General features: G+C 44.8%; 26 protein-coding genes and 3 long non-coding RNA genes across 69 annotated transcripts; 14 read left to right on the forward strand and 15 right to left on the reverse strand.

Moving 5' to 3' along the window:
* The first annotated feature begins 3,868 nt into the window (after positions 1 to 3,868).
* Positions 3,869 to 37,215, forward strand: fkbp3 (FKBP prolyl isomerase 3). 4 transcript variants are annotated; one of them, XR_009793845.1, is made up of 10 exons: positions 3,869 to 4,242; positions 6,177 to 6,284; positions 33,961 to 34,093; positions 34,314 to 34,415; positions 35,905 to 36,006; positions 36,094 to 36,229; positions 36,356 to 36,423; positions 36,501 to 36,598; positions 36,712 to 36,864; positions 36,961 to 37,215. XR_009793845.1 is itself a non-coding variant. In XM_061812604.1 (9 exons), exons 1-9 carry the CDS (start codon positions 4,184 to 4,186, stop codon positions 36,764 to 36,766), a joined length of 861 nt encoding a protein of 286 aa, XP_061668588.1. In that variant the 5' UTR covers positions 3,869 to 4,183; the 3' UTR covers positions 36,767 to 37,215. The 4 variants fall into 4 exon arrangements, 3 of the variants coding, with proteins under 3 accessions (XP_061668588.1, XP_061668589.1, XP_061668590.1); XM_061812604.1 differs by having other exon boundaries at positions 36,712 to 37,215; XM_061812606.1 differs by lacking the exon at positions 6,177 to 6,284 and adding an exon at positions 12,512 to 12,746 and having other exon boundaries at positions 3,873 to 4,242; positions 36,712 to 37,215.
* Positions 37,216 to 37,332: 117 nt separating this feature from the next.
* faua (FAU ubiquitin like and ribosomal protein S30 fusion a) lies at positions 37,333 to 40,993 on the reverse strand. Its single transcript, XM_061812607.1, has 5 exons — positions 40,919 to 40,993; positions 40,120 to 40,201; positions 39,883 to 40,027; positions 39,355 to 39,410; positions 37,333 to 37,521 (listed from the first exon to the last, which is right to left on the reverse strand). The coding sequence occupies exons 2-5, from the start codon at positions 40,192 to 40,194 to the stop codon at positions 37,396 to 37,398; spliced, it is 402 nt and encodes a 133-aa protein (XP_061668591.1). The 5' UTR covers positions 40,195 to 40,201; positions 40,919 to 40,993; the 3' UTR covers positions 37,333 to 37,395.
* A 423-nt stretch (positions 40,994 to 41,416) lies between these two features.
* prpf39 (PRP39 pre-mRNA processing factor 39 homolog (yeast)) lies at positions 41,417 to 54,200 on the reverse strand. 2 transcript variants are annotated; one of them, XM_061812522.1, is made up of 13 exons: positions 54,042 to 54,200; positions 51,674 to 52,063; positions 51,299 to 51,537; positions 50,968 to 51,212; positions 50,218 to 50,385; positions 49,854 to 50,034; positions 49,309 to 49,416; positions 49,069 to 49,233; positions 48,473 to 48,599; positions 47,096 to 47,364; positions 43,898 to 44,082; positions 43,031 to 43,226; positions 41,417 to 42,121 (listed from the first exon to the last, which is right to left on the reverse strand). In XM_061812522.1, the coding sequence occupies exons 1-13, from the start codon at positions 54,052 to 54,054 to the stop codon at positions 42,032 to 42,034; spliced, it is 2,376 nt and encodes a 791-aa protein (XP_061668506.1). In that variant the 5' UTR covers positions 54,055 to 54,200; the 3' UTR covers positions 41,417 to 42,031. The 2 variants fall into 2 exon arrangements, with proteins under 2 accessions (XP_061668506.1, XP_061668507.1); XM_061812523.1 differs by having other exon boundaries at positions 51,674 to 52,060; positions 54,042 to 54,168.
* Positions 54,201 to 55,422: 1,222 nt separating this feature from the next.
* zbtb2b (zinc finger and BTB domain containing 2b) lies at positions 55,423 to 71,252 on the reverse strand. Of its 2 annotated transcripts, none has more exons than XM_061813099.1 (3): positions 71,121 to 71,252; positions 60,922 to 61,102; positions 55,423 to 59,708 (listed from the first exon to the last, which is right to left on the reverse strand). In XM_061813099.1, exons 2-3 carry the CDS (start codon positions 61,092 to 61,094, stop codon positions 58,373 to 58,375), a joined length of 1,509 nt encoding a protein of 502 aa, XP_061669083.1. In that variant the 5' UTR covers positions 61,095 to 61,102; positions 71,121 to 71,252; the 3' UTR covers positions 55,423 to 58,372. The 2 variants fall into 2 exon arrangements, with proteins under 2 accessions (XP_061669083.1, XP_061669082.1); XM_061813098.1 differs by lacking the exon at positions 71,121 to 71,252 and adding an exon at positions 65,825 to 66,098.
* On the forward strand, positions 70,345 to 78,345 carry armt1 (acidic residue methyltransferase 1). Its single transcript, XM_061813100.1, has 6 exons — positions 70,345 to 70,452; positions 70,778 to 70,883; positions 71,146 to 71,387; positions 71,476 to 71,641; positions 72,523 to 77,712; positions 78,279 to 78,345. Exons 1-5 carry the CDS (start codon positions 70,394 to 70,396, stop codon positions 73,309 to 73,311), a joined length of 1,362 nt encoding a protein of 453 aa, XP_061669084.1. The 5' UTR covers positions 70,345 to 70,393; the 3' UTR covers positions 73,312 to 77,712; positions 78,279 to 78,345.
* esr1 (estrogen receptor 1) lies at positions 77,795 to 90,247 on the forward strand. Its single transcript, XM_061813097.1, has 9 exons — positions 77,795 to 78,695; positions 79,211 to 79,443; positions 81,121 to 81,237; positions 82,001 to 82,182; positions 82,287 to 82,440; positions 83,940 to 84,078; positions 85,979 to 86,112; positions 88,199 to 88,382; positions 89,295 to 90,247. Exons 1-9 carry the CDS (start codon positions 78,268 to 78,270, stop codon positions 89,578 to 89,580), a joined length of 1,857 nt encoding a protein of 618 aa, XP_061669081.1. The 5' UTR covers positions 77,795 to 78,267; the 3' UTR covers positions 89,581 to 90,247.
* A 721-nt stretch (positions 90,248 to 90,968) lies between these two features.
* On the reverse strand, positions 90,969 to 230,920 carry syne1a (spectrin repeat containing, nuclear envelope 1a). 10 transcript variants are annotated; one of them, XM_061811973.1, is made up of 149 exons: positions 217,120 to 217,220; positions 214,249 to 215,047; positions 210,762 to 210,823; positions 202,175 to 202,270; positions 201,637 to 201,720; positions 199,576 to 199,596; positions 199,019 to 199,111; positions 197,388 to 197,569; positions 196,971 to 197,167; positions 196,352 to 196,479; positions 194,827 to 194,880; positions 193,924 to 194,031; positions 192,568 to 192,705; positions 192,286 to 192,432; positions 192,096 to 192,208; positions 191,429 to 191,597; positions 191,248 to 191,344; positions 190,531 to 190,736; positions 190,042 to 190,206; positions 189,719 to 189,871; positions 189,309 to 189,452; positions 188,726 to 188,896; positions 188,496 to 188,654; positions 188,161 to 188,325; positions 187,368 to 187,502; positions 186,126 to 186,287; positions 185,833 to 186,041; positions 185,631 to 185,727; positions 185,003 to 185,167; positions 184,773 to 184,931; positions 184,043 to 184,207; positions 183,612 to 183,752; positions 183,366 to 183,526; positions 183,047 to 183,203; positions 182,368 to 182,595; positions 182,180 to 182,278; positions 181,859 to 182,046; positions 180,322 to 180,445; positions 180,076 to 180,242; positions 179,693 to 179,846; positions 178,890 to 179,521; positions 178,190 to 178,369; positions 177,266 to 177,419; positions 176,965 to 177,123; positions 176,037 to 176,207; positions 175,857 to 175,958; positions 175,562 to 175,765; positions 175,253 to 175,460; positions 174,539 to 174,654; positions 174,111 to 174,316; positions 173,884 to 174,045; positions 173,533 to 173,812; positions 173,219 to 173,391; positions 172,687 to 172,996; positions 172,436 to 172,600; positions 171,526 to 171,885; positions 169,523 to 169,659; positions 166,033 to 166,210; positions 162,464 to 162,646; positions 159,975 to 160,118; positions 158,389 to 158,544; positions 157,671 to 157,835; positions 157,415 to 157,587; positions 157,017 to 157,170; positions 155,868 to 156,011; positions 155,608 to 155,772; positions 155,016 to 155,333; positions 154,771 to 154,926; positions 153,106 to 153,276; positions 148,482 to 148,808; positions 148,176 to 148,328; positions 147,937 to 148,104; positions 146,792 to 146,968; positions 144,946 to 145,092; positions 144,720 to 144,845; positions 144,120 to 144,296; positions 143,339 to 143,604; positions 143,038 to 143,194; positions 142,550 to 142,948; positions 140,878 to 142,476; positions 140,415 to 140,740; positions 140,086 to 140,230; positions 139,781 to 139,999; positions 137,932 to 138,209; positions 137,453 to 137,618; positions 137,220 to 137,375; positions 136,845 to 136,997; positions 136,181 to 136,363; positions 134,984 to 135,121; positions 134,560 to 134,745; positions 133,383 to 133,505; positions 133,135 to 133,317; positions 132,216 to 132,359; positions 130,760 to 130,954; positions 128,762 to 128,902; positions 127,106 to 127,219; positions 126,870 to 127,031; positions 126,555 to 126,749; positions 126,234 to 126,407; positions 124,114 to 124,305; positions 122,874 to 123,005; positions 121,593 to 121,693; positions 121,363 to 121,513; positions 121,156 to 121,284; positions 120,919 to 121,092; positions 120,466 to 120,681; positions 120,285 to 120,386; positions 119,324 to 119,443; positions 119,045 to 119,245; positions 118,741 to 118,914; positions 118,522 to 118,653; positions 118,122 to 118,318; positions 117,635 to 117,767; positions 116,680 to 116,862; positions 116,455 to 116,604; positions 116,095 to 116,271; positions 115,863 to 116,018; positions 115,488 to 115,643; positions 115,247 to 115,417; positions 114,353 to 114,486; positions 114,064 to 114,268; positions 113,117 to 113,299; positions 112,878 to 113,024; positions 112,650 to 112,804; positions 112,424 to 112,571; positions 112,180 to 112,274; positions 111,702 to 111,939; positions 110,505 to 110,699; positions 109,914 to 110,039; positions 109,200 to 109,355; positions 108,556 to 108,714; positions 108,319 to 108,485; positions 104,982 to 105,144; positions 104,213 to 104,400; positions 103,975 to 104,125; positions 102,060 to 102,242; positions 101,802 to 101,939; positions 101,532 to 101,723; positions 101,040 to 101,346; positions 100,512 to 100,580; positions 100,034 to 100,167; positions 99,114 to 99,240; positions 97,548 to 97,759; positions 97,241 to 97,447; positions 96,947 to 97,075; positions 96,620 to 96,862; positions 96,412 to 96,504; positions 95,193 to 95,251; positions 90,969 to 92,331 (listed from the first exon to the last, which is right to left on the reverse strand). In XM_061811973.1, exons 2-149 carry the CDS (start codon positions 214,376 to 214,378, stop codon positions 92,052 to 92,054), a joined length of 26,526 nt encoding a protein of 8,841 aa, XP_061667957.1. In that variant the 5' UTR covers positions 214,379 to 215,047; positions 217,120 to 217,220; the 3' UTR covers positions 90,969 to 92,051. The 10 variants fall into 10 exon arrangements, with proteins under 10 accessions (XP_061667957.1, XP_061667959.1, XP_061667958.1 ...); XM_061811975.1 differs by lacking the exons at positions 214,249 to 215,047; positions 217,120 to 217,220 and adding an exon at positions 230,675 to 230,920; XM_061811974.1 differs by lacking the exon at positions 199,576 to 199,596.
* LOC133496419 (uncharacterized) lies at positions 134,653 to 139,381 on the forward strand. Of its 2 annotated transcripts, none has more exons than XR_009793778.1 (7): positions 134,653 to 134,781; positions 136,872 to 137,037; positions 137,176 to 137,366; positions 137,468 to 137,637; positions 137,999 to 138,219; positions 138,751 to 138,828; positions 138,897 to 139,381. It is a non-coding gene; the product is annotated as an uncharacterized LOC133496419 (long non-coding RNA). The 2 variants fall into 2 exon arrangements; XR_009793779.1 differs by lacking the exon at positions 134,653 to 134,781 and adding an exon at positions 134,792 to 134,864.
* Positions 230,921 to 232,147: 1,227 nt separating the features above from the next.
* LOC133496420 (uncharacterized) lies at positions 232,148 to 247,384 on the reverse strand. Its single transcript, XR_009793780.1, has 5 exons — positions 247,296 to 247,384; positions 246,363 to 246,437; positions 243,821 to 243,847; positions 239,553 to 239,661; positions 232,148 to 232,368 (listed from the first exon to the last, which is right to left on the reverse strand). It is a non-coding gene; the product is annotated as an uncharacterized LOC133496420 (long non-coding RNA).
* myct1a (myc target 1a) lies at positions 234,652 to 238,953 on the forward strand. Its single transcript, XM_061811987.1, has 2 exons — positions 234,652 to 234,891; positions 237,375 to 238,953. The coding sequence occupies exons 1-2, from the start codon at positions 234,834 to 234,836 to the stop codon at positions 237,929 to 237,931; spliced, it is 615 nt and encodes a 204-aa protein (XP_061667971.1). The 5' UTR covers positions 234,652 to 234,833; the 3' UTR covers positions 237,932 to 238,953.
* serac1 (serine active site containing 1) lies at positions 239,140 to 246,532 on the forward strand. 2 transcript variants are annotated; one of them, XM_061811983.1, is made up of 17 exons: positions 239,140 to 239,173; positions 239,575 to 239,680; positions 239,767 to 239,803; positions 239,872 to 240,014; positions 240,363 to 240,452; positions 241,362 to 241,493; positions 241,579 to 241,700; positions 242,845 to 242,973; positions 243,050 to 243,163; positions 243,254 to 243,416; positions 244,004 to 244,154; positions 244,239 to 244,380; positions 244,457 to 244,557; positions 244,884 to 244,981; positions 245,718 to 245,900; positions 245,987 to 246,130; positions 246,389 to 246,532. In XM_061811983.1, the coding sequence occupies exons 2-17, from the start codon at positions 239,587 to 239,589 to the stop codon at positions 246,523 to 246,525; spliced, it is 1,980 nt and encodes a 659-aa protein (XP_061667967.1). In that variant the 5' UTR covers positions 239,140 to 239,173; positions 239,575 to 239,586; the 3' UTR covers positions 246,526 to 246,532. The 2 variants fall into 2 exon arrangements, with proteins under 2 accessions (XP_061667967.1, XP_061667969.1); XM_061811985.1 differs by having other exon boundaries at positions 239,142 to 239,173; positions 239,579 to 239,680.
* gtf2h5 (general transcription factor IIH, polypeptide 5) lies at positions 246,587 to 248,028 on the forward strand. 5 transcript variants are annotated; one of them, XM_061811994.1, is made up of 3 exons: positions 246,587 to 246,725; positions 247,684 to 247,739; positions 247,826 to 248,028. In XM_061811994.1, the coding sequence occupies exons 2-3, from the start codon at positions 247,705 to 247,707 to the stop codon at positions 248,004 to 248,006; spliced, it is 216 nt and encodes a 71-aa protein (XP_061667978.1). In that variant the 5' UTR covers positions 246,587 to 246,725; positions 247,684 to 247,704; the 3' UTR covers positions 248,007 to 248,028. The 5 variants fall into 5 exon arrangements, with proteins under 5 accessions (XP_061667978.1, XP_061667973.1, XP_061667974.1 ...); XM_061811989.1 differs by lacking the exon at positions 246,587 to 246,725 and adding an exon at positions 247,371 to 247,493; XM_061811990.1 differs by lacking the exon at positions 246,587 to 246,725 and adding an exon at positions 247,418 to 247,499.
* A 150-nt stretch (positions 248,029 to 248,178) lies between these two features.
* On the forward strand, positions 248,179 to 250,094 carry dynlt1b (dynein light chain Tctex-type 1b). The gene is made up of 5 exons (XM_061811988.1): positions 248,179 to 248,591; positions 248,744 to 248,785; positions 249,293 to 249,416; positions 249,494 to 249,571; positions 249,942 to 250,094. Exons 1-5 carry the CDS (start codon positions 248,490 to 248,492, stop codon positions 250,010 to 250,012), a joined length of 417 nt encoding a protein of 138 aa, XP_061667972.1. The 5' UTR covers positions 248,179 to 248,489; the 3' UTR covers positions 250,013 to 250,094.
* tmem181 (transmembrane protein 181) lies at positions 249,710 to 257,969 on the reverse strand. The gene is made up of 17 exons (XM_061811986.1): positions 257,830 to 257,969; positions 257,505 to 257,608; positions 257,349 to 257,416; positions 256,470 to 256,560; positions 256,219 to 256,337; positions 256,029 to 256,145; positions 255,874 to 255,954; positions 255,676 to 255,775; positions 254,553 to 254,683; positions 254,379 to 254,470; positions 254,245 to 254,302; positions 253,407 to 253,509; positions 253,212 to 253,263; positions 253,057 to 253,139; positions 252,404 to 252,493; positions 252,251 to 252,317; positions 249,710 to 252,179 (listed from the first exon to the last, which is right to left on the reverse strand). Exons 1-17 carry the CDS (start codon positions 257,835 to 257,837, stop codon positions 252,095 to 252,097), a joined length of 1,449 nt encoding a protein of 482 aa, XP_061667970.1. The 5' UTR covers positions 257,838 to 257,969; the 3' UTR covers positions 249,710 to 252,094.
* A 3,068-nt stretch (positions 257,970 to 261,037) lies between these two features.
* On the reverse strand, positions 261,038 to 288,893 carry tulp4a (TUB like protein 4a). 3 transcript variants are annotated; one of them, XM_061812093.1, is made up of 14 exons: positions 288,763 to 288,893; positions 285,668 to 286,429; positions 273,320 to 273,448; positions 272,285 to 272,446; positions 272,029 to 272,209; positions 271,287 to 271,394; positions 271,047 to 271,213; positions 269,702 to 269,926; positions 269,387 to 269,618; positions 269,059 to 269,203; positions 268,698 to 268,869; positions 268,533 to 268,626; positions 264,485 to 267,777; positions 261,038 to 263,645 (listed from the first exon to the last, which is right to left on the reverse strand). In XM_061812093.1, the coding sequence occupies exons 2-14, from the start codon at positions 285,917 to 285,919 to the stop codon at positions 263,529 to 263,531; spliced, it is 5,277 nt and encodes a 1,758-aa protein (XP_061668077.1). In that variant the 5' UTR covers positions 285,920 to 286,429; positions 288,763 to 288,893; the 3' UTR covers positions 261,038 to 263,528. The 3 variants fall into 3 exon arrangements, with proteins under 3 accessions (XP_061668077.1, XP_061668078.1, XP_061668076.1); XM_061812094.1 differs by having other exon boundaries at positions 268,698 to 268,842; positions 269,387 to 269,621; XM_061812092.1 differs by having other exon boundaries at positions 269,387 to 269,621.
* Positions 288,894 to 289,115: 222 nt separating this feature from the next.
* On the forward strand, positions 289,116 to 291,736 carry mrps10 (mitochondrial ribosomal protein S10). Its single transcript, XM_061812095.1, has 7 exons — positions 289,116 to 289,255; positions 289,388 to 289,440; positions 289,680 to 289,725; positions 289,809 to 289,948; positions 290,438 to 290,546; positions 290,863 to 290,952; positions 291,041 to 291,736. Exons 1-7 carry the CDS (start codon positions 289,184 to 289,186, stop codon positions 291,125 to 291,127), a joined length of 597 nt encoding a protein of 198 aa, XP_061668079.1. The 5' UTR covers positions 289,116 to 289,183; the 3' UTR covers positions 291,128 to 291,736.
* An 891-nt stretch (positions 291,737 to 292,627) lies between these two features.
* Positions 292,628 to 296,196, reverse strand: si:ch211-51e12.7 (uncharacterized protein LOC336335 homolog). Of its 5 annotated transcripts, none has more exons than XM_061812099.1 (7): positions 295,866 to 296,193; positions 295,284 to 295,412; positions 294,329 to 294,426; positions 293,794 to 293,907; positions 293,126 to 293,248; positions 292,940 to 293,056; positions 292,628 to 292,809 (listed from the first exon to the last, which is right to left on the reverse strand). In XM_061812099.1, exons 2-7 carry the CDS (start codon positions 295,284 to 295,286, stop codon positions 292,713 to 292,715), a joined length of 552 nt encoding a protein of 183 aa, XP_061668083.1. In that variant the 5' UTR covers positions 295,287 to 295,412; positions 295,866 to 296,193; the 3' UTR covers positions 292,628 to 292,712. The 5 variants fall into 5 exon arrangements, with proteins under 5 accessions (XP_061668083.1, XP_061668080.1, XP_061668084.1 ...); XM_061812096.1 differs by having other exon boundaries at positions 293,794 to 293,910; positions 295,866 to 296,192; XM_061812100.1 differs by lacking the exon at positions 295,284 to 295,412 and having other exon boundaries at positions 295,866 to 296,191.
* Positions 296,197 to 297,099: 903 nt separating this feature from the next.
* Positions 297,100 to 298,033, reverse strand: msgn1 (mesogenin 1). Its single transcript, XM_061812814.1, has one exon. The coding sequence runs from the start codon at positions 297,749 to 297,751 to the stop codon at positions 297,233 to 297,235; it is 519 nt and encodes a 172-aa protein (XP_061668798.1). The 5' UTR covers positions 297,752 to 298,033; the 3' UTR covers positions 297,100 to 297,232.
* A 709-nt stretch (positions 298,034 to 298,742) lies between these two features.
* On the reverse strand, positions 298,743 to 309,051 carry LOC133496430 (flap endonuclease GEN homolog 1). 4 transcript variants are annotated; one of them, XM_061812010.1, is made up of 14 exons: positions 308,984 to 309,051; positions 308,496 to 308,623; positions 307,997 to 308,189; positions 307,748 to 307,924; positions 306,998 to 307,108; positions 306,842 to 306,915; positions 306,665 to 306,750; positions 306,373 to 306,523; positions 305,320 to 305,356; positions 305,172 to 305,252; positions 304,787 to 304,917; positions 304,451 to 304,512; positions 302,695 to 302,844; positions 298,743 to 300,703 (listed from the first exon to the last, which is right to left on the reverse strand). In XM_061812010.1, the coding sequence occupies exons 1-14, from the start codon at positions 308,984 to 308,986 to the stop codon at positions 299,619 to 299,621; spliced, it is 2,469 nt and encodes an 822-aa protein (XP_061667994.1). In that variant the 5' UTR covers positions 308,987 to 309,051; the 3' UTR covers positions 298,743 to 299,618. The 4 variants fall into 4 exon arrangements, with proteins under 4 accessions (XP_061667994.1, XP_061667995.1, XP_061667996.1 ...); XM_061812011.1 differs by lacking the exon at positions 308,984 to 309,051 and having other exon boundaries at positions 307,997 to 308,124; positions 308,496 to 308,621; XM_061812012.1 differs by lacking the exon at positions 308,984 to 309,051 and having other exon boundaries at positions 307,997 to 308,124; positions 308,488 to 308,603.
* ppil6 (peptidylprolyl isomerase (cyclophilin)-like 6) lies at positions 309,034 to 314,672 on the forward strand. 3 transcript variants are annotated; one of them, XM_061812014.1, is made up of 10 exons: positions 309,034 to 309,214; positions 309,570 to 309,649; positions 309,787 to 309,882; positions 310,708 to 310,887; positions 311,546 to 311,608; positions 312,036 to 312,183; positions 313,037 to 313,104; positions 313,197 to 313,303; positions 313,394 to 313,564; positions 313,595 to 314,672. In XM_061812014.1, the coding sequence occupies exons 1-9, from the start codon at positions 309,160 to 309,162 to the stop codon at positions 313,503 to 313,505; spliced, it is 909 nt and encodes a 302-aa protein (XP_061667998.1). In that variant the 5' UTR covers positions 309,034 to 309,159; the 3' UTR covers positions 313,506 to 313,564; positions 313,595 to 314,672. The 3 variants fall into 3 exon arrangements, with proteins under 3 accessions (XP_061667998.1, XP_061667997.1, XP_061667999.1); XM_061812013.1 differs by having other exon boundaries at positions 313,037 to 313,096; positions 313,168 to 313,303; XM_061812015.1 differs by lacking the exon at positions 313,595 to 314,672 and having other exon boundaries at positions 313,037 to 313,096; positions 313,394 to 313,522.
* A 179-nt stretch (positions 314,673 to 314,851) lies between these two features.
* On the forward strand, positions 314,852 to 329,551 carry cd164 (CD164 molecule, sialomucin). 2 transcript variants are annotated; one of them, XM_061812016.1, is made up of 6 exons: positions 314,852 to 315,060; positions 317,252 to 317,323; positions 323,396 to 323,470; positions 323,918 to 324,019; positions 325,300 to 325,386; positions 326,252 to 329,551. In XM_061812016.1, the coding sequence occupies exons 1-6, from the start codon at positions 314,988 to 314,990 to the stop codon at positions 326,422 to 326,424; spliced, it is 582 nt and encodes a 193-aa protein (XP_061668000.1). In that variant the 5' UTR covers positions 314,852 to 314,987; the 3' UTR covers positions 326,425 to 329,551. The 2 variants fall into 2 exon arrangements, with proteins under 2 accessions (XP_061668000.1, XP_061668002.1); XM_061812018.1 differs by lacking the exon at positions 323,918 to 324,019.
* A 759-nt stretch (positions 329,552 to 330,310) lies between these two features.
* Positions 330,311 to 337,041, reverse strand: cep57l1 (centrosomal protein 57, like 1). Of its 3 annotated transcripts, none has more exons than XM_061811677.1 (11): positions 336,882 to 337,041; positions 334,538 to 334,682; positions 334,296 to 334,436; positions 333,063 to 333,184; positions 332,796 to 332,927; positions 332,620 to 332,697; positions 332,354 to 332,446; positions 332,209 to 332,274; positions 330,981 to 331,231; positions 330,765 to 330,909; positions 330,311 to 330,606 (listed from the first exon to the last, which is right to left on the reverse strand). In XM_061811677.1, exons 3-11 carry the CDS (start codon positions 334,336 to 334,338, stop codon positions 330,379 to 330,381), a joined length of 1,158 nt encoding a protein of 385 aa, XP_061667661.1. In that variant the 5' UTR covers positions 334,339 to 334,436; positions 334,538 to 334,682; positions 336,882 to 337,041; the 3' UTR covers positions 330,311 to 330,378. The 3 variants fall into 3 exon arrangements, with proteins under 3 accessions (XP_061667661.1, XP_061667659.1, XP_061667658.1); XM_061811675.1 differs by lacking the exon at positions 336,882 to 337,041 and adding an exon at positions 336,365 to 336,617 and having other exon boundaries at positions 332,796 to 332,915; XM_061811674.1 differs by lacking the exon at positions 336,882 to 337,041 and adding an exon at positions 336,365 to 336,615.
* A 199-nt stretch (positions 337,042 to 337,240) lies between these two features.
* On the forward strand, positions 337,241 to 401,159 carry sesn1 (sestrin 1). Of its 4 annotated transcripts, XM_061811671.1 has the most exons (10): positions 337,242 to 337,390; positions 338,431 to 338,755; positions 395,397 to 395,462; positions 395,554 to 395,754; positions 395,963 to 396,145; positions 396,241 to 396,468; positions 396,541 to 396,798; positions 396,881 to 397,071; positions 398,183 to 398,327; positions 398,432 to 401,159. In XM_061811671.1, exons 2-10 carry the CDS (start codon positions 338,480 to 338,482, stop codon positions 398,516 to 398,518), a joined length of 1,635 nt encoding a protein of 544 aa, XP_061667655.1. In that variant the 5' UTR covers positions 337,242 to 337,390; positions 338,431 to 338,479; the 3' UTR covers positions 398,519 to 401,159. The 4 variants fall into 4 exon arrangements, with proteins under 4 accessions (XP_061667654.1, XP_061667655.1, XP_061667656.1 ...); XM_061811670.1 differs by having other exon boundaries at positions 337,241 to 337,390; positions 396,241 to 396,798; XM_061811673.1 differs by lacking the exons at positions 337,242 to 337,390; positions 338,431 to 338,755 and adding an exon at positions 393,932 to 394,230.
* On the reverse strand, positions 400,912 to 414,026 carry armc2 (armadillo repeat containing 2). Of its 3 annotated transcripts, XM_061811668.1 has the most exons (18): positions 413,797 to 414,026; positions 413,283 to 413,447; positions 413,133 to 413,205; positions 411,814 to 411,970; positions 411,587 to 411,731; positions 409,822 to 409,889; positions 409,307 to 409,399; positions 407,661 to 407,848; positions 407,473 to 407,575; positions 407,170 to 407,384; positions 406,460 to 406,605; positions 406,275 to 406,374; positions 404,524 to 404,824; positions 403,572 to 403,694; positions 403,371 to 403,484; positions 402,501 to 402,633; positions 401,677 to 401,834; positions 400,912 to 401,578 (listed from the first exon to the last, which is right to left on the reverse strand). In XM_061811668.1, the coding sequence occupies exons 1-18, from the start codon at positions 413,820 to 413,822 to the stop codon at positions 401,460 to 401,462; spliced, it is 2,427 nt and encodes an 808-aa protein (XP_061667652.1). In that variant the 5' UTR covers positions 413,823 to 414,026; the 3' UTR covers positions 400,912 to 401,459. The 3 variants fall into 3 exon arrangements, with proteins under 3 accessions (XP_061667652.1, XP_061667651.1, XP_061667653.1); XM_061811667.1 differs by having other exon boundaries at positions 413,283 to 414,026; XM_061811669.1 differs by lacking the exons at positions 411,587 to 411,731; positions 411,814 to 411,970; positions 413,133 to 413,205; positions 413,283 to 413,447; positions 413,797 to 414,026 and adding an exon at positions 410,118 to 411,562.
* Positions 414,027 to 423,719: 9,693 nt separating this feature from the next.
* Positions 423,720 to 492,210, forward strand: LOC133496266 (uncharacterized). The gene is made up of 4 exons (XR_009793764.1): positions 423,720 to 427,148; positions 485,074 to 485,226; positions 487,308 to 487,459; positions 490,917 to 492,210. It is a non-coding gene; the product is annotated as an uncharacterized LOC133496266 (long non-coding RNA).
* On the reverse strand, positions 423,737 to 479,096 carry foxo3b (forkhead box O3b). Its single transcript, XM_061811613.1, has 3 exons — positions 478,166 to 479,096; positions 428,689 to 430,137; positions 423,737 to 427,252 (listed from the first exon to the last, which is right to left on the reverse strand). The coding sequence occupies exons 1-2, from the start codon at positions 478,697 to 478,699 to the stop codon at positions 428,704 to 428,706; spliced, it is 1,968 nt and encodes a 655-aa protein (XP_061667597.1). The 5' UTR covers positions 478,700 to 479,096; the 3' UTR covers positions 423,737 to 427,252; positions 428,689 to 428,703.
* Positions 483,346 to 513,639, reverse strand: afg1lb (AFG1 like ATPase b). 2 transcript variants are annotated; one of them, XM_061811614.1, is made up of 13 exons: positions 513,519 to 513,639; positions 512,644 to 512,927; positions 508,666 to 508,720; positions 507,135 to 507,236; positions 506,777 to 506,904; positions 501,631 to 501,730; positions 497,811 to 497,869; positions 489,542 to 489,624; positions 488,651 to 488,721; positions 487,331 to 487,431; positions 485,107 to 485,247; positions 484,323 to 484,430; positions 483,354 to 484,216 (listed from the first exon to the last, which is right to left on the reverse strand). In XM_061811614.1, exons 1-13 carry the CDS (start codon positions 513,631 to 513,633, stop codon positions 484,070 to 484,072), a joined length of 1,494 nt encoding a protein of 497 aa, XP_061667598.1. In that variant the 5' UTR covers positions 513,634 to 513,639; the 3' UTR covers positions 483,354 to 484,069. The 2 variants fall into 2 exon arrangements, with proteins under 2 accessions (XP_061667599.1, XP_061667598.1); XM_061811615.1 differs by lacking the exon at positions 513,519 to 513,639 and having other exon boundaries at positions 483,346 to 484,216; positions 507,083 to 507,236; positions 512,644 to 512,857.
* A 482-nt stretch (positions 513,640 to 514,121) lies between these two features.
* Positions 514,122 to 528,048, forward strand: snx3 (sorting nexin 3). The gene is made up of 4 exons (XM_061812894.1): positions 514,122 to 514,330; positions 524,151 to 524,246; positions 524,510 to 524,634; positions 526,889 to 528,048. The coding sequence occupies exons 1-4, from the start codon at positions 514,169 to 514,171 to the stop codon at positions 526,992 to 526,994; spliced, it is 489 nt and encodes a 162-aa protein (XP_061668878.1). The 5' UTR covers positions 514,122 to 514,168; the 3' UTR covers positions 526,995 to 528,048.
* A 1,748-nt stretch (positions 528,049 to 529,796) lies between these two features.
* nr2e1 (nuclear receptor subfamily 2, group E, member 1) lies at positions 529,797 to 538,677 on the reverse strand. The gene is made up of 9 exons (XM_061812307.1): positions 538,653 to 538,677; positions 535,936 to 536,081; positions 535,413 to 535,500; positions 534,368 to 534,603; positions 532,865 to 533,011; positions 531,369 to 531,465; positions 531,160 to 531,309; positions 530,963 to 531,068; positions 529,797 to 530,030 (listed from the first exon to the last, which is right to left on the reverse strand). The coding sequence occupies exons 1-9, from the start codon at positions 538,675 to 538,677 to the stop codon at positions 529,868 to 529,870; spliced, it is 1,158 nt and encodes a 385-aa protein (XP_061668291.1). The 3' UTR covers positions 529,797 to 529,867.
* Between the last annotated feature and the right edge of the window lie 18,170 nt (positions 538,678 to 556,847).

Raw genomic sequence — 556,847 nt, forward strand, 5'->3', positions numbered from 1 at the left:
AGCAACACGCATGCGCAGTGCTAACAGGGTCGGTTAAAAAAAAAAAACATACCGGTAAAAGTCACTTCCTTGGTGCATATATTCCACCGGTCTCACGCTTACCTTTTCCGCTCAAGTGCCCCCTTGCGGCCGTTAGAAAAAATGCACAAATTAGCCGCATCACCACATAAACTGCACAGTTGAAAGCGTGTGCAAAAAAAGTTGTTTTTTTTCCCCCAGTGAGTGCATGCTGGGAATTAATACATATATAGGCTTTATTCCCCCACTCCCCCACCCCACCCTCCAAATATTGTAATCCTCTTGTGTTTATGTTTGTAAAAGCGCCATAAATGCCACGCGACGGCATTTGTTCCATTGTGCGGCGACAGCTGCTCGTAAAGTGGGGCGCATTTATCAGGCGGCGGAAAAAAGTGGCGCCGCGTGCAAAATGCAAACATTGTCAGCGCTTAAAGAGATTTCGCGGCTCCCCTGTAAACTTTGCTCGCGTGGCCTTTTACACGCGCTTGTTTTATCACGCGTGACCCACCCCCTTTATGCGCGGATAATAAGGTGCCCCCTCCCCAACCCGCCCTCTGTAAAAAATTCAGATTGTTGCCGCGGCTGATAACCTTTAGTAGCTTTTGGCCTTTTAAAAGTCCCCGGCGCTCTGAATCACCCGGCTCTCGGTCCCATTTGTCCGCCCTCTTATCGCCCCCCCCAACCCCCCACCCACCGCCACCCCTAAACCCACCTCATCCTCTGTTTCAGCCGTCGCGACGTTGACCTCAAGCTCCGCATTAGAATGCACACCTGGTGTCCGAGCAGCTGAACAATGCCGTTTTACATTACGCACTTATTCCCTTTTCTCCTTGCCACGGCGCTCTGTTTACAGAGGGCCACGGGTGCTTTTTTTCACCACCCCCCTCCCTCCGGATGGATAGGGAAATGTCATAGAATGCTAATGGGCTTCTAATGCTTCTGGAACGAGGGGCGATGGCGGCGGAGGAGGCGGGGGGAGGGGGGCTCGTCGGCGTCCGTCAAACGCCATCTCTTCGTTTCTGCCAGATTTGTCAAAGTCATTCAGGCAAAACGTGACACGTCGCATTAGCGCCGCTCGACGCTTCATCGATGGAAGAAAAGAAATAAGGCCCGTCTGGGGGGGGGGGGCTAGCGACACCTGCGGCGCTAATGCGGCTTCAGCTAATGTGATTGAATGACGTGACTGGGGAAAAATGTAAATTCCTGACAAAAAGTTCTTTACTGTTAAAGAGCGGATGTTGTGCGTAGTCGTACAGAGAAGGTTTGTCATCATCGGGTTTGTGATATGTACAAAAGGTTGGCTTTCCTTTGGCTAATTTAGCAAAACATAGCTGTTTTAACGTCATCGTGCCGAGCGACTGCGGCTTGAATGCATTTCCGGCCATGTTCCTTCTATCCTCGAGAAGTTTGATGACTTACCAAATTGAGAATATTCTGTAAGGTTTATTTTTATGCTAATTGTAAGAGGCTAACTGACCTCATGCGAGTCTTCGCTGCCTCGGTAAAATCGATTTAGCTGATGAAGTTAACTCTGGATAAGAGATGTACAGGTGAGTAACGGTACTACACTCGCCTATAAACAATCCACTGTATCTGTGTAAAAGAGTTAAAAGCATACAGTGAATACTCAGTTCTCGAACGTCTCCGTTCTCGAACAAATCGGTTTTCGAACGATGTTTTTTTTGCTTCTGTTTTCAAACGAAAATGGGTACTCGGACACCTGCGACAAAACCCGGAAATAACAACATAACGCGCGCGGCCGACTGGCTGACCCACGGCGCGCGTTGTTATTGTGAATTCGAATGCACCGCCGAAATAACCCGGAAATAACATTGCTCACGCGCGGCCCAATCATCTGACCCGCGACGTGCTGTTACTATAAATTTGAATGCACCGTGAAAAAACGCGGAAATAAAATAACGCGCGCGACCCGACTAGCTGTCCCATGACACGCGTTGTTATTGTGAATTTGAATGCACCGCGCAAAAACCCGGAAATAATATAGAGCGCGCGGCCGCAACTAGCTGACCCATGACGCGCGTTGTTTTTGTGAATTCGAACGCACCACAAAAAAAACGAGGAATAACTTAGCGTGCGCAGCTGCGACCAATTGACCCATAACGCGCGTTGTTATTGTGTCTAACGCAGCCTCTGTACGAATACGTGGGAAATATCGATTCAGTTTTCGTACAAATCGGTTCTCCCCTTCTGGAACAGATTGTTGTCGAGAACCGAGGTTGTACTGTATATGTTTAGTTTATAATCACACAAAATTTGTAAATAATTGCCCGACATATTAATCCCGAGTGGAACTTTGCAATTAATTAACCGCCCTTGGACCCCCACGTGTACTTAGAGGTGACACACCCTCCCATAATAAGTACCGCGACCTTCTTCACCCCTCCTCTTTTCGACGATGTATGTTTTGTATTTGAAACGTATAATATATATAAATTTGTTCCACTTATCTAGGTCCTAGCTTGATGCTACAGGAACTACAAAGTGTTTGTTTCGCCTTGTTCACGGCAGGTACGTTCATTAATATGTATTAGAAATTAGAATACGTATTAGAAAACACTCATGATAGGTAACATAATGGAGCGAAGAATTTTGTTCTTTTTGGTTGCGCATGCCTGTTGTGTGTCCTGTCCAAGTGACATCGCCACCTACTGGCCTGGCATGAATATTACTGCTCTCAATTTTGCAAAGGATTGTGAATGTGGAAAGTTTTGGCAACCTATAGAAAGAAAAAAAATGATTTTCTATACTGGATGCCATGTCATGCCAGTACACACCCCAGTAACCGCAGTAATTGTTCATTCATACCTCTGTGAGAGTGTCAATCAAACCTGCGTATCTTTTCTTCCCCCACCCTGTCTTGGTTTTGACACACGGCCTGTGATGGATGCGGCACCAATGAATCTCCAACGCCATCTTAGCCGGGTGCCCTCGGGATGCGGGTGCCGCCGCGCATAGCGAGCGCTCCCCATCGCCCCCCCCCCTCCCCGCACTTTCCTTCCCCGTGCCCGCCGGCAACCGGCTGAGACGTGTGTGTGTGTCACGTGATAAGAACAAGAAAGGCCCGCTTGACAGAAACATGCCAGGGCCACACTGGACTTGTCTTCGCCGCACTTTGTAAATGGCAACTAATTTCTGCCCAACTCCGCAGCGACGATTATATCGCCGCGCGGAATCCTATAAAGTTGAGTTATTGCCAGGTTACTTTTTGAAGACTACATAAAATTAGTTGAGCACAATAAACATGTTGAAGGCCACTGTAGTAATTAATCAGGGGATGTGTTTTTTTTTTCCTCCTGACGAAGGCACACAATAAAGTAGACAATAAATGCACTTGTTTTTTTTTTATGATTATTTCCGCTTCACACTGAGTTTATGATTTAGTCAGCACTTTACAAACTTTTTCTTCGTCTTGAGGCAAAAACGTTTATGAGTTGTGAAAAACCTTTGAAAATCAAACTTGATTTGTTTTTATTTCGGCATTCGTGTCGTCTGGCCACTTTCATTTTGGGAAATATAAAACCGTGAAACGTTGCTGCCGCACTCCGCCCTTGCGCAATGATGAAAACTTTGTTTTGTAGTTCACTGCAGTATACTTGTAATATACATGTAATTATGATTGATGTGCAACCCAGTTAAAAAAAATTGCTACAATTTAAAGTTTAAAGTTTTCTTTATACAAGTTGGTGAAATATTTGTTAGTGTGTGCTGAGTTTATTTTGCTTTGGAGAGATTTGTATTTTAATGTGTTTTATTAATTTGTAAAAAGAATACTTTTGTAATTGTATTATTGTAACCAGTGTTGAAAGAGAACAGGAAGTGACGCGAGAAATGACGGGAAGTGACGTACGGGTGGAGCGAGAGAACGAGAGAAAAAGAAAGCTCGATGCAGTCCGAAATAAGAGTGGTTATTTGAAGAAAAGGAAAGTTAAGGGTGGACATTTATCAACTTTGAGTGAACTACTCAAATCACGCCCCAACGTGGTGGAGTAAGCCGCTAAAACAGAGGCTAAGTCGATAGATGGAACTTTGCTAGGACGCTAGTGACAAGCTAGCGCCAGCTAGCGAGGCCTGTGTTGGACCACCAGGAAGAGGACGAGGACGCTAGCGACGAGCAAACGCTAGCGAGGCCTGCATTGGAGCTTGGATGAGGCTGGACAACTGGACACAACCCTCGACTTTCTTCATTCCTGCAATGCTAACCCAGTAATTGGGGTTTGAATCTCTTTATTTTTGCCAGCTAAGTTCATATTGTATGGGCCCTTAAATTAGCTTAGCTTAACTCATGACTGCATTGATTGTGTACCTGTCATGTTGACTTTATTTGAATGGGTGTTTGTTTTGTATACATATTTAATTTTCCATCCTTTATTTTGTTATTACTGGAAATGTTCACACTTTTTCTTACATAACCATATCTATTATTTGACTATCTGCAAGTAAGTAAAAAAAATGGTAGTTTTGTTGTTTAAATTAGGATAACCTTAACTCATAAGAGGACATATTTTTTCAGAGACCTTTTGAGAGGGAATAAGTGCACAAGTAAAGAGTAATGTTGTAATCGAAGATTTGAATAATTATCATTATGTTAATTGATTAGTTCCTAATTTTGATTGAGTAAAGAACTCAGGTAAGTCACCTCTCGTCAAAGTATTATATACTTGAGATGCGCTACATTCCGTGTTGCTAAGTGAAACTGGCATGGAAGTCTTGTGAGAGGTGGGGCCATTGTTACGGAGACAAAGTCCCACCAAATCCACCCTCGAGGCGTTTTTCAAAAGAAATTTCCAGAAGATTTTGGGCACGCAAACTCTTTTGAGGTTGCATTTGTAAAGAAAAGAAAATAATCTGTCGGTCTTTCGTTTGACCTCAGGTCCCCAAAGTGCACGCTCCCCTTTTTGTCCTTTCCCCCGAATGAAAACAATCCCATTGACAAAAGTGTGTGGGAAATTAATTTGCGAGGCTTCCGAACGAAGACAATGGCGTCCATCTTGCATCCGCCTCACGTTCATCACCTTCGGGATGTTTTTTTTTTTTCTTCACTGCGGTGCAATATTTTCTTGCAGAGCTAATTCAGATAAAGTGATTTGTTTTACTGTGGCAGTAATGTTCTCCTTTCCTGAGAATATGATCATGTACTGAAAGTATACAATGTGCTATACATCTGCCACCACTGGAGTTAAGTGATTTTTGCTAGTAATTTACTAGTGAGTAAATACATTTTTTTTTTATTTTAAACTTGTTCATCAGCTAAGAATGTAAAAGTGGTAATCAAAACATTACCTGTATCTTTTTTTTTTTGCGCGCGGGAACTTAACTGAGCGCTAGCAACAACACTTACGAAGCTTGACGGATCGTTTGATTTTCGATCATTTTGGGTCACCCTCATTATCATTCCGGGCCGAGCGTGGACGGCGAAATGAGAGGGACGGCGGTCGCTCTGCAATCTGGAGACAGCTGTTGATGAAAAAGGTCAAACGTGTCAATGCAAGAGTTTTTTTTCTGCGCGAATAGGTGCGGGCGATGATGGCAAGATCCAAAGGTCACATGTGTCACGGCGAGCGATCCAGGGGTGGGTACGGTGGCCTCTTTTTGAGTCGCGCAATTGCTCGTTAGCTAAAACTAGAGTTACACTGTAGTGTAGGTCAAAGTGCTCCGTTCCGATTCAGTGGCTGAATCCTAACTTTCAAAGTTTTATTTATGTATATTATTTTGTAAATGTCTCAAGTTTTATTTCTGAATGTTATTTGTAATTGAACTTAAGGAGGTGCAAGAATATTATTTGTATGTGTTCCGCTTAAGAATGTGTTTGCAGTTTGGCTGTGGGATTTGTCTGTGTTATTGATCACAGTTTGTTACTCAATCTGAATTTTGGGTGCATTTTCTGCTGTCCTGTGTTGTAAAATTGCTGCGGACAAGGATGAGCTAGTTTGCTAAAGCACAATCGGTGTTGCTAACTTTGGATTTTTCCGACCTCTTCGCCGATTAGCATCTTGAATCTGTTATGCGGAACGTCACGTGACCGAACACGGAAACCTTGCTCGCGGACTTCCACGTTTCAAAGTCCTATAGTATTATATTATAAAGTCATTATCACCCAACCCTACGATTGTACTCAATATTTTTCTCAAACGTCTCAGAACGTTGGATGGAAGCTACTGCACAACGTATTGGACCGTCAGGACTTTGATGAGGCTGAACAACTGGACACAACCCTCAATCTTGCCGTTTGAACTGAAGACATTGGGGTTTGAATTTCTTTTGTTTGTTTAACAAAAAAACAATAAGCATTTGCAGCTATTATCAAATTTATTCGTTCACTTTTAGCCAATGTTTTTCAAATAAGATTGCCAGTTCATTCCACGTGGAGTTTGACGCTCTCATTGTCGTAATTGCCGGCCTACAAGCCGTGATTTTTTTCACACGCTTTCAACCATGCGATTTATGCGGTGATGCGGCTAATTTATGCATTTTTTTCTAACGGCCGCAAGGGGGCACTCGAGCGTAAAACGGTGAGACCTGTGGAATATATGTGCCGAGAACGTGACTTTTACTGGGCCTGTTAGCACTTCACTGGTGTTAGCGCTGTGCCAGCATGTTGCTCTTGTGTTACTGGTGTGTATCAGTGATATTTACCGGTACATTTTATTTTAACTGGGCCTGTTAGAGTTAGTGCTAGCTTTACCATGGTGTTAGCGGCTAATGCGAGCTTTAAACTCTTTCTATGTACCATCTTTCTTTGTAAACATCTTGTGTTTCAATGTGGGCACTTGCGGCTTTTACACAGCTGCTGCGTATATACGTACCAAATGGTATTTCCTTTACAAATGTACTCTGTGAGGCTAGTAACCAGGTGCGCTCTGTAGGCTGGGAATTACAGTACATAAAAGACGAGACACACCAATGGGCGCAGCCAATTGCTATTTAGCATTTATCGTCATCCGTCTGAAATATGAACACTCCCCGGCCCGTAAATGATGGCTCTCTGCAACCGAGTCTTGCGGGCCAATAATGATGGGCTCTCGTCTCTGCTCGTCCAACATTGCGGCGTTGTCAGGGGCCTGGAAGAGCAGCTTTCACATTTTTATCTCTGCGTGGTTCTACCCAGCAGGGGAGGGACCGCGTGTGTTCAATCCGTGATTGTTTGCTGACCCTCCGCTGGTTTAGCCATCTCCAACAAAGATGCGCAAGGCTTCAAAGTACAACAGAAGCGGCTTTCTCTCGTAGCTGAGCGATGTCGGTAATTGGCAAGTGATGGAGTTACAGTGTTTCTTAAAAGACTCTCATTTTCTTGTCGCTCGTGAGCGTAAAATCAATTATTTCAGACCCTCGGGCGGCCGCTAGGAATTCTCCACAAGCACCCGCGCAATGTTAATGCCTCCTTTTTCAAAGATAACGTTATCTTAAGGCTCCAAAATCAACAACAAAACCCTTTAATGAGTAAGCACGGAGGTGAAGTCATTTTCGTCTCATAAATCGTAAACATCATTTTTCTCCTAAGCTAAAAACAATGAGAATTGTCATCCATTTAAAAAAAAAAAAAAAAAAAAGACTTTAATACATAGTGTTTCACAAACCCTGAATACTATGAAAAAAATACAGCCTTCTGATTGGATGCCACATTTAAAAGTGCAACTTAATCCTGGGGATATTGCAATTTCTTCCGCGTAAATATTAATGTGACGCTCGACTTGTATTCATATTTGAAAAATCACAAAACTACTCGAGAGGTATTTATAACTATATAACTAAATAAATATATAACTTTTATCATTCATAACTTCTTCCATGTAAAATAGCAGTTATACTTGTAGTCTGTTCTTTCAGAAAAAACTTTGGACTGTAAAATTATATAAAAAAAAAAATGTTTACTGACATGTTGACTGTAAAATGGTTGAGCGTGACCGCAAATAGCGTAAATATGCGAAAAACGGACACGCCTGCTTTTTCATGCCATTAATAATGGAAGTCAATTATTTTTTTGCAGTTTTCATGTAAAATTGCAACTATTTTGAATGACGTAAATCACAGTTGTCAAACTCAAGGCCTGCGGGCCAGATCTGGCCCGCCACACGATTTTATGTGGCCCGCGAGGCCAAACTAGTCAATATCAATTATTCTTGTAAAAATTTAAAATTGTCATGCATCATAGTTGATAAAGTTGAGATATTGGAAGCATTTTTGTGTTCCGAAACTTTGAATAGTTAAAAAACATATTACCCTTGATTTCTGATTCCAAAAGTAGATCATAAATTGATGATGTAAATACGATGACTCGATTAAATATTTGTATTGTTTCAAGGTCGTAACGGCCCTCTGAGGGAAACCGGAACCACAATGTGGCCCGTGAGAAAAATGAGCTTGACACCCCTGAAGTAAATGTTAGCTGCAGTACGAAATTGGCATGCGCGAGAACCAGGAGAACTGGTTGTTGTGCGGCCAAACCGCGTCCGAGAAATTCACCTCACGCTGCCGACCTGCCCTGACCTCCCATCCGGAGGACGGCGGATGCTCCGTCGCGCTCAAAAATCCACGCCGCCGTTACCGGAGAGACGGCAAAGTGTCTCGTGGCGGCCGTCAGATCTGTCAAAAAAATAATAACAATAATAACAACGTTGATCCCGACAAAGTGCGTGAATTTTGAGCTCGAAACTGAGAAGCAGGCCACTTTGTGTCACGTGTGTTCAATTGACATTTGCGGCACGTCCGATGCAGGCAAGCCCATCACAGTGTGAGTGACACCGGAAAAGAAATCATCAAAAGATGCTTTTATTCCCCCCCCCCCTCCCCCAACCCACCCTCCCGTTTTGCAATCCGTGAGGTGTCAGCGCAGTCACTGAGCAGAGACTCAATGAATAATTGGCCACCTGCGGGATGGCGCCACCAAAATAGCTTTTGTGTTGAAGGCCGAGGTCGCCACAGAGATTTTGGCCAAAAACTGGTGCGATTTCTCCAAAAACTCTTGCAGGGTGTAAGTCGGATAAACTGGGAGTTATAAAGTCATAAAACCACAACAACAGAGCGGTCATTTTACACCAAAAATGGAATAACTATCAGGGTACAAAGTTGTGATTAGATGTGTTTTTCTCCCTTGAAAAATAAAGTGTGCGTATTCAGTCATGATTACAACTAAAAACTACAATTTTGGTCTTATAATATTCCCATTTCCATTTAAAATTACAGGTTTATTCTTGAATAATGCACATTTTCCATTTCAAATTTTGACTTTACCAATACAATATTTGAAGTCCCCCCCCCCACAAAAATCATACCCATAAATGACAACTAACTTTTTTCACATATCTTTTTAGGTATTTTCACCTTCATTCTAGTTAGATTTAAATTTTTCCTCTTGAAATGGTGTTCTTTGTGTGAATAGTATTTATTTATTAATGTAACTTTTTGACTTAATTCTTGGAATTTTCTATCTTTTTTTTTTGCATTTAAAATTGTGGCATTATAATTCATTTGTTTTTTTTCTCCGTAAAATGACAACTTTGTTTTTGTCTTGTAATTTATTTTCACACTGTATCCTTCCACTTGTGACTTCTTTCATTTCAATTTTATATCTTATCACGTCGCAGCCTCTTTTATTTCTTTCATCAAAACTTTACCGCCACACGTTTTGTTTTCTAAAGGATGCCTCGCCGGGTAGTGCAGAGAGTCATCATTAACATTGAGATTTTTTGTTTTGAATCCACCTTTTCCGTAACTCCTCAAACGTCTCACAGTCAGCCATCTTTGCTCCTTCCGGATCTTTTGAGTGAATTGAATCCCTTTTCAAGATGAACTCTGTCATAATAGTCCATTAAAATTCAGTTTTCTTCCGCCGCGGCCTTCAATGACCCGCTCGTTCCCTGTTTGTCAATTGTGATTGTCATTTTTTTTTTGTTAAATAATCCAATTTCTAATAATAATCTTTGAGCATTTTTTCCAACCAGGAGAGGCAACGTCGGTTATCTGCGTTTTGCCCGCTGCGATAAATAATCGCTTTGCTTCTGCCCTCCTCAAAAGACGTCAACGCTCTCTTGTAGATAAAAATATTGCAGCGCTGGCCGCCATCTAACCTGTCATTATTCCATCATTACTGAATCTGCCGGTGATTGGAGGAGGTCATTGTGGAGGCTGTAATTTCTGGCGCGTCAAACTATGAGATGGCCGGACAGGTTAAATGCGGCGTAACGTACAACGCTGCTTTTAAGAGCAGAGAGAAACCAAATAAAAATTCATAACCATCCCAATGCTTTTAATGCGCCGATGGTTAAATGCTGCCACTTTTCCCGAAAACTGTGCTATTTATTTATTTAGTTACTTGAATTTGTATAGATTATGTATTTGGTATTTTGACTGTCAGATTTTCCTCCTCATAATGTGCTTTTTTATGGATTTTCATACATATCTATTTGACTATATCCTGTTAGCATGCTAGCGTTAGTAATTTGCCGAAATGTGCTTTTTTTAAAAAAAAAAAAAAAAAATCACTTCATATTAAAAGCAGCGTGCTTTCTTAACATGACGGGAGCAAAAATAACACAAGACTGTGGGAGGTCTTTCCGTAAAACTAATAGCCTGCTCAAATGATAAGATAAAATCACCTGTAAGAAACATCCGACTGCTTTTGCCGCGAGGATAAGCTAACGCGACATGGTTGCGTGTCGGCAGGTTAAGCCCGGTCAACTGTGCCGCACGGCGCACGCGGCCTTGTATGCCTGAAAAGTTTTATCGCTCTGGGAGAAATCCTGACACAGCCGCTAAAATTAATTGGCAGCGTCGTTTTGTCACGGCCAAAAATGACGTCGGGCGAGCGTGACGCGAGTCCCGCTACTGCGATCAATGTCATCTCCGACACGAGACGCGCGCAGCCGGGTTGGCATGCCAACAAAACCGATTCAAACGGGCCCGATGTGTCTTTTTAGCACATTGTTGAGAAGTGCAGTTGTGTGTAATGGCGGCTCAAAGCGGTCGTAATTTTCAACCGAGTTGCGTCCAAACGGTGATTGAGGGAGGACCAACTGCCCGCCAAAAACATTTGCTCACTGTAACATGGAGGATTTGCGATCTGTTATTACTGCAGTATCCAAAACCTGCGCTAACCCGAGCTGTGTGGCTCGAGAGCGAGGCAGTTATGCGTCAGAGAATTTGCATCGTAAAATTTGGAGGAAAACAAAATAACTAAAGCGAGTTGTTCTGCACGACTAAATATTGTGACAGGAGATGGAAGCTATCGATTTTTTTTTTTTTTTTTTTAATTCTCTTTCTTGGGTGGCATACGTGCAGCGTGAATCACGGCGAGCATCTTTTGTCCACCGTTCTCGCCGCGCCACCTCCCCCTCGCTCCAAGGTCCTGGCCCAGAGAGTTTTGCGGCGCTTTTAAAAGACACTTTATCGGAGATTTTCACTTAAATCACACTCGCTAAAGGCAGACAGCTGTAAAATGGACTTTTTGTGCCGCGGCGCCCGATTTCATTGACCTTCCCGGGCTTGATAGAAGCATCGGGAAGTCGGCAGGCTGGTTAAAGTGGAAGGCTTTAAGTCATCCTCTCAGACATTGTGACAGCGTTCCCGGGTTCTTATTTTTCCTCTGCCAATCAGTGTCTCCATCTCACGTCTCTCCTCTAAACTTATTTGCCTCAGGTGCCACCTTCTTCCTGTCCTCTCGCTTCCTTTCCCTTCTTTCATTAACCTAATCGCTCGTCGTCTCGATTCCGCCCCCCCATATCCTCCGATCCTTTCCGCCGGGGACAACGGTGAAGGTGAGCCGGCCGATTAATGTCCGGCTGATGTACTGTCCCCCTCTGTCAATGACCTCCATCGGGTCCCGGCGGACCGTCCACAAAGGCGCTCGGTCGGTCAAGAGCGGATGAACGCTTAGCAGAGCCGTTGATGGAGAACTGGGCCCGATTTGCGAGACCGATTCGTTGCAAGTTCACTCATTTGATTAAATTTGGAAAACGGGGTTAACAGGAGGAATGCGAGTTAAAAAGTTAAAGCTGAAGTCTAATTTTCAATTATTCATGAGGCTTTTCATGGGAGAAGCGCTTGCTCTCCACTACATTGTTGCTGTATGCAAAGCTGGAAACTCACCGGCTACTGGAAAACGGAATTTTCCTCGTTATGATGTGTTCGGGTGGAGAGGAGAAACTTTCAACTCCGGGATCGGAGAGGTGGCTGGTTGCCAGGTTGCGTGTATAAGATGCGTACTGATCGATCAGTTTTTCACGGTTCTTGCCGACACTAAACTCTTGACCCAACTCTGTCGTTGACCACATCGCCACAAGACATTGATCAATCATTTCAAAAACTTTTTCCACCATTATTGTGAATTTGAACCTATACAACTTCTTTCTTCAAAGTAAAAATTAATAGTCACACCCTCTTAAAAACGGTCACTGTTAAAAGTGCTTCTGATGAACCCTGAAAAAGTTCAGATGTTCTAGTAGCCTTTCCCTGACATTTTTGTCATCATGTCTTGCAGCACTAGCCATGGTCAGCATAGAGCTTCCACAGGACGAGAGGGACCTAATTGTTCCGTCGGGAGAAAGGTGCAAAACCACAAGCAAGGCACTAAATATAACACTGAACGCAGTGAAGGCGGTCGTCATCAAGAGGAGAAAATATGAAACAAAAGCGACATTATGCACCGAAATTCATCAAAAGACGAAAACGAGTTGAGGCCATCAGCAATATTGAAGGAACTACAGGAATTTGTGGCAAGTATATTGATCTCATATACATATTTATAAATATCACAAAAACCTGCCATTTAAACAGCAAACTTATAATTTGCACTGTATGAAATTATCCGATGGGTGAAATTATGAAATTTCCATAAGAGATCTCAAAGGGAAACCTTAACTCCAATGTGGCCCAGGACAGATACTGCATTCGTTTGACACCGCTCACTAGCGCTCCACTTGTGGCGGCACGCAGATCTCCGCAGTCTGATAAAAAGAGCTCGTTTTAATGTTTCAAGAAGGAACGTTATGATAAGCTGAGGGGAGGGCTCGCAGAGCCCGACGCCATCTTTCCGGCACATCTGCCAGGGTGCCGTATCGTACAGTACGAGCAAGGTTGCGTCATACGGAGTCAGAGCTAGAAAGCGAATCATCAGATGGACTTGAATATTCGCCCCACTGCAGACTCCACGGCGGTGGAAGAACGCAAAAGCACAAAATCTTTCGCAGCAGATGACGTGCGGTCAGGCCGGCTGCGTACAGTACGGCAGCTGAGCTCTTGGAACCCGCGGAGGGCACAGACGCTTTGTTTGTTGTCGGTACGCTGTCCTCGGCTGCACCTCGCCCGTTACATAAAGCATAAAGGATTCTCTTTGTTCGCCCTCGCGGCAGCAGGCGAGCGTCCCCGGCGCTGTGAGCGATGTCAAAGCGGTTGGAGTCATTGATCGGTACCGGAGCGGTTGGCAGCTTAAGAGAGGAACATTCCGAGTCTGTGTTTTTTCTTTTTGTTTTATCTCTTTTGTCAGCTGAGTCACATTCTTGCACGGTGACTCAAAAGCACGCAACGACCAAAGCGGCTATCGGCTTACTCTCCAAAAGTCCACGTGGGCATACGTAATATTCCATCGCAACAGATTCATATAATGATATCTCAAACAAAACTTTAGTTTATAATGAATTGACAAAAATCGTGACCGAGACATAAGCTTCGAATGTCGGGTCAGAGCTAAGCTTGTGTATTTATTTTTGTATTTATGCGTGAACCTCCAGTACAAAATTAAATCATCTTTGCAGTCTGGGACAAAAACAACAATTAATGGCAGCAATAAGGCACAGGGATGTTGAGTTTAACACGACAGACTCGGTTCTCTGTGTGTCGAAAGCACTTGTGACCTTTCAAACCAGACCACCTGACTCTACTCTTATATGCCATGTATGGCGAAAATCCGTGTGGTAGAATCCTCGCCTGGACTTTTGGGATCAGCATTCCAGATAATTATTCACCCTTCCATGCCGTATCTTAAATTAGGTGAACTGGACAGAACCCTTTGGTGGAATTGAGCATTTCCTGTATGTCTTTGCCCCAAATATGGCGACCCATAAAAAAAACTTCAACTCCCAAATCGTAGCTATTTAAATGTTGAAAATGTTGATACTGTTGACAAAGCGACAGCGGAGAAGTGAACTTGAAGTAACTGGCTTTACTTCTCTGTCACACAAGTTGTTCTAAAGAATTTGGACACTAAGTACATTTAATATGCCGCCTCTGGACTCTTTTATGTTGTTTATCACCGTCTAATATTCTCCCACAGCAGGCGGGACGTCATTTTATTTTACCGCCTTCTTTCTCGACTTAACTCGTTCCTTCAAGGTGACACTTGCTGTTTTTCTTCTTCCCTGACCAACCACCATTCCCAAACTTGGGAATTAGTTGATATTTCCTAAGAGGGCTGTCAAATTTGTAGAAAAATGATCCAGTAAGTCCTAAATGTGTATCACAACCCGAGGTATAGACTCCCGTTGACACGGGGCCATATGCCGCTTCCTGATGGTCGTTTGTTTATCGCGACGTCTCTGGAGACGTCGGACTCGATCATTTGTCGGAAGAACTGCAGCTGGGTCGCGACGGCGTGGCGCAGCTGTCGACATCCGCCCTGGGAAGCGAGGGCCCCCGCGGAGCTGGCCGCTCGGATCCAAGGCCTCGTTGCACACCGACGATCCCGGTCAACCGTGGCCATATGAGCTACCGTAATTTCCGGCCTACAAGCCGTGACTTTATTCACACGCTTTCAACCCTGCGGTTTATGCGGTGATGCGACTAATTTGTGCGTTTTTTCTAACGGCTGCAAGGGGGCACTCGAACAGAAGGTAAGAATGAGACCTTGGAATAGATGTGCTGAGGAAGTGACTTTTACCGGCCATGTTAGTGCTGCGCTAGCGTATTGCTGCTGTGTTACTGTAATGTCTCAGTGACTTTTACTGGTAAGTTTTTTTTTTTTTTTTGCTCCTTTAACTGGCCCTGTCAGCGCCACGCTAGCGTTAGCACCACACTTGTGTCAGCGCCGCGTTAGCGTTAAACTCTTTCTCTGTACTGTCTTTCATTGTAAATATCTCGTGTTTCAATGTGTGGCACTTGCAGCTTTTATACAGCTGCGGCGTATGTATGTACCAAATAGTATTTCCTTTACAAATGTACTGGGTGAGGCTTATAACCAGGTGCGCTCGGTAGGCCGGGAATTACGGTACTCCAGCACCAATTCACCAGAAACTCGTTTTCTGCTTGTGCTCGGAAACTACCCAAACACTAAAGGCAACTGTCATCCACTAAGCCACCAATCAGTCCATCCCTCTAAGAGCAGCCATGTGAACCAGTACACCGCCAATCCACTCGAGACATCCAGTTTTAATGCGACCCTCTTCATCCATGACGTAAGCATGGATCCCACCGTGTGAAGCTACTACGCCGCCACTCCAGGAGAGACTCTCAATTTGCGCAAATACTAAGAATCAATCCCTGCAGTAACGAGCCAAATGAGCCACTACACTGCCAAGTATTTTGTGCAAAGGTGGGGCTTAACTTTGCATGCGCGCCGGCACTCCACAACCACTTTCTCTTCACGCTTGCGACGTCTTCCCGGTGGTGACGAGGCTTGACGCCGCGTGGCTATAATTGCGGCCGCGCCGACTGCGATGCAAAGAAAAGGAAATTACGTCTCCGGCTTCCTCCAAACTTTCCTGTGCATGCGTGACAAAAACTGCAGAGGAAGGGAAGGGGGGGGGAATAGCGAGGTGGCAGAAATTAAAAATGCCGCGATACGTCGGAGTTAACGTGTTAGCCTGTCAAAGCGGTTTAGCCGGAGTGATGACGTTATCAGAGACGACCGCCTCCGCCGCTCGTGTGCTACGTGTACTACTGTACACAAGTTGCACATTCAGAAGCGCTCGCTACGCACTGTACACTGTAAATCTCGGGTGACATAAGATGCTGCGTTGACCTCACCCCCCGGCGTCATTTGTAAACATTACACATGACAGAATGAGACTTCATCAAATGGGGAAAAAAAATAAAATAAATAAAACTCCCTGCAGCAGGGAGTCATTTATGTATTTTTAACACAGGAGGAACACTGAGCAGGCTAAATAACGCTAACTCCCCTTAACACCATAATTCCAAGACCTAATCCTAACCTTAGAACTTTTGTCTTTTTCCTTCACATTCTCGCCTACGAAAAGCTTTTGATCGAAGAATAAATCAAGATGACATATAGCTGCATCAGTATAATCCTAAACTTCAAACTTCTAATCCTGACTACGTGTCTTAATTTTACACTAACCCCCAATCCTAAACTGTTCCTGTTTTTTTGTACACTTTTTTTTTTTTTTGGCATCTACGAAAGCAGGGGTGTCAAACTCATTTTGGTCACTGGCCACATTTTACTTAGAGGGCCATTATGACTGAAACCATAAAAATCTCATATTTACACATAAAATTTTTGAACTAAGCAAGTCAAATCACGGGTAATGGGTTTTCCAACTGTTTGATGCCACAAAAATTGTCATAGCTCAACGTTATCATTTATGACATGACAATTTGAAATTTTGGGACAGATTTGAACAAAAATCATGGAAGTTGATGCACGTGATTTGCCTCCGCGGGCCACATAAAATCATGCGGCAGCCCAGATCTGGGCCCCGGGCCTAAGGTTTGACGGCTGTGTACTAAAGGCATCTTGATTTTTAGCCAATCGAAAGTTTTGCTAGGTTTCATCAATCTCGCTCATTTACTAACATCTTGACACGAGCTACAAGAGGAACTAAAACTTTTTTTTTTTTTTTTGGAAAATAGTTTATTCATAAATTCTTTTGTCTATGTTGGATGTAGAGAGAGCACTTTGTTTCAGATGCGGTTGTCATAAAAATGCTCTACGAATAAAGTTGAATTGAATTTGTACATGATTAATGATCGCCGCAGTGGTAATTTCTCGGACAGGGAGCTTTATCAACGTATAAATGTTGCTAATAAAACATGACAGGTTGAAGGAGAAATGAATGCGTCGCCTCAAATTTTGCATTAGCAGCAGTCGTTTTTTTTTTTGTCATCTGTGAAGTGTTTTTTTAAAAAAAAAAAAAGAAAATTCCTTTTAACCATCTCGTCATTGTACGTTCTCTCTCGTCATTCGCCCGTCTCGCTCGCGTCAACGAGCGCCGTGATGTCGTTATGAGCCCGAACGAGGGCGAGATCCAATAAAGGACGCGCCTTTTGAACCTCTTGAGGCTGTGAAAGGGTGACTAAACGGGGAGGATGACAAAGTGGGGTCAAAGTGCAACTCCCTCAAGCCCTGAAGAGTGATAGAAGGGGTCTTGACTTGATATATATAGATATAGATAGATACATACATACATACAGGGTGTCCCATAAGTCTCCATGTCGGAAATATAATCCATTCCATACATATATGGTTCTAATATCCATCCTTCCATTTTCTTAGCCGCATATCCTCACAAGGGTCGCAGGAGTGTTGGAGCCTATCCCGGCTGTCACCGGGCAGGAGGGGGGGTACACCCTTAACTGGTTTCCAGCCAATCGCAGGGCACATAGAGACAAACAGTCGCACTCACAATCACACCTAGGGGCAATTTTAGATTGTCCAATTAATGTTGCATTTTGGGATTTGGGAGGAAACCGAAGTGCCCGGAGAAAACCCACGCAGGCACGGGAAAAACATGCAAACTCCACACAGGCGGGGCCGGGATTGAACCCAGGTCCTCAGAGCTGTGAGGCCAACGCTTTACCAGCTGATCCACCGTGCCACCACATTATAAACACATTTGACAAATTTAAAAAAGAAATTGCAAATCTGAACTGTACAAAACAAAGTACTGTCCTGCCTGGGTGGCTTTAAGAGGCGGGGCCTTGCAAGACTGATGCTCGATAGCAGCTTTTGCATAAATGTACTCAGAGTATGTTTGTGTTTTATTGCAGTAAAAAGTACATATGCGTCTGTGGTTGTTCTTTTCCATAAGCGAGGGCACGACAGCGAGTATTTCATGATGAATGAATACCTTTGCAATACACACAAACACACAAAAGTCCTAAACTAATTCTTGTCTGATGTCTAGCTCCCAATTAGCAGTGCTTTATTTGTGCCCGATACATTTTCTCTCAATTAAGAAAAAAATTGCAGCAGAGAAAAGAGCTAATTACTGAACAGGGACGACGCTATCGCAGCCAGCTAATTGGTGTCATTTAGTCTGCGGCATGGCGGCTAACTTTTGAGTCGACGCAGGTCACCAGCAGATTAACTGCGTGATGATGCCATCTGTTTCCTGCTGCTGGCGTCTTTTGCGAGTCTTTAATGACAAAAGCGGTGTTGGGATGCATGGCGGGCTCACATCATAGATGAAAGGAAATTACAAACATTTGGTCCCTCCTCTACAACTATTTTTTTTTTTTTTTTGGATACCTTTTTGAAGAGGAATAACAAACTTTGAAGCTCCGGTTCCTTTTATATTCGCCATATACCGTAATTCCCGGCCTACACAACGCACCTGGTTATAAGCCTCAGCCAGTACATTTGTAAAGGAAATACCATTTGGTACATAGATAGGCTGCAGCTGTGTAAAAGCCACAAGTGCCCACATTGAAACATGAGATATTTACAAAAAAAGACGGTTCACAGAGTGTTTAACGGTAGCGCAGCCATGCTGACGCTAGCACCGCCGCGCTAACAGGGTCGGTTAAAGAAAAGCATACTGGTAAAAATCACCGAGACATGGCAGTAACACTCTAGCGCAGCGCGAACAGGGCCGGACCGGTAAAAGTCAGTTCCTCGGCACCTATATTCCACCGGTCTCACTCTTAACTTTTCCGCTCGAGTGCCCCCTTGCGGCCATTAGGGAAGAAAAGCACAAATTAGCCGCATCACCGCATAAAGCACATGGTTGAAAGCGTGTGAAAGAAGTCGTGGCTTGTAGGCTGAAATTTACGGTACTCTCATTGGAAGTATCCATTTTGGTCGAATATTGTAACCTTATAATATTCTCTGACCTGTCAAAATACGTTCCAATGCTATTTGTGTTTGGCTAAAGTCACGATAATAACTGCTGTCGTTTTATGTGCGACATGAAATGTAGCTTGCGCTTTGAAGGACATAACGTGGACTTCGCATCTCCTTGTAATTATTTGTGATGGTGTTCAAGCTGCACTTTCTGTAAATATCCAGAAATGAAAATTCACAGGAGACGTGCGTAGCGCTCGTTGCACTCTTTACTGCCAAATGTTGTCTGGGCTTTTCAGAAATACCCCCTGAGAAATTTCACAAAAAGAAAGCATTAGTTGGACACTTTTCACGGGAATCAATGATAATTCACGGGAACTGAGTGGTAATGTGCGTCTTATTTATAAACGGAATAAATGCAAACTAATCCCGCATCGCGACAGGCTTTCATGTCGACTGTTTCCACTTTATTGAGCGCATGCCATTTTACCTTTTTGAAAAGGAGCGCGGAACTTGCAACTGCACTCTGATTTAAGATGGCGTACAAGCTGTGTTTTTGCAGTAAATATAAATCTATTACCACAAGACGTGTGCAGTGCTGATTGCAGCCGGCCGCCCTCTGCCTCGTGTATCCCGCTGCCTTAACGAGCGTTTGGCAACCGTATTCCTCATTGTACCTCGGGCCATCCTCCTCCTCTTCCTCCTCCTCCCCGCAAGTTCAGGACCGGCCAATTTAGACACAAGCGGCCCGAGAGATCTCCCGACAGCCGTTGAGCCGCGCGAGGCTTTCGCACGGCGTGGGAGGAAGCGTGGACGGGCGGCTCTCTCCGGGGCCTTTCGGAGGGATTGTGGCGTGCAAATTTGAAACAAACAAGCAGCAACAATGAGCCGTTTTAAGCACGGTAAAATGTGAGCGCTGCACAAACTCGCTTACACGGGGGAGGTTACTTATAGCCGGTCGCTAATGAGCAGGCAGATAGACGGAAAGGGAAGCGACGGGTCGCCGAGCGGGTCACGAGGAGGGATGATTGCTATGCAGGTTGCGGCTAGGAAGGTCCGGTTTAGGATGCGGCGGCGTGGGGGCAACGTTAATGAGGTGCGCCGGCCGAGCCTCAATCACCGTGCTGCGCCCTGGCTACTGCGCTCATTGCTCGACTGGTGATCACTTGCACGAACAAGCCGACCAGCAGGAGGGGAGAAGAAGTGGCGCTATAAGGCCGGTGTCGCGCTTGACGCCAGTTGTGAATGATGTAATTTTTGCGTTGAAGAATTATGTTTCCACGCAACTGTTTCGCCTGGAAGAGTGGAAAAAAGAAGTTAATTCAATGAACATATTCGCGCTGTTGGCCCCTGCTCGCATCAAGACACTCACACGTCAGCGAGGTCACGCGCCGCCCCATCGGTTCCGCCTCTTAAAGACAGATGAACTAAGTGTAAATCACGATAAACGACGGTTCACTGTACAAAAGTCCAACTTCCATAAAATGTCTCTGTTCACAAAGAGCAAGACGAGAGACGTGGGTCGCCTCTGATCAACGAGCAAAGTTTCAGGTGGCGTCGGCGGCGGTACTCCCGCGGGAACCGCCGCCGCCGCCCGCTAACGGGTGCGGTGTCAAAGAGCAAACGCGCAGCATCAAGCGGCGCTCACACCTTCATGTGGAATCTTTAAGGCTCTCGCGTTTCATGTCTGCGCCGTCCTCGCTGCGGCGGCGCTCGCGAGTGCAGCTCTTTGAATCCCGACGCCCCGCGAGATTAAACAGCGGGGCGAATTGTCAAGTCGCCGTCATTTTTATTTTTTTTTTTAAATCAGGAAAAAGGAAGGGAGGGGGGTGGAAGCTTTTATGACTTTGAACCGCACACCTGTGATGCGACGCCGTTCCCGTCATTTGTGAAGATATGTTCACACGCCACTTGTCAGCTGTCATCTCGGGAAAAAAGATGAACAATTATGTCTTTGTCGTAGAAGAAGCTGCTACGGGGGGTCAGATATTAATATCTCGGTGAAGCAGCGTGTGGCTAGTTATGATTCCACTGCCTGCCTCACCCGTTCCTCCATTTTCTAATGACCTTATTAGCGTTGCGAGGGGTGAGCTGGAGCCTGTATTCCAGCTGAGTCGGGGCGAGAGAAGCAGGCCCCGGACTGCTCACCGGACTGTCGCAAGGCGTGAAGCAGCATGTGGTTGGTTATTCTTGTGCTCCAAGAACGATGTGCCATTTTAAGTGGACGGCTTGTCGTCATTTGTGGTTGAGCGAGCGTGCGATGTCGTCAATGACCCTAACGTGCGTGTTTTTGGAACATGGAGATAACTCAAACCCAATTCGAACCCTGTGCTCCTAATTTCCTCCCCCAAGCGACTGCAGGCAATAAGGCGCATCTGCACTATGCAATTTCGACCCTCTGGCCGAGTTCGCACACTAGTGAGGGTCACTTGCTCGTGTGACATCCAATTTCAGAAAAGTTATCCCATGACTTTGAAGTAAGTCCTTTCTTTCTCCTTGGTTGTAAAACTCGGATCAGCCCGGAGATGTTATTCCTACTGCCCAACTCGGGCTTTTATTTTGAGTCCCGGTTTATTTTTATGCGTCCCGTCTGCAGCTTTTGGCTGCTTTCCTGAGTCAAGGATTAAAATCGGATTCCTGAGAATAAAGGCGCCATCCTGAACACGGATTTTGCTGGATCCCAAAAGTATTCCGAGGATCCAGTGTCAACCGGTGCGGTTTTACTGTAACTTTTGAACGGCTGATGACAAAACGGCACCAGATCCTTTTTTAGAAGCATAACAAAAACCAGGTCTTGTCCGTATTTTCCAACCCATAACCCAGAAACAAACTCAATCACCTGCCGATAAGACATCCATTAAAAACAGCTCTTTCCCCTCCCAACGGCCACTCTAATAATTCCATTAAAAACATGATTTATTCATAAGAAAGTGAGCTACATTTAAATGTTGGCCCTCAAAGCTTACATTTGTCATCCAAAGTAACACAAGTAGTGAGCTCCCATCAGATTATCATATTGATTTATTTTGTCTGACTGCGGCCCGCTAGGGTTCATGATGAATACAAATGAGTCCACCCCGTCAAATTAGGCTTTGCACTCCTCAAGGAAACTTGGGGGGGGGGGGGACTATTTTCTGCCCAGTGTGATTCATCAACCCTTCCGACTTTGGCGGCATAATAACTTATATTGGTCTCGCAGCTACCTCTTTTTGTCAAAGCGTCCTCCCCGCAATTATTAGCGCATTTCGTTGATGCGTTAATGGCCCAAAACTGAGGCTAAGCAAATCCCCCAGTAACAAGTTCCACGTGCGCACACAAAACTGCAGGGAGTCCTCTTGTGAGCTTTCGAGGTCACGAACGGCACGCGTCAAACTATTTTGTGTCAGAACACGTTTTCACGGTAGTCCCGTTGGACTAGATGTCGTCACGCTACCAACTTTCCCACCGTGGGTCCTGACCCAGAAATAGGGAGTTCAAAATCCTTCCTGTAGTCTCGTCGATAAAGACCTTTCTGCTCCGAAGGTGTCTTGAACAAAACAAATCCATAAAACATTCTATCTTTACAGCTAATGTTACGCATACGGCGCAAGTGGCTAGCGCCGGAAGCTAACGCATCAATGTGCTGTCTTCCCTCGGTGCACCTTCTTGTCAGACATGGCACGACTTCAACTTCCGGTGTTCAGCGAAGGCAACGAAAGAAGACTTTCCAAGTGGGTCATTTAGCTTCGAGATGAGATTTTAAGTGCTTTGGACAAGGTCAGGACGTTTTGGGTCACTGCGGCGCCGAGCCTCAGTGCTGAAATGACAAGGTGTGCCGTGAACACTCGCGAGCAGCACGGGTTAATTACTGGGATTCCTCGCCGCCGCTGTCGCCCTGCACCAGTGACTAATTTAATAGCTTTATTAGCTTTCTGTCTAATTAAACGCCTCTAATCTCGTTTGGCAAATATTGCGAGGTGCAAGTTCAAGGTGCTCCTGCGGGCCCCCGGGGTTCGCCTCGGCGCCACGACAAGCCGACTTTACAAGCGTGGCGTGGAGTTAACATCTGCCACTTGTCATGGCAAATACAATTAGACTGTCAAAAGGAATGACATATTTATTAGAACGCAGTGGTGGGCCTTGCACTCAGTACCCTTCCACTTCTTAATACCAGCACTAATAATGTCGCCGTTTTAGAAACCATGAATACAATAAAAAACCACAACAGCATGCCACTTTGAATCAATATTTAACAGGACAAAGCATAAGCGTTTTAACTATTAAGTGTTGTTAATGTGTGTAGATTGCTATGGATGTGTTTTGCTAGTCGAGTTCGGATCAACGGGTTTGCTAGCCGTGTGACATGAATTCGAAATCTCACGAGTTGTAGAACCGCTCTCATTGATAAAGGAATTTACATTGACTGAAGCCCCTCAGAAGATTCGATTCGCATGGCGACATGTAGAAGCTGTAATCTAGTATTTGAGACTTCAAAAGAACTCTGCTTGCGGACGGGTAAGTGTCTCCGTGGTCTAGTTCCAAAGTTTATTTCAGAGCTATATGAAGCTTCTAGTGGTCTGAGAACTTCAGGGACTGGTCTGGATCTGGTGCCCAGAGTCATGGCAGACCACGGTGAGGCTGGGTTTCAGTTTTACGCTGCTAAAGTACATAAGATGTAAAACGGACCTCAACTGACAGTGTTGTAATCTGCTAATGTTGAGGCTAGCAGGGTTGGCGTTAGTCCGTTAGGGTTTGGGTTAGCCGTGCTAGCCCAGCATGTGGATGCTTGTTGGGTGCACACAATCAATTCAAGCCAATCATCGACTTTGTTGATGCCTCCGGCAGCTCAGTCAGTGGGAAAACACTTTGTTGAGTCCGCGTGACAGACAAACTGTCATGTTTCCTTGCAGCATTGCACGCTCAGGTGAGTGGAGCAACTCTTTGAAATTCTGCTTGCAGATATATGAAGGGACGCATGGTCGGCCACAAACGCGATTGGCTGGCAACCAGTCCAAAGCCACATGGGATAGGTGCCGTTCGCCGGCCACTCCGAGGAGGACAACATGAAATGGATGATCGGGTGCTCACGTTGTTATTGGGGCTATTCTAAATCTAACGGGAACAATTTGACTCCTTTAAGAGGCTGAAAGGATTTAAAAAAAAAATTTGTTATGTTTCCTCAAACCAAAATTGCTTTTGTTCTGTTTCCTAAAATAACCAATTTGGGTTGTCTTTCCAAATCCTTACCCAGATTCACCAAGACGCCGCGTGTCTGCCTCTGCCGTCAGCATTCGACAAGCTTGGGCTTTGCGTTTTTTTTTTTGTCAGCATATATCATTCCTTTGCCCACGGCTCGCCAATTGATACTGGCGCAGCTTTGCAAAGTTGCTGTCTGGCAACAAGCTTTTCTGTCTGTCCCTGACCGCAGTTAAGTGCCAGTTTGAGAAGCTTTATGGCCATCACACTCCAACGAGGGCAATGATAACACTTGGCCCATACTGACTTCAGGTTGTCGAACATCATAATCTTCGCTTGAAGCCTTTGAACAGCATGAAGTCAGTGTGGGAAAAGCTTTATCATTCTCCAAAGCGTCCCCTGATCAAGCTTTTGTCGCCGACCGAGTGGCGTTTCCCAGGCTTAGGTGTTGTCATCGGTGGCGCTAGCAGCGGGGCTTTTACTCCAAATCAGATCCCGTTTTGAGACATTTGCCGCCGGCAGCCGTACGTGTGCTATGCCTTAGCGCGATGGAACAGCAATAAAGCTCGTCAAACTGGAACTAAATTTGGAGACGGAAAAAACTTTTGCGACGCCGTTCAGTTGTCAGTTTGCAAGCCACACGCGAGGGCCGATGACAACAAAAACTCACGTCACTCTGGTATTGTGACCTTTGGGGCATGCCGTACTACAGTATATATAATATCTGCACAGTTATTTAAATCCCTTTACTGCTTAAAGTTACAGAATGTATTTTTATTATCTGGAAAACAATGTTATGTTATGTTATGTTATCAGCGCCGCCGCCGCCGATCTGAGGTTAGCGTTGCATTTAAGGCTCGCGGGGGTCGCCCAGCCTCAAATTGCATCGATAGCGACCGCTGACATCGTCGGCGTTAAAGCGGAATAACACGGAAATGTGCGCAGCATCGAGATGGCGTGGCTACGCAGTCCAAAAATGTGAATATTAGTTGCACTGAAGCACGCCGTCAAGAGTCAAATAAAGCAAACGTGTGAATCTTTATCTACATATTTATGAAAATCTCCAAGCACCATGCAAACAAATCAAGAGCAACGTTAGACTTGCGCCGTCGCCATTTTGTTCACACGAGCGCTGGCTGCGTTTGTATGAACCGCGGCGCGCTCTCGCGCACGTACAGTATGATTCATAATTCGGGCACAGGTGGGAGACGGGAAATTAAAAATTGATTTGAGCGCAGAGCCTCGGAGATTATTTCTTTTCGGTCTGATTTCCCACAACGCTTCTGCGGCGTTTTCTTGTTTCTCGCCGGTGAATCGGTGCGGTGCGGGCGGCGTGTTTTCGTGGTCAGACGCCCGCGGGAGGCTACCACATGTTCACGTATCCCCTCTCAAAAAACACACGTACAATAATTGTTCGGATTCAAACCTGAAAACCCCTGCAATGCTCTTTTAGGACCCTAACCGAGCATTGAAAACCCTAAACCCAAACATTGAGCTCAAACCTAATGTAAAGCTCAAACCCTTACCCTTGAAACCAAAATTTGTAACCCTTACCCAGAATGAAACACTAATTTGAGGTCAGGTTTAAAATCCTAAAACCTAAACCCTGTCTTGAAACCCTGCATTTGTCTGAAACTGTCATCCAATCTTGAAACCCTCATCTGAAAGCCTTAATTGGAACCCAAACTGTCTTAAATTGCTTGTTCCAAACCCGAACCCAGTCTTGAATCACTGATTTGAAACCCTTACCAAGAACCTGATTTGACACCCTCATCACACCTCTCTTGAAACCCTCATTTCCAACCGTAACCCACAACTAAAGTTTAGCGAACCACTGAAGATGAAAAGCGCTCAAGGCGGATTGCCGAGAAACCCGCGAGCTCCCTAACCCGACGGATCATTTGACCTTGACCCGAGGTACCCTCCCCACATCCGCAAGGACGATAACGCCTTCCGTCCAGGATACGGCCGGTGCAGGGCCCGATAAGACATGATTAATGCAGATTGTTGGCGGCGTGACAGCCTCCATCCGTTCCCGGTGCCACGCCAGGCACTTTGACGCGTCGGTGGAGCGACGTGGAGCGAACGTGCTCAAGGCGGGGGGGGGGGTCAAGCAAAGTGTAACGAGACTTGGGACAACAAAGTACGACGACAACGCGTTTGAGGCTGAGGCAGGAAGTTCCAAAACTGGACTTTCAAAACGATGACGGCTCCAGCGCTGCTCTGTATTCATTGTAAAACCCAGAAACGGTGGTTAGATCAAGCCTATCTTAGATTTTCAAAAATAAAAACAAAAGTTCTAGAATCAAGGTTTGAAGGAAGGCCTTGAGTTTTCAAGGGTTAGGGTTTCAAGCCATGATTCGGGTTTCAAAGTCAGGTTCCAAGACAAAGTTGCAATTTATGATTTAGGTGGTTAGCATTTCAAAAAATGGATTTAGGGTATCAAGCCTGTATTGGGTTTTCGCACTCATTTTATATTAGTTCCGACCTCAGGCCCATTTTGACTTTTGTCAACAGGAAGTAAAAATCACTTGATGGACGCACGGCGCTGACACGCAGGGACCCTCACCCCGGCAATTAATGATGAATTAGCATAGCATCAATATTAACGAAAAAGACGGATGCTAATGGGCAGGAATTGGTTGAAATATTCAGCGAGAGGAGCGCCGTTTGTGTGATGCGGGACCGCGGCGCCTCTCCGCCGGGCGAGGAGGTGGCGGTCCCGGCTGACTCGGGCGTCGCGGAGGGGGAGGGCGGCTCGTGAAAATTTCATGGAGGCTCGTCGTCACGCATAAACCCGGCGCTCCTAAACGACGACCCCGGCTCGGCGTCCTGAATAAATCATTCGCTGCCGGCCGAGGGAGCGCAAACGGTTCTGCAAATCCTGGATCTTCTGGAGTTCCCCAAAGAAGATCCTCCATTACTAAGCTCGCCAGGGGGACCACATCGGGATCGACTAATCTGGTCTGGATGCTGAAATCCTGAAGACGGGAAGGTTAGGCGAGGTTGACTAACTTAACTGGCCAGCGGAATCTTACTTTTCATATGCCCTACTTTTTATATGATGAACTTTTTTACTATTTTTTGTCAAATTTTTGGTTAAGCTGCGGCTGTAATTATTCGTTACATCCTCTCGGTATTTGTATTTCCGGCTACGCATTTCCTAAATTGTCCATTAAGGGCTCCACGTCGTATTCCCCGGCGCTAACACATTTTATTAACAACTCAAAGCAACAACCCTTTTGGTCTGCTCGGCAACACTCGCAGTCACATCGGTGTAACACATCCTGTCAAAAGTCAGAACTTCAAAATAAAAGCATCCATTATGTTAACACAGTTTTCCACGATCTACGTGTTTTGTATTGTTTTTTTTGAACGCCTGACTTTTCGCAGAATCTTCCGACTACGGCGAGTGTTGCCGAGCAGACCGGGAGTCTTGTCCTTTCACATAAAACGGCGGCATCCTCACCCGTTCCGCGTCCGTATCTAATAAACAGAACCGTGGCTACCCTGCGTCGGTACACTTTGCACAAAAATCCGCGTCAGCTGGGCTTCCCCGCCAGGAGTCAAGCGTTCCCAATTCGACTCGGTCGACACACGCCAGCGCGGTCGTCCTTCCATCTCCGCGGGAGCCCAGCAGTCGTCCCGTCACAGATCTGCACCCGCGATTACTCACCAAACGCCGTCCGCGAAGGGGGGCGCGTAGCTGAGATCCGAAGACGGGCAGCGAGGGGCCGAGTTCTGTTCGCTTTCAAAGTTGTTTTTTTTTTTTTTTTTCCTCAAAAAGCGAGCATTCAGCCAGAGAAATGATTGCTTTTTATCATCACCGCGCACACACAAAATACTCCAAAATACAAAATACTTTTTTTTTTTTACGAGAAGAACGAGCGGAAAGCCGCGGGCTCGGAACCGGCGGCCCGACGGCTGCCTCTTCAGCTGAGGAAGTCGAAAACGGCAAACGTCCTCCTGCCGACTTTGTTCACTCGCAAACAGCAACGGCGTCCGGGCCAGTTTCCCGTTGATTGCTGAAAGTGGAGTCGGGGCCTCGTATTTTGACCACGCAGCGCTTGAACTCCCTGACTCGGGTCCTCTTCGGCGTGCAGGTGTATCGGGGGGGGGCGACAAGATGGCGGCTGCAGATGTGAGATAGGCTTCATTATGGAATAAAGCCTAATCTCCATTTTAACCTTCCGCTTCCCCGCCCGGAGAAGGACTTGCGGCGGCCCGAGGCGCGCCGCAGAATACCGATGAACGCCGCCAAGCTCGCTCCGGGTCGGGATGAGTGGGGGGAAGTTTTCCGGTTCTTTCTTGCACACGCCAAACTCCTTTTGGGTGACTTTTGTTCATCTCGTAAATGTTTGTATGATGACACACTCAGTACTAATGTGTTATTGATGATAAGAATGATTATTTTTTTGTAATCATTTTGGTTACAATTTTTTTTTAACCATTTGAGATATCTTTTTTGTTTCCACTTTTTTCCATTCTCACTTCTGCTGTCAAATTTTTTACCATTTTATTTTTTGCCACTTTTGATGTGAGTTGGGTTGCTCCTCATAATATTATCACTGTTGTTTCCCTTTTGTTACCAATCTGAATATCTTTGTTGTCACTTTAGTTATGAATGTGGTTAAAAGTGGTTCCTCTTTTTGTTGCCACTTTTTTTCATTCTCACTTCTGCTCTCACATTTGTTACCTTTTAATTTTTTGCCACTTTTGATGTGAGTTGGGTTACTCCTCATAATATTATCACTGTTGTTTCCCTTTTGTTACCAATCTGAATATTTTTATTGTCACTTTAGTTATGAATGTGGTCAAAAGTGGTTCCTCTTTTTGTTTCCACTTTTTTCATTCTCACTTCTGCTATCACACTTGTTACCATTTTATTTTTTGCCACTTTTGATGTGACTTGGTTTGCTCCTCATAATATAATCACTGTTGTATCCCTTTTGTTACCAATCTGAATATTTTTATTGTCCCTTTAGTTATGAATGTGGTCAAAAGTGGCTCCTCTTTTTGTTCCCACTTTTTTTCATTCTCACTTCTGCTCTCACATTTGTTACCTTTTAATTTTTTGCCACTTTTGATGAGTTGGGTTACTCCTCATAATATTATCACTGTTTTTTCCCTTTTGTTACCAATCTAAATGTTTTTATTGTCACTTTATGACTTTATGAATGTGGTCAAAAATTGTTCCTCTTTTTGTTGCCACTTGAGTTATCACAATTTTTTAATTACTTTTATTGTCACATTTCTTTTGTTCTCACTTTTATTATTATTATTTTTTACATGCTTTTGTGATTACATTTCATGGCACTTTTCCTCATCATTTTAGTTTTTGCCTGTCACTTTTGTGATCCTGTTTCACTTTTTGAAATCACTCTTGTTGTCATATTTTAGTCTTGTCCCTTTTTTGTCATATGTACTTTTGTTCAGAATTTTGCGGCAACTTTTTTTCCTCTTTTTTTTGGCCACTTCCTGCCTGAAAAGTGACAAGGCGGTGCTCACTGGAGACCCCTTGTGGCGGTTCTGAGCCAGTGACCGCTAACGTGCGCCTTTTGTCAAAGAGGAGGATTAGGTTCCGGTGCAGCAGGTGCAAAATCTCCAAATGCGGTTTGCGCTCTCTTCTTTTCTCAGTTAAGCCGCAGTGGCTTTGGAAGTTTTGAGCCCCCAGATCTGCGGTGTCATTGCGGTCCCACGCCCGCCTTGACGTGTTTAATCTTCCCGGCCGCATGCCGTCAAATTAGCTTCAAAGCGGGATCTGAGGCGTGGGGGGGGGGGGTAGCAAAGTTGTTCACCTTAAAAAGACAAAAATAAAAAAAAAAAGATCCCGAATCATCACAAAGCGCCCTCGTCGTGCCCCCTGAGTAACGTTATAACACTGTCGTTAACACATTTTAGCAATTAAGCTAACACATTTTGCCACTTTTTTTTTTTTTTTTACTTTTGATATAACATCACTTTTGTTATTAGCATGTTTTAGTTAACCCTTTTTGTACGGCCACTTTTGTGACCCTTTTGATCACTTTTGTCTTCCAACTCTCGTTCCCACTTTCGTGATCTCTTTTATCGTTCGAACGTATATTTTCTTGCCACTTTTGATAACAAGCACTCCTTTGCTATCATTTTATTTTATCATTTTATTTGTTGTCATTTTTCATCACACTTTTGCGATCCACTTTTGCTTTTGAAACAGCAGCCATCAAAACACTTCCATTATTTTTGTTACCACTTTTGCTATCAAAACACTGATCGCTTTGCGGTACTTTATTAAAAATCATTTTACTGTCACTTTTCTAATCCACTTTGATCAACAAAACACAAATGGTTTCTACCATCACCATTTTTTTCCCAATGACCAATTTTATCCGTTTTACTGTCACCGTTTTTTCATATTTGCTCACACTTTTTTCGCACGATTGTTGTTTTTGTTTTTTTTCTTCTTCTTCTGGGTACGGAGCAGACACTTACTGGGAAACGTTTCGGTCTCATAGTTCCCCTTCTTCTTCATAGAGGGAGCTAAAATATATTTTTATTAATTTTATTTTATTATATTATCAGTAATATGTTTTTTATTTGTATATTTATTTATTATTTTATTATTATCTTGTTTGCTTTTATTGTTTTTGTTATGACTTTTAGTACTTTATAATGCAAATACGGAGGTGTTTTTTTTTTTTTTTTTTCATATGTGAGCCCCGAAAGATTTCAAATGCAAATCGGCCCTTCCAGTCCAAGACCCGAGCGCGGTCTTGTCAAAACTTGGAATGCGGCGTTCGCTCTCAAGATTGGATTCCATTTGTAAGCCTCCATTTTTAAAAAGTGCTAACACACACGGGTGCGCGCGCACACACACACGAGGGTTTTTGTGTAATTGAAAATTGCTTTGGAATTCCATCTTCATCCCTCGGCTTCCATCAGCAGGACATGTAAAATATATCAGCCGAGCGGCTCGCTGATAAGAAAACATGTTTAGTCTGCTTAGTATTTATGAAACACCTCCACACGGCTTTTTTTTTCTTCCCCTTTCCTCCTCCTCGCAGGAATAATCTCTCCTGTTAGTGCACAGAATAATAAAAAGACAGGATGAGGACAGAGAAACGAGTGTCATGGCAGTCACGTCGCCGTCGGGGAGTTTGTTGGCTTTGTCACATTCGAAAAGGCTTCGGAAGCTCGTTTTTTTTGTTGTTGTTTTGAGCTTGATGGATGCGAAGAACACAAGAGGGGAAAAAAATTCTCGGAAAGGAGGCGGCGGTTTCTGCAAGGCTGCCCCGCGTGCGTGCGCTCTGACAACAATGCAGCAGTAGATGGCACAAACTGTTTTTGTTAACTAACTTCTTTCAGGAAGTGGCGTACAACTTTTGACGTCACTTAAACATTCCTTTACTCTTTCCTTCTTTCAATGCACACGTTTTAATTTGAAAAGGCTGTTTTGGCACAAAAAAAAAGTGTGGATCTTCTTTTAGACACGATCATCAAATTCTGCGGGGGTGCGGCCAATTTGTGCATTTTTTTTCCAACGGGCGCAAAGGGGGCACTCGAGCGGAAAAGGCAAGAGTGAGACCGGTGGAATATATGTGCCGAGGAAGTGACCTTTACCGGCCCTGTTAGCGCGGCGCTAGCGTTAGCGCTGTGCTAGCGTGTTACTGCTATGTTACTGGCGTGTCTCTGATATTTACCGATAAGTTTTATTTTAATCGGGCTTGTTAGCGTTAGGGCAGCACGGTGGATCAGCTGGTAAAGCGTTGGCCTCACAGTTCTGAGTTCGATCCCGGCCCCGCCTGTGTGGAGTTTGCATGTTCTCCCCTTGCCTGCGTGGGTTTTCTCCGGGCACTTCGGTTTCCTCCCACATCCCAAAAAAATGCAACATTAATTGGACACTCTAAAATTGCCCCTAGGTGTGATTGTGAGTGCGACTGTTTGTCTCTATGTGCCCTGCGATTGGCTGGCAACCAGTTCAACGTGGCGGGGTCCGCCCGTTGACAGCTGGGATAGGCTCGCGACCCTCATGAGGGTAAGCGGTGGAGAAAAGGGATGGATGGATGTTAGTCTTAGAACGGTGCTAACGCTAGTCCCGCGCGAGCATTAAACTCTTTCTTTGTAAATATCTTACGTTTCAATATGGGCACTTGCGGCTTTTACACAACTGCGGGGTATATATGTACCAAATGTACTCCGTGACGCTTGTAACCAGGTGCGCTCTGTTGGCCGGGAATTAACAGTACTACTAATACTACTACTTACTCATGGTGAAAACAATGCTAATGCTAATCGTGGCTCTCCACGTGATTCAGCGACGATTTTAAGGTTATACTGCACGCCTGAAAAGAGTACCACAGGTGCATTATTATAGTACAGAAAAGGTGCAGCATCAGGGATCAGGTCTGGGCCCCTTCCTGTTCACAGTTGGCGGAAGGTGTCTGGTGTTCTATGTGACAGAAGAGTCGCCGCTAGGATGAAGGGCAAAGTTTATAAAACAGTGGTAAGGCCGGATTAGAGACGGTGGCACTGAAGAAAACAACAGGAAGCAGAACTGGAGGTAGCAGAAATGAAGATGTTGAGGTTCAGGTAGGATAGGATTAGAAATTAACTCATTAGAGGGACAACCAAAGTTAGAGGTTTTGGAGACAAGGTTCGAGAGCGCAGACTTCGCTGGTTTGGACATGTCCAGAGGCGAGAGACCGATGCAGACATGGAAAAAGATGACTCGCTGCGGCGACCCTGAAAGCCAACAAAGCCGAAAGACAAAGAAAAAGCAGTAGATGCGGTCTGTGCGGTCTTGCATGGTGAAATGCAAAATGACTCACGTGATCTCGTTAACATGTACAGTGTACAGAACATGAAATTGTATTCAGGGTGTGAAATTTGGCCGTCAGCGATGCAATACAACACCCACACACGTGGTTGGCTCATTAGCGTATAAGCACAACCTCAACCTTTTTTAGTTTTTTTTTTTTTTTTAAGAAATGTGTCTATTTACATTTTTGTATGATTCACTTTTGTTGGGAATTTATGTACAGTATATTGAACGCTTTTTCCCCCTTCCGTGCAGCCTGTCAGTAGTGTGTGCATATTGCCCCTGTGTGGCTTTAATGTGTAACTGCATTAGCGGGTAACTGCGACTTCAACCGCATAGTGTGAAGGACAAACAGAAAATGAATTTATTTATATTACAATTTTGGATTGAATATTATTTTATATATTTTTTTAATTTTATAGAAAGGATTGATATAAGGTGTTTTTTTTCCATAAAATGTATTTTCTTGGGAAAAAAAAAATCTCAGAAATGTTGTCTGGAATCTATATGTGCCCTGCGACTGACTGGGGACTAGTTCAGGGTGTAGATTGCCTTTCGCCCAATGTTAGGTGGGATGGGCTGTAAGAACTTCCCTGACCCTTGTGAGGATTGACTGCTTGGAAAATTGATTAAATAAAGATAAATTATTGAACAGGAAAAAATACAACAGAAAATTTTCACAAAAAGAACTAACTCTTTAGAAAACAAAATTATTGAAGAAAATACAAACTTAAAATTCTATAATTTTTTTTTAATAAAAACGTATTTTTAAAAAGAGAAATTCTAGTCGGTTTACGGTTAGCCACTAGGTGGCAGTAATAGGTTTTCAGCCACCTTTATTTACTTCCTGGCGGCCGATTTGACACAATTAGAATGTTGTACTTATTTTTCTTTTTTGAATACATACACCGCACCAATATGAGCATTCATATAATAACAAAAGTAACATTTATAACTGTATTTTTTTTGTCTTATTTTCGTTTTTACATTCACGACCAAGGTCAGAGGCCGTCGGCGGTCCACTCAAAATGGCGGAGGAACCAGCGCGCGAGTGGAGCGACGAGCACCTCAAAAGTGACGATTTGCCCAAGAAAGACCTGATAAAGTTCATCCAGGATCACGCGGCGCATTCGGTACGTTGTCGACGCGTCATCGCCGAGCCGCTGTTGTCCTCTCGAAACGTGCATTTTGACGAAAACGCGCCTTTCGCGCGATGTAGCGTCTGTAGCACCACGAGGCGGAAATGAGTGTTTGCAAACAAAGTGGCTTCTTTACGTCACAAAACCGAGCCCTTCCTTGCTGTTCCTAAGGAGGACGCCCCCCCCCTTCTGTGGGTTTTTTTTTTTTTTTTAGTTCCTCACCGACCACAAATTGCTGGGAAACATCAAGAATGTGGCCAAGACTGCGAAGAAGGAGCAGCTCGTCGCCGCCTACAACGAGCTCTTCGCCAGCAAAGTGAGTGATGATGATGCCATTGCGAGTTAATTAAGTCACGCAAAACAATGCAAGTCATATTTAGAAAATGAATTACAAATACTAGGGAGCAAATTGGTTTGCTGCTCAAAAGGTGCAGGTGACGTAAAACGGATTCATTGTGCACGGGGGGGGGGGGGCAGGACACCCCAACCAGGGCTGTTCTCGAGCTAATCACAGTGCACGTGGGCAAACGTATTTGGAAAAATTTGAGTTTTCAATGAATGTCCACGAATATATGAAAATAGTTCACTGTTCTTAAAAATAAAATAAAAAAAAAAAAAGGACTGGATGGCTCATTGGCCACCAAAAGTGAAGTCGCCATCCGCCATCTTGAAACTCCCAAAACAACCGTGCCGACGAGTGCATAAATCGCCAGTTTTGTGGCACTGAGAAAATATTCCGCAGATAAGTTACAAAGATTTACTTTGACACTGTTAAAGTTTATTTTTGATGTGTTTTTTTTTTTAATTTTCTGATGGGCTTAATTCACTTGAACAAAGTTTTGTTTACAGTTGTTCACTCTGCTTCACTTTTATAGGCCGAGGTTTTTTTGCGCAAAAGCGATGTAAATATTTTCCTAAACTTCATCAGTGGCTAAGCAAGAAAACACATTTTCTGTGAAATTTTTTGATGAATTTCTTAATACAGAACTCTGTAAATTGAATTTGATTTTCAAATGCGAGGAAACAAGTTTAAATTTGTCTGAAATAGGACGTCGCAAAGACCACTAATGAACAATTGCGAGTCCTTATTTCCCGAAATATATCTGATTGAATTAAAATGTAATGTTTTTATGACAAAAAATGCTTTTTTTTTTTTTTGGCTATGTTATGATGATAGTGCTTCACAGCTTATTTTGGGAAAAGTTAACTGACGGAAATCTGGCCCTCTGTAACATGCGACGTTTCTTTGTAGTCATGGCGTTATCTTCCGTCTTTCCTTTGCACTTCTTAGGCTTTTTTTTTTTTATCTTACCAAGTCGAATTAAAAAATCTTTCATGTTATTAGAACTGTAAAGAATGTCAAGCTCACACGACGTATTTTTAATTCTACTCGCCAAACAAAAACCCCGCCACAATCCAACCTGTAAATCATGTCGTCCACACGTTTTCGGAGTGCCAAGATGGCGGCCAACTGGCTTCGACCAATCGACACCGCTAGATATGTATTTGCTGTCCAGTCTTTTTTTTTTTTTTTTAGATCAGTGGAATAATTGACATCCCTTAAAGCAATTACACATTTTGAATATGGTTTTGCCATGTAACAGCTGACCAAATGTTCAGATTCTTTTTAAAAAGTGACCAAAAAACTAATTAAATAGTAAAAAAAAAAAAAACACTAAAGCACCTTTTTTGTGAGAATAGGAAAAATGAGTGATGATTAAAAATGCATTACTACTACTTCTGAATCACAATGTAGGGATGATTTATTTTTTATTTTTTGCCATTTCTGTTGAAATCTTTTGCAGCGATTTAAAGGCACAGAGCCCGTGGAAGACGCGACAAAGCAGATGAAAGCCGTCAAACTGGACGAGAAGCCCAAAGAGGTCAAGGCGGAAGTTGTGGACGAGGTGAAGGCCGGGGGGGGGTTGTTATTTTTTTTTGGGGGGGGGGGGGGTCGATAACTCCAAATAATTGCACATGTTGCTCCCCGTCAGGGTCCGCCCAGGTTCACCAAATCGACGCTGAAAAAAGGCGACAAGACAAACTTCCCGAAGAAAGGAGACACGGTGAGCTGCTGGTACACCGGCACGCTGGAGGACGGGACCATCTTTGACACCAACATTCCTTCAGGTGCTTGGGGGGGGGGGGGTACACAAAATGGGCTTCGGTTGTATTAATAATATTTCAGGGTTCCGCTATTGGGCCAATTCATTTTGATGATGATGATGATGTAAACAATTTGACCGGTCCCTGCAGCGGCCAGAAAGAAAAAGCAAACCAAGCCGCTGAGCTTCAAGGTGGGCCTGGGCAGAGTCATCCGAGGGGTACGTCTTATCATTCCGGTCCTTTCCGCTCCGCTCCACGCGTGGCGTTAACGCCGCCGTCTGTCGCCTTCCCGCAGTGGGACGAGGGCCTGTTGACCATGAGCAAAGGCGAGACGGCCCGCCTGGAGATCGAGCCGGAGTGGGCGTACGGGAAGAAGGGCCTCCCGGACTCCAAGTATCTTTTTGATATGGACGTGGACTTTTAAGGTCCTGACTCGGTAGCTTACAATTGATCTTTTTTTTTCGGTTTGTTTTGCAGTCCATTTTCTCCTTAACTTTGCCTTCTAGAATTCCACCCAACGCCAAGCTGATCTTCGAGGTGGAGCTGGTGGCTGTGGACTAAACGGGCCAAAACTGGGAAGTTCACACCAAAAAATGTTGTGCACTTTTTTTTTTTTTTTTTTTTCCATTTTACTGTGTATTACAAAGTGCCCTGAAAAGGTATTTGCCTCCCTCCTGATATGTTTTTCTTTTTTTTTTTTTTTGCATGCCTATTACATAAATTTCAAATCCATCCATTTTTTTTTTCTGCATAAGGGTTAAGCAGGGATTTGAACCGGTGTCCTCAGAACTGTGAAGCCAACACACCAACGAGTTGTGCCACCATGGAGGCAGTTTTCACGGTGTCCAAGAACACCTTTCTGGTGCTCTCCGGCAAATACTTTTTCACCGCATTCAACGACAGGTGTCCCGAATACGTACGTTTTGTTTCTTTTGATGCTGTCAAAATGTCCTCCTTTTGGGGACAAAAAAAAATGTTTTTGGTTTGCATAAAATATCTTACAAACAAGACTGCTGTTTTTCGTCACATGATTTCACACACAAGGTTGAGCGTTAGCACATTAGCATTTGGATTCAAGCCGTTTTGTTTGCGGTCCAAACATAAAAAAAAGATGCTGCTAGTATGCGCCGAGTTGAACGTTTTATTGACAGGAAAACATTTCAACTCTGCGCGATCACCGCACGCACTCTTTAGGAGTTGGCGTTGGGTCCCTTCTTCTTGCCGAAGGTGGGCACCACGTTGACGAAGCGGCGGTTGTACTGGATGCGACGCTTGGCGCGGCCCGTCTTCTTCTTCTTCTTCTCCTGCTTGTCGACCTGGCAAACAAAACAAAAACATACGTTAAATTAGCAAAAAAAAAGACAAATGAAATACAAAACTTGTCATATGGAAGACATCCATACATTAGTCACTATTTTTGACCATAACAGCATGATTAAAGATATTGCTCTTTCCAAAGGAGTATAGAGATTTTAACATTTTTAATATTTAAATATCAATGTAATACATAATATTTTTACAATCACTATATTGAAGCATTTAGAAGAATACCTGGGGGATTTTAAACCAAATTCATGTACAATTTTTTTTTCTGTTCAAGAATGAATTATCTAAAAACGTGCTTTTCCATATTTTCAGATTTTTATGTAGGACAGTAAATTTAACAATTGACAGATATACCGAGCTGCCAACCTATAAAAATTCACTTCCCGAATAATGTCAATTTTTTTTAATTTCCACGTTTTGTCAACATTTCTGAGCAACGATCATAAATCATTGGCTTCAATATTTGTCATTTTAATGTTTATTACTTCAATCTCAAAATGGTGGCTACATTTGCAGCATGAATCAAAGTACCAATATGTGAGATTTCAACATTCCATCACAAAAAAAAATGCCTCACCGCAGATTAATTCACCTTTTTCAACCTCAGTAAAAAATAATGTAGAGCACATTAATCAATCTCAAAATTAAAACTCAGCACACTATTTTGCAAACAAATGAAATTTCTAATTGCATAGTTTATAACTGGAGAATACATTTGGTATTTATTTTTGTATAATGCACTCCTAGGACATGTATGAAGAAGTACACGTCAGAAGAAATGTAATTATGTCTTGCTTTTAATCCTACTATTTCCTATATCAATAACTGCTCCTGAAATAATGCAAATTTCTACATTGGGGGATTAATAAAGGTTATTTTACATGACAAATATTTATTAATAATAGACTTTTAACCTGCCCACATTCTTAAGTGTCAGAACTCATTTGGGGTTAAGATGCGGTGTTTTGTTTCTATTAATATTTACATCTGTAGATAAATATGGATTGGCCCGTTATTTTGTCAGCCAAATTTGATTTCTCTCTACCCCATTCGTTCTATGGAAGTAAATATGTGGCACCAGGATTTGAAATGCCACAGAAAAATGGATTTGAATTTGAAATGTAAAGTGATCATATTTTTAAAAGTTGCCACAATTCGCTGTCTTAAATTCACCGTCGGTGGCACCAGGCAGTGTTACCTCAGGTCAGAACCGAACAGCCAGCCAATCCAGTTCCGCTTTCTTCGTATTTGACGTCACGTGACTAAGAAAGCGGACCTGTGATTGGCCGGCTGTTCGGGTCTGACCTGAATTTTGACGGTCAATTTCAGACAGCGAATTGTTAACATTGAAAAGTTACACTGAAATACAACTATTGAAATTGTGATCACGTAATATTTCAAATTCAAATCCTGGTACCACATATTGACTTCAATATCATCCTCCCTCCGTAGCACTTTTTTAAGAAGCGTCGCTTAAACTACCATGGAAGTGATGATCAGCGACATTATAAAATAGCGTGCAGCTAGATGCTATTCAATATCGACGTAATAGACGGAGTAATTTTTTTTCCCCAAAATCAGAAAAATTTAAGATTATGGAACAAATTAGTAAGCTAAAATATCACTTTTTTGGTTAGTCATTCTTGGGTCTCTTGACTATAAAGCTACAGATGTTATAAATTGAAAAGCAGTTATGTGAACCTTTAATATCACAAATTGACTTTGAAATTTATGAAATTTAACGTTAAGAACACTGAAAAGTAAAAACAGCTTTGAATGTCGGAATACAATTAAGACCTGTTCATTTAGGAAACAGTCCTCACCTTGGGGGTCTGGCCCCTCACTTTTCCAGCACGAGCCAGAGAGCCGTGGACCTTACCTAGATGGGGAAGGAGGAAAAACTCACTTTAATACTGGATTGTTTAAAAAAATGTCAAGTCAGTGACCGGGAATAGCCACAACTCAAGAGGATTTACAGATGGGTTCATTCCATCCATCCATCCATCCATTTTCTTTGCCGCTTATGCTCATGAGGGTCATGGAGTGCTGGAGCCTATCCCAGCTGTCAACGGGCAGGAGGCGGGGTACACCCTGAACTGGTTGCCAACCAATCGCAGGGCACATAGAGACAGACGACAGGCGCACTCACAATCACACCTTGGGGCAATTTTGGAGTGTCCAATTAATGTTGCGTGTTTTTGGGATGTGGGAGGAAACCGGAGTGCCCGGAGTAAAAACCCACACAGGCACGGGGGGGAGAACACGCAAACTCCACACAGGCGGGTCCGGGATCGAACCCGCGACCTCAGAACTCTGAAAGGAAGGCACTGTAAGAATAATTCAACACTGACCTCCCAGAAGCCTGCCGACTACCTCCAAGGTGGCGTGCTCGGAGATGCCGCACGATGCCAGGGAAGCATCGTCCTCCAGCGGGCAACCCGCAAGCAGCAGCACCTGATCCTCCACAAGGAGACCCTCCAGAGACTGGACATGAGCCTGAAGGGTGGAAAAGACAAAAAAAAAAAATGCTCCAAGATCTGACTGTCTGCCTTATTAAAATAAATATTTTTATAATTTACTTCCATTACCTTAATTTGGCCCACAGTCTCTTGTCCGGTCACCTCAAGGGTGTGAGTGTTCTGGGCACGCAGGAAAAGCTGCATGTTGATGCTAACAAAGAATAAACCATTTAAACAAACAATCCACAAATTTTGTCCAATAAATAATATGACTTGCATCATAGCTAAAACTAAGTAAAAAGATAGAAAATATACAAAATCACGACGAACAAGTTGAATAAATGTTAGGAGGCTCAACTACCTTCACGGGTGTGAACGTATAAAGTGAAAGTAATTTGGAAGCAAAACACGCTGTTGGTGTTATGTATATAATTCCCAAAATATTTAAAATAATTCGTAACAAACTGGAAAAATATGTTCTTTTTCGCAAAGAAAACTACTGCGTAACAAGGAGGAAAAACGCTACTTCGGTAACACTAGCCATGGAGTCACTTAACCCAGTGACATATTTCGTTGCCAAATCTTACTGGGGTTGTTTTATTTTATTGTATTTTTTTTTGGGGGGGAATAAACTTCCGCCTTGTTTAAATAACGACAAAACATAGAAAATTAACATTTTTTGGGGGGGACAGGGAGCGAGAGAAGTCGTAGAGTTGTCGCCGTGAAGCTAATGCTAAGCTAACGCTCCCTGTGACATGCGGTACATGGGAGAAGAAAAAGAGCAGCCTAAACACAAATTATCATCAGTGTGTTCGAGTAAACGTTTAACGAACATGTTCAAGTGTGTTTTAGAAGCATTTATGACACGCGATAACGACCGCCGATGGACTAAAATGCACTTTTGTCACTCGGTTTGTACAGGCCTTACCTCGTTTTGATGCTAGTCTTTAGACACGCAGCTTAGAAAAGGATGGTACACGTGACCACACTGCGCATGTGCTGCTTTACGTGCTTTTACGTCAGGCGCGAGCACGCGTGAGGCAGAGGTGGCAACGCCTATGCGTCGCTGCCATATTGGATGTGGCAAACTAAAACCCTGACTTCAGGGCTCACCAACAGTATTTTAAAATTTTCAGTCAGGTCAGATTCAAAATTTAAACCACACTTTTTGAAACATGCCTCATGGGAAACAATTCACACGCATGTTTGTACGAGGCCTACCCAATTCTTGGCACGTCATGAAGTCTACCTCACTTCGACATCTGGATACTTTAAAGTTACGATCCAGACATAAACATTACATTGAGTTACACTTTGATTCATTTGTTACTAGGTGAGCAAATTTTAGTGCATACAAACATGCTTAGCTATAAGAAAAAAATGATTTAATGATAATCACAATAACTATAAATAGAGCCGGGACAAGTCAGGATAATCTGTTTATTATGAAATCAAGTCAGGACAAAATAAAACTGGGACTCTTCATTTGGAGTTTATTTGAACAAAACAAAAAAAAAAAAATAAATTTAGAGACCCACAGGGACAATGAAAAACAAGAGCCTTCCCGTCTAGAGCACAAAGAGTGGGTGGGGGGTTTGGAAATAAAACGGATTTTCCCAAACATGCATCATAAAGCTGGCATCGGGGGGGAAAATCCTGGTATCTGCGAATTCACATTACTTTTCAGGAACCCAAAACAGAACATTTCTTGAGCCGTTAAAACTACATTGTCAAAACGAGCAAGCCATTTTCAACAATACTGGTCAATCATTGGAAGGGGGAGGGGGGAGGAGTATCCAACATGAGAATTTACCTAAAGTATCCATTTGTTCAAGAAAAAAAATGACTGACAAATGTGGGACATCAACGTGTATAAACTCATATCACCAAACAGGAGCTACAAAGTGTACGGTATTTGAAATAATTAGCTTGATTCAAACTATCAAAAACAAATATTTTTGGAACAGTGGCGCTGGTTGTCTTTTAATTTGAAAAGCTAGACACATTCTCAAATGAGAGACCGAGCCGAGGGTGTTGTCCATCATGTCGGAGGAGGAGGGTAGTACTGGTTATACTGGGCGTATTGGTTGTACTGGCTCCATGAGTTTTGGCTCCAGGCGCCATACTGTTGCTGAAAAGGAGAAGAGGGGAAAAGTTGAAAGGTAAGGCGGACCAGAGTTTCCCAACCTTTAAGCCCAGGCCCATATTACAAAGATCTACCAGAAAGACTTAAAAAAAAAAAAAACTGTCACAGGTCAATTATTGTAAGAAAATTGCCACTATCCTAATGCTAACACACAACGCAAAACACCATCGATCGTCTTGAACAAAAAACTATATACTGCAGATTCAGATTCATAAGTACTGTAATTCCCGGCCTACAGAGCGCAGCTGGTTATAAGCCTCACCCAGTAAATACCATTTGGTACATACATAGGCCACACCTGTGTAAAAGCCACAAGTGCCCACATTGAAACACGAAATATTTACAAAGACGGTACACAGAGAGTTTAATACTAGCTGCGTGGTGCTAACGCATAAGCCATGCTAACAGGGCCGGTAAAAATAAAATAAAAACTGGTAAAAATCACTGAGACACTGCAGTAACACGCTAGCGCAGCGCTAACAAGGCCGCACCGGTAAAAGTCACTTCCTCGGCATATATATTCCATCGGTCTCACTCTTACCTTTTCCACTCGAGTGCCCCCTTGTGGCCGTTAGGAAAAATGCACAAAATGGTCGCATCACCGCATAAACCGCAGGGTTGAAAGCGTGTGAAAAAAGTCGCGGCTTATAGGCCAGAAATTACGGTAGTTATGACCGTCTACTGCATGAATTGATGTATACTATTCATCCTAAACATTCCATTTATTATTGTGTGTTCTTATAAAATACTGTAGTGTGCTATTCTTAAAAAAAAAAAAAATAAAATAAAATAAAATAATTTTTTCATTGGGAAGGGATTTGAGATGCAGCATTAACGAAACAAAGTTAAGGCAAAACTACAATATTTGTAGTGACCCCCACAAGGCAAACCCACCTGGTACCAGTTGTTGTAATTGTATGCGCTGCTTGCTTGCATATCAGCGGCGGCGGCGGCGCCCATTGACCCGTCGTCCAAGCGCAGCCGCTTGGCGTCGGGCTCCTGAGAGCTGTCGTAGCCGTTTTCAGGTTTAGTCTTTGACGCGTCCACTTCCTTCTGCAGGTTCTGTAGTTCTTCGTAAGCTGCCACCAGCCTGAAAACACACATGGCTTGATTCACACTCTAGGTCCAAGTTCCTACAGCCGAGAAAAACATTTCAAGTCAGCACAGTGCGTGACAGCTTTGAACATTTGCCTGGCAGGTGTGAGGACCTGGGTTCAAATCCGGCCTCGCCTATGTGGAGTTTGTATGCTCTCCTAGTGTCTGCGTGTGTTTTCTTCAGGTACTTCGGTTTCCTCCCACATCCCCCAAACATGCATCCTAGGTTAATTAGCAACTAGACTGCCTCCAAGTGTGAGATCTGAAAGGTTGTTTATGTCCCCTGTGACCGGCTGGGAAAGTTTTCAGTTTACGCCCCTGAAATGCGCGTTTTTGCACGCTGTATGTGCACTTCTGGCTTCAAATGTAGATTTACGGTAGATGTTTTACGTGTAGACAACCACGTATGTCACCAAACACTCCACGACAAGCTGACAGTGAATTCACCAGTTTTGAATTTAAGCACATATCCGACACAAATCTGTTTTTAAATATTTAGCCACATTTGGAAAAGGTCTGATTCTAATTCAAACAGATGTGCTTTTTTGTCATGACGCACATCAAAATTGTCTGCGCCTGTCAGGAAAAAATAAACGACATTTTAAACGTGTGGTATAAATCCAGCCTAAAATACAGTAACTTTGGGACATGATGCTACGAACTCACGCATGTATGTCGGTGCCAAAGTCCTCGAGGAACTCCACTTTGCGTTGGGCGAAGAGGAGGCGCAACTCCGTGTCCATGGGGCTCTTGAGGGCCCGGTCGAAACAGGCCAGGATCTCGGCCTGGTTCTGAGTGACGTCACCGCTGTACTCTAGCTCCAGCAAATTGAGGTAAAGCCTGGGACTCATCTGACAGGGAAAACCAGTAAGATCATTTTAGATTCAGAAGTGGATTAAGTTCAAAGGTCAGCAAGAAGTTTACTGCTGAATTTCCACATTTAGTGACTAGGGAATTTTATTTACTAAAATGCAGCAAGTACCAGGCCTCAACAAAGGCTGAGGTTGGTTTTTGTTAAAAATCTTACCATAAATCACAAAAATAGGTTTCACTAACTTGTCATTACTCACAATTTAACATCCAACTGGATTGTTTTTCTAGCAGTCTCACCAGGTCTAGGAAATAATTCCAAATTTAATAGTGATTTATATTTTGGCTTCTCAAGATCACAAAAACGCATATTGAAGAAAACCTGTGCCACAGCACCGGTTGTGTTTGCAACTTCCTTAACCCATTCATAGACTGGGTGGCAATGTTTTGCCTCATTAACATAAAAGTCTCCTAACAGGCCACAAATCTAGGAAATAACACTTGTTTTTCATTTACGGTTAAGTTATATGATAACTTTACTAATTTATAATATCCCAAAAATCTAACTGCTAACTTTGACCCAAGAGTTATCCTCTCCTGATACCAAATTATGGCTTCAGATTAAAACACTTAAATATTTTGATATACTGAAGGATATAATGCATGAAAATCACGAAGTCCCAAAAATGGGACGCTGCCCACGAATGGGTTTTAACCAATGGGTAAACGCACACTGTTCCTTGTAGCAGGCTTGAGAAGGCTGTTCTTCTGTCCTGCAGGAGTGTGTTTAAGGTTTATTAACATCCTGTTGGGAGTTTACACCAAAAAAAAAAAAAATACATTCACATTGAATCTTTAAATTCAAGCAATTGTTTTATAAACTATCAGTTTAAGCTATCAGTCATTGGAAAACACTTGATGGGCCACCAAACTTTAGCATTAAAATATTTTGCTCACGTAGGCCTCCTTCGCTCTTAAAAGGGGTATACTCATAACTACAGATACTGTAGTTCAATATTTACGATTCTCAAGCAGAGGAAATCCATCGAGTCGAAAACGCAAGACAGAAGGATGACAATTATTTGAAGCCACAGCGTCGAGGAGGACCTGACAGAGAAATTAAAGGAGTGACTGATGCGACACCAATAGAGGCACGGCATGAGAGTTCTGACAAGGAGACAGAGTTGGAGGTTATCTCGACCACTGAGATAAAGAAGTGTTGGAAATGTGGGAGAAGGTTTCGGACTTTGTGGTGAAGAAACATCCAGAAAAATCACAGAGGCCTAAATCCTAGCACATATAGTGTGACAGCCACCAAAGTCTCTGACTTCAAAAGATGCGAAACCTCTAATTTTCATCATAGTTATACCTCACCTATAAAATACAAAATTTGGGGGGTGGGGGGTCACATAATTTTTAAAGTCTTTCTTCAATAATTTATTAACAAATTATGGTAGGAAAGTATTTTATCAATAACAAAAGTTCATCAATACTTGAAATAAGTTTCACTAAAAAGGCAGATGATCCGCTATATACCCTTTGTTGTCAGTGACACAGGACCAACATTTTCTGTTTGTCTTCACAAGGTCTTCAAATAGTGGTCCTGGTATTTAGGCCTATTCCTCCGTGCAAATGTCCTCTAAAGCAGTGATGTTTTGGAGCCGTCCCTGGGCAACTTGCTTTCAATTCCCTCCAAAGAATTTCTATGGGGTTGTGACCTGGAGACTGGCTAGGCTATCCCAGGACCTCGAAATGCCTCTTATGGATCCACTTCTTCATTGCCTGGGCGGTGCCATGCTGAAAGACTCAGCCACGTTTCATCAATGCCCCTTCCTGATGGAAGGTTTTCACCCAAAAGCTCACAATACATGGTCCCATTCATTCTTTCCTTTACAAGGGTCAGTTATCCTGGTCCCTGTGCTGGAAAAACGGCCGCAAAGCATGCCGTTTCCATCCTTTACAGTAGTTATGATGTTCTTTGGATCTGCCCATATGACATTCTCCGAATCCTCTTCTGTATCATCTAAATGCTTAGGAGCAAACTTCTGATAGGCCTGGGCATGTACTGACTTAAGCAGGGGACACATCTGGCACTCCAGGATTTGAGTCCCTCACGGGGTAGTGTGTAATTGATGGGCTAATAATTGATTTGATCCCAGCTCTCTGCAAGTCCATCAATCAGTCGCCCTGCTAACCATTCATATTATCATTCTGACCCCACAAGTTAAGGTCCTGCACGGAGCCCCAGATCAAAGGACATACTGGTCTTGTATGCATTCCATTTTGTGGTAATTGCTCCATCGATTGATTTCCTCACACCAAGCTGCTTATCTATTGCAGATTCACTATTCGTAGTGTCGTGACCCTTGACAGTTTTGAGGTCTTGGGATTGTTGGTCTTGTTGGAGCCAAGTACGACGGTTGTTATTTCGTATTAAGGTCCAGAAAGTGAGCCACATTGGCTGGGGTGTGGGTCTTGGGATCAGTGGAGGTTGGAGTGTGACAGGTTGTGAATTGGCGTCTTTTAGACTGACAAGTTCAAATAGTTGGCACTAACAGCCATTAAGTGTAGGACAGAGGAGCCTCTTGAAGGTAAAGGTCAATGAGAGCCAGATACCTTGTTTGTAGGTTATCAAATACTTGACAATAATTTGTAAATAAATTCTTTAAAAAAAAAAAAAAAAAAATCAACTGTTGGCTAGATTTCTTTTCTCTTGTCTCTCATAGCCAAGGTATAACCGTGATGAAATGATGACTCATGTATTTAAGTCGGAGAACTTGCCCAATTGGTGGTGGAGTAAATACTGTTGTAGCTCACTGTATTTCACTTAAATCCAGCCTCTAACACAAGGCATTACAGTTCCAAGAATCAAAATAAAAAGCACAATATGAAAAATTAAATAATTACATTATAATATATAGAATATATATCATTAAATAAGGGGTTCTAAAACTTTTCATATTCAGTGTAAATATACGTACAAAGGTCCCTTGATAGTTGCTACGAAACATGAGTCCAACATATAATTGAGGTGAGACTTTCATAAGTTGTTACCTGATCCCTTTCGATGGCATCCAACAGTACTTTCCTGGCCTTGCTCAGGCTCTTGTGCACCTTGATGAACTGCCGAGCCAACTTCACGGCATAGAAGGATGTCTCGATGGTGGTCTTGGACGACTCCACTGCCTCTTTCAACAGCGCCTCCGCCTCATCCAGGTTGCCGCGCCGACGCTCCAGGCTAACCCGCCGCAGACGCACCATGGCCAAGCAGGGCACCACCACCTCCAGGTTCTTCAGGATGCTGCATGCCTCATCCACGTTGCCTGTGGAGGAGCGAAACCAGAGGAGAAAAAGTGCAGGGAAAACAGTGAGTTAAGCTTTTAAGTACGTCAACGTATTACTAGTAAAAACATGTAATTATGGCACTTTTTCCAATTGGAAAAATGTCCTACATTTTTCCATGAAAATAGCTCAAATCAGTTATTCCCAATGAGCAAATAGACTATCATCGCAGGTTAGATACATAAGGCTTTAAAAAAAAAAGAATAAGAAAAGAAAAAAAATATTGTGGTTCCCATTTCCCAACGACCCTTAAAATTCCAACCTTAACATTTTTACACACCGTAATAAATATGTCACGGGCGTGATGCTCCAAAGCCATGCTTGCATTTGTAATAAAGCTTAAAAAAAAAAAATCCCACTTATTTATTTATTCTTACTTTTTTGTTCATTGTTAGATGAGTTTTTGCTGGAGATTCAATACTTTTCATATTCTCTTAAAACAAAACTAAGGACAAAGACTTTCCTTTTAAAGTACTTTACAGTTCAGTACATTACATACAATGAGGACATTTGGACACCATATGATTTTGCAAGTTCTCCCACTTTGAAATCATGGAGGGGTGCATGTCGTGTCCACTGTGAGACCAAAAAAATAAGTAAAAATCTGGAACTCATGCATGATTTAAAAACTATATATATATTTGTATGTTACAGCTGCAAGTAAGTATTTCAACACCTGCCATATCAGGAAAAATTCTGTCCCTCTAAAACCTGTTAATCCAGCTCTTAAAAAGTTAACCTACACAGCAAATTGTGGGTTCTGGAGTGGCCCAGGCATGTTTTAGGAGTTATTTCATGTACAAAGTGAGAAAACCACTGTACTAAATGGCTCAGTTGCAATAAAAAGGCTTGATTTTGGAACAAGAAGTTGGAATAAATACTGGTTTGCTTCTTTTTCAGGGTTAAAAGTCAAATGCTTTGTTCATTACAAGGTCTGTGATTTCAGTTTTGTGTTATTATTCAGTTATAATGCAATCCTTTTTTAATCATCTTATACGATAGGATGAAATGTAGAATGAAAGAATATAACTTTAAAAATTCCGAGCTCTAAGCCTATATTAGTGTTTCATTTACTTCTGTGGCACTCACCCTGTTGCTCCTCGAAGGCAGCCCACAGCAGGTGGATGGCGGGCTTCCTTGGGAGGTGGACAGTGCACGCTTTCCTGTAGACGTGCCGGACGCCGTCCGTGCTGTAGCACTCCAGGTATTTGGCGTACTTTTTAAGGGTGAAAATAAGAGAAAGTGGGAAGGAGAGCAAGCAGAGGACAGGAAAGGGGAGAGAGAAAGAAAGGCAAAAAACAGAAACAACATTTACATTTCCCGTTTCTCGGACCCTGGTGAAGGTCGTCATTGACAAGATCGTTCTTAGAATTTTTCTGTGTAAACCCATCAGCACCTTCATGGAACCAATTAGATAAGATTCTGTAAGGTAGTGGGAGACGAAGAAGATGCAGTTGGCAAATGCTGCAGTCAAATCTTGTGTGGCAAGCTGGCCATCCCCTAATACAACAGATACAGTCACATATCAACGTTACACGCAAAGAGTGCAGAACGTTTTTTTTTTTTGTCGTTTTTGGCTTTTTTTCCCGTTTTACTCCGTGTGATTGTCATCGATGGCGGGGGGGAAAGTGCAGGGAAGCGGTGATAGTAGAAGTGGAGCAGAGAGAAAGAAAACGCCTTGATACCTTGATCCAGAACTCTTCATAGAGAGCACACGCGATGAGGCAGCGTTCAAAGAGAACAACCACGCGCTCTGGGGTGCTGTTCTCCATCTCGAAGTCCAGGTACTCCCGCCAGTTGTTCAGCTGAGTCTTCTCCAGGGCTTTCACGTGGAAGTACGGCCTCTTGATCTAAAATTGCACGTGTTGCACATTAGAAATAAAAACATACACAAAATTCTATACTGAAAAAATGTCGAGTCTTACCCCTTCCTCAAAGGCCCAGCGCTTGCTGACTTCGTGTTCGTTGTGGTTGAAGACTTCCTGTCGGGCCTCGATCACTTTGTGGCGCATGTTCTCAATCTCTGTCACTCTCTGTGAAAACACAGAAAAAGCAAACGCTATTGGAAGGCTTGACAATAATCACCTGTTCCACTTGATGTAATAGCTGCCGGTGGCGGTCCCGCAGCCATAGATTTACATCACCAGAGACAAGAGGACTGCAGAGGGGGGACGTATATATGCACCCTGCATATCAACCTCTAGGTGGAGGTGCTGCGGGTCAATGGGCCTCAGTTGTTCCTTTTAGTTTAAGGGCGAGTGTCCCTGACAGGATGCCAGCGTGAAGCCCCCCTTGGCTGTCTTTGGCTTGGCTGCCGACATAAAGACAACTCTTCAAACTCTTCTCTTAATCCATGTCATGGTGGACAAAAGGCAACCGCCATCTAACTCGAGAATTTCTCTCTCTTTTTTTTTTTTTTTTGTCGTTCTTTAAAAATTCTTCCCTTGAGGCCCGGAAACAGGACTCTTACCTTAGCTGGGTCGGCGAGATCCTCTGTGCCCGGCGGCAAATCCTCCTGGGGGGCAGGCGTTTCTCCGTCTTCACGCACCATGGAGGCCAGGTTGGCTTTAGAGAGCTCCAGCCTGAGCTGGACGAACTCCTCTTCTGACAGGAAGTGTTTGGGGTGGTTGTTCTGCACGTGATCTTTAAACCTGCATGTGCAAAGGTGTTTTTTTTTATTTTTATTTTTTTATTTCAAATCAACCAATTGGCTGCAAAGCCCCATTGTGTTATGAATCTTTATTTGCCCACCACTAGTACATATGTCAGGGTAATTTCAATTATTTTTGCAGCTGGGCAATATCGCTCTATCGTTTTCCATTCTTTGGTCTTACTTTTGTAAGTGCTGAGAGTAGAGCTGCGTCGGGATGCCCAGGATACGGTCGTAGATGGCGGTGACATTTGCGAGTTTTCCCTGTTCCGTCTCCCACAAAATGAAGGATTCCCAAAGGCGGTCCGAGCGGAAGTCTGTACCAGCCGCCAGCACCGCATGTTCGTATGCCCTGGAAAGGAAACAAAGACAAAATTGACTTGGGGTGTATGGTGCTCTGCATAAAAGGGCTAGAGAAAAATTTTACTACTGAGGGTCCTTGGTTTACGATGGCATTCCACGCCAATGACAAAGAAGTAGCCCCAATTTGTACACACTGTTATGCTTCACTAGCTCGAACTCAGCCACACATAAGTATAGAACCTACGCGTGATATTTCGTGTAGAACATAAAAACAAGGCAAAACAAATTTATCACAAATTTTTCCTCAGCTCTTCGCACCTGCCGTTGGATTTTTTTTTCTCTTTTTGTAATACCCAAATATGGAACCCAATGCCCTGGCACCTTTTAAAGCACCATGTTAGTGGATGTGGAACTAGTGTAGAACACAAAGTAAGGGCAGCCATGCTTATCAGAGTGATTGGAAGATGCAAGGAGAGGTCTGACATGCAGGCGAGGCTTCTTGTGGGATATCATATGTAGGTAAATACAAATAATGTGGGTCAAGGCCAGACGTTCACTCCTCGTCATTTAGTGGGACCGTGGTAAACTAAGGACCCCCAGTAAAACAGACTTGTGGGGCCTCCCTACTCACGCTCGAATGCGTCCCTCCGTCTCTGGGTCGTTCGTGTCAGAGTTCTCCTTGATGTAGGTCATGTAGTGCAACCAAAGGTCCACGCTGAGCGGGATCGCCTGCAAGCCTCTGCGGTACACCTCCTCCGCCACGTGTATGTAGCCGTGCTTTTTCTCAATGTCAGCATACTTCTTCCAGTAGCCGTAGCAGTACGGATAGCGCATAAGGAAAATGTCAAATGACTTCCTCACTGCTTCGAGAATATTCTGAAGAAAGAAGAGTTTCATTCATTGTTTAGATTAATTTCCAGATGGCCGCATTGTCACTGACAAGACATCTGTATTGAATTTACCTCTTGCTCCACATATTGCAGCAGGTAGACCCAGGCATTGAAGTCCTCTGGACTGTCTTCGCATCCTTTCAAGAGCCTTTCAAACTCGCTAGGGAGCTCCGGCTCTGCAGGAACGATGGCTTCTTGAACGACGGGTTCTTGAGGGACTACTTCCTGGGTGGCAGGCTCTTGAGCTGAGTCTTTGGGGGCATCTTCGAGCTCCATGCCATCATCAGGGGGTTGTGACGCCTCAGTGCTATCTGTGGGAAAACCAAAAAGAGGCCACAATGCAGTGATTCTAAACCCCAGAAATGGTAATTAACTGGCTTGAAAAAAATATCAATACACATTATGCAAACATCTGCCCCTTTGTTGAATGAGCATCTTTTATTTTACCTTGATTGGTCACATCCTGGGTAAGCGGCTGAGCAGCCACGGGTTCCGGTTCAACTTCTGGCGGCTGTTCCGGGGGCTGAGGTGGAAGGGGTGGCGGTGGTGGCGGCTGCTCATTTGGATACAGTGGAGCGTTGGCGATCTGAAACTGTTCCGCGCCTTTCTCAAAAGAGCCCGCCTCGGGAGGAGGCGGCGGCGGCGGAGGCAATGGCGGGTTGGGGTGGTCTCCTGCCCCAGACGCAGAATCCGTGTTGGGCACTGGGGCGACTTGCTCCATGGTCCAGTCGGCGGGTTGGTTTGGAGCAGGAGGGTGTGCTTCTCCATTACTTGCCATGGCATTGGGTACTGATTCCAGCATTCCAGTAATGGGGTCTTCGGGGACATGAAGGCCTGCTGAAATGAATGAGTAAGAGTTTAGTTCAGAACTAGGATCAGTATTTTTTTTTTTTTTTTTTAAACAAAATACTTTTACTCTGTCTCCAGCACATGGTGTCGCCACTTTCTTGTCAGTGCTCATTAATTCACGCTCTCGTGCATAACGAGATCAAAATTCATGATGACGTCTCAGATTGCAAAACACCGGAACACTAGCAGAGATGATGAATAAATGAATGAAGGCAGTCCAACAGGGTGACGGTACAAAAATCACAAGGCAAAAGAAGTGGTCCAAAAAGAAAAAGTATGTTAAAAAAAAAAGACATGGCAACATAACTTGACTTGATATGGCTCATTAACGCTATAACATGGGATAAAGCAGATACGGTATCTGATGCTCATGAACTCGCATATATACACCACGATCTGGCAACAAGTGGCGTGAAAAAAGAGGCTAAAATACACAATGTCATCGGGGTGCAACAGAGGGCACAAGGAAGTGGCACATGGCCACGCCGTCGCAGCTCCGGCTATGACGTCGAGCATTTTGTGTGCTTTTTAAATGTGCCCATTATGCTCGCTTCTACGGATTTGAGCCCTCGTTGTTTTGATAGCGACCTGACGCCATATCAAACACCCGACTTAACACTGTGCCTTAGCAGCGGTGCGCAGGCCGCACTCGCCACGAATGCGCGCATGACATATTTATTACATGGTGTAAAAATGTTAGGATCGACGGGAATTTCAAGGGTCGGTTGGGAAATCGGAACCACTAGTTTATTTATTTTTTATGCCTTATTAACTATATAGGTCTTGGGGAGAATCACTGTACAAGGTGTCCCGAAAGTCTGGGCACATAAGAAATAATTGACTGTCAAATCTTGCTAAATCTGCTAAGGATTTTTTTACTTTAGATGTTATATAACAACCCAATTCTATACATACAAGCCTGTGGTCAACAGGTTACAATAAAGGGCAAATGAAATTATACCAATAATCAGGTACCTATAAAATAGTTCAAAAGTTGTAAAAATGCCACCGAATCTGGAATTGATATTGAGGGCTGTCGCACTTAATCTCGACAGGTCTCAGATGGTTTCCTTGTTAATCATCTACCCAGAAGAAAAGCATATAGAAATTAGCACCATGAGCAAATTAGTCTCCAATTCATGCATGTTCTTGGGATGCAAGAGGGAACCGGAGAGGTCGGACAAAATCCGTGCAGACACGGGAAGAAACTGCAAACCCCCACACAGACGGGGCCGGATTTGAACTCTGGTCCTTAGAACCGCGAGGCCAACGCTCCAACCACTTGCGTCACAGTCGAGTCTCTTTCTACGGATTATTATAACGCCTCTCGGAGCATCATTAAGACCTATTTAAATTTTGTGTAGGACAGTTTCAACATTTGAACATATAAAGGCATCAATAGAAATATATCAAAGAGAGTGGAAAACTGTTAGCCAGGCGTTAGACACCGTGTAGATTGGAGGGGGCCTATTTGATATCATAGGCAACATTTCGACAAATTAAATGGCATTTCATATTTTGAAGATAGGTAGGCTTGAAATCGATGAATTATGATTGTACTTTACCGTGCAAACAACGCCGCCAATAACCATAAACGTCCAACTCCAGGTTGGGCCTTTTGCTAAGCGTCTATTTCCTGGACATTAATGCCGCAGTTAACGTGTGCAAAAGCTAGTTTCATATTGTAGTGTTTTTTGCCAAAAACAAACAGGCTACACATTTAAGTAGTGCAATCCAAATAACCAACGTTAACTTTAATAGCGACGGAGCCGCTTAAATACCCGCTGACCTTCCCGTTTCTAAGAAACAAAAAGTGTGGCTGTGCGCCATTTGCCTCCTCCAGAAAATAGACGAACCCGGCGGCCTCTCTAAATGTGCTAGCCCGGGCTAACTATCAACATATACCGTATTTTGCATGGTACCTTCAAACCAACTAGGTGGATAAAAACGCGATTTGGAATCTTACCAGGAGCTTCCATGAACTCTGTTATTGAACTTGAGGTGGATTTATCGGTCACTTTATCTAAACTACGACAGCGTGGTTCCTTCTTGAAACTGGAAAAACGAGACCAGTGCGCATGCTCAGTCAACAAGGCCTCTGCTGAGAACACTCCAGAAAGGTCTTATCGTCTCGTATGCACTTTCGACACATATACCGTAACATGTTCCAAAAATAACAATAATAATAATAATAATGTCATTACATACTTGAGATTTCGAGTTCCGCTGAACTATATACTATTAAGCATCTATATCGTATTTATCACGTGGTTATTTATCTCTATGGTCAATTTGTCTGTGACGAAACACGTTCGTCCAACAAAAGTCTACGACAAAAACGTGTGCGAACGCTTTGAATAAACAGTGCAAATTGAAAAAAGAAATAAATAGGCAGCGTGCGTCATCAACGAAAATGTGCTTTAAACTGACTTCATATGTGATCTAATGTGAGAAATTCGTGTTATAAACATGACATTTTGATATGCTACGAATCACGGTTCGAGCGGGGCCACTGCATTTCCTGTCCTGTTGTGTTTAGCATCGCTGGGAGTTTATGTTACTAAGAGACGCGTAGTACCTATAAGCAGTACCTATAAATTGTAAAAGTACCATGTATCTGTGTTTATTTAGTGACATATTTCCGCCGCCCCCCTCCGTAAACATTGAATAAAATCAAATTCTAATGCCTTATAGCTTGCACCATATGGTTAAGATTAGTTAAGCTTCTTCACGACGAAAGTGACCACCTATTTTCCAACAGGAGTAAAAATTCCTTGATCATTTGAGATAAAATTTTTCAGACGACTCAATTCCAAATTAATAAGATTTTCAATAGTTGTATTTCAGTGTATCTTTTCAACGTTCACAATTTAACTGGCAGGTTTACTTCAGGTCAAAACTTAACACCCAGCCAATCGCAGTTGGGCTTTTTTAGGATGTGACCTCACGTGACTATAAAAGCGTAACTGCGATTGGCTGGGTGTTCTGCCTGGTGGCACAGATGAATTTCAGACAACAAATTTCAGACAGTGAATTGTAGCAAATATTGAAAATATGATCACTTTACATTTCAAATTCAAATCCTGGTAGCACTAACCTACTTCCATACAAATAATTCGGTTTTTTTTTTCTTAAATCACAATCTTCTAAAAACACCAGTGTTCAAGTCACTGATGTAATTTACGACTATGGATTATCGTAGGTTTTGATATTTCTTTTGCTCATACAAATTAATTTGGTGCCAAAACAAAAATGATTCCAAAACCCAGAATAGGACAACTTATTTGTTTTAGATCCAAGAGTAATCGTATACAACATATTCCCAAAAGTACAATTTCACAACTCAGTGTTATCAAAAGACATTTTATTGTTTGCTCTTCACTTAAAAAAAAAAGCTATTGATAAAAGTAAAGGAAGGGGGGAAAAGTCACATTCCTGAGAGCACATATCAATCACAGTAGATGTCAGACGAGCTTTATGAGGGAACATCAGCATGTGTTACTCAAGTATTATGGGATGAATCCGTCCTGCCTCCCGAACATAATAGGACACACACACACACATACACACAGGACGGTGTCAAACTGTGTCATCTTCCTGAGATAGTCACATGTACACACACCCACTAGGCAGTGAATGACTTGGAAAAAAAAACAATATTCCCAACAAATATTCCAAATGATGTTCCTGCGAACGACACAGACGTGTGCTGATGTTGGTGTACAGGAGCGCAGTCAAACAGCGCCATCTAGCCGCAAAACCGGGCCAACTGCAACAACACACCCACGTCTATCTTTGGAACTTTGATGGAGAACAAATATTCCAAACATTTTTGTTCTAGATGAGGAGAACATTGGTTTAGCGAGTGGAACCATATGTATAGCGGGGGAAAATATTATTCAAACAAAAGCATGTACTTCCAAGTTTCATCTTTTTTTTTTTTTAAGTATCCACGAATCAAATTTTGGATGAAACAAACACATTTTGTCATAAAAATGGGGAAAAAATACGACCTTAAAACCAACCATTTTTGTTTTTAAAAAAAAATATGTAAAAAAAAAAAGCTTGACTTTTGCAGTTTTTAAAAAAAGAATATCTACAAATGTTTGCTGTATTCACATAAAAAATGGAAGCCTTCAACAACAGCTATCTTATCAACCTGTAACTACAATTATTACAAATTCTTAATTCATTTAAGGCTACAGTTAAAACTATCTGTCTCACCCATCCCCAATACATGTTGACCTGCAAAATCAAATGCATTTCTACTCGGAAAGCTACATTTTTTTTTAAATCACAATAAACTCTCTGTATAGTATACCGCTGTGTATAAAATTAGAAATATTTATATTGAAAAGGGGGTGAATTCAAGTTTTCATTCATGCTTTTACTTTCTTCTTTGTCCATACTTTAATGCGGAAAGTCAAGGGTGCTTTCCATTGGTGGATGCCATCATCATTTGTGCAAATTGTGTTCGCTTAATTTTGCCGATCGCCGAAGACGAAATGGAAGGTGTCAAGAGCACAGATTGTCTCGGCTGTGTCTTTGTGGAATTTAGCTTTTTTTGTTTTGAACGGGTCTTCCTGCAGCGAAGCAGAACCAGGTTGTACGTATTGGCCTCACGACTACACGCCTACCCCCACAAGTTGGGCCCCTTGCTTCCTGTTAGAATGCCAACATCCTCACCGCAGCAGAAGTCAGGTGCCACACGTCTTTTGAGCCCTTATTCGATAAAGCTACTAGTGTGCCGATTTGTCCAAGCACTAGAATTCTCCGTCTTCACTAGTTAAGACAATTCTGTGCAGTCGCAGAACGACTGTCTTACTAGTGACTTTTTTTCCCCCTTCCAGTTATGGATGACATTTCTACCCACTAGTAGAAAACTACAGCACAGAAGTAGCACAATTACATATTACTTGTGAGGGAGAACTGTGTACTACTTGACATCTGCCTGATAATATGCTTAGTGACATTAGAACATTCTACCAATTGATATCTAGCGAAAAGGGTCACAAACCTTTTCAAAACAGACTGCTCGGGTACCGAGTCATGCGAAGGGCGACCATGGATTTCTTAAAAATTGCATTTAATAATTAATAATCAATACTAAGCCTATGTTATTTCTTTTCATAATTATTAATGGCAATGTAGGAAACAAATAAATAAGCAATGTATTCCATCCATCCATTTTCTTTACCGCTTATCCTCACGAGGGTCGCGGGGAGTGCTGGAGCCTATCCCAGCTGTCAACAGGCAGGAGGCGGGGTGCACCCTGAACCGGGCGCCAGCCAATCGCAGGGCACCTAGAGACAAACAGCCGCACTCACAATCACACCTAGGGGCAATTTAGAGAGTCCAATTAATGTTGCATGTTTTTGGGATGTAGGAAGAAACCGGAGTGCCCGGAGGAAACCCACGCAGGCACGGGGAGAACGTGCAAACTCCACACAGGCGGGGTTCGGGATTGAACCCAGTCTGATGGTCTGAGCAGTCCCAGTGCTGAAAAGTCTACTTGTGATTAATGCGCATGCGCGTATATTTTGTAAACTTCCAGCCAGTCTGAAACATCCCCATCCATGCTTCAACATGTGCCGTCCGACAACTAGTCGCTGAGCGTTCACGTTCGCTATGGACGTCTCAAAAAGACAAACACAGCGAACGTACATATATGTGTACATCTTTTTATCAGCTTTTGTTTAAAGGTTAGGTTATAACGTATGTTAGCTCCCTCAATATAGAAGAAGGGGAACTATGAGACCGGGTGTAAGTGTCTGCTACGTACCCAGAGTTCCTCTGTTGGTAACCCATACATCACAAGGAGACTTTTCAGCACGGGGGAGCGCTCAGACCGTCACATCGGGACCTCAGAACTGTGAGGCCAACGCTCTTACCAGCTGATCCACCGTGCCGCCCAATGTATTATTTCTATAAATTCAACGTCCCATCACTAGTGAGCTAGTTTGAGAACAGGCCCACCTTGAGGGATGTTGACCCTTGACCTAGTAAAATAGTCGCACACAGTTGTAGCGTCACTCGTAAGACATCTGTTCTATTAGTGTGCCCAGGTCGTCGTTTTGAGAGGAAATAAAGCATTCCTGTAAATGGACAAATCAGTGCACTATTGGTGAGATGAGAAAAGACGGCGGTTATTTCCACTCATTCTATCCGAGCCAACGTGAATGGAACACAAAAAGGTTGTTCGCTCTCCCACAAAAAAAAAAAAAAAAAAACCCTGACTGACATCTGATAGCTTAGTCATGAGTTATAATTTAGGATGAAAATTGGCAGCTTTGGCGGCTACTCCACCAGGATGTCCTCAGCCTTTATGGCTTCGAGTGGCGTGCCCGAGTTGGACAGGTCGGAGCCGTCGTCTTTGGAGAGCTCGTCGTGCGGGAGCATCAGGGCGGCGCCCCCCTGGAGCCCCGCCAGGCCCCCCTGCGTGAAGCACAGGTGCTTGATGACCTCGTTGGGGCTGGAGAAGGTGGTGGCGCAAATGTTACACTTGTAGGGCTTGGACGTGGCCAGGAACATGGCCTCCATTTGGCTGCTGTCGTCACCGGCCGCGCACAGCTCCATGCTCTGGCGGTCCACCAGCGTGTAGGCGTCGGCGCCCTGGTTGAGGCACACGTGGCGGGCGGCCTGGTTGGCGCGGCAGAAGCTCTTGCCGCAGGCGCTGCACTTGAACGGCTTGCCCGTGTGGATGTACATATGCTCGCGCCAGTGGCTCTTCTGGATGAACTTGCGGCCGCACGTGCAGCACTCGTATTTGCGCCGCTTCAGCTCACGGTCCAGGTCGCCGTTCTCCAGGTTGTCGATGTCGGCGATGTCCGAGGGCGGCGGCGTGTCTGCCTGCGAGTTTGAGCCGCCCGCGCCCCAGCCGGACGCGGATACCTCGGCGCGGGGGGAGTCAGAGTTGTTGCCGGAAGCGTGCGTCTGCTCGCCGTCGCTGATTATCTCCACAGCGGCGACGCCACTCGCCTTCAGGAGCCCCTCGGCCTCCGGCGCGCTCTGTTCGGCGACCGTAACGGGCGAGGGGACGTTGTGGTTCTCCACAGCCTGGGCGTGCTGCAGGAGGTGCTCCCTCAGCAGGCTCCTCTGGTTGAAGCGACTCCTGCACAGGTGGCAGGAGTAGTGCTTCCGGAAGGATGAGCTTCTCTTCATGATGCTGGGCTTCACGTGCAAAATGGCGTTGGCGAAGGTGCCTCCTTCCACGCTTGTTGACTCCGAAGCGGTCTCCTCGGCGGCAGGCTGGACGCCGCTCGTGGACGCCTCCGCCTCCGGAGGGGAGGCCGCCGCCTTGGCCCCCGGCGCCAGGGACGGGTACTGGGCCTCCGACCCCAGCGTCTCCATGTCGACGGGCGAGGAGAGCGCCAAGTGGCTCGAGAGCGCCGCCTGCTGGTCGGCGATTTGAATGCCGTAGAGGGAGGTGGAAAGGTTGATGCTCTGCTCGGGGTGCGCGTAGACCGACTGGCTGGCCTCCTGCAGCAGGGGGTAGGCGTGCAGGAAGCGGACGCCCTGCTCCAGACGCGTGGGGTCGATCAGCTGCGGGGCCAGCTTGCCGGTGTACATCAGGTTGAGCAGATAGCTGAATATGTCGGGCTGGATGTCGGTCGCTTTCAGACGCACGCAGTCACTGAAACGACAGAAGCCGTTAGCTCCTTTCTACTGGAGCTCTCGTTGACAAAACATCAAAAAATACAAATCATCCCTCCAAACTACAGTGAATACTCAGTTCTCGAACGAAAATTGGTACCCAAATGCCTGCGACAAAACCCGAGCTGATCAGCTGATCCACGACACGCGTTGTTATTGTGTATAACGGAGATGTGGGAACAAATCGGTTCTCGAACCGCCTTCTGGAAGGGATTGTGGTCGAGAACCGAGGTTATACTGCACTTCTTACTTTGAGGTTATGTAGCATAGTAGCTACATCAGAAAGGATATCATGTCACACGTTTATATTATGAAATGCTCTCGTACAGTTTCTGCATACGTTTAGCCACTGCTTTCCAAAATTGGTAAAAATTATTAATTTGTATTTTCTATTTATTCCATCACATGATAAAATTGATCACTGATGGTGTAGTGGTACACGCGCCTGCCTTTGGTGTGGGCAGCATGGGATCAATTCCCGCTCAGTGACGGTGTCGATATCTGCCCTGCGACCAGTTCAGGGTACAGTCCGCCTTTCGCCTGAAGCTAGCCGGGATAGGCTCCAGCTTTTCCGCAACCTTTGTGAGCATAAGCAGCTTGGATAATGACATCCATCCATCTGTCTTTTTTCTTCACCGCTTATCCTCAAGAGGGTTGCTGGAGCCTATCGCAGTTGTCAACGGGCAGGAGGCGGGGTACACCCTGAACTGGTTGCCAGCCAATTGCAGGGCACATGGAGATAAACACCTGCACTCACGATCACACCTAGGGGCAATTTAGAGTGTCCTAATTCAATTTGAATGTTTTTAGGATGCGGGAGGGAACCAGAGTGGCCGGAGAAAACCCACGCAGGCACGGGGAGAACATGCAAACTCCACACAGACGGGTCTGGGATTGAACCTGGGACCTCATAACTGTGAGGCCAATGCTTTACTAGCTGATCCACCGTGCCGCCGGATAATGACATGACATGATAAAATTGATTTATTGCAAAAATAGGAGTAGCCAATCAGGCAGCATGGTGGCGCAACTGGTGAGAGCGTGGGCTGCGACAGTTCTGAGGACCGGGGTCGGGTCAAATCCCAGCCACCCCGGATAGGCTCCGGCTTTCCCGCAACCCTTGTGAGGATAAGCGGCTTGGATAATGACATGACATGATCAAATTGATTTGCCGACCATACTGCGTACTGTACCTGTCCTGGTGAATAAAGAGCATTCTAAAGTAGTTTGAGAAGGACGCGAGCACAGCCTTGTGGGCCTTGAAGAACACATCCCCGATGGCCACAGTGCAGTCGCACAGGAAGCCAAATTCTCTCTGAGCGTTGAGCTGCTGCAGCAGGATAAGACCGTGGTTGGCCAACTCCATTCTTCAACCTGCACACAAGCACGCACGTACATACGAGTCAGTTTCCTGTCTCCGACGAGACCGGAGGCGACAGCGACCGCACGGCGCGCGGCGATGATGACTTTTAAAGGCTTGGAAGCCGAACAACAAGAGAGTAACAGCTAAGCAAATGCCTTCTGTAATGAGCATTAAAACTGTTTTTGCAAAAACAGTCGGCTCATTGTGAATGTTTGATTTCCCGAGCGGTGTCTCTCTCTCATATGATTAGTGTGGTCGAGCGCCTGGCCCACCGGGACGCTTTGACATAACCCTCCTGTTATGTAGCTGCTCAAATAGACCCATTTAAAAGTTAAAGAAAGAAAGAGAAAAAGAGTTGACATTTTTTTTCCCCCAGAGTAAACGGAACTTAAAACAAAATATACATAAAAATGAAAAGCGCAGGGATGAAAAATGATGACATTTCTCATTGTGTGTAACGTTTTTGATGTCTGGTTACTTAACATGTTTTTGTACCGACAAGTGCACTGCGTAACATTTATTAGATCATGTCATGAAAAGAATAAGAGACCATCCGGCGTTATCAAAAGCTTCAATGCAGCCTTTCAAATTCAATCAATCAATCAATCAATATTTATCTTTTTTTTTTCTAAGAGGAATGAGAAATGTCTGAATTGACCTTTTTAATAGCCAAATGTACACATTGGGGTTGTTTAATTTTCTGTCCAGGAATGCAAGTAACATTTTAGAAAATTAAAAATACTTACATTAAATTAAATAAGAAAAACACTTAAGAATCTGTTTACCGGCATAAAAATCTATTTTATAATATATATATAAAATATAATAATAATATAAAATAATTTAAATTATGGCAGCTGTGCATAAACCATATATTTCCTGGTACTATAATATTTATATTAAGGATTACAATTATCTATCAATCTTTTGTTGTTTCCCTATACTGAAGGTTGTTTCAGGTTTCCGTCAATTTATTTAAGTCAACGCTGGGTCAAAATCATACCAAAAAGATTGTCCATAAGTACATTCCTACTATTGTATGTTCTGTTTCGGGCCACCGTAGACAAAACAGGATGGACGTGAGGCAACACGCGTGGACGGGATTGGTAAACGTGGCGGGCCGTGATTGAATGGCCAGATTATTAAACAGTCGAAAAATGTAAAAGGGGCAGTCGCGGATGAGATGTAGAAACCTCGTTAGATAGAGTAAAACGCATGATGAAAGATTTACCCATGTTGAGAAATCGACATAAAATACTGAGCCCATCAGTTCCAAGTACGTTATATGGTTATGTCAGCACTTCGCCACGGTCAGGAAGAGGACCAACTAACCAAAGCCTTTCAGTCCAAAAGAAGTTTGCACATGCGGGACTCTGTTTCTGCAATCAAGACTCCGGGTCGTCTGAAGTCAATCTCAGGGGACGCACAAGAGCGCGGCGACTTCTCCCGTTGACCAATCGGGACAAGTTGCCGTTGACCCCCGGAGGTCACTGGAGGAGTGGGACGGCTTGGGGCCATCACATGATCGGGGCAGTGGGCGTTGGCCCACATTCCTGGTGCAGAACTGGTTCTACCCCCCGACCCCCTCCTCCCCTTCTCGCTGGGAAGGATGAAGGATGGCGGCCCGGCACTTTCTCCATTCGGAAAGGCAAAACGAGATGGATGATAACCGGCAGTGTAAAACTGCGTTCCTGCCATGTTGGAAAGTGCAGCTATCAGCTATCTAAAATCATCATCAACGGAGCCTCGTACCAGAAGTATCTACGTTTCACATAAAAAAACATATTTTCACACAAATGCTTTGCTATGTCAACGATTTTAAAAAATGGCTATGTGGCTTGTTTTTTTGGGTTTGTTTTTTGCCAAAGATGGATTCAAAACAATTGTTTTCGGCCTTATATTTACTTTACAGTGGAAATTGAAACTCAAGCTCAGGGTGGTATTGTTTAAAAATATAGCATTGTAGTAATACTTTTAGTAAAAACAGGTGCAGTAGTAATAAAAGTCCTAGTCGTATCAGTTTTAGTCGTACTAGTAGTAGATGCGGTAATGGCACTAGTAACAATGAGAGATTTGACGGAATAGTATTACTGGAAACAGTAGCCCAAGTAGTAGTCGCTGCAGTGGTGGAAGAAGTAGTAGCAGCAATAATAGTTGTAGTAACAACATGAGGAGGAAAATTTGTTGTAGCAGCAGTACCAGTAATAGAAGTAGTTGCAGAAGTGTAGTATTATGAGTACGGTAATTCCCGGCCTACAAAGCGTACCTGGTTATAAGCCTCACACAGTAAATTTGTAAAGGAAATACCATTTGGTACATACATAAGCCGCAGCTGTGTAAAACCCGCAAGTGCCCACATTGAAACATGAGATATTTACAAAGAAAGACGGTACACAGAGAGTTTACCACTAATGCTACCACCGCGCTAACGGGCCTGGTAAAAAAGAAAAAACATACTGGTAAAAATCACTGAGACACGGCAGTAACACGCTAGCGAGGGCCGGACCGGTAAGTCACTTCCTCGGCACATATAGAAAAAAAAATCCACAAATAAGCCCCATCCCTGAGAAGGGTTGCGTCAGGAAGGGCATCCGGCGTAAAAATTGTGCCAAACATATGTGCGTTCATCTGAGATGACACGCTGTGGCGACCCCGAAAGGGACAAGCCGAAAGAAACTTACTTTTACTGCAATAACCGAAAGGTTGAAAGCGAGTGAAAAAAGTTGCAGTTTATAGCCCAGAAATGACGGTAATAGTACGAGGAGGAGTAGTGTCAGTCTGGCAGTAGTTGCAAAAGTAGTGGTAAGAAGTTGTCATGGCCGAAGTTGGAGAAACAGCAGTAGTAGTCATAGTAATGTTTTCATTTTGCTATTGTGACCAGCAGTCTTCATTCACATAGTACGTATAATATCCCCATGAAGGGTATTCAAACGGTTTCTTGCGCTACTGCCACTCAGTGGCCTGGCATGCACACTTCAGTTGTTTTTTTTCCCCACACTTTCTGACAACAGGAAAACAACATTGATCACAATTGATTATTTACTGTACAGCTCAAGTAGACGGCATTAGGTAATCGTTATAAACCGGCGACTTATTGTACACAACATCCCATCTCGCCATCTGCCTCCACCAGATGGTTGCACACCCACAGTGCGGTGCCGCTACCCTCAGGTCGCACCCTCCCCTTTAAATGGGGGGGGGGGGGTTCCCTCTTGTTTGTTCATGTGGTTTTAAAAAACATTTTAAAAGGGACCTTTTTGGCACCACAAATATAAATAGTCTTTTGAGCGTGACTGGAGTCTTCCCCACTTGACTTGACACCTCAGTAACTACACGTGGGTGAGCTACTTGAAACTAAACTGTGGGGGGGGCGAATAATAAAATCTGCAATGAGAAACTTAGTCGGCTGTAGTAAAACGTGGTGAGAGCAACAAAATTTCACAGTCTTGAAGTTTTGTCGCGGTTTTCACAGCAAGGTAGCGTACGGCAGCCGAATCGGTGCGTTCAAACACGGGTGCGTCCACCCGTATGATTAGGTACGTGGCATTGCGCGTGGTATTCTACAAAAGTCTAAGGGTTGTGAACCCGGGCCAGGTCAGATTTGCTAAATTCCAATCTGCTATGGCCACAAACCTGCCCGACATCCCACCTTCATTTGTTTTGTCACATACTGTAATCTCTCATATAAAACACGCACTCAAATATAATGCCACCACAAACCAGGAAAACTCATGCTCAATACCATCTGCACTGCGGCACTTTAACCCTTCAAGCGATGGATTGCACATAAGCAGTTCAGCAAGACATGTAGACAAACAGCAGTATTGACCGTCATATTCTTTATCCTCTGCATAGAATGAGTAACATTAGCGCTGTACTGATGAGCCAATGAGGAGTTGAAACATTTCAACTAACAGGGTACTGTCCCGAGGTGGGCATTGCTCAGTAATTTTGTGTGTTTTTATGTCTGAAAAGTATTGCAGGTGCTGCTGCATCAAAATGAGTTCCCTTTTTTGTCGGGTTACATTAAAATACACAATTATGTATCCCTCTTTTGTTGTGGCTGAATATTTAAATCTTAACCAGACATCCCCAAAATGTTACGTGCTTCTCTTTCATGCATGTGACAATGAAAACATATAATAACACGAAAAACTTCTGATCGCATATGCAAACTCCACTCCAATGTCCTGATATATTTTAAACTCTCATATAGATTTTTTTAACCCATTCAATTAGAATTCGCAAATCCCCAAAATGCAAATAGTTTAGTTTAGAGGAGACTCGGGTCTTTTTTTTTGGGGGGGGGGGTAAGACAATTGTTTCCATGCGTTTTAGCGCCGCCCCTGCTGGGAGGCAGACACGTGGAGCACACTTCCGTCCGACTTTTAAACTTCTCCCCACCGACAACAGCCGTCGAGTGTGCGGGCAGCAGCAGGTGACGGCCGCTAACGCGGTCAGAAATGGAAGGAGAAACACGATTAGACGGGACGAGGACCGCCGTCGCGCCCGCCTGCCGCCGCCGTCGCCTCCTCCTCCCGGTTTGCTAAAAGCTAGCCCGAGAAACGGACGTGCGCGCACGCGCGGCTAGCACGCTCACGTCCGTCCGCGCACGCGAGGGGGATGGGGGGGCTTGTTCGCGACCGCGAACTTCTCCCGTTTGCCCGACGCTCGCCCAAATAAGAACCAAAATAACGGCGACTGCCGCCCCCCGGGTGTCGCCGAGCCGTTACCTTCGCCGCCGCTCGTCCGCCTTAAATGGTTGGTCGCCGCGACGGCACCGCCGAACGTTTCCGTGCTTGTTTTGTCACCGGGCGGCGACACGTCCGTCCTCTCCGGGCTCCCAGCAGCTTTGTCGGCTGCTGCGCTCGGTGGCGGAGAGGGTCGTCGGTTGTTTTCCGGTGAGGGGGTTTTACGTTACAATCACATGACTGTGGCGAAGGAGCCCAGCCAAACGCAACCGTTGCAAGGATCCGTTGGCCAAGGGGGCGGTCGCGTTAACGTTAATTCCCCCCCCCCCCACACACACCCCCCCTCCGACCCCGTCCCCCTCCTACACACGCACGCCACCAGCACAAGCGCTGTCCTTTTTGTTGTTTTAAAACCGCCGTTGGAGCCCCCCCCCCCCAAAAAAAAAGCCCCGCGGAGACGAGGCGACGAGTTTAGCCAGCGCGGCTACACGCTAACGGCTAGCTCTGTCGCCGACTCATTCATTGAACGACAACGTGCCACTGTTTGTTTTTAATGCTCAATTAAAGGTCGCGTTTACATTCCTGAAAGGGCGCCGTACGTTCAACAGTCGTATATCACTTTAAAAAATTGCTTCCTATGTAAATATATTTGATAGCTCAATCCAATAAGACGAATATAGGTTCAATTTGCAAATTGTTAGTGAAACCTCTCTTTAAATAAAAATGGAAGCCCAATTGAAGAAGTTGCTAACACCTGAAATTAGCCTGCTATTTCGTGTTTTCATATACCACAAATATCTCCTCTGAAGAAAAAAAATTGTGATAATAGTAAATGATAAAATCTGTCATCTTAAGACCACCCCAAAATTCATTCATTAAATAAGTATAATCATCCCAATAATCAACTACAACTCTGTAGTAAACTCACTTTTGAGAAACTCGAACTGAGGCCTCACCAAATGTTTATCATTGGCACAGTTTAATTACAAGCTCATTTTAAGACATCCATCCATCCATTTTCTTTTGCCGCTTATCCTCATGATGTTCACGGGGAGAGCTGGAGCCCATCCCGGCTGTCAAAGGGCAGGAGGCGGGGTAGGCCCTGAAGTGGTTGCCGGCCAATCGCAGGGCCCATCGAGAAAAACAATCGCACTTACAATCACACCTAGGGGCAATTTAGAGTCTCCGATTAACGTATATTTTTGGGATGTGGGAGGAAACCGGAGAGCCGGGAGAAAACCCATACAGGTACGGGGAGAAAATGCAAACTCCGCATTAGTTGGACGCTCTAAATTGCCCCTCGGTGTGATTGTAAGTGCGATTGTTTGTCTTGTCTTATGTACCCGGGGATTGACTGGGAACCAGTTCAGTGTACCTCCTGCCCAATGACAGCTGGGTTTGGCTCCAGGACTCCTGCGACCCTCGTGAGGATAAGCGGCTAAGGAAGGGTGGGTTCCGTCCTGAAGGGCGTCCAGACAAATCATGAGTGACACTCTGCTGAGTGTTGATCAGACAAGCCGAAAGCCGTAACATTATCCCCACGTGCCTATCACTTTGAATTATAAATGTTATTGATAACGTCTGTATAATCAAATTGCCAACAGACACAGAATGCATCTGAATCCAAGTCATCCAGTTTAACAACCCTTCATTCTGTTTTGACAAGCTTCTGTAAAGTATGTACATGTACCACTTGCAGTTAAGTGTTTAATCGGGATAAAAAATGTAATTAGTCTCGCTGTAAAAGCATTGGAAAAAGTCTACTTACATATAGAGTTGTTTTCTGGTTACATGCTGATTTTTCTTGCAATAATTTCATGATTTTATAACCCTTGTCTTTTCAAATTACATGCATACAAACGTACAAAAACCATGTACCACATTCATCATGGTCAGGTCTTTTTCCTAATTGGTTGTCAGTTTCTGTCATGTCACAGTTCATCCATTCACTTTCTGTGCCACTTATCCTCACGAGGGTGCTGGAGCCTATCCCAGCTGTGAACGGGCAGGAGGCGGGGTACACCTTGAACTGGTTGCCAGCCAATCGCAGGGCACATGGAGACAGACAACAGTCGCACTCACAATCACACCTGGGGGCAATTTAGAGTGACCCCGGATTGGTCGCCTTTCAATCAGAGGCCAAATGGCCTAAAAGACAACCATTCACACCATCAACGAGTGGCAACTGACCTAAATATTGAACAGGTTCAACTATATCGACTGTTCACCCCAAGTGTTTTCTGAGCACATCTCTGGGGGGCGGGGGGAATATTAGTCTCAATTCGTTATCTCATCACACCATCCTCCACGAGACAGTCGCATAGGATAATATTTAGAGGCGTCCTACAATGGGGCCTTTTCTTACTTTGGTCACAAGGGGCAGAAAGTTCCCAAATTTGTCTCAATTGTCGGTACGTGCATACTCCGCTTCAGGCCTCTGGGCAAGAGCAATTGATCCAGTCCTTCATGCAATCTGACAAATAAGACCTCAGAGGAACTGTTATTTAAACAAAAACAAAACCAAACTACGGGGCACACTGATAAAGCGTTGGCCTCACAGTTCTGAGGACTCGGGTTCAATCCCGGCCCCGCCTGTGTGGAGTTTGCATACTCCCACATTCCAAAAACATGCAACATTAATCAGACACTCAAAATTTCCCATAGGTGTTATTGTGAGTGCAGCTGTTTGTCTCAATGTGCCCTGCGATTGGCTGGCGACCGGTTCAGGGTGTACCCCGCCTCCTGCCTGTTGACAGCTAGGATCGGCTCCAGCGCTCCCCGCGACCCTCGTGAGGATAAGCAGCAAAGAAAATGGATGGATGGAAAACAAAACGACAAATTCTGCTTAAGTTTTGTTTCCATTACTGCATATTTGTTCATAAATTTAGTCTGGCCCTCACAGGATCTCACATTGAAATCTCGCCCCCCCCCCCCAACCCCCCCAGCTCCACAAGCACTTAAGTCATGCGTCGTCATCACAGGCCGCCATTGATTGGCGTTATTCTCTTGCAAAACAGTGGGCCATTCAGCCCCAGGACGGGGAGTCCACAGGACGCGGGGGCCGCAGCCGCTTGCGCGGCGGCCAGGAAAAGGAGACGTGGGAGATAGAGGGACCGTCCTGTCAAGCGGGGCCCTGTTGTTTGTCCTATCAACAAACAATATCTGATGGCGCCCGTGACTTGGAGGTCAGCGATGGTGAGGGGGGTTGGGGGGGGGGGTTCAAAATCTTGGACAAACTAATGCGTCGGTGGAGCACCGCGATACATTTTAATGGATGCAGCACAAAAGAGCTTGTTTACGTATGCCGGCGGCCTCCCGGCAGGTAGCCGAAGCGGTCACACCCGCCGAATCTTGGGACTGTACCACTATTTAATTGATTTCTGCTCCTGCTATAAAACAACAGAAGAGAGAAATGAGATATCAGGGTACAGGCGGGCGACATCAGGCTGACGTCCGCAACTGTGGGACAGAACCACTTTTTTTGCCGCGGATGCAACCGGGTCAATGCCAAAAGCATGTTCCGGAACACCTGTTTAAACAGGGCCTTTCACGTTAAAACATCGCCTTTCGCCCCCCCATTCCGCGTCCTTTGGAAACCGGAGTGGTGAGTCACTCCGCTCTCGGTTGGGGGAAAAAAAAAAAAAACAACAAACAGATCCAGCCAGGCTGGAGCCCGGTGGGGGGAAGGGAGGCCCGGCCCGGCCCGGCGGCGGCTGAACACCGGAGGTGGACGCAGCTGGACTCCCACACGAGAGGCCCCCCTGACATCCTGACAATGGGCCGCCATGTTCCCATAGTGACGGCGCCAGAATCAATTGATATGCCTATATTTTCTAGACAAGCACGGTAGCCCGAGGCCAATCGCTTGGTCACGCAGAGACGCTCGGGAGCGACGAGGGACGTCCCACATGAATCGCCCTCTTCTTCAACGGATGATTTGTTTACCATGGTTGGCTTTATTTGGAACTTTTACAAAAACACCCAAGTTACACAGCATAACAACATACTAATACATCACGTCTATTTGTGACGTACAACACATCTATTTGTGTGTTTCACTCGTTGAGTTTCAAGCCTCATCCCCCCCCCCCAAAAAAAAAAGAAAGTGGGGGGGGAGCATTACCCCACCTTCTTTCTTTCCCGCCAAAAATGCCCCGGGGCTTTGAAATCTGCAGCTTCCTGATAGGCCCACCCCGCGTTTCCTTGGCAACCGTTGCCACGGAGAACCCTGGATGGTGCAGGATGTGGGCCACAAATGTATACGAATTGCGTCACGTTTACCAAGTGACTATAACTTATGTAATCATGTCAAATACAAAAAAAACCCCAAAAATACGTGTAAAAACGTTGAGACGGTCGTTGTGTCGGTGGCCGCTAGGTGACAGCAATGCACCGTTTAAAAAAAACAAAAAACAATTCTATTCAACATTTCAATTTAGTACAAAAACAGGTTAATTACTGCCGTTCTATTTTTATACGGACTATATAATTCACGATAAACAACATGTTAGTCATCATTTCTGAATTATTGGCTTTAACAAAAAAAGCCTACGTTTCCGGTTGGAAGAGTTCAATAAAGTTGTATTTTGAAGGAGGAAGCCTCCTACAATCATGGCGGCCCAACAGACCGGCGACGTAGTTCCTCCTTCCCTGTCAGCCAAAGTAATCGGGTATGTTGACAGTTTATTTTGAAAAGTCGTCGTGATTCTGAACTGTGTTTAAAAAAAAAATAACGTGTTTATTAACTAGTAATTAATGTAGGGGGGTCGAACAAGAAGTAGCTTTTAGCATTTAGCTGTCAGTGTTGCATCACACGTCTGAGCGTGAGGATCTCTCCGATTCCAGTCCAAATATTTGCATTACGAATTGCACAAATGTGTTGCTAAACTGCTCGTAAAAACCCAGCTGAATGTGTTGCGAAGTAGAAGTTAGCCAGGCTAGTTAGGACTGGAGTTAGCCTTTCAAAGCAATGGTTGTGCATCTTCTTCCCTGTAGGTCGTTTGCTTACTTGACTGTAAGAGACAGATTGCCCACCATCCTCACTAAAGTCATAGACACAATCCATCGCAACAAAACCAAGTTTTTGGAAGAATATGGGGAGGTAAGGCGAGGAGCACTACTCTAATAATGTGTTTATTTGGCTTTGCTGTGAAATAGTTTTAGCCAGGCAAACCTTACATGAACCTCTCTAAACTTTGAAGGCACGTTCAACATTTCAGTCCAATAATTCAACTAAAACATTTCCCGGTTCAATTAAAATTTGTATTTAAGCAGTCCCTTTCATTAGAACCTTTGGAGTTCTTTGTTAAATCCTTGTGTGGTATTGTGTAAATCTGACCTGGTTTGTGTCCTGCCGACGTCAGGAGGGAATCCAAGCAGAGAAGCAAGCCATTTCCCTGCTGTCCAAGCTGAGGAACGAGCTGCAAACGGACAAACCGATACTCGCCCTGACCGACGGCCTGGAGGATGCTGACTCCTGGAACCGGTACCTGCAGAGACAACGGGAGCCGCATGGGGACCAGGATTCGGTCAGCTGGTTCAAGTCCCCGTGGCTGTATGTGGAGTGCTATATGTACCGCAGGATACGGGAGGCCCTCTGGCTCAAGTGAGAAACATGTACATTTTCACATATTCCAGTGTATTATGACGCAGATGACATTTATTTCTATAATAATAGATGTTGTCGTTTCCAGCCCTCCCATCAGCGGCTATGACGTCTTCAACGAGGGGAAGACTCAGAGCTTCTTCGAGTCTCAACAGGCCATAATGGCTTTATGCACATCCTTTGAGGGTTTCAACAAGAACATGGAAGACATGTCTGAAAATCACCTTCAGGAATATTTTAACAAACTGCTGCAGGTCAGTACGTTCTCTGAATAGCATTTCACAGGAACCCAGATGTACTTTAATACATCGGGTACTCTTAAAAACCTGGGGATATTTGGATTTCCGGATGAATCTAAAATGCACTCTGACCTTTACGGGTGAACCTAATTTGACTGTCTTTTGAATAAAAACATTTTAGACAGGGTTTATCGGTAGAGTACAATTCCCCCCAAAAAACACACCTGAGGTCTGGGAGGCACACCAAACAGCCATTCAGACCTTCTTTTGTTAATAAGTTATAAACATGGTCCAAAATTGGACCAAAGGATGTCTGGTTGGTTATATTGTTTTTTTCATTTGTGCAAATAAGTTAAAACGAAAAAAAATATTCCATAAAAATAATCATGAAAGTAATCGAGACTGGACAATATGGATAATAAATATATATACACGCATTTTTTACTGTATTGCCCAGCCTAGTCTCGGCTTTTAAAGCGTTGGCCTCACAGTTCTGAGGTCCTGGGTTCAATCCGGGACACACCTTTGTGGAGTTTGCCTGTGTGGGTTTCCTCCGGGCACTCCGGTTTCCTCCCACATCCCAAAAACATGCAACATTAATATTGGACACTCTAAATTGCCCCTAGGTGTGATTGTGAGTGCGGCTGTTGTCTGTCTCCATGTGCCCTGCGATTGGCTGGCGACCAGTTCAGGGTGTACCCCGCCTCCAGCCTGTTGACAGCTGGGTTAGGCTCCGGCACTCGCCGCGACTCTCGTGAGCATAAGCGGCAAAGAAAATGGATGAATGGATGCCCAGCCGAGTTCTGTATCTACTAAACCTAACCATAACTTGCAAACATTGGTAAATTATTACAGTTATTGCAAATCTTTGACTACGCTTGCTTGACTCTTTCAAGGTTTCCGTCTGGGGAAACAAATGTGATCTGTCCATCTCTGCCGGCGTGGACAATTCACAGAAGAGCAGCCCCGTCGACTCTCTGGCCGCCCTGCAGACGTTCATCTTGGTGGACGACTCCAACGCCGTGTGGTCGACGCTCACGTCCGCCCGGCGACAGAGACAGTCGGGGAAAAAGGACTCCACCCGAGTGGACTTTGTTCTGGATAACGCCGGCTTTGAGCTGGTCACCGACTTGGTCTTGGCCGATTTCCTGGTGTCCTCAGGTCTGGCCCGCGAGGTCCGCTTCCACGGCAAATCCTTCCCGTGGTTCGTCTCCGACGTCACGGCCGAGGATTTTCGTTGGACAGTCCGGCAGACCATGGCGGCCAATCATAGGTGGATGTCTCAGAGAGGGGTGCGGTGGCAGCATTACATGAAAGAGGGCACGTGGTCCTATCACGACCATCCCTTCTGGACGCAGCCAAACGAGTTCCGCGACATGGCGGCCGACGCTCCGGACCTGTACGCGACTCTGCAGGCAGCAGACTTGGTGCTGTTTAAAGGCGACCTCAACTACAGGAGGTTGACAGGAGATCGAGACTGGGACCACACGGTGGGCTTTGACGCCGCGCTTCGGGGATTTGGGCCAGCACCACTGTGCAGCTTGAGGACTCTTAAGGCTAACGTTCAAGTGGGTCTGCAGCCAGGCCAAGGGAGTAAGCTGAGCTCTCAAGAGCCAGATTGGATGACATGCGGAAAGTACGCCGTCATTCAGTTCTGCGGGCCAAACTCTGATCAGCAGGAATGATCTCAGAAGAATATGAAAGATTAACAATTGTATTAAAGCCATCGCATGATTGGGTCGTTGTCACTTTGTAATGTTTTATTGAGGAAATTACTAGATTTATAAATTTCTCTCAGGATGTCAGTTTGTAACCTGCCTAGAGAAGATATGTTTTTTTCCCACAAATTAAAACACTTCCCATATTTCGTCCGAAATCAGTGCATAATTTGTATTTTTGATTTTCAATTGGTAGTTAACAATTCGAAATGAAAGCAACTTTTTTTTTTTTAATCAAACACAAAATAGATAAAAATACCATTTTTTTTCACAATTCAATTGTAGCATCCATACATAACAATAATATGTGGGCAATATATAATAGAGCATTAGTAATAATAGTAATCTGATCTCATTTCACTTTCAATGTGGATGCAGAGTTTTGTCATTCACCTGACAACCATTGGAATTGGACCGACCCAGAACATTAGCGTTGATCAAAAATTCTGTCTTGTGGGCTGGTTTTTCTTCTTGTATTTTTGGTCATTTTTTTCCTGCTTGAAATTGTATTTAAAAAAAAAAAAAGTCAATCACTTTATTTTTTAGTTCCAATTTAAAATGGAAAGAAATCAAACAGAGATTTTAGTAACATGATTAAAAAACTTTGGTCAAAAATATGTTGGAGCGTGCGATTGTTGATCTTCTTATCTTGCTGAAGTACAACTGAGGTGCGATAATGTTGTTTTGTCTGCAGCAGTCTGACACATTTGTTCAAATTTGCATGAAAACACTTAAATAGTATTTGCATTTTGGGGGGGGGGGGGGGGCTGGCTTTGTAAAGGTAATAGCGCCAAAGGTAAAGCCTTTGGTCAGGGTTATATAAAAACTATTGTAAAAGTTTTCATCAAATTTAGTGCCGAATTAAAAGCACTGTAAAATAAATCAAGATAAAGTCATGGTAATGTAATTTGAGCGCAAACAATACATTTCAATGAAACACGTCCCCATTTTTTTTGTTTGAGGGAAAAAATGCATAATGTTTTGGATAAAAAAAATAAAAAAAAAAAATCACCCTAATGACAGCTTCTGACGCAAGGACACAATCATTGATTAACTGAAGTAGTCGCAGGCTCATTGCCATGTAGATAGGTTATTAAAGTGCATTTCAAAATACAGCTATCAAATTTGTGCAGTTTTAATGTTTACAAGTGATGAAATCAAAAGTAAGATTTCGGCATTCGATTTTAATTTACTACAGGAAGATAGAGCAAATCCCCATTAGATTTTACAATGATTTTCTACAAAAACTAAAGTACTAATTTAGTTTAAAAAACATTTTTGGATTACTTCAGGGCCGCAACTATACATTATTTTAATGATTGATTCATTCTTAAATCAATGAATTGGATGACTTAAAAAAAAAAAAAATTCCACATCCCTGAATTCAAAAGGAGGACAGGACATGTTTTTATGTTGAGAGTGCAGTAAATGCAAAACCATTAACTGATCTGTCTGAAAATGTTGATCATTGTTTTTCAAAAGCAACACAAATGTCTTCATTTGATTCAGCTTTCACGAATGAGTACAGAAATCGTAACATATTTACGGTCGAGGGGCTGAAATTCTGAGGATTTGTACAATTTTATATAAAAATCTTTAACATCATATTTACACGTGAAATTTATGAAGGGCAATGTTTTTTTTTCTTCTAAACTATTGCTGATGTTTAGTAGCACAAAAATGCTAGCAATATGTCAACGATTTGAAATTTTGGTAGATTTTTACAACAGTCTTAGAAGTTGATACACACGATTTGCCTTCGCGGGCCGCATAATATCTTGCGACGGGCCACATCTGGTACCACGGGCCTTGAGTTTGACACCTGTGAACGAGATCATCAATTTGTTGCCCATGAATTGATCACTTGTTGATTGCTAGATTGGTTCACTAAGTACCCAAATTGGAGCCCTGTCGTTTGCGTCAAAGCTGCTCAGCCTAAGTTAGCCTAGCTTAGACCACTAACGACAAAAGCGTCTGTTTTCTAATATTTACTGAGGAGGAAAACATCAAATGCTAGTATCTACACGTCCGGCAAAACCTACGTATCGTATACAACGAGGATAGTGAGTACTCATAAGAAGTTGTGGGAGTGGAAACGTCAACTTAAACTTGCTTATCAGCTAGCTAGTATTCCTTAGCTTAGCTTGACAACAACGAGACGCGTTTGTGATCAATTCGTGGATGTTAAAGAAACGTCAAACGCGAGTCACTTCGCAACTCGTACGACAAGGGACGTGAGGACTTATAGGAAATTTAACAAGTTTTATCTTCGTACATCTTAGCACCCAAATTGTTGCCTTATTGTCCGTGTTGAAGCTGCGCGGCCCGAGTTAGCCTAGCGTGCTAACAACATTACGTATGAAGAGTACACATCGAGGATCAAACATCAAATGTGGATTCAAGAAAAGGTTGATGGACGTTGTGAGGGAGGACATGAGGACAGTGGGTGTTAGAGAGGAGGATGCACGAGATAGGCGACCCCTAAAGGGCCAAGCCGAAAGAAAAAAAGATTGTTTCACAAGAAAGGGTGGCAAAATGTGTCTTTAAAGTGATCCCCCGGTGTGATTTTTGTGCATTTCCCTCTTAAATTCTGGTGAGAGCATGTTGACCCATGTTGCTACTACATGTAGAAGAGATTATGAACTTTCACTACTGTTTGTCCTTGTCGCGCAATCACCCAAACACGAGGGGCCAACATTCGGAATTTATACGACATGAACTGGATGCAATGAAGGCAACACTCCACACTCGTATTTTTTTTCCCATTGTATGATCAAAATGGGCAGCACGGTGGAGCAGCTGGTAAAGCGTTGGCATCACACTTCTGAGGACCCGGGTTCGATCCCGGCCCCGCCTGTGTGGAGTTTGCATGTTCTCCCCGTTCCGGCGTGGGTTTTCTCCGGGCACTCCGGTTTCCTCCCACGTCCCAAAAACATGCAACATTAATTGGACACTTTAAATTGCCCCTAGGTCCGAGCACTCCCCGCGACCCTCGTGAGGATAACCGGCAAAAGAAAATGGATGGATGGATGATCAAAATGCATGTCTGCACACTGCAAGCCATGACTATCATTTGAGACTCCTGGCAAGATCATATCCTTCTAATAAATGTTGTTGGTTTTTTTTGCCATCAAAGAAAGAGCTGCGGAGACGCTTACTCACTGTTGTTATTTACACGCGTGAAATATGGCCTCTAATATCGGCCTCATTTGCATCCAAATTCGCTTTTACCGAAGCGGCCCGTTTTGACGTGAACAAGACAAAACCGCACGAGTGTTAGGGAGCCAAACGGGGAGGTGAAAACGTGACGACGTTGCACAAATGCGCCATTAATATTCACCGGTTGTGTTGTAACGCTCACATTACAGTTGACACGTTGACCTCCGGATTATTCTAGGTCAGGTTAGACTCTTACTTTGTACCCCCGCAAAAACCCGCTGTAGATCCAAACGTGCATGACAATGCTAAAGGAGCTTTAAGTGGGCCCAAATAAGCCAATTAGGTGATTTAGTTGGCTCCCTGTATTTTCTTGCAATCTAATACGACTTAATTTTGTCCCCCTCCGGGGAAATGCAATGAAATATATATATCATCATCAGGGCTACTTGTTTTCCACTTGACCTGACATGTTCTGAAAATGGGGCTGTTTACTCAAGAAAGAGATGGGAAAATGAAGCCTCTGCCAAATGTTGAGCTCTTCCTCCCCTCGCTGGAGGTCTGCAGTTGCTTTTAAGCCTCGCATCCGAACGACGCAGCTGACAGGTAAGCCATGCACATCGACCTTTTAATTCAAGAAGCAGGATTGTTTTGTGCTGGTAATCTCTTGCAGGGGTTGATGTAGCGGCCGCATCGCAGCTTGTCTCTGGTTTTCTGCATCGCAAGGCTTTTTCTTTACCTTGACTTGTGGTCCCGAAACATGCAAGGACTTCTCACACGTGCACATTTAAGTCTTCTATTTGCATTGATAGTCTAATCCTTTAGTCTGCTGTATTGTAAAATATCCACCAGTTGCCACCGGGGCGTCGTTATTTTGCCAAATCAAAACTGTATTAATGTCATGAAATGATGACATAGAAAGTAGTCAGTATCTGTTTGATCCCATCATTGCGAGTGGATTGTGTAATTACTGGCTGCCGAAATGAGATTTGACCTCCTGCGTTGTTTGCCGTGTTATGGTGACCTGGCGCTCAAATGAACCGCCTCCATCGATTTGACTGCATCTTTGATTTTGTTTATTCTCTCTCTTTTTTTTTTTCCCTCCTCCCCACTATTTCCACTTTGCCCAGTCGAGTCCAGCTGAATGAGCGCAACTCGGCGGGATGAGCGAAACGAGCCGAGCGGCAGAGAGGACGGCTGTCGTTTAAAGAGGTGAGAGCCGCGTGTTGTCCTGTCGTCGCTTTCAGGCCGTGTTGTCTCGACGCCCCCGGCCCCCATCTGGGCTGTGATTTGATTTACTGGAGCCTCAGGTGTGTTCAATAACGCGGCTCGTACGTCATGACGAAGATCCCCCGAAATGAACCCATGAATATTCTGTGAGCGTCTCACAAGATGAAGCCTTTCCCGCGTAACGGAAAGGCAGAGGAAGAGGTGGAGATGATGTAGTGCGTGTGGGACGGGACAGTTAAGTTCTACGGGAAGCACTACATCAATTTAGTCAAACTTTGGGTATTTTTCTTCCTGACTAGCCATCCCTCCTACAGGTGAGAGGAAAGACGGGTGGGAACAAGGTTGGGAGTTGTCTTTTGGAGGAAATCTTTTCCAGAAGCAGGAAAATAACGAGTATCACATCTGGATGTGTGGAAGAGACGGTTGAATGGGAGAGAGAGCGCCACTCGTTCCTGCCCCCCCAGCCCCCCACCTCCTCTCCCCGCGAAGGGGAGAGCAAGTCTAAATCATGTTGCTTATCAGTGCTGTTGTGCTGTGATGTTGCTCAGGCAGAGCCCGGCAAAGAGCAGGAAGCCTTGCGGATCGCCGCCCAGACCCGGCATCGGCCCGGCCGCCCCAGAGCTGGAGAACCTGTCCCCGTCGCCCCCGCCTCGCGCCCCTCTCAGCGGGATGTACCCCGAAGAGAGCCGGGGGTCCGGTGGGGTCGCCACAGTGGACTTCCTGGAGGGGACGTACGACTACGCCTCCCCGACTCCCGCCCAGACGCCGCTTTACAGCCACCCCATGCCGGGCTACTACGCAGCCCCCCTGGACACCCACGGATCGCCCTCGGACGGCAGCCTACAGTCGTTGGGCAGCGGGCCCACCAGCCCCCTTGTGTTTGTACCCACCAGCCCCCGACTCAGCCCCTTCATGCACCCCCCCGGCCATCACTATCTGGAAACTACTTCAACTCCCATCTACAGGTGAGACGCAACCCTCTTCAACTTTCATTGTCTCTCAACTTCTTTGTCTATTTCAGCATATATTGGCTGGGAAGTGACCCCCCCCCCTCCCCCTACTCCCACCCCCTAAACGCGTATTGTCGTTTGCCGATTATGCAACTCGAACCAACCAATACAACGGCTTTCGGGAAATTATCTTGTTAGCTGAAGGACGGCTTGCAAAAAAAAAAAAAAAAAAAGCTATTGTAAACAGCGAGTGACCCCGGCCGTTGTCCACAAACACTAATTATGTGACAGCGTTGTTATTTTAATCTTTGACTACATTCGAAACATGGCCACTATCACCGTGGACGGGATCAAAATGCTTTTTTAATTCCAGAGATTAAGCACTTTGCCGGGGACCTTGAGCCGGGAACCACACGTAAGAGCCAAATCGTTCCATGTCTGTAGAACTGAATCGTAAAAAGATGCCCTTTTGACCGGATGCACCCGTGTGGCGAGTACCTGAAGAAACCCACCTAGGTACCTTGTGGCAGGTCCGGCGAGACGGTCAGTCAGCAGCAGGCGACCAGGGACGACCAGTGCGGCACGAGCGAGGAGGCGTACGTCCTGGGGGGCTCGGAGGCAGCAGCCGCTGCCGCCATCGGGGTGTTTGAGATGGCCAAGGAGACGCGCTTCTGTGCCGTGTGCAGCGACTACGCCTCCGGCTACCACTACGGGGTGTGGTCCTGCGAGGGATGCAAGGCCTTCTTTAAGAGGAGCATCCAAGGTAGACACAACTTTCTGCAAACAAAAAATCCACATTTAACCATGAGTAAGCCATGGAAGTTGTACTTTGAGTGTAAAAAATGAACCAAAGGTGAAATCTTGAATAGGATTTTTTTTCATGTTTTTGCAAATCCGTGTTGTGTCGCGACAGCACGCACGACAAACGGGGTAAGGCTTCATTTCGACGGAAGTTTCAACAGCAATCGTAGCCACGTGGTTGCCTCTTTTAGTCATTAAAATGAAAATCTTTAGACTGGGTTTTACACTACATAATTAAAGTGATACAATTCAGACATTTTGCTCTCAAGTAAAACGAATCGATTATGAATCATAATCATAACGCTTGGAATCTAATATCTTCAGAACGGAATCAGGCTTCTTCCAAATGTGCGAGTGCAGCGTGAATGCGTACATGCCTCACTGATCTTCCCAAACAAATACAACAAAAATCCACTCTGAATCTAAACTACAGCAAAAACATAGACCAGGAGTCACCGGCCTTTTCTGAAACTGAAAGCTACGTCCTTGGTACCGATGAATGTGAAGGTAGGTTTTTTTTTTTTTTTACCTTTGATTTTTATGACGATCTACGTGAAGACACCAGTCACGTGAACAATTTGTCAAAATAGTTTTCCACAATGGCTTAACAACTTTGTAAATATAGAATGCGACCCATTATTTCGATATATCTCTGCCAAAATGATTTTGAGTTTTCACTTTTACAGCATTCCTAGGAAATCACAATGACCCATCACTGGTGAGCTACTTTACAACAGGCCCACGGTCTATTTATCCCATCCTTTGGGGCTACCCGCTGCACCAATATTGATCAGCCCTGATACTGACTTGTTAAAAATGGACTAAAAAGTTGACAATCAATGAAGTCAATGAAAGCAAGACTCAGTACTAGAAAGTATCAGTACCGACTACTTAACTTTTTGCACCTAAATGGTAACTGAAAGTGTAACTTAAACCGTCATCTATAAAGTACAAAATTTTGAACAGTTTAGTTCTCTTTTCTTTATTTTCTATAGGAAAAATCCAGCGGCCTGGGACTTTGTCACTGAAACATTTGTGGGCATAGCCTAGCAACAAGCCCCCTTGGGACCGTGAGACAGGGATCAGATATCCAATCAGCATGTAAATTCACATTCATAACATCACTTCCTACTGAAGTATGACTTATCCAAGTCAGTAGTTTGTCTGGAAAGGGTCCCCCTTTTCGAAAGAAAGGTGACCCGTTGAAAGACGGTGATTAATTGTGTCCGTACCCCGAGAGGCTCACGGAAGCGTTGAACCTGGAGAGCGAAAACAACAAGATAAACAGAAGCTCAGCCGCCCTCCCGCTCCCAAAAAAGAAGCAAAAGCAAAAATGTTGGTCCAACTTACTTTGCGCGTCCAACCTCTCTCGGGTTTTGTGTTCCGACAGACCAAAAGCTCCATCTGCGCTGCGTGGCTTAGTCATGTTTGTGACGCTACGCTGATGCAAAGGACGGTCAGAGGAACCAATAGTCTCCATGGCGATGACAAAGCCAAGGATGCCACCTTTTAATTTCCTCCATCACGGATCCATTTAAAACGGGAATGGAGTGTTCCTGGACACTAAATAACCTCCACGTGAACACTGGAGCAGGGCCCCTTCGAGTCTGTAATAAGATTCTCAAACCTCCATTTTCAGGTCACAACGACTACGTGTGCCCGGCAACCAATCAGTGCACTATTGACAGGAATCGCAGGAAGAGCTGCCAAGCGTGCCGACTAAGGAAGTGTTACGAAGTGGGCATGATGAAAGGAGGTGGGCAGGAACACCCAAGTATTCTTCTTAGTCTTCTTCTTCTTTTTTTTTTTTTTTTTTTTTTTAAATCTATTAACTCCATTATAACTCCATTAGGTTCACTCAATGCTTAGTTAGGAGGAGAGGCTCTTATTGTGAAAGCCACAAATATGTGCATTCACTGGCATTCTCGAGGCTAAGTTTAACTTTAACCTTGAAGTGATTTCCTCTTAAGGAGTACGAGGACTGATTAGTGCACACCCACACTTTTTGTTTTCATACTTCTTGGATCACATACGCATCAACTATGTGCTGCTAGCCTGCTGCCTTCTAAGTCAAGACCAAGTCACCCAGTCTCCATCTACCATGTTTACTCATTTATCGGATTCATTTACTTCTAAACGCACACATATTGAGTATTAGCCTTCGTACAGATTTGGATTATTTTCCTGGTTAACTACAATACATTACAATATATTTCGTATGAATCTAGAGGTGAACACAAACAGAAAATTGCATGCACGCAACACTGTAGTGGTGAGCACAGCGGGTCGACTGGAAGGCCGTCTCCACGAAACTTAACCGCTTTCGTACCGTGCGGCGAAGTCGTTTATAGCAGCCAGTAAGACTCCAGCCGGTGGCAGCCGGTAAGACTCCTTCTTTCACTGTATTTGAGACCGTTTGTGTGCCTCGGTAGGTGCTCCTGTTTTGCTTAGCCACGGCGTCTGGCGTATTATTAGAAGGACCGCCATTTGCTTCGGTATGACGCTACTGTTTCCACAAGGTGTGCGCAAAGACCGCGGTCGCGTAATACGCCGTGACAAGCGGCGGACCACCGGCGCCATGGAGAAGCTGACCAAGGAGATGGAGCACAGAAAGGCAGCCCCCCAGGAAGTGCGGAAGCAGAGCGGGTGCGGGATCGCCGGTGGGGGAAGAACCTCGGTAACGGACATCCCTCCTGACCAGGTTCTGAATCACGCAGAGGCAAAATCTGAAAAAATAAAGAAGTCTATAAACGGATGGAGACATCATTTAATTCGAAGAATGTTTTTAATTGTCTGCCTCGTCAGGTGCTCCTCCTGCTGCAGGGGGCCGAACCCCCGATTTTATGTTCTCGACAGAAGCTGAGCCGACCCTACACGGAGGTCACCATGATGACGCTGCTGACCAGCATGGCCGACAAGGAGCTGGTCCACATGATCGCTTGGGCCAAGAAGCTGCCAGGTGAAGCCCAACAACAAACACTTGACTTAGCATTTAAGCGTATAAGTACACGGGCCTGTGAAATATGAACTAAACTGGATTGTAATAAGCCTCGGTGGAGCAACAGGCGCTATTAAGAGAAAAGGAGGGTCAGACGAGAAAGATTTACACAAGATGTTCAATGAAGTAAGCACTGTCATATTTACTCGGAACACCCTTTTGTGTATCTTTCACTGTAGAATTTCACCCAAAAATATGAGCATTTGGTTATTATTTTTCTTTTTCCTCCGATTAAGTTCCATCTCTGAAACATAGCGGATGCGCGCCGTCTCTCGATTAGATCACGCGTACAACTCGATATTTGAAAGACAGATTTTAATATACATAAAAACTGAGAGAGCGAGATTAAAATGAATTAAAGCAAAATGCTGGTAAGACAAAAATCACAACTTCGTAAATCAATATTTAGCCTGAATGGGAAATTTGAATATTAAAGGGGAAGTCCGGTCGTTGAATTAACAATGCATCAGATAGGTCACGTCATGTGTACCGTACCTTGAAAATTTGAGGCTAATCCGTGTTTTGAGAAGATTTTTATCGGCAATTACGAATTTTCGCGGGCGCCGCCATTTTCGCGCAGATGTGACATATTACGTTCGAGAACAAAGGCGAGCTTACGTTGTGACAAAATTATGGCCAACGCTGAGTTCTCGGATTTATCCTCATCAGCCTTTGTTTGCGCACGTAGGTCACGTGACTGGCGGCCATGAAAATTTGTAAATGCCGATAAAAATATTCTCAAAACACCATGAAATGATATCGGATTAACTTCAAAATTTCAAGGTGCAGTACATATGACATGACCTATCTTATATATTGTTAATTCAACGGCCGCACTTCCCCTTTAATATAAGCGGGGCTCACATAACTTCCCCGCACACGTTGTACACATTTCTCATTAGACGCACTCGCATACACGCATGTAGTCATGGCAACAGGTGAGCATGCCTCCATCACCAACTCGCCTTCAACCTTCTAACAATTGCAACATATTTAGACGCAACGGCGTTCGGGAAATTTATTTGTCTGGTGTACGGTCCTGCTCGAGCTGATCTCTGGTCAGTTTGTGTAAACGTGGTTTTTACGTCATGTGATTTGAAACGGGGGTGTGGCGCTTTGCACGCACACAAAGAAGCAGCAGACAAGTTCCCAGCACAGAGCCCCAAATGGACCACGTTACCTTTGGCTCTCTTAAGTGGGTAAATTGGAAATGGGCAAACAACAACGGGTAATTAAATGTCACGTGAGCTGGCCGAGTGCCACGATAAGGCTTCTGGTGACAAGACAAAGTGCCCACGCTTTCATTTAGCCAGACGACAACAACAACAACAACAACAAGCATATTTCCTGTCGAGTGAGTAGGCAGACGCTGCTAAATGCCGTTCATAATGCGCGCGGCGATTAATCATCGCGGCAAGTGTCAAGCGTGCTGTACGCGTGTGACGTGACTTTGTGCTCAGGCTTCCTCCAGCTGTCCCTGCACGACCAGGTGCAGCTGCTGGAGAGCTCGTGGCTGGAGGTGCTGATGATCGGCCTCGTCTGGAGGTCCGTCCACTGTCCAGGCAAGCTCATCTTCGCTCAGGACCTCATTCTGGACAGGTAAAAGAGGAGAGGCGCACCGGCCCACTTCTGGGACACGTCCTCTTTACTTCTCCATCACACTCTCGCAACACACCTCAAGGGTGACACATCAGCATTGTAGATTTTTCCATTTCGCACCTTTGCGGCCATTGTGCCATCCCGACACGTTCTTGTCATACGGTGTCGTACAGTGAAAGACTAATTATGTGTCCCCCGCAGTGAAGAGAGGACCCCCCCCCCCCTTTACCCGACACCCCCAGCGGTGCATCATTTTAGAGCCTAGCCGGCAACCGGGACAGATGTAATCAAAGCCTCAACGTACAGAATGATGGAAAATGAATGGCGACGGAGGGAGAGTTAAGAGGACGAGGAAATAGAGATGGGAGAAGGGACGGCTGTTCCCTCCTTCCTCCCCAACCGTCGTCGGAGTAAACAACCTGACCAATCATCACTTCTAGCTTTGTTTAAAAAAAAAAAGATGCGAGAGCGCGAGTAAGAGAGAGAATGACAGACAGAAGAGCCCGAGGCAGACAGACAAAGCTTTTAGCTTGCTGTGCCTGATGGTCCCATTTGATCGGGAAATGTATTAGCGTATTATCTCGAAAAAAGATGGCCCCTGGTGGAAGTGTCCTGTCAGATTGGACGTGATGACTAAAACGCAGCGGGTCAGGGTCGACGCATTCCCTTAGCTGCAGCGCCGCTGCCGCTGTGAGAGCACGCGGCCACCCCCCGTCGCTTGTCTACGACGGCCTAAAGTCGAGCTACGTGGCCGTCGACTCCATTAGCGTTATCTTGTCCTCGTTAGGGGGTCAAAGGTAAGATGGAGTTTATCCCAGATGACTTTTGGGTAAGCGTTGGCCTCACAGTTCTGAGGTCCAGGGGTTCAATCCCGGACCCGCTTGTGTGGAGTTTGCGTGTTCTCCCCCGTGCCTGCGTGGGGTTTCTCCGGTTTCCTCCCACATCCCCAAAAAATGTAACAGTAATTGGACGATTGCGATTGGCTGGCAACCAGTTCAGGGTGCACCCCACCTCTTGCTCGTTGACAGCTGGGATCGGCTTCAGCACTCCCCGCGACCCTTGTGAGGATAAGCGGGATAGAAAATGGATGGATGGATGGATGGATGGATGGACGGACTTTGGGTAGGAGGTTGGGTACACCCCGGAGTGGTCGCCAGTCAATCAAACACTTATGGACAAATTTGAGACTTTCCTGAAGCCGCCATATTGTACAGTCCATAATTTGGGAATATTAATATGTTCTGACCTAAAAATTAAGAGGCAGGCGCGCTAACCACGAGGTCGACCTCTAAGGTTGAACACAATTAGAGTTTAACTCTTGTTGTCATGTAACCTTTAGGCGGGCAATGTTTTAAGTGAGGCGGCATGGTGGCGTTGGCCTCACAGTTCTGAGGTCCCGGGTTCAATCCCGGACCTGCCTGTGTGGAGTTTGCGTGTTCTCCGAGCACTCCGGTTTCCTCCCACATCCCAAAAACATGCAACTTTATTGGACACGCTAAATTGCCCCTAGGTGTGGTTTTGAGTGCAACTGTTTGTCTCGACGTGCCCTGCGATTGGCTGGCAACCAGTTCAGGGTGTACCAGGTGACCCTTGTGAGGATAAGCGGCTCCGAAAATGGATGGATGGATGTTTTAAGTTACATTTGTAAAAGTCAGCCGTTCAACAAATTATGAATTATCAAATAAAACAAAAAAAGGTCTTTGTTCACAATTATCTGTCATTGTGTTAGTTGAAATGTTAGGTATCGAAAGTTCTGGCGGTATCGATGAGTACTCGAGTGAATACTGGTATCGGTCGAGAAAACTAGTGGCATCGAACGTCCCTAGAAGTGAATGCTCCAGTCAATTGTTGGTGACTTTACGGACGAGTCTTTGGCGGATTGTATGTTTGTGTCGCGCAGGAGCGAAGGCGACTGCGTGGAAGGCATGGCGGAGATCTTCGACATGCTGCTGGCCACCGCCTCGCGTTTCCGCATGCTCAGGCTCAAGCCCGAGGAGTTCGTCTGCCTCAAAGCGATCATCCTGCTCAACTCCGGTGAGCCCGTCGCATTCGACGTCCCGGAACCTGGCGACAGACGCGCCTCGTCAAAACGCACCTCCGTTCGTCGATCGTTTGCACTCTCGGGAGCGGACGCGTCCCGACGACGACCCCCCCCCCCCCCGAACACAGTGTACCGGAAGGGCCCGTCGGCGCCGGCGGGGATGACGGGCGTTGTCACGGCAACACGCGGCAGCGCGCACGCGTAAGGGCCGGGGCTCGAACGGGAATGCGCAAATACCAGAGAGATGACAGCGGCGACTCAGCTGCGTGAGCCGAATGGACTTGTGATTGCTGCGTGGGCATCCCAACCTCCGCCGTCGGCCTTTTATATAAACTTTCGTGCGCGGCGTCCTCAAATACCTGCACCACTAATAGACCCGATGACGAAATTAGTACTTCCGGGTGCGTCATACAAAGAGACACGTTAAGCATGTTTTCCCCACAATTACAAACAAATTTAAGGACGTAAATCTGTTTGTACCAATTCTCCTCGAAACGCCCTGATTACAACGGCAAAGTTTAGATGCTGAATTTCCTTTTTTACTGAAATCAACACATTTTGAAGTCATGCAACGTTCACGCATAGGCGGGATCTTGCCATGGGTGAGCTGCTTGCTTCTATCGCGTTTTAACTCATTAAACACGTTCACCAGGGGTGTCAAACTCATTTTTGTCGCGGGCCACGTTGTCGTTACAATTTCCCTCAGAGGGCCATTATCACTGCGGATCTATGAAATTCTTTCACCTCATCATATTTCCACATGAAATTTATGAACTAGTTTTGGACCCAGAAATCAAGCGTAATGGGTTTTTCAACATATTGTTCATGTTTGGTAACACAAAAATCCTTGCAATATCTCAACTTTATCATTTCTGATATGAAACACGAGATATTTAAAAGAAAGATGGTATACAGTGAGTTTAATGCTAGTGCCACCGCGCTAGCGCCAACGCTAGTGGTGCCACGCTAACACCAACGCGAGCGCTAATGCTAGTGCTGCGCTGATAATGATAGCGCTAGGTTAATGCTAATGCCACCACGTAACGCTAATGCCACCGGGCTAACTCTAGCGACGCGCTAACGCTGATGTGAGCACCATGCTAATGCTAGTGCTGCTGAACTAACGCGAGCACCGTGCTAACTCTAACGCTAGTGCCGCACGTGCTAACAGGGCCGGTTAAAAAAAAAAAAAAACACACACTTCGGCTCCGGCACTCCCGTGACCCTTGTGAGGATAAGCGGCTAAGAAAAATTGATGGATGGAGGGACATTGAGCGCTGTTGTTTGTGGAAGCTTTAAATTTAGGCAAGGTTAACCTTTCAACTATGGAAACTACCCCCCAACAAAAAAAAATTAATTATGAAATCACTCACACACTAACAGGGCCGGACCGGTAAAAGTCACTTCCTCACGACATATATTCCACCAGACTCACTCCTTGCGGCCATTAGAAAAAAAATGCACAAATTAGCCGCATCACCGCATAAACTGCAGGGTTGAAAGCGTGTGAAAAAAAGTCGCGGTTTATAGGCCAGAAAATTGAGTATAAAAACATATACTAAAAATAGTGCAATACTTATGGCAAGCCAGTAGTTGGCAGTCACTTTATAGAGAAACAACACCAACTGCTTGTCTATCCTGACAAAACTAACAATTAACCTTTATTAAAACATTAATTATATGTTAATAAGTGCAAACTACTATAATAGTCCACTGATATCACCTTACCACAACACTTGCAGCAGTTATGTTTCGCCGACCCCGCGCAATACGACACTTTTTTTTTTTTTTTTTTAAATACAAGCTAGCTTTTAATACAAGTCATCTTTCAAAGGCTTTCACCAGAATACTTCCTTCCTTCTTTCGGGGGCCATATAAAATCACGCAGTGGGCCAGATCTGGCCCCCGGGCCTTGAGTTTGACACCTGTGACATACACTACACGCACAGATAATGATAAACACGAGCAAGATCTGTTATCTGTCTATATTTATGTGCCCAACGACGGACGACAGGATAAACGGTATTCAAAATGGATGGGCCTCCCGCTCATCGGCGGCCTGTTTCTGCTTGCGCCCAGGCGCCTTCGCGTTCTGCACGGGCACCATGGAGCCGCTGCACGACGGCGCGGCGGTGCAAGGCATGCTGGACACCATCACGGACGCCCTCATACATCACATCGGCCAATCGGGATGCTCGCTGCAGCAGCAGGCCAGGCGCCAGGCCCAGCTGCTCCTCCTCCTCTCTCACATCAGACACATGAGGTGAAAGACTTGGTTTTTTTTTTTTTTTTAGAGAGGGGCATATTAATAATCAAGGAATTGAACAACAACATGACATCAGCATCTTCGCTGTGGCAACTCCTCCATGATTCCGCGAAAGGGGGTCAGAAATTTCCCCCATCCTCTTAAATATTAAAAAGGTAATTAAACTCCCTATTTCAGGTGTGTCAAACTCGGGCCACATTGCAGTTATGATTTCCCTTCGAGAGCCGTTATGGCACAGTTGTCAAACTCGAGGCCCGGGGGCCAGATCTGGCCCACCGCAAGATTTTCTGTGGCCTGCAGCGCCAAATCTTGAGATTCCATTTCCATGATTCTTGTAAAAATATGGACCAAAATTTCTAATTGTCATATATTATAAATGATGAAGTTGAGATATTACGAGCATTTTTGTGTTACCAAACACGAACAGTTGAAAAGCACGTAACCCTTGATTTCTGATTTGGATTCTGCTTCATAAATTATGCAAACACGATGAGACGAGCAAACATTTTTATTGTTTCACAGTCATAACGGCCCTCCGAGGGAATCCCGAACTACAATGTGGCCCGCAAGAGAAATGAGCTTGACACCCCTGCGTTATGGCCAGAAAAACCCCCTCATGATAATCGCCTCATCATATTTACATATTTTTGAGCTTCTTTTGGAATCCGATATCAAGGCTCTGTTCATGTTTAGTAACACAAAAATGCTTCTATGACAACTTGAAATTTTGGTACACATTTTCACAATAATCAGGGAAGTTGACACACGTGATTTGCCTTCGCGAGCCACATAAAACCCTGTGGCGGGCCGGATTTGGCCCCCGGGCCTCGAGTTTGAAACCCGTGCCCGTTTTGATCCGACTTCCGGGGATCCACCCGCGTCACGCCAACATTTCGCGTGTACTTGCAGTAACAAAGGCATGGAACACCTCTACAGCATGAAGTGCAAGAACAAAGTACCGCTGTACGACCTGCTGCTGGAGATGCTGGACGCTCACCGCCTGCACCGTCCCGTCAGACCCCCCACGCAGATCTGGCCCCAGGCGGAGAGAACGCCCCCCGGCGGCGGCGGCGGAAACGGCGCCGCCTCCAGTTCCGGAGGCCGCGGCGCCCAGGAGAGCCTGAGCAGGAGCCCCCCATGTCCAGGCGTGCTGCAGTTCGGAGGGTCCCGGCCCGACTGCGCAGAAATCCTGTGAGGCGGACAAAAGGATGAGTGTTGCGCTGAAGGTCATTTGATGAATATTTATACATTTCTGGCATCGCTCAATGATCTTTGACTTTTCCACTGTTGCTCACATGGCTTCTTAAGTGCCAGCTGCACTGTATGAAATTCACGTTCTGTTTATTCTTTTTTTTTTTTTTGTTCTTCTCCATTTTCATTGCCATTCAACCAAAGTGCACTTCCTCTTAGCTTGAAGGGGCTACCGGGCATTACTTTCATTTCTTTGCATAACAAGCTGTGATTGAAAAACTTGTCGGCTCTTGACCCGCCAGCTGAGTACCAGCGCGTCTGACGTCTAACGTTCGCTACACTACTACCGGTTTGATCATATTTGTAAACCGTATATTGATCATGATTGATAACTATTTTGTGTTTCTGTCTGCCGTGTCGTTGGGGGAGGGTGGGGGTGGGGGGGGGATACCATCTGCAAGTTACACAGCTTCAAATCCGAGCCAAACTGTCATTGGGTAACTGTAGATTTGTTCACTTGCACTTGTTTTGTATTAAATGTTGATTATTTCTGGTCCAATTGTTGTTTTATCACAATTATGTGCTGAAAAGTATTCACTGATGAAAAAAAAATCCATCTTTGGAAATAAATATTTTGTCTGTAAACATTTACTTGCAAAATAAATAATTTTGAGCCATGGATTTGTCTTGAAAGCCCCCCCCCACCCCCTTTGGCCTTGAAATGTTTTTTTCCCATACACTTACATGAAATGAGTTTCACTTTTTGTTTTGCATTTCCCCTCCGGGGTTTGCTTTGCTTATTTTAACACCAAACATCCATCCATCCATTTTCTGAGCCGCTTATCATCACAAGGGTAGTGCTGGAGCGGGTTACACACTGAACTGGTCGCCAGCCAATCACAGGCGGAGTGCCCGGAGGAAACCCACGCAGGCAACGGGGAGAACATGCAAACTCCACACAGGGGGGGGACAGGATTTGAACCTTGATCCTCAGAGCTGTGAGGCCAACGCTTTACCAGCTGAGGCACCGTGCTACTAAGTTTCTTAATACAGCGATGAAATTGCTAAATTGTTATCAATTATTGTACTTTTGGATTGGCTGGAAACAGGTTCAGGGTGTACCCCTGGCTCCTGCCCGACGATAGCTGGGATAGGCTCTGGCACTCCCGTGACCCTTGTGAGGATAAGCGGCTAAGAAAAATTGATGGATGGAGGGACATTGAGCGCTGTTGTTTGTGGAAGCTTTGAATTTAGGCAAGGTTAACCTTTCAACTATGGAAACTACCCCCCAACAAAAAAAAATTATGAAATCAGTTCATCTAATCGGCCAGCCTTGACATAACCACTTGCTAATACTGGTACGTATTAATTTACACACCTCTTAATATTTCACTGTTTTATTTGCAAAGAGTATTCAGTGTTAGCAAACTGTACAAACATAAATAACCATTTTCATATTTTTTTTTTTTTACACACTGTCGTGTTTCAACAAAGTGAGGAGTCCAAATGTCCTGATAACCCAGGAATAATTATCTTAATAATAATAATAATAGGTCATTATGAGCCTCACAACCAGTCATTGTGGCTTTCGTTTGGGGACTTTCAATTAAGTGCGTGCGTCAACAAGATTTTTGTTTGTTAAATAAACTTGCATCAAAAATGAATGAAAATAGCTTTCATCACAATTGCCCCGACTGATTAAATAGTACAATACAAAAAAAAAAAAAGAATAAAATAGGAATACAAGCCTTGTCATTTGGCGGGGAGAAGTCGGGCATTATTACCGTTCAAAGGCTCAACTTTTCAGTTCGTCAGTGCGTGTACCTTTCAAACAGCGAGTGTTCCGACGCTTCTTAAAAAGTTACCAAAAACGTGGGGAAAAAGAAAACACAAGGTTTAAAGCGAAAGAACGAATTTTCTTTTTTTTTTTCTAGTTAACTTGACAACGTAGCTATTGAACGTCCCAAGTTAGCTAGCTAGCTAGCTGGCCGCAACATCCTGTCATCCCGGAAGGGAATTAACATCCGGATACCTTTAGCACATAAAAAAAAGTGTTTTTTTTAATAGGAGTCACGTTGTTATTCTTTAAATTTCCAAGTGGGTATTTGTGGTGTTTATTCGTTATTAAAAGTACACATTTGAATAATCTTCATAGCTGATTGAACCCAATAAATAGTAGCAGCACTGGGAAGAAAGTAGACGACTTTGGCTCCCATTGAGTGCATATAAATACTGCTTTGTTCCTCCTCATTGGGGAAAAAACAACAACCTTCATTTATAGATATGTATATATATATATATATATATACATACACACGTAGCAAAATAAAAAAATTAATGAAAGTTCATAAGTACTTCTTAAAGGGCCGTTGACATATTGGTCCTCGTCGTCGTATCATGTTGGTGTAGGGCACAGGGTGAAAAGGGCACATTCACAAAAGTCCTTGAGATTAAAAAAAAAATAAACAAAAGCAGCTATATGGGTGGAGGTCCATTGGTGTAGCGAAGCATGGGGTGGAAGGAGCGGGCAAAGTTGTTGGCGTGGTGGCAGCTGTAGTCCTCCTGGCTCATGGGCACCATGCAGGCCAGGGCGATGAGGAGCAGGAGGAGCAGATGCACGGGCAGCGCCGCCCTCAGGACCCTCTGCAGGAAGGACGGATGCTTGGTGGAGGGGGAGGACGGCGGCGAGACGCCGTCGGGGAGGTCAGAACGGGAGGAAACGCAGCCAGCGGCGCCGGTGGGTGACCTCCTGCGGCTGGGAGGGAGGATACACAGAAAAAAAAAAAAAAAAAAAAAGGAGTCAAGCACTCCAGTGTTTGCGAGACTTTGCCGTGGCCGGCAGGAAACTTGTTCCCGTTGAGGTATTTGTGCACCAAAATAACATTTTTCTCTTATCTCTCAAATACCTTGGACGCTTCGTTTTAGTTAACGACCACCCCATGAGGTACACCTGAGAGGCACCACAAGAGCTGCTTGAAACATTCTGCTCATTTAATTTTAAAACTGGTTTATTATTATGACAACGCATTTTGCGGCACCGAATCAGAATTTCGAACAATTTGATGATGACCTTATGCAGCTTCATAGGTGGGTAAAACTTCCAGCAAATTAATCAAAATTAAAGTCCATAATCTTCTTCATAAAGATATTTGGTGCAGTGTACCTGATGTTTTGGCCAGAGGGCTGTTTTTTGGGGGCGCTGTTAAGACATTAATTATAAAAAAATTTTTAAATAAAAATACACAAACAAATAATAAATTGGTGTTCATTATTATTACTTTTTTAATTATTATTGCTTGGAAATTATTATTATCCAGCTGGGTTGCTTATTTTATGGTTTATTTTTATTATATAGCAATGTAATAATAAGAATAATTTGTGATTTTATGACTTATTATGGTTGTTTTGGAAAATGGCAAAAAGGTATTATTTCATTTATTAAAAAGAATAATAGTAAACAGTATCAAAACATATCTAAAAAGTATTATTAGTAGCATTATCATTATTATTTTTATTTATATAAATATAATAAATAGTATATATACATATAATATATAATGTGACTATAAATTATTATGGTTGTTTTGGAAAATGGCCAAAAGGTATTATTTCATTTATTTGAAAAAATAATAGCAAACAGTATTAAAACATATCTTAAATGTATTATCATCAGTAGTATTATCATTATTATTTTGATGTATATCACGACACCACTCATCATTAACCCTTACTGAGCAGGGGTTGCAAATTTGCAACAGGTTTAATATAATCTTATTTAATATAATATTGAAAATTTCAAGTCCAGAGTATCATTTTCTGAAAGTATCAGATTTTTCTTGCTGGAAAATTTTATTTGGTCGAGACAGGGTTAATTATACTAGTCCTGATAATAAGCCGAGAAATATTTTTTATACTGACCAAAGTTGAACAGACGGGAGGCAACACACATACATAGACATGCTCAGTGGACACAAACACTGGTTGCTACACATGACCACAAAGTGAGCCAAGCAACAAGCGTTACGCACACGGAGGAAGAGCCAATGGGAGGAAGTCGGGTGTGACAGCTCAATGTCGCGTTCTTATTATAAAAACAAGCGGCGGTAATGCTACAAAATGCCTCTCTGGACACTTCTTCCTGTTAGCGCCATCAATCAGGAGGGGGGACGATGTGTTCTTTCATCACCCCCCCCCCCCCCCCGGTCACACACACAGACACACACACATGCCTGCAATTGGACAAGAGTGAGTTTCTGCAGTGATTTTAAAATTGTAATGCCAAAAAGTGTAACGGAGTCTCATAGATCAGGCCCGTTGCCCTTTTTTTTTTTTTTGGGGGGGGGATATGTAAAATTGACTTTTTAATGCCTCGTCGACAAATAGTTGGGCCTCTGGGTGCTGGCCTGCGCTTTCAAATCTTGAGGCGACATAATGTCGCACGACTCCCGCAGAGTTAGGCAAGAGGCACAGTAAAACAGTTACGCTAATAATACGTAAAACAGTTGGCGTAGGGACAGAGCAATAGTATTCATTTGTGAAAAAATATAAAATTGACCATATTTGGACATATAAGGTTTCTGCCCAATAGGATCGATATGACCTTTGACCAAGCGCTACATGGGGCACGGTATAATTGGATATCCCCTTACAGCAGGTTAATTTCCGCAAAACAAATACCGTAATTTCCGGCCTATAAGCCGCGACTATTTTCACACGCATTCAACCCTGCGGTTTATGCGGCGATGTGGCTAATTTGTGCATTTTTTTCTAACGGCCGCAAGTGGGCACTTGAGCAGAAAAGGTAAGAATGAGACCGGTGGAATATGTGCCGCGTAAGTGACTTTTACCGGTCCGGCCCTGTTAGCACTGCGCTAGTGTGTCTCAGTGATTTTTACCCGTATGTTTTTTTTTTTTTTTAAACCAACACTGCTAGCGTGGCGGCGCTAGGGCTAGCATTAGCGTGGCGGTGATAGCGTTAAACTCTTTCTGTGTACCGTCTTTGTAAATATCTCGTCTTTCAATGTGGGCATTTGCAGCTTTTACACAGGTGTGGCTTATGTATGTACCAAATGGTATTTCCTTTACAAATGTACTGGATGAGGCTTAAAACCAGGTGCGCTCTGTAGGCCGGGAATTACGGTACAATTTGTAAAGTGTCTATATATATATATAAATTTATAAATATAAATTTGGAAACATTTGAAGGAAATAAGAGGAGGGGAAGTAACGTACGAGGGAAGGAGGTGGGAGTCAAAAAAGGAAAACTAAACTAGACAGTTTATTGCATAACATGCCTAGGAGAATGAGCGGAAACATTCGGGAGGGGGGGGGGTGAAATATAGAAGTTGCCATCCACTGGGGGTGAGGAGCCAACAAAGGGAAGCAGTGGAAGAAAACATTCAAAGGCAAAAAAAAGGGAAGAGCCTGACAGGAGGCTGCTCCCCGATCACTTAGGAGCTGGTCACATGACCTCTCGAAAAAACGGGACACGATGGAACGACGCCATTTTACCAACACGTCGCATCATACAAAATGTAGCCAATTAAGTCCGATTTATGTATTGGGTTCCATCACGGTCCCGTCTTTGAAGAGCTCAAGGAGGGGCGCTCAAGGTACCTGTGGAGCGGGCCGCTCTCGGGGGGTCCGGGTGGGGCCTGACTACTTTTGCCTCGGGGCTGAAGGGCGTAATGAGCAGGGAGGGAAGCGTAAAAAAGGAAAGAAAAGAAATGTTTCAGTCAAGTGGCAAATGAGGACATAAAAGAACTCAAACGTGTCAAGCCCAAAAAAATAAAATAAAATGAAAAAATATCGCTGAAGAGAAACAATCGCCAACCGAGCAGCAGTGTAATCAACTATGTGATTGATTAGATTGATATGCAAGAAATCTGGCTTCTCAATTCCTGTTACGGAAATAAACAAACACTAGCAAAATGTCAAGAAGTCATACTTCAACATAGAAAATATTAAAAAAAGGGAAAAGCCAGGTTTTCTTGTGCATTAGTTGACCAGATCAACATGTGGAAAGCAGCAAAAATAAAAAATAAAATAAAATGAAAAAATTAGCAGGGAGGGAAAGAAAGTATACGACAGAAACCTTTTTGTTTTGTGACCAAACAAAACTTAATATCACATTTAATAACTTTGGAGTATTAGGGCCACACTTAAAAGACAAAAGGTTACCCTGCGGATAAAGTTGCAAATTTACAATAATTTAAATTTATTTTATAGTGCAAAGCTATCATTTTACAAAATAAAGTAATATTACAAGAAAAAAGTTAGGAATAAAAAAAGAAGCAAAGTTCTACGTGTATTTAGTGTAGTATTACAAGAATAATATTCTTTGAAATAGTCAGAATTTGACAATAATAAAGTTGCAACATTGTTGCAACAGAGAAAACAGGTAATAAAATGCAAAAAACAATATGTACTATAAGAAGAATAAAGTTAAATAACTTTGATCAAATATTTGGAAGATGACATTTATAATTTTAATAAAAACTTGAGTTGAAATATGAGAAAAAAGAAAAAAATCGGAGAATAAACTTCTTTTGCGAGCTTATAACTGTACTGTCATGAGATATGATATAATCATTTGAGAATTGAAAAGAAAATGTTTTACCAAAGCAAATCATAATTTAATGTGGAAAATGTAATATTTTAATGAGAATAAAATCATAATTTTACATACAAAGAAAATAGTTTTCCTGCAAAAGAATTCACACATTATGAGTTTTCTTGTTAATCAGACTTTTTTTTTCCCAGTGTGGCCCACATACTCCTCAAAATTCTTTACCCCCCAAAAAGAAAAAAAAAAAAAAAAAAAAAAAAACATTACCAACGGTCTCCAACTTTGACTGGTCGCCTCTGAAGGAGCAGGCGTGGACGCAACGCCGATGCTCGATTTGCCGACGGGCAGCGGTAAGAAATCCTGAAAATGAGCAAATAAGGGAACACAAGTCAGACTACAGCAAAACAAAGGTTCCATTTTGAAAGAGAAGACGCGGCGGCCATCGTCATCCGCAAGGAAGCGACGTCGTCGCCACCTTTTGCGGGCCCCGGCTCTCCAGTCGCCCCCGCAGAACCTCCAGGTCCCCGTCGACCTCGCGCAGGAGCAGCCGCAGCCTGTTCCAGATGACGTGGACCTTCTCCTGCGCCTCCAGACGCTCCCCGCCCAAGGAGGGGCGGAGCGTCTCCGCCGCCGCCGTGGTGCTGACCAGCAGCAGAGCCGACAGCTCCTGGAGGGACGATACCGTCTGCTGCGAGTCCAGCAGCTCGCGCTTAATTTGCTGGGGATGAAGACGAAGGTCCGTCACGCGCGTCGCGACCACAAAACGGGACGAGGATGTTCGACATTTGTGGCACCAAATTACCGTGAGCGTCTTGTGATGAGCTCGTAGCGTTTCCGAGTCCAGGTTCGGCGGCACGGGCACCACCTGGTTCCTCCTGCGGTCGATGTTCTCCAACCACAGCAGCAGACCGTGACTCATCTCGTGGAACTCCTGAGAGGGAACATTTATTTCAGTGAACCTTCAGATGTCACAAAGTAGCAAAGCAATTGGTGCCAAGGAACTATGTTGAAGCCAATGAGAGATGTGTGTTTTGTACGCTGGGGAGGAGGTTGTGGTATCACGGTGCTGCCGTGTTTTGTTCTGTTGGTCCAGCACCTGGCACTGCATGAGCGCTCTGTGCAGCTCCTCCCTCCACTCCTCAAGCGAGGCGCCCAGGCGATCCCAGTGGGCGTTCATCTCCTTCAGGGCGTCCCGCAGCTCCCACGCCTCCTCGGAGTCGGGCTCCGACTGGAGGAAGCCGGCGCTGCTCAGGTTGACCGACAGGACCTTCGACTTGTGGGTGTCCATCCCCTTCTGCAGCTCCTGAGCACCACACACCGGACCCGAAAAAAAAAAAAAAAAAAAAAAAAAAGACTCAGAACGAAGGAATCCAAACAGACGTTTGGCGTTTTTGATCACCGACCTTGAGCTTCTTGATGTTCTGCTGGATGGTCTGGATGTCCGTGCCGAGGTCCATGCCTCGCATCTGGCCCAGTTCGGCCTCGCAGCGACCCAGCCACGCCCGCATGGTCTGCAGGTCCGAGATGAGCTGCTGCCACTGCTGCAGGTTCTGCTTGTGCTTGTGCTTGTCACTCAGCGACTGAGCCTCCAGTAGCTCCCAGCGCTCGATCACGCCTGCACACAAATTCCGTTTTACACACTTTTGTTGGAACAATGACGTACGCTGGTATGTTGACATACGCCCTTAACGTGTTCTGCGACCCTTTTTTTTGTTCTGCCTTTAGTAAAGGAAAAGTAACCCATCGTAAATTCATGTGGGCGTCATCCGGCACTCTGATTCTTCCTCCAGATGGCCATTTTACACATTTGTTCCATGCTCTTTGCGAGTGGTTTCATTTTAAATGAGTTTGGCTACTTAAAGGTCAAGTATCATCCCTATAAACATTCTAAAATAGATATTGTAATGTCATCCATGCGCAAAGTTGCGGAAGTCTCATTCGACATCCAAGTGGTCGCCATATTGGCTGCCTCTCATGTCCGTGACGTCACCCCGGATAGTCGCCATTGAAAACACGCTGTGGCCCCTACTGTAGGACACGCCCCTTAAGACACGGAAGCTCTTTTCGAAGAAAACATCTCACAACCGAGTGAAGTTACCGGGGCAATATTACCCTATCGTTTCAAGCCATATTTAGATGATATGTGGATCACAGTCAAACCACCTCCCCGTCCGATCCACCCCCGCTCGGCCTTGTCGACAAGGCCGGTGGCGATCCACAAGGCCTGCGGAGGCCGTCCTTCAGCGGCTGCTGCACGGAAGCCTTCCGATGCGCACATCGACAAATTTTCGCACCCCTTCACACCCCCCCCACTATTGTTTTTTTTTTTTTTAGTTGCTGTATACACACCTACATGTCATTTGTAACCCACGCACTCTCGTCCTTTGCACCCGTGAAATCCATTTTTCGCAACGAACCGGATCTTTTGTAAAAGGATGAAGAGCGAATCCATCCTCCCGAGTGTTCGAGCAATATCCAACAATCCAACGAGCCGGCATTTTGGCTAACACGAAGGAACAACGAGCTATCTTCCCACAGGTAAAGCTAATAGAAAGAAACGAGTCCGCTTGACCACGCTACTGCCTCCGACATCACTTCCTGCTTCTTGTCGAAAACAAATCCCTCGAGAGGATTTTCATGGCGGGAGTTACAAAAAGCCACAAACGTCAAAATCATGTTTTGTGCTGAAAAAAACGGCTGGGTCCATACCGGCTGATATTTTTTCACTAATAACATACTAAAAATCAAGCATTTCAAGACAGTGGATCTTTAATAAACGGCTTAAAGTGCACCAGATACCACGGCGCAGGTTTTATTTTTCCGCTTGACTCTCGTCACTGATTGAACTTAGTGTCAGCTCCACACTTGCCACAAAAAAAACCAGCTTGTTAATTTCTAACTCAGGCACTTGTTGGTCAAGACATCAATGTATTTGTGCGTGTCTGAGTGTTTATGAGAAAGCCACAAACCTGCATTCTGGCTGTCAGCGCCTGTCGGGTTGGCGAGTCCCGGCATTTCATCATCGTCCTCAGTCAGCTCTTCCTCGGCTCGCTTGACCGCGTCTATGCTGCCGCGACACTCTCCCATCAGACGCATCTGAAGCAATGAAAACCGAAGCAATAAAATACTTTCTGCCACAGAAAAAAAAAACAACACTTTCGAACGAGCTTACATTTTGTTCATGTTCAAAGTTTTTTTTCCTTTGAAAAAAAGATTTGTTTATTCCCATCGTACATGTAAAACCTGTATTTTACAGGGTATATCTTAGATTGAAGTTTATATTGTTAGAAAATGATAGCTATGTAGAATTCCATAAGGCACAGAGGCTGTGAAAGGAAAAAAATACTAATTTGGGTGAATATTTTTCAAAAGTATCATGGTAAAAAAATTACTAGAAAAATAAAAAATTCTAAAAGAAAACAAGAAAACAAACAGTAATTTGGGTGAACGCATTTTAAAAAGTATTACGGTAAAATAATTGCAAGGAAAATCAAAACAAATTCTGAAATCCAACACAAATGCCTTAAGTAATAATAAGAAATAGTTAAAAGAATAATTAAAAAAAATAAAACAAAATAATCTGTTTAGTACGTTTTGGCAACGTAAATCCAAACAAAAAAAGATCAATGCCCAGCTATGATTCATCTTTGTGTCTCTGTTGACTTTATGACTACATGACCTTATCCAGGCTTCCGATTGGCTGAAAACACTGCAATGCTTTGGCAAGATTTTGACAGCTTGGAGACGCTGTTTGTGTGAACAGATTTTTCAAATCATGACATCCTTTTTATTTTTGCTTTGTATAAGTAGGTGTAGCTGAATCTCTCTTGAAAATAAAAATCTGTGTTAACTGTATTAATATTAATTTAATATTGAGGCAACGACTCACATAGCCCATGTATGTGGAGTCAGTGTCAGGGATGGAGTGGCTGGCGGCGTCTTCTCTGGCTTGCAGCTGGTACCGTGTTGCGTCCAGAGCCTGGTCCAGTTGTCTGAGGCTGGCCTCCAGCTGTCCCGGATCGCCTGCACAAAAAAACGCAAGACGGTGAAAACACGGCAAAAGCCCGAAGTCAGCGAGCATGTGGTGCGTGGACGTACAGGATGCATTAGTTTGAATTGTAAAATTTTGAGATGAGGTAGGTTAAAAATGGATATTATGCGTGGACCTTCAAAATGCAACGGATTTATTTTAGCATGCTGCAGAGCTACATTATTGTGGATGGATGAGAAGTGAAACTGCCGTGCTGCCCCGCCGAGGGGGGTGGTGGGGAGGGGATCTTGTTAGGAAAGCACATTTTAGTACGGAGCTTGTGGCATGCGCTCCTGAGTCATGCTGCGACATTCCTGATCAGCTCTGCGGTTCCTACCGGAGGATGATTTCAATGTGTTCTCAGTCAGTTTTATATAGGCCTCGGGACTCTCTGGAATAACTACGTCTGAAGAAGAAAAACAAAACATTAATTTTTTGTTGTAAACGAGTACAAATAGGCTGCCGCAAAAAGTCTTGCTTCCAAAAGAAAGAGAGGCTGTTGGAGTGAAAAAAAAAAAAATGCAAATTGTCTTCCATTTTCACTTTACGTAGGCGTTGCCATGCGTCCCAATGCTTTTGTTTGTATAGTGTAATATCTGTAGGGAAACAACCGAGGAAAAAAAAAAGACAACCTAAAGAAAATCTAAAACCAGCGAGAGATACTAAAACACTCCTGCAGCACCTCCTTTGTGTTACAGAGCTAATGTTGATGTTAATGGTCTCAAATTGTAATTTTCAAGACAGATGTACTGAAAAAAAAAAAAGAAGTGCAGTAAAGTGGGAAAATTAACTTCCTTTTACCGTACAACAGTGACCTCTATTGCCGCATCTGGTTATTACAGAAAATCGAGAAGAAAAGATTAACCTGACAGCACAGCAGTAGCCGTCCTCATATAAACCTCCTCTTCCTCTTGCCCTCGACTCCTTCCCCTGTGGCTGCGATCCCTCGGGCTCTCCAGACCTCGGCTCAGGTCGTAGTCGTGGTCCCACTCCAGCGGGATGGAGTCCACGCTGGCCGGCGTGTCGCGGCCCGAGCGTTCCGCCCGAACGAGGGTGGCCGCCGCCGACGCCGGACGGCCGGAGGTGCGCGTCGGCGGCAGGTCGCACCAATGCAGCTCGGAGAGGTCGGCGCCGTCCTCTGCGTCGGAAGCGTCCAGCTCGTCGTCTGCCAGCTACAAAAAAAACGTTAAGACAATAAAGCGATTATTTTTGTTGGATTCCCACTCTGGTGGGAAGTACCAAATGTATTTTTATGACATGAACTGGTTGGTTTACGCCGGCCTGTCAGTGCAGTGTGAAAAAGCCTTTAGTCTGTCCCTCGATAGGTTGTACTCCACCACGCATTCAGGGTACTCACAGGTAAACGCGTAAGCTTCTTGTAGTATCTGTTGACGCATCCAAAGACCTCCTGGTAGTACCTCTGCAGCTCGTTGAGCTCCTCTTCGATCACGGCGGCGTCCAGGGGTTCGCTCTTTTCGATCAGAGCGTCGCCCTGCCTGAACACCATGTCGATCTTGCCCATGTTCAAGTGGATCTCCTGCTGGAACGCCTGAAGCAAACGCAGGAAGATGACGTCGACTCTCGGGGAAAGGAGCCGCGGATCGTTCGAGTCGTTGCGCGGAACCACCTCGAGCTGTTTAATCTTGGCCTGCACGTCGCACTCGGAGAAGTGCTCGATGTTGGTGAGTTGGAGGTCCATCTCGGTCAGCCACACCAGGATGCTGTCTCGGGCCGTCTCAAACTCCTCCCTCTGGTTGATGAAGTGCTTCGGGAACAGAGAAAAAGCAGACTTTATTAACCTTGTTTAAATAGGTCAAAAATGCGGACGTGAAAAAAATATTTGGCTCAGGACGTGCGTATTGGATTTTAGTTGTGCAGCCGTTACCTTGAGACGCCGCAGGATGGCGGCCACCCTCTTCTGCAGGTTGTCCCACCTCCTGTTCCCATCATGCACCATTTCCTTGAGACGGCAGGACACGTCGGTGCGGTTCTCGCGGGCCAGGCGGCGGTACTGCTTGTTGATCAGCTCCAGCTGGGTCAGGCACTCCTGCACTTGCCGCTGGAAAGCCTGAGGAAAAAAAAAAAGTCGAGGTCTAGCATTTTGTATTTAATTCTTATATTAAATATATTATTATATGTGTGCATAAAAAAGGGGAAAGATTTTGTGCTGGGGAGCCAAAGCTCAGGAACAAACATGACAGATGGCAGCAGGCCAAGTAAGACAGTTGGCACGAGTACGCACGTGCAATGTGAGGGACAGCAGCAGCTGAACAGACCGGCTCAGACGAGTTTATGAAACATGACCCTGTAATGTTTCCTTTATCCTGAAGCGGCTGCACAATGTTTTACTAATGTGCAGAAAAGTCTGACTTGATGAAACACCAAAGTACAAAGTTGGTTAGTCTGCGTGTGAGCGACGGGGCGTGTGTTGTGGCCTACAGCCGCTCCTTGGAACTTTTCTAATTTTTGTACTTGTGTGGCTCTCCGTGCCTACATGCAAGTTAATTACAGTGGCTTAAATGCTCCATTTGCTTTTCACTTATTTAACATGAACAGTGGCGTATCTGAAGGTTGCTCGCAACGTAGATTTTGGCTCACAATACGAAGTAGTATAATTCAAGGGAACACTATAGAGCTCGTGCATGGGAGGTCACCATTTTCACGGCGCCACATTGCCGGTCTAAAACAGCTGCTTGACAGTGCGAACTGTGAACCGGAGCAGAATATTCACAATGCCCGAGACTTGTTGTGCTGTTGGCCGTTACAACAGATGAGACATATTCAAAGAGATCATTCTGTGGAATACCAGCTGAAAAGATTTGATGGATTTCAGCAATTAAACGTGATGAATGGTGCCCAACCAAATACACACGACTGTGTAGCGATTGCTTCATTTCAGGTAGAAATTATTCTTAAAAAAAGTCGTCTCCAACATACACGGAAGTCACGTTGGTCACACGGAAGTTTACATAAGTTAACGTGTGGGCGCAACACACGTCCGTGAAAGGGGGCTGAAGCCTATCCTAGCGGTTTATTTTCTTTTTTTAAAATATGCATTGGATTCATTTGAGAACAATCCATATTAAAAAAAAAAAAAAAAAAAGTCTATCATGGAGAGGTTTACCGAAGTTTAATGTGTGGCCGCAACGCACTTCCGTGTACGCAGGAGCCGACTCACTGTCTTTTTTTTGTTTTTCAATCAAAGTTAATGAATGCGAGTTTGGGTAAAACCAGGGGTCATTTATTTTAATATTGGTATTTGTATTGAAAAAATCTGAGTGGCTCTATCACTATGTGGGATTTATGCTGATTGAGAACAGATCCTGCAACGAAGTATTTGTATGCGTCCAGACTTTTCTACGCTTTCCAACTCTTCCGTGTAAATCTCGACGACTTACTCACTAGATCCATGTGTAGATCCAGTTGTCCAAGACAAGTGGAAGTGGGTTAACGGTGCAATTTCTTATCGACAAAAACATCGACTTTGGCATTAAATATGGGTCCTCTATGCCAAGTGTCTCTCATTTTTCCATGTACCTCCTTTGATTATCACCTTCTAAATGTTTAACGGTATCGGACAAAACTCTGGCCATCGTGCTATAAGACGTATTTTCGAGTCCTTTCCAATTGATTTAGCATTGAACAATGGTTTGTCTGACTGACACTTCCGGCCAGCGACGTGATTTGATGACGTAGGTGCACGAGCTCTATACTTGTCCTCCTTCCAACTTGACTCCCTGACCTGAGATGTTTGGAACAGACCATTTACACCTTTTGCAAAATCACGCCACTGAACCCACCTCAAATTTCTTGAGTTCCTCTTTGGCCACAGTGTAGATGACTCCTGAAGAGTTAGGCATCGCCGCTGTTCTCTCAGAAGACTTTAACCACTCCTCAAAGCGGGAGTAATCATCCAAAAACTTCTGCCATAACCTCCAGGTCTCCTCAATCCTGCACAGAAAAAGCCGAGGATTGCACTGATTAGCTTTAGCGACGACAGGATCGCTATTCCTGCGCCGGCGCATTCCAGACACCAACTTGAGCCTCCTCTCCATCGATATGGCGCAGATGTTCCTCCAGCGTCGATCCAGGCCCCTGGTGGCCTGCTGGATGGAGTCGCACTCACTCTCAGTGGAGCAGGCGTCGCAGTCGTGCAGCAGCACCTCGCACAGGTTCAAGACGGACGCCACGCCCGTGCTGTGCTTCTCAATATCTTTCTGCAGCGCCTAAAAAAAAAAAAAAAGGATGCATTGTTAAGAAAACAAGTTCAGTTTTTGTATCCTCATATGCTTCAGTCGTTACTTCCTTTCCACCAAGTCATTGTAGCACTTACAAGAATTTAGTAGGATTTAGCAAATAGGATTTAGAGGTGCAATTAGGGAAAAAAACAAAACAACACTTGTTTTTCTTGAGTAGAAAATGGGGAAAAATACACCAACCAGTAACACAGGTTGTATGCACCATATGAAAACATTTTTAATAATTACACCGTTAGCAAACTTTAAAGTGCATACATCTGAATCTCATCTAGCTTTCCACCAGAAAGGCCAAATAATTTTGAAACTTATATTTAGGTTAACTACTAAGACTTGTGGAACACCTCTAAGCTTTCTACTGTAATGGAAGTAATTTGGACATTCATGTAGAGGAAACTGTAAAAATCTGTGGACTGATTTTTGAGCCTTGTGGAATGCCACCAGTCTTTTTTTTTTTTTTTTAAATTGTAATGGTAAAAGAAGTTGTGACATTTATCTAGGGTATATAATGTTCTTGCAATGTGTTTGCTACTTGTCAAGGGAAATCTTGCCTGCTGCTGGTTGAGCTTCCTGTGGACCTCCTGCTCGTCGCACGTGTCGTAGACGATGGGCCTGGATAGTTCGGTCTCGATGTGAGCCAGCCACAAGCGCAGGCTGCTCATGTTTTTCTCCAGCTGTTGCACGGCCACAAGGGTCTCCCGCAACTTCTTCACCCTGATGGAAGGAAACAAGGCAGGAAAGGATAAGGCCTACAGCAATTGGGGATAGAGTACATAAATTTGAGAGTATTTTACTCGAAGGAAATTAAAGTACCCAGAAAACTCGTCCATTTTCTACAGCAGAATAAAAATCAGGGCACATACAAGAACAAGGAACCAAACATGCAAGTTTTGGAAATGTGGGAGGAGGCGGGGGTACCTGGAGAAAACTCATGCAATGACAGGGAGAAACTGAAAGCAACACAGAGGAAGGCCCGAGGTGTGATTTGAACCCAAAACCTCTCATCTGTGAGTGTAATTGTAATAAAATTGTAATAACATTGCCCATTACCAAAATCCGGAATTGAGGTGATTTATCAAGGCTGCAAGAAGTACTTTTCCGGATATCCTGGAACCTCTAGGAGGTGTTTGCAACACTGAACATATCTGAATGGCCCTTCACTACTAAGAACTACATTTTGGGTCTAAATACTACAATAGTTAGTTTAAAATTAGATTCTTGAACACATTTATCCAGATTCTAGGCCAAATTTAAGGGACGGTCCCTCACATAACTACAAAGTTTCAAAGAAATATTAACTTTTCTGGCATTAAACCCTACGAGTCCCCGACAACCTGTTCTGGGTGTACTCAGCCTCCTGCCCAAAGATAGCTGGGATCGGCTCCAGCGCTCCCCTGACCCTAGTGAGGATAAGTGGCATGGAAAAATCGATGGATGGCATCAAACCATGGGAGAAAACTTAAGAGGAAAAACCCACACAAGAATGATGAGAAGATGCAAACTCCACACAGGAAGTCCAAAACAGAGATCTTGAACATGGGCCTTGAACCAAACATTGAACAAACCATTAGTCTACCATATTTGTAAGTCTGAAACATATTCCATATTCCCCATAATAAACCCCTCGGGGGGGCACCGCAAATCACAATGCGAACAGCTATCAACCCACCGCGAACATTCGACACCTCACCTCAAAAAAAAAAAAAAGCAATGCGACCTGACCTCTCTCTCTCTCCCAAACCTACTTGATAAGCAGAAAGGTGGTGGTGACATTAAATATGTCACCCAAAACAGTCACTTGCCACTCAGCGCTTGTGTTCCCCAGCTAAAACTTTACGCAACAACTACTGACCTGTGTAGTATTTCTTTTTCCACGCTGGCTCGTGACTAATATATAATCCAGTCTGTGGACAAAATAGTGAAAACTCAAATGCCGCACACTCCTTGCCATGTGCATGTTCCAGAAACACACTAACACCCTTCCAGTAGACTGTAATGCAACCTTGCCAAACTTATAGAAACCCAATACTTGTACAATAGGAGTCATCATTTAACCCCGATTCAAGTCCACTTCAGCTCCGAGCGCAGACTGCCTGGACAAAACCAACAGCAAAAGACTGCAGACGAGTTTTGCGGCGACTGTCCTGCCTGTTGACATCGCAGTCGCAGTGCGGCAAGTCTTCCCCCGGGCTGTCTGCCATCTTAGTCGGCCCAAAGTCCAAAACCATGGGGGTGCAATATTCCCAGAGACGCCGTTTAGCATGGGAGCGTTACTCCTCGTCTGAGCGCGAGCCACGTCTCCGTGCGTGTGGACTTTCTCCCACGGAGGCTGGGTTGGGTGGGGGCAGCTGGTGTTGTGTAGTGAGGTGGGACAAGTGTGACTTATCAACTGTTGTGCTTCAAGGTTAAAAAAAAAAAAAAAAAAAAAAAAAAAAAGAAGCGTGTATTGAGAGGGCGGTGGTTAGAGTGACAAGTACTGCTGTTTCTAAATGTGGACTTACAGTCAGAGGCATGTGCTAAAGAGGCTGACGGAATAGTCCGCAGCAAACACACAGAGGGGGAAAAAAGGCTGCAAGTCGCAGAATGACGGCGACGCAAAGTACGGAAAATGGCTGCGCAAAATGCACTGGAAAAAGTACAGCAATTGCTTGAAAGTTAATCTCCCGGCGATGCGTCACTTCAGTCAAGCGGACCGCGGCGAGAGCGCAGCTGTCTGCATCAGGTCAGAGTGTCCTCCCCCCCTGCGCGGCTCCAGAGGACAACAGCCGGATGGGTGGCGGTGGTGGAAAACGGGGACGGAATTCACACTCATCACGACACGTGTCTGAATCTTAGCTCTACGGGCGGAAGAGTCCCAAATGATATACATTTGCGACTCGGTGGTCGGAGTCCATTCAAAGCCTTTGTCTCGCTTGGCGAAATGAACGACAATTCATGCAGAGGCTGGTCCATCTGAAGTGGTACGAAGTGGATCAACAACAAAGCTTCTTAGTAGTGCCTTGAGGAGGCGGGGCTTAAAAAAAACACAATACGACAACCCAACTGGTTGTCAGCCAATCGCAGGGCGCATAGAAACGAACGAGCATTCGCACTCACAATCACACCTCGGGGCAATTTAGAGTCTCCGAGGAATGCATCCCGGGATTTGAACCCCCGGTCCTCAGAACTGTGAAGCCGACGTTCTACGGCTGCACCACGAATGGGGTGCTTGCCCCTCAAATTAATTATTATTTCCAGTTCAAGGCTATAGTAAATCTGTCAATTTCTCATATGAAACTAATATTTATAGCAAGTTTTTAATGTACTATTATTTACATTTTTTTGTTCAACAAAAGCATGATGTCTGTAGTCCAAGACCGCCCTGCAACTGAGTTTCTGACAAGTCTACTCGGACAGGCCATGCATGGAGTGATGCTACGATTCCCAAAATATGCTACTGCAATTATAATTTTTTAAAAGTATACACAGTATAGTCATAATTATGCACTATATAGTATATACTGTACATGTAAAATTATGTTTGCATTTTAGCCTACAATAATGTTTCTGTGATGAATTTCTTAATATTTATATATTCCATAATTATAAAAATGCTATTTTCTTTTTTTTGCTACTTTTTGTTTTGTAGGCTGATCATAGTTACATATTTCAGTAATACTTTAAAGTGAGTTAAATTAATCGGTTATTTCTTTAAATAATGGTATAGTGTAATTACATTTTTATTACTATACGAACATTTTGATAATCCTAACATTTTCATTTTTGACAATCAAACCTAGTCTACATTTTCATTTTCGTCATTTGTAAGCAGTTTTGTTATTGTTGTCTTTTTCCGCCATAAAATGAAAGGTTCCACCAAACTGAGCTTCCGGTACGGCCTCCACGTACCTGGCCGCGATGAGGTCGAGGAGGTGTGTCCAGCGCTCGCTGACTTTATTGAGTTTGTGCTGTATGTCGGCCGCTTTGCTTTCCTGGCTGGACCGGGCCAAGCGCTGTCCCATGAGCTGCAGCTGCTGCTTGTTCTCCTCAGCCACGCCGATCTCTTCCTGGTAGTCCTGGTGGCGAGTCAACAGCACGTTAAGCACGGCAGAAGGGGCGCCTTTGTTCGGGAGCCGGCGGGTTCACCTTGCGCAGCTTCTCGATCATCTCCTCGATGCTGATGTCTCCATTTTGAGAGACTTTGTTCTCCATCTGCGTCAGCCACTCGCAAAGCTCCTTGTTCTTCTCGTTGAACACGGCCCACTCGTTCAATTTCTCGCTTACTTGCTGCCTGCGCAGGGAGAGCTGACAACGCAGGCGGAGAAAGGCGATGAGACGCATTCAATGCACGACGGGAGTCGAAAGGTTTTGAATTGTATCACGGCGTATCCCCCTAGTTACTGTAGTTTACATTTAAATGTACCATTCATGTGGAAATTCATCAATTTCAACCAGTTTTTTCAATTGAATTAAGAATAAAAATATATATTTTTTCATTTAAGCTTTTTTTTAATTAAGCCAAGAAAACCTCATTGTAAATTTTTTCTTTTTTATAAGTGTACTGGTCAAATAAAATTGTTTTAAAAAATATATAATCAATTTAACTTAGCATACTTATTACTTATTTATATCGATCAAGAATATATGCTATTTTTATTATTTTAACTACTGGTCTCATTCAATTTAAAAACCCAGATTAAACTTAATTGTTTTAAATAATCAGTGCAATTAATATTTAAAAAAACAAGCTAAATTTAAAAAAACAGAACATTCCTTGGAGATGATTATACCTGGTGGCAGACTTCCTCCCACTGGCGCTGGAGAAGCTGGAGGCGCTCTTGGAGCAGCGTGACGTCATTGCTACCGATCACGCCCACCAAGGCGTCCCTCAGGAGGAACAAGGAAGTGAGGTCATCGCTCCAGCCCTCCACGCTGTTCTCCAGCTCCTGTGCGCACATGACACGACGGCGATGAAAAAGCGTGCATTCACCTCACTAAAGTTTCTGGTCCAAATCCGGCAAGGATTCACTCGGCTGATATTAGAATTCAGGCGTGACAGAGAAGTGGTAAAACGCACGATAATAACGCACGATAATATCCAAGCCAAGGCCGAACGGAAGCATCATCACCTTGCATTGCCTCCTCTTCCTTCCGTCACTGTGATGGTGACCGTCTCATTTTCATACACATTGCAGATATGTATGCATCCATATTCCCCCAACTCGCTTGCTGCGCATGTACTCCCTTCCCCCGCCCCCTTGGGCTCTTTTTCATCCCACCCCCTCTTCCTCTCTTCGTCTCCCTCCTCCTCCACCCGCTCACAGGCCCAGAGGATGCGTGATGCATGAAACATGAACACGCATCCTGGATTTGCCGCTTGCAACAGTTAAAAAATGTGATATGCTGTGTCTGCTACATCAAAACACGCAATAACGTCCTTGTTATTGAAAAAAAAAGCTTCGCCGTGTGAGTATTATTAAAAATAGGATATAGATCATGTTCACCTTGCATCTCATCTGCTCGGCGTGCAGCTCGTCTTGATGGTCCGGCAGCGGCGTCGACAGCTTCCTCTTGAACGCTCGGAGTTTCTCCAGCGAGGCGTCGATGCCTCTCTCGCATCGCTCCCAATTCTACGCGCCAAACGTTTGATGGAAAAAGGCAAAGATGAGGGCGCGGAACCGTCGCAGCGCGCAGGGAACGCTCCGCTCCGATGGGCACCGGCTATTTTTAGCTCGCGGATAGGGGGGGGGACGCGAGAGTGAAACGCAATCATATTTGGCAAGGAATGTCCCAGCAAAGTAGAAGACGTGACCTCGGTTCATACTTCTCTGACTAACTGGAGGATTCTGTTGATTGCGCTTGTTATGACTTTTTCTGATTACAATTGTTTTCCATCTAACTTTTATTTCGTAGTTATTAAAACCAAAACAGTGGATCAGAGTTGCATTTTTTATGACGTTTTCTTGGTTATATATTTTCAAATGTGTTATCCGTCTAAAAGTTTGACTTTACCTTGACACGGAATCAAAACGACACGTAACCAAATCCGAAGTTACAAAAAACAAAAAACATTTGGTCGTCCACGACTTCCTGACCTTGAGCAGAGTGTGCAGCTCCTTCCTCCGCTGATCCAGGCGGTGGTGGGCGTGCCTCCACCTCTCCTGAATCTCCATCAGCTCCGTCTGCAGCGCCGACTCGGCCCGGGCGTCGGCCGACAGCAGCAAGCTCCTGCCGGCCTCCACCGTCACGATGTAGCTTCCCTGCTGCCTCTGGAGGACGCGCTCGCGCAGCTGAAGGAGCCGGGATAGGGAAAGCGGACCGAGGGGGTAGAGGTTAACTAAGGGAGTCTACGGTTGGTTCGGGGAGGGGGCGGGGGTTCGGGGGTGCCTGGTTAGACTTAAACAAGACACTGACTTACAGCCTTTAAATGTCACGTCGGAAGCATGACAGTAGAGTACTTTTATCTTATTATCATTTAAGAGCATCGTCACACTCAGCCTTACGCCCATCACTTCATATTTTACTGTAAATTTCTCACCTTTGTGGATTACGGCGCCAAACGACACACTCCCCTATGAAACACCAAATATGTTTTCCAAAAGTGCAACAGTCTAGAGTGTTTTGTTCTTATTAAAAACACAACGATTGTTGGTGCTTTTTAGGTAGCTGGAACGGGTTGGTGACATTGGCATTCATTTTAAAGATGATTTGAAGTACAAATATAAACGACTTGCCAGCACGGTGGTTCAGCTGGTAAGTTCTGAGGAGCCGGGTTTGATCCCGGACCCGCCTGTGTGGCATTTGCATGTTCTCCCCGTGCCTGCGTGGGTTTCCTCCCACATCCCAAAAACATGCAACATTAATCGGACACTCTAAATTGCCCATAGGTGTGATTGTGAGTGCGGTTGTTTGTCTGGATGTGCCCTGTGATTGGCTGGCAACCGGTTCAGGGTGTACACCGCCTCCTGCCCGTTGACGGCTGGGACAGGCGCCAGCACCCCCCGCGACCCTCGTGAGGATAAGCGGCAAAGAAAATGGATGGATGGATATAAACGATTGTATTAATTTCTGTGATGCAAGGCGGCAGTTTCACCACCAATTGTGATTAATTAACCAATTTCCAGGGCCCACCTATTCCATCCCAAAGATGGCGTTGTGTACTGAATTTAAACCCAAAACAGAACGTTCACACTAGCCAACCGCACTGGACTTGAATTTGGCTTGGAACCCGCTTCGAATGACTCAGAATGTAAGTACGCTCTTGTGAAAACCTCCATGTTACCATTGCGTACTTGTATTTGATCCAGCAGGTTCCTGGCCTGCTGCAGGGCGACCGGTTCCCCTCCGGGGTGATGCGCGTCCAGCTCGCGCGACACGTCCTGGAGCCAGCGCAGCAACTTGTCCGACATCTCGTGGTAGCCGTGCCACTGGTGCAGCAGACTGTCGATGATGCCCCTGCGCTGCTGGGCGCGCCTCACCACGCCCTGCCATTGGTTGGCCAGCAGAGCCAACTTCACACTGAAGTCATCTCTGCCGAAGGATAAACATCATGTGGTACATATTACCATTATTATTATTATGAAAATAATTATTTTCAATTCATTCTGGTCATGAAAGCGTACACACAGTAACACACACGAATAGGCATACATAGATTAAAATTAAACTAAAATGAGTTATTATAAGGGTGGTATATAAATCCAAGCTATTACCACGACAATTTCAGATTTGAGGACACACGATTTCATAAAAGTTGTGTGTCTATTTTACCCATCATCCACTTGGCCTTGGTCCAGCATACTGTGACCATCGCTGACAATGGAGTAAAGAATTTGCTGTCGGCTGAACATCTCTGCTTGGAACAACTGCAAACAAAACACACGTACACAGTGTATACAATGAAATTGTATCCTTCCTTCCCGCTTTCCTCCTTTTCTTAAAGAAGTTCCTTTACAACGAAATAACCCCATTTTTTAAATGAAGTGAACAAATAAAAATACAGAGCCTCTCGGACCTCGTGCTCTCGCTGCTGCTCCAGCAGACTCTGGTAGTTGCCCGAAATCTCGACGGCCAGTTTTTGCTCTGCCTGAGACAGGAAATCCATCCAGGCTTCGCACTTCTGGAGGAAAGTCTGGTGCAGGAGCAGCCCTGCCTGCAGTTTACTGGAGTCACAATTGTGTTATTAGTCTTCGGAGTAGACGGCGAATGGACAGGAGATGTGCACCGGCAAAGCGGCGTACCTGAACCTCTCGCTGAGGAGAGCCGAGTGAGACGCCCACGCCCTGTTCAGACACTGCAGACGCTTCAAGTCTCCGTCGCTGAGCGGCAATCTGTACATGAGCACGTTGACGCGCTCCAAGTCTGGAGACAGACTGCTGAGCTTGGACAGGGGAGCCTGACAACAAACACGCAAGCTCACTCGAAGGCCCAGTGAGGATAAGCGCAATGGAAAACGGACTTTGCCGTACCTTCAGTTTGTCCATACGTGTTTGAATGTCACTAAGCGCTGGTGAGCCTAGCTGCTCCGATTCCTTCAACACTTGCGAGGCCTCGGCGTCCGTTTCAACGAGGGCGTCCAACTGGTCCCTGAACCCCCCGCAGGCCCGACTTCCACACTGGTCAGTGATAAACAACCATCAAGGACCAGAGATAGACGGACATTTAAGCGGGCTTCTTTCCGAAGATGCCCCGTGTCCTTGCTACGTACCTGCAGCGCCTCCTGCTGCCTGTGGAGCGAGTGTGGCAGCGCCAGCAAGCGATGCATCAGCGACATGTGGTCCGACTGCAGGGCTGCATACGAGTAGGCGTCCACTCGCCTCCTCAGCTGCTCTCCCAGCATTTGCAGCTGCTGCAGGGAATGCTGCGCGGATTCCTGCTCACGAAGACACTCCTGCAATCATTGGAAGTCACATCAAATGTCCTTTTAGGGTTAAACAACAACACAGTACTGTCACGATTATATTCTGTTAATTTAACTCAAAGTTTCATTATAGTTACGATAAAATGGGATTTTGGTCATTTAGGATTAGTCATTTTTCGTAAAAGTAGCCAAACAACAGAAAACAGATCATTTTGAAATGCCCAAACTCAATTAAATTTTCATTTCATACATTTTTTGTTTATAAGTAGTAAGTGAACCCATGCTATTAGCCCTGACCCGAATTGTGAAAATCCACATAAAATCGAGGCCCTCTCAAAAGGAGTTCCACATGCACAAGACGGCGGAAACTCGCTTATAATGAAGAAGACAATAAAGCACCGACATAATCCTGAACCCAAGGTCCATAAGTGATTGTATTCTGTAATTACGCAGCACATGCAAAGCGATTTCACAAGAAGCTCATCTTAGACAGGCTGAGGAACAATTCCTGCATTTAATGGTCTGGAAAGAGTATTAAAGCGAGCATTCCAGGAGAAATCTCCCAGCAAGCACCCACAAGCCCCAGCAGGACACCGGTTGACCCCTGTTGAGTAAATCAGGGGCCCGTCTCGCCGCTCTCAAACGGCTTTTGTCGGACTGGACTGTAACTCCGCAGTTAAGTACACTAAGAAGGAAAGGGTATAATTTCGTATTCTGGATTGGGAGCTTGTAATAAATCGACAAGAGTGACAAACGTCGGTTTTGTCTGGATTCCTAGTACCCTGTGTACTCACATCGCAGTCCGTCATCCAGGCGCTGGTCTCCTCTTCTGTGATGTCCCTGTCGGTGGCGCTCTTGAGCAGGCGGTCGGCGCGCCCCTCCTGCCTCTCCACTGCTTTCACGCAAGTGGCGGATAATTCTTTGTACTGCTGCCACAGCCCCAGCAAAGTTTTACTGTTCCTAAGCTGCTCTGAAATCTGCTCCAGTAGATCGTTCCACCTGAGAAAATATCATGTCAACATTTGGGCTTTCTGGAGAAATTTCTTCTATTCAACGCGAGGGGATTTTTATTTTTGGTTTTACCTCACGTTGACGTCCCGCAGGGCCCTGTTCAGCGTTTCCGCCACGCACGGGTGGCACTCGGTGAGGAGCTGCTGGGTGACGGAGCCAAACTTGAGTAAACTTGTCTCCTGCTTTTCCATCTCCTCTTGGAGGTTCTGGGTGAAAACACAAAAACAAATCTTGTTAAGCCTCAAGAAATCCTGGGGACATTTTCAGGCACTCGCTAAGCGATATGTTTAAAATTGTGAACTTGTTGTCTCTGTAGAGTAACTTGAACTAGCCTAAAATGGTGAAGTTTACAACAACAAAAAAAAAACATTTGTGGGGGGAAAAAAACCCAATTTTGTACCCAATATTTATTCAGACAATCAACCATTTTTTTAAGATTAAGATTTGGTGTACTGGCCTTAAATATGAACATATGAAATTTGTTCAATATAATTTTAACAGTTGTCCAGTATATGGTGCAATTTTTCCTCATCCAAAGCACGCAGCAAAGATTTCACAACTTTTTCCACTTCTTTTGCAAGTATGCCTTGCTACTAAAATGATACAACAAGTGGGTTAAAATCCCCAAAATATAATTCATATTCGATATTTATATATGCAGTATTTCATTATCCTCTGGACAACTTCCCAAAATATCTCAAATCCATGTCCAATACACGGCACTTTATCAGCAATGAAATGTTGAAATTCCTGAAATGTAATTTGTATTTGATCAGTATTATTTCAGTACTATTTCTTATGGTGCTACCCCCCCCCCCCATTCAAAGCTTGAAGCAAAATTTCACACCTTTCGCTGTCTGCTGCAAAAGTGCCTTCCTACTTTCTCATAATTTAGCGTGTGCTATTTCCTGAAATATACGAGACTGGTCACGATAATATGCGCTCCAGTTTGTGCCGCACATTCACCTCCAGAGTCTCCACCTGCTGCTGCACGGCCTCCAAGGAGCCACTGATGAGGTGCAGCCGGGACACGCAGTACCTGCCCTCCATCAGGTAGCCATCGATCTCCTGCGCCGCACGTCTGTATAAGGTCCATTGTTCCAGCACTGAGCGGAGGCTCACCTTCATCTGACTTATCTGCGATTGCAACACTCGATTACAGCCCACAAAGACAACAAGTCAGTGACCGGTTGAAGTCGGAACTGACCATGTGGTTTAATTGAGCCCAGGATTGGTTGAGTCCTTTGAGGGTCTCCTTGACAACAGCGCAAGCTTCTCCTTTTTTATCCTGGATGAGAGCGTTTCCTCGTTCCTCGGCCTTCTCTAGATCCTTCACTTTCTCCTTCACGAGTTCCTCCAACTCCTAGAAGAACAACAACGGAAATACAGCTGCAGTTCTGACATAAACATGCATTGAAATCCTCCATTCACCATGACGGGACAGAGGAAGGGGGGAAAAAGCGTAGCTACTATTTGGAAATTATGGTAAATAAGTTTCCAACAACCGAACCAATACTAGTGAACAATCAATCAATTTATTGTACTTTTGTACTAGGTGGCGAGAACACACAAAGCGACAAACCTGACAATCTTTTAGCGCATTCTGCACTGATGCAACATCCTCTATCCTGTGTCTCTTCTTCAGTTTCTCCTCATGGAGCGTCAGCCACGTTTTCAAGGCCTGGACTCCGTTCTCGTGGTCTAGCCAACTTTCCAGAAGTCCTTCTAAATGCTGAATCTGGGAGGTGGGACACAAAAAGGCAGTTCAGTGCCACGTCAGTGCATCTGATAGACTAGGATAATAGACGACTTACTTTTTCCGTGATGAGTCCTTGGAGGATCTGCCATCGTCTGTTCATAGCCCCAAGGCTCTCCGCAAAGTCGGTTTTATCGCTTCGCTTTCCCTCTACGTCCTGACTGCTAATCTGCAGCACCGACTGGCTGACAAAGTCCACAGTCAGCTGTTTGCATGTCAGGTCAATTCGGAACCCCTGTGAAGAGAAGAGGGGATTATGTAAAAAAAAAAAAAAAAAATTTCAAACAGAAGTGTTTCAGCCAGTGGGGTGTGCGGCATACGTTTTGTGCAAACGACCGGAGGACCAATCATCACGGCACCGCCTCTTTTTCAATTTGAACCACAAACTGCGAGTAACTCAAAATGTTTTCCTTATTACCTTGTACTTTTGCAAGAAGTTCTGGACCACCTCTGAGCCCACAGCTCCAGCGATCTTGTCCTGGTCTTCGTTTATGATGTTCTCCATAAGCGCGATCCAGCTGATGAGCTCGGCGATGGCGTGCCGCGACGGCAACTTCTCCATCTGAAGCTACGAGACAAAAAATGACAAATGGTTGCGTAAGCGTGAGAAGCTTAAGAAGGAGCGTCATTTTCTGCCGCAGACCTGATGGAGCTTCTCTTGGACGATGGGAATGCGGGTGAGCAGCCCGGCCCACTGAGAGTCCACGTGGCCCAGGGCTGTTCTCAGACCGGCCGTGTCTACCCGCTTCAGTCGCAGCAGCTGGTTGCCCGTGCTCAGAACAGAAGAACGCAACGATGACTTGGCATCCACCTCCTTGGAAAACTCCTGCAAGAAGCCCAAGTGACTCTCAGTGGTATGCAGTGGACAGTTAGTGTGCTGACTTTTGCTCTTCTTAACCCAACATGCGCCTTGCGTCTGTGGGTGTCTTTTCCTTTCTTATGAAAATAAAATGAATAGCAAAGCAGATCTAGTCTAAAGCTGACTGGGAGCTAGTGTAGGGAGTATAGAATTGGTGTACTCTGCTCTGACCTCTTTCTTGTAGTCAGAAGCCAAGTTCAGAATGAGCTGCAGTTGTTTAATGCTCTCTTGGGAGCGTCCAATTAGAAGACCCTTACAGTAGTCAAGTCTACTTGAGATCAAACCATAACATGGATAAGCTCCACCTGGTCTGCTTGGCACATGCAAGCCTTCACTCTGGATATGTTCTTCGGGTGGGAGAACGCTGTTTTAGTTTTTAGATTTGATATGAATGTCAGGTCAGAACCTAACAATACACCATTGTTTCGGATTTTGGCCTTTGCTTTTTCAAGAGTCTCGACTAATAGTAATCCTCTTTAATTTACTGGTAAAAACAATGATTTCAGTTTTGTTGTGGTTTGATTAAAAGAGGGAATAAAAAAAGACAAGGAAGGAAAGAAGAGGGAAGATTTTTTTCCGAGAGAGGACTCCTTGGCCTTGGCTAAATCTCTGTCCTGTCAGTCATTTCTTTTTTTTTTTTTTTATAGAGTTGATCCTAGATTTCCAATAGGCCCGCGGGTACTGAAAAAAATTAAATAAAAATAATGAACAGCACACAAGGGTTTACCCCGGAACATACCAGGAAGGCACAGAGGTGATCCCTGACGGTCTCCAACTCCTGAGGCACAGTGACCGATTGCTTAGTCCAAAACTCAAGTCTGTCCAGAGCCAACTGTAACCATTGGTTCAATTCTGCTGACTCCCTTTGGTACCTAACACACAAAAAAAGATCAACCACAAAGAATAAATACCACAAAAGTCAGTCACGTGACTTCATTATTGTACTTAATCAGATTTTTCAGGGATCAGGTATACTTTTAGCCTAAAGCTATAAACTCCAGCAGTTCTGTTTCTACAGATCCAAGACTCTATACCTTCTTTCATACTTTAATTGTGTGCCGATTTAATTTCAGAACATGAACAGTTAACACTTCCCTCAGAGAAGAAGAAATTAATAGTAAAATCAAACTATTAGACAAGAACATGACACTAATGGGATTGGAAAACTGTGCATATAAGCACCTACCCCACAAAAATCAAACAGAAGATGTTTTCCTGAGATTTACCTGCTCCAGTGCTTGAGCGTGGAGTCGAAGCGGTGCAGCTCCTTATTGACTTTGGTCGTGGATGAGAGCCAGTGTTCTCCCAGCTGGGTCAGTTGGTTCTCCAAGTCCAAACAGCTGACGGACAGAAGTAGCCTCTTACCCTCCTCCAGGACTTGATACAGTTGGGGCTGATGCTCGGTCAGACTGGCCTTCAGACGCTAAAACCAAGGGGACGATGGGGAGGTCATGCATTCATATGTTAAAATCCATTTCTCCAATTGCCTCTATCCAGACAACCATCATGTGTTTCTTCCCTGTGGCCCCAATTCCCCTCACATCCATCCTTTCTTAGTGTAGTAAACGTGGTAAGTGTAAGGACCACGTGTCCCATACTTTTTTTTTCCCTTTCAAAAAGTCTGACCTGGTAGAGACTGATCCTCTCAAAGAGCCTCTCCTCGGTCTCCTCCACTAGGCCCACCGTGGGGATGCTGCACTCGACAGACTCTAGTTGTCTACACAGGGCTTGGTAGTCTTCCACAAGCCTGGTCCATGACTGAAAGAGAGACAAGCTCATCAAAATCTGCTTACTTTCTTTTTGTTGGTTAAACATCGAGCTTTTGGAGCCATTGCGTATTCTCACCTCCAGGATGCCCTCCAATTCCATCCCTCTCCTGTGGGCCTGTTTGAGGACACTGTCAGCTGAAGACATGGTCTCCTCGAGGACCTGGCTTTCCCGCGGCGCCACCAATCCAGACACCTTGCTGTAGAAGGTCTGAGTGAGGATCATGTGACATTCAAGACTCTGGAAAAACTCCTGAAGGGGAAAAGAGCAAACATCAACAAGATGCAGGTCAAACTGAGTCTGTTCTATAATAGGAGGCAATGCAGCATTCACATTATCAAGAGTCTTGTCACGTCGACGCTTGGAAAGAACAACATCTTACTTTGTGTTTGTCCAGTAACAATTGGACCTCAACGACGGAGGCGACGGTCATTTTCTGGTCTGCAGCCATCTTGTCCTGGGCCGTGTCCACCAGGTCTGTGAGGTCTCGGAGCGCCGCTTCGTACTGAGCCTTGAGGGACAGGGCTCTGTTGAGGCCGCCGCGTCTGGAGCCCACCATCAGCAGCAGCTCTTCGTATGCGTCCTGCATGACAAACGTCCAACATGTCACCAATCCCATGGGAGAATTGAAGGGATTCAGTTTTTTCTTTTATTCCTGAACCTGTAGTTTGAGGAGTTCCTGGTGGGTGAGGCGATCAGATTGTAGCCCTTCATCTTTGGTCTTCAGCTCTGTCACTCTCTGCTCTAAGTCCCTCAGACTGTCCTCCACTTCTGATAACGTCTGCAAGAGGTTCATTCATAGCAACATTATAAGGCAGGGGTGGGAAAAACATGGCTACCCGACCCCATTTGGCCCACTCTTTCCTTATATCCGGCCCGAGGAGCACATAATGTACTTTATTAAAACTCCAGTAATATTTAAAAAATGTTCATTATATTTATATTTTTTTGATTTTTCTTAATTTTTTTCATCAAATAATTAATATGGTATAATAGCCAATATCATACATATATTTCACATTTTTACGGATTAATTAAATCAGGGGGTTCGAACTCTTTTTTGTCACGGGCCACATTGTAGTTACAGTTTCCCTCAAGAGGGCACTTATGAATGCGAAACCATGAAAATCTTTCACATCATATTTACAAATGAAATTTATGAGCTAGTTTTGCTATCCCAAAACAAGGGGAATTGGTTTTTGAACTATTGCTATTGTGTGGGCACAGAATATTGCTTGCAATATCTCAATGTTATCAATTATGTGACAATTTGAAACTTTAGGTCAGATTTTTTTTTTTTTTTTTTTTTTTTAAATCATGGAAGTTGATACTCATAATTTGCCTTTGCGGGCCACATAAAACCATGCGGGGGGCCAGATTTGGTCCCTGGGCCTTGAGTTTTGACGCCTGTGAATGAAATAATTCCAAATGATTTGTTTGGTCTATTTTTTAGTTTTATGTATAAAAATTGTTCAATGATTGCTAATGTTGTGGCTAAGAGTATGTTTGAGTACCCACCCAGAAGGATAATTGTTGTTTTCAGATGTATTAGCACGTTAAAATAATTGTCGTTTGACTATTACTTGTCTGTTTGTGTGTGTGTGCATGCATTGGCCTCGAACCTCAATCTGCTTGGCTGCGGGCCTGTCCACCGTTGCAGCCATCTTCTGCAGCAGCAGGTGTTTGCTCTCGCTCAAAGTTGTGAACAGCATTCGGAGTTCATTCTGGCCCAAAGAGAGCGAGAGCGGTGTCGAAATGAAAACAAAAACTGCTAGAATCAGGAGATCGTTACGAGCGAGGTACCTGGAAGTTTAAGTGCTCCTGGAGTCTGTCCCTCATGGAGTGGCATTGCTGTTCGAGGGTGGAGTCCAGCAGGCCCACCCGCTCCTGCAGACCCTCCAGGGTGTCCTTCATCAAGGCTCGCTCCTGGCCTGCGCACAGCCTGCCCGCAACTCCACCCAGCAGGTCTCTGCACCGATGGACCTCTCGGCTGATCTCCTTCAGATCTTTATTAGTGCACTGTGGGGGTGGACCGAGGACAGCATTGTCGAATTTATCCATATTTTTGCCTTTATAAGAGATGACATTTTGGTTGCAGGGTATTCTTTATTGCATAAAACATGACCGGTTTATAGCTAGTAGGCAACTCATTATTTCATTCGAAGCAACTGATTCAAAAATGTGTAAAAGCATCTCATTGACGCATTTTGAAGACATTTGCAAGCATCCCTGTGAGCGATTTGTCCTCTGTCCCACCTCCAGATGAGTAAGCTGGGTCTCAGTGTCTTCGGACAGCAGCACGGGGCCCGAGAGCATCTCGTTCTCAGCGGCGTCCAACCAGGCGGAGGCGGCCGACACCGCGGCGTACAGATTCTGCTGGAGCTCCACGCCGCCCGGGGAGAACGGCGTCTTTTTGTCACCGCTCTCTGCCTGCAAGAGGAGCACATGGTATTTACACGGCAGTTACAAGCGATTTTGACGTGATTCTTTTACCTCTTCACTGATTCTTTCTAGCGCTTGGCTGCAGGCTTCAAATAAAGCCGTGGGAGAGCGAGAGTCCTGGCTGCTAGACTCGCCCCTGAACACCATGCTGGGACTGGTCAGACGGGACCGGTGGATGATCTGCCCACACGGGGTGCATAAAAGAGGACTCGTGAAGATTAAATGCACGGATGTTCATGTCACACGACGAGATCGTACCGGGCTGAACTGGTCCTGTTCCAGCGTGTTGAGCGAGAGCTGCAGCTTAGTGCTCTGGTCTTTGTTCAAGTTCTCCCAACGTTGTCTCAAGTGGTCCCCGTGAGACCAGCTCTCTGCCTCCAGCAACACCCCAACAGGAAGAGGCACCTCACTGGAGAATCAAGGAGAAAAAAAAAAATCATATTCATATCATAAAGATTCCCGGTTAAAAATAAAAAGTGGGAACGTACCTATCGCCGTTTGTTGTGATCTGTTGACTGAGTAAGTCTTCTCCAACGCTGGCTACTGACTTAAGCAGCCTCCTCTGCTCTGCTACATGCTGCTGAAGCTCCTACAAATATGAGAAAATTAGACATGGACGGGTTTAGATGATCACAACATATCTCTTGAGACCCCTTCTGGAATTTGTTATATCATTGTACAGCTATTGTGGTTCAAAGTTGTATCCAAAGCTCTGGCTAATAGGAAAGTACTGTACAGGGAGTCCTTGGTCTACGACTATGATCCGTTCCTACAGTAACGACTTAACTCCAATTTCGACTGAAGTCGGATTCCGCCATTAAAGTAATAATTTACATCAAAATTCTTTGTATAAAAAAACAAATACATTGAAATAAACAAGATGGTGTACTTAGCATGACTGCTGAGAGGTGAATGGAGAAGAAGAAGGGGAGGCTGTGCTTAGCTATTGCGACGGAACCTGGTCCTCAATCCTCTCCATCTTGACAAGTATCAAAAAAAACCTCGTTTTGTGATCATTGTATCCGACATAGGAACGGAAACCTTCGTCACATGCGCTAAAATTCAAGCTTTGTCTTTAATAATTGTCACCACGGTCGACCGACGGAACCCTTGGTGGTGTTGGTGTCTTTCCTTTCTCCAATCTTTTTATGATCTTGACCTTCACTTCCGTGGTGATGGATTTTCTTTTGGCTGCAGAAGCGTTGCTAAAAAGACATAACTTTCTTCTTTGGGGCGATAATGTCTCAAAAGGAGGGCGAAAAATGCGAAGATACTCCCGGCGCACAAACACGGACAAGCATTGGCTGGACAAAATGGCGGACGGGGGACAGGCATTGTAAAGTTGAAACGTCTTAGGGCGAGGCCGTCTTCACCCGAGGACTCCTTGGAGTGATTTAAGAGTATGTGACGTGATACATCATGACTATCCAAAATCTTTGTATGTTAGCGAGGAGCTAAATTTAGCCTGCTACAGATGTCCCATACGATATGTTTTTGTTCTGTTGATGGTAAACAATAGCAGTCTTGTTATTGCTTGACAATTTTGATTTTCACAGGTTGTGAAGGCAACATACTTTTCACCATGTGCTTTTTTTTTTTTTTTTTTAAATCTTAGGTTGTGGTGTATTATACAGGTAAACATAAACATTGTGGCTGGGCATCAATTACACCCGTTATCCAGGGAAAAAAAAATTAAAACCCACAACAGATTTGCACCAGCTAGCCGTGGTTACGTATGTAATGTAAGAGAACGAGAAGCATCCCTTCACCCTCTGTCGCAGCAAGTTTTCATGATGCTGTTGCGTGCGCGATGAACGGGCCTGGGAGAGCCAATCCTGCACGTTTGGGCTCTGCGAAAGCGACGAGTCCGGCTCGCTGTCGTCCTGCTCATGCAATGAACCCTGGGGGAGGGGAGAGAACTGGAGTGTCAGGAAGATTAAGTCTAGCATTTATAACGAGGCAAATACTAAGTAGTAATTTGGTCTATTGTATCCAAAACAAAAATGGTTGTAAAACGGGTTCCATTCTTCACGCTGCTCTGACTGAGCATTTATACTACTGTAATTTCCGGCCTACAAGCCGCGACTTTTTTCACACGCTTTCAATCCTGCGGTTTATGCGGTGATGCGGCTAATTTGTGCATTTTTTCCAACGGCCGCAAGGGGGACACTCGAACGGGAAAGGTATGTGCCGAGGAAGTGACTTTTACCGGCCCTGTTAGCGCTGCGCTCGTGTGATGCTGCTGTTACTGGTGTGTCTCAGTTATATTTACCAGTAAGTCCTGTTAGCGTTAGTGCTAGCCCTGCGTTGATGTTAATATCTCATGTTTCACTGTGGATTGTGTGGGCACTTGCGGCTTTTACACAGCTGCGGCGTATGTATGTACCAAATGGTATTTGCTTTACAAATGTACTCGGTAAGGCTTGTAACCTGGTGTGCTTTGTAGGCCCGGATTTACGGTATAAAGAATCATTTAATATTTGTTGCATTAATGCGGGTTATTTTCCTCCGATATTCGTTGTTTAAAATGCATTAATCCATTTAAAAAACAACAACTTTATCACCCTAAATAATTGGAAATTGGATATACTGCAAAGAAAATCATCCAAGAAATCATTTTTACATTCATTTTAAAAATTAAGGTACTTTATAAAATAATTCATGTGCTCAAGTAATTGTAAATGATACAATTAATAACGAGAATGAATAAGCTATTTTACATGCTGATTTATTCTTTTCTGAAAAAAAAAAAAAAAAAATCATTACGAGAAGGCATCTCAGATTTTTAGCTTTAGCATGACTTAGCGTAGCTTTGTCTGAGGGCTCCTTTATAAAGGCACACAAGCGCTTGTTGTCTCACAAAGGAAAACTTTCACCAGCAACCGTGGCTCGCTATGTTAGCACAATGCCGCTATTGATGCGAGCATTCGACACGACCCCTCAGAGGACAAGGATGGAAAAAGAACCGAGGATGTGTCCATTTCCTGGGCAAAGACAACATGCCCTCACCTGTATGTCCACCTGCTTGTCCTGCAGCATCTGCTGCAGCTCCAGCAGACTGTCCTTCAGGGAGTGCAGTTTGAGGGTGAGCTGCTCGGCCTCGCCTTTGGTCTCGGCCCGGCCCTCCAGGAGCAAGCTCTCGCTGTGCACCGACAGCTCCGACAGATACGACACTTTCTGCTCGATCTCGAGCAGCATGTTCTGCGTGATAAAAGAAAGGGATGATTTGCTTGGGGGGAAAAAAAAAAAACATTTTGGGTTCTAATTCTTTAAAATTACAGCACAATATTAATATCAGCAAAAAAGAAGCTCTGTCCTGATGTCCATGCTGTGAGGATAAGTTTCAACAAAATGAAGCCATGAAAAGAAAAGAGAAGGATTAGTGTTGGAGCATCGTTTTCAAGTGCCCTTGGCTGTGATTCTAACATTCCCGGACAACACAAAGCGCCTCCATTCAACGGTTTTCCTTTGATTTCTGGCACTCTGCGAGAAGACGCAACACACTCTTACCCCGCAAAGCCTCAAATACAAATCCAATTGTAAAATGTCTTTTCTTCTCTTTTTGCCAAACAAACCAGAGGCAGGAAGCTTCTTTTGCATAAAAAAACCAACAACAACAACTTGGAAACAAGCAGAGTGACATAAAACAATGGAATGTGGTTCCAATTACTCAAAAACCACAGACTGGTTTTTTTTTTGTTTTGTTTTTTTTAGGCTGTCTGGTTAGAAGATTAACAACCACACACTAAAACGAGATGCAATACTATTTTAGGTGGATCTTTACTATGTTGTCAAGCTAAAGTCTAATTAAAGTGTAGTTAACGTTGCACGTGCTAGTCTGTATAAATAACAGTAATCTCTGTTTCTGGTTTTATCCAAGTTTGAGCCCCAGGGGGATGAAGATCTACACGGTGGGGTGGACAGGAGACATATGCGAGATGATCTATAATCAGCTTATTTAACCTCCGCAGACTAAAACAAAACACGCATTCCATTATTACGGCGAAAAGGACAATTACCGTGTATTAGTGGGCCAATGTTGTCGCCTTAACATTAGCTGGTCTAACATTAGCTCTTGTTATGACACGTTACCATAGAAACAGGGAGAGCAGGGACCGTAAAGGAATGGTAGGTGGCTGTGTGACCACATATGGTGATAAAATTATTTTGAACTCATGTACCTAATTTTTAAAGACAAATTCAATAGTTTCTGCCATTCATAACTCATTTTCATCACACCATTAGATCAACAGGAAAGGAAATTGTGTTTTAGAGCACCACAATAATGAAATAAACCACAAAGCTGGAAGAAAACAACGGTGCAAAAGCCAGTGAAGGGGGAGGGTGGGGGGGGGGGTCGCACAAGGGTGGGCACCTTTGTGCTCAAGGGCCACATTCTATTTTTAAACAGGGCAGCTCGGGCATTCATAGATGTTGAAAAAAAAATATTTGTGAAAAATATGTACAAATTAATTTGAATAAAATGACTTGTGTTAAATTACATAATTTATTAAGAATTATTATGTTATTTAAAATTCCTATTTTTTTAAAAAAAGGAAAAACATACATTACACTTAATTTGAGGGGAAAAAGGCTAAATGGATACATCAGATATTACAGGACTGTTGATTATGATTTTTTTTTAAACTAAACTGATGACCATTCATTGGTTTAACACAAGTGGTATGTATTTTTTTTAAACCGTGTAAAATACTACACACTTATTTAAATCATAAACTGATCTCATTCTAATTTTAAAATTGTCATCATTTGTAGTTGAATTATAATAAAAAATAATATATTATTTAATAATTAAAAATAAATATAACAACGCAAAGCAGTACATTCTACTACTATTGTTTATCATATCATTTAGGATAAATCAATTATTCAATGAGCTAAATATATGATGACGGTAGAATTTGAATTCACTTTTAATGTTCACTCAAAGTCAGATGTGCCATGCCCACCTCTGTTCTAAATCCCTTTTAAAAATACATTTGTAATTACGACGAGGGACGTCTCAAGACATTTGAGTCCAAATATCATACAGAAGGAATATGATCCAAAAGAGGGCCCCATCTGGGCAACTTCGGAGACCGTCGCGCGTCATCTCCAGCTCGCCTCACCTGGCAGTCGATGAGCTGCTCCTCCATGTCGAGGTCGTCGTTCTGGAGGTGGAGCGCCGAGCTGAGGGTGGCGCGGGTGCTGAGCAGCCAGTGGTCCAGCTCCTCGGCCTCGCTGTGGTAACGCTGCAGCGCCTGTTCTTGACGCTGCTCCTCGAGTTGCTCGCTGAGCTTCTCCTGTCAGAGATTTAAAAAAAAAAAAAAAAAAGTTGAAAGAAAATCCTGTGCCGTCACACAGTGAATATTTGTTCATGCAGTTGATTTTAAATTTATAAGACGTTAACAAATGCATTATGACTTTCGGATTGTATTTCGTATTCTCACCTCCAAAAGCTGGCGTTTGCCAGACGCCTTCATCCTGATGGTGGCCATTCTTTCTCCCAGCACAGTGAGCGTGGACTGCAGAGCCAGCTGGTCGGCGGGCTCGCCGTTGCCGTCTCCGTCCGCCAGCTCCTCCGAGAAGCACGTCTGCAGCTCGCCGATCTCGTCTTGCAGCATCAGGATCTCGTCCATCAGAGCCTGGGCGGGAGGAGGAACGTGCGAGACATTGAGGACGCACAAAAAAACAAAAAAAAAAAAAAAAAAAAAAAACAAACAAAAAAAAAAAAAATCGAGCTTTAGCAAGTGGTTGTCTCTCACTTGATACGTCGCCATCTGGCTCTCGGGGGTCTTGCCGGGCTCCGGGCCTTCGCCGAGCGCTGCCTCGATGGACTCCATCTTGGTGGAAATGGACTGCAGGGACTCCTGGTAGTGCTGCTGTCGCTCCAGGGCTTCGTACAGACTCTTCTGCTTCTCGCTTATCTGGGCCACGGCAAGAAGATGATGCTGGGTGGCGGTCCGTTTCAAAAAGCAGGTCGAATCAAACGCAACCGTACCACGTTCTTGAGCGTTTCCCAGGATCTCTGCAGGTCATCCAGGTTGGCGGTGCTGGACTCCACAGACGGGTCGTAAAGCTCCTGGAGCGGCGCTCGATTTAGAGCCGTTCGACCCTGTTGCACGAGGACAAAGGTAAATGTATGTGGGGAGTGTAAAATTATTTTGGGAGGCAAATTCATTAAAAATAAAAAAAATAAAAATCAAATTAAGGAAATTTAGGTGGGAAAATGGAAAGATTAATGCAACATATATACCTTCTTCACCTGCCCCTAATTTAAAGTGTAGATCTCTAATAAGAAGTAACGAGTTAATCCGATCTTTCGCCACCGGAGTTGTGATCAGTCGAGGTGCCCCTGACCAAGGTCTCACAAGACTGGTTTGCGCTCATTTATTTTCTACTTTTCAAAACGTAGCCCGTCTGAGTTTGACCTTGCCAGCGGCGTTTAAAGGTCGCACTAAGCTTGCAACAAAAACACAGCTCACGATAGCGTGAGAAAGTTGGCTACTCGTGACGCGGGACAACAACCATGCGCTGCTATTTTGTGCTTACATTCTTACCGCATCGGTATCAAACACAGAGTGAGGGCAAAATATGGCGCAGCAAAACAAAACGCTTTTTTTAAGCAGTTCACTGCTCTCGATGTTGTCGATGGCAAGAACAAGATAAGGGCGAGAGGAGAGCTGGCGTCTAAGGAAGGAAGCGCTTCCAATCCAAGAACGCTATTTCGATACGCAATCATTAGTTTACAAGTAAGAACTATACGCTTGCATATTTCATACGCTACATGTTAAAAGTCAAAAGTGAAGAAGCACACGTGTGCAACTTGCTTTTTTAAAACACTATGAGCAGGAATTAGAGGGCTATGTACAAAAATCTGTAGGTGAAAATTCTAATTAAATCCTACTAATTGAGAAATTACTTTGATGACTTCATGTATTTTATTTTAATTGTTTTAAGAATTTAAATCACTCTCACCCTGTGAAAAAAATGAGAAGATTGACATCTAATAAGATTTGTATTAATACTAATTCCCTGTAAAGGACTAAATAGAGAACTTTCATGAAGAATTCATTTTAGGGGACAAATATACCCTAATGCAAACTTTGCGAAATATGTAAAATTTGTACAAAGAGTAATCCAATGTGATTAGCAGGATATCCACTTTTTCTTTGTTACTTCAATACTATTTTATTTACCCTTGATCTATTACACAAAAATAATAAATTGCACTCCTAGCCATTTGTTTTAGTTTAACTTTTATTACTTTGCTACAAGTATACTATAATTTTTTTTTTTTTTTTTTGCAAACCATGTTTTGTAGCCCTAAATAGGACAAAACCGCAATCAAAATGGAGCTCACATGCCATGCTACGTAGCACTAAAATCATGCAAATATATTTAAAATATATAAAACAAATAAATATAAATTTAAAATTTAAATTAAAATAAATATTAAAAAAATTAATTTTCAATATTTCTTTCAAGGGTTCAAATGTTGAATTTCTCATGGTAAATTGGCGTAAATAAATACAGCGGCAGGGTGATGATGTGAAGAGCCAGGAGGCCAAGTGGGGCTCAGAAGGTTACCGAAAAGGAGGAGCGAGCGGGGGGGGGGGGGGGGGGGGGGGGGGGGGGGGGCTCGGGTTGGCAGTACCTGATTAAAGGGAGCGTCAGCGTTAGCCCCAGGGGAGGGGGAGCGGCAGGCAGGGGGAGAGGAGACCTCGCTGTTGGTGCCCTCCTCCCCTGACTCCTCGGTCACAGGGGAAAGGAGAGTGTGGCAGCGGCCTGCTGTCATCTGACCACACCACAAGAAGCAGCGGGAGGAGAAGCGGGTTGTGTGTGGGGGGGGGGGGGGAATCAAGAGCGTGAGACAACAGAAAAAGAATAGGGAAGGCGAGAATAGACTTTAAAACCAAAGTGGGAGTGCAGGTTGAGCAGGTTGTAAGCAAGCACCTTGTTTCATACATCATTCGCACGAGCAACAATCGCACAATCCATTCTGGCGGTTGCAACCGAGACACGCACATCACCGCGGCGCTCGTGGTGGTTCTCATTCCATAGCGTCCATCCTCATTTGACAATTTGCTTTGTCTATCGTGTAGTTATTAGTTATTACAGATCCCAAAGACGATGCCAGCGTGTTCATTGACGTGGCATCAGGCAGAAAAAAAGAAAGACGGCAGTCAAAACATGCATTCATTGAAGACTCGAAATTGCCCCTCGGTGTGATTGTGAGTGCGACCATCAGCGCCCTGCGATTGGCTGGCGCCAGCACCACCCTTGTGAGGATAAGCGGCTCGGAATAGGGACGGATGGGCAAAATATGATTTAAATAATGTATCTTTGGGTGCCGTGAGATTTTTCAAATGGATGATAAAGGTTGGGAATCACTGGTCTAGAGAGCGTATGAGTGGCATCAGCAGTCCTGGAAGCAGGGCCAGTTGCCTTCCACCCTGCCTGTCTGCAAGCAGGCACGAGCAGCGAGGGAAGAGCTGAAACGGAAGCCGAGGCCGAACTACGCCGCTTTTTTTGGCGGTTCACAACTTGGCCAAACTCAACCCGGGGGCCTTGTTCAAACACGCGGGACGCTTTCCCGGGTTTTATGACGCAACCGCGGCGCAACGGAGGACATCGGCATGCAATGTTCGCCCTCGGCCGCGGAGTCACTGGGTTAAACAAAGTAGACTAGAAGACTAGACGAGCGTGCCGCTTGCATGCATGCATGCAAAAAAAAAAAAAAAAAAAAAGGAAAAACACGCTGCGATAACCTGTTTCCTGGCACACCGCAACGCAGACAACAGTGACAAGGCCACGGAATGTGACCAGCGTACGGCACTATGTGAAATGCAAACACAGCAGGCGAATGAAGCCCAAAACAAAAAGTGTACACACACAGACACACACACACACACACACACACACAGAAAGCAAGAACATCTCAACTCAAAGTGGAGCTCAAATTTCTGTACACTAATAAATACAATGATATATAAATACATTTTACATTTAGTCAAAATAGGAAAAACAAAAATGTGCTATTTACTTTTTATTTTTGTTAACGTCTGTGTTAGTAATATAAATATATTTGGATGCAATTGTGCTAAGCATTTTATGTAAAACACATTTGGTTATATTATTTTTTAAAAAGCTTTTAAAAACAGAAAAAAAATAATTACTTTTTTTTTTTTTTAAAGATTCATAAATATGCCTGTCCCATTGTCAATAGGGAGAGAAAAAAAAGGAAATTCTTCTCAAAACATTTAAGTTAGACGATTCTTTGCTTTGTGAAAAAAAAAAAGAAAACATTTTCTTTCAAAAGCTCATTCCACTGGGAGGGAATATTTCTTGCAGGGTTTCACAATGGATACGACAGATATAAAGTTCTTGAGGAGAAAGTTTAGGTCGGACTTTGAATGAAGTTCGGCCGTGACTGCCTTTTGTTGTTTTGACGACCGTTTTCAAAACAGCGAATGAGACTCACACAAGCACAAATAGTAGCGAGGACATTATTTAAGGTTCACGTTTGGTTTAACGAGCACGGTGGTAAGATTGTTGTCTCGGACTGAGCTTTTTTTGAACGGAAGGTTTGTGGTAACATGGTGCCATCGTACACGCACGCAGCCAAAATGTGTGCGGGGGCTCGGCCGCTCACCATGACGACAGAAGGGTGCGCAGGAAGCTGCTTGTCGCCGGGCGCGTCGTCGTCACTCAGCTCGTCCGAGAGGCCGTCGGCCTCGCTGACCGTCAGCAGCATGGTGGCGTGCTTCGCCTTCACCGTCAGCATCTTGCACTTGGAGTGGAGCGAGGCGATCTGCTCCTGGTAGCCGCGGATCTTCTGGGCCAGCTCCTGTCACAACATACCCATCGGGACAGAGAAGCCGCCCGCCCCGCCGGTCAGGAGAGGGCGGATCGCTAGTTCCTGCTTAGCAAGCCTACGCTGGCATGCTGAATCAGACGCCGGTCTGCGAGGAGCCAACGGAGCATTTCTACTCCTCCCTTCCCAAGCTCGTTTCTTTTTTTCTTTTCCGAGCGTTCGTACACAGAGAAAGGCTCTGCCTCGCTCTCTCGCCTGTGTCACTGAGCCAATCGGAGCAGAGAACGGGCAGATGACTCAGAGTCGCGGTCGGGCCAACAGGAAGGATGTTTGGTTGAGAGACACCGATAGTGATACACAGAGAGACAGAGATTGCATTCAAAATTCCTCAGACGCTTCAAAAGTACAGGGAAAAAAACGGAAGTGATGTCACCGCCTGCCTCTTCCCTCCTCCGCCAATCCTCGGGCCGGATTCATTCTAACAAAAGGCAGCAGGCGAGGAGTGACAAGGATGGTGTCAGGTTTCAGCTGTGGTATGAGAGCCCTAACGGCGGCCGACCCCCCCCCCCCCCCATTCCTCCTCTTCCTCGTCGACCCCCGAGCGACGCAGATGGTCAACGCACATATAATCGGGTCACGTGACGAAGTAAGCCAGCAGCAGACGCGAGCCCGACCGCAAACATCAGCGCGCAGGAGCGGTGGAAAGAGTGTGGTCACGAGCAAGCCAGCCAGGAAAAAAGGGCTGGAAATAACATCAAATATGATCACACTCATCCAAGGAGCGGATCCGTTTCTCTGCTTCCCCGGAATCAAACTGCCGCATCCGTTTCCGAGCGCGCAAAGTTAGGCTCCGATACCGCAATTGAACTCAAGCGCCTAAACGACAGCCTCGACGAGCTGGAGCCTGCAGCATCAGATAAAGTCGAAATGCGTGCAGGCCGCCATTATAATAACACTGAGAGACAAAATATGAAAGTTTCATCTCAATGGAAGCTGAGATTATTATTATTGTGTAATTATTATACAGAATTTAATCATTAGTGCCAGAGTTCTGGGCGCTGCTGATGAATAAATTGTCTTTTGGAGGCTTTAACATGCTCAGAGACGTTTCCAAGTATGGGAAATGTTTTCTATTTTAGTGGTTCACAACAGCACAACTCAAAGCGTACTCCGTAGTGCCCCCTAAATATAAATAAATATGCACGAACCACTCAGTATGAGTATGCTCTGATATGAAAACACCCCAACCTTGCTTTCCAGTATCATGGATTTTGCACGCTGTTCTCGGTTTTACCTCATGGTGTTGTATCTGCGCCTGGAGTTCCTGAATGTTGCTGGTGCAGACGGGCCGGTCCTGAATGATCCGATGGGCTTCTTCTATTAACCTCTGCAGGTTCTTCACCTCCAGCTCATACTGCTCGTACTGCACCACGGCCTCCTGGAGGAGACGCGATATAGAAACAAAAATGCTGTTGATTCATCTGTTTGTAATCTCCACAGTCTCCAAATCTTCACCAAAATGCGGCAATTCAGCCCAGAACCGCGGGCTTGGAGGATAACACCAAATTGAAGGGGCTCAAAAGAAATCCTGACAAGGGCTGCTAGACAAAATACAGCATTGGAGACAACAGTGAAAAAAACAAAAAAAACAAAAACGATTGGATTTATGTATGTAGCATTTTTCAAGTGATCCAAGGATGCTTGCAAATATACATGAAATATTCTTAATAGATATTTTTTGGCGGCACGGTGGAGCAGCTGGTAAAGGCATTGGGCTCACAGTTCTGAGGAACAGGGCGCAAACCCTGGCCCCCGCCTGTTTCAGAGTTTGCATGTTCTCCCCGTGCATGTGTGGGTTTTCTCCAGGCACTCCGGTTTCCTCCCACATTCCAAAAACATGCAACATTAATTGGACAATCAAAATTGCCCCTAGGTGTGATTGTGAGTGGGGCTGTTTTGTCTCGATGATTGGCTGCAGCACTCCCCGCGACCCTCGTGAGGATAAGCGGCAAAGAAAATGTATGTATGAAAATGAATAGGATTTAGAACAAATATTTACTGTAATGATGCTAGGTTAGTTGAGTTAACCAATATCCTACACCGCATGATGACAATTCTGTGGATATTTGTGTTATCTGACGCCCGATATGACGTTTTTTTTTCTTTTCAGGACTAAAAATACACATGCTAAATGGACAGGGGGCGCCCTTCACCTGCAGGATGTTGCACTGCTGGATGGTGGTGTGCTGCAGCTGGCTAGTTTCCTGCTGCAGGCTCTGAGCCGTGCGACAGACGACCAGAGCGGCCGCCGCCTCCTCCGGGAGCCGCAGGGCGCTCTGACACTGCCGCACTGCCGCCACCTGCCGCTTGAAGCCCTCCATCTCGGCCAACAAACGCTGAGGGAGAGCAGTCGCATGTTTAAACGCTACGTGACACGTTTGTCACGGTGTTTCGTCCTTACTTGTCTCTGTGAGAGCTGCTCTCTCAGACTGAGCCTGTTGAGGTCCGGGGAGGCCAGCGTGACTTGGATTTGGTCCACAGCGGCGTGGAGGCTCTTCACCTCGGCCTCCAGACGCAACATGTCCTGAGAAGGACACACATATGTAGTGACCGTGATGTGAACGATAACCTACTGATTATCTTGAGCGTTTTTTTTAAACTACTTATATTAAACAGGGATGAGTGAGTACTGATACCTATTTCAAAGTATGAAGTACTCGCGAAGGCTACCAATATGCGCCTCTGACACTTAGAGGCGGGGGGGGGGGGTGTCCCCATAAATCCTCCTGCCTCCTCAGTCAGGTTTCTCAATCCGAAAACTAGGTCAACTGAAAATCTGTATACACTGAATGATGAGCACCAATGGAATATTTTCCCGTCTGTTCACAAATGTGTAAGTGTGACTCAAATGCGGCGTGTGTGCAACGTCTGCACTCTCCCTACAACCCAAACATGCCACGTGCAAATGTAAACAGTCACTTTTACGGATGTCAGATTTGTGGAACATGATTCACTGCCGCAGGGTGCAACAAATGCAGTCAATCATGCTAAAGTACCAACCAAGCTGTTGTACCACAATCCCCCACTTGGTGGCTCTGTTGAAATGTAACTCTCTTATCCTGATTCAAATCCACTACACAGATAGGCAATGTGGTGATTTTGGCAAAAAACAAGAGACCTGGTGACATTTTTTTTTACATCAAGTGGTTTACTGTCAATCCATTTAGCCTGTGTTGAATGGATTTCAAGAGAATATTCATCTTTAAAAATGCTTAGAATTTTCAGCACAGTACCTTAAATTAGCCTGAAAGCTAATAAATTTCCCTGAAAAAAAAAAGGTTCTGACTGACACAAAAACGTCATTTTAATTGTAATGTATTCTTTTCAATAATGCATTAATCCCAAAGATTTTAATTGATAATAATTGAGATTATTTTGTTATATTTGTCCCCCAGATGGCACTACCGTCCTTTACGCCATTCTACACATGCTGCAACATTTCACACCTTTTTACTTAGCAATTTATTGGTGTCCCGAAAATTTGATTCCATAGTATTTTTTTTTTTTTTTTTGGCAAATTGTTTTGTGTACCCCCCACACTATAGAGTTTTTAAGGACCTCTGAAGAGCCTTATTTACCTTCATTGCATCCTGCAGAGTCTCCAGACGAGTCTTAACCGCCAGCCGCAGCTCCTCCGTGCGTCTGCTGAGGTGCTTCACCTGCTGGCTCCACCCTTTGGTCGTCAGCACGTCCCCCAGCTGCGCCTCGCGCTCGGCCAGGGCCTCCAGGTCGCCGTGGAGACCGCGACACTCCCTCAGCAACGCCTATTGACCCGAGAGAGTAAATTACACGAGAGAAAGGTAGGAGACTGTCAAATGGTGCTAATTAAAGCCACCGAACACTTTATTTAGGCTGTCATTCGCCAGGAAATGAGAGTAAGGGAGTAAGTCCAATTAGCTGCACATTAGTCTCTCGTTATGGTATTGACACAGATGAAGTCTTTTGTTTGTTTTGGCGAAGAGATTCGAGGTTTGAATTATTCACGTTGTAGTCGAGACTCACCTGGTATGCTCGAATTTGCTCCTGCAGTTGCGATATTGGACTCCAAATGATGTTCTCAGACAGGAGAGTCTCCGCTTTGTCGGTCCAACACAAAACGAATTCCTTCATGCTTTGATATTCCGCCATCTGCTTCTCTGCCTGCTCGGAGTTGTAAAGACAACACAAGGGAGAACAGAATATGACAAATTTTTCACGAGCCGTGTAAATCAAAACACACAAACATATTTGCATGCTTTGGGTCTTGCAAATGAAACCCTGCATATTTGCATTTCAGCATTTGTGAATTCCAAATATTCCAAAGGACTAGTTGGTTTGGTGTTTTTGTGCTCAGACCGTTTGGTTGAACTCACTGAAGACTGTTTTGTGGCAGTCTTTGAATGCACCATTAGTGAAAGTGGTTTTGTTCCTCTTCTGCAGCAACTAATAACCCGTGTAGGATAATTCGCCAAGAAAGGTTGCCTGCATTCCCAACGCTTGTGTGTAAATGCCAAAAGGTGGGAAATGGTGCCATCTTGTGGCACCCTTGTGCAATTTTAAACCACTTTTTTCATTTATTTGCAGATTTTCAGTATTCTCAGCAGGGCTCGCCTCTATGCCCTGGGGTTCACCATTTGGTTAAGAAGACACTAAAACAGCGGCACGGTGGATCCGCTGGTAAAGTGTTGGCCTCACAGTTCTAGCTCTGAGGACCTGGGTTCAATCCCGGCCCCGCCTGTGTGGAGTTTGCATGTTCTCCCTGTGCCTGCGTGGGTTTTCTCCCGCCTTCCAAAAATATGCAACATTAATTGGACACTCTAAATCACCCCTAGGTGTGATTGTGAGTGCGAATGTCTCTAAGTTTCCTGCGATTGCCTGGCATCCAGTTTAGGGTGTACTCTGCCTCCTGCCCGTTGAAAGCTGGGATAGGCTACAGCACTCCCTGCGATTCTTGTGAGGATAAGCGGCAAAAGAAAATGGATGGATGGACAATAACACATTATAAAGTCAGGAAATCTACAGAGTTATGAAGCAATATAAAAAATGCCATAGTGCAGTAAATTGAATAGAATTGTGATGAATACAATAATAATGGCATTAGAGATATCTGCAAAATGGCAATATATTAGTATGGAATTATGTCAAGTGTTTATGAAGGTTTATAATGGCCGGAGGAAAGAAGCTGTTGCAGTGTGGCGGCATCAAGCATGGACCAACGACCTTCTTAAGCCTGTTGCTTCTGTCCTGGACCTGCTGCACGGCGTGACGCTGCGCTTCGGCTATTTTGGCCACGACGTCGCGTAGCTGCTTGCACAGCAGAGGGTTCTGCTCGCCGAACTCCTGCAGCGCCGCCGCCAGCTCTGCCAGGGCGTGAGCGCAGCCCTCGCAGTCCTCGCGGAGAACCTGAGCGGGAAACGGAATTTGTTGGGTGAAACCGGAATACGGCGGCAGCGAATCCCTGCCTTGTCGCGATTCAACGTTTCCGAACAAAATACACCGGGATGGTCCTTGTGTGAGCTCAAGACACTTCCACTAATAACCCGGGTTAAACTTAGCTCCTGCCTGACATACGCAGCTCGTCTTTCAGTCGAGATGTATCACTTCAACATCCAGTACTTCCTATCTGAACAGGGCTTTGGCGGCATCTTGTTGGATCTTTGGACATTTTAGAAAGAGCGGAAAAACTGCACATGCTTGAGGGGAAAAAAAGGAAATACGGTGGATGAATTTGTGAAGAGTGAACCTCGAATATGTGGTTGAGGGCAGAATCCAATTTGTGGCATTTCAGCCTCCTGACACTCATTAAGGTCGCATCTGCTGAATGCATAGCTAATTTAACAGGGGTTAATTGCTGGCTAATTATTCAATCAGTCCGGCTGATTACCCCGTTCTCCTCTTTGGCCTCCTCCAGACTGCCGCCCTTGACGTCCAATCTCAACGCGATGTTCTTCAGCTTGGCCTCGATGTCCTTCAGCCGGAAGCTGAAGTCCTCTTTCACGTCCCGCGTCTGTTGCACCTCCCGCTCTCTGGCCTGGACCTGGTGCGCACGGCACAGAGACGCTCGGGATTAACTTTGGGTGAGAATGGAAGAAGAAGAATGTCGACGGGAATTTGCGACGCGAGTGGATTCGTATTAAAAGCAGTGAGATTCAAGCGTCGGATGCACGCTGACACTGTTAGTACATCATTGTGTTTTACCATTATGTTTTTTTTAGACTGGTGTGAAATGAATTTCAGTGCTGCCCGTAGGGGTTTTCACCTGATCTTCGGCGGAGCCCAGCGCCAGCGTCACCTCCGCCAGCTGCATGCCGAGCTCCGACGGCAGACCCGCCTGCAGGTCGTGGTACTTGGACTGCTGCAACTCCGTCATGCGCTCGACGCTCTGACGCCTGCTGACGACCCCGCGGTGTGCCGTCTGCGGCAATACAGGAATTTGAGTGAAATTCTTTGGTCCCTGTGGATATGCGTGCATGCGTCGGTATTAATAAGCACCTCTAAATCTTGTAGCAGAGTGTCCAGGTCGGCGGTGGGGCTCAGGAGCAAGCCTTGAGTGTCTTGAATCCAACCTTTGACCAGGACCAGCTCCCTTTCCACCTCCTGTCTCTCCCTCAACTCCTGTTGCACCTGCGTTCGGCTGGCCTGAACTTGGGAGACGACACTTGAGAAGACAAAAGCGGGTAAAACATTTTTAAAGTCAAATTGATTTTTTTGATGCCAAATATAAATACCAGTGATGCTAATCACTAATCCAGTCTGATTTCATGTAATCCATCACGATGGGACTTCAAATTTGACTACAATTTTATATTTGTTCAACAGATGACGCTACTTTCCCTCTATTTAAAGCAACGAATTGCAAACATTGTGGCCTTGTAAGAAACGTGTGAGCCAGACTTGGACTAAACAAATACACGAATAAAATGTATACCACTCGGATACCAATAATAACTACTTTACGCGGCACCACCCACCTTTCATACTGCTCCTGCATACTTTTGATCTCGTCCTGGCACTGCGTTTCCTGGTGGCCATTTTCAGTCTTCCTCTGCAACTCCTCCTCATCACCGGTGAGGCCGCGGGCGCACCGGCCCAGCAGAGCCAGGATGGACTGCTCCCTCGCCACCTCTAGGACGAAGGAGTCGTGGTACTCCAGGAGGCTCTGGAGGGCCGCCCCGGTGGCCGCCTTCTCCACAGTGCTGTCTGGGATGCGGCTGTGGAGGTCCGCTGAGACGGACCGCGCCTTATCCATCTGGGGACCGGTTAGAACCCATTAATGGCCAATATCATGTAAAGTCCATGTAATGCCCAGACTGTCAGAATTATGCGAATTAAGAGCACTGCATCATGCGAATATAGTGAACGTATTTCCCCCCCCCTTCCAAATTAACAGATCAACAAGTCAATTTTAATCTTAAGGGAAAAAAATGTAATCTGCATTTACGTGAAAAAGTAATTTATATGCAATAGTATGACTTTATATGAGTAGTTCAAGCTCAAAAACCTTCCAATATCACTGTGAAAACAATTCTGGTCGATTTCAGGTAAATTCCGGCAGGAGTGGCAGAATCTGTTATGACATTTAGCTGCCAATTACTTTTTCATATATAGGGTCAGATAAATTTGGAATCCCTCCCCCCTTTTAATAGTTATTTAAAAGATAACTTTTATCATTGCTTTTTTTTTTAATGTCAGTCTTGAGTAGCAGCTTTCACATGTGCAAATAAGTTGTAGTATTTGACATTTATTTCATTACTAACTAAGCCCACGTGTTACATTTTTCGATATGAAAGTCAGACAGGAGGCGACTGGACTCCAGTGCACGGAATGACATCATGACAATTAAAACAAAGCAGCAATAGAAAATCAAGGTACAACAGGAAAGTGCCACATGTCAGGAAGTAGCCGTCCCCTCATTGTGACCTCATTTCCCTTTTAGGCGTAGCGCTTTGTGGGAATTCTTGACGGCTGACGTGTTCGTGCTGGAAATAGCAAAGAGAGGCTGCACGATGTGAGTTGTGGCCCGCCGGGGGAAAACAACTGGCCCAGAGCCTGGAGTTACATCACTGGTTTTGGAGTTGTTTGACCCAAATCAGTAGGAAGAGGCGCAAGTTTAGCAAGTGCTTGTCGACTGCCAGCTTTCAAAGTGGGACACGGGTTTCTACGATGGTTTACAGATTAAATGTTTTGTCATTGAACAAGGGATTACAGTGTACCGTACCAACAAAATACTTGTGATATGATGTATATTCCCATTTGTGAAACGCAAGGCTTGAAGAGGGGCATATGGTGGTGCCTTGAGACGGGAAGCCTGAATTGCATGTTTTTCAGGGTACATTGTGCCAATAATTTGTTTTGACTTATGAACGAAAACCTGAGTGACGAGCGCTGTATGTTGGCAGTGACCTCAACTCACTTCGCAACAAGCAGCAGTATGGCAGATGGCAAACAACCATTTTATCAAGCTGTTTACTACGACTCCCTAGTTTTAGGTTTACAAACACCCCAGAAAACAAAAGGAATTGAAAACAACAATATAACTTTTCATTAAAGTCCACGTGCTTAATGCTAACACATAATGGGAAATGACATACAGCCTAACGAATAGCATCAGTGTCACAGTTTTAGTCTTGATCATGTATTTGTATCAGCCTATAACCATTGGCGCAGCACATGTAGACAGGTACTAAAACAATACTCGGGCATATATTCTTTATCCTCTGTTCAGAACGACTGATATTACTGCCGTACTGAGGAGTTGAGAGCATTTCTGTATTACACCGGTCTTGAGTCTTGGTCCAGCTACAGTAAATCCTATCTTACCTTCTCCGATAGGTTTCTCCATTCCCGCGTTGTGTCCTCCAGCGCCCTCTCCTGGGATCTCGCCACGCCACCGAGCCTGCTCCAGCGCTGGCGTAGAGCCGAGACCCCGCGATTGGCGACGGCCGAGCCCGACTCGGCGAGGAGCCGCTCTAACTCGGCCGCCTTCTCCTTCAGAGCGTCGACGGCGAACTCCAGCTGGCCGCTTTGAGTCACCAGAGACTGCGGCGGGGAAACGACGGCTGCTAAGTGGGTTGCTTTAAAAGTGCGAGCGGCGACGCTTAATATCGTGAATGTGTGTCTCCCACCTTGTATTTGTCACACTTATCTTCCGCCTGCCGGAGACTGTCAGCTTTCGCCGTGGCGAAAGCGGCCATCTTGCTCTGCGTGTCGTTCATCTGTTCGACTAGCCTCGCTCTCTCGTGTTGGAAGGAAGCCCAGAGTGAGGCACATCTAAAAAAACATAAACGACCATATCTAAATTTCTGTATGAAGGGCAACGGGTGGATACGCAGGGAAATTGTACCATTTGTTATCTAAAGGAAGAGCATTTAATTGTTCTGTCATACACAACAAACACATTATTGTAGTTCCAGGTTGCTAGAGAAAATGGATGAGTGGATGGAGAGATCAACACCTTTCATGAACTTCTCTGCAGGCCTCCATTTGTTGTCTGATTTCAGTCCCCCGCAGTTGGCAGGCTTGAAGCTCTTCTCTGAGTCCGCTCATCACATGAGCCTCCGCAGGAGGCTCAGAAGTCATCATCTCCTCTAAGAGAGCTGACAGGTTCTTGTCCTGGACGTCGATTTCTTCCAGGTTCCGCAGGCAGTCTGCGTGGTGCTGGAGTTCCACGCCTACGCTTTTATGTTGTAGGAAATCGGCGGCACAATCCAGACATCGCTGCATGTTCTGAAGTGACGAGTGATGCTTCTGGACCAGATTGAGAACTCGGGCCAGAGTCACCTACGTTATGCAGAAGATCGGTGGTTGACTTGGAATCGGAATGTACAAGGAGCACGCTTGCCGTTTGCAAAGTGCTTTGTGATAACGTTTGTTTGAGATTATTGCAATGGAAATCGAATTAATTGTTCTCGACTTACCTGTTTGTGTCTAATTTCCTTTTGGACTTGCACTCCTCGTGTCCTCAGATCCTTCATTTTCTCCTCTACATGGACCGGAACACTTTCCTTCCTACTCCGAAATCCTTGTTCCTCTCGACTAAACAATGCGTCCGCTATCCTCAATCTGCTCTCCACTTCCTCTTCCAAGATCCCGGCTTTCCGCATGTTCTCCTGCACCTTCTCAACTTTGGTTTCTGTCAGCGGTTCCCTCAGAGCGTCTTTCACCGTTGTCAGCCATTCTGACACCTTCTCCAGCTCCCTCGTGAAGTCTTCGCATTGTGCGACGTCCGTTCGGCTTTCTTCGATGCAGAGTTCCACATCCGAGCGCAAACACTGCGCTGATTCCTGCCTGGCTGTCATTTTCTGCAAGGCGTCGGGGTCAAACCTCAAGCCCAGATTGTCGGTTTGCCGGCTACATTCTTTGGCCTGGGTTGAAACGCCATCTAAACATCCAAGTAAGGCATAAAGAGATGCAATTTTATCAATAACAGTTCTTTCTTTGTCCGATTTGACTGCGACGAGCTCATCTTTGGCGGACTTGAGTTCCTGGTCAAAGCTGTTCAGTAGTGTGTTCTGTTTCACGATTGTTCTCAAGGCTTCATCCAGTTGTTTAAGCGTCTTACTGGTTTTCCTTTTCAAGGTAGTGTGAAGATGGACCAGCTGTCGTGTCTCCTCTGCCCTGTAAGCGTGGCCCAAACTGAGAAAGGCCTCATTTTTACACTGCACTTCTCTTACTGCACTGCCGATCACTGCTAAGCTTTCGTCGATTTTGCGATAGTCATCCATAAAGCAAACCAGCTCCGCTTCACTTGCGCCGATAGTCTTCTTCTCCAGATTGTCAAACTGCTCCTGGAGTCTCTCCACTGAGCTTTGAGTCACCCCAAAAAAAGTGCTGAACTCCTTCCTGTCGAGGATCACTTGCTGGACCCTGTCTTTTTTGTCTTTGGCGAGCGCCAGGATGCCGTTGTACTGCTGGGGGAGGGCGTTGAGCCGCTCGTCCAGGTAGCAGTGGTCGATCTCGTTGAGGGTGGGAAGGATCTCCTGGCCTATCCTCTGCACGATCAGCAGGAGGTTCTCGTTCTCCGAGGCTTGTTCCAGGACCTTTTGAAACATCGACAGATGCTCTTGCAGTTCTGAGCCGTCCTCAACGCCGGTCAGGTTGATTTCAGGGAAGGTGATAGCCTCCGCTTCTCTGAGCCAGTGACAAGTCTTGTTCAGGTCAACCTGGAAGTACTTCCTGGACGTCAAGGCTTTTTCCAAGATTGTGATCCGCTGGCCGGTTCTCTGGAAGGCCGTCTCGTAGACCGCCTGCAGTTTCTGGAGTTTTGCCAGGGTTTCTGCTCGCTCTTTGTCTGTGGCGTCCCTCTCCAGTTCCCGACCTTGAACCCAGAGCGACGCCAGCTCTCTCTGGTAGGCCCGAAGCCTGCTGTGGATGCCACGACACGCAGCCACCTCTTTCGCCAGGTCTTCTGGGAGCAGCGCAATGTGGTCGTCTATCGTGGCCTTGCTCTCTTGCCGTCGTACCCATGAGAGCGCTCGGCCGAGGCCCTGCAGGAACTGAGTCCTCTCCGTGAAGGCCTGGGGAAAGAAAATTTGTTTCTCAGAGTGCATGTTTTTGGTGTTCTACGGGATAGGATCACCGTCTGATTACCTTGCTGAGGTACTTCCTCCTTTGGGCCACCCGAGCCTTCAAGGCCTCCACTTCAGTCTGGGCTTGTTCGACGAGCCGCTGCAGGCTTTTCCTCTCACTCAGCCCCAGCTCGGACGCCACGGCCTGCGCCTCGCTCACCGCTTGGGCGAGCAGCTGCTGCCGGGCCTCCAGCTCCACGCACACGCTCAGGTGGTCGAACAGGAAACTCTGGGCCAGGTCCGGCGGCGGGCTGGTATTCAGGGCCGAGGTGAGCCCGGGCCTTTGCTCTTCCACCCACTCGCGGGCGTCCCTCAGCTGGGTTTCCACCCGTGACAGATCCTCCAGTGTTTGAGAAGAGTCTTGGATCTTCTTCTGAATGAGGGACTCGAGCTGGGCCCAGCGCTGCTCCAGGTGACCCACCTTATAAAGTTGAAAGAAACATTATTATCTTTGCAAAAACTGAACATGTGACACAACTCTTAAATGGGATCTGATTGGCGCTATCGTACCTGTTGTTTGACCAGTTCCTTGTCGAGCAGGCTTATTCGAGGCATGACGGCTTGCTTCTGTTCCCGGAGATCTTCCAGTGTTGCTCGCTGCTCCACCAGATCGCTGGACAACTTCCTCAGAGCTTCTAGATGCTCCCTCGTACTTTCAGTGTCAGCCCTGCCCGCACACAGAAAGCAGCTCTTAGATCAAGAAACGAGCTTACGTTTGCGCTCGCAAGTCAAAGCAAAACATCCGCCGACAGTTTAAATCTCAAAAAAGGTAATCGAGTAAACCGAGTCACTCAAAAACAACAATTGGTACCTGGCTAGGTAGTCCCACTCCCTGGACACTTGATGAAAAAGCTCCTCAACGGCGGCCACGCTTTCCTGGTACTCGCCGCTGCGCTGCATGTCCTCGCCGCGCTCCGCCTCGTGCTCCTCGGCGCGCTGGCCCATTTCCATCCAGATCCTGCGCAGCTTTCTCACGTCCTCCAGGGCTGCGCAGTCCTGTCCGTCCGTCAGTTGACCGATGAGCTCCTTCAAGCGGCTCGCCTCGGACTGCCTCTCCCGCACCTGCTGTAGGAACTCCTGAAATGGATGGATTGTGACATTTATCAAAACTTCATGTTATAATGTTGTTGACACACACACACACACACACATATATATATATATATATATATATATATATATATTATATATATATATATATATATATATATATACACACACACACACACACACACTCTAAGCATGCCTACTAGATTCTAGCCTGTTCCGATTTATGTACAAATTAGGGTATTAATCTCTACAGGAACAGAACTGAGGACCCCCTGCAGCTATATATTGCCGGTGTTCCACCAGGCTCTATAATTGGTCACCCAATTTTTCCATCGTACAGTACATAACACTCTACATAATTACTTGCTGTTATAATAGGTAACTGGTAGCGTCCCACAAGTCTCGATACTCTGTCCAGAGATTTTTACACAAGCTTTCACCTTAATAAATATTTCACACACAAACACAAAAACATACTTTCCTCCTGGCACAGGTTAGTTATTAAAAAAAGTGTTAAATATTGGTGGGTAAACTATGCACACCTGTGCTTTGTCCAGCTGATTCTGTGCAATTCTGGGCTCGAGTTCTGCAGGACACCTGACGAGGTTCTCAAACTGCTGCTCCGTCTCTCTCAGCCGCACCTCCAGATCTGCCTTGTGCTCCTCAACACTCCTCCAGCTCTCGGCGACTTCCTCGCAGAGAAGCATCCGCTCCTCAATCTACGTGCAAAACGTATGCATTTTTTTTTTCACATATTCAATCAGTTGCCAGGTGTCTTATTATGTCTGTCACATACTTTTTTTTCCCAGAATATCAAGAATGGACGTTTTATACAGGTTATTTTTCGCCCTTGTACTTAGGGGGGCTGTCTTTTGCAAGTGAGCCAGCCCACATCACAACAATAAGTTGAAATTTATTTACCACAAATAATGCACATCTTTGCTCCAATTGTTCAAATTCATACAACAGAAAAAAATGGCTTCATATTCAACTAAAAAGGCACTGATTTCAAATTGAGATGAGTTGTTTTTACATTTTTTTTTTCTTCCTGTAATATTTTTCTGATTGTCAAAAAAAGGCCTTGGCTCAATAATTGTTATTACGTAAAGGCTTTCACTCTACAAATGTTTTGTGCCACTCACCTGGAGTTTGACCTGCTGAACAGCGGTAGCCACATCCTGCACTTGAGGAAGTGAGAGGTCACAGGAGGCGCACACGAGCTGAAGGTAAGTATTGGCCTGCTCCTGAAGTGTCCGTTCCTGCTTCACCTGGTAAAATAAAAAAAAAAAATGATCACACAACAGTGACAACTTCCTTGAAATACTTCACTAATTCACGGATTCGTCAATTACGAAATGTGATCCTGACCCGCTGCAGCGCCTCCTCCAGGCTGAGAGGAGTCAGCGCAGGGGGTTCTGGCTCCCGAGAGGCCGACGTCAGCCAAGTCTTGCACTGCTCCAACGTGTCTCGGAGACTTAGGTGTCTCTGTAGCTCGAGGTCCAGACTCTGATATACCTAGAAACCATACCGCGAGGTATTAAAACCAAACACACATGTCAGTTTCTTTCTGATTTTTAAATGATTGTACATTCCAAAAAATAAAAACTGCTCACATTTATTGTGAATAACACTGTTACGAACAAGCGTTGCTATGAACCAAACAACCTCGGCTAGTGACAGCTTCTTTACACTGCAGGTTTTGTCCCGGGCATGTAAATGGGAGGGATTTGTGAAGTGAGACAAGGCGTTTTAATATTGCAAAATTTGCCTTTTAAATGATGGAATCATAAAAAAAAGGACGTTGCGCAGCATCGTATTTGACAGGTGTTGAATGTGGAAGCGTCTAAATCCTCCAAACAACCACGTCTGATTGACAACGTTAATACGGGAGCCCCAAAGAAGAAGGAAAAAAAAAAGAAAGAAAGGGGGAAAGGGGGCTTATTGGCACAGTTCCTGGAGTTTTTTTGGCAAACGCTCCAAAGCTGGCATGTTGGAAATTCACAGGCAGGATATTAGAGTTTACGTCACGAACGCAGTTGGCAGATGAGTTGGTTTGAGGGTGGCGGGGGGGACAAATTGAGGAGAAGCCAGCAGTGCGGCTGGATCACACAATGCCAGATTGGCGCTGAAAAAAAAAAAATGGTGCTGATGGCACCTGGGGAGGTCAATAATGATGACAGTGTGGATGTTGCCAAAATGGCAGAGTGGCGCTGGATTACAGGCTTGGCTCGTTTGGCGCAGCCGCGAAAACCGTGGAGTTGACAGGGGATAGACGGAGATTAATACGGCCAGATTGAGTTGGTGCCGTCGGCGCGAGGGTCTCGTCTTGAGCGCGGCTGCCGCCGGCCGTCGACGTGAAGGGGCGTCGTCGGGAGACCCCTGAGTGTCACGTCGGGGAAGTGCTCGTCTCAGAGGCTCCGCTGAATGACGCCAATATGTTGGCGAAGTGTGACTGTGCATGTTGAGCGGGTATGAAAAAGTCTTCACACCCCTGTCCGAAACAATCCGACGAAGATAAACCATTGAAAAACTTTTCCCACCATTAATGCGGCTTACGCCTGGAACACCTAATAATTTCATCAAATCTTTTCGACAAATAATGTGGCTGCACAAGTGCGCACACCCTTTTCTAACTGGGATCTGCATGTGTTCAGATTTGATTATATACAAAGTCATGTTAAGGGACAAAAATATGCTTGACAATTACGACCCAAATATTAAAATGAGGGAGGAAAAAACACAATTGGAAGAAATTAGCTGCAAGCCGTGTTTAGAAAAATGTAAACACAATAGAGCTCTAATTATTATTACTGTACTGCACTGGTGTCAAACTCGAGGCCCGGGTGCCAAATCTGGCACGCCATAGGATTTTATGTGGCCCGCGAAGCCAAATCTAGAGTGTCAATTTCCGTGATTCTTGTAAAAATCTGTACCAAAATGTAAAATTGTCATATATCATAAATGATAGAGATATTACAAGCATTTTTGTGTTACCAAACGTGAGTATTTGAAAAACACATTACCCTTGATTTCTGATTCCAAAACTAGTTCATAAATTGATGATGTAATTGTTGACTAAATATTTTTGTTTCACAGTCGTAACGGCCCTCTGAGGGAAACCAGAACAGTAATGTGGCCCACGAGAAAAATGAGTTTGACACCCCTGCTGTACTGTTATCAGCTGTTGCGGAATGAATGCTCCCGTCTTACGGACCCTCTGCGCCGTGCTGCAGATGGCGGAGTAGCTGTCTCTGGTGCCTTGCTGGTGCGCGTGGACCTGCTGCCTCAGCCGACCCTGCACGCGCTCGTCGCAGCCACGCACCAGGTGCTCGCCGAGCTGTTTCAAGGCTGCCAGGCCGTCCTCGAAGCCCGCGATCTCCTCCATGATGGCCTGCCGAGGACAAAAGGAGACATCGGGGACGGTCAGGACTGGCGTAACGGCGCGATGTCGGGATGTCCAATGACACGGGTTGGGGTTGGGGTGGGGGGGTCACGACAGACTGACGGCACACCGGGTGGTCTCGCGAGGTATTAGACGGGCATGAGGGGGATCTACGAAGATCAAGTTTGAAGGTTGAAGCTCATATGTTGGTACCTTCAGTCCCAGGTATAATTAATCCAATTTAGCGTATTCAATCTCAATTTTCCATTGAAATCAATTGAAACCCCACAAATCTCTTAAACCCCCCCCCACAAAACATTTTTTTGTTACATGTAGCACTGTTTTCAGAATATAGAACCATTCATATAAAAGACTGAGAGGCGGCATTGGCCTCACAGTTCCGAGGACCCGGGTTCGATCCCGGCCCCGCCTGTGTGGAGTTTGCGTGTTCTCCCCCCGTGCCTACGTGGGTTTTTACTCTGGTTTCCTCCCACATCCCAAAAACACGCGACATTAATTGGACACTCCAAAATTGCCCCAAGGTGTGATTGTGAGTGCGACTGTCTGTCTCGATGTGCCCGGCGATTGGCTGGCAACCAGTTCAGGGTGTCCCCTGCCTCCTGCCTGTTGTCACCTGGGATAGGCTCCAGCACTCCCCAGACCCTTGTGAGGATAAGCGGCAAAGAAAATGGATGGCTGGATGGATGGATGGATAAAAGAATGAATGAACAGCAAGAACTCTGTGGAACTTCCACGAAGAACACAGGCGAAATTTCGGTCCTCCCCTGAAAAGATTGTTTCTCATCCAGGACTTATCACCTTAACAGACTTCATTGCCACCAATTCCTATGCAAACATTGCTTTGGTGGCATCTTGTCGCATCTTAGAGTTTCAAAAAGCTCAGAATAAATTTGAAAAAAAAACCGCATTTCTGTGGGATCACTGTAATTAACGTGTGTATTTTTTTTTTGGGTCACCTTGTGCCTGGCTAGTTGTTCAGTGGCCGCCTCCAGACTGCGGCTCACGCTGGGGTCAGGCGTCACCATCCTGCTGGACATCTGCAGCAACCAGCGCTCGGCGTCCTGGAGCTGGTTGTGGTATACTTCCTGCTCCCTCACCTGGGCCTCCAGATGCGCCACATGAGCCTGAGCGGAAACATCCCGATAACCACACGTCACGTTATAAATCCCTGATCGCGGTTCATTCCTTAACATACCGTGGCCGTGTTACGGAGGTCGGCGTAGTCCTTTTGCAGCCGGTTCATTTTGTCTCGGACTGAAGGGTAGTGCACGGATGCCAGGAGAGCGTCACCTTTCTCTACCACCGACCTGACGGAGGTGTCATGGGTCTGGACCATCTGCAGCAGAGCCTGGAGGGCCAAACAACACAGTAAACAGTCCCGTGTTACAGAGAACCCGATGAATTGCCGTACAGATCAAGTCTGTCTGAGATATTGGACGCTCTATGCACATTTCCGGCAATTATCCTGAAACATGCCAATCTCTAAAATGAGCTATTTCACCTTGTATTTGGTAAGCTGGCCCCTCCGTTGGTAAAGCTCGGCCTTGGGTTCTGGCAGCGAGCACAGCAAAGCCTTGGTCTCCACCAGCCACTGGGCCTGGGCCCTGTAGCGCTCCTGGAACTCCTTCGCCAGCAGCGACGCGCGCTCCAGAAAGCTGTGCTCGGTCCTCAGCCAGCCGGCCAACTCCTCCAGCTGGGAAAGACGCGCCTCAACCTCCCCTCCGAGGCTCTCGGCGCCGTCTTCGTTTAGGAAGTTCGCGGCCTGCTCGGAACTCTCCCTCAGAGACTTCAGGATGCCGTGACCGTGGTGAAGATCGGCCTGTAGACTCTGGGAGAAGAGAACGGTCAGAATCTTTTGATCAATGACAACATTTGTGAAATCTTGAAGCGTGAAAATCTTTTCCCAAATCTCGCAATGAATACTGAATCAAACTCAATGGTAGGCTTAGGTACTGCTCCAGATTAGGTTGCGGTCTGAGCGTCGTTCTTTCGCCGAGTGGGAAAGGGAAAATAACCTCATCAAGACTTGAAAAATCTCGCCATCCTTCGCCGCGTGGCAGCGTCTGAAGTGCCTTGTAGGCTTCAGAAAGGTCGCCACCTGCACCGCGAGGATACGCGGTGGCGCCCGGGTGGTCGCGGGGCGGAGGCAGCGCGGTGAATAATATGAAAGGAGGAGCCAATTACGAGGGCCCTTAACGGGAAGCGGGACCGGCGGGGGTTTCCAGGGTAACGGCAACACAAACCCGACGGGGCGCCATCTCGCTTTCATCATGACTCGATTACTGCTCGAGTGGAGCTCCGCTACCCGAGACGTCTCCAGCTATCTGGGTTAACGATATGATGCGCCTGCCCGCACACGTCCATCTTTGCGTCTTACCGCGGCGCCGCGTCTTTCCAGGGACCCACCTGTGCTCCTTCTTTACAGCCTTAATAAGACAATCGACACACGGTTTACTTTAATGAGACCTGAACCCAAACAAGAGGCAAGAGGATAATTGCCGTCATATAACGCCGAGTCCAGATTCTCTTCGAACCCGGCAGCCCGCATAGTTCTTCACTCCGTATGGTGGATTTCGGATGGCCGCTGATTCATTAACGCTTGATAAAGTAGCCGATATTATAGTCTAATGAACATTATTTATGAGGACCTGCACGCTGGGTGCCTTTTACGCTGTTAAACGCTCCTGCATCGAGCTAACATTAAGTATTGAAAATGAACGCCCTCAATGTAATCCAGAGTACCCGCATTATTGAATGAAATACTCAAATGCAACAGCATTACTAAAATGAATACATATCTGAACATGGATTTTTTTTGTCTTTACGTTTGACAGTGTTAATATTATACCTGTTACCTTTAAATTTTCTTATAATCTCAATAATGCTGGTTGATATTGTACAAAAAGAAAATGTGAAAAAAAAAACAATTTAACAAATAGATTTTTAAATACAGTATATACTTTAGAAGATAAAAGGTTGGTAAACTTCCAAAATACAGCATATTAACATAAAATGTATTTATTTAACTCATGGAATGTTGAATACTTCCAAATGTTTTGCCATTTAATTATGGTGACAAACCACTCATTTATCATATCAATTATGAAATTATTACTAAAACAAATTGAACCAAAAAGTGTGACTAAACATAATAAATAAAAAAATCTATATTTATATCTGGTATGAAAAATACCAATAATATACAACTCAGCTAGCAATATATGTTAATATAGTTAACTTTAATTTTTTTTAACTTATAAAGGGTGACTTACAAAGATATATTTTGGTGAGAAAAAATAAAAAAAGTATGTAAAAAAAGTTTAAAAAACATATTTAAAATATTTAAAAACACAAACATTAAAAAATATCTAAAATGTAGCACAGATATTTAAAAAAACAGTAAAAACACAGTAAGTTCAGATAAATGATAAATGGAAATAGAAAATACAAATTATGGATAAATAGATTTTGCTTGAGGGTGCACGGTGGAGCAGCTGGTAAAGGGTTGGCCTCACAGTTCTGAGGACCCGGGTTCGATCCCGGCCCCGCTTGTGTGGAGTTTGCATGTTCTCCCCGTGCCTGCGTGGGTTTTCTCCGGGCACTCCGCTTTCCTCCCACATCCCAAAAACATGCAACATTAATTGAACACTCTAAATTGCCCCTAGGTGTGATTGTGTGTTTGTCTCCATGTGCCCTCTGATTCGCTGGCGACCAATTCAGGGTGTACCCTGCCTCCTGCCCTTTGACAGCTGGGATAGGCTCCAGTGTTCCCTGTGACCCTCGTAAGGATAAGCGGCAAAGAAAGTGGATGGATGGATATTTTGTTTGAGTTGATGAGTCATTATTTTCTATGTTAGCATCACAAGTAATGATCAAGTTGAAGCCACGGGTAGCATATACAGCTGTAAAAAATACAAAATAATGAATACATAATTCAGACTGACGGCAGACAAGCCTCATTACACCTCTCGCGTGTGACCGTACATGTGCCGTGTCGACAATTCCAAGTCATTTGCAAACAAAGTACGAATCCAACACAAAGCCCTTCGGCCCCGCCATTGACTGCTGACTCTGCATGATGATCGGAGTTCAATGAGCTGCCCTGCGGGGGGAAAAGTTGGTGGAAGGACGCGTGTCGGAAGGACTCCATCGATCTCGGGACCGGGACGACCGCAGAGCTCGCGACGCCCACTGTGCGGCGTAAATAGCTAAGAAAATTTGTAAGGGGACGTTTGTCGAAGCTACTTTTGTTACCACTCGGGATGGGAAGGAGAGCAGTGAGGTGAAGCGCTACAGTCAGCGCGCTACATCATTTATAGAGTACGAGCCAGCAAGCTCCAGACACCCGGTGCATTTTCCTTCTCCTCCATCACTGCGGGGGGGGGGGATCGCACCTTGCTAACACCTCCCTTCTAAAGCGGCGTCCGCTTTGTCTTCGTAATGACGTTTGATCGATACGCGCCTTCCGATCAAAGAAACTATTTCACATCTTGCGGGCTATTTATTTTATGCGGGAGGGCGGACTTGTCAAAAATTGCCATTTGGGCAGAAAGGCATAAAAAGAAAATGTGTGGAGGCAAGAAGAAAAAAAAAAGCCCAGATAGCACACATTTTTCTTGGCCGAGCATGCTGAACTGGGAGAAAAAAAACAAAAAAAGCATTACTCCAGCAAATATTCTCGCGTTGCTACGTTACCTTGTGCTCAAAATCTTCCCACTCAGGATTTGATAACTAAATCGAAAAGCGCCCAACACGCTGAACATTAAAGACCTGCAGAATACGCACAAAAATATATACATATCAGGAGCAATAACAGATACATATTTAACTGTGTACACTCCTCCGTATGTACACTCCTACTCAACTAGTGACTCTTTTTTTAGATTAATGTTCCTGTAAAGGAGAAATAAATACAGGATGTCATCTAAAATTGACACACAACAGACAATAGTGAAATAAACAACCCTGCACTGTAAAGTTAGACTTTAAAATTCTCCCCACTCTCAAACGCTCCCATTTAATGCACTGCAGCTGCAGTCTAATGCTCGTCAAATATCACGACAACAACCTGGAAAAAGCAATACTTCTTTGTCTTCTTGTTAGCAGGAAAGCAAAACGCACTTTCTTAAGACTTCCTCACCATTCCGCCTTTCTCTGCTTGACATGGGCCCACTTGCGACCTACGACGAGGCACTCTAAAATGCGCACGCTAGCAGACTATTCGAAGGAAAGATACATTTCTGGGGTAAATTGCTGCAATTGCTCTGAATGACCACTTCTATGACTAATTTTGTGGTATACGTATATCCATCCATCCATTTTCTTCTTCGCTTATCCTCACGAGGGTCACGGGGACTGGTGGAGTCTATCCCAGCTGTCAATGGGAAGGAGGCGGGGTACGCCCTGAACTGGTTGTCAGCCAATCGCAGGGCACATCGAGACAAACAGTCACACTCATACTCACACTCACACCTAAGGGCAATTTTAGAGTGTCCAATTATTCCATCCATCCATTTTTTTCACCGCTTATCCTCACGAGGGTCACGGGGAGTGCTGGTTCCTATCCCAGCTGTCAATGGGACAGAGCCGAAGTACACAAGGCACATCGAGACAAACAGTCGCACTCACACTCACACCTACGGGCAATTTTAGAGTGTCCAATTAATCCATCCATCCATTTTCTTCACCGCTTATCCTCACGAGGGTCACAGGGAGTGCTGGAGCCTATCCCAGCTGTCAACGGGCAGGAGGCAGGATACGCAAGGCACATCGAGACAAAAAGTTGCACTTTTAGAGTGTCCAATTAATGTTGCAAGTTTTTGGGATGTGGGAGGAAACCGGAGTGCCCGGAGAAAACCCACGTAGGCGCCAGGACAACATGCAAACTCCACACAGGTGGGACCGGGATCGAACCCGGCTCCTCAGAACTGTGAGGCCAACGCTTTACCAGCTGATCCACCGTGCCGCCCGGTATATGTATAATACAATTAAAATAAAGGAATATTAAATCAGGGGGAGGAACCACGCCTCACACTCATATGAATGTGTAAGATAAAAGGGCAGGTGTTAATGAAGGTCCAGCCCCCGCGTGCACACGTGCACCGTTCATTCGAGCGGCACAGTACCTCCAATTTCTTCAGCTTTTTCTCGAGCGTGTTGCGGTCCAGAGGCTCCGAAGCGTCAGTCGCTTCCGTGAAGCTTTCCTGGGTGGAGCCGAGCCACTCGGTGAAGGACACGCAAAGGTTCTCGGCCGCCTGTATGCTCGTCAGCTCCTCCTGCAGCTGCTTGATGGTCTCCTGTCACCGAACGCGAACACTTCAGGAATCAATACGGTTGCGTCAACATTCGCCGTACTTAACATAAATTCATTTATGCATGAATCTGTCATCATTTTAAGGCATCTTTTTGTTGATCCTGCTATGTTGTGCTTTCTATTTCCCATGCAATTGTCAACAACGGCAGCCTCCGAGTTGTTTCTGTTCAGTGTTTGTAAGACTCAAAGGCCTCGCTCTCCTTTGAAAGTCGTGCCCCGGCGGGCCGTAACCACCGAGGACCAAAAGCACTGTGAGCAGCCATCAAAACAGAAAATATTCTCCCCCCCCCCCCCGTCTTTCATCTGCAGAAGGGAGTGAGTCGGGGAGGGTCGGGGGCCGCATTATCCACTTGACTGAGATTTTGAGTCAATACCGCCGTGAGGATAAAGAGGGTTTCTTTGCAGCTTTGACACATTATTCACTCCATGTCCAAAATCCTGCGGTGAGGAGGCTCCAATTAGCTGATACCGCTGAGTGCACACCTTTCCTGAGAGGGAGGTAACGGCCCCCTCGCCCCCACCCCACTTCACGTGGCGTAATTACTCGGGGGGGCGTAGCATCACAGGGATGTCATGGGTTGTGCGCGCGTGAAGCCGACCGAAGCTGTGGTAAGTTTTGGGAAAGGGGCCGTCACCGAAGGTGTAAAAATCAATGCGGCGTGAGGATCGCTTTTCCGCGCGCCGCGCTGCCCGCGAAATTGTCTCTTTGGGCCTGCAATAGATGAGCCCCATCGATTTTTTTTTTTTTCCTCCCTTTAAAGACCCCCCAAAAATGGAGCAGACAACAAAATGGAGAGGCTGGATCAGAGGACACAGACTGCTTCAATGGTTCACTTTAGACAAAGTCCAAACACCCCGTGGAATAAAGTCCACGGTGAGAGAAGAAATGTGCAATAAACAAAATGCTATCTATCTATCTATCTATCTATCTATCTATCTATCTATCTATCTATCTATCTATCTATCTATCTATCTATCTATCTATCTATCTATCTATCTATCTATCTATCTATCTATCTATCATCTATCTATCTATCTATCTATCTATCTATCTATCTATCTATCTATCTATCTATCTATCTATCTATCTATCTTTACGTATATATACAGTATAGTGTGTGTGTGTTTTACCGCTCTACTGGTTTCATATCTATCTACATTTGCAACGAGTTTTTGATGAATCAATACACTTGTGGAATTGCACAAAGGTCAAACGACTTTCATTGTATTGATATGAGATAAGCAGATTTTCTCCATTGGAACATTGAATTCATTAAAAAAATACAAGGCTAAAAAGTAAGCAAGTTAGTCAAATTAATATTAACAAGATGCCTCATGAGGTATAAGACAATATCTGGATGTAAAATTAATTTCCAAGCTGTTATAATATACGAGTATATGTATTTTTGAATGATCTGAATTTATTGGACGTCATGACTTCATCCGCAATTCCATCAAAACCAAATCCCATCATCACCTGTATGCTGAGCAGCAGCGCGTGGTAGCGTGCAGCGAGCTGGGTTGCCGTGACGCTAACGCGACCGCTGACGTGGCTTTCTTCCAAAGCCTGCTGGGCCAGAGAGGCGAGGCCGTCCACTTGGTCTTGCCGCGTCAGCACCGCGTCAAGACACAACTGTTCACACAAGCAACATAGCGGCGCTTTGAAATCTTTGCAATGTGATCGCCTCTTCAATGGAGGATGCGAGAACTTCAAATTTGAACCTTGAGTCTCTTCAGCTGGGTCTCCTTAGTGCTTCGGTCTGACCTCCGGTGACTCCTCAAGTCAGCCTCCTTCTCCATCTCCTCGAGCCAGCGAGCCAAGGTGAGGAACTTCTGGCTCATCTCTCTCAGTCTGGTCAAGGTGGAGTTCAGCTGGGTCTGGGTCTCCTCCAGGTGGGCCCGGTAGGCCCCCCAGTCCCGCCGCGCCGTGTCCAGGGCTCGGTCCTCGATCTGGGGTACGCCCCACGGGATGACCCGCTCTCTGCTGGTCAGCACTGACGACAGCAACGACTGGCCGTCCGCGCAGCGCTCCTGTTGAACCTACGAGAAATAGAAGAGAGGGAAAATGTTACTTTTATGCATGCACTTTTCGTGTGTCTGTTCAAGTTTGTGTTTAATAAGTGTTATTAAGCAGATATTAATTAGTTGAAAGCACCTGGGAGGAGTAAAACTGGAAAAACAGTCACTCTATGTAACATTTTCACCCATCGCAGGTGGGTCTGAAATGTATCCCCCGTAACGTTGAAGTGTCGAAGTTTTAACAATTTAAAAAAAAAATGTACGGAGAGGGGTTTTCAATATTCAGTATGAATACCTGAAGCTGTTTCAGCGTGCGCTCAAGTGTCTCCACGTCTCCTTCGGGGTGGGACAGCGATACCAGAGTGGATTGCTCCCGCTCCAGCCAGTCTTCGAACACGTGCAGCCCTTGCTGATACTCCTGGTGGATCAGAACCAGCCCCTCGGCCTTATTGACTGCATTCTGTAAAAAAAAAAAAAAAAAAAAAAAAAATACAATAGGATGTGATTTTTCCAGATTACAAAAGCAGTGGAAAGAAAAGAAAGACCTTGTCCTACCTTGGCCTTTTCTTCCAGGGTGGTGTATCTGCTCCGGAGCTGCTTCACTTCCTGCTGCGTGCTGCAGTGGTCCGCCATGTTGGCCCCCTTTGTTGCTATGGTCTCCAGAGGACAACTGTGACTCAGCACTTCTTCATACAGAAGCTGGAATGAACATGGACACCGACACCCCCGAGTGCCCCCGGGTTAGAAATGCCGTATATAGAACAACGGGTTGTGAATGTGAGGCAGTTTCCAGCCGATGGATGCGGTAACACAAAAACGCAGCTGAAATTCTCAGTTGCGAACTCAGAAAATTATTCATATCCAAAAGGAAAAAATACATATGGGACTAAATATATTACACATTCATATATCAATATACAACAATAATTGTTGTGTATTTCTGCAGCTGTTTATTATGTATTTTTTACATTACTGTATGTATTTATACCGTAATTCCCGGCCTTCAGAGCGCACCTGGTTATAAGCCTCACCCAGTACATTTGTAAAGGAAATACCATTTGGTACATACATACGCCGCAGCCGTGTAAAAGCCGCAAGTGCCCACATTGAAACACGAGATATTTACAAAGACGGTACACAGAGAGTTTAACGCGAGCGCCGCCGGGCCAACAGGGCCGGTTAAAAAAAAAATAATAATAATAGTAAAAATCACTGAGACACACCACTAACACGCGAGTGCAGCACTAAGGGTAAAAGTCACTTCCTCGGCACATATATTCCACCGGTCTCACTCTTACCTTTTCCGGTCGAGTGCCCCCTTGCGGCCATTACAAAAAAAAAAAAAAAAAAAAAAAGCATAACCGCATAAACCGCAGGGTTGAAAGCGTGTGAAAAAAAGGCGTGGCTCATAGACCGGAAATTACGGTAAAAAGTTGAAAAAAAATTCATATTTTGTAACATAGACATATCATATATATCCTATATATAGGCTAATGTGTTTTACTTAAATAATGATTATTATATTCATTATCAAACAGTCTTTCTGATTCATCGGCAGAATTTAAGAGGGTTCTGTCATGTGTTGTGGCTCAAATAAACATGATTCCTGATCCTATATCAAAGGATAGAAAAAGTAAACATATAAGTATTATTTTTTTTACAATGGCAGCTATTGTACTTTGTACTGACTATATTTGTTAGTACCTTGGTCTTTCCCAGGTTCGCGGTCTTGTCTCTCATCTCCGAGTACTGCCTGTCCGAGCAGCTCAGCGTTTCGTCGACGCGGTCCATCCAGAGCACGAACTGGCCCACGTCTTCCTGGTAGCTGGTCCACTGTGACAAGGCGCCTTCCAGCTGGCTGTTGATGACCAAAAAGTGATGTTAAAGCAGTAGAGTGAAGTCGCGTTCATCACTCGGGATAAATTCCAGACCCAGACAATTGGCGACTGTGGCTTTCCATTTTCACATGCGAGGGCATTTTTTTTAAGTAAGGATACTACAAAAAAAATCTCCAAACTACAACAAACGCACAAAAACTGGTGCCGCAGTATAGTGGGGGAACACTCTAACTGGTATGCGAAACTAGTCAACGGGCCCACGACCTTTTGCACTTGATAGAAGCAGAGAGCAGCGAGTCCCAGGAATCCTTGAGGTCCTGGATCTGTTTGCGGATCACCGGGACGCCCTCGGCCGACGTGTTCCTCTGAACGGCTTCGCCCCTGGTGAGCAGCATCTTCAGTTGGATCTCCCGCTCTTGGCGGGCGGCGAGCAGGGCCTGCACGCGAGGAGAAAACAATCAATCGAATGAAAAGGCCTCCTTTCATGTTTTTAAGGGGCTTTTATCTGAGCCGTGGCGACCTCAAGCTGCAGCATCCTGTCCTCGAGCACGGCTTTATCGGAGGTGGTGGAGGCGCAGGTGGCGAGGACCCTCTTGGCCTCGCACACCCATTCTTGGAGCTCTTTGAGACCCTCAGAGAAGAGGCGATGCTCGCCGACCACACGCTCAATCCTCGAGGCCTTGTCCTGGGGAGGAGGGCGCAGAAATTAAACGTAATGCAGTTGTGTTGCTTTTCCTCTCCAAAAGACCTCCTCGGCTCCCGTACCTACCACCCAAATGCGATTCATTTTGTCTGCAGTTATCATTCATACGTACTTAATTTGTGCATAATTGTACAGTAGAGCAAAGCATAGCTGCAACAACAATCGACTATTTTAAACAATTCCTTAACCAATTAAAAAATAAACATTCTTAAAGCACCGCTTGTCCTGTTAGTAAATTGCGAGCCATCGCAGTCTTTCTACGCTCAATCCAATTCATCACACATCGTACGTGATACATTCGACGCATTTTTTTAATAAGGGCTCAAAAAAAGGTCACCTGCTGCCACATTGTCACATTTCACACGTCTGACATTTTAGGCTCAAGCTAACACGGCCTATGGCCTTCCTTGTGCTGATCAGGCTCCAGTCACAAAGACCTTTTTCGGAGACGGCGTTCAGGGATTCCGAGACAAATTACCCGAGAGGAAAGTACACACGACAAAAGAAAATGAGCAAGAAATTGACAACGCGTTACCTTTGTCAAGTTGCTGAGAGCCAAGTACTGCGCAGACAGCTGGGACACTCGGTGGACGAAGCCCTTGCCGGCGGCCTGACCTTCCCAGAGACCGTGAGCTCGCTCCCTGAGGCGCCCCAGTTCCGCATCGCGACCCGCCAGCTCTTCCAGGACGCTCTGATGCCCGGTTCCGAGGCGCGGGAGGAGAGAACACATTAACACGGTTTTCCGACGGCGCTTGTCCTCGTGACCTACGCGCTGTCCCAGCTGAGTCTGGGAGAGAGGCGGGCTACACCCGGGATCACTTAAAAAAATAAAATAAAATAAATCCCACATCAGACACTCTTCTAACAAATGTAAAAAGTCTTCCCAGAAGAGTTGCACATCTTATAGCTGCCAAGGGGATTTTTGATTTGTGCGTGACGTTTTGATGTTTTAATCCAGAGACAACTTTAATGAAAATGAATATTGTGAAGGCAAGGATGAAACGGGCTTCGGACCGCGCGTATTGTATTGCACTTCAGGTGCCGAGGGGAAACACGGAATTGCTTGGCGGGCCAGACAAAAGGCGACAAGAGTAAACAACCCAAAAATATCAACAGCGATAGCTCGGCGAAGGGCTTGATATATTTTCCCCCCTCCTTTGTCAGTTTTGCCTTTTTAACGCTTCTCAGCGCTCCACCCCCTCCGCTTTTCTGTGTCTCTGCCAGACATGACAGATTCTGTTATTGCTTGCGAGAAAGAAAAAAAAAAGGCTTTTGACAGAAGGGGATTTAATTAGATTCCCTGACTTTGCCTCTGACTATTATGTCAAGCCGCTGCTCTATTTTGATCCAGTGGTGCTCAACAAATGTAATTAGGTCTTCTCCCCCCCCCACTCCATCTGATTTCAGATTACACTTTAGGGAGACTTCTCTGATGGGGAGAAGGGGGGGGGGGCTACAACGATTTGGTGTCCTTGAAAAAGTAGCTCATTGGTCCATTTAGGGGGAATCACAAGGAACAATAGAACTTCAATCAGAGCAGCTGGCAGATGTTGTTTTTACATTATTGCTGATCTTAAAATGCAGCATCTATTGAGGTAAACATGCATGACCAAAATAATACGCAGCATTTTCGGCATGTTGTAGGTGTGCGCTTGAGCAGGGCAGATCTTTGAATTCCGAACTTGTTTTTCTTTTTAGTATTAATTGTTTTGCATCACAAAGATCCATCCACTTTCCTTGCCGCTTATCCTCACAAGGGCCGCGGGACGTGCTGGAGCCTATCCCAGCTGTCAACGGGCAGGAGGCGGGGTACGCCCTAAACTGGTTGCCGGCCAATCGCAGGGCACATGGAGACAAACAGTCGCACTCACAATCCCACCTAGGGGAAATTTAGAGTGCCCGATTAATGTTGGATGTTTTTGGGATGTGCGAGGAAAACGGAGTGCCCGGAAAAAACCCACGCACATGCAAACTCCACACAGGCGGGTCCAGGATCGAACCCGGGACCTCAGAACTGTGAGGCCAACGCTTTCCAGCCGCTCCATCGTGCCACCCATGACAAAGATGTGAACCAAAATATTGGGAATCAAACACGCGAGCATTTCAAGAAGAGGCAATCACCTGCAGTTTGCCGAGCTCCTGTTTCTTAGCCGAGAGGTCGTGGAGCCGGGCGCTGCTCTCCTGAACTCTGACCTCGGCGCCGTTGAGCCACTCCTGCAGGGGCTCGGCGCTGGTTTCGAACGCTGTCATCTGACAGAGCAGGTCCTGCGCATTCAGTTGATCAGACGCGAGAGCAGAGCATGAACAATACCACAGTGCAAAATTTCAACGGTTTGGGCAAGTGTGTTGTTGGAAGTGTTTCGAAAATCAATCAAACGCCCTTTTATATAAAAATAAATAAATAAACAAAGAATATGCCTGGACTCTGGTCAAAAGCCAAACCACATATTTAGCATACCACATTGCTTGTTCGGACACGTATCCAAGCAGTAGAGATTTTTGGGTGTTTCCACTGGTTCCCACAAAATCTGGTGAGTACCTGCATCGCTTTTTTTTTTTGGCACATTTCTGTTCCTGCACCCGGCACCTCAAGACTGGATCGAGCTCAGCCAGCGTGTTGATTGGTTGACATGGAGCATGGTCGCTTGCGCGTGACAATGGAATGAGGAGAAAACAAAACACGGCTTTCCCCAAAACAAAGCCTTTGTTCCTCTTATATAACAAGCCAAGAAGAATAAAGAACAGCACATGTTGGACGTTCGCCACTGTTGTGCTTTGTTGCTCCTTTCATTTGGAGCTGCTATTTCCCCTTTGATCTTTCTTTTACCTTCTTCAAATCGTATTTCACACCGTGTCAGAATGTATTAATTTTCCCCGTTACGGGTTTCTTACTTTTATTGATTCCTCCTCATTCAATTCTATCGAGCTCAATGACGCCGCTTCCTGGTATTTTTTTTTTTAAATCTTCCGACGGGCAGAGATTTATATCGCCAGGAGCTGTAAAAGCGTGTGTGCATGAGTGTGTTTGTTTGTGTGTCTATTAACTGTAGCTTTTTTTTTTTTTTTTTTTTTCCTGAGGAAAGCACTTGTTAGTGAAAAGTGCCCCATAAATAAAGCTTGATTGATTTGATTGGCTGATTCATTGGTCAAGGGAAGATGGCTGCGTCACTAAGATGTCCCGTTATTTAAAGGAGTGTTTCTTTTGCAAGTGTAGCAAAGAAATATTTACAATATCAAGGAAATCCTGATTAAAATGTGTACGACCTACACCAGGGGTGCCCAGACTTTTTTACCTCAAGATCTACTTTTCAAACATGCTGCCTCTCGCGAGCTACCGATGACGAGAGGGGTGGGGGTGGTGGTGATGATCATGATGCTCCCAAACCGTTTTAAGGTTAATGTTATGTTGCCTCCTGTATTTAAAATAGAGAAATTAGCTTTTTGTGCACTGTATGGTTTGTGCTTTCATCCTGGATCAGGCTGTGCCAAGGTGGAATTTGAAAATGACACACCATCTCATCCTACACCTTCTACTTTGGCTTTAGACTAGACCTTTCCCACTTGGAAAAGAAAAAATCTCGTCCACTTTTTCTTCGATTATTCACATACTTGAACAGTCATTGGATCTTAAAACCAAAGCATTTCTTTTTTAACTTTCTCCATTAATATCGAAAGTAAACATAAGCAACATGTCTAACTCGTCTTTGCTCTACGTTGCCCAGACTGTGGACGCTTTCATTATAAAACACATTGATGGGCTACGTATGTACCGTAACATTTGTAATTAGGAATGTATGTCTTTAAGAGTGCGGGGGGTGTAAGGTGAACTATGAAAAAGAGTGTGGCGGAGCAGCGGTCGTTGTTAGAGAAAGTTCCGTGCGCTGCCTAAAAGAAACCAGTGGCTTCTTCGTTTCATTTTTTACAGTACATATTTGACTTGTGCCATTGGATGTAACAACCAGTGATCCCTCACTCATTGAATGACATTGCAAAAGGCAACAAACTGAATAGCTGTGTGTTATACTTTTAATTTTCATTGGATTTATTAATTTTTTTGCGCGCAACGCAGAATATCTAGGAAGAGATTGCATCAGCGGTGCACAATCGCGCACGTGCGCAGTTTAGAGGGAACATTGGTTGACGTTTTTTTTTTTTTTTTTTTTTGGAAAGCCGTCCAGAAATCGACCAAGAGTGGTCGCATTGAGCACCCCTGGCCTACACTATATGGATATAGACACACATAGTGAAATACTTGACGATTTTACTCACTAAAATTCACAATATCAAGAAATTTGAATATTACATAAGAAAGAAAATGACTTTAGGTAGGAATCGGCCCTCTGAAAATTACTGTGCTGTATTTGATAAATTTGTGAATAAATGAGTTTCTCTTTTGGATTTGAACTTTGGAAATCAACTATTGTAGTATATTGAAACGCATCAAAAGCGCTATTCATCAACTGCCAACCCACACATTTTATTCCAAACAAACCCTTTGGGCATATTCCGGGAGTCCACAAACTGACAAACACAAGCCGACTGCAGGGTTTTGCACCATCTGGCGCAAACACGGCTTCGTAATTGCAAACAAAGGCCGAGCGCAGACCCACCTTGAGCGCATCCTCCCTCAGTTGAAGGTTATTCATCAAGCTCTTCCAGTCGTCTCTGGCGTTTGCCACCTTGGCCTTGATCCCTTCAAGCCGCTCCTTGGACACCACCGCCATGAGCAGCTCCCCGCCGGTTCCCACCGTACTCAGTCTGGCCTGGCCGTGCTCCCTGTCACTCAAGAACTCCTGAGGGGGCGAGTGCAAAACAAAGACAAAAGGAGCCGTTGGACACGCACACCGAAGAGGTCTTCAAGCGGTGATTCCAAAACTTTTTGGGGCGTCCCTCCCCCCACCTCCCCTGCACTTTGCAAACAAACAAAAAGTGGCACATTTACCGAGCTGAAAATCCATCCCTGAAATGGTTTACAATTTCCGATAGATGCCGCAAAATGACGGCAGGGCCCCACCCCGCTGTATGGGCTGACTAAATGAAGCTCCTCTATTCACTGCAACTTAGTTGCGAGTAATACTTTTGACATTGGAACGTCGCTATTCGCAGGAGAAACTGAGCAAGCCCAACGGCAAATAGAAAAAAAATCTGGCAATAAGTGATGCTTCCTTATCGCGCACACACATGCAGTCTTGTTTTTGTCTTCTAACTTCTTGCCCCCCCCAACACACACACACGCAAAACACCCCACCACCACCACCACCAGCCGTCGTGCCCACCCCCCTCCCTCCTACCTGATCATGACTCATGAAAAATACCGGGGCTGAAATAAAACAAGCAAGGGATCGCGCGTGAAAAAAAAGTGATTAAGCAGGAGTTCATACCATTGTCCAAGCTGCTTATCCTCACAAGGGTTGCGGGAAAGCTGGAGCCTATCCCAGCTAGCTTCGGGCGAAAGGCGGCCCGCACCCTGAACCGGTCGCCAGTCTGAGAGGGAATCGATCCCGCGTGTGTATCACTACACCATCAGTGACTTTAAGCAAAGAATAAAGAATATGTTGCCCCCAAAAGTCAGCAAACAGGTAAATTTGCGAATGGTGAACTGCAACTGTGCAGGGTCCACTGTACTGTCTGAATATTAGGGCGCTGCCCTGAGCACAAAAACATTTTTTGGAGGGGGGGGGGGCTTCAAACTCGTTTTTACAGTGCGTTTGAAAAGTGTGCCTGAATTTGTTTAAAGTGCGTGGATTAGGTAAATATTATATGTTTTAACTCAGGCTTTTAAGATTGCAGATACTCCCCCCATGGCAAGGATTCATTGTACAGTATTTGCCTTCCATTGCCGTGGCTGAGACTAATTCAACACAATCTGGGCACGCACGTGACGGACAGACTGTTTGTCCGGGAGTCTCACTTTTAGACTGTCAGATGCGGCAATTAGGCCGACTTATTATGGATTCCCTACGCGTGGGTGTGAGGTGGGGCTTGACCGGCGTGGGCAGACAAGAGAAGTCAAGTGTTCTTTCTCTCTTTTTTTTTTTTTTAATTTAAACATACAGTAGTTCCTTCATGCACACACACACATAGACGTACACAAAACGCCCCCCCCCCTTAGACGATGACAGCAGCGCAGCAGGGACCACTCCACCATCTGTGCAGCCAGCGCGTCTCACACACACACACGCAGTCTTGTTTTTGTCTTCTAACTTCTCGCTTTCTTACCTCCCTCCGCCCTTTGCTAGTGCAAATGTACACCACCAATTAAGGGTGACGCACTGTGACACCCTCCACAAAACACCCCCGCCCTCACCACCACCACCACCAGCCGTCGTACGCACCCCTCCCACGCCGGCCCTCCTGGAGGTCGGCCATGCGGAAACATTGTTCCACATTCCTCACCAGGTCAATGATAAATAAAACATGGCTCTCTCTCTTTCTCCGCCGCCATCCACTGGGTGACATTCCCTCTCATCCGGACTTCAAAAAAAAAAAAAAAATTCTGAAATAAGATGCTCGCTTCCTTGAAATCCTCGGCAACAATACGACAAAAAACAGAAGACGCCGCTCATGTAAATTTTTGTGATTGTTATTATCACGTAACGGGCTGCTGATAGATCGCTCCAACTTTCTTGTTGTGACAGACACAGCAAGGTAATTAGGAGGGAGGTAATTACCGAGAATACCGGGACATCTACCTTCACGGACAACAACCTGCCTCGTCGCCAGGGGCCCTGGGGTACTCCAGAAAAGCTGCCAGGACGCGAACACCTGCCAGCTTCTCAGAGGAAAAACAGCAAAAGAGGACGCTCACAGAGGCGCTTCCAAAAAAAAGAGCATCCCTCTTGGCCATGTCCTTACTTTCTCTGTATTAAGCTTAAACCTCAAATTTCAAAACAAACAACAACAAAAAAAAACTCTTTTCCAACAATCGCGTCACACTCTGGGTTTTTACATGATTAGGATGTATGACATATACACAATAAGGCAAGTAGATTAATGTGGTATTGAGTGCCTGCTTTTTAATGAGACGGGACATTTTGGGACTATCATTTCATTATTTGGCATCTGCAAGTGCACGCGTAACGAGAAGCGCAATGCAATTTTGGCACAAGTTGCTTCAAAGATTGATGCAAACAAGTTATTCTAGCAAATAAGAACGACTCAGTGGAGCAAAAAGGTAGCAGATACGCTTGGATATCATCGCTGTCCAATAAAAACATGAACAGCAAAGCCCCGCAAGAGAAGAAACTCGGCTAACTGCCCGCCCGCCCGCTCCCAGTTTAAAACTGCCTACACTTATTCAATTGTTTAAAATATAAAACTCACACAAGCGCTTACATATCATGTCAAATTTGTTGTATAACCCATCCATCCATTTTATTTTGCCGCTTATCCTCACGAGGGTTGCGGGGAGTGCTGGAGCCTGTCCCAGCTGTCAACGGCCAGGAGGCGGGGCACACCCTGAACTGGTTGGCAGCCAATCGCAGGGCACATCGCGACAAACAGCCGCACTCACAAATACACCTATGGGCAATTTAGAGTGTATAATTAATGTTGCATGTTTTTGGAATGTGGGAGGAAACTGGAGTGCCCGGAGGACACCCACGCAGGAACGGCGAAAACATGCAAACTCCACACAGGCAGCGCCGGGATTGAACCCGCGTCCTCATATCTGTGAGGCCAACACGTTACCAGCTGAGCCACCATTCCACCCTTGTAGAATGTTACTCTTAAAAACTGCTCACTTGATTTTGGAAAAATGCACTAGGAGTGCGCATGTACTGTACATGCAGTGAAGACTCTCCATAACTTCCACTAACCCAGGCTAAAAGTTAGCCGCCCCCCCTCCCCAAAAAAAAAATGCAAAGCTTGTTTCTCTGTCGAGATGTCAATACACTTCCTTGACACCAATGTCCTAATATGCAAGGGCTTGTGGGACTTTAGAAAACATTACAGAAGGAGCGCCTAAAAAAATGTAAATAGGTTGAGTTTTCACCAAATTGCTGAGGGTAAGTTTTGGGCTTGTTTTTATATTAAAAGAAAAAATGGATTTTCCTACATTTCATGTAAAAAGAAGAAAAAAAACCTCACCAGACGAGGTGTCGAATGTGCGATGTAAACGTGTTTGATCACCACCACGCTAAAACTACAACGTCGAATCCCGCGTGAGGTTTGCCCTTACCTGTATTCTTTGCAGGGCGCCGGAGGTCTCCGCCACGCTCTGCGGCACGTCGAAACATTTGGCGGTGCAGATCTTGCCGTTGACCAACCACTGCTGGAAGTCTCGCAGGGCGGCGCGGAAGCGCTGCTCCAAGAGGCGCTCCTTGTTTTGGCACTCCCTGGACGCGCGAAGACTGAGACTTGCGGCACACACAAAAAAAAAAAAAAAAAAAGGCGACGAGGGAATTTTAATAAATGAACAAAGAGATGTAGAGCAACGCAGATGGCGAGATAGTATAAGACCGGACTGTCTTTACATGATAGAGGAGGGCCTTGTGGTTGGGAGATGAGAAGCACGCAGGTGGAGAGATGGACAAGTGGGTGAAGTGGAAGCAATGGGGCTAAAGAGACCGGGTGGGGGATGGGGGATGGGGACTGGGGGTACGGCATCAGCGTAGGTTGAGAGGCGACATATGAGCGGGGCAAGAGTTCACCCGGGTGATAATATGAGGGATGACAGCATAATGCTGCGGGGGAAAGGGTGACGTAAAGACAACGTGACAGGGATCGTAGCTTTACATGATCAGAGGGCGGGAGGTATTCTTTCAACGGGTAAAACTGCCCCCAGAAAATGATTAACGCAGTTTCCAATTTGTGTTAAACACTCGCCGGCCACAATATTAGGCACGCGTTTTATTGCGATCGCAGATGACGACGCGAGGTAACAGTTTGAAATCCCCCCCCCCACCCCACCTCGAGTGTGGCCTGCAAGCTGGAGAAGAAGACGTTTCCCGCTCATGTATATGCATAAACGGGGAAGGTCGAGGCAAGAGTGGGAGTTTGTTCGAAAACGAGTGAGGGGAGACTCATTATGTATTCAGTAAAGTTGCGCGGGGGAAAGCGCACACGCACACCTGTTTTTTGTGACAAACTGCGCCCGCCTCCAAACAACAGATGCAATCCAGACCGTGCCTCAGATGCCACTTTTTATTATGTGGACCACGTTGCTAAGAGACTTTACTTCATTGTTTGCTTTTTGTCGGTGCTGTTGTCACCTGTTCGTCGTGGAGGACACGTTATGATTTGTATACATTGTACAAGGTTTATGACCTGTCATAAACGTGTCAGCTTATGGTGTTCTAAAAGATATGGCAAACTAAACTTAATTAGTCCCTCGATGGGGACGTTTTAAGCCAGTTCTTCTTTGCCGTACATCCAGTGGACTTTGTCGTCTTTTTTGATTTTTAAACTGTGAAATGATCCCGAATTTTTTGCCATCCTGTCTTTAGCCTCCTCTTTTCTCCAGGCTCGTGCTTATTTCTACGTAAGGGTGCGGTAACATTAGCCTCGTGGAGAAAAATAATCATGCATAATATCCATCCATCCATTATCCAAGCATCTTATCCTCATAAGGGTAACGGGAGAGCTGCAGCCTATCCCGGCTAGTCCCGGGGCAGATATCGACACCATCACTGAGCGTGAATCGACCCCACGCTGCCCGCAGTGACTCTTCATGCATAATAAACAATGCATAATAATCCCATTTTTTTTCCCCTGCTGTAGCCATCTGAGAAACCTTCCAATAATCTGAATTTTTTTCTTTGAGCCATTTTGTTGTCCAGCGAACAGTATTCTGGATACCGAAGAGCGAGTTACAAATGCACATAGACCACCGTTAGCCTCTATGACAGGAGAGACACACAGGCCAAAAGCGAACAAGCACAGATGAGGCAACACGTCGCTTAGCAACTAGTGGCTCCATCAACTTTCACCTTCGTCTGCTTGACACAGGTCACAATATATGGCGGCCACTCACACTCTCACACACACACACACACACACACACGATCATCTAAATCCACAAACACTGCAATGATAAACCTCCACACTCAAGACTTCCACGCTGTTCCTCTTGCCTCTTTTAAAAGATTCATTGTTACGGAAAGAAAGAGGATGTTATACAGCTTCTCATCATGTGCGCCGCACGGCGAGTCATGTGCGGTCCTCCCTCCAGAGCGAACATTTGCACATTTTCGCAGTAAGGCAAATGCGTGCCAAGTGAAAAGAAATCAATATCATCCACTTGTTTTTCGTTCCGATGTTCACGCATGAGGTCAAATAATGTGCACTGTTTAAAAACCAGCACCACATTACAGTAAGGTTACTCCAGAAAAAAAAAAACAAGTACCGTATTTTCCAACTATAAGGCGCACCTAAAAGCCTTTCATTTTCTCAAAAGCCGACGGTGCGCCTTATATATGGATCAATATAGAGCCTTTAGTGCAGCTCCGTCTCATGGATGCATAACGTAACCCCAGCCTGTACTGTAGCGTCTATTCTGTGCGCCTTATAATGCGGTGCGCCCTGTATATGAATTTTTTTTTTTTTGAATAGGCCATTCATTGAAGGTGCGCCTTATAATGCGGAAAATACGGTGGTTTGGTTAGGTGAAGGAGGCGTGATTGGGAGAGAAGACCTCCATTTGTATAAATGCTAAATACACTGATGTCGCTCCCGCGTTACAATGGCACGTGCGACTCTCAAATGAACAGGTTCTACATCAGGGGTCACCAACACCAACGGGCGAATGGTAGCCCGCGAGGACCATATAAGGCGTCCGCAAGGTATGCTCGAAAAATACCATAGGCCACAAATTGTTACTATTATTATTGATTTAAATTCTGAATCTGACTGGCTTACGTGAATTAAAATTTTAAAATGCCTGTAATGTCATTTACGACAATAAATTAAAAAACGCAAATATTTTATGGACGTGTAATGAACTGAATTTTCCGCAAACATGTCATGTAGCCCTTCATACGATCGGTGCTCACGAAGTAGCCCTCAGCCTTAAAAAGGTTGCTGAGCCCTGTTCTACAAGCTCCTCCCTTCCACCGACTAACAGGACCCTCAATGTGGAGAACGTTGGAAAGTGGCCCAACTTGGGAGTCCGTCTGGAAAAACATCCTTGACAAGGTCAAAACTTTGGAGTTCAAACTGCCGTGAGAGACTTCACGCTATGTAAAGCAAGATTCATGAGTGGCATGTCGAAAACGTTCTAAACCAAAATATACTTGTTGCGTGGTACATCATCATTGGTGGCGTATGAGGAATCAGCAAAACTGTACCACTTGGAACAAATGGGCAAAGCAATAGTGCTCAATGTGTCAGGTTGAGTCTGTAATAAAGCATCACCCACGTAATTAATACGCAATGCATGACGAATTATCGCAAAGCGGTACTGAGGAACTGTGGTGCAGCTTTATAGAAACTGCTGACGCTCGCTATTTCTTCTTGACTGTTTCATCACGACTTTGGTATTCTGTTGAAAATTCCTTTGCAAGAGATGTTGTCTGTTCTTTCTCCCCGCTCTCACGTACACACCAACAACACATGCGTGAACTTCCTCGCCCCCAGCCTCAACCTTGAAATGCACGCGCGCAGTGTGCAAAAAGTCATCTTGAAATATATGGACAGCAAGTCGCGGAAAAAAAAATAAAATCCCTTCTCACCTGTTGTGTTGCTTGATGAGCGCAGTGACGCGGTCGGACTGGGAGCCCAAGTCTCTGGAGTACTGCACCAGCTCGTTGAGTTGACCCTTCAACTTCTCTGCCATCGGCTCCACGCTTTGCAGGCCCTCCAGTATCTCCTAAACCGCACCAAAAAAAAACAAACAAAAAAAAAAAACGACAGGCCAGCTGGCTAAGCGCGTGTGCGCGCGGGCACGACACCCGTCAATAAGTGCCTTCACATTCCTTATTCACGCCAGGGCTCGAGTCTCACACACATACTCACAGTGCAGCCCGTACAAAAGCATGTCTGTTCTTCAAGGCGCGAGGAAGAGGCAGGAAGGAGGTGAGCGCAACGTCCTCCCGCTCTCCTCGGCGCGCCTCACACGCTGCGCTCGGCCGATCATAAAATCCCGTCCCGTGAAATATGCGCAGCCTCCCTCACGCTCTGACGTACGACCAATAAACATCCCTCCCGCTCCCTCTTCCGTCTCCTATCCCACCGCTGATTCCCTCTAACACGTTTTACTCCTCCTCGCTCTGCCTCTCTCACGCTCTCTCCCGGTGGAATTCGGCCGTTAGCCGGCGCAGATGCGGGACTGCTTCAAAAAAAACAGAGGCCGGAGGAGGCGAGAACGTCGGAGCCGCTGACTCCTCCTCTGCGCCGCGCTTTTGACAGCATGGCCGAGGAGGCTCGCGGGGGGCAGCGCGAGGGGCGGGTGTTAACGCCGCGGCGGGGAGGGAGACGTCGAATTGTAAACATCCGGTAAGCGGCACACCGAGGCAGACCAGAGGAGGTCATCGACGTTTCAAACAACTTTCCGAATAAAATAAAATCATCCCGATGCAGATTAAGGAATCCAGATCATGATCCAAAGCAAATCATTTGGTCCCTGGGGCACACCAAATGTAATCCAAAACTATTCACCAACTTATTAAACTGGCTCCAGTTTCCCGATCCTTGTCCAACGCACGATCATAATCAAAAACAATTTCTGTCACACGCAAAGTGATCTAAAAAGAATCTGTCCTTGGATGATACTGAAACTAGACACCCAATTGTTTACGTATCTGTTCAGAAATGTTAAGCGGTACAGTATTTTCCAACATACTAAAATAAAAGTAGAGTCTCGAGTCCCATTCCTAATCTATTTTGAAAACTCACTCACTTTTCCACCCGTACCAAGGTTTTTCCCCTAAACCAGTTGAAATGTATTTATGCTTTTGTTCCAAAAGTGATGCAGATCCGGATCATGACCAAACGTCAATCAATATATTCGCACAAATTTTATATGAATCTGTTCATCAATTGGTTAAATGTTTTCCCCCTGCATTCTTTCTCCAAATTGTGAACAAAAACATATTACATGTCATCAAATGCCTTCCAAAATCAAAAAATGTTTTTAGTCATGCCGCCATAATAATGATGCTAATAACAAAACAATCCTATCTTGGCCACCAAAATGAAATAGTTTCTTCCTTCGCCCATCCCTCACCCTGACACAAAGTGTTCAGCTAATCCTGCGACGACAATCAAAACTGTCAATGGCAGCATAAGGTCCTTGGCAGAGGTGAACTTGTTGGGGGGGGGGGGCGATGGGGAGAAAATGAGCAAGAGTGATTGGATTGTAGCTGTCACTGGCTGCTTGTTTCAGTAAAGCTGATTTACAGACTAATGTGCTTTTTTCCCCCCGATTGACAAAAGGAGAGAATAATTGCAAATGGGGGAAAGCAGAGTGCTTTGTGTTGAGTGTGTGTAGGTGTGTGAGCGTGTAGGCTTTCTGCGTCCTGTGTCTGTGTGTGTGCATGTATTCCACTAAACAATCCTGATAACCTTTACCCAATTTCATGCAGCTTCCCCAACGCAAATCACAGTTTTATCGTCATTTCAATACAAACACGTGAACAATATGCAATTATTGCAAACTGCTGACATATAATGAATCCGAGTGGTGAGCGGTCAGGGCCGACAAGGCCTTCTCTGTTTATCTTAAGAAAGTCAGTACCTTAGCCAGTTGCCATCCCGTCACCGCCTCGTCACCATTGCACTGCCCCTCGGCTCTCGTCAGCTCCTGGCTCCACCCCCTGAGTCGACGATCCAGGTCTTTCAAATCGTCTTCCAGCTGGGAGGTCAGACGCTCGTATTCCTCCTCGGAGGCGGCGGCGGCAGCGAGTGCCCCCTCCAGGGCGTCCCTGGCCCTCAGAGCGGCGCCCTCCCACTGCTCCAGCGCCTGGGACAGCGCCCCCAGCTGCCGGTCCATGGCTTCGCAGCCCCCCGCCGCCGTGTGCTCCGCCGCGGACGTCGCGGTCCGTCGCACGACGCCGAGGCGCTCGCGGCCCTCGAGGAGTCGACACTCCACGCGCTCCTGAGGATTGGGCGGAGGAAAGAGTTGCTCAGGAAACCGTGGCTGTGGAAACTAAACCTGAGGATGGGCGGCAATACTATTTCAAGTATCTCGTCTTCTGTGCGTGCTTGTGTGTGTGTGTGTGTGAGATTGTTTGCATTGTTCACACCAGGGCTCCTCAAACACTAATTTATTACGTGATAATTAGGATCCTAGCGTGAAAATTAAAATGTAAATCAATTTCCCTGTTTGGCTAAATAACATACGGCGCTCCCTTACCTTTATTCACGAGCTCATAAACCAACTTTATGAGTGAAATGCGCCTCAGGAGGAATTTTTTTAATGTATGACAGTAGAACTAACTGTGCTGCAGGCACTTAAATTTCCTGCATATTTTGGAAATGGATGGATGTTGTCCTCGTTAAGAGGCTATTAATAAACCAGGACTCAACAATCACTTACCATATTAATTGAGTTTTTGACAAATTTTGTTTTATTTCTACACGTGGTTGTATACAAACAAACAAATACTCATAAAGCATGTATTTTTCAGAGTACAAGGACATCTCACCCTCACTTCATGTAGTTTCTTCTGGATGGAGGGGGAGTCTCCAGATGCATCTGACCAATGGTGTAGCTCCTCCCCTGCGCTCATCAGCCAATCAGTGAGCTCCCGGACAGCCTCCAAGTATTGCTGGTGTTCCAGCACAATCCTCTGCGCCAGGCGTACTTTCTCCTAGGAAAAAAAAAAAAAAAACACAAAAATTGTCCATGTGATGTTTTCGGTGACATGAAGTAGTGACGACGCAACGTCCTCCGCACCTCCACCAAAGCTGCCAGCTCGTCGAAGTGCACCTGCAGCTGCGTTCGGGCGCCGTGGTTAAAAGCGGCGTCGCCCGTCTTCTTGAAGAGTTCCCTGGCTTTTTCCTCCAGACTGGACAAGGCCAACTGGTGGTCGTCCATGTCGGCCAGCAGGGCTCGCAGTCTCTCCAGCTGGGAGGCCTTCTCCCTCGGCCCCGCCTGTGGGGCGAGGGAGGCTCGCACCTCCCGCTCCACGGCCTCCATCCAGCGTCGGAGTTGGGTCGCGTTCTCCACGTACCCGGCCCACTGCGACACGGTCCATTCGAGACGACTGATGGAAGGAGAACAGCGTTAAGGTTTTTTGATGAACCTAAGCGTGTGCGTGGTTTTGGGAAGTCGGAGGGAACCAGTACAAACCCCGCACGTGAGGTCACCTGTTTTAACATTACTTTATAAATGAACCACGCCACATTTAAGTCAACATTCAGTGTTCCAATGCGGTCTGTAATCGCATACACGTGGGCTGAAAGTGAGTTCAAACGGGCCTTGGTACCTGTGGCAGCTCATGGCAGTCACCAGCAGCGTGGCCCAGGCATCCTCCACCTCCTGAAGCTGGGAGTGCACCGCTTCCTGTCCGGCGGCGCCGGAGCTGCGCAGGGCCATCTCTCCCTTGCCCATCGCCATATTCAGTTTGACCTCGCCCTCTCCTTTCAAAAGCAGGATATCCTGTGCAAATAAACACGGCCAGGTTGAAAGCATTTGTATCGGTGTTCTAATACCGGGCAAGTTAAGACAGTGAAGAAACAGCGCCCCCGAGTGTTGAATAGGTTCAATGGCACCTACTTCGCCCATTGCTCCCCCACCTACCTGCACGGTATCCAGTCTCTGCTCCAACTGCTCCTTGGTGCCCATTGTGCTATCAGCTGTCCCCAGTTTCTCCTGAACCTCCTCTAACCAGGCCCAAAGCCCCTGCAGGGTCTCCCCAAAGGCCTGGTTTTCCTGGCAGCCTCGCAGCCTCACCCTAGCGGCATTAAGCAGAGCCTGGTGCTCCATCTGGAGCCGTCCCGCCGCACGGACCTCTCCGCCGGACCCCCGTCCCGCTTCAGACAAGGTCTGGGCGTCCTGGATGATACGCTCAATATCCTCTCTAAAGGAGAACATTAATATGTGACTACTTAACAGCTGATCAAGGGAAACTTACGAAATAAATGCTAATACCGTCTGGCTAAAAGCTCCTTCTGGAGGTTTTCCACCCTGTCCAGTTCCTCTTTGGTGTCTTGGGCACCTTGTTGGCTGTCTGCCTTAACAACAGACTCCCTGCTGAGGCTGAGCTCCATCTCCCGAAGCCATTGTCTGACATTTTCTACAGCGTCATCAAAACTACAGAGGAGAGCAGTTGAGAATTAATTAATTTGGCTCCACTGAAAATCAGTTTTGTCGCTTACCTTTTGAGGAGATGAATGTTCTCCTCCAGGTCTTGTAGGCTCTGGGAGCAGTCGTGCAGGAAGCTCGTCCACCCTCCCTGGCAGGTGGAGAGGCGCTCCTGGAGCTGCGTCGCTTCGGCTTTTGCCAGGTGGAGGTGGAGTCTCTCCGCCTCCGCACAAATCCGAGAGAGACGCCCCTGGCCTTCTGACGTCCACTCTGTTGACGACTGAAAATGTAGTCGGGAAGGGAAGAGACATTATTTGAACTACCTTGTAAAAAAAAATCTACTCTATCTGAGGCACCACACAGCCTCAAGAGTATAATAAATATTACAGGTAAAGCTCTGTGGTCTGGATTAAAGAACAGAGCACGTCCCAGTGGGACCGTGGACCATACTTTTGCCCAACAGCATCAACAGAAAGGAAATAACACAATCTCTATGTAGTACCTTCTTCAGTCTTTGCAAGTTTGCTGTGAGGATCCCAACATCTCCTGACTGGTTTGAGCATTCTTTCAACTCCGACTTCAATCCCGACAGCCAGGAGTGGAATTCCTGGAAAAGCTCTGCTTGAGGGGGACGACAAAAATAACAAACACAAACAGATGAAAGGCGCCGCTGTAATAACTCCGCCGTATTCGAAAAGTGAGGGAACGGGAAGGGTAAAGCATGGCGCTGACGCAGATGGGAGGGGAAGGCGTGCTAACACGCAGTTGCCCCGGCAACCAGACCCAAATGACTCCCCCGAGAACAAATGTGACAAGAGCAAGATCACTCGGCTAGGCACAGGTGTGTGTCAGAGCAGAGAGTGCACTTGTGTGCCAGGCAATGATTGTCGATGGAGTCTGGAGCCTCTTAAGTGTGCTCTGGGGTCAAATCAACACTAAATTTGATGCTAATCTCTAATGTCAACAGACAACACGGCTTAGGTAAGATTAACTGGTCGATTAAACCCTCTTAGCACCATCATAATGGATATATGTATTAAAACGTCTGCTCTTTTTCGTTAATAATTGTATCAAGCACGCAAGCCGCGGTGTCACCGGTGAGCGCTGCCGTTTTAAAAGGGTAAAGCGCTGAATTTATCACAGCTAGACGATTACTTTCAAAGGTTGCAGTGCGTTAAAGGTCTAGAATGAATTGTGGGTCGGTGGTCTCTCTCACGGTGGAAGTGGAGGTGCAGCGCGTCCTCCAGGTTGCCCCTGGCCTTGGCGCAGCGCTGCGCGACGGCCTCGGTGCGCCGGGCGACGGCTGCGAGGTCGGCTGAGAGGCGGGGGAGCTCCGGGGAGGGATGCGACCTGCACAGGGCGCTCAGGGCCTCTCGGGCTGAGTCCACGTCTGCCCTCTGCTGCTCAACGACACCCTGCAGACCCTGTGCGACCACAAAGACACAATAACATACAGTGGACACCCGTTTATCGCTGGGAACAGTGTAATGTTCTATGATAAATAATCTATGATAAGGTAGCATGCCTTAAGAGACCCAATGGCTTCAGAGGAGGCGGCTTCATCAAGACTCGATAAGGATGCCTCGACTTTTTCAAGCCGCTCGGTCGTCGTGGAAATTAGGTCCTCCACACGCTGCTTCTGGAATGTGAAGTGGGTCAGAGATTGTTTGGCCTGGTTGAACACCTCCTGAGCGTGGACCAGCTTCTTCCTCAGCTCGGACTCCAGGACCTAATTTGAGAGAAGACGACGGACGAATGAATTCACCAGTCCGCCTTGTGTAGCTTTTGATCCATTTACAGAATAATATCAGCGCATTCACCTGCATTTGTAAGGGAGTTTCCTCCAGTTTTGTGTGCTCCTTGAGCTCCCCAACTCTCCCGTGCAGCGCGTCCAGCAACTGCTCCCTCTTCTCCATTTCAGCCTGTACATGAAAGTGAATAAATCTGAAAATAACACCCGCTATACACTCTTCAACATGACATTTATAGTAGGAATTGACCTCAAAGGCGACGAGGTGGCCCTCGGTTTCGTTGTCGCTCAGGTTGGTGAGTTCAGCGATGGCGGTGGCGACGGTCCATTGGTTCATGTCCTGCTCCATCAGCTTGAGATCGTCCCAGAGGGTCACACAGTAGCCTAATCTTTCAGTGTTGGTTTGAATTTTCTCAGAAACCTGAGGGAAACAGAATAGAACAATTAAGAAGTTAATACCAGCTTTTGTAATAAGAAGAGCCTCAGTGTTTGCTAAGCAGCAATAACAACACGTATACCGCGAAATGAATGTCAGTCAAAAATAAACATAAATATTCCGGTTAAGGCTAAAACTTTAGATTAAAAAAAAAAATCTCAATTTGTTCCAATTAGCACCCCAATGCGGATATATGTTTTACAGCTTTATCGATTTGATGAATTTCAACATGATAGGTGAGAGAGACGGCGACGCAAGACAACATGTCAGGACTTGTTCGTATTTCAGGCTTATTAGCCGTGACAGCTGAGCACAAAAGTCCAACAAAAGAAAATAACGCGCTATAGTGAGGGAGTTCTTATTTTATTTTGAGGTACAGTGTTGAAATATTTCATGGAAGTGCATTTTTAAGATCGTATTGTATAGATTGTAGCCTAAAGCTGGGGCACACCGTGGCCTGATCATGGACCATTCAAAGGGCACATGTACAAAAACAAACATTCAGTCACATTCCCACCTAGGGACAATTCAAAGTCATGATTGAAGGCTTGGAGTGTAGGAGGAAGCCAGAGTTTCCGGAACAAAGTCCACCCAAGCCCCGGGACAACATGTAAACATTACACAGAAAGGCCAACCTTAGGACCGCCAGGTGCTAACCTCTCGTCTACCGTGGCGCAATAATACGAATATACTTGATTTTAAATCTTGTTTGAATTGATTAAAGGCAATTCTTGTTACTTGCCTCGATCCACTGGGCCCTGAACCCCACCATATCTCCGTGGATGAGGCTTGTGTCGCAGTCGGGAACGTGATCCAGTTCTCTCTGCAGGTCCTCCACTGTCCTGATGAGCTTGTCCATGTCCTCCTGCTTTTCTCTGAGCTCACCCAGCAGCTTCTCGTGCTACAACAACGACAAAAACACCAAAACTGTAACCACAGATCTCCCACTGAAGGGACTGTGACTCGTTTATCAAGTAAAACAGAGGTCAAACTACATTTTCTATCAGAACAAGGTTGCTGGTTCAGGACTAAGCAGTTCTCACCCGTGAGAAGGACCTCCTGGCCTCTTGAGCGTTGTGGTTGTGGTCGGGCAGGTTGTGAGCGAGCGCCTGGGCTTTCGCCACAGAACCACTGAGGATGGACCTCAACTGATGGTAACGGCGCAGGAGGTCGAGTATCCCTCGACTCTGTTCCCGACTAACAGAGCGAAGACAAAAAGCTTTAATTAACGAAAACAGCGGACTACTTAGGGTGAAGAGTTGATGCGGAACTGAAATGCTGTGCAATTAATTGAAATGTAACAAATGAAAAAAGCTGAATTTTAGTAGTTAATATATTGCTACAATGCAAAAATAGTTGACATAGACCCTGAAGAACAAAGGCACGAAGACCATTTGATAATGACGTGACATCATGCACTGTGTTCGAGTAGAGAAACTGTTAACATGTTAACAGTTGGTATGCTAACATACAGTATCGATTGATATCCACCTGAATGAATAAACAGTTCAGATCAATTGATAATGATTTGATATTGTTCCCTTTAGTCAGGAAGGCAACGATTTCTAATGAAAATATGTCGAATCATAGCATGTCGCATGATAGCAGCGTTAGCATCAAAGTCGCTTAAGCCGATCAATCAGGATTTTACATCTTATCCTTTTATTTTGCCAGTTTTCAAGTAATATTTCCATTGAGAATTTATCAAATGCTAATAGGGCAATAATTGCTATGCTCAGCTATATCACCATAGCAGCTCGAATAGAGAAACCGCTAAGGCAGATTGATAAAGTGGTTATATCTTACCCTGTACAGGTGCTGTTTCAAATTAAAAACTCAGAAAAACACATGCTAACATATAGCAACTTAGCAACCTGTAGAGCGATAGTTATGATCGCTTGATGAGGACTTTACAAGCTCTCAAGCGGTCGCACTATAAGACGGTGACTCTTGAATTTAAGACTGACCTTTTGGTGATCAGAGTCATGACGTAGTCCCAGGCAGCCTTGACCACGTTAACATCTCTCAGGGCTTCCCCTGCCCGCTCAGTGTCCCTCTGGGCCAGCTGCTTCCCGTTCTCCTCGAACCACTGCTGGGACTGATGGAGGGACTGGAGCTCATCCTCCAGCTGGCCCAAGTACCAAAGCCTGGGAGACAGTGATAATATAGTGCAGTGATTGTACTATATCAAACTAAATCAAATCAAGCTAAAAGTTACCCCTTACATGCATTTGTTATTGTTGATATTGTTATATGTGTGCAATAATTATTTGCTGGGCTGAGGTTGGTATTTTCAAATTAATTTAATAAAACTCTTGACTGTGGCTCGTGTTTTAAAAGGTACTCAGCGATGTTCCTTTTTTTTAATGAGCAAAAGAGCCAACTCGACCTTTTGTGAATCATTGCGTCCACATTTAAATCCATTAACCTATGAAGTTGACTGCATTAGCGATGTGCAGTTGATAGCTCTACACTGCCTTTGAAAGAAAATGCTCAATGTACTGAATGTACAACAAACAAGGAACTGTATCTGAGCTGTAGCGAGGGATTACTGTACAGTAAACTCCATTCATCGCAAGGGATGCATATATTCCAGAACCACCCGCAAGAGGTGAAAATCCACAATCTAAAGACCAGCATTGCTATCACGTAAAATATCAAGTTTACCTGTTTTTAAATGCTTGCGTCGAGCTCTCTTTGAGCCCCTGTTGTCTTGTTCGATACTGCAAGGTCTCCAGATTCTTCATTATCTCCACCTTCTTCCCCCTGAATGAGCTCCACATTGCCCTGAGGGCGTCTGCTTCACTCTGCTTCCATCCCAAACCGCTTTGTGCCTCCTCCAGGGATGTGACGAGGGCCACGGCCAGCGCCCTGCAGGTGGTTCTCCCGCCCGCGTCTTTGGAGGCGCGCAACTGAAGGCGGGCCTTGCTCAGCTGTCCGTCCAACCCCACGGCCTCAGCCTCAAGGTGGGCCGCGTCCTTCGTGACCTCCCCTATCAGGAGGCGGAGTTCTTCTGCCTGGAGTGGATCCCAGCTCCCTTTCCTCACCAGGGCCTCGTGAAACTGGCCGATCACCCCCGCTGCCGCGTCACGCTTCTCCAGGAAGGCATTTAGCCCGTCCAGGCACTTTTCACGGAGAAGCAGCAGACGTTCACATTCAGCGAAGGGTTGCAGGCAATCTTCTCTCCAGGCCTGCAGCTGCTGCTTCGCTTCTGGGGTGGAGAGTGGAAGCAGGGCAGACTCTCTTTGTTGGAGAGCCTCTCTCAGTGACGAATGAGCCTTTAACTGGGAGTCGTGCTCCTGGAATAAGAATATTTAACATTTCCATGAGGAGGACCACGAGGTACAGTGGAACCTATGCGGTTGACGCAAATCTATCAATCTTCCGTTTGGTTCATATTTCCACCGCGTTAAGCCAGTGTGAGAAATCATATCTGTTACAGATAAAAGTGACGACAACAAATGTCTCACCTTGAGCTCTGTGAATGCGCCGTCGATATCAGTAGCATCAATTTGAAGAGAGCCTCTCAAGACGGTTGGGAATTCATCGCTCTTTTGGCTCAGTGTCAGAAGAGCTTCGGTGAAAAGGTTCAATTGCGACAACCGACACTCCAGCTGCTCTCGTCTTGAAAAACAACAACAATAATAATAAAGTTTGACATAGAAGGCCCTGATTTGTAGCCTTCAATGTCATGTTTTTGGAAAGGAAGCCAGATAAAACCCACAAAAGCCAGAGAACATCCAAACACCACAAAGGATCATTTGTGAGGCAGACTTGCTCAATGGTAATTTAACATTTTGCGCCATAATAGTGCTACAATTGATAAATCATTGGATTGAAAGTACATTATTACCTGCGTATGATGTTGGTCTTCAGTGAAATGTATCTCTCCTGTACTTGGGCGAGATCGTCATTCAGCTCTTGGACTCGAGTTTCGGATGCAGACGGGGAGAGACAGACCACGATATTTAACAGACCCTGGAGTAGGGCGTCATTGGAGGAGGTTTCCTTCTGCATTTCCTGTCGAGTAAAAGGAGAGCGGCTCAATCCAAATAGCAAAAATTAACAACAGTGACGGATAGTTTCAGGAAAACGATACCTGAATGCGTTGCAGCTCCATCGTGAGCTTCACCTCGTCTGAGGAGAGCAATTTGTCACCTGGATGGCAGACGGACTCGCAGCCATCCAGCCAGCTTTTCATGGACGAGTTTTCCTTTTCAAATCTGTTGATTAAAACGGATCACACTTCAGACCCAAGTGCGCACATGTCCGTCAAAGCGATAAACATCGGAGTGAACGGCTCCAGACGGGTAGGCGGTGGTAACGTATATTATCGAGTGCTTGATGTGTAACAAAACAACTCGAGGATAAGAAGGTAAGTTCTCAGTTGTCCATTAATTTAACGCGGCAATGGGAAATCAGAAAGATACCGTAATGTAATTATATACTGAATGGCATTATTGTGTTATTCTACATGTATTACAGTAATGTAGCCGTTCACACACGTGTAACAGATAAGATTGAGGAAACCCACTAAAATAATACAACTCTATCAACACAAATACAATCCACTTATAAAAAGGCTCTCTTCAGACTTGGGAGAATATCGCGCTTTTGACAGGGTCATTATTATTTCTTCATGAATAAAACAAAGAACGCAGACGACAGCTCTCGCGAACGCAAAACAATGATAACAAAAGCGTGTTATTAAAATAGAAGCAAGTACGGCTGACTGCGCTATAGACAAGATCCGGTCATAGATAAGACGTCGGTCATTTGGGAAACAAAGAGGGAGGGGGGTGGATTGAAACAAAAGCAATAAATAAAAAAGGAAATAGCAGTGCTCATACAATTGTAATTAGATGTTGCGGCGAAACAGTCAGACAGTAAATAATGGGTTTCAACTGTCAGGTCAAAATTGTTTCCCACTAATTCTCTTTTGCTGTAGCGCCACATTTATTGTTATTTGTAGCAAAAATAATAATCTAATGAACACGGTTAAAGTGGACATATAAAAGTGACACTATTGTCCAATTGTCAGGTTTTTGTGAGATAAAAAATGTGGAATTAAAAAAAAAATTGTAATCTGGCAATGTCAACTTGAGCCTCAACCTAAAACTCAATTTTTTAAAAATTAGAGGGGAAGTAAAAGCAAACAATAATCGCACACCAAGCAATGTTCTTATTTTTTCATAGCCTCATGACAGTAACATGCTAGGAAAACTGGTGTTTTAGTCTCATTGACAAAACATTTTAATCATCAATTTGAAAGCATCTGTTGACCCGTTGTCACCTCTGCAGTCGATGTTTGTTATTTGCATTTGTTATTAGCCTCCGTTTGCTATCATCGGCATAACCTCTTGTTTCCCCGCACAAATTCCACTGGTAGCAGGGCATTAGCCACTGTCGCCATCACTCATTTCATTTTGCGAAGATCAGTCAGCATAATCTTCGGGGGAAGCTGTGACAGCTTCATTTAGGACCACTCTGAAAGATGTTTATGCCTATGAATATGTTTAAGGCTACAAAACCTGTCAAACCAGTTTATACACGCTAATATCAGCTTGAAAGTGAACTAGGATGGAATACAAATGTTACATTTCGTACAGAAAAACGCATTGACCGAATGGCGGTACCTTTGCCACAGCGTGAGAATGCTCTCCAGCGTCGATTGTTTCTCGCTGGCCTTTTCCAATAAGTCTCCTTGCAGCTTGTGGAGATGAAGCACTTCTTGCTCCATCTTGGTGGCCTCTCCCAGCCTCCTCACAGCAGAACGCAGAGCCATCAGTTTGGGCTTCAGCTGATCCAGCGACTGGCACACCTCCTGGAAGGAAGATCAAATAGGGTAGCCATCATTTCTCCTTAATATGGTCAATCACGCAGGTACGTAATGTGCATCTGGAAAAATGTGCACGTCACGCAATTCATTTTATGCTACGACCTTTTTTTTTTCTTACCGCGTGGTTCTGTATGTTCTTGTATGTCTGTGATGATGATGAGCAAAACTTGACAGGTGTGTCAAGTTTCTCTTTGAGGTCGTTCATAGCTTTCTTGACCTAACGGCAATGAACGCACAATTGAGTGAAGTCCACAAATAATCATCCAGTGTTTTTCTTTTTTTCTTTTTTCACACATTCCCGAATACCTGCTCTAGGTTATTGCGGCACCTCTGCCCGTAGGAGGCGCTCTGGTTGAGCCGTCCCGCAAGCTGCTCTGTTCTCTCCATCAGTTCTTCCCAGGAGCGCCTCATCTGGGCGAGCCGCGCCCGGACACGTTCCGTCTCCCCGGCGCTCACAAACCTGGACAGCGCCTCGCAGTCCTCCTGCATGCGGAGTAATGAGAGTCTCCTCTCCTCTAAACTTTCGGACACCGCCTGGAGGGACGGAAGAAGGTACAGTCAGTGGGTGTTCGGAATCTGTACGTGCAACTCGTGAAAGTTTTTGAACACATTTTCGTTAGATTGACAAGGTTATTACATGGAGATGGATTCTTTCATTTCATTGACTAATATCAATTTATATCCTGTCAGGACTGACCCGATTTTCCAAAGTAGTTCCATTAAACATAATCTCGTTCCTCACTAGCTGATTTATTGAGTGATGTCAGTTGGTGCATTACTATTAAGAACTGGTCAGAGATTATTCATAATTTACCCACCAGCTTTTCATTTTATATACATGGGACATAAATCAAAACATTTATGTGAGTGTGAATGGTTGTTTGTCTATAGGTGCACTGTGACTGGTTGGCAAAGAGTCCAGACTACATTGCGTGACCCGTCGCTATCCCAGGGCTCGGGTCAACCCGTAGAACAGTTTACACACCTCTACAGTGCCAATGTGTTTGTCCAAGTGATCTGTGGGAGAAGTGAGCTTGACGGCATCCAGCGCACTCTGGTTTTCGTTGATCCACGCAGAGAACATCGCCGATTGGTCGTTGAAGCGCTCCCACGACGAGCACGTCCTCTCCAACTGGGCAACGCTGGATGGAAAAAGAAAACAAAATGAGGTCTCTTTCAAATTCCGATTGTAAAAGAAAAATGCCTTTAGTGGGATTCCACAAATGATGCAAAAAAGCCATGCACATCTTAAAAATGTCATACTGTGTTTATAAATATATGTTTATCGTGTAACAATGACAAACTTCTTGCTGAGGTGGTTGTGAAGCTGCTTGACAGCTTCCCTGGTGGACTGGGCCTGATGTAGCACCGCAACTTGATTCTTAGGACCAAGCTGAAGATCCGCTGCCTCCTCCAGGAGGGCGTCTGCTCTCACGCAACAGTCCTCAAGCTTTATAAACAGCTCCTTCGAGCAACCAAAAAAACACGATCAGAAGAGAAAAACTGAGCAGAGTCGATGTAATCATATGTCGTCAAATGGATATACACACCTTGGCGTGGTCCATTTCACTCCTTAAGCTGTCAGGACTGTTGAATATAAGCTCTTTATGCAGGTCAACGGTAATGTCACTGATAGACACCTGAAGTGTTTCCCACTCGGTTTCAAAGTTCCGCCAGGAGCTCAAAGTGGCCTGGAGATCAAGCGCTAATGTCAACGCGTCCGCTAGTTGTATGAACCCCAAGCAGCCCGTTCGTGTTATTCCGCAATATATTAAAATAGCTTTTTATTCACTTGAACGGTATGATAATATGAACTCTCCATTTAATGCGGTTCTCCTAGATTCAAACATGCTTTGCCGCACAAAAATCAAAGGGTGATTAAGCTGAGATGTGCACCAATCGATGATCCCAGCAGGGGATGAGCGGAAAGATTAGCAGCACAAATGATCGCGCTCGAGGAAAACCCCGAGGTGTACGCTACCTGCAGGCCGCGCTCCTTGGCGCTGATCTGGCGGTCCACTTCTCGGACACGTTCCTCCAACTCGCGCACGGAGCGACTCAGCGCCTCTCCGGTCTGGAGCTGCTGCGAGTGGGAGACCAAAAGATCTGCCTCCCTTCTAAGAGCCTGGAGTTGTTTTAGGTGTTGCTGGAAACCATTAACGACAAGATTAATGTTAGTCTTGCCTGCACGTGAAAATAAAAAAAGTGCCGCTCTACAACTGCCAAAAATTTACCGTGCAAAATAAGAGACTTGAAAAAAAGTGGTGTGGGCCTGCCTGCCAAATGGTGAGCCCATATTTTGCACAGTTTTCTGTATTATTTAGTAACTCTGAATTGGTATTTCTCACACTTCAACACGTCGACTTGTCACACTTGTCACAGAACAGACAAGTATAAAAAGGTGACAATTGCTTGATCCTGCCAAATATTGAAGAAATAGACATGTATAACTAATTGCTGTGATTCTCTCGTCTCATTGTGGACATTACTAGAACAGAGAATTTCTATTTCCATCTCTCATCTAGCCATCTATCGATCTAAAAATATTATTAACCTCATCCTTTTCTGTGCCAAGCATGCTGGCAAGGGAGTGAGCGCAGAGTAAAGGCAAAAAAAGATGATTGTTATATGTAAAAAGTAATGCAAGTATATGTCATGAAGTGAACTTTTAAAGACAAAAGAGAGTTTTAATTTGTCTTCTGCATGCACACCTGATGAATGAGGAATAGTTCCTGGGCTTCGCGCAGGTCCTCAGCATCCAGGATCCTGCTGATCTGCTCTCCGGCTTCCATCCCAGCTCTCAGGACCTCCTCCAGAGCGTCGTGCACCTCCTCCCTGATCTCCTCGAACTGGATGGCCTCAACGCTTCCCTGTAGAGGAAAAATGCAAGGACGTCAAAACGAAGTCGAGTTGGAAAGGGTCTGAAAAAATTTGTGTATACCTGGCAAAGTGAGGACAACAGCTCCTTAAAGTCGGCTGAGAGTTCGGTGAGAGCGCTCCGCTGCCTTTGCGCGTCGGCTTCGGAGCTCACGTCAGTCAGGCTCGAGAGATGACTCTGAAGCCACAAGAGGGTCTCTTCTCGGGCGTCTCCTGCTTTTCGCAGGGCCTAAAATTAATAGTAAAAAGAAAAAAAATGGTCAATCAACTAAAAAAGCCCAAGACTTTTACCAAATGCTACTTTGTGGCCACTAAATAGGCACAACATGTACATGAAATCCTGTTTTTGCAGCCAAGAAGTCGCTGTGTACTACACTAGCTGGATAAACACATTGAGCGGACCTTATCGGTAATGCGGAGGTCCAAAACGTCACAGTGGACGACAATTGTATTATTACAATTTATTTAAGACTGGGGAAGAACTACAAAACCATAGCATTGCAAGGAATTACTTGGCTGCTTTGCCGGCGAAGGTTGAAGCTTCAGGATATTGTCGTTGCTAATTGAGGTGCACTCCATTTGCTTCAACTTGGATGATAATAATCTCACAATATATGTCATACCTATTTTGTGACCACATATTCGTATTTTGTGCACGTCATTGGTATATCGTGGCCAGCATTCTCGCTCACTTGCACGGCAGCATCAACTTGCTCCTGGTCGGAGGTTCTTGTCATCTCCTTTAGGTGCCTCCTCTGAGATGACAGCCAGTCAGAAAGCTCACAAAATCTGCAAGGACACAAAAATAACTTCTATGTGCAGAATCATTGGAATTCAGGAATGGCAATGGAATTCAGAAGGACAAAAAAAAAAAAAAACTAAATCCATGCACACCTATCATTCCATTCTTTCCACTTATCGGGATGCTGCTCCAGTCGGACGGCGGTGCTTCTGATGCGCTCCGCGACGTCCTCCACGGCCGCCCTGGAGGAATCCAGCCTTCGATAAGCTACGTCGTTGTCAGGCAGTTTGTGACAGAGGTCTTCCATGTTCCTAATCCGCTTCTCGCACACAGCCAGAGGTTGGCGTTCCCAGAAGAACGTCTGCAGATAAGAGCGAGATTAAGCCCTGCTGAACACGCGCATTGTTTTTCCCGGGTGTTTTATTACGAGGTCGGGGGCCCTCACTCTGTGCACTTGGATCACATGTTCGCTGGTGGAGGAGTCAGACAAGACGTGCAGTTCTCTGTCCAGTTCTGCTCTGCACTCTTGGAGGACGGCATCGACTCGACTCTGCTCCACCGCTACCTTCAGACGCAGCAGGTGGAACGGTACCTCGCCCTGGATGTCCTGCGACACGCCGCAAAACTCTTTGCAGGTTTTGTTTTGGCCCGCACAACCACTTCATTACAGACAGATTACATTAGCATCTTCGAAATGTACCCATTCTCCCTTTGCATTAATCAATAAACTCACTTTTGACGTCCAACCGCGTGTAATTTTCACAATTTACAAATTCATTGTTGAAGGACTGAAGTGGATCACTCTAAAAGGAGTTTGTTACAAACAAAAAATGCTTTCAATAAGATACAGTGCACGCAACTGCAGACTACAAAAAAAGACAATAGTACGAAATGTTTTTTTTTAATTCTATATATTTGTAACTTGTCATTTTATTTTTTATTCAATAATCAACTCTAGATATCTGAAAATTTCCCCTATTTTAATGTGCTTGTGACTCTAATGCAGTTGAAAAGAAAAAAATAATTTTTGTATGGGTGATTTATTAAAACTAACAGTCATTTTATTAATTTGCTAATATTTTCATTTTAATATTTTCTTTTCATGTATTAATTTACTTAAATTATCTTTGTGTTTTCATTGGCTCTTACTATATAGCACTGGCATCAACAATTGTAAATCATATTTGTAAATATTTTTAATAATTTAATTGTTGTAATTCTCAAGTTTACAGTTTTTTTTTAATATATCAATTTCCCTACATTATATTTGTGTGTGAATGTTGGCTCATTAAGTTATACAGGGACATAAACATTACTACTGCAATACATACACACTACATATTTTGGAGAGTTTTGGAATGTTATTAATTCACGTGTATGCATTACTTTCTCAAACTATCTTTAGCTGTTACGCATAAATCGTATAAAGTGGTAAGAAGTAGGCATTACATTCTATTTCGACTCCATCTTGTTGCAATCAAGCTATGGTTAAAATATTTGGGTTAATGCATTCAAGGAACTCAAAAAGTAATGGGAAAGTCCAATTCCACTCCATTCCCATGTGAGCAGGCACAGTAGAGACAATGTGGAAGGCCCTCCTGGTTAAGTTAATGAAAAGTCTGCTGCGTGTCCCCGGAGTTGAATTTAAGTCATTAATTAGTTTGGGAAAGCATGAAAAGCCTTTGACCTTCCAGTGTTTGTGCAGCCTGCGGACCGTTTCTTGCAGCCCCCGTTGCTCCGCGTCCGGTAGGATGTCAGTCAGCTCGTCGCACGCCTTCAGGAAGACGCTCAGCACGCGCTGGTCCAGCTGGCCGAAAAAATCCTGTCAGACCAAAGTTAAAAAAGACGGCAGTTGGAGCGCAACAAGTTAAAAAGCAAAGCCGGCAGAGCAGTGATGTGGCGATGATGTCGAGGCATCGTCTCAAAGGGCTTAGGGAGCGTCCAATCGCGTTGCTCTGATGTCACTGCTGGGGTGAATATTTAGAAAAAAAATGAAAGTCGCACCATTGCTGATGATATACAACTATCCATCCATTCCCTGCATCAATTTTCTGCATTAGGGTAGGAACTCATATGCTGAAAAGTGGTGCCTTTAGATACAAGTCAAATTCCTCGTGTGACCAAGTTTTTTGCTCCATTTTTTTGCTTCAATTCAATGTCAATTGTGTTGCTCCTTCTGGCGTTTCCGCAACTCAATTAAAACTTTTTTTTAGCTGTTTGTTGCAAAGGATAAAAAAATATATATGGCCGTGGAGATTGCTTTCGTGTGTCTAAAAATGTTGCTCCACCCTTTGTGATCAAATATCAGTTTCTTAAAGGGGTACGCTGTGACAGAGATGCTATTTGTTAGCCCATTTATGGCATTTTGCATTGCTTGCTAGCATTAAGCTAAACAGTGAGAAAATGCGAACCCAGAACCTCAGAACTGTAAGGCAGATGGTGTTAATCACTTAACATGTAATTTTTAGACGTGATCTCACCGTGTGCTTGTTCAGTAACTCCTCGGCGTCCCCCGTCTCTCCCAAACATTCCTGCGCTCTCTTCAGCACTCTCTCCAGATCCAGTCTGGACTCCTCGAACCTCCCCCTCAGGCTGTTGTTGGCCTCCTCGCGCCTCCTCCACTCCGCGACCTCCTTTAGCAGCGCCTGAGAGGAGGGAGGGACAAAGAGGAAGTCACGAGCGTGCATTTGTTTTGTTTTTCAATTAACGAGGCGTGCAAATCTCATGGCCGGGACCCCCCGGGTGCGTTCCATCGCCTCGTAATCTGATCAAGAGCATGGCGTGCTGCGCGATGACGCGCGTTTAGAATTCTCACCTGGGCCGAGCCTTGCACTTCAGCCACCGTCCTCCGCAGCAGGCCGCTGTCCAGGTTTTGAAGCATCTTGCTGTTGGCGAGCGCCCTCTGGACCGCGTGGTGGTTCCTCTCGATCACCGCCAGGCACCGTTTGCAACTCTGCTGCTGGTTCAGCAATTCCTGAGCGTAAGAGTTGATGATGGGATTTGACCTTCACGCCTCTTTGAGTTGAACGGTATCATCCTTCTAACCTGCCACTTGCGTCTGTGCAGGGTTGGGCTCAGTGTGTCTGCGTCTCTGGCAGTAATACGACTGGCTCGCTCCAGGGCTTGATAAAAGATGGAGATGTGTTTCTCCATCTCCTCCAGCAGAGGTAGAAGGGCGTGACATTCCCTCACTAAGATGGGACAGCGCTCCCTCACCTCGAAATGCAATCGTTCAGGCGTGAGAAGAAAAGAAATGGAAAAAAAAAAAAGTCACATCATCCTCAAACGCAAGACTGGGCAAACTGTTGAGCTCAATTTGTTTCCAAAAACTCCTCTATATGTGAGTTAAAAGACTAAAAAGTCAATGTGTACGTATAGAAATGATTTTTGTATTATAATTTACCAATAAAATAAATAAATCTGAGTCAATCGTGTCATTTTACGCCAAAACTTAGTTTATTTTTTTTCTTCTATTCATTTCTCTTATCAATCAGTGTATCCGTTATTTGATGACACATTTTAATTTAAAAAATGGCTATATTAAAGCAACAACATATTACAGGGTTCATTCTTGAAAAAAATAAATCAAATGAAATCCTCGCTGGGAACACTCTGCTTTGACACCCACCTGGCTCAACTGACTTTTCGCGGTCGTCATGGCCGCGATCACCCTGCCGGCCTCATCGCGCGGCGCATCCTTGGCGAGGAGCTGAGCGCCACGGCCGGCCAGCTTGTACTGCGTCTCCATGGCGACAACCTTTTGCTTGGTATTCTGAAATGAGAGGTTAAGGGGGTCTTGTTAGTCGACATTCGGACGTGACGCGAAGCGTGTCACGCGTCAAATAAAAGCATCGAGAGTCCTTTGTAATATATGGACAAAAGTATTGAGACAGCTGAAGTTTGTCTGCGGGTTTAGTTCGGATTAAGATTTGGTTCTTTCTACATCACAAGAACATTAATGTTGGATTCACGTAAGACGATAAAATGTCCATGTTGATTAAGATACAATAGTATGCATACATAGTGTGTTGTTCTCACCTCCACATCTTGCAAAAACGCTTGTACGCTGAGGAAAGACACTTGCACAGGAGCGCTGAGTCTGGCATCTGCTGCATCCAAAAGTTCTGTCAAAGTCCACATGGCCTTCAGATGGTCTTGCCGCCACTTTTCCAACTCATCGACTTGGGTGTGCTACAATGAAAGAGATAAATGGGATTATGATGGACTAAGGGTTCATCTATTTCTTGTACTTTTCCACTCTTTTGGGTCACAGTTGGGCTGAAGTCTACCATTTTTCATCAAAGTTAGAAAAAGTAAAAATGAAAATACTTTTCGTGCGCTTTCAACACTTTTGTGGCTACCTGTTTGACCGAAAAGAAAAGCTCCCTCCAACGTCCGTTGAGAAGCAGCAGCTGCTGCTTGAGTTCAAATGACACGGACTCGTCGCACGTCTCGATGAGAAAACTCCCGGCGTCGTTCATGGCGGCATGCTGGTCCGCCCAGTGGACGAGGCTCCTGAAGAACTCCTGGAACGAGAGCGGGGGAGGGACGTGGAGACGAGGGCAGGCGATTAGAGAAACAAAGAGCCCCGAGACTTACGAGAAAGAAGCAGACGTGGAAATGAACGCACACAAAGAAAGATACTGTGCTAATGGAAAAACAACAGCTCATCAAAAAAAAGAGACAAAGCAGTCGACTTAAACGAAGAAACAAAAGGAGTAATTAGCTGACTAATCTACTTTGCCACGGCGATGCGATAGAAGAAATATCCCCATTATGTGCACAAATGAGTTCACTTTGTGCTTTGGTTTTGCCTGCTCCTAAGACTCCACGCGAAAGTGGACTCACACCTGCTTTGCATTTTCCGGCTGTCTGAGGGCTCCCTCGGCGTCCTCCAGCCAAGCTTGAAAAGAGGCCACGGTGGAGGTGTAGCGGTCCCAGTTCGACAGCACCTCCTCCAGCATGCTTCTGACGCTGCGCACCTCCACGGACAGGCTCCTCCACTGGGCCGCCACGTCCCGCAAGAGGCGGGAGACCCCCGTCTCGCCCTCGTCGGCTGGGTGGAGGAGGTGACAAGTTTAACAACTGTGACAATAAAAAATTCATTCAATTCATTCGCGATAACGCCTCAAGACAACGGGCTGGCCCATGCAGGTTCTGGGGTGGCTGCACCTCATTTGCGTGCGCTACCTCTGAATCCTCAGGTGTCACCCCTTTCTCGCTCTAGTTGACATTTTCCGCTCTAGCGTCGCCTAGAGCCGAGAGAAAGCCTTAAAACGTAATAACGCAACCAGCACGCTAGCTGCGTTTTGACGCCCGGAGAGCCTCGGAAATGGAGCGGCGTCCCCAAACTAGCGAATGGGGCCGAATTCCCCGCTGAGCGTGAGTGGAGGAAGCTCATTTAGCTGTATTGCCTGCAGACAAAGCTGCTGTTGATGACAAGTGGGGGGCGTACGTTCGATGAATAGATTGTAAACGATAGCACGTTTCAAGAAATACATAAAGGTGGAGAACTTAACCACTGGTGAGGTTTGTCCCGCAATGATAGTTTTATACCACTTCCTCACCTGAGCCGTCAGCGCCGATGTAAACCTCTCCAGCACTTTTCAATGACTGGTACAAAGTCTTGTAATTTTCAAAGAAGTACCGCTTCTCCACAAAAACCTGGCGGAAACAGAGACAATCAGAGTGTGAAAATCCCGACCTCGAGCAAAAGGGGATGGATGAAACGGTCCGTTGAGTGCTTACAACATAATCGCGCAGCATCTGTTCCACGCACTCTTGCCGGCCGTATTTGACGATCCAGGATCTGAGCTTGGACTCGGCTTCCGTGAGAAAGGCCTCCATGCGGTGTTTGTGCTTCAGGAATTCCATCTTAGCCAGCTGGACGCCGCAAGTCGTGGAGATGAAGTCCAACCTGGACAAGAGCGAGATGGTAAACTGGGTCTCTGGACTTTGTGCCCACCCTTCAAGTCCGAAATTCAACAACCAAGTAAATATTTTGTCATCGGCCCAGTTCTAAAAATGTCTGAGCGAGCAGCGCTAAACCTCTGAGGTACTGAGACTTTCTCCGCTCGTGACCTAATCAGCTTGGCTCGGTGAAGATCCACAGCCACTTTCAAGTGACTGAACTGTCTAAAATAAATCATGAAAAGGAACCGCTATGCAGAAACGCACATCGTCAAGCGGATGGGAAGCCAATGCAATCATGGCGAAGCCAAGGTAAGCGGACCTGCGTAGAGTTTTGTTGAACATCCTGATTAGCATCAGCTAACTGCATTAGCTTCTGATAAGTCGATTTTCGTTGTTGATGTGGTTGCATTCGACGAAAAGAATGTTATTAAAATACCTGGGAGCTGTATAAAATTATGAAAGCAAGTGCAAACAATATCCCCATTAATGGAAGGTTCCATACCTTTCCGCCATGTCTTGTAGCTGTTCGGGTGGCACGGGGACACCGTCGATACTTCTGTCCTTGTGGATCCTCTGAAAGACCTGCTGGTGACCCTCAAGGCTCTTCAAAAGGTCCTGTTAAGTCAATAAACACCGTCAAAACAGCGCTACTAAGCCCTTTCCGTGCGGTGTTTTTCTCGGCACAGGTCAACCTCGTGTCGTTCCGAAGCGTTGCCGTCATCGGCTTGTTGTGCGCCAACGTCTTGTCGCAGGGTTCCTTCGGTGTGGTGCAGCCAGGCCCCCAGGGAGTCCAAAGGGGCAGGAAGGGACGTGTCCAGCAGCAGATGCCAATCCAGGAGCTAAAACGCGACATGATAAATACAAATGTGAAAGATGCGATACAAAAACAGATCAACGGAAGGACGTCAAACATTGAGGTCTTCTCTTAAGATTCCTCGGTGCATGCGGATGAAGCTTCATGTGCATTTCCTCACCCTGTTGGAGACCCTTTCCCAGGCTTGCTTGACTAGCGCCTGGTCTACTGTCAGCATTCCGTCCTTCTGCGTGGACTTTAACAAATCCTCCACTTGCTTCCTGCGCATCTCCAGTTGCGCACGCAGACTCTTGAACAACTACACGATACACACAACCACATTGTTATTTCATTAGATCATGGGTGCCCAGAGTTTTTTTTACCCCAAGATCTACTTTTCAAGCAGCCAGTTTCTCGCATGCTACTGACGACTGGGAGGGGTGGGGGGTGATGATGATGCTCCCAACAGTTTTAAGGTTAACGTTATATTGCCTCCTATATTTAAAATACAGGATTAGCTTTTTGTGCACTGTATTATCTGCGCTTTCATCCTGGATCAGGCTGTGCCAAGGTGGAATTTGAAAATGACACAGCATCTCATCCTGCACTTTCTACTTTGGCTTCAGACTAGACCATGAAAATCTCGTCCACTTTTTCTTCCATTATTCACATACTCCGACAGTCATTGCATCTTAAAACAACAGCATTTCTTTTTTAACTTTCTCCATTAATGTGGAAAGTAAACATAAGCAGCATGTCTAGGTCGACTTTGCTCCACGTTGCCCAGACTGTGTTGCTAACTAAAGCAGCAGTGGTGGACGTTGTCATTATAAAACACATTGACGGGCTGCATAAAGACTGTAACATTTGTAATTATGAGTGTAGGTCTTTAAGACTTTTTTTTCCTTTGGCACGCCATCCTGCGATCGACCAAGGCTGCCTCGCGATCGACCTACCCATTGAGCACCCCTGCTTTAGATACTATGTTAAAAAAAAGGAGGAGGAGCGCAACACCGGAGAGGAAAAAGAAAACCTGTACTTTGTTCTTAAAACAAGTCAAATGATAAAGATAGTTTAGGAGAATAAAGTTGTTCAAGTAAGTGAATAGGATTATAATAGCAGAAGAATATGTTGGGAATAAACTTTACGAGACTTAACTCAAAATGGTGTCTTTTTGGTGTGGCCCTAATTCCGTTTTGAACAAAAACGTCCACCCGACTCTAAAGACATCATAATAAGTGTTTGTTTTTTTTAAATTCGTCCCTCTTATTACACTTTTATACAAACCTGCGGCTAATTGCGAGTGACATCTCTCTTATGCACAGCGAATGGGGAAAGCCCACACGCTGGTGAAAACAGAATTTATCCGCGGGCTTGGCAGAATAAGCCTGACACGTTGAAAATATGACGTGACCGTATTCTGATCCCCCCAGTGTAACGCCGCTGCAGATTAAGCTAATAATGGGAATGTCTGTGGCCACTGTGCCCACTCCAAACGACACAAACACACACACACACACACAGTGTGCACTCTAACCTGGTACCGTAGAGCGAGATTGGCCTCAGACTCCTGGGCGTGCAGCACATCTCTCTCCAGCTGGTCCAGCCACATTTTAAACTCCCTCAGGCTCTTTCGCTGCTCTCTCTACAGGAGGTAGACACGGGGGGGGGGGGGGTGAAAGATGAGTGAGAATATGGATATGGAAATTGGTGAAAAGAGGAGAAACGAAAAGCAGACAAAGACCAAGGGGGGGGGGGCGTACAGAGCAGGGAAAAGGGACAAAGTTGATGGATTGATGAGAGGATGGAGGAAGAGATGGGTGAAGAGGGTGGGAGAGGTGCTGTGAAAAGTGCATCGCTAATCCTGCGTGCTTCTCTGTTGGACAAAATGTCAAAACAGTCACAGCCGCCAGAAACACTGCTTAAACAGCCGACTTTGTCTCAGAACCCCTACCGGCATTTCATTGGATTTTCAGTCACCATGACGATAATGCTCTCAGTCTATTCAGCCTTATCACTTCTTCCTGTGCAAAACCCGTGGCCCAAACTCGATTCTTAATGACAGCTTAAGAGACGAACGAATATAGCTGAAAGTCATTTTCTAGAATTAACATCTTCATTTTGTCCAACTCTTCACTCGAGTATTGTTCGTCGCAAAACAATGGCGAGGAAAAAAATACAACCCAAAAAGCCAAAGCGGTAACAGTTTGCACAGACTCACCGTCGGATGCATATATTGCCAACGCCAGGGGCTTTCATTATCATGCTAATGGAGCCAAGAAGTAGCATTAACACAAAGTGTAATATGACATCTTGTCACGGTGGATTCAAAACCTCGGAAAACGCCGCAGGCTTTTTATGCCGTGACGTCAGGTAAGGTCGCGTCGGATGTTAAGCTCGCGAGTGGGAAAGATGAAGGTTGACATCGACTGCCTCCTACCTCCAGCATTTCCTCGATATCGCGAGGAGCGAGGCCATGCTGCGGGACAGACGGCTGCACGACAAGCGACGCGACCAGGGCAGCAGACGCACATGCGGAGACACGTGCAAAAACACAACATCAACGTGAGACAGCCCAGTGGTACAAATGCTTTTTTTTTGGATTCATCAGCAAACAGGTGCAAGCGTTATATAAGAGAAGCATGCGTTCAAGGGATTTTTGCAGGATTTTGTACAAAATGCTATGACGCCAGTAGAAAACTGACAAAACATGGCTTGCTTGAGAAGGATTTTTTTTTTCCTGCATCCTACGATCGAATTCTCAATGTTTCTGTCACTGTTTTATGTCTCACCGTGGGGGTTAAAGTATTGAAAATAACCTGGAACAAATCTAGTGACTGTCGAACGATGTTTGGTGAAACTTTTTCCCTCGCAGTGCGGGGGCTGCGTGGCATTAAAAGGCAAATCCACTTGTTTGCATTAACAATGTATCCAATAGGTCACGTAATATGTACTCTATTTTGACAATGTGATGCTAATTCCTCTCTCATTTAATAGTGTTTTGAGAAGATTTTTATCGACAAATGTGAATTTTCAGGGGCACTACCATTTTCGCGATGACCGACGTGCGCGGATGTGACGTGTTACGTGTCGCAACAAAGCCCAGCGCTGATTTCTCGGAATCACGGCTGTGTATGGAAGTATTCCTCCGTCTTCCCGATCAACCCATACTACTATTTCTTCATCAGATGAGGATTAATCCGAGAAATCGGCGCTGGGCATAAATGGCGTCCCACGAAATCGCGCCTTTGTTGCGGCACGTAACACGTTACATCTCCGCACGTAGGTCATGTGACTCGAGAAAATGGCAGCACCCCTGAAAATTCGTAATTGTCGATAAAAATATTCTCCAAACACTATTAAATGAGAGAGGATTTAACATCACCAGTACATATTAAATGACCTATTGGATACATTGTTCATGCAAACCAGTGGATTTCCCCATTAACTTACCTACAAATCAAAGTCAAAACGTGAAAGTACTTAGGTCAGATAGTGTACATTTTTTAAAAAACAGTTTTGTTATGAATAAATATCTATAATACTTTGGTGCAGAAGGAAGCGGTCCGCCACAAAGTTAAGTGCAGATTTGTTACGGCCTCTTAAACTGCTTAGTCAGCTCATTGCTAAAGTGCAAGTCGGTCATTATGGTTGCACCACTGACCGGCCAGATGTAAACAAAATATTATCATCATTATTAGCATTACTCGTAAAAATTAAGCAGGCCGATGTGTGTTTGGATTCTTCTGAATTTTCGTTTTTTTACATTTCAGGTCAAATTCTGACTTTTTTGAAAGCAAAACGTTACGAGGTTTGATCTGTTGGCAACTGACAATCACGCAACACAAAAAAAAAAAGCCACATAAATTGAATCAAAAATAGAGAATGTTGACGACACTTTTAGGCTGGCGGGAAAAGACGAGGCGTGCGGAGAGAAAAAGGAGACGGACGTGACAGCTGCTTACCTCCTCGACTTCTTCTTCTTGTGCCGCTCGTCCCTCTGAGGCGCCGCCGTCTCGGTCAGGATGATGCTTCAGGAACTGGGCCACGTACGTCATGACGGATTTCTCGTCAGGCTTCTCCACATCCACGTCTGACAAATGACCGCAGGGAGGGGAGGGGGGGCGTAATCAGACAGCGAGCGGATATGAAATCAACCTTCAGCGGTTCCGAGCCAAATTGTCGTCGGGACTGTTTTTCCGCCGTCGCAAATGCTCAACCGTTTGATGGACCTCAATTACTCTGATGTCAGGCTTGATTAGACGGCGTTTATTGTGGAGAGCTGGCACGAGGGGGCACAGATGGTTGGGCACCATGACCGCTAATATGATGTCGGAGCCGACACCCATAATTGTACTTTTGTGTCGCGCGTAACGATTGAATTTTTTTCACTCATTCAATCATATCGGGAAGGTCAAAGAGAGAAGCCTCTCAAAACTTAGGCTAGGCGGTTCAAATATTTTCATGATTAATTCATTTTTTATGTAGAATAAAAAATGTCAAAGTGACATTTCCCAGTTCTAATTTAAGAAAAGAAAAAAAAAGGGAATTCCAAGTTTGGGAGTTCACGGGAATGTAGCTCACCCTCAGGGTCGAGAAGTTGAGCGATACCCAAATGCGTTTCGGCTAACAGAAAAGCCTCTTGCAGATTTTCTCGGTTGGAGCGCCTTCTTGAACGTTCCACGTCGACTAGATTGGGCCGAAGGGCGTGGAGGATGGCGAGGAACGCTAAACCTGTCCGCCAGCTGGCACCGAAGTCTTTCACCTCGATTCCTAAACGCCTGGGACAGAAAAGACACAATTCAGTCGAACCGGGGGAAAGAGAGGCTATAAAAATATGGAACTCGACCAACATTTGCAACATCCCAACAACCCAAATCCCATTCACATTATGGCTTGATCCTCAACTGTTGTTTCTTAAAACCGGCTGTTCAACAAGTAAATGTGACACGGATCTAAAGTACATGGAGCCAAAATGGAAGCTGCTGCAGAGGCGCATACGTGGTGGCCGTCTGTTGGACCCATTTGAGTAGGGCCTTCCGGGCGCCGCCCTGCACGGGCGCCAGGGGTCTCTTCTTCACGGGTGGGCTGGCGGTCTCGGCGCCGGCGGCCGAGCCGTTCAGCGAGGGGGAGCTGTCTGACGGGGCCTGGATCGCTGGGAGACTGCAGGTCAATTCCTCGATCTGTGAGGGCAAGGAGGGGAGAAATCTCCTGGATTTCAGTATCATCATCCATCAACTCCACCCCACCGACCCACATAGTTTTCCCTCATTGAACCATTGATGTTTTTGTACCTTTTACTTTTGGATCCTGATATTTCCTATACATTCGAGGCATTATAACCCGCTTTTTTCCCCCCTTTTAAGGGTCCCGTGGGGACCTTTGTCTGCCTTTTTCCATCTACGGGACTCTTGGGTATATTAAGCACTGTTGAATCTTGTGAGTTTTTCAATTGAATTGATCTTAAATGTCATGTGGTATTACTTGGAAGCGCGGTGATCGAGAGAGGTTATCAAATCTCTGTACAACGGCATCCTCCCATATAAAAAAAAAAAAAAACACGCATCTTCGGTTCATTGAAGCCTGAATTGTACATAGTTGCGATCGTGAGTTTAAATATTTGTGTTTCTATATGTGCCCTGTGAGCAACTGCTGGCCAGTCCACGATTTTACTCACAGGTTTTACACCACACCTCCTTGGTGTCTTGAAAAAATTAAAAACCTGCATAAAAACATAACTACTGTCATTTCCGGCCTAAAAGCCGCGACTTTTTTCACACGCTTTCAACCCTGCGACTTATGCGGTGATGCAGCTAATTTGTGCATTTTTTCTAACGCCCGCAAGGGGGCACTCGAGCTGAAAAGGTGAGAGTGAGACCGGTGGAATATATGTGCCGGGGAAGTGACTTTTACCGGTATGTTTTTTTTGTTTGTTTGTTTTTTTAACCGACCCTGTTCGCACCACAATAGCGCTAGCGCCACGTTGCTGCTGTATTACTGCCATGTCTTAAGTTATTTAGGTATGGGTTTTTTTTTAACGGGTCCTGTTAGTGCTACCGTGTTGTTGCTATGTTAGGCTAAGATAAGGTATTAAAACTTTGTAAACTCTTTCTGTGTACCATCATTCTTTGTAAATATCTCGGGTTGCAATATGGGCACTCGCGGCTTTTACACAGATGCGGCTTATGTATGTACCAAATGGTATTTCCTTTACAAATTTACTGGGTGAGGCTTATAATCAGGTGCGCTCTGTAGGTCCGGAAATTATGGTATATAGTCAGCATTTGACAGCATTTCCTTATTTTGTCTTTTTCAATATCCTCATGGCTAAATACATATTGCGCTTGTGGCTGTGAAAAGAGTGAAGTGATTCTTATGAAGCACTTGTCGATGCGTGCATGTGTAAAAACGCCCGAGGTGGCGAGTGCTCGCTTCCAGTCTGGACGCAGTGCGAAAATTGATTTCCCAAGCTTAAGTCTCTGCTCTGTTCAGCTTGATTAGCATTTCTGCTGCCTTGAAGAATATGCAAGGTGCTTGCGTCTATTAAAAAAAAAAAATGCATTGGCTTACTGTCTGCAAAATACTATCAGTTCTTATTTTCCACTGGGATTGACAGTGTCGGAAAATATTACCTGGAAATAGAGAATGATGGTCCACACCAAACCCAGGACGATTGACGGTCGACCGTCGGCGATATCTGTGGAGTTGATGTTCACCAGCTTGATCTGTGCCCAAATATAAAAAAAATTGGAATGTATTCATACTGCATTTGACTACCCTGACAGAAGCCCACTTATTGACGGTACAAAAACATCAGAATCAGCTTTATTGGCCAATAAAGCAGATTCAGATTGGACCATGGACCAGGAGGGAAAACCGAAGGTACTAGTTTGATGTACTTACCGCAATTCCCGGCCTACAACCCGCAAGTTTTTCACAGCCGCGCTAGTTAGCGTTAGCGCCGCCACGTTAGCACCACCGCGCTAGCGTTATTGTTAGCACAGCCGCGTTAGCGTTAAACTCTTTCTGTGTACCGAGGCTTATCACCAGGTGCGCTCTGTAGGCCGGGGATTACGGTAGTACTTGGTCGGTTAGTTAGCTTGTGTCCTAGTGGATACAAGTACGTTAGACCCTGACCCTCCTGTCCATCAAAGTGCTCAAAATGTGTAAATAAACAGTCTGTACTGACCGGCGATCCCCTGTAGGCAGACTAGAAGGCAGATAAAGAAATAAAAACAGACATGAGAGACAATTTAGGGGCAGTCGAGATATGTTGGATGAAATATGGACGCCTCGTTGAGCATGTGATGTCGTGTCGGGAAGGGTGCTGTATGTATTTATCTTTCGTGATACATTTTCCTTATCTTCACATTGAGCGTATTACCGAGGCGCAGGAGGCACAACAAGTGACGGGTTGGTGATGGGCGACACTTTAAGTAGGTGAACATGGTAAGGTATTGAGTTGGGGGGGGGGGGGGGGGTCAGGCGAGGGCAATCTTGAGTACCAGAAGGCGGTTCAAGTGTGGAGATCCTGATAAGGGAAGCAGGGTTTCATAACGGGAAAACACAGCTGGTTATTCGGGCAGCGGTGCGATCAGATCACGCCGACAGCCTCGTAATTCAGAAAATGATAAAGAAATATAGAAAAAAGAAAATGGTACAAAAAAGTCAAGCCCTAGTAGACTTGTGGGTACGAACGAAGAGGATCGTCATAATATTCATTTATGAATAATAAACAAAAATACCTTTTAAATAAAATTACTAAAGGCTAAAGTAGGTTACTTTTCTATTCATCTGAATGCATGACTTCATGCAAAATGCTGTAATGATTTCCACATTCTTATTACATTATATTAATATATTATACTGTGCTTTCATGTTGTAGAAAAATTTTAATTTTCGACTCTTGTTCGAATGAATATAAGATGTATGTACTCTAAATGTTCATAAATATTTAACATTTAGCAACAAACGTAAGAAGAATATGGAAAACATAAAAATAAGTCATTTTATGTATTCTATTTCATAGTTGAAGTAACTTTTGTTTTTTAAAAAAATTACAAACTCTTTTACAGCATAGTTTGTGTGTGTGTGGGGGGGGGGGTCCCACTAATGTCCCAGTAAAAAAAAAAAATCATCAATGATAATTGAATATTCAAAACAAAAGATATTATATATTTATAAAAGGTTTACCTCAATTCCTTTTTGTATCCAATTTTATATGGATTAGTTGGGAAATAGGATGAAATTAAGAGCGATAATATCTACATTTTTAATACAAAATGGAATAAAAATACTAACAAAAAAAAACATGTATGTATAATAATATTTGAAGCAGGTCCAGCTATTTTGATCATTAAATAAAGCAATATGTTTATCAGCTGAAGTGGGAAAATCATGATTGCTAAAAAAAGCAATCAGTAATATGTAAATATTAAATCTGGGTTTGGTATCAAAGGGTGTGTGTGTGGATCTTTCCAAAATGGTTAACAAAATGTTATGCTTTATGCATTTCAATGAGCGTTATGACACACTTATAACCAGCTCTACGAAGCGTTGGCCACGCAGAGGCTGAACGGGAATACAGTCTAGACATACATCGGATTTACACGTACCGTGTGTTTACATTTAATTTCAAACTTCGGATTTACGCACGCACGCGCGGACGCACGGTGGCGCATGAGCCTGCTGACGTCTCATCTCCAGCTTGCAGATTACTGGTGTAGGATTTATGGTTTAACCCCTGTCACACTTGGGGAGGAGAGGAAATCAATGTGCTCGCAGACGCCTGCTCGTGGCTTTCTTTGGATATCCAAGGACGAATATGAATATGTGCGAGTGATCTTGCTGAAGGGGCAGTTTTACTTAAGTGGTCTGTAATTAGTTTAAGTCGTTGCGCATGAGACACCGGCGAGCGGTTTGTCGCGGTGGAGGGAGGTGAAGAAAACTGTTGAGGACCAAAAGCAGAACATTTTTAAAAATACTTTTTCCAGACGGCACATTCAGAACCGAACCCCCGCGATAAATAGGGATTTCCGCTGGTACCGTGTAGAATTGTTTCCCGAACAAGACAAACCTAAGTCTGACCATATCGACTGATGATGCCAGCGGGTGGAGATATAAAGAGGGGGAAGGAGGGTTAAAGGTCAAGATTATTTTCGACGTCTGCACCCACAAGGCAGCGGCGGCGCGCTCGGAAGAGGAGGAACAAGGAAGAACCGAGATGAAAAGACGAGCCCCGTCCTCCTACCTTCCTGCCCTGGAGGAAGTTGAGAGCGGTGCCGATGTTCGCAACCCAGTGGATCCTCTTCAGCTTCCTGCCCTGCTCGCACGGCTACAGGGAAGACCCAGACAACAACGGGTGGGAAAGACAACAGGGGATAAAGCGTGCCGTTAAAGCCAGGGGATTTTTTCGAGTTGTAATGAGAAACACAACACAAACGAGTGAGAGCTTAAAAGATCAAATCATCTCCAGTCCAATCAGAACTGCGCACATGCGCGGGCTGATCAATACAACGTAGATCACTTGGACTTGAGGCAATATTGACATAAGCAAGCACCAAAAGCTATTTGTCTGCGTGTGTTTCCCAAACTCTTATCCGTCCTTGTGAATCTGCCGTTTTCTATTTCTTTCAACGTCCAAATGAGAGCCGATCAATGCGCATTTCCACGCAGAAGCCGACAACGCTCCGAGTTCACATGCGCGTCAACGGCGCCTCAAAGAGGAACTGAAAGGCAACCACGTAAACACAGACGGATGGATTAAAAGTCCGAGGCACGGGCCTCACCAGTTTTTGTCCAGACAGGACCTCCAGCAGGGCGAGCAGCTTCACTCCGTCCTTGATGTCTTCAAACAGATTGGTCACCACCAGCGGCGGAATACGCTGTCGCGACAAAGAAACACAACAAAGGGTCATACGTTTTCAAACGGAGCGGAGCCACGGTTTTTGTACACACAATTTTTTTGTGTGCTTTGGTTTATGTAGCTCAGTAAAAAGTGTACAAAGGGGTCAACAGTTGGCAATGGTGGATTCTATAATGCAATTTTTTGATTAAAGGTCAAGTGTCATCCCTATAAACATTCTAAAATAGATATTGACATGAAAAATACATATTACATTCACTTCAATGTCCATACGAAAAAATAAATATGAGCGGTGAGTTGCGGAAGTCTCATTCGACATTCAAGTGGTTGCCATATTGGCTGCATCGGCTGTCCGTGACGTCACCCCGGACATTCGCCATTGAAAACACGCTGTGGGCCCTACTGTGGGACACGGAAGCTGTTTTCGAAGAAGAGAACATCTCGCAATCGACTGAAGCGTCCGGGCCAATATTACCCTATTGTTTCGAGTCATTTAGATGATATGCGGCTCACTTCTAACTAAAGAAAGACTCCCAGACAGTATGTATGAGCCAGCCCGGCTGAAGCCGTGCTCGTCCGTGAGGCACGACGCGGAAGCCGTCCAACGCGCACATCGACACATTTAGCACTTCTGTCATATGTACGCGGATATTTTGTTACGTTATGAGAAATGGATTACGTGGTTTTTTAGGTTTTTTTTTTTTTTTTGGCTAACACGAAGGAACAACGAGCTATCTTCACGCAGGTAAAACTAACAGAAAGAAACGAGTCCGCTTGAGCGCGCCACTGCCTCCAACGTCACTTCCTGCTTCCTGTCGAAAACAAATTCCTCGAGAGGATTTTCACGACGGGAGTTACAAAAAGCCATATACGTCAAAATTACGTTTTGTGGTGAAAAAAACGGATGCGTCTATACCAGCTGCCATTTTTTCATTAATAACATACTAAAAATCATGCATTTCATGACACTTGACCTTTAACAACTCAAGGCAATAAGCCTCCCTGTCTGCTCGGCAACACTCAGTCAGCATCAGCGTAACAAATCTTGACAAAAGTCAGATCTTCAAAGTAAAAGCATGCAGTAAAATATCTGTTTCCCCACATTTTCTTTTGCTACATGGTGGCTTATTTAGCAGTCGCACTTAATAAACAAGCATCAAATCGTTTGCGTGGAGAAGGCGGCAAGAAGCTCAATTTCAGCCTTGAAGGCTTTTTAGAAAGTATATGAAACTTTGAACAAAAGCTGTTTTTTTTTTAAGCTAATATCCCGGATGAGTGTTAAAAAGTCCGACCGCTACATTAGAAGACATTAATTTCAACAGCAAATCCTCCTACAAATGTACTTGCAGCCCCCCAAATCGTTTTTTTTTTTTTCTTCCCCAATGTGCGTGTGATAAGTGGAGTCAGTGAGGGGGCTCAGCGAGCTCTGAGTGGGGTCTTCAAATCCTAAAATATGCTGATGATGTCAAACCGGATCCCCTTCTCATTGACTCCCTCGCTAACCTCGCAGACTCGAGAAGGGGGGGGTAGAAAAAAAATCCACATATCTGTTTTTCGCCGAAGCCACATCAAGGATTTCTCTTAAAAGTACAGTCACATGATGGGGGGAGCGCTTTGGGTGTGAGTGTGGGGTGTGGGGGGTTTTAGACTAGCCACCCATTCACAGGGGGATTAGCCGGGGAAAAGGACTGGGCGAGAAAGAGGAGGGGAAAGACGTGTGCGTGCGTGCCCATCAAGTAGATGTGCAAGAGGGGCATAATTGAGTGGGGGGGGCAAGAGATGTGCGGCAGCGAGACAGATGAGAGAGGACAGAGTGTATGGGGGGGGGGTGGTGGAGAAAAATGACACCTCAAACCTCACATGTGCTAAAAAATTAATTAGTCCAACACAGTTGAGATTTTTTTTTCTTCTTCTCATGTCATTTCATGGCTTTGGTTATTAAAATACACCGAAAAGTATGTGCGTCTCCTACAAAAAAAAGAAAAAAAAAGAAGAAAGTAGAAGTAGAAAGGGTTAAATCACCCCCGTGGGCTAATTGAAGTTAAATTTACTTTTTTTTTTTTTTTTGTGCTCGGTGATCCCGAGGCTAATGAGGGTATTTGGGGATAATTACAAAAATAAGAAGCGATATCCATTTCCATTGCCGAGGAGTACGCGCGAAGAAGAAGAAAAAGAAAAAAAATAATAAATCAAGGGTCTTAATGAGCTAATTACACATGAGTGTCTGGTGCCATAATTGATTATGTGCGGAGGGGCGAGGTGACGTGCGAGTCTCGTGACGACCACGACGACTTCTTGTTTGATTCCCCTGACACGCTCCGCTCCACTCGGGAGGACTCCCGGAGATCAACAGTGTGCAGATGCAGGGAATCGAAAAATAATAATCATTATAATCATCATCTAAAGTCACCTCGTGGAGACATTCGTAGGACAAGAAACTGCATTTGGTAGCTTAAAATGCAGCCCCTCCCAGTTGGTACTTCACGAGCAAACTCAAGTTTTGTATTTCGAGAACGCGCATCACGTTGCCCTGAAGTCTTCTTCTTTTAACCTGAATACATTATGGGAAACACCATAGATGGGCTAACAAATAGCATCAATGTCCAGGTGTCAGAACCTTTTTAGCAATGGTTACTAGAACCAAAACAACATTAATGACTGTTAGTAGTATTTCTACTACCCCTATTTACAGTACACTCTATCCACCCATCCATTCATTTTCTTAGCTGGTTATCCTCACAAGGGTCGTGGGGAGCGTTGGTGTCATGATCCTGCCGCTCCAGCACGAGCTGTGCGGGTGTCCGCGTAGGTGCGCTGATTGGAAGGTGCACACGTGCGCCTCATGCAGCCTGATTATGCTATGGATTTATAAGACCGCGATGACAACTGGCCGGCGCCAGTTCATGTCCCATTCGTGTGCTCCGTATCCCTGATTGAACCTGTGTGTACCGACCTGTCAAACTTGAGGCCCGGGGGACCAGATCTGGCCCGCTGCATGATTTTGTGCGGCCCGCGAAGGCAAACTTCCATGATTTTTTTTTTTAATCTGTAGCAAAATTTCAAATTGTCATATCATAAATGATAGAGTTGAGATATTGCAAGGATTTTTTCATTACCAAACACGAACAATCATTGAAAACCCCATTACGCTTGATTTCTGATTCAAAACTAAATATCACGAGGCCAAAGATTTTCATGGATTCGCGGTCATAACGGCCCTCTGAGGGAAAATCATAACTACAATGTGGCCTGCGATAAAAATTTGTTTGACACCTCTGATTTAGAGCATCCATTTAATGTTGGATGTTTTTGGGATGTGGGAGGAAACCGGAGCTCCTGGAGAAAACCCACGCAAGCACAGGGGAGAACTTGCAAACTCCACACAGGCGGGGCCGGGATCAAACTTGGATCCTCAGAACTGTGAGGCCAACGCTTTACCGGTACATTTAATCCGACTACTTTTTCTGACTGTCACATGAAAATATTTTGGCAACAATTCAAAGCAGCGAGTTAGTTTCTTTGCTGTGCTTATAATAGTGCATAACAATATCCATAAATATATTTTTTTCGTCCTTTGAGGTGAGATGACTACAGGTTCGAACAAAGACTTGGCTGAACGTATGCATCATTACTACTATTTGGGCCTAAATCTGAGGGGGACCCTGTGGGGATGCACACCTCTGCCAAGGCCAATTTTAATGGGCTCTTGGACCAGGTAGTAGTTATTTTTGGGGTTTTTTTTTTCTTTTGCATAATTTTGCTTTCCACAACGGGACCTCTACAGAAGGGAACCTCCCGCAAAACAAACAAGCATCAAACAATAGCAACAAAAAAGGCTGGACAGCGGTGGACGGTACAACTCAAAGATACCGCGCTAATGACCTTGAGACTTCACTTTTGACAACTTCAGAAGAAAGCCGGGTCCGGAAAATGTCACCTTCCCGTAATTAGTCCTGTGGGTTACATTAGTGTAGCTTGTACCTCGAGGAACAGAAACGGACTCCCGGTGTACCTAACGAGGCTGCTGTCTGCTTCTACGCATATATTTGCGAGGCTAATTAAACACCAAAACCCTCCACCCCCACCCCACCCCCGCCCAAAACACTTCGCAGATAGGAAAGCTTCACTTGGCTGTGTAATCTGAGAGAAGACTTTAGCGCATTGAAGCTGTTTACCCAGGAAACGCCTGAGTGACGACGAGACCTCTGCCGCTCACGCCGGCCACTCGGTAATTAAGCTTTAACCGTCTCAGAGGGGATTTGCCGGAATGCAAACTTGCAAGACCACTCGTTGGATTCTACACCCCCCCCCCACACACACATACTCACGCACACGCACACTCCACAAATGTCACTCCGGTGCCATGCTTAATACTGGAAACTTGGTAGAAAAGCCCCCCACGCCCCCCCAAAAAAATAAACCTAAGATTAAAAAAAAAAATGCAATTTCTATGGATTTAAAAACATTTCATCTAAACTAAATTGGGTGGCATGGTAGCTTAGCTGGTAAAGTGTTGGCCTCACAGTTCTGAGGACCCGGGTTCAATCACGGACCCGCCTGTGTGGAGTTTGCACGTTCTCCCCGTGCCTGCGTGGGTTTTCTCCGGGCACTCCATTTTCCTCCCACATCCCAAAAACGTGCAACATTAATTGAACACTCTAAATTGCCCCTAGGTGTGATTGCGAGTGCGGCTGTTTGTCTCAATGTGCCCTGCGATTGGCTGGTGACCCAGTTCATGGTGTACCCCCTCTCCTGCCCGTTGACAGCTGGGATAGGCTCCAGCACTCCCCGCGACCCTTGTGAGGATAAGAGGCTCAGAAAATGGATGGATGCATAAACTAAATTATGGCATGACAGTGGAGCCTTGTCATACGAGTATAATTCATTCCACGATCACTCTCGCGACTAAAAACATATCGATTAAATAATCTTTTACTATTGATATGAATGGAAATACCACTAATATGGTCCAGCCTCCCCGAAAAAAATGTTTTTTTAACCCATTCATGGGTAGGGTGAACATTTTTTCGCCTTATTGAGATAAAAGTCTCCTAACAGGCCACAATCAAGGAAATAACGCTTCTTTTTCATTTATGGTTAAGTTATATGATAACTTTACTAATTTATAACCTCGTCCCAAAAATGGGACGCTGCCTGCGAGAGGGTACTTGGGTTTTCTTAGATATCAAATTATGGCTTCAGATTAAAACACTTAAATCTAATCTTTTTAATAAGAAAAACTCTATCATCCATAATATACATATTATACATGTAATCTCGACCTTTTCTTCGCTGAGGATAAATAATCTTTGCCTGTGAGTCACAAGTACTGTTACATTATCTGCCTACATTTGTGTTCTGCGCTTTCTTTGTGTTCAAATATCCGTCGCTTAAAGTGACATCAATCCTATTTTTTAGCTTGTTAGAGCTTTGTGTCTGTTTGAAATACACGTCGTCATTTTCTTTGTTTTAGGTTTAGTTTGACAGCCAAGTTCAACTGGGAGACAATAAAAAGCTCCAAGTCGCTTTCTCTTTTTTTTCCCCCTTCTCTCTCTCTCTCTCTACCAGAATGCTGCCTGCTGTGAATTGAGGCTGGACTCGACCCTTTGCCCAAAGTCATCCAGGATACGCTCCGGTTCACCCGCCCCTAATGAGTTTCAGTCGTACAGAGAATAGATGGACCGATACCGATTTTGGTCCATGTTGACATTTCAAGTCGTTATAAACACACACAATGTGAACAAGTTCCAAATTAAGATCTCTCATCAATTTAAAAAAAAAATCATAATACTCCTCCAATAAAAAAACGAGCATTATCATCTCCAGATTTCATAATAGACTCGCATGCGAACGCGCAGCTGTACCTAATAATATGACCCATGAGTGTCTTAGCTTCAACGGGCGAAGCGCTAAAGCTAATAAGACTCGGTAATCATCTTTGTGAATTAGTGGTTCTCACACACTGAGATGTCTTTTGTTATACCTGTGGATTTGAAATTTCAGAAAAGTGAGGTGGAAGGGGGTGTATTAGTAAAAATGAACCCCCGCCCCACACACACACACACACACATCCCCTCCACCCCCCAGCCTCCACTCCCATCAAAGGCATATCTCAACTCACCTAACGATTAATCACATAGCTTTAGGCGCTGAATTAAAGACCTGTGATAACTGGTAGCCGCCTAATCATCTGCGTAGCCGAGGGCGCGATCCGTCCCTCGGAGGGAGCCGAGTTAAACCAACTGTTAAAGCTCCTCCGACTCTCTCATTGTGCGCACTTTTCTTCTACTCGGGAATACTTTTGCAACTGAATGGCGTTTCCGGGCTCAAAAATGCGTCTCCTCGTTACCAGACCTGCACTGACCTTCCCTTGCTGCTCGTCACGGTTTTTTTTAGGAACTCGTTCATGAGCAATCATTATATCCATGGCGACACCAGGAGAGAGCAACCATTATAATCAGCCATGGGGGGGAGACATATGCTTTGGATGCAATGACGGTTGGTACCAGCCACGTGTTTTTAGGCCCATTAGGTCCACTTTGAGACGCTGTTCATGATGAATGGTGTCAGAAGCGGGATGGCTAGCGTCACACGATCATTTGGAAGGACTCTTGGTACAAAGACCCTGGAGGTGTACGAGGAACATGGCCAAGAACAAAAATCAGTTGGACACTCGTGGTTGGCTTCTGATCGGTATCGTCAGCTTGGTTCGGGTCCGGCACGCATGATGAGGATATAGAGTGGAACCTCGATACAACAAAATAATACGGAGAGCGGGAATCATCCGATATCGCTGAATGTCTTGTTACATGGGAGCACTTTTTCTGAAGGTGGGGGGCATTGGTTTGGTAAACCAGGGGTCGTGAGTTCGTATCTCACCGGGCCTCTCGTCCCCAAGTGGGGTTTGCGTCAGGAAGGGCATCCGGCATAAAAAAAAAAAACTGTGGCAAAAAAATATGAGCGTTCATCTGAGATGTTACGCTGTGGCGAAAGAAACAACAAAATTATTATTTTGTACTTTTATCGTTGCCGAAACCAACTATTATACAGTAGTACAAGAGTATTGTCTGACAGAAGAAGGCAAGTTCATGAGCCGCTAGGAATTAGTGTGCTTCCTAGTTCTACATCTGTTGCCAAACACAAACAGCTTGACAAAAAAAATAAACATTTTCCACACTCCCGGCCAGGTCTTGTGTTTTGTATTCCTCAGCGTTAACACTGCCCCCATAACGCTTTCACTCTCTCTGCGCCATCTGCACATTCAACATGGCTGCCACATAGGCACATCTTTTGGAATCGGATCTAGTCATACGCCACGCAGAAATATGCCAGCTCCGTTCTCTGCCTGCACTGCGACGCAGCACCAAAGTCGACAGACTTTTGTCAACGGCAGTTTAGGTGACAAACGCAAATGATTTTTGGACACATTGTTCAACGCAGACAGTCCGCATTAGCCGATATTTGTTATATCGGAGTCCATTTTATTCCTTTAACAGAAAAAGGATGGATTAACTTCTGTGCAGGTATGCCTATTGTTGTGGATCGTCTATTATCGATTAATTACACTATATATTAGGTAAGTAGAGGGCTTTTTTTTTTTTTTTTTTTGCACTCCACGTCATAATCTGTCAACGGAAACCACCAAATCACTTTGTTTACGTCAAGTCCAGTGAAGCCACAACTCCACTCAAGAATACCTCAAAGCTGTACATAATAAATAAACCATGTGTTTACCTTTCCCCGTCATTAAAAATTCAAGCCGTTTTCTATATATTTGGCGGCAGATAATTTTCCGCCGGCGCAATCCCGAACCGCGCGATTTCGTATTACGTCGAGGTTTATTCCCCACGGGCGCTTTTCAAATGAATTTTCTGCATCGCGTCTCCGTGGCTGCCCGAGACAAATGGGAAAGAATACTTAATTGTATTGCAGTGTGACGTATTTACCTTGTCTGCGCATTTTTGACCCGCGATTTGAGCGCAAAGCAGGTAAATGTTGTATAATATAAGAATTACACGCCCACGTCGACATGTTTGCATCAGGTGGGAGACGCTGAGTGCGAGTTACAGTTTGTCCAAGCCTATTAAGCGAGGAACTCTTATCCAGAAGCATCTAAATTGGTAAGGAGAGCTGCCGGGTTATCGAGACTTAAATGACGGACGTTAGCTTGCAGGAACAAAGACGTCGACTGTGTTAATTGCTGTAATGCGAAAGCGGTAATTAGAATGGGCATAAAAGCCTCGCTTGCAGCTAAAAGAGTGAGAGAAGGAAAATAAAAGGAGGTGTGAGTTGGCGTGGCGCTGTGTGTGTGTGGTCTTAGCCGGCACGCGGGTCCCATGACCGGCTCAGCGATGTTTTTTTTTTTGGAAAATGGGAGCAAATGTCAGCGCGCACCGAGGACTGAAAAGAATGGCCCGTTGGATTGAAGTGGAGGAGGGAGGAGGAGGCGGCGGGGGAGCGGCAACAATGCGGGCCGCGTGGCTGGCGCCGGGAATCAAACGCAGGCTTACCTTGGCCAAGTGGGAGTTGATCCATTTGGTGAACGTCCTCTTCTGCACGGCCTCCTGCTCGTCTGGAAATCAGAAGGCGCGGCGTCACCAGTGGTCGCAAGCACAGATGGGAGTACAATTGTCTACCGGTATCGATCCCTTTTGCGTCAAATCGCACACTTGAAACGGGTGAAAACACGGCAAAAATGTCACGTAAATTATGCTCTGTTTAACCATATAAATATTGCTTGTTTCTTCTTATTATTTCCACTTTGGTTGTAAACTTTTCCAAAGTTTTAAATGTGTTTTTTGTAAGGGAAACAGCACTCACTACACATAAAACAATAAGAGAGTAATTGAGTTTCGGGGGCGGCACGGTGGAGCAGATGGTAAAAGCGTTGGCCTCACAGTTCTGAGGTCCCAGGTTCAATCCCGGACCCGCCTGTGTGAAGTGTGCATGTTCTCCACCGTGCCTGCGTGGGTTTTCTCCGGGGACTGGGTTTCCTCGCACATCCCAAAAACATGCAACATTAATTGGACACTCTAAATTGCCCCTAGGGGTGGCACGGAGGGAACATGCAAACTCCACATGGCCGGCATCGAACCCATGTCCTCAGAACTGTGAGGCCAACGCTTTACCAGCTGAGCCACCATGATGCCCAGACTCACAACAAGTAAGTGAAATTAGTAAACACAGTAGTCAGATAGTGAATATAGGCCTGTGAATATTTTGGCTGGCTACGTGTGTTGCTGCAACTTTGTGTTCACACCCCCATTTGCTTACAGCAGGGGTGTCAAACTCATTTCTATCACGGGCCACATTGTAGTGACGGTTTCTGACAGAGGGTCATCATGAGTGAAACCATGAAATTCTTTAATGGAGGAATCGTATTTACACATTAAATTCATCAACTAGTTTTGGAATCAGAAATCCAGGGTAATGGGGTTTTTCAACTATTGTTGATGTTTGGTAACACAAAAATGCTTGCAATATCTCAATGTCATCATTTATGGTATGGCCTTTGAAATTTTAGCCCAGATTTTACAAAAAACACACACATGATTTGCCTTCGCGGGCCACATACAATCATGTGCCGGGCCGCACCTGGCCCCCGGACCTTGAGTTTGACACCTGTGGCTTAAAGCATGACATCTTGTACCATTTTAAATCCATGTGAATGGAATTACACCAAAATGATTTTCCTCATACCAAAAGTTCCACACACAGATGTAAATGTTTACAGTATAAGTTTATGCAAATAATAAACAGGCACACAAACCGAATAAGAGTCGAATCAACTTTCGAGTTGCCGACTCGACACGAGAAATACGCGCGCCGCACTGCAATATCCTTGAGACGTCGGCAGCGAGCGAGGACGGGGAGTTCCTCCACTTTAATGAATCTCTTGACAAAATTTGATTAAACTCCCGTTGGTTAGCGGGTCACGGAGTGCACCGGGCGCTCAGGTGTGCGTGAATAGTTTTTCCATTCATAATGCAGATGGGCAAAAGCCGAGGCGAGCCAGTGAGCGGGTCACTGCCGGATGAATTCCTCTCTTGATCTGATCAAAAATTGATATGTGGTAATATCGGGAGGGGAAATGAGAATGAGTTCGGCCACCTTAAAGAAAGAACAAGCATGATGGAGGGGCGGAGGGAGGCGTTGCGCCGTCAGCCCGCGGGATGAGGTGACTTTGAGCTCCCACTGGCATCCACTCAATATGGACAAAAAGGAAAAAAAGGCAACCTCAGCAAGTGAGCCCCCCAGCGGCATTTGAACGCACTTGATTAGCTTCTCGGGCAGCACTGGTCTGTATCATTAGTCTCATCAACGGCGGCCCCTCTCTTATCTTAATGAAATATCATTAAGGGCTGCTTTGTTGTCCTGGCGGCCGCCGTTGCTGCGGTAACAAAGCGCGTCGGCAAACTGCTGGAAGTGGGTGTACAAACTCCCGTTGGGCGTGTTGTCCGCAAACGAAGCGATAAATATCAGGTGTATTTTCTTTAAAACGGCATCTTGAGAAAATGGAGGCTTCCATCCATTTTCTTTTGCCGGTTATCCTCACGAGGGTCGCGGGGAGTGCTGGAGCCTATCCCAGCTGTCAACGGGGCAGGAGGCAGGGTACACCCTGAACTGGTCTCCAGCCAATCGCAGGGCACATAGAGATAAACAGCCACACCCACAATCACACCTATGGGCAATTTAGAGTGTCCAATTAATGTTGCATGTTTTTGGAGATGCGGGAGGAAACCGGAGTGCCCGGAGGAAACCCACGTAGGGGTGGGGAGAACATGCAAACGCCACACAGGTGGGGCCGGGATCAAACCCAGGTCCTCAGAACTGTGAGGCCAGCACTTTACCAGCTGATCCACCGTGCCACCAACTTCACAACATCCACCATCCATTCAAATTTTGCAGCGGACAGACAATACCAGTTGGTGGCGCTAAGCTGGTTTGCCAAGCGCCAATAGATGACACAGAGGAAGGAGTAAGGACAAAACATTAGGTACAGCAGTTTCTCATATTCACATTTTTCACTGTTGCAGGCTATGTGAATGGCAAATATGATACAGTACTTATACTGTATTACAGCACTGTATAGTACTATACATTTAGGTGCAATTTTTTTTAATATGACACAATAGATTAGGAACAAGTTTGAGTGTTTTTTGAGGGAGTGGAACACATTACTTGCATTTCCATTCATTTCATTAGCAAATGATGATTTGCGATATTGGATTTGAGATTTGTTTTAAGATACACACACGGCAACAGATCACATTAAACTCGTATTTCAAGACAACACTGTACTACAACTTTGTCATAACTTGTATAACATTTAACATTAACTAAAACTATATTCCGATTATGACAACCGACATTTAAACATGAGCTGATACACTACAATCAGATGAATTCCAATTAAATTTAAGATTTTTTTTTTGCAATATGCTCTTGCACGATCAAATCTTTGTGGGTACACGCAAAACCAAGATGGCATAATAGTGCAATTTTTTTTAATATGTATTCAGTGCCTTGCTTAAAGGCACCTCCAGCAGTGCGCACCGTGAAAAGTGGCACCTCTCCAGCAACTCTTCCTAATTAACATATCTCCGGAGCCCACAGCGGCTCTTGAACCTGCCGCCCTGCCATCTCATAAGTCCTTACAGATTGGAGCTCCTACTGCACACACCCCCCCCCCCCCCACCCTTCAAATATATATCAACACACCCCCCGCAGCTGAACAAATATCTTCCCCACGGGAAGACTTTAAGACCCACATTAACCCACAAACGCTCACCCGTATAGTTCCAGAAGTATTTGAACAACAGTGATTTTTTTTCTCTAGGACGAATTAAAAAAAAAAATCACGAAGCGAGCAGACGGCCAAAATCAATTTTGAGAATTTTCACAAAAATACAACCATTTTGCGCAAAGTGATGGTCCAAATACTTCTGGACTAGAGTGTGCAACCGCAGTGCCATTTTGAAGCATCTCCTCACTCACCGCGCAGGTAGAGGTAGAATCCCGTCACGAGGTTGAACGGTACGTTCTTTTTCGGGGATGCGTCGCCCTCCGCTCGTCTTGCCATGTCGCAGCCCGGACTGCGCCACTCATGGGGTGGTCGTGAGGACATCCACCCCCCCCCCAAAAAAAAATAAGGGGCGGGGGGCGAGACTTTGCCCTTGCTTCTGCCCTTGCTGTCAACTCTTCTGTGAGCCAGGAGCTCTTTAGAAACTGTTGCTTTGAGGATGATTCTTTGCCTAAATGTCCTCCTGTCGTGCGGTGCGAGTGTTTTGCCTGCAGATCAGGAGTGTGGAAAAAGTGTGCAGTGCAGTGCCGGCTTGCCTCGGCATCTATCTTTCTTGCTTAGCGCCTCTCTCACTCTCGCAACACCTCAGCCCCTCCCCTTCCCGTTCCCCCCGCTGTCGGTACCAAGCGCGCCCTTCCCTCCGGCGCGCGGCCAATCGGAAGGCGCGGCGAGGCGCGACGTCACGGCAGCGTCGAAGGGCGCCGCCGAGGCCGGTCGGGATGCGCGCACGCACGCTTGCTCACAATGGCGGCAAAAAAAAAAAAATAACAAAAAAAAAAAAAACTGCAGGAATTCCCTCGCAACACGAAGCCGTCGGCTCGCGGGCTGGCAGCTTTGCTTGTGCACACAGCCTGCGGGGGAGCGCGCGAGCACCGGGACGCTTCTGCCGTCTGATCTTCCACTCAAGTCTGTTCACAGGGCGTCATCTTTCATCCGATCCTCAACTGCAGTGTTTTTTTTTTTTTTGGTTTTTTTTTTCCTGGGGAGACCGGGCTGAGGAGAAACAAAAGAGCCACTTACAGAACAAAAGATAATGTTAGACATAGTGGAACCCTAAAGGTCCTAATTCAAGATTTATGGGAGAAATTAGTCTATAAAGTAAAAAGTGTGACGTAACAGCGTGGCTGCTTTAGAGTGCCTCGTTGTCATGACGTGGAAAAGCGCCGCGACGGCTAGGTGGACTATCCCAGCTGACTTTGGCCTAAAAGGCATACTACACCCTGGACTGGTCTCCGGTTAATCACAGCACGGTTATCGACTGTTTTCCACTGACGTCACACACCTTCCGACTTAGAACGCGGGCGCCATCTTGGTTTGGTGAATTTGCGTAAACACACCGTAACTAAGCAGGAATCATTTCAGAAAGGAGTGTGAATGGGGGCGCATTGCTATGTTATCGGTCGCTCAAACGAAAGCGGGTGTTGTAAAGCGTCTTTCTTTCGACTGCCAGCTGTGATCAAGAACCCGTGCCAGAAAACGGAGCAGTTAGCGACCAAACGGCGACAACTGTGGCTGACTCGTATTAGCAGAGCCGATCTAGCACCCAAGCACAATACCCGTGTGTGAATGCAATGCATGTCTCCAAAATCTGTATTTTCCGTTTTATTATAATAAGTTTGCAAAAACAAGTTACCGCACCTCTAGGTGTTTCGTGAGTTGAGTTAAAAATGTAGCTGCGGAAGTGGAGAAAAAGGTGCAAACAAAAACAAAAATAATTGTCTACACCTCTTTCGTTGGTATAATCAATATAATTCAACACAGGACTGACTTTTATCCCGCGGTACATATTTAAATTGCAACAGCGCGTCAGTCGAGCGAACCCATCCAACATGGCCGCGTGCCCCGGATGTAGTCACGTGGTCGAAAACAGCCTATAGATAAACAAGCATTCGCAGTCACTTTCAAACCTACAGACAAAGTGAGCGTCTTCGAAAAAAAAAAATGAACAATATGTTTTGGAAATGTGGAGAGGATAATCCACACAGCGAGAACAGAACTGAGTATCAAATCCACAACCTTCTAATTGTGATACAGACGGGCTACTAGTGCACTGTGCTCCCCCCAAATTTCACAATATGTCTCTTTGATATCAACACAAGTTAACGTGTTTTCTTTCAGTATGCTGAAAGGGGACCAGAGCGACTTCTTCTAGTATTTGGAATGTTGATATTTTGTCCGTTGTGCCTCGGTACACGTGAACTATGAATTCAAATCGTCCACGCATTTCTGCCAAGAGGCCTGAAGTCAGGTGATTCGGATTTCTTCAGCTTATCTACATCCCTTTTCCTCTCCCAGCCAGCGCTGGAAACATAACAAACACGCGTGATCTCACAAATGGGTTTTCTGCACTGAAATAACCAAGCAGAGGAACCGAGCTTTGCCAAATATGGACAAAGCAGATACAAAACTGGGTCAAACAGCAGTAGATGTCAGAGGGACCTTTTCTGGACACTCGGGTCAAAAAACCAAGGTGGGGTTTTTTTTTTCTACATGCACAGTTAAGGGTGGCGCAATGGAGCAGCTGGTAAAGCATTGGCCTCACAGCTCTGAGGTCCCGGGTTCAATCCCGGACCCGCCTGTGTGGAGTTTGCATGTTCTCCCCGTGCCCGCGTGCGGGCACTGCGGTTTCCTCCCACATCTCAAAAACATCCAACATCAATTGGACACTCTAAATTGCCCCTAGGTGTGATTGCGGGTGTGGCTGTTTGTCTCTATGTGCCCTGCGATTGGCTGACAGCTGAGATAGGCTCGAGCACTCCCCGCGACCTTTGTGAGGATGAGCGGCTAAGAAAATGGATGGATGGATGGATGTACAGTTAAGAGTGTGGACAGTTTAAAAAATGTATTTATTTATACTCAATAAAGGTTTTACAATGGTGACAATTTGACCCTGCAACCGATTATCTCTTCTACATCAGACTGTCTCCCAATCCAAATAATTTACAGTTTACTGGAACCCCCGTGACCCTTAAGAGGATAAGCAGCTCGGCAAATGGATAGATGGATATTACGATCAATTTTCGAGGTTCCACTCTAAGAGGGAGAAAAAAAAGTCACTACTTTACCTCCAACTAATACCATCAGCGACAGGAGCAAAACGATACCATTACCGAGGATCTCTTGGGCGACTTCTGCCTGACTCTGACTGATCCAGTTTGTGACCTCCCCGGCACACACGAGCATTATGATGCGATATCAAAGCATAAAAGCTTCTCTTTGAAATCTCCCATTCAAGAGGCTGGAAAAGCAATATTCATGCGGGTCTTATATATCAGACTTAAAGATGAAAGACCATTTATCACTTGTGTGATTTTACCTCCTTTTGTTCTTTCGGGGTGACCCCCCCCCCCAAAACCTCTTCCCCGGCCTCGCACATGCAAAGCGTTTTAATTATGAAAGTCATCAATAACCAGTAACAGCTGTCATCTGCTATCTGTCGGCTGATTATCACAATCTTTGCCGGTTCACACTGCCGCTGTCTTTTTAACTCCCCTTTCAATATGACATATTTATAGCATGTGTCCCTCTCCAGGTATTAGAAAAGTGGAGTTTATTAAACTGTCATAATATTATGCTATTTTATTTACAGTTTTCAAACAGGTTAATTTTTGCGCTGCAGTCCTGCAGTATTCCGACTACTTTATTCCACACTTTAATTTTACTATTATGGAACATCCAATCATCTGTTTTGTAACCAGTCATCCATGTTCTTATCCTCACTAGGGTCTCTCGTGTCCTCGAGCCGATCCCAGCTGAATTTGGCCGCCACATATAGAAACGCTGAGACAAACAACCATTTACAATCTCACTTGAGCATCATTAAATCTTCCGTGTACCTAATTTGCATCTTTTTGGGAGAAAGCCCACACAAGCGCGGGGAGACCCGAGGATGGATTCGAACCCTCAACCTCAGAACTGCCTGGTGGCTACGCTAACCACTCACACCGTGCTGCAGTCTTTAACTTTTTGAACAATAAAACCCCCAACAAAAAACGCTTATGTTGTTCAAAGATCCATCCATCCTCACAAGTGTCGCAGGGAGTGCTGGAGGCTATCCAGGCTGTCAGCGGGCCAGCCAATCACCAGCCAATCGCAGGGCACATAAGAGGTAAACAGCCACGTTCACAATCACACCTAGGGGCAATTTAGAGTGTCCAATTAATGTTGCATATTTTTGTGATGTGGGAGTAAACCGGAGTGCCCGGAGGAAACCCACGCAGAAACGGTGAGAACATGTAAACTCCGCACAGGCGGGGCCGGGATTGACCCCGGGACCTTAGAACTGTGAGGCCAACGCTTTACCAGCTAAGCCATCGTACCGCCTTATCAAAAATCCATTTAAATAATACACAGTATATAATATTGGTGTATATACAGTATAATACACAAGCTACACTGGCTAATCAGCCTTCTCGTTCCTTCTATGCAAGGCGACCAATCAATCTACTATGAAATGTCACGTGGGCACCGAGCACTAAATGAGCTGTCCACGGTGCTGAAGCCATTCGCGAGCGCGCTCCCAGTTCGTTTGCCGTCCCAAGGATTTACAAACCACGAATCAACTAAAGCCTTACTCAAGGTTATTTTGCCGGGGAAGTGTTCCAATTCACCGGAATCCTGCAGACGGCCTCCCCGAAGAGGGAACTGATAAGAAAAACAACCTCGGGATGAAATCTGAACTCGGTGATGGGACTTGTTAAGCGTCACTGCGGGAGGCAGAAAGAGAACTATGAGAAGGCGTGCACGCACACATGCACACACGTGCGCACACGCACGCACAGACACGCACACACACACAATTGCTTGCTCCTTCTAGTGTACTACACTGGAATAAACCAACAGAGGCCTTCGGGCTGCAGCTCTCTGGAGTGTTGTGCTGTTGTTCTAAAGGGAGAAAAGTGGGGAGGAGGGTTGAGCCGGGTTAGAAGCTCAGCTGGTTGCCGGTTCTGGATCCCTAATGGAGACCGCGCAGATATGAGAGGCCTTCCCCGAGGTTGCGGGGAGTTCAACGTGGGTCGGGGGCAACGAGGCTTCCCGAGGACTACAGAAACAGCATCTTTTTGGCTATTAAAGTGAAACACAAAAGGAATCCTGGAGGGGGGGGGGACACGCTGCAGCTTCTGCGCACATTGTTATCGTTCCACCCAGAGGAGGTTTGGATTGGAATTCTGAGCAGTAAAAGCCTCTTCTTCAAGCTCATCAGGGGCACAGCGCCACCTGAAGGGCTCGCAGTGTTTCTGTGGGGAAGCACGCAGTTAAAAAAAAAAAAAAGGGGGGGAGCACAAAGAAGAACAGTATAAATGATTTATATTTCAATCATACTGGTTCCCTAACCGGAAAGAATTTTTTATGTTACAATTTCAAAAGGTTCCCAGGTGTTTTAATAACACAATGCTTTGGTAAAGATACATAATTTCAAAACTTTCTCCACCATTGAGACCTACAACCTGTCTGGTAAACGGTGTCAGGAGTCAGCTTGAATGTCATTTATTAATTCTGCGCACAGCCACATCTGCAGTTGTACGAGGGTGTGCCCACTTGTGCAACCACATTATCTTAGCTGTCGGCGCCGTTAGTTTTTGAATATACATTATTTAAAGATGTATACTATTATACAATGGTTCTTGTTAGCCCGTCTATAGTGTTTCACAGGATAGTTGATGTTAGCGTTAACTAGTAAACATTTACAACTCACCATCCATCCATCCATCCATTATCTTTGCCACTTATCCTCATGAGGATCACGGGGAGTGCTGGCGCCTATCCCAGTTGTCAACAGGGAGGAGGCGGGGTACACCCTGAAATGGTTACCAGCCAATCCCAGGGCACATTAAGACAAACAGCCGCACTCACAATCACAACTTGGGGCAATTTAGAGCGCAGCTGTCAAACTCGAGGCCTGGGGGGCCAGATCTGCCCCGCCGCATGATATTATGTGGCCTGCGAAGGCAAATCATGTATATCAACTTCCATGATTTTCGTTATAATCTGTAGCAATAAATGATAAAGTTGCGATATGCATGTTCTCCCCGTGCCTGCGTGGGTTTTCTCCGGGTGCTCGGGTTTCCCTCCCGCATCCCAAAAAACATGCAACATTAATTGGACACTCTAAATTGCCCCTAGGTGTGATTGTGAGTGCGGCTGTTTGTCTCCATGTGCCCTGCGATTGGCTGGCAACCAGTTCAGGGTATCCCCCATTGACAGCTGGGATAGACTCCCCGTGACCCTCGTGAGGATAAGTGGGAAAAGAATATGGATGGATGTATTATCATCCAGCGGCTGCCTTAACACTAAATGAAGCAATGTATTTGCTTAAATACTCATATAGAATCCCTCACTATCTTGAGTTAGTTTTATTGTAGTGCGCACGCTCACTTTTTGAAAAACTGTTTGGTATCTGCCAAACTACACGCCTGAGGCAGGACAAAATGGAACAGTAGACACGGCTATCAATGCATCCTTACATTTCATGACATTTTTGTTCATCATCATCAAATGTAAAATACGGGCCTCAGCGCGGTGAAAGTTGTAAAACGCTGATGTTCGCTCACGCCGGTGCAAAGTGCGACTCGCAGATGAAGCAGGCGCGAATGGCCGCGGTCATAATGACGGCGGCAGAGTGTCACTAGAACAAAACAAAGCGGCACAAGAGCCCCCGCGTGGCGCTAATGCATCTTCCGCTCCGGTGGAAACATTAACGCGACGCGCTCGTTAAAGCTATCACGCACTAAATGGGGAGCCCGCGCACGTGTTTATTATCCACTGTACAAAGTGATTACGCGGACCACGGGGCCTTTTTTTCGGCTCTCCCCTCGGCGTCTTTTGTGCTCGCCTCAACATTCCGGCTCTCCTCTTTCAACTCGACAATGTATCATTTAAAAGAAAGAAAAAGGCTCTTCTGGGCGCTTCCTGCCGGAGCTCTCGAAGTACAAACTGTCATCCCCCCCCCCACAAAATATATGAAAAAAATGACAAAAATTACAACTCGGCCTATTCAGTCGCAGCACTTGTCATCCCACTTCATTTGTGCCCCCAACATGGAATTGCAAGAGGAGGAAATCCAAAAGGCAGCCCATTAGCATGGCTAATTGCATTTCAGCAATCATCACACACACATTCAAAAGAGCAAGAAGGGCTGGGGGGGGGGGGGCATACACACAAGTCAAAGTGATTATCAAAACAAGCGCCGGCATTCCCTTTTCACCAGCAGATGCGCCGAGGAGTCACCGACAAATTAAGTTCGAATGTTCGCGAAAGACTAACAACCGAGTCGTTTCCCAGATTCTGCTGACACCTGCGGCGCGCACGCGTCGCACCGAAGTCAAGAAAATCAGCCACCAGATCAGGTTTAGCCGTGAAAACTTTTCATTTGAATCCTACACAAAGCTCTGGAGCTGAAATAAAGCATGAGGATTCAGCACCGAGGGCATCAGGGACTCAATTTACTGGAGCTGCAAAAAAAAAAAAAAAAAAAAAATATATATATATATATATATATATATATATATTTTTTTTTAATTATTTTTTTTTTTTAGGCGGCTTGTGTCGCTCTCTCTATGAATGTAATGGAGTGTGTGTGTGTGTGGTGTGTGTGTGCATGTGACTGGGTCAGACAGTCTAAGCTCTTTATCCCGGTTCAGCTAGTGGCCCAGCACACATTACAGGGACCACTAAGTAAGCGAAAGCACCGGCGTCAGCAGCGCTAAGTGAATCACGGCGGCCGCTGCGGTAAATTCGGTTATCATCAAAGAGATTTTTTTTTTAATAATTAAATCCAGCTACATCCAGTCTCCTCTGACACTGGAGCTACCATTTGTCTTAGTATAAATGCATTCAAAATGGTTTTAATGTACCAAACAAAGTGCTTTTTAGGGTTAAAATCCCACATTCTGTACTGCATTTTCTATCTAAGTTTGCTATAAAGCGATTTTATAAATATATTTATTCATTACTGACTGCTATGATCTACTTTTGCCTTGCATTGGATGAGAAAATAAACCTTCGTATCCCCTTTTTTTACTTTATTTAGTTTGACTACAAGAGAGTAAAAGAACGTGAAAACATTGCATGTACAGTTAATTATTTATGACTACAACAGTTAGACCCCACAACAAATTAGTTCATCCATCCATCCATTTTCTCAGCCGCTTATCCTCACAAGGGTCGCAGGGAGTGCTGGCGCCCATCCGAGCCGTCAACGGGCAGGAGGCGGGGTACACCCTGAAGTGGTTGGCAGTCAATCGCAGGGCATGTAGAGACAAACAGCTGCACTCACAGTCACCCCTAGGGGCATTTTATCCATCCATCCATCCATCCATCCATCCATTTTCTTCACCACTTATCCTCACAAGGGTCGCGGGGAGTGCCGGAGCCTATCCCAGCCGTCTACGGGCAGGAGGCGGGGTACACCCTGAACTGGTTGGCAGCCAATCGCAGGGCACATAGAGACAAACAGCTGCACACACAATCACACCTTGAGGCAATTTAGAGGTTTCAATTAATGTTGCATGTTTTGGGGATGTGAGAGGAAAACGGAGTTCCCGGAGAAAACCCTCGGAGGCATGGGGAGAACATGCAAACTCCACGCAGGCGGGGCTGGGATTGAACCCGGATCCTCAGAACTGTCAGGCCAACGCTTTCCAGCTGATCCACCGTGCCGCCACAAATTAATTCACTTTGCATTATTATTTTATGCACAGGGATACAACGTTTCAAGCTTATAAACTGCCTGCATCATAAGAATATGTGGTCAAGTGGCATAACAAGTCACCCTCAGTTCTCGCTTTGAACAAATAATGGCTCACGATATTTGCACAGCACTGCAAAGTAGGAGAATGAGTGATTTAAAGCGCCCCCCCCCCCAAAAAAAAAGACTAGGAGTGACTTTCTCGCCCACAAAGTCCCATATGCCAGAATCGCAACGTTATCTGGCCAGCTCAGAGGTCAGGGCGCCACCTCTATTTAAAAAAAAACTTGCTCAATAGAACGCCAGTGGCCAAATTTCCTCCCATCCAATCGCACAGTGACAGTCAAAAAAAAAAAAAAAAAAGAGGACGAAGGTGCCTGGGCAGGAAAGATAAGAGCCAGCGCACGCGAGTCAAAATATTAGGGAGAAAGGGGGCTGAATGTGGGTCACGAGACGGGGTGTCCGGATGCTATCTCGTGAGCACATTGTGCCGTAACCTTCATCCAAACAATCTGGTGCCCCCATCTGACAAGCGACGTCTCAGAGTGAAAAGAAAGTCAGGAAGGATGGTGGGTGGGGGGACGGGACTGTATCACTCCATCAGTGTGACCCCCGAGATGTCATTTTACCTCCTGCGGACAGATCAACGGCAACTTGTACTAGATTGTCTTCAGGAAAGGCACTTTTGTGCAATTAAGAAGTAGCCGGGGGTTGTCCCAATTCATTTGAGAAGTGGAATTTTCTTGAACGTTACATGAATACAAAATTACAGTATTTAAAGGTGAAGTGTTATCTAATATTAAAGTCCACCAAAGTACAATTGGCGACCCTGGGCTTGCTCTAGCATTGAGAGCTTGTCAGTCAACCTGCGGCTGTCGACTCACGATACATCCATCCATCCATTTCCTTTTTGCCGCTTATCCTCACGAGGGTCGCGCGGAGTGCCGGAGCCTATCCCAGCTGTCAACAGGCAGGAGCCGGGGGACACCCTGAACTGGTCGCCAGCCAATCGCAGGGCACAGTGACAGAAACAGCCGCACTCACAAAATCACACCTAGGGGCAATTTAGAGCGTCTGATTAATGATGCGTGTTTTGGGGATGTGGAGGAAACCGGAGTGGCCGGAAAAAACCCACGCAGGCACGGGGGGAGAACATGCAAACTCCACACAGACTATTTATTTATTTTTTTTTAGCTAATAGCAACAATTGGATTTTTTGCTTGGTTATGACTTTTACAGGAAGCTGACTCCATTGTTCAGATTGTGTGTGTGTGTGTGCGCCTGTGGTATCCCGAGTGACGCGTTCTTGTGACTCCAGCCTTGAATGGCTGTCGGGCTCGGAATGATTACGATCTGACGAGCAAGACGTCAGTGAGACGCACCGCTGGATTCCGCACAATGGATTCGCACGCGGCACAACGGAATGTGGATCAGACGAGGCCAATGAGGCTTTTAGCGGGGAAGGACAGGAATCCATGTTGGGATCATGTGACTGCTTTGATACGGTACAGCGAACCCGCCAAAATCACGGGTCCCTGGAGTTCCACCTTAACCTGGTTTGCTCTGTGTTGTTTTTGTGAGGCCGCCACAGAAGTGAACCATTGGTGCCAAAAAACAGGAAAGTGTGATGATAGCATAAGAGCCCAAATTGACAATTGCTGCAATAAAGGAAGCAAGTGAGGAACCTCGATGTGCGACAGGGATACGTCGCTAGTGTGTTTTTTAAAGTCGATTACTGCATCACTTCCCCACAGTGCGAGTGGACTCGAACGGTGAAAAATCGTGAAGTTAAAGCTTTGTGTCTGCACCTTTTTTTGGGACTGACACGGGCAAGCGGTTTTAGATATTTTTAATCCGATAAAAAAGTAAGACTAGTTTTGTTTCAAATTGTTTTTTAGACTTTGTAATAGTGATTTAACAAGTTTCATTTTACAATAACTTATTATTAATCATCAACTGAAGGGCAATTAACCAACTACAACGGGTCTTCGGTTTATGATGGATTTGCATTCCGACAACCGTGATGCGACCTTATCATCATCCAGCCATCCATTTTCTTCGCCGCTTATCCTCACAGGGGTCACCGGGAGTGCTGGAGCATATCCCAGCTGTCAACGGGCAGGAGGCGGGGTACACCCTGAACTGGTTGCCAACCGATCGCACATCGAGACAAACAGCCACACTCAAAATCACACCTAGGGGAAATTTCGAGTGTCCAATTAATGTTGCATTTTTTCGGAATGTGGGAGGAAACTGGAGTGCCCGGAGGAAACGCACGCAGGCACGGGGAGAACATGCAAACTCCACACAGCCGTGTCCAGGATTGAACCCGGGACCTCAGAACTGTGAGGCCACCGCTTTACCAGCTGAGCCACCGTGCCGCCTGTTTAAGTCATAATTGCAGGAAATATTTGTATTAAAACACTTCTAGGTCATAAATACATATATTTGAAAAACGAATAAAGTGCAGTAATATCTATCTTACCAGAACGCTACGTAAATTTTAGATTTATGTAGAGTGGCTCTAGAATCGAGCCTCGTGGACTCCCAGTTTTCTACTCTAACGCCAAAAAATGTTTACCATTGATGTAAAGTATAATGTAAAGATTTGTAGATATAGTATATATTCTCGTGGGGGACAAATTACTACAAGCTGACAATTTAAAAAGCAAAAAAAATGCAACGTGGCATTCGGCTACACGGATCTTATCACGGCACCACCGGTCCAAGGCTACATGGCTTCACTTGAATGTGCTGCCGACCTTGAAGCCTCGGCGTGCCACGTACGGGTCGAAACGCTCGGCTAGACGGCCCACTCCCCGCAGAACAATCAAGGCCTAAAAGATGCATCACAAACATTTTGGTTGTTTGTGCCGCCGCCCGCGTGTGATGCCGCGCGGCGATAAATAGGCAATGTCCCGAAAACAAACCGAGCTGGGCTGGCACGGCTCAAGGTGACCGTCTGCTCGCCCGTTCGGCGGCTGCGGCCGAAGCGTCGCGTCGCCCCTGGCAACCGGATGGCACCCTGGCCGCGTGCCAATCGTGGGGGGGGCGGGGGCTCCGTGCCAGTTCCATCGGCAATCAGAGGCTTAAGAATTTGGCGGGGAGAGGCTTTCTTTCTCTGCCTCATTTTCTTGTTGTTATCTTGTAACTGTGCCCAGGGGGTTATGTTGTCATTGTTATGTGTTTGTTAGCGGGATTATGCAAAAAGTAATACTTAACAAAAGACAGAAATTTGTATTGTTGGTGCGGGTGATTTACTTCTTTTATAAACCTATAATCAGGCAAAAAAAATTAATCTGGGGTATAAAATGGGCCCTGCACGAGCCCTCGGAACGAGCCAAATGAAATACTACACATGAAGTCGAAGACCTCTCGCCCAAAGTCAGCTGGGTTTGGTTCCGGATCGCTCGCAAGCCAAATGATGACGAGTCCCATCGCAAATGGAACCAATAGCTATGAAGGCGTCAAATTTGGTGCTAAACAAAATTAGCTTTATGTGGCCTTGGCAGAGGTCTTCTCCAAATCTTTCAGTGCTGCTATTGTCATTGTTTTTGAAATATCTTCCAGATGTGCTCAGGCCTTTGCCCCGCCCCCCTCCTCTCCCTCCTCCTCTGCCTTTGTGCCAGCGTAGCCGGCAGCTCTCAACGCTGCAGAATTCATTCAATCGCCTTCACACAACAAGCCGCCGCAGCCTGAATAGACCCAACGACGTTCTTTACGAGCGGCTAAATTGGACCGGAGGAAACTTTATCTGCCTGACGGGCAGGCAGGGCGACATCGCTACGAGCTCCCGGCGGAAACTGAACGCCTCCGCCACCACCCACGGGGAGAGAAAACAGGCGAGAAATTGAAAATAGGGAGAAACGGTGTCTTTTTTTTTTTCATTATTTCTTGAACAAAAGACACAAATACAGGGAAATTCCTCAGCATATGGAGGAGTTCAGGCTGGGAGGTGTTCAAAGTGGCCTCGCCGTTCTCTGCCATATGGTGTCACTAATTGCTGTGTTTCAGTGCAGAGAGGTACGGCAAAAGAGAGAGTTTAAGGGAGAAAGAAGGTTCTGTGGGTGTGTATGTGGTGGTGGTGGTGGTGGGCGGGGGATCTAAAAATGGGACAAAACTTTGGATTGTCTTCATGTTGCATACCATAATTCGTAAAATGGTTCCAGAATGAACACCCCAGGGAGTATATTGCTCATTTCATGCTATCTGCTGCTGATATGCGGAAGACTGGCAAGACAGAACGCATCCACGTGACTGGAGGAGGAAAGTTTGCACATCTAAGCCGTCTTGAAGGGTGTTATACGACATAAAAGAACTCTCTGGTGGTGCGACATTTGAAGATGGAAGGTTCCCCGAGAAACACGCGTCATCAAAACGACATGGCCTGATTTTAAAACAAAGGCAAGACTGTGTTAACGGTGTGAAAATGAGCCACGCAAACATCAAATAGCGACGCTAATGATGTCACGTTACGGTTGTTGAACTCCGTGTCTGCTAGGAACTGTTCCATGTTTGCGTCTTTGATTTCAGGCGGCGCGTCTTGATTGATGAGAAAATCATCGCAGGTTTCGAGTCTGCTGCGCGGCACATCGAAAGATGCATTTCGATGACGTATCGTCTCTGTAGGACCAAGGTCAAATTGGTATTTTTCACAAATCCGTGCTAAGAGTGAGGCTACTGGGAGAAGAGATAGGGAGGGTGGACGGCTTCAAATACTTGGTGTCAACAATTCAGAGCAATGGTGAGCGTGGTAAGGAAGTGAAGAAACGGGTCCAAGCGCGTTGGAACAGCTGGCGGAAGGTGTCTGGTGTTCTATGTGATAGAAGAGTCCCCGCGAGGATGAAGGGCAAAGTCTTTAAAACAGTGGTGAGGCCGGCCATAGTGTACGGATTAGAGACGGTGGCACTGAAGCAGAACTGGAGGTGGTAGGAATGAAGATGTTGAGGTTCTCGCTCGGGAGTGAGCAGGTTGGATAGGATTAGAAATGAGCTCATTAGAGGGACGGCCAAAGTTGGATGTTTTGGAGACGAGGTTCGAGAGAGCAGACTTCCATGGTTTGGACGTGTCCAGAGGCGAGAGACTGAGTATATTGGTACAAGGGTGCTGAGGATGGAGCTGCCGGGGCAAAAGAGCGAGAGGAAGGCCAAAGAAATGGTGGATGGATGTGGTGAGGGAGGACATGAGGACAGTAAGATGACATGCTGTGGCGACCCCTGACGGGACAAGCCGAAAGGAAAAGAAGAAGAAGCCAGAACTGCCCAATGTAATAAAATCCAACATGAGAACTGTAGAAGAAAAATATTCTTATGCTTTGATTGAGACTGTCACAGAGGGATTTTTAATCACATAATTTTGATTAGAATCGTCAAGAACTGGTTCTTGCTAATTCAATTGCTAGGAATCATTTGTTTTCTCGCCTGATGATTCCACATCTCAGTTCCTCTTACTTCTCAAATGAAGGATGACATCGCACACGAGAACAGTTTTGTTTTTTTTGGTTTGGCGCTACTGGACGATATAAGCCTTGATTGTTTATATTGTTATCTTGACGGGATTTGGTCATTACGCGGCTGCTAAGCTAATGTAGGATTCGAGGCGCTTTGACTATTATGTCATCCTTTTGCCTCACTCTCCAAGCATGCGAGGTACAAGGATGACACACCCAAGAGGCGGTTGTTACGCTGTTCACTTGTGAGCCGAGTTCAATAAACCGAGTCTCTGGTGGATGGATGTAGGCTAGCAGGCCAGGCTTTTCAGATAACTGGTTAGGGCACTGAACTGGCAAGCGCAACTGGTTCGCGCCGTGGGTGGGACTGCACCGGATGGCGTGCGCTCCAAGGTCCAATGACATTTTCAACACGAACGTTGTATGAAAAATGAGACGCAGACATCCAGATAAATACCCTCAAAGGTATAATAACACAAAGAAATGCTCGTCATTACTGGAGGCGTGACAGACAGTAATTAACAAGTCGTAAGATTTCTACATGTGTCCCTGCGTTAAGAGGCTAATTATCCAAGACATTTTTGCAAACAATCCAAACTCACTGTGCTGAATTATTTAGAATGTCTCTAATTTACTGCCTTGAAGACTTTAAACGAGCCTCCCACGTGGTTGAAGTCTGGGCTGTAAACAGACAGGAAACACTTGATAAATTCGGTCGCGTTTCAGTGAAGGGAGGAGGCGCGGTTACACATGTCCGCATAAATAATGCAACAGTTTCGCACCGCCGCTGCGGGGCGCGTGAGGCCGTTTCATTCGCACTTAGCGCCTTAATCAAAGTATCGCACTTGTCTTTGAAGAGCACGGGAAGCGGAAAGCCCGCCCAAATGAGAAGAAATCGATACGGGAGGCGCAAAGCGTGAACCCGCACACGTCGGCGCAGACGTCCGTGGCGGCTGGTGCTGCTCGGAGCTCTGACGCGGCACAAGTGGCGCGTCACGAGCCCCGTCGGTAGCCGCCATGTTGGAGCTCTGCTCCCGCATCACCTGACTTTGTTCATTTTGTGTCATCAAATCTCATTTGGGACATGGAGAGATTCTACTTAGCACTGGAGGCTCTCAAACTGATTCTAGCGAAGTCAAGCTAAAATAAAAGTATGATGCAAGCTATACCAACATTTTTTTTGTCAAAATATAACTCAAAAGTTGGACAAAACTTGGACTTTAAACAACCCCGTGCATGTACTGGATACAGTATGACATTAATTAAAGCAACAGTACCAAAAAATGCCACTGGGGGATAGTATCGCTGAGTTGTTAGCTTCTCTTTACACATGTATGACATTGAAGGTGTTTTGAACCTGAACAAACTCCATCACATACGTAGATAGATAGATAGATAGATAGATAGATAGATAGATAGATAGATAGATAGATAGATAGATAGATAGATAGATAGATAGATAGATAGAAGATAGATAGATAGATAGATAGATAGATAGATAGATAGATAGATAGATAGATAGATAGATTAGATAGATAGATAGATAGATAGATAGATAGATAGATAGATAGATAGATAGATAGACAATAGGACACTCTAAATTGCCCCTAGGTGGGATTGTGAGTGTGTTGTTCGTCTCGATGTGCTCTGCAATTGGCTGGCGACCAGTTCGGGGTGTACCCCGCCTCCTGCCCATTGACAGCTGGGACAGGCTACAGCACTCCCAGAGACCCTTGTGAGGATAAGCGGCAAAGAAAATGGGTGGATGTAAAATACATTAACTTGGAAGTCAACCATCACAAAATGATGTTACACTTGGGAGGGTCCATCATACCCATGGGAGATCCAGTATGTAACAATGTAAGCAAGAGTACTAATTTATTAAGTCCAAAAGAAAATTTATTTTTGTCCCCCAAAATATTTGGCCTATTATTTTATAAAAATGTGATGTGATTTTTTTCTTAATTACCTTATATATTTGATTGTATTTTTTCCTTACAGGTTATTTTTTAAATTTTGAAACATGAGGTGTCTTTTGCTTATATTTTCAATGTACAGTGTTTCCTGATATGAACATAAAATAAATCAATGTGATGGCACGTTGCAGTCCAATATGAGACAGCCTTCCACACCTGAGTAAATGTGTGCAATCTGTCAATTTCAAATCCTCAAACAGCCTCCATTATTCGTGTATTTTGCCAATGATGAGCCAAAAGTATACCAAAGTTGACCTTCCACTGTAGCTGATACAAAACTGTGAGTCACCGCATACCTAAATACCACCGCAAAATATTCATTCCTCATGCTTAAAATAAAACTCCTCTTTGCCATACGTGCAACAGCAAAAAAAAAATTAAAAATCAGTGCAGAAAACGAGGTGCCTTTTGAGTCAGCATCTTTGCTTTTGTGCTGTGTCACGGCTAACGTCGCGGGTCACCTCCAAACGTGCCGCAAGTAGCGCTGTGAGTAAGCAATTAACGCCTACCTTGCAGCTTCTGCATCACGTTGGCAATGTCGCGGTGAGACTCTCCGTGGCGGTGCAGTGACGCCATCCCGCTCGTCGTCCGGGCGCCCCGCGTCCTTTCTCAACCGGGCATCGTCGCACTCACCGACACGCAGAATTTTTTTTTTTTTTTTTTTTTTAGTTGCGTGTCGGGATGTTGTTTCTGTTCAGTTCATCCCTGTTGCGGAAACTCGGGACTCAAGAGGAGCTCCTCCTCCTCCTCCTCCTCTTTCTGCAGCTGCTGCTGCTGCTGATGCTGATGCTGATGCTGATGCTGATGCTGCTGATGATGTAAGTTGGTACCTCAGGTCTGCAGGCAGGACCGCTTCCTGGTTGGCATGCGCTGCCATCTGCTGTCCAACCAAAGAAGATGTTGCTTGTTCTGTGCTGTGAGGACCAATCAGGTGCCAGGTAGCGTTGGCTGCATTTATTTTCCACTGTAAAAAATGCATCATTTTTTTAAAACAAGTGTTTAATTTTAAACCAGCCATCACATCACAAAACTCATCACATTAAAACTTATTTGCACACATTTATAAGCCATACTTCATATGTTGATTAGAATAATCTGGGATATCGTGGGACTACAATAGGTGAGCAGCGATATGCCAGAGAATTCATGGATAGATTTTTAATATTATTATTTATCAGTGCCTTATTACACTGATTGTCACATCCTGTGACTATTATACCTCGGAGATATCATAAAAAACGTGATTTGTAAGAGCTTGTATACAAATAGTTGGATCTTTTGAGTGCCTTCCTGTTTATCCATCCATCCATTCATTTTCTTGGCCGCTTATCCTCACGAGGGTTGCGGGGAGTGCTGGAGCCTATCTCAGCTGTCATCGGGCAGGAGACAGGCTACACCCTGAACTGGTTGCCACCCAATTGCAGGGCACATAGAGACAATCAGCCGCACTCACATTCACACCTAGGGGCAATTTAGAGTGTCCAATTAATGGCGACTACTTCGAGGTGAACCCCACCTCTTACCCAAAGTCCATCCATCCATTATCTTAGCTGCTTATCCTCACAAGGGTCACGGGGAGTGCTGGACCCTATCACACAATCACACCTAGGGGCAATTTAGAGTGTCCAATTAATGTTACATGTTTTTAGGACGTGGGAGGAAACCGGAGTACCCAGAGGAAACCCACGCAGGCACGGGGAGAACATGCAAATGCCACACAAGCGGGTCCAGGATTGAATCCGGGACCTCAGAACTGTGAGGCCAGCACTTTAGCAACTGCTCCACCGTGCTGCCTCTTCCTGTTTAAATTTTTTTTTTAAATTTGGTCTCTGAGGTGTCCTTTTTTGAACCCTTTTAACATACATCTAATGTATGAATTTAACATTTTTGGAAGAACATCTTTGACCCCCTCCCAAAAAAAAAGGTATTTGAAATTTGAGTTTTCATTTTACAGTCACGAGTGAAATGAACGTACGCGTGTGGAAAAATAAACCGATGACAAACGTCACTGCCTTGGTCGGTTGTCATCGCGGAAAATGAGAAGTGATGTGTTTGAGGAGAGGGCGTGTACTGTATACCTCTGCAGCAGCGCCGGCCGGGCGCTCGAGTCCTTCATTCCTATGCAGCCTGGCTCAGGGTGACCTCTACTGTTGCGATCCCCTCAGGAGCAAGCAGATGCAGCCAAGGAGAAAGGAAACTGCCACTGCAGCAGAGGTTAAAAAAAAAAAAAAAAAAAAAATCGCACAAAAGGTCAACGGGAGGAGTTTTACCTCCTGTGGCACACCAACACCACGCCGTTGTTTGCTTATCAAATAAACGCTTATGCAGAGCTAAGAGCGAGATGGCCGCTGTGTTAATCCCCCGCAACTGCGCGCGCTCAGCAATTTGTGGACGCTTGTTAGAAAGTTCTGAAATTGACTCAGTGCCAAAGAGACAGATGCTGGCTCCAAACCGGATGGGGGAAAAAAACATCGCGGCAATCGGGTGTACCTAATGTTGTGGCCAGCGAGAGTACATCTTTCTCTGTACCTTCTGCGTTAAGACAAGCGCGACGCTCGGCAAACGATCGTAAACACTAAACCCTGGTCAATATTTACCATTGCAAATGTTTGTGTTTGTGGTCAACACTGAGTTGGGCCCGGCCGCACAGAAATAAAGGAGCACCTGGTTGTGTGGAACGCTTGTATAATGTTTTCACTTTACAAGGACAAAAGTAGTCACGGCGAAGCGTCGGCTCGTGTTCTTTTATTTCCTTTTTCTACTCCTACGCTTTCTTCTTCATTGTACTTTGTACATTTTGGGGAAGTCCGGATGTCCTGTGACACGATGCTACGACGCACATGCCAGTTTTGACAAGGAAAGAATTGATTCAATCATGACACAGTGTAAATGTGTAAAGTATGCACTAGAGTATTTGATGGACTATTACACCATCTACTGGAATGAAACAGAAGGATCACCGCTCAATTTCCCGCTGCCCCATTTTGTACCTCAAATTGGATTTGTAAGAAACCACAGAGCCTGAGGAAAAACAACCAATGTGTGACAGAAAGTGGGTCTCAAGAGGTGTCAATCCTTTCTTGAGCACTCGCAGGCCCACACTTATTATTATTATTATTGTAAGCTCATGCTTAAAGTTCCAGTTTCAGCATCCATGAATCAATTTGAGAACATCCATCAATGCATTTTCTTTGCCGCTTATCCTCACGAGGGTCGTGGGGGAGTGCTGGAGCCCATCCCAGTCCCCCAATCGCAGGGCACATGGAGACAAACCGCCGCACTTACAATATGATGGCTCCATGAAAGATTTTCATGGTTTCACTCATAATGGCCCTGTGACAGAAACCGTAACTACAATGTGGCCCACGATAGAAATGAGTTTGACACCCCTGCTTTAAGCAAATGGACGTGTGAACACAAAGGTGCAGCAACACATGGAGCCAGACAATATAAAAATATTCACACGCCTATATTCACTATCTGACTACTGCGGTTACTAATTTCACTTACTTGTTGTGATTCTGGGCAGCACGGTGGATCAGCTGGTAAAGCGTTGGCCTCACAGGTCCGACGACCTGGGTTCGATCCTGGTTATGTGGAGTAGTTTGCATGTTCTCCCCGTGCCACACCTATGGCCAATTTAGAGCATCCAATTAACGTCGCATGTTTTGGGGGATGTGTGCCCTGAAAAAAGGCACGGGGAGAACATGCCAACTCCACACAGGCAGGTCCGGGATTGAACCCCGGACCTCAGAACTAGCTGACCCACCCGTGCCATATTTGAGAACATAATTTATGCTTCTTTGTTTGTTTACTTTTGTGCCAGGTTGCATAAATACACTGAGGTTTGTTCAACTAAAGCAGGTTTTGGACTACTATTTAAATTGGTCTTTATTGGACATAAATAGTGCGGCCATCGCAATGTTAGCGTCATTCCAACACGATTACAAACGTGTTTCCGTGTGTCCGTCCTGATAGATTTCAGCTGCAGGAGCTGACTGCGCTAGTATCAACGATGACCTGTCACCTCCTGATTTAAAACACTCTTAAGTTAGCGGAGTTCTATGTCAGGTTTATCAAAGTCAGTGTTTTTTCTGGCGGAACGCGCCAGACGACCGCCGAGCTGGCGCACGGCGTGGAAAGTGTGAGACTTTTGGACGAGGGAAGTTAAAAAAGACGCTTTTAAAAGTCATGACCGAGTACTGCACGAGATCAAGTTATAGAGGGTTTAGGGAACTATTGGCTGGCTTACTTATACGCAGTGACACTTATCAACCTGAAGGAAATGATGGGAGAGGAAGTGAGGAAAAGCAACACTCCCCTCTCCACAACGCCAGGATCTCTGTCCGGCAAAGATAAGCCTCTCGTGGAGCTCGTTTCAGTGGGGGGAAAAGCAGGAAATGTGACGGCGTTGGGTTTTTTTTTTGAGTTCCATAAACAAGGCAAGGGCCAGAGTTTAGCCGCCAGTCCGCGAGCGCCTCTGAGCCGAGGGAGGCTGAAAGATAGAGAAAGAGAGAGAGGGAGGGAGAGAGGGGGGGGGAGGACAGGAAAGAAGGACGGCAGAAAGACAGGAAAATCCATTAGTGTATGTAAAAAGAGACAAGTAGAGAGGGAAAGAGAAGAAGTCTTCTTTTTTTTTTGTCCTTTGATGACAACACGAGCAAAATCATGGCTGTGAACAATAATACGAATCTCTTTATGGAAATTCTTCAGTCTTTTGATGCTGGTGAGTGTCCACTAATCGTCCTTTATCTTATTACGCGCAAATTGCCGGCGTTCCTCTCTCGGGTAGTACGCGACCGACAAAATGTAACTTTACGATGCTTTTCAAAGTCAACGGCGACGTGATTGGAAAGGATATTGATCTGTTGCGTTTTCTTCTCTCATTTCCACCGTCGGTGGCTGGAAAGTGAAGACGCAGAAGGAAAAAGTTGATCGTCTCCCTGTGATAACAGTCAATATGATAACAAACGTTGTCTGTTATTGGTGGTCGTGGTTTCCATGTACTTAAAGACGAAACTACAAAAATTTTCGAAGGATCTTGCACAGATTCAACTGAGCCTGAATGTTACACTGTGTACCAAGACGTGGAGGAGCGAACGTGTGTCTGAGCGGTTGTTTGATTCCCATCTAGAGGCCCCGCAATTAACTGGCCAACAGGTGACGAACGCAGACACAATGGATGCCATCGAGCAGGTTCGACGTCACTAAATTCAGCCAACTCGAAAGGAATGTTTTTGGAAATCAGCCGAAAGCGTGCTTTGAGATGAAGTAGCAATGAACGCAAGAATTTAGGTCGGGTATATTCAGGGAAGAAAAATCGACAGACTTCTGGCTTGTCTGACCGCGGAAAACTTTGAAGACTGCGCCGGGCAAATAATCCTGGGCTGCGATCGCAATCTGCACCGCTTCGGGCAAAGATGGCAAAAGTACAGAAGTGGTGATAGACCGCTTCTGAAAATTAAAGTGCTAAAAAAAAAAAAAAAAAATCATGTTGCTGGGAGGAAAGAGTGATTGTTGGACAGAGAGAACTCCAGTGCGACAGAAGAGGTGCAAAAAAAAAAAAAAACTGAACGGCACCAGAGTGGAATAGTGCAGAGCGAACTTGCCTCACATTTCTGAGGTTTGAGGTTTGAACGATTGCTGCGTGTTTTGTTTTGCGTTTTCGTCTGGGTACTACGGCTTCCTCCCACATACCAAACACATACGTTACGCTCATTGAACATATGTTTAGGACATATTTTACTAAGACGAGATGACGTGTCGCTTTTCAAACTCAAACGTGGCCTTTTAAGCACAAACAGGGATGAGAGTGACCAATTTGGAAAAACACTGAAAATGCACGCAATGGGGGGGTTCAAAGGGGTGTGCGCCCCCTTCTGGGCACTCATTTTTTTTTTTATCAAACACACTGTTAAATGGTGACCTCTGGTTACTTCTAACAGTGCAAATACAGGGCAATCATAACATTTTGAAAACTCAAAATATGAGTCCAAACATCCAAAATACTTTAGCCAAAGTTCAAACATAAAAAATGTAGACTGAGTGAAATTTATATCAAATAGGCTACTGCACTTATAAGTTATACTTGAGAAATAAGTAGACAAGTAAAGTTTCTTTCGGCTTGTCCTTTTCGGGGTCGCCACAGCGTGTCATCTCAGATGAACGCACATTTATGTTTGGCACAATTTTTACGCCGGATGCCCTTCCTGACGCAACCCTTCTCAGGGAGTGGAGGCCCCAGTGGGGTACGAACCCACAACCCCTGGTTTAGAAGAAATCGGTACACAAGTAATTTATTTATATATATATATATATATATATATATATATATATAGAGAGAGAGAGAGAGAGAGAGAGAGAGAGAGAGAGAGAGAGAGAGAGCGAGAGAGAGAGAGATCATGAAATATAAAAGTGAGTGATAAAATGCGTGATTTACAGGGTCAGTGCTGCAGTTAGGCCTAATCGTATTAACAGTTGTCAATGATATAAAATTTGAGAAATTTATGTCCAATTTAGCTTTGTGTTTCCTTGGTTTGGATATGCTCCAGCATATTTGTTGCTCCTCGGCTTCCATAATTGATCATATCGGAACACAGAGTGCACAGCCACTTTTTGTATGTGTTCGGTTCGACGTGTTGATACAGTTTTCGTTCCTATCTGCACGGTTACACTTTTTTTCAAGCCATGCCCATCTGAAAGTTTTTTCCCCCGTGGTTTTTATCAATTTCCCTGGCACGATCTTCATCTTTTCGCGCCAAGACGTTCGCCGTACTGGCAAGCGTGCAGACCGCTCGATAACATCTGCGTACATATGTCTATAAATGATGACTTTGCCGTAGTAAACAGAATGCTTCTCTATGAAATGTTAACGTCAGAGTGAAAATACCGACAAAATGCTGCCGGAAATCAAAATGTTGTCGTTATTATAAACACCAAATTTGATGCAAACAGAACAAGGCCGTAAACACATAGCAATGCCGTTTTCAGCTATCACATCTGTGACAAATTTTACGACGAGTGTTGCCGATAGATGCTGGCGGCAAGTCTTGATTGCAGTCTCTCCCCCGTGTCAAGCCATTACCCCCCCCCTCCAAAATTTTCCCAGCGGACGTTTCTTAAAAATGACATTATTAGCTTAAAAAACACAGAATTCCGTGAATCGGCGGAAAATTCTCATCCCTGACAAAACTTTGTCTTCTTTTCCAGTCCCCCTGGTCATAGCTTTCAGCGTTTCCGTGGCAGTGGGCCTGGTTTTGGGGGCCGTGGTCTACGTGATCCTGACGTGGTTTTCCCGGCGCAGAGCAGGCTCGGCCCGCATCACCCGCTGCCCCCATCCCCGCCAACCTGGCACCTCGCCCCGAAACCACCCGGCCTTCAACCGCGGCAGCAGCGGCAGCAGCGGCAACAGCAACCACGACCGGCGGAGCAACAACAGCCTGGTCAGCGCCGCGTTCACCTTCCACCGTCAGACCTCCATCCCGGACCCTCTGGACCCGCTGGGGCACAAGTCGAGCTTCAGGGGGTCCACCTTCCACCCTCTCCTCCACTGCAGCCAGATAGCCAGGGAGGCTGAAGCAGGCAGCCAGACGTCGCTCCCTCGCACGCCTATGCTGACGAACTCCGCCGGCTCACCTCACGCGGCCGCAACCCGCCCCAGACCCCAATCCTTCTGGGGAGAGAGCGTTCGGGGTATCCAGGCTACACAAACCCCTCCTCCTGCTTATGAGAGCATTATTAGGGCCTATCAGGAGACGCATACATAGGACAAGAGGATCTGACGGCTCTCTGGAACTTTGACAATTTGTTTCTAAAGCTACATTTGATTTGTATGAGCACAAAACGCTGCATGGAAGGGACCATTCATGCGAAATTATTTTAAATTCTATATAAGATGTCTTTGACATAAAATAATATTCATTTGACATTAATAAAAAATGAAAATGTTTACATGTACAAAATATTTGCCATAGGAGGCCCAAGCCCATGAATGATCAGAAACATGGTTGCCGCGTGTTTATGTAATAGTATTTAATAAACTGTTTTGCCATTTTTGATCATTTGAATGTTTACACACACAAAAAAAAAAAAAAAAAAACTGTAAGGAAGACATACTTTTCTTTGGATTTATAGTCATTAAAACTTTCAAAATGTCCTCCAAAACGATAAATGGCCAGAGGCGCTCATAATACAGTATATATGTGTAATATGTGACTGTTAATAACTTTAAGTTAATGTCATAAATGTATGCAACAAACGTAAATGACAACAGAGTTTGCTTTGAATTGACACGCCTACCGACAGCGCGTCAGAATAAACTTTTATATTTTTCTGCTGAGATCTTCAAACTAGACCTGTGGCTTATAAACATATATTTACTAATCATATATCACATCTATTTATATACATCTCATTTCCAGCTCGTCACTGAATAACTACACGAATTCACGTGGAACCAAGCCCATGAATGATCAGAAACATGGCTACTGTGTGTTTATGTAATGGTATTTAATAAACTGTTTTGCCACTTTTGATCATGTTGAGAAAAAAAAAAATTGAGAAAAAAAACTGCAAGGAAGACATACATTTCTTTGGATTTATAGTTATTAAAATTTTCAAAATGTCCTCTAAAACAATAAATAGCTATGAGTGCCAGAGGCGCTCATAATACAGTATATATGTGTAATATGTGACTGTTAATAACTTTAAGTTAATGTAATAAATGTATGCAACGAACGCACATGACAACCGAGTCTGCTTTGCCTACCGACATCGCGTCAAAATAAACTTTGATATTTTTTTGCTGAGACCCTCAAACTAGACATGTGGCCTATATATGTATTTACTAATCATAAATCACATGTATTTATATACACTTCATTTTAAGCGAGTGACTGAATATATTTTTAAAACAAGAATTCACGTGGGAGGCGTGTCCAGAGATGACGCATTATTTGTGCGACACATTTTGCCGCTACAGGAGCTCCGCATCGGTCGGATAAAACTCGGTGACTATTTACAAAACTAATCAGCCTTGAATTGGGTTAATTTCGCAGCGTGACACTACCAGTGGAGTAATCTCACTAGGCCTCGTGAACAGACTTGACGACGCCAGTCAGCAGGGTTGAATCTCAGCTTCGTGTGTGTGAATGCAGGCTCGTTTGAACACTGACATATTAACTTGTCACCAGAAGTTAACCTGATGAATTAATGCTGTAATTATTGCTCTTCGTTAATTATCTCATGATTACATCATTGTAAAATGCTGTACATTTACATTCAAGAGTAAATGTATCAAGCCTGAGTGTTTTAACAGAACTGACACGCTCCATTGCATGTGTCGCTGAGCTGTTTTTTTTTTGCCATCTGCGTGTTTGTTTTTCTTACCGGTACCTCCTGGTGATCCGAGGAAGTGGAGAGGATGTCTGCGACTGCACTGCGCTTGATCCCATGCAGGAGACTCAGCAGGCTCGGCTTGCCCGGCGTGACCAAGGTGCTACGGTGGAGAGATTTCAGTGAGTTTTAGTCTAGTAGTTCAACATCTTTATCAAAAAAAAAAAACCCTCTAGCTTTACACAATCATTTCATTATTTTATTCTAGGGAAGGTTGCCAAGGTGACAGGAGCAGTGCTGTTCGGGTAAGCGGTTTGTCGTGAGGAATTGTCCGATTCTCTGAGTTTTGTGGCCGATGTTTCCACGTCCACAGAGGCTGCCTTTTCATCACGTACGAGGTGGTGGCCTTGGACAAGGCGGTGACCATCGACACGAGCGCCGTTCGTCAGGAGAAGTACAAGTCTTACATCTACCTACAAGCCAGTCTCTCTGATGAAAAGGAGAACCTCGCTGCAGGTAGAGTTTCAACTTTTAAAGTCATTGCCGTTATACCAGGAAACCATATTCACTGTCCCCTATAAATGATTTTGAAATGTAAAGGAAACAGCCTTGATTTTTTTTTTTTTTTTCCACCCCAAAAGTTGATTCACAATTTGCGCAGGTGTTTAGTGACATCTTCTAGGATCATTTCCTCTCCTTGCTTCCTCTCCAACTGTATTTCCTGTCTGTTCTCTCATTTCCCCTGGCCAAGGTGCAGTCAGAGGAAGTGAGCCCACCCTCTCTACGAGCTGGCAATTATCACATATAAAAGTTCAGAATTTTCATAAAAGTGACACATTCAAATACTGCCCCCGTATTTTGCAGGGATTACACACAAGACGAGGAGGGAACTTCACAAAGCAGCAAGGCGCTTTCTCGAAATCTCGTCGCGGCTTCTTTTGCAATCATTAGATGGTAAGAAACACTGAAGGATTGTTTATGAATTTATGAGAGGAGCAACATTTCACAAATTCTTTGAATCAGGGCCAGTGGATGCAGCTGGCTTTCGCATATGCATCCTGTTCTGTCGTATTCACTCGACAGCTACGATGTTACCTTTACAGTACCATCAAATGAGATCACGTACAAGCACTTCATTTAGGAAAAAAAAAAAAAAAAACTTCTTTGAATGTCACATGCCATCGGTGCAGGGGTGGACCCAAACGCAGGACTCCGAGACAACGGCATAATGTCCAGAGGGTTTTATTGCAGATGTGTGCGCACACGGTAACGCAGTGCAAACTCAATGAACATGCAAATGCCCACGACGTAAACTCCAACATAAATACTTGGTTAATTAACATGCCGGATGCGCAACAGCTGTGACGAGCGCCAGAGGTGGCACCGGCCAGAGCGGTGACCGAGCCACGCCCCTCCTGGCGGTGCTCCAGCCCCGTCCATGACATTAAAAAGATATACATATTACAAAAGACCTCAGTATGAAGCAGTGCAGTACTATAAAATCTGTCCACATTAATATAATAGAACACCAGTCGAAGACAGCATTGCGCCACTGTACTGAATCGTGTGGTTATAGTTGTGGATCACGACTATTGTTTACTTCTGCAGATGAAGATTTGAGATAAAGAGCCTCTTAGGTGAAGTGTAATGTATCAAGATGCTCAAAACAATAACTTGTATCTTTTAAAAATCAGCTTCCCATTGGATGACACAAAGTTTGCAGCAAGGTTTGTAAATGTCTAAATGTGGTAATCAGACAGTAGTTTCGTCAACGGTAGTTAGATGTAGTTTTTTTCCCCCTTCACAGCACTTATTTTACATAAACTATTTTTTATTGATTATTATAAAAAAAAAAAAAATTAGAGCGCCTCAGTAACATGGATGCAGACCCACACGAGGTGGCCTTATGGATCCTGCTGAAGAGGACGCAGTCTGACAATCCTGCACTCAGATTACAGGCTGTGCAGGAACTGGCAGACAACTGCTACTGGCACGGTAAAGTAATATAATTTACATTTTTGTCGTATTAAATAACAAGGACCACATTTAATAACACGGATCAATATCATCAATGTCGCAGACTACCAGTATCAGACCGCTGCTCAGGTGATGGACCAGAGGACCGCGGTGGGCCTCGCACGGAGTCCTCGAGCGGACATGAGATTCTTCCTGCCGCCGCCTGCACTTCCCGACCTCGATGATGTAAATATCGCCGTAAAATATTCTCCCAACTTTTATGTGATTTTACTTTACATCCAGGTTAACATCAACTGTAGTTCCGTTCCCATCGTAGGAATGTAACTTGAATTTGTACGCAAGTCTGAAGGTACTGAAATCCTCTACTGCAGGGGTGTCAAACTCATTTTTGTCACGGGCCACATTGTAGTTCCGGTTCCCCTCAGAAGGCCGTTATGATTGTGAAACCATAAAAATCGTTGATCGCCTCATCATATTGGCACGTGAAATTTATGAATTACTTTTGGAATCAGAAACCAAGGCTAATGGGTTTTTCAACTTTTGTTTATGTTTGGTCACATAAAAATGCTTGCAATACCTCAAAGTTATGATTATTTATAATATGACTATTTGAAATTTTGGTACAGATTTGAACAAGAGTCACAGAAGTTGACAAACATGATTTGCCTTCGCGGGCCATGAATATGACGGTCACTGTCCTATGCTCTACTGCGCTAGCATAGGACAGTGACAGTCATATTCACTCAAAACAAATGAAAAACATTAAGTATGATGATAACGTGACAATGTTTGCTTTTTCCAGGTGCATTTTCAGTCTATGCCTTCATTTGAACTGATCAATGCGTTTACATGGACACATCATCTAAAGCAATTTAAAAAAATAATTCTTGCGTGCACCCTAAAATGCAATGTGAATTATTAATTTTGGAAATGTTTCATCCCAGATAGTCATGACCTGTTTAATAGTTCATGAATAGTTCAATAATCGAATTCTGTGGTTATCCATGCTCGCTGCCTTGATGTCCAGAAACACAACCGATGACTGTAATTCCTGCTAAGAAACACATCATGAGTGAAATAATTTTTACATTGTTCCCAAAAACAAGAAAGTTGATTGCGCTGAACATCGCCAAATCCGTAGTGCCCGTTCATACATTGCAAAGGTAGCGATTTATCCAGATGTTAATTTTTGATCCGAGGTATGTCCCTGGATCCCATTTTGATGCCGAGTCCCTGCGTGAAAGCGCAGACAATGACGCAATATCTTCTTTCGCTTTATAAAAGGAAAATGTGTATTTCATCTTCTTTGGCAACGCCGACGCGCCCATTTTGCAGGATCTCAGTGTCAGATTTGTCATCCGCTTGACAGGGTTTCTCGGCAGAGGACGGTCTGAGGCAGCTGCTCGCCTCCCTGCCGCAGTCCGAGGTGGACAAATGTGTTCAGTACTTCACCTCGCTGGCCCTCAGAGAGAGCACTCAAGCGCTGGCGGCGCAGCGAGTAAAGAGATCTCCGCACTGTCAGCGCCGTCGCCCTATCCTTTTCACCCTCATCTTGTCCAAATGTTGTGCCGCAGGGTGGCCTGTGGTGTTTTGGCGGCAACGGGCTGCCGTACGCCCAGAGCCTCACGTCTGTTCCTTCTCAGAAGGTGGAGTTCTTCTGCCTACAAGCTCTAGTACAGCATTCCAAGGTATTTTAGTACCGATTTAAAAAAAAAAAATCTTCACTTCAAAGTCATGCAACCTTCCAAGAACTAGCATAGCATGTTCCTCGCCCGCAGGTGAGGAGCCACTGTGACCACATCGTGTCTAACGGGGGTCTTCAGCTCCTTCAGAGGGTCTATCAGCTCCGTAGAGACTCCAAAAATATACAGAGGAACATTGTGCGGATCATCGGGAACCTGGCGCTTAACGAGCGAGTCCACCAGGCCATCGTCCAGGCAGGTAAAATAAACGCAGCGTCGTAAATGCGCGTTTGTTGCTCGTCAAACAAGTACCGTAGTTCCCGGCCAACCGCGCACCTGGTTATAAGCCTCACCCAAGGAAATACCATTTGGTACATACATAGGCCGCAGCTGTGCAAAAAGCCACAAGTGCCCACGTTGAAACCGACATTGAAACACAAGATATTTACAAAGAAAGACGGTACACAGAGAGTTTAACGCTAGCACTGGTGCACTAATGCTAACACTAGTGCCGTCGTCCTAACGGTCGGTTAGAAGAAAAAAAAAACATATTGGTAAAAATCCCTCAGACACGGCAGTCACACGTGAGGGCAGCGCTGACAGGGCCAGACCGGTAAAAGTCACTTCCTCAGCACATATATTCCACCATAGTCTCACGCTTACCTTTTCCGCTCGAGTCCCCCCTTGCGGCTGTTAGAAGAAAAAAAAAATGCACAAATTAGCCGCATCACCGCATAAGCCGCAGGGTTGAAAGCGTGTGAACAAAAGTCACGGGTTACAGGCCGGAAATTACGCTAGTGCTATTCGTTATTGAAATATTTTGGAATGCTTTGGAATAACACCCAGGGTGGCTGTCAGTGCTGGCCGAGATGGTGCAATCGCCCCAGGTCATGGAGGCCTCCCACGCGGCACGTGCCCTGGCCAACTTGGACAGGGAAACGGTGAAGGAGAAGTACCAGGACGGCGTTTACATCCTCCACCCGCAAACACGTGGCAAGTAGGAAGACACTTTTCGCTTTTGTATTTCCCGCCAAATAGGGTCTTGTTTTCCCAAACCAACTTTTTTTGTGCTCAATTCCAGCCAGCCAATCAAAGCGGACGTTTTGTTCATCCACGGGATCCTGGGGGCCGCGTTTAAGACGTGGCGCCAGAGGGACAGAAGCGTGCCGCAAGACGAGAACGACAAAGACTGCGAGGACGATTACACGGAGTGCTGGCCGAAGGTGAGAAAGCCAAATCGGTCGCGTCCTGTTGATCGTCTGTGGCAAACAATAAAACTTAATATCCTGTAATTGACAGACGTGGTTAGCCGCTGATTGTCCGAATCTGAGGGTGTTATCGGTGGAATACGACAGCCACCTCAGTGACTGGTTGGCCAAGTGTCCAGCTGAGAATCAGAGGTCAGAAATCCCTCAATCGCAGCAAGGTGTTCAATCGTACATTTTTTTTTTTTTTTTTTTTTACAGTGGAAGCACTACATACCCACACATTAGTTCTAAATGCTCCTGACCAGTAAAGAAGCAAGTAAAATACAGTGGTCCCTCGGTTCTCGACCACAATCCGTTCCAGAAGGCGGTTCGAGAACCGATTTTCGTTCGAAAACCGAAGCAAAAAAATCTTGAAATTTTCATTCGAAAAACGAGACGTTCGAAAACCGAGGTACCACCGTACTTCTAAATGATTTGCTAGTTCATTGTTCATTCTTTCTGGATTTGTCCCTCCTTAGGAAGTCCTTGGCTTACAGGAGTCGAGAGCTTCTCAAAAAGCTCAAGATGGCGGGGGTTGGAGACCGACCGGTGGTCTGGGTCGCTCACAGTATGGGAGGTATGCTGGAGTCGAACTACCCTAATATGGAAGTAGATTAGTGCCACCAGGATTTAAATTTGAGATGCCACAGAAAACAGGATTTGACTTTGAAATATAAAGTCATCACATCTTCAATTGTAGTGTTTCAATGTAACTTTTCAATGTTAACAATTCAACTGGGTACAATTCGCTGTCTAAAATTCACCGTCCGTGCCACCAGGGAGGGTTACTTCAGGTCAGAACCGAACAGCCACCCAATCCAATTACGCTTTCTTAGTATGTGACGTCATGTGACTAAGAAAGCGTTGCTGCGATTGGCTGGCTGTTCTGCCTGGTGGCAACAGACGGTGAATTTTAGACAGCGAATTGTAGCCGGTTGAATTTTAAACAGTGAATTGTCACAAGTATTGAAAATGTGATCACTTTACATTTCAAATTCAAATCCTGGCGGCATTAATCTACACCCATACCCTAAAACTGTACGTGTTCACACTCGCGTGGCTTGGAAGATCAAAATCATCTCTCGTGATTTCTCTGATTCTCTGCTTTCGTTTGTTCAAATCTCAAGACTCATCATTAAAAAACACACAAAACCGCTCTGCCAATGCACTAGTGCAGTTGCCCAATTCTTGATATTGTAATTTAGTACTTCAACCCACCCAAAAGAACCCAATTGTGCAGTGTAATACCAGATTTACATTTTATTACAGTAAATTACTACTTCGTTTCACCCTTCATCCATTTTCTCTGTCAGGCCTGCTTGTGAAAAAAATGTTGATCGACGCCTCAGAGGACCCGGACTTGAAGGACCTCTTCAAGAACACCAAGGGAGTTTTGTTCTACAGCGTTCCCCATCATGGCACCTTCATGGCGGAATACTCCGTCAACGTCCGATACCTGCTTTTCCCCTCGATAGAGGTCAGAGAACTTTGCAGAGGTCAGTGAACGGAATCGGCTAAGAGGTCCTGGATGCAAAACATTTTTGTTTTTTATTTTTTGACATGTAACATACAATGTTTTTAGATTCTCCGGCGCTCCGTGATCTGAACGAGAACTTCTTGAACATGGCCAAAGAAAAAGAAATTAAGGTGCTAAGCTTTGCAGAGACGCTGCCCACGAATATCGGTCCTATGATCAAGATACTGGTGGTGCCTGCACAATCCGCAAGTAAGAACCGCCAAAATATATACGCTATAAAGTTGGGAAACACTGTTTTAGGGGCCATTAGTTGAAAGTGGTTCTGGATCTACACCAAGCCAACCGGATCATATCACGGGAGTTATATCCAGTGATGGACTTATGCTCTAAATTTGATGAGATATTGAACGGCCTGCTCACTTGCACATTTTCCATTACGGACAGAAAATAGATTGGCTTTATTTCATTTTGCACTCCTCACCTTGCTCGGCCTCGTTGTGGTTCCAGATATCGGCGTCGGGGATCTGATCGAGGTGGACGTGGATCATCTCAGTATCTGCAAGCCAGAGAGGAAGGACTCATTCTTGTACAAGCGTAGCCTCCAATTCATCCGGGAAACACTCCACAGTACCATCGGCCGCTGAGAGCCACTTTTCACGCCGGCGCACTACCTGAACCGCCACTCTGACTCACCCTCCTTGGAATCATACCTCGCCATGAATATTGTGATCATATCATGAGCAATAACATGAAAAAAACAGTGAAGAGTTGCCAGTGGTTATAGTTTAAAACTGGATGCTGATCTCTCACCAAGGCTAGGTGGATTTCAAAGCTCATTTTAAAGGTGACCATTATTACCTTAAAAAGATGTACACAAAATAATTTATTTTTCTCCAGTCAGATCTTTAATGACGAGTTTCTTAACCATGACACAGGATTACCAATCAGTATTTAAGACCATTGTTAGTTTTTAAATTTGTCTATATTGTTTTTACACATTCTCATGTGAGTAGTAACTAATACCATTTTGATATAAAACGTCGTAGCACTGGAAAAATGCACTTCAGCTTTAGTTCGTTTGCAGTCAAACATTTCACAAATACTGAGAATAAAATGTGTTAACTTGGAATCTCAATTAAATCTTTTACATCCAGTTTTAATATCTGAATTTATCAATATATGTACAGTTGTTTGGAATACTTGATATGCTAACTGCGGGTCAGCTTTTTATCGACTGTTTAGTGACTTATTATACAATTATAAAACGTTGGGCTGTTTTTTAAAAAAAAAAAAAAAAACTGACATAAAAACGTTTAATATTAATCTATAACTTCCAACTGTCCACCAACTTCAACAATAACTAATTTACCGTAAAAGCCTGATGTAGAGCATTAATATAAATTGAACAACATACCTGCGCGTTGAAACGTTTGGAAAAATGAAAAATATTTAGAGCACACAAACTTCAAAACACCTGTGTACGCTTGATGTGCGCATGCGCAGGAGCCGACTTAATCGCCCCGAATCGTCATCAAAATGAGACACTAATAGCGTCGAAATCGTCATCAAAATGAGACACTAACAGCGTCGCACAATAAGAGATTCCACGTTGGTAAATGTAATTTTTTTTTTTTTAATGTACATAATGTCTGTCCAAACGCGTTGGATGTTGAACGTTGAATATGAGAATATCACAGAAGAACGTTGCTTTAAACCCGGAAGTTAAGACGTTAGCATTGTTGCTCCTAAATAATCTGGCACTCCGCGGTTGCCGTGTTTCTAATTTTATTTTCCAACACCAGGTTTTAGTTACACCGGTCAACATGGTCAACGTCCACAAAGGTGTCCTCGTCGAATGGTAAAAAGACAACTCACTGTATGTATGTTTTTGGGAGCCGTTGTGGGGGATAATTGATCAATAGTTCTTTGCCGTTCATTTTAAAGCGACCCAGCCATGAAGCAGTTCCTCCTGTACCTGAGTGAGACCAACGCCCTGGGGAAGAAGTTCATCCTCAAGGACCTGGACGACACCCATGTGTTCATCCTGCAGGAGGTGGTCCAGACCCTGCAGGAGAGAGTGGGCAAGCTCATTGACCAGAACTCCTTCACCGCCACTCAGAAATAAAAACTCATGTTGATCATGTTTACTCATATTGCTTGATTAACGGAACACGCGATTGCTGGAATTACAACTGGTCAAATGTTGAGGCACACTTTTATCATAACAATCCACAAATAGGAGGGCTGGTACCATGCAAGGTTCAATGTCCTGCCCAAGGATCGCCAGAATCGGGATTCCAACTGTCAACCTTTCAAACACTGAATGACCTGTTCTACCGACTAAATCGCAGCCACCCGTACTAATAGTTTTACAGATCTGATTAAAACTAAAAACTTAAAATACAAACTGAATACACTGAAGCGTAATGGTGTCACAGTTTCAGTATATGTTATGACTTTAAACTGTGCATTTGATATTTTAATTGGCTTTTGAAGACGTTTTTAAATAATGTAGTTCTATTTTAAAAATTCAATTAAATAACCCCTGTTAAGAAAACGATGAAAGCTACGATCAACATTTATTGCAGTGAATAGTCTTTGGGTTGTCATGGGAACACCTTTATTGTGTAGAAACGCTACCGGAAGTTGTGCTCGAAATTGGTCGATCGCTTTTGCTTTTTGCACAATGGACGAAGGAGCTGAAGATGAGGCAAGTATCGTTCGTTTCATGAGCATCTTTTTAGCCATAATTTCATAAGTTTGATGGTATATTTGAGTTCGATTACGCCGAATGAAACAAATGAAAATTCAAAACAACTGGCACGATGGCCGCGAATAAAGCACTTTTTGTCTCGCCAACAGACTACGTTTGTCGTGGAGGACGTAAGCAAGTTAATAAAAGACGTAAGTTGGGAAAAACAAAAAAGAAATCATTTGATTCTGTTGGTATGTTTCCAATGTTGTTCTGTTACCAGCTAGCTAGCTAAACGTCCCGTTTAGCAATTTGGTTGCTATGGATACGGTAATCACGCACGTCTGGCAAGTAAACATTCCTTTCTCATACAGTCGAAACTTGAAATACAATTTTCTTATCCAGGTATCTAATAATTGGTTTTATTTTACACTATTTGAAAATGTGCCCAATGCGTTATGCGTGTTTGTAAATTTAATTATTTTAATTGTGAATAAGTAATGCAATTAAACGTTATGCTTTTGTGGAATTTAGATTTCACACGTTTGCATTTATTAAATAATTGCTGCAATAATTATATGTGGCAAAAAAAATGACTAAATTTATTTTGCAACAACTTGAACATTTTTTGTCCGTTATTTTGATGAGTTATAAAACAATTTTGGTCAGATTTCACCGTGACGTACGGCATTTGTACAGTATTGTGTCTTGAACCCCAGTCCATAGAAACAACCATCGGCACGAGCTCTTACCAACACATTCGGGTGAACCAGTGGAGCACCACCATTGTGGAGCAGTGCCTCAGTCAACTGTGCAAGCTGGGAAAACCTTTCAAATACATCGGTCGGTGTTAATGTTAACAGGTGACAATCGAATCCGGCGTGGAATGGTAATAACTGTTGTACAACTTCCTTTTCAAGTCACCTGCGTCATCATGCAGAACAACGGGGCAGGGCTGCAAACCGCCAGCTCGTGCTTCTGGGACAACGCTACTGATGGTAAGAAAAGAGAAATTATAGCTCAGTCAGAGAGGAAAAAATTAATCATAGTACCAGATATGGAATTTACTGCAACACGGTGAGGTGTTTGAATGCTAAGTACACACTTATTAATGTCACCACATAGATGCTAATGTATTAAGGATTTCCTTTATTTCTCCCCATAACAAACATTTGTTGACACATTTTCTTTCCGGCATCATTATCCACAGAAATAAAAGAATGACATGTTCTGGGTTTTTACAAAATCCGAAAACAAAAAAAAAACTCCATGAAATCGATGAATAGCTAATTGTCAAGGGGTTTCCACATATTAATAGCTTTAAATTATTATTTTCTAATACAGTGTTTGTCTTTTGTCTCCAAACAGGAAGCTGTGCAGTAAAATGGGAGAACAAGTCCATGTGTTGCATCGTCAGCGTTTTCGGCCTGGCCATCTAAACGTTTTCCAGCCACGTTGGCTGCATTTCCACAGTCGTATGATTGAGATGTGAATAAAAATGAGCCATTTCTGCTTTATTAATTCCCAAGCGATCTTTTTTTTTTCTTCTTCCCCCTTTGTTTATTTGAAACACGTCAGGACCCGCCGTCTCGTTACAGCACTCAAAACCGACGTTACATTCACATCGAAAGATGAGGGCTTGTACATGCTGGCCGTTTATAAGAAAAGGCACCGTGTTGTCTGGGATTCAAGTGATGATATTTCGTTTTGACGCCACTGCTGCATTGTGTGGCGGAAAAAAAAAATGTATACACTGATTTCCATGTAGAGGCAAAGATGACTCGATAGTAGTATAAGAAATTATCAACAGTAGTAGATAACATACAAATCTGTATAATCAATCAAACAATACGGTATGAAAGTTCACATAAATTAAAGTGCATTCAGAAAACTTCTGCTTTTCTCAGAACGTAAAAAAACGTGAAACGCAGTTTTTGGCACTTACATGGGTGAAGAGATCGACACGCCGTCACAAAGTTCAAATTCAGCTTTGGTCACATGGTATGTCAGTATTTTTGTCACACGGTAGCTTGGCAATGAAGACCACAGTAGTAGGAGAAAGTAAAGGTGGTGAGGATGGAAATATACAAAGTGAGGATTGTCTAGTTTTAAACAACAAAAAGGTACAAATATATATATCAGCACTTCTTCCAGTACTTGAAATACTTCCCATGTTCAGTACAAAAGAGTATTTGGGGTCACACTGAAAAGAATAATGTCACAGAATTAGTGAACCCTACGTAATAAAGTAGAAATATCGAAACTTTAATCTCTTTCTTCTCATAACATTACGACTATCTTATAACTTTATCATCACAGCCTTTTTCCTCAGAATTTTAGAAATGTATTTTTTTAATTGTACTTTCTATATTATTGCAACGTTCTTGTAACGTCAGAACTTTTCTCCTGAAATAAATTCCGTTCCAATTACGTAGATGATAGCTTCATTCTTGTAACATTACAACTTTATTCTTGGAAAAGTAGAGCTTTATCTGTCGGGTTAATTGTCCGTAAAGTTATGTAATTTTTTAACAAAATAATGTAAACATTCCTGACATCACGTGCCTAGCAAAGGTGCGTCGGGAACAATCTGCGCTCTACGATCGTTAGTAGAAGACGTGTCGAGACTCACGTTTGTTTATCACGTTGCGGACCGCCCTAAGTAAATAAAAGAGAGCGTTCGGAGGGATGTGGGCAGAACGGGCAGGAGATTGGGACTGTACACATCCCCTACGTTCTCCTCGCGAGTATAAGTTCCCCTTGTCTTCCCTCCTTTAAACGTCCGAGGTTGCGTAAACATGACGCTAACTTAGTCCTTCGAGTCTGATTCCGAGACACATGAGGAATTCCAGCGGGTGTGTTGAATACCAGAAAGACCACGGCAGACACCTGCTGAGTCTAAAGAGCCCTTCCGGGACTGGTCTCAGGCCCACCAGCTGGGATCCGACGGTTGACATGATTCCGACAACAGGGTAAGTTGAGTTCTGTTCAAAAGAGTGAATGACACAACCCGCATTCTCCTCGGCAAGTAAAAGTTCCTCGTCTTGCTTCCTTGAAAATCCTGTTTCAAACGTCCTGTGTTGCATGAGCCCGGCTCTAACCGGACGCCATTACCGATCCGTCACTGAGGCTGCGAACCTGACATTATCCTCACAATGTCGTGACAATTTTCTCCTAAAATCTTGATAACTCATTCATTCCAACTATAACCTCATAACGTTACAACTTTTTCCTCATCATTTGTTTTTTTTTTTTTTTCCTTTTTAGAGTGGTTTTATTTACACCTTTGTAGTGAACAAAATGCCAGTCGTGAGGCACAAATAAAACTTGTGACTCTAGAAAAAAAAAAAAAAAAAGGTATGTGCCTTCATTTTCAGTAGTACTACAATACAGTACATTCTGGGGAAGTGGTCCTGTTTCAAAAATATACATATGTACATGAGCAACGGATCATTGTGAAAATACTTCTTATGTACACATACACATGTTGCTTTTTTTTTTGTTTGTTTGTATCTACCACATCAGTCGCTATCGCTCTGGTCCTGGAAGTTGGCGGTTGCTTTGAAGGCACGTCCGTTTTGTAAAGCCATGTCCTCGTAATCGCTCCTTTTGGAATGCCAAAAGAACGTCACGTGATTAGCTGGTACTGACAAAAACAGGAAGTTGAGCATACGCACCCGTATATGACGTCGTCGTCCGAGTCGTTCAGCATGGAGAAAGCAGGATTATCCTTCAACTGCGAGTCTTGGCAGATAAAACCAAAAATGTATCAACATATTGGTCATATTATCAATTTGAATTTCCACCTCCCCCCCCCCCCCCATACTAACCATAAAGGGCATTTTTGGAGGGTGAGTACACAAATGCTAATGCATACAAGTAAAAGTTGAGCAGCCCATAAAAGGACAAAAACTCGACTGGTATGTCTGGAGTTAAGGACAATGACTTGAATTAAAAAAAAATAAAAAAGGTTACCAAAATTTGGCAGCACAGTGGATAAACTGGAAAGCGTTCGCCTCACAATTCTAAAGTCCCGTGTTCGATCTCGGCTCCGCCTGTGTGGGAGTTTGCGTGTTCTCCCTGTGGCTGTGTGGGTTTCCTCCCACATTCCAAAAAACATGCAACATTAATTGAACACTCTAAATTGCCCCTAGGTGTGATTGTGAGTGCGACTGTCTCAACGTGCCCTGCGATTGGCTGGCAATCAGTTCAGCGTGTACCCCGCCTCTTCCCCGCTGACAGCCGGGATAGGCTCCAGCACTCCCCGCGACACTTGTGAGGATAAGCGGCTAAGAAAATGGATAGACGGAAGGTCATCAAAATTAAATTAGTCCTAAAGAAGTACAAGATTGGCGCATGCTTTACAGTCTGAGGTTCCGGGTTCAAAACTCAAGATTGCAGACGAGTTAAGATGCACCTCACCCACGACGCTCTCCAAATGGATGGACAAGCTATTTTCACATCACGGTCTTTAAAAGGATATAGTTCTGGTAGTGAGTGGAGAGTTCGGCCACAAAGTTGTCCTGGAGTGCCTTGGCACCAAACCGCAAGTAAAGAATGACCAAGCTGCAGAGAGAAAGGACACATTGTGGGGTGACCACTTCTGACCAATCAGAAGCCGGCGACGAGCACTTGTACCTTATGGCCAGGACCACAGACGTCAGCGCTGTCAAGAACTTGAGCCGCAGATCTACGGGCAGAACAGACACAAAAGAGTTTCAACACATAACGGGAGTTAACTTTGTTGACTAAGTCAGAGATGAAATGAGGCTCAGACGGCCCGTGCTTCTGCTGTGTTCTGCTATGATGTAAAGGTGCGAAGAGACGTGAAACCTGAGTAAGGCATGTTCTTGAGTTCCGAGCAGGCTCTGACAATCAGGAAGATCAAGTAGAGGACGTAGAGGACAACGATAATCAGGAAGAACACCTTCATGCCCTGGGAGGATGCAAGATCTGATTAAAGACTTCCAATGGACCTTTCCGACCTGTCAATCACTCGTACAGTAATAGCCAATCAGATTTGTCTTAACCCCTGGCTTGACACGCCCCTCTCGCCTTATTGTCCCACGAGCAACGCGTGCGCTCGGAAAAGTTCATGTTACTAAGAAAATGGCCCTCAGATGCGCTTGGGGAAACGTGCAATTCTGATGAAAGATATCCTGCTAGGTTACAAGGAATCCGGTTGATTCATTTTCCAAATCTTAAAACACAGTTGACGAAGTGTCTACGATGGATTCATGCTCTCGGATTACTCGTGATATTTCCAAGTAAAAAGTACTCACCCTGCTTTACATGCGCAGTACGATTCCACTATTTTACCCTGTTGGATTTCAATATGAAGTTTGCGAGGCGTCAAACTTTTTTTGCATCGATCGCCAACGTTTCACCGTATCTCTGACATTGCGTCCTCCGCCGTCCAAAATCTTAATTACGCGTACATATCCTTGCGTGAAATAGTTGAGACCTCTCTGTAGAACTCTCTTGGACAAGTCGGATGCATTTGGCAAAAAACATTCCGCAATATTATCTGGAATACGCGAGAGAGAATCAACTTGAAACAGGTTATGTTCAATCGCCATTTTCGAAGTTTGTGGGACATGGCTAAGGGGGCGGAGGTTAATATCGCCATCAAAGAGGTCCGTTGTGTCAAAATGACAATGACTTAACCTACCTCAAAGTTGTTTATGTCGACTTTGTACTGATAGGTCGGGTCTTGGAGTTCGTTGATCCTGGGAGTCCAGGTGAGGAGAGGAGATGTCATTCTCACTGTGATTCCGACATGGAAGACCGACAGGTGAAACTTACGTCTGCCAAATGCCGAGTGTGACGGCCGAGAGCCACAGAAGGCCCACGATGACCAACTTCACCAAGTAGAAGGTCAGGCATCGCCGCTCGCCCTGCGACAGCAAAAGGCAATCGCTTTACGTTCAACTTCGGTGGAATGGAACCATTTGCGAGCGGCAATGACACCGAGTTCACCTGAACACGTATGCCGTGGTAGACGCAGAGCCAGAAGAGCAGCAGGGCGCACAGGAACAGTGCCTGGAAGAAGGCGTCCAACAGGCCGGGAAACCAGCTGTTCACCAGGAACGACAGCGGAAAAAACGGATCTGGAAAGCAACGCAAAAGCAGAATTGGACACTTCAATAATCCATTTTTAACATTCCCGTCTCAAACTCAATTTAACTTGGAGGCGGATTCTGGCTGAGGCTGGGCTGCGCACATGGATTTACATGGAATTAAAATTAGAAATTAAAAATAATCCTATCTTCTGAAACGCTCCTTGGCAACACTGCTGTAACTTTACAATTGAAAATTGTTTCTCTGCTTGCATCAAGCCCGGTCGATGTCACATGCCCGATAGCCATCTACCCCACCGTGACTGGTCTGCCCCACACATAACAGTGTAAAAGTGCCATCCATATAAAACTCAAGGGCCGCACTACCATTATACTTTCATATTAAGGCGGGGGCCGTAAAATATCACCTCATGGGCCGCAAATGGCCCACAGGCTGCATGTTTGAGAACCCTGTGTTAGACAATTCCAAATAAAACAACCACATTCAGAAAAGTGACAAGCAAAACAGTGACTTTGACACGATTAATTTCTGCTTTGGTGACATCTCTAACATCCGAACGATCGTTTCCTTGTATAAACCAGCATAAGCAACGTTTAGAAATGGCGTTTGATCACAAAATGATCTTTTATTTACCGAAACACACGAGTCATGAGCGACGCTGACTCATCGCTTTTGCAGTTGGTCTTGTCAGTCAGTCCAACAGCGCTGTGATACTTGGTCACGATCTCACACACACTTCTGCTAACTACCATGACACATATCCTGTTAAAACACGTGAGCGTAAAATGCCAAAAGTTGTCAAAATTTCAACCTCTGGGCGTTTTTCTCTCATAATCTATCATGTGTACTCATGAGTTCCACGCTGCTGTCATCTATTCGGGTCTGTACAACCATTTACAAGCATTCCCCAAGTCGAAAAACGGAATTGTAGACGTCAATGGCATTGAACGCTTGGACTCCAATTGCTTACTTTAAAGGATGGGAGTGAATTAGTTAAGTGTTTGGTATAAAAGAGAATTACCATTGTAGAGTAGTAGCAGAGGCATCAGGATTGCCATCCACTTCTGCTCGATGCCCCAGTCCCTCATGGAAAACTTCCTCAGCGAGTGAGCAAAGAGACACTGCGAGTAAATAGAAAGGAGAAAGATTTTTAAAGTTTGCACTTTAAGAATGTGCTCGATTGTCGTCAATATAGCTTTATCGACAAGTACTCCCTTACCGTCACCATGAAGGTCAACACCACGAAAACAAAGCGGAACCAGATCTCCACTTGGGAAAAGCTTGGATTGTAAGTTGTCCACTAAACAACAATTATCAATTGTTAATCAAACTATTTAAATATTTATATCATAACCGTTTACGGGTGTCACTTACCACAAAGTTAACCTTGAGCTCATATGTGATATTTTCAAGGCCTTTGAAGCTGACTGTGACCTGGTACTGGTTGTAGTTGAGGTAGCCCAGATGCAGCACGATGATCTCGTCGCATTTCTGGAACAAGTCCAGGCTGTTAATGACACATTAATAATGCATTGGGGGGTGAAACAAGACAGGTGAGACTCACGGCGCCGCAGTGCAGGGTTCTCGACTTGCTGCGTACGCTGCTGATGTGCGTCACAGTGGCGTCCTGCATCACACCTTTGAGCTCCACGGTGATATTGAAGGGCTGCTGGAAGTCGCCCACTGCAGCACAAAAACGAGGATCTCCATCAAGCAGAGCTGCTATAAGTTATGACTAAACGGCTGATTTAATAAATCCCAACTAGTGAGCGCTAAAGAGCATTTTCTCAGAGATTGTCTTTTGTGTACTCTTACCATTAATGTGTTCGGCCTGCATCAGGCAGGTGAGCCAGAGCTGCTGGTGATATGTGGTCAGAGGTGGGGAATTTAGATTGAAGGGCCCAGTCTGAAAATATGGAAACGAGAAATTAACTTGCTGTTGAAAAAAACACTTAAAAACATCTGAAAATGAAGAGTAAGAAGAAAATGTGAATTGGAAGTGTGGAAAAACTCCAAATGTAATGACAATGTCATACATCAATGAAAATGAAGCCCTAATTTTATGAGGGGAAAAAACTATTCTATATACTGTGTGTGTATATATATATATATATATATATATATATATATATATATGAATTTTTGAAAAAAAAGTTGTATTTTTTCCCCAGACAATATGAAAAGTATATATAAAATTGTATATAAAATTTTTAATTATTTTTTATTTCAAATGTTATTTTTATGAAGTAATATTAGAAGAAAACAAATAGTTATTATCAAGGGAGTCGAAAGAATAAGACTTTAGTAAAATAAAATACTTTCATCTCGAGAATAATATATATGTATATATTTTTTACCTAACTCATAAAAGTTTAAGAAAAAAGTTGTAATCTTACAAAAACATTTTTCAAACATTGACTGCTGAAAATAAATTCGAAAGATTAAAATGATGGGGGGGGGTATTTTCACACCACCACACCAAGAAAAAGAAAAAAAAAAGTCAAAATAACGCGAGAAAAAGTAATTTCAAAAGAATAAACTTGATGTATCACAATAAATTAAAAAAAATGCTTGGAACATTAAAACTTTTCATATTATTACTGTGACTCTGCAGACAACTGGTCTGGAAGCACTTCAATAAAATTTTAGGATAATTCAACAATAGTAGTCACCATTCCAACTTTTATCACTTACATTAACTGATACATTTTTGGCAAGGAACTGATCCCCACTGTACACCTGCTCAGAGAGTATCTTTGGACCTATTAAAACATAAAAGTAACACATGTATAAGAGGGCGACAATAGTAGTATGACTCAAGAGTGCTGCTGACAACGCCAGTGTCCATACCTGCAATTCCAATGAAGACTGTGAGGCCGAAACAAGCCAGGAAAACCACGAAGACCAACACAAAATGTCTTTTAGACAGAGTGTAGAGACGCATGGGCGCCAATCTATAAGAGGAAACAAAAGACGCCATTAGAGGCACTTCTAAAGGCCCGTCAGCCTGTCCAAACCGACACTTCAAGTATGTCAACACAGCGTACTTCCCAGGCTACCATTCGCTACCAGTAGCATATGCTACAGTAAACCCGAGGCATTTATCGCGTTTGTCGTTTATAAACGTAATTATAATGGCTGATAAGTTTCGATTAATGGGCAACCTAACACTTACAACTCCATTTGTGCCGTCTTCGACGGCTGCGTCTATATCGTGAAAAAATCGCTTTGGGCTGAAACTGGTAGCGAATGACTAATGCAAACTTCCGGGTACAAGATCGCTGGGCGGGACTAAACACGTGACGTCATAATCAAAGGACCAAGCAGGAAGTATTGTAACATTTTAGTTAAATGTACAATCACCTTCATTTGCATTGTAAATTGTCTTTTATTGCAATAAAGGAACAAAACATCACACCTTACAAAACTTGTGTATGCACTTAAGAATAGAGATGGAAATATGTTGACTTGTGCCAGAAGTGTGCGAAATAGATACTTTGAGAAGTGAGAGAGAATGAAAAGTAGAAGAGGCAAATGTGAATGACTAGGAAATTATTAGTAAGGAGGAACTTAGAAAGGCACTAAAGAGGATGAAAAATGGAAAGGCAGTTGGGCCTGATGCCATACCGGTGGCGGTATGGAAGCAATTTGAAATTTGGAGAGGTGGCTGTGGTATTTTTGACCAACTTATTCAAGAGACTACTTGCAGGTGAGAAGATGCCCGAAGAATGGAGGAAAAGTGTGCTGGTTCCCATTTTTAATAACAAAGGCGATTTGCAGAACTGTGGGAACTATAGAGGGATAAAGTTGATGAGACACACAGTGAAGTTATGAGAAAGAGGGTAGGCTCAGGGACAGAATTAAGTATCTGCAAGCAACAGTATGGTTTCATGCCTAGAAAAAGTACCACAGATGCATTATTTGCCTTGAGGATGCATGTGGGAAAATACAGAGAAGGTCAGAAGGAGCTACAATGTGTCTTTGGAGATCTAGAGAAAGTCTATGACAGAGTACCAAGAGAGGAACTGTGGTATTGCATGCAGTAATCTGGAATGGCGGAGAAATATTAGAATAGTACAGGACATGTGTGAGGGCAGCAACGACAGGAAGTAGAACTGGAGGTGGCAGAGATGAAGATGTTGAGGTTCTCTCTAGGAGTGAGCAGGTTGGATAGGATCATAAATGAGCTCATTTATGGGGGAGCTAAAGTTGGTTGTTTTGGAGACAAGGTTCGAGAGAGCAGACTTCAACGCTTTGGACATGTCCATGGTAGAAGGATGCTGAGGATGGAGCGGCCAGGCAAAAGAGAAGGTCGATTGAAGTTGTCAGGGAAGACATGTGGGCAGTTGCTGTTAGAGAGGAAGATGCAGGAGAGACGCTGACATGGAAAAAGATGACACGCTGTGGCGACCCCATCGTGGGACAAGCCGAAAGGAAAAGAAGAAGATGTACATTTGTCAATTATTTGTAAATGATAATTCACGAGAAGGCTGACAAATAGTATAGATTTGTGAAAACAAGACTAGATGTGAATATGTCCAAACATATACAGAAAATTAACATATCTACATGCTAAACTGTCTATATTATGATCTAAACTCTTTTATTTGTTTTGGTTTTAAATAAAGTAGATACTTTGGGGTTTCTTGATGAAAAAAAAAATGCAACAAATAATGTTGTTTTTCGTGTTGGGGGTGCGGGAGGGGGGGACTGAAGCATATTAATGGATTTCCCATTGTCTGCATCTGAAAAATGATTTGTCATACGAATGGTTCGAGTAATTAAAATAAACGTGTATATCATTAAAACATTGCAAATATCACCGGCAATAATGTTGCACCTCTCGACATCTATCTATCTATCTATCTATCTATATCTATCTATCTATCTATCTATCTATCTATCTATCTATCTATCTATCTATCTATATCTATCTATCTATCTATCTATCTATCTATCTATCTATCTATCTAAAGGTTTTGTCGCTATGTAATGAATCCGATGTTGTTATCCATAAATCAAAACAGTGACGTCACTAGCGTCGAAATGCCTTCCCATCGTGCGCGAAGCGGGGGGGGGGGGCACCTGTAAAAGCGTTCATCCCGGTACGGCGTCAATTCCTCCTTGAGCTCGGCGTAGGCCTCCCGGACCTTCCTGCAGAAGTGCTTGAGCTCGCTGTAAAACGGATTTTCCAAGTAGTCGCTGTCCATGACGGTGGCGCGTCGTGCGGGTGATGGATGGATCGGATCGATGGATGGATGGAGGGGAAAAAATGGCGATGGGATGGGAGAGGAGGAGGGAGGAGAAAGCGGCGACAAAACGGCCCGGTTGAATTGAGAGTGCAGCCGCAGCGCTTTCGTTTGTGTCGCCTCAATGGTGGAAGAGAGACGGAGAGGAGAAAGGACCGTGGAGTAAAGGGGAAAGTCACGTGACTCAAGACCGCACAAAAATGCCAATGATAACGTCACACCTCGCTCATGCCGCTGTAAAATAATTTAGGATAATCCCTTATTTTTATTATTTATTATAGAGGTTTATTCCTCTATACAGAAGAGTATGTACATTTCGGGGTGCCTTGGATATGAGTTTAATCCCTTTGTTCATCTCAAATTCTCTTTCGCCATTGAAATGCCATCAATCAGTGACTCATAAAAACAAATTATTGGGAAAAAAAACGTTTGAAATTTGCGTTTTAGAAATAAAAACCACACTTTTATGCATGTTTTACAATAAATGTCATACGCAGCAAATAAACAGCTTCAATTCAATACTATAGACATTTTTACTGCTCCTTCAGGTATGCGAATTGACCACCTGGGGGCAGTGTGAGACGTTTGGATGTACGGTAAGTACAGCAGTACATGTTCAGTACAGTACAGGTCTCAGTTCCTCAGTAATTTGTTGCGATATGAGTCACTTTCCAGAAAAGGGGTGTCAAACTCATTTCATTGTTGTTCTGGTTTCCCACTGAGGGCCATTATGACTGAAACAAAAACATTTGAGTCATCTCATCATATTTACATCCACAATTTATGAACTAGTTTTGGAATCAGAAATCAAGGGTAATAGGTTTTTCAACTATTCACGTTTCGTAACACAAAAATACTTGTAATATCTCAAAACTGTCATTTAAGGTATGACAATTTGAAATTTTGGTGCAGATTGTTACAAGAATCATGGAAATTGACACTGGATTTGGCTCCGCGGGCCACATAAAATCATGTCGCGGGCCAGATCTGGCCCCCCGGGCCTTGAGTTGAGTTGGACGATAACTAGGCACGAGTACCCATCTACACGAATTAAACTACAGTAGTGGCAGTTTTCCATTCTAAAGTCCAAAATATTCTTAGGATTGACAATATCCAAGACTTTGTTTGGCAACAAAGATGTTTTATTCAAAAGCTGTGTGACATATACAATTATAAAATAATTTACATGGCATGCCTTACTAATCCATTCACTAAAAACGTTCAACTTTTTTCCTTTTTTTTTTTTTCTTTGTCTAACACCTACAAATACCTAGCACATACCTTTTCTAAAGAAAAGCCTAAACCTCTTCCATCTACATCAGGTTGAAAAACCTTCCGAAGTCCACGTCGGCAATTCTGAACTCGGAGGTTGGTGAGCATGTGACAATGATGTGAACATGTCAAAATCCGGGGGGGGACCTCAACACTGATGCGATTGGTCGAACCTCAATAAACGATCGCGCGTGCACGCACAACTTGACAAAAACACGACTTGACGAGGCTACACTTGATCAATCAAAAGTCACAAACTTGCCTCAACACCTCACAATTCAGGCTACACTAGAAAAGCAAAAAAAAAAAAAAAAAAAAAAGAAAAACAAAATGCAGTAAAATGTTCTAAAAAAAAAATCACAATGTACAGTATGTATAGATACGATAACTCCTTTAGGAAATCATCTCATAAATAATAATTTAAAAAAAAGAAACTACACACCAGCAATGGAACATAAAAAAAGAAATATCAAAAGTGGGCCAACAACCATAGATTTTTTTTTTCCTCCGGAGAAAATATTGCACAATGAAACATAAAGAGATGGATTGTACACCATGCATTCCTTTTTTTTTTTTTTTTTTTGGTCGAAACAGATGTGCATCTCATTGTTAATAATTTTATAGCCTCTTTTCGTTTTTAGCCAGGGTGCATTTCCCCACAAAAATCAAGGGAACGAGTTGACATTTTAGCCAGGAAAAATAAAATGAATATTTTTTTTAAAGCAAAATGCACTGGGGTAATCATATTATGAGGAAAGGTTTTATTACTGGGGGGAAAAAAAGGATTATTCCATTTTTAAAAATTGTCTTTTTGAGAATAAGCAGAATCTTATGAGGGGAAAAAGTCATAATTCAGTTACGTAGCATTTTTTTAAAGACTTAAAACTAATACCTGCAATATTCTTCAGGGGAAAAAAAATCTTATTTTTATGTTAGTAAATCTGGAAAATTGAGGTCATAATCTTGAGATTGAAATCGTGATGGAATAGAAGTAGTCATAATTTTAGAGAACATTGTATAATTCTGGGAAAAGTCTGTAATTAAGTAAGAGAATAAAGTCAGAATATTACAAGGGGGCGGGGAATATATATAACTTAAGTATTATTGTCAGTTACACTACAAAAAGGTAATCACAATGTAATTTTGTTACATCAACACAATCTTCACAATGTACACTTTAAAAGTAGTGGGCTACTGACTTTTTCAAATGGGCAATATTGACATTAATATTATAATTTCATTCTCATCACAATCTTATGAGGAAAAAAACCCTCATAATCCAACTTCATCGTTGTTCTAAATTTTGAGGGTGTAACACGAAAGTATATTCGGAGATTTGACGCACTGGCTTCATCCTTCATTGGTGCTACAACTTGAAAGAGACAAAACAATCAGCAAAAGATGATTTCAATATTTGCATTGAACAGTATTACAGCATTGAAACACAGTGGCGGAGTCACCCAAGTCTCTTTAAACAGGAAAAAAAAAAAAAAGAAATCAGCTTTCATATTATCTGACTGATATGTGTATTCTGTCGGAGGAGATTGTGAGAAATGTAGAAAAATATTCCCTGCACCTCGTTTAAGTGTGGTGTTTAAGAGTGGAGGGGGTGGGGTCCGAACACTCACTTCACAGAAGTGACAAACAGGTGCCATGGCTGACGTCATGGAGACATTAATACAAGAGTAATAACGCAAATTTAAGTCTCCCGGATGAAAGCGGCGTGTGCTGACGGGATGCGGCGATTACACAGAACGCGCGCAACGGCGACCGTTCAAAATGCACAGTACGCATAGCTTAATCCGTGCGTCTTCAGCCTTCAACATCGTGTGTAAAACATTAAAAAAAAGATTTCAGCAAGACATGTGAACTGACGGGAGCAAAACGAATGGCAAACAAAAGCCCGCCGTCCGCCATTTTGTGGCATGAACGCTCCCTAGAAACAAAAAGCGGGTGTTGTCGAAATGGTGAATGTTGTACAGCCATGGATTTAAGTGGCCAGTAGTAGTGCCCGTGTTTGCTCTGGAGAAAAACAACATATCAACCAGAGTGTGGTTTTCAAGTATTACTGCTGCTCCTTTAAAAAAAAAAAAAAAAAAATCTTTTTCACACTGCAAAGTGACATTTTCCTCACTCGGTCATCTAAAAAGCATCTAACTCGACAAACTAAAGCAGCGTTTATTTGCATGAGGGTTGCCGAAAGCGTGGGGCTCGGCGACTGGGCCTCAAGTGGCAGCATCGTGTAGTGCAGCGGGATCGGATCCCTCCCCTTCAGGGCGCGTCGCTGTGGGGGGGGGAAGAAAAAAAAAAAAAAACGCGACTTTCTTCGATCCCACGCACGGCAGGGCGCGTCTCACTTGAGGCGTTGCGTGACGTTTGCCAGAGCCACCGCGAAGGCCTGCACGGCGGAAAAGGGGTACTGAAAGTCCAAGATGTAGGCGTTGCCGTCGATTCGACCGAACTGCATCACCTGCCAAAGACAGCGGGAGCAAAAAAACGTAAGCGCAGGTCGAGGATTTCACAACTCCATCAATCCATCCATCCATCCATTTTATTAGCCGCTTAGCCTCACGAGGGTCGCGGGGAGTGCTGGAGCCGAGACACCAAACAGCCACACTCACAATCACACCTAGGGGCAATTTAGAGTGTCCTAATTTATGTTTTTGGGATGTGGGAGGAAACCGGAGTGCCCGGAGAAAACCCACGCTGACACGAGGAGAACATGAAAACTCCACACAGGTGGGGCCGGGATCGAACCTGGATCCTCAGAACTGTGAGGCCCACGTTTTACTAGCTGCCCCACTGTGCTGCCAAATGCGTCAATCTTTTCATAAATATGATTTGCGAAAAATAAATTAGCCATCTCTGACCCCTTCCAGGAGATTAAATTAATTTCCATTGCTTTCAATGGCAACATTTCTATAGCACAGGTGTCAAACTCATGGCCTGGGGGGCCAGATCCGGCCCGCCACATGATTTTATGTGGCCCGCGAAGCCAAATCTAGTTTCCATTTTCAGGAATGTTGTAAAAATGTGGACCAAAATTTCAAATTATCATATATCATGAATGATCAAGTTGAGCTATTACAAGCATTTTTGTGTTACCAAACATGAATATTTGACAAACACGTTAAACTTGATTTTTGATTCAGTTTCATAAATTGTTTATGTAAACATGATGAGACGATTTGTACTATTTCACTGTCAAAACAGACCTTTGAGGGAAATCTGAACTACAACATGGTCCGCGAGAGACACCCCTGTTCTATAGATATGTATCGGTAAGTCATAAGTCGTGATCTTTCTTACCTGTCTGCCCTCAAGTTCAATCTGAAAGTTTTTGGCAGACTCCTGCGTGACACGTCCGCCGAAGTCCAGCTGATACACCTGCGTGGCCTCATTCCACAGCGGCTGCTTGTTCGCCATGACGTACACGAAGCCCTGGCTGCCCAGCCCTCGGTCCTCCTTTTCATTGCCTTTCCGGCATTTCATCTCCTCCAGTTCGCTGGCCGTCCTGAGGTTCCTCTTCGTCTTCCAGCCTTTCTTGCCGCTCTGGCATTGGTTGAGCAGCTCATCCCCGCTGATGAAAAGCTCCTGCTCGCTCTCTGAGCTGTCCTGGAACTCGCTGTTGGCTGCGGCCTTGCTCAGCTTCTTGGCCTTCAGCTGCTCCTTCGGTCCTTTCACCTTCTTCTTGTCTCTCCCACCCAGCCGTGGACTGGAAATGAGGGTGTTGAAGTCCCCCAGTGCCCTGCCCTCCTTTTTGGACACGTTGGCCTCCTCCGGCCGCCCATCCGGCCTCTTGCGGTTCTTCTTGCTGAACTTCTCCGATCTGGGCGGCACAGGGCTCTCGGCTAAGGATAGCACTTCCTGGAAACCTTCCCCGGTTTCCCCCATGGCTTCTTGTAAACCTGCGTGATTCTGCAACTCTGCGTGCGGTGGCGGCGGGGGCGGTGGTGGAGGAGGTGGAGGCGGCGGCGGTGGTGGTGAAAGAGGGTTTTTGTCTACCCCCATATGGGAAGCTTTTGGTGGTAGAGGCACAGCAGGACTTGGGATAGGGGGGCACGAGTTATACGTACCCCACGGTGTGTGGAGGGCGATGGGAGGAATGGGAATCCCGGCGCAAGAGTTTCCCCCGGGGTACATGGGTGGTAGAGGGCAGCAGGCTAAGTTGGCTAGACCGGCCGGGTACCCGGCAGATAAGACAATGGTTGTGTCCTGCTGTGCGAGCGACACTGGTGCCACCACTTCTTTTGGGGAGGAGCAGGGGCGCGGTGATGTTAGGATGGGCTGAAGGTGGGCGCCCGAGTAGGCGGTGGCCGGAGGATACTGGAGGGAAATTTGGTACCCGGCAGCGGCTTGAAAAGTCGCGGCACCGGGCGTTGTGGGGGACTTCGGAGACAGCACGTACGGAAGCCTGGACACGTCTAAGTGCTGAGCCGGACTGAGGATAAGTGGGGGCGGCTTTTGGGGTCCCGGGTTGAGCGTTGCGGTTCGTTCCTGAGGGACCCAAACCTCCTCCGTGGCGGCGGGGTCCCACTGGTAAGGAGGGGGGTGTTTAACGAGCAGGCCTGACATGTCATTTCCTCCTAACGCCAAATGCCTGAGTGACTGACTGAGTGTTTCGTCCTCGGTAAACGCTGAATTCACATAATCAATCCGGTCCCTGCCGCTGCCTCCTCCCGTGGTGTTTCCGGATCCTTCCAGTGAACTGAGCAGGCTGTAAGAGGACTGCGAGGCCAGGGGGGGGCCGCTGTTGGAGTGTACGATGACTGTGCTGTGTGGCGCTCCGTTCCCTGGAGGAAAATCCTGTCTGATTATGGTGCCCCCTGCTATCCCGTTGGCGCTGCCTGGAGCCGTGACCCCAAGGCTGGACCCGCTGCTACACTGACTGCAAGTGTATAAGGCCGTTTGTACCCTCTGCTGGTAGGAAGCAGCTAAAGCGCTGCTATTTTTAGCTTTGGGTGGCAGCGGTAGCGGTCTGGGCGGCTCGATCACTTGGGACACCTTAAGGGTGGCCTCCCGGCTGTTCCTCCTGAGAGTGGCATGGATGAGATTGCTGTCCAGCTTCTGTCCAGAGTTCCTCCCGCTATTCTGGTTGGCCGAGTCTGGATATGGGGGAGGGTCCCCGCTCGGTATGGAATAGCGAGGCGCAGCGAGTCTGTTGAGTGTGGCGGAGCTGTACGGCAACTGGATCTTCTTTCCTTCTGACGACGACGAGGATGAAGAGGTGACCCTGAGGGTTGCAGAGCTTCCGGGCCCTTGCATGCTGTAGACATTCTGATTGCAGACAATTCGGGTTCGAGGACGACAGACTTCCTCCACGTTACCGCTGCTGTCAAAGGTGGTGATTCTCTCGTAGCCCAGTGGTGTAGGGTACTGGCTTTGCTGCTGACTTAGGGGATACAGTTGTATGTCCCCCTTCTTTGCACAGAGATCAGGAGGTGGAGCTCCAGTGGTGCCCCCATTTGTTCCCAATGAGACATTTGAGGGTGCGCCGGAGGCCGACATGGAAGCAGCCGCCGCAGCAGCAGCCGCCGCCACTGCAGCGGCCACAGTTCCGGGATAGGGAGGTGGCGGGTTCATTTTACTTATATCCGGCGGCGTGCTGAAGACCACCGTGTCGGCCTCGGACAGCTGTGCACCAGAACGGGTCGTCTTTATTTTCAGGAGGCTCTCGTGTTCGCCGGCGGCTCCCCTCTCGACGAGCGGATCAGACGGCGGGTGAGGGATCTGGATCTGCAGCGCAGCCGTCGGCAGCATGGTCGTTCCGGAGGTCTGTGCTGAGGGCATGGAGGGAACAGGGATTTGAATGTGAATCTGCTGCTGCTGCTGTTGTTGTTGCTGCTGCATCTGGTGCATTTGCTGCTGATGGTGGAGCTGCTGCTGTAGTATGTGCTGCTGGAACTGTTGCTGTTGGTGATGCTGTTGCTGCTGCATGTGTTGAAGCTGCTGCTGTAGCTGTTGTTGCTGCTGCTGCTGCTGGAACATCTGTTGCTGCTGCTGTTGTAGCTGTTGATGGTGCTGCAGTTGCTGATGGTGTTGGAGTTGTTGTAACTGCTGCTGCTGCTGCTGTTGCTGCTGCTGCTGTTGTTGTTGTAAAGCCTGATGAGAGTGTGAGGCTCCGACCGTGAGGCGACTCATGTCAAGCCCTCCAAAGATGACCTGACCAGGGCTGGAGTATCGAGTGGGGCCTGTGTACTGGGCTGTAAGGACGGTGTCCTGGTTTTGGTCAGAACCAGCAACTGCTGCAGCAGCAGCAGCAGCAGCAGCGCCTGGGGAGGTGGCCGTGGGGTTGGTTAGAACATCCAGTTGAACGTTTTGATTGGCCAGCAGGGACTGGACAAGGCCGATACTCTGGGCAGGGGACATGGCCTGGGCGGGACTGTGGATGGGTGCGATTGGAATGTTGACAGTGCAGGGCGGGTTGTTGTCGTCGGCGCCGCCGGCCGGCCCAGTGACGGGCAGGTCGTCTTCGTCCTCGCTGAAGACGTTGGGGCTGAACACGGGCAGGTTGATGTACTCCATGGAGATCTTCCGCACCTCCGGCAGGTAGATTGTCATCTGTCTGGGCTGCAGGTGGAGGAGGCTGGTTTTGTAGATGACTGAGAGGAGACGAGGGAGTAGAGTCAGAAGGAAAATACGAACAGTGTCAGTTAAAATGTAAAAATATTCTTTTATTTTTTTTTTAAATGACGCGCGCACACAGTAATTTTCCAACCTTGTCATTTTTCAGAATGTTTTATTGATTATATCTCTCTAACTTATTCCTAAACTTGTGTGACCATGAAGAAATGTGAACGTTTTGGTTAAAACTTTAGCTTTACCGATTATAAATGCTTTGTGATGGTGAGATTCCCACACTACTTTGTTGGATTTTAAATTTTTAAAAATATGGCACAACGGCCACATATGGCTCCATTTCTTTTTAATCCGGTCCACTAAGTATTTGAAATATAGAGTCCTTTAATATTTGTTGCATTAATTTAGGCCTTTTTTAATTAAAAAACATTTTACTTTATCAGATAATTGGTTATTTATTGTAAATAACAACGTAAATTAAAATAACATTTTACAAATTTTAATAATTATTTAATTATCTAACTCGTTAATTACATAATAAATGGAATGTTAAAAAGAGAATGCATTATTTTATTGTTAAAAAAACTAAAAATTAAGTATTTGATATTTAAACACATTTTAACTTCCTTTTTCTTTTTTTTTTTTTAATCACCTCAACTATGAATGACCGGACCCCACTTCTAATTTTAAAAATTGAATGTGCCTCTTGAGCTCAAAAATGTTCTCACCCTTACAGGTTTACTATGTTCTCACTCACACAAAGACATTGACAGATTACCTGCACCAAGGTTTGTTGGCAAAAATGCAGCGAGCCCGACAATCTTGAATTTTGTTCCCCAAATATTTGATGTGACCTGAGCAAGGTAGTTTTGCTGAAAGATAGGCATTAAAACACATTGGTCAGAAATAGTAATCGTTTTCACGGCATAGTCATTTCCGGTACCTGAGTAATGTCGTCTAAAGGAAATTCTCTCCGCGTTAGACTAGGTGATCCAATAGAGGGTTTGCGTATTGGTAGCCGTGGTGACCTGGAAACTTCTTGGGCGGCACGAGACAGTTTTGGCGATTTCCTGGGATCGATGTTGATTCTGTTGGTAAAGGGACAAACTAAGTCTCTACAGAGAAGGTGGCAAATGGGAAAGGAAAAAGATTTAGGCATGCAGTGAAGTGCAAAACAAGCATTGATATTGCATTTGGAATAATTTTGGTAAGGAAAACTCAACATCCTTATGCAATACAAACTAAAGAAAAAATATAATTTTGTTACATAAAAAAACTCAAGTAATTTGCGTGCGATTGCTCACCTGGGTAGCTTGGGGGACTTGCTGCCCCGGGATATCTTTGGAGACTTCTTTCCGACCCAGTCATCACTGAGCTCGATGTCACTGGAGTCTGAGCAGTTGCAGCTGTCAACCATTGCTGAGATCAGACTGTTGCCATATATTTCATCTGAGGAGAGGGAAGGAAATGAGATTAAATGTTCGTGTGGAAACACAAGAAATATATGATTTTTTAAGGTCTTAATTATCCTCACAAATTTCAAATATTGTCTTTGCTCAATGAGTGTGTAGGTGAATGATTATTCGGCGTGAATTGACTAAATTGTCAAGTATAAATAGTACACCGTCTTACCTGTTTTTCCATCCATCTTGGGGTCCATAATGACAAATTCTGGGCGTAGTTTACTTATTCGTCGTCCTTTAAGAATGGGTACCAGACCCCCCAAGTACTCCAAATAGAGAGTGTAGCAGGGACCTCCCACCTCCGGGTTGTCCTCTGTTCGCTTCATTGTACAATGCAAACGTTCATTGCCGGCTGTTGGGTAGCTGACAAAGTCACGCATGTTGTTGGGGTCTGGAATGGGCTGCTGGTGGGCAAGGGGTAGGCTTTAAAGTCAAATAATTACAATTTCTTTTCATCTCCTAACATCCTGCCATCCTATCTTACCTTGATGGTGGGGATAAAAGCGGAAGTGACGTAGGAACACAGGCGTGACGGCATGCTGAGCTTGACCACGTCCTTCTCCTCCTTCACGGCGGTCGCGATGCCCTGCTGGCAGAGGAGTTGCAGGCTGGCGACACGGTGCTCCACACGCACCACGTAGAGCGCCGGGCCACACGCCAGGAAGAGACGGGAATCCCGGTGGCCCCAGCAGAGGGTGGTGATGGGGCGCTGATGGGCAAATGGAGCAATGGTGAGGATTTACGGTAAGTGGAGAACATTAAGCCCATCCCTGCTATCATTGGGCAGGAGGCGGGGTACACCCTGAACTGGTTGTCAGCCAATCACAGGGCACATAGAGACAAACGGGCGCACTCACAATCACACCGAGGGGCAATTTAGAGTGTCCAAGGAATGCATATTTTTGGGATGTGCGAGGAAACCAGAGTGTCCAGACAAAACCCCTGCAGGCACGGGGAGAACACGCAAAACCCACACAGGCAGGGCTGGGATTCGAACCACAGTTCTCAGAAATGTGAGGCCAACGCTCTATCGAGTTGCTCCAACGTGCCGCCAGTTGTTTTTCAGTGAATAATACCGTAATTTCCGGCCTACGAGCCGTGACTTTTTTTCCACACGCTTTCAACCCTGCGGTTTATGCGGTGATGCGGCTAATTTGTGCGTTTTTTTCCTAACGGCTATAAGGTGGCACTCGAGCAGAACAGATAAGCATGAGACCGGTGGAATATATGTGCCGAGGAAGTGACTTTTACCAGCCCTGTTAGCGCTGCTCTGGCGTTAGCGCTGTGCTAGCATGTTGCTGCTGTGTTACTGGCGTGTCTCAGTGATATTTACTGGTAAGTTTTATTTTAACTGGCCCAGCTAGCTTTAGCGTGGCGCTAACACTTGTGCTAACGCTAGCGTTAAACTCTTTTTGTGTACCGACTTTCTTTGTAAATATCTCGCGTTTCAATGTAGGCACTTGCAGCTTTCACACAGCTGCAACGTATGTATGTACTAAATGGTATTTCCTTTACAAATGTACTCGGTGAGGCTTGTACCCAGGTGCGCTCTGTAGCCCGAGAATTACGGTAATAATGCTCTGCCCAATAAAAATCTTCAAATCGTGTGTTCTTCCCCTGTTTAATCCATCCTTTCCTCTTTATACAGTACTTGTCCTCATTAGGGTCGCCGGCTAGCTGGAGCCTACCAGAGCATTGAGTAAAATTGAACCTAATATGGTTGTTGTTTATATGCCAGGACATTTGTGTGTATGTGTATTTCACTTGGTTCAAGCACATGCTACCTTAAAAATCTTGTGCCGAATTATGATTAAATGAGTGTTGATTACCTGTGCTGGTGTTTCCAATGTGTAGATGTGTTCACCCCGAACATTATAGAACTTGACAATGGCATTCCTGATGGGAGGAAAACAGGACGAGTCATGCGAGAGGAGCGTCTTCTCCATGCCAGCAACAGAAAGAAGGTCCCCCTGTGAACACCACTGGACGACCACATCTGCAACACAAAAATGTTTAAGACTCGAGTCGCGAGATGAAGACGGAAAAGAAAAAAAGTGCGCCTTAATTACCTTTCAGACCGGTGCGGATGAGGGTTGGGGAGAGGTCATCGTAGTTGTTCATGAGGCTGAGGTCTCCGGAGGTGAAGCTAACGGTCATGAGAGGTTTGTGGCTGTGCACTGAGAACACAGAAAAGAAAAGAAAGATTTTGTACACAGCTAGGAACCATCAAAATAACACTACACTGCAAATAAAAATATAATTTGATAAATAACCTAATATGTGCTGTTGTCTGACAATGGGCAGTAAATTAATTTATTTGCATATAGGACATTACAAATGTAATCTGTATACATTACTGCGGAGTGCATCGATAAAGGATCATCGCAAAGTTGCTCTGAATGAACAAATTTGATTGGCCACGTCCTGTCGTATGGACGGCGTTATGATGCATATGATTGCATGTACCACAAAAGTGTGTAAGTACAAAGGGAGACTGACTTTGCATTTATAAATAAAGTCGTTAGTTTCATGACTCATATGAAGGGGCACGTAAAGCTTGAGTGATTGAACCTTTAATGAGTAAAAGCAGTTGGACTGCGGATACTAAGGAAATTGAAGTGTAACCATTAATTGGTACCACACTGCGACATGCAATAAGCGTATTAGTCAGCGGTGATGGAGTGGGCAGAGGGTGGGGAAGCTCACAGATTGTGGCGCATCTGCTTTCCTCATGCGAGTAAATTAAACAGCTGGACAATGGTACGTCAGCGCTGGCAGCAGACACGAGACGCCGCTGTCAAGTAAGCGTACCTCGCTGTAAAGGGTAATCGTCAGAATCCGTGTCACTCTCACTGCTGTCCTCCACCAGGAAGCTGGGGTAGTTCCACGACATGCTGACGATGCCGTCCGACTCGTGCAGCAGAATGTGGGCCAGCATGCGCCCGTGGCAGTCCATCACGATCACCTGTCCATCAGCGGTGCCAAACAAAACCTGAAAAGTAACAGTAAAGCATATTCGAATAGTTCCGTGAAGGTGAATTTGGGGGAAGGAAGAAGCGTGTCGTACCTGCTGGTCGTCGGGTGTCCAGATACCGCACGTGATCTGACTCTCCAGATTGATCTCGGAGGACCAGTGTCTCTGCCCGCTGACGGACCCCACCAGCACAAAGCCGTCGCGGTAAGAGATGAGAGCCTGAGTGCCGTCGTGGGACCACGTGAAGTCGCTCACCTGCATAGCCGCCGACACACGGGATCCCGACAAATGAGTTTTGCCATTTCAAATGTTCACCAATGCGGGTGGTCGGTTGGTCTGTTTACAATGGTCAAACTAACACCCTACTTGCTGTTTTCATATTTATGACCTGGAAGTAGTTTTTGTGCGACTATGTAAAAATGGTTTAGTGATAAATTGTGACACAAATTAGTCATCGTAAGAATGGAAGTCTTCTTGGAGCATCTGTAGCGTTTTAACAACTTCAGACTTTTTGTAGCGTTATTGATCAATTAATGATGCCATTGATTTTTTTCCTCCCAATATCCATCCATCCATCCATCCATTTTCTTTGCTGCTTATAGCACATGGAGACAAAGAGCCACACTCAAAATCACACCGATGGGCAATTTAGAGGGTCCAATTAATGTTGCATGTTTTTGGGATGTAGGAAGAAACCGGAGTGCCCAGAGGAAACCCACGCAGGCACGGGGAGAACATGCAAACTCCACACAAGCAGGTCCGGGATTGAACCCGGGACCTCTGAACTGTGAGGCCAACGCTTTACCAGCTGATCCACCCTGTTGCCCCCCCAATATCAATATATCCAATTTTACAATAATTGTAACTCTGATTGGTATAGTTGACGCATTCAACCCTGAAGCCTCTGTATGTTATACAGTAGAATCAGTCTAATTATTATATGGTTTTGTTTTGTAGCAACGTGTTTGTCATAATAAAAGGCCCTCAGTTTTTCCAATTGAAAATTATGGATATTTCCACCATATAAAACTATTAAAAAGTCATACATGTTAAAATGATCTAACCACAGAATAACTACCTTGTCTTATTTTTTTGGTCGCTGTATCATTTCTACTTTGTGGACTTTACCTGAGCTCCGCGGTCATTGACCAGCTCCACGGACCAGCGGCCCTCGTACTGGATCCAAACAAAGATGCCGCCATCGGTATCGCAGGTGGCCAGTTTCTGGAAGGGCTCATTCCATCGCACCAGGACCACCTTAAAGATAAAAGTACACACGGAGACAAATAAGGCAAACTTTGAGGACGCAAACAACTGTCAGATATGCAATGGTTCCATGCTGGTTCTGGAGGTTCTGCAGAAGTTGCACTACTGTGTCCCACTGTGGTGAGCCGCCGGTGGTCACATTAGCACAGAGCTAAATTTGGCACTTGAACCAAATGACTATACAGTATATCATTAAGTGGGTTAACCTCATTTTGAGAAATCCTCAGAGAGGCTGCAATTATCAGATGTATTACACACAATTGAGGTTCAACTTTATGACAAAAATAGAAGATGTTTCATGTCAACTTGTCAAGTATGTCGATGGAGAGTATATAAAGCAAGAGCAAGTACTGTAATTTCTGGCCTATATACCGCAATTTTTTTCCACACGCTTACAACATTGCAGTTTATTCAGTGATGCGCCTAATTTGTGCATTTTTTCTAACGGCCGCAAGGGGGCACCTGAGCAAAATTGGTAAGAGTGAGACCGGTGGAATATATGTGCTGAGGAAGTGACTTTTACCGGTCCGACCCTGTTAGCGCTACGCCAGCGTGTCTCAGTGATTTTTACCCGTATGTTTTCTTTTAACCGGACCTGTTACCGCAGCGCTATCATTGGGATTTGCATTAGCGCGGCGGCGCTAGCATTAAACTCTCTGTGTACCGACTTACTTCGTAAATATCTCGTCGACATGCGACTTTTACACAGCTGCGGTATATGTATGTACCAAATGGTATTTCCTTTACAAATGTACTGGGTGAGGCTGATAATCAGGTGCGCTCTGTAGGCCTGGAATTATGGTAGTAATTTTGCATTTGAAAAAAAACAGCATCAAAATTGATGGGTATGACGGTTTTAATAAAGATAATAAGAACTCTATCATTGCCGTGGCAACACCAGATCAACTGAGTTGGTTCTTGGACCCGCCAGTATACAATCCACTAACGTTACCAGATGTGTTAGAATTGCACGCTACAAATAAATTTCCCTTGCCTTGCTGTTCATAGTAAACGAAGTGGAACCTACTAAAATGGACTGAAAATGCAAGCTCCCGAAAGTAACACTACACATCAGAACAATGAGAGCACAATTAAAAAAACGTAGATCGTAATTGATTTGGGATTAAGAATTTTGTCAATTGTATGGAATCGAATGTTGATTAATTGTGTCATGCCTTAATTGAGGCAAAAAAAAAAAAAAAAAGAGTGTGCTGCATGGTAGAACCCATCTGTTGATTTAAGATCAGCATTACTACACAGAATTGATCCCTCCACGCATATAGCCTTAATATTTATTCTTTGAAATGAATGCAAAATCTTCCTTTTCTTTAATATGAAAACATGTGCCGCTACTACTACTGAAATAAACCATACATAAAAGCCTGAATCATCGTCTCACAGATGATAAACAGAAAAATGAGATGCTGATCGCTGGCACTGAGCATTATGGACCATTTCGTGTTACCTCAAAAGAACCCATCGCTCCCCTCAAGCTCTTCCTTCTTTTTTTTTTACCCTGCATGTGTATGTGTGTCGCTAAGTGCCTGTTCTTCTGTAGCGTGACTCAGCCTATTCCCAGAGGAATAATCCTAAACGGGGAGCAGCTCGGCGCTCCCTCAGCGAAGCACGTGGGCCGTACATGCTCCGAGGCACAAGACAGGGCACGTTTTAGCCAGGCTTACGCTTTCAGAGTGTGACGAAGACAACAGCTAATGTATTGGATAAGCTAGACCACCCCCCCCACCATCCACACGCACACCACCCACCCACTGCGTCCTTCGCAAAGCCACCGTGTCAATCCTGACAAACACGCCGTGATCTATTCACGGACAAGCGGAACATGTGGTTTTAAGTCAACTGAGTCAAGATCAAATGAGCGGTAATTTAAATTAGACAGCCCGATTGAAAAGCCATCTTTTTTTCTTTTTTTGGGGGGGAAACAAAAATATAGACTGCTTGAGCTTGACAGTAACTTGTTTTAGCATGATTAATGGCCCCAATGCAGCCCAAAACATTATTCAACACAGACACTGTTGCTCTCTTGGTTTTTCACTCCAGATTCTGAGAGTTTATCAAAAAACACAAAGAAATATTTGTTTTTCGGCAGAAAAGAGAATATTGCCCAATCTGTAGCAATCGAATGTGCTTGCGTGGGGTTTCTCCAGGGACTGCGGTTTTCTCCCACATCCCAAAAACATGCAATATTAATTGGACACTCTAAATTGCCCATAGGTGTGATTGTGAGTGTGAATGGTTGTTCGCCTGTATGTGCCCTACGATTGGCTGGCAACCAGTTCAGGGTGTACCCCGCTTCCTGCACGTTGACAGCTGGGATAGGCTCCACCACTCCCCGCGACCCTCGTGAGGATCAGTGGCAGAGAAAATGGATGGATGTTTTCGTTATCAAAAAAACATGAAAACACTTGTCCAAACGGGCATTAGAGTGATGACTGTTAGCGTGTCGGCCTCACATCTGATTTCCGGGTTTGAATCTAGGCATCCTGTGCGGACTTTTTACGTTCTACTTGTGTTTGCGTGGGTTTTCGCTGGGTACTGCCATATATGAGAATATGCACGTTAGGTTTATTGAAGCGTAAACTGTCCAGAGGTGCGTATGTGACTGCCAATGGCTATTTGTCGCGATGTGTCCTGTGATTGGCTGGCGATCAGTCAAAGCTCGTCCAAAGCCAGCTGACCGATGACTCGAATGATAACAAGCGGTACAGAACACATGGACAGATGGAGAATGGCCAACAGCAAATTGTTAGGAATTCTAATCATTCATCTTTTAGCCAGAATATCTTTCAGCCAAACTTTATTCATACCTTGGGCAAAATTTTTGACTGAAGCTAATTAAGTACATAAAAAAATAATTCAGGATTTCCACTGAAGAGGAATGTGGCATCAAAGAAGAACAAATTCATTATATTAACCGATGGCGTATAAATGATTTCTACGTCATGTATGTACAATACTGAACATCCCTGTTGCCTCATCATGAACCGGAGCGGGGGTTAAGTATGTTTTGCGTAATCCTGCTGGCACACGGATAAACAAGCATAATTTGTTTTGCGTCATTAAAGGTCTGCGCTTGACAGAACATCATTTGCGTTGCATTGGTGTCAATCCGCCACCTGGGTATTCTTTAATGAGGATAAAGATTGGGACTCTGCGGCGGTGATTACTCTTCGGGGGGTTCAAAGGATTACACTGGTTCCCCGCGAGGGGATGGCGCGTCACTAATGGGCGTCCTTGAATGCACCACAGTAGAACATCAAACTCCAATCATAGTCATCCATCACAAATATGACAATAATCTATCGTTGGGTTCTTTGTAAAAAAGACAAGAGAATGTATGCCTTTAATATTGTTGTATTCTGTTTGCGTGTGTGTGTGTGTGTGTGTGTGTGTGTGTGTGTGTGTGAAAAAGAAGCAGTTATTTCCATCCATCCTCTGCTTATCCTTACGAGGGTTGAGGGAGTGCTGGAGCTTATCTCAGCTGTTATTAGGCAGGAGGCAGGGTACACTATGAACTGGTTGGTAGCCAATCGCAGGGCACATGGAGACAAAAAAGCCACACTCACAATCACACCTAGGAGCAATTTAGAGTGTCCAATTAATGTTGCATGTTTTGGGGATGTGGGAGGAAACCGGAGTGCCCGGAGGAAACCCAAGCAGGCATGGGGAGAACATGCAAACTCCACATAGGCGAAAGCCGGGATTGAATCCCGGTCCTCAGAACTGTGAGGCCAACGCTTTACAGCTGTTCCACCGTGCTGCCCAATTATGCTAATGTTAATTTGTTAACTTGTTCATGGGATTTTCCATTACATTTTAGCATTAAGTTAGTCAACTTTTTTTGGACAAAATTATTCAGGTTGGTTAAACTATTTTGTTTTTAATCATACAATCTTAAATTCTCTTTTGTGTTATGTGCCAATTATTTTTAGTTCAAACAACTGAGAGTGACGGAGCTTGAAGCAAACATCCTTTGCTTTCTTTATTTGGAGTGAGAAAGTCAAGGCGTGCTTTAAGGAACACTTTAGAAGTATGTTCAGTTTAAATGATTATGTAAATCGGGGTAAAGCTATTCAAAATGTTTTATCGTCTCTATATTGCGGACTTTCAACTACTGGGGGTGGGTCGGGAACGCAGTTACCTCGATAAATGGGGGTTCACTCTAATAACATTCTCTATATTCTCATTGTTACTTTGTTTTAATAAACCAAGTGAAAATGACTTTGCATTATGAGCGTGATGTTTTGAGTAAATATATTTACATTGTCAACGTACCAAGTCTGATTAAAGAAGGCAGATCAAAACTGGATAACTAAATTAGACATGACAATGGAAATTATTTTGCTGCATATTCCACTGCATTGATGATGTGGAAACATGTCATATGAAACAGTTATTATGTTTTATGTACATGGCTTTGATATTTTCACACACGTAACGTGCACGTACACAAAGACATTTAAATTTCTTGCGCTAGAGTGTAATTCATGTTGTATTTTTATTCTCATTTGCCACTACTGGGGAAAATTGTCACAAGAATTATTAGGCTTTTCATTAAGGAGGAGCCTAAGTTAACTTTGCTTAATGAGGGCCAGACATAAATCAAAAGATGGGGGGGGGGGAATGTCATGTCACATGTCATGCCCTGCACCATCGTTTGCGTCGGGGTGAGAATAATCTGCACATGTGAGTGTAAATTTAGCAGGCTTCGGAGATTAGTGCGAGTTGGTCAGACATCCCGCAAGGGAGAAAGCTGAGCACCTCGCCGTGATGCAGCAAGCCGGGGACAGATCGGACGTCACGAGAGACACGAGATGAGATAAAGATAAGCCGCCGCAGGACACTGAGGGATGGCGGCGATCACCGGCAGTGAACCCAGTAAACAAATGCCTGGCAATTATCCTCGGCTCCATGATTAGAAAGGAGGGAATTAACAACGTGATACGGCGGAAGGTCCAAAGTGCTTTGCTTTTTCTTTGGCTTTCATGTTTTCATCAATGGATTCCAAAATTCCCATCCCCAATTCAATTGTCAGAGGCTAAAAAGAAAACACGAGGTTTGACTGAGAAGGTACCAACAAGCGACATAATGCTGCAAGCGTACAGCGACTGTACTTAATTAGGGAGTATTCATCAAAAACCCTTCAAATAATATATACCCTAATAATAATGAGTAAAGACATGTTTACGTGCATTTTTTAAATACAGAGCAGTCAAGTTTTTTTAATTATGTACGCTATGTGCAAAAATAAGCTTTATTATGCAAATGTGTATTACTATTTCAAAGAGGAAACAAATATTTGAATTTATATGCATGTCATGTTTTTACTATTCCATGGGCACAAATTAATTGTACATTTTTATTTTTCAGGTTTTGTTGCTTAAAAAATGGGACGTGACAAACGACATGCTTGCATGACAAAAAATAAATGTTTCAAAATTGTCCAAATTGACTCGTAATTATTTGTGTATTTCCATTTCTTACTTAATCGATATTGGGAGTACCTTAAAGGATCCAAATTTAAAAAATGTGAGCAATACAATCAATTAAACTTTAATTACATACATAAACATTTGACCAAGCACCAGATAATGTGACAAGCGTGAAGCTAAAAACCTTAATGCTTAATTACTAGAAATTCCTCACATTTTTACGATTGATTACTGACTATAAAATTTGTCAGGCATTAAAAGGAAAGTATTTTTTATTTTAGATTTATTAAATAGTCCATTTTTAAACATTTGTAATGTAGTTAAGAAGGCTAAAAGTTTATATCAGATTGTGTTCTACTTTAAGTGTTTCTACTGTACTGTATATCGAACCTCACTGAACTAAAAACATAATAAGATAAGAGGATGGTCCAGGTCTCTGATCCCTGAAATTATTGGCCATTCCTTATCCATTAATAATTCCCAGTTTGGAAGGTTTCCACCGTCTTTTTGTCTGCGCGCGGTGCCTTTTGTCGACGCGCTCGGTCTGAGAGCGGGCCGCTGAGCTGACCCCAGCAAGTTAAAAGAGGAGCCCAAATTAAATCAAGGGGCAGCGCCGGGCGTTGCGGTGCAGTCAGCAGAAGTGAAAGGACATTGTGAAGGTGCAGTGAGTGTCATAGTGGCAGGAGTACACGGGTCCATGGCAACAACCAGCCCTTTGTTTTTGCCAAAAGAATAGTCTTGGCCAGATGAAACAGAATCAATATCGAGATTGTTTAACCACAGTTTTACAACACACACCTGCTCCCTTGGATGAAAGGGGATTTGTTTGGATATTCACAATAAAACCGCATTGTGATCTAATTGGAAATTTTCCATTCGATTGAAAGTGGGGCGGGACGGTGGAGCAGCTGTGGAGTGTTGGCCTCGCAGTTCTGAGGACCGGGGTTCAAATCCCGGCACAACCCGTGTGGAGTTCTCCCTGTGCCTGCATGGATTTTTTTCCGGGCACTGCGGTTTCCTCCCACACACCTAAAAACAAGCATTAATTGGAGACTCTAAATTGCCCCAAGGTGTGATTGTGAGTGCGAATGGTTGTTTGTTTTTATGTGCCCTGCGATTGGCTGGCACCCAGTCTAAGACTCTACCCTGCCTCTTGCCCAAAGACAGCTGGTATTGGCTCCAGCACTCCCGCGATTCTCGTGAGGATAAGCCTCTCAGAAATGGATGGACGCCTATTGGAAAGTGAAAAACAAACTGGCTCGGGAGCAAACAGGAAGGAGAGTCTGAGGCTGCTGATTTGGAGACGATATTAAATAAATGCTTAACTCAATAGAAGAGAAGGGCTCTGCTGTTACCAAAAAAAAAAAAAAAAAAAAAAGCAAATTAGGAAGTGTGGGGTGCGGGTGATTTGCAAAGGGCGACAGATACACGCCTCATGGTACACCAGAGAGGGCCAAGCATACAGCAGAATCTTACTCATAATTACCGAGTTTGGTGGTTTTACAGTCAATATGGCAAAACCCTATAATCCATTGTGCATTATTGTATTTGAATGTCACCAATCAAAGCAAAAGCAAGACAAGATATTTACCGTAATTTCTGGCCTATAAGACGGAACTTTTTTTGCACGCTTTCAACCCTGCGGTTTATGCGGGGATGCGGCTAATTTGTGCATTTTTTCCTAACGGCCGCAAGGGGGCACTCGAGTGGAGAAGGTAAGAGTGAGAACGGTGGAATATATGTGCCGAGGAAGTGACTTTTACCGGTCCGCCCCTGTTAGCACAGCTACTGCCATGTCTCTGTGATTTTTACCCGGTTTGTTTCTTTTTTTAACCCTCTCCTTTAGCGCCAGGAGCGTTAAACTCTCTGTATACCGTCTTTCTTTGTAATATCTCGTGTGTCAATGTGGCACTTGCAGCTTTTACACAGCTGCGGCGTATGTACAGTATGTACCAAATGGTATTTCGTCTACAAATGTATTGAAAATTACGGTAATGTTCAAACTGATAAAGATGAGTTTTTAGCAAATAATCATTAACTTGGAATCTTATGGCTGCGACGCTTTCCAAAAAAGCTGGGACAGGGTCATGTTTACTATTGTGTTTTATCACCTTTACTATTAACAATATTCAATAAACGTTTGAGAGCTGAGGACACTAATTGTTGGAGCTTTGCAGGTGGAATTGCTTCCCGTTCTTGCTTGCCGTACAGTTTCCGCTGTTCAGCAATCCGGGGTCTCAGTTATCGTATTTTAGCCGTCACAATGCGCCACACATTTTCAATGGCAGAGAGGTCTGGACTGCAGACAGGCCAATCGAGTACCGGTGTTCTTTTACGACGAAGCCACGCTGTTGCAACACGTGCAGAATGTCCTTTGCATTGTCTTGGTGAAATAAGCAGGGGCGTCCGTGAAAAAAAAAAATAGATATATATATTTCATGTAGTGATTTCACCAGATTCTCTTTTAGATTCCGGATGATGAAATCCCTTAAATCCTTTCAACTGTACATTGAGCAACATAATTCTGTGTAAATGTAAATTGAGTTACAGAAAAGAATTGGATTTCATTTTCATTGTTACAGGAACAATGATTGCCATGGTTGCCATGGAAATATATGGAGGACCTGGGCTGCACTCTCCTCGGTCGCTTGAGCTATACGTGATGCTGAATTTATGTTGCATTTTCATGTCAGTGACGAAAACATGTAAGGCCAATAGAGCGTCTATAACGCAGAGGTATAGCGGCATATCTATATTATCGGCCTGGGATGGTTTCTGGGAGCGGACAAAGAGGACCTGGCCCGGACATGACAGTCAAGCTTGTTATGCAATATGTCCCTCTCCATGAATGGATTAGCGGAGTAAAGCTCATCCTCTTGAGTGTAGCGCACAAGTCAAGAGGTCAAGCAGGTAGGGAGCATAAGAATTGCACGCAGAATGATCTATGATGCAATGAAGGAAGCTAACGGGGATAACTAAGGTGAAGAGCCACAAATGCGCACAAAAGCTTGTAAACATGCGACTCCCTGAAGAGATTAGCTTCAGCCATATATGACAGACGGCAGCAGTTTTATCAGATCCCGACAGAACGGCGTTTATGTATTTTCATTAAAAAAAAAAGTATGTTTTTTTGTGCATCTCCTTGGCCCACCATCAAAACAACAGAAAACTTATTACTACCACTTTTGGTACGATGCTTGCCCATTTTCATTGCTATTGGCTTGTTCCCAGATAGATCTGCTACGTAATCCATCAGGCGTGACGGGCTCGATCTGCTCATCAATTTCCATAATTACACCTCTATGCTCCTCTGGTGCTCTTGTACTCCCCATAGCCATGAGTGATCGAGGAAATTCTGAATCAAACGCAAATCTATAATCAGTCAGACAAGACGAAAATAAAGTGTGACGCAAGATCGGCTTCAGCGACGAAGTCCTCTTTTAAAGCCCGTGTTTCCATCACCGACGCACAAATGGCTCAGTTGTCGATTACAAAGAAAGTTGAAGCCAAACATCTGCCTCAAAGCTTCTAAGCGATTATTTGTCTACATGCACTGTTACTGCAGTCACGTGCAACACTGCGCAGAAATTAGTTGGTGCGATGGACAATTAATATTACCAAATTACTTATTTACAAAGACTTTTTAAGGGCTGTAGTATAGAGCTCGTTCACCTACGTCATAAAATCACGTGACTTTTTTTAATTTGCCATATTGCCGGTCTAACAAAGCATTGTTCAATGGTAAGTCGGTTGGAGACGACACGAAAATATATCTTAAAGCACGACGCGCAGAGTCTTGTCTGATACCGTTAGACACTTAGATGGTGAAAACAAATGAAGGTAGGTGGAAAAATTAGATCAACTCGGCATAGAGGGCCTGTATTTAATGTCAAAGTCGATGTTTTCGCCGATAAGAAATTGGTTAGATTGGAAGTTAATTCGCTTGCGCTTGTCTTGGACAACTGGATCTACACATGGATCTGGTGAGCAAGTCGTCGAGATTCACACGGAAAAGTTTGAAAGCGTAGAAAAGTCTGGACGCATACAAATACTTTGTTGCTGGATCTGTTCTCAATCAAGATTAAATCCCACATCGTGACGGGTTTTTGGCTCGTGAACACGGAAGCGTGCGGCCACACCTTAACCTTTGCCGGAATCCATCGATCTTTTCAGCTAGCATTTAATACAAATACCAATATTTAAATAAATGACCCCTGGTTTTACACAAACTCGCATTCATTAGCTATGATTGGAAAAAAAAAAAAAAAAGAGGACGGAGTCGTCTCCCCGGAATGTACACGGAAGCGTATTGCGGCCACACTTAACCTCGGTGAGGGACATTTTTTTAATAAGCATTGTTCTAAAATGAGCCAACTTGGCATTAGAAATATTTCTTGGTAATTTTAGATTGAGAAGAATAGTTCCTACCTGAAATGAAGCGATCGCTACACAGGCGTGTGTGTATTTTGGTTGGGCAACATCCTATCGTCATGTTTAATTGCCGAAATCCTTCGTTATTTTCCGGTCTTTTCAGCTGGTGCTCCGTAGAATGACCTCTTTGAATATCTGTCTCGTCTGTTGTGACAACCGACAACGCAACGGTCTCGGGTATAGCAAATATTCTCCTCCGGTTCAACGTCTCCCACGATGTCGAGCAGCTCCTTTCGACCGGCAATATGGCGCCGTGAAAATGGTGACGTCACGTGCACGAGCTCTATATTTTGAAAACTGTCCCCCAGTCCCTATCAACCCACAAATAGCAGGGTTTCACAGTACTGTCAGCCTGATGTTTTCTTGTTTGTTGACTAAGCAGTGAGATACATGCTGATGAAGCGTTCTACATTCCGCCTACAAAGTCCACGGTGGAAATGCAAGTCTATTCTAGTTTTCCTAATCCCAACTAAAAAGGAACTGTATCGCTTAAGAAACATTGCTTAAGGGTTCTACACTATTCTGGCATCCGTGCTCAAAAAACGTCAACCGCGACAGAATTATACTAGCATCTGACAATACTGTAATAATTCATGAATAGGTGTCCTCTAAGTCATAAATATGAATGTCTGGGGAAAGAAAATGTGCCAGTGTCGCATCTGTTTTTGCTTGACAGGAGGACAGCATACCGCAAAACAACTCGCACAACGGTCCATAATGGCATTTGTCAAACGACTTACATATTCAGCACTCATGTAGCATGAATACGCGCCGTCATGAGGGGTGGGGGGTGGGGGGGGGGCTTCAGGAAGACTTGTCAAACGAGGTGTTGATCTATTTTGAATCCTATCCCAGAGGGAATATTCTGTGGCAGTCCAAGTAAGAGCTGTATAAAAATATTGCCATCTCAGGTTTTTCAAGCACGATACAACTGACAGGGGGTCAGGAGGCGGTGGTGTAAAGTTCGCAGTCGCTCATTAGACTCGACAGGGAGACAATGTGCAGCTTTTCGTTCTCTCTTTTGACCGTCAGTTTGGTTGAAACTAGGCCCAATTTCACTGGTGGGTAATGATCTCTGACCCAGACTGAAGGGGAATTGCGACACAGGAAGGAGAAGCTGATTAGTGGCGTACTCATTGAAGATCATGATGGCCTTGAGTAAAAGGTCTACCCAGAAAACAACCACACGAGCTCTTGAAGAACACACAACCAGAGGCAAGCAGATACAGATTTATGAAATGGGGGAGGAAGCTGCGGTAGCCAAAGAAAACCCACACATTATTGAGATGGGCCACGGGGAAAACATGCAAAGTTCAAACGGGAAGGCTGCAGCCGGGATTTGAATGCCAAATTGCAAGCCCACCGTGCCATCATTTTAATCCATCCATCCATTTACTTTGCCGCTTATCCTACGAGGGTTGCGGGGAGTGCTGAAGCCTATCCCAACTGTCAACGGGCAGGAGCGGGGTACACCCTGAACTGGTTGCCAGCCAATCCCAAGGCATATCGAGACAAACAGCCGCACTAACAATCACACCTCGGGGAAATTCCGCTTGTCCAATTAATGGTGCATGTTTTTTGGATGTGGGAGGAAACCGGAGTGCCCGGAGAAAACCCACGCAGGCACGGGGAGAACATGCAAACTCCACACAGGCGTGTCCAGGATTGAACCCGGTCCTCCGAAATGTGAGGCCAACGCTTTACCAGCTGATCCACCGTGCCGCCTGCCCTCCGTTTAATAGACCATATTTTATTTACACATAATTATACATTTACGAGGGAAATATACAAAATACAACATTACAAAATAATATTCAAATGTTTTTGTGGCGGGACGGTGGATCAGCTGGTAAAGTGTTGGCCTCACAGTTCAGGGTGTACTTCGCCTCCCGTCCGTTGACAGCTGGGATAGGCTCCAGCACTCACCGCCACCCTCGTGAGGATAAGCGGCAAAAGAAAATGGATGTATGGATGTTTTTGTTCAGGAAAGTGTGCCACACCACATATAAGACTGACCTAGTTTGCAGTTAAGTAAATAACTGATAAGATAATAACTGTCCTAAAATAAAAAAAACATTAATATAGGTTTTTTATTTGCTTATTTTAGTGCTTAACAAAACAACAAACAGCTTTTGTTATGCGAAAAATAGTTTTTAAAAAAGGCCCGCAAAAAATCAGAAGTGGATAGACACAATATGAGGAAATGTATTTTGGATAAAGCACTACAACAATACCACTAAACTCTTTTCTACAACTCACAAGGTAAAACTATCTTTATGATCAATACGCAGAGATATTAAAGTAGGAAAATAAATATGTTCCTTTTTACCTCGCTGTTGTGCCCTCTGAGGTTGAAGTTGACCCGCTGCGGGGTGTGCCGGTCTCGCCTGCAGTGGCTGGATGTAAACGTGACGCCGACGACGCCGCGGCCGTTCCCGGTGGCCAGCCAGCCCTCCTCGTAGTAGCGCTTTCGGCACACCGGCTTCTCCTTCTCGCTCTTGGGCACGCGGCCTTTCCAGGACAGGCACAGGATGTTGGAGTCGCTGCAGAGGACCGGACCGTGCTCCACGGAGGCGAACATCCCTGCGTCGTACGAGGAGATTCTACCCGTGGATGGTTGCGGGAATGAGGGCGGAGGGTCCTCACTTCAAGAGTCCCTTGCTGGGGGTTACAGGTTCGACGATGAGTGCGAGACAGCGATAGTGCATAGTATATGCGAGTCCCTGGACATCAGTGAAAACCTCTCGCAGGGTCCAAAAAAATGTCAGAAAAGTTGGAAAATAGGTGTCGGGAAGGCACTTGTCATGACTGAACATCCAGGAAGAACCACATGTGAACCGCTACGGCGTCCGCTCAGCATGTCCCGCGGCTCGTGCTCGATCCCGGCGCTGCTTGACTGTCGCCGCCGTCGTGCTGCATCCTCATCATCTGATCCTGGCAGCAAGTGTGAGAGGAAGAGCGGGAGGAGGCGGAGGAGAAGGAGGAGGAGGCGGAGGAGGAGGAGGAGGGACTCCTGTCCATCAGCTGTATCCCCACAGGAGCGCCGCCCCTCCAGGTAATGTCACAACGCCTGCAAACCTCGGGCATCCCACTGTGGCGGGCCAGAGGAAAAACAGACAAATCGCGGCTCCGCTTAGCAACGCTCATAAATAAACACTAATGTTTGCCGCGTAAACGACTGCTCGCGTGAAATATTAATGAGGTGGCCTAAATTACCCCTCGTTCCCTTTCCGGCACCACGTCAAAGATCTGACACATTAAAGGTTGTTCGATTTGGAACTGTCAAAGCACAGAAGCACAAGAACTGACTTACACAGCAATTTCAATTTTTTTAATTTGGTTCTTTTACATTTATGGCCTACCAAGTGTATTACATACAAATATTTTGTGCGTGTCTTGGTTCCGTTTATGTACCATGTGCCTGCTAGTGCCCAGCAAATGATTTGACAGCTCATAAAGTCACATCTGATTGTGTTGTGTTTTTCCCTGGACATAATAATTTCTTGTGTATCAAATTAGAGGCTTTAGATGGGGGTAGAGACATCAGATTTATTTTCATGTAGGGATGTTATGCACAACCCTGTCTGCTGGAATCTGAGGCGACCGATTTGTGAGGACGGCGGAGGTGTGTGCGCAAGCACATATGTTTTTGTGCCGTGTGTGATGACCACCATTAGTGAAAGTTGTAAACATACATGGCTTGTTATTGGTTTATTTTAACCATTTGAATAGCAAAGACATATCTTTTGATGGTATGAAAACATTTGGCTCAGATATAATGTGTTGTTTTTTTTTTTTTTTTTAAAAAAGCAGATTTATCTCTCAATCTGTAGGTACCAACTGTATTATTAGACATTACAATATTATACTCAGCGCCAAGGTGGCTCAGCTGGAAAGTGTTGGTTTCACAGTTCTGAGGTCTGAGTTCAATCCCGGCCCCGCCTGTGTGGCATTTGCATGTTCTCCCCGTGCCTGCGTGGGTTTTCTCCGGGCACTCCGGTTTCCTCCCGCATCCCAAAAACATCCAACATCAATTGGACGGTCTAAATTGGCCCTAGGTGTGATTGCGGCTATTTTGAATCGATGTGCCCTGAGATTGCCTGGCAACCAGTTCAGCGTGTACCCCACCTCCTCCAGCACTCCCCGCGACCCTTGTGAGGATAAGCAGCAACGACAATGGATGGATGGATGGATGGAATATTATACTAGTCACTTTGGAGCATTTATTTACAAACGCACACAATGATGGACTATTTTTCCCAATACTGATTTCAAAATAAACTAACTTAACTGGCTTCTGGTTTCATATATTGTTAGTGATTTTTTTTTCTGTATATGTAATAACATTAAACAATTGTACATTAACCTTACTTTGTGTTCACGACCGACGGCACGGCTGAGCGGCTAAGAAAATGGATGGATGGATGGATGTTCATGATTATGACGGCCCTATGAGGGAAATCATAACTACAAACTAGCTCACAACAAAAACAAGTTTAAGACTCCTGTTTTAGGTCAATTGTGACAAAGTGATTCATTGCTTTAGAAAGTCTCAGTTTCTCCATCTATACTTTCATTTTTTATGCAAACTGACGACTTCCTGTACATTAAGTGGTTGCCTTTAATGGATCTCCCGGGCACCCCTGCAAATAAATATTCATAAATTTGCTTAAAATTACCCACTCATTATCCCGCCATCACTAATGGCATGTTCTAGTTCCGGGACTATTCTACGCGGTGGAGGGATTTTTAACGACTTGCTGAATAATTAAACAAGCCCCGTGTATCTTTTTTTTTTTTTTTTTTTTTGGGTGTCAACCTTAATTAACTCACGCCGGTGGAACGAGACGGCCCCTTTGCCGCTAACGTGAGGTAAACAAGGCGCGGGGCAAAATAAAATGAAATGAAAGTAAAAGTCAATCGCAGTCTTATTAATCAATCACAGGCGGATGACAGCTGAGTGTCCCGGATGATAGGTTAACACTATGGCTGTGGGAAACAATACAACATTCTAGTTAAAATGATGCTAGGTGGGAAGAACTCCTTGTGAGCATCATAGCATGTCGACATGAAAGAAACAAAAACAAGTGTACATTTTCCCCACCTGCTTTTCAATGATTGTTGGCGCAACAGTTGCGTTTGTTACCGTGTCGTTATCGACGTTAAAAAAAATAATAATAATAAACGAGGCGGCTAACGCTAACTGATCGGGAACCTGCCGATGCGGCGAACGAGGGGGAGGAGGATGTCCGTCCGCCTCTGGTACTGCTCGCTAACCGGCTAAAGCTAGCATGCCCAGCCGAATGCTTATTTCACGTTTTTCACCCCGCATTTCGTAGCTATTGGCGCATGGTTAGTGGTGTTTTTTTTTTCGTGTATTAAAAGCAGAGTAGAGGAAGTCCGACAGTGTGGTGGGAAGCTTACCTCGACTGGTTGTCGCGGTTTCCCTGCTCCGTCCGTCACTGTGTGTGTGTGTGTGTGTGTAAGCGAGATTGCGCCTGACTGCGAGCGGACCGACTTGACTAGCAACAGGGCCCCGACAGCCGGGTCACGTGACCGTCACATGACGCACGCTCGCCACGTTCGGCCTCGTTTCGTTTAAACGTCGTCTTCAAAGCAGGAAAAAACAAACCACGTTCAAAATATGCCCCATGTGGTCATCGAGAAAAATGAAACGTTCTTGGTGTATATTCAAGTGCTGTTTACAGTGCTGTCAGCGTGAGTTTCGCCTGGTTATGTCGTGTGGGTCGCAGCGTCGGTTGGTGTTATTGCGCCTTCCGGGACACACGGGGGCAGCAGTGCGACGCGTTTCGCTTTCGGTTTCCTCTGCACGCTTTGAAAAAACATGGCCGCCTCCTTAACGATTCGGAAAGAATTTTGCTCCTTGGCAAGGATACTGAGTGGAATACCTTATTCGGTAATGTTTATTATACAATCACGAATATTTTTGGTCATATTTATGAACAACAAAGCGTCGAATGTGTAAAATATTGCATTTTGATGACTGTTAACCTTGCGTTTGGTAACATGCTAGCAAAATGTTTTGCAGGCACCTCGGGTTTTGGGCCACTGTGCAGGAGACAAGAAATGGATTACAATTCGGTATGTATACCTTATTATGTCAGTGATCAGTAGAACGGCACATTAGCATATGATGAAATTTTACTTACTACTCCGAAATATATTATTTACTACAAATTATCAGCACAATTAAATGCTCTTCAAGGTACACGTTGCCATTTATCCAATGCATAAAGTCCCACACACATAAAAAGTAAAGTTGAAGTTTTGGGTGCACTTGATGCCAAATTTTTGCATTAAAAAGATTCAAATTTCTCCAGGTGTCCCTTCCACAGTTCCACAGTGTTTTCATCAACTCTGTCACCAGTGAGTTGTATCACACTTTTCCAAACCTTTCAAAACGACTAATTTGCATTACCTGAGAATCCATTATACCGTTTCTCCTTCAGATCACCGTGACGGAGGAGCCCGACACACTATTCCAGAAGGTGACCGTGCTGGTGAAAGGCCATGACAGGGCTGTCTTGGACAGCTATGAGTATTTCGCCACCATGGCTGCCAAAGAGCTCGGGATCAGCATTGGCAAAGTGTGAGTCTCGGTAAAAATTCTGTTCTGCGTGAAAGTCTGGCAGACAAATCGTCCGTTTATCACATTTTGCATCGCATGTTAGCGTTAATGTAGCGGAAGGCTAAACTTCTGTTGAGTGACACCAGTTTGTTGACAAAATAATTAAGCATGTAAAATATCTTATCTACAGTACTTACTCTTATATCTACAGTACTTACTGTAGATATAAGAGTTTAAAAGTTATTTCTCATATAGAAAGCCTTGATGTGTGTGGTAGAGCCCATAGAGGAATGGGAAAGTTGTTTCAGTTTATAGCTCGGTTCCCGACCGCAATCCGTACCAGAAAATGGTTCAAGAAGTGATTTGTTCGAAAACCGAATCAATGTTTCCCATTACAATGAATGGAAAAAGAAATAATGTGTTCCAAGCCTTAAAAAAATTAAGCTTTTTAGCTAATGTACTGCATAGTAGATATACATGTATAGTTTAAATCTTTTCTTTTCGCCGTAGTTTTGAGCCACCCAAAGACATGGAGAGATTTACGCTGCTGAAGTCGGTCCACATCTTCAAAAAACACAGAGTTCAGTATGAGATGCGGACACACTACAGGTGTATTGAGGTGCGATATTTTTTTTCCCTTCTACATCCAATAATCATGGGTCACTACTGCATCATTAAATTTTAGTTTTTTTTTTGTTCACGTTTACAATAGTTTAAAAGTCATTGAGTTTCAATGTGATTACACCCTGTGGGAAGAGTACTTTAAGGCTTTGTTTTGTTTTTTTAATAATCAGATTTTTAGTCGTAAGTCTAAAATTTCACGTCCACGGTAAGCATGTAAGCAATGTACACTTGTGTAAATTGTAGTTTAAAAAAAAGAAAGGATGCTAACTCAGTGAGTGTTTTATCGGAACAATTCATCTTTTTTTTTGTAGCTGTCTCATTTAACAGGCTCCACAGCTCGGGTGTATCTGGAATATATTCAGCGGAACCTTCCGGAAAGTGTTGCCATGCAGGTGACAAAAGTGAGTCGGGCTCTTCCCGTGTGCTTCACTCATGGGAGTGTTTACGAGCCTTGTAATGTTGCTTTTTTTTGTTGTTGTCGTCGTCAAGACTGCTATGGAGAAAATTCCAGAGCACATCCATGAGCCCATGTGGAAGGACGAGCCCACGGAGGAAGCGCACAAGCCCGGTCAATAAATGCGTACCATCTGTGAGAGTTGCGAAGAGAATATTGTCCATCCATCCTTCTATGACTTTGGGCGAGAGGCAGAGCCAGCGACTCGCAAGGCACGTTTCGACAAATAACCATCCGAGTTCACATCTAAAGGACATCAAGTCTAATATGAGTATTGTGGGAGAAAGCCAAATATGTGGGGAAAAAAAACTACCTTCACAAGCAACGTGCAACCATCTCCACAAGGATGTCTGGACACAAGATTCAAACCCTGAACCTCTGGAAAATACTGTCAATAATTGAAATTTAAGTTGTCCTTATTGTATGTGTCAGATTTTATTATAAAGTAAATTGTCACTGGAACGTTATTTTTCATGTTCATTAATCACTGCATCAGCAATGTAGAAAACATTGCATACAAAGCTTGGCAACATTAAAATTATTTGTATAAAATATTAAAAAATTGTGACATTTGTATCTACATTTCTGTAAAGCTCAAATTCCAATCCATTGGCTGCATTACGTAGTAAAGAGTACCAATTATTTTAACCTAAGTAGATTTTGTAAAGCTGCCGTGAGAATGTAAGGTTGACAAGTCAGATTGTGTGAATGAATAAAAAAATTCTGTTTTATTTCTTGTTTTCATCATGCCTATTTGTCTTAAAACAATGACTTAATCACAGTTTTAAAAAATTAAAAATACTAGTTCAATATTACTTATTTTACAGGATACAGGTCTTTGTTGAACAGTGTTCCAAACAGCAGGATATATTAAATAGAGGCATGATATTAAGCCAAAAGGTTTGTTTTTAAATTGCGTGGAACAATGTTGTTGACACCACTTGGAGTGGTTAACATACAAAAAAGTGTTTCTACTGGCATCCCGAAAAGATTCTAAACCAGTTGACAGAATTGTCAGGTTCGCAGGAAATCGCCATTGATAACAAAATTTCCATTCTTTCAGAACGGCGCCTTGCAATCATCGTCTCGTGTTTTTAAGGTGTACCGGAAAGTACGCTACGTTTGCAAAATGAGAAAACTATAAGCAGCTCAGACACTTTTTAGAGTCGTGAAGTAATGTAAATAACTGAAAATTATTATTTTTTGGGGGGTAAATCCCTAATGTCGGGGATCCACTATGCTAACCATGTTCTGTTGTCCATTAAACCTTTTTTTTCCCCCAGAAAGATTTTTTTTTAATTAAAAAATAACCCATCCATCCATTTTCTCAGCCCCGCTTATCCTCACAAGGGTCGCAAGGAGTGCTGGAGCCAATCCCAACTGTCAACCTGCAGGAGGCTGTGTACACCCTGAACCGGTTGCCAGCCAATCGCAGGGCACATCGAGACAAACAGCCACACTCACCATCACACCTCGGGGCAATTTTAGAGTGTCCAATTGATTTTTGCACGTTTTTGGGATGTGGGAGGAAACCGGAGTGCCCGGAGGAAACCCACGCAGGCACGAGGAGAACATGCAAACTCCACACAGGCGGGTCCGGGATTGAACACGGACTTCAGAACTGTGAGGCCAACGCTTTACTAAATGAGCTGCCATGCTGCCTTAAAAAAATAATAATAATGGAAAAAAAACATCAAAGGGAGGATATTAAAAGTGGCGGCCACCCCGGGGCTGCAGCCACCGATATCCTCGGCCATGTGGTGGGCGACTCGGAGGAGGAGATGATACTGGTCCGTTCCGGCAGCTGCGCAAAAAGATTAAGATCACAAAACATTTGACCCCCCCAAAAAACTACGTCACCATAATAGATCATGCTTACTCTAGATCTAGAGCCATAGAATATACCATAAGACCGTATACCCAAAGTTTCTTACCCTCTCGGAGGTCTGATGCGGAAACAACTCTGCGGGCCGGGGCCCAGGATCCCGCGGCCTTGCGGATGCGGGGTTTGCCCTCTAAAACCTGGTGGAGGTGGCGGAGGGGGTCCGTGCCTGCAGAAGATGAAACCTCTCATCAGTCCGTGGTGATTTCTGATTTAGCTTTAATTACAAAGAGGTTACCTGGGCACTTGTGGGTAGTGCCCCCTGAGCTGCATGGGAGGGGGTGGCGGGCCCATCCCCATCTGTCCATCGCTACCTCGATAACCACGAGGATCAGGGTAAAGTCGCATAGTTCCCATTTCTCTGTGAACACAAGACAGGAAATACTGCAATATGTATCAGGATATATAACTGGTAGTGGAGAAACTCTTAATAAATGCCGTTTTCTCTCCATTGTGAGGATAAGCAGCTAAGAAAATTGATGGATGAATATGGTGACGTGTAAAAATGGTTGCTACTTTCTCTCGCATAGCATTTGAGAAGCAAAATATATCCGCTCAAAGTATTTGGTGCCTGAAATATATTCCACGAGGTTGCTGCAAGTGTTTTCCACGCAGTGACAACGAGGCACTCAAAGGCAGGGAGAGCCACACAAGTGCAAAGGCCCCTGTCCACAAACAGTTTTTTTTTTTTTTTTTTACATTGCTTTTCCTGGCTTCTCCACTCATGACAACAAAGCGCTCTAAGCGGCCATCCCAGCTGGAACCCCCGGTTAACACATTGGTTATAAAGTTGGATTCCCGCCTTCTTTTCCACTTCCAGGCAACAACAAGGCACTCTAAAACAGCTGAGTTTATGTGACCATTATTTCGAAAAAGCTTGTTCGAATTAGTGGATCAGTTTATTACCCCGTGGGGGGGAGTCCATTCATTTCTTCATCCTTTGTTTGCACCCTCCCGAGGCCCCGACTGCCGCCTCGACTTCGCCGGCCCCCTCGATCGTAGCGCCTGAAGCCTCGAGCCCTGCTGCGAACGGCGGGGAAGCAATGAGCGTGGTGACTGGAATAATTTGATATGATCCAGAACAGAGGTGTCAAACTCATTTTTGGCGCGGGCCAGATTGTAGTTCTAGTTTCCCTCAGAGGGCCGTTATGACTGTGAAACCATAAAAATCTTGAATCGCCTCGAACTTACACACAAAATTTCTGAAATAGTTTTGGAATTAGAACACAATGTCAATTTGTTTTTCAACCATTGTTCATGTTTGGTTACGCAAAAATGCTAATAACATCCAAATGTAATCATTTATGATACATGACTAAGAAATTTAGAACAGATTGTCACAAAAATCATAGACGGACCACATAAAATCATGTGGTGGGCCAGATCTGGCCCCCGGGCCTTGAGTTTGACACCTGTGATCCAGGAGATAAAACACCAGTACCTGAATAGAAACTTGAATTGGTTTTCTGTGGAACCACACTGAGAATTTGGGGAGATATCTGTCATCGGCATCACAATTTCTTTTGTGTCTCCGTCCATCTGAAATGATTCAACATGGATATCGGCACGCGTTTAAAATGGCACATGCGCATTCATTGGGGATTAAAGAAAATTTTGGGAACCTGGATCATGAAAATTGACAGTAAGTGTGAGCAATTAGTTCAGGTATTTTGAGTAACTTCTCTTGAACGCCGTGTCATCTCAAAAGGGGGTAGTTTAAAGTCCAGATGATCAGGAAAAACATTACATAGTTGGGAACGTTGAAATGTCGCTTAAAACGTTCCAATGCACAGGTGATGACGGCATTTCGAGGGCGGCAGTTGGAACGTCGAAGGCATTAATTCACAACATTTCAAGTTTGTTTCACTGTCTTGTTCTGAATGCAGTGGCGGACGACGACTTCTTTTGCTTTCGGCTTGTCCCGTTAGGGGTCGCCACAGCGTGTCATGTTACTGTCCTTATGTCTTCCCTCACAACACCCATCAATCTTTTCTTTGGTCTTCCTCTCTCTCGCTCTTTTGTCTGCCAGCTCCATCCTCAGCACCCTTCGGCCAACATACTCACTCTCCCGCCTCTGGACCGGTCCAAACCATCAAAATCTGCTCTCTCTCACCTTGTCTCCAAAACATCCAACTTCGGCTGTCCCTCTAATGAGCTCATTTCGAATCCTGATAACTCCAAGCGAGAACCTCAACATCTTCATTTCTTCTACCTCCAGTTCCGCTTCCTGTCGTCTCTTCAGTGCCACCGTCTCTAATCCGGCCTCACCACTCTTTTATAAACTTTGCCCTTCATCCTAGCGGAGACTCTTCTGTGACATAGAACACCAGACACCTTCCTGCCAGCTGTTTCAACCCCGCTTGGACCCCGTTTCTTCACTTCCTTACCACACTCACCATTCCTCTGGATTGTTGACCCCAAGTATTTGAAGCAGTGGGAGACTGCGGCAGACTTAGAGGTGGCAAGTACACCGCGTCCGCTGAAGACAGCTGACGACCGCAGTGTTGTGAAGGACCAGAAGTTGCCTGCAAATTGGTGTCCAAAGCAAAATTGAGAATACGTATGCATCTAATACAGCATTAGGCGGTAGAGTACATCAAGTCTTGAGTTTGTTCCACAGACATCGCAAAGAAGATGTTGATTCGACAGCATTGTCATTCGTGCGTGGTGTTGCTGATCTGATGTGTATTTCTCAAGGGCGCCTCATTGGGTCCCAAGCGCCAGGCTGTTTCAAGGCTCTCTTTGAATCGCTGTTAATTGTTATTCCTTCAACAAATGAATGGCCAATTTGGCAGGGGCATGGGAGCGCTTTAGCACGACCAAAAATCCGCCGATATCATCTGTATCCTAGCAAAAATGCTACAAGGTTTTTGTTTTTTAAAGCTTTCCCAGGAAATTACAGTGACACATTCAGCTGTGTGTTTACTAACACTAATTTAATACATTTTCCTCTTTTTTTATAATCAAAGAATACTTACCTTTGAGCTCTTCTGACATCCATGACCTACGCTCCCATGCTTCGCGCTCTGAAACTCCCGTCTCGAAAGCCAGAGATCTCTCGACGACCTATTCCATGAATTCTCTGTGACATCATTTTAAAAGAAGCTTGCCGCTGCTTTATGACTAATGCAGGAAATTCAACCAGATGTCGGCCATTTCGATTTGAAGAATGTGTGAATTCCGGCACTTGCTGTTTGACAAAGTGCTAATGGGGAAATTGGTCCAAATGAGCCCCAGTTGGAATTGTACACAGGTGATTCGAAGGCTCCCTCTAGTTGCGCCAAAGGGATCAATGCCAGGCCCCCTTTTTTTTTCATGTGCACTTCATTTTGATTAAATAATGATTTCAGTAGGTTTTTAGAAAAGCCTATTTACAAGCAGTGTAAATGTTTGGACTGTAAATCGTGGCTTAGAATATTAAATATTCTACAATTTTGAGGGGAATTTTTAAAACGTTTTTTTGGGGCGGGGACACTAAAACCTAGCCCTGGTGAGGGTGGTGTGGGGGGGGCGCCCCACTAAAATAGGCCTAACAACGGCACAGACATGTATTAAATAGTAATTTTCATGGGATTTTTTCAAGGTTTTCTCTTTTGGTAGATGCAAAAATAATTACTGTACAGTTGGCGGTGAATAGATGATCAAAAATAAAACAGTGCAAAGGAATCACTGCTGCCAAATTAATAATAATAATCTAGAAAACAAAAGTTTGCACACACAAAAAATATAAAAAAATAATTACGGTTTTGTAAAGTTTGACCATATGAGTTTAATGTGTATACTAATATTTACTGAGTGATTTACTTTTAGGTATTCTGATTGGATTAAATGTTTGAGTGGCGTGGAAATTGTATTTTGTGTATGCAAGAGCTCAATTTCACCAATTAGCACTGTATAGTAAAAATAGAAATAATACAATTTACATAAATTGAAGTTTACCAATTGTATTTTTATATGCGAGAGCTCAAATTCACCAACTCGCAGGGTATAGTCAAACAAAAATAACAAAAATAATAGAATTTACATAAACTGAAGTTTATTTTCTTCAGGATAATAAAGCGTGAAATGCACTGATAACTATAACTGATAATTATTTTCCAAAGTAAGCCACACAAAATGTCCCCAAACGACATTTTACTACGACGTCAGAATTTCACCATGCACATCCCCATATACAAAACAACGTGCCCCCCTAAACGATATTTACATCAAGAGCAAAGGAATGTGTAATAAATCTAAACACACAATAATGTGCTAAAGAGGAAATAAAAACAACACAAAAAGTCCAAAATGAGCACCAGCTTGCTGCGTGGATTTTACGCGCGGGTGCGTGAAACGGGGACTTTTACGCACGGCTCAGAATGTCCGAGAGCTTGTTGATGTAATCGATGGTGTACTTGAGGGTTTGTATTTTGGTCAGAGGTTGCCCCTTCTTGGTGTAGTCCGGCGGCAGGTAGTCCCGGAGCTGATGCAGAGCCTCGGCGAGACTCCTCATCCGCAGCTTCTCCCTCTCGCTCGCCTTGACGCGCCTCTTGGTGGACATCTTGGCCTTGACTTGCGTCCTGGACGCCTTGGGGCCGGAGCCGGACCCCCGCCCTGGAAAGTCGTAGCCCAGCTGCCGGTGGCCATCGGAGTAGAAGATCTCCGGCGAGGAGCACACGGAGTCCACGGAGGAGGAGGGAGAGGACGACTCTGGAGAGGATGCGGAGGAGGAGGAGGAAGAGTGGAGCGGCTCGCCGACCTTCCAGTCCAGGAGGATTTTGGACGTTGCAAGCTCGAGGTCCATGTTGAGGAAATTGCATCCAGAGATGCTGACAGCAGAGGACTTTGTCTGAGGAGATGACGGTTTTATACAAGAGCGCATCTCCGGAGGTTTATGGGTTCACAGTTGAGGCGAAAAAAAAAAAACCCGAGTTCAAAGCGAAGCACAAGTGGCAAAAATGCGACCTTCGCGGAGGACCTCGTCGGTTCTCACCGAGGTGCGAATGTGCCGAAATAGGCGGATAATGTGACCGAAAGACAAATAATTAGATTCCCTTTGCGGGAGATGGCCCTTTAAAGTCTGCACGCCGACAATTATCAGTTTGATGTGATGTGACTAATGAAGGGCAGGCCCGCGCGTGAGGGCTGCACAAAAACATTTGCAAAATCCCACAATTTTCAGACACCGAAAAGCTGTTTTCTTTTTTTTTTTTTTGTTGTTGCCCAATTTGAAATAATGGGAAATGAAATCAAATGGGAAAACAAATAGAAATAGCTGCAGGATCGAATTAAAGATAATTAACTAAAATAACAACCCTCCCACCTAAAAAAAAACATGTTTCCTCCCACATCCGCAAAAAAAAAACATGAATTGGAGACTCTAAATTGCCCCTAGGTGTGATTGTAAATACTATTTATGCATCTTATATATATATATATATATATATATATATATATATATATACACACTCTTGGTGTGACTGTAAATGCTATTTATGCATTTGATATATTTATATATAGATATATCTATATATATATCAAATGCATAATTAATGTTATTTGTCTCCGTTTGCCCTGCGATTGGGTGGCGTCCAGTTCAGGGTGTTACCCCGATGAGGTGCTCCCACAGCCCTTGTGAGGATAAGCGGTGTAGAAAATGATGGATGGATGGATGTATATTTCAGTGTTAACGAGGGTCTGCTACCTAAAGTACAAAGGAAATTATAAAAATATTACAGGATGAATTTGTTTATGGATAAATTGTAATGTGAAAATTGAGAATTTTGTTCTTTGAAAAAACAGGAAAATCAATGTAAAAAAATCCAGATGAAATAAATTGTAAAATCATAATTGAATTTATTTTAAATGCTGATTAAGAATTCCATTAAAATACATGCAAAAAACAGCATCAATTCAAATTTGACCAATGCCAATAAAACAACTTATTTCAGCAAATAAATAATTGCATTAACCAACATATTTATTTCATGAACAACCATAATTACACCGCTAAATACTTATGACCAATAGTAATTAATTTACCAATATTGTTAAGTTAATCTGATACTCGGATTTGATTCCTGTCCACCACTAGCAAACTTCTCATTTCTCTAAGCATTCTGTGTGCTTTAAGCTTTTATTATGAGCAAGAATATTAAAAAAAATAATAAAAATAAGAGTTTGGGGGCAGGGTGGTAAAGGCCAGCGAGGAGCTGCTATTTGGCCAAAGAGGATGCAGCTGTCACCAAACTCTTGGCAGACCTTTCATGTCTGAAAAGGTGTGCAAGGCCTCACTCGTGATCAAGGGAAGCAACAGCAGAGGGCTGTAAAAACAGCTCGCAGTCCTCTCGGGGAGCCTGTGAGCGCTTATGATACAAAAATACTGTACAGCGTATACATTTTTTGCTAACTAAATTACTGCGAGTCGAGATTTGAACCCCAAACCTCTCAATTGCGAGCCGGACATATTGACCACTACGATCATAGTCATTGATTATTACTATGACTTTGAATGTTGTATGAACGGGTGGGATGATAGTTATATATATATATATATTTTTTTTTAATGTGTAATAATAGTAATAAAATATGTGTCCAGATATGGATGCCCTTTTCGGACTTGCCGACTGTGCTTTTTAGTTTTTAAAGTTTTATTTTTGCAGCGCGCCTCGTTGTCTGGTGAGTGCATTTGTAAATTGTTGAGGTTGATGGAATTTCTCTTGCATTAGAAATCTTTCTGGTCCTGCTTCTCACTTGAGGAACTTGAGCTTGAGTCTCTCTGCCAGCGGCAAAGGGCTGTCCACGCAAACCACCGAATCGTCGCCATCTAACCCAATGCAGGGGGACGCCGGCGCGGGAGGGAACACGACGTCAGCGTGGGCTTCTACTTCAGTTTTGCTTTGAAGGTGTGTGACGTGATCGCCGTTCGCCACGCGCTTGGCGTTCGAGGATTGGACTCTCTCGGATGTGGTTTTCAGTGGCCCACGAACAAGTTTCGGAGGGGGATCTGACAAGATCCCTCGCTCGGGATTGTACGCGTGTTGCTGGTTCTCGGCGTCGCTGTCCTCGCTGGAAGAACACACGCGCGTGCACACGCTTTTCTTGCCGGTCGCCTTTCTGTTTTTCTCTGCCTGACATGGCTCTGAGTGGCACCTCTGCAGTTTTGCCGCTGCAGCGCTGACAAATTTGTACTTGTGAGGAGGCCTTTTGTCCAACTTTGTCTGGCTTTGCACTGCTGGGGTTGCTCCCCCCGATATTTTGATACCAAAGCTTTCTTTACGAGCGTCTGCAGTGGGTTTTAATATTGGTGCAAGGTAGCCTAGTTGTTTCTCGTGTATTTCCGTTGCTGTGCTTGTGTTTCTCATAAGCAGCCTGTCTGTTAGAGAATATTCAGTGAAACAGAGCTCTGGAGCAGCATCGGAGTGCTGAGTTTTCGAGGTTTTCGCCTCAGCTCCCACAACGTCCCCAACGGGCATCGCGGCGTTCTTCGGTGGGCACTTTGGAACCGTTTGAGGCGGCGGAGTGGCCGTGAACGACAAAGCGTCCCAGTCGATGTCGCTCAGGTGGAGTGCGTCGATAGTGGCGGAGACAGACGGCGACGGATCCGGCTGAGAAAGAGGCGTACCGGGACATTTCTCTGCGAGTCCCCGGTGCTGTTTTTGGGTCACCGGTGTGTCCAGAAGCACCACTTCCGACATTTGTGGATGAACAGAATGCAGCGTTTGGGGCTTTGCCTTTTCCGGAGGAGACAGCTGAAGCGTCATCTGCGCCAGGAGGTCCAAAAGCACATCGGCTTCCTCAGGCGTCTTCTCCATTTTACTCTTTGCTTTCCTCTCTGAAAGAGGGATAGAGACATAGGACATCACGTCCGTTCACACAATTCAAATAAAAGGGCTGCACCAGATGTACCACGGGTGTCAAACTCATGGCCCGGGGGCCAGATCTGGCCCGCCACATGATTTTTTTTGTGGCCCGCGAAGCCAAATCGAGAGTGTCAATTTACATGATTGTTGTAAAAATCTGTACCAAAATTTCAAATAGTCAGATATCATAAATGATAAACTTGAGATATTACAAGCATTACCAAATGTGAATAGTTGAAAAACACACTACCCTTGATTTCTGATTCCAAAACTAGTTCAGAAATTTATTTTTTCCCCTCATTATTGTTGTTTAAAGTTATTCTACACTTTTAATACAAAAAAGTTTACATGGGTGTGGGCCAAGTCGCAACAGATACGGCAATGCACTCACTCCAAGCCTGGCCTTCTCTACTACTAAAGCATACATTTAAGGCAAAAGATAGCTATATTTCTTAAATAATTTTACAATATAAAGTACTTAAACTAGACGTGTATTTCTACTATACAGTTTATTATCAGGAAAAGCTAAAAAAAATGCTTCATATATAGCGTAATTTTTTTAGGCTTGGAACACATGATTTTCCATTAATTGTCATGGGAAATATCGATTTGGTTTTCGAACACATCCCATTCTCATGGCTCCAAAGAAGTGACACTAGATAAGTTCTTTGGGAAAAGAAAATAACTTCCAGGGGGATAGTCAGTCCCACCCAAGAGATTTGATACAGTAGTTGGTAGTTTTGCATTACTTTTTTTCTTGTGAACTTTAATAACGCTCTTTTCCATTAGCAGTTCTGCATTTTTGTTTTGTTTCAACGATTTCATTAACTCTAGTTTCAAGTTAATGTTTTTGTATGTTACTTTTGTCAAAATAAAACATGTTTTGTTGCTCCCCCCCCCCTCACTATTGTTGTTTAAAGTTATTGTACGCTTTTGTTAATACAAAAAAGGTTTACATGGCTGGGGGCCGAGTCGCAATGCACTCCCATCTTAGCCTACTCTACTACTAAAGAATACATTTGAAGCAAAAAATAAATATATTTCTTAAATCATTTTATTATATGAAGTATTTAAAACTATACATGTATTTCTACTATGCAGTTTATTATCAGGAAAAGCTAAAAAAAATGCTTTAAAAAGGCAATTTTTTTTTTTAGGCTTGGAACACATTATTTCTCTTTCCATTAATTGTAATGGGAAATATCGATTCGGTTTTCGAACACATCGCTTCTCGAACCGCCTTCTGGAACGGATTGTTGTCGAGAACCGGGGTTGTACTAGACTGTTTTTGTTAGGAAAAAATAAAAATGAGATGTGGAAGTGTCGACTTTCCGCTTTTATTTATGACAGTCTTGGGAATTAGCATCTGAAAGAAAGATGTATTTTCGGGGTGCAGTTTCAAATGATTCATGCACAGCCACGTCCTCCCAATACTGACGATTTATCTTGACTGCTTTCGTCCAGGCGGCCTTGTTTAAATACTCAACCAGGGATCCTAGCACGTCGTTCATTACCATATTGTTTGTAACGTATAATACGTTCTTTTGGCTCAGTAGCATTTTGGAGATGTCGGTTTTTCCCTCGATGATCAAGTAAAGCTCTCTGCTCGCTCCGGCGCAAGGTGAAAAACAACCCTGCTACGAGGGCGAGTACGCGACAGCGAGACAGGGAGACACCTCGCATCTCCGTCCGAGCCTTTGATGTGTGCCGGCCGAGCTGTCAAACTAACATGTTTGGGTGTCGGAGCAGCCGTAACGGCTTTGCTTGCAAAAACGAGCCAAAGCTCCGGGCGCCTTTGATCAGGACTTCTCGTCAACTCGGTATGGGAAGAACTTGGCACGTCCGGGGTATGGTTGAGGTGGGCGGGGCTCGGACGGAATTGATGCAAAAAAAAAGGAAAAATGATCGCGCGACGGGGTCGTCGGCAATTTACTGTACAATGCAGCGTTCGATGGAGTCTTACTTTTGAACTTTTTCTCTTCGGCCGAGGCTTTTTCCTTCAGGTAGCGCTCCACCACCTCTGGGAAGGCCACGCGGAAGAGGCTCTCCTCCTCCACCGAAGTCACCTCGAGCTGATCCTCGGCTGGACGATCCTCTGGAAACACGTAATGATCTGCAAGTATGCATCATAACAGGATCATTTTTCAATAAAGTTCCATTTTTCCTCTTATCAGTAGTGACTGACAGAAACCTTCACCCATTCATCCACATTTTCTAAGTTCAAATTCAAACACTTGAGAATTCAAAGCATCCAATGCAATATCCATCCATTTTCTTTGCTGCTTATCCTCACGAGGGTCGGGGGAGTGCGGGAGCCTATCCCAGCTGTCAATGGGGCAGGAAGCGGGGTACACCCTGAACTGGTCGCCAGCACATCGAGATAAAAAGCCCGACTCACAATAACCCCTAGGGGCAATTTAGAGTGTCCAATTAATGCTTCATGTTTTTGGGATGTGGGAGGAAACCGCAGTGCTCGGAGGAAACCCACGCAGGCACGGGGAGAACACGCAAACTCCACACAGGCGGGGCCGGGATTCGAACCACAGTTCTCAGAACTGTGAGCCACCGCGCCTCGCCAATGCAATATGATAATGGGGAATGAAATCACCCCAGGTCAAATTTCAGTCCAACTTCACATACAGTACAGAACACTACATGCCCGTTAGTTAAACGTAATACAAACATAGTAGAACCGATGACATTACGGATTGTACAAATGTAATGAATTTCATCCATCCGTCCCATTTTCTTTGACGCTTATCCTCACGAGGGTCGCGGGGAGTGCCGCAGCCTATCCTAGCTGTCAACGGGCAGGAGGCGGGGTACACCCTGAACTGGTTTCCAGCCAATCGCAGGGCACATCAAAACAAACAGCCGCACTCCCAAACACACCAAGGGACAATTTAGAGTGTCCAATTAATGGCAATGAATTTCTTTTTTTTTTTGTTTTTACTTTTGTGTGTTTTTTTTTTTTTTGTTGCTTTTCTTATCTATTCTCATTCATAGCATACTAAATAAAACGCAGGTCATGTGACTCGCCAAAATGTCGGCAACCAGGAACATTCAACAATTCTCAAAACAACCTTAAATGATATCGGATTAAAAATCATAATTTTCAAGGTGCAGTACATATGACGTGACCTATCTGATGCATCGTTAATTCAACGAACGGACTTCTCTTTTAATTTTTTTTAGACCAACTTTTTTTATTTCATCTAAAATATATTTTTATTTGTATGTATTTATTACCTTGCACTTTTGTATGCTCTGATACAGGAAAAACTCTCATCTCATTGTAAGCTGTATAATGATAATAAATAGCATTCTATACTACTTTCCTGAGGCTGCACATAAATTAAAGATAGCAATACAATAAAAATTTAATTAGATGCAATTTTTGTTGACTTTTTTTAATACATTTTCTGAAGGTTTGGCAGGAGACGGGCTTGTTAGTGAGCTACAGTTGGATATGACAGATTTCCCAGCACGGGGAGGAAGTCAGTTTAGCACCTTGCGCCTGTTGTTGTAAGTGATCTGCCACCTCTGAAGCGTACCTCACAGTCAGTCACTAACAACCCCCAGTGACCCCCCCCCCCCACGCCCCCGCGCCCCCAACATCACCTCTGCTCCACGCAGCGGTCCTGTCACTCAAGCCGAGAGGATGTTGTTTCACCGAATGTGTGTGTGTGTGTGTGCTCGCGTTCTTAACGTAAACTTGCCTGGTGTGCTCCAGATCACTTCGAAGCAAGAAACTGAATTCCTCACACGTTGTTTCGATATCCTTTTGATAGAATGGGGGGGGGGTTTGCAAAATTAAAAATCCATATTACAAAAATAGCATCAAATATTTTGATTTCACCCTTTCGGAGCAAGGGTTGCATATTTGCAACAGGTTTAATGTCATTGAAAATTTTAAGTGCAGAGGATCATTTTTTGAAATTTTTTTCTCTGCAAAATTTTGTGTGGTCCAGAGAGGGTTAATTATTAAGATATTGATAATAGAAAATACATTTTTGATTTTTGAATGAATCAAAAACAAATATGAAAAGGACTACCGGATGGGCTTGATTTGCGGCGACATAATTCTGCCGCACTTCCTGTTCATCAGCTCCGTATAGGTCATCAGAACCAGAACCTTTTCACTGGTGTAGTGCTTCGGCCACTCCATCTTGTCAAGAGCAAATTTCTTTGAGAAAATGGGGGGGGGGGGGAAGAAAAATTATACTTTTTTCATAACAATTTGGGTTTTTGGGCTATTGATGAAATTGAGAAAACATTTCATCTGGTCACAATTGTTTAAAAAAAAAAAAAAAATCTCAGAGGAACCATTATGAAAAGTCCAGAAACATTAAAACCCAAAATTCTTAAAAATATAAGGAACTCTACAAATTTGGGGAAAAAAAAAAAAAAAAAAAAAAAAAAAAGCTTATTTGCGGCTACCTGCATTGACAGCATATTTGGCTGCCTCCTTTTGAAGTTTCCGACGGGTTTTTCCTTGGAGATCAGAAACTCGTGGATGATCTGTCAGGAAATTGAAATGACAGATGCCAAAATAAAACTTAACGGGGGCGTGTAACAACAGCTGTACCTCTGTAAACGGGAACCGCTGACTCGCCAGCGTTTTCCTGAAACGACACAAGGGAATCACGTGACAGCAAATTAGATTTCTGCATTGTTAACGAGTACGCACGTAGAAATAGCGTGACGATATTATTTATTTATTTACACTGATTTGATATATTTTAACAATAATTTGAAAGCACACGATCAACAAGAGCAGTGTAAGATTTTAGCCCTGCTGAACGACACGTATTGGCAAATGTTACATCATAATTTATACGTCTTCCGTTTTATTTATCTGTATCCTGTCGGATACAGTATAGATTAGAGAACAGGTGTCAAACTCAAGGCCCGGGGGCCAGATCCGGCCCGCCACATGATTTTATGTGGCCCGGGAGCAAAAACGTGAGCACAAATCAAGGATTTCGCAACTGCATCGATCCATTTTGGAGAAATATGATTTGTGAAAAACAAATCAGCTATCTCTGACCCCATCTAGGAGATAAAATGAATTTTTATTGCCTTCAAAGGCAACATTAGTTTTTATTGCTCCAACTCAGATCTTCTACAGCACAGGTGTCAAACTCAAGGCCCGGGGGCCAGATCCGACCCGCCATGTGATTTTATGCGGCCCGCGAAGCCAAATTTAATTTCCATGATTCTTATTTCAAATTGTCATATATCGTAAATGATAGACTTGAGATACTACAAGCATTTTTTGTGTTACCAAACGTGAATAGTCGAAAAATACATTACCCTTGATTTCTGATTCCAAAACTAGTTCATAAATTGATGATGCAAATATGATGAGATGACTAAGTATTTTTGTTTCACAGTCATAACGGCCCTCTGAGGGAAACCAGAACAATAAAGTGGCCCGTGAATTACAAATGGCACACAATGAACTAGCTTATCTATGATTTAGTTTCCTCTTTAGCCAATATAACCTCATCCTAATGAGGCGAGTGCAATATAAAAGAAAACAACCAAAAATGAAATCATAACCCTCTGAATTGTAATAGAATCAAACAGTGAGTTGGCTGAGTGACTCCAACCCTCACCCTCATTTCGATATACGTACTTTTTGATATTTGCCTCAATGGACTGGGCCTGGCGGGTCTGTTCTGAGCGGTGCCAGTCACAGGGACAAGGGTAGTCGAAATCTTGAGGTTGGCAGAACCGTCGACTGTCACAAAACACACAGCCGCCGCGTTCGTGGCCTTTGGCTGAGCCTAAAAAAAAAAAATCATCAACAACTCACAAACGATCCAGAACTGTATTCCACCTGCGCTGTATTTGTACTTTGAATACGCACGTCTGAGACGCTGACGCTTATCCGGGCTACAAACGGCGGCCCTTCAAAGCCGACTCACCGGGATGTCGACATATGTTGCAGTGGGGAAGCTTCTTCGCGGCCCCCTGAGACACGGACGCCATTTCGTCCTTCCACCGCACGAACCTGAGAGAATCAGCACGTGCGACATCAACGCACCGCGATGTTGTCTTCGCAGCATGCGCTTGTTTTGTGTTTTGTTTTTTTTAGATCCTACCTTTGCAAGAGAGTCTCTCCTTTGATGGTCTGGATCAGTTTTAGGGCCAGTTCTTTACCGACACCGGGGATTCCCTTGCAAGAGTGGCAAAAGATGCGCAATAACAGAAGAACAGAAATGATGTGTTTAGGGTGATTTAGGCGGGGTTGTACGTACCTTGGGAATGTAATCGCATCCGAGGAGGATCGCCAGGCCAACGAGATTCTCCCTGGAGAGACGCAGCTCCGTTTGGACACGGGAGGTCTTGTAGCAGTCCACCTGGGGGTCCTGGAAGGGAATACAAGAACTATTAAGATGCGAGCTGCTTTCGAAGCATTTTCTAGACCAGGGCTCAGTAACCTTTTTGAGGCCGAGGGCTACGTGACCTGTTTGCGGGAACGTACATAATATATTTTTGTTTTAATTTATTGTAGTAAATGACATTACAGGTATTTTCTTCTTCTTTCTTATTTCAACTTTATATTCATGTAAGCAAGTCAGATTCAGAATTTAAAGCACTAATAATAGTAACAATTTGCGGCCTATGGTATTTTTAGAACATACCTCGCGGGTGCCTTATATGGTCCTCGCGGGGCACCATTCGCCCGCGGGCACCGCGTTGGTGACCCCTGTTCTACACTCATCACGATTTTTAATGAACAAAATGGGAAAATATTATTATTGGAAGAACAATTCTCAATTCATCTTGTGAGATAACTTGTAACATGTAAATGTGTGTTGCATAAAAAGTCTACACACCCTTATTCAAATACCAATTTCCAGGTCATTGCGATATGAAAAAAATCATAGGACCAAGAGAAATTATTTCAAGTTTTCCACCATTAATGTGACTTATACTTGTCAATAAATGTAATCTTTTCGGGAGGGGAAATTAAAATATGAGTGACATAAACACACAGTACATACTTTGGAGTTTATGTTGAAGTTTCTGTAGACAGTCCGCGCCCCGTACAAGAACACATCTCCATCATTGGTGATGCAACCATCCACAAGACCCTGCGAGTCCAGATGTGCGCACATGGCCTCAGCCTCCCCCGCAGCAACCACCCACGGCACCCCCAGGTAGTCGAGCATTTCTGCACACTGCAAATAAACATCATTATGCTGAAATAATGACGATTAATATAGAATTCCACTACAAACAAGGCAATTTACCTCTCTTAACACTGCATTAAAGCGTCCCCTGCTGGTGTTAGTGGAGGACTTGGAGGCTTTTGGGGGGCCCCCATACCGGTTCGCAGTCCTCTGGATCATGGTCTCCGCTTTCAGTTTCGGAGCCTCTCCTTCCATCACGAACACCAGTTTCACCCCCATAAGAACGAGAGACGACACCCGGAAAAATAGATTTCTGGGTATCATCACGGTTAGCTTCGAACAGCGATGTGAAAAATGTACACAAACCTTGTTCATATGCCATATTTTTGCGATATGGAAATAAAAGAGAGAAAAATAAATCATTTAAAGAGTTTTTCCAATGCAAATCTCCTAAAATATTTTTTGGGAGGGAGACGGTACAAATAATGACTGTAGTTGCACTAATGTGCACACCCTATGGTGATTGGGATATGTGCTGTCGTCCAAATGCCATTCAACTTTATGTACATGGGCTGTCATTAAATTGTGTAAATTGAGTTAAATGAACGTACAGGATTACCTCAAATGGGGCTTCGTGACTCTGCCCATCATCGCTTGGACATGCTGGGCCTCGCAGACCCACAAACTCAAGTCGACCGCCAGCGTCTTTCCGCTCAGACTGTACAACGGCACCGACTCTCGAACAGGCTCGAGGATGGACCACAAGTCGTGTACACCCATTGCCGCACGATTTTGTGTTTTAGATGCAACAAATGAGTGGAAAAGCGACAGCGATGAGACAAAATACAACAATAGGGGACTTGCAATTTTTCAAACATGGGCGCTTTTTAAGCCGCGGTCAAATTCGCTTTACACCTGATAAACAAACTTTTCTTGCCGTTACCTAAACTTTAAAATGTTTTAAAATAATTGAAATGACTGAATGTCAGAAAAATATAAAACTTAAAACGTACATACATAGTTAATTCCTAGGATAAAACATTATTGTGTGTAAAAAAATTGACATTCTGCTAAGCGATTGAACAAAACTGAACGCGGCCATACTACCATGGAATGACGTCATATTCAAGCGCCTCTGAGTGTTAGTTGCCGTGGATACAAGGCTTCTGTTTACAAAGAGATGCTCCGTTGCTGCTCCATTGGAAGTTGGAATTTCATAAATTTAGAGGGGGAAAATAAACTAAAGCACTCCCTGAATTACAGAATTCCATTACGATATCTCGATGAACACAAAAAGCAACAGCTTGTCATCAGAGATGCTTGCCAAGCGTGCAAACGGTTTGTGAAAATTGAAACGATACGTGCATAAAATTTGTAGCGGGCATTCATAAAAAAATCCAGCACTGTATTACAAAATAATTATGACCAACATTAAATGTCAGCCAATGAGGGGATTATTGACGAATACACGTATTTAGAACTAAGAGTAGAACCCCCCCCCCACACACACACACACACGCACACACGAAAAAAAGAATCGTAATACATAAATAAATACATACAAACATGTATTTTGTTGTTGCTATCGAAAACCAGCTACTTGTTCCCCTCAAGATGATGGACAAAAATCGATGGATAAACAAAACCAATTGTTTATGGATGTTGTATGATGCTCCCGTTATGTATTTTTCAGGCTTGGAACCAAAGGTGCACATCAAAATAGTTGGTTTGATTAAAGAGCAAGATTTTCATTTTGCCAAGAGCATCATTGAGGTAATTGTTTTAATACCTAATATTTCATCTATTTTGTGGTTGAAAGTAAGTTGGGATACATTCCAGCTCACCCAAAAAACATAATGATGACAAACAATGAAGAAAAATGAAATGTTTTGTTGTTGTTGTCTAAACAGGGACTAAAACAGAAGTTTCCCCGCGAGTTTGCGGATCCAGAAATTTGTCCGTTACTTGAATTTGACTGGCATGCATACGTGGACGGCCAGAAGAGGGTAAGTTGAGAAAACAAAAAGGGTAACGCGGGGGTGTCAAACTCATTTTTGTCGCGGGCCACACAGTAGTTCCGGTTTCCCTCAGAGGGCCGCTATGACTGTCAAACCATAAAAAGTCATTTATCGCCTATATTGACAAGTGAAATTTCTAAATTACTTTTGGAATTCGAAATCAAGGGTGATGGGTTTTTCAACTATTGTTGATGTTTAGTAACGTAAAAACGGTTGCAGTACCTCATTATGATTTATTATATGACAATTTAAAATTTTGGTACAGATTTGAACAAGAATCACGGAAGTTGACAGACATGATTTGCTTTCGCAGGCCACATAAAATCATGTGGCGGGCCGGATCTGGCCCCCCGGGCCTCGAGTTTGACACCTGTGGGTTCACGTTTCATCCATTATTTTACTGGCCCTGACCAGTAAAAAATTTGTACCCAAGATGGTATTCTAGAGCTATGATGACGACAGAAAATATGTAGCAAAGTCACTGTCTAAATAGAGCATTCACGGCCGCACGGTGGGTTGGCCTCACAGTTCTGAGGTCCCAGGGTTCAATCCCGGACCCGCCTGTGTGGAGTTTGCATGTTCTCCCCGTGCCTCCGTGGTTTTTCTCCAGGTGGGCACTCCGGTTTCCTCCCACATCCCAAAAAACATGCGACATTAATTGGACACTCTGAATTGCCCCTAGGTGTGATTGTTAGCTGTTGAGAGCTGGGATAGGCTCCAGCACTCCCCGCGACCCTTTTGAGGATGAGCGGCTAAGAAAATGTACGTATGTATAGAGCGTCCCCCACATGTGACATCCTTCTGTGACTAAAGGAGTTACGTGGCGAAGTCTGGCAGTTCTCCAGCGGCGTCATGTGCTTCGTGGACGAGCAGTTCATTGGGGACAGCGGCGCGCTCGCTGCCTGGGCGCAGGACCAGTGGGCCTTCACGTGCGAGCAGCCGCACGCTTCCTGCGTGGACGAATACTACCTGAAACATCTCCGCGCAACTAAGGCAAGTCTGACATGAAACCATCATTAAAATAATCAACTTGGTGTTAAACCAGTGGTGTCAAACTTGTTTTCATCAAAGTCCACATTGTTGTCATGGTTTCCAACAGAGTAGTGTAATAACCTAAAAGTTATAACAAAGTTGATACAAGGAGAAACAGAAAATGTTCAAACTCTGTACCAATGAATATCCATCCATTTTCTTTGCCGCTTATGCTCACGAGGGTCGCGGGGCTTGTCGGAGCCTATCCCAGCTGTCAACGGGCAGGAGGCGGGGTACACTGTGAACTGGTTGGCAGCCAATCGCAGGGCACATCGAGACAAACATAATCACACCTCGGGGCAATTTAGAGTGTCCAATTAATGTTGCATGTTTTTGGGATGTGGAAGGAAACAGAGTGCCCGTAGAAAATCCACGCAGGGACGGGGAGAACATGCAAACTCCACACAGGCGGGGCCGGGATCGAACCAGGTCCTCAGAGCTGTGAGGCCAACGCTTTACCAGCTGATCCACCGTGCCCCCCGCCATGTTATTAATTTTTTTGACATCCCACATATTAGTGCAAGTCATTAAATTGGGATTGTCAACAGAAATTCAAGCAATATTAGGTTGTTTTTTTGGGCGGACGTGTTCAAAATAAACTGTTGTATTTCTTTTTCAGCACAGGTTTGTCTTCATGGACATTGAGATTGGAGAAGAGCCCGTGGGGAGGTTGTTGTTTGAGGTAAATATTAATCACACATATTCAACATGGCTCCACACACTCGTGGTTAGCACGTCTGCCTCAGTGTCAAAAGGTCCTCGGTTCAAAATTTTGTTCACCGAAGACGCAAAATCACAGGTGTCAAACTCGAGGCCCGAGGCCCAGATCCAGCCCGCCACGTGATTTGACGTGGCCCTCGAGGGCAACTCATGTGTGTCAATTTCCATGATTTTTGTTAAAATCTGTACCGAAATTTCAAATTGTCATGTCATTAATGATAATGTTGAGATCTTGCAGCCCTATAACAACCCTCATAGGGAAACAAAAATTAATTTTACATCCCTGCGAGTCTAAATTGTCCATAGGTGTGAATTTGAATAGGTGTTTGTTTATGCCCTTGCATCGGCTGGTGACCAGTACAGTCGTGCGCTTCTTCTTTGTCCCGCAGCTCTTCTCCGACGTGTGTCCAAGGACGTCGTGGAACTTTGAGGCTCTGTGCACAGGAGAGCGAGGCCAGGCGACCGGCGGCTACCCGCTTTGGTACAAGGGCTCCTTGTTTCATCGAGTGGTCCCCAACGGCTGGGTGCAAGGCGGAGGTACGCACAGGCCCAGCGACAGTCATTCAATTTCATTATACATCCCAAAAACATGCTACATTAATTGGACACTCGAAATTGCCCCTAGGTGTGATTGTGAGTGCAACTATTTGTCTCCATGTGACCTGCGATTTGCTGACAACCAGTTCAGGGTGTACCCCGCTTCCTGCCCGTTGACAGTTGGTATCGCCTCCTGCACTCCCCGTGGCCCTCGTGAGGATAAGCGGCAAAGAAAATGAATGGCTGGATTAATTGGACACTCTAAATTGCCCCTAGGTGTGATTGTGAGTGCGACCTTTTGTGTCCATGTGCCCTGCGATTGGCTGGCGACCAGTTCAGGGTGCACCCTGCCTCCTGCCTGTTGACAACTGGGATAGGCTCCAGCACTCCCCGTGACCTTCATAAGGATAAGTGGCAAAGAAAATGGATGGCTGGATTAATTGGACACTCTAAATTGCCCCTAGGTGTGATTGTGAGTGCGGCTGTTTGTCTCCATGTGACCTGTGATTGGCTGGCGACCAGTTCAGGGTGTACCCCGCTTCCTGCCCGTTGACAGCTGGGATAGGTTCCAGCACTCCCTGTGAACCTCATGAGGATAAGCTGAAGATAAGCCCGGCTCCCGCCCGCGACCCTCGTGAGGATAAGTGGCAAAAAGAAAATGGATGGATGGCTATATGTAATTGTTTTGGTTGCCATCATAATTCAACATTTCTAATCCAAAAACAATACATTAAAATAAAATTATTACTTGGATTTGTTTTCCGTCCAATACATTTAACTGGTTTTAACACATCGTACATATGAATATGAATATAAAAAGGCTTCTGCTGCATGTTTTTACTATCTTTTGCAGATATTAATCCTGCAAGAAAAGGAAACGGAGGCGAAGCCATCTATGGAGAAACCTTTGACGGTACACCAGTGAGCATATGAACGCCGTCCGCAGCGTTACATAACTTGAACGTTTGATACGTCTGCTGGCAGACGAGAGTTTTGCTCTTTCTCACACAAAGCGAGGCACCCTCGGAATGGCCAACAAGGGCCCCCACAGCAACGGCTCCCAGTTCTACATCACCCTGCAGCCAACTCGGTGGATGGACTTGACCTACGTTGCGTTCGGGTTAGTTCCTATGACTAAAAATTCAGCTGTTAAATTTCAAACTTTATGTATTCAGTGATGATTCAAGGCTTTTTTTTCTCCTCATTGTAGTCAAGTGGTTGAAGGTGTGGATGTCCTCAAGAGGATAGAAGAGGCCCCGACCACCAATCAAAGACCCAAAAAGGAATGTACAGTCGTAAACTGTGGCGTATTTAAATTATAGCTTATATAGCCCCTTTGAAAGCTATGAATAAAATAAGTGATTTTTAAAACAAATTTGAAATGTGACCCCCCCCCCCCCCCCCCCCCGACATGTTATCATGATAAAAAGTCTCTTCACACTGAACAACTCATATTAAACTAGAGTACAGCCTCGGTTCTCGAACAAATTGGTTTTCCAATGAAATTTTGGAGATTTTTTTTCGCTCTTGCTTTCGAACGAGGTGGCACGGTGGCGCAGCTGATAAAGAGTTGGCCTCACAGAACCCGGGTTCGATCCCGGCCCCACCTGAGTGGAGTTCGCATGTTCTCCCCGTCCCTGCGTGGGTTTTCTCCGGGCACTCCGGTTTCCTCCCACATCTCAAAAACATGCAACGTTAATGAATTGGACAGTCCAAATTGCCCCGAGGTGTGATCGTGACGCGACTGTTGTCAGTCTGCATGTGCCCTGGGATTGGTCGGTAACCAGTTCAGGGTGTACCCCGCCTCCTGCTCGTTGACAGCTGGGATACCCTCCAGCGCTCCCCGCGACCCTCGTGAGGATAAGCGGTAAAGAAAATGGATGAATGGATGTTTTCGAACGGAAATCGGTACTCGAACGTCCCCAACAAAACACGGAAATAACAGAACGCGCGCAGCCAGACCAGCTGACCCACGACGCGCTTTGTTATTGTCTAATTCGAACGCGTCGTGGAAAAAAAAATGAAAAACATAACCCGCGGGCCCCGACCAGCTGGACCGCGACGGGCGTTGTTATTGTCTATAACACAGCCTCGATTCGGTTTACGAACAAATCAGTTTTCAAACTGCCTTCTGGAACGGATTGTGGTCGAGAACCGAGGTTGTACTGTATTGTATATATTTTTTTTTTACTCATGCTGATTTCCACATCAATTTATTTCATGACTTCCTTCCATTTGATTTTTGTGTCGCTTGTTGTCACATAAGTCACAGTACAGAGAGATTTCGTCAATTGAAACTCTAAAGAAGTGATAGACCTACCTGTAAAGATGAAAATTTGTTAATTTTTTGTTGGTTCTGAATCATTTCACTGGCCTGCAGAGTCCGAACAACCTTTTGAATGAATTAGAATGAATGACGATACAACAAATATGTGTATCGAATGAATACATCTTGGTTTACAGCGTAGACGTGAGTAAATTCTGATGATCATCTGTATTTCAGTATGTATGCTTTTTGTGACATTTTTTTGTTGTTATTTTGTGTGGTGCCATCCCGGGAGACTTTTTTTTTTTTATTTACTGTAAATTATATGTTTCCTTATTGGACATTCTGGGAAGCTGCAGGAGTTGACGTTGCACTATTCACCCTCCGCCCTTCCCCCTCCAAGGAGGAAGGTGTCACATGACCCGTCAAGTCGGAAGTATCTGCTCGGGTGAGGGAAGACAGCCTCGGGAGCAAAACGTAACACGACGAGCCTGACGAAAACCGCCGCCGCCTCATTCTCCGTCCGTATCCCGCAGCCATGAACGCCAAGATGTATTTGGTCTCCGTGGTGGTCGCGGCTTTCATGTGCGCGTCCGCCGCGTCGGACTCAGGTAAGTTTGGCCAGGCACGCTCGCGCGCCAATGCTAACAGCTAGCCGACTAGCATCCCGGGGCTCGACGCACCCCCGCAACCTGGCGCTCATATACACAAATGATAGAACACAAATTTAATACACACGTTTAGGTGCTCAATATTGTATTTAATATTCAAGCTGTTTTCACTCACGCTTCCTCCGGGTGTCACATATTACAAATATTCCAATTGGCGACGAGTCAGTTTCATTTCCACGCTGTCCAGTGAAGCAGCTAACGTGGTTTACCGAGCTGGAATGACAGCTAATTAGATCATTTAAGACAAATAATTTCTATCCCTCTTAAATTCATATGATATCCGAATGTCATACTGAATTGATGAAAAATATGTATTCATACATGGCGGGCCATAAACGTTTTTTTTTCCCATGTGTTTCTATTTTTTTTCAGCTTAAAAAGTCAGCTACCGTACTTAAAACAATTATTTTTCCCATGAAGCCAGAATATGTGAATCCAAATTAGCTGGGATAGGCTCCAGCACTTCCACAACCCATGTGAGGATAACATACTAGGAAAAATTGAAATTTCAAGTTGCTCCGATTTCAAAGAAACTAATTTCTTTAAATGTCCTAGAAAATCCTGTTAAATTGTAAAATTGGTTCAGTATTGTGGGTAAGAAGGAAATGAAGTACAATCTTTGTTTTTTTTTTTTTTTTGAAAACACCAATAACACCCTAAAAAAATAGTTCAAAATTAGGGCCAATCCCCACTTTGGTGACACTATGCAAAAAACGTTTTTCTTATTGTTCCTGCATCTCAGCATAATCATTGGGCAATATAAGGAATAAATTGACTGTTGGAGTAATTTGCCCACATTTTTTCATTTTTTTTAACTTGCAAATGTGTATCTGACACTGATGGTATCACTGTATGATTTCCTTATAAATGAGCCCAGTCATTTTCAATTGTGGTAAATAGAAAGTTTGTCATAAAAGTACAATATTCATATGATATATATGTGCATACAATCATCATACAAACCAATACATTTAAATATAAAAAAAGTTATTCAAAAGGGTTTTTTTTTTATTTGTTTTGTTTTTTAACTTTGAAATGTGTCTCTGACAGTGATGGTATGTATGACTTTGTTATAAATGAGCCCGGTCAATAGAGGGTTAGGGTTAGTTTGTCATAAAAGAACAATATTCATACAATATATACGTGCATACAATCATACAAACCAATACATTTAAATATTATTTAAAAAAGTTTAATTTAACTACCCTGCCAGCTCAATTCTTTCTTCACATACCTATTTAGAAACACTGGCAATAGCGATGATCTCCCTGCTGTTCTAAAATTGAGCTAGCATGCTAGTTAAATTTAAACTTTTTTTTTTATATTTAAATGTATTTGTTTGTATGATTGTATGCACGTACATATCGTATGAATATTGTTCTTTTATGACAAACTTTCTATTGACCGGGCTCATTTATAACGAAGTCATACAGTGATACCATCACTGTCAGAGACACATTTCCAAGTTAAAAAAAAAAACAAAAAACAAACAAACTTGAAATTAGTCCAATAGTCAATTTATTCCTCATACTGCTCAACAACTATGCTGAGATGTGGGAATAATAAGAAAATATTTTTTTGCATGGGGTCAACCAAAGTGGGGATTGTCCCTAATCTTAAACTACTTTTCCTAGGGTGTTATTGATTTTATTTATTTATTGATTGTTTTTTTTTTTTTTTTTAAAGATTGTACTTTAGTTCCTTCTTACTCACAATACTGAACCAGTTTTATAATTTAACAGGTTTTTCTAGGACCTTTAAAGTTTACATCGTACATAGGATAAACTTAAAGGGTACTGTGTGTTTAAACATCTACACTTTTACTGGTGAAGGGTTTCAACATCCATGTTTACCACTGTTATTGCACAACTCCAATTCATTTTCCGTAAGAAGGAGCAGCTCTCCGGCCATTTGCTATCACGCCGCAAAAAGTGACTAAACAAATAATATATATCAACTCTTGCTCTTCGGCCTTCATTTGTAAATCGCAGAAATCTACCTGTGATCCTTTCAAAACACATATACTGCTGAAATAAGCCCATAAGCAGGCAACAATGAGTATAGTGATGATAAACACCAGCAATAAGACAGATCGCTAACTTACTAACTCCACAAAATGTTATGTTTGCAGATGGATGCGCCTCTCTCGGGTGTAGCGCATGCGAAGCCAACACCGACTGCCAGTGGTTGAACTGCACGTCATGTGAGTATCCATCCAAATGTTTGTATGTGTGGCGAGAGGGCCACAGGTCAATCTTTTGTGAGACTCGAATTGTCCCAGATGACTCCTGATTCCTGGGAATGGAGGGAATGTATGGAACCGTCGCTGTTGTTGTATTGTGCAGCCAAGCATCGCTGGAACAAAAACAGCAGCAGCGTGACACGCTGATTTCACTGTGTAATGTAGCACAATCACACGAGGGATTCACAGCAGTCGACGTTATTTTGTGGTTTTCGTCGAAAGAGTTTACAGGGGTCCTCTGTTTATGTTACAGTTGTTCCAACTGTGGTGACGTAAGCAGTTTTTTGTTAAGAATGGGTGTTTTTTTTCGTCTAATAATGGGTTGTGCCACCCTTGGCAGCAGTAACTAAAGCGTTTGGGATAATTGGTGGTGAATCTTTCACATCGTTCTGTATCACTCCTTTTGCAGAATTTTTTCAATTCCGCCATATTAGAGGGTTTTCTAGCATGACCTGCCCGTTTAAGGTCCCATCACAGCATTTCAATTGTATTTAAATCCCGACTTTGGCTTGGCAACTACAAAACCTTGAGCCATTCAGAGGTGGACTTGCTGGTGTGTTTCTGATTGTTGTCCTGCTGCATGATCCAAGTGCACTTGACTTTTAGGGCATGACTAGATGGTCGGATCTTTTTCCTTCAGGATTTTCTGGTACACAAGAGAATTCAGTGTTCCATCAATCACAATGAGTTGTCCTGGTCCTGAGGCAGCAAAGTAGCCCCAAACCATCCCGCTGCCACCACCATGCTTCACTGTTGGCATAATGTTCTTTTTATCAAAAGTTGCAGCATTCTTATGCAAGATCCAACGGGGCGCATACCTTCCAAAAAGTTGAATTTTTGACTCGTCAGTCCTCATTGTTTTTCCAAAGGTCTTGAGGATCATCAAGATGTTTTTTTGGCAAATGTGAAATGAGCCTTTGTATTTTTTGCTGACAGCAGGTGTTTTCGCCTGGGACCTCTCCCATGGATGCCACTTTTGGTTACTGTCTTTTTTTGTGGAAGTCTTGAACACTGACTTTAACTGACGCCAGCATGTCTTTAGCTGTTCGCGATTGTTTTGACATCTCCTGGATGAGTCGTCGTCAAACAGTCCTGGGAAGATTTGCCACTGTTCCCAGTTTTCTCCATTTGTGCGTCATGGCTCTGACAGTGGTTCGCTGGAGCCCCAAAGCTTTGGAATTAGCTTTGGAACCTTTTCCATTTTTCTCATTTCCTCTTGAATTTCTTTGGATTGTGGCACGATGCATTGTTTCTTGATCTTGTGGCCTACTTCACGTACTCTGACAGATTCTATTTTAGTTATTACTTGGTCCAACAAGTATGGTGGTAATCAGGTTTGGGCGTGCCTTGTGAAATCGAACTTACCTTTCCAAAACTTGTGGTTAGTCACAGTGACTGCAATTTAACAAGGGGGAATTACTTTTTCACAGAGGGTCAGAAAGGTTTACATTTTTCTTTGTGCCATAATGAATTGAATGGTAATGTGAAAACGGCTTTTTGTATTCCGTTGGGTTGTCTGAGTAATATTTTCTTTTGATGTAAAAAAAATTGTGATTATGGGAAAAAAAATTAACGGTGATGTACTAATATAATGTTAGAATTTGCAATTTGGTCTGTTTTTATTGGATACATCGCTGTTCTATTTTTTTTTTTTTTTTTTTTTTAATTTAGGTCAAGTGACTCTTGCAAATCAGGTTATGTGTGCTAAATTGATTCTCATTTTTGGAATACGTACCAAACACACAAAAAAATGGCCTACCTTGTTACGGCAGGAGAGCAGATCAGATTGTGTCTGTAAAGGAGGTCACAGGATCTTTGGCTGTGACGATGGTCACGTTTTATGGGCAAAGTAAGATTCGACTGATGCTCGTTTATACCTTGACTGCTCGCTTGAGGTGGACACCCACGCATGAAAGTTGCAGATTTCTCATGTGTAGTTCTTTTGACTCGAGTAAGTCTGACTGAACGTCCATTAGTGGAAGTGAGGCAATGCGTTGCAGGAAACTTGCCTTATCATCACACCACAGACCAGAAAATGAGGAAACCCAAATGGCAATAACCACAAATGCTGACACATGAAAGCGTGCACACAGTCGCATTTCATCCTGACTAACTTAAGAACTGATTGCTCCACAATCACTTAACTCGAGTAAGGCGAACACAGGCGGTGATTTGTCAGAGTAGACCGGTTTGACGAGTCGGCCCAATATCAGGATTTTATTCTGAAACCGGTCCGACCGCCTCCCAGTGTTGTCAAATGCTGTGATCTCAAACGGGGTGGTTTTTCTTCTAATGCTAAAAAGCTTTGCCTCATTTCTCTTATGTTGCGGTTGAACGGAAGACGCAAGGTGGAAATGGAATGAAGGAACAAATCCTCACAATTCAAATCAAGTATCAAGTTTAAAAGCCCTTTTTCAGATGTCGCCAAAATTGTATATGTGATGCTTGGGACTTTTTTTTTTTTTTTAAAGTAATTTGATCATTTGAAATAAAATGATTCATTTAAAAATTTTGCATATAGTGGTGCTTTGATATAGGAGTTTAAAATGTTCTGTGACCACTTGTAACTCAAAACGCTAATCTTTAATCATTTTTTCCCCTTAAAAAAGTTATTAAAATAGCACTCCATAGTGTAATGTATGAATAAACCCACAGTAATGATATAGTTGAAATGAAAATAATTCTGGTCAAATTTATCCTATTTTGAATATGACTGCAATTAAAAATACCTTAAATGTCATTTGTTGACACCCCCCCCCCCGCACAAAAAAAAACCTTAGTCATGATAGGCTCCAGCACTCCCGCGACCCCTGTGAGGATAATCGGCTTGGAAAATGGATGGACGGAAAAACGTCACTGCCGCAACAAAGTTTGTGTACTTTGAGGCTTTTCTGGGTCCGGTTTGACCTTAATCATCTTAATTCACAGATGTTTGTAAAATAAAAAATAGTTGTCAGGGTGGGTATAGAATTATCATTTTTTTAAAAGTAAAAAAAGCTTAAAACAGTTTCCTGAACAGTCCGCGTTAACATTTGCATAGCCCTTAGACACAATGTGTGCATGGAAAACAAACAGTAGGATTATGTAAGGATTAATTAAGGTTTCATGTTTGTTTGACCCTAAAATGTATTAATTCAAACCCACAAGCTCATAAAGGATTTTAGTGTCCATCTTGGTTAGGGGCGGGAGGGGAGTTACTAAACAGTCAGTTTTCCCTGTTGTTTAAAAATATAGCAATTTATCTTTTTGCCTACACACCTAAAATTTTGGCAATCCAGAGCACATGACTCGCACAGATCTGACAGAACAACACAGGATATGGACAAATGCAACAATGCCGACTGACGCACTTAAACACTTGGTTTGTCTGGAGCCAAAGCCTCTTTCCTGGGTTTAAGAACGGTAGACTTATTTCTTTTGAAGTCAGCAAAAACTGCTCGTGCGTGAGCTGATCAAGATTGCGGTTTTAAAAGTACAGATTAAGACCACTGGAGCAGTAAACATTCTCTGCGATATCATTACGTCATTTATCTTGTGGTTTAATTTTCTATGTGAAAAAGCCTTTGGTGTCAGAATTGATTATGCGTCACCTGTAGGCCAATCTTTGCTACACTTTTTAGTGCGACCAAGGTCTTCAGCACTGATAACCAATATTTTTTAAACCTCATATCTGTAGTTTGTGTAAATTGTCGCACCACTTGTATACATATGAGGCTGGCCCTACCTTTCACAGCTTCCTGTCATATAGCAGCTCTCCCAAACTCCCCTCCCACAATCTTGAAGACTGTGCCATGTCCCTCAAAAGGTGTGAAAAATATTTCAACCACCATGTTGAAAAGTCTTTAAAGGTAATTAGATAACACATTCTAGACAATAGGGCTGGGTTAAATATCTACTTTCAATAGCATCTTTGATTGTTCATTGTACAATATGACGAATCATGAACTGGACTTGGCAGACAAACGTTCTTTTGCGTAGCTTTACATGGCGTGGTACGACAGTGGTTTTACTCCTGAAGTGGTCGTGGTGACCTCGTTTTTCACAACAGGACTGAGTTTTGACCCAAGCTGTGTTTTAAAAACAAAATCTGTGCACAAGCTAAAGCCCTGTAAAGTGTCCTTGTGATTGAATGGCATCTCACGTCATTAGATATGGCTTGAACGATTGGTTCCGCTCTGGGACTGCTCAGATTCAGGTTCTCTCAACTCTGGTCCCCAACCAATCGCAGGGCCCACAAAGACTAGCAATCATTCACACTCAGTCATCTTTCAGCACCTTAGTCTTCAATTAACCTACCGTGCATATTTTTGGGATGTGGGACCAAAGTACCTGGTGCCTTGTACTTATGCAGGCATAGTGACAATATCCAAACTCTGCAAAGGTAAGGCTGGACTTGAACCTGGGTTCTCAGAACTGCAAGGCAGCTGTCCACCAGACACCAACCATTGTGACACAATCTTCTACAAGTTGCTACATCATCCTTGCCTGTTAGGTAAAGGAACAGAAAGGATCGGCTGAAGCTCTCGTTCGTCTTGGTGCAGCTATTTGTTATGGGAAGCCATCTCACCAAATTCAGGTTTGTTTAGAGCAGGGGTGTCAAACTCATTTTTGTCGCGGGGAACATTGTAGTTATGATTTTCCTCAGAGGGCCGTTATGACTGTGACTCCATGAAAATCTTTCACCTCATGTTTACAGATGAAATTAATGAACTAGTTTTGAATCAGAAATCAAGCGTAATAGGTTTTTCTACTATTGTTCAAGTTTGGTTGCACAAAAATGCTTGCAATATCTCAGTTGAACTTTTGTTACAGATTATCACAAAAATCATGGATGTTGATATACATGATTTGCTTTCACGGGCCTACATAAAATCATGCGGCGGGCCAGATCTGGCCCCGGGCCTTGAGTTTGACACCTGTGGTTTAGAATGTGAGGAAACAATTTATCCTATGTGAGGGTCATGTAATCAGACATTTTTATAAAATCGGTTATTGGCGCTTCCTTGAGTAAAACATTTTGAAGAATTAGGGCCATTCGGAGTTAAAATGACAGCGAAGATTGATCTAAATTATTGATGATTAGCATCATTTTCTCGACAGGCTTAAAGGGACGATAACACTGTGGAAAAAAATCCACAGTCACAAGATCGCACCAGCCATCACACCTGGGTGTCAACCAATCACAGGACATGGACCAGTGAAACACATTGATAATCAATATGGGTTAACCAAGATATCCTGTCTACACTTAGAAGATTTAAGGTTTGGAGAACTGACCTGTTGTAAATGTTGATAACGTGTTTGGGAAAAGAAAAACACGGCAGTTCTGCCTTGCTGTCTGGGCTTCTTGTTATTTGGGTCAGGAAACATTCATAGTGGGGCAAAGTCCCACGTCATGGTTACTTATTAATTGGATTATACACTCCCATACAAATGGATCGACACGCTGAGGACAGTTTCTGAATTTTTATCGGCCCTAATCATTTTGACCTCAAAAGATGCACTTTTGCATCTTATATACAACTTTTGTTTCCAATGAAGTGAGCGGTGCTCAGGGTGCCGTCCTTCCCACCGCAGGATGTGGGTTGCCCTGACGTTTCTGTCATGGCGGTGAGAGAGTTGAAGTTTCACCCCGTGTATAATATGCTGAACGTTTTAGTTTATACACGTGAGACAATGGTACTTCTGCTTTTGTGTTAACATTAATATTACACACAAGTGCATCACAAAACTGTTGGAAAAGATTATGAACCGATGTTTTGATGTCCCCATTAAGGAAATTCAGAATCAAACGTTTATTTTCTGCTAAATATTTTTAAACGATGGATGGAAAATCATTTCTTGATGCTTGTAGCTCACCTTCTTATTTCTAGCAAGTTATACATCCTTAAGATGACGACATAGTTAATTCTGAATCAGTGTATGTATTAGCTAAGCATTGTCGTGTAATCTATTTTGCTTCAATTCCTTTAAACCACCCATATTGGCCATTCAAAAATAGAATAAAATCCATATTTCTCTTCTGTATTTCAGCATCAGGTGTCGTGGGCTGTCATAACGTGACTCTCCGGGATGCAAACACCACCTGTAGCAATGACAGTTGCTCCGGTAGGTTTCCCGACATTCCGTTGCGTTAACCTCGTATATATCGCAGCAAGCCATTGGTAATGCTGAATTATTATTGCATTTTATTCACATTGGAGGAAAATAAGGTGCCCATCGAAAGAAATGTTTGGTTGGTGACCGTTCTACGTTACGGTCAATGTCGACGCTCAACCAGACCCGAATGCTAAAAACTGAAATGATGCCACTTTGTGCTTAGTTATGCAAAAAATTATTTTTTTGCTCATTATTAACTTAACTGGGCTATGGTGTAACTTGAATACTGATATGCTTTAGATGTGTCAGGTTTTTTTTGGCTCTCTGCCTTCTGTCTCTTGTCTTTTTTTTTTTTTTTTTTTAAATAACTTGAACTTACAAGTGTTGGTGGTTTCTGTGGTGTCTCTGGCTTTTTTCTGTTTCAAAACCTTGTCCCGGTGATGGTTCACTGTTCAGCCGCTCCAAACATGTCAACCCAGATTCCCACCGTAATATCCCAAACCTCTACTGCCACTACCTTTGCCAACACCACCTCTCAGACCTCTCAGCCCATCACAGGTAACAGTCGCTACTCCTCCTCCAACTGGATTGCTTTCCCCCCCCCCCCCCCTTGCAAAGCTTCTAAACATTTTTTGACAGCAGCCTTGCCTACTTCAGCATGAAACATTAACATCAGAATGGCAGGTTAGTGCCTTTTGAGGTGTTCATAACCAGAATTAACACATTAAACAAAATGCAGAGGGACAGCTAAAGTCCAACACCCCTGGCTTCATACATTTTTTGGCGTTCACTTGATATTCTGGGTGTAAATATGCCTTGAAAGTCACACAAGACGCCAGCTGGGACTACAGCTCAGCGAGCATTTAATCGTGTATTTTGTTTATTGAAAATTTTGATATTTATGCATTATCGGGAGATACTGTATATGGTGCAATTGTAGTCTGCGATCTGTTTTGTAAATTAGCTCCACATCTCGTCTGTGTACCTTCACGGCAGACAACCAGGCGCTCAGAAGGGATGAGTGGGTGTAGGGATACTTTGCTTGCTAAATGCATTTAGTAAGTGTGTTGGATGACTGCTGATGCGATAATTAACGGCGTTCAAATGCTTACTGTATTTTCCGCACTATAAGGCGCACCTTCAATGAATGCATGGCCTATATTAATTTTTTTTCCATATATAAGGCGCACCGCATTATAAGGTGCATAGAAGAGATGCTACAGTAGAGGCTGGGGTTACATGATGCATCCATTAGATGGCGCTGCACTAAAGGCTCAATATTGATCCATATATCAGGCACAGCTAATTATAAGGCACACCATCAACTTTTGAGAAAATTAAAGGTTTTATAGGTGTGTCTTATAGTGCGGAAAATATGGTATATAGAATGTGGAGGCGACAGTCATGCGGGACTTCAAAAGTGCGTCAGGCGACTCTGTTTTAGCCACACCCAAAAAAATCAGGAAAACTAAATCTCTTCATAATTGTAGTGCTGTCTTTGCATGTTTTCAGCAATGAGCTTGATAGATTTATGGTGGATTTACAAAGCTCTGAATTCGCTTTGCAGGGTCTTTAACTCTTTACCCTTGTAAGGCAGTCAAGAATCTTCCCTAAAATGTTGTTGGGTTTTAGGTTGGGGACATGATGACATTGGGAAATTGTTCAAAAATATGAACAAAGCAACTTGTGTTCAGGAACAGATGGTGTAAAAACTTACGGTTTCTGCTGTTAGCATAGCAAAAAAAGTGTTATCTGGCCAGATGAACTTGCGCTATGCTTTGGTGCTTGAAGCATATCAAGCGGCACAACTCCTAACTGTCATTGTGACCCAACTCCAGCCAATTCGACCAACACTTCCACGCCTGCGCCGACAGCCGGTCTCAACGGCACCACAGTTGCAACCTCAACCGCGTCCACTGCTTCAAGTAAGTGCTCGTGTTTGGTATTTGCAAGGATTTTGGAGGTACGAAACAGAGTAGCACATGATTCACGTTCAGTTTTGCAAAATTAAACTTATTTTCAGTCTTCTGCTAAAAGCATTCCGTTGTTAACTGTTGTCTACACTTGATTTTACAAAACTACAATCGCCTCCTTATTTTTGATGATGGGACTTTCCGCTCTGTTTTTCAGTCACTGAATAGCTGATCATTATAAACACAAGCTAATAAATGATTATAGATTTCAATTTTTTCTGTGTATGTATTCTCCATACTGGATCATTAGAGAATTTTCTCACCCTCGAGTGTTTTGGGTAAATGGACATACTTTACTACAATGATTTAAACAACAAAACAAAAAAAAAACTACCTGAGGAAAAAACTATTACAAAAAGTGCTGTATGATTACAACCCCCCCCCCCCCCCCCCACCCCCCCAATTCTTGTTGTCCTACACCAGAGGTGTCAAGCTCATTTTTGGCGCGGGCCATATTGTAGTTCCAGTTTCCCTCAGAGGGCCGTTATGACTGAAACCATAAAAATCTTTAATCGCCTCAAACTTACACACAAAATTTCTGAAATAATTTTGGAATCAGAACACTATGCTAATGTGTTTGTCAACCATTGCTCATGTTTAGTTACACAAAAATGCTCATAACATCTAAGTGTAATCATTTATGATGTATGACTAAGAAATTTAGAACAGATTGTCACAAAAATCATGGAAGTTGATTAACCTCCACGGACCTCAAAAAATCATGTGGTGGGCCAGTTCTGGCCCCTGGGTCTTGAGTTTGGCACCTGTGTCCTACACTGTACTTTTTTTTTTTTCTTAAATTCATCTCCTTGTCTAGATGGCTCCACGTCAATCGCCCCAGTGACGCATTCTCCGGCCCCTCACAAGAGCTCCACGTTTGACGCCGCCAGCTTCATCGGCGGCATCGTGCTGGTGCTGGGCCTGCAGGCTGTGCTGTTCTTTTTCTACAAGTTCTCCAAGTCAAAGGACCGCAACTACCACACCATTTGAGGCTGTACCGCGCGCGCTCAGGTCCACGCCTCTCAGAATAATCTCGACCAATCAAAGCGCTCCCGTCCATCCCCTTAAACTGTGTTTTTCCGAGCTTGTTTTTTTTTTTCTTTCTTACCCCCTCCTTAACTTTGTTTGAATCAGTTTTTCCTGCAAATTGATGTTATTTAAAGCCTCCTCGTCGAATTGAAGTGGTGATTGCAGAGGAGGAAACATTGTTGGAGTTGTGATTTGATAACTGCAAAGGTTTAGTTCAGCTTTTAGCCTGTTGTCATTTGTCGGTCCCCTCCCCCTTAACGCTGTTTTATCTTGTATATGTTGGTCATAGTTTATTTGAAAAGTTCTGGTTATACCCACAGTTGGCAAATAATATGTCAGGCGGGTGGCTCCATTTTTTGTTCTTTGTCGCGCTGGGCAAAGATCACCCGAAACAAGTTATAAAGTCTGAACTGCCCTAAAGAGCAGCTACATGCAATAAAACATTTAAGTCCATCTCCTGGCCATTGTCACCTTTAGATCCCCACCGGCTGTCCGGTTGCGGAGGTGGTCTTCAAAAAAATGAAAGATTGTACAGTATTTTTAGGAATATAGAGAATTTGTTTAACGAGGAGTTGGAAGCACTTTTCCTTGATGGGGACCGTAATACAATAGGAGTCAAGTGCCTTTACATGTCTGGTGTGGTTTCACGAGGAAACCTGAAGGGGGGATGATTGTATTTCTACCTGCTTGAGTGCAATGTTGTGTATCCCAGCTGGACGGAAGAGCCTTTGTTAAACAGGGAAAGACCATAGAAGCCGAGACTTATTATTTAGTCATATTTCTCCCCCCCCCCCCCTTTTTTTTTTTTTGCCCCCACTTGAAGTCAATAAGTTTGTGTTATGGTCTTATCAACCTCCCACCTCACTTCGTGTTGGTGTAAAGTTCTTGTTACACTCCCGATCAGTGAGTCTAGCTTTGTTTGGATTATTGTTATTATAGTTAGAAAGTGTTTGGAAATGCAAGGTCGGTTTGGCTATGCGCTGCTATCCGTGTAGTTTGTCTCTCCCCTCCCCGTTTTTTGTCTGCTGTCATGTCGTCGGACGTGTCCATCTTAGGTTTTCGTGAAGTTCAGGGAAGTCTTAATGAAGGAATGTCAGTCTTTTTGCCTTTTTTTTTTTTTTTTCAATTTACAGAGCTCATCGGTGAATTTTATGGTGATTTATATATTTTTTTGCATGGCGGATGTTTATTTCCTCTTGATACGCAACAAGGTCAGCGTGATTCACACCTGGGCCAAAGTGGACTTAGATTTGATGTGTGGATATTTCTTTGAGCTGGGAATAGCACAAGGGCAAAAATACTGTAAGGTGTCATTTTTTTTAAAGATGTTTTAAATTATCATAACATCCGTATCCAAAATTATTAAACCCATATGAAATACAGGCATCACCAAACATAAAAATAGCCAAGATGGTTAGATACTAGATACCTAAATAGGGACTATTGGAACTTTGCTGTGGATTCATAGCTCTTAGGGTTTAGAAGATCACAAAAATATCGAGTTTCTTCCAAGTTGTCGGTGATAGGAGTAATTTCAAACAGATGATGGATGATGAAATATTTTTGACTGGTCGACTATCACTTTGTCATTTCCACCTAAAAATGTACATCGGCCCCCAGCGGTTGGCAGGCATCCGGTCCATCGTCTACCCTGTCAGCTCATCCTAATGAAGACGAGTGCTTTAAATATTAGATGGATGTACTTTGGCCAGGTAGTGAATAATTTTGGGTGTTATTTGCGCCTACGGATTTTTCCACACAGAAAAACCACTTGATAAATCATGAAGAGATTGCCTTGAAACCGTGAGCCATCGACGCCAAATTCCTGTGTTGCCATGAAACTTTTAAGCATTGCACTGACAAGCTTTGTTTGTACAATTGTGAAACCAATTCGAATGCTCGTGTAGGGTGAGACCACACAGTATAGAATATAAACTCGCCATCATCATACAATCACCAGGTGGCATTAGGCTACAGCCCAAAGACGCACAGTGACTTTTTTGCCTTAGCTACATCTGATTTTTTGCCTTAGCCGCATCGAAGTTTTTGCCCACATCTCCAATGCTGCTGCATCATCGGGCCTAAATTCCTGAAAGAAGACAATTATCACATGCGCACATTGTTGCTACATCCAAACACACGTTCATTGTCGCTTGCTTCTCGCTCAGCTCTCCTGCACATCTTCAGGAAAAGTGCCTTATTCAGTTAAGTTTGTAAGAGGGGGTAAAAAAAGAGAGCCTACATTCAGCTCAATGCTTATTACACTTGGTCATCAGCATTTTCATTTTTTTTCCCGTCATGCGGTTTGCCGTCATGCCTTGCCTTAACTTTATCTAGATCTGTATGAAGTATTTTGAAACACAATTATTGGACACTTCCTTATGATATAAAGTGATCTCTGTTCTGAAAAAAAAAAATCTTGTTTTCCACCAAGAGGCGGTACAGTTCGGCTGAATTTGATGTGGAATTGGTCACAAATACGCAGTTTAACATCGTCATACACCAGCGAGACGGTTTTTGGTTTGTGGTAATTAGAGAAAATGATTAAATTACTGCTTTTTTTTTTCTTTTCATTTAATTTCATTGGAATTTTCATTGGAACATGACAGCGACCTCTGCACAAACATTTCATACCCATGGGAAAAAAAATCACTGAAATGTCCGCCACATCAAAACGGTACGCAAACTGACATTTTGGGAGTAAAATGCGTACTGAACTCGATGTCTTGGTGAGAACGATTCTTTTAACACATCACGGGAAGACTTTTCAAGCTGGCCAGTAAGTTTTAAAAAAAATCTTTCACTCCTTTTAGTGTTTATTTCTGTTAATAAATAAAAAAAAAAAAAACCCTCCCTGCATGGCCCAATGGTCTGATTTATACGTGTGCACAATTACACACACACACTCACACACACTGGAGTGCCATCCATTTGTGTTGCGTTCTCACCGCCATCCATCCATCTCCTTGGTACGATTCCAATGGCTAGCTACAAAAAAAAAGTGCCCCTTTTGGTTTTTCCTTATGTCTTTGCATTGTTTTCCAAATGTTGCAGCCTGTTGAGCCAATAAAGTTTGTTCAAACAGTCATGGCTGTCTTGGAAATGTCTTATTTTGTTCCAACCTCATGACGTTTTGGGCTCTGTCTGAAGCATATTATGCTTTTTTTTTTCTTATATTTCTCAGTGAATAATGCTTTAAATGCACATGGGAATCCCCACGATTGACCTTTCACCTCTTAAAAGTTCAAGATTTTCTGTAGGACTGCAGGTTTGTTTCCCCACCAGTGTTTATGCTTTGTTTTGGCACCGTTCTCACAAGAGGAGGCCCGCAACGCCTTATTGTAGGATTTCAAGTTATGTTCACAACAATCCTGATTGAGCTCCAAATATGTTTCTTACTGTAGTTTTCAAGTGGCGTGAAGATATACATGTTAGTTTTGGATACTTTGCCCATTTAGTTTCATGTTACAGCACGGGGAGTTAGTGGTTAGCATGTCTGTCTCGTTCCTAATATTCAGGGTTTCAATTTCAGCATTCTGAATTCTGTTTATTGACAATTCTAAATTGTTCATAGGGATAAATGTGGATGTTTTTTGTTGAGAGCGACTCCTAATGAGAAGTGCTTCAGGTGGATAGCCACACACCTTTCAAATGGAGGACTGGGTTTGGGCCTAAAGATTGTGGTCCGGATGTGGGTCCATAGGCTTTGGCTAATCTGATTTGACCCAGTCCAACAGACTCCTTCCGTGCCGAGTCTTATTACGGCTGGCAAAATAAACTTTCTCATTTGTAAGATACTGGTTCAACACTGCCATCATGTGACTAATCGTTACAATAGCTGGAGAAATAAATTGTCAAAAATAAGCTTTATTAAAAATGTACAATGACAGTTAAAAAAACCCAAAACATTCTCGATTACACTTCCCAGCAAATGTCGTCTTGTTTGAGGCTGTTGCGCAGCTTCTGTGTCTCCCTGAGAATGTGTAGGTTCTGCTGACCCGCGCTGCTCGGCCTGTTATGGTGGTGATGGTGATGATGATGCTGCTGCTTGCTCCTGATGGGAGAAGCGGACGACGGCCGTGGCGCGTTGGGCTTCTTGGCCGCTTTGACGGTGACCCGAGGCTGTTGGGTCAACTTGTTGACCTGAAGGTATGATGACGATAAGCATCAGGCTTCAAAAAGCTTCTTCAATTGAACATGATTAATAATACTCATCAGGTGGCTCGTTTTATCAATTTCAAATCGAGTCCCGTGTGCCTTAAAGCACCGCTTGTATTAATAGTATATCCTCCTCGTCTTACCGTCTGCTGGTGTTTCCTCAGTTTAATGATCTGCGCTCCTTTTTTGTCCATCCTGGCCTCCATACTTTCCAGTTCTTTCTGCAATTCGTGCCTCTGCTCCACGTGCTGACTGGCATCGAGCTGTCGCATCAGCTCCTGATGTTCGCTAACACACACACATACACAATCACTAAACGTGGCGAAATTGTGCGTTATGATGATCTCGGCCGTTCTCACAAGCCCATCTGCCCCAGCTCGTCCTGCAGGGCCAGGAGGAGGTCGGACAGAGACCCCAGCGACGGCGCGTCCGGCTGCGGCTCCGGGGCTGGCCTGACCGCCGGCTGGCCGTCCATGCGGAGGCTCTTCTTGGCGCCGCAGCCCGAGCGGTGCAGGGCGCTCACCCGCTCGCACAGCTGAGGCTGGTGGTGCTTCATCATGTGCAGGATGCTCTGCACATTGGCGTGCACCGAGTGGCTCGGGCTGGTCGACTGGAAGCAAAACGAAAATGCATCCAAATATTAAGGTTACATTTGAAGGTCTTTAAATATGATCTTGCGAGATTGCTCCGTCCTCTTTATCTTTCCCTGTTGTCTTTGTAGGACACGGAGCTGGAGTCACCACTGACCAACCCTTTTGTGAACAAAGAACTTTGGTTTGGATCATCTGTTCAATCAGTTTGTCAACCACTTCCCCCGAGGACTAGCTAGCTCGCGTTATGTTACTCATTCTTTTCGTTCAAACTAATTTTTCTCGCGGGCCACATTGTAGTAGTTCTGGCTTCCCTCAGAGGACAGTTGAAACTGTCAACTGAAACTGACTGTGAAACAAAAATATTGAATCGTCTCATCATATTTACGAACTCGTTTTGGAATCAAAAATCAAGGCTAATGTTTTTTCTTCAACTATTCATGTTTGGTAATGCAAAAATGCTTGTAATATCGCAACTTTATCATTTATGATACACGACAATTTGAAATTTTGGTACCTTTTTTTTTTTTTACAAGAATCATGGAAATTGACACTGTAAATTTGGCTTTGCGGGCCACATAAAATCATGCGGCTGGCCGGATCTGGCCCCCGGGCCTCGAGTTTATTTTTGTTCCATTGCCATTTCCTTGATCGGACTAAGTCAATATCTTACAGTTTTTGTGAACAAAATGACCGATTTGGATGAACAGGTGACTACGGTTATGTTACTGATTTTATTTCAGAGGGTTTCCCTTCCTTTGTTCCATTCTGGTTTCCTTGATTGGACTCGTAGCTGTGGTGAACAAAGAATCTTGACTTGGACCTAGTCAAGAGTCAGTAACTGGTTAGCTTACACTATGTACCGGGGGTGCCCAGACTTTTTTTTTTTACCCCAAGATCTACTTCTCAAGCATGGAGATAATTTGTGACTGGAGTCATGCATCTGTTTGCGCCGTTCGACAAAAAAGGACTTCATTTTAGCAGACTGCGCTCTTACCATTCCCGCCACGAAAGGAATCCTTTTGTGCCTGGGTGACACCGTCTCAATCGGCGAGGGCGGTTTCTGAGATAAAACACGGGTCAGTTACCACCACTTCACGTGAAGGCACCATATAAATATGTTATTAACGCTTAAACAATACAAGAGTGGCCTTTTGGGGAGCCTTCTGTGGCTTCGTGTGCTGAACAGCAGGTGGAGAACACAGTCGGAGGTTGAGGTCCAACTCTCGCTGCAGCTGCGGACACACACAGTAAGTTATTTTTTTTTTTTTTTGACTACATAACATAAGATTAGGCCCAGAAGTACCACAATGGATTTGAAATAAAACATGTAATTCACAGGGATCTTAACATGGGGGATGTTGCCGTTGTACTGTTGTGCAAAGGGAAAAGTACACCATTGAGCTACCTGGCCTGCTTTCTCCTGTACGAGTTTCCGCTCGTGTTCCTCCTTCAGAAGCCTCTGCTCCAGGACGGCGAGCTTCATCTGTCAACAGCAGAGCCAAAACTAATAACTACGAAAGAAAAGGTGCCTGGTTTGAGGTAAAAAAAATAAAATAAATAAAATCACAAACCAAGTCTTACTTCTGACAGGTTTTGTGTTCTGCTCAGTTTGAGACACTCCGATTCAAGTTTTTGCAGCTTTTGCTGGGGATTTTGGTTGTCTGGGTTGGTTGGCTGCTTCTCCTGCTGTTGTAGGACTATCTGTGGCAACCCCTGACAGGATAAAACTTAGTCATCTTAAAACATAACTTTTAATGTTTGCATGCATACAATATCCTACTTCCAAGTTCTGTCCAAAAGGCAAGGCGAGTACTGTTACTTAGACACACGTACAATTGTCGGCTATACCTGATTGTTCATCGGCGCCTCGTTGTCCACCCTTGTGCCCTCCACAATCCTCCTCATGTAGTCCAGCTGCCTCTCGATGCTCTTACAGCGAGACTCGGCGGACTGCAGCTTGTTGTCCAGCTCTGTGACAAAGATTACATTATAGAGCAGATCAGGGCTGCCCAGGTGGGATGCTTCCAAACCGTTTTAAGGTTAATGTTATGTTGCCTCCTATATTTAAAATACAGGATTAGCTTTTTGTGCACTGTATTATCTGTGCTTTCATCCTGGATCAGGCTGTGCCAAGGTGGAATTTGAAAATGACACACCATCTCATCCTGCGCTTTCTACTTTGGCTCCAGACCAGACCTTTCCCTCTCAGAAAAGAGGAAATCTCATCCAGTTTAACCACTTTTTCTTCGATTATTCACATACTCGGACAGTTATTGCATCTTAAACAACAGCATTTCTTTTTTAACTTTCTCCTTTAATATCGAAGGTAAACGTAAGCAGCACGTCTAGCTCGTCTATACGCTACATTGCCCAGACTGTGTTGCTAACTAAAGCAGCGATGGTGGACGCTGTCATTATAAAACATTGATGGGCTGCATAAGTACTGTAATATTTGTAATTCTGAGTGTACGTCTTTAGGAACGGGCGGGTGGGGGGGGGGGTGAACTAGGAAAAAGACTGTGGCGGAGTTAGAGAAAGTTCCGTGTGCTGCCTAAAAGAAACCAGTGGCTTCTTGTTTTCATTTTTTACAGTACGTATGTGAATTGTGATATTGGATGTAACAACCAGTCATCCCTCACTCATTGAATCACATTGAAAAATGCCACAAACTGAATAGCTGGATGTTATACTTTCAATTTGCATTGGATTATTAGTTTTGTTTTGCACGCAACGCAGAATATCAAGAGACTGCATCACCGGTGCACAATTGCGCATGCGCCCAGTTTAGAGGGAACACTGGCTGACGTATTTTTTTTTATTTTTTTTTTGGCACGGCGTCCCACGATCGACCAAGACTTCATTGCGATCGACGCATTGAGCACCCCTGGATGAGACTATATCTCGATTATGAGCCATGACTTGCTTCGTCCCGAGAGAAAATTTGACTTGACGAGCACTTTCGAACCGAGTTCACTCCGTATACAAGGCCCGTGCTAAATTAGGTTGCTTGTATCTCAAAGCGCTACTGTATTTGATTTTAGATAATTCTCGCAGCATTAAGAACGCTGAACATGTCGTTACCGCTCCTGTTATCGCCCTCAGTCACAGGCAGGCCGGTTGCCATCGCCACGGGCTCCTGCGTCTTCGCATCGCGCGAGTACTGCGCGTAGCTCTTCTCCGTTTCCAGGCGTTTTTGAAGGGTCCTCAGTGCGTCCACGAGAGCTGAAATGCAGGAAGAAGAAAAAAAAAAAAAAGCATACTGCACCTGTAAATATATCTTCAAGTGGCGTGTATAAAACGAAAAGATTAAACACTTTGCATACCCTGGCTGTTCTGTTTAGTTGGTTGAAGCCCGGGACTGTCGATTGGGGGGTTTGGATCTTTGGGGGGCAGCACCGTTTCTCTTGGGATTGACAGTATCTTGTAGTAGCTCCCCGTTAAGCTGTTTTTGGAGGGGCTTTCTGAAAGCTACACACAGTCATGCAAACTCAAGTTATATATTATGGTTATATATATATATATATTACATTAGTGTGTGTCTGTGAAGACGTTAACTTTAAATCAAATTTAAACAACTGTATTTTCTTCATAATTATTTGGGGTTGGAGGGAGCGCGTACGTGATAGTGGATGCCGCTTTCGAGCCACTCACCCCCCCAACTTGATTCCCGAGCATTGTTGTACACCGCATTCGTGTATCGCGGGAGATTATCCGGAGTGCCGCGCAACATTATCCAACCTCATTTAATCGGTTTAGAAATTATTTACTCCAGCACAACGGTGAGCCGACTGAGGATAAGCCGTACAGAAAATTAATGAAGTGAATGAATAATACAAACTATGTATCATCTAGAGATACCAGTAATTAACCTGTGTGTCTGTCAATATTTCAGTATACAGTACTTGACATTTTTTCTTGCTGGTGTCTCTCAAGTAAAATCTTTGCAGTGGCTCAACATAGGTTGGAAAAAGAGCTTTACCCTTAGTCCCCCCCCCCCCCCCCAAAAGCTAAAAACGTTAGTTTGTCATGGATCATGCAATTACCCTGATTTTTAAATGCTGTATTGTGTATTAGAGGTGGGCGGCGCCATTGTGATGCTACGTCACATTTATTAATCTGTGTGGTCCCTAGCAGAAATAAAATCGCCATCTTGATCCTCCCAAAATAACCATGCCGACCTGTGCAGCTGTGAGAAAACATTCCACAGGTAAGTTAGAAAGATTTACTTTGACACTGTTAAACTTTGTTTGTACAGTTTTTTTTTTTTTTTCCGGATGATCTTAATTCACGTGAACAAAGTTTTGTTTACGGTTGTTGTTCACTGTTCACTCTCTGCTTCACCAGCGATGCAAATATTTTCCCAAAGTTCATCAGCGGATAAGCAAGAAAACACATTTTCAGTGAAATTTTTGATGAATGTCATAATACAGAACTCTGGAAATTGAATTTGATTTTCAAATGCGAGGAAACAAGTTTAAATTTTCTGTCTGAAATGGGACGTCGCAGAGACAACAAATGAACAATTTGTCTAGCGTGTATTTTCCCATTGCAAGTCCTTATTTCCAAAACTAACTGATTGACTTTTTGAGAATTTAATGTTTTTATGACCCCAAAAAATAAAAAATGCCTAGATTTTTGCTATGTTATGAAGACAGCGTATTTTGGGAAATGGGCGCGAGGTAATATGCAAGGTTTCTTGGTAGTCACTGGTTGTATGTCTTTCCTTTGCACTTACACTTTTTTTGGGTTACCAAATCGAATTAAAAATCCTTCCTGTTACCAGAACATAAAAAAATGTCAAGATCTCACGACCAGTTTTAATTCTACATGCCAAACTTTGAGAAAACCCCTGCCATAATCCACCCTGTGTAAACCATGTCCTCCACACGTTTTGGGAGTACCAAGATGGCGGCCAACTCGGTTCAACCAATCGGCATACTGCTCGACGTGTATGCGCTATCCAGTCTTTTTTTCTTTTTTATATCAGTGATTCGCGAGCGTCACAAAAACTGCACACTTTAAAAACAAGTTACATAATGGTTTAAAAAAAAACATTTCGGTAGCCTAAAAAAAAAAATACCAAATTTAAGCTTCACCTAAGCAAGGTAACAGCAAAACTACGAGCAAAATGGCTCCACTCGAAACGTTACCTGGTCGATGCCGAACTCCATTCTGTCACATTACGAGTTATTATCGTCAGAACAGAAATCTTACGTCTATAGTGAATACTTTCGTTCAAAATCTGCGTTAGCCTTTTCGTGCTAAGGCGGCTGTTTCGAGACGAGGTGTCCACAGTTTAAATTTCCCTCTCTTTTCCCAGCTCGTTGCTTCTTGTTCCGCCTGCACACTAGTTCCGGCCTCCCCTCGCCATTGCCGTGGACACTTTCTTGTCCATTACGCGATCAAAAGACGTCAGCGTCTCGTAAATATTTCCTCATAGACACGCATTGATCATTCGGGAGGATAGCGGACGATTTCGATCACAAGGACAGTCAAAGGTTTTTTCGATTGAAATGAAGGAGTCATACAAACAATTAATAAGGGATCGAATGAAACATATACTTTTGTTGACCTCGTGTTACTTTCCTATTAAATCCACAGGTTGCACAAGGGTATACGTTACATGTACAGTACTCGGAAAATGTTCATCTAACATTTAAACCTCACCCTGGCTTCCTCACTCGTATTTTCATAAACAGAATGACGTCATTTAATCAAAACAACCCAAGAGTGGGGGTTGTACAATAACCCCCGACCCCTTTTTTTCTGTTCAGTGTTTTTTTTTTTCTCCTCATTCTTGTTTGCAATAAACAACTTGAGGGATGTGAGGAGGGGGGGGGCGACCGTTATAGCGCGTTGCATGTTGGGAGTTGTAGTCAAAGCAAAGCGAGTTTGCGGTAAACAAAAGCGTCGGGAAGCTTCGAAGAGAACTCATTTCCCAAAACGCCTGCCAATGCGAACGTCGTGACCGAAGAGTGACCAATCAGATAGCAGGATCGTCTCCAGCCCGCCCCTGTGCGCGGAATACCGCTGCTCATTGGTTGATCCAAGCTGTCCGTCAAATGTTCACACCAGAGCTGCTGCCTCCTCCTGATTTTACTGCGGGGCGAGCGAGACTGGTCGCTGCTCTGGTAAGGTGTCCCGTTGCAAGTCCAGCACCGAAGAATGTGACTAAAGTAAGTCATTTCCTTGTGTTTTTTTTTTTTTGGTCACATTTTACCAGCTAGCAGGTCTTCGATATGCTGGCGGTGCCCTTGTAACTTGTACTGTCAATAGGTAAGAAACCAGATTGAATGGAGCTCAGTGACAGGCAGGCAGGCAGGCAGGCTTGGGTATTTATTTGTACATTTCAAAATGACGTTTTGGCGTTCAAACTTGTCATTTACGTGTGCGACAAGTGGCATGAAAGCATTTACGAATATGTTTGCTTGTTGTTCATATCAAATGGGATTCTTTTGTGTTGGCAGACAAAAGTACCAAGATGGTAAACAACGTCTGGCATGATTTTTGGTCTAAATCCCCCTTGGTAGATTCCTTTTGGAAGACGTGACGTGAATAAACATTAATTAACATATTCTCACGGTTCATTTAATTTCATATAAAATATTTAACTGCTGTCTTGTACTCCACAGTCTATTTTGTTTTATCACTACCCTCAGTCTCCTCTTGAACAAAATTTGTGTGATTGTAATATTTGAGAGGCGGCACGGTGGATCAGCTGGTAAAACGTTGGTCTCACAGTTCTGAGGACCCGGGTTCGATCTCGGCCCCCCCTGTGTGGAGTTTGCATGTTCTCCCCCGTGCCTGCGTGGGTTTCCTCCGGGTGGGCACTCCGGTTTTCTCCCACACCCCCAAAAACATGCAACATTAATCGGACACTCTAAATTGCCCCGAGGTGTGATTGTGAGTGCGGCTGTTTGTCTCCATGTTGAGGGTGCCCGTCGACGGCTGGGATAGGCTCCGGCGCTCCCCGTGACGGTCGTGAGGATAAGCGGCAAAGAAAATGGATGGATGTAATATTTGAGGATGCATTGTAACGTTGCATTATTATATTCTACACAGTGTCTACTTTGCTGTCGCACCAATACAAAACTAATAATTTGCCAATACTGAAATGCATTTTTCATAGGTTTCCATATATACATCGACATTTGACACGTGTGCAATAACTCTACCACATCCATTTTGAGTGACCCCCTGGTAATATTTGCCTCAGCCTTGCCGCACATCAACAACAACACACATCAAGTCTCCATATCAGAAGGATGGACGCGCAGGACCAGGAGACTCTGGGCAGGTGGGACGGCCTGGCCAGCCGGGACGCCGGCTCCAGGGCGGCCGCCATGGAGCACATTCGCCAAGAGGTCATGAGGAAGGCGGAGGCAATCGGGCCCGTGCCGCCGTCCTCGCCCCCGCCGGCGTGCGGGTCCCCGCCGAGCAGCGACCTGAACGCCGTCCTGGCCCACCTGCTCATGCTCACCAAGCGGTGTCCTTTCGAAGACGTGAGGGAGCGATGCCTCCGGCTTTTGCAGACCGTCCAGGTAGGGGGGCTCTATTATTCCTGTTGTCTACGCACCCCCTTCATGGTAGCACGTATGGTATTGATCTGCTGCCATCTGGATTACCATCACTGCCATTACTGTGTCTAATATGTCCTCTGTGAAATGATCACTGGCACCCACTCGGACCTGTTGCACTTCCACTGGCAAAATCAGGTACTCGGTCAGCCAGGGTTCTACGCTTACTGTACCTGCTAGTTCATCGGTCAAAATAGCCACATAACCACATCATGCTAATGTTAGCTTAACCTATTAAATTCCAGAGGCTGGTTTGTATGCTCCACAGTCTCCGCTTTACTGCAGTTGTGACATTTGAGGGTACACAAATACAAATGAGCAAAAACCTATACATGCTAAAATTTAGCGTACCTCGTTGCCGCGCCTTAGCCACAGTTTTACTCCAGTCTCTAGCGCGCCGAATGCCGCGTTCCACGTTTTTTGCCGCCCGTAGTCTCCTCGCGAATAAACAACCACGTGACTGGCAGTAAACACAGAAGGGGCTTGTTCCGCTTGTTGTTTGTTAGAATGTCTCGTTCCGGCAGTGCAATTTGAGCGGACGTGTTTATTGGAAGTCTTCCGCGCCGCTCTCCATCATCCAATGATTACAACGTGATTTAGTGTATGTTTAACTCGGTTTAGCCATTCGGTCATTATAACCACAAACGGCATCAGCTGGAATGACGCCCGTGAAATGTTTTGAGATAAATAATGAGGAGTGGCTTGCTGGATCCGAGTTTTTTATTAGCACTTTGATTTGCCTGATATGTCGCTGTCGGGAAGCTGTAAAGGGTTCTGGCGCTCGACATCAGTTCCTGTTTTTGCCGGAGTGTTTTCGGAAGATGGAGGATAGGGGCCGAGGGATGAAAGGAGGAGAAAGCTACTTTGCGGGTTTTAGCCACGCGGCGCAGTACACGCCGTCTGGTATTTTTGAATTATACTAAGCTGCGTTTGCCCAGGGCTTGCCAAAGGCTGCTTATTATGAGCCCGCTGTTGCGTCTCATCAGGACGAGGGTCTTACATTTGAAGACCCCAAATCTCCGACCTCGCCCTCTTCTCTCTCACATACTTGTAGACACACACCTTTGTCGCGAATGTAAGAACACTTGTCACCTTTCCACACAATTTTCAGAAATCGAAGGGGGGGTTAGCAGCGGGGGGGGGGGGGGGTGGCTCAGACAGCTCTTTAATGCCGTCAGATCCTCTGAAGACAAAACCTCGGAAGGCACTAAAGCAGGGTTCACACAAATCAATAACCGACCCGAATTTCAGCATTCCTCCCCCTGTATTTCCTGTTTTGTTTTTTTTTGTTTTTAACTCAGTTTTACTCTCCTTTTATGAAATCCAGTGCAGAAAATAAGTATTTGAACACCCTGCTGTATTGCAAGTTCACCCACTTAGAAATCATGGAGGGGTCTGAAATATTTGTCGTAGGCCCATGTCCGCTGTGTGAGAGATAATCTAAAAAAAATAATCCAGAAATAACAATGTCACACAAATAAATTGTTAAAAAAATCATACATTGTATGTATACAGGAAAAGCTTTTAAAAGCAGATTTTTTCAAGGTATTCAATTTATATTGATGATGATAATTTTTTGTCACGTTTTTTTTTCTCAGTGTGAATAAAATGAGATTTTTTTTTTTTTTAACTTTCCAAGAAAAAGATGACCATCACCAAAATATCAAATTGTCAAATCATTGTGTCGGATTTTGACAGGGTGTTATTGATTTGAAGTGTCATTTTTTTTCCCCTCTCTCGTTTCGCTATTGCCATATTTTATGAGGGTATAATATAAATGAAATATCTCCTTTTGATATTCTCATATTTTGGTGATGCTCATTTTTTTCTTGGAAAGTAAAAAAAAAATCTCATTTTATTCACACTGAGAAAAGAAAAAAACATGAAAAAAATTATCAACATTAATATAGATTTAATTCCTTAAAATCTGCTTTTAAAAGCTTTTCCTGTATGCATACAATCGTATCCAGAACATTTAATTAGTTGACTTTTTTTAAAGACTCGAAGTTGAGGGTTGAATGTTGAAATGTTTTTAACATATTAATCATAAATGCTAACTTATTTTTACACTTGTGTAGCTTTCAAAATGAGCTTGAAGGAGTTCCTTTAAAACTTTGAGTACAAACAAGCCTTTTCTTTTGGATTTTATATGACATCCAAGTCACGGCACGCATGCTGTGTGAAGAAAGCTCCTCGCGATCACTGTACAAGCTGCGATATTTTAGACTCGGATTCACAAAACCGTATTTATCCCACCGACAGTGATCTCTTGAGCCAGGCATGGTGTTTGCGGTGGTATGTTGGGATGGTGTTGAGAGTGAGCCCCCATGGGTTAAGGGTTATTGGGTCAAGGCTGAAAATAGGGATTTGTGTGTATGGGTGGGGGTGGGGGGCAGGTCCTGTTCCCGTGGGCTGTCCTTGTGCATGTGTGCTCGCATTTCAGGGAGTTTTGTCAACATATAAAAACTGGCAGTCATCCAAGAGGGCCCGTGTCGGATTTTGACAGGGTGTTATTGAATCGAAGTGTCATTTTTTTTTTTTCCCCCTCTTTCGCGTCGCTGTTGCTATAATACATGAGAACATAATGTAAATGAAATGTCTCCTTTTGGTATCTTCATATTTTGGTGATGCTCATCTTTTTCTTGGAAAGTAAAAGAAAAAAACAAATCTCATTTTATTCACACTGAGAAAAGAAGAAAAAATGGATCAACATCAATATAAATTTAACACCTTGAAAAAAAAAATCTGCTTTTAAAAGCTTTTCCAGGCATTTGAACACAATAATCTTAATCATGATGTATTTTTATCTTCTCATCTTGGACACAAATCAATTTTAAATGGAAGGAAAAATTCGATGAAAAAAAGGACAAAAAATACTAGAACTAAGGTGTATTGTATAAGAAAATTAATATTAATGAGTATAATTTTTCATGTAATGTTCCATTTTTATTGTTGTAAATTGTTAATTTTTTGAGTCAAACGTTTTGTGCAATATTCAAACTTAATTCTACTATTTCTAAGTAATGTGATTATGAATATATTTTTTGTATATTTCCATGGGGTGATTGTCATAGGGCGGGACGGTGGATCAGCTGGTAAAGCGTTGGCCTCACAGTTCTGAGGACCCGGGTTCGATCCCGGACCCGCCTGTGTGGAGTTTTCACGTTCTCCCCGTGCCTGCGTGAGTTTCCTAAAAAAATGGAAGGATGGACGATCGTCATAGTATTTTGTTTGTGGTGCTGAAAATACTTTTGACGCCTCTTCCCTCAGAAATTTGTTTTTGTGACACTGATCAAATGCAAATAGACATGCGGGATGACCAGTGGGCACAAACACACCAAATTCAAAACACGCACACAATTGTTGGGATTGGCGTGGGTCTATGACAGGGGGGTGGGAAGACTCCATCACCCGGTCACCATATTCCCTCGGCTGGATGAAAAAGGAGCCCAGTCTCAAGGCTGCTCCAAAAGCGCGGAGAGTGGCGTCTTTGTATTATGTAATTGGGCCTTTGTGTCATCCCTCCGGTCCCACTCGAATTAGCTCTCAAATGGCTCATTCACTTTGCATTAAGCCACCCCCCCCCCCCACACACACACACACTCGGTAGAATTGCAAATGGGTAGATCATTGCAACTCAACATGCCACTTTATTACATTAAATATTACACCTAATGGTTCATTTTCCGCTAATGTCCTAATGCGTTATTCAACAGAAAACCTCTCATCCCCCCCCACCCCCAAACAATCGCACATTCAAGTCAAAGTGACATTTATTCACCCCCCCCCCCTGCTATCCATCTTCCGTTCACCGTAACAGGAGCATACGATGCTCTTTATTCATTTATTTTTCTAGCACCCCCACTTGGTCGCTTAATCACGGCCGTTTAGTGTGACTCAGCAAACCGCCGCAATAAACACTCATGTGTGATTAATTACGCCGAACTGGCCTTCCCGGAATAACCCGGAACGCGTTGCTTTGTCCACCCGAAAGGTTTTGTCCCGTACTTGCTCCCCGGTCACATTGTTTTACTCCGGACAATGGCTCACAAGTACTTATTAAATACGACACCTCTAGTATGAAGTTGCGGACTGAGTGTGAAATCGATTTATTTTTAATACCCAGGGATGCAATTTATGAATAATAATAATTGCAGCTACCCTCACAGATGCCTATGCTTGCCGACACTATAAGGCAGGGGTCTCAAACTCATTCTTGTCGCGGGCCAGATTGTAGTTACGGTTTCCCTCAGAGAGCCGCTTTGAAAAAAATTACAATTGTTTAATTGCCTCATCATATACACACGTGAAATTTGTGAACTAGTTTTGGAATCAGAAATCAAGGGTGATGGGTTTTTCAACTATTGTTCATGTTTAGTAAATGCTCGCGATATCTCATTATCATTTATGATGTCACAATTTGAAATTTTACAGATATTCACAAGAATCGTGAGATTTTACACATTTGATTTGCCTTCGCGGGCCACATAAAATCAGGAAGCGGGCCGGATCTGGCCCCCGGGCCTTGAGTTTGACACATGTTTTTAATATGTTGATGATCAAGTCATGGAGTATAGTATTATGAAAACTTTTTTGATGCTATTACTATAATTGCATTTTTTTCGGCAGTATTTTTAAAACTACACTTACGGTTTTTTTTTGGAGGTCGATGTGAGTTTGTGCATTTGCAAAAAAAATGTCCTTGTGGAAAAGATAGCTGAGGCAAAAAAGTAATCTTAATCAAGTTATTTGATTTTTTTTTTTCCCCCCTACCCAGCTCGACTATGAGAAGTAGATATTATCTATTACAAAATACAATTATACACACTGAAAAGATGAAAAATAAAGAGAAAAAAACACATTACAAAGAAAGAGAGAGGGAAAAAAGTGTTTCTAGAGAATAAAGTCACGGAGAAAAAAAAATCATTATTCTTGTAATAATTTAAATGTATTCAAATGTAATTGCAATGTAATTTTATGACTGAATTCATACAGGGTTCTTTTGAGGGTCATGCTGGGATAAAAAAAAATATTGTATTTTCCTTCTTAGAATTAAAGAGGCAAAATATTGACGTTGTCTTGTATTTGACCATAATTTAATGTTTGGGATCAGGGCTATGACACAAAATTCCATCGCATTCTTATAAACAGGATATATATTTTTAAAGCAACTCAACTCTGCCAGAAAAAGTCCACCTCATGACTTTATGCACAAAATTGCGCATAAATCCTGGTGAGAAAAAAGTTATGCGATGACACGCTCTCACTGCCGATCGCGTTTCTCGAGTCAAGGCTGAATAAACAAACTAAACGTGCAGACCGGCGGACAAAAGCGGGATAGCTTTGCTGCGCCCGTTTGGACCGTGCAGCAGGCGCTCGGCAGAACAGCTTTGTGACGGTGTCCGGGGTGTTCTTTCTTGATCCCTTTTTTTTTTTTTTTTTTTTTTAAATAAGCTTTTGTGCTCACGCTGCCCGTCCACTTACTGAGAAAATGGAGATGCAGTTTTCGGTTGGGGGCGGGGGGCGTCAGAGCCTTGTGGTGTGCACAGATCTGCTTGGATTAGAAGAGATCTCCGCAGAGCGGGTCACACAAAATGTACGACAGGGGGGGGGGGCGGGCGAAAGCTCCACGGGCAGCAGCCGCTGACTGACCTTTGGCACACTGACTGTACGGTCAAATACTGTGCGGATATCGAGGATGTGTTTACAACTTATGGTCGTACTGCAGATACATACTGCAATGTCCATCCATCCATTTTCTTCACCGCTTATCCTCACGAGGGTCGGGAATGCTGTAGCCTATCTCAGTTGTCAACGGGCAGGAGGCGGGGTACACACTGGACTGGTTGCCAGCCAATCGCAGGGCACATAGAGACAAATAGTTGCACTCACAATCGCACCTAGGGGCAATTTAGTGTCCAATAAATGTTGCATGTTTTTGGGGATGTGGGAGGAAACCGGAGTGCCCACCTGGAGAAAACCCACGCAGGCACGGGGAGAACATGCAGACTCCACACAGGCGGGTCCGGGATTGAACCCGGGACCTCAGGACTGTGAGGCTAACGTTTTCCAGCTCCCTCAGTACAACTGTGTTTATAATAATTATTATTGTTGTTTTGCATATCACAATAAGATTAATATGGCATAGCTGATTCATTGAACTTAACATGCAAGTGTTTGGAATGTTTGAGGAATTTTGCAAAACCCGGGATTTGAATCCGGGACCTCTCAACTGCGAGGCAGACATGACAACAACTAATTGATGTTTTTGTATATGTCAAGCGACAAAACAATAAATTGTCTCTTCACATATTGGCTTAAAAACCTTCGCATGTGCTGTATTGCGTTTTGTTGTGGTCCAGTTTTACATTTCGTAAAGTTGCGGTTATATTGCAAATTCTCGGACTCAGTTTTACCGAAGGCATGCATGCTTATTAAGGAGTAGCATATCTTTTAAAGCTCTTATAATACCCCAGAGGGGCACCCGACACCACAGACTGACCCCCCCCCCCTGCCCCCTCCCCTCCCACCTCATCTGTAAAGCCAACGCTGTATGCTTTGGCCTGCAGAGAAACGCTGGATCCAAGGAGGGGGGGAGACCACGTTGGAATTGTGCAACTAGGTCACTGTCAATCCGGTAAGCCTGAATAAATCATAAAAAAAAAAAAAAAAAAAAAAAAAAGAGCGGGGCCTGTTCATTTTTAGTCGTGCAATATAAAACCGCTACATATTTATGAAGCCAGTTTCCCAAACTACCGAAACGCGCGAAGGCTGATTATCCCGGCACGGGCGAAGGGACGGGGGCCCGCGTCGAGTTTGTGATTTTGCAAATTGCTGGCAGTCGTCATGGTAGCGGCGAGGTGGGCGTGGCGGTCGGTCGGTCGGTCGGTTGGCTCTCTGACTTTAGGGTGATTATTTCTAGCTGTGCTAAGAAGGAATTGAAAGGGAAGGGGAGAAGCACAAGGGAGCGGGAATTGTAGGGCATGAGTCGACTTGGAAGTGGACAACGAAATGGGGGGGGGGAAGGTGGAAAACAAACAAATGCACCATTGCTTTTTATTACAATTTGATTTTGTTTTTTTCTGCTGCCTAAACTTGTTTGACTTTCACCGTGTCGACGTTTCTTTCCCTCATAATCGACATGACAAGCTGAGATTAAACCCCCCCCCCAGTGTATAGCACTCGTGCATGTGACGTCAGAATTTTCGTGGCGCCATATTGCCCGTCAAAAAGAACTGCTCGGCAGTGTCGGGGACATTGAACCGGAGCAGAATATACACAATGGCCGAGACCTGTTGTGCTGTTGGTTGTTGCAACAGATGAGACGGATATTCAAAGAGGTCATTCTATAGATTAACTTCTGAAAAGATCAGAAAATATTGACGGATTTCGGCAATTAAACATGATGGATGGTGCCCAACCAAAATGCGCACACGCCTGTGCAACGATCGCTTCATTTCAGGTCGGAATTATTCTTCTCAATCTCAAATTCCCTAGAAGTATATATAATGCCAATTTGGCTCATTTGAGAACAATGCGTTAAAAAAAAAAAAAATGACAGGGAGTCATCTCCAACGTACGCGGAAGCGTGTTGCGGCCACACGTTAATTTTCGGTAAACCTCTCCCCGCCACTTTTTTTTTTTTTTTTTTTAAATATGCATTGTTCAAAAATGAGTCCAATGCGTATTTAAAAAAAAAAAAAAAACAGTCTGTCGCAGAGACGTTTATGTAGGTTAACGTGTGGCCGCAGCGCGCTTCCGTGTAAGGGGGCTGAAGCCTATCCAAGCAGTTTATTTTATTTATTTTTTTAAATATGCATTGGACTCATTTGAGAACAATGCATATTTACAAAAAAAAAAAGTCTGCCACGGAGAGGTTTACCGAAATTTAACATGTGGCTGCAACACGCTTCGTGTACGAGGAGCCGACTCCCTGTGTTTTATTTATTTTTTCTTCCAATCATAGTTAATGAACGTGAGTTTGTGTAAAACCAGGGGTCATTTATTTCAATAATGGTATTTGTATTGGGAAAATCTGAGCGGCTCCATCACTATGTGGGATTCATTCTTGATTGAGAATAGATCCAGCAACAAAGTATTCGTATGAGTCCAGACTTTTCTACGCTTTCAAACTCTTCCGTGTAAATCCGGACGACTTACTCACCAGATCCATGTGTAGATCCAGTTGTCCAAGACAAGCGGAAGCGGGCTAACAGTCCAATTTCTTCTCCGCGAAAACATCGACTTCGGCATTAAATACGGGTCCTCTATGCCAAGTGTCTCTCATTTTCATTTATTATCACCTTCTAAATGTTTAACGGTATCGGACAAAACTCTGTAAGACGTATTTTCGCGTCGTCTCCGACCGACTTAGCATTGAAGAATGGTTTGTTTGACCGGCGCTTCCTGCGAGTGACGTGATTTGGTGACGTCACGGGCACGAGCTCTCTATATTCTGCTCAAAAATGTGCTGATCTGAAATCCAAAGCGACGGAACACCGCCATCTACAGGAATCTCTTCGATATTACAAATGTTTCCAAACTTTAATTTCACATAAAAGCTGCGCAAGAGCCTTTTTAGTGCCTCTCTGTTGAAAAAATTACTTACATCTGTATTTTTGCCTCAGTGCAAGTAATGTTTCTAATAACCGCCTGGCACCGAGTTTCTCCACCCATGACACGATCAGAACCACTTTCAAGTTCACTTATTGCGGACAAACATAAACTTTCCCCAAGTCTTTGCTCTCATATCAACAAACAAAGTTTTATTTGGTCCACGAATTAGTGTTTGGAATCAGTTATCTCGTGTTTCAATCATTGTCACGATAAAATGTTCACGTTTAACATCTATTTTAAATGTCTGAATGCAATAGCTGAGTTTCACGCACGCATTTAAGCATGTTGGGGAAAGGCGAGCGCGAGGCAGCGTCGAGCCGCTCTGCAAAATAAACATCCCTCGCTGATATTTATACAGCAGCCCGCAGATGAAATTACATTCCAAGAAAATGATTTATGATCGCCCTCTTCTGCTTCCCCGGTGAACGCGTCTCCCAAGAATGCGCTCAATCCTCCTCCCTGTCGGTTGTAACGCCGCCAGTGGGAAACGCGAGCCGGCGCGCTCGTAACTCAGCTGATCCCGCGGCCTTTTCGGAGCACAAAAGCTCGTTTAAGATGCAAAAAGTATTCCTCGCCGTCGCCTTCGGGCGACCGCGTGAATCACTTTTATCGAGCCCGTCTCGAGAGTTCGACCTGTTGTTGCATGAAAACCGCAGACGCGGTAACATAAATGATTGTCGGATTGAGGGCCTCCATTTTCCTGGGTTCTGGCAAGCGTTAAAGACGTGCTTTATTGGGATACTAATGGAACGGAGCCATTATTAACGGTGTTAATCACACCTGAGACAGGCGGGTTTTGCGCACGTTGGCGTCGCGCCGCCTCCGTGACACCCTGCAGCTCTTTTCGGGCGAATCACACGTAATGGTTAAATATAGCTGCGTTAATAGACAGCGCTTTGGTTACATTTTACATGCAGATAATTGATTAAGTTTGAATATTATGTTATGACTCTCTTTAGCGTGTACGGCCAATAGCGCGGCTTCTTTCTTGGAGGGGTGTCCACAGATGTGGGAGTGTATTTGGGGTTTTCTTTGGCCTCTCTGCAATACTAACAAGGACATATTTATAGTTAAAGGGAACAAGTGGGGAAAAATTTACTCTTTATTGCTTGTACCGCTTGTTTACAAATGGATGATAATCTTTGGAAAGCATGTGTTGGATTTAACCAGTGGAGGTTTGAGGTAAAATGATATTATTTTTCTTTTGATGGACAGATTAGGAGTCACTGATGGCGTAGTGGTACAGTGAGAGCGATCAAACTGGCGACCAGTTCAGGGTGTAGTCCGCCTTTTCGCCCGAAGTTAGCTGGGATAGGCTGCAGCTTTCCCGCCACCCTTGTGAGGATAAGCGGCTTGGATGATGACATGACAAGTGGCTCGTTGGTCTAGGGCAGGGGTCCCCAACCCTTTTTGAGGCTAAGGGCTACTTCGTGAGGAGCGGTCATATGAAGGGGCAAGCTTCCAAAAATAACAAAAACTCCTTACACTTTGGAAATGTATAGATACTTTATATTATATGACATTGTTTTTAAAAATTTTCATAGTAAGAAAGTCAGATTCAAAAGTTAAAGCACAAATAAAACTAATAATCGTAACAATTTGTAACCTGTGCTATTTTTAGAACATGCCTCGCGGGCACCTTAAGTGGTCCTCGTGGGCAACCATGCGGCCGCGGGCACCGTGTTGATGACCCCTGGTCTACGGATATGATTCTCGCTGAGGGTGCGAGAGGTCCCGGTTGCAAATCCTGGATGAGCCCATATAGAGGGTCTTTCTTGACAATTTCTCATTGTCACATGGAACAGGTAGAGGCGGCACGGTGGAGGAGCTGGTAAAGCGTTGGCCTCACAGTTCTGAGGACTCGGGTTCTATCCCGGCCCCCCGGCTGTGCGGCGTTTGCATGTTCTCCCCGTGCATGCGTGGGTTTTCTCCGGGCACTCCGGTTTCCTCCCACAACCCAAAAAACATGCAACATTAATATGACACCCTAAATTGGCCCTAGGTGTGATTGTGAGTGCGCCTGTTTGTCTCCAGTTGCCCTGCGATTGGCTGGCGACCAGTTCAGGCTGTACCCGGCCTCCTGCTCGTTGACAGCTGGGACAGGCTCCAGCACTCTCCGTGACCCTCATGAGGATGAGCGGCAAAGAAAATGGATGGATGTCTTGCGCTCAGATTTAGTTTCCACTTTGCTGCTGTAAAGATGGAATATCCAATTCTGGTGTTAATTAAATTATGTTTTTTTTTTTTTTTTTTTACTCTATTGGCATTACTTACTGCTTGGAGACAAATAAATCAGATGGTTCAGCAGGCGGGTGAGGGTAATGTTCAAACAATAACCCACATAAATGCTTTTAGTCATATCGAGAGGTTATAAGTTAACATGGCAGTTGGTCAGGATTCATTTGAGCGAAGTCATGAAAGAAGTCAATCAAGTCAATAATCCACCTTTTGTCCTTCACCCTGTTGCTCCTCCTTTCATTTAATGCCTCACAAGACCTTTTTTTTTTTTTAACTGCCTCCTGCAGTTATCAGCATGGCCACACGAGGGCACGCTGAGCCAACGTGCTGGCTTTGGCTCGACCCGGGGTGGAAATTTTCCATGTACCGGGCACGAATGTTTGCAATGCTCCGCATGATTTTGATATTTTCCTTTTGCCCTGGTCACCGGGCTGTCTTCCAGCTCGTGTGCATGAGTCTGCTGATCTTCCTGCCTTTCCATGTGTGTATGTGTTTACACGTCCTGTAAGATTTATTGCAAGGGCGCATGCAGAATTTACAGTCATCCGCGGATCAGGTCACAACAGCTAACCAGGTGCAGCCCAGAACTAAATCAGAGGTAGCCCCCTATTAGGATACAAACCACTCTGAGCTCGACACTTTGGTCGGTCTGCTGACAGACCCCCCCAAAAAAAATATTAGGAACACAGATCTATGGCTTTCTGAGTAATGTTTACAGTGTTTCCCTGTGATATTGCTTAAACCAGCAGTTTATAGCGAGTTCTTAATCGTTTTTTACAGCAAAAAAAGTGATACCGTGATGTACAAATTAGAGATATGTGCTGTCGTTTGGTTGATTTTATTTTTATTGATCTTCTATTATTATTATTTTTTGGACTCACGGGCGAAAGCTTGACATGCGAGCAGTGTACAGTATGATGCTGCTAAATTTTATCCCTTTATATCAAAAAGCAGTTTGCTAAAAGAAATAAAAATTATTTCAAATTGTTTAATGCCACCCCTAGTTGAGGTTTATTATCAAAATAAACAAATCAAAGACAAAACAAACGCGTCAACTTCACACAACCGATTAACTTTGCAATAAGTCTCCTAGCCTATTGCTAATACATGATGGGAAATAGGAAAGATATGGCTATGTTTTCAGCAAAGGATATTTGAACACAAATTGTGCAGTAACCCATGTAGACAGACAATGTACTGTTACTCACAGGCACGTATTCCTTAATTCTCTTTGAAAAATGACAATTAATATCTTACTCCTGCTTAATGAGTCACTTATGATAGTTGTGAAAGCATTATTCGTGTTTTTTCGGCGCATGACTGGAGTATATTGCCACCTGGTGACCAAGTCATGCAGAGAAGAAGAAGCTGTCGGCCACAGCTCACACCCAGACACTCGCACGCAGACTTGCCGTAGCTTCAGCCCGCCGCTCTCGATTTGGCTCGGCGACATTGCACATCAACGGGCCCGTTTCGAAATCGCTTGCATGGTCTGTGTTTTTGTGTGTGTGTGTGTGTGTGTGTGTGTGTGTGTGTGTGTGTGCACACGCTCGCCTCGAGCGTCGCCCATCACCAGGCCGGCTTAGTCCTGTGCTCCCGTGTTGTTCCAGCGAGCGTGGTATTGTTCCAGTCGCAGTGCCGTACGGCCGAGCGGCTATTGTGTGCTTTTCTCGGGCTGCATTGTCCCGAGCGTCTGTGTACATGAGCGCTTGTTTATGTTACCAGCCCGTTCGTCAGAAGGGGCGACGGGACAGCCGCGTTCCCACAGTCGTTCACCTCGAAGCTCGACTCTTGTGCTGCGGAGGCTGGTGTGTGTGTGGCAGAGATTAAAATCCATCCATTTTCTTTGCCGCTTATCCTCACTCGGGTCGCAGGGAGTGCCGGAGCATATCCCAGCTGTCAACAGGCCGGAGGCGGGTTACACCCTGTACTGGTTGCCAGCCAATCGCAGGGCACATAGAGACAAACAGCCGCACTCGCAATCACACCTAGGGGCAATTTAGAGTGTCCAATTAATGTTGCATGTTTTTGGGGATGTGGGAGGAAACCGGAGCGCCCGGAGAAAACCCACGCAGGCACGGGGAGAACATGCAAACGCCACACAGGCGGGGCCGGGATGGAACCCGGGTCTTCAGAACTGCAAGGCCAACGCTTTACCAGCTGCCCCACCGTCCCGGCAGAGATTGAAATACATATTTAAAGAAAAAGCAAAAATGTTTACACAAGGTGAGAGGATGGATGTGAATTATTACTAATTGTTGGTCATGTTAATAATACAGTTGTGTTCCTACTTAATCGAAATCTAGTGCATGATTTTATTTTACATACCTATTTAAAATGGCTAATGGCATGTCATAGGTTACAGGTGTGAAACTCAAGGCCCGGGGGCCAGATATGGACCACTACATCATTGTATGTGGCCCACTAGAGCAAATAATTCTTTGTTTCCTGCGAAATTAATTTGGTGTTTTCATTCTGGTACAAAAGCTGATCCAAAATTGCCATTTTTATTCATTTTTCTAACAGTTTGCTTCCACCAAATCCCTTTTTAACATAAATTGAACAATAGTTGTGTACTAGAATATTGAGGAGATTGACAGCACGGTGGAGCAGCTGGTAAAGCTCACAGTCCTGAGGTCCCGGATTCAATCCCAGACCTGTGTGGAGTTTTCATATTTTCCCTTTGCCTGCGTGGGTTTTCTCCGGGCACTCCGGTTTCCTCCCACCTCCCAAAAACATGCAACATTAATTGGTCACCCTAAATTGCCCCTAGGTGTGATTGTGAGTGCGGCTGTTTTGTCTCCATGTGCCCTGCCAGTTCAGATTGTACCCTGCCTCCTGCCCGTTGACAGCTGGGATAGGCTCCAGCACTGCCTGCGACCCTCGTGAGGATAAGCGGCAAGAAAATAGATGGATGGACGATGAGATTATTTATTTACTGCGTATGGGTCTCAGGATCATAACAGCCCTCATGAACGATAAAGGCATTTGTGCCAAAACATGCGCCCGCCTGATGATGCAACATGAAAGATCATCTTACACGATAAGCCTCTGTTATTATCACTTATGTATGTGTTGTTCTACACGACCACACGTGTGTAACATGCCAGAGGACGCCTGCCTAAAAGAGGAAACGTTGACTCCCTTCCGCCCCCCCCCCTTCCCCCCCGGTTGACAGTTCAACGTATTTTAATGTCTCGACCAAAACGGGAACTTGGTGCAAATCGGGTGCACTGACCTTGTTTAGTTGCCCCCCCCTCAAAACCTTTGACTTCATGTCCAAGAACGTTTAATAATTGGCCAAAAGATTATGTTACATCACGATCCCCTCCATCATACCTTTTCGGGTTTACGAGACCACCACCGCGGTTGGGACCGCGCATTCCTCTTGCTTGCATTACTATACAGTTCAACGTGCCCGCGTTCCACGCGAGTGTTGTTGTCATACTTTGCAGACGTGTTTTTAGGGAGTTGGGGGAGGTTACACAATGAGCTCATCACGCCGGCTTGACGCGCTGGCTTGTCTAAATCGAGCTCTGAAGGAATGGTGCCGATTTGTTTTGGCCTAGAATTGAGACGAAACTAATTTTCTCACATATTGTCAGCTGTGTTCCACATATTTCTCGCTTTTAAAGCCCTTTGTAAGCTGGAAAGTTCGCTAATGACTGGCCCAATTCGTACCTTGTTTGGAGTACTGCGCAAGAGTCTTAGTTCACAATTGGTTTTGTTGTTGGACTCACGCTGTAATGACGAGAATTTCAGTCATTTGCATTTATTTGACCTGCTGTTAGCAGCCTGTTTCCCGGCTCATGGACGATAGCAGACAGGTGGCGTAACGGACCTTTCCGACCTGTCAGTCGCTCGTACAATAATAGCCAATCAGATAGCCGCGTTGTCTTAACCCCTGGCTCGACACTCCCCTCTCGCCGTATTGTCCCACAAGCAATGCCGCTTGTCAGTAGCGGGCGCTTGGAAAAGTTCATGTTACGAAGAAAATGGTCCTCAGGTGCGCTTGGGGAACATGCAATTCTGATGAAAGATATCCTGCTAGGTTACAAGGGGCCCGGCCGGTTGAATCACATCAGACTTTTAAGACAGAGCGCTGGGTTTCATTAGGAGCCAAGTCAAATGAATACACCCACTCACTTTCAAAGACTACAACGATATTACCCGTGATCTTTCCAAGTAAAAAGTACTCACCCTGCTTTACATGCACAGTACGAGTCCACTATTTCATCCTCTTGGATTTCAATATGAAGTTTGTAGGCGTCAAACGTTTTTTGCATCCATAACTCCGTCACTCCGACATGCCGTCCCGCTCCGTCCGAAATCTTAATTCCGTGTACATATCCTTGGGTGAAATAGTTGAGAACTCTCTTGGATGAGTCCGACGCATTTGGCAAAAAAAAACCATACCCTGATATTATCTGGAATATACGATAGAGAATCCACTTCAAGCATGTTATGTTCAGTCGCCGTTTTGAAAGCTTGTGAGACATGGCTAAGGGGGCGGAGCTTAAGATCGCCGTCGGAAAAGTCAATTTTGATTATTATTGGAGACTTGTTCTATTGAGAATCTTTACGATGTTTATGTTTCGGTATGATAGCTAGTCTGTTGATATTTTTTTTTTTTTTTTTTCTTTCTCCCTGTCTCATTTCATTCTTACTGGTAACAAGGAAGTTTAATTCGTATACCAGACCGCAATACGGATGGCAAAAATGGCAGAAATTTGATTTACCCCTTTATTGTTGATATTTGTTTCAAATTATGCTCTTAATTAAGAATGTGCAGCCACCTTTACGGTCCATATTCTAAACAACCAGTTGATGGTCTCCAACTCGCGTATTTTTCGTGAACCATTGAATGCAATGCATTAAAAAACCGAACGATGCCGCGCAACATGGTCACAGGTGCTCCAACCAGGCCAGAGCTTAGTGTAACCTTCCAGTACGTCTGTGCCGATGGCGATTAACGAGTATGAGCCCCACGCTTTAAATCCCGACTATAATCTCGCGGCGCCAAATCGCGCCTTCGTGCTTAGTGCCTGCCTACGAACATGAGCTAAAGTTTAGAAACAATGCAGTTCATTGTTAAAAGTACACGAGCAGTTTTGGATTGTGCTGCAGAGAAGTGAAGTGCAACAACAAGTATTTGCGCGGTAATTCCCCCGAAGACCATCGCTGATGATTTTTCCAAACATTTGAGCGGCAAGTGTAGAAGAGGAGAAATAGTTGAGGGGTGGTTTGAGCTTGGCTGCGCTCTTCTCTGAGACGTTTCTAGGTCGCACGGAGATTGATGAAGCAAAAGTTTTCAGTGGAGTTTGTTGATTGGTCCGTGCTGGCCGGTTGCCAGACAATCGGCCTGTTCCTCTTATACCTTCCGAGGAGGCTCGGCGTGTTGGGGTAAACACTGGGGGGAGGGGGGCTTGGGGGGCCGAGGAAACGCGGCATGTAAAGCTGAGAACACAAAATGTACACAAAATCTTGAGTCACCCGGTCAGCTCGTTTTCTTTAACCATCGGTCCGAACGTCCTGAATACAGCGAGTCCCCGTTCATTGCAGACGTTACGTTACTAAATTTGAGAGCCAACCACTACTGGTGAAAATCTGTGGTGTACACAGACAATATCAAAACAAAAATGTATTTTTCCCTACCCCAACTTTAAACAGATTGAAATATAATGAGTTAGATTCAGTGATGCCTTGGTTCTCGACCACAATCCGTTCCAAAAAACGGTTCGAGAAGTGATTTGTTCGAAAACCAAATCGATATTTCCCATTACAGTGAATGGAAAAAGAAATAATGCGTTCCAAGCCTAAAAAAAATTGGCTTTTTAAAGCATTTTTTTTTTAGCTTTTCCTGGTAATAAACTGCATAATACAAATGCATGTATAGTTTAAATACGTTATATGGTAAAATGTATGTTTTAGTAGTGGAGTACGCTCGGATGGTTGCGCATTGCCGTATCTGTAGCGACTCGGCCCCTACCCTTGTAAACTTTTTTAATTAACAAAAGTGCAGAATAACATTAAACAAGCAACTTGCCTTCTTTGGAGCCATGATTGGGGGTTAATGCGGTAGTCCTCCATAAGAAGAAAAACAACCGTCACTACCGGGACACGTCTGTGTACAGCGGCTGCGTTGTACAGAATAACAAAATTGCGCTGGTTGCGGCGTGCACGTTATGTCATTTATGGGGTTTTTTTTTTGGGGGGGGGGGGAGCGTTCAAATTGACAATAACAAAACGCGTCGTGGGTCTGTCAGCTGCTTGCCCCACCCATTACCATTAAGTTATTTCCGTTTTTTTTTTTTTTTTCGGCGACGTGGGAATTCACAATGATGCGCGTCGTGGGTCAGCTGGTCTGGCCGCGCGCAATATGTTATTTCCGGGTTTTGGCAGGGGCGTTCGAGTACCAACTTTCGTTCGAAAACAGAAGCAAAAAAATCTTGAAATTTTTGTTTGAAAACGGGACATTCTAGAACCGAGGCTTTAGTGTATGTGCCTTTAAGAGGTGGGTTTTGGTGGCACATGATGGCGAATGTGTGTGTGAATGTGAGCTGTGGCCGACAGCAGCTGTTTGTTAAGGATGCTTGCGTTTTTATTGTCGTCCGTGCGTTCAATTTTCGTGACATACAGATACCGTAGTAGCTGTAAATTGTGCAAAAAAAATAATGTAGTATATCACTTTTTTTTTTTTGTATCTTTTAATCTTTCAGTCATATTTGCTGTGAGTAGAGGCCCTCTGGATCAGGAGGTCGGTTTCCGAAGTCCATAGGCCCGATTCAGGGAAGCGTCAAAGGCCCCCGTTGGCTCACTTCTCGTCACTTGACGTCAGGCTGAAAGGGAAGGGAAGGAAGGAACTCTATACGGATCCCTTTTCATATAACTTGACTTGCGCAGAGGGGAAAGCAAACAACGCTCAATAACTTCTGTAACACGTCTCCGCCGTGTCCGGCCAACAAGTGGACGTGTTGTAACCCGTAATGAAAGAAAGAGCCTGCGATTTATTACACCCACCCCCTGAGCGGGAGAAATAGGTCAATTTCTTGCTAATCATTATGTGTATTTAAACATTCCAACTGTTCCGTTTCTGTCTCCGAGTCCTTATTGGCCATCTGGTGTTTGCTGATCTTTACAGAGGCTTTGCTTATTTTCCTTTGCAGTGTCCCTTAGCAGATACTCAAGCAGCCTTTGTTTGTTTGCTTTTTCTTTTTTTTTTTTTTTTTATACCATGAGCTATACCAAGACCCTTGGTCGATATGCGCTATTCGACACTGTATTTATATCTGAATGTCAATATTTATTTTCAAATCGGTACTGTCAGCTACCGTAAGGTTGGCGTGCTAAACCCGGAGACGAGGTGCAGTCTATCTCAGCAATAGGCCCAGGCCTCTGTACAATGAAAACCATGCATGTTTTTTAAAAAACAAAAAATGTTATTTATATAACCTCGACGGCCAAAGAACCCTCATACAGTTCACACTTTGACCGATATTTTTGATATAATACGTGTGTTTAACACCCCCACAGAAGGCACTGGAAAATATCATGATGACCAAATTGGGACTCTTTGGGAAGAGGGAAAACATTTCATTTTCCGGGCTTCTCGGTCCAATATAGCAACAAGAATAAAATATTTATTTTTAAAACCGTAACCCGGTTCTGGTTGAATGGTAAATAATGATTAAGTCCGACAAGGTGGGGGAAAAAAAAGTGCTTATCAGCTCAACCAATGGATTTACTTCCAAGTATTTTGGTTGAATGACAATGACTGTGACCCTTGTGAGGATAAGCGGCAAAGAAAATGGATGGGTTGATGAATCCCAATCCCCGGGCTACAGAGCCCACCTGGTTATAAGCCTCACCCAGTACATTTGGAAAGGAAATACCATTTGGTACATACCCACGCCGCAGCTGTGTAAAAGCTGCAAGTGCCCACATTGAAACCCACATTGAAACACGATTAACAAAGAAAGACGGTACACAGAGAGTTTAATGCTAGCGCCACTGCGCTAATGCTAATATTAGCGCCACCGCGCTAACGCAAATGCTAATGCCAGCGCCGTGCTAACAGTAGTGCCACGCTGACTGGTAAAAATCACTGCGACACGGCAGTAACACGCTAGCTCAGCGCTAACAGGACCGGACCAGTAAAAGTCACTACTACTTCATCATTTTCTTTTCCTTTCGGCTTGTCACCTTCAAGGTCGCCACAGGGTGTCATCCAAACCCGCTTAGCTTCCGATATCTGACAAGATCGGGCGTTCTCAGGGTAGCATGGCCGTAAGCCCAGTAAAAGTCACTTCCTCGGAACATATATTCCACCAGTCTCACTCTTACCTTTTCCGCTCGAGTTCCCCCTTGCTGCCGTTTGGGAAAAAAATGCACAAATTAAGCCTCATCACTGCATAAATCGCAGTGTGTGAAAAAAAGTAGCGGTTTATAGGCCGGAAATTATGGTACGTACTGTGCTAAAAACCACCAGTGCCATTCGGTGAAAAGTGACATTTTGTGCTTGTTGTGTGGAATATGGGTCAACGAGGAAAAGTAGGTTCTGTTGGATCAAGGAACTTCTGTGAAATATCGCACGCAAGCGCGCGTTTCGGGACGCAGGTGTTTAAAGGTGACCGTCCTGCCAAGAACCTTTGCCCAAAATATGTGTCATCGCTCCACTTTTTGGCCTCAGACGTTTTCACTACTCCCACATGCGAGAAAGGAAAGATGCCGCGGGATTAATATTTGATTGCGTTCCATGTCATTTTCATTAACCCCATACTCCTCCTTGTTTATGACTCCCCGTTGCAAAAACAACAGCGTTACTCGTTGTGCAACTCGATCCCGTTGCTCAGATTTGGGGGGGAAAAACAATCCGTGGATGTTTTCGTTGAGCAAATTGTTGCGGCAGAGGCCCGTGTTGCCTACTTTATTTTGTGTTCTTCCACTGCTACTTTGAAATTCCACAGAATTTAACAGAGATGTGGGAAGTGCAGGATTATCAGCGCAGTAACCCTCATGTTGTTTACTCCGAGGTGTCCCGTTTGCGCATGGGACGCGGTTGTTCCCTCACCGCCGGACCCCCACACCCTGTGACCAGCGTTAATCGGCGAGTGTGTGTGGGTGAGTGTGTGTGTCAAATCGCAGCGAGTGATGTTTATCGGCGAGAAACAAAGTCTGCTCTGTGTGTTTTTGTGAGAAAATGGGAGTGGACGGGTAGAAAGATAGATTGCGACGACGAGCATGTGAATGCTGTGCGTATTTTTGTGTAATTTAGTGCTGTTGTGCGTCTGTAGCCTGAAGACACACACTCGCACATGCACACACAAACTCGTGAAATGGAGATTAGCCTCCTCCTATTTGCGGGCAAGCACTCGGAGGCTATTAATGCCTGACCCGGCCTTCTCTTTACTCCCCCACCCCCAATCCATCATTGTGAAGACTCGCAGAAAACAGGACGCAGCAAAACAACAACCGGCGTTCGCGCGGGGGCCAGCCGGCCGCTCCCATTGGCCGTCGCCGGCGGTCGGGCCGAGCCGCCATTGGTGGAAAGCGACACACCTCTAAATCTGTTTATGCGAGTGCTAAAAGCAAAGGAGGCGCCCGTTTAAGGAAATGGATCAAAAGGGGGGAGGGCGTGGACACATTTCTGGAAAACATTCTTTGGAACGTGTTCATAAACTTCTAAGAAATCTAGGTTGTTTGTGTGTTGTGTTTGTCAGGACCGCGTTCAAATCAGAATCTAACCTATTTTCAACAGTCCATCCGAGTAGAGTGAACTTTAGGCAAGAAAAGCAGCCCAACACGCATGCGTCACGTTTCTGCAGCAGCTGCGGCCTGTCTTCGCATGCGCCGCTCCATCATCAAGAGCATGCTTGTCATAGTTGACACACACACACAACCGCATAAACACAAACGAAGGCCCCTTTTGAAACCTTGAAGCACCCAACAGTCGTTTGTCTCGCGTGGCATGCAGTGCGGCGGCCTGCCTTCGCTACCGGACGCGTACAGCGGGCGGGTGATTTCTGGCCCGAACGAGCCTCGTCGGGTTTTTCTCTCGTCGCGCCGCGGACACCCCGGAGGAAAATCCCTGAGATAGATGTTTTGTGTGCATGTAGGGATTAGCGGGCGTTATTTCTTTTATTTCAGGTTATTTAAGTTGTTGACATCAACGTGTTTGTTTGGCGGAAGATGAATCATAGGCCAGGTTTCGGTTCACGATGGTGGGGGGGGGGTCAACTCTGATCAGACTTGCCTTTCTTCGGCACGTCGTGTAGGCGGGTTGTTAATGGTGAGTTTCATAAATACAGGAGCTTCGAAAATACAAAAACAAAGAGAATAACATGGGGAAAATGATTTCCATTTTGTAGCTCTGTTAAAAAAAAAAAAAAAAAGTAATGCATGTAGCGATTCACCACACAGTGAAATACAGGATTTCCTAGACTTAATTCTTTATTTGTTTGCTGATTATAGTCTGCATCAAATTAAAACCCCAAATTAATGATTTTCACTTTCAGTAGGACTTTTGAAATAAATCAATATTTCTACAATACAACCGCCCCCATATTTTTAGTTCACCATCCACAAATTCACCTTGTAGCTCTCAAGACTCTGCTGCTTATTTTTTTATGAAAGGTTTAAGCATTAGGCGGCACGGTGGAGCAGCTGGTAAAGGGTCGGCCTCACAGTTCTGAGGAGCCAGGTTCGATCCCGGCCCCGCCTTTGTGGAGTTTGCGTGTCCTCCCCGTGCCAACATGGGTTTCCTCAGGGCACTCCGGTTTCCTCCCACATCCCAAAAAACATGCGACATCAATTGGACACTCTAAATTGCCCCTAGGTGTGATTGTGAGTGCGGATGTTTGTCTCTATGGGCCCTGCGATTGGCTGGGAACCAGTTCAGTGTGTACCCTGCCTCCTGCCTGTTAGCAGCTGGGATAGGCTCCAGTACTCCACGGAACCCTCGTGAGGATAAGCGGGAAAGAAAATGGATGGTTTAAGCATTGTGTCCTGGTCTTAATGACTTTTTGCGTTTTTTGAGGGTTTAAAGAAATGCTTTTTCATGTAGTTTTGGTGTTGTTTTTTAACAGCAGATGCCGAGGTGACGATACTGTTAATTTAGTAGCTTTTCTGAGGTCTATTTGAACAAGCTAGTCTTCCCTTAGGCAAGTTTATGCCAGCGTTGCTGCGTGTCATCTGATCCTCGTTTAACCACATCCTCAACCTGAACTGTGAGGGAATGATGATGGTTGCTTACTCCTTTCACACTCTTCTGAGGGGTGCAGCGGCAGGATTGAAGCGCAAGTGCAAAACGGCTAGACCTGATAATGGGTCGAAGGGCCGGCCCCTTTCTCCCACCACACAATCGTGTCCTTGTGTCATATTTGTTTGTCTTCGCTGTTGCGCTCGTCCGCTGTGTTGTTGACGTTCGATGGACAAGCGTTCCCCTCCCTCACCTGCCCCCTAAATAAACACAAAGGACGTAACACAGGAGGATAAAAAAGGTTATTCGCAAATAAATGCCTCGGGTGATGTCACATAGCAGATGTTTGCAAGGTAGCCATGGATTAAAGTCCTTCTTTGAATCAAAACCTTGTTTTTCGGGAGACCCAACACCATCAGGAGTGGAGTTGATTTTGTTTTGTAACATACAAATTTAATAAACAAAATGTCCACCACTGAACATGAATGTACGCGGGGTGCTCTGTTTATGACACACTTCCGGTCTTGATTGCAGTCTACATTAGGATGGAAAACACTTCTAGACCATAATTATAAATCAATCTCACCACACAAAAAAAGTAAAGTAAGTCAATAACAGAGCATATCTTTGTGTGCTTGGTTTTGCGTTCATAAATTCAAAATTTGTCATGTCAAGACTGCCATTAGTGCTTGTTGTTCCAAATCAAATCAAATCAAATCGTCAGTCAAAGTTTTATTTAACTATGAATTTGATGATGTTAACACACATTGTGTTGTGATATCGGGTTTTTCAGTGGCATAGATATTGTGATGTATCATATATGTTTTATAGATAGATTTAGAGGTCAGACATACACGTTTTGAAATGGAGAAAATTCCAGTATCTCAATACCAACAGCATGGATCATTTTTTCATGCATTGCAGAATTTTGCAGTGATTGACCAGATTTGGACATACAACGTACACCAGACATGCGATTTTTCCGTTTATAGGTGGGATTCCGTATTTTTAAATTGCATTGCTAAAAAAAAAATATATATATATATATATATATATCTCATTTCTAAAATATTGCGACCGTAACCCGTGCCAGAATCCACACTCGTCCATTTTCTAGTCCAATTTTTGGAAGCGAGGTGGAAGATTAGGTAACGCGTCAGTTGATTGGTCGAATGTATTCCTCCTGACCAATGAAATCGCTTGTTGTACACTAGGCGGTTCATGGGGCCATTTTCAAGTCAACACGATGGCGATGCTCGAGAGGGAAGACGCCTCTCGAATTTTTGAATCCACGCGCAGATATTCAGACGAATAAATGAACAAATGCCATTTTTTGTCATCGTACAAACTGTACAATGAAATTGGAGAGGCTCTCCTACTTCAGTGCATAACCAAAATAAATAAAAATAGATGAGATCAGAATGAGAATCATAAATACATGTGTAAATAAATGCATAAAAAGTATTACTCAAGATATTGAAATCAGCGTGTCTTTGCATTAATAGTGCGGCCAGAGGAAAGATGAGAGATGAAACTAGTGAGATGACCTGGTAAAATAGTGACCATCTGTGTGTGTTTGTGTGTCCATATGTGGGCGTGTCCTGCGTCCACACGCGTGCCCGCGTTCGCCTATGTTGCCTCAACACCGCCAACCTCACCTCCCCCTTCGCCGCGGACCGTTGCTGACTGACGTGGCGTTCGCACGGCTCTCACTACTCACCGTTGGATGCACGTCGTCATAGTGATAAAAAACTCAAGTAGTGGATCTTGTGTAAAGATTGGGAGCATCTCGGTGGAGGATTTATCCTTTATATGCAAGATTTGCCCTTCTGATTATATTTGAGATGCATTGTTTGTTTTTTCTAACCTGGGTGCACGAGTATGTGAACAGTCCTGCATCTGGGTCGGTTTACTCGGTTTTGGGACTTCACACATTAACAGATATGTGCGGTATAAGTTACAGCTACATAAGAGTATGCATGCAAACACACTTATGGTATATGATATTAATTGCGAGATGTATACTTATTGAAAATGTTCAGTCTTTGGGCCAAATTGCCGTTGTCGTTCCGCTCAATATCTCGGACAGTTTTGCGCAACGCTCTGGGGCAGGCTTCTCGCCTTGTCATCTCGTGATTAGGATGACCGGCGAGGTAGAACTGAAGCGCGTATTGTTACGTGACCGCAACCGGAAGGAGTTTCGACTTGGCGTGTAGGTGATGGACGGAAGCCGTTTTGTGGCAGCGCGTGGCGGTTCGAAGGGCAGTGTTTTGAGCCGCCTGGAGGGAGTCCCAGTGAGTTGGCTTCAGGTTGGGAGTCCAGACGGGCGCTGCGTAGTTCAGGATCGATCTTCCGATGGCCTTATACGTCGTGAGGACGGTCTGCTTGGTCTGGATTTTCACGTGTTCACAGAACGTCAGCGAGGGATCGAAGGTGACTCCGCGGTTTTTCGGATTACGGATCGGTAGGAATCCGGGCCAAATTGCTCCCGTGTGCGAGCGTGGACCAAAAATCCAGTGCCTGTTGAAATCAGTGATGTGTGTGGAGTCACTTGGATGTAAAATATGTACATCGTGTACGTGTGTGTCTGTTTCTGTGGGGTGTCGTTGGGCTGCAGGCTACTGGTTCAAACCAGTTTGTCTGTTACCGTGGGGGTGTGCGTCTGCGGTCTGGCCACATAAAGACGCATGCAGTGTAAAAGCAGATGTGTTGTGGAGCGTACAGCCCCGTGATGTGCTGTTAAGGTGTTGGTGGGAGAAGAAAATACATGTATACGGGAGGCACGCGATGCAGAAAAAGTTATGAGGGAAAGTTTTTGGTACGCCTCCAACAGGAAACTTGACATGCCGTGTGCAGCCCCACAAAGGAAGTCCAACCAGTGTGGAAGCGGTTGAGACCATTGAGTGAGTTTCTTTAGCAGCTGTGTGAGCTTTTTGCTGAAGTATACTAGTGGTGGGCTGTGCCTTTAGTACCTGGGCCTTCACTGGGGACTTACTGGATTCCCCCCCCCTCCCCCCCCTGCATTCTAGCCTTAACATCCTTCTCAACCAAACCATCAGAACCATACAAGCGTGCAATATACAGCAACAGCACACAATGGACCTTTCCGACCTGTCAATCAATCGTACAATAATAGCCAATCAGATTTGTCTTAACCCCCGGCTTGACACGCCCCCTCTCGCCGTATTGTCCCACAAGCAATGCTGGTTGTCAGTAGCGTGCGCTTGGAAAAGTTAATGTTACGAAGGAAATGGTTGTGCTTGGGGAACGTGCAATTCTGATGAAAGATATCCCGCCCGGTTGACTCATTTTCCAAAGCCCAAAACACAGTTGACGGAGTCTCTACGATGGATTAAGGCTCGCGGAAGAGCGCACGTACAACTAAATGTGGACAATATCAACAAACGCAAGGCTGTATGTTCAAAGGGAAGTATCTTCTCTGAATTTGAAAAACATACCCCAATATTATCAGGAATACGCTGTAGAGAATCACCTTCAAACATGTTCTGTTCGATCGCCATTTTGGAAGCTTGTGGGACGTGGCTAAGGGGGCGGAGCTTAAGATCGCCATCGGAAAGGTCCGTTGTGCCTTGTATGTCCTTTCTTCAACGTTACAGCACGACAAAAACAATGAATGTCTAAAAATCTATCATACTCGGCAGAGATCCTAATGACAACCAACCCTTTATGTTATGATTAAAAGTATTTGAGTTACTTTTACACGTTTTATATGCACGAGAGCTGGAGCCGTTCCCAGCTAGCTTTGCGCGAATGGCCACGCGACGTGAACCGGAGTAACACTGTCACGGTTTCTGCATTTGCTGTTCCAATCTAATGATTTCAAACTTTTTCACGCTGGCACGTCCACATTTGCTCTTGACTGCACACGTCCAGCGTTTCCCCCTCTTTCTTCTCACACGCTCATTTGAAAGCAACACGCCATCCACTGACAGTGACTAAGGCGGACTTGTTATTGTCGGCAGCTGGCAGAGGACTTTCCTGTCCGGTCGGCCCAAACGCTGAGGCGGCAGACCTGCAGCGGTCAGAGTGAGATAAACAGAGGAGAGAGAGAGAGCGTGGGCCAAGTGGGGTGACTGGTAGTTAATCCTCGGGCAGGTTGTTGGGAGTGCAGGAAGCGCTCATAGGAGGTGCGCTGAGGATAAGCAAATTCTCCCCTTCTCGGCCCTGACGGCCGATACGAATGGACGTACACTTGCAGGGTAGATGAAAACACACTGGGCAAATATGCCGTACGACCCGCTTAGTTTGTCAGAAATGGGTTGTGCCGGCGTTTTGAATTCCACACATTTGACAGCCGTCATATGTCAAGTGGAACCGAAATGAATGTATAGTAGAAGATCCCAGCAGCGGTTTGACAGGTAGAGGTTTGAAAGCAGAAAAAAAGCAGGCTGGTAAACTTTTCAAGGGGACGCGAAGAAAGGGCCGGGTCGCTTTTGGCTGTTTAGCTGGTAACAGAAAGTTACTCAATATAAGGTACGGTAAGTGAATCGGGTATGTGCGACCTATTTCCGAATTCGGCAGAACTGGTCAAAGTACTTCCTCCTTGCTCCGGAGAATGCCTGTGGGCACAGTGACAAACACCTGTGGAAAGTTTAAATGACTAAAAATATCTTATTGTAATTCAAACGCAAGCTGTTACCACAGACCCCAAAGATGACAATATTGAAAGTTTTTATGAAGTTTTGTCTGAAGACACCAGTTATAAAGCGGAAGAAATGTTCACTCTTTCGGCTTCAAACGATCGTCATCAATCGTAGTTATGTAAGTCATCTATGACGTTTTTCACCTTGCCGGTTACTTGTGGATTTTCTCTCTTCGCTGCAAGGTTTGGACTTATAACCCTTTGCAAATAGCGGAGGGACACTGCACCAGTCGCTGTGATTTGACGGGTATGCGCCCGCGCGCCATCGCAGCAGCAAATCTGCACAGTCGAGGACGAAAAATCACCCGCGTGAAATTTATTACGAGTAGAAATACATTGATATTGAAAGACATCGCTTATTTAGTGTAGTCTTTACCAATGTTCCCCCGAAGCTGCGCCAATGCGCAATTGCGCACTTGTCGCACATTCTCGGCGCACATGAAAACCGATCCAGCGCAGTGAACCACAGCTTGACGTCTTTTTTTTTTTTTTTTAAACACAGAAGCACACGGTCTCTGCTACTCAGCCTACTTCTACTTCCTAGTTTACATGACACCGCCCCCCGCCGCTCTTAAAGGGGTACACTCATAATTACAAACAACACACAACCGTAACTTTACATCTGCGGGCACGACTGATGGACCACAACCGTAACTTTACATCTGCGGGCACGACTGATGGACCACACCCATAACTTTGTATCTGCGGGCATGACTGCCCACACCCGTACATTTTTCAAATGTGAGTGACTGCTGTACTGTGCTTTAAATTACTTTTGTCTTTGGCTTGTTCTCGTGAAAATTTTCACGACTAAAAGTAACACATTTTAGGTTCGGGTAATATTTGTCATTACAGAATTTACCCCCAGTGTTTTGAATTAATTTCACTAATATAATAACAAATTTGTGCCAAATTTTACTTTTTTTGGGGGGTGACATAACCTGCCATTTATGCTGTCGTGCTGAATCCTGTGACGATTATTCACGTTCAAATGCGGTGCTTACTAAAAATTTTGAGTATAATTCCCAAGTAAAGATTTTGTTAGGTAATGCTGTTTTCTCAGGGTTAAAAGATGTGGTATTACCTGCAGCGGGTCTTTGTGATTCTACCCCACCGCCCATGGCAAATGACTTGACCATTTCTCAGTTATGTAACCCTCGGGGGGTGAGAATGCTGGTTATAGGGGGGTTTATTTCTGTTCTCTTGACGCTGGTGTGAGACATTCTGCACGGACTCCTTGTCCTGTTTTGCCATTGATATGCACACGCTTTCTTTGTACCGGGGACATTTCAAACAATGACAATGAAAACACAACACAGTGGGAACAGCTGACCGTCCTGGAAAAGGGAAAAAAAATGAACAGATAAGGTCGTTTGTACGGGGGGGTCCGCCCAAATGAATGGGCTTTGTAAATAGACCTTTTATTTTAAAAAGATAACGAGAAACCAATGTGACAGTATTTTTAAAAGTAGTAACTGCTCTTCGATATCACCTTCAACACTTATTCACATCTATTGAAACTGTAATCACATATACAGTTTATCCCAGTACTACATTTGAGGTATTGCGCTGTCCACCCTCATATACACGACTCACAGTGAGAAATTACCAACTTTTTGAACAGTGTATCACCCTTCTCTGTCCAGAGGTTCTCAATGGGGTTTAGGTCTGGGGATGATTTCTGCCGCACTGTGAGTTTTTCCTCTTATTTCCATCGCAGCTATAACTTATTACTACCGTAATTCCCAGTCTACAGAGCGCACCTGATTATAAGCCTCACCCAGTACATTTGTAAAGGAAATACCATTTGGTACATACATAAGCCGCACCTGTGTAAAAGCCCCAAGGGCCCACATTGAAACACGAGATGTTTACAAAGAAAGACGGTACACAGTTTTACAGCTACACAGTAGGAACACAGTAGCACAGCACTAACAGGGCCGGTTAAAAAAAAAAAAAATCACTGGTAAAAATCACTGAGACACAACAACATGCTAACACTAGATTAGCGCCAAAAGGGCCGGTTAAAAAAAAAAAAAAAACATACCGGTAAAATTCACTTCCTCGCCACATCGATTCCACCGTCTCACTCTTACCTTTCCTGCTCGAGTGCCCCCTTGCGGCCGTTAGAAAAAAATGCACAAATTAGCATAAGCCGCAGGGTTGAAAGCGTGTGAGAAAAGTCGCGGCTTATAGGCCGGAAATTACGGTATTCATATTATTTTAACAAGTTATGGTGCGCCGTCTAGTCTTTTTTCTTCACTGCTGCATGACATTGCATAACTATGACTGAAATTGTAGGTTCTTATACTGTACAATCAAGAAAGATCAAACTCTGATAAAACTGGTTTACAGCATCCTCAGGGTTCTGTTCTAGGGTAGTCATTGTTTACATCACAAATTTGCATATCCCGTCAACACATCCCAATCACGTCCACAGCTTTGATCCTGTCAACAGTTACTACTCTCTATATTTTTTTTACCACCATTCTTTCGAGGCAAAGTTGTGAGATGAGTGTGAATTCATCCACCGTACATGGTTAGCAGCACGTTTCCGGGTATTGGTGACACGACAGACTCAAGGTAACGGTGGGAATTAAAAGGGAGAGGGGAGAAAAGCACATCGGCTGATAGGACACAATGAAACCTCGAGTGATAGCCGTTTGAGTGGGAGTGGTTGTTTTTGGCAGGCTGCCTGTGCAGCTGCTGTAGACAAGGACCCCGCACAGCTATACACACCACCGGCTCTTTAATGTGCTTAAAGGTTTGTTTTGAATACAGATTTCTGTGGGTGTGATGGAAGTCTCATCTGATTTTTTTTTTTTTTTTTTTTTTTAAACATTTCAAGTTCGGTTTACACTGCATGCGCCGTGCAGGACAGACCGAGTATCGAACACCGAACCTCTCGGCTGTGAAGCAATCGTGCTGACTTTGCTAGCTTTGATACACAGCACGAGGCATTTTAACATGATGATTAGTGCAATATTATCCAGTCTGTCTTGTAACAACTTACCGTAATTCCCGGCCTACAGAGCGCACCTGGTTATAAGCCTCGGTGCACAGAGAGTTTACCGCTAGCATTAGTGCGGGGCTAGCATTAGGGCAGCACTTGCGTTAAACTCTTCTTGTGCACCGAGGCTTATAACCAGGTGCGCAAACTTTAGCGCTCTAACTAGTTTGTGTTGGACCTCCCTAACACCTATCGTCCATGCATATAATAATCACAAAAAAATGCGATATTGTTTAGTGTACGCACAAAGCTGAACATTTACACTGCTCGGAAATGATCAGATCAGTTGCAACAAAGACTCCTTAGCGACATCTAAATTCTAATTCCTGGAGTCACCTGCAAACAGCAGCATTGGGCAAGTTGCTACCAAAAGCCATTTCAAACATTCTATCCAACCATTTTCGTTACCTCGATTGTTTGGTGAAACGAACTCAAAAATAAAACAAAAGTAATGCACCGTAATTTAACTTTTTTTTCACACACTTTCAACCCTGTGGTTTATGCGCCAGCGTTAGATTTTTTTCTGTGTACCGAGGCTTATAACCAGCTCTGCTAGCGTGGCGCTAACACTAGCGGCGCATCAAAGCATAAACCGCAGGGTTGAAAGCGTGTGAAAAAGGTTGCGGCTTGTGGGCCGGAAATTACTGTACATTACTTCTTTTTTACTTTTGAGTTCGTTTGACCAAAACTATCGATTAATCGAAAATGGATGGATGAACGTTTGAAATTGCTTTTGATAAAACTTGCCCAATGCTACTGTTGGCAATTGGCGCCAAGAATTAGAATTTAGATGTAGCCTAAGGGTCTTGGTTGCAACTGACCTGATCATTTCTGGTCTGTGTAAATGTTCAGGTTTGTGTGTGCACTGTCTATATGAACAATATCGCATCTTTAGTGACTATTATATGCATTGACGATAGGTGATGGCGAGGTCAAAGGTGACACACAAATCAGACTGCCCTGAGCAGACTATGTTTTGTCGACAATGAATTGAGAGGAGAAAGAGGAACACTGGACAATGTCACTATGGCAACATGCCCATTGACATGCCCGCACAGCGCGTCGACCCCCGAGACGACCCTTCTCGTTTGACGTGTGGGTGTTTGTGTGTCTGCTCTCGTCAATATTTATCGTAGGCCTCAGGTTACTGTTTATCTGTACATAAATCTCGTCGGCTCTGACTCCTTTTTGCGCGTTTTGCCGCTTTGTGTGCAGTAAAAACAAGAAAAGCGCTCATGCAATTTTACAGTCTTGTAAAGCCTTGAGTGCCGTTCATTGGTCCTCAATTGTTAATCTGTCAATCACGTCTCTCTCTCTCTCTCTCTCTCTCTCTCTCTGTCTCTCTCTCTCTCTCCCCATAACCCCGCGACCAGTGACAGGCTCATCTCGCTGATATACGCCGTTGCCTTTTTACGTAATGTTGACTCAGAGTTAAATTTGGCGATCTCCGATGCCAACGCGCTGTCACAATTGTTTGCAAAGCATACAGAAAATCGTATCAGGCGTGTCCATACAGGCCGCGGTTTGCAATCTGTGGCTTATTCGTCCTCTTGGAGCACCGTTGAACCTAACTTTCTTTTTTATTTTTACGTTAACCCTTTCAGAACACCCCTTGAATACCATTCAGCCGTCATATTTCCAATCTTGTATTATTGTAATTGTCCACAAACATAAACCAATAGGATCTAATTTTGGTTCTTATCGTGGTTGTGAAGTGGAGATCTAAGATGGAAAAGGTCACGGGCCCTCTCCCAAGCCCAAAGAGTTGAGACCGAATCCGCGTGCGTCCTGTCTGCTTCCTGTTCAGATCCAGGGGTGTGTTCCCTTTGCTTCCTGACCGCGGTCGGGCTTCCTTCTTTCCTTCCGGCTCACCGAAATCTTTGTTCTTTTTTGCCTGGTTGGCGATGAGCGCGACGTGCACACCCAAACGCAGGTGTGGACCACGCCGCGCGGATCTCGACGTGATCCTCGCCTGCGTCGGTCGCCTCTGAAGTCGCACGGCGAAACTTTCCCACACGGTGACGTCAGCGTTTGGGAACAAAACGAGGGACCGGCCGTCTGGTGGACTTTCAGTTTTTTTCTTTGCTATCTGTGTTCTTACTTCCTCTCTTTCCTCTAGCTGACTTCGTCCCGCGTCAGCAATACCTGCCAAGAGGTCACAAGACCGCCAGTGCTGGCTCGTGCTGCCGTTGTCGCCGTTCTTAGCAGCGATCATTCAGCCTTGATGAAATATCAATTTTCTGACAACACCTCACTGCGACCTTTTTGTTGTTGTTTTGACCCTTTCAAATCTGATCCTTTCCTGCTGAAGATCATTTCGAGGTTCCGTAACCGGCGAGAGAATCCTTCTTAGTGGCTTGAATCACATGAAAAAAAGATTGCCTGTGCTTCTATTTATGCAACGTTTACTTGAGCTTCCCCAGCTGTCTTTTGACATTAGTGGCTGTTAACTCCTGCGAACAATAAGATTTTACCATCTTGTTGTCGTAAGTTTGTTTTAAAGGCTTTTCTTGAGCTGATATTTTAACAATTTTACAGGATTGGAACGTTCTTAAAACTCTGCCTCCTCAGTAATGGTTTAATGTTGTGATCCTGGTTCAGATGTTTACAAATCATCACTTGTAGGCCCTGCTGCCTCTTACGCAATGGCTTATTCACACTTTTATCCACTTCAATGTCTCCAACCTCAACAGTAGCCTGGTCTGGAGTCACTTAAATGACGAATCCAAAGTTCCAGGTTTAATTCGGGTGAGAGGAAAGGCTGACACGATCTGGTCTGTGTCATTGTATCTTTTTCACCTGGACCATCCTCTGATCTGTCTGAGCTCATGGGGCTGTTTTTAATGTGTGTACATGGTTTCCATAGCGACAGCTGGAAGGAGTGGCGGGGCGACCCGTCCGTTATCCGAGCCCACTCCTCTCGAGAGCCACTTAAAGCAAAATATGCACTTTAATGCTGAAACCGCAGAGATAATCTGCTTAATTTAGACCACAGATGATGCCCTAAATTGTGCGCACAAATCTACATCTGCACAACATCAATCAAGCCATACAGTGAAGAAAATAAGTATTTGAACACCCTGCTATATTGCAAGTTCTCTCACTTAGAAATCATGGAGGGGTCTGAAATTTTAATCGTAGGTGCATGTCCACTGTGAGAGATAATCTAAAAAGAAAAATCCAGAAATTTTTTTTTTAACAATTTATTTGTGTGATACAGCTGTGTATAAGTATTTGAACGTTTCCTGTAGTTGTTCACCAGGTTTGCACACAGTGCAGGAAATATTTTAGCCCACTCCTCCACACAGATCTTCTCTAGATCAGGCAGGTTTCTGGGTTGTCACTGAGAAACACGGAGTTTCAGCTCTCTCCAAAGATTTTCTATTGGGTTTAGGTCTGGAGACTGGCTAGGCCACGCCAGAACTTTGATATCCTTCTTACGAGCCACTCCTTGGTTTTCCTGGCTGTGTGGATCTTCAATGCTTTGAATAAGGGAACCAGGTTGTTCCTTAAAATCTCACAATACATGGCCGCGGTCATCCTCTCCTTAATACAGTGCAGTCGTCCTGTCCAGTGTGCAGAAAAACACCCCCAAAGCATAATGCTACCACCCCTATGCTTCACAGTAGGGATGGTGTTCTTGGGATGGAACTCATCATTCGTTTTCCTCCAAACATGTTTAGTGGAATTATGACCAAAAAGTTCAATTTTCGTCTCATCTGACCACAAAACTTTCTCCCATGACTCCTCTGTATCATCCAAATGGTCATTGGCAAACTTAAGATGGGCCTTGACGGTGGTCCCAGGGCTTTTCAGGTCATTGACCAAGTCCTGCCGTGTAGTCCTGGGCTTTCTAAGGATCATTGAGATCCCATGAGGTGATATCTTGCATGGGGCTCCACTCCGATTGAGACTGACCGTCATGTTTAACTTCTTCCATTTTGTAATGATCGCTCCAACAGTGGACCTTTTTTTTTTTCACCAAGCTGTACGGCAATTTCTCCGCGGCCCTTTGCAGCCATGTGGAGTTGTCCAATTTTGCCTGTGATGTCTTTGGACACCTCTTTGGTCTTGGCCATGTTACAAGTTTGAGTCTTACTGATTGTATGGGGTGGACAAGTGTCTTTATGCAGCTAACGACCTCACAGAGGTGCATCTGATTCAGGATAATAAATGAGTGGAGGTGGACTTTTAAAGCTGCACTAACAGGTCTTTGAGGGTCAGAATTCTAGCTGATAGACAGGTGTTCAAATACTTATTTCCTTCACTGTACATGCATCCATCCAATTGCTACATATTTTCCACATAGGTTCTAGGGATTACGTTGAGGTGATGCATCCGCACTGATATAGTCAAGCTTTGTGTGGCTTTGTATGTCAAGAAGGAGCTAAATTTAACCCGGATTGTCAGTGAAATTTAAGGAGAGTTTGTGTGCCCAAGTGTAATTCTGGTGCAGTTTTTTTTTTTTTTTTACCCCCGAATCAAATCATCTGTAAGCTATTTATTATACGGGTAATCTTGTAAAACGAGTTTGTAATGATTTAAAGCTGGGATCATAATGGGATTTGTGGGATTCTCTTTACTGGTTTACGTGACTCGGGACATAGGTTAGTTTTTGTTATACGGTCGCGTTGACCCCAGAGTGGGAACGTTGGTTGCAAGACGATTTGATAAGGGAAAGGACTCAGATAGGAGCATGGAACCACAAGGCGGTGCGGCCTTGCCCAGCCGTAGCTCTCGACTGGGCTTCGAGGCGGCTGTGGAGGGGTCTGTCGGGCCGTATAGAAGGCGTGGGGAGGGGGCTGCATGTCTATATGCACTGTCAGTATGGAGGGCCTTCTGAGTTTTGTTTTGTTTTTTTTAACCCAGCTGAGTCGAGTTTCAGCCATAGCATCTGTTGCTTTGAGGGGGCCTGCTATTTATCAAGCAGCTGAGAGCCCATAGGGAGAAAAGCGCCGCGTACTATATAGGTTACCCCCCCCCCCGCACCTCCTCCCTCCTTCTTCCACCCTTTCTCCATCTGAAGACTTGTTATTCAGAGCCGTGTTTGTGTAAAGTGACTATCTGGGGGTGCGGGAGGGGGGTGCCGGTGAAAAGGGGGGGGTTAACCGATGGTGGGCGGGCAAACTAAAGATGGGATGTGGCCTACTCGGATTTTCTATAGACGTCAGTTTTTTTCTTGTTGTTTCGTTTTTTTCATGTGTGAGGACTTGGCAGTCGATACTGTTTTTCGTGTCTGGTGAAATAGTTGAGTGTTCAGAGCCAGGCTCACGCCTGAGCTTTTTAGGAATCCGGCCGCACATTCTTAGAAATATTTTTGGGAGAAAAATGGGGCTTTTACAGACGCTTTGCAGCTATATGTAAGCGTGCTAATTGTTATGCACGTTGTTACAACACCACCACACTTGTATAACTTCAAGTCCTGGCTTTGTCAGTTTTTTGTCACCTTTTTCACAATTTTGCACATGCGTACAGAACCCAAGCCGCCTTTCTCACGACCCGCCTCATACGTCAGCTGGCCCCTCAGGTGTGCTCTCAGTCCTGCTTTCGCGACATCAATCTCCGCCGTCGTACTGGCAGAAACTACAAAAGTGGAGTTTAGCCCTGGGGACTGTAACTAAAAAGAAACGACTCGATAACGCCGACAAGGGGGTAGCTCAAATGGAGACGTATCGATTGAAAGGAAAAAAAATGTAAGGAAATTGACAAAAGAGACCAAATGGAGAGTCAAAATGACCTTCCATACTGAATGAGTGCATTCTAAGATGCTGTACACATCACTGATCTAAAAAAACAACAACAACAAAAAAAGACTGGATGGCTCGGTGGCTACCAAAACTGAAGTCGCCGTCCGCCATCTTGATACTCCTAAACGTGGCTGTGAGAAAATATTCCACAGATAAATTAGAAAGACTTACTTTGACTGTTAAAGTTCGTAAAGTGTTTTTTTTTTTTTTTCTGATGAGCTTAATTCACTTGAACAAAGTTTTGTTTACGGTTGTTGTCGTTCACTGTTCACTCTCTGCTTCACTTTAATAGGCTGAGGGTTTTTCACGAAAAAGCGATGTAAATATTTCCCCAAACTTCATCAGTGGATAAGCAAGAAAACACATTTTCTGTGAAATTTTTCATGAATTTCATAATACAGAATTCTGCAAATTAAATTTTTCAAATTTTCTGTCTGAAATAAGACGTCACAGAGATAACAAATGAATAATGCGTTTAGCGTGTTTTTTCCCATTGCGAGTCCTTTTTTCCAAAAATGTATATAACTGTCTTAAAATTGAATGTTTTTACGACAAAAAAATGCTTATTTTTTTGCTATGTGATGATAATAGTGCTTCACAGCGTATTTTGAGAAAAATAAACATGTCACGGAAATCGAGCGAGAGGTAATATGGAAGGTTTCTTGGTCGTCACGGTGTTCTATGTCTTTCCTTTGCACTTCGCCTTTTTTGTCTTACCAAATCATGTTAAAAATCCTCCATGTCACACGACCAGTTTTAATTCTACATGCCAAACTTTGAGTAAAAACCCCGCCATAATCCAAGCTGCAAACCATATCCTCCACATGTTTTTGGAGTATCATGATGGCTGGTTTCAACCAATCGATGTGTATGTTTTTTTTTTTTTTGTTTGGTTTTTTTTTTTCTCTTCAAGATCAGTGGTACACACCCGGCCGGTGTTGCTACCTCTACCAACTTTCACAAACATGTCGTCTTGGTGGCTGCCCACTGCTGCGTAAACAGTGGCTCCATTCATCCAAAGTTCATTTCCGCGCGTTCCATCTTTTTGCATAACAAGCTCACGCCTCTTGGCCTTCTGTGTCCAAATGGTCCTTGGATGATGGACAGCGTGTTTTCAATCCAGTTTGGGCTTATTTACTCTGCAGGTCCACATGTCCAATTCCGATTGAAAGCCTTAATAACATTTTTATCAAATGTCTCTTTCCAGGCAGCACAGTTGAAAAGTTCTGGGTTTGAATCCCTCCTCCGGCCTTTCTCTATATAGTTTTCCAAATAATCTGTAGCCAGAGTCACACCTATGGACAGATTAAAGTCCTCAATGAATCCAACAGACTGTTTTGGGAATGTGGGTGGGAGCCACACAAGCTCAGGAAGAATGTGCAAAACTCCATACAGCACGGGTGTCAAACTCGAGCCCCGGGCCCCAGATTCGGCCCGCCACAGGATTTTATGTGGCCCGTGAAGGCAAATCATGTTCGTCAACTTCCGTGATTCTTGTCCAAATCTGTACCAAAATTTCAAATAGTCATATCATTAATCATAACGTTGAGGTATTGCAAGCGTTTTGACGTGACCAAACATCAACAATAGTTGAAAAAGTCATTGCCCTTGATTTCTGATTCCAAAAGTAATTCATAAATTTCAGGTGTCAATATGATGAGACGATCGACCATTTTTATGGTTTCACAGGAAGATTTCATTGCATTTTTCAAAACGTTATCTTATATTTATAATTTATTTTATATAAAAAGGTTCGTTCAACAATAAAACAGGTTCGTTTTCTACTCACTCCAGTGCCTTATTTTTGCACAATATTCCACTAAATTCCCTGAATGAACATTGCTCGTTTATATAATTTTCATTCTTATGTTCCCAAAAACAGCTGTTAAACGTTCATTATCCAAAACATTCACACCGAAAGGCATCAGCCGGTCAACAGGATCTTAAAGTGACCTTTCCTCCAATTTTTTTCCTCCTATTCCAGCTCTAAAGCTGGCTCCGGCACGCAACGTTTGGGCTGTGTTTACCCGGCCCGGCTGCGTTCGGCGTGGCGGCCTCGCGGCCTAGCGTTTTGGACCGCAGCTCGAGTCTTCTCCGCGTTCCATTCCTGCCTCGTAACTGTGCGGATCGTTGACTTTATGGGTTACGGCTGAGTCACTGGCCTGTATTTGGCGAAAGGTGTACTCTGAAGGGGATGGAGACGACGACCCCTCCCTTCCCTCCCAGCTGATGTTAGTGGAAGGGAAGATGACCATCTGCTGCCCCAGTTGCCCAGTGACTGGACAACAGCTTTCCTTAATGGCACACTTCCACCGCCCATTGTCTGCCCGAGTCTGGGCGCTCGTGTCTGAGCTGATCTTTGTTATATTTTTCAAAGCGCGTGAGGAATTGTGCACTTGCCTTTCTTCCAGTGCGCGTTGAACTAAGCCGTCTCTGTGTGTGTATCTGTGAAGTCGACGTTTGCGCGTGTGCTATGAGGAGAACCGAGTATTGTCCGAAGCCTTCCTGTGGGAGTCCGGTAGAGAACGCTCCCCCTCGCCGTTGAACGTTTCGTGCAACAGTCAGCGTGCAAGTGGAGGTAAAGGCCAAAGACGCGCTGACGCTCAAAGCGCACGCATGGCACGTTTGTCAAGACAGACCCGATCTATCATTGTTTTGGTGTTGGTGTTAGCAAGATGTACATTTTGCTGGCACATTCATATCCAGATGAGGTGGCTGGGGCATTTGATTCGGATGCTTCCCGGACGCCTCCCTGGCGAGGTGTTCCGGGCACGTCCCACCGAAATGAGATCCCGAGGACGACCCAGGACTAAAGTCTCTCGGCTGGCTTGGGAACGCCTCGGGATCCCTCCGGAAGAGCTGGAAGAAGTGGCTGGGGAAAGGGAAGTCTGGGTATCCCTGCTGAAGCTACTTCCCCCATGACCCGACCCAGAAAAGTGGTAAATAATAGATGGGATGGATGGATTCATATTCATTCTATTTTCAGGAGCCCAGAGTAAAATAAAGCACCGTCAACGACAGCAAGCCATTGTCAATTTATATTATTTGTTAAAAAAAAAAAAAAGTACTAGTACCAATTCTCTAGATTTGTGAAAAGATATGAGATTTACCAAATTTGCACAAAAGAGGGTTTTGGCCCGACACCAGCAATGTTTGCTTAGACTGTATATCATAATCCATTTACCGTAATTCCCGGCCTGCACAGCGCACCTGGTTATAAGCCTCACCCAGTACATTTGTAAAGGAAATACCATTTGGTACATACATAAGCCGCAGCTTTGTAAAAGCCGCAAATGCCCACATTGAAACACACAGAGAGTTTTAACGCTAAAACTAACGCCGCGCTAATGCTAATGCTGTGCTAGCGCTAATGCTAACAGGTCCGGTTAGAATAAAACTTACCGGTTAATATCACAACCGAGACAGCCCAGTAACACAGCAGCAACACACTAACGCAGCGCTAACAGGGCCGGTAAAAGTCATTTCCTTTGCACATATATTCCACCGGTCTCGCTGTTACCTTTTCCGCTCGAGTGCCCCCCTTGCGCCCGTTAGGAAAAAAAATGCACAAATAAGCCCCATCACCGCATAAACTGTGTGGGGAAAAAAGTAGGGCGGAAATTACGGTAGTACAAGCGAAGTAACAAAAAGCAGTATGAAAATAAATGCAGCGTGTGGATCCGAACCGCGTGAATATTTAATAACGATCCCGTGTATTTGTTGCACGTTGTTGTGAAAGCGCAGGATAGGTTACCTCACGTGTACATGCTTCAACTTCCTTTCGCAGCCAGTTTCCTCTCACGTTTAATGACGAGCAAAGACATTCACTCATGCCGAAACAGAACCAACCGAACAAAATATGTACAGAAATGACATACTGTATTTGGACTTTGTGGTATTGGTACAGGGCCGCACTCTTTTGTTTACCGGGTTTGTGAGAAACTGGTCGCAATCTGATTTAGTAGAGCCCACTTAAACAGGTGGTCTTATCCCCATAAGGAGCTGACTCGGCACCGGAACCGCTCCGATACTTCACCGTGGGGTTTGTTTCTCTTCACCAATCTGCTTTGTATTACTTGTGTGCACTGTGTGTGTGTTGTGTGTTCATCCTTTCAGGTGAGTGGGCCCAAAAAGGTAATCTAGTGTACAGAGCCATTGATTTTTCCCGCTGAGCAGGAAGTGGCTGGTTATTGATTCTCTGGGACAATGATGTCACTCCAGGCGGCGTCGGCTGTTTACTTATCCATGATAAGGTGGCAGGCGCTCCCCCTCGCCAAGCGCCCCCCCCCCCCACCGCCACGCGCACTCCTCAAATAATCCTCGCTCGCCGTCCTCCCACCTTTTGTCGCTCGACTCTCATTACTCTTTCCACCCGCTGTCTTTTCATTTGCCACCCCGCGCCCTCCTTAACCCCGCGCGCACGTCGTCTGACATAATCACCCAAGCGGGTCCGCCGCCGCCGCCGACGTCGCTTGTGTAACACAAATATGGCAAACGTCCAACTCGGCGTCGTCAATATTGCTAACAAATGGATTAAATTAATCCCGTTCGCTGCAAACATCATAAAACCCGAAGTAAACGTACTGTATATTAAGTAACGTTATAAGACTCACTTTTTAATATTCTTTCTGTTGTTAAAAAAAAAATAATAATTCGGCACAGACAAATGACATGACAACCAGTTTTTCAAAATAAAGTCTTCATCTTGACATGTTTAAAACGTTTATGAACTGCGTGACAATAAAACAAAGTTGCAGTACTTAATACATTGCATATTTATTCTTTTATATCAGGATAAAAATAACAGTAATAAGACAAAATAAAAGTGCATGCAGATAAAACGGTCACAGGAGGGTGAAAATAACTTTAATGTAACATATTTCATCTCCTAACTTTAACGTTCTCAACATTCATACATGGATAAAAATAAGTTAACGGCATGTTACTGTATAACCCATTACTTGTAAATATTAAGTTCAATTTATTTATAAGCACTAGATTTTGATTTTAAATTTATGTGCAATTTTTGCCGTGTCATTTTGAGGCTTTCCTCATTAGCGGATTTGAATTTTAAGGTTCCTTAAGGCACGGTGGATCAGCTGGTAGAGCGTTGGCCTCACAGTTCTGAGGTCCCGGGTTCGATCCTGGCCCCGCCTGTGCGGAGTTTGCATGTTCTCCCCGTGCCTCCCTCAAGGCACTTCGGTTTTCCTCCCACATCCAAAAAACACGCAACATTCTCAATGTGCCCTGTGATTGGCTGGTGACCAGTTCAGGGTGTACCCAGCCTCCTGCCCGATGACAGCTGCGATAGGCTCCAGCACTCCCCGCGACCCTTGTGAGGATAAGCGGCTTAGAAAATGAATGGCTGGTTCCCATTTTCAAAGACATCTGGGGTGTATTTGCAGCGAATATCATTATCATCATCCTCATTTCTTTTCTCATTTTCTCCTTTTTCGCCGACCCTCGGTGACCTTCTACTGTTTCATCTGGTTTATTTTTTTATGTAACTCACAATTAGTATGACTTCAGAGCAGGGGTCTCAAGCTCAATTTACCTCGGGGCCGCCGGAGGCGGAGTCTGGCTGAGGCTGGGCTGCAGCCTCGGCGCACGTGGAGTTATGTGGAATTTCAATTAGGACTCCCAAAAAAAAAAAAAAAATCTCCGTGGCAATGCTGCTGTAAGTTTCTCGTTTACATTTTTTGCTCCGCTTGCCTCAAGCCCGGTCAATGTCACACGCCCGACAGCTGTCCGCCCCGTGATTGGTCTGCTCCGCGCGCAACACTTTAAAAGCGCCATCCATATAAAACTTGAAGGCTGCACTGCCATTTTACTTTCATATTAAGGTGTGGGCCGCAAAATATCATCCCGCGGGCCGCAAAATGGCCCACGGGCTGCATGTTTGAGACCCCCTGTTTTAGCGGCGTTCAACAAACGGCCATCGCACTCTTATTACCTTCCTCATTTCCAAATGAAGTTACTTCCGAAGGACACTGACTCAGTGACAATTTAGCTGATGTGGCCTAAATCGCAGACGAAATCAGCACATCATCATTTTCATTCAGCTGTGACATCAATGCTGGCGGACTTCCTCATTTTATTGTGTTTACATGCGTTATAATAAGACATGCGGCATCCATTTTGGCTCCATTTTCTGCTTCCTAATATGGTTCACTTCCTCTCTATTTTCTCCTTGAAAATGTTCTTTGTAGATATTATTTCAAAGTTGCCACATTGTTAGACCCGTGTTCCACTGAATGTATTTGTTGCCGTTTTCTCCAAATGAAACGTTTGTACGCAATCCTACTGAGCGAAGCGATGACCTCACCGCTGCGCTCGTTTACTCTGCACAAGGCGCTGCAACGCCGCTGCACCGCGATACGGCGTTGTTCCTTAACAGAGGCGTGACAGATCACCATCGAGCGTCGGCGCTACCTCCGTTACCATCTTTAAGAACATTCCGTTCCTCCATTCCTGCCTGCGGTTTTTTATGTATTTATTTATTTACATAATGGCGAGATATCGCCTCGTATGGGATGTGTACATCACAACTCAGCTTTTATTAAAGAAAAAAAATAACCCACTGTGGGAAGCCACCCAAAAAAAAAAGATGCTCAGCTTTGTCCTGCCGGTTCGTAACAGATTAACCACAGTGCAAATATGTCTGACACTACCTGCGGCATTAACAGAGGACACGCACTCATAGACACACACACAGTCACATGACACGCGCTCGGCTACCAGGGTTATGAGGTCCACTGGGAGCTTTGAAAGGTCAAGAAAGACTCTGTTTATAAATAAACCCAAATACATTCCCTGAAATGAATCCTAGTCAAATGCAGAAGTTAGGGGCACGGCGTATTTGTCAAAATACACCATATTCCTTCACCAAATGTGGGAGAGACACTCGGGAGCTGCTGTTGGCCACGGCTCACACCCAGCCACTCATACGAAGACTCGGCAAAGTCACACATGACACCTCACCAGGCCCCGCCTCAGATACAGTAAAAACGGCAATACAAACAGTATTTTCTCTGCATTTCATGCACAAATACTTTATTTGTGGTGAAATACAGTGAAGAAAAGAAGTATTTGAACACCCTGCGATATTGCAAGATCTCCCACTTAGAAATCATGGAGGGGTCTGAAATTTTCACCGCAGGCGCATGTTCACTGTGAGAGAGATAATCAAAATAAATAAATAATCCAGAAATCATGTCACACAAATATATCGTTAAAAAAATCATACATTGTATACATTGTGTCGAATTTTGACAGGGTGTAATTGATTTGAAGTGTCATTCTCGTATCGCTATTGCCATATTATATGAGAACATAACATAAATGAAGTATCTCCCTTTGATATTCTCATATTTTGGTGATGCTCATCTTTTTCTTGGAAAGCAAAAAAATAAAATAAAATCTCATTTCTCAGTTCTCCCACTTAGAAATCATGGAGGGGTCTGAAATTTTCATGGTAGGTGCATGTCCACTAGTTGTTCACAAGGTTTTCACACAGCGCATGAGGGATTGTGCCCCACTCCTCCACACAGATCTTCTCTAGATCAGACAGAAAAAATGTTGGGGTTGGATCTGAGGTACGTACAGTATGTCTGCTACATTGCGCATTGACTATATTGAAAAAGAATTGTCTATTTTACACGTGAGCGACTCGCATACCTCAGTCCCCCGCAGATCTTGTGTCACATTTTCTGCATTTGTTCACACTCATGTGATCTCGTGTCACGCGCTCCCACTTCGGTTTTTGAGGAAGTCGCCAGACGCTCCCCCCCTCCGCAGACTGCGGCATTGTGTCTGCACCCCGTCTACGTTTCTGCTCGCCGTTCTTCGCACGCACGCGGGCTGCCGGCGGCCTCGCCGCGGCCTTCGCGCCGGACGCCCGTCTCGACCGCGAAGTCAATCGTGTGCGTCGGCGTGGTACAGTGGTACCTCGATGCTAGCGGGCAGCTCTCGAACAGGGGTGGGCAAATTATTTGTACCACAGCGTGACACTAAAATGTTCTTTGACAGCCATTGAATCACATTATTCAACATATACGACGGCGGTTTGACAAATGCGACCTCATTCAGGAAAGAGATACAAATAGGATCGCGAGCTCCTCCGCAATCAATGGAAATGACGAGTCCGTGATAACGGGTGAAGGAGACAGAGATAGAGGTGATCGAGTTGCCGCCTAATCGCATTTCATAAACGATTAAACATTAACGGGCTGCTGCCTGACGTCACTCCCCATTGAGGTCCTGCCTCAACGTTTACCCTGCGATTCACTCAGCGCCGAGGCTCATTGTCTTTTAACGAAGCAATCAGACGTTGAGGGCAGCGATTACGGAAGAACCGCTTCCTCATGCCTATAAGTAAAAAAAAATAATAATAATTATAAATTCGGAAGTCAGATCTCTTCATGAACTTTCATCAATCGCTTTGGCCGGTAATGAGCTTGATTGCAAGAGCTGTGGCAAACATTTTGCACAGATGATGGTGAATATGGACTCAGAGTAACGCTAATTTTTTAATAAGTTTTTATACCGCAGCTCCTGAATCAGACTCCACTTTTGTGTGCGATCGTTCGAAGAGTACGAGCTCAATTTTCATCATTAATCTCTTCCAGTCATTGTCACAAGTTTGAGGAAAACTGAACCTCACAAAAAGCACAAATGTGCATCGATTCTGAGAAATGAAAGACTAGTCTAGTCAAACTTTTTCACCCCCCCCCCCAAAAAAAAAAGTCAAAAACTGAATTGTATGAAAGCCAAAGTACATGGGAAACTTAGTTTCCACCATACTAGAGGGTATTGGTCGTTTTATGTATTATTGCTCGAACCAGCTACTATTTCTAGTACAGGGAGTCCTTGGTTTAAGATGATCTCAACCTCAGACGTTTACCCCATCCGCCATTTTTGTCTGGCTAATGTTTGTCCGTATTTGTGCGCCGGGAGTATCTTTGCATTTTTTTTGCCCTCCTTTTTAGTCATTACCGCCCCAAAGAACAAATCTGTGTCTTTTAGCAATGATTCTGCGGTCAAAAGAAAATCCATTACCATGGAAACGAAGGCAAGGCTTGGTGGTGACAATTATTAAAGACAAAGCCCGTATTTTAGCGCATGTGAAGGGTTCCGTTCCTCTGTCGGACGCAATAGTCACGAAACAAGGTTCTTTGATACTTTGAGGACCAGGTTCCGTCGCAATAGCTAAGCACAGCCTCCCCTTCTTCTTCTCCATCCACCGCTCAGCAGTAACGCAAAGTACTTCATCTTGTTTATTACAATGTATCTGCTTTTTTTATACAAAGTATTTTGAGGTAAATTCTGACTTTAATGGCAGAATCCGACTTAAGTCGAAATTCGAGTTCATAGTCGCTACTGTAGGAACGGATCTCAGTCGCGGACCGAGGACTCCCTGTACTTGGCTCTTTAATACTAGTAGTAGTAGTAGTAGTAGTAGTAGTAGTAGTAAATAACGGCTATTGGCTCATCGGTTGCAGGTTCCTGCCACCTGAAACTCCACACTGCCTTTTCTGGCCTGGTGTTAAGAAGTAGACATAAAGTGACCCTCATTCTCCTCTTTTGCATTTGTTGTTGTTGGTTAGCATGTTTGGCTCACGCCCAAGGCAGCTGAAATTGCTCATTTCTGTGGCTCTTCGCTTTTTCTAATTGGTCGTCCAGGTGAAGGTGGCACAGATATTGAGAATGTAGGAGGCATAAACACGCTGGCTTCTAATCTTTCCCGATGTGTTACATCAGACCTTATCGGCGTCTGTTGTGGTCTGCGGTCTAAGCCGGTGCACTTCGTTCTGGATCAGCGCTCCCGGGAATGTCGCCTCTTCTCTTCCTTTGCTTACAGTATGTGATAAAAACACAGCCTGTTGACATTTTTTTTCTTTTTTGTGACTGTTCCCATTTTGAAGATCAGGATGGTGGATGCATGAGTCATGCTGTTGACTGAGAATAACAGTTAAGGATCAGAGTTTTTATTGTGTGTGTTTGGGGGGGGGGGTTAACAGAGAAAGGCTGACTGTAGCACGAGTAACTAAGTACAGTCGATGTGCGTTTCAGGTATCTGCTCTTGCACTGTGGAATTACAGAGCGCACCTGGGTTACAAGCCTCACCGAATACATTTGTAAAGGAAATACCATTTGGTACATACACACGCCGCAGCTGTGTAAAAGCCGCAAGGGCCCACATTGAAACACGAGATATTTACAAAAAGACAACACACAGAAGGAGTTTAACGCTAGTGCTAATGCTAGCGCTAACGGGGCCGATTAAAATAAAACTTACCGGTAAATATCACTGAGACACGCCAGCAACACGCTGGCACAGCGCTAATGCTGTCGCGGCGCTAACAGTGCCGGTAAAAGGCACTTCCTCGGCACATATATTCCACCGGTCTCATTCTTACCTTTTCCGCTCGAGTGCCCCCCTGCGTCCGTTAGAAAAAAAACCGCTGGGTTGAAAGCATGTGAAAAAAGTGGCGGCTTGAAGGCCGTAAATTACGGTAATTAAAGGGGAAAACTGCTTTGTTAGTTTTTTCACTGTACAAATTCATCAAAATTGGTCTTTGACTATTATTTCAGAGATGACTTTTTTCACCACTGACGTACATGAGACGAATACTTTTGGAAGTATTTGTAATTCTACTTGCATACAGCGTGCGAGTACTTTTGCAACCCCTGCAGGCTGACCAACAACACTGAGATGAGTCATTTTTGAACAGTCAGCAGAAAAGGGGGGAAAAAAAACCAGCTGCTCATTCCAGGAGTTTGCACACCAGCGTCAAACCGCCGCCGTGTTTTCTTTCGGCCGGCGCGAGAGCCTTCGCTGATATAAGGTCAGCTTTGTCAGCCTCGTGTTTTGGACCTGCTAACAGATAAGCCCGGCATACATTTTGCGGCATAGCCGCAAGAGTTTCAGGAATTTCTCCCCTTATCTCTTGCGTGTCTGAATCAATCAACTTTCCAAAGGAGTTGTTTCCCGTGAAATTGCGTCTCATCTAAAGTTAGGAAGGGATGGTTTGATCCATTGTGTTTGTCTATAGGCTTTTTTTCTGGACCCCCCCCCCCCCCCAGCAGGCAGGCAGGCAGCTTGCTGTATTGTGACAGCGACCCTCCCTTTGTTAGAATAACATCCCCGGGAACTCTCTTTTCCTCACGTGCACGTCGCCTTTGCCGGCCAACGCCTTCCTCCGCTCGATTGTATCGCTCTGCGTGTTTTGATCGTTTAGGCGAGTTCACGTCTGTCCGAATGAAGTCATCAGCGGGTTGTCCCGATGTCTGTGAAGTTCCTCAGAGTCTTAGCTGGAAACTCGGGAACACAGCTTTGTCCCTTTGTTGCGGCACGCCGGTCCAAGTGTGGAGAGAATTTTGGGGAGGATCAAGGGGGGAGGGTCCACGCCTCTCCGCTCAGGAAAGTCGGCGCTCGGCGAGACCGCCGCGCTCTGATAGCGCGCCAGAAAACACATTGATCATAGAACCCGAGGCTGAGGTGGGAAAAGGACCCAAATGGCAACAGATTCCATTCGTGAATTCCCACGCTTCGTCATTTAATTGGGATGTTGATTTATTAGTCAACACAGCTTCACTTCCGATAGCACCCCAAACCTCTGATCCTGAATCACCGCGACCCCCGACGCACGCTTAAAACCCTTTTAAACTTATTAAACTTCTTTAATGTTCCCCCTAATGCAGAGGTGTCGAACACATTTTTGGTGTAGTTCCAGTTTCCCTCAGATCGTAAAAATCACCTCGGACTTACACAAAATTTCCAAAATAGTTTTGGAATCAGAACGCAATGCTAACGTGTTTTTCAACCATTGTCCATGTTTGGTTACACGAAAATGCTAATAGCATCTCAAAGTAATCATTTATGATATATGACTAAGAAATTTAGAACAGATTGTCACAAAAATCATGGAACCTGATTTGCCACCACGGGCCACACAAAATCATGTGGCGGGCCAGAGCTGGGCCCCGGGCCTTGAGTTTGACACCTATGCCCTAGTGCCAGCCACTTCTTCCAGCTCTTCTGGAGGGATCCCGAGGCGTACCCAAGCCAGCGTGTCCTGGGTCGTCCTTTGGATCTCTTTCCAGTGGGACATCCCCGGAACACCTCAACAGGGGGGGCATCCGAATCCGATGCCCCAACCACCTCATCTGGCTCCTCTCAATGCGGAGGAGCAGCGGCTTGACACTGCGCACCTCCCAGATGACCGAGATTCTCACCCTATCTCTACGGGAGAACCCGGACACCCTGCCGAGGAAACTCGTTTTGGGTTCTTGTATCCGGGATCTTGTTCTTTCGGCCACGACCCGCAGCTTGTGCCCATAGGTGAGGGTAGGAACGTAGATCGACTTGGCTCCCTCTTTATCACAACGGACCGGTACAAAGTCCGCATCACTGCAGACGCTGCACCGACCCGTCTGTCAATCTCCGCCGGACGCTGAAGCTTAGCTAACAGCCTACGCCGGACGCCGAACCTCTGCTTGCGGCCTCCGCCGGACACTGACGCTTAGCTAACAGCCTCCGCCGGACGCCGAAGCTCGGCTCACGTCAAAATAGAGTACATATTGTCAAAATAGAGTACATATTACATGACCTATTGGATACATTGTTCGTGCAAACCACTGGATTTCCCCTTTAAAAGATCGTCACTTTGTAGTGCGACTCGGCGTGGCAAAAAATGCACGGTGAGGACACTTAAGAGTTAAATCCTTCACACGGGTTGACGAGCTCGGTTTAGTGCTGTACGGGCCCGATAACCCCCTGAACGAAGACCTTTTTTTTCCTCTTTGTCAAACCTCTACATGCACATGTGGAGCTCATAAAGAAGTGTTTATGCCGGTTTTCTGAGCGTTTACACAGGAAAACAAGTTTCCTGTTGTTTTCTTTCCCAAGAGCGAACAGAACTACTTGTGCACTAGTCCGGTGAACATTTTTTTTTTTTTTTGGAGCCTTGTTAGACTAATTTCGCCCCTAAACTGAATGACTTTCTGAGAAAGGCGAACCCGATTAGGCTGTGCAGTGAACTCCATACCTCCGCGCAACTTTGTTTTCCTGTTTTTTTTCCCTCTCTTTGCAAGAGGGAGAGAGACGGAGAGTGAAAAGCGAGCGAGAGGAGAAGAAGATTGGCTCCTCTCATTGTTGTCCTGCCCTGCGATTGGTAGACGCCTGTTGCTAGGCTTGTGTCGGATTTCGAGAGATTTTTTTTCTGCTTCCTCTTCTCCGTGCGCCCGCGGGGTCGGGTTTGAACTGGTCTGGTGGACTTCGCCACTTGTTGAACATCCCAGCAAAATGGGGAAAAAAAAAAAAAACTGTCAGAGAAAACAAAAGGCCAGACACGTGCAGAGTTTTGGGGTTTGGCGCGGTGTCTTCTCGTTTTATTTTTGTTATTACCGACTTATAAACAAGTCCCCCTACCGGTTGGTTGCAGGCCACGGCTAATCGTTGTTCTAATTGCATCAACTCAACACAAATAAAGCTTTTCACACCTTTTTACAGGACGATGTGATGCAACCAAAACTGTGGAAACCAAACTGTGTACGACTACTACAGCTAAATGCAAATTTGATATTCATAACTCTGTTTTTTTTTTTTTTTTAGCATCGATATTGTAAAACCATATATTACTCTCTTTCTGTGCTGTATTTGAATTGTGGGACGGTACGGCTCGTGACAGACGCCATTTTTCAGTTCATCCTCCGCAACAACAACAAGCTGCATCCTGTCTCGTGTGTGCACGAGTGTGCACACGCGCACGTTTTTCTGTGCGTGTGTTTGCTGTCCCTTGTGTGGTGGCGAGTACATCTTTTTTTTTTTTTTTTTTTTTTTTTTTTTTTACTGGATACTTTGCTATTTCATTGTGCATTGTTGACAGAAGCTCGACTAGGACGGCCTTAAACTGCCACTCGCACCAAAATGATGAATGTGGCTCTATAAAGTCATATGAGTCATACTTTTGTTTTTTGGGTTTTTTTTTGGAAACATTTAAACCTACAAAAATGCTACAGAATGGCAGTTTTTAAATTATTACAGTTGCAAAATGGAATGGAAAGCTGAGAATAGTAATTGTGCCATTGCCATGGTGACTCCACTTACTCTGGTGGTCTCTAAAATTGGCATAATCTTCTGCTGTTTTGTTTCTTTGTATTTACTGTAAAGTTATGTTGTGATTTTTATGTTTAAATATCATTTTTAAACTAATTATCACAGTAAATGTGCTGAAAATACTGATAGTTGTACAGTATCTTAATCCCAGATGACCAATTTTAGTGGTCTCTGATGTTTTTGGACAAGCCAGGATGCCTTCATCCATCCATCCATCCATCCATATTCTGCTTATCCTCACAAGGGTCATGGGAGTGCTGGAGCCTATCCCAGCTGTCATCGGGAAGGAGGCGGGGTACATCCTGAACTGGTCGCCAGCCAATCGCAGGGCACATAGAGACAAGACAACAGTCGCACTTATAATCACACCTAGGGGTAATTTAGAGCAGGGAGGTCAAACTCATTTTTCTCATAGGTTATATTGTTGTTCCGGTTTGCCTCATAGGGCCGTTATTGACATCATATTTACATCGTCGCTTTACGAACTAGTTTTGGAATCAGAAATCAAGGGTAACGTGTTTTTGCAACTATTCATGTTTAGTAACACAAAAATGCTTGTAATATCTCAACTTTATCATTTACGATATATTACAATTTGACATTTTGGTACAGATTTTTACAGCAATCGTGGAAATTCACACTAGATTTGGCTTCGCGGGCCACATAAAATCACGCGGTGGGCCAGATCTGGCCCCCAGCTCTTGAGTTTGACACCTATGATTTATAGCGCATCTAATTACTGCATGTTTTTAGGATTTGGGGGGACTGGAGTGCCCAGAGAAAACCCACGCAGGCACGGGGAGAACATGCAGATTCCACAGTGGCAGGGTCGGGATTTGAACAACACTCCAACCAGTCGTTCCACCCTGACAATGTAGCGTTTATTTTAAAACACGTTGACTTGAACACTTTCATGTCACTGTAGGGAGAGCACGGGTGCAACAAAAGTCGTACTTTAAGTATAAAATCTTTTATAATGCCTTTGCGAGCGCTTTACGACGGCCATCCGTCACCTCTGTAAGCCGCCAACGGCGTCGATTTTGCCATTAAACAACATCGTGTGTCTGGGCAGGTGCAATGTTTGGACTTTGGATCACCTTGTTTGAACAGCGCCATTCAAAATGCGGCGCCCTATAAAACTTTTTCTTCTTCGACCGCGGCTAACGGACAATAGCCGGTTTCAGCCGCGAGGCGTGTGCGGCGTATGACCTCTGGTTGCTGGTGGTGTGAGAAGACGCGTACAATGATCTTTTGTTATATCAAATTTTAAATGCATTGCAATCGCGTTTGAAGAAAAACAAATATGTTCAACGGAAAATTGCGCTAGGTGAACTGTTTTTATGTTTTACTGTTAAGGGTGGGGGTGGCGCGGTAGAGCAGCTGGCCTCACAGTTATGAGGTCCCGGGTTCGATCCCGGCCCTGCCTGTGTGGAGTTTGCATGTTCTCCCCAGTGCCTGCGTGGGTTTTCTCCAGGTGGGCTCTCCGGTTTCCTCCCACATCCCCAAAATTAATTGGACACTCTAAATTGCCCCTAGGTGTGATTGTGAGTGCGACTATTTCTCTCTACGTGCCCTGCGATTGGCTGGCGACCAGTTCAGGGTGTATCCCGCCTCCTGCACTGTTGACAGCTGGGATAGGCTCCGGCACTCCCCGCGACAGTCGTGAGGATAGGCGGCAAAGAAAATGGATGGATGGATGTTAAGGGTGGGGGCAGCATGGTGGAGTTGTGGTTAGCAGGTCTGCACCACACTTGTGAGATCGCTGATTCAAATCTGTTTATTATAATAATTTATTAATTTAATTGATTATAATTGAAGACACCAAACTTTCCTTTAATTTATTTGTACGTGCGACAGTGAACCTTCAAGTTCTTGTTATCCACGTCGGGGTTTGATCCCTAATCCCTGTGAACAGCAATGAGCACCATAAATCATGTTTTTTAAAAATAAATAATTCCCAATATTAATAATCATCCTCTAAATCACAGGTGTCAAACTCAAGGCCCGCCACACGATTTTATGTGGCCTCTTCTGTGATTTTTTTTTTTTTTTTTTTTTTTTTTTTTCAAATCTGTACCAACATTTGAAATCGTCCATCATAAATAACATTGAGATATTACAAGCATTTTTGTGTTACCAAACAACAATAGTTGGAAAAAACCATTACCCTTGATTTCTGATTCCAAAAATAGTTTATTAAATTTTCATGTGTAAATATGATCAAGATTTTTATTGTTTTCACACCCAGAACGGCCCTTTGAGGGAATCCACAAGCACGACGTTGCCCGCGACAAAAATGAGTTTGACACGGCTGCTCTAAATATACCCCAAAATTCCCCACTCCTCGCTCTTCCCCTTTCCCCGCGTGACATGCAGGCACTTGGGGCCTACGACGAGGCGCTCTAAAGAGGCCACGCCGGCCCGAAAAGCGCTACCGGCAGTATTGCATGGTGGAATTTGTCCCAGCTTCGTTTTATGCGACTTGTTTACGACGTCTTCTTTGCATGCGGCGAGTGGGTCAGCAACCGGCCCGCTCGAGCTGGAGGTGTCATCTCAGCCTCAGTGGGAAGTAGCCCAAAAGCGCCGGAATAACAGTCGAACTCAGCGAGCGGAATCATCAGTGCGTGCACAGTGACAATAGCGCCCGCGAAGCCGGACCCCCCCCTCCCGAGCCTATAAGCGCTTTTAATGTGAGGGGGGGGTCTGGCGTGTCGTAACGCTGACCGGCCTCTCTCCTGCAGCTTTTGCTGAGCCACGGGAGTGCTGACTCCGGCCCCCCGGGAACATGTTTACCTCTGTGCCCCGCACCCCACCCTAACCGGCCCGCAACAGGAGGGGTCCCGAGGTGGGAGAAGGGCGGGCGAGGGAGGCTGGCTCGACCCACACAATGAACCTGCTGAATACTGTGCGATGTAGCTAGCTGTGCAGTTGGCTGCCAAACTGGCTGGACGGGCTCTTGATCAAAGTGCACAAGTGGGGTGGGGGGGTTGACATTTTGGCTCGGTGCATTATCCCAAATTTAGCTTGCTACGAGTTGTTGTTGCAAAGAACAACAAAAACAGATGGTCAGATTATTATTTATGGTTGCAATAACACTGGCGAGATAGTGGCGGTATTGAAAAGTGGATTCAGTCGGGGGAGCGGCTCGTCAAGTCCCTGGTACCAAAAGCACGACGCGCCGCACCTATAACGCATCGGGCGTCATGACTGACCTCCTGCCGGCGGGCTAAACTACCGTATTTTCCGCACTATAAGGCGCACCTTCAATGAACGGCCTATTTTAAGACTTTTTTCCCATGTATAAGGCGCACCGGATTATAAGGCGCATACAATAGACGCTACAGTAGAAGCTGCGGTTACGTTATGCATCCATTAGACGGAGTTGCATTAAAGGCTCAATATTGACCCATATATAAGGCGCACCGTCGCCTTTTGAGAAAATTAAAGGCGTTTTAGGTGCGGAAAATACGGTAGTAATGCGGTGCGCCGGTGAACGTGTTATTGTCAGGCTGGGATAAACAAAGCCATAAGAGCCCGTCTTGCTTATCTTGACTCCCCCTCCCCTATCCTCCCCTCTCCTGTCCTGCGGCTCTGAAGGGAGTCCTTCAGCCAGCGTGATTAGTGGGAGGATGACATTATTATCTACGGTCTGAGAGGCTGCACCTACGAGAGCCCACGTTCAAGGGCCCGCAGTCCTTTCAGACGAGATTATGGGTTTAATTCATCGCAGCAACATCCATTAAGGTTACAGAGTGACGACTGTCCTTTAAAATAAAAAAAAGAATATGAAAATGACATCGGTCGCCGACATGTAATCCGGCCCCTAGTTTCTATATGACGTTCTGTGTGGACAGCGGGGAATGCACCCAGTGTCGCCCGTGTCCGACGTAGCGCATCAAGTCGGTTCTGATAACACTTCAATGATATGATATGACTGATAGATAGTGGCCCTGACTGATTTAATCATGCTTGTTAGCTAACTCCGAATCAACCTGATCAATTGAATATTACGATCAAACGTAGTTCTAAGTCTTATTTTCTCATTTTAAAGTGAGCCTTAAATTCCATTACAGTGGATAATCACATCAGAAATTTCATTTAGACTCTGTTCATGAACTGAATCGAAGTTTCCCATTAACATGAGTGGAAATAGGGTTAATCTGTTCTCGCCCCAGAACCGAGTGCCCTTTGGCTGTTGAGGGGGGCCTGCACATCGCGGACCTTGAACATTAAATAAGTGCTCCGTGTTATAATTACCCCTAGGTAGCAATAACGCAGACATTACGTTGAGAGGAACGGAAAATACGGCAAAATAGTACTGTCAAATATGTTTGCAATCCGTTATCCTATCAATCATTCCGATTAATTCACTAATCTGACCAAGATTGATTTTCCATTAAAGTTCATCACAAATCTTTTTTTTTTTAAACGTGTCTATTCCCATTGTTGCTGTTTATTTGATGTTGTTTAATGATTAAACAAAAGCAAACAAACAACAATTAAGCCATATCGGAAAAGAGGGAGCGATGCTGATTTTACCAACCTTTGAAACTGTGAGCTAAGTTCTTAGGTATTGATTAATACGATTAATAGTGTGATATAAAATTCTGTGGCTCCTTCAGATCCGACTACACGTCATTTGCGGGTTAGTCATACCCACGGCTGCAAATACTTGGAAATAGATCATGGGGGGGAAATGTGCATATTTGCAAATGTCTTATTTTAATTGAACAAACAAAAAGATAGAAGTATTGAGATTGTGTCAATCAGAGGATTTAAATTCATCGATTAATTGACAACCAATCAGTTGTCACACTAATCGCCAACTATTTTGAGAATGACATAATATAGAATAGCTGGCGACTCATTTGATTGGTTGTCAATGAAGCAATAAATTTTGACAGATCTTGTTCTGACTACATGACGATGTATGCATTTTTCGGTTTTCGAAGGCAGAGCCAAGCTAAATTGAGAGCGAGCGTGAAAAAGATGAAAATTTGTATGTGAAAAATGTCAGTTCATGCTTGCATAAATCATCTTTAAAGTGTCAATTTAGGCTACGATTTGCTCAATATTTCCTTTGAAAATGTTGTTTGTCAACCCATCTGTGAACTCATGCCCCTAGTGCATGAAAAATAATCACGTTTTAGGTTTTTTTTAGTGTTTGATTAAAAATGAGAAAATATGCAATCACTTTTGGATCGCATTTGACAGCGGGAACGATCCACTGATTGATTTATCTCGATTATTCATTTTGGATAGTGAGCATTCTGCTTGATCACAGTTAATGAACGGCCACAGATGCTTTACATTAAAAAAAAAAAAAAAAAAAGGCCAGTCGATTGAATCACGGGCGAACAAAAGAAGGCAAGAGAAGACGAGAAGACATGATGATGTTTTTCTTCAAGCGAAAAAGGGGGCGTGTCCTTTCCGCTCACGTTTTGCGCCCCTCCTTCCTCTTTCCTCACGCTTAGCTCCGCCCCACCTCCGCCGCCATTGGCCGACGCCGACGTCACTCAAAGCGAGCCCCGGTTTATTTAGCGAATGTATGAGCGGAGGGCGGAGATGCAAAACGGGCCAGCCCGAGCGACTCGGGCCACTTGTCGGGTCCCCGCAACAGCTGACGAGAGCCGAGCGCTCGGAAACGCCGCAGCCTCCCGCGGAACAAAAGAAAGAACCGGAGGCGGCGGTCTGCGGAAGCTTTGGTAGCCGGTCCCCGAGGCAGCCGAGAGCGGGCAGGACGAGACATGAGGCACGCGGTGTCCGGCTCGGAGAACGTGGAGAATTGCTCGATCCCCGTCACGCATTTGTTTAAGATATGCGCCCACTGTGAACGCCTCACCAAAAAGGTAATAAAAAAAAAAAAAACAACAACAACTGTTTTTACATCAGTGCCGTCCATATGAAAAAAATGATGCATTTGCGTGTCATTTTAAACGATGTCAATGGAGTTCTGCTCGGTCTCAGGCGACTCGTTTTGCCTTCGACTGAATGAGCTGCAGTGCAGTCTTTTGTCCGGACTTGTCCGTCAAGTTTGTTTTTTTTCTTTGGGGGAGGGGGGCTGGGGGGGGGTCTTGAACGTTTCAAAGCCTCCGACCCTCCACTACTCCTCTCATTTCATTTTTCAATTATTCCGAATTATGACTATTTTGAGAAAGAATGAAGTCATTTGTTGGTTTTGCTGATTCATCTCGTGCCCAGACATGAAAAAAATAACAAAAAAAAAAAACCTCGTCACTTTCTTCTAAGGTTCCATTTTTAAAGATCCATTTTGAACATTTATGGCGTTGCATGATATTGCCACGAAACGCGTCTTGTTTACCAATTCTGTCCTCTAACTGCTCTTCCACCACCGGTGATTTAATTATCCCGAAGATGACACACTTCATCAAATGTTACTTTTATCATCTGCGTTGTCTCCTCTGTTTTATGTCGCAGTAACATCACCGAGCTAAGTCATATTCATCGGTGGTGCATTCAGAAACTGCCCGTACCTAAATTACCCTTTAAAAAAAAAAAAAAACCAAAAAAGACAGCTGTTGTGCCTATTACTTTTGCCATAAAATCTCATGTTTGCCTAGGCTCTCCTCCAAAACTGGTATTTCACCGCCAAAGCCGTAATTCGCCTGAAAAATGTCCCATCGGACAACCGCTGCGGTACCCGCTGTGTCCTGGTTACTGATGCTAAACTGACTCATCATTAAACTGCCTTGATTATCTTTCAAAACAACTCTTATGGGAGCATTTAAAAGTCACTTTCCGACATAAAGGCCTTTATTACTCTTGAAAATGACACTTTTGTTATTTAGAAGGAATTAAAAACGGCCTTGATGTTGTCCAATTGCGTCAAACGAGCCGACAAGACAAAGTATTATTTCTTGGGGTGCCTTATTTAATATTCATACAGAATTTAAAGTGTATTAAAACTCCTCATGATAACAAAAGATTACTTATATTTGATCATTTAGAAAAAAAATCTTCCAACTGTCATTTTCCCCTTTTACTTGTCTTGCAGGATCTGGGAGTGCGAATCCCAAGACCCCTGGGCAACGGGCCAAGTCGATTCATCCCTGAAAAAGAGGTACGGCCATGCCTGTAATTCTGCCAATAATGCCCCCCAAATCTGCTTCCCCACGCTGATTTTTTGGCTGTCATGTTTTCCCCCACCCTAGATTCTTCAAGTCAGTAAAGTGGACACCAGGACACAGTCGATATTTGAGGATGCGTTCGCCGCCCTCGGCCGCCTGGACAACATCTCCCTGGTGATGGGCTTCCACCCGCAGTACCTGGAGAGCTTCCTGCGGACGCAGCACTACCTGCTGCAGATGGACGGGCCGCTGTCGCTGCACTACCGCCACTACGTCGGCATCATGGTATGACCCAACCCCCGGCCGGGCAAGGTTAGGGGAAGGAGTCCCGAGCGCTCCCTCTCCTGGAATGCCGATACCCGGTCCCGGGATCGGGAGTAATTTGCACGGTCCTTCTCCCGACGTTCCCAATCGTCCCTTCCACCTCTCCGTTCTCGACGGTCGTCCAATAGGGTTAGGGTTAACCACGGCGGTCGCGTGTTTTTGCGTCTAGGCGGCGGCCCGACACCAGTGCTCCTATCTGGTCAACCTGCACGTCAACGACTTCCTGCAGGTGGGAGGGGACCCCAAGTGGCTCAACGGGCTGGACGGAGCCCCGCGAAAGCTGCAGCAGCTGGGCGAGCTCAACAAAATCCTGGCCCACCGACCCTGGCTGCTCACCAAGGAGCACATCGAGGTGGGGAACCGGCGCCGGAACGGCCGAGATGGCGCCGTAACAGAAGTCGGCTTAGTGATCTGACAAAATTCCGCGTCTTCTTCTTCTTCTTCAAGGGTCTCCTAAAGGCCGAGGAGCACAGCTGGTCCCTGGCCGAGCTCATCCACGCCGTGGTCCTCCTGACGCACTACCACTCCCTGGCCTCGTTCACCTTCGGCTGCGGCATCATGCCCGAGATCCACTGCGACGGCGGCCACACCTTCCGCCCGCCCTCGCTCGGCCACTACTGCGTGTGCGACATCGCCAACGGCAACAGCCACCACGACAGTCCCTTCGGCGGCCAGGTGAGAGCGACGGCGAGCCGCCAAGGTTTGAAGCGGCAAACGGAACGTCTTCCAACGCCGTACGTTGTCCAGGAGGCGTGCGGCGGCGAGGTGGAGGTGCTGATGGAGCGCATGAAGCAGCTGCAGGAGTGCCGCGACGACGAGGAGGCCAGCCAGGAGGAGATGGCCACGCGCTTCGAGCGGGAGAAGACGGAGAGCATGCTGGTGGTGACGGCCGAGGACGAGGAGTGGGTGCCGTCGCGCGACATCTCGCGGCACTTCGAGGACCCCAGCTACGGCTACAAGGATTTCTCCAGGCGGGGCGAGCACGTGCCCACTTTTAGAGTGCAGGTACGCTCGCAACACATCCAATCAAATAGTGACCCAGTCTCCATTCACAATGTTTTTTCTTTTTTTTTTTTTTTCTTTGCAGGACTACAGCTGGGAGGACCACGGCTACTCCCTGGTGAACCGTCTGTACCCCGACGTTGGCCAGATGCTGGACGAGAAGTTCCAGATGGCGTACAACCTGACGTACAACACCATGGCCACGCACAAAGACGTGGACACCAGCATGCTGCGCAGAGCAATCTGGAACTACATACACTGCATGTTCGGCATCAGGTGGGCAAGAGCGGCTAGCATCTTGACACAATGTAGCGCCTAACATTTCGACACAAAATATCTGAAAGCATGCGCTTACTGCTCTTGTAACGCGCATCGGGTGTACTTGAGATGGCAAACGGCGCCATTACTCGACCGACAGCTGCGAGCCATATGTGGCAGTACCAAGACTGACCTGCGGGAGGCAGCATGCTATATGTGAACCACACTTTACATGTACCAATCATGGAGTCGATTGCTCCTTAAGCATTTTCCCAGGATACAGTAATTCCCGGCCTACAGAGTGCACCTGGTTATAAGCCTCACCCGGTACATTCGTAAAGGAAATACCATTTGGTACATACATACGCCGCAGCTGTGTAAAAGCCACAAGTGCTCACATTGAAACCGACATTTAAACACGAGATATTTACATATATGGTACGCAGAGAGTTTAACGCTAGCAACGCCGCACTAAAGCTGGCGTCGCGGTGCTAACGCTAACATGGCCGTTAAAAAAACATAATGGTAAAATCATTGAGACACAGGAGTAACACGCTAGCGCAGCGCTAACAGGCCCGGACCGGTAAAAGTCACTTCCTCTGCACATATATTCCACCGGTCTCACGCTTACCTTTTCCACTCGAGTGCCCCGTTGCGGCCGTTAGAAAAAAATGCATAAATTAGCCGCATCGCCGCATAAACTGCCGGGTTGAAAGCGTGTGGGGGAAAAAAAGTCGCGGTTTGTAGGCCGGAAATTACGCTAATCCTCAAGAGAGACCTCAAGACAATCGGGACTTTCACGGAGGGGATGAAATGGCCAAACTGGACCTGATTTATCGTTGCTTATGCGCCGTTTTATCATAATCCGCTGGCTATTGTTCTGTTCCATATTGTAATCACAAGCGGTTTTTTTTTTGCGTAGAATGGGTTGAATGGGTTTAACAATGACGTTTGTTAGTTCTGACTGTAATCCCATCTGATTTAAATAAAGTTTTAACGCTCTCCAAATCACAGGATAATCATGGAGGATTATCTTCTACCTCCATCCGATAATTGGGAGTTTGATCAGAAAATGTGTGTTTTTTATTTTTTTGTTGTTGTTCTTTCTGACGTGGCCTCTGCTTCTCAGGTATGACGACTACGACTACGGCGAGATCAACCAGCTGCTGGACCGCAGCTTCAAGATCTACATCAAGACGATGGTGTGCAGCCCCGAGAAGACCACCAAGCGAATGTACGAGAGCTTCTGGAGGCAGTTCCAGCACTCCGAGAAGGTCCGGTTCGCCCTTTTTCCCCGCACGTCGCGGCGAGCTTTTTCGTTTATTTTTTTTTTTTGTAACGACGTGATAGTTAACGCCGTCTTTGGTCTCTCCCGCAGGTCCACGTTAATCTGCTTCTTATGGAAGCGCGAATGCAAGCCGAACTGTTATACGCTCTGAGAGCCATCACTCGCTACATGACATGAAGTGTTTTTTTTTTTTTTTTTTTTAATTATATTCTAGTTTTTATGACATGTCATCGTTGGGACTTTTCAAGAGATCATTTTTTGGGGAGTGAGGAGCTGGATGAAAGATCAGAACAAAGAGGCAATGAATCCTTTTTCCCTTTTTTTTTTCTTCAAGACTGCAGTGCCAAAAGTGACCAGAAGTAGGCAGCATCAGGCTTAAAAAAAAATTAGCACTGACAGCATGTTGAGGATTTTTCAGTATTCCAGCAACATCCCCATTATTAGTTTTCTTATTTTTGTCATCCTTTTTTTTTTTCATATCTTGTTTTGATTTCAATCATCAGAATTTTGGGGCCCGTACGCGTGTGTGTGTGTGACTGAACTACAGAGCGCAGTGTGGGTATACATGATGATGATGATGATGCTGCTGATCCGTGTTGTATTCAGCGGGGACAGAGGTCATATTGACCCCCCCCCCTCGCCTCCCCCCGCTCCCTTAAAAAATTTCCCCATCCACTGCATTATTCTCAAATGTCCGTGTAAGCTAATTCAAGGAGTGCGCGCAAACTTAGGGAACACTGAGCCCGACGTGAGTTGTGTGTGTGTGCAAAATTGTAATTATTATCAAAATGATTATTAATCATTTCACGTCACCGTCGGAGACTTCTTGCTTCTGCCGCCGTGGCCGTTGTTTTGACATAACTGTTTATCGACGGTGAAATTGTTCTTCGTTTAAAGGGGCTTTTGGAGGAACTGAAAGAGGTTCTGGGGAGGGGGGGGGGGCTGGGCTGGCAGCAATTGGTCTTGGCAACACACACACACACACTGCTCGCTGTCTTCCATGTTATCCCGACCGCCCGTTCGCCCCCTTTTTTGGAAGGCTGTGAATTTTACCAGTAAAATAAATACCTCTTCTATCTCCATTAAAATTGTATCGCTGTGAAAAAAAAAAAAAAAAAGCATGTGCAGTTGGTACTTTGACGACAGGGAGGAAAATATGAATTTGAACACCCCGCAAGTTTGAAATCATGGAGGAGTTTGAAGTTTTCATCTATGGTGCATGTCCACTGTGCGAGACATCCATCCATTTTCCTCACCGTTTATCCTCACGAGGGTCACGGGGAGTGCACGGGGGAGTACATGCAAACTCCACACAGGCGGGGCCGGGATTGAACCCGGGTCCTCAGAAGTGTGAGGCCAACGCTTTACCGGCTGACTCCACCGTGCCGCCTTGTGAGAGACTAGCTAAAAAATTAAAAAAAAACATCCCCCACAGGCATGATGTCTCTACCCCCATGATTCACAGTAGGGACGGTGTTCCCCATTCTTCCTCAACACATATCGAGTGGGATTAAGACCCAAAAGTTCTATTTTGGTCTCATGTGATCCACATCAATTTATCTCACGACTCCTCCGGATCACCCAAATGGTCATCCGCACATTTAAGACGGGCCTGGACCTGTGCGGGGGAACTTTTCCGTGCCGTGCGTGATTTTTAAATCACGACGTGTTCAAATACTTTTGCTCCCTGTAGCTCAAATCAACGTACCACTGTATCATCTCTAAATCATTTTTTGTTGTTGTTGTTGTCGTCAGAGGGCGACCGTTAAAGAAGTGCTCTTTGGTGAGCAGATGTTTTTTTGTTTGTTTTTACTTTTTTCCTCCCCGGGTGGCCACGTTCCCGTTCGCTTCGGGGACGACGCCGGCCCCCCCTCCGCCATCAGGCCGATTTGCGTTCAATCGGATCGCAAACGGTTGTAGCTGTGCTTATTGAAGCCGAACTAGTGCAAAAAAAAAAAAAAAAAACAAAAGGAAAAAAAAAAGCTTTTGTTTTATTGAAAGTTTTGTTGATTTATAAAAAGCAGCAAAGCGCTGCGTCGTTGTTCTCGTGAGGGCGGATTAAGACAAGCGATGGCGCGGAGGTTTCGACATAAAGAATGGTACCATTGGAAGTGAGTCGGAAGAACGCGAAAGAGCTTTTTGGGGTTTTTCAAAGCTTCTGACTGACGTCAGTTACTGACACTTTTTTTTTTTGTTTGTTTTGTAGAAAATACGGTGAGAAAAAAAAAATGAAAAGATGATATTGAATCGTTGTGTATCCTTTGTAGCGTCGTCTCGTCCTAAACTTTTCGGTTATATCGAGTCGTCCGTCTCGGCGGGACGGCAAACTAACACTGATCGAACGTGCGACGCCTCCGTTCCGACACATCTTTTAGAACTGGAGCTTGTCCCGCTTGCCTTTATGTTACACTAGGAAATTAAAACATAAAAAAAAAAAATAATAATAATAATAACAACAATACTGGGAAAGGCTGCTGAATTCGATTTGCGGCCCGATCTGATTGTGTGTTCTGACATCACCAGCACGGATCACCGACCCCCTACAAAGTGTATTCACATCTCAGTTAGGATTTTAAAAATTAAAAAAAAAAAAAAAAGCCGGCTAATATTTTGTATCATGAGTAATGTTTTGATGAGATGTAAAGGTTGTTTTTAATCTTGATACATGAAGTGCTGTTTTCCTGATTTGTGTTGATGTAACAACCACGTGACTTTGAAAAATGCTGTACTCCGGGCGACTTGTAAGCACCCCCCAGTGTCTGTGTAACATGAAAAAAAAAAAATGACAATAATAATAAAAGGTTTTGAGGCGACAACATTCCTTTCTTCCTCCTGTGCTTTTTTTTTTTATTATTTGTTTACATGTCAATAAAACATTTGCTTAGCGAGGGGAAAATGTGACTCGTCAATTTCCATGAAAGTTGCGCTCACGCACGCTGGCCAAACCAAACCCGTTTTGTTATTCAGATGTGCAAAAAAGTGTTGTAAAGATATGCGGCGCCAGACTTTATAAAGTGCTTTAAAAACAGTCACATGATGGCGAGTTTTAAAAGACGGGAAAAAAATTAAATTAAGTACAGTACATAGAGATGATATATATTGGTGATATACAAGGATATTATTCATATTTCACTGACCAGGTATGATAAAGTTTTTGGGCGACGGGGCAGAACTCCAACTCCCATGACGCCCTGCGGTAGTCCCCATTTTCAGTCCACTTGAGGGCTTTGTCTTCGTCTGGGGAGGAACGCGGAAGGACAGAAGTCAGATTGTGTGGAATAATAGCGGCGAGATGGGAGTACAGAAACAAAATATTAGCGGACCCCCCCACCGACCCAAATAGGACGTGAGGATCTCCAGCAGCAATTTGCTGTCCCGGGCCTCCAGCAGCTCCCCGAGGCCGTCTCCGCCGCTCAGGTTCCACAGGGCCTGGCACAGCTGAGCCGACAGCTGCCAGTCACCCGCTCCCAAGTCTCTCAGGCAGTCCGTCAGCCTGAGGCGCAAATACAGTGCTCACAACTCATTTAAAACACTACTATGCAATCGCTTGGACTTTTAGTAACTAATCTTGATCCTAAAACACTTTGTAGTAAAGAAAATAGCTTCCCTGGCATTGTCTGGTATCACCTCTGTCAGTGTTCTGTATTGTTGATGTACCAGCCAGGACATCTGTCAACTCCCGATGTTCTAGTACCTCTACCAAGCTACATGCTTGCGACTAGGGGTTGCAGCAGGAAGGCCATCCGGCTTAAAAAGTGTGCAAACCAAACCAAATGAGAGCGTTCGTCGGAGACACCGACCTATATTTCCCAAAATCGACACACTTCCACCTACATTCTACAGCTACCGCATGTTTTCAGGTCGCTCTTGTTTGGTTCTTATCTTCTGCAACTGTCCCGTTTTTTTTGAGTGAGTCGATCAGTTTGACAGTTATCGATTGCTTCGGTCTGCGTCCACATTCCGGAGAACTTTGGCATAGGTTTCGTAGCACACTTGCAATTACTTCAGGTGTGTTAAATATGATAAGGTGTCGAACATGACAACTTTGCATGTGTATCGCCAATGATGTGCATTTGTTGGAAAAGTATTAAATACAATTGAAGTGGATTTTGAGATGAACCCGCCCAGGTGCTAACTGCTCTACGTTATGAACGCTCACTTGGTGGCGGCCCCCTCGAGCGCGAGACTGGCTCTGTTGGGAGGGTCGAGCGCCAGGTTGGTGAGGACCCCGCAGGCCGAGAAGCACACGTCCGGGTTCTTGGAGTCCAACAGCGCCACCGCAAACCTGTGAACTGAGCAGGTGAGACGTCTCAGCCGTATTTAAGACTTCAAAATAATTTTTTGTACTTTCCTTGTAATACTGTACTGGCACCTTGATTTACAAGTTGAATTTTAATATTGATTTTAAATGACTTCAATAAATCAAGCTTGACCATAGAAATGAATGGAAATGCCATAAAAGTCGACCTCAGGCCACGAGTTGCGAATATCACTGGGTAATTGACGCCTATAATAATTGCATAGATTATAAAAAAAAGTATATATATATATTTTTTTTTTTCTTCATATATATATATGAATTTGTTCAGTGCCTTTCTTTTTATTCCTTTTTTTAGGGGCAACCAACTCCAAAAACACTGTCAAATTGATTATTATATATGTATATAATAATTATTATATATATATATAATTATTAATAATTTGATTTTGGAGTTGGTTGCAACTAAAAAAAAAATAAAAAGGAATAAAAAGAAAGGGACTGAAGAAATGTATTATATATATATATACATAATATATATTCATATATACAAATATATTCTTATTAAAATTTTATTATTTAAATGTATTCAAATAAATTTGAAAAAAAAAATCTGCAGGTTATCTGATCAGCAAGTATGTGGGGGTCCACTGTTAAATCCGCCTCCAAAACACCGAGATTATTTTTTTTTTTGACCGTTTGCATTTTTGAATGCTCATAGATTGGAGCGCTTGTAAGTCAAGGCGCCGCTGTGATGGTTTGATCCAAAACCTTTGTTCTGCATGAGAAAGTCGCGCACATCCCCGGACTGCGACAAGTTCCCGTACACGCGCGTGGCCTCCAGCGTGGCGGCCATGTTGGCGCTGAGCATCAACTTCAGCATCACTTGAGCGAGGAACAGGTGACAAGTCATGACGACGACGTGTTTTAGCGCCGATTTTGACGACTTTGATGATTTGATGCTGTCCTTACGGCGGGCGATGGCCAGCTGGCTGCGTTGGAGCGCGGCGCTTTCCCTGTGGTAGAACGTCAGGTTGTTGATGGCGGCCGCCGCGTTCACCGTCAGCGCCTCGGACGATTCCACGGACCTCAGCTCTGCCGCGACACACACGTAAGAGTCACTGGATGGTGCAAATCCCTGATTATATATATATTTTTTTTTCAAACAATACACTGCCTTTTATACTATATACGCAGTTCTGAGGTCCCGGGTTCGATCCCGGACCCGCCCGTGTGGAGTTTGCATGTTCTCCCCTGCGCCTGTGTGGGTTTCCTCCGGGCACTCCGGTTTCCTCCCGCACCCCAAAAAATTGCCCCTAGGTGTGATTGTGAGTGTTTGTCTCCGTGTTCCCTGCGATTGGCCGGCGACCAGTTCAGGGTGTGCCCCGCCTCCAGCCCTGTTGACAGCTGGGATAGGCTCCGGCACTCCCCGCGACCCTCGTGAGGATAAGCGGCAAAGAAAATGGATGGATGGCTGTACCGTTACGGGGTAAGTACCTAGCTTGAATTCGGATTTGCGGAACATTTCTTAACGTCGACCACTCAATACCAGCAGGCGATTATCAATTATCATTTTTGCTGCATTCAATCATAGCTTGCCGCGTATGTTGTCAGTTTTGTTTTGTTTTGTTTATTTTTCTAGCTATAAAATGTCCACTGTCTTCTGCTACATTTGGAATAAGAGAAGCTGGCCGCAGTGTGCCGCGCATGTATTAATATCAAATAATTTAGCTAACTCCGATTAGCATGCGCACGCACGCACATTAATTGTGATGTGCCGCCGCGGAACATCCTGATCTCAAGAGTTATGTTCTGCTTCTCGTCCAAGAACGGTAAATCAAAACCTCCAGTTCCCAGCATCAGCGAAGTGGTTGGCTGCCATATTTGATATTTTAAGCTCTCGATGCTACCTGAGAATCCTCACCCAGTGTCTCCATCAGCAGGCGGACGCAGGTGGTGTTGCGGGCCAGCGCCGCGCCCACCTCCTCGTGGATGCACATGTTGGCCAGCACCCGGACCAGCTTGACCAGCACGTCCTCCGCCTCCCGCACGCTGGCCGGCGGCGGCGGCGGCGATTCCTCCGCCACCTCCTCTCTCGACTGGTAGCAGTCGTAGAGCCGCAGGAGGATGTCGGCGGACGTCTCGCAGCGGAAGAGGCGGACGCGCGCCTCGTCGCTCTCGGCCGTCAGGTTGCCCAGCGTGAAGAGGAGACGCACGACGAGGTCCTGCGGGAGAAAGGTGATGCGTCGCGGGAGGCGTATATTAGCAACACTTTGATGCATTTACCACATAAGGCACATCCATCCATCCATTTTCTTTGCCGCTCATCCTCACGAGGGTCGCGGGGAGTAATGGAGCCGATCCCAACTGTCGACGGGCAGGAGGCGGGGTACACCCTGAACTGGTTGCCAGCCAATCGGGGGCCACATAGAGACAGTTGCACTCACAATCACACCTACGGGCAATTTAGTGCCCAATTAATGTTGGATGTTTTTTGCAATGTGGGATGAAATCCAAAGGAAACCCACGCAGGCATGGGGAGAACATGCAAATAACACACATGCGGGGCTGGGATCGAACCCGAGTCCTCGGAACTCAAACAGCCGCACTCACAATCACACCTTGGGGCAATTTAGTGTAATGTTGCATGTTTTTGGAATGTGGGATGAAACGGGAGTACCCGGAGGAAAGCCACGCAGGCACGAGGAGAACATGCAAACTCCACACAGGCGGGTCCGGGATCGAACCCAGGACCTCAGAACTGTGAAGCCGACGCTTTACCAGCTCACCCACCGTGCCGCCCCACATAGGGCACCTATTGACAAAAAGTCATTCACACTCACGGCCTTTTTCACATCAGGTGATCCCAAAATGCTTATTTTTGGAATGAATCGAGTAAACGAAATCAATCAATACATTTTCGTTGATTTCCACTTTTTCGCCTTTCCGTGAGTCTTCCAGTCTCTTTTCCAACCCGCTGACGCCACCCTGAGCTCATCGGCCACTTCCCTCGGACGAGATCCCGCGTGAAGTCGGGAGGTCCCGTTGATCAATTGCGGGGCGTCTCGATGTCAAAAGGAGAACAGGCCGAAGTGTGCGGCAAAACCGCCTTCGCCGCGGCCAGGTGTCAACGGGTGTCCGGAATGTTCTCGCGCTTCCCGAAGGAGGCGACTGGCAACGGCCCGCGCTTCCCGCCCGCGTTCCGGCGCCTCTCGGTCGGTGACACGCGTCGTAAACGTGCTACGACAAAGGTATAAGGACAAGGGCGGACTGTCCTCAGGCGTGCGTGAGATGGAGGGTGTAAACGTTAACACCCTATCGGTCACATCTGAGCGCTTACTCATTTGCTCCTTTCTTATTTGGACTCCCTTCTGGGTCATGTCCCGACTAGTCTCGGCTGAAGTTCACCTTTTGTCTGATTCGGTTTTCCACTCTTGTGTTTTGTTTTGGTTTTTTTTCCCCTTCTGAGTCATCTTATCTGATTTGGGCATTATTAAATGTTGACACACAGTCGTGACAGAGTGGATGGAGGGCATGACACGCACGCACGCACGCACGCGTGTGATGTCGTGTAAACGTGCTCGGGACTCGCCATGCATAAACAAGCTGATGTGAAAGTAAACAGGAAGCTAATTTGTTGATGCTAAAACCCTCGGAGGACTCCCGCTGACTCACCTGTTTTTGGCGGTGTTTGCTCAGGAGTTCTAAAAATAGTTGGTAGCAGTCGGGGGTCTGCGCCAGGGCGAGGCGGCACTCCGCGTACGAGGAGAGTTTACTGACGAGGGGCGAAAACGGCAAAGGCGTCTAAATGTGGGGCCCCGTTTCGTTGGCGAGCGTCTTTTTTTGTTAAAGCGCCTCACCTGTAGATCCGAGAAACGTTGGTGCACACGTCTCGGTCCTGGCGATGGCGCCGCAGAACCGTGCAGAGTTCCGCGATCACGGCGCGGGAGACGAAGAGGGGACGGGCTTCGGGGTGGTCGGCCAGATTCCTCAGGGCGGCGGTCATCTGAAGAAGTCGTAGCGGGAAAGTGCACATTAGGGGTTAAGATAAGCTACAGCAGAGGTGTCAAAGACAGGGCCCGGGGGCCAGATCTGGCCCGCCCCATGATTTTATGTGGCCGGTGAAGCTAAATCATGTGTATTCATATCCATTATTTTTGCTCCAATCCATCCATTTTCTTTGCGGGTTATCCTCACAAGGGTCGCGGGGAGTGCTGGAGCCTATCCCAGCAGTCAACAGGAGGCAGGGCACACCCTGAACTGGTTGCCAGCCAGTCGCAGGGCACATGGAGACAAACAGTCGCGGTCACAATCACACCTAGCGGATATTTTAGAGTGTCCAATTAACGTTGCATGTTTTTCGGGATGTGGGAGGAAACCAGAGTGCCCGGAGAAAACCCACACAGGCACGGGGGAGAACATGTGACCCTCGTGAGGATAAGTGGCAAAAGAAAATGGATGGATGGATGTATTTCAGACCGACAAATACAAAAATGCAGAGCATGTGTTAATATTTTCTACTTTCACTGATGGCTAATAGTAGGATTCACGTTTGCGGATTAACGTGTACCTGTACGAGGATGTGTCCGGCGATGGCGACGTGGGCGTCGTCCACCGCGCAGAGCTTCTGGATGAAATCGCGAGCCACGCTCACGCAGTCCTTCTCCAGCAGGTGGCGGACGACGGAGGCGTTCCCGGAGAGAAATTTCAGCGTGCCGGCGCAGTAGAACAGCGCTTCGCCGCACACGGACGCATCCTCGCGCAGCAACAGTCCCAGCAGCGAGTCTAGACAGGGGGAAAAAAAAAAAAAAAAAAAAAGAACTTCCTCACTTAACATCAAATCGGTGCAGCTTTCCGATGTTTTGCGATTCACCGAGGACCGAGTTGTTCTGGAAGAGGACGTCGTTGGCTTCACTGCGACTGATCTGGAAGATGAGCTTGCAGATGTTGAGCAGGTTGTTCCCGCTGACATGTAACTGGATTTCAGTAAACAACAATAACGAAAAAAAAAGTCACATTTTTGTTTGTTTTTTCCACAATCGTCGCTGGCGGAGGACTCACGGCGAGGCACAGCTCGGAGACGCGCATGTGCAGCGGCGGCGAGTCGAGGTCGATGAGTCGGAAGAGCGTTCGCAGGATGCTGGATCGCCTTTTGCTGCGGTGAGCGCCCAGCGTGCCCGACGCCGCCAGGGCGTCGTAGAGGCCCACGCACAAGTCGCACAGATTCTCCGGCGAGGCCTCGGAGCTACCTGGTGGATTGTCGAAAAAAATGTGCTGAGGACTTCCCACACCCCAAAAAGATGTGACAGGTTGTTTTGAGTCCCCAACTTCTTCCACTTTTGTAGGAAGACTTCTTGCACAGGGTTTTGGGTCTGGTCCGAGTTTTCAAATTTAGCTCACCCCAAAGGTGTTCAGGATGAAGACTTCAGCACTAGAAACATCTCAGCAAGCCTTTCTAAAATGTTAGCACAATGCTGGATTTATCGAACTCCAGCCAGTACTTTTCCATCCCTCTACCAACTTGTGATCGACCGCTTGAGAACTGTTTAAATTCTGGATGTACATGGTGTACTACTGGTTCTACCTGGGTCCAGTCAGTACTTTTCCATCCCTTTGCCGATATCCGATCGACCAGTTGAGACGTGTTTAAATTCTGGATGTACATGACGTACTACTGGTTCTACCTGGGTCCAGTCAGTACTTTTCCATCCCTTTGCCGATATCCGATCGACCAGTTGAGACGTGTTTAAATTCTGGATGTACATGACGTACTACTGGTTCTACCTGGGTCCAGTCAGTACTTTTCCATCCATGTGGCAACAAGCCATTAACTGGTTGAAACGTGTTTAAATTCTGGATGTACATGACGTACTACTGGTTCTACCTGGGTCCAGTCAGTACTTTTCCATCCCTTTGCCGATATCCGATCGACCAGTTGAGACGTGTTTAAATTCTGGATGTACATGACGTACTCCTGGTCCTACCAGGCTCCAGCCAGTACTTTTCCATCCTTGGCCAATTTCAACTGTCCTCCCACGCACAACGGCCCCCTCCCAGTCCTGCAGAAATAACCTGACACTCGCCAGATCGCCTGTCCCACTCGGCGAGAACCAGAAGCAGACTTTACAGATGGATCTCCTGACCCTAACCTTGCCCATTGTCTCCGCCTTGTCTTGCCTTTTCGGATCCCCCCGTGTCCCCTTCTTGGACGACGACCGGACCATCTGGGCCCGCCTCCCCACGCACGCTACAGTCTATTTAGTGATTACGAGCGATTGGCACAACAGAGGTTAACTCCGCCGCGTCAATAAAACATTAGCCTCGAAAATAACATTCTCCCTTTTCTAGGAAACTTCCGAGGGTAACTGGAGCGGCACAATCGCGCGGTTCCAATCTGGATGCAGAGGAAAGAGAAAGGGTGGAGCCTGTTCCTTGTTTTTGTGAAAGTGAAAGAATAGGAAAGCGTTCCCGGGCATCAAAACCGGAGCTTGACACCCACACACACGCGATACCTTGCTGCAATTTTGTACGCGTGAACTCACAAGGCCTTGGATGCAATCCATTTTTAAGATTTCACTGTGAAAATTTTTGCACCCATCGAAGAACCCTCGTGTCTGCAATTGAGCAAAATCCACCAACCAGACCCAAGCTAACCGCGGCAAGTTTGACCGCACGCGATCGGGTTCGGCGTCCGTCGCCTCGCCCACCTGCAGCCGCCGCCTTCAGCCGCTGGAGGAGAGGCTCGATCGTATCCCGCCGCGAGTCTGCGCTCGTGTTGTTCTTTTCACTCCCACACAGATCTGATGGGGGGGGGGAAGCACATTGGTGAAAATGAGGCCGGCCTGCCCGGTTCACAAGTTCAGAGTCGTAAAATAAAACAGGAGGAAGTTTGATGGCACCGCACAAAGGTCACATGCACTGCTAGCCTCCCATACAGATGATCAATGTCGTCGCTATTGTGGCTGATCCAAGCTAACCCAAATGCCAGTTATGATCGTGATATATTGTAATATTGCGTCATGTGACTCATATGAAAATGTGATTCCTTATTGTGATACAGGAAGTTGCGGTCTCCTCGTTTAAATCTCACGCCGAGAAGTTTTTGTCTTCAGCGGCGTTTTTACCCGAATCAGAACTCGACCAATCTGGAGAGATTAGCAGGTTCAGCATTGTGTGCAGGAAAAAGACATAACGGGGGTTTCTTGACTCCACGCGAACAAACCTGTTCTCGGTCCCGGCCTGCCCTCGAAGCTTCCGAGTCCGGAGTCGACGCTGGACTGCGACAGTCTGCTGCTCGCACACAAATATACACACAATTTTCCTGTCAGTTTGATCATCATTGGGGCGTTAGGGTTAGAAAGACAAAAAAAGATGAACGTGAAGGATTCAAATATATATTTTTGTTACCACATGGTGTCCCTGTTGCACCAGAAGTACCACACACGCTCGTCCTCCGTTTTTTTTTTTTTTTTTTTTTTTTTTGCACTTGCTGCAATTACGTGTTTTTCTCAGCCTGACCTTGTGTGCGAATGTTTGATGTCGACACGGTTGCTGTCGCCTCGTACGCATCCCAGATCGCAATCTCCAACAGACAGGAAGGAAGTGGTGAACTTTGCGGGCTCTCTGCTGGGGGGGGGGGGCTGTTTGTGCTTTGTCATCCCTTGGGGGCTGTCTGCAGGTTTTTTTTTTTTTTTTTTTTTTCGCAGGAAGTAACAACATTAACGAACTACACTTCATGCTATCCTGCATAACACGACCCGCTAGACCAGGATCTTGTTTTCGTGTACATATACAAAAATATACCTCCGCAGATATGATTCAAAATGACATTTCTGTACATTTGGGGTTGATCGCAAAGCGCATATTCCAGCACCTGTTAAGAGTAAATGGTTCATGATAGGATTACAAGGTCCCACCAGCGGGCCTCTTTGCGCGATACGGACTTTCTCAGAGACATGACCTCATCCGCGTCTCGGGCCTGGCAACGGCGCGCTGCGCTAACGACGCGTAGAGCTGCCAGGCTCGCCCAAATCGAATGAGAGAAGCCATTTGCAGACACAAAGCCACGTCTTGTCGGATATTTTCCGCCTGCGTCTGTTCGAGGTCATTAGCGCGCCGCTCGGAGCGCTAATAACAAAAACCTCCAAAATTTGATAGCGCAAGGAAGCGGATTCGGTCATTCCGGACCCCAGGCTGGCAGAACCATCCAGTCAATCATCCATCTTGTCCCTTTCTTATAGCGCTTATCCTGTTCAGGGTCACCACGTGGGACGGAGTCGATCCAAGAGGAAAGATGGGAAGACTCGCTTGCTGACGAAAGCGGAACACGGACCGAGTTTCAATTTGCGCCACAAATTCGCCGCGTTCCATAATAGCAGCATCGGGAACTGAAAACTGCAAAAACGAAATATCTGGTTAGCGATGGGTAAGTAGCGATACCATCCATCCTTCCATTGTCTTCACCGCTTATGCTCACGAGGGTCGCGGGGAGCGCTGGAGCCCACCCCAGCCGTCAACGGTAAAGAGGCGGGGTACACCCTCAACAGGTCGCCAGCCGATCGCAGGGCACACAGAGACAAACAGCCGCTCCCACAGTCGCACCCAGGGGCAATTTAGGGTATCCAATTAAAGTTGCATGTTTTTGGAATGTGGGAGGAAAACCGGAGCGCCCACCCGGAGGAAAGAGTGGTGATACCAATTATCTGTAATTGTGTTTATTGAGTACTCAAGAGTAAATAAATACTCCAAATGCTCTACAGCGGTCGTTAAATGAGAACTGACAGAAGCGACGGCGACATGAAAAATGGCAACATAGGAAGAAAAACAGATTCCGGATGGTACTCCCACCTGGCAACAAATCAATACGTGAATGGATTCGAACAGCTGAGTTATGTCCTGACATCCCCTGGAAAAATCAAACCTTCTCCTAACAGCAGCCGGTAAATCTCGGCTTCATTATGGGATGTCACGTTGAAGGAGGACAATACCTTTCACTCTGACTTCTACGCGGCGCGGTTACGTGAGACGCGGCGGAGAACTCCTTGTGGTCCCCCGAAACGAAAGCTTGGGCCGGCGGCAGCTTCTTCGCCGGCTCCGGGTGGAATCGGTCTTGCGACGGCGCACGCGGGAAAGCTGTCGTGGCGAGCAACAAAGTAGAACGCATCGCTTGGTCCGGATGCGGAGAACGTAAATCGGGGTCCAAGTCGTTCCTCACCATCTGCGTGTGGCGCCAAGGGAGGCAACCTGTTGAGGGACGTCGCCTTGAGGAGACGCGCCCGGGTTCGCACCGGCGGCCTTTTGGCGTCCAGCGGGTCGGCGGGGGGTTTGGGAGTCGACTTGTCATCGTAACAGGGAACTGGAATCTTTGTTCTCTGGCATGGAAGAAACATATATATATATATTACCAGTGGCAGTGGCAGTTTTTAGACAAGATAGCCAAAGTTGAAGTTCATATTTGCATAATATTTTGTCACGGGAAGCGACTGCGACGAGGTCAGGCGTGGCTTCACCGCATGCGGCGACGGACCCGCAATGGCAAAATTTGTGGAAGATTTTAAAGTCCAAGTAATGTTTTTCATCACTCAAACTTGGTTAACAACACTTTTCTACGTGACGTTTATTTGCACTTTACAGGGACTTTAAACGTCCAGTGGCGATGGTGAGAAGACGGCGGAAGACAGGTGTCAAACTCACGGCCCGAGGGCCAGATCTGGCCCGCCGCATGATTTTAGGTGGCCCGCAGAGGCAAATCATTTGTATCAATTTCCGTGATTATTTTTGTTCAAATCTGTACCAAAATTTCAAAATTGTCATATCTTAAATGATAACGTTGAGCTATTACAAGCATTTTTGTGTTACCAAACAACAGTAGTTGGAAAAACCCATTACCCTACAATAATTATCTACTCTCGCAAGGAGAGAAGCGTTGGCCTCAAAGTTCCGAGGTCCCGGGTCGACCCCGGACCTGCCTGTGTGGAGTTTGCATGTTCTCCCTGTGCCTGCGTGGGTTCTCTCCGGGTGGGCACTCCGGTTTCCTCCCTCATCCCAAAATAGATGCAACATTAATTGGACACTCTAAATTGCCCCTAGGTGTGATTGTGAGTGCAGCTGTTGTCTGTCTTGATGTACCGGTTCACGGCGTAGTCCGCCTTTTGCCCGAAGCTAGCTGGGAGTAGGCTCCAGCTTTCCTGCAACCCTTGTGAGGATAAGCGCCTTGGATGATGACATGACGTGATTAGAAGACAAATAATCTACTTTTTTTGGGTGTAGTTCAAATTGAACATTATCCAAGATTTGTCAAGGGCTCATTTTGACTCCAAACGTAGAACGGCGAGACGATCAGAAGGCCAGAAGTGACAATTACGAGTCATTTTTCTGCAAACGGGTCATTTTCAACAGAATCTGCAAATTTCCGGGACGGCGACGAGAAGTAACGAACCCTGGTGATTATCGTGGTCGCTCTGAGTTGTGATCGTACACCTGTTGCATTATTCAACTCGATGTTGCTCAACGGTGAGGTGAGAGGTGACTCACGTGTTCCAGCGGCGACAGACGAGTCCCCGAACTGGGCCGGGAGTCCCCGACATCGAAATTCTGTGCGTGGAGACTGAAAAAGTTGCAAAGCAGAAGTGTGAATGTGCCTCAAAAGGGTGGATTTTGTTGGAGAAACGGAGGAGGACGAACCTGAAGGTGGAGGAAGGTCTGCTGCTGCGGTCCTCGCGGATTGAGTTCCTCGCAAAAAGATGCCTGTGGGTATCTCGGGGGGTGGAAGGTCTCTGGGTGGACTGAGCCCGCAAAATCCTCCTCGCTTCCCCCACGATCTCTGCACTCGTCTTCAACGAGGGGTGCCTCCTCGGCAAAAAAGCCCCACAAAACTCGTATTTCCTCTCCGTGGAGCCCATTGGACCCCCGTGACGTCGGCTCACTATATGAATCAACTCACTTATGTCTTCATTATTATGATTTCGGATTATATCTGGGGTTCTGCTGTGGTTAAATTACGGGAGAAAGGTTTGATTGGTGTCCGCGTGGACGGCGCCGGGCGAACGAGCTGCGTTTCCATGGCGACCGCATGTCGCCGCGGTGGCGAGCACAACAAACACGGAAAATAAAACGCACACTCGACGGTAAAGCGGGCTCATTTCGTGATTTTATGACAGAATATGAACACGATTTAAGAAGAATATTCAGAACCTACTGTCCGTGCCGAGGGAACGCCAACATGCCGTTCGCTGCCAAGCACTAAGAAATAAAAAGTCGTCTTCCACTAATAAAAAAAAAAAAAACTAAGCATGACTTCAGATATGAAGCTTTGAAGAAATCTCTTGAATAAATACAAAAAAATATACACCCATACAAGGTCATTTGAGCAGTTTTGAAGCGAATCTAAAGGCTGTTCGAAATACAGTACAACATTACGCTCTGACAGTCGGCTCCGATGGCCCCGACGTCATCATTAGGCGACAATAACAGTACTACGCCAAAACATGCGACCGGGACTACAGCATTTATGTCATAATTTTACGGTGAAATAAGTGCAATGAGTAGATTTTCCCTTTTGTGAATGATAGAAAGAATCAAGAGCCATACGTGTCAACCTTTATAATAATGCTCAATTTTGGTATGTATTTAATTTAATTAATATTGTTTTTGTTTACTGCTCTGTGTCATACTTAAAGCTGATTATGATCCATTACCTTATTTAGCTGCATGAGATGACCTCGTTTAGCTCCAAGAGATGGGCATGCGCCTTTAATTAATTTTAGGAATATGAATGTATTGTAAAAACAAAAATGAAAAGACCCTGACAATATGTGCTTCTAGATTTTACTCTTAAATATGTACATTTATCATGTACAGGCTCCCAAACACAAACTCGGCACAGTAGGGAGTACAATATATTGCATACATAAAATGCATAACCATTATTTGTATTACTATTGCATAACACAATATTGCAAAGATTTCATTAAAAAATATGGAAAAAAGTGACTGGTGATGACTGTTGCGGTTCAGTCAATGTTTTGTCACAAGACCATCATTTGTATGAACAGTTTATGATTGTATGCATGACAAAAAAAACAAAACAGAACACATAGTGCGCTAATCTCTTTTTGACTTATGTATAACCAGAATTTTTGAAACATATTTTAAATCATAACAAATCTGCTTGTCTGTCTGACCTATACAATTGAATCAATTCAATCAGACTAAACCTCTCTCAGTCAAGATCACCAAAATTATTTAATTTTGTTAAATGCCTTTATAACAAGAGATAGAATTTCTTAGAGATTTTGATTTTATTTTCTTTGAGGTCAAAAGTTCAGATGATGAGGTCATGGCTTTGGAAGTTCCTGATAGGTTAACTGACGACATGTGAGTTAAATGACGGCTCACCTGGGGATGTATTTAAAGCCATACCTCAAAATTAAATAATTTTGATGATCCTGACTGACCTGAAATTGATATTTAGTCAGATTTGACCTCAGACAAGGAGACAAAAAAATTAAACGTGTTTTTGCACGACGCATGTAAACATCTGGCTTTGACTGTGCATTATATATTAATAACACAAATGTATTTTTTTACACTTTTTCTCTTCCAAAAATACCCTTAAAAAAACAACTAATGGAAACAAAATGACAAAGAAAATGATGTTTATAAAAGCAGAAAGCTGTATTCAACCAGTTTTATTGAGTATCAAAAATAAGAAACGAAAAGACAATAAATATTGCATAAAGTTCTCCAGTTCTGCTAATGTACAAAATGTATAAAATGAAATACTAAAATGCTATTGAAGTTACATTTCATTTTAAAAATATTTTATCATGCACCATTTTGTGTCAGCTAAAAGTATGAAAATGGCCAAATACTTACGCTGTGTCTGTGTCTGTTTTTTTTTTTTTTCCTGGTTCAAGTCCATCGAGCTCCTTGATGCGAGCACCAGCGCAACACGATGATGTAATTGTCGTGGTACGCCGCAAAGATCGAAGTCAAAGATAATTGGAAATGTATTGCATCCACTCCAAAATCCACACGTCTATTCAAGCTTCGCTTTGCGTCTCTTTTACTCTTCTGGATCTGCTGACCACTTGGAAAAAAAAATGCTCGTCATCTACTTTAAAACCTCTTTTTTCCCCCCTCTCCCTCTACACACTGAATTATACATCAGAACTATCATGTCAGTTTTAAATAGCAGGACCCGCTCCGGTCTCTTGGATACAGCGAAAGCGATTGGCCGGGAGCGCGTGCCCTGCACGGCCAATCGCGGATTGTCACCGTGCGGCCGAGCAGCCGATTGGAAGGCCGAGGGACAGACCAATGCTAGACTTGTCAGTCATGCGGGATGAATCGCGGCATCTCACCCTTAGCTGCTAACGCTGCTAACGTCACGGAGGAAGGTGGTGCGTCGCCTTGGCAACAGGTCAGAATCGAGGATGGAGAGGCTTCACTGAGTCGGACCACCGCAGGATTGTTTCCTCTCTACTTAGAATACACCCCAACTGTAAAAACATGCATTAAATATATATATATATAGTTTTTTTTTTATAAGGTTTGAATGTTATTAAGGCGGCACGGTGGCGCAGCTGGTAAAGTGCTGGCCTGACAGTTCTGAGGTCCCGGGATCAATCCCAGTCCGCCCTGTGTGGAGTTTGCATGTTCTCCCCCGTGCCTGCGTGGCTTTTCTCTGGGCACTCCGATTTCCTCCCACATCCCAAAAACATGCAACAATAATTGGACACTTTAAATTGCCCCAAGGTGTGATGGTGAGTACAGCTGTTTGTCTCTATGTGCCCTGCGATTGGCTGGCAACCCAGTTCATGGTGTACCCCGCTTCCTGCCCGTTGACACCGGGGATAGGCTCCAGCACTACCCGCGACCCTTGTGAGGATAAACAGCTAAGAAAATGGATGGATGGATAGATGGATGGATGGATGGATGGTTGTTTATACAGCATGTGCCCTGCGATTAGCTGGTGACCAGTTCAGGGTGTACCCCGGCTCTCCCTCGGAGATAGCTGGGATAGGCACCAGCACCCCCGCGACCCTAGTGAGGATAAGTGGAACGGAAGATTAATTAATCAATAAAAAAAAACCCACCTTGGAATGGTTGCTCATCTAGACCAACATAGACAAAACAATTATTCATATTCATACCTAATGACAACATAGTCTTTAACGTCATGTCATTATCCAAGCCGCTTATCCTCACAAGGGTTATGTGAAAGCTGGAGACTATCCCAGCTAGCTTCCCTCAATAGGCAGACTACACCCTGAACTGGTCACCAGTCAGTCACCATCACTGAGCAGGAATCGATCCCACGCTGCCCGCAGCGAAGGCAGGCGTGTGTACCACTACACCATCAGTGACTAGTCTTTAATGAATCTAAAAAAATGTTTTGGCGATCTGGGAGGAAGCCAGAGTACCCGTAGAAAAGCCACGCAGGCACCAAAATAACAAGCATACTCGACACAAGAAGGACCCAGACCGGATTTCGAACCCCCCAGCTTTTGAACTGTGTGGAAAATGTGCAAACCACACACACACACAGGTCCTAGCAAACAAAACATGATAGCACAGCCACGTCTTACTGTCTGTGAATATAAACACAGATGTACTTATGCCGCAAAAGAAAAAAAAACATAAAGACATATGCAACACAGATGAGATGGGCTCTCGTCATGATATGATGATATGACTCTTTGGTATGGTGTGCAGGCTTGGAAAAAAAAGGAAGGGCAAGTTTGAATAACATCAAATTGGTTGGAGGAATTTTGGGAAAAGAGAAACTATAAAGGCAAAAATAAAAAAAAGTGTCTGGAAGAAGAAGTGAGTACAAAAAACACTACACTAATTAAAAAAAACCCCGAAGAATTTCACTGAAAATATTATGTTAATCTCAAGAGGCAGACTTTTATTGAAACACCTGAGTATGCACGCACTAGGTAAAATTTTATGATTTTTTTTTTGAGTCTCATGTTTGCATTAATAGCTAAAGCTCACAGTGTGACGCCACACGGCATCTAAAAGTTGGCTAAGTCAACTTAAAAAATAGGTCCAAGCAAAATTTCTCCCTCCACGCCCAGCAAAAAAAAGCTTCGGACGGAAAAATATTTACGCTGCCGGAACCAAAGTTTCATACGGACATTCTTTGTAGACGGACGTTGCCGGATGGTCACTGATAAACTTTACACAAAAATGACAGAGGAGCGTCTGTAAGTGATGTTTAGGTTACAGTTACATTTGGAATATTCATACTAGTTGGGCTTTTTTTTTTAAAAATATTAAACGGTAATCGCGATTGCTAATGATTTAACGTGTATTTTGCTGTCTCAAATTCTGTACACTAAAATGACATCATACACTCATTACCAAAATATTCAATTTAAGGGTTGAAGTCCGTTCCTTATTAACGGGAATAACATCTATTAGCAAAAGTAGTGGAATAGTAATAGTAATAATAATAGTGTGGTTGCGGTGGTGGATGGCAATCAATAGGACAATTGATTTAAAAAAAAAAACATTTGATAATGACAGCCTGAGAAACTGGTCGTGTTAAATTGAAAAGGCAGAGGTTATATTCAGCTAACAATATGATGACACATACGGTATGCAAGTGGTGTTAAACTAAAGCCGTGGGCATTTTTATGTCCCTAAGATTTCAATTTGTGTTAGCATTTACCACTAATGCCAACAGCTGATGTCAACAGGGATACCAAAGTGAAACTGGGGCCTCTGTGAACTTTCTTAACCTTTCTGGGATAGGTAAAGGCAAGATGAAAAGGTGCTTCCTTTAAAACAAAGAAGCAAAGCACTAAAATGAATTCAACTTCACTTTTCCCCTTGCGCCTTCATCGTGCAACAGAAATTGCTAAAGTGTCTCACATGAAATTCTTGCACATCTTTGCGTAGTCAGTAATCTTTGTCGGTAGGCTCTTGCTTTAAATATTGCTGCTGTCAAGATTATCTCCTTTTGCAAAGGTTGGTAACCTATAATCTCCAAGTACTTAAGTGTCATCTCGCTCATATTGGAAATGACAGTTCAAAGCAAAACCAGAATGCAAAGAGAACCCTCATGTTGAACTAGAACTGGCCATTTTTTTGCCCATTTTGTTCGAATCAGCAGCTATTGCTAACAGTGTCGTCACATGAGATATGTAAGCATAACCCGGTCGCGTGAAACTAAAGAGATGGCATCTTGTTTAGTCTTTGGACTCCTCTTTGGATGATCAGTATTAGCTAATCGTCAGTCGACACCTCTTCGGCGCTTTCGGCTGTGAGACACTAGCTCGTTCTTTGTCTCCCTGGCTGGCTAAGACGCCATCTACACTATTTGACTTAACTGCCAGAGAAGAGAAGAGCGCACTAAAGGTGACGAATGGGAGTAATGAAAGCGTGTATGCGCTCTGCCTGCTGGTTTTAATGGCGAGCGCGGGCTGTAATTCACTCCACGCTCGCACGGCAACGGTGATTCCGCGCAGGCCGCCTCCAGCACTACTCTGGAATCACTCTTTGTGCGCGCCCCGAGAAGTTCTATCGATGTGTGGTGTGCGCTGTGACCTTGACCCTGTGTGCATGTGGGCTCAATAGTCACTGTCAGTGGCAGCTGGGGGATGGGAGCTGAAAACATAAAGTTGCAAATACAACAAAGCCTACTACTATAGTGCGTGTAATGGAAGTCTAAATAAATTTACTCATAATGTAGCTGGGGGGGCACCTATTTGCTCTACTGCTGTTCAGTGGATAATGTCAAATGAGGCTACCCTAATGAGGATGAGTGCTAAAGGAAATGGATGGGTGGATTTGTTTAAAACTCAGCAAATAATACCATATAATACTAACATATCATAAACTGGTACACCAAACATAATGTTTAAAGGTCAAGTGTCATGAAATGGATGATTTTTAGTATGTGATTAATGAAAAAACAGCAGCTGGTATGGACCCCTCCATTTTTTTTCACCACAAAACATGATTTTCACGTGTAGAACTTTTTGTAACTCCCGCCATGAAAATCCTCTCCAGGGATTTGTTTTCGAGAAGAAGCAGGAAGTGACGTACGGGGCGGGAGCACCCTCCAGCGGACTCTTTTCTTTCTATTAGTTTTACATGCGGGAAGGTAGCTCGTTGTTCCTTCGTGTTAGCCAAAATGCCGGCTTGTTGCATTGCTGGATATTGCTCGAATATCAGGAGGATGGATCTACCCTTTATAAGCTGCCAAGAGAGCCGGTTCGTCGTGAAAAATGGATTACACAGGTGCACAACTACAAAAAAAAATAATAGTTTGTGGTGGACCACGTAATCCGTCCCTCATAACGTAACAAAAGATCTGTGTACGTATGACAGGGGTGCTAAATGTGTCGATGTGCACGTTGGACGCCTGCCGCGTCGGCCGCAGCGTCGAGCTGGCGGATGGCCACGGCTATGAACAGCGCTGCCGGCAATGGCGCACTCAGCCACGTGCAACGACAACGCCGTAAAGCGGCCCGGCTCGGCAGTGTGGTTCATCGCGGATGGCGGCGGCTATGAACAACGCCCCGGATGGCAGCGGCTATGAACAATGCTGTAGGGCGGCCCAGCTCGCCGCCAGGATAAGCCACCTCAGCGCCTAAAACGAGCTACCCCGGCCGACGAGGCCGGCGGCTGACTCGGCTTTGTCGACATGGCTCATCTCCGCCGCGGAAGTGGATCGGACCTGGAGGCGGTTTGGCCGTGATTGCATACCATTTAAATATGGCTCGAAACAATGGGGTAATATTGCTCCGGTAACTCCACTCTGTTGTGAGATGTTTTCTTCTTTGAAAAGAGCTTCCGTGTCAGAAGGGGCGCGTTTGTCTCCCATAGTTTGGGTGCACCGCGTGTTTTCATTGGCGAATGTCCGGGGTGACGTCACGGACAGGAGATGCAGCCAATATGACGACCACTCGGATGTTGAATGACACTTCCGCAACTTTGCGCACGGATGACGCGCTCTCCGCTCATATTTATTTTTTCGCATGGACATTGAAGCGAATAATGTTATATGTATTTTTCATTACAATTTTAGAATGTTTATAAGGATGACACTTGACCTTTAATAATGATATAAGTAACCGGGAAAAGGTGCATTATGATTAACTTATACATAATGAGCCAATGCTATTGTTTTTGTCTTTTTTTTATGTTATTACAATTTAAACAGACAGGGCAGAACATCTCAAGGTTATTTTCAAACGTGTCATTCTGGCACCTTGTGACACGCCACTTCCTGACTCATCCCAGCGTTTCTCACTTCCTCTCCACATCGTATTTCTGTCATTCCATCGCACCTCACCTCTGCCACTTTTCACACCAATACCGAGCATCGCATCCTCGCACGTCCCTCCTCGTGACGGATGCGCCGCTCCGCGCGCGGGAAACGTGCCTCCGTCGAGCGATCGGTGTCACTTCGCCTGGCGCGCGCGTGAACGTCGTCCCGCACGCGCGCCGCGCAATCAGCACCCTCCGCTGTGTTCTGTTACATTGAGCCATTACCCCGATGACATCATCCCACTGCAGCACTCTCGCATGCGCGTGCACGACTCTCGGCACAAAGACACCATCGACTCACTTGTCAGGCTTCTGCATGTCGACAGATAACTTGTTGGATTGATGGCGAGGTAGACAAACTGTTAGATAGCTTCTGGAGTTACACAGACAGACATGGCAGGATGGATTGAGAGACTGATATATAAAGGCTTGACGGACAGATGGTCAAGTAGAAGGATCGCTAGATGATTGATACAGTGAAGAAAATAAGTATTTGAGCACCCGGCCATATTGTAAGTTCTCCCACTTACAAATCGTGGAGGGGTCTGAAATTTTCGTCGTATTGCATGTCCGCTGTGAGAGAGATCATCTAAAAAGAAAAATCCAGAAATCACAATGGATTATTTCTTTCATGATTTGTGTGATACAGCTGCAAATAAGTATTTGAACACCTGAGAAAACCAATGTTCATATTTGGCACAGTAGCCTTTGTTTGCAAGTACAGAGGTCAAATGTTTCCTGGCGTTGTTCACCAGGTTTGCACACACTGCAGGAGGGATTTTGGCCCAGTCCTCCGCACAGATCTTCTCTAGATCAGACAGGTTTCTGCGCTGTCGCTGAGAAACACGGCGTTTCAGCTCCCTCCAAAGATTTTCTATTGGGTTTAGGTCTGGAGACTAGCTAGGCCACGCCAGAACCTTGATATGCTTCTTACGGAGCCACTTCTTGGTTTTCTTGGCTGTGTGCTTCGGCTACTGTCCCAAATATTAATCCATTCGTGGGCAGCGTCCCATTTTTGGGACATCATAATTTTCACGCATTATATCCTTCAGTATATCCAAATATTGAAGTGTTTTAATCGGATTCTGTTTTTTGGGAAGATTTACTAAGAAAACCCAAGTACCCTCTTGCGGGCAGCGTCCCATTTTTGCGACGAGATTATAAATTGGTAAAGTTGTCATATAACTTAACCATAAATGTCTTTTATTGAGACTTTTATCTCAATAAGGCAAAAAAAATTGCCAGCCTGCCCACGAATGGGTTAAGATTGGTTTTCTCAGGTGTTCAAATACTTATTTGCACCTGTATCACACAAATCGTTAAAAATTCATACATTGTGATTTCTGGATTTTTCTTTTTCGATGATCTCTCTCACAGTGGACATGCACCTACGATGAAAATTTCAGACCCCTTCATGATTTCTAAGTGGGAGAACTTGCAATATAGCAGGGTGTTCAAATACTTATTTTCTTCACTGTATGTAGAGAAACAATGTAACTGTACTAAATCACATATTCTTAATCTTCTGCGTAGAATGACAAATGTCAGTGCTGTACTGATGAGTTTGAAGAGGAGTTTAGCATCACTATACTACACATGGACCACACCTACACTAGAAGGAGCAGCACAATGTCCATCCAATTGATGCAGTGTGAGAAAAGAGTTTTCCATTCTGTATAATTATTACTGTGTGTTTTTACAAGATTATTGATTACCACATTACAGTATTATCTTCTTTTCCTCTTGGCTTGTCCCGTCAGGGGTCGCCACAGATGCGGTAACCCATCTTAGTACTAACCAGCGCAAAACCCGCTTAGCGGTAATGTTCATTTGGCTAAATAGTAACAATAGTAATCGTATTTGGGACAATTTCCTCCAAATAGTGGCCTCAGCATGAATAGCCACAGGAAAAGAACAAAATCCAAATACAGTCGCCATCAGGATGGTCAAGTACAAACTAGAACTGACGTAACTGCTTGGGACATTCCGGTCAGGCAGATGTGTTTTATCGTATGGCATTGGCGTGGAAAACCGAAGCAGGGAAGAATCAGCTCCACCTCCAGCCGCACTGCATTATTGATGAGGGAGCGAGAACGAAAAGACGCGCAAATGGAAACGGTTAACGTGAGGCGGTTCCGCATTCCACAAGTGACGCTTGTCCCCCTTTTTTTCCACGAGCATTTGTCCGAATATGAAAGTTGACTTCCAATAAATGCCTGGTGTTTTCTGAAGTTTAGTATGCACATTTGAGAAGGTACGGCAAATATGGCATTTCATTTCAGCCTTCATAACTGATCGAGAGCTGTGCAGTCGCTTCTTGGAGAACTGTGCAATCTTTTCTTTAAGTGTTTCTGGATGCCTGCGCTTGTTGAACGCAACCTTCCACAAACCAACATTGTGTAAGAGGATTTCCAGGAACGTAAGAGGAACACGGAGTCACTCTTGCGGCGTCTCTGGCTTTCATTACCGTGACGACCGGAGGCAAAAAAGCCTGAGCCTTGTGACTGGAATGGGTTCTCCTCGCGAGGGTAGATTATTTTTGTTGATTAATGTGTGTTTGGGCGACACGGTGGATTAGCTGGTAAAGCGTTGGCCTCACACTTCTAAGGAACCGGGTTCAATCCCGGACCCCCCTGTGTGGAGTTTGCATGTTCTCCCCCTGTGACTGCTTGGGTTTCCACATCCCAAAAACCATGCAACAATAATTGCCCCTAGGTGTGATTGTGAGTGAAGGTGTCTGTGTCTATGTGCCCTCCGATTGGCTGGCAACCAGTTTTTTTTTTTTACCCTTGTACAATTTGAAAACTGGACAAAACAGAGAGCAGACAAAAAGACACTCGACGAGCATGTGGAGCCCCACCAAGCTTTTATTTACATGTGCACCATTTCTCATACAAACTAGATTACGGTTCCAGAAAAAAACCCAATGAGAACACAGGAAGAATACCAACTAACAACATTGAGAAGATTAATAATACGGGACCAAGTTGAAAGGATAGGGGGGCAGAGGGGAGCCTTTTTACAAAAAATACAAATGAGGTGATTATGCTTTTTTTTTAGTGGTTTTTGTCTCATTTTTATTTTTGATGCTCTAAATGCGCACTGCAGTTTTTGCGCGGAAGGCGAACGAACGGAGCCAAGGCCGAGACCTCAAACAAGTGATTCTTACACTTTGTAAAGTCCATCCATCCATTGCTTTTGCCGCTTATCCTCACAAGGTTTCGCGGGGAGCGCCGGAGCCTATCCCAGCTGTCAACGGGCAGGAGGCGGGGTACACCCTGAACTGGTCGCTAGCCAATCGCAGGGCACATCCAGACACACAGTCGCACTCACAATCACACCTTGGGGAAATTTAGAGTATCCAATTATTGTTGCATGTTGTTGGGATGCGGGAGGAAACCGGAGTGCCCGGAGAAAACCCACGCAGGCACCGGAGAGACCATGCAAACTCCACACGGGCGAGGGGGCGGGTCCTCAGAACCGTGAGGCCAACGCTTTACCAGCTGATCCACCGTGCAGTCAGTGTATTCAAATTCAAACACTTAGTTTAGTTGAACTTGTTTTTTTTCATTTTTTTTTTTTTTTTTTAAAAAAGGACAACACTGAACACAGCTGGAGTTTTTTTTTGTCTTACATTACACGAATAATCATGACGAACGCAGTCAAGACAGAGGATGGTTCAAGTGGAGCTGATTTAGCAAATCGAAACACTGGTAGTTGTCCTCTTTGTGTTACAATTGCTGTCAGGAGACGACGCCGTTGCAATGCGGTTGCAGCCTGCTCGTGCACTTCATCCTTAAAAACTGCACACTGACAGTCCTCTGCCTTGGTGATATATATTTTTATATATAAATGTATATATACACATCTGTACACTATTATACACAGTGGGGTCAAAGCCTTCATTTTGCCCCCTCCCCGCCCTCTCCCAATCCAGGGACTCCAGATGCTACAACAATGGTTACACAATCTGCTTCAAGGATACGTTTGATGGCAACAGCGTTCCCTCCCGCCTGGCGCGTCAGAAGACTTCTTCAACTCTACCTTGGCGAGGTAACGAGGGGTCAAGTACTGCGAGGGAATACGCGACGGGGACGTACAGCGGGTAAATGCGCTTCACACACACACACGCAAAGGACATAATGCATAAATACATCAATTGTGTACAGTGGAAAAGGGGCGGCAGTTGACAAAAAGAAACATGCGGCGATGGGGAGTAGCCTACAGGAGCACCGGACGTTTGCATGTCACCCCCCCCCCAAAAAAAAAAAGGCAATAATTAATTCGGAAATAAATGCCCACGCTGAAAATCTTACAATCATAAAGTCAGATTAAAAATCTGATTTAAAAAAAAAAAAAATCTGATTTTCGACAAAAGTCGACATGTCATCAGAGTAAAATTCTTGGGGGGGAATATAAAAGTTGTAAATTCATGATCGATCTGATGAGAACGGAAATATCTTCAAGAAAAATGTGCCATGTTTGAGAAAGACGGGGTGTTTTGAGAAACTCAAGAAAAAGTCAGTCTTATTAGAAAAGTCATCATATGCGAATAAAAGGCCTGAATTTGCAAGAAAAAATGAGTTAAAAGACAACTTTAGGAGGAATAATATCATGAAAACTGCTCTACTTTAAATACAAGGGAAAAATTGTATTTTATCAACGGGAATTTTCCTTAGGAAAAACAAATAATAGTATGAGGAAAATTTTCGATGAGTGAATCTTAAAATTCACACGCAAGCGTTAACACGGTTCTCAGGAACAACACGAAGCTTTGTGCTATTACAATAAACCCATCTTGACACAATATCGTCAGCTCTTATTGTTACTATTCCCGAAAATGAACACTTTTTCCGATTATGACTTTGTCAGACGTCATTATTCCTTCTCCATTTCAGTGAGGCCAACATCCAAAACGAAAAGTCAAATCCAAACGGCGGACTTCCGCTCGTAGTCATATCCCGACCTTCCTCTTCAATGTCGACGGGTCGAAAAGTTCACAGGTCACGAGTTCACAAAGCGTCTCTGTAACATTTACCAAATTATGGAAATCTTCATTTGAATGAAAATATCTTTAGAATAGGCCCCGCCCTAACCTTATCTCCTTCCCTCCCCCTGAGTGTTGCTCTACATATTATGCATTAAAAACAAAAATCCCCACCAGTTGATGACAAGACTGCTGCACACACACTTGTATTTGTCTTTAATATCTGTGTGTGTGTTTTGAAACGTGCATACGAGTGGCGTGATTTTGGCTGCCAACATGATTCTACTGCTTGATTCAAGTAATTTGGCAACATATAGACGAGACAGCTTATTGTTTCCAGAAAATGGCTGCTGGAGGAATAACCTCCACCCCCCTCCCAACTCACCTCCCATCATGCACCGGGGGGGTCACGCTCCTTTACCCGCCATGCGCGGCTGCAGCTTTATAGGCCGTTTTTGCAAGTCGAGGGTCAAAACTGCACCCGATTCGGAACGGAACTAAAAAAAAAAACAAAAACGCACGAGGTGCTCCGAGGACAAAATTCAACAGTTTTTTTTTTTTTTTTTTTTACATAGCACCTGTAATGCTGTGGAAATGTTCACATCACTAGAACACAGGTATTCACTTATTTTTTTTTTTTTAGCTACATTATTTGCTGTGATCAATTTAAAAAGCCTTCTCAAACTGTACAAATAACCACAAGTGAGATTTTCTTTCTATTTGCCTTTTTTTCTCCTTTTTTTTCATGTCTCTGCATTAAAACCAAAAAAGTGAAACAATCCAACGTTGTAGTCGTCGAAACTTTTCCGTTCAAGCCATACGTAGGAAGTGCGTCGGTGTTCGCCTTAAGGGCGCGCGAGTTTCAACGCTAGTCGACGTAACTGAAATTCCGAATAACAAACACTGAACACTTAAAAAAAAAAAAAAAATCACAGAAGGGGAGTGTAGAAGTAAATACAACCTCCCCACAAAAAAAAAAATACACTGGATCAGATTTTACACACCTTCTCCACGGCAGTTTCTTTTTGTTTTGAACATTGATCAAGAACATCGTGCACCCATTTGTTGTTCGTCTTTGTAGTCCCGCCCGATGACCGGCGTCTCTTTGAGAGTCTTACACGTGAGGAAACTTGCATAATTCAAGAGTTTTGTTGTAACTTTTTTTTTCTTCTTCTTGTTATCGTTTCACAGGAGGCTCCTTCCGAAGCGTTGGATCGCTTAAAAAGTCCTGCGGCTCGTTTCCCAGAGACGAGTGTTCGTCGTGTAAACACAAGGTTGGTGTTCGGTGTTGTGCTAATGGCTGATTTTGGCAAAAAAAAAAAAAAAAAAAAGGGGGGGGGCGTGTGTCAGGTTTGCTCTTGCGATACATAGCTCAGACCTGCGGAGAAGGAAAAAATAAAAAGATGATTATGATTGTTGATTTGTACGAAGGGCAAATGACATACTACAACAACACTGCGATTTGAAAATTCTAATATTTAAATCATTGTGCTCTATCCATCATGCTCTACGATAGCAAAGCAAATTTGTATAGCGCAGTTCATACACGAGGTAATTGTGTAAATGTAAAGCGAAATGTGCTTTATATGATTAATATTCATTTGAAAACAAAGAGAGAAAACATTTAAAACAATAAAAATGACAAACACAATATAAAAAAAAAGACAATTAAAACCGCATACAGTGCAAATAATATGATCAAAAAGTGGAGATATTCTTAAAAGCATGAGAAAAAAAAGAAGAGTTTTCAACATGGATTTAAAAACATTCACACTTGGGGCTGACCTCACCTCTGTTGGCAATTTATTCCATTTTTTTGCAGCATAATAGCTAAATGCTGCTTCACCATGTTTGCTTTGCACTCTGCACTCCACTATTTGACCTGAGTCAGTCGATCTCAGAGCTCTCCTGGCTTTTGTATTCCGTAAGCATTTCTTTCATGTATTCAGGACCTAAATCATTTAGTGATTTATCGACCAGTAGCAGAACTTTAATATCGATTCTAAAGCTGACTGGAAGCCAGTGCAAGGACTTTAAAATTGGAGTTACATGCTCTGACCGCTTTGTTTTGGTTAGAACGCGAGCTGCGGCATTCTGAATGAGCTGCAGCCGTTTACGATAGTACAAGAAGGTGCCAAAACTGTAATAGTACTAATTGGTGACAAATAAGCATGCTGAAACTTGACTAAGATCCATCCATCCATCCATCTTATACATACACACACAACACACTGGCATGACGTCGGCTGAAACGAGATTGCATGTACAGTAATTTTCCGCCTATCAGCCGCGACTTTGTTCACACGCTTTAAACCAAGCAGTTTATGCGGTGATGCGGCTTATTTGTGCATTTTTTTTCTAACGGCTGCGAAGGGGCACTCTAGCGGAAAAGGTAAGTTTGAGACCGGTGGAATACATGTGCCGAGTAAGTGACTTTTACCCGTCCGGCCTTGTTAGCGCTGCGCTAGCGTGTTGCTACCGTGTCTCAGTGATTTTTACAGGTATGTTTTTTTTTTTTTTTTTTAAATCAGCCCTGTTAATGCGACGCTAGCGTTAGCATTGGCGCGGCGGCGTTAGCGTTAAATTCTCTATGTGTCGTCTTTCTCGTGTTTCAATGTGGGTTTCAATGGGCTCGCGGATTTTGCACAGCTGCGGCGGTATGTATGTACCAAACGGTATTTCCTATAGAAATGTACTGGTTGAGGTTTATAACCAGGTGCGCTCTGTAGGCCGGGAATTACGGTAAGTCTGATATTGCTAACAGAGCCCCTTAAAAAATGCGATTCCATTGTAAAGGAGCAGAAGCAGACAGACCTTTATGCATCCTCTTCAACCGGGTACCCAGCTCTGAGAAGCCTGCTTGGCGCTTGCGAAGTTGCTGACTCCGTTCATGTTGACCAGAGAGTCAAAGTTAAAGTCCAGGCCGTCGGCGTCCATCAGCTCGTTCCTGATGATCGAGTCCATGTCGCACTCCAAGCTGCCGTTAAACATGTCCAGGTCCAGATCTGGGGGGAAACGATCCTGGGAGATTCCCCCATTGCCGCTCACCGCCCCGTTTAGGAAGATGGAGGTGTCGATCTGCATGGAGGTGGACCCGTTTCCTCCCAATGGTGAAAGCAGGAGCTGCTGTTTGGCATTAGTTAGCGCATTCACCTCATTGGCGAAATTCAGGCCCCTGTTGACGGATTTCACAGAGCTCAGATTGTGGTTGTTGGTTTGGAGTGTCTCCCCCTGATTGCCCTGAACTCCTCCGGGGGTTCCGAATGTCATGATGGGATCGTTGCGCAGCATGAGGCCGCGGCGGGAGTTCTGGGACACGATGGCGGCGGCGCTGGTTTGTGACATGAGCGGGTCCGACTGGGTCATCAAGACATCGCTGTGGCTGTCGGAGTTGAGCAGGTCCTGAAGTGTCATGGTACCGAAACGAGAAGTGCTGATGCTGGAGAAGGACGTCTGCTTGTTTTCCTGGATGGTCTGCATGGGGGACGGACGCAGGGAGGAGCCTGGCGTGTGTGAGCCAAAGATGGAGTTGCTGTAGTTTCCTCCACCGTTTGATGCAGAGTTGGACGAGGGTGCGGCGTTGGCCGAAGGTGAACCCAGCCCATTGGATTTGGGGACAAAAGCAAACCCTGAGGTCCCGTTTGAAGGGACTTGTCCTGAAGCGGTTGGCACCAAGTTGATGTTGTCCAGGTCTTCCATTAGCTCATCTGTTAGTCCATCGTTCAGGTTCATCGTACCGGCCAGGTCCGCCAGACGGGGCAGCTCGGCGGGTGGGGCCTTACCGTTTGCTGCGTTGCCTGGAGACAAAGCTGTGCCGGAACTGGAGTAGATCATCGACGACAGGGGGGCCTCGTCATCGGGGACCTCATCCAACTCCGGGTTGGCCAGGATGGGCGAAAGACGGCCACTCAGCGTGCTGGCGTTGGAATTGGTGCGCGAGCGGAAGTCCGTCCAGGCGTCCAGCTCCTCGCTGCTGCGCGACGTCGGGCTCCCCGGCCACTTGGACAGTCCCGAGGGGCTCTCGCCGTTGACGTCGCCGGCCGCGGCCGCCGCGGCTTGCAGAGCGGCCTTTTTCTTGGCGGCGCGGCCGCGGGCGGACTTGGTGTACTTGTTGCTGTTGTCCATGGAGACGGCGCGGCGGCGGGGAGCTTTCCCCCCCTTTCCTCCGTCGGGATTGATCATCCACCAGGAACTCTTGCCCGTGCCTTCGTTCTGGACGCGGATGAAACGGCTGTGCAGTGAAAGGTTGTGGCGGATGGAGTTCTGCAACACAAAAAGGGAACAGTTCATGACTTAATCCAAGACCCTCACTAATATTGATCGCTTCTGTTCAGTGTTGGATAGTAACAACGTAGAACCGCTTTGTTACTATATTTAAGATTTTTCCTGTATCTGTACTTCACTTGAGAATTCCTATTTATCACTACATTCTACATTTACTACATACATTTGAAAAAAATATCTGAAGTTGATACTCCTTATTTTCTCAAAATAGGCTTGTTACTGCTTTTTGACCTTTGCGGACGACGACACGATAAATAAGACGTAAATTGAGTGCAGGTAAAGTCAAGTGCGCGTGAGATCACTGATTCCATTGATTGAGATCTTATGATGTTTTTGGGTCATTTCACTTTTCGTTTGAAGTTGTTTGACGCTAGTGGACCATTGCAAGATGAATCCAGGTGTTGTATTCCATTTTACTGTAAAAATTCAACTAGGAGTGTCAATAAGATGCTCGAAGCAAGCACACGATGATTTACTGGACTATTTATGTCTTTTAAGTACAACTAAAGATAAGCTGTATTGGCGTTGATACTAGAATCACTCATTATATATAACTGACAATAGAAAATCATATATATATATTGCATATTTCAAAGTTTACTTTTTCTTTACTTTTTACTTGTCCATTCACCAGTTTTTTCTTAGTTTTATTTTAATATTATATTATTTATTTTAATATTATTTCATGAATTTTATTATTTTTTTATTATTATCATCACTTTTATATTATTTATATTGTGATTCTAATATTATTTAGTATTTTATTTATTTATTCTCCTTACTTATTCATCTGCACTCCTATTAAAGTACAGAGGGTGAGCATCTTTGCCACCTCAGGTTGCGTTGAACGAATCGCAGTCATCAAGACGACAGCGACTTGACGTGTTCTAAATAGACGGGGGACGAACAAAAGTGCAGCAGTTTGAGCCGCCTTCGACATTGTTTGCGCTGCGGCTTTTGTGTTGAGAAACACACAAGAGGGACGGTGATCTCTAATCAAGCTTCTCCTGAATTATTTACCAAAGGGGGTTGCGTAAGTGGCCGTATTCAGTGGCGGATCGCGTGTGCTCGAGCGTGCCGCCGTGAATCGATGAATTCCCGGCTCCTTTTCCCATGTGGAAAAGCTTGCAGCTTATTTTTAGGGGGGGGGGGGGGGTTGAATTGAGTCCAAGACCACCCATCTTGGCGAACATGACTTGTTTTAGTTATTTTATTTTATTTTAGATGCACTATTTTAGATTTACATGCAACAATAATTGGACACTCTAAATTGCCCCTAGGTGTGATTGTGAGTGCGGCTGTTTGTCTCCATGTGCCCTGCGATTGGCTGGCAACCAGTTCAGGGTGTACCCCGCCTCCTGCCCCTTGACAGCTTGGATAGGCTCCAGCACATTCCACGACCCTCGTGAGGATAAGCGGCAAAAGAAAATAGATGAATGGATGAATGGTTAACTCAGACAATGGCTTGGATATTTTTGTAAAAAAATTGTACAGTTTTTGTCAGCATGCCGTAATGTTCCCCTTTTTCCCCCTCGTAATATTGGGGCGATACCCACCCCAATATTCTTGTATCTACAACTTTATTCACATAATGTTACATCTTCTTTATTATCATAAAGATAATTTTTCACATAATCTTCTATCAGTATGGTGTTATTCTCTTGATATTGGACTTTTTGTCCCTCTTATTATTTTTACTGACTTTTTTGCTAAATATTCATATATAATATTTATAATCTTTATTCTCATACTATATTTCCCCCGCTCATCCTTTATTCTTATGACTTTTTTGCACAATATTCCCGTATCATTATGATTTTAATTTTAATATTATGATGATGTTTTATTTGAGTATATTGTTGGCTTTATTATTGTTCATCTTCATAGCTAAGTTAGCTTTTCGTTCGTATACACTACAACTTTTCTCTCACAACTGGCCTTTGTATACACTACATTTTGCAATAAAGCAGTATATTTTACTATCGTGGCTAGTTTAGTAATTTCACTTTCCATGTAAAATCCGACACAAATACTAATAAACTTATATATATAATCAGTTAACCGTTGCAGTCAGGCTGATTACAGATTCACAGAACAGAATTAAGCCATTTTATGACTTTCTGCGTATGCCGTGGAATAAATGCAGCTCACTTTGAATCGGAAACATCTTGTGAAGAGAAATTCAAGCTTGTTGAATGACACTGTGAAAGGAAAATGTAAAAAAAAAATAAAATAAAATAACACAAACAGACCTTTTTTTTGCGAGAGTTCTCTGAAAATGAAGAAGTAGAAAAGCAAGTGCATTCCTTGGCAACTATTCTCGGAGGAATGTGTAACACGTCTTCTTTCTTGTCTTCCTGTGCCACAAGCTACTGAAGTACGTTGGGAAATTCATTACATATTTTTTTTGCCTCCCCCCGCCCAAACACATAACTCTCGCCGGACCCGAGGGATTGTTAACCAACGTTAATGCCTTCCCATTTAAAACAAACCTTCCAAAACGGGGTCACATGTTTCCCCCGCGCCGATGTACAGTTCAACCGCCGTCGACCTGACCGCGTTTCTGGGTTGAAACAGGCAAAAAGTCAAAATCGCAACAACGTTTTCCACGAAGCTTTCCCGTCTTTCCTGGGTTTGGTTTGGATTGGCAGCACACTCACAAAAGGAACAGGAGTGGGTTTAAATTATCCTTTTTTTTTTTTTAATGTAGGGTGTGGGCAGAGTCTTAACATTTCTTTTTTGCTCTCTGCGGGTTTGCGCTTTTGAAGGTTGTGTGCATATACACACATGTTTGTGTACTCACGGTGGTCAAGTGGAACATATTGTCCGCAGTGTTTTTCAGACCATAAATTCAAATGATTGCTCGACCACTGTGCGCTTTGTCTGACGCTAAATCTATAAAGGAATTCCAACTGCCGATGCGTGGTGGACGTTAATGCACGTTTATTAGCGTTGCGTGTGTGTGTCGAGTTAGCGCAATGAGGTAAAATGAGATACTCGAGAGACCGATGTTTATCCTCTGGCAGTATCTCTTGAGGCGTGGCATAACGGTGTCTAATTATCCGACATTTTATCACACATGCACACAAACACACCATACACTACTACTATATTATATATATATATATAGAGAGAGAGAGAGAGAGAGAGCGAGAGAGAGAGAGCGAGAGCGAGAGCTGGGATAGGCTCCAGCTTTCCCACTACCCTACTAAGCGGCTTGGATAATGACATATACATCTTGGCACGGTGGAGCAGCTGGAAAGTGTTGGCCTCACAGTTCTGAGGACCCAGGTTCAATCCCATCCCTCCCTGCGTGGAGTTTGCATGTTCTCCCCGTGCCTGCGTGGGTTTTCCCCAGGCACTCCGGTTTCCTCCCACATCCCAAAAACATGCAATATTAATTGGACACTCTAAATTGCCCCAAGGTGCGATTGTGAGTGCGGCTGTTTGTCTCGATGTGCCCTGCGATTGGCTGGCGACCGTTTCAGGGTGTACCCCCGCCTCCTGCCCGTTGACAGCTGGGATAGTCTCCAGCACTCCCGCGACCCTTGTGAAGATAAGCGGCAAAGAAGATTGACGGATAGAACAGTGAGTTCCAACATTTTCAAATGTTGTTATGTGACTTGTCCATTAAACACACTTGTGGCATTGTTAGCATGCACGCTAAAACATGTGCATGCAAGCTACTATATGATGGCGCTCACAAGGCATCCATCCATCCATCCATTTTCTTAGCCGCTTATCCTCACAAAGGTCACGGGAATGCTGTAGCCTATCCCAGCTGTCATCAGGCAAAGAGGCAGGGTACACCCCCAACTGGTTGCCAGCCAATCGCAGGGCACATAGAGACAGACAACAGTCGCACTCACAATCACACCAAGGGGCAATTTTAGTGTCCAATGAGTTCTGCCAATCATTCATATGAAACATTGCAAATTATTACCGATTAATGACATTTCCATTTGTTTCAATGGGGAAAAATTATTTTCAGCATGTGTTTTGAGTCACGAGAAGTCATGGAACAAATTGAACTATGTCAAGACCTCCCTGCAATCAAGCACAAATGACAATTCCAAATAAATTTTACCTAAGAAAATGCAAACGTGATTAGCACGTAGACAAACATAGCTGCTTGTTGTCGACAGACGCACCCACAATCACATCAATACCTACAAAATGCCACTTGGTGACAGTGTCGCTTTGTCCCCTTCCAAAGAGTTAGTACTTTAGTTATTATTGGTTTTTTTTTTTGTAGCATTGAAGTTAAAACATTTACAGTTTAATATTTTATAACGGCACCAAATCTATTCACTTTAAATTTATTCTTGTCACATAAGTAGAATTACGTTCGGAATTAAAGTCTCGGAGGAAACATCTGTGACTAACACTTGGTGAAAAGTCAGCGTGTGGAAGAGGTGTTGATAGCGCACATGGTGTGAATTAGTGTTTAAAAAAAAAAAAAAAAATTGGCCCACAGACACACAAAACTGGTTTGATTAAATATTCCACTGGCTTTATTGTTGTAGATGACATAAAAATGAGTCGATAAAGAACCGGCATTGACAAAGTATTAGGAACCCACTGTCATACAAAAGTGGAATTTCCTTCTTTTTTAGTATTTGAACAGTGCAAATATGTAGAAGTATGCCATAAACCTATTTTCTTGATAATCCCCTCTTTTTATATTACCACTTATTGGTGGACATAAATTTTCCATGTTGGAATTTGGCTGCAATGCAAATCTAAAAATATTACGTTGAGAGTAAATAGACTGTGTGCGTGTGTGTACTACTGTATAGCTCCTTTGGGCTACTTCTCAAAGCCCATTAATAAAAAACGAGCTCAGCAAGGCAGCGGCTCTGATTCATGACTACACAAAGCTAAATGACACACAAACACTCACGCACTTGCAACAAATGCGGAAGCATTCATGGGCTTCTGACACGGTTGCCTAGCATTCCCCATACTGTTGTAAAATATCCATTAAGTTCCTATCGTGGTGGGTGGACACTCTACCAGCTTGAGGTGTGAATGCGCAATATTTAGAGACCATATATTTTTTAAAAATATATATATTTTTTTGGTAAATACAATAGCACCTCAGTTTAAGATTTTGGTTTATATATGTATATATATATATACAGTAATTTTTTGTTTCAAAAGAAAAATTACCTCGAATCACTATTGTCTGCATAGTGGCGGAAGCCTCAGAACTTTGTACTTTACTTGGCCCCCAAATAATTTAGGCTCAATGCCAAAATTCTGCCAATTTGCTAGCGAACCCACTGCTAGTTTGTCGTCAGAAATATTTTCTTCGCCTGTTTATATACTGTATTGCACTGGATGTATTTTTAACCACACAACGATAACATCGTTTTGCGGCTGGAACGGATTAATTGCATTCCCATTCATTTCAATGGGAAACCTTACCTCCTTTTATGAACATTTGAATTTGAGAACGTGGAGAACAAAACAAATTAAGTTTGTAACCCCAGCTTCTCACTGTAGTTTTACTCTTCCCATGTGTTGTTAACTTTTTAACATGCTAAATCACATGCTTTTAAACACTATGTACACGAATACTGCAAAAATTGCACCCACAATATGTATTGGAGGCTGTGTGTTGGTTATTGCTTTAAGAGGCGGGGCTTATTGGGGCAGGTGTGTGACAGTGAGTTTACATGTCAGGGTTTGGGCTGTTGCTGACAGCAGCCTCTGTATGAAAAATTATTGCAATAAACCACAGATTTCCACGTTATACAGCAAAGAGTTCTCTGAGCTTTTGTTTGTTTTATTACAATTTCTGACGTCCGTAAGTTCCCTACCGCTGCTTTAAGGTATGTCCTAAATGTCATTTAGCACCTCTAGGCAAGACAAATATTTTTTTTTTTCCCAAATTCCTTATGTTACACAATGTGTGTTTGACCCAGTCAGTGTTTGGTGTGGCATGTGTTGACGTTAGCCTTAGATTAGTCGTGCAGGTTTACATAACGCACGATAGCCTGATGTGTGCTCAAGTTGCTCGGCTTGATGGCTTTAAACGTCACTTTTACACACAATGACAAGTGGAATTTTTTTTTTTTCAAAAATGAACTCATGGAGCCACATGAAGTAACTACAAGGAATAATGCTACAAATGTTAGTACCGATGCTAATTCTGACACAGCAGGAAAGGTGTCCGGGCAGGCCAATAATATTATAGACCACGAAAATCGGTTGATTCGGTGGGTTGCGATGGGAATGCAAGAGATGCTAAGCGGATTACACGGCAGGGGCACATCAGAAGTATTTAGAAAGTGTTCTTTTAAAGGGGAAATCCACTGGTTTGCCTGAACAATGTATCAAATAGGTCATGTAATATGTACTCTATTTTGACAATGTGATGTTAAATCATCTCTCATTTAATATTGTTTTGAGAAGATTTTTATCGACAATTACGAATTTTCAGGGGCGCTGCCATTTTTGCGAGTCATGTGACCTTGCGTCCGCGGATGTTACGTGGCGCAACAAAGATTCGCTTACATGGGAAACCATTTATGCCCATCGCTGATTTCTCGGATTTATCCTTATCTGATGGAGAAATCGCAGTATCGGTTGACCGGGAAGACGGAGGAATACTTCCATACACAGCCGTTAGCTCGCCACCCGTCGAGTACTAGTATGAATACTGCTATTTCTTCATCAGAATAGGATAAATCAGAGAAATCAGCGCTGGGGATAAAAGGTGTCCCATGTAATCGAGCCTTTGTTGCGCCACGTAACATGTCACATCCGCGCACGTAGGTCATGTGACACGTGAAAATGGCAGCGCCGCTGAAAATTTGGAATTTTCGATAAAAATATTCTCAAAACACTATTAAATGAGAGAGGAATTAACATCACATTGTCCAAATGCAATACATATTACATGACCAATTGGATACATTTTTAATGCAAACCAGTGGATTTCCCCTTTATTAAGGACAAATTGCCACCATAGTATTGCAAAATATGTTAATCACATTGATTGTTACTCTGAGACCAAATTGTTTAATATTGTTGTTTTAAAGAAGGGGTGGCCCAACTATGTTTAAAAGTCTTCACACAAAAATACTGCTAGTTCTTTGATGGATGGGCAAATCCTGAAACCCAAACTACAAAAGAAAGTAGAGCACCTAGTTCCACGTTGACCTCTTGAGTCATGGCACACTAAAACCAACGAAGAAGAAAGTCCCCCGTCTGCATACGTCTTAGCTGAGCTATGTGCTGTTGCTGGCTGACGAAACGCATTGCAACGCCTTTTCGGGACCCCCCACCCCCCTCCCAATGGCTCCTCCATCCAGTTCCCCTCCGCCAATCGGTTGCGCCTCCGCTCGCACGGCTACATCCAATTACGAGTAACTGTCAGAAGCCACCTTGGCCAATCGGAGGGCTCTACCTCGCGGTCGTTATCGCGCTTTTTACGACATCCAGAGCGGCTGATGTAATCCCTCGGCCACAAGCGCACCACGTGAAAGGGTGGAGGGTAGGGTTGGGGGGAAGAAACCCAAATGAGATTTCCCACCTCAGCGTCATTTGAACGTGAGAGAGCTTCAAAGGGGGGGACGGAGGGGTGACGGGGACATTTTTGCGTGACAGCCTTTGATTGTTCCCACATGTGGCTGATGGACAAAAAGGCTTCTGTGTTGCTCAGCATTGACACTGCAGCTGCTCCACACGCACACACGTGCACTCTCAGGTTCACCCACTCACTCACTCACTCACTCAATATTGTAAATACGGCAACATTATAGTATCCATCAATTCATTTTCCTTGCCGCTTATCCTCACCCTTAACTGGTTCCCAGCCAATCGCAGGTCACATCAAGACAAACATCCACACTCACAATCACACCTCGGGGCAATTTAGAGTGTCCAATTACTGTTGCATGTTTTCGGGATGTGGGAGGAAAATGGAGTGCCCGGAGAAAACCCACGCAGGCACGGACGGGGAGAACATGCAAACTCCACACAGGCGGGTCCGGGATTGGACCCGGGACCTCAGAACTGTGAGCCCAAGGCTTTACCAGCTGATCCACCGTGCCGCACATTATAGTATTATGGGGAAAGATGAGAAGTTAGGAAAATACTGGTCGAACATGTAGCAAAGTATAAAAAGTGCTAACATTTTTAGAATGAGTCGGGTAATATGACAAATATTGACAATATATATACTGTAATCATTTGAATGACGTACAGTGTACTGCATATACTGTCATGACCACAACCAAGAGGGGCGTAGCCTAGCCACCGCTCCGAGCGGTTGTGTCGGCGGTCACAGCTGTGTCACATGATGCACTGTGATTGGACAATGTATTTAAGTTGGGAGTTTTGTCACTGGTTTTTGCCATTTCGTTAAGTACGCTTTCCCGCATCCAGGGTTACTCCGCCACTGCGCTATTACAGTCCAGTCACGCTTTCGATTGTGCTCTTTAGTTGACTCATAGTTATCAGACATTGTTTCTTGTGTTCTGGATCCTGCCTTCTTGGACTTTGTTTTGTATAAAACCAACTGAACGTCATGTCCTCGTCTTGGAGTCCTGCATTTGGGTCATGACATATACTTTTGAATAAATTTAGTCAGGCCATCCGAGGACACAGATGTCTACTCTGAGGACGCGAGGTGCCAACAAGCATGTGTGACACGTATGCTACGCTTTACAAATAAACACACTGGAGATAGAGAGAGCGCAGCTATTTATACTGTGGACACACACACACACACACACACACACACACGCTATAAAACAGAAACACACACCGTGTCCAGGTGCCCTGAGCTCTGGACTGCGGACAGAACATTCCATTCTCAAGAATCATATGTGGGTCTCAGCCCCGTGTACGTGTTTGTGCGTTCGCCTCGCGTTGACGTGCACACTAAAGTGGGATTTTGAACTTGGCTGTAGAAACCCTGCTACACTTCATTCCCTTTACGTTAGTGTCATACACTCCCTAATCTCGCTCACAGAGACACTTTTGAATCCAATAGTTCTCTGCCAAAATGACTATTTTGCGGGACTGTATATGATATATATGTGATGAATTACATGATTTACATTCAAAATACTTTTCGAGTATTAGTTACTACTGTAATAAGGATGCCATGCTACACATTTTCTTCTGTACACAATTACAAAGTAGTTACGCTGTCATAACATTAGCGAAACAGTCATAATGACCAAAAAAGAAGTTGTAAAGGTAAAATGTAAACATGAACAAAAAAAAAAAACCAACCACTGAAATTCCACCTGAAAATTGAAGTTGTACTTTGAGGGATTAAAAAAGTTGCAACACTGTATCTATGAAATTGTATGAAAAGTACAAAATGTCGGATTGCTACAAGAAAAGCCCCCAAACTGAAAGATGACAAAGTATTGTTTTTCCTCATACTTTTTGGAGAAACGAGTTTTAATTAGAAAGTATCAATAAAAAAAAACAAGTTTGACTATAATGAGAAAGAGTCAGATGTAATTGGAATTTTTTGAGTAAATAAATCACAATCTTATGGAACTAAAGATGTATTTTACCCAGTTGAGGTTGAATTTCTTCCAAGACAAAAGTTGTGACATTTCATCTGAGTGAATGCCAAAATTCCCACACATATTTGGTGTGAGTGTTAGTTTTTATTCTCCTAAAATGTGCGTTTTGAAAAACGTCTTTTAGAAATTCAACATTTGTATGATTTGGTGCATTTTAGGAGCCGTATACTGTACAAAGTTTTGTTGTTTGTTCGTTTTATTGTAACCCTCCTATTCTGTAGTTTAATTGATAAACTGTCTGGTAAGACATCCGCCCTCCTTCCCCATGTGCTCGTTGTGTAAGGCCACATGCTCCGAAAAGTGTGTTTACGCTTCTGGTTCCTCCAGCGAGTGCAGCCGAGGCAGGGGGGGGGAGTCGCCCGACCCAGCCCACCTCCGGAAGCCAATCAGAACTGTCCTGGGTCCGTCACGCGTCTTTGGATCAGTGTGCTTTTGATGAGCGCCACTTGGACGATTAGGACCAAGTGTGAGAGTAGACGCACGCGCACGCATGCACTGACACGTGGAAAGTCATGCGGAAAATACATAATGATGTGATATAATGTATGAAATTGTTCCAAGGATACACTGAATTGCGGCGAACAGCCATTTGTGTGTATGTACACTATATGTGTGTGCATATGTACTTTCGTATTAGGGTTGTTATTTTATTTTTATTTTTTGCAGACAGATCCGCATAGTGTGTGTACTCTGTTTTGGGACAACATGGTATATCCCTATGAGGCCTTTGAGGACACTGTGTCCTAAAAGCATTCAGCGGCTCGGCGCTTGCCAAGAACACACGCAAGCGCGCGCGGACACGCAGCGCCTGATACCAGAAGCTCCTCAACAAAGGACATTTCCAGACACGGCGAGTTGGGACAAGTCTAACGGGGAAGCGCAAGGAGCAGTTGCTTTGGCACGTTATGACTGTCAGTAATGAATATCATCCACATACGAGAGATGCAGGAGAATATTAGCGCCAAGTGATATAATGCCGTGTTTTGTGCGCCGTTTTATACTAAGCCGTGTAGTCAGGTTCGGTCCATTTTTTTTCGGGGTTGTGAAGGATATTGTTACTATTAAGTTTTACCTAGGACTATTAGGCCCACACAAAGTCACAATATTACGAGAATTAAGTCTGTATATTAAGAGATAAAAGTTTGAAAATTACAAGGGGGGGCCTGAATAGGAGTTTCTTTCGGCTTGTCCCTTTCGGGGTCGCCACAGCGTGTCATCTCAGATGAACGCACATATTGGGGGGGGGGGGGGTGAATATTAGGAGAGAAACACAATATAATGTATAATATATTTTTTTAATTTAATGCCTCTCCCAGGCGGCACGGTGGCGCAGCTGATAAAACATTGGCCTCACACTTCTGAGGACACCGGTTAGAACCTGGACCGGCCTGTGTGGAGTTTGCATGTTCTCTCTCCCGTGCCTGCGTTGATTTTCTGTGGGCACTCCGGTTTCCATGCGACATTATTTGGACACTTTAAATTGCCCCTAGGTGTGATTATGAGTGCAACTGTTTGTCTCTGTGTGCCCTTGGATTGGCTGGCGACCAGTTCAGGGTCTTGCACCGTTGACAGCTGGGATAGGCCCCGGCATTCCCCTCGTGAGGATAAGCGGCAAACCATTTTCTTTCCCGCTTATCCTCACGAGGGTCACAGGACTGCTGGAGCCTATCCCTCCTATCATCGAGCAGGAGCCGGGGTACATCCTGAATGGGTTGCTAGCCAATCGCAGGGCACATAGAGACAAACATTCTCACTCACAATCACACCTAGGGGCAATTTAGAGTCTCCAATAAATGCATGTTTTTGGGATGTGGGAGGAAACCGGAGTGCCCGCAGAAAACCCACCCAGGCACGGGGACAACACGCAAACTCCACACAGGCGGGGCCGGGATTTGAACCGTGGTCCTCAGAACTGCGAGTTATTTCAGTGAATTCATCGTTTCAGTCTTCAGTTGTTACGGCGCCCAAAAAAATGGGCTGAATACGCTTCAGTCTTTTGGTTTGGTTAACAGCAAATCATAAAAAAATGAAAAGAAAGTATGCAGATCACATTGTAAAATATACGATTTTGACACAACACATGTACAGGAATCGTGTCCCTCGTCTTTACCGATTTTGTGACTCGGTCACACCGTGTCCTGCTACGCTAGCCGTCCCAGCTATTACCAACACGGGGCAAATTGGGATTTACTGTTCCGAAACAAAGGGAACTGGGCTGCTTTGCGTAAACGGGTCTTTTAAAACGAGGACAGACGGGAAAGAGGAAACCCTCAGCAGGGTGTCTACATGATAGATGACATCTCGAGCAGCATCGCTGTGTGGAGGGATAGAGTCGGGGAGTGCGGGGGGCCTTAGTCAGAGTTATCTGGAATGGGAATGTTGCTATTCCTGCGGGGAGACATGGTGTGAGAGATGAGGAATATGTGTGGTAAATGATATTGCCACCCACTCCTTACAAAGACGACAGTGTAGCGAAGAGGGAGGATTTCATTACGGATGATGTCAACATCAAGAGAATGGTGAAACGCTCTCGACTGCGGCGTGTCAGCGCGCAAATACCCAGGTTAAAGGAACACTTTATGGCCACACCGCAGCGTTATCGTGCCCGTGGTTAGATAAGAAAATCGCTACCATGCAGTCTTGAGCCCATTTGTTATCTTAGCCAAGCAGAACTGACGGGAACCTGATAGCCTTGCCCAAGTGAATCATCAATGCGCCTTTTAAAGGTAACTAACGTGAGCAAAAATCAGCTAAGGTTACACTAGTAGGTATCGATTGTAGTTTCGAGGTATAAATCAGTGAGCGTACTGTGAGTATCCTTCCTGACAACAACATTGCGTCAATGTGGAGCATTTTGACTGAAAAACTGTCGACGACCGTCCTTTGATAACACAGAACTTAAGCAAACCTCAAATGTTACCTTTTTTTCTCCTTTCTTCAACAAATTCTGAACTTGTGACAGCTCTATGCTACCTAAGTCACAGATCCAAAATGTACCGTAATTTCCGGCCTACAAAGCGCGCTGGATTATAAACCTCACCCAGTACGTTTGTAAAGGAAATACCATTTGGTACATACATAAGCCGCTCCTGTGTAAAAGCCACAAGTGCCCACATTGAAACCTACATTGAAACACGAGAAAGACTGTGCACAGAAAGCGTTTTAATACCTTAGCTTAGTTTAACATAGCAACAACACGGTCGTACGAGCAGGGCTGGATAAAAAAAAAAACATACTGGTAAAAAAAAAAAAAAAAACAAAAACAGCCGCGGCAGCTACACAATAGCAACACGGTAGCACAGCGGTAATGCTAGCACAATGCTAATGTTAGTGCAGCACTAACAGGACCGGTTAAAAAAAAAAACATACTTGTAAAAGTCACTTCCTCGGCACATATATTCCACCGGTCTCACTCTTACCTTTTCTGCTCGAGTGCCCCTTGCGGGCCGTTAGAAAAAATGCACAAATTAGCCGCAGGGTTGAAAGCGTGGTTTATAGGCCCGGTACATTGGTTGCATATTTTCATTTTAGGCCACAACATCGTGTCAATACACAATATTGTGAATGAGAACTTATTGGGAACACAAAATTAGAAGACTCCCGCCCCCCAAATCACATGCTAGGTTGAAAATATCACAAGGAATTGTGATTTTCATGGTGTTATAAATCTAAATGTATGTCACCACCAGAAGTTTTCTGGGAATCCCCTGGTTGTTGTAATGAAAGGAGGCACCTGTAAAGACAGTGAAGCTATCATGTGATTTAAAAAATGTTTTTTTTTCTTTTATACAACAAATCAGCCATGGAAGAAGTAAAGCTTTGTTTTTTTAAAAAAAAATGTATTCTGCCTAGCGAGGGGTTGACTGAGGTTTATGGCTGTCACACTTACTACCACGCAGTACTGTGGGCGCATACTCGTGTATCCACTCAGGGCCGACTTTGCTTGTTCAGAGAATTATTAGGTAACCTAAAGACTGCGGTTTATGGAAACCCAGTTTCAGTTCGAATAAAACAATCGCTCCGAATTACCACGTATGACACGGCGCCTCTACTCGGAATATGAATTTTGGGAATTTCTCCTGTCGGAAATCACAAATGGTTTTCCCAGGACGTTCAGGTCGGATTTTTCAAGACGGAAACCGCGAAACTTTGCTATTAATGTCACTGTTGATGAGCTCCATACAAAGAACTATTTTTGACACAAGGTGTCAAAACTGGCATTTAAACAAACCCCTTTTGGAGAAACTATCACAAAGTCTTGGAGCCAGATCCTCGTGTCCCTTTTGGTGTTTAGTTACTCAAATACAGATTGGAGGTGAAGGAATATTAATAGAATCAAATAATATTACCAAAGAGCCATTTCAGATGGGGTCGAACTAATCGGTTGAACACAACATTCTTACCGGATGTCAGTTTACTGTGAGATGGTTTCTCCACAAAACAAGACCAAGGAACTCGAGATCTGGGGAGATTCCAGACTTTAATTAATCTTTATGTCACTGATTATATGTGCTTAATTGCCTTTGGACATCGACAGAATTTAAAATAGGCTCGACAGACGAGAGTCTACGAAAAGTTTTGGGTGATTATGCTCACAACTCCTGGGAAAAGGGAGGCCTTTATTTTGTTCAACTCCCAAACTTTGTTTTAACCAAACCTTGAAGTTCTCCGTTGTACACGCTGCATGTTAGTTGACCCGTGTGTCATTTACCATATTCAGCATATATGGGTGACACCATCTATGTGCTTGTATGGGGACACTTAGGCTAACTGCCCCCGCACCGCCCCCTTCTGATCTCGTGTTTCCACAACACGGACGGACTTCTTGCAAGGCCTTAAGGCTTCATTTCTCGTCACGCACACACAATTTAGTTTTGCAGTGGGGCGGGAGGGGGATTAAGAGTCCCGTTCTCTCCGTCAACAAACCTTTCGAGATCTTTTTGTGGGGTGACCGCTGATCGCAGCGTGACACCTCGTTATGTTAGTCAACCAAATGCAGGACTGCAAATCTTCTCGCTCGATTGTTTGGAATTCGGGACGTGCTGTTTCCTGTTTGCGTGTGTTTCCACGTGTGATTTAGTGTAGCGGAGAAGTTCGCATCTGGTCTGAATTAGCGCTGTGGCCCTGCTGGCATTTCGGGCTTGTTCTAATGATGCTAAAAACAGATACAGTACACACAAACACACGCATGCACAGACACACGCTCGCACACATACAAGGGACAACAACTCGTACCATATGTTTGGCAATTATTCGCATTTCTCAGCTTTTAGCATCGCTCAAGCCAAAAAACAAAAAAAACAAAAACCTTGTCCATACATTCGTTGTTACGACGAAGCAGGTGGCGGGGGTAACATGATGACCTTCTCCCCCGGCAAAGCACTGCAGCTCCTCTTGGGGCACCCCAAAAGGCATTCTGGAGCCAGATGGCTTCGTAATCCCTCCCTTCGGCCTCTTGCAGCCCAAGTGGGGGGGGGGCGCTTTTGGAGGAACGGGAAGAGGGCACCGCAACGATATCATCACGGGACGCCTTGACAGCTGGACTTAACCTTCCAGCTGAACCCGTCACCTTATCGTCATTCTTTTGCTTGCCTCGTGACCACAGGTGATAGGTGAGAGTTGGGATCTAAATCAACTGCTGTCTTTATCTTTTGCCCACACTGTAGCTGATAGCGTACTGACCCTACTGTCTGGGTCATCCTCTATCTTACTCACTTGTTGACAAAGATACTTAAAAATGTAGACTAGGTAAGCAACTATACAATTATTTTCCTCCATTAAACCATTTCTTGTCACTCTCGTCCTGAGAGAGGCCCCCATAGCTCAGTGGTTAGAGCATTGGTTTGGTAAACCAGGGTTCATGAGTTCGGATCTCACTGGGGCCTCCACTCCCCAAGAGGGGTTGCGTCAGGAAGGGCATCTGGCGTAAAAACTGCGCCAAACAAATATGAGCGTTCATCAGAGATGTCTCGGTGTAGCGACCCCTAACAGGACAAGCCGAAAGAAACTTACATGGAACTCTTGTCCTCAGTAGGGTCGCATGTGAGCTGGGAACTGTTGCAGATGACTTGTCAACATCCGGGCACATATAGACAAAACAGCCACAACGCAGTTTTAAGGTCCGTATATGCAAGCACTTAAAAGTCACTTTTACGTAACACGAACATCTCCTTCACGACTTTGCGAAACGAGACCATGGTGCAATAGCACGCAAAATCCAGACAACCCTTCAACTCTTCCAAAGTCAAACGTCTCTACTGCTTTTCCCATAGTATAGTCCCAATCGAATAGCGGAAAACCAAACGGTGAACTTCTCTTACAGCCCCTGACAGGACATTCACAAACTTAAAAGGAAGGCTTGGTTGTCAGTTAAAAATAGAAGCCATGTGGTGCGAGTAGTGATAAGATGCATACAATTATGGCACAACGTATAGCTTTTAATAAGCTTTCAGAATCCTTTGGAGACTGCGTCTCTCGCTCTTTTGCCTGGCAGCTCCACCCTCAGCACCCTTCCACCAATATACTCACTCTCTCTTGCCTCTGAACATGTCCAAACCATCAAAGTCTGCTCTCTCGAACCTCGTCTCCAAAACATCCAACTTTGGCTGTCCCTCTAACGAGCTAATTTCTAATCCTATCCAACCTGCTCACACCAAGCGAGAACCTCAACATCTTCATTTCTGCTACCTCCAGTTCTGCTTCCTGTTGTTTTCTTCAGCGCCACCGTCTCTAATCCGTACATCATGGCCGGCCTCACCACTGTTTGATCAACTTTGCCCTTCATCCTAGCGGAGACTCTTGTGTCACATAGAACACCAGACACCTTCCGCCAACTGTTCCATCCCGCTTGGACCCGTTTCTTCACTTCCCGAGACTGAGGCAATGTTAATAAAGTGCTTCCTTGACAGCTTTCTTTCGCTTCATTGTGTATTTGGTGTACGTCTGGATGTTTGACCTACTGTATCTTTCTCACCGAGTCCAGATTGTTGAAACTTGCCTGACCCAGTCACCCCATGACGAGCTAATGTCACCTCTTCTAAGCTTGCCAACTGTCTTCCTCCTACACCCCATCTGAGCAGCAGACTGAAAGTTGTTATTTTGCCTATATTCAACAAACTGTACTACAACATAATACCGCTACAGTCCATCAGTCTCAAGTGTGTGTATTTAAGCACATACAGTGCATACACACACACACACACACACACACACACACACAACAAAAGCCCTTCTGAGTCTTTTCTCCCGGCAACAGCGAGGCCCCTGGCTTACTTTCTTTAGGCTCCGCCCACCCGCATTTTGGAGGAGGCACATGATTTCCTGCTTGGAGAAATGAAGGAAGCCCCTCGCTCGCTCGCTCCCTCCATGTTTTTTCCTCTTCCAAGCTTAGCATAAACGTATTGTTAGTGAGCATGAAAATGGTGACACGGCTCCGACTCATTGTGAGCCCAAAAGCTCCAGCCCCCCCCCCCCGCAGCCGTAAATTAAATCGCTCCCTTTAAAGTCCAGTTAAGCCGGTTCACTGGTCTGTGTGGGCGCACGGGGGTTCTCCAGTACCAAGTGTATACTATACGCAGCGTTGCGTGTGTGTGACTCCCATCACACTTCTGCTAAGCTCATTATTGCCATCCAACAGACGATGGTAAGCAACTCCGTTCCGCGAGTCCAGGTGGCCGTAAAAATAAATTTGAGCGGTCAGCACGTGACTCGAAAGAAATATATCAAATGACTCTAACTTCCCTGTCGTATAAAGCTTATTAAATCACAGTTAATACACGCTAACATCAAATTATTTTAATCAATTGTAAGGGTTCTACGGTGACTGGCTCGGAGTGTACTGCACTCTTGCAGTGGTCATTATAATTGATTAATGGAATGGCTGGCTGGCTGAGATTATTCAGGTCAATACGACCCCGGTTTGAAACCAGACCACTCAGACAACCACCCAAACACTAAAATTTTCATTTTCCGAGTCCAAACCGGTTAAATATGCAGGAGTCTCCTTAAGGCCCTCGCAGCTTGGAGTGAACTTCAGCGCCATGGCAACTAAAATGGAATTTCATTAGAAGCTCCAGCAGACTGTATATTGTTATCAGGTATTTATTTTAGGCACAAGGGCAGCGGGAACCGAACCCCTACCCCCCCTTGTTATGTGGGCAGCGTGGTACATTTATGGGCATTGTGGGTCCCATGACTTCCTGTCGGGTTTAGTGGGTCCTCGCCTTTGTCCTGACTCTCTCGGGCGCTGGCAGCTTAGTGCTGCGTTTCATACATGACCGCATGCCGATTGGCTATTGTCTTCGCCGGCTGCCATTTCCTTAAATCCATCCACCAGCTGACAAACAACCCACCCGCTTCATCAGGTGGCCTCACATCACCTCGCTGCACTTGGACTACGCTGCTATTAATGGAGCTACGTCCCGTATGTTTTAGGAGGGGTTTTTTTTTGATGAGATCGTCGCACTTATCCCGACCTCACCCGGTCAGATAAAATGACAAGCGTGTGGAAGTGCACGCCCGCATTACAGGCTATTACGGGCGGTTTAGAGAAGGACACAGTGAACTGGATCGAGGATTGCGAGAGCGGAAGGTTGCAGCTGCGCCAGTCCGACGGCTTTAATCTCCTACACGGACCTTAAGTGGTGTACACGCATACCAATCTTCCGTCCACCCGCTTTCTCCTTTTAGCGTCAGTGTTGAGGGTGAGCTGGAACCTAGCCTGGCTGACTTCGGGCAAAAGGCGGATCCCTGGTGTAGAGCAGGTCTCATAAATCACTTACAATAATCATTCACCAAGAGAGGAGCTGTGGTACTACATGCGCAAGTCTGGCATAACGGAGAAATATGTGAGAATAGTACAGGACATGTATGAGGGCAGCAGAACAGCGGTGAGATGTGCCATAGATGTGTCAGAAGAATTTAAGCTGGAGGTGGGACTTCATCAGGGATCCGCGCTGAGCCCCTTTCTGTTTGCGGTAATAACGGATAGGCTGACAGATGAGGTTAGACTGGAATCCCCTTGGATCGTGATGTTCGCAGATGATATTGTGAACTGCAGTGAAAGCAGGGAGCAGGCGGAGGAACAATTAGAAAGATGGAGGAATGAAGATTAGCCGAAGTAAAACAGAATACATGTGCGTGAAAGTGAAAGAGTGAAGCTCCAGGGAGAAGAGATGGCGAGGGTGGACGACTTCAAATACTTGGGGTCAGCAATGGAGAGTGTGGTAAGGAAGTGAAGAAACTGGTCCAACCGGGGTGGAACACTTGGCGGAAGGTGTCTGGTGTTCTATGTGACAGAAGAGTCTCCGCTAGGATGAAGGGCAAAGTCTATAAAACAGTGGTGAGGCCGGCCATGATCCACGGATTCGAGACGGTGGCACTGAAGAAACAACAGGAAGGAGAACTGGAGGTGGCAGAAATGCAGATACTGAGGTTTTCGCTTGGTACAAGCAGTTGTGAATGACCGGCGACCAGTCCCGGGTGTACTTCACCTTTCACGTCTGCCCCCACCGTGATAAACCCAAGCTAACGCGCAACTGTAATCAGGACGTAGACTGATTGATAGATGGAGGTCTGCACAAAGCTCATGTTATTAAAGTGCTAGCGTTATACTTTTAATTTATGGTTCAATATTGAATCGAAGCCACCTCATTTTCACCACTGGGCATCAATCAGACTTTTATACTGCATCGCCGTAATAAAACATGTTTTATTAGTCCTTCGCAAAGATTCACTTCAACACATTAAATAGTCAGTCGGTACTGCACTACAGCACATATTTCAACAGTATCAAATATGCTCGTGTTTTCCTCCTGCATTAACAGATAAAATATATCACAGTAGGGATCGTTTGTCCCACTGCTCCATTAAACCTGGAATGTTTTTTTTTTTTTTTTTAGCATGGCTTTTGGCATCATTCTATTGAACAAACCACACAAAAGTTGCATGGTGGCATCCGTTGGCGGCAGGCCAGAACTCTCTACTCTCCGGCTCTTTTTTTTTTTTTGTTCGTGTTTTTTTTTTTCCTGTACTCTTCCCACTTTGCTTAGAGCAGCAATCGTGCAATCCTAAACACCGCCTCTCTTTTTCATTTTCTTTCTCAGAGGCGCTTGAGTGCTCCACCTCTCTCTCTCTCTCTCTCTCTCTTTCTCACACACACACCTACACACACTTGCATACTGCAAGGTGAGTGTGTAGCTCGAAGAGTTCGGCGCTTCTGAAAGGAGAAATTGCTGGTAATCCTTTTGGCGCTTTTGCGCAAGTCCTTGTGAAGCGGAGAGCGGGAGGGGAGGGTAGAAAACGAGGGTAGAAAGAAAGCACTTTTCGGCAGAGTGGGCCCCTTGCTGATGGTTAACGCGCCAGCACCTCAACTTCCTCTTGAAAACAGCGCACGCCCCGTAGGTTGCACATACCACACCTAGCGAGAATGGAGTAGCGGTGTCCCGCCTTGCACACACTAATGAGAGGGTTTCAAACTACAGTATTTCCCTAAGCAGTTGCTCGGGGGCTGGGAGGGCAAATTTTCTACTCAACTACATTACCGTAATTTTTTTTCACATGCTTTCAACCCTGCCTTTTATGCGGTGATGCGGCTAATTTGTGCATTTTTTTTCCAACAGCCCCGAGACCGGTGGAATATAACTGCCGAGGAAGTGACTTTTACCGGTCCAGCCCTGTTAGCGCTGCGCTAGCGTGTTACTGCCGTGTCTCAGTGATTTTTTTTTTTTTTTTTTACTGGGATGTTTTTTGTTTTTTTTTTAACCGGCCCTGTTAGCGCGGAGCTGGTGTTAGCACGGCGGCGCTAGCGTTAAACTCGCTGTGTACCGTCTTTCTTTGTAAATATCTCGTGTTTCAATATGGGTTTCAATGTAGGCACTTGCGGCTTTTACACAGCTGCGGCGGATGTATGTACCAAGTGGTATTTCCTTTACAAATGTACTGGGTGAGGCTTATAAGCAGGTGCACGCTATATGCTGGGAATTACACTACTTGTGAAGGCCAAGGCCTTCATTTTGACTCCTATTAAACCATGTGACTCTAATATTACATTTTTGGCAAGTGAAAAGTGACTTTAAAAGAAAATGGTCAATTTATTGAGGAAGAGGAGACAGAACAAATATGTATCCTTCTACAGATGTTGTTTCTCCACCCCGTTTAGCATGTATTTTTGTTGCTGCTGTTTTGGTTAGCAACAGTTCTAATGGGCTCATCAGTGAACCATTAGAACAAGGTTAGTTCTCGCAGAGAACCCTAAAAGTAACTGGTAAGACGAGACACTAGCACATCCAAGAGATTGTGAATATGCATCGTTAGGTGCTGTTCTTTTGGTTAGCAACAGTATTTATACTACTAGTACTTATTTACATGATGCACCATGTGTTCACATTTTAATTTGTCCCAGATATATTTTAGTTAGCAAAGTACTTCAAATAGCTATAATGTCCTCATGTGAACAAAAGAATCATCTAGCAGGGAACTTGCAGAGAGACTCCACATTTTAGCCTGAATAAACTTTATATGCTGCACTTGGTGCTGCTGTTTTGGTTGGCAACTATAAGGGAATTATTTACCTCTGTGCTAGCTTTGTTTCGAAATCATGCCGTAATATTATATGGCAAAGGACTACAGCTGGAGTCGTAGCTCATGCTGGGACAGTTTTGAGCGCAAAACAGTGCATAACCTTTTGTACAATTTCCTTGGGAGATCCAGCCCACCACAGCTTCTTTGCGATGACACATGCAGTCAGCGGTCAGTGGCCTCGCACTGTCTGCTAAAAATAACAGAAATAATTCAGGGGGGAAAAAAAAGGAACTGGGGGCTTTACGTTAGGTAGGCCAACGTGTTGCTCGCGCGTCTGGTCACGCAACGAACGGGTCGCTGTGTTGCAACTTCACAACGGCGCCTCTCTGGACGTGTGTGTGTGTGCTTACAAGGTGGACTACGTGTAACACTATACACTTAATGGTTGCCACACAATATACCTCAATATACTTTATCCAGTTAAAACCCTATACTGCATATTTTATTTGATGTACGCAAACTGCGAACGTTCTGCCTGCCTGATAGTTAGAAAAAGCTCTAAATATCAGCAGAAGTATAGATACTTCCATCTACCCATCTATTTTCTTTGCCGCTTATCCTCACGAGGGTCGCGGGGAGTCCTGGAGCCTATCCCAGCTGTCAACGGGCAGGAGGCGGGGTACACCCTGAACTGGTCGCCAGCCAATCGCAGGGCACATAGAGACAAACAGCCGCACTCACAATCACACCTAGGGGCAATTTAGTGTCCAATTAATCTTGCACGTTTTTGGGATGTGGGAGGGAAAAACTCCCCCTAGGTGTGATTGTGAGTGCGACTGTTTGTCTTTGTGTGCCCTGCGATTGGTCGGCAACCAGTTCAGGGTCTACCCGCCTCCTCTCCGTTGACAGCTAGGATAGACTCCAGCAGTGCCCACGACCCCCGTGAGGATAAGTGGTGAAGAAAATGGATGGGTAGATAGTTACAAAGCAAAATTCATGATACTAAAGGAAAAAATGGGCGCTGGATGCTCAGCCCCCAAATTCCACCGGTATCTTGGTTTGTGTGGCGCGACAGAGCTGCTCTCCCGTTGGCTATCGCCGTCGCATCTTCCTGACCTCACATTGGCTGGGAGAGGGACGTTAATCTTTACCCATGTTGCACATCCTGTATCTTGGTTTGTGTGACGCAATAGAGCTGCTGGAATGGATTAAGCTATTCACACGTAAAAAGTGCTTTTACTCACGAAAAATTCACGTTACAAAACAACTTCCGGAACGAATTAATTTCATAAGTAGAGATACCGCTGTCTGCCTTTTATGTTGTGAATGAAAAAAGTAACAAGACTATAGAAAATAAACGCTACCTTTTTTTTTCCAAACATGGAGAATTAAAGTAAAAAGTAATCAGGAAACTAAATACCGATGTACGGTATAGATACCGGGAGGGGGGTGGGGGGGTTAATGACAATTGTATATCTGCCGCTATGTGTATGTGTGTGGTGGAGTGTGCGCAGGGTGCGCGCATACTGTATTGTCTCCTCTTCATTTTTTCCCAGAATGCCCCGCGGTCGAAAGTCTGCCGTCCGTCTGGTGCTCTGTTCCTCACTAAGTGGGTCAGTGGCCGGCTCGGTCGCTGGGTCGAGTCGGGCTAAAGTCACTCGGCGTGCGCACGGGTGGCGAGGGAAGAATCGCCATCATAATGAGTTCAAAGCCGGGGCAGGGGGAGCGCAAAAAGAAAGGAAATAAGCCATATGAGCCCCAGTGTAATTTAGTGAGACTTGGCGGGGCTACATCATCATCCCAGCAAATCAAAATATAAAAAAATATATCAAAATTCCCACATAAAAGTGGCCGCTGAGATGCTGAGAACACAAACTGCTGGGGGGGGACTTTTAATGTGAAGGATGCACACAGACACGACCGCAGATGGTCCGCCAAAGTAAAGTGTATTTACTTGGTCTGTCTGACGATTGTCTGGGTCGATCTACTACAGGCGACGCCTTGGGACCACCACTTACAGGGTGGGGGTGTTTCAGGATTCATGTGTGTGTGTGTGTGTGTGTGTGTGTGTGTGTGTGGGGTGGGGGTTAAAACGTAGTGGAAGAATTTAGGTTAGTGTGAATTATTCAGAGACAAGCAGCCTTCACCTCGTTAAAAGCGGCAAGAGGACACGCGGCCGTCGCCCTGACAGCATTTCGGCATGGCACAATGACCGCAGTTGTATGGATGTGTGTGTCTGCGTCTCTGGTGTGCGAGCGCGGGCAAAGTCACAATCCGGCAGATTAGATAAACCTCCGAGCTGCTGCCGCCGCTGTCATTTACGCCGCGTTGCCCCTCTTGAACTCCGCTCTAATCACTCTCGCAACAGCCAAACCCAACGCGCGTGCACGTTGTGTGTTTGTTGCGCTACAGAGATGACAACAAGCCTGACTTTGAAACCGATGTGATATGCATGCCAGACCAGTACTTGGCGATGTCACTTATTAACTATGTTGCCATTATATAGTGGAATCCTCAATATATGATGGATACAGTAAACCCCCACCTTTGGTGGGGTATATGTTCCCGAACCATCCATGATACAAGTTCTCCCAAAAAAGATCTAGAAAAAAAGACTGGATGGCTCATTGGCCACCAAAACTGAAGTCGCCATCCGCCATCTTGATACTCCCAAAACAACCATGCCGACCTGTGCAGCGACACCGATTAACTCCGTTAATTGCCAGTTTCGTGGCTGTGAGAAAACATTCCACAGGCAAGTTAGAAAGAATTACTTTGACACTGTTAAAGTTTGTTTGTAAAAGTTATTTTTTTTATTTTCTGATGAGCTTAATTCACTTGGACAAAGTTTCGTTTACAGTTGTTGTTGTTCACTGTTCACTCTCTGCTTCACCTTTTATAGGCTGACGTTTTTTTCGGGAAAATCAGTGGATAAGCAAGAAAAGACATTTTCTGTGAAATTTTTTGATGAATTTCATGATACAGAACTCTGCAAATTGAATTTGATTTTCCAATGCGAGGAAACAAGTTTAAATTTTCAGTCTGAAATAGAACGTCGCAGAGACAACAAATGAACAATGCTTCTAGCGTGTATTTTTCCCATTGCGAGTCCTTATTTCCAAAAATATATCGAACTGATTGACTTAATATTTAATGTTTTTATGACAAAAAAATGCTTAGATTTTTTGCTATGTTATGAAGATAGTTTTTCCACAGCGTATTTTGGGAAATTGGCCCGAGGCAATATGCAAGGATTCTTGGTAGTCACAGTGTTCCATGTCTTTCCTCTGCACTTACCAAGTCGAATTAAAAATCCTTCATGTTACAAGAACTCAAAAAATGTCAGTTTTAATTCGTCATGCCAAACTTTTAGGAACAATCCCGCCATAATCCAACCTGTAAGACGTGTCCTCCACATGTTTTGAGAGTACCAAGATGGCGGTCAATGGCTTCAACCAATTGACATACCGCTCGATGTATATACGCTATCAAGTCTTTTTTTTTTTTTTTTAGATCAGTGGAGTGACTCGGCCTGAGCTGAGGGCGACGCTAGCTCCTCCGTGAATATTCAAATTTTGTCTATGTATGAGTTTTAACTCTACTCCCAGCATTAAAAAAAGAAAAATGGCTGAAAAGTGTATCAGCGACCTCGGCTCTCGTACAAGTAAGTGGATACTCAAAACCCAAATAATCTGTCAGTGAAAAAAATAACTGGGAAATAGTGTGGGTACCACTGATGAACCGCGATAGGGTAAAGGAACACTACCCTAAAACACTGTGTACCGAGCTTTAAGCAGAGTAAGCGTATGGTTACTCTATGTAATCATAAGCAAGTTAAAAATGGCAGGGTTGTTGTGTGCATGGAGATGTCAAAACTAAATTGATGCTTTATTGTGCATGTTAGGCCAGTAGTTAGTGATGTCACTAGCACGCAAGCCCTTTGTACAAAAGAGATTTTTGTGTTTATTTGCTTAATATTTGACTCCACGCATTTCGACTGGCTATATAGTATCAACAACCCTCCATTTTCGGGATTTAACAGAATCAAAAACTGAGACCGGGTTTGCCCAGGTTGACTCGTGTAGCCTGGGATAGACTTCAGGTCATCTGCGGCCGTAATCACAAAAAGTGCTATCGAAAATGCTTAAAATTAAAAAATTAACAAATCAAACAATTTCATTGTTTAAAAGTCCCTAAATAAGACTATTTTTGCACTCCGTAGTGCAACAGGCCTCCCCATGTCAAATCCTCTCCCACCACCGTCCCCTCGCCAACTTCCCTTCCTCTTTTAACCTCCCTACTTTATCCCCCCGTCTCTCCGTTCTCGCCTCGAGTCTCTCTCGGGTTTCAAACTTGGAAGGCGGCCAATTAACACAAGAGCGCCGAGATGTTGGAGGAGGGGAGGAGAAGGGAAGCGGGCGGGGGCATCGCTACACACTGACCTACATACACTTCCACCCAGCTGATTGAATCCCGCATCGAGGCCCACGGCCAATCGCGAGCGGAGTCGGAGCGCCGGCCAGCCAATGGCGGCGGCCGGCTGTGCTGCGGAGCGGCGGCGCTGTCTCCGTACAGTTTTGGGTAATTATACGGGGGGCCGGCGAGAAGACGAACACGAGACTGGCTGAGGGGGATTCACGGCAAATGTGAACGAGATGGCGAGGGAGCAGCCAAGTGAGGCTCAGACGGACAAATATAGACGCTAGTTCCTCCGGCGTCTTCGTCTTATGGCGTAACAAGTGTTGACAGATGACCTCGCATGCTTAGAGATGGGATTGATGGCCCATATTTGACGTTGCTCTTTTCTCAAGCCCGGGCCAAACAAACTTTAGGAACGGCATAATTGCCTCCTATAGTGGCTTGTTTATTTACTCAACTACAGAGTGACCAGGTTTCTATCGGGAGGGGGGAAGGACTATAGTAGTCCCGACATATTTTTACATCTGTCGCGGAATGGTGCTTAAGTGGTTAGGACCCATCATATTTACACATTAGATTTAGCAACCAGTTTTGGAAGCAGAAATCGAGGCTAATGGCTTTTAACAACTATTGTTGATGTTTGGTAACACAAAAATGCTTGCAGTATCTCAACGTCATCATTTATGATATGGCGATTTGAAATTTTGGTCCAGATTTGAAAAAAAAAAAAAATCATGGAAGTTGATACACACGATTTGCCTTTGCGGGCCACATAAAATCATGTGGCGGGGGCCGCATCTGGCCCCCGGGCCTTGAGTTTGACACCCGTGGGTTAGGACGTTGTACATTTTCTTTAGCAAATAAAGACGCTTCGTTCAAATTGTACATTTACATGACTGTATAATACTGTAAACACTGTCTTCTGCAAATAGTGCCCCCCCACCCCTAAAATATGCTTAAAATTGTCTATATTATTAGGTTCAAGTAAATATTCCACAAACTATATTCTCAAAACACTTTCATATAGTTTTAAAGTCGTCGTGAAAATAAATAGCTTAAAGAGCACAGTGAGTTGGCCTCACAGTTCTGAGGTCCCGGGTTCAATCCCGGACCCAAACGTGAATGTGCTCATTCAACAGGATCAAACCAGATATCAAGACGGACTGTAAGGTATTTTTTTTTGCTATATTTATAAAAACATGTTTTTCAACAGGCGGGACGGGGGAGAGACTGGTTAGAGTGTTGGCCTCACAGTTCTAAAGACCCAGGTTCAAATCCCGGCCCCACCTGTGTGGAATTTGCATGTTCTCCCCGTGCCTGCGTGGGTTTTCTCCGGGTAGTCTGGTTTCCTCCCACATCCCGGCACTGTGTCTCTACGTGCCCTTCGATTGGCTGGCGACCAGATTGGCTGACAGCTGGGATAGGCTCCAGCGTGCCTACGACCCTCGTGAGAATAGGTGGCTAAGAAAATGGATGGATAATTTTTGGAAAAAAAAATGCACCGGAAGACTCAACTTACAACCCAGGCTAAACCTAGCTCCTCCCACACATACAAAACAAAACAGCATACTTCGTTGACACAGGTTACTGCACACCTTTCCTATATGCAGTTCTTCAGTAGCATCTATGGGTGCTTAAGCAAACCAAAAAGATGCAAATAGGTGAGTTTTCAGTGAATAGCTCGGGATAGTTTCCAAAGAAAAGAAAAACCGATGATGAAATCATGAATAGTTAATCACAATGTGATGGAGATTGTTGTACCCGGGGGCTATTTTGACAAAATGTAATGATATAGATGCTCAGAGAGTACACACTAAAAGACACACACGGACATACACAGAGATTTGGCACCGAGCGACACGGAAAGTTCAATCTGCAGCCAACTCATTCTTGGCAGTCGGAGGAAGCCCTTACATAACAACGAGCCGTTCACTCGCATCCAAAACAAATGTGTTTACACATTCGGCGTATCGCATTTTTTATCTTACTGGGCCTTTAATTTACCCCGATCTGTATATCGGTTTTTGCTGCAGTGGCAAAAACAAAAAAAAAAAAAAGGAGAGGAAGTGGGAAAACAATAAAAATGCCAAGAAAAGCAGCGTGGAAGGAGAGAGGGGAAGGAGGGCGGGGGCGGCGCAAAACAGGCGGCGTGAGGCACACTAACCCATATTTACAGAGACGGAGGCTTATGCGGAGCCCGCAAACGGCGCGGAGGCTTGTGGAAATGATGGATTACGGGGAGGCAGGCGGAATGCTAAAAGTGATCATGTGGCACAAGAGCAGAGGGGAGAGAAAAGGGATTTTCATCAACACCGGCTGACAAAATCATGTTCCCGATAATGTGGACAAAACGTGAAAAAACGAGCGGACTACATTTGCAGCAATGCGAGTGTCATTGTGCCCAAATCCCCTTCAGGGATTACAATTAGTATAAAACATTCATTCATTTTCTACCACCTGAGAATAATATGCAAACCCCCAGCAGATTTGTCCTCAAAACGTATTAATAATTCAATATAAACACAACTTCTCCCAAAATAAGAGTAAGCGTGAGATCCTTCCACGTGACAGATTCATACCCACAATGTGTGCATTCATAGGGAGGCGTATTTGTATGTGCAAATATTGCTGTATGGTATATTAATAGCTTTGCGTTAAGTTACAGAATATGCTTCCATTGTTCTACACTTTATTTTTTCATTTCGGATTCTTTTAAATCCATCCATCTGTTCCCAAACACTGTCATGAATGATTATCAGACGTGGGAATTTATCCAATTTCACTTAATTACACACTGATCCATAAATCCATCCATGAAAATCGGCCATAGCTCTACATATAGTATATACAGTACGGCATATCCTATACTGTATACTAATGGACATGGCAGTATTAGGTAAATGTACCGTAATTTCCGGCATATAAACCGGGTTTATGCGGCGATGCGGCTAATTTGTGCATTATTTCTAACGGCCGCAAGGGGGCACTCGTGCGGAAAAGGTCAGAATGAGACCGGTGTAATATATGTGCCAAGGAAGTGACTTTCACTGTTCCGGGGTGACGGTCTGAGTGCTCCCCCGTGCTGAAAAGTCTCCTTGTGATGAATGAACATTCCTTACTAACAGCGGAAATCTGGGTACATAGCAGACGCTTACTGGGAAATCTCCCGGTCCCGGTCTCATAGTTCCCCTTCTTCATATAGAGGGAGCGAACATATAACCTAACCTTAAAACAAAAGTTTATAAATAAAAAGATATACACACATATGTACGTTCGCTGTGTTCGTCTTTCTGAGACCTCCGTAGCGAACATGAACGCTCGGCGACAAATTGTCGAATGGCACATGTTGAAGCACGGAAGGGGATGTTTCAGAATGGCCGGAGTTTTACAAAATATACGCGCATGCGCATTACTCACAAAGAGACTTTGCAGGACCGGGAGGGCACCGGGCCCTGTTAGCGCTAGCGTTTTACTGCCGTGTCTCAAGTGATTTTTACTGGTATGTTTTTTTTTTTTTTTAACCCGCCCTGTTTAGCGCGGCAGCGCTAACGTTAGCGTGGTGGCGTTAGCGTTAGTGCAGCGGCGCTAGCATTAAACTCTGTTTACCGTCTTTCTTTGTAAATATCTTGTGTTTCAATGTCGGTTTCAATGTGGGTTAGGTTAGGTTCACTTGCGGCTTTTACACGGCTGCGCCCTACGTATGTACCAAATGGTATTTCCTTTACAAACGTACTGGGTGAGGCTTATAACCAGATGGGCTCTGTAGGCCGGGAATTACGGTAGTTCACACACAAAAGATACATGTGCACACAAATACAGCGTACATGAATCACACTAAAATCCTTTCAACCACACAATGATGTCACTGCAAGGCGATAACTGAGGACCAGAATGTCCTGAGGGGAGATCCGGTGGTCCGTAGAGGTCCGGCTCACACATCGGTGTCACACACACACACGCACAGATACGCAAAATCTGTGTAGATTATCAAGCGAGCATTTTAGCTATGGGAGGTGATGGAGCTCCATGAATAATGCACCCACCGCTGACTCAAGTGGTCATATGAAAATGGACCCCTCACCGATATTGACCCATCCAACTAGCTTCAAAGAAAAATGAAAAAAAAAAAAAAGAGAAACAAAGGCAACGTCGGTCTGCGTATTCCGCCTCACTACAAGCTAACACGCTGATGCAAATTAGAAGAGGTCACGCCCGGGCTTCTCCAGGTGTCGCTACATTTTTAGAGCAAGTTTGTTTCTCCGCCAAACCGCACGTCAAACCCTCGCCGGCTTTCAGACGCCTGACTAGTGACGAGGTGTCTGACGGCGGAGGAATCTTTTTCGATGCCACAACGCTTTACATCGAGTGGGAGGAACTATGGCGTGTTCTTAACCACTTCGGAGCACATTATTCTTTTGGTCGAGCCTGCTTTTTTTTTTGTTCATTTACAGTCATTACTGATTACTGATAATCATTTAAGATTGAAGTAATTGAAGTAAAAGTATTTTTGGGGGAAAGTCATTTGATTTAAGAAGAAAATTGCGGTAATCTTCCAAAGAAAGTGTGATTTTTTTTTTTCTTCTTCTGAGAATAACGTTTTAATAATCAAATAATACATTTTTACATTTTTCATTCTTCCAAGAATGACCTTAATTTTTAGTATTTTTTTAAAACAAGAATTAATTTTTTTAATAAAATGTCATGAATTTCCAAGAATACGAAAAGCGTACTTTCTGCAGGAAAATAAGTTTTCTGAGAATATGATAATAATAATTAATTCACATTATGAAAATGAAGTTGAAGTTTGTGGAAAAAAGCCTTTTTTTTCCCCCACCAGCTCCTGCCCCCTCCCAAGCCTCCCGCCCTTTTTGGGCCACCCTGTGTGGTCAAACACTGCACATGCCAATTATCATCTCCGACTGTGACCACCAACTCCAGTCATGCCTAAATCAGCGTGTGTGGGTCAGAATGCTGAAAATACTTTTATGAGTATTGCTAATGCCAAATCAGTACATGTAGGTGTGTTTCTGAGAATATTGTGTGGTCAGCAGCAGTCCGCAGAAGTTTTTTGTTGTTGTTGTTTTTGTTCCCAGTCTTTCTTATCGACTTTTCCTTGAGGTTATAATTTCTTCCAAGAATACACCCCACCTACCCACCCCGCCCCCCAGTCAATAAAGTACATGCTCGAACTCAACATTTTGCAACTGGCGGCCCGCTATCGACTGTAACTGTAATAAGCAACATTTTGCGATGACCTTTGCTCAGGACTGGGATCACATGCTCCCAAGGAGGTTTGCGGTTTTCGGCAGCTTCTGCTCAGCCGCTCTCGTCAAACATAACTGCGCCTTTATCGTCGGCGTGATGAAAAAGAGCTTTCATGCGGAGACGCGATGAATCTACAGATGTAAGGCATCAATCCCCTCTAATTAGAGTCTGGTAAATATAAAGTAACGAGACTGCACGGTGGGAATTTGTGCGTAGTTGACTCAATAGCGAGGTCACATGAACACTGTACACACCCCCTCCCCCGTTTATCACGTGGATCCAAAAATTCAATCATTTTGTTGAGCCTGACTTACCTGAAACAGGAGAGGTTTAGTCTGATTTGACTTCAAGCATCCATCCATCCATCCATATTCTTAGCCGCTTATCCTCACAAGGGCCGCGGGGAGTGCTGGAGCAATTTAGACTGTCCAATTAATGTCGCGTGTTTTTGGGATGTGGGAGGAAACCGGAGCGCCTGGAGAAAACCCACGCAGGCACGGGGGAGAACATGCAAACTCCACACAGGCAGGTCTGGGATTGAACGCGGGACCTCAGAAGTGTGAGCTTTTTTTTAGACAAAAAATTCAACGTTTTTGCACTGTGTATGTAAAACCTCTGGTTTCAACAATATATGTAGATACACAGATATAGATACACACACATTGTACTCTCAGCTCTGAGGGAACAACTACCACACTTCTTAGACCTTAGTACTGCTGGCATGTTGCAGAACTACACTAAAAGCACGCGACACTAAATCCTCCCCCACGTACTGTAAAAACTTATGTAAAACTGTTTAAAACCTGCTACACAGGGGGTTAACGATGAAACGTGACATAGTAGCCGAATGCTGTCGCGACAGACAGGATGGACAATATCGGGCGGAAAACCAAGAGGCTCCTTTGCTGTTTTGCACTGAAGTGACCAACAGAGAAAGTGGAGAAGAAGGGGGGGGGGGGTGTCAGAAAATGTACAACAACAGCTGAGGCCAAAGGCTCTTCCCTGCATTAGCCCTGCGCACTGGACTCCCCACTCCACACACACACACACAAATGCGCCTACGTATTCATAGCAGGCACAAAGCCTCCACTGTAGAAGGGCCCCTTCACACACAAAAGCCTTGAGCCACTGACATAAGAGATGTGTGTTTGAGACTATTCCTCTATGCATGTGCGCTGGCTGACTGGCTGACCCCCCCCCCCCCCCCAAATATGATGTGTTTTTGCGCGTATTCCCCACTCCGCCCGAGCTTCCACCGCAACCATTTTGGAGACGCCGAGGGTCGACGTCTGTGGGGATGTGTTCCTCTCATCAGCGGCCCGCAGTGATTGACGGGCAGATGGCGAGAAGGGTCGCCGTAGGAACACGGGGATGAGCTGCAACGCGGACGGGAATCGCACACACGCTCTAAATATGCCCTCCATTATGTGTAAAAAAAGAACCGTGTGTACGGCTCAACGTGCCTCGAGGCTTTGTAGGGATTTCACGCTCTCGTAAGCAACGCATAGTAACACACCGCTGGCCGTCCTCCCCGCCTCGCCGCGCTGGTCCAGAAAAGATACGCCGAGGGACGGGGTGGGAGAGGAAAGACAGAAAGATAAGCTAAAGGGCAGAGAAATGGGGATTCGCTAATGCGGAGTGCTCTCAAACTACTCACAAAGCTTCTTAGTGAGCGCCCACAGAATGCATATCCAGTAGTCGGACCACGCAGATCCCAGTAATTACGCTTAAGAGTCGTTCATCCAGACGTTACCTTAAAATGCCCTCCGCTTTTTTTTTTTGTTTGTTTTTTAACCCCGTCGGCTTTAATCAAGGTAGGCTTTAAATGTCCCGGTCCTCCGAAAAACACAGACTAAGGAAATCGTTTAATCCATACCGAGTAAGTCCAGTTCAGTTTGACTAATAGAAAGCCCGCGAAAAGCAATCGCAAGGCGCGACGGCTCGATATTGTTCTTACGAAGAGCGGCTGTGAAGGGCGATATCACATCTGAGAGAGCGCCACCCCTTGCTCTTTGATAAATTCAAAGAAATATTAATACATTACTGTAACCAGTGTTGGAGCTGAATGATTTCAATCAACAAAAGATCATCATTCATCTCCCATCTGTTCGTCTTCTGTCACGTTCTGTCACGACTCATCGGTACGGAGGGAGGACCCAAATGCAGGACTCCGGAGACGCAAAGGTAGTTCGGGAAAAGTGTTTATTCGATCCAAAGTCAGGGATCGGGCAGACAGTCAAGTGGGGCAGCGGTAATCAGGACGTCGGGCGTAAAGAGCAGGTCCGCGGGCAGGCAGGGGTCGGTACACGGAAGATCGTTCAGAGAAGGCAGGAGTATCAAAGACGTCAAGCTTACGGGGTCGGTCGGAGGACAGGCGGAGGTCGGTACACAAGGGTTGACGATCAAGAGTACGGGAGTGCAGGAGTTGCGACGATCTGGCGAAGACCAGTCGTCCCCTGGGTCCTATATACACCGGGGTGAATCAGCGAGGATGAGGAGGTGTGTGCCTCCTCATCAGCGCCGGTGTGCTGGGACCCGCCCAGCCAGGGGTGGACCGGCAGGACCGTGACACGTTCCACCGTTGGGATGACGAGTTACTGATCAGTCACCCAAGTTTGTCTTTGGTCATAACACCAAGCAATGTCTTTGTGGTGTAGTCTTTTGTGGTATATAATATTGACAGTTTCTATAATTGCGAGTTGACAGAGGTGGTGGGTTAAGTCTGGTAAATCCTCAATGAAGACCCAAGTACCAATGCTCGACACACTGCAGTTCTTTGATTCCACGAAAGACAATACTCTCTCCTGTTATTCATAAATTTGCATCACATTTCACAAAAATACTTCAGTGGACTTTTAAAACCCACGAGAGAAATGATCGACACCTCAAGTTCTTCCCACAAACTGGACTCAAATCTGTCCGTCCGGTTTGAGGAACTGACGCTAACGGTCCACGGTGTACCAGCTGTGTTTTGGGCCTTTGTAGTAAATGCCAACAATCTCCTGTTGAATTCAACCAGAGGCTACCGAAAAGGTTTGCGGGTGACTGATCTTTTCCGGCGTTCCTCTCTAGGTCACCAGTCGACGCGTGACTTTTCCCTTTCGTCAGTGGTCAGGTGGAATCGGATTTCCCCCACGCCACACTCTCAAAGAGTCGGGCTCGTTTGCGAGAAGACTCGGTCAGTTCGTCGGCTTTAACGTGGTTTAGCAATCAAACGAAGTGGTCGGATCGTCATTGAAAGGTCACGTCAGTTATTGCACTGTCAGCAAACATGCAATGACATACGTATTAGATTGACCTGCATCGACTTCCTTATCAACCCCACTAACTACCCACAAGACCCCCCCCCCCCCCACACACACACATAGATTCTCCTCCATAAAATCCAGGTGTGCAAACAAAGGTTTATTGAAGCATCGTGAACCATAACTGATGAAATAGACACTGTCACCTAAGGCTAGCAAAATATGGCGATAACTTTATTTTGCATTACTTCATTGGGTATCTTTAAAGGGGAATTCCGGTGGTTTGGATGTATCCAATACGTCATGACATATGTACTGTATCTTCAAAATGTTATATTAATCCTCTTTCATTTGAAATAATTTTATCGGCAATTACGAATTTTCATGGGCGCCGGCGTACGGGAAGACGGAGGAATACGTCCGTACGGATTTGAACCTGCGGCTGTAAATATTGTTGAACATTCGCATGGTTCTTCGGATGGGAATGACGCGGAGTCTGACGAGCGAGCTCCGGCGTCGGGCCGCTCCGGGGGCCTTTGTTCGTCCGAAGAACCATCCGAAAATTCTACATTATTTACAGCTACAGGTTCAAATCTGTATGGAAGTATTCCTCCGTTTCCCCGATAGACCGATATTGCTATTTCTTCATCAGGTGAGGATAAATCCGAGAAATCAGCGCTGGCCATAATTGTCTCCCATCGTAATCGAGCCTTTGTTTGCGTCACATCCGCGCACGTAGGTCATGTGACTCGCCAAAATGGCGGCGCCCATGAAATTTTGTAATTGCCGATAAAAATCTTCGTAAAACACCATTAGAAGGGAGAGGATTAACGTCACATTTTCAAGATACAGTACATATGACATGACCTATTGGATACATTGTCAATCCAAACCACCGGAATTCCCCTTTAAGGATATGATTACAGTGAATACCGTGTTATAACTGTGTTATAACGTGTATAACTCATTTTGGAACGACTGTACTGATAATAGAAGGTGTGTTGAGAGTTTTCATTATCCAGCTGGCAAATGAATACGAGTACAGTACATCCGTTATGCACATGAGGCTACATGGTCAAAACGCTCAAGAACCTAGACCAGGTTTCAAAACCAAAAACTGAGGAAGTGACTTGTACAGTAGGTAAGTGAAAGCACTGTTAATGTAAAAGAATTAGCAGCCTTTGGACTTTCTTTACTATATTGTTGAGTAGCTGAACAAAGACTTAGTTCATGACAGAATACGCGACCTCGCCACGCATGCACTCACACTTCAAGTCTCGAGCCATGGTTGTGATTTCATGAGGACTGGGATTAGTGCTTGTTGGAGGCATGTGTGCGTGTGTGAGACGAGCAACAAGCTCCGAATTCTACCATTGTGGGAACTTAATATCCTACACCCAAAAGGAATCGAAAACATCATTCCCCTCTTTTAATGACGCGTGAAAGATCTGGAACATTTGAGGCCGGTTGTGTGTACAAGAAGAGCTGGAGTAGTTCAGACTCCAGGCTGGCATGCATTGCATGGACATGTTGACCTATAGGATTTGTGCGAGACAAGGGAAGTGCTGTTTGTCTGCGTGGAGGGTTGGACAGGTGCTTGGCAGGCAAAGCGAGAATGCCTTCACGCTGTCGCGAGAAAGCGATAGGGTCACTGACTGCACTGTCCAGGAAAAAATAGAAATCACTCGTTCATTTTCTATATTGTTGATCCTGTTCAGGCTTCCGGGGGAGATGGAGTGTAGTACAATACAACCCCGGTCCTCGGCCACAATCTGTTCCAGAAGGCGGTTCGAGAAGTGATTTGTTCGAAATCCAAATCGATATTTCCCATTACAAATAATGGAAAAAGAAATAATGCGTTCCAAGCCTAAAAAAAAAAAAAAAGGGCTTTTTGAAGCATTTTTTTTTTTTTTTTAGATTTTCCCAATAATAAACTCCATCGTAGAAATACGTGTACGGTTTAAATGCTTTGCATAATGAAATAATTTAAGAAATAGGCTGGGTCGGGAGTGCATTGCCGTATCTGTAGCGACTCGGCCGCCAGCCTTGTAAACTTAAAAATATACGTCATCATGGGGAAAAATTAACCGTGATACATCATAACAGAGGAAAACAATTTATTGTATTCCATAAAATGGCCGCTGCTGTGTCATCTACCTGAAACCAATAAGTTCCTCTACTCCACCAGATGCTAATATTGAGATCATGTAACTAAAATATGCAAAACGGGGGTGCATGTAGACACGCACACACTCACACGACGTCATGCACAGATGGATTAGCTCAATTTAGCCTCTAAAACAGTTAATCTTATTTTAATCCGCTGCCATCAATCTAGACTCAAACCATAACTGAGGAGGAATGCGCAACTAGATGGAATACCCCCCCCTCATTGTTTCCCATCTCGTAGCCCCCCCCCCCCCCCCCCCTCCGAACCCCTCGTAGTCTATTAATTGTTAATCTGGAGGAGCGGCTCAACCCAAACTCAGCGATGCCACGTTGCCTTATCGACATAATTGAAAGAGACGGGCTCCGGAGAAAAACAAATTAAAGTTTTAAAGCCAAAACCGGCAGTTTGTGTGGATTTTACACTGTCGAGTGGAGCCCGCTTTTACACGGACCGTCTGAGGTGACCCCCCCCCCCCGACTCGCACCAATCTGCCATCTTCCGAGGCAGGATAAAGATGCGTATTAGACAATACCGGCGTGTGAAGTTTAACACCCGAGGCGCGCTTGCAACAGCCCCCTCGGCGATGTTATCGCGCGAACGTCCCCACACATCTGATTATCAGCGGGCGAGAAGCCGCAGCGCCCGTGCGAAATCGCACTTTGGTGTATTCTACCTGTCGAACTGCTTCACCGTCATGCCTTCAGTGCGTCCGTTCGCCGTTGAGGCGCTGCGAGAGCTGCTATGTGTGTGTGTAAGGATAGGAGGGGGTGCCACGTCCTATGTACGCCTCTGTTATCAGCGCTCACAAATTGCAAACGCCTTCCCAAGTTGCCCGGTTAGCGACACCCAAACCTTTATCCCTGAGCCGACACAAGTGCCCTGCATGTATTCAAGCTCACATAAGAGTGTGCGCACAAATATAACGACAGAACAATGGCAGCGGCTGTACTTTTGCCGCCGGTAGTCCGTTTTAGGTGTAAAATTGTCAGCGATTCTGAACCTTAAAGTGAAGTTTATGTTTGCATGCCGGTATTTTTTTTTAGATGGCGTCAACTACGACACGTGTTTTGTCACGCGTGTAATTGCTGCGTTTCTACAGGTTGTCTTTGTTTTGTGAAATGACACACAGGCAGGATCGGCGTAACGGGAATTTCCAGTCGGGCTAGTATTCATTCGTTCGTCATTTTTCATATACTCTGAAGGGGGTAAGGAAAAAAGCTTCAGTTGCAGTCAAAAAACGGCCAACGCTGTTATGTGTACGTCTTGCACAGGACAAGAAAACGGCCGAAGCTGATGGATCTTTGTTACAAAATGTAAACAGATATGAGACGGGGACAGCACAAACATGTTTTGATTATCACATTGTATATCTCCGTTCCGAGGGCGGAAAACCTGGGAAAAATGCAGGATGGTAACACGGCGGCGTTTGCGGTGCTCGCTATAAGGTGACGTGCAAACCGAAATCAACTGAACGCCATGCTAGAGATAGGTTACAGCTACGTAATTACAAAGACTGTTCGAAAATAGATATTGTAAGGAAAAATACATAGAAGATTATTCACTTCAATGTCTATACGAAAAAATCCATGCGCAAAGTTGCGGAAGTGTCATTTGACATCCGAGTGGTCACCTTATTGGCTCCGTCTACTGCACTCTACATTCGTCATTGAAAACACGCCGTGGCCCCTCCTACAGGAGACAAAACACGCCCCTTCCGACACGAAAGCTCTCACAACCGAGTGAAGTGACCGGGGTAATATTATTATTATTTAAATGATATGCGGAGCACGGCCAAACCACCTCCGCGCGGCGGTGATTAAAAACAACGCCGCCGGGATACACTTCCGAAGCCGTGTTGACGAGGCCGGCGGCTGGCTCTGCACGTCACTTCCTGCTTTTTCTCAAAAACAAATCCCTCGAGAGGATTTTCATGGCGGGAGTTACAAAAAGCCGTATATGTCAAAATCATGTTTTGTGGTGGGAAAAAAAAGAGCTGGTCCATACTGGCTTCCGTTTTTTCATTAATAAGATACTAAAAATCATGCATTTCATGACAGTGGACCTTTAAAATGAGGGCAAATTGTTTTGGACTTTTTTTTCCCCCTTCCTTAAATAAAACAATTTAGAAACAGCTGTTGTGTTGTTTTTGGAGATGGTAAAATTGGCTTGATGAAACTTCATGATAAATATGCAAATAAAGCAGAAATCATTAAAGGGCGCAAATAATATTTTCAGAGCGTTCCAGTTCATCGCGTGCCGTTCGTCACCTCGAAACGTCAAATGTCGAGACTGTGCCAGAAGTGATAACAACCCGTAATGTAAGCTCACCCTCGACCCGACAATCCACACCGCAGCGGTTTACGTCACTCAAATGCCGTCGGCGCGGGACGCAAGCAAACCCCGGCCGTGTACGAGAATTAGAACCTCGCGGTACCATTTTCCAGGAGTCAATAGCAAGTCGAAAAGTGTTTTCAAACAAACTGCTCGGCTGCCTTTTACTTCTTTTTTTTTTTTTTTTTTCTTGCAACTTCAGCTGTGCACTTTGCTTTAATTACCAGGCCTGAATCATAACGTTCACGCATCAACAGCGGAAAAGAGATCAGCGTAATCTACCGCCGACCAAACTGCTGAGCTGCCCGTTTCGGGCGGGAGAGTCCTGCTTTGACAGCAAGTTCCGATAGAAAACTCACCGAGTCGACAGGCCCCGAAATACAAACCGCGAGACGCTTTGGGTTTAATTTGCGCTAAACGAGCGGCGAACGCGGTGAGGAATTCGGGTGTTCAACCGTTAATTTGGTTAGCGTTGGAAAGCAAGGAAAACATGGGAGACTTTCGGAAAAAACTTTTATACGTGAAGTACATGCTACACATTACCATCTCTACCCAACCACCATGTTTCACATATCAGTGTGTGATATATTCGTGTTTATATTTATTTGTGTTTTGCTTATCCAGAAGTGGCAAAATTGCAGGCGGTGGTTCTTGGCTACTCAGAAACCGAATCACTCGGTAAAGACTCTGGAATCCACCGCGAGGCATAATCTGCCTAATTTCACACTCCAGTCGAGCCCTGTTTATTGGGGGTGGGGGGAGGCTAGTTCCAGACTCCACCCACACAATCGGTGAAAATAGAGAAATCATATCCGTCCATCCATTTTCTTTGCCGCCTATCCTCACGAGGGTCGCGGGGAGTGCCGGAGCCTATCCCAGCTGTCAATGGTGCGGGAGGCGGGGTACACCCTGAACTGGTCGCCAGGCAATCGCAGGCCACATCGAGACAATCAACCAATCGCACTCACAGTCACACCTAGGGGCAATTTAGAGTGTCCAATTAATGTTGCGTGTTTTTGGGATGTGGGAGGAAACCGGAGTGCACGGGGAGAACATGCAAACGCCACACAGGCAGGCCGGGATCAAACTCGGGTTCTCAGAACTGTGAGGCCAACGCTTTACCACCTGAGCCCACCGTTGCCGCCCATACAAATCATCTGGTTAAAAAATGCAAAATGGGGAGCGTGAAGGATGTACTGTAATAAAGGCTTACAATAGGCACACAAAGATTGGGGGTTGCACGGGGGAGTTTGCATGAAGCAACCCCAAAAACACTTATTCAAAAAAAAAAAAGAAAGAAAAAGAATTATGTGTGCCAATTATCCGAAGATTTTCACCATTTGCAGCCCCGTACCCCATCCCCCACAAATAGTGGGGGTTCACTGTAATAGAAAAAAAAAAAAATAGTCTGTGGGGTTTCATTGGAGACCCAAAAAGGTTTGAAGAGTACCAGCAAGCTCCATACGAGGCCCGCTTGTTTATTTTGCGTACGCCGCATTTTTACAACGCAGACAAACGAGGACGCTGGCAGGTAAATAATGAGGGACGGGCGAGACGAGAGGGGTTGGAGGGCGGGCGAAGAGAGAGACAGACGTTGCGAAAAAAAAAAAAAAAAAACATGCGCCTTAAGCCAAGAACAGCTCTTAAAAATTAATACACCATTCCGAATTCCTCCTGAGCGCGTTGAATAATTGAGAGGCGTCTTTGAACAGAGAACGGGGTCGTGCCGGGAGGGCGAGAGCTGTAGCAACGGCAGTCTTTTTTTTTTTTTTTCCCCCGTGTTTTGACCGGGGCCGTTTCATTCCAATTAAAAGATGCGCGCGATCGGTTTTCCACAAATTCCGTGGCTGAACTTTCGCCAGAGGACCAAGCAGGACCTTGAGCGAAAAGCCGAGTTCACACGGAATGTTAAATGAAAAGACTCCGTCATGGCTCGGCTGGCCTCTGTTGATGCTAGATTTTTTTTTTTTTTTTTTTTTTGCTTTCAACTGTTCATCCATTTTGTCTTTTAACCAACATCCTTATCCGGGTCGTTGGCGAACCGGAGCTTATCCCAACTGCTGGGTGAGAACCGAGGTACACCTTAAACCGGTGGTTCTCAAAACATTTTAAACCAAGTACCACCTCCAAATATACTTGGTTTTCCGAGGACCACAAAATACACAATAAATTCATTTTGGTAGTATGAAGAGGTGGATCACTGAAGACGTAGGTCTTCTTCTTGTCCTTTCGGCTTGTCCAGTTAGGGGTCGCCGCAGCGTGTCATCTTTTTCCATCTAAGCCTATCTCGTGCATCTTCCACTCTCACACGCCTTGTCTTCGTGTCTTCCCTCACCACATCCATCAACCTTTTCTTTGGTTTTCCTCTCCCTCTTTTGCCTGGCAGCTCCATCCTCAGCACCCTTCTACCAATATACTCACTCTCTCGCCTCTGGACATGTCCAAACCATCGAAGTCTGCCGTCTCGAACCTCGTCTACAAAACATCCAACTTCGGCTGTCCCTCTAATGAGCTCATTTCTAATCCTATCAAAACTCGTCACTCCGAGCGAGAACCTCAACGTCGTCATTTCTGCCACCTTCAGTTCTGCTTCCTGTTGTTTCTTCAGTTCTCTAATCCGTACATCATGGCCGGCCTCACCACTGTTTTATGAACTTTGCCCTTCATCCGAGCTGTGACTCTTCTGTCGCATAGAACACCAGACACCTTCCGCCAACTGTTCAGACCTGCTTGGACTTGTTTCTTCACTTCCTTAGCAGATTCACCGTTGACCCCAAGTATTTGAAGTCATCCACCCTCGCCATCTCTTCTCCCTGTAGCCTCACTCTTCCCCTTCCACCCTTTTCATTCACGCACATATATTCTGTTTTACTTCGGCTAATCTTCATTCCTCTCCTTTCCAGTCCATCTTTCTAATTGTCCCTCCACCTGCTCCCTGCTTGCACTGCATATCAGAATATCATCTGCGAACAAAACCGAAGGCCTGTGTACCAGATCAGTGTCTCACCGCTGTATCTTTATAAACTTTGAAAAGGGTCCATTTTTTGCAAAAGAATGTAGACATCCCAGAATACACCGCAACCAAAACAACAACGGTGGAACATGTACTCGGCACATCCCTGTAGTGTTTCTCCACTAAGTGACATTGCCGAGTACTTCCCCAGCCTGTCTCGTTCTGCATGACATAATGAAACGCGTTTCTATTGATTGTTTCGATTTGTTGCCCAAATGGACAGAGCACAGCAGAAATATCGATATTTTTTTCTCCCACCCGAGTCCATTTCCGCTTTGACTCCGCCACGTACAGTCGTTGCCGCAGTCCCAAAAAACCACGCATGTAAATTCAAGACAAATGATCACAAGTGTGAATAGATAATAAAAGTCCAAATACAAGGCGAGCTTCTCTTGTCGGAAGAACTGTTGACCATTGATTGGAAATGGAAGCAGAACCGAGCCCAGGGGCTGACCGCGCTGAGTGACGCTATTCAGATGTTTGGAGGGGTGCCTGGAGCTGGTGGGTTCCCATAAGCCGCCCCTGACGCCCCCCCCCCCCCCCAACTCCCCTTTGGCCCTCACACCCACGCTCACAAACCACTCCATTGGGAATCACAGCCAGAGGGCACTTGTATTACACCCTTTTGGGAGCAAAGCTTATTAATTTCCCCTGTCTCGACTAACCCCCCCCCCCCCCACCTCCCCACCCCAACCCCTTCCACTCTTCGTGTTGTTGCCTTCTGGAAACGGGTTCCTTCATTTTGGCACAGTGCCCGCCAAATGCAGTAGTTGGAGCAATTGTGGCAGGAATACAAATGCTTGGGTATTTATTTTTCTGATGAATAACTCGTCATTCTGTTGTATGAAAGGCAACAGGTGGATACGCGGATTAATTTTGCCTTCGGCCGCTTCGCGGAAGAGCACGAATCGCTCCGGCTGTCGCTATACATCACTCACATGGATAGATGAACAAAGATACCTCATTTGGTGGAAATAAATAATAATTACCAGACCAATTAAGTAAAATTGGGTAATTTACTGCCGGAGTTGGGAATCGCTGCCGTCTAGAAATGCGCCGTGGGCCACTTTACTTCCCCCACGTCTCTCTCACGATGTGACACAGCCGCTCGGCGCCCGTCCCGGCGCTGTGCGGCCCCCGCCGATGAGGCCGAACATGAGCGGGCAAGCGTGCCGTATACGCCTGTGCATGTCTGCCCGGGGTGGGGGGTGTAGGGGGGGGGGGGTTATGCAAATGTTAAAAACACCCCGAGCAGCTTCAGCTGTTAACGGGCGGAGGAGGAGGAGAAGCCTCGGTTTCTCCTTCCCGCGAGTGCGCGGGGGACCGTTAGCGCCTCAAAAGTGAAATTAGCGGATAGGAAAGACCCGCGTCTGGAGCGTGGCTGTGACATAACTCGGTCTTGGCCTTTGATGGGCAGCTGCTGGGAAGAGGCAGCCAGTTAAGCAGGGTTAAGTTAAGTAACAGCAGGGCACAAAGTTCACCGCAGCCAGGAATCCTTTCTCTCGCTCTCTCAGACACACACACAGTGTTCCGGACGCCTTCGCAAGTACTATTTTGAGGGTCAGCGCGCCTCCCCCTTATGCCTGACGCGTTCTCTGAGCACACATTTCAGCAGCTCCACAGCTCTGGACCTGCCCCTCTTGGACAGGGCTTGACTTGGGGGCCCGAAAGCAAAACACAGACTGTGCTAGAATCCGCTGTTCTAAAAAAAAAAAAAAAAGATGACTTATCTAAGACTGGAGAGGAATCGAGCCAAAAAATGTTTTAAGTGTTGTTCAAGTTGTCTTCGTTTCCATTCAACAAAGCTTTTGAAAGCAACAATAGGGAGGGGGGGAAAAAAATCCTCCCAGTGGTCCGTTGAGTTCTAAAACATATGGCATGTATTACTTGTTCTATATTATCTGTGGACCAAGCCACAATGCATGATGGGAATGTAAATACAGATGTTTACAGCTGTCCTTCGTACTTAAAAACAACAAAAGTCCAATTGTAGCGAGACCAGTGTAGCAACAAATATTCCTTATTCAGATTTTTTTTTTAAAAGTTAAATATTGTAATTCGTACTAAGTGCCAAGTTCAAAAGCGCAAACGCCTACAAGCGCCATTTAGATAAAAACAGAGCTACACCTACTAGCAGACTGCCCCTCACGTCGTCAATCGATGTTACAGTTGCTAACGCTAAACCCAAACAGCTACTATTTAAAAGTTGTCGAAAAAGTTTTATTTCATTAACCGACGTCTCATACATGTTACTGCAGCTAGTCATTTCCCTGAAAGCCAATGACGAGGCCACGTGCCATTCACTGCTTCGTGTAATCACAACATGTCATGAACGTCCACGAACATGTCTGCGCCTGTGATTCCTCGTTAAGTCCCTGCTGATATAGTTTCGGTCATGCTCGAAAGCATTTGTAAATAGGATAACGTTCAAGTCTGTAATGGCAGAAGACAATCTGAGATGTCATGAAACTCATCGATGCGATCGGTGTCAGGTCCGCAGAGTCTACGAGAAGTCCTTTATCGATGTGATAGCTGCGTCTGCATTAGAATTCTTCAGTCATAGACTGAGCAAATTATTCAGATTATTAATCTAGGTGGAGTTAGGATTGCATTAGGGATCGGCGCTGAGCCCCTTCCTGTTTGCGGTAGTAATGGTTAGGCTGACAGACGAGGTTAGACTGGAATCTCCTTGGACCAGGATGTTCGCAGATGATATTGTGATCTGCAGTGAAAGCAGGGAGCAGGCGGAGGAGCAATTGGAAAGATGGAGGTATGTACTGGAAAGGAGAGGAATGAAGATTAGCCGAAGTAAAACGAGAGGGGTGGAGGAGGAAGAGTGAAGCTCTCGGGAGAAGAGATGGTGCGGGTGGAGGACTTCAAATACTCGGGGTCAACAATACAGCGCAATGGCGAATGTGGTAAGGAAGTGAAGAAACGGGTCCAAGCAGGGTGGAACAGTTGGCGGAAGGTGTCTGGTGTTCTGTGTGACAGAAGAGTCTCCGCTAGGATGAAGGGCAAAGTTTATAAAACAGTGGTGAGGCCGGATTAGAGCACTAAAGAAACAACAGGAAGCAGAACTGGAGGTGGTAGGAATGAAGATGTTGAGGTTCTCGCTCGGGAGTGAGCAGGTTGGATAGGATTAGAAATGAGCTCATTAGAGGGACAGCCGAAGTTGGATGTTTTGTAGACGAGGTTCGAGACGGCAGACTTCGATGGTTTGGACATGTCCACAGGCGAGAGAGGGAGCATATTGGCAGAAGGGTGCTGAGGATGGAGGTGCCAGGCAAAAGAGGGAGAGGAAAACCAAAGAAAAAACGTTGATGGATGTTGTGAGGGAAGACATGAGGGCAGTTGGGGTTTGAGAGGAAGATGCACGAGATGGGCTTAGATGGAAAAAGATGACACGCTGTGGCGACCCCTAATAGGACAAGCTGCATTGCATTAGCATTGGTGGACAAGCTAGAATCTCAAGGCTAGCATTGCTGTTCAGTGGTTGTTTCAGTACATCTTCAAACCATTTTTGCTTTAAATTTATAACGGCTTCCCTTCCATAAACACATTCAGAGTACATTCTTCAGTGTAATTTACCCATGCGGGTTAACCAGTTACTAGAAGTTTGAGAAGTTGCATAAGGCGATCCGTTATTTCCTTGAGTTCCTCGCACTCGTCTCGACCTACTTTTGCCGAGGTTAATGCTTCACCAACAAAAAAGATATGAAAGTGACGCAACTGGGAAACCAAGAGAGAAACCCGCAGGGATTACTGGGATTTGCTCAGCAAATCTACTCAACAAAAGGTGCCTTGGCCGCGTGAAACTGCCCGTGCTGACTGTACATCGTGAAACTTAAGAGTCTTTTGTGGGAAATAAGAGTTCAGGGGGCCCAGGAGAAGAGGCCCTCTTATGAAACAGTCACCAGAAAATTACTTCAAGGAAGTTCACACTTCTGTTTTTGTGTTAGTGGTAAGGCATTGGGAAGTACCGTACGTCAACAATCGGGACGGATTTCAACATTTTCACCCCATTTAAAGTCGGCGAAGATCCAGTAATTTTTAAAAGATTATTTCCTTGCAGTGTCAAGTGTAACCGTTTATTTTCTCCCGGATTGTAAATGTTAGATCACTAAGTCGTTTGTGACTTATCAACAAAAGACATCATTTTAGATAAGTGTGCGGTGCATCCGTCATAGGGTAACAGTCCTCACTATAACGTAAAAATAGTTTTGTTTTTTTTTGTCGGGGTCACTTGCTTTTGAAAAATCGGTCTCGGTGTTCAGAAATCGCCGCGTGTGTTCTCCAGTTCAGGTGACTATGTGTTGATGTTTTGCTAACGCTAAGAGTTTCTGCTAAGAGGACTAAAAAAAGACCCGTTGAGATTTATGGACATATCTAGCGTAACACTAACCCACCACCCCCCACACCCAAACCCACCCCAACAGCCTGGAACCTCATGCCCGAAATTCCAGGAGTAACAGCCCCTGCGGGGTGAAGAGAGAACCCAGCCTTGACAGACACACCAACAAAACCTGATGCCAGATCGCATAGCAAAACTCGAGAAGCGTTCATCGGAATGGTCAAAGTTCTGGACCTTTTTTTTCCACATCAGTTATACATTGTCGGTTTTTAATCGACGTCACGTCGGTATCCATGATGAAAGTTAGATAATACTAGATTACTGGCGTTTCAATGGGAACATATACAAGCTTATACCAGAGTCAAAATAGTATACTGTGTGTAGTATATTTCATTTGATGTCAGAATTTTCCATTGCTCCTGCCCTGACCCGCTGGGCCTCTTTTTCACCCAGCCCACGTCTTTCGTTGAAGGGGAGGTCCACCCCACCCACCCTCGATCTTTGCCTTTCAAAGCATCCCCCCCCCACCCCCCCTCAAAAGTTTCGACTCAAGTCCCGGCAGAACACTCGTTATGTAATCGTTCCCACTCGTGGCAGAAGCAAGCTCGCTTACCTGACCCCAAGACACTGGCGCTTGGTTCCTCGCCAGGAGTTTACGTAACAAATGGCAAACAAGGCGACGCACGCTGCGCTAATCATATGGCGTCGGCTTCCAAATATAAAAAAACCGAAAGACTCCACTCCCTAAAGAAATCTTTTTTCTTTTTTTTTCTGGTATCGTGAAATATTTTCTCACGACCACGGCGTGCTTGCATTACTGTAGCCCGACGTGTACGCAGTCCGTCCTCGACTTTATTAATGGATTAAGTTAAATGGCCGTTGCGAGGCGCACAAACTGGGCTAGTGTGTTTCCAGATAAACCAGTTACGTCTCTGGCTGCGCCCGGGAGGACTGCTGTCATGCACATGGCTCGCAGCGGGGGAGAAACAAAAGACCTGAGCGTTCGCGTCACCGCCGGACGTATCATTAGGCACACCTAGCGCCGTTTCCTTTCTGCTCAGTAAGGCGGCTGAGCGGCGGACAGCGTGGCTGACATCACTTCATACCACAAGAACACATTGATTGTTAGATTAATACTTCTCTGGATACTTTATAAGACGTCACTGGTGAAGGTGTGCCGATCGGTAGACACCTTAGTTCGGTCGCCAGCCAAACACACAGCTATCACAAGTATCAAATTTTGATGCAGTATGTAATTTAATTTGTATGTAATTTGGCCTGGGAAACCACTTTTTTTTTTTTAAATGAAATAAGCAACAAATTGAGTCCACCACCACCACGATGGAGCTAAAATACACGCATACACGTGACTAGAGATCGAAATACAGTCGCTTTACTATCAGCAAAATAAATGATCACATTTCAAAATAAAATAAACACTGAACGAGAAATTTCCTGGCATGAAGTTTTGATTTTAAAGCTAGTGAAGCAGTGTTGTAGTTAATGTCTAAAATGGCCAACTAATACACATTATAGGATCCAAAAGTTTAAGATCTGATGTAGCATCGTGAATGAAAAAAATGTATTGTACATAAATGTATACTTGCCCTCATTAGTGAAGTTTATCATGGTTGACTTTGGGCAAGGTACACACTCTGGACTGGTTGCCAGCCAATCACAGGGCTTTTACTACATACAGTAACATGGATAATAAAAAAAATTGAAATGAAAAGCTATTTTTAGTGCTTCAATTCCACCTTTTGTGGGGAAAAAAATCAATATGTAACAAACTCCAGCACTTACATATTTGTACAGCGCTCAGTTGAGTTTCACCAATCAATTGACCCAATTTCAATAGCGCTGTATTGCTGACAAAATCTACACTCAACTAGATTTTTGCGAATAATATGGTATATTAGATGCAAAAAAAAGTGATCCAGTGTAGGCAATAAAGGACATTATGAAGAGAACCAGAACGAGAGGCTCTCGTCAAAGTCTGCTGGATCTTGCGAGTGTTGTCGGGGCACATGCTTTTTTTGTTTTTGTTTTGATGGAGGAAGGAGGGGTGCTGGGCTCAGAGAAAAAGAGGAGCAGTTGTGTGCATGTGTGGGACTTTTTTTTTTTTTTTTTTTTTACCTTCCATCCAGCGGAGCTGTTGCTGTCTCCTTTGTCCTTAAAGTAGGGGATCGACCTGACCATCCAGTCGTAGATCTGGGACAGTGTCAGCCTTTTGTCCGGTGCGCTCTCGATGGCTTTGGTGATGAGGTCGGCGTACGAGAGGTTCCCCCACGCGTTGCGGCGAGAGGAAGCCTTCCTGGGGGTCTGATGCACGGCCAGGCCTCCCGAGCTGAGCGCTCCGGAGGCGGCGGGCGGCGAGTGCCCCGAGAGCGGGGAGCCGCCGCTCTCCTGGCCGGGCGAGGAGAGCGCGCCGTCGGCCAGCGGGCTGCCGCCGCCGCTCTGGTCGTCCGTCACCGCACCGACGATGGCCGCGTGCTGTCGGTGCGCGCCCTCCTCGTCGTCGTCGTCCTCCTCCGGGATGATGTCGTGGCCGTCCGGCTTGGCGGCGCTCGAGTCCGGCCGAGGCAGCGGCCAGGTGCAGGAGCGCGGCCGCTGCTGGGGCTGGAAGTCCGGGTCGATGGCCACGGCGTCGGGGGGCGCGGCCTCGGCCATGGTTGACCTTCTCACTTTAGACTTTAGGAGCGACGACACCGAAACCTGTCAAAGTCGCGTCCCATCAATGCGCGCTCTCGTCCTTTGTTGCTATTGCAATGCGGGGTCGCGCGCGCTTGCAACTCCCGTCGTCGTCCTTCTTAAAACGTCTGCGCGGAGGGAGCGCAAAAAAAAAAAAAAAAAAACCCAAAAAAATGCCCTAACCCTGAGCAACAGTCGCAAAAACGCACCGAGTCCCGAACTGAACGCAAAAAAAAAAAAAAAAAAAACAACAATTACCTCGAGTGTCTCGCGCGCAAGACTTTAAAACATCCCCAAAAGCGCCATCGCCTTCTCTCCTCGCTCCCAAGACTGCTTGCTGCCACCTCGCCCCCTCCCGCTTCCTACTGTACTGTATATCTCGATGCACGCACGCGCGCGTGTTACGCAGACAAGTCACAAGCGTGCGAGGCGACCGAGGTCCAGCCCCCCTGGTGGATCCTGTTCGTGCGCGGCTGCGCCTTTTAAAGAGACACTGCAGGAACGGGACGCGTCTGAACATGTCGGGGGGGACCGAGACCTTCGCGTCCAAGCTGGGATTCGACTATAAGCAACAGTTGTTCACGTCGCCATTGCCAAATCGGCTTCTTGACAATGGTTGACGTTTATAACAAAGTGCTTCAAATCACTAGTTTTTCATTCCTCACAAAAAAAAAAATTGTTCTTGTAATTAATTTTTTCCACTTTGGGGATCGGAAAGCAAATGCAAATATAATCTGATTCCTCTCAAAACCTAATAACGGTTTTGTCTGTAATAACTATTGTTATGATGTTGTGGTAACATGAAATGGATTATAAAGAATTAAACAGTTTGTTCACCGAGATTAATTCTTCGCTGCACCTTCCGGTGCGAGCGACTTTACCAACGGGCAGCATTTTAATACAGCAGACGAGCACGGTTTTATTCAACTACTTTGACTCAGGAATATGCAGTAATATCATTCATTCAGTCACTGCAATCGATAAAAATCATATCTGAGAGTATTGTGATATTGTCTATCTACATGTGTTACTGCGCAGGTTGTGTTCACGTATGTTCCCATCCAATGTGCTGTGGGTCATAAGTGTGCCGTGGGAAACGATCAGATTTAATTCATCCATCCATCCATTTCTTTGCCGCTTATCCTCACGAGGGTCGCGGGGAGTGCTGGAGCCCCTCCCAGCTGTCCGCGGGCACCCTGAACTGGTCGCCAGCCAATCGCAGGGCACATAGAGACAAACAGTCGCACTCATAATCACACCTAGGGGCAATTTAGAGTGTCCAATTAATGTTGCACGGGGAGAACATGCAAACTCCACACAGTTGGGGCCGGGATCAAACCTGGGTCCTCAGAACTGGGAGCCCAACGCTTTACCACCTGCTCCACCGAGCCGCCCAGATTTCTTTTAATTGGTCAAAATATTGTTTACTCACAACAAATAATGTATCTTTATTCATTCTGCATCTCTGCCTTAAATCCTCATAACATCACCACATTGATGTTATTAGTTTGCCCGTGTATGGCATTTCCCATCTTTGACTTGAGATACAAGTGTTGTGTCAGACTAAACAGAAGAGAGAATTGCATCGCAAGTATTTACGACAAGCGCATAGCTTAGCTTTTTTGTTCGTTACCTTCATGCTGGTGCATAATTTTAATGCTAATCTTAATTAGCATTTATGTTACAGTGCTACAATCCTCAAAGCAGGGGTGTTAAACTCATTTTTGTCGCAGCCCACATTGTAGTTACGGTTTCCCTCAGGGGGGCGTTATGACTGTGAAATCATAAAAAAATCTCTGACCGCGTAATCATATTTACACGTGGAATTTATGAAGCAGTTTTGGAATCATAAATCAAGGGAAGGGGTTTTTCAACTATTGTTGCTGTTCGGCAGCGCGAAAATGCTTGCAATATCTCAATATTATCATTTAGGATTTGACGGGAAATTTTGGTGCTGAGTTTTAGCAAAAAAATCGTGGAAGTTGTTACGCGTGATTTGCCTCCACGGGCCAGATAAAATCACATGACGGTCCGGATCTGGCCCCCGGGCCTTGGGTTTGACACCTGTGCCTTAAAGCAATGGATCAAACAAGTGCTACAGCAACATGTGGAAGACAATATAACAGCACGCACAGTCATGTATTCTTTATCCTCTGCAAAGAGTTGCTCGCATCAGTGCTGGACTCATGAATTGTGAGAAGTCTTTCATTCTTGTAGCGCCCCCCGGTGGGCAATGTAGGGACACCGGAAAGAGCAGAACGATGGCCATCTATCCATTTTCTTTGCCGCTTATCCTCAGAAGGGCCGGGGGGAGCCGCTCGATTGAAGCAGTGTGACAAAAATGGGTATTTTTTTTTTTAATCAATAATATTGAATATTGTCCTATTTCACCCTGGGTGAACTTTTAACCACACTTGTCAATCACGCCGTCCCTGTGCACTGAGACTCAGTTTTTCATCTCTGCCTCCCTCCCGGCTTTATCCACCTGGCCCAAAGATGACGTCAACTGCTTGAGTTTTCCGAGAGAGAGCGAAAGGGAGAGCGAGTGAGAGTCTTCCCTCCTCCCGTTCTTCTTTTTTCCTCTTGATACGATCAAAACAAGCGCTCCTCTTTGTCTCCCGCGTGTCCACCTGTGCGGGAATGCGCGCTCACCAGGGACGAAGCCGGAATAAGACGCCACGAGTGCATTATTGTCATCATAAACGACAAAAAAAAATGGATGTTGATGTCAAGAGTGTTTTCAAATTTTACAATATTTGTTAGTACTCTTACACAATGGAATAAGTGCTGTATTTCAAAGCCTCCTACATTAGTTTGGTTATAATTTAGGCAGGGTTCACCAAACTATGTCATATGCAATTATATTATGAATAATTTGCTTTATTAAAAAAAAAAAAAGGCCAGAAATGCTCGTCTCATATATTAAACATGAAAACTGAACATTTAAAAGCGATAAATACACAGGTGACAGACTTCAGTTACCGCGCCACGCTGCTCGGAGCGCCTTTGATGATCACGGGATGTTATGGATTATTAATAAGCGCCGTTATAGACTGCTACGTGCGGTATGGAAGCTCGCAGGCAGTCGGGAGAGAGCTGGATTACAGCAGAGGCGCACGTTGTCTGTTTTTTTTTTTTTTTTTTTGAGAAAAGAGAACAACCTGATGCAGCAGTTTGACTCCCACGGAGAACTTGATGTACTCAAACATGCTGGCGATAATGGGGAAATGGCATTTATGAATACCGGAATGATGTTTTCAGTCCTGATTTATCTTTTTTTTTTTAACAGTTTGTACCCAAAACCCTTTTTTGTTGCAGATAAATTGGTGGGCTTTTCTAACCATCCATCCATCCATCCATCCACCGCTTATCCTCACAAGGGCCGCGGGGAGTGCTGGAGCCTATCCCAGCTGTCAAGGGGCAGGAGGCAGGGTACACCCTCAACTGGTTGCCAGCCAATCGCAGACACACATGGAGACAAACAACAGTCGCAATCACACCTAGGGTCAATTTGGAGTGTCCAATTAATGTCGCATGTTTTTGGGATGTGGGAGGAGTGCCGGGAGAAAACCCACACAGGCACGGGGAGAACATGCAAATTCCACACAGGCGGGTCCGGGATCGAACCCGGATCCTCAGAACTGTGAGGCCAACGCTTTACCAGCTGATCCACCGTACCGCCTAAAATAGGGCATGTGATGCTGAATTTAAAGCGATGTCTCGTCACCTTCCATGACCCCCTTTGACCCCTGTATGGAGTACCAGAGCCCATATTGAGCATGCTTCCTTATCATGATGCAACTTTACATCCGACACAACAAGACCTTTTGTGGGAAGGATAGTTGGATGCACAATTTTCTTTTTTTTTTTTTTTTGTGGTATCATAATGGTGATGGGTTTTTTTTTTTTTTTTTTTTTGGGTCACTTAGCCAGTAGAACGCGTCTGAAGGGAGCACATTTTCTCTTTGTTGGTCCGGGCTGGAATGGTGCATAAAGATGACCTCATCCTTGAAGAGGGAGAAGCTCATCCATTGTAGGAACTGGTTGCATTGTGCTGCCACCTACAGGGGGAAAAGGGAAGCTTCCAATACGCAAAATGATAGGCTCTGTTCCAGCTCCTGTAGCCATAGATTTAAACGCGTTTTTTTGTGTATGTGTACTCACAGTGGAACTGTTTTATACAATAATACATAATTTATTTTTCTATTTAAATCTATTATGGAGGGAGGGTGGATCAGCTGTTAAAGCGTAGGGCTCACAGTTCTGTGGACCCGGGTTCAATCCCGACCCCGCCTGTGTGGAGTTTGCATGTTCTCCCCGCGAAGAGTTTTCTCCGGGTATTCCGGTTTCCTCCCACATCCCAAAAATATGCAACATTAATTAGACACTCATAATTGCTCATAGGTGTGATTGTGATTCCGATTGGTTGTTTGTCTCCATGTGCCCTGCAATTGGCTGGCAACCAGTTCTGGATGTCCTCCGCCCCCTGCCTGTTGACAGCTGGGATAGGCTCCGTCCAGCACTCCCTGCAACCCTCGTGAGGATTAGCGGCGAATAAATTGGATGGGTGGATGGATCTATTGCAAACTGATGGATATATGATGGAAAAACATTTACAGTTTGGTCCCACTAATCCAAAATGTGTCAGTCTTTATTTCCTTGTCTTGGCTGGCACTGTAAGTTATAATAGTAACGATAATACTATAACGTTGTTGTTGTTGTTTTCCTTTCGGCTTGTCCCTTTCAGGATCGCCACAGCGTATCATCTCAGATGAACGCATATATATGTTTGGCACAATAGCAACAAAAGCAAAACCCAACACATTGTGCTTAAAAATAAATACATGATACGTTCCCTCCTTTCAACACCAGGGGCCAGCAGCCAACTACTCTGCACGTGGGCTTAATTTGTTGAGATCAGCAATTTTGTTTCAATTAGCTTTTTGGACATGATTTATTGAAAATAAATTCGGGGTGAACCTCCAAGGTTAAGCCTGGTTTCAAACAGCTCAGAATTAAACATATCACTGCGAAGAAAGCACTTTGGGGAGAAGTAATGACGTCAAAGTAAGTCCATTTTTTTCCCAATTGAATGTGTTATTGCTTTAATATGTTGGGCTTGGAATCCGTGGTCACGCCCTGCTGTGTGGAATTTGCATGTTCGCCGTAGTCTGGATGATGTGTGGCTAGTCTTGGTGCTATAAAGCTGGTATCCATGTGGTGTGTTGTGTTCTTGGGTATGTGAAGTACATCAATGTGTGAGGTAGCTCACATTTGGGGAAAAAAAAATAAAATAAAAAATCTGCATGCGGCTTTATTATATACAGTTTACATAACTGGTTTTCAGAATTATGTATGGGAGTGTTTCTTGGTGGTTCTACGATCCCCCTCCATCCAGTACTTGTCCGTCTGCATCTCTGTGAGTCTGGAAACGGTCCGCTGGTAGGCAAAGATCTCCTCCTCGCCCGTGAAAAGGGACAGATGCGCCGCCGCCTCCTGAACAGAACAACGCAGGGATACGAAACGCTGCACGGACGACCGCAGACGGGACAAAAAAACGAGAGAGGAAACTCTGAAACACATGGAGGAATCGTGCTCGCACCTCCTTCAGGCCCAAGTCGTCCAAGAGCTGTTGGTCCCGCTCATCCTCTCCTCCCGTGTGGACAAACAACCGATCTAACGGCGCTGCGGCCTGTAGCACCACCCTCACCTGTCGGAAAATATTGGATTTCTTTTTATTCACTGATGGTTATATTTCTGTGAATATTCATCCATCCATTTTATTTGCCGCATATCCTCACGAGGGACGCGGGGGAGTGCTGGAGCCTATCCCAACTGTCAACGGGCAGGAGGCCAATCGCAGGGCACATAGAGACAAACAACCAATCGGAATCACAATCACACCTATGAGCAATTATGAGTGTCGAATTAATGTTGCATGTTTTTGGGATGTGGGAGGAAACCGGAATGCCCGGAGAAAACGGGGGGAACATGCAAACTCCACACAGGCGTGGCCGGGACCTCAGAACTGTGAGGCCAACGTTTTACCAGCATGATCCACCATGCCGCCTCTTATGTGAATATGTTACTTCAAATATTAAATGGCCTTAGTTTTCATAGTTTTAATGAATCGAGCTGTATTTTTTTTTTCTTTATGTGCCCTGTAATTGGCTGGCAACAAGTTAGCTGGAATAAGCTCCAGCTATAAATTGGCAAGCAGTGCCCCCTACAGGACAAAGTTGGTGTAACATCAGCTGCTCAACCACTACACCAGGAGTTATGTTTTCCAGTCTAAAATCTAATTGAATGTTTTTTTTGTTGTTTTTTTTTTATTATTATTTTTTTTTTTTTAGGTTTTAGAAGCCCTGCTCGATCAGCCCGAACACCTTATTATCGTAGAGGTTGTCGACGAGGGTGGTGAAGCGCCTGACTTGGTCCTTCGCACGCAGCGTCAGCATGGGAACGCGCCGGATGAACACAACGTCGAAGACCCGCGCCAACGCCAGGTAGTCGCTGGCGCCGAGAGACTGGGGAAAAAAAAAAAACACGTGATGTGGAGAAAGCACGTTAGGAGTTGTGCCAAATTACAAGTTCAATGCGAAAAAGCCACCTTATTGTTTATGTCTTTTTAATCTTCTCTGCCGTCCAAGACGGCCGCGCGAAAGAAAAAGGACGCCAGACATCGATCAAGAGCGAATGACAAGACACACGCCGCAGACAAAACCCGGCCCATCTATTCAGCGGAACGTCAAGAGAATTCCTTTTTGGCATTGAGCAGAAAATTGGCTGTCGGTGGAGGGGAAAGTCTGACACAATGCGTACGAAAGCGCGCGCGGGCATTAAGGAGCTACTCTTTATGTTGCCAGTTGTGGAGAGGATTTCGTCAATAACGAAGGACCTCGGTGTGCGCGAGTTGCTGGTTAAAGTGAGAGATTTGCTGATGTTACCTTTAGTTTTGTGCGACAAGCTGTTTAATGAAGGCAAAAGAGTCTGGAAAACAAAGCGCGGAGTCAGCGGCAGGGGGGCACAACTTACATGTGGAGTTGTAAATGTCTTTACCTGGACGTGGCATCTGTAGAGCTGAAGTTTAAACCTAAAAAGTGTTCCATCCATTCTCCGTCAACATGTACAGGAAATTACTAATTCAAAAATGTCAAACTAAATGTAAGATTACAGTCCTGCTCCTCATGCGAAATGCAAAATAGTCTGCAGAATCTATCTTATGCGTAGAATGACTAATATTAGTGCCGCACTGATGAGCGAGGGAGAAGACTGGGCGCGCCAAAGAACGGTACATGTGTTAATCTGTTTTATACTGTCATGAGGCGGCCAGGGTGGGCACACCAGAAGGATTAGCATATAATTGATGCAGTGTGACAAAAACTGTTTGATTTTTCATTTTTTTCATTTTTATTATGCCATGACTGCTGAAGGTGGCAGTGTGTTAGGCGTTGGCCTCAGAGTTCTGAGGTCCCAGGTTCAATCCCGGAGCTGCCTGTGTGGAATTTGCATGTTCTCCCTGCGCCTGCGTGGGTTTTCTCCGGGTACTCCAGTTTCCTCCCACATTCCAAAAAAATGCAACGTTAATTGGACACTCTAAATTGCCCCAAGGTGTGATTATGAGTGGCTGTTGTTCGTCTCTATGTGCCCTGCGACTGGCTGGCAACCAGTTCCGGTTGTACAGCGCCTCCTGCCCTGTTGACGGCTGGGATAGGCTCCAGCACTCACGCGACCCTTGTGAGGATAAATGCCAAAAAATGGATGGATGGATGACTGTTGAATGTGCAGTTTAATGGAGGGCTATTTTTCCTGATAAAGACACACATAACTATTCATGCTGTTTTTTGGGGGAGGGGGGCTGGAACGGATTAATGGCATTTCCATTCATTTCAACAGGAAAAGATGATTTGAGATATAGGCGTGATCACGAAGCACAAACTTCTCTCTCAAGGCACCACTCCACATATAAAAATGTTTGTTAATTTTTTTTTCAAGAATCTTCTCATTAAAAGTAGGTATACAAATGATGCCATCATTCTAATTAACACCATCCATCTAATAGATGGCCAATCATTTCTGCAGTTGACTAAATTTAAACCACTGGACACAATATAATGCACGGGTGTCAAACTCATTTTTCTCACGGGCCACATTGTCGTTCCGGTTTCCCTCAGAGGGCCGTTATGACTGTGGAACAAAAATATTTAATCATCTCATCGTAGTTATGTCATCAATACATGAACTAGTTTTGTCATCAGAAATCAAGGACAATGTGTTTTTCAACTATTCACGTTTGGTAACACAAAAATGCTTGTCATATCTCAACTTTATCATTTATCACATATGACAATTTGAAATTTTGGTACGGATTTTTACAAGAACCGTGGAAATTGACTCTATAGATTTGGCTTTGCGGGCCACATAAAATCATGCGGCGGGCCAGATCTGGCCCCGGGCCTTGAGCTTGACAACTGTGACATAAGGGAATACTGTAGTACTTAAAGTGGCGAATATTCTGCATCAGCTTTTATTTTCTGAATGATCTTAAAACATAAATCAATCTTTGCTCTGTGTGTTGATGTATTAGGCAAATCGCGTTAAACGACTCACTCTGCCGCGCAGCTCGTGGAAAGTGCAGTCCGCGACGGAGCCGCAGGTCTTCGCCAGCCTCACTTGCCTGCCCAGCACGGTGAGCACCCGAGGACCGGCGGCTGCGGAAACACACCCCCGTCCCGTCAGGTATTTCATTATTCATTTTGTTTTTGTGCGTCGTGCTGAAACTATATTGCAAAATACTGTGTACTGCAAATTATAGTCAACTGCATATGCCTACAGTAGTGCTTTGCCGTGCTCGCTAGCGAGTGTTGAAGGTTTACTCGCAATGTTAACGTAAAAACAAAGAGAATTACACTTGGTGAATTTAAAACAGCCCCATAACTTTGCTTTAGAGAAAGCAGTTTAGCTTAATGCTAATAAGACAAAATACCATGGACGGGCTAACGAACAGTATTAATTTGATGTTTGATAAGCCTTTAATCGACTGATATTTGAACACCAATGGTGGCGCAACAATAGTAGACAATATAACCTAATTTCCGGCCCATACACTGCGTCTTTCCACACGCTTGAGGCTTATGCGGTGATGTGGCTAATTTGTGCAATTTTTTTTCTAACGGCCACAAGGGGGCACTCGAGCGGAAAAGGTGAGAGTGAGACCGGTGGAATATATGTGCCGAGGAAGTAACTTTTCTCTGTCCGGCCCTGTTAGCGCCGCGCGAGCGTGTTACTGCCGTGTCTCAGTGATATTCACCGGTATGTTTTTTTTTTAACCGGCACTGTTAGCGCAGGGGAACTAGCGTTAAACTCTCTGTGTACCATCTTTTGTTGTCAATATTTCATGTTTCAATGTTGGTTTCAATGTGGGCACTTGCGGCTTTTACACGGCTGCGGCGTATGTTTGTACCAAAGGGTATTTCCTTTACAAATGTACTGGGTGAGGCTTATAACCAGGCGCGCTTTGCAGGCTGGGAATTGTGGTAACAATACTCTCAAGCATATATTCTTTATCCTCTGCAAAGAATGACTAACATACTTATCATGCAATTGTGCCCATCTCCGTGTATATTCATATTTATGTATTATGCCAGTAAATGGTGAAGGCCCACTCACCAGAAGGAGCAGCACAATGTTCATTGAAATGCAGAAGAAATGTGGCACAAAATGTAATCCACATTCTACTTCATTGTTGGGTCTCAAGGCAACCACGATCGATGCTAACGTTAAAATGCGGTGTCCTGGCTCTGGTCCGCTAAAAATTGAAGTTGCGGTCCTATCTTATGAGGCATCTTTATGGATTTCAAAATAAAAGTAAAAAGTACAATTCCAACTTAACTATTCACTAGAGACATTTGAACCGATGATCTTCCTTACGGCTATTTTGGGCGAAAGCCAGCTCGTCGAACATCGCGTCCAAGGCGGCGTCTGCACCGGGCTCTCCCGTCCTGCGCACACAAACGCGGGGCCAATAAAGAGCTAATACAATATGAAATTAATAATGCCGAAGTGGCAACATCAAACACGAGCAGCGACGAGCGCAGGGAAAGAGCAGGCTACTTATCTTTTTACTTCATGGGGTGGGTTATTGGACACTAAATACATGCATTAGCCAGTTGCATGCACATCCAAATGAGGCGTGTTTGCATTATTAAATACCGAGTGATGCGCTGTATTTACATAAATGCAAAAAGTGGAGAGCACTTGAGAATGTTGTGTTGATAACAGAGAAATTTACCTTTTAACGCTCCCATCCCACTGACTCCACTTTCGCTCTTGGGATGACGGCGACTTTATCACCCTCAATCCCTCCTTTTCCTGCACTATTTGCTCTCGCTATAAAAAGTCGACACACCCCAAGTTTCTGTGATGGACTAGAACATCGGAACCATATTTTGGGTTGATCAGAGACACTTTAAATGGCAAGTTTATGGCGCCTCCCCTGTTATTATGAGGGTGTGCGGACTGATGCAACCACAGTTCATTTGTGTTTTTTTCTTCACTTCTTCTCTTGAAAATACTTTCATTCTTCTTCAATCTAGTTGCACGGCTGGAAAAAGGTTTTGAGATGATTTTTCTGTATCTTGATCTCATCTTTTGTTGTACAAAATCCCAGATTTTTATATGCAATGTACAATTACCTTATTTGCATGTGATTAGTGCAGAGTGACATCTGCGCTTCATTTGACAAGGAAATGAGGCGTAGCCCCCCCAAGCCCCCCCAAAAAACGTACATGGAAATAATAATAATGGGCATTTGGCTTTTACAAGAAGAAACGTTTCCCTGGTCCAGTCTTGTGCAGCCTCCTGTAGTCCACACCCGAGTTGAGGCAGATGGTGTGGCAGTACTCCTGTGCACATGCAAAAAAATAATGTTGTATTTTAGAATTATACTCAGAAATTATAATTATTCATCCACTTTTTTTGCCGCTTATCCTCACGAGGGTCGCAGGGAGTGCCGGAGCCTATCCTCGCTGTCAACGGGCAGGAGGCGGGGTACACCCTGAACTGGTTACCAGCCAATCGCAGGGGGCTCAGAATCACACCTTGGGGCAATTTAGAGTGTCCAATTAATGTTGCATGTTTTTGTGGATGTGGGAGGAAACCGGGGTGCCCGGAGAAAGCCCACGCAGGCACGGGGGGAACATCTATAGTCCACACAGGCGGGTCCGGGATCGAACCCGGGTCCTCAGAACTGTGAGGCCAACGCTTTACCAGCCGAGCCCCACCGTGCTGCTAGAAATGCTAATTAGCATAATCGAAATCATCCCACAGCAGCGGCATGCACAAAAAAAGGAACAAAACACGTTTTTTTTGTTGCACGTAATAATAATTTGAAAACAATTGACATTTTCTGGTCTCATTTTTTTTTAATTTCAGTGTTTGTGTCGATCAATACTTATCATTTTATGCTCAAGGCATAATTGTTGATAGAGCATTTTTTGTGGGACCGCGTGTCATGTACCTGATGAGTCAAGCCATTATGAAAACACAGACATGTATTTATTATTCATTTGATGGAATACATTTTTTGAAGTGCAATTGTATTCATTACAGCTGGAAAGTGTTGGCCTCGCAGTGCTGGAGACCCGGGTTCGGTCCCGGCACTCCCTGTGTGGAGTTTGCGTGTTCTCCCCATGCCTGCGCGGGTTTCCTCCGGGCACTCCCGTTTCTTCCCACATTCCAAAAAACATGCAACATTTATTGGACACTCTAAATTGCCCCTAGGTGTGATTGTGAGTGCGATTGGCTGGCAACTACTTCAGGCTGTACCCCGCCTCCTGTCCGTTGACAGCTGGGATAGGCTCCAGCACTCCCTGCGACCCTTGTGAGGATAAGCGGTGAAGAAAATGGATGGATGGATGTATTAATTACATCAATTATTTCAGTCTATTTCTATTTATGAATTGTAAACAACTTCCCTGTCGTAGTGCTAACAGGCCCGCTATTTATCTGAAACATTTAATCAGGCAGAATATTAACTGAAAAACTAAAAAATGATTAGGTTCTTCCATTGTAAAATTCATTGAATAGCTGACCACAATGAGAAAAATCATAAAAAATATGAAGCGGAAATACACAACATTTTGCGTTGTGCCGACCATACCCCAAACTCTATTTGTCACTTTTCATTTATTCCCAGATGACCCATCATCTCCAACTCTTCCACCTTTTTCCGCTTCATTGTGCAAAGAGCGGAGGACCCCCGCGGCCCCTCCGAAAATGCGCGGCGTCTTCCTCGGTCCGACAAAACGGAAAACAAGCAACGGAGGAATGGATTGCGCGGCGACAACAACAGAGCGCAACGCGTCGCCTCCATTCTTCCCGGCCGCCATTCAAAGCGCCCAACCTGTAATACGCGGTTCAAACTTTCCCGGCGCGGCGTACAATGTCAACAGGATTCACGCCAGGGAGGACGGCGCAAACCGTAATCATCATCCCCGCTATTCTTCGCCGAGAAAAGACGGGAATTACTGCGCCTCGGTCTCATCAATGCCATCAGGGCGGACCGGCTGAGCGCTCGACGGCGCGTTCTGAAATCAGCAAATTTCTGCCACTGGCCTCCTTCAGCCGCGGGGATAATTAGCAATCATCATAAAGCAAGAGGCCGGAAATACGCCATTCTTCGCCGCTGTCAACTTTTATATCAGCGCGTCCGCTCCGAGCCAATTGGCGGAATCGGGCTTAATAACAACCTGGCGGAGTCGCCCTCCCCCTCGCTCGCACAAAAGGGACTTGTCATTCCGTCGACCCGCCGCGACCCCGCCGACGCCTGCGAAATAAGGGGAAGAAGGTAGGGAGACGTCACAATCATTAGAACCCGGCGCTATTGTCTTCGGCCTCCCTTTATCAACTCGCCGCGGAGGTGCGCAAATAACAGCGAGGGAAGGACGAGGCACTGGAAAACACAATCAGCCGTGATGATTCGCCGCGTTATTTATAATCAGATGAGGCCCAGGCCACGCGGGTCATTACTTGATTATCCGTCTCGAGGGCTTTTGTCACATCCTCCGAGATTTAATCCGCCTACGCGTCGCCGGCTCCCCGGCACGCCCGGCCGCCGCCACGCTTCCCCTCGCGGGCTGGCTTTCGTTTTGAAATGAGCCGTTGAGGGGTGACGAGAAACAAAAGCTCGGTCAAGTTCTTGCGAGAGTTTACGAAGGAATCCTGCAAAATCAAAAAAACAAAAAAACCTCAATTTCATCCGGAAATCAAACAGTTTTGGACGAAATGTGACAAAAATGTGACAATAGGCTTCCGTGGTGTACATTTTTAAAAAAACTATATTTCTAAATTACAAAGCAGCATTAGTGTTAAAAAAAAAAAAGTTAAATTACAAGAAAAAAGTTCTGACATTACAAGTTTTTTTATGCATGAAGTCCTACAAAAATAACGCGTGCATAAGCATCGGTGACATAAATTTGTTGTCTTTTGAAACAAACTTTGACCCATATTTTTAATTAATTTAATTAACATTATAAAAATACTTTCTTTTATTAGAAAGGAGCGTTAGTATCAGAATAGAAGAACGATCTAAAGTTACGAGAATAAAGTTAAAGAATAATGTGACTTTTGGGCTCTCCCATAATAAGTTTTTTTTTTAATAATATTAAGAGAACAAATGACAATATTCATTCAGTCTATCTGTTCAATGCATGAGATCAAAGCTCCCACGGCACACCCAACAAAAGTAAATGCCACCAAAAAAATGGATCGATTAATTACTGCATGTACTTCCTGCCATCTAATAGAATAGGACTTATTTGTTCTGTCTGTGCCTCACTGGAATAAATAGATGAATAAAGATACATTATTTCTTGGAATAAATGGGTTTTTTTTTGTAGCAATTGCATAAATTTGGATAACTCCCCACGGCACACTAATGTACCCCCCGGCGGCACTGTTTGGGAATCGCTGCCTTGGAGGTATTGTGAAGGACCGAAGCCACCTTGTGGAATCCGCACGAGTGCAAACGCATGTTTGACGAGTTGTGTTGAAGATTTGAAGAGAGCGAGCGAGGGAGCTGACAGACGGGACAATAAATCCCCGCTGAAAGAAAGTCACCCAAACACATGTAGCTCCTCTCGCCAGTGTCGACGTTCAGAATTATACTTTTTTTAAATTTTTTTGCTTTCTTAAAGTGGCTTTTTTATTTTTCGGGGGTGACTACATCTCCTCGTCTCCCACCCCTGTGTGCGTGCTCCATCTCTATCTTTTCTTCATCTTTTTACTCCTCCAAAAGTTGCTTTGGAGCCTTTCAAAGAGCGCCGTGCCATTGAGCGCCGACAAAAGCCAAGGATAGCTTGACTATCGGGCCCTGATGAGGTCCACTCCCTCATTACCCGGCAGCAGAAGACATTTGATGCTTCTTTTTTTGTGTGTGTGTGTGTGTTCAGCCCGAAGAGAATTGACCAGGCCTCAAAGAAATGCGGGGTGGGAAGGCTGAAAAAGAGATGAGGGAGGGATGGAGGGAGGGAGAGTGAGGGGGTGGGGGGTGGGGGGTGAGGCTGTCGCTCATTCAAGCGTGTGTGTCTTACAGCCTTGTGTGCAGGCATGGAAAGAAAAGAGGGGGAGGCAGGGATAGAGAGGTCGAGAGAGAGAAAGCTTAAAACACTGCCTTTATGCTGGCAAGTTCTGGACGACTCTTGTGACATCAAAGTCTTTTTACTAACTACTGCAGTGGGTGAGAGGGAGTCGGGGGCGGGGGGGTGGAGGGGGTAGGTGCCGGTGATTTTATTCATTCTTACGTGGTTGCGGGTTGAGCGGGGGGCTTTGTGACAATGCGAACACCCTAATTACACCTAATGATCTATTCCCCTTAAAAAGTGACCGCCTCGGGCCAGCCGCGGTTTGTTCCGCGGGGTCGTTCTCACAACCTCCTCCAGCCTCCGGCTGCCCCTCTTGGGGAAACATCTATTGAGGCGCGCAGGCCACACCTTTCGGGATCAGGGACCCCCTCCCCGCACGGGACCCCCCACCCTCAAACGGCTTTCGCACAGCGTCGGGGACCAAAAGCAAACCACTTAAAAAAAAAAAAAAAAAGGGAGGGGGAACACACTCATTAAGGGTGGATGTGCTTTCTGCACCTGGCCAGTAGGGGCGCCACACGCAAGTAAACGATTCCACATCTTACTCGTCGTCGTCTTCTTTTCTTTTCGGCTTGTCCCGATTAGGAGTCGCCACAGCGTGTCATCTTTTTCCACCTAAGGCCATCTCGTGCATCTTCCTCACTAACACCCACAGTCTTCTTGTCACCACATCCATTAACCTTTTCTTTGGTCTTCCTTTCGCTCTTTTGCCTGGCAGCTCCATCCTCAGCACCCTTCTACCAAATATATTCACTCTCTCGCCTCTGGACATGTCCAAACCATAGAAATCTGGACTCTCGAACCTTGTCCCCAAAAAATCCAACTTTGGCTGTCCCTCTAATGAGCTCATTTCTAATCCTATCCAACCTGCTCACTAATCCGTACATCATGGCTGGCCTCACCACTGTTTGATCAACTTTGCCCTTCATCCTAGCGGAGACTCTTCTGTCACATAGAACACCAGACACCTTCGGCCAACTGTTCCACCCCGCTTGGACCCCTTTCTTCACTTCCTCACCACACTCACCATTGCTCTGTTTTGTCGACCCCAAGTATTTGAAGTCGTCCGCCCTCGCCATCTCTTCTCCGTGGAGCTTCACTCTTCCTCCTCCACCCCTCTCGTTTTACTTTGGCTAATCTTCATTCCTCTCCTTTCCAGTGCGTGCCTCCATCTTTCTAACTGTTCCTCCGCCTGTTCCCTGCTTTCACTGCCGCTCACAATATCATCTGCGAACATCATGGTGCAAGGGGATTCCAGTCTAACCTCGTCTGTCAGCCTATCCATGACTAACGCAAAACAGGAAGGGGCTCAGCGCCGATCCCAAATGCAGTCCCACCTCCACCCAGATTAATAATCTGAATAATTTGCTCAGGCTATGATTGAAGAATTCCCCAAATGAATGATTCTCACTTTTAATAATGTGCACATAAGAACTTTCAATTGCCTTCAGATGATGACACACACATTCTTGATCCCACTAACAGAAACGGGGAAAAAAACATAAAACAAGTTTAAAAGGTGTGTGTGTGTGTGTGTGGGGGGGGGGGGTTACCAAGGTAACTGATTCAATTAAGAATCAGTAGATTAGCGTCCTCACACCCAAAGAGGAGGACGACTGATTCATCTTTCTCCATTATTTGATCCTCATTTTAGACCCTGATATGAAAGTCAGAAATACACCGCGTGCTACTGGCTGCCCCGCCATTAAAAGAACGCGGAGACAATGTCAGTCATCCGAGATATCAACGATTATTTGATGTGAACAGGCAGGCGGCAGCCTCTTCACGGGCAGTCCTTCTATCCAAGGTCCCCACTTGAGGACCGTAACCCTCTTGCTTTTCTTCTTTCTATAGTATTTCTCCATTTTCAGATTGCACAGGACACATTCATTGCTAACAATGGGATGGCAAAAAAAAAAGAGAGAACAGATCAAAGAAGAGGTTAGAAACAACAGGAAGCCCCGAGATACTTAAATGTAGCTTCAGGGTTGTTGTCATGTCCCCCAAACGCAGACCACCACAATCCCAAAACAGACGCGCTCATACGGAGCATTGTGTGCCGCAAAATACCGAGGTCTGACCTTGGAGGGAGTAACAGCAGCGAGCAGAACAGGGTAGTGACAGAATAAAGCGGCGGATAAAAGGTTACCGTGAGGATGGGCAATGAAAAGTGGAGTGGGAGAGGGAGGACAGTTTGGGAGCAAGTCCGTCTTAGTTACATTACTGGCAGTATCCATAAAATTAAAAAAAAAAAAAAAAGATAGAAAAGCCCTTAAACCTTGTTATTTTATTATTATTTTTTTTTACACAACATTGAGATTTTTGCCTTGTCTACAAAAGGAAAAGAGGATCAAGCAACTGAATAGATTTCATCGTGGACTCCGCGAGACGACAGATGGCAAACAATGTTGAAGAAGTGCAAAATGGAGACCAAAGTCAGACTCAACTGTCTAATCAGGAGTCAGTTTCTTAAATAAAGATGTCAACCCAAGCGGAGAAAGCGCTTGAGTAACCTCTTTCACTTAAGCCCAGGTGACAGGGTGGAAATGTCACTGGCTATCACCCCCCAAATAAAAACTTAACACCATCATTCACCCCCTCGTCACCTATTGAGGCACAGTCAGGCATGCACAGACAAGGGTGAGTTGCATCGCGGAGGAGGGCCCGCGTCCGCGGTTCCTGCGAGCATTTAATTCAATCCATTGAAAGTCAGCTAGTTAGCTTGGGTGACCCGCCTAAAAAACTCGCTTTAACTCTTCGCGGCAGACCTCTATAGAGAGTGACGCGAACACGCGGAAAAAGGCTCCGGCTCCGAAAACCAGATGGCCTCACAAAAGGAAACACGGAAGACAGAAAGATGGGAGGTAGTGCAGGGGCAGAGCGGGACAAGAGCCATTCAGGACTGCGATGAGGGTGGATTAAAGAGGGCAAGGGTGACGCTTGGTGGCGGGGTGGAGAGCATGTGGACTCCTCGAGTTGGGAGAGTGGGAGATCTTAAGACAGTTCATGTCACCACGGTACACTTTGGGAAGGCCAACCTCAATCAGGCTGGCGTTGTCACCTTGGATTGTGGAGGTCGGACGCTAACAGTTCTACGACACAACCCGGCGGTGAAAGGCAGCATTTTGCGCGTTTCCCTTTCCGGTCGGATAGTGGCAAGGAAGTGTGCCTCGCTACAATCTTCAGGTACCGTACAAAAGAATCAGCACTCCAACAAAATGGTACCAAAGGAGAGCAGTTACCCTTTACAACGTCAAACAAAATCACTTCTTTCAAGCCCTGGTTTGTTGGGGTTTCAAAACAACCAAAGAAAATACTTCTCTGGTTTTCTTGTTCTTCTCTCACTGCTGGATTGTGGTTAGCGTGCCTCCCTCGTAGTCAGAAGATTTGGGTTTACTTGGGTTTCTCGCGGAATTCCCAAAAATGCGTCGTTAGATAAGCTTAAGACTCTTGATTACCGTGTGTGAATTCGAGTGTGAAGGGTTGTTTGGTGTCCAGGCTCAAGCCTGCCTCTTGCCCAATGACGTCTCAAACGGGCTCTAGTTAAAGCCAATCCTAATTTGTACACCACTATATACAGTATGTACCGTAATTCCCGGCCTACAAGCCGCAACTTTTTTCACACGCTTTCAACCCCGTGGTTTATGCGGTGATGCGGCGCTAGTGTCAGCGCCACACAAGCGTTAAAGTCTTTCTGTGTACTGAGGCTTACAACCAGGTGCGCTAACGCTAGCGCCGCATCACTGCATAAACGGCAGGGTTGAAAGTGTGTGAAAAAAGTAGCGGTTTGGTAGGCCGGAAATGACGGTATATAATTTAAAGCACACCGAGCACACCGGTCAGATTTTTGCACTAGCATGAGCATTGACCTGATCGCTGACCTTATAGCAATCCTTTCTAAACAAATCATCAGTAAGTAATAACGTTTTTTTGACTAAATCCCAGGAAAAGGCGAAAGAATGCTGCCCGTTGAGGTGTTGCAAAATGCATCACGGCAAATTATTGTGCGACTAATTTATGATCACAATCACTCCAAAACGCATCAACGTTGATCTGGGATGCGCGGCAGGATAATGGCGCAAGCTACTTAAATTGCAAAGGGCCGCATCGTCTCTGTATGACCCGCGGGGGGGATGGGGGGGGGTTACTTTTGTAATCCAACCATTCTGCGTTCGTCACTTTTCTCTCAGTTCGTATTACCTTTTCCTCACTCTCACTCCCCCCCCCCCCCCCACTCTCACACTTTTCCTGCGAATCTTTCAGCCCGCTCTGATCAAAGCCGGCTCCGCGATGCCGCGAGAGGCATCCGGGGGAAGCAGAAAACACATCAAACCGCTAAAGAGCAACTTGCAAAACACGGGCAGCACATGCAAGCGTGTGCCCGCGCATGTGTTGGGAACAAATGAATATATTAACAACACAAGAGCGGGATGTGACTTTGTCTCTACCTTCAGCACGTCGATGAAAGGTAGAAAGGTGTCCCTCTGAAGTCCGTTTTTGTACAGATCTGAAAGAGGAGGGGAGGGCCTGTATTAGAGGTGCTGTTTAGCCTCCTAATAATGTCATTCCCCGCCACAGATTGGCACATAAAGTGGCTATTGATGAACTGAAGGATGAGGTTGGCGAGGTACGACAAAAGAGCCGGGAGCAGGGGAGAGGGAAAAAAAAAATGGATTTCTCTACCGGCAGAGCGGCGGCAACATAAAATTCATTACATTCCCAAACAATGGTGGCGAGAGAAAGGACTGTCGCCTTTTCAGGGCGGACAATATCCACAGCGGCTCGCTGAATAGGGGTTTCAATTAGCTCGGCTGAAACAAATTACATCTGAAGTAGCATCCCTGATAGACAGATAAAACAGGTCGGGATTCACACACAAACCCGAGACAAAGGCAGCGTATACGTACGAGCGCCAGCGCGCAAACAGACGAGGCTTAAGCCCTCCAGCTGCGAGTGCGATGCAACTGGTCGTTGTTGATGTTTGGGCTTTAGCTCGCCACAATGGGACTGCGCTTTCTCTCGGAGGAAGTTGGATGCTGTGATGGACTGCGTTGACATCATTGAAAAGACTCATTAGCTAGCGGTTGTTTACTTATGCTAAAACGCTGCTGTCCTAAGGTTGCAAAAAAAAAAGGAAAAGTCAATTAATGGATCTAAGAGTTCGATCTACGGTAGATGAGGAAAAAAAGGTCAAATGGTCATACCTGAGGGTAATTTAGCGTCTCCATTTACCGTAATTTCCGACCAACACGCCACGACTGTTTTCACACGCTTTCAATCCTGAAGTTTATGTGATGATGCGGCGCTAGCGTTAGCGCACCTGGTTATAAGCCTCGGTACACAGAAAGATTTTTTAATGCTAGCAGTTAGCTAGCATAGCGCTAGTAGTAGTAGCATGTCGATGAAAGGCAGAAAGGTGCCCCTCTGAAGTCCGTTGTTGTACAGATCTGAAAGTGGCTAGCGCTAGTGAGCTAGCGTTAGCATGGCGCAAGCAAACTCTTTCTCTGCACTGTGGTTTATAACCAGGTGTGTTCTGTAGGCCGGGAATTACAGTAATGCATGTTTTGGGGATGTGGGAGGCAACTGGTGCACCCGGAGAAAACCCACACAGGCACGGGGAGAACATGCAAACACCTCCGTCTAAACACTATCCCCTCAACAGATGCTTGAGAGCTTTAAAGTAAATGAAACCTTATATGAGGAGGCAGTATAATGATGGCTTTCCACACCAAAGATTTCTCACTAATACGAGTCTCCATTAGTATCTAAAAACAACACAGAAAAAAAAAAAAAAAAAGCCCTGAAATGTTGTTTATTAAAGTTTAATGCTAGTGCTAGTAGTACTAGCGCCACGCTAACGCTAGCGCCAGTTAGCTAGCGTTAGCATGTCGAAGAAAGGCAGAAACGTGTCACTCTGAAGTCTGTTTTTGTACAGATCTGAAAGAGGCTAACGCTAGTTAGCTAGCGTTAAACTCTTTCTGTGTACCGAGGTTTATAACCAGGTACGCTCTGTAGGCCGGGAATTACGGTAATGCATGTTTTGAGGACATGAGAGGGAACCGGTGCACCTGGAGAACATGCAAACTCCTCCGTCTAAACACTATACCCTCAAAAGATGTTTCAGAGCTTTAAAGTAAATGAAACCGTATAGAGGAGGCAGCATAATGATGGCTTTCCAGACCAAAGATTTCTTGCTAGTACGAGTCTCCATTAGTATCTAAAAACATAAAAAAGCCCTGAAATGTTCTTTACGAAAGAGTTTAACGCTAGCGCTAGTAGTGGTAGCGCCACGCTAACTAGCACGTCGATGAAAGGTAGAAAGGTGTCTCTCTGAAGTCCGTTTTTGTACAGATCTGAAAGAGGCTAGCGCTAGTTAGCTATCATTAGCATGGCGCTAGCGTGAAACTCCGTGTACCGAGGCTTATAACCAGGTGCGCTCTGTAGGCCGCGAATTAGGGTAATGCATGTTTTGGGACGTGGGAGGGAACCAGCGCACCCGGAGAAAACCCACACAGGTACAGGGAGAATATGCAAACTCTCCCGTCTAAACACGATAGCCTCAATCAAAAGATGCGCGAGAGCTTTAAAGTAAATGAAACCGTATATGAGGAGGCAGCATAATGATGGCTTTCCACACCAAAGATTTCTCGCTAGTGCGAGTCCCCATTAGTATCTAAAAACAACACCGAAAAAAAAAAAAAAAAAATCCCTGAAATGTTCTTTATGTCCACTCACTCGAATCTATCAGCAAACACACGGAGGAGCCTTTTGATAGCGCCATCTCCACATCAATAAAGACGGCAAATGTATGCCTTTCATGTCCAATTTTCTCCTTCTGGCGTCATGTATTCCATTAACAGCGCAATTAATACCAAGTAGGCTCTCTATTAAGTTTACTCGTTTTGGTTGCTTTGTTCTTAATAGCGCGTGACTATCGGGGATGTTGAGTCGGTGTCTATTGACATCTTGCTACGTGCATTTTGTGTCCAAACTTGACACAAACATCTCGCACTGTGTAAAAGGGTTTTTTATTGGCCACCTTTATTTCGGTCACAATGGTAAATGCACAGCGTTAGGGGTATTAAAAATTACACCCCCCCCACCCCCGCCGATCCCAGTCCCAACTCATAACCTAACTGAACCCAATTGTAGCGGTTGCTGAAAATGCGATTAAGTGCGAATGCCGTTTGTTTATATTATTCTTATTAATATTGAGACTTTTTACAAAATGAAAATAATTACCTCCCCAAAAAATTAGAAAATTTTTGGAGAAATATACAAGATTAGAAAAGATGATAAATTTCCTCAACCAGTTCAGGGTGCCTGTCGACAGCTGGGAAAGGCTCCAGCACTCCCCGCGACCCTTGTGAGGATAAGCGGCTAAGAAAATGGATGGATGGACACAACTTTTCTCAAAAAACCAAAAAAAACATAGTTTGTATTTTAACATAATATAAATATAATAATAATTTAATGTATAATGTTTTTACAAATATTTTTAAAAAATAAATATTCCAATAAAATCTACTCGTGGAAAAAATGTCAAAATCTCTTTTGTGACTTATTTTTTCCATCTAAAAAAAAAAAAGTTTATAGGATTTGCGTGACCGAAATTTTTTTGAAAAAAATGCAGTTGCTCATAACATTCGACTTTTTTAAGACAATGTTTTTCATTTATCATAAGATGATGACTTTTTTGGGGAGAAAAAAAATGAAAAAAACTCAACTCTGTTGCCTTGTTGACTTTTTCTTGATACAATTTTAATCTCGTAAAATTACGAATTTTTACTGTTTTGGGTGTGGCTTGTACACCTTTCAATTCTGTATTCAAAATGTGTAACTCAGCTTTTATCCATGCATCCATCCATCCATCCATTTTCTTTGCCGCTTATCCTCACAAGGGTCGCGGGGAGTGCTGGAGCCTATCCCAGCTGTCAACGGACGGGAGGGAAGGTACACCCTGAACTGGTTGCCAGCCAATCGCAGGGCACATAGAGACAAACAGGCGCACTCACAATCACACCTATGGGCAATTTAGAGTGTCCAAGTAATGTTGCATGTATTTGGGATGTGGGAGGAAACCGGCGTGCCCGGAGAAAACACACGCAGGCACGGGGAGAACACGCAAACTCCACACAGGCGGGGCCGGGATCGAACCCGGGTCCTCAGAACTGTGATCCACGTACCGTCTCGTAGCTTTTATCGTGGCACAAATGTTGTCGGGAAACACGACAGCGGTGACAAAAGCGCTTGACAAATTTTGTGTACCGTCGGGGGCTCTGTTGGAGGTCGCCACCACCACCACGCCGGTCTCGAACAGCGTCTGGAAAAGCTGCCTCAAAATCACGGCATCGGCGATGTCCGTCACCTTCGTGCGAAAGGAGAAGAAAAGACGACAAATTGATTGATGATTCATCTTTACTCCCGTGCACGTGCGGCGGAGGTCAAAGCGAGTCACCGGCACTTCACGTTGATTAGCGTCATTCAGGTGCGCTCGTTCGGCGCTTTTGTCTGGCCACGGCCGGCGCACTTCTGCCGGCACGTGCACGCCGCAACCACTCGGAATGACTGCAAATGGTCAGGATGATGAGGACAAGGCGGCGGACGCAAACTAATCAATTGAGCTTACCGGGAGCCCGCATCCGGACGTGCCTGCGTGCCCGCGTGTACGTGAGTGTCACGGGCGCCACGCGGCATCAGTGTTCAATTATCTGCCGCCTTTTTTCTTCCACATCATTTCCAGCGCAAAGCAAAGGTCGATGACGACGCCGCAACAAGGCCGTTTGTGAGTTGCCGGCTATTATGTGAAGGGCTCTGACCTTTCAATCAGCGATGCAGCGCTCTCACTTTTGTTCTTAATCCTCTCGTCTCTAGTTTTCACCTCTTTGCAAAAAAAAATTATAAAAATATGGAGCGAGGATCCTCTACAGCCGTCATGCGCGATAATCAAAGCATCTATATAACCTGCCCGATGAGGTCAGCACATGAAATAATTTAATCAAGAATTGTGCTTTCTTTTCAACTTCAATACACGGAATTTTTTTTAAATAGATTTTCTTTTAAAAATAGCTTTTGTTTTATTGTTTGGTTCCAAGTGGCGATACAAAACACATATCACTGTTAAAAAAAAAAAAAATAAAAAAATGACACTGAAGACCACGACACGTCATTTTTAAAACACTACCATTACAGTTACTTGTCCTCATCAGAGTTACAGAGGAGCTTGAGCCTATAGAGCTCGTGCGTGTGACGTCACCATTTTCAAGGTGCCATATTGCCGGTCAAAAAGAGCTGCTCGACAGTGTGGGGGGGCATTGAACCGGAGCACAATATCCACAATGCCCGAGAATTGCTGCGCTGTTGGTTGCTGTGGAATATCAGCTGAAAAGACCAGAAAAGATTGATGGATCTCGGCAATTAAACGTGATGGATGGTGCCCAACCAAATACTCACTTCACTTCAGGTAGGAATTATTCTTGTCCATCTCAAATTCCCAAGAAGTATTTATAATGCCAAGTTGGCACAATGCATTTAAAAAAAAATGTCTCCAACTTACACAAAGCGTGTTGTGGCCACACGTTAATCTTCAGTAAACCTCTCCCCAACTGACGTTTTTTTTCTTTTTTTTTTAATATGCATTGTTCTCAAATGAGTCCAGTGTGTATCTTGAAAAAGAAAATAAACCGTCGGTCACACAGAGGTTTACCGAAGTTTAATGTGTGGCCGCAACGCGCTTCCGTGTACGTTGGAGACCACTGGCTGTCTTTTTTTCCCCAATCATAGTTAATGAATGCGATTTGTGTAATTTATTTAAACAATTATGTACCCATCATTCATTTTAATGGAGGTGAGTTTCTTTTCATGAACTTGTTGACATCCACTCACTCCCAAACCGAGCTTTTTGTTGTGCATTTGCTTATTCCTGTGTCACTCTGCATCATCCATCCATTTTCTTTGCCGCTTATCCTCACAAGGGTCGCGGGGAGTGCTGGAGCCTATCCCAGCTGTCAACGGACGGGAGGGAAGGTACACCCTGAACTGGTTGCCAGGCAATCGCAGGGCACATAAAGACAGACAAACAGTCGCACTCACAATCACACCTTGGGGCAATTTAGAGTGTCCAGTTAATGTTGCGTGTTTTTGGGATGAGGGAGGAAACCGGTGTGCCCGGAGAAAACCCACGCAGGCACGGGGAGAACATGCAAGCAGATCCAGGATTGAACCCGGGACTTCAGAACTGTGAGTCCAATGCTTTACCGTCACCGTGCTGCCTGATTATGTACCATACAATAAAAAAAAAAACTGCTAACTTTCTTTTAAAGGACATTGAATCTGTGAGAATTAAAATGTCTTCATCAAAAGCGAGTAAAAAATACAAATTTTGGCCCATGTTAACTCTTATTAAAAAGCACCGCATTGAATGTGAGCCCAAGGAAACGGTGACCTCTATTCTGCTCTCATAATACTTTACCCAATCTATCCTATATTTGATCAACTTTAATCATCATTCTATTAATCATCACAAAAAAAAAAAAAACAGGGCGTATCTTTTTCAACAGCCCACAACCAGCGATTACGCCGATTGGAAAATTTGAACACCAACCGACAGACAAAAATTTCCAGCTTTAAGTCAAGTTTTCGAATCAAACGTTAACCTCCGCAGTCTTGCATGAAAGTTCCGCCCCCTCCACTTTGCTTTCTTTTGGCCTTTCCCCCCACAGCGCACGTCCCCCCTCTCATAACCTGGAGAGTCTTCTGCTTTTTTTTTTTTTTTTTTTGCATCCTTGCCAAAAACTTGATTAACATGTGTGTTAAAGCCTTGATTCGGCTCAGGAGCGGTGCCCGGGGGCCACCGAATTAGCGTGCGCGATTGTGCGCGACCCGTAATGAGAATCGACAGAAAGCCGAGGCGCGGCGCGTCTCTGAAAGACGGCCGCCCGTTTTCTCCGAGCGCGGGATTTTATTTTCATTTGAAAAGGCTCATTTAAAAATGACCTTTTTATACAATCTGGATTTGTTTATTCATGCGCCCTCGACACGGGAAGGGGGGAGAGGGGGAGATATTGATTGCTGAATGACTCGAGGGTGGAGAGACTGGATAAGCGTAGAATGAGAAAAGTGGAGGGGCCTGATGTCACACTTGTGTAAGACAAAAAAAATAAAATAATAATAATAATGGCGCAATCTCCGTCGGCCAATCCCCATATTTAAATGACCATCCAATTACTCAAGTGGCTGTGCGTTTACAGCGAGGCACGCGGGTGCCACATTAAAACTCTTTTGATGTTACACCTCTTTAGGTAGACGACGTACGAGCAGTTTCGAAAAGTGGAGGGGGGGGTGATGGAGGGGGGAGGGGCGCAGTGGCCGAGGCCCTGAGACAATGATCCACAATCATTTTCTTCACACTCCTTTTCTTCCCTTACCCCTCTCGGACGTCTCAATGGCGAGTATTCATTAGGGGGAGCTGCGGAAAAGAAGGGGGGGGGAGCGGGGCGGGGGGCACAAATTACTGATAATGGCACGGCGCTAATGAAGAGAATGGAGAAATGTCATTAGCATTTAAGAGGATAAGATCCATCTGACCCTCCGCCGCCGCCAGTCGCTTTCTAGCTCCACTCACTTAAAGAAGCAGGAGAAGCGCGACTGATACCCAGAGCCTCATTTGCATAGCTGAGTGGACGAGGATGCTGATTGGTATAGACAACCCCCCCCCCATCCCATAAGCTCCCCACCTTCACTTTTTTGTTTTTTTTCTGTCTACGCCACCTCCGACGCGCCCCAACCTTGGAACCTCTTGTTTATGCATCGCAAACAATGTGTGTGTCTGCTCTTTCCCCCCCCCCGTCCCCCCCTTTCCCATTCATGACAAGCTGCATGGCGACGGGCGCAAACAAAAACAAATCAATGGGCAGCGGGCGCAAACAGCGGCGCGGTTTTGAAAAACGGGGAAAAGACGGCCAGCGCATGAAAGGCGCTCTTGATCGTCGACACGTGCGCGCGGGAAGTGATTAGCGGGCGCAACCACACCTACCGCCACCTTTGACCCCGCGTCTTTTAGCCGCGATGATATCAGAGAAGCGACGCGCATTGTGCCGCTAACAGATGTGCTCGGCTCGGTAATTGGGAAAGACAGAGCAGAGGGGCGAGCGCTCATCCTGTCGGGCGCAGGTGTCAAAGTGGAGGCCCGCTAAAGTTTGCCACGACCCCTCTCCGAGCCATAAAAGTCATTATATATACTTTATCATTTCGCTTTTTGCACACTCGGCGTATTAATGAAAGGACAAAATCGTATGGCAAAATATCTTACCAACGCCCCACACATCAAAACAACCATATAAATGATATATATGAGGGTTGTATGATATTGTAGATGTTTTTTATCACTCAAAAATATTTATCGGCTGGTAAAGTGTTGGCCTCACAAGTTCTGAGGACCCGGGTTCAATACCGGCCCCGCCAGTATGGAGTTTGCATGTTCTCCGGGCACTCCGGTTTCCTCCCAAAAAACATGCAACATTAATTGGACACTCTAAATTGTCCATAGATGTGATTGTGGGTGTGGCTGTTTGTCTGCATGTGCCCTGCGATTGGCTGGCTACAAGTTCAGGGTGTACCCCACCTCCTGCCTACTGACAGCTGGGATAGGCTCCAGCACTCAAGCAAACCTCGTGAGGATAAGCGGCTAAGAAAATAGATGGATGGATGGAAAATATATATCGTTATGGCATACAACTGCAGTACAAATGTGGTTTTACATTGCCCATCAAATAAGTCAAGCATAATTTATTCTCTAGCAATAACTACAGCCAAATAATAAGATTTTCTACAGCAAAAATGACGTTCTAAGCTGAATAAATCGATTTATTCGGGTGACTTGTGCAATCGTAAGGTGGTCGAGGTGGAGATTTTTCCACTGGGACTTTGGTTTGTCCAAGTTCAGCTCCCTCTGACTGAATGCTTTATTAAAAAAAGACCACTAGATGTCCCCAGTCTTATTTTTGTTGCCGGTTTGCCATTACTGACTCACCAGTTGCCCACAGAGAGGAAAAAAATTCCGCTTTCCATCTTTTTGTTAACAAAAATAAACTCATTGAGAGTATTACCAATTTCATTGTGTCAATACTAATAAAATAATTACAGTATCTGTCTCCAAACACAAACTAGATCGATTTATTTCGCATCCTTACGTTCAACATGAGACAGCCTCCTCATGATTTATTTTTACAATTGTTGCCCTTTTGCTAAATTCTTATACGTGAATATGAATCTCAAAATGTTGATAGTAAAACACTTGGGAGATCCCCCCCCCCCCAAAAAAAAAAAAAAGGTAGCAACTGCAATTTGTGCAAATGTATGCAGAGAAGAATACGGGAAAAACCATATTAACCCTTTCAGGAACACGGTCGCTCACCTGAAACTCATCAAAACACAAGAGGCAGGTTTCATGGGCGATCTCCACGGCGACGGGCGATATGGGGTCATAGGTAAACATGCGGCCCAGCTTTCGTCTCGGCAGGCTTTGTTTCCTCCGGTGGATCCCTTTAAAGCAGTGCACGCAAAATGTCTTTTAAAAAAAAAAAAAAAAAAGCACACCTGCGCGGTCAAACCAGCGTCAGGCGGGAATTTCACCTGAGCGTGCATAATGGCAGAGAATTAGCAGCAAAGCTTTGCGACAAACAAAGAGATAAGTATAGCGTAGTGAGCGTTTTCACATAACTGGAGTCAAAATTCCCGTCGTCGTCGTGTTGCACTGGGAGGAGAACACTAACTTTGGTGGATGTCCAGCATGAACGCGTTGAAGTGGACTCGCTTTTTGTGGCTGTTGTGCACCCCGCAGTAAAACATATCCATGAGCATGGTCTTCCCCGTGCCTGAATGGGAGAGACAGGCAGAACGAATATATCTGCATTTTTTTCCACCCCAAGACAATACTGTACAAACAGACACTTGTTTGGGTACATTGGCATCGTTTACATATTCAGTGCTGTACAGTACAAACAATTATGTACCCATCATTAATTTGAATGGAGGTGAGTTTCTTTTCATTAACTTGTTGACATCCACTCGCTCCCAAACCGAGCAAACCAAACATTTGCTTATTCCTTTGTGACTCCGCATCATCCATCCATTTTCTTTGCCGCTTATCCTCACAAGGGTCGCGGGGAGCGCCGGAGCCTATCCCAGCTGTCAACGGGCGGGAGGCAAGGTACACCCTGCACTGGCTGCCAGCCAATCGTAGGACACATAAAGACAGACAAACAGTCGCACTCACAATCACCCCTAGGGGCAATTTCGAGTGTCCAGTTATTGTTGCATGTTTTTGGGACGTGGGAGGAAACCAGAGTGCCCGGAGAAAACCCACGCAGGCACGGGGAGAACATGCAAACTCCACACAGGCGGGGCTGGGATTGAACCCGGATCCTCAGAACTGTGAGGGCAACGCTTTACCAGCTGATCCACCATGCTGCCTATTCCATATATGTACTGTATAATTTGTCATACTACAAGAGTGACTCCAACTACAGGAGACAAATACGGTGTTTTTTAACATACTTCCATTTTTGTGAAGCTGATTAGTATTCTGATATAAATATTTGCATTATACACCTAATTAATTATTCTTCATCCAGCATCCAAACACCATTTTCGAGCAAAGGGCTTTCTGATTGTTTATTGTGTGGAATATTCTTTTCTTTATTATTGAAGTAGAGTGACTATTATGGCACTTTATAAAATTCATTTCCAACTTGGGGCGGCACGGTGGCTCAGCTGGTAAAGTGTTAGCCTCACAGTTCTGAAGTCCTGGGTTCAATCCCGGCCCCGCCTGTGTGGAGTTTTCATGTTCTCCCCGTGCCTGCGCGGGTTTCCTCCGGGCACTCTGGTTTCCTCCCACATCCCCAAAACATGCAACATTAATTGGACACTCTAAATTGCCCCTAGGTGTGATTGTGAGTGCGACTGTTTTGTCTCCATGTGCCTTGCAATTGGCGGGCGACCCGTTGAGGGTATACCCCGCCTCCTGCCCATTGACAGCTGGGATAGGCTACAGCACTCCCCGTGACCCTCGAGAGGATAAGCGGTGAAGAAAATAGATGGATTTCTAGGAAACGTTTGGGAACCCATGATGAAGTGAGGTCCAATACAAGAGCTAGATCAACAAGTACACCGTTTTTGTCAGAGAGATATTAATGTATTCTTTTTGTAGATTTACTCATGTACAATGTGTACGTGCCATTAATTTTGCATCTGGTGAATGCATATTGCAAATATCCAAAATATATGTCACGTATATGTCCTTACCAACATCCCCGTATATGTAGAACCCTTTAGGCGGGGGTGGTGTAGCATCTTCTTCCTATATATGGGGCGGTGGGGGGGGGGGGGGCAAAGTCATAAAAAGGTTACATCCTTAACAGTATAGATATCCTAAAAGCACGCATGGATGAATTTGTTAAATAAAAGCACAAAGCAGGGGGGGGGGGGGATGTAACCCACACGTAAACCCAGTTGCGTCCGCCACTGTACAGGCCCCGAACGGCCGATTCATAAACAAAAGTATTGTGAGGCATTAAGCCACCACTACAGTTTTGAGGTTTCACATTCTCCAGACTGGCCCACTGCAGGGGAGGAAGACAAAGGGGATCTAATCAACAAGACAAGCCAGGGTTCCCACGAAAGAAAAGCATCATCAGAGGAACAATGGGGGGATTTGTCAGACAAAACGGAGAGGACTGAATGAGGCTCCATACGAGATGGACTGGACTTGTCTGTGTGCAGCCTGTTTAGCGCTGCTAATTGTGATACGGTACTGTTGCAATGAGGTGCTGCTGGAAGTCATTGTGCTGCCTGCCTCCTATCATCAAAAGGTCCCAGCTTCAAAAAAAAAAACAGAAAAGAAAGAAAAAAGAGGCAGAGAGAGGAAAAAAGAACGGTTTCGATGAGACCGAACTGCGCCCGTCGGGTAAAGCCAAATATGTAGAAAGGAAGCGGCAGTTATTTAAACGCAGGTGTCATCGGTCTAAACCTGATGCAAATTAATACTGCGTATTAACAGACTGGAAGTTGTTATAACCTGTAACAATCAAGTAAGTACAAGCGCTCGTAGTTGACCATTGAGCTATCGGTCACTAAAAGAATAATAAGCCAAAATAAAAACCAAAGTATGATGAAAGCAGTTATGATGTTGACTTTTTATTGCCTAAGGCAGCTATACAGTGGTGTCTTGAGATATGAATTTAATTTGTTGCATGATCACACTTGCAATGCAAAACACCATTTCAAATCATCTTTCCCCATTGAAATGAATGGAAATACCATTAATCTGTTACAGCACTCCCCCCAAAACAAATTAAATAGTTCCTCATGATTAATTCATTGAAGCATCTTCTGGTGTGTGTAACTTGGTCACCAGGGGTTGTATGATAAAGTCGTCCAGAAAAGAAACTACGAGTTTCACAAATATGGTAAATGAATCAGTAATCCTCAGTAATAATAATCATTTTGTAGCGTCTAAACAATAGATATGTATATTTTTCCATTTCTATATTGTCATGACATGGCCACTGCTAAGAGGGGCGTGGCCACGCCAATGCTCTGGGCGGTGACACCTGTCACCGTTCACAGCTTTTTGTCATTGGGAAAGTAATTAGATGGGCATTTAAGTTGGAGTTTTTGTCACTGTCACTTGCATTACCTTGCATTAGTGAGATGCATTCACTGCCTGTGGGACTCTCCGCTCTTCACGTAAGTTAGAGTAACCCTAGTCACAGCGATTCTGTGCCCTTTTGTTTGATCTTGTTCCGTTGAGTTGTTAGTTTGCCCCATAGTCATCGGACCTTGCTGCGTTTCTGTATCCCTGCCTTGTCGGACTGGTACACCGTGTATGACCCAGTATCCGGAATAAACCACATTGAACATTATGCCTCCGCCTCGAAGTCCTGCATTTGGCTACGCCCCTGTACCGGAGGTTCGTGACATATATATATTTTTTTCCATCTAGATTTCAATGTACCAGCACGGTGGAGAAACTGGTTAGAGCCTTGGCCTCACGGTTCTGAGGACCAGGGTTCAATCCCGGCCCTGCCAGTGTGGAGTTTGCATGTTCGCCCTGTGCCTGCGTGGATTTTCTCCCGGCACTCCAGTTTCCTCCCACATTCCAAAAACATGGATGAATCGTAGACTCTAAATTGCCCCTAGGTGTGATTGTGAGTGCAACTGTTGTCTCGATGTGCCCTGCGATTGCCCTGCAACCAGTTTGAGGTGTACCCCGCCTCCTGCCCGATGATATCTGGGATAGACTTCAGCACTCCCGCAACCCTTGTGAGGATAAGGGGCTCAGAAAAAGAATGAATGGATAGTTTTCATTCTCATTCAATAGCCGAGGCCCTGGGTTGAAATACAGAAGCGGCAACAAGCCCTTCCTGTCTGGTCCGGCATAACAGTGTTGTGACTTCTCCCTGACTTCCCAAAGTGCCCGCTGGCGTGGTGGGCTACTCGCGAGTTGTGGCCGGACGCCATTCCGCTATGGCAGAGTGGAGAAAGACAAGGCCGTCCCTCAGATGGATTGTCTAGCGGCGGACCGCGGCCTCGTCTCAACTCCCGCGGAGGACGGGGGAGAGCGCCACATGTGGGAAAGGTTCACATGCAGGACAGCGTTGGTTTGTAACTTTTGGGAATCGTTTAGCGCGCACCGATTGTCAAAAAATGTGACGCGGTAGCTCCGGTGTCAAATGATACAGGTCTGACTTGTGGGGGGGCTCTCGTAAGACAATGGCCCATTGTGAGCCGACCATCCGCAAAACCACGGCACATTGGGTCAATATGAAGTCAAGTGTGCTCTCCTCACAGACTTGGTCAGTTAGTGAGCACAATGGCGGTGGGGAGAAAAGACACCGAAACGGACAGTGTTATGACCTGATTCAAACAGGAGTGATTATCCAGTCAATGCGTGTGAAAGCGAAAGAGAACGAGAGCAGGGGGTAAGAAATAAGGTGCGCAGAGACAGAGGGGTTGGGGGGGGTGGTGGTGTTGATAGCCTCCCACCAAAGTATTTGTCAGAGTCCCAAATCAAAAGCAAAAAAAAAAAAGGACAAGAATGGCCCGCATAATGGGGATCACCCCCTCCTCTCTCATTACTGCATGGGGACGGTGAGAGAGCGAGAGGGGTGCTGGGACGAGCCCAGCGGGAGGGCTGTCCCCGGCTGCCTTCTCAAATCTCTGCGCTAACCCCACGCGTCTGTGCCAGCAAAAAATCCCAGTGCCCGAACACTAGACACTCATCTCCCCTGACCTAAAAACAACAACAACAATCCCCGACATTACGCCGCTCTAAAACGCTTCCCAGACCCCCCCCACCCTCCTTTGACCTGCGCCCCGCAGCCGCAATTGCTGATTTAACTGGAGTGTACAGTATGTTAGAATGCAAGTACTTTACACCCCCACCCCCCGCTCTTAAAGACGTACACTCATAATTACAAATGTTACAGAACTTACGCAGCCCATCAATGTGCTTTATAATGACAGCGTCAACCGCCGCCGCTTTAGTTAGCAACACAGTCTGGGCAACGTAGAGCAAAGACGAGCTAGACATGCTGCTTATGTTTACTTTCGATTTTAATGGAGAAAGTTAAAAAAAATAAATAAATCGTGTTGTTTTAAGATGCAATGACTGCCGGTGTATGTGAATAATCGAAGAAAAAGTGGTGAAACCGGACGAGATTTTCTCTTTTTTCGAGTAAAAAAGGTCTGGTCTGAAGCGAAAGTAGAAAGTGCAGGATGAGATGGTGTGTCATTTTCAAATTCCACCTTCGCACAGCCTGATCCAGGATGAAAGCACAAACCATACAGTGCACAAAAAGCTAATTCTGTATTTTAAATATAGGAGGTAACATAACATTAACCATCATTCTCCACCATCATTCTCCCCTCGTCGTCGGTAGCTCGCGAGGGACTGGCTGCTTGAAAAGTAGATCTTGGGGTAAAGAAGTCTGGGCACCCCCGCGGTTTAAGGTCGGAGTGAGCTGGAGCCTATCCCTAACTTTGGGCGAAAAGTGAACCACACCCCGAAATTGTTTCCAGTCAATCACAGAGATAGCAACAAACAACTCCTAAAATGTGTTTTTTTGTTTGTTTGTTTTTGCAATATGGACTCTCACAAAGGTGGGATAACAATAATACTACAATATAATAATAAAAAAAACAGGACCTTGTTGTAGTAATTATGTGTATCATAACCAATTACATATGATCATGTATTTGAAGTGTTCATAACTTATTGACCTCATGAGCAGATTCTTCATTTGCTGTAAGGCAGGGGTCCTTCCTTTTCTGCTGACGATCAGCATTGGGGATTATTGTCAGGGCAGGCGTGTCCAAGTAGGGGGTATTACTGTAGTTCTGCAGGGTCCGCTGCAGGCGAGCCAGCCGCTGGAGAACACCCCTCTGCAGAGCATCTTCCCTCAAAGAGCCACACTCAACCAGGCGGTTATACTGCGCGACAGTCTCAACAGAATCAGCAGTGGGAGACTCTGAGGAGAACGACCCGGATGAACAGCCACTGTAACCTTGGAAAAGGACAGAAATGGAAAAGACTGAATAAGTCCGGGCGAAGAATTGATTTCATTTATTAACCAGTTTGTCAGGATCAATATTTTCTAGATTATTTCGGTGGCTTCCGGGGTCGAAAGGTCGTCCCCGCTGTCATGCACTGCTGACTCTTAACAACATAACATAAATAGTATTTTATTTAGAATCATGGTTATGACCGTGTTTTGCTTGCCTGTGTTCGAAGAGGAAGCACCAATTTTCACATCGTTTATCTCCATTATTTATGAGGAAGTAAACGCAAGTTAATGTTGAGGGGGAAAGAAACATTTCAATACTAGTTTGCTATTTAAAGAAGCGAATCCCAGAAGAGGTGAAATGGTTGGATTAATGTCGTTATTTGCTTTATGTCTATATTTATTTCAAGGGGATACCGCCCAGACATAAAATGAAATGATAATCTGAGCGAGTGTTTTGTTGTTTATTTACTGTGTGGTGTAACTATCATATAACAGGCACAATAATGGTAACACCATAACAAACCGTTAAATAGGCGTAGCAACAGGCAGTAAATCTCCCGTGTCACATAAATAGCTATAAAAACAGGATACCTTTAACGTTGTGACTGAAGACCTGACAACGGGCGATTCTTAACGTATGAACACGGCTAAAAGTTACAAATGTCACGATGCGTCTCGCAGTTGGTCGGCTCATGTAAGCTGCCATGATGCTTCAAAATAGCAAATCTTTATTGACACACGAACATGGACACGGCTTTCATAGAAGCGAGTTTTTTCTTTATAAAATCATTGTCACTTCATTTCCCCCATGATTTTTACTGCATAATGTACAAATATACAATGCAGTATATTAATGTTTGTGTTATAACAACTCATTCGTGTGTTGTAAATAAACCAGGATGCAGGTGCTCGCGCAGCAGTCAGCTGAAGCTCAGCTGATCGGAAGTAGTGCTTTCAATTTTCAAGCCTTCAAAGTAAGAGACAAGAACTCTGCAAACAAGGAGACGAGGGTGAAAACGTCCACATTGGGGTTTAAAGATAGACTTTTTAAAATATTAGACTTTATATTAGGAAACAATACAAAAACATTCGTAAAAATATTTTTATTTGCTAGAAAATATTTACTTACACTCAAGCGCGTGGCGGTATTTTTTATTGTGAAAGTCACAACAGGAATGTACATATGCGTTTTCAGGTGTGCTTGACGGTACAGCTAGCTTCGATAAAGAGCAGCGTTAGAAATGGCTGACACCATAGCTGATACAAGAAGGCTCTTTCCAAAGCCTCAGAACCTCAACGACGCCTATGGACCTCCGAGTAACTTCCTGGAGATTGACGTGAGCAACCCCGAGACAATCGGGGTGGGACGGGGCAGACACACGACGTACGAAGTCAGACTGAAGGTGAGCTTGCATCACTAGATGCTAGCATCGTTAGCCTCTGAGCTATTTTATCAACGTTAGACCACAAATAAAGATTATGAGCGAATGACATTGTGAGGAAACGAATGTGCGTAAGCTTTATACGTGTGACAACGTATTTAAGTTAATCAATAGTGATTAAATTGATATGAGGGTAAATAGTTGGCTGACGAGCTAGCAACAGCCTTCAGAACTAGCCACTACCGCTAAGCTACAGAGCAGTCGACTATGTACTTGACGTTAGTGTAACTTTAAAGCAACAATGTTTGATGATATATGTTTTACTGATGTGCTTTGCTTCGACGGTCATTTTTGCCGTGGACGGATTTTTTTTTTAACTACGGGTGAATACAAGATTAATTGAACTAGCACCTGCAAAAACAGCAGTTGTTGCTATTAGTTCAAAGTGCAAATTTGTAAGAAATGATCTGTCATTCTTAGTGGAAGCCCTGATAACTTTTTTTTTTTAATTCAGCCACACTTAATGATCAAGGGATGACCGTCTAACACATGACCAACGGATGGTTATCTAATCCCCCATGGCCTCTCCACTTTAGTCATATTGTTTGTTTTTGCTGTGTTGCTTGAATGCGTCATCTATTGCCTAACTATTCTCTTTCAGCCATTTTCCTGCATTATGGCGTAATATGGGATTTTGGGGATGGGTGGGCTCATCGTAGCCAGCCAGTCAGCTCGTGCTGACAGGATGCGCGCTGATCCTCTCGCTCGCCTCCCTGCTCGGCATTTCCTTCCTCCTCCTGCTGAGGACGTTGCAGGGGAGAAGAAGGGCCTCCATTTTCCTGGGAAGCCGCCACAATTATTTGCTGAACGAGCTCATGAATGAGTAAAAGACACGCGCCCTGCCTCATGCTGCAACTAAATGCTTGCACGGCAGTTGGCTTATACAAGAGCAAAAAATGTGACAGACAGCAGCATTGTGTAACTTCAAGTGAGGGTTGTTGTGGTCAAACACTTCCACCTGTTGCGAAACACGGACGCTGAGACACACACAGGGGGCTGGGGGGGGGGGGGGGCAGTTTTACACATTACTTGTACTCATTTTTCAAGACCAAACTATTAACGTCTATGAGCACAGTAATGAATGCCAATAAGCTCCAGTTGTTTGTGATACATGACAGGTTTTATAACAAAATATCTGGGATTTCAAAGCAGATACATGGCAATCAGTTCAATGAATTATGCTATCGATGAAGTGACTAATCAAATAAAAAAAAAAAACGTTTTTGAGAGTAATTGGGCATGCTTCCACTTGGGAAGTTAAAAAGACCAACCTGTCAAAGGTAAATAGTTGGTTAGTAGTAGTTCTTTAAGGTTGGAATTTCAGCTGTGGCCTTCCTGTGTGCTTTTTGTATCACACCCCCGTGACTTCTTGGCTTTTCTATCGATGCTTCCTCCCCAACGGACCTTTACGATGGCAATCTTAAGCCCTGCCCCCTTAGCCACGTCCCACGAGCTTCCAAAATGGCGAACAGAGCATCTTTGAAGTAATATTGGGGTATGTTTTTTGCCAAATCCGTCAGACTTGTCCAAGAGAGTTTTACAGAGAGGTCTCAACTATTTCACGCAAGGTTATGGACACGATATTAAGATTTTGGACAGAGCAGGACGCAGTGTCAGAGTTACAGCGAAATGTTGCCGTTTGTCGCCTCACAAACTTCATATTGAAATCCAACAGGATAAAATAGTGGAATCGTACTGCGCATGTAAAGCAAGGTGATTACTTTTTACTTGGAAAGATCACGAATAATATCATTGTAGTCTTTATAAGTGATTGGGTGTATTCATTTGACTTGGCTTGTAATGGAACCCAGTGCTGTGTCTTAAAACTCCGATGTGACATTTCTCTTGCGTGATGTTGCGTATTTACGTATCACTAACTCGACTCTTCGACATAAAACATTGCACACTTCATTCAGCAGGTCAGTGATGCACTAACAAACTCCTGCAATGTATAAAGCACTGATAATTCAAACTCAGAAGATACTTCTCCCTCACTTCCCTCCGAACATACAGCCTTGTGTTTGCTAATATTGTTCACATTTAGTTACATGTGCAGGCATGAGCATTTCACGGAAACGATCGTTCCGTTACCGTGTCCTTTTCTGAGAAAACACGGAACCGAAATTCCGTTTCCCAGATCTCAGGGCTTACTTTTAATAAAATTCGCCCATGTGCATCTGCTTTGTCAGTGTGGTTTACAAACAGCACCGGTTTCCGCTTCTGCGCTACGCATGCGCAAGGTCGAGTTATTCATATCCGGGTCATTCAAACGCTAGTCAAACATGTCGGTTGCTAAGCGTAAAAGACAAGAGACTGTGTCCCTAAAGACGTTCCAAAAGTGGACTATAGCTGAAGAATTTATTGCTGAAACCAATGAAGAAGGTGAGGTGATAAAGCTAAAGTGCAGAATATGTTCGGAACACCATGCAGCAATACGGAACGAAGCGAAGCGGCGAGGCATATTGGGACCGCCGCTACAGTCAAAAATCGTTTCCCAGGACAAAAATCAACGGAACCGAAAAATCGGTGACCATACTTGCCGAAATCCTCATGCCTGATGTGAGCTCTTCCCCAAAGCCTTAACCATTGTAGACACTTCGTCAACTGTATTTTAAGCTTTGGAAAATGAATCAACCGGGCCCCTTGTAAGCTAGCAGGTAATCTTTCATCAGAATTGCGCATTCCCCAACCGCATCTGAGGACCATTTTCTTAGTAACATGAGCTTTTCCGAGCGCACGCTACTGACAACCAGTGTTGCTTGTGGGACAATATGGCGAGACAGACGTGTTAAGACAATGCGGCTATCTGATTGGCTATTATTGTACAAGTGATTGACAGGTCGGAAAGGTCCATTCCAGAAACGTGCACGCTGAGACCACTGAAAGCTTTAAGCTGTCCATGATGCTGTAGGGAGGAATGCAAGTGTGTGTCTGTCGATATCAGAAGCATCTTTATTCGCCAAGAATGTCAGAAAGATGCAAGGAATTCGTCCCCAGTAGAGGAGCGACTCAAGTACGATATACGTGATGATGGCAGATGATTGGCTGGGGACCAGGTCAGGCTGTACAACGCGTTAGGTGGCATAGGCTCCAGTTGACCTGTGACCATCATGAGGAATAAATGGAATAAAAGCTGCACGGGACAGAGTTATACATCATTTAGCGTCGATCTCGGATATGTATCTGTTGTCCAGTCGCTGGGTTTATCCGATTGCCTTGTCTGTTATCTCCCAAATGTCATTTCATTTGACTGACTGCTCTGTGGTTAGCGGCCCGCAGTATTTCAGATTGGTTAACCGCCCTGACAGATTACGAGGCTCCCTGCACCTTAAAAGAAAGACGTGAGGGAAGCAGAGGCAGTCTCCGGGCGTCAGAGTTGAACACGAGGCTACTGTACTTGATTAGCGTGGGATAATTAGCATATGCGTGTAATCAGCATTATTATGAACCTCGTAGCCCCATGTGACCCCCCCCCACCCACTTTGCATAAGACCACAGATGAAGCGGCACATCTTTCGCCCCCTCAACGAATGCGGTGTCAACTCGGCTTCGCTTTCCCCCCTATCGCATCTCATCTTCCGCGCGTTAAACTATTCGTAAGCCTTTCATTGCTTTTTTTTTTTTTTTTTTTTTTTTTTTGGGTCACTCCGTTGCTCACCATATTCGTGAACGCAAACCTCATTTGCCGTGCCTGAAGTTCCCACTGCTGTCCCAACGTTCCACCCAAAATCGAGAGAGCCCTTGTGGTCGCCCTGAGAGAGTCTTCTTAATCCCCTCATTGAGAGGGGAAAGAATGAAATAGGCCAGGCATTGGGGGAGGGGGAGCGGGGGGCATTAACTGCCCGGCCATACCCCTTCAAAATCCACGGAAGGGTATAAAGCCACCCCGCCTTTCAGCAGCCTTGATCCTGTTTCCACTTATCCCATTTCACTCCTTATGCAGTCACTCTCCCTGCTTTACGGCGATCTTACACAGTTCTGGCGATAACGGCATAACGGCTTGCCTTCAGGGATCGAACACTGCATAATGTCAACACCGGCGGAACGGCTTTGTTTACACTATGAAATGATAAAGTCCTGTGCGACTTTTTTTGTTTGTTTCGGGCCAGCTGGTGAAGGTTGAGGGATGGTGGGGAATAAGTTATTTTTGTTTGTTTTGTTTTGCCCCCCCCCCAGCGGAGGCCAACTGTTTGCACTGGCTCCCTCCAAGTCAGTCTGCGTAGTCACTTGTTGACAGGCAGGCTTTGCGCTCTCATTCAAATCCACGGGATCAACACCCCCCCCCCCAACCCTCTCTCGCTCCCAGAGATGAAAGCTAACTAGCTGCTGAAAGGGGACGGATAGCTCATTTTTTCCTGAGCGGACTTGTAATGCTGAAGGGTCTCATTGAAGAAGTCGACTTCTGTTCTCATTCAAATCCATTTGTTTTAGCTTGTAATTGAAATCAGAAATGGCCGAGAGACCCACAGGAAGCCGCTGCCGCTTCTTGCTCTAATGGTTGAGCCACAATGCAGTGGTAGAGCGTTGTAATCCGGGGCTGACACTAACCAATATTTTTATACTCAATTATTCTACAAATCATTGTTTAAGCTAATTAAAAAATTATTAGTTTATGGCAAAATCTTTTTCTGAAAACTGTTTATGAACTAATTTCTATTTTGTGGTTTAAACTCAAAATAAGCAATGTGACACTTGAGAGTGATGCTTTATTTAGCAACCTTTTTGAAACTTCTTCTTTTCCTTTCATCTTGTCCCGATTAGGGGTCCCCCACAGCGTGTCATATTTTTCCCAGTCCATCTCGTGCATCTTCCTCGCTAACATCCACAATCTTCATGTCCTCCCTCACAACATCCATCAATGTTTTTTCTTTGGTCTTCCTCTCGCTCTTTTGCCCCAGCATCTCCATCCTCACCACCCTTCTACCAATCTACTCACTCTCTCGCCTCTGGACACGTCCAAACCATCGAAGTCTTCTCTCTCGTACCTTGTCTCCAAAACATCCAACTTTGGCTGTCCCTCTGGTTGAGCTCATTTCTAATCCTATCCAACCTGCTCTACTCCGATCAAGAACCTCAGCATCATTTCTGCTACTTGAAGTTCTGCTTCCTGTTGTCTCTTCAGTGCCACCGTCTGTAATCCGTCCATCATGGTCGACCTCACCACTTCTTGGCGAAGGACTACGAAGTTGGATTATACACTTTTGAGGCGGGTTCTCTTTCAGATACATCAGCTACGGCTACAACAATAATTTTCGTAATGCATTAAAGTGACTTTTTTTTCTTTTTTTTTTTTTTTTTACCAGATATAGATTAATATATCAGTCACCAGAGTGGTCCACAAAAAGGCAAAAATCTTTTCCCATTGTTCTGAGTCTGGAAATCCGAGTAATTGTCGGGAGGCTGAGAATCAGGATTAGGCCAATTTTAAATTAAACAATAGTTGTAAGGAATTCATTTATCAAAATGGTTGCCACTTCATTTTGCACCCCCACCGTGTATTCATTTTAGTTTTTGTTAGGTATTTCCATTGCTGTAACGTACTTGGTGGTGGTCTGAATCCTAAACGTCGCCCGCATCCTGTTTATAGCCTTATTTGTTAATCTCCCGATCATGACATTATTAGATTTGGCTTCTTTTTCGCATTTTCGGAGGGCGCACTCGGAGCGGTGAACTCGGGGATCTTACTTTGTTTATAGATAGGAGCACATAAAAGGCTTCTTCTACTTCACGTCCTCTACCCTTTCTCTTTTGTACTCCCGTAGCTTCTCCCTCGCTTTCTTTCTGGGTTCAGTTTGGGTGGAGGGGGGACTTTGGCCATTAATAAAAATGAGTAGCGCTGGGGTGGGTGGGTGCGAGAAGGAGGGGAGTGGGCGTGCTTGTCAGGCACAGTCAAGTGTAATCCAAAGTCTACAGCATCCTCTTGGACAACTATTTTAATGGAAATGGGGGACATATTGTATCAAGGCTACCATATCCTACTTGAGATGACAGTATCAAAAGTGGGAGTTGATACTATGGTAACCAAGCAGCTTTTTGCCAGCGAGAGAGTGGATAGACTGTCAGAGCGCAGGGGCCAGCGAGCGAGCGTGCGAGCGAGCGAGAGTACACGGCAAGGCGAAAGCAAAAGACCCGTCACCCCAAAGCTTTTGTTCCCAGCCTCTTCCTTCACCATTTCGGCGTATGATGCAATGAGATGGTATTATGTTGCCATTTTTAATGCCATTATTGTGAAAGGGGGGTGGGGGCGTCAGGAGGGATGAGGGGGGCTTTAGGATGCACTCTCTCCAACTTAACTTGATCTATCCTGCTAAAAGCTAATGCGTGGTGGTTTTGAACTCTCCTCACGGGAGATGAGTGATCTTTGTCCGAGGCTGTTTTTAAAGGCTTCTGCCATTTTCAGCGAAGCTAAGATATTGTGTCTCACACATTAGCGCCCCCCCCCCTTCCTACGTGCAGCGTAGATTGCGCCTTGTACGCTCATAATGGAACGCGGAGGTCGGCGGGCCGTTTTCAAGAGGGGTAGCTTCACGCCATATTCTTTCCTTTTGGTTTTTTATGCTGCCCAACAGTCATTGTCATGCATAATTGTCATTTTCCATCTTCCTTCTAAAATTTGGTTCAGTCCTTTTTAAGAGAGGCAAAGCGTGCCTTTTAGACAATTAACAAAACGCCGAGATCTCAGCGAGTGAAAGCCGCGCCCATGACACGAAGCCAGTAAGTTGAGGCTGCCTAGAGAACAGAGGCTGAGGAAACCTGATCTTTGACTTTGAGGGCTCTCACGCACCGCGTCTCTCTCTTCGGGGTGAGCGAGACCTCTCACTTTTCACTTTTGTCATTTGCGTTCCTCCCCCTGTCCTGCCAAGAGCAATCTCTTAATCACCGGGTTTGAGCGGGCGAGAGGATTTGAAGGCCAGGTGACTTTGCTTCCTTGAGCTCTCGTCGATTTGGGTTTTATTGTTCCCGAAGCCGATTTGATCGGATTCAGTTTTTCGTTTCCGCGCGTACCTGAATACTTTGTGGCCATTATGTCCACATTATTAACTCTGCAAACGGCCAAGCCCTTTGCGCGACATCTTGCGCCCAACCCTGTACTTCATAATACGTCAGTGTGTGCGCCCGGGTTCATGCTCAGTTAAGTGTTTTCCAGTGTGCACATGATGGGATTAGAGTCACGGCGGTGGCAGATTACCTGTAACTGTGATCTGTTGTGCTGGGGATTAACTTTGCGGCGCTCCTCGCTGTGAGGTAACATTACGCAGCGGGGACAGGCGAGAGGAGTTAATGCCAGAGTAGTGGTGCAATAAAGCTAAACTAATCCACTTCTCCTGTGACCTGAGGAAAGGAGGGGGGGGGGTGACTCATTGACAACTTCACCTGGCAAAAACCTGATGGGAGGACTTTCAAATAAAGGCTGTTTTTTCCAAGCGTGTCATTTTAGCGTGCTTTTCCACTCCTAGGGACTTGAGCACTGTTGTATTCGCAGCAAGCTGATTACGAGTTGAAATTGTAACCCAGGCCTTGCCAAGTAAAGTAAAGTTTGGGTGTTCCCTTTGTACTCGCTCGCGCTGGACCTTCTACTGTCCAAAACTTTGCCTGTCAAGTGAATTTAAAATGAAATGCACAAAATCCACTAAGCAGTCCACTTCAAGGTAAGATCCATAATTGGGTTTGAATTCCATACTGCTCATTTATTTTCATTAACATGGAAGGGTCAACTTTAGCACTTGGTGGAAATATTCTTTAGTAACTTTCCAAAAATCAGGTAGATTCACGAAGGCCGAGAAGACGAATTGAAAAAAAAAAAAATTAAAAATGCCCGTTTTTTTCCCCCATTGAATCACCACAAAGAGTCTCAAAGGCAGAAAATCAGGCGCATTTATCAAAGAGCGAGAGGAATAAAGAGGAACAAGACTGAAAGGAAGAGACCATGAGAGCAAAAAGACCACTCCTGCCCTCCCCTCCCTCCCTCAATTAGTCCAGCACAGACCAGATGAAGCTCCTGAGTGTTCTAGTTGTCCAGCTCTTCCTTTATTTCCACATAACCCCCTCTGCCCCCCACCCCTGTTTTTTTTGTGCAGCCATTTATTCAACCTTAAAGTTAACTTTCCAACTCTTCATCACACACTGTTCTAGACATCTGTATTGATCACTGCGCTGTTCATATCTGAATTTATGCTGCACATACTTGTTCACTTGCTTTGCCATTGTGGCGCTGCCTTGCATGAATTCTGACCTTCTGTGAATTTGGCCCGCCATTGAAAATCCCGGCTCAGCCACCCCTCCCGCCCCTTCTTCATTCGTACATTGTCATGGGATGACCATGTGCTGTCAGGAGTAGTGAATAGGTTTGGCATTGTACTGTAATTTGCTGTTTGAGCCAGTGTTCTCCGTCAATGTCGAAACATCTCCCTTCTTTGAAATGAGAACGCCGCTCTCGAGTGCTCATCAACGGCACGGAAAGATTATGCGAACGTCTCTTCGGCGCTTGGGTTTGGGAACGTGGAGGGTGAAAAAAAAAAAAAATGGCAAAAGCAGCCTGAGTGCGGCAGACCTTGGTGAGTGGTACAAGTGATTTTTGTCTCCGGGAGGCCAATTTCAATTTTCCTATTCAGGATGAGGGAGAGTCTTTGGTTGTTTCTTTTTTTTTTGCCCATCTTTTTTTACCCTTAGACCGAAACCACACACACACACACACAAAAAAAAAATGGCTCTTGTTCATCCACTTGCGATATTGTCAACTTGCTCATGTTTTTATGCTGTGGAATACTCGTAGCTCATTGTCCGCTTGCATTCAAACAAAGGCTTTCCATGGAAAACAAAAAAAAAAAGTTTTTTTTAATTTTATTCTCTGTCGAATGGTCTAAGGTCCCTTTAAAAAAAACATCTCCTTCAATCTTAAAAGTATACAGTTATGTGTATTAAGACTTACTTTGAGACTTTTTTATTTTGGTGGATCTAACTAATAATGTATCGCTGCTTTGATTTTTGCATGTTGAGTTAAGATTCAAAGCAGTTTTTCTATAGGTGGATCACAGTAAATTAGAATCTCATGGAAAATGGTTCGTCCATCCATCCATTTTCTTAGCCGCTTATCCTCACAAGTGTCACGGGGAGTGCTGGAGCCTATCCCAGCTGTCAATGGGCAGGAGGCGGGGTGCGGTGAGGTTGACAAAAAATGACAAATAACTAATATAGGCAAAAGTGTGTGTTTAAAAAAAAAAAAAAAAAATGAAAATACAGCTTTGCTAAAGTAATAGAACCTAGGCCGTGTGAGTGCAGATGTACTCTTATGTTGCAATGAAGTTTGTCCTTCTGCCTTTTTGGGATTTGAACAAGTGGAAGATTTCCATTTAATGTTAGATTAGCAGGTTTTTTTGTGGTTTATAATAGTGTGTCCAGACAATTAAAAAGTGGAAAAATATGTATATATAAACCGGCAAAAATGAACTGAATTTGGAAAAACAAATTGAAAACAATACAAAAAAGAAACTTATTCTAACCTTGGTGTAACTTCTTCATCACCACTAAATTGCATGCACCCCCCCCCCCCCGACCCAATCTACATCAATAATTGTCATGTCTCGAGCGTTGCGGTAATGGTGTCTAACTCCTGAAAAGAGTCATTAAAAAACTCATGAATGAAACAAAATGAGAACACCAATGATGTCCTTGAAACCCTTTTTTTGTTTTGTTTTTTTGTTTTGTTTTGTATGTATGGCCTCATGCTTTTCGAGAGCTACCAGCACCCGGGAATCATGAACCGTTTCCATTTTGTCCCCAGACTAACCTTCCCATCTTCAAGCTAAAGGAGTCGAGTGTACGCCGGCGCTACAGTGACTTTGAGTGGCTCAGGGCAGAGTTGGAGAGGGAGAGCAAGGTGAGGGTGTGTGTGTGTGTGTGTGTGTGTGTGTGTGTGTATGTGTGTGTGGAAGGTAGGCGAAATCACCTATTGATATTTTCACAGCCCTGGAGGTGAATACACATTTGATTTGTAGCCTTCAAAAATGTTTTGGAGCGCCTCCTCGAAAGCGCCCCTGGAATCAATTTAAAGACCCTGCACTGAATTAAATTTATTTATTTATTTTTTTAAGGTTTTCTTCCCCGTGCCGATTTAAGCGCTGCTGCTAATTTCTCCCTCAGGTTGTTGTGCCGCCCCTGCCGGGAAAAGCGCTGATCCGACAGCTGCCCTTCCGAGGGGATGACGGGATATTTGATGACTCCTTCATAGAGGAGAGGAGACAAGGTCTGGAGCAGTTCTTAAACAAGTAAGCGGCACCTTTTATTATCTTGGGCTTCACGGTTTGCACATCGGAACGTGCAAGGTTAAAAAATTGGACCGTTAAGATACCCCCCCCACCCCATAGGAATAACACACAGACAGACTTTTGATTGCATTATATATTTTAAGATTGTTGGTCCCGACCGATTTTGGACCCTGTAACCAGGACAACTTCACTCTCAATAACACCTCAAATCAAAGAATAATTTTATAAGGTATAAAATCGTGTGGCGTTTCACGTCCTTGGTCAGGAAGTGGCAAAATCGGTCCCAAAAAAAGTCTTTGTATCTACTGGGCCGAAGCCCACAGAGCAATGGCTGATTGGAGCTTGATAAAATTAAACGTGTCGTCTTCTTTAATTGTCATTTCTATTTATTCACAAAGGAAATTTTTTTTTCCCCACATTTGTTTCACTTGTGATGTTTAATTTAGGATAATTACAATGTTTGCTCGTGACCTGGCGCATTTTTTTCCTCCTCAGCAGCTGAACAATAAAGGTTACAGCGCTGTCATAATTATTTGCTTTGATTGCACATGCGGTCATTATCTTTGTTTCATGTGCAAGCGCGTCAACGCTTCACTTTGAACGTCAAGTATGCTGAAAAAATTTAAATCTGTAAATGTCGCCCCCCCCCTTCTCCTTTCTCTCTTAAGAATGTGATGACTGTGTTGGTAATTAAGATGCTGCATGAATTTCAGCCAATAAAACGCTGCTGTTAATGATTATGTTCCGAGGCATTATACTGGCTGTCTTCTTTATGATTTATGATTTTTTTTTTTTCTTGCTTGTCTCTCAAAACTATTGTGGAGAAACATTATTCAAATATTGGTCCACACTTTTTTTTTTTTCTGCCAGTCGTCTTCTGATGCCGAAGTTTGAAGCATCAATTTGTTTCAACTATATCCCATAATGCCCTCACGCTGACCCCAGGTCCTTCTGGGTCTCAGGTGCGCCGGGTATTCCGTTGTATAAATTCGTGTGCGTCATCTGCGGGGACACTGAGTCAAGCCTCATGTCAGAGTGGCTTTTTGAAAAGAACATTTCATCTAAATTTTAATGGAAAAGGCATCATGACAAATTGATTTTCCCCCCGAGTCATATTTAATGATAGCTACCGCGCATCAGTTTTTGCTCATTGACTGCTTATTGAATCCCTTCCGGAAGGCCTCCGACTCAACTTCAGTCACTATTTTGTGATGGTGCTGGCGACTGCTGGAAACAGTGCTTGAACTTGGAATTGCGCTACTATTTTAGTATCGTTACACTGTGCAAAACCGTAGGCAGCTGAGGCAGATACAATTTATGCCACGTGTCCTAGTGATACTGTTAAAAAAAAAAAATGTATTCTTCCTTCCAAGATGAGAATGACTGAAAGTGCATCAGCGATTACCGTAATTTCGGGCCTATAAAATGTGACTTTTTTTTTTTTCCCCACACGCTTACAACTCTGCGGTTTATCCGGTAATGCAGCTAATTTGTGCATTTTTTTTTTCTGACCGCCGGAAGGGGGCAGTGGGACCGGTGGAATATATGTGCCGAGGCAGTGACTTTTACCGGTCCGGACCTTTTAGCGCTGTGCTAACGTGTTACTGCCGTGTGTTAGTGATTTTTACCGGTATGTTTTTTTTAATTGGCCCTGTTAGCACTTGTTGTTTGTAAAGAAAATGCCATTTGCTACATACATACGCCGCACCTGTGTAAAACCCGCGGGTGCCCACATTGGAAAAACGAGATATTTACAAAGAGGGTACACAGAGTTTAACGCTAGCGCCACTGTGCTAATGCTAACGGTAGTGCCATGCTAACAGGGCTGGTTTAAAAAAAAAAAAAAACCATATAAATAAAAATCACTGAGTCACAGCAGTAACACGCTAGCGCAGCGCTAACAGGGCCGGAGCGGTAAAAGTCACTTCCTCGGCACATATATTCCACCGGTCTCATCCTTACCTTTTTCAGCTCGAGTGCCCTCTTGCGGCCATTAGAAAGAAATGTGCACATTAGCTGCATCACCGCATAATCTGCAGGGTTGAAAGCATGTGAAAAAAGTCGCGGCTTATGGGCCGGAAATTCCGGTAATTACAGTGAATGTTGGTTTCTTCATCAAATAAAACGTGAATCAGGAAGAGCAGCAGTTTGCACCCCACCCCAATTACGGTATTGTGTTCATGCGCATTGAAACGCATTGAATGCCTCGGACCCCTCGCCCGTTGTGGCCAGTCACCATGTTTTGTGTTTTCAGAGTGGCCGGTCACCCTCTGGCCCAGAACGAGCGGTGCCTGCACATGTTTCTACAGGATGAGTCTGTGGACAAGCACTACACCCCGTCCAAAGTCAGACAAGCTTAAAGAAAGCGAGAATACGGCGCAGCCAAAACCCCGACCGCCCGCCCGCCCTCATCTGGCTCGGCCCGCCCTCTCGGCCGAGCCCAGACCACCGAATCCAAAGCGCTCCCCCCCCCCCCCCCCTTCACTGCTTCTTTCTTTTCAGACAGTTCAAAATTGAAAGATAAATGCCGACACCCGTTCGTTCCCCAGAAGATGTATAAATATCGCTCATTGGCCCACCTGAGTTTCCACCACCCACTTTTTATTTTCCCCTCTTTTAATAGCAGAGAGTCGGCCGCAGCATCACGTGGTCCCTCGTTGTCTGGAAATGCCACTATTATGTGTGTATACTTGTATTTATCGTTATCTCTGTCTTGGATGGCTTCATTCATGTAGTAACTTTTGAGCGGTTCCGTGTATGCAGAGCTCTTGTCAGACGCACAGCCGAGTCCGTTGTATATTCAAAACTGGCATGTCGCACAATTAGTGGGCCTTGAAATTAAAAAAATATGCCACCCCCACCCCAAAAAAAAAAAAAAAGAAGCATGTGTGTGTCCATGTCCAGCAAACCAGCACTTGCCCCCGTTATCACCGTTGCTTTTTTTTTTTTCTAGGATGTCAATTTACACAGAGGGAACTGCAGTATTTCTACTGGCTATTTACGCATTTTGAGATTTATATACTGCTGTGCCATTTTTTTTTTTTTTGGTTTATTTTGAAGATTTTCCAATAAAATAGATAATGTCAACTGCATATGTGCACACCACTTTTTATTTTTCACCCCCTCGTACTTTCAAATGCGGGTATGGAGGAGTATGATGGGCCCCAAAATACTAGCAATTTAATGCTGTAATAACGCGAAAAAGGGGTATAAACTAGAGGAAAAAAAATTTACTTATTAGATTTGTAATGCACATTATTCAACTTTTTTTTTTTTTTTTAAATCAAAATTCCAACTTGTTTCCTTTTCTTTGCAGTGGCTCGAATTCTCCTTTGTCCACGTGTACAGTCAAATGTTTTTTTTTTTGTTTTTACACAAACTATGATGATTGTGGCAGCGCACTCTAGATTTCTATCAAAATTAAAACCATTAAAAAAAAGAAGCAATCCGTGTCTTTTATTCATATGGTTTCACTTCTAAATAGTTATAACTCCAAGTATGTACAACATAATAAAACCGCCTTATTACACAAAAACAGCTCCCAAGTGCTGAATTATTATTTTTTTTTAAATCCATGTTAGTGTCTTAACTTTTAAGTTGACCTAAACATTTTAATGTTGCGTCTGGACACAAACACTTAAATACACACGCCGTCTTTAGTCGCATCTCCGTTGAGACCCCTCCTCCCTCCCCCACCAATGACGGATGTTTGATTTGTACACAGATGAGGGGGGGGGTGACGTAATTCATATCACGTGGGGATTTTTCTTTTTTTTTTTTTTTTTTTTTTTTTTTTTGGTTTCCTCCACCGGGATTGAAGACAGCAATAAAATATTAAATTGGTCGTCAAGCTCATTGGTCTCACGCACACTTGCAATTTTCATATAGAATATGTCACTTGGCAGCCCCAGAGTCTTTAGTTGTCTGTATTTCTACATGTATAGCTCGACCCCCCCCCCCAGCCCCACTCCTCCCACACCAGCGCTTCTTTTAAAGGTACAGTACATCTATTATGGTGGTTATGCTAATCCTTTAAGTAGTTCCCCAGTTAATGAACTTGTCTTGTTTCATACAGATGTGCTCCTGCTAACTCTACGGCCTGCCGGGTGGGTCTCCACGGCGTCCCCCCCCACCCACCCCATCCCCTTGTGTTCAAGTCTCTTCTGTTTCTCCAAGCGGGCGGATTTGGTCGGCGAGGTCAAATGTCGCTGGATTTGTACATGTCGGAGAGGAGCCTGGTGATGGGCACGTTGCCGATGGTCTTCTTGAAGAACACCTCCTCGATGGTGGAGGGGCCGACGGAGCGCAGGGACGGCAGGAGCAGCAGCAGCTTGCCGAAGCGACACGGCTGAGTCGGGTACCTGCGACATATTGGTGTTTTTTTTTTGTTTTTACACAAACTATGATGATTGTGGCAGCGCACTCTAGATTTCTATCAAAATTAAAACCATTAAAAAAAAGAAGCAATCCGTGTCTTTTATTCATATGGTTTCACTTCTAAATAGTTATAACTCCAAGTATGTACAACATAATAAAACCGCCTATTACACAAAAACAGCTCCCAAGTGCTGAATTATTATTTTTTTTTAAATCCATGTTAGTGTCTTAACTTTTAAGTTGACCTAAACATTTTAATGTTGCGTCTGGACACAAACACTTAAATACACACGCCGTCTTTAGTCGCATCTCCGTTGAGACCCCTCCTCCCTCCCCCACCAATGACGGATGTTTGATTTGTACACCAGATGAGGGGGGGGGTGACGTAATTCATATCACGTGGGGATTTTTCTTTTTTTTTTTTTTTTTTTTTTTTTTTTTTTTTTTTTTTGGTTTCCTCCACCGGGATTGAAGACAGCAATAAAATATTAAATTGGTCGTCAAGCTCATTGGTCTCACGCACACTTGCAATTTTCATATAGAATATGTCACTTGGCAGCCCCAGAGTCTTTAGTTGTCTGTATTTCTACATGTATAGCTCGACCCCCCCCCCCAGCCCCACTCCTCCCACACCAGCGCTTCTTTTAAGGTACAGTACATCTATTATGGTGGTTATGCTAATCCTTTAAGTAGTTCCCCAGTTAATGAACTTGTCTTGTTTCATACAGATGTGCTCCTGCTAACTCTACGGCCTGCCGGGTGGGTCTCCACGGCGTCCCCCCCCCCCCCCCCCACCCCATCCCCTTGTGTTCAAGTCTCTTCTGTTTCTCCAAGCGGGCGGATTTGGTCGGCGAGGTCAAATGTCGCTGGATTTGTACATGTCGGAGAGGAGCCTGGTGATGGGCACGTTGCCGATGGTCTTCTTGAAGAACACCTCCTCGATGGTGGAGGGGCCGACGGAGCGCAGGGACGGCAGGAGCAGCAGCAGCTTGCCGAAGCGACACGGCTGAGTCGGGTACCTGCGACATATTGGTGTTTTTTTTTTGTTGTTTTTTTTTTAAATGCGTAACTAAGTTGCCTGGAAATTACAGGAGTGGTAGAAGTAAGGCAAAGGGGTGATAGTTTGCTTGTTACCGGGGTTACGAGGTTATAGTGGCTGACTCTTTCCTCGTGGGCCACCGTACTAACTACATTAAAACACTTAAGTGCTCGTACTCTAAGTGGAGATACAAATCCTTGGCTGGTATAAGTACGGATTGAACTTCCATCCATCCATTTTCTTAGTCGCTTATCCTCACGAGGGTCGCTTGGAGTGCTGGAGCCTATCCCAGCTGTCAATGGTCCAGGAGGCGGGATACACCCTGAAGTGGTCGCCAGCCAATCGCAGGGCACATAGAGCCAAACAGTCGCACTCTCATTCACACCTATGGGCAATTTAGAGTGTCCAATTAATGTTGCAATGTTTTTGGGATGTGGGAGGAAACCGGAGTGCCCACCCGGAGAAAACCCACTCAAGCACGGGGAGAACATGCAGACTCCACACAAGCGGGTCCGGGATTGAACCTGGGACCTCAGAACTGTGAGGCCAATGCTTTACCAGCTGAGCCACCGTGCCGCCCTGATTCAACTTAAAAGTAAAAAAAAATAACAAACGGTGGCTCAGCTGGAAAGCGTTGGCCTCACAGTTCTGAGGTCCCGGGTTCGATGTTATTTCCGGGTTTTGTCGGGGGCGCTCGAATACCGATTTTTCGTTCGAAAACAAGCAAAAAAAATCTTGAAATTTTCGTTCGAAAAAACGATTTGTTCGAAAACGGGGACGTATGAGAATAAAAATGCAAGTTAATGTTGGTTCAACTTGCAATTTTTTGAACACACGACATGCGCCATAGCAGCAAAGAGTTTTTATCACCCAACACACACACATTCTGCAAAAATGGCCAATTAGTCTTACCTGGTGTGTATGTAACTGTTGAGCGTGAGCTGCGCCTCATCTTGCAACGCCGCAATGGCGCTGGCGTTGTGGAAGTTTCTCAGCTCTGCACCGCCCTGCGTGGGAACTGTCATCACAAGAGCAAAAGTGTTCCAATACAGGGCTAAACCCCCCCCCCCCCCCTCCCGCGTCACGGAAAGAGCGGGCGGGGCCCTCACCGGCTTTGAACGTCACAATACATTTCAGACAGGCGAACTCGGTGGCGTCCAGCCGCATCTGTCGGAACCTGGTGACCACCTCTTGGAGCGCTTGGATCTCCGACATGATTTTGTTCATCCGCTGGGATTCGGTGTTTTCGGTGTTCATCCCTGCTGATGGCACGAAATTACGAGACGCCTTCCACGGCAAATGCGTCTCAGTTACATACCGGAGACGGCGAGTAAAGTTGTGGAGTCCACGGGGATGGCCCACTGCGCAATGCCCAGGACGAACAGTTCCCTCCAGGCGTCCTCCAACAGGATCAACTGCAAAGATGATCACAAGTTGTGAGGTCATCGAGGTCACGTGTTGGACTAATGGACATTACATACATGAAGTAAAAATCGGGGGTAACGTGGAGCAAAAATAATGGCTAACGCTCTTCTGGAAAGACTTTCAACATAGATTTGGTTTTGTTTTGATGTGAACGTTTGGCCGTTCATCCGAGATCATTCGTAATGGCAAAGGTGAGCTGCTCGGGTTCATCCCAACAGTACCCTATAGAAACATCCATGTGTGAAACTGGAGCTGTGAGCTGAGCTCCACTGAGTGGCGGAGCCATGAGCTCGCTACCCGAGCCCCGGAGCTCGCTCGCTGGCGAGCTCTGGGACTCGAGTAGCGAGCTCTGGGACTCGAGCAGCGAGCTCTGGGACTCGAGCAGCGAGCTCTGGGGCTCGAGCAGCGAGCTCTGGGGCTCGAGCAGCGAGCTCTGGGGACTCGGGGAGCGAGCTCGAGGGAGCTCTGGGGACTCGGGGAGCGGGCTCGAGCAGCGAGCTCTGGGGACTCGGGGAGCGGGCTCGAGGGAGCTCTGGGGCTCAGCGGAGCGCGCTCATCAGACTCTTCCGCCCAAAAAAACATCTGAATATTCAACATTAATTACAGCCACAGGTTCTAATCTGTATGGAAGTATTCCTCCATCTGCCCGATCAACAGATGCTGCTATTTCTTCACCAGATGAGGATAAATCTGAGAAATCAGCGCTGGCCATCATGACGTCCCATGTAATCGAGCGTTTGGAACGGCACGTAACATGTCACATCTGCAAACGTAGGTCATGTGACTCGCAAAAATTGTGACACCTGAAAATTTGTAATTGTCGATTGAAAATCTTCGGTATTAAATGAGAGAGGATTTAACGTCACATTATGAAGATAGAGTACATATCACATGACCTAATGGATACATTGTTAATGCAAACCACTGGAATTTTCCTTTAATTAGTGATTTGTTAGCGGATTAGCAATGTTTGGGTGGCCTTGCGTTGATGTTGATTTGCAATATAAGCTTAAACACCAACTTCAAGCAGGCAGTGTTAGCCTGCATGCAATATTGCATTTTTGTTTGGATTTACCAGACAAAAAATGTAGTTTGTGACATATGTGCTATGGAAAACTGATGGAAGGACAGTCGGGTTGGCCTGGCCAGAACCCAGACCTAAATCCATCGGAGTGACGAGCAGGTGTCGGAGATGTCCTCTTTCGGTATGCTTGACAGCAATTCTTGCTCTCCTGCGCGCAGTATCCATTCATCCGACTTGGCGATCGTGTTTGATCCCCCCCCCCCACCCCGTTTCCGGGGGGCCTCCTCTCAAGGTTAATCGCGCTCCTTAATTCCGCTGACCTCGCCGTAATTCCCGTCACGCGCGGTGAACCGCTTTAACGTTACCTGGTCCGACAAGGGGAGCGTGGAGAAGGCGGGCACGCTCTTGGCCCACTTGATGCTCATGAAGAGGAGGCGGGCCGCCGACTCGCACACCGACTCGGTGGCCACCTCGTACAGGTACATGGGGGTGGCGCTGACTTCGTGGGGGTACTGCAAGGGGTGGGGGGGGGGGAATGAGGATGCGGTCATCGCTTCGGATAGGTTTGCGGTGGTGGTGGGGGGGAACAGTCAGGCTCATTGTACACGGCAAAGGTCGAATTCCAAGCCACGGCACCTGCTTTTTAGCAACGATTAGCGTTGCTCGCGGCGGATTTGCAGTGAGAAATCTAATTGGCGGATTTGTGCCTCTTACGCGCTAAATCGGGGCAAGAATTTCAACTTCTAACCTTGCTGGGGGGGGGAATTGTAATCGTATAAATAATGCCAATTTCCGCTAAATATCGAATTTTAAAGTAGCTATGGTAGAGGTTTTTGTTTTCTGGAAATGACACTTGTGTCCATGTCCCATTTATACTCATTTTTAATATTTTTCTCTTCATAGTTTATGCTGCAGCCAATAATGATGTGAAACATTATCAAATCAATCTGTGCTATTATTGAATACTCTATTAGGTTAGGGTTAGGGTACAACTTAACACACTTATGAATGACTTATTGATGATAGAAATAATTTGTAAGCAGTTATCAATGATACCTGTGGGCTCACTATTTGGCAAGTCTCATTTGCTGTTCTTGAGGCTTTATAAATATTAATAAATTACTCAAATGTCTGAACCCAAACAAAAAAAAACTTGGGTTGATTTAAAAATGATTCATTTAAAAAGCTCCTTTTAAATTATTGTAAAGTGGTACCATAACCACTTATATTGGGAAACATTTTGTTTAGATTTAAAATTGTATTTTTTTTTTTTTTTGGGGGGGGGGGTTCCTCCATGTTGTTATTTACTGACTGACCATTATAACATAATTAATGTTACATTATTTAACTTTTCTCATCGTACACCTTTTGTAAATTGTGGTGCGCTCCAGTGATTTGTTGCAGTTCATTGAAGTTTTGTAATACTGCTGTAACACTATTAAACCATATTATAAGGCATTATTTTTTTTTATTATATTAAGGCATTCAGGGTATTGACAAAGTACAGTAGTTGTACCACACATGGTTGCGCCTTGAGGTACCGACAGAAACTTTTCAAGGTAAGAGTTGCCGTTTGGAATTTTTTTGTTTTTCCTTTTTAAATGAAAGCTAAATATTATATGACAATTTTTTTTTAAGTTATGCCTTATTGTCAGCCGTGCACTGCTATTTGTATGTGCGTTGCGTTCCCTCCCCAGCCGTCCCAAATGCTCGAGGCAGATGGCCGCCTTGCAACGAGGCTTGATTCTCTTCGAGGTCCGAGGTGAGTCTTCCTGTTTTTGTCACTTTTAGTCCAATCATCTGCTCGCATGGGACCGAAAATGCGGCAAAAGTGTTGAAGTATGCGAGTATGAAAATGCTAACGTTACCTTGGGGGTGGGCTGCGCCAGGCCCACGATGGCCTGCCTCTCCGGCGTGCTGGCCACCGTACTCATGTCCAAACTGTGCGGCTCCAGCTGCGTGACTGTGGTGAAGAAGGGCGGGCCCGGCAGAGAGGATCCTGGGAAATGCGTCGAGGACCCGTTGACCTCTTTATGACCTCGGAAGTACAAGGCCACCTGCTTTCGGATGGTGGACGTTCGGGGTCCTCGCTCATGTTGGACGGCTGCAAAAGGCAACAGATGTCTGTCATCTTTGCGGTAGGTTGAGTTCAAGTGTATGGGAGCGGATGGCTAACGTAATCTCAAAATATCCGCTTCTGGTTATTTTTAAGACCCACCTTTGAACCCCCCTTCAGATCGGACTTCATATTAGGTGGACCACAACCCTACGACCTGTGAATTGAGCTCCACGATTACAAAAAAAGACTTCCAAGGACATGACATCGCTATGAATGCTTGGCCCGCCCCAAGCTTTTGAATGCAAGTACTTGTCGCGATCTGAACCATTCGGAACCAGTCATATTTAAATTGAGGAGGAGGAGCCATCCAATCAGAGCAAAGCTCGTTTACAAGTCGTGTATTAACGAGAAATTTGACAGTTTCAACTGCTGGGTGTGAAAGAAAAAATTGAATGTCTTGAAAAAGGACATTCTGGGCATTTCCATCCCAAACCCGATAAAATTACATAAAGTCAAAGAAATGATGGATGATGACTTTTTAGGCAAAGTTGTGTGGTCTGTAATTATTTTTCTGTTTAGTTTGACAAATATCAATTTAGTAGCTTGAAACAACATTTTCTAAATAATTCTGCCGGTATTGCTTGTGAACTGTTTTGAGTTCACTCTAAATACAGAACGTAGAGTAACTGTAACAAATATTTACTTATAAGTCAAAGCAAAGAGCAAATTTATTTCATTGACAAGGTAATTCAATGTGTTTTACATGATTAAAAACATTAAAATAGATTTAAAAAAAAAAAACTAGGGGTGTAAAGTCGAATAAATCCCGAGTTAAATGGGGGAGAAAAAATTACCGTCTTTATTCATGTTGACTTCCAGGCACTTTTTCAAGCGGCACGCTCGGCATTGGTTTCTGTGAGTTTTATCCACAGGACAACCACCCTACACGCACACACATGGAAAAGGCAAGAGGGGGGGGGGTGTTATCATATAATAGCTGCAACGCGCCTATCCATACTATTATCTTCCCAGGAGACCAATTTCCAGGTGCTATCATCATCATGCATTTATCGACCTCCTTCAATGCAGCCTCATTGCAAGGAGGAGGAGGGGGGGGTAGGTACTATCTCTAACCCCCCCCCCCCCCCCGATCCTTGAATCCTCGCTTTCATCACATTAGATTGGATTACAGCTGATAAATGACAACGCACCGCCGCCTTGAGCAATTCCAGCCCTGCGGGCGTGGTGACGCCTTCAGGCACAGCTGGGAAATCGTACCACTCTGTGTGAAGCGGCACTCTTAAAAAAAAAAAAAAAAAAAAAAAGCCCGTTGCGGTGCGGGCGGGGAAGGGCGAAAGATTGTACTGTAACGTTTACCTGAGAACCGGATTTGCACACGTAAGTTCTGTTCCGCCGAATGCTCCTCTTGAAGAAGCCCGAGCAGCCGTCGCAGGCGTAGACGCCGTAGTGCTTGCCGGAGCTGCGGTCTCCGCAAACTTTGCACGGGATGTCCAGGATGCGGCCTGCGTGCAAAAAAAAAAAAAAAAAAAAAAGAAAAGAAAAAAAAGGGGGGGGGGTGTTGGAAACTGAAACTCCAAACAAAATTTCCAAACTTTTTTCTTTTTAGTCTTATTTTCCAATTTTGCACGGGATGATGCGTTCGTTCATTTAGTCAACGCACTCATTCAAATGTGAAATCATGCACGAAAATCAAAAACAATACAAAGTAATTTCATTCGTTGGGCTGAGTCTGTCGCCAGGTTTTTGTTTTTATTTATTGAAAAGTAGCTTCTATAAGATTTTTACATTTCTTTTACCATTTCTTACATTTGCTAAATTCATATGCAAATTTAACAGTATAATGAATTCAATATATATATATGTGTGTGTTTAATTTACTTTTCAACTCTTACTATTAATTTAACACATTACTTTTTAATGTTTAATCCTAACCCTCAAAAGTATTCTGTAGATCCAAAAATTGTCTCATGTCGTTTTCGCAATTTTAATCATTTTTTAATCTTAGCACCCATCACCCTCAAATTTGATAATCATTGCTGTAGTTTCGCCGTCATATACTTTTCTTGCATAATTATTTAACTTTAATTTTCGTTTGAAAAAAAAAAAACTAAAATGATCCGTATTGCTGTCTTATTTAATAAAAATTAACTTTTCTTGCTATAAACTTTTTTCCCCACCTAACGCTACATCTAATCCTAATTCTTATAAATTGGACAATACTTGTAATTTTTTTGTGCTAATTACATTTATTTTGCCGTTGGGGGGGTCGGAAAACGACATTTGATTAAAATTGAGATTTATCACTCTCATCACTTGAGCTACTGTACCACTGTAATTAATTTTTTTTCAATTTTTTTTCGAAAAAAATGTCGGGGGAGGGAATTTTTGATTACATTTGAATTACCCACAAGATTCTCTCTCTCTCTCTCTCTCTCTCTCTCTCTCCCTCTCTCTCTCTTTCATACTGGACGGACAGTGCACCCCCCCCCCCACGTCCCCCAGCCCCGTTCCTGCGACCATGGGAATTCCGTGTACACATTTTCCAGACTAAAAGTGAGCGGGCGTCATAGCCGGGCACTGTAAAACAATGGGGTGTGGGGTGGGGTGTGTGTCGGTGCAATCACAATGAAGACATCAGTTGGGGGGGGGGGTTGTGTTAACTTAATGATTTTGGCCCATTGAAGCCCGTCTGACTGGCCACATCTCGACAAGCTGCCAAGTCCCCCCCCCCACCCTCCACCCCCATAATGGGCTTCGCCAGCTGCTTTTTCCCCCCGCAGGTCTTTCTTTCGGGTCCCGGATTAGGGCGCAGTCGTGACACCGCGCCAAACTCCAATCGAGTGGATGCAAATGGAGTCGGTTCGATAACGAGGTAGAACGTCGAAGGAAGTGAAGATTTTTTGTTGTTGTTGTTGTTTTGTTGTCGAATCTAACAAAAAAAAAAGTGTTTGTTGGGGGAGGGTGTGTGTGTGTGTGTGTGTGTGTGTGTGTGTGTGTGTGTGTGTGTGTGGTGTGTGTGTGTGTGTGTGTGTGTGTGTGTGATTCCACTGACGTTTTGCCACCTGCTCTTTGATTCACCAGTGACCCGTCCCAAAGGGTGGCATGGGAAGAACCAGCAGCAAAGAGAAACAATCAATCCGGGAGGGGGGCTCATTATCGGCAATTACGAAAAGACTTCTTATCTATTTATTGATTTATCAAACTCGTCGTTCGCTAAGTGACTTGCTGGGATTAAAAGTGGCCTTTAGGCACCCGCGAGATGAGACGGAAAATATGAACGCGGATCCAATCAAAACAAAAGAGGACGACTTTTGCAATCAAAATTGACATTTCACACTAATTATTATTATTTAGTGCGCTTCGGAGGAGGGGGCAATATATTTTACTGTAACTTTCCATTATGAGTTTCCACTTCGACGACATCTGTGGCATAACCCCCCCCCCTCAAAAAATAGTTGAAAAGTTATACGGCGATTATCAAGGGGACAAACATTTTTGACAATATTCGTAGAAATTCGACAGTGTTTGTCACGTTTGGCATATAATTAAAAAATTTTTGTAACCAATTATAATTAACAAATATGATGGCTGGCTGTTTTAAGCCTAGGAAAGAATCGATATGATAATTGATATTTCGATGAGGAAAGCGGTTGTAATTTTTAATTAGCCTACAATGATTTAATCACAATTCAATGCAAGGCCCGTAGGAGGGAATTCCATTTATTTATATTTATGTATATTTGTTTGCGCATTTAATAGATTTTTTTAAAATCCAAACACGTGCAGTCCAATTTTTAGGCCCACGCAGAAAAATCGAAAAAAAAAAAAAAAAAACAGCCAGAAAGTGTACGAATTTCGAGACGACGAGAAAAAGAATAGAAATACATTATTTCTGTTTTCCGCTGGCCATTATTCGAGAGAAATGCATACATTAGAATTATTAAGATGTATTAATAAATTACTGGGACATTTATTTCTATTTATGCTTGATTTTCTCTCCCCCCCCCCCCAAAAAAAAGAATATTGTCGAGGAAACTTACTTGACTTGACATTCAGAATATCCAAACAGCCACTTGTTGAGCCGGCAGGTTTGCTCATCGTTGATTCTCCAATGATGAAAACTCACGCTGGAAAAATGTCACTTAAAAAAAAAATCTTTTTATATAAATCTGTTTTATATCTAAATGCGGAAATAGTTGAACTTTTGTTCCCCCCCCAGTTGCTGCGGACAAACGCCCCGCCAATCTTCCACAATCAGTCCACGCTCATCGTCCAACTTCCAAGTCCAGGCGAGCCGGACCGGACTCGCAACCCGGCGGAGGTGACCCGTGGGCGGCTGCGGTCGGCGCGCAAGAGGCGTCGGGTTGGAGGCTTGCCGGAGGCCGGGTGGGGTCCCAAGCAGAATTTCCCCTCTTTCTACCTTCTCTCTCTCTCTCTCTCTCTCTCTCTTCCCCGCACCCCCCCACCGCCACCCCTGCGATGGAGCGGCCGGCACCGAGGTGAGGTTGCGTGAGTGCAGGTGTGACTTTGTGCTGCGACTTGGCCCGAATAAAGCCCGCAGCCAATAATTCGCACAAGTGTCAGGGGGAGGGTGGGGAGCGCCACTTCCTTCAGCCACTCCAAACTCCGTAGTGACGTCATATCCTCGTCATCAGCAGCTCTCTCTCTCTCTCTCTCTCTCTCTCTCTTCTCTCTCTCTCTCTCTCTCTCTCTCTCTCTCTCTCTTTTTCTCTCCCCTTTCTGTACTTTTTCTGTTCCTCATTCACCGCCACTGCCCACAAGCCACTCCAGTGTTTTGTTTTCTTTCTTTTCAATTTAGTCAACGTCGCGGTATCAACCGGGGGGATCTTTCACTTTATAAGCGCACCCAAAGTTGGAGGAATATTTTAGTTTTGCATGCGCTAATGTGTTTATTTTTATTCGTCATCTTACATATTCTAACGCAATTTTTTTTCCCCCGTAGTGCAAATCAACCAAATTTGAAGGAACTGGTGTTTGAATTTCTTTTCTTTTTTTTAAGTCTTCTGCTTCGTATTCTTCTACTTTAAAAAAAAAATAAACAAAAAAACACAATGATATCACATATCATGCACAAGTGTACTCTAAAACACTCAAATATTACATGAGGGTACAAAACAGGAGACATTATTCCTTGCTGTTGTCCTTTGAAAAAGCAAGTTAGGTGATGTTTTGTTTTTCTATTTTTAGTTTCCAATCCGGAATCCTGGAAATATTTTCTTCAGTTTTGTGACAAACTCACAAATCAGCTGCACGCTTTTCAATACAACGACGATGTTATATAACTGAAAAAAAAAAATATCTAAACATGATTTATTTGTATCTTATCACTCATTCATTGTTGTTTCCGTTGAAAACCACTTGCCTTTAATTTGTGTGCCCCCCCACCCCCCCCCCCAAAAAAAAAAAAAATCAGCAAATAGTGACTCCAAAAAATAAACGAGACCGCCTCGAAACGTTGACGCTGAGTTCATTGATAAAACCGCTCCGAATTATTTTCATGAATGGTGTCGGGCGTCCATTTCCCCCCCCCCCACTTCCTATTGGACGCAACCGCACATCCGAACTGACCTTGACTGACCTTTCTCGAAGTTTCAATTCTTGTGCGTTCTTCCAACGTACTAGTCTTTTCACCCCTCCGCAAGTTTTCCTCCACTTTGCATAGTTTTCTCCTCCTGTATGCATAGAGACCCCCCCCCCAACCGCCCCCACCCCACCCAACTTCACCGCGGACACCGGGTTCCTCTCTTCCTGACACCCTGACCTTGACAGCTTGCTGCGTCCTCCCCGGGCAGCTCCAGAAATCCATATTCTGTTTTTAATTGTCCTTCTTCCCACGGTGCGCCGGAGGCCATATGGCCGCACAAAGTGTCGATTTAAGCGGACGTGGGGCGGGGGGCGCAGAGGGGGGGGGGTACGAGGCGGGGAGGCGTCTTTAATTGCAATTAAGCATTGTGCGTTTACTGTCTCTCAACTCGCAGCTTTTTTTTAAGGCGGCCACAACATTAGGTACACCTGTGCTCAATACAGAAAGATGTAAATCCGTTAAAGTCCAAAATATCCAGCACAGCTTTAAATGTGATGATGCAACCTGCGTGTAAAGCAATTTCTTACAACCTCAAGAATTCCGGAAACAAAGTTGACTTGAACACAACGCCCAACACACACTTAAACTAATACATTAAGGATTATTATCGTCCAAAATACGGGGATTTTGTGCCTAATAGTCCAGAAATATTATTTACATAAATTATTTTTTTTGTTTATGAAATACAAAAAAATAATATTGAATTTTTTTAATAATAATTTGTTTTAATTTTTAAACAATTTGTATGTCTTAAAAGAGATCCCGGACGAGTCCCTATTAAACCAATTAAGCAGCAAGAAAAAAACTACATACAAAAACAGAGTAATGATATCTTCATCGTTACATGTAATAATGATAATTTTTTTAAAAATGTGTATTTTTTTAATTGATACTTTATGTGTCCCTCCATGAATGCTTCGATGCTTTAATAGAATTTATTCAGAAAATCTGAAAAAAATAAAACAAGAATAATAACAAATACGTAAAATAAAATGAAAAAATGAACTGATGAAATAAACTCATGTTTACATAAAAATGATAATAACGATGTCAATAAAAGTGAAAGAACGCCTTGCTGCAATTAGGGTGAACCACTGATAATAACAAAACATAATTCGTCTAACTATAGCGACAGTAATAATCATTTTAGTGCTTTTGTCCCAAACGTGACTTTTGCTCTCTTTCTCAAAAAGTTGAAGAGCGTTTGGCATCGTGTGTGTGTGTGTGTGTGTGTGTGTCGGTGCGCGATGCGCGCGATTGCTGCAGGTCTCCCGTGAGCGCGCGTGTGCTTGGGTGGCTGCCGGCGGCTGAATGGCGAATGTTTGACATAATCTCCTTAACGCGCCCTAATCCTCGTCATTCACTGATAGCCTTAACACAAATATAACCAACATCCCGGTTGCCCCGGTTGCCTTCTTTCACGTCTCCTGTCGCTCTCTCTTCTCCGAGTGACAATCTTCTCCTCAGACACTCAATGAAATGTTGCCGGCGACAAAGGACGCAGTCGATTGTGCGTCACTTTCTTTAGTTATTCTTTGTGCGCGAGGAGAGATCTTCTGAGATAGTTGACATACTTTTAAGATGATCAAACGTGGGGCGAGTCAGCGCAGAATCATGCAAAATCAGATGTTTTTTGTTAATTTTTTAAAATTTGAAAATCCCAATGAGAATATTTGACAATGATTTCTAACGACTGCTCAGGTCCCCTTCATAAGCGCCCAGGCGGAAAGAAATTGCTTCAGCAAGAAGTCACTAAGCAGCGGGCGGTGAATAATGGAGCGATTTCAAGCCTGGAAAAAGCCAAAATAGTCCAGCCGGGCCGGTCTTTGGGAGAAAAAAAAAAAAAAAAAAAGTGGGCCGATCACATGGATCAGCGCGGCTGTTTCTGACCACAATCCAGGTGTGCCCAGGGGCGGCTCAAGGCCCTTATTGTACATTGTACAAACATCTCGCCACCAGATATAAATGCCTCCTCCCCGACAAAAAAAAAAAGAAAATACAAAAGCACCGCATACAAGTAATGACATAATTGCAATGACTAATAATTACATTAATACTGGGGACGTTTTATTCCCAAATAGCACTTTTATTATTTTGACCCGCTGTAACATAAACACACACAGTAAAAGTACAGAAGTTTAATTAAAAAAATGAACTTAAAACTTGAAAATTGTTCTTAAAGATGAGCACATTTATTGTACTCTAAATAAAAGATAAATACAGCATAACTGTACTGATACAACTACTGTACGTAATTAGAAGAAAACAAGTATAAACAATTACAAGCCTGATTCTTATATGTTTGAATCATGTTTTATGAAAGCCGGTAGTACTTGTACCACACTTTTGAGGATCAAAGAAAAGCATTTAATTGTTCTGCTTGTCACTGTTGGCATACATAGACTATGCTTTTTTTTAAAAAAAAATATTATTATTACTCGAAAAAGGTCTTCCGCAAGCGGTTCCGTCAGAAAGGAAATGGGAATGATCAAAATATTACTGCAAAGGAAGTACACGCGATGAACCGATTTGGGTACCTGAGAGGAAGTCGGAGTACCCAAAGAAAAGCCACACAAGCGGCGCGAGCAAATGCCACATGGGAAAGCCTCAGCAGAGATTCGAACCCAGAAATCTCAACTGTGTGGCAGATGACCACTCCATTACCTGGAAACGGGTGAAAAAAAAAAAGTTTCAGCACCACGGATAGTTCTCTATCCAGTGCTGCAGGTTACCTGTCCAGAGATCTTGTTGGGCGTGAAACACCATTGAAGTCTTATGGGGGGGGGAAGAAAGTCGGCTATACTAACATACCTCTTAGTCCGGAGAAAATGATATTTTTGGAATTTCAAGACCAATTTATTCAAAATCTTCAGGTATCCTGGAGATAATCCATTCGGGACTGCTTAGACCATGTCGAACTGCAGGCACAAGCGACTCAGACCCATTTTGGTGAATTTGGTCAGCACACACGCAAACAGATTTTGAACCGCCTGGACATTGAGTTTTCAAGTCAGTAGCGCTGATCGCCAGATAATTTTGTCTTCTGTACTCACATTACGTAAAGCATAAGTTCGTCTGCCTTGAGAGCCGCCATTAGGAGCGCAGGAAGCCTGTTTTGGTTTCAAGCAACCTTTTTCAGGTCTTTCCAGGCGCCCTTAAAAAATAAGGTTAGATATAGTAACCTGTTGACATGTTCTACAGATTTGATCCACTAGCTACTGAAATTGGACAATATGCAGCGTACTAGACAGAGAGATGCTAAATATGAAAAGTTTCAGTTTTTGAACATTGCGTGTGGGCAAGGCATCATCTCAGAGTTCGGTGAGTCCCAAACCTCAATTGTAGTGCTGGTCCTCATTAGGGTGTTAAATAAATTAAAGCTGATCCCAGGTGACTTTGAGGAAGAGGTGGGATGCACCCTGGACTGGTCTCCAGCCCACTGCCATTGAGCATACAGTACAGACAAGCAATCTATCCTCATCAGTTAATCTAATATGCATGTTTTTGAAATGAGGGAGCATGTCATCACGCTCCAGGAGACCCCGAGCCGTAAATCGCTAAACCCAGGAAAAGTGAAGCAGATGTTTTAACAACTCTGCTAATCTAATAAATCCACACCAGAAACATTTTGTGAGGACCCGTTTCTTTGAGTTCTTTCCAAGAAACTTCAAGGCCACAAGTCTCTTCCGCTGTGGAGCTGTGCGCATAAGTCAAAACGTGCGGCCATCTGCACACTAGCGCAAAGTGCTGTCCTTAGACCAAAGGGTCGGAGTCCCGGAGAAGCCAAACTGAGGAAAAACCACGGGCCCGGCCCAGCCCGGCTCGCCGCGGTTTGGACGCTCTGACAAATCTATTTGGGGCAAATTGTCAGTGAGAAACTTCCGCTCGAACTGCCTTGGACAAAACTGGCTGTTGGGGAGAGCAAATCCCGCTGCATGAGGGTGGGGGAGAACGGGAGCGGGGGGGGGGGGAGGCGAATGTGTTGATGTGCGGCCGGTGGCTGGGGAGGGACAATGGACGGATTAGTCAGTCCCCCTGGCTGACTGATTTGAGATGGCTCCTCTCAGCCTCTCACCGTGGGGAGTCCCATTGTCCCGCTTCTGATTCCCACTTCTCACAAACTCCAAACAAAAGTCAATCTCTTTCTCAAGGGGTGCTGGTGGTGGTGGTGCGAGGGGGGGGGGGGCGCATCGACCTGGGTTTCAGCTGGGGAAAGTGACTCAAAAACGTGGCTTGACTCTCTTTCGCTCTCTCCATCCGCTTCGGCCTCCCTTTCCGGGTGTTTCCTCGTCTTGTTCATGCGCGGCCTTCACAGTCCGGCGGCGCTAGATGGCCCGCCTCTGGATGATCCCCCCGGGGAGCACCTGTTGCGGTCTTACACCGTCCCCTGTGTGCCCGGGGGGGTCATTAATATTAAAATATACAGAGATGCCATCACTGGCTGGTCTGAAATCGGTCTGAAGTCGCCCCTGGGCTCCCCTCGCGGATGTACCTCGAGCTTTCAGTAGGTAGTGTAAAGCTGTCTATTCCCCCCCCCCTTCCTCCCCGCCCCCACCCCCAACCCGTCTACCCTTTTCTCTGTGGAAAGACTTATTAACAAATTATGACAGCTGAGTAGAGGGGCTTAGTGTGTTGACACTGCAAAGAGTCATGACACCAGCTTTTAGTTAGAAACAGGTGGCGTCGTTTTAAATATGATAAGTAACCTTTAATGAAATCCAATTCAGGGGATGCATGCCCCCCAAAAAATAAAAATAAAAAATCTGCCTTTGCACATATAATAACCCTCACCTTTCATTTATCTATTCTTTACAATACAGCGGCAATTTTTTTTTAATTTAATGCCACTCCGATTTGACAATTACTGTCAAACTAAACATAAAAGCAAGAGAATTCATTACACGTGTATTTCAAACAATCACATGGCCCTTCTGTATTTTGAGAAAATCAAATGTGACCCTTTAGCAAAAATGTTTGCTCACTGACAAACAAACCATGTTTTAATAATTTTTTGCCCATTAATGTTATATAAAATATATGCAAGTAAGCGGGATTAAAACCCATTCATGGGCAGCGTCCCATTTTTGGGACATCGTGATTTTCACGCATTATATCCTTCAGTATATCAAAATATTTAAGTGTTTTAATCTGATTCTGTTTTTTCTGGACGATCTACTAAGAAAACCAAAGTACCCTCTCGCGGGCAGCGTCCCATTTTTGGGACGAGATTATAAATTAATAAAGTTATCATATAACTCAACCATAAACAAAAAAAAAAGAAGTGTTCTTTCCTTGATTGTGGCCTGTTAGGAGACTTTTATCGAAATAAGGCAAAAAATTGCCACCCTGCCCATGAATGGGTTAAAAAGCCAAACATTTTTTTTTTTTGTGCAAACCGTAATTGTCTTCAGGCATCGTTTAACGAACGGGAACATTAAAAGGCAGCAAGCTGTCGCCGGGAATCACCCAAATCACTCGGAATTGCTTGAGCTGCCCCGCTCAGCGGCCGGACTCGCTTTCTGACCCACTTTACCTGACGTTTGGCTGCTGCCGAGTCAGGTTCAAGGGTCACGGTCTCCAGTCAGGGTTAATTCTTACTGAGTCTGCTGCTTTTGAGGTCCAAATCCCCCCATCGGAAATAATGGAACAAATTACACAGATACCGATGAAAACCACACTGGACTGGACCTTGTATAAGAGTACAGCAGCGTAAAGAATGATTCAGCACTAAGACAACAAACAGATGAAGAAAATGAAAACCTTACATTGCATAAATGAACAAAAGTCCCAAGAGAACCTTACTGCGACAATTATATTGATCAGAATTGGATTGTTAAATCGATTATTAAATGCTTAACCTTCTTTCCGACTTATGAAAGGTTACCAAGAATGTCTCGATGAGATTAGCGTACAACAAACTACTGCATAGCAAGTACAGTAAGCAGAACAACTATTATAACAAAACATCAATTTTCTTATCCGCTTATCCTCACAAGGGTCGCGGGGCGTGCTGGAGCCTATCCCAGCCGTCAACGGGCAGGAGGCAGGGCACACCCTGAACTGGTTGCCAGCCAATTGCAGGGCACATCGAGACAAAACAGCCACACTCACAATCACACCTCGGGGCAATTTAGAGTGTCCAATTAATGTTGCATGTTTTTGGAATGTGGGAGGAAACCGAAGTGCCCGGAGCAAACCCACGCAGGCACGTTGAGAACATGCAAACTCCACACAGGCAGGGCCGGGATCGAACCCGGGACTTCAGAACTGTGAGGTCAACGCTTTCCAGCTGATCCACCGTGCCGTATTACAACGCAATTTAAAAAATATAAAATTTCACTTGAGCAGTGTATCTTGAACCTTGCTAATCAACAAAAAGCGAGAAATCTAATTTAATCATACAATGAAAAAAAAAATTCCCCCCCAAAAAAGAAAAAAAGTTTATACTACATACAACACTGTCCAAACTTTAATAAGAAGTGACAAAAGCGTAGAGAGAACCGGTTATGCCCTCCGACGTATGTTCTTATAGATCACAGCTGTCAAATTCATTCTTGTCGCGTGCCACATTGCACTTGCGGTTTCCCTCAGAGGGCCGTTGTGGCTGTGAAACCATAAAAAAATCTTCAACAGCCTCATCATATCTTCACATGAAATTTATGAACTACTTTTGGAATCAGAAATCAAGGGGAATGGGTTTTTCCAACGATTGTTGTTGGGTAACACACACATGCTTGTAATTTGTCAACATTAAGATTTATGATAGGACAATTTGAAATTTTGGTACAGATTTGAACAAAAAAATCATGGAAGTTGATACACATGATTTGCCTCCGCGGGCCACATAAAATCCCGCGGCGGACTGGATCTGGCCCCCGGGCCTTGAGTTTGACACTTGTGTTATAAATATTATGACAGCGATTGGGGGGGGGGGGGGGGGGGGGAGAAAAGCAATCAACCCACCAAACAACAACAGAAATATCTGTTGCAATGAAGTTTTCCACCCCTACAAACAAAATAAATAACTCCACACCTTAGAGCAAATGTACCAATAACTAAAATTGCTAAAACAATAATATATTAAAGTAACAGGAACATTTCTCTATGATTAAATAAAATATGTTGTATTTCCGTGTTTATCACATTTTATGGCAATGACTTCCCTTAAGAATGTAGAATTGCTTATCGCTGTATTCTGAATTAAAATTAGGGGTGTAGAAGGCCAAATAGTGTTCCATATATGAAAAAAATATGAAAAAATTTAAATAAGCATGTTAAAAGCAGCAGGAGATTTTTTGGAAGAAAAAAAACCAGCCAAGTGAGAGTGAGGAGCCACTCAAATTCCTCATGTATGATTATATAAAATGTTGTATTTCTGTGATGTTCACATTTCATTGCAACGACTTCTCTTAAGAATGTAGAATAGCTTATAGCTGTATTATAAACTATAATAATCGGTGGACAAGAAAAAATAGTGTTCCAGAAATGACAAAAAAATATTAAAAATTAAAATAATCACGTTAAAGGCAGCAGGAGATTTATAAATAAATAAATAAAAAATAAATAAATAAACAAATAAATAAATAAACCAGCCAAGTGAGAGTGAGAAGCCACTCATATTCCTCATATATGATGATACAAAATGCGTTGTATTTCCGTGTTTACCACATTTCAGGGTAACGGCTTCCTTCAAGAATGTACAATAGCTTATAACTGTATTATAAACTATAATTAGAGGTGGACAAGAAAAAATAGTGTTCCATATGTGACAAAAAAAATCTTAAAAATTTAAATAGTCATGTTAAAAGCAACAGGAGATTTTTTTTAAAAATTAAAACAGGCAAGTGAGAGTGAGGAGCCACTTATATTCCTCATGTATGATTATATAAAATGTTGTATTTCCGTAATGTTCACATTTTATGGTAACGACTTCCTTTAAGAATGTACAATAGCTTATAGCTGTATTATAAACTATAATTAAAGGTGGACAAGAAAAAATAGTGTTCCATATGTGACAAAAAAATCTTAACAATTTAAATAGTCATGTTAAAAGCAACAGGAGATTTTTTTTTAAAAATTAAAACAGCCAAGTGAGAGTGAGGAGCCGCTGATATTCCTCATATTCCCCCCAGTTTCCCATCCTTAAATCCGGCCTAAATTGGAGATGCTCACAATCCCACAATGGCCAGATGCTGTCCCCCTTTGGGCTCGGCTCAACCCGCAGCTATCATTCATAACCCGGGAAAGAAAAGAGGTGGGATAAGGACGAAGGGGGGGTGGGGGTAGGGGTGTAGCGGAGAGGCAACACGGCAGCTTATTTAGAAGACTTCCTTTATTGGAACATGTGCAAGCAGTTCACGCACAAAGGACTTAAATAGGATATTTTCTGTTCCCTATAGTTGCTTTCCCCTTTTAAGTGCCGAGGCAAGAAAAAAGTAAGTTTACAACTGCCTCCTCAATGGGGGCTCTTCACTCGCAGGTTGCGGGGACCTGAGTGACCTGGGAAAGTTAATTAGGAGGCGAACAAAGAGCGAGCCGTAGCAGAATGCCTCGCCTCTCCTCCAGCCAAAGATGTCATCCATTAATTAGGAAAATCTTTAAGGTGGCCTCATTGAATTTACAGAAAGCCCCGTGGTTGGCGGGCAACAGTTTTTTGATCAGGCCCTGACTCAAACAATGCCTTTCTGGGGGTTCAGAAAGAAGAAGAAGAAGAAGAAGAAGAAGAAGAGGAGGAAGGAGGAGGTGGTGAAGAAGAGAGGGGAAACGTATGGGGCTGGCGTACAGTTTAATGGTGGGCCGGCTGCCGATTGTGACAGCTCGGATTCACATGGGTGTGGGGGGGCATAGTTTGGGGATGATGTCATGCAAAGGCAACCTGGGGGCTTGGGAAGTAGGAACGAGCCGGCGGGGGGTGGGGGGGTGGGGTCATTCAAAGCCAACATCGCCGCCCGCGTCCTGGGGCTCGGTCCGCCCGCAACGTGCGGGGAAGGCCTTTTTTTTTTCCCACAAATTGCGGCTAACGCTAATGCTAGTGCACCGGATAACAGTTGACCCCCTCTGGGTCCTTGCAAGTGCGGGGTCGTGGACTTGTTGGATTTTATTAAATTACATATAATTATTCAGATTTAAATAGAAAAAGTGTTCCATGTAAATGTTTTTCAAGTACCACCATCACAACAAACTGAGACAGTAGCATAATAGGCCCAAGTGTTCATCAAAAAATGAAAGCGTAAACATAGTTTCAATGCAGCTTTTTAAAAAAAGTCTTTATAATAATTATATACTGTATTTAGGTATATGATATTAATGCTGACGTTAGTGTTTTGTTATTAATATGTCTCCCGGAATCAGTGAACCTTTCCGTGAACCCGTGAAGTTTTGACGCCATTTTGGGACTGCCAAAGTGTATCATGTCGTAATGACTATTTTGAAGCGCGGCCACATGCAGCATGTCGGGGGCTCGTATGCGCAGGCATGCCGTCATGTCACTGCCTCCCCTGGGACTTGACCCCCCTCCCGCTTCCCGGGGGACTAATTTGAGGGGAGGGCCGATGTGTTTTCTAGCCTGCCAGAAACAATCGCTCCCGAGCCCCATTATGTTTACAACACGTCTTGCTTTCATTGCTATGTCACTGTCGGCAGAGAGGAGAGGGCCGGGTGGGTCATGGCGGCTTGGGGGGGGTCGACTGGACCTGAAGTTAAGAAAATTGTGTTGCAGTCATTTCTTCATTTTTTTTTTTTTTTTTTTATTTAATAGGGGTGTCAAACTCATTTCATCGTAGACTACATCATGGTTACTGTTGCCTTCAGGGGGCCTTTGGCGGTCCTCACGGGCACGCTGAAAATCCCGATTTGGTCCCTACATTCTTGTGTATCCAATATTTTCATTTTTTGCGGCATTTCGATGTAAAGGAAAACAATTGCCATGGTTTCTTGGGCTACATAAAAGGAGATGAAGGGCCTGATCTCGCCTCCAGGCCTTGAATTTAACACCTGTGGTTTAAAGTACATATACATGTAAATATACTGTATATGTATGTGTTTTGTGGTTATTTGGGGGGAAAATACTGCTAAACATTTTTTTTTCAACATGATAAAAACATAAAATTTGGGATTATCAGGATATGGGGGTGGTCCATGTCCCGTATCCACCCCTGAACTGAACAACGACAGGATCGCTTCTCTCCATTGGGAAAGAAAGCAAGAGACGTTGACCCAAATCAGAAGGGAAGTGGCCCAAATAATTTTTTTGCGTTGGAATTGGAATTATCTTTATTCACGGGGGCATTATGAAGAGATATTTCAAAAAATTTGTATGCATTTTTCATTTTTATCATTTGCAGTATTGGGCTACCTCAGGGGTTAGACTTTGGAGACGTCATGTTATATAAAAGTGAATAACAACTTTATTGAACAATCTGTCAACCCCCCCCCCCCAACTCCCTGGCTGTCACCCCCCCCCCCCCCACCAGCTCCGTCCCGTCCCGGCCCACCCGTCCTCCCTTGTTCTCTTTGGGCACTAGAGGTTGGCGCTGGGGGGTTATGTTCAGTTCAGTGGAGCTGAAAGAAGTCACTTTCGCGTCTTGTTATGGAACAAGACGGCCGGGCTTCTCGGGAGCCACGAGAGGTGTTCTGGGGTTGAGTTTGGTGGTGGTGGGGGGGGGGGGGGCGCGGGCGCGGGGACCGTCCCCGCCGGGGCGACCGGCAGTGGGGAAGTCAAAGCGGCTTTTGTGTCCCTACGCTCGGCTGCCTGTTTGGTAATTATCCCGCCCCCCGCGGCCTCCCCTTCTCGCTTGTGCTAGCACCGGGGGCGGCTCTTCCAGGAGTGGGCCGACCCAAGTGACCCACGGGAGACTGCGCGACACTCCCTCAACAGCCTGATTGGAGGCCGCGACAGACGATGCATGCGCTCGGCTGACATATGTACAAAAGTTGTAAACACTTACCATTTTGGGCGCAGTGCGCACGGCAACAATTGATCGATATCCGCTGTAAAATACTGTACATATTTTATAAATCTGCATTAAACCTTGCCTGGTGTGTCCGAACACAGATGTGCGGTCACAGTCTCATGTGTCACACATGAGGCTTGCCCATCTGAACAGTCGGTGGTGTTTTAGGTTCCTATATTCGGCTGTCCGCCGTTCTTGACGCATCACGCGTTATTACAGGCAAGAAGCCCGTCTTAAGTTTGCCAATGACCATTTGGATGATACACAGGAGTCATGGGAGAAAATTTTTTTTGATCGGATGAGACCAAAATGGAACTTTTTGGTCATAATTCCACTAACCGTTTTTGGAGGAAGACGAATGATGAGTTCCATCCCAAGAACACCGTCTCTCCTGTGAAGCATGGGGGTGATGGCATCATGCTTTGGGGGTGTTTTTTCTGCACAAGGGACAGGACGACTGCACTGTATTAAGGAGAGGATGACAGCGGCCATGTATTGTGAGATTTTGTGGAACAACCTCTTTCCCTCAGTCAGAGCATTGAAGATGGGTCATGGTTCCGTAAGAACCACATCAAGGTTCTGGCGTGGCCTAGCCAGTCTCCAGACTTAAACCCAATAGAAAATCTTTGTAGGTAGCTGAAACTCTGTGTTTCTCAGCGACAGCCCAGAAACCTGTCTGATCTAGAGAAGATCTGCGGTGGAGGAGTGGGCCAAAATCCCTCCTGCAGTGTGTGCAAACCTGGTGAACAACTACAGGAAACGTTTGACCTCTGTAATTGCAAACAAAGGCAACTATACCAAATATTAACATTGGTTTTCTCAGGTGTTCAAATACTTATTTGCACCTGTATCACACAAATAAATCATTAAAAAAATCATACATTGTGATTTCTGGATTTTTCTTTTTAGATTATCTCTCACACCTACGATGAAAATTTCAGACCCCCTCCACGATTTCCAAGTGAGAACTTCCAATAAACCAGGGTGTTCAAATACTTATTTTCTTCACTGTATGTGTTGATGCTGCATCCATATTTCGCTAAATTAATTTGTCAATGGCATTTTGCGTACATTTTATCTATTGGTTAAACATATTGAACAGATTGATTAAAAATATACAGAGTTTTGCAATAAACTTCAACCGGGCATGACAAATCCCTTGAAGCAAGCCCGCTTTTCCTTTTTTTTTTTTTTTTTTTTTTTTTTAAAAACTGTGAAATGTATCATCTTAGTATTATATAGAAGTGTCATGCAGCAATGTTCCCTCTAAGCTGCGCAACTGTGCATTTGGGCACTTGTCGCACACTCTCAGTGGAGAAAAACAGATTCAGCACTGAACTACAGGCTGACGTCTTTTATTTTATTTTATTTTATTTTTTTTAAATATGGCACCACGGGACCATCTCACAAAGAGCTGCTGCTCGGCCACGCCTGGCCACACACTCTATTTCCTAGTTTACCTGACCCCCCCCCCCCGCCCCCATTTTAAACGGGTACACTCATAATTACAAACACCGGGTTATGCGAATAATCGAAGAAAAGGTGGTGAAACTGGAGGAGATTTTCTCTTTTTTTTTTTGAGTCAAAAAAGGTCTGGCCTAAAGCCAAAGTAGAACGTACAGGATCAGATGGTGTATAATGTTAAAATTCCACCGGGGCACAGCCTGATCCAGGATGAAAGCACACATGATACATTGCCCAAAAAGCTAATTCTGTATTTTAAATATAGGAGTCAACATAACATTAACCCTAAAACTGTTTAGGGGGATCATTCAGCTTTCAACGTGCGTTGCGAAAGATATTCTGCAAGCAATAATTCAGTTTCACAACAAGAAAAACAGACGGGGATATCATGTGGTTGGAAGTTGGAAGCGGCAATTTCAAATTTATAGTTAATAGTTGGCTTGGTATGTATTTGTATTGTAATCTATTTTTTTGTTTGTTTGTTGAGATTTTCAGTGTAAGTTAGCAAAAAGAGAAAATTGTTCTTAAAAATGTTCTGATGAAAATCTAATCTGAACTTTTTAATGAGCTATGTAATAGAGGACACTGGTTGACCACAGTACGTATGTCTGATGTTGCTCACGGTGGTCAAAGGGGGCGCTCACGGGCTTAGTGTGCTTGCTTAAACACGTAGAAAATTAGAGGGAACATTGTCATACAGTAGTGGGAACATCTAGTAAAATGGTTGTTCACTAGTGTTCCCCAGTCATGATACTAGTGTCCGAATTGTCTTACTAGTGAGTTGACATATTCGGGCCGTCCAAGAAAATGCTCAAATGGCGCTTTTTTTTTTTTTTTTTTTAGAGCAAAATGCAATATGGAACCTTTTGCTGTCGCCGCTCATTTGCGGGAAGCAAAGCGAAGAGCGTCCCTTGTGTCCGGTCCAAAACCGCTTCATTCCAAACGGAGTGAGCCGAGTGCTTTTGAAAAAAAAAAAAAAAAAAAAGAATAGAATAGGGCCGCCTTGATCTGTGTCAATTGTCATCCCGGGGCCCGGGGCCACTTCGGCAGCCCGTATAGCGGGGACGAAGTCAGGGCTTAATCCCCAGAAAAGAGGAGACTCACGGGAGAGGAGCGCGGCAACAATAACCAAGTCAAGCGTATAAAATGAAAGCGAAATCTCTATTATCACTCCCCGCGATTCCCAGCAAAGTGGTGAAAATCAGGGGTAGTTTGCGATTCGAGTCAGACGCCGAGGAGAAGAATATGGGGGTCCCCGCGGGTTGGGAGACTCACACGACGAAAAAGGCCGATATCGGGGGAGAAAAGGCCCGAGAAGAAAGACCCTCTCCCATCGCGACATAACCATTAAATGCAGTCTGACTTTATGTTGTATAGAGAGGGGGGCGCAAGAAAGGAGGCACAGTTCTCCGATGAAAGAATGAGGTTTTGGGCGGATTAGGGACGGCCCGAGGGATGAAGAATAACTTCTGCATAACTTTACGGCTACTTTTTCTCTCCGCCGCGCCAAAGAGCCGAGTTGAAGGCGGCTGCGAGTTAACCTGAGCGTGATGGAGCTCGGAATGCACGGGCAGAGCATTCTCATCGGGAAAACGTCCCCCAACACCCCCCGCCCACATCGAAAAAAAAAAAAAAATGCTAAGCAAGCGTCAAGCAACATCAAGGCTGAATCTATTAAATAAGGCGAAGGGTTAAAAAAAAAAGGGGGGAGGGGGTCAGGGTGGGAAAGTGAAAAGTACATACTGAAATGCACTCGGGGGATGAAAGTACGGAAGTGTGTTACTGCCACCCCAAATATAAATAAAATAAATAAAGTCGCGTTTCACATTATAACGTGAATTGTTTCACATTATAATGTGAGTCATTTCACGTTATAACGTAGATTCAGTTCACGTAATAACGCAGAAAATAATAAATAAATAATGTCACCACCCACCCAAAAAAAAAAAAGACAACGGAATGACCGTTTCGAAGCAAGAACTTCCGGTTCAGGTCCCTGGCAGAGCCAATTCGGCAAAGCCCGATGAACGTGCACATCTTCTTTTTCAATCCTAAATCTTTTTTTTTTTTTTTTTTTTAAGTAAAAATGAAGGCGTGTTATTGAAGATCTGGGTAGGTAACGTAGATTCATTTCACATAATAACGAAGATTCCGTTCACATAATAACGTAGAAAATAATAAATAAATAAAAGTCACCCCTCTTCACCCCCCAAAAGACAACGGAATGACCGTTTCGAAGCGAGAACTTCCGGTTCAGGTCCCTGGGAGAGCCAATTCCGTGATTTCCGCCAATTCTTCTTTTTCAATCTTAAATCTTTTTTTTTTTTTTTTTTTTAAGTAAAGATGAAGGCGTGTTATTGAAGATCTGGGTAGCTATACAGCAATGTATATGTTTGATATACAACTCGAAAAGGTCGCCACCCACCTGAACCGGAAGGAATTGTCTTTTTGGTGGCGGGGTAAAGAGGGGTGACATTTATTTCTTTATTATTTTCTACGTTATGATGCGAAATGAATCTACGTTATAACGTGAAACGAATCTACATTATAATGTGAAACGATTCACATTATAATGTGAAACGCAACCAGTTTTTTGGGGGGTGTGGCAGTAATACGCTTCAATATGAAAACAAAAGTGATTAAAAAATGTAATTATTTATTTGTCTAAACTCCATATAAACCGGTGTGACGGTCTGAGCGCTCCCCCGTGCTGAAAAGTCTCCAGGTGGCGAATGCGCATGCGTTACTAACAGGGGAATTCTGGGTACGTAGCAGACGCTTACTGGGAAATGCAAGGTCTCGTAGTTCCCCTTCTTCGACATAGCGGGAGCTAACGTACCGAGTTCAGGGTGTACCCCGCCTACTGCCCGTCGACAGCCGGGATAGGCTCCGGCACTCCCCGCGACCCTCGTGAGGATAAGCGGCAAAGATAATTGCTCGCTGGATGTTTAAACGCTGAATTGAAATTGAGCAACGGTGTTATTTTCCGACGGAATCCGAAAATCTGAGAAATCGCAGATAGAACATTTGAGTTTTCAGTGCACGTCAGCCACGCTGGTGGATTTTTGGAGTTGGTCGCTAGGGCGGTTTTACAGCCAACGACGTAATACGGCGCTTAACTTTTGTGCGGTTTCCGACTCAATTCCCTTAAGAACGTGTTGATCGGCTTACACGGACATGAGCACGGCGCCGTCCGTGCTTGGTTGGTGATTTTTGTGCACAACGAAAGACGTTCCAGGATCCTGCGTAGATTTTCTGCTTGCGCGTGCGGGCGGGTCATTTTTGGCATAATTTGATGGGATTTTTTTTCTCCATCATATTGGTCGTAAAAATCAAGATAAAGTTCAACAGCTTTTAGCCCGGCTATGTATAGTCCCTGAAGTGCCCTCATCATCATCATCATAAAGTATTTGATCAGTCTAATTGATGATTTTTGTCCTCTTGGTTCCCCCCGTCTAGTGCATGCTAATGAATGGCGGCATCCGACAATAACGGTCATCTCCACTAATGATATTCAGTCATCACCCCCCCCCCTGCTTCTTTTTTTTACTTGGTGCGGTCCTGATTAGACCGTCAGAGGAAGAGCGTCAAATAACGTCGTAATCAAGATGAACCCCACCACTGCCTTATCTGCACAAGTTGCTACTTTAATCCTAATGATAATGCAGACCATAATGACAATCGCCGGGCGTAGTGCGGGCTCCCGAGAGGACTTTGAGATAGGCCTCACTTCGGGGGAAAGATAAAGGAGCGAGCGAGGCCACGTCTGAACAATTAGTCGGCGGATAGGAGAGTTAATGAGCCGCTCTCGTCGTGCGGCGTTTCGGGGGGCCGGACCCCCGTATTTACCACTCGAGTGGCACGCGGCCATTAGAATGGGAAGACGACGCCGTTCGTCCTCGTCTCCCTTATTTTCATTAGGGCCTCGGTGACTGCAGAATTGATGCGGCCTGAGCCTTATCAAAAGCCACTAATTTCGCATTAGCGGCCATTGACTGCCGCCGCTTGATTCGAGGGCTCCGTGACAATTATCCCAATCAGGGTGGGGGGCCGAAGCCTTTACGCTGACTGTGATGATTAGTTGATGCAATGGTGTGTTCGTGAAAGGATGAGATAGATAGATAGCTAGCTAGCTAGCTAGCTAGCTAGATAGATAGCTAGATAGATAGATAGCTAGATGGATAGATAGATAGATAGATAGATAGATAGATAGATAGATAGATAGATAGATAGATAGATAGATAGAT

Source organism: Syngnathoides biaculeatus, chromosome 23, assembly GCF_019802595.1.
Source record: "Syngnathoides biaculeatus isolate LvHL_M chromosome 23, ASM1980259v1, whole genome shotgun sequence".
NCBI lineage: Eukaryota > Metazoa > Chordata > Actinopteri > Syngnathiformes > Syngnathidae > Syngnathoides > Syngnathoides biaculeatus.

Bases quoted from the DNA above. Each gene is read 5' to 3' on its own strand.
- fkbp3 (XM_061812604.1), top strand. From the start codon at position 4,184: ATGAGGCTGGACAACTGGACACAACCCTCGACTTTCTTCATTCCTGCA. The intron at 36,424-36,500 runs GTACGTCTTATC...GCCTTCCCGCAG, and splicing joins TGGGCAGAGTCATCCGAGGG to TGGGACGAGGGCCTGTTGAC. The intron at 36,599-36,711 runs GTATCTTTTTGA...TTTGCCTTCTAG, and splicing joins AAGGGCCTCCCGGACTCCAA to AATTCCACCCAACGCCAAGC.
- faua (XM_061812607.1), bottom strand. From the start codon at position 40,194: ATGCAGCTTTTCCTGCGTGCCCAGAACACTCACACCCTTGAGGTGACC. The intron at 40,028-40,119 runs GTAATGGAAGTA...TCCACCCTTCAG, and splicing joins AGACTGTGGGCCAAATTAAG to GCTCATGTCCAGTCTCTGGA. The intron at 39,411-39,882 runs GTCAGTGTTGAA...TTCCCCATCTAG, and splicing joins AGTCGGCAGGCTTCTGGGAG to GTAAGGTCCACGGCTCTCTG.
- prpf39 (XM_061812522.1), bottom strand. The intron at 50,386-50,967 runs GTGAGTAGGGAG...TTTCCTTTCCAG, and splicing joins ACGGAGGGACGCATTCGAGC to GGCATACGAACATGCGGTGC. The intron at 48,600-49,068 runs GTATCAAGGCGT...ACCCTTAAAAAG, and splicing joins ATGAAGAGTTCTGGATCAAG to TACGCCAAATACCTGGAGTG.
- zbtb2b (XM_061813099.1), bottom strand. From the start codon at position 61,094: ATGGAGTTGGCCAACCACGGTCTTATCCTGCTGCAGCAGCTCAACGCT. The intron at 59,709-60,921 runs GTACAGTACGCA...CTGTCGTTTCAG, and splicing joins CTCTTTATTCACCAGGACAG to TGACTGCGTGCGTCTGAAAG.
- armt1 (XM_061813100.1), top strand. From the start codon at position 70,394: ATGGCGGCCCAACAGACCGGCGACGTAGTTCCTCCTTCCCTGTCAGCC. The intron at 70,453-70,777 runs GTATGTTGACAG...TCTTCCCTGTAG, and splicing joins CTGTCAGCCAAAGTAATCGG to GTCGTTTGCTTACTTGACTG. The intron at 70,884-71,145 runs GTAAGGCGAGGA...TGCCGACGTCAG, and splicing joins TTTTGGAAGAATATGGGGAG to GAGGGAATCCAAGCAGAGAA.
- esr1 (XM_061813097.1), top strand. From the start codon at position 78,268: ATGTTGCTCAGGCAGAGCCCGGCAAAGAGCAGGAAGCCTTGCGGATCG. The intron at 78,696-79,210 runs GTGAGACGCAAC...ACCTTGTGGCAG, and splicing joins ACTTCAACTCCCATCTACAG to GTCCGGCGAGACGGTCAGTC. The intron at 88,383-89,294 runs GTGAAAGACTTG...GTGTACTTGCAG, and splicing joins TCTCACATCAGACACATGAG to TAACAAAGGCATGGAACACC.
- syne1a (XM_061811973.1), bottom strand. From the start codon at position 214,378: ATGTCCTCACGACCACCCCATGAGTGGCGCAGTCCGGGCTGCGACATG. The intron at 143,605-144,119 runs GTGTGCATAGTT...CATCCATTTCAG, and splicing joins ATCAGCTGGACAAAGCACAG to GAGTTCCTACAGCAGGTGCG. The intron at 134,746-134,983 runs GTGAGTCTCGAC...TCGGGTCAATAG, and splicing joins AGCAAATTCGAGCATACCAG to GCGTTGCTGAGGGAGTGTCG.
- myct1a (XM_061811987.1), top strand. From the start codon at position 234,834: ATGGCTGTGAACAATAATACGAATCTCTTTATGGAAATTCTTCAGTCT. The intron at 234,892-237,374 runs GTGAGTGTCCAC...CTTCTTTTCCAG, and splicing joins TCTTCAGTCTTTTGATGCTG to TCCCCCTGGTCATAGCTTTC.
- serac1 (XM_061811983.1), top strand. From the start codon at position 239,587: ATGTCTGCGACTGCACTGCGCTTGATCCCATGCAGGAGACTCAGCAGG. The intron at 244,155-244,238 runs GTAGGAAGACAC...GCTCAATTCCAG, and splicing joins CACCCGCAAACACGTGGCAA to CCAGCCAATCAAAGCGGACG. The intron at 245,901-245,986 runs GTCAGTGAACGG...CAATGTTTTTAG, and splicing joins GGTCAGAGAACTTTGCAGAG to ATTCTCCGGCGCTCCGTGAT.
- gtf2h5 (XM_061811994.1), top strand. From the start codon at position 247,705: ATGGTCAACGTCCACAAAGGTGTCCTCGTCGAATG. The intron at 247,740-247,825 runs GTAAAAAGACAA...TTCATTTTAAAG, and splicing joins AAAGGTGTCCTCGTCGAATG to CGACCCAGCCATGAAGCAGT.
- dynlt1b (XM_061811988.1), top strand. From the start codon at position 248,490: ATGGGAACACCTTTATTGTGTAGAAACGCTACCGGAAGTTGTGCTCGA. The intron at 248,592-248,743 runs GCAAGTATCGTT...TCTCGCCAACAG, and splicing joins ACGAAGGAGCTGAAGATGAG to ACTACGTTTGTCGTGGAGGA. The intron at 249,417-249,493 runs GTCGGTGTTAAT...TTCCTTTTCAAG, and splicing joins AAAACCTTTCAAATACATCG to TCACCTGCGTCATCATGCAG.
- tmem181 (XM_061811986.1), bottom strand. The intron at 257,417-257,504 runs GTATGGACACTG...ATGTTTTAATAG, and splicing joins AGTCTTCATTGGAATTGCAG to GTCCAAAGATACTCTCTGAG. The intron at 252,494-253,056 runs ATATCCTTTTAA...CTCCAGACATAC, and splicing joins CTCCACTCACTACCAGAACT to CAGTCGAGTTTTTGTCCTTT.
- tulp4a (XM_061812092.1), bottom strand. From the start codon at position 285,919: ATGTTCGCCTCCGTGGAGCACGGTCCGGTCCTCTGCAGCGACTCCAAC. The intron at 269,204-269,386 runs GTAAGACGGTGT...CCCTCTCCTCAG, and splicing joins CAAGATGGATGGAAAAACAG to ATGAAATATATGGCAACAGT. The intron at 268,870-269,058 runs GTGAGCAATCGC...CCTTCTCTGTAG, and splicing joins AAGTCCCCCAAGCTACCCAG to AGACTTAGTTTGTCCCTTTA.
- mrps10 (XM_061812095.1), top strand. From the start codon at position 289,184: ATGGCCGCCTCCTTAACGATTCGGAAAGAATTTTGCTCCTTGGCAAGG. The intron at 289,256-289,387 runs GTAATGTTTATT...AATGTTTTGCAG, and splicing joins TGAGTGGAATACCTTATTCG to GCACCTCGGGTTTTGGGCCA. The intron at 289,726-289,808 runs GTGAGTTGTATC...TTTCTCCTTCAG, and splicing joins TTTCATCAACTCTGTCACCA to ATCACCGTGACGGAGGAGCC.
- si:ch211-51e12.7 (XM_061812096.1), bottom strand. The intron at 293,911-294,328 runs GTACTGGTGTTT...CGCCGTTCGCAG, and splicing joins CAATTCAAGTTTCTATTCAG to CAGGGCTCGAGGCTTCAGGC. The intron at 292,810-292,939 runs GTAAGAAACTTT...CTTTTTGCGCAG, and splicing joins CGCATCAGACCTCCGAGAGG to CTGCCGGAACGGACCAGTAT.
- msgn1 (XM_061812814.1), bottom strand. From the start codon at position 297,751: ATGCGCTCTTGTATAAAACCGTCATCTCCTCAGACAAAGTCCTCTGCT.
- LOC133496430 (XM_061812009.1), bottom strand. From the start codon at position 308,656: ATGGGTGTACACGACTTGTGGTCCATCCTCGAGCCTGTTCGAGAGTCG. The intron at 307,109-307,747 runs GTATGTACTGTG...ATTCCCTTCCAG, and splicing joins ACTTCAACATAAACTCCAAA to GACCCCCAGGTGGACTGCTA. The intron at 306,524-306,664 runs GTGAGTCGGCTT...TTTTTTTTTTAG, and splicing joins CAACATATGTCGACATCCCG to GCTCAGCCAAAGGCCACGAA.
- ppil6 (XM_061812013.1), top strand. From the start codon at position 309,160: ATGAACACAAAAAGCAACAGCTTGTCATCAGAGATGCTTGCCAAGCGT. The intron at 309,215-309,569 runs GTTTGTGAAAAT...TGTATTTTTCAG, and splicing joins GCTTGCCAAGCGTGCAAACG to GCTTGGAACCAAAGGTGCAC. The intron at 309,883-310,707 runs GTAAGTTGAGAA...CTGTGACTAAAG, and splicing joins ACGTGGACGGCCAGAAGAGG to GAGTTACGTGGCGAAGTCTG.
- cd164 (XM_061812016.1), top strand. From the start codon at position 314,988: ATGAACGCCAAGATGTATTTGGTCTCCGTGGTGGTCGCGGCTTTCATG. The intron at 323,471-323,917 runs GTAGGTTTCCCG...TTCACTGTTCAG, and splicing joins TAGCAATGACAGTTGCTCCG to CCGCTCCAAACATGTCAACC. The intron at 324,020-325,299 runs GTAACAGTCGCT...ACCCAACTCCAG, and splicing joins GACCTCTCAGCCCATCACAG to CCAATTCGACCAACACTTCC.
- cep57l1 (XM_061811674.1), bottom strand. From the start codon at position 336,385: ATGGAGTTCGGCATCGACCAG. The intron at 334,437-334,537 runs GTATGCAAAGTG...CCTGCATTTCAG, and splicing joins AACTAAACAGAACAGCCAGG to CTCTCGTGGACGCACTGAGG. The intron at 332,275-332,353 runs GTATTGTTTAAG...GTTTTATCTCAG, and splicing joins CTCCCCAAAAGGCCACTCTT to AAACCGCCCTCGCCGATTGA.
- sesn1 (XM_061811670.1), top strand. From the start codon at position 338,480: ATGGACGCGCAGGACCAGGAGACTCTGGGCAGGTGGGACGGCCTGGCC. The intron at 395,755-395,962 runs GTATGACCCAAC...TTTTGCGTCTAG, and splicing joins GCCACTACGTCGGCATCATG to GCGGCGGCCCGACACCAGTG. The intron at 397,072-398,182 runs GTGGGCAAGAGC...TCTGCTTCTCAG, and splicing joins CACTGCATGTTCGGCATCAG to GTATGACGACTACGACTACG.
- armc2 (XM_061811667.1), bottom strand. From the start codon at position 413,500: ATGGGCTCCACGGAGAGGAAATACGAGTTTTGTGGGGCTTTTTTGCCG. The intron at 413,206-413,282 runs GTTCGTCCTCCT...CAACTTTTTCAG, and splicing joins AGACCTTCCTCCACCTTCAG to TCTCCACGCACAGAATTTCG. The intron at 411,732-411,813 runs GTGAGGAACGAC...TCGCCACGACAG, and splicing joins CTTGGCGCCACACGCAGATG to CTTTCCCGCGTGCGCCGTCG.
- foxo3b (XM_061811613.1), bottom strand. From the start codon at position 478,699: ATGGCCGAGGCCGCGCCCCCCGACGCCGTGGCCATCGACCCGGACTTC. The intron at 430,138-478,165 runs GTAAAAAAAAAA...TTTGTGTTGCAG, and splicing joins ACAGCTCCGCTGGATGGAAG to AACTCCATCCGCCACAACCT.
- afg1lb (XM_061811614.1), bottom strand. From the start codon at position 513,633: ATGGCAGCTTACATGAGCCGACCAACTGCGAGACGCATCGTGACATTT. The intron at 487,432-488,650 runs GTAAGGAAGATC...GTGTTTCCGCAG, and splicing joins GGCTTTCGCCCAAAATAGCC to CCGCCGGTCCTCGGGTGCTC. The intron at 484,217-484,322 runs GTGCGAGCACGA...TGTTCTGTTCAG, and splicing joins ACGACTTGGGCCTGAAGGAG to GAGGCGGCGGCGCATCTGTC.
- snx3 (XM_061812894.1), top strand. From the start codon at position 514,169: ATGGCTGACACCATAGCTGATACAAGAAGGCTCTTTCCAAAGCCTCAG. The intron at 514,331-524,150 runs GTGAGCTTGCAT...TTTTGTCCCCAG, and splicing joins CGTACGAAGTCAGACTGAAG to ACTAACCTTCCCATCTTCAA. The intron at 524,635-526,888 runs GTAAGCGGCACC...TTGTGTTTTCAG, and splicing joins CTGGAGCAGTTCTTAAACAA to AGTGGCCGGTCACCCTCTGG.
- nr2e1 (XM_061812307.1), bottom strand. From the start codon at position 538,677: ATGAGCAAACCTGCCGGCTCAACAA. The intron at 531,310-531,368 runs GTATGTAACTGA...TGCCATCAGCAG, and splicing joins AACTTTACTCGCCGTCTCCG to GGATGAACACCGAAAACACC. The intron at 530,031-530,962 runs GTAAGACTAATT...AATATGTCGCAG, and splicing joins AACAGTTACATACACACCAG to GTACCCGACTCAGCCGTGTC.